We start from the raw sequence: 576,716 nt of genomic DNA, 5'->3' as shown, positions 1-576,716 counted from the left end.
CTGATCAGCTGTCACCTAGGTTTCCCTGAGTCATTCTGAATCCTGCAGAGAAAATGGGAGGGGTCCCCAAAGCCACTGCGTGTATCTTCAGACACCACTCTCACCACCTTCTTTTCATGATCTTTAGTTTTTCATTTTGTTTCGAAAGTTGTATCTGGATGTTAGCCTCTTTGCCACTACGCTTACATAGTCTTTGTTCTTGGCTCTCTCTGTGTGATTTTATCTTTGCTTTTATAGCCCATTTATTCACACATTATTAATTCATAGGTTAAGTAAAATGCACAGAAACATACTCATTTACTGGGGACTTTCTCTGTGTATTCAAAAATGCATGCCAAGTACTGTGAACCCTTATAAATATATCGAAGACTTGCTCCCTGGGATTTCCTTTTAAAACAGAGTTCATTTAATGGCACCACATATCGACACAAAGGCTTCTTCAGATCCCTCCCCTTTTTTTTCTCAAAGAGATTCTAAGAGTTCACTAGACAGAGTGGCTCAGTGCTATGTGTTTTACTCACTCTCACCCATAGCTAAGTTCATAGGAGGCACTTAGTATACAGGTCTGTGGATCTCAGCCTAGCTGAACTCTGATCACTTATGATTGTCTTCATCACGATTTTATTTCTAAATCCTTCTTAATCTTTCTTCCTTTTCATAATTACTACCCTAGGATGACATTCCCTTTTATCAACCTCCTTTTTAAAGTCTTGTATTTTACATATTAAAATTCATTTGCTTTGCCCTGATGTCCCCTTTCTTTGTGATCATCACACCCAGTGTGACCACATCACGTCCACATAATCCTGACACTTTGGCATCACCCGCGTTCTTTCTGGATGCTCAAAATCAATGACAATTGTAAATAAACTCAAAATCCAGAGGACAATGATAGTTTCAATCACATCCACAGCAACTAATAACAACCAGGAAATGAATGAATAAAGTCAAAAGGGCTTTTCTGAGTTTTCTTTTTTAATCCAGGAAAACAATTTGAACACTTCCTGAGTGTCTCTTCTTTGCCAAGCACAGTCATAGATATGTTCAGGCAAATTCTCTCTAAAGTATATGACAGACAGTCTGGTCATCTATTGCTTTAAACAAATTGTTTTGTTTGTACATGCCAATTATGGAGATGAAGGATAGATCAAAAATATTTGCCACAAGTAGAATAAAATTTGTTTCCCTTTTTGAAGGTTTCAAATAATTTGACTGATTTATAATTTAAGTACATTTTTATTTACATAAAGGTATGTACATGATGAGTGCTCAGTAACATTAATTGATGACAAAAGTGAGTTACAAAATAAATAATAAAATATTTTCTGTTTTTTGCTGTAACCAGAAGATCCGGTACTGATATAAACTATAACATGTCTCGTAATTGTTGTTAACTGGCGGGAACCAGCATATATCAGAGGTCAGAAACTCATAAGCAATGTTAAGAGCAAAGAGTTTCAGGTGACATCATGAATTCTTAGGTACATACCCACAATGCCTACCCACACCTTAGACCATATGATAACTTTTTCATGTTCGATAGGTTCTCTGGCTATAAATAATAAGGTGTAGTGGACAGAATGCTTCTCAGAGTCTGGGGACCTAGATTCTAGTATTGCCTTCTATATCATGAATGGCTTCCAAAGGGACGTATGTTAGATACTTTAAAATAGACCATTTGGGAAGGGCAAGTAAGTCAGGTCAAATAGAACTAACTTTTTGGGGCCCAGGCCTGGTTTCTAAAAATATTAGTTTCTAGTAGGATCTATATTAGTTTCCTAGAGCTGTCATAACTAATTACCACAAACTTTGTGTTGAAACAACACACATTTATTCTCTCATAGTTCTGGATGCTAAAAGTCCAAAATCAGGGGCCAGCAGGGCCATGCTCCCTCTGAAGCTCCTAGGGAAGAAACTGCCCTTGCCTCCTCCAGCTTCTGGAGGCCCCAGGTGTTCCCTGGCTTGTATGACGAGCTGCATCACTCCACTCTCTGTCTACCTCTGCCTTCACGTGACCTTTTCCTTTGTCTCTCTCTCTATCATTTTCTGTCTCTTATAAAGACATTCTCATTGGATTTCAAGCCCACCCCAATCTAGCATGATCTCATCTTAATTATCATCTTAAGTATCACTGGAAAGATTCTATTTCCAAATAAAGTCACATACTAAGTTTCCAGGTAAATGTGAATTTTGACGGACACTATTCGGACCACTATAGGATCTAAAGATACATGGTAACTATTTTGATTTAGGCTAGTTTCAAGTCATTTATTGATCCATTGATTCATTCATTCAACAAAGATTTATTGAAAGCCAGGCATATGCCAGGCACAGTGCTAGGTATAAGAACACTGTTCACAGACAGACGTGAATCAAATATTTATGGGTCTTGCAGTCTAGAAACGTCCAAAGGGGTCCATTCGGTATTCAGGTGGATGGGACCCAGCTGCATATGTTCCTAATGTGTTCCTAATCTCCAAATTTTCTTGATCATGCATTTTTTCAGCATGAACTTTTCTACTATAAATTTCTATATTTATTAATTATATGAATTGCTTTCTTAGTGCATATGTATATTATACAACACAGCTGAAAATATGAATTTACACAAAATACATATAAGAAAAACAAATGGAAGTAAAAATTCTCATATTACCTTTGGATCTCAGTTGGTGTTCATGAAAGTGACCTTGTTGTGCAAGAATGCTACCTGGGTAGTTGTTACATTCCAGTTCTTGGGAACAATGTCATAGGTCTAGATGGTTTCTGCTGTTTGGAGGAATATCCTAACCAGAACTGGGGTTCAGGGGCAAGATATAGCCCCTGGGATATTGGGTGCACAAGTGATATCCACGTGTCAACACTTCTCCTCAATCCCCAGAGGCAGACTGAGACTTAGCAAGTCTCAATCACACAGAAGGAATGGGACACAAATACATAAAGATGGATACATCCATGGGGGTGGGATAAAGGCTGAAGTTTATGGATCTGCAGGTACTTGGGGCCCACACCAGGCAACTGGTAATTGGATTCTGGACAGAGCTCCAAATACACTGCCTACCTCAGTTAGGGATTGAGCAGGATGTGGGTGAGGCGAAACCTGAGGAGTGAATTCCAATGTTTGAAACTGAGAAGACAGAGAAATGCAAAGGCTAACACTGTTTCCGCTGCTGACTAGCTTTATGACTTTATAAGAGAAATTTCATATCATAGCCATCACTTACTCCAGTAAAATGAAGGTAATGACACTTAAACTACTTGAAATCAGGGTGTGGATCAGGAAATCTTTTGACATCTCCTCCACAAATAAGAAACAGTGTTTTCCAGTCAGTTAAATGTTTGCTACGGAAGAGACTGTGGACTCTTGTAACAAAGACAGTTAAAGACCTCATACTCAAAACAGGAGGTGGAGCATTTTCAAGTAAATCTATTTATTTATGGACTCAGGAATGTTGTGGAGAACAGTAAATGGTGGTATATTTCCCTAAAGAGGTGTGGTAGATTTGTAAGTGAATATTTTTGAAAGAACTTTACAGAATAAACGGAGATATAAATGCTGCCTTTGCTGACTCTGTTGCTTGGGAGCAATGCTGGGACAGTCCAATGTATTCAGAGGGGGAGGCAGGTTTGCTGAGAAATAGAGGTAATCAATAACTGTTTATTAAAAACAGGCAGTGGGGGAATGAACACTGACTTAGTGGTTAGGAGAATTTGATTCTCGTCTATTATTATCGAGGTTACCTATTTCAATATACCTTTGTAACTATTCTGTGCTCATTTTAACTATTGTGTTAATCCTTTAGAAACTATCGATGGAAATACAATCATAATATCATACTGACATCTGTGGTGCTTGTTTTAGGTAAGTGAAATACCTAAATACTTTTTCTGAATAATTCAGCTTAATAAAAATTACATGTTGATTCATGTTGAATGAGCAATGGATTGGACATCAGGAAGTCTGGTTCTGGCCCACGCCCTGCTGTTCACTGGACTCACACCTTCTATTTTTTCAGGTAAAGGTCCTCTCTAAGTGTCTTTTCCCTTTATTTGAAAGTAAAGGGGCTGTGGTGGATCTTCTCTAAGTTTCCTAGTATAAACAGTCTATGATTCTGTGAGTTACTAGTATGCAGGGTTACACAGCATGTTTCCACCCCTCCCTCATCTGCCTGGCTCAGCAGAACAATTATCTTTCCATTAAGAGGTAACTTTCCTAACTACCAGTTACCTCTGGGGAGCCACCTACTCTCTTTTTGTGTTTCCATTCTCTATGTATTGGTACCATACCATATAGATCACCTGGGTTCAGTGTAAGATAGAAAATATTAGTGATTTCAAGCAGTGTTTAATTCAGGGAATTGGATACTCAATAGGGTAGGAGGAACAGAAGTTAGAAAGCCACTACTAGAATATTGATTTGAAGGTCACACCTCCACAGCTGCTGCTGCCACATTTTCTCCCATAGCCATAGAGCTGGTGACTAGACTCTGGAGTATGGTGTCCAATCACCACAAACACATCTGTGTGACCTTATTTGCCAGTGTTATCAGAGGCAGGAAGATGGTTGCCACCTCACATTCATTTTAAACTATCATTCAAGTGCATCTGATGAATCCAAGTGCAGACACAGACACTTAGCTATAGGCACATATGAAAAATGTAGGAATCAGCTTTCCAGTCACTTCAAATAGAGGGAGGGTGGAATGGCGATTAAGAGGGCCAACCTAAACATCTACCATTTGACATGCTGAACTCATTGATTTTTCATGTATGTTCCTATCGGTCGGTAAGCTTCTCAAGGACAGGGATTATGTCTCATTAATCTTTTTATCAATAAATTGAGAAGAAGATATAGCTTGAAAGGATTATACAGTCCATTTAGAAAATGAATCAATAATAAACAATGGGAAAGAGCTCAACACACTATATGATGAGCTGAAAAGTCTAGTTGGGAGACCAGTGAAGACAGAAGAGGTCAAAGAATCCTAAGAATTCAACACGAGTTGTGAAGAATGAAAGAATTTGGATGGACAGGATAGATGTCCCCATTAAGAGAACCCAATAGTTGACACCAAGAGTGCCTGGAGCTACTGCTTTTCAGGAAATTCCTCACATACAAAAATATTTTTTCATGTAGTCACTAATTCATTTAGCAAAAATGCTTATTAAAAACTTAAAATGTTTATTAAGTGGCTACTATATATGCCATCTATTTTTTTCAGGAGTTGGCGATATAGCAATGACCAAAAGAGAAAAAAGAAATGATTAGAGAAGTATTGAACTTTGATAGAGCAGATATTTTTAGATGTTGATATGCATTGTTTGACACTGTTTTTGTTGTTGTTTGTTTGTTTTATTTTTACATTTTGGAATAGTTTGTGTGATTGAATAATTCTCCCCTCCTTTTTTCGTTTTTTCTCTCACATGTATAGTTTAAATAATTCCTAGTATGTTTGGCAACATAGAAATTCCCATATAGGCTCTGCCAGATGACCTCAATGTCTAAATGTTTAATAGATGCATTACATTAAAATAGATGTCAACACAGTTATGAAGAGGAGGATAATAATAATGTATTAGGAACATGCACTGCAGCAGGTTATTTATTTCCCTCCCTATCCCCTACCTTTTGGAAAACACAAGTTAAACAGGACATATAGTAAGAGGAAAGGTGTTTAATTTGGGGGTGATATAAAGATTTGTTCAAAGCTAAAACAAAATTTTTCTAGAGAATACTAAATGAGTTTAGATTCATATCGATGCCCCATAAATATATATTTTGTCCAATCTGTTAATGTTTTAGTATAGGAAGATTAAAATTGTACCCCTTGAATTAATCAGGGCCCCCTGCCTTATTTTATCTGGATTGTAATCTATTCAAGGGCAGCTATCATATAAGCTCTATAAATGCTTCTTCAACTTTTCCTGATCATTCTGCAAATTATTTCCATCACCCTCCCAATTTATTTTTAATTAGCAAACTATCCAGAACTGTGTACACACTTGAAAAGTGTCTCCCTACAGAACTAACCATTTAAAACAGTGCTAAAAACAATTTGTTTCCTAGGGGAAATCCCTGGGTGAAAGACTGTTTACCCAATCATAGGAGTGACATTTATTCTAACTTTAGAAAAGGTAATCCCAGGATGATGCATGTACATATGTTTTGTATTCTGCCTTTGTTACAAAGTATTTAAAGCAAATTAATTATGACAACTGAATCAGTCCATATTTTTCGTTGTCATTTCTAATGTGTAACACACTTTTTTTAAAATAAAAATTGTTATAGCAAAATAAAGGAAAATTGAATTATCATAGTCTAAACATCAAAGATAACCATGGTTATTGTTTTAATGTATTTCTACCTAATATTCTCGTGCAGCTATGATATGAAAGCAATAAATATTTTATTTATTCTTATAGCATCTTTTTTTATTTATTTTTTGATTGGTCACAAATGGTGCTTTTCCTCCAAGAGTTTATTTTCAGACATTTTACTTTTTTATTATGGTCCCACTAAGAGCTGTTTCTGGTTTATTGTAATTTGGGTCATCTTTCTAAGCTTTGGGTTCTGGGAAGATCCATAATTCAATAGAGAACAAATTCCTGAAACTTGTGGGAAATAACTATTAATAGAAGAAAAGAATGAGGTAGGTAATCTAAACTGAAAGTTAAAATTATCTGAATTTTAACTAAAATTAAGATTACATTCAGCACATATGATTCTGATGTGTCAGGGATGTCAGGGCAGATGGACTTCGACTTCCTTTAGGATAACTTACGTTTTTGTTTTTTTTGTTTTTTCCAAATCTCAGTCTTTAAGTTTCAGGTTGTCATTTTTGGAAGCACTGTCTTCTTTTGTCTTCAAGGTACCCTTGATATTTATTTTAATCTGATTCACTGGACTACATTTAAGAGAATGTCTGTATAATGGGGGCATACAAAATACTGCTTTTTATTGATCCGATGTGTCCCTAAGTGTGGTTCTGTCAGGTTAGAATTCCACCAGTTGACACTCATCTCTCTCACAGCGCAGAACCTTCTCTAGTGATATTCACATTGAATAGAAGTGTGATCACTGGGTATCCAACAGGCCTCAGGCCCTGTGGCAATCTTCGGCAAGTTATATATTATGGTCACCATCTCTACACCTAAAGATTTTCTAAAGACCTGTGCTTTGTCTTGACCTAGTTTATTGATCAGTCTAGTATGCTTATGTACATTATCTGCTGTTAGAACTCTAATTATTAGCTTATGGGGCAGGTTGTTTGCAAAATAATCCCTCTCGTTCTTATAAGTACACCCCTTTGCAGTGTTGCTTGGCTTCTTCTCCCATGAAAATATGTTTATTTCTCTACCCTGTGAAAATGTGCTTGTCATGTGACTTGCTTGGGCCAATAGGATATCAGCTAAGTTATGCAAACAAAAGCTTGAAAAGTATTTGCACACCAGGGCTTGTCTTCTTTCCCTGTGCTGGGAAAACTGTTGCCTTGTGCTGGGAAAAATGTGAACAAGCTTGATTCGCTTCTTTGAGGAGGAAAGACAGTATGGAGAGAGGCTTAGCTGCCCACGCCAGCTCAGTCCGGGTCATCTAAGGGAGGCCATCCTAGATTCTCCAGGCCCTAGTGAGCCAATTCAGACCAGAACTGCCCAGTCAACCCACAGAATCATGGTTAAATAAATGCTTGTTTTCTTCCAGCCAGTTTCTTATGGGAGTAGTTTATTATGCAGTAAAACTAAACTGATATGAAATTGGTACCAGAAGTGACAGGCTGCTATAACAAAACTCAAAACATATAGCAGTGGTTTTGGGATTACACAGCAAATGGAGGATGAAAAAGCAATGAGGAAACTGCTGGCAAAGACTTAAAAAAGGCAAAAGAGCTGTAAGTAGAGGTTAATAAATTGGTGAGGAAGCAGTAATAGCTGGCTAAAATGATGGTGATCCTTGTTATTTAGCTGTAAAACAATTGGGAAAACTGTCACAGTATTTAAAAAAAAAATGTACCAAATAAACTTGTAGATATGCTGAACACGATTTTACGGCCAAATGGTTAAAGTGTCGATTGGCTTCTCCTAGCTGCACCTGATATGTTACTATGAGAGAAAGATGAGCTAAAGAAAGAACGATTTGGCAATAAGAATTTAAAGATGTACAGGGAAGCCAAATTCTCTGGGTTGGAAAATAAAACTGTTCTTCAGCTCCAGACTCTCCAGACAGCAAAAGATTCTCAAAATAAGAAATGCTTCTTGGTAAAGGCTAAATTGAAGGTGTGGCTATCAGATTCTTTTTAAAGTCTTCTGGAAGATTTACGGTGGTACCTAGCAGACTCTTGCAGCAAGACAAAAGGGCGTTTAGTAGTTTTAAGGGTCCTTTCCCCCATCAGTCTGGCATGCTCCCTCAACAGAGGGATGTCTATTTTCAAAGAAACTGTGCACATAGCTTTTGGGGCATGGAGTGGATGGACTTGATTCTGCTTCATGGAGGAACTCATAAAGTTTGATGAAAGCACTGCAAAATTTTGCTAAAAAGGACAGAATCAGTTCAAAACCAAAGAAGGCCTCTGAGCCTCAACATTCTATGCATAGGATTCAGGCTTCTAGGAGGCATAGCCAAAAGCAGCATAGAATAATAGACTTGGGAACCATTCCTGGGGTTTAGAATTGAGCCCCAATTAAGGAACATGCCCTGCTCCAGGAGTAGAGGTCCTTGTTAATATTTGCTTGGCAGGATTTCACAACAGCTGTGAGCCAGTGTGACTGCTCTATACTTCCCTTTTGGAGAGGGAGTCTCTATAGTTGTTACCTATCCCCTATCACTATTTATGTTGTGTTTTGTTTTGTGTGTGTGAACTAGATGGATAACTTTACTGGATAAGCCTTTGGATAAAGAGGAATCTCACCCAAGGAACTGACCTGAAAATCCTCATCTGTAACTGTACCTGTTTAGGTGAAGAGCCTATGCTTCAAGCCTGATACCATAATGAGATACGGCTCTGGGGGAAGAGAAAGAATGTATCTTTCATGTGGGAGCAAAGCTTCTTTTGTAGCCAGTGGACAAACTGTGGTGGATTATTTGTAGAGATGTCCATAATAATCCCTGCCGTCTTTATGTACACTTCTCCGTGTACTGTGACTTTGCCATTCTTCCCAACAAGAGGTGGCATTTGATTCTTGCTCCTTTGAACGTGGGCACCTGCCAAACAACTTGCTTTGAGCAATAGGACATGAGGAAATAAAACCCAAGTCCAGGTTCCTAAATACGTGCACATTAGGATTTGCTCTGTGTGGCTGCGCATGTCATCCTCAAACAAGGATGTGATAGTCCTGAACTAGCCTGCGGAGAGACCACATGAGGGAGAACCAGGGAGAAGCTGAGGATTGCCAGACTGGTGAGGGAGGCCATCTGACTGTCCACCACCAGCTGAGCCCCAAGCTCACTGCAGCCACATAAGTGAGACCCAGAGAATACCAGCATAACTGCCCATCCACTGAATCATGATCAGTTAAATAATTGTTGTTTAAACAGCTAAATTTTGGAGTGTCTTATTAGGCAGCAAAAGCTAATTGACACAGATTCTCTGTTTAAATAGAACTCTATAAAATAACTTTTTTCATTAAATATGGTGACTTTTTTTTTTTTTTTTTTTTTTTTGCTCTTGCCTTCATGTGCTTGAGTACATTCTTTTTCATCTTGACTCTGAAGTAGTTCAATAAAATACTCTACCTGTGTTCCTTTCTTTGTTTGAAGACTACAGTGTTTGATTTTGGATTCCCTTGCAAGATGCCCTGGTAATTAAGCAGTTTTGACCTATTTAATTTTGTGTAAATTTGACCGGTCACATTTATAGGATTCCCCCTCATCTTCCTGGAAAATAACTTTCCTCTCTAAAAAGATTCCTTGCTCCACTCCCTCCTTTTTTAAAAACAGCCTTCTTTCCTTTGCCATTTAGGCATTCAGTGTTTATTTTCAAATGCCTGTTCATTTTGGGCTGAGGCAAACATTTTTCCTGAGTTTCCAATAAGCTGTTCATAAACAGTCTCCAGGCTTCTTCATGGTTATTTACTTTCAAAACTATTTCTTTCAGTTCCTCCCCACCTCCCCGGGAAAAGCCCGTATTTTGTCATAATTCCCTTTTTTAAAACTGGGTAACTTTATGACGAATATTTTTGGTTTTCCTTTCTTGCCAGGATGTCGGACAGAATCACGTGGTCCTCAAACAGGCATTCCTTGAGGGACAACGTCTCCCTTTTGAACATCCCTATGGATGAAGAAAGCCACCGCTTCCCCTCTTCTGAGCTGCTTGAAAACCAAGGCTTGCCTGTCTCCTGAAAGTGTATCCTTGCGCTACTGGGAAGATTTGGAGAGAAATGAGGTAGAGCAGAGAGATGTTATTTTATTTCTTTTGACCCTTTGCTGATGAATTGGCCCTCTTCTCTGAGGACGTACCTTTATAACATTTATATTACAGTTATTTGCAGAATCATTTTGCCTTCCATACTACACTCAAGACATTTGAGAGTCGGATCTAGGTTTCAGTAATTTTTGTGTCTCTTAGAGTGAATCCAGCGCCTAGGAGGTAAATCAAAAATAACTGAATACATGAACAATGAACAAATAAATTGACGAATGAATCCAAACTATGAGTTGGGGTAAGAACTCCTTTCGTGGAAAGGAGAGAAGGTTGCACCAGATCAGTGGCCCTTCTGAATGAACTGTTTTTCTCTCTACAGTTGCTTAGTCTTCCTCTTCTACCTTAATATGCTTTCCTTAAAGAAAAGGGAAGCTCCACAGTAACAAATGGCATTCGCTTGCCCCATTCCAACCTAGATGACAGGCCGATCATGTATCACTCAAGAAGAGTTTGGAACTGCTGTACCTAGTTCTGGTGCTGATGCCCCAAAATGGAGAGATAAATCTGTAAGACAGAGGTGGTATAGTTTTTGAATCTCTCAGACTGCCCATTAAAATAAGCAAAGCAATGACTACAGCAAAACCAAAGACCCATATACAAAACTATGTGAAAAGTCATCCTCCTAAACTTCCAAACATGAGTGGTGACAAACTGCCAACAATTTACAATATGGGGTAACTGTATCTGTGGGGGAAGAAACGGAAGACAATTAGGCTTCTATTAGTTCTAAGAATGGTGAGCAATGGGCTAATCTGTAAACAATAGTTTAAAAAAATGACAGGTTTCTGTGGGATTAAATTTGAAGGTGAGTACAATGGATTATGTTGCTATAAATTCTAATAATGCTGGAGGTATCCAGGCCTATAAACTCTCAAAACTATCAAGGCAAAGCTGTCTTCTAAGACAAAACCCTGCACTAAGGAGAAAAATCAAAATTGAGTAGGATAGAATCAAAATTGAGTAGGATAGAGACAGTACGGCCAAATGACTAGACAGTCCTGAAAAACATGAAAGATGAAAAGGAAAGAGAAAGATCTCAGAATGTACTAGGTCACATTGTTATTTGGGTTTGAAAACAATACAAGAGGAAGCTTTGGAGCCATGAAACTAGAAGAGTTCTCTGAACCACACTTGTTACAGAAAAGACTTCTTTATTTAAAGGGGTTATGGTTAGGGTCTATATTATGTGATTACTAAAACAAGAGATAAAAGAAAAACATTGCTATAGAAAACGAAAGCATGCAAAAATGACATGCTCACAAAACACTGGAAAATTGTATGCTAATGGTGATATGCAGAATAACGGCCCCCTAAAGATAGCTGCTGAACTTCTAAATATGTTAGGTTGCATGGCAGAAGAGAATTCAGGTTGCAGATGGAATTAAGTTTGCTAATCAGGTACAAACTTAATAAAACAGGGAGATTAGCTTGGATTATCCAGGCGGACCCAATGTGATCATAAGCATCCTGATAAGTACAAGAGGGAATCTCAGCTCAACATATCTGGCTTTGAAGATAGATGAATGAGACTGTGTGACAAGGAAAGTGGGTAAATCTTTAGCAACAGGAAAGGCAAGGACACAGATTCTCCCCTAGAGCCTCCAGAAAAAGCACAACCTTGTTTGTACCTTACGTTGAGCCCAGTGAGACCAATTTTGGATTTCTGACTGTAACTGTAAGATAATAAATATGTGTTGTTTTGAGCCATTAAATTTGTGGTAATTTGTTACAGCATAAATAGGAAGCTAATACACGAATATTTCAAAATTACCTAAAATAAAAAAAGGAAGAATATTATAGAAGCTATCAGAGAAAAACAAAAATAAAACTTTTTAAAAATAGAAATGAAGTAATTGGAGAAAAGCAAAATTTGTAAATAAAGATGACAGATTCAGGAAAGATAAAGAATGAAAAAGTTATTTCATAAACAATGCATTCACTAGAAAAAAATACAAGAATGAATAAAAGTACTGATAATGCCTTGATAGAAATGGAAGATGGAAAGGAGGAAAATATTAAAAATAAATGAGGAAAGAGATTAAAAAGGGATTCAAAGGAAAGTGATAGAGATAGAGGTTCATAGAGACAATTCAACATATTTATTATATGCTCATAGAGAAGATTCAAACAATTTCATTATATGAAAACTAAATCAAGAGAACAGAATATATTTTAACAACTAAAATTTTTTAAAGTTCTTGAAATGAAAGATTATTTGAGACTTATTAAAATGTATACTACATACCTGGGAAACATCAGAGAAAGGCAAACGTCAAGGTATATAGTCCAGTAACAATATTAAAAAATCCCTTGGGCATTGAGGTAAAAAACAAAACCATTCATAATGAAAGAAAATCAGATTGTCACTGGAGTTTTCAACAGCAACACTTTCTTCCAGAGATCAATGGAGTAACATTTAATGTACTCAAAAGAAAGAAAATGTGAGCCACATTTCTTATATAGACAAATCAACTGTCAACACAAAGACTGAAGAGAAATAGTTATGATTGTGTAGCAATTTAGGGAATATTGTTCCCATGAGCTCTACCTGAATAATTTACTAAAGAATGAGCTTTAGCCAACCGGAAGATTGGAGAGACTTTGAAGTTAATAATGTAATGTCTATGTGTTCTGAACATGTAGATATGGAATAATGATCAAAAATGGAAAGAGTATGGGGTGTGTTTATGAAAAGAAGAATACACTTGCTGATTGCTTTAAAAGTATTGGTTGGGAGTAAAAGAATACTACTTCATACTGGATATTATGCAAAAGGGTAGGAGGTAAGGAAAGGTTATCTAACTAATTTCAATATAGCTCAAAGTAGGGAATCAATAAATATAGACAAATATTAAATTAAGGATACTATAGAAAGACATTAATATAAGTTTTTAAAAGTATTTGTATGTGTTTGCATATGTATATTATATATATATATATATATATATATATATATATATTTATTTGTATGAGACAGAAGGCAAAATATATTGACATATTGATCATGTCAATAAGTATAAATAAGTTTAACTCACCCATTGACATAAATAAATTGATTAACAAATCATAATTAAACACTATGATAAATACTAGATATTTGAGAAGGTAGAAGTTAGACCAAATGCATTAAGAGGTACAAAATGAGACTTTATACTGCCAATGGCTACAATTCACCCAATAACATGGTACCAACTTTCATAAAGCAGAAACTACACCACTAAGGGAAAACTTTAATACTCTTCTCCGAATCCAAGTCAAACCAGTGTAAAAGATATTGCTAAGCCTATAAAGAAGTACAAAATATTCAATGAAGTAGATCTTAGAGATACATATCAAAATGAACCCCAATAATAGTAGAGACACTTTCTACCAAGTGCATGAGGAACACTTATGAAAATTGACTATATATCAAGTTGGTGCAAAAGTAATAGTGGTTTTTGCAATTTTTAACCTTTTAAACTGCAATTACTTTTGCACCAACCTGATAAATGTACAGGGAAAAAAATCGATAAATTTCAAGGAATAGAAATAGTATAAATAGTTTAGACCAAAATGAAAGAAATAAAAAAATCAATTACAAAATCAAAAACAAAAATTATATTTCCATTTAGATTTTTAAAAAATTCATTAAGCAACTAATGAATCTAAAGGGAAGTAAAAATGAAATTATGAAATTTCTTTAAAATTGTAATACAAAAACATGACATATTTGAATCTGTGGTAAATTAAAAAATAAGTTTTCAGAGGAAAAAATTATTGAATGAATTATTTATCTAAATAGCAACATAAACAAATGTATTAATTCCCACCTCAAAGTCTTAGAAAAAGTAGGAAAAAACAAAACAAAATAAAAGCCCACAAACAAAAAGCAAACTAAAGTAGGAAGGAATTAATGAAGAAAAAAACAAAATTGATAACTTAACTAAAAAAATGGAATCACTGAATAAAACTAAATGCTAGCTCTTAAAAAAAACACAACTCAACAAAACAGGAAAACAACTGTGTAACTTAAGAACAAAAGAAAGAAAGCACAAACAAAATCCAAATGAGAAGGAGGAAATAGCCATAAGAGAAGAAATTTAAAACAAAACTTGAAAAAATCTGCTTTGTGTTACTTTATGGAGATGAATTTTAAAATTTTGAGCAGGGTTCTGTAAACTGTATGCTATGAGCCAAATCTGGTCAGCTGCCTCTTTTTGGAAGTAAAGTTATATTGGAACATACCCAGTTTTAAAATACATTTTATATGGCTGCTTTTGCTAACATGGCAGAGTTGAGTAGTTGTGACACAGACCCGACGGTCAGCAATACCAAAATATTTACTATCATACCCTTTACAGAAAAAGTTTGGTGATGACTCCCATTTAGAGAAATAGATTACTTTTTCAAAAAAAAAAAAAAAAAAAAAAATTAACTTCAAAATGGACTTCGTTTGAAACTGAATGTCACTGATTACCACAGGAAAAATTCAGTAAGTAATTAAAAAGTTACTACACAGAAAGTGTCATCTTTTCCTCCCCACTTGGACACCAGGAGGCCAGGAGTTGTCAACAGAGAGGTTCACAACTGCCCAGCCCCTAAAGACTTTGCCCTGTGTTTCTGAGACTCCCTTTCCCTATGGAATGACACCAGGCAACTTGTCAGCACCATAAAGCAAGTTCACAACCACAAGCCAACTGGCATATGGAGCCTCTTTGTCTCTGCGACTGAAGACTCCCTTACCTTACATAGTGGCACCAGATGACCTACAACTTGGAAGCTCCTTCTGTCTCCTCAAGCAACATTAAGACTAGCGGCAGCCTCATCACACCAAATAAACCAAGCAGATAAAAAGAGCATTGCAAAGACTCTGAAAAGTAAATTGTCATTGGCACCACAGTCTACAAAAATAGGGGAAATGCTAGTACTTAAGATAGTGGTTAGGATCAATGGCATAATAGACTTATTGAGGATCTTAGAGAATTTCGGACGCTATTCAAATGCCTGTGGTCTTTGGTTATGCTGAAAGCATGGAAGGCAGGAATGATGTATTTCTTTAACCTTGGGATTGAGCGTTTGATGGTATGGTATTTGCCTTTGTAATTCTCCACAACACATCTCCATTAGTTTCCTGAAGCTGCTGTAAAAAATTACCACCAACTTGGTGGCTTAAAGGAGAAATTTATTCTACCACAGTTCTGGAGGTCATAAGTCTGAAACAAAGGTGCACTGCAGGCTGGGCCATACTCCCTTCTGACATCTTAAGGAAGGATACTTCCTTGCCTCTTCCAGCTTCTGGAGGCCCCAGGTGTTCCCTGGCTTGTAAGATGAGCTGCATCACTCCAATCTCTGCCTACCTCTGCTTTCATATGAACTTTTCCTTTCTGCGGTATCCTCTTCTGCCTCTTATAGAGAAGTTCTCATTGGATTTATAGCTCACATTAATCCAGTATGATCTCATTTCAATTCTTGCCTTAAGTACATCTTCAAAGACCCTATTCGCAAACAAAGCCACATTCCAGGGTTCCAGGTCGATAAGAGTTTTGGGAGACACTATTCATCCACTACAGTATCTAAAGATACATAGTAAACATTTTGATTTGGCTTCCTTGGCTTGTGGTTGCATCACTCCACTCTGTCTCTATTTTCATATCACTTCCCCCTCTGTCTTTGTCTTCTCTGCGTGCTTGTCCCCTAAATTCCCGTCTTTAAAAGGATACATGTGATTGTATTTAGGGTTCACCAAAGTAATCCTGGATAAGCAACTTCTCTCAGGAATCTTAATTACATCTTTTGCCATATAAGGTAACACTCACAAATTACAGGGATGAGACCGTAGATGTGTATTTTGGGGGACCACCACTGAGCTCATTACAACATCTGAAGAAGACACTCCTGTCAGAGGTATCTAATGAGGAGCTGAGGTAAACACATGTGAAAACTCAAATTCAGAGGCATCAGCTTTGGATGCATATAAAAAGGCAGCAGAGTTTTTGAAGAAACCTCCAGGATAGTCTTTGTCACCTGACAGACTAGGCTGTGACAACTCTAGATTCAGAAAATGTTGTTATTTTAAATTTCCATCACCATGGTCAAGGTTCACCGAAAGTTACAACAAAGAACTGAATTCTAAGAACATGGCTTCATTATCTTTGTTTGGCTGCCCGACTTCAAGGTGCCTCGGCCCGTGGGACCATATTCCTGACTCATCCTGGATGCTTAGTGCTATTTAAATGAGTGGCCTTGACATATTTATTTTAGTTTACTTTAAATTACAAAGGTAACATATGCTCTTTGTTGAAACCTTAAGCAATCTGGATACATATAACTAAAAATCGAAAAATCTTCATTCCCTCTCTTCTAATTACTTTTCTTACCCCTTCATCACCATATCAATCTTCAGGGTAACCATTATTATCAATTTGGGTTTTGTCTTGCCATACCTTTTCTTGTATATTTAAATGTGTACAGTACCAAAATAGACTTCTACCGTACATATTATTATGTAACATTTTTATTCACCTTTAATTTCTTTAAACTTTATTAATAGCTTTCTATGCTTTTCCAGGAAAAAAAAATATTATTCTGAAGACTAAATTACTACTTCCAGTATCACCCATCTATTTAGGTGAGAAATGATAGTGGATGGTGTTAGCAATAGAGCTGGGAAAATTGGCCAAATAATGGAGATTCAGATGCTTACTGAGATGCGAATACCCAGTTGACAATATTCTTTGAAACACTTTTGGAAACTAGGAATTGAGTAAGTGATTCATACAGAGCTATCAGCTTTTCTGGTTTCTATTTACTACTTAGGAATCCAAGTACATTTCCTTTACTTTTGCTTTGATAGGAAGCAGTTACCTACTTTACTTCCAATTTGAAATGCTCCATTATTACTACTAAGATACATTCTAAAGTCTTTCCAATCCCATTAAGTATGTCTAGCTCTGTTATCACATGCATATTATCGGAATTTTCACCAACAGCAATTTCATTTTGCTTTTTTCTCATAAAAAGATTGTTTCCCTCTTACTATCTTTCGGTATCATCTCCACTGTCATTCTCATAGCATAACCCCTAGTAAAGTCTATAATCTCCATAGCACTGTGTGAGGAGTACAGAGAGATGTGAGAAAATACCCATTTTTGTTTTCTTAAGAAGCTGAAAGTTTGGGTAGGAAGATAGAATATATATATATATATATATATATATATATATATATATATATATATATAATGTATATATACATGTATATATGTGTATATATATACATTATATATATATATATATATATATATATATATTAGTTCAAGTATCACAAATTGGTGAATTAATTATATCATTCATCAAGTATTTTTTTGAACACTTATATGCTAAAAAATATATATATAAGGCACTGCTCTAAGCTCTAAGATAAAATATTGAATCAAAAAGATAAAAATTTCTTCCCTCATGGATTTTATATTCTAGAGGGGGAGCAAGTCAATAAACAAGAAAAAATATAAGGTGTATTAGAAGATTATCAGCATAATAGAAAAAAATAACAGAGGATAATAAGGATGTAGAGTGTGGAGGATTATGTATGTACAATTTCAATTTAGGCTGACAGGCTGGACCTTACTTGAAAGGTGATATTTGAGTAACAACGTGAAGGGAGTATGACAGCAAGCCACACCAGTATCCGGAGTAAGAATATTTCGTGCAGAAGAGACAGAGCAAAATCCCTGAGGCAGGGTCACACCAGATAATTTCAAAGAACAGCACTATGTGGTCAGTATGGCAGAGCAGAGTGAACAAGGGGGCAGGTGAAACAGATAAGAGAGGTTTGAGCGGTCCAGTACCTTTGCTTTTACTCTGTCAGAGACAGGGAAATATTGGAAGTTTCAACCAGATGAGTCATAGGCTAGGTTGAGAACAGACTCATGTGTGAGCTATGTGAAGTTGTGAGATCAGTTGGGAGACAATTGCAGTGATTCAAGAGAGAGACAGTAGTGGCTTGAACCAGGGTGGTGGCAGTAGAGATAGGAAGAAGCCATCGGAAAACTGCTATATCTTGAAGGTAGAGACAACAAAATCTTCTGATGAATTGAGGATAAAGTGTGAATTAAATTGAAGATTACTCGAAATTTTACTGGTACAGGCAACTGGAATAATGGAATTGCTACTAACTGCAATGCATCAAAGTTAGGAGTTTAGTTTGGCACATAGTAAGCTGAAGATGTTTAGTATAGGCAAGTAGAGCTGTTACATAGGCAATGTGCTAGAGAAAATGGAGTTCAGATAGGAGGATTGGCTGGAGACAGAACTCTTATAGCCTTCAGGGTGCAAATAGGTTTTCTAGCCATGACCCTGGAGAACATCAAGAAGACCTAGAACATTAAGGGAAGAGACTGAGAACTGAGTTCTGGGGCAGTCCTGTGTAAAGCAGAGAATAGCACAAACCTGTAATAGAACCAGTAATGGTCAATGAGGTAGAAGGAAAACTCGTGAAGACGTGAAAAATAAAAAATATTTCAAGAAAGAGTGATCGACTTTGTTCTATGTTTTTGATAGATCAAGAAGTATAGAAGTTCTTTATAGGAAATCAAATGGAGCAGAAGTATGGAAAGGTGGGTCAAGGACTTGCTTTCGAAGATGAGAGAATTAGCAGTATAAATGAAATGTTTTGTTTAGTCTTCAGTGTTTTAACAACCATTTAATTTGAATGTGTAGGGGAGAAAACTTTTTCCTCTATGCATCTTAGATTCATTGGCTGGGGCCCCATAAATTAGACTGACAAAAGACACACTAACAATAGAAAAACAAACAGAAGTTCATTAACAAGTGCATCACACATACACATGGGAGTACATACTCAGTGATGAGTAACTCAAAGGAGTGGTTAAAGCTTGGGTTTACAAAGCATCTTAAAGAACAGCAAATTTTTAGAGAAGTGATAGACAAAGGAAAAAGTGTTTCTAGGGTGGCAAATGGTGAGAAGGTAAATATATGAGGGAATTAATGGAAGGTAAAAGATAGTTGGTAAAGTTTTTTATGTAGATTCCTCTGGTGCTGTCTCTGGGTCCATAAGGGTCTAGAGTTATCTCTGCTGATTAACTTCTGTCCTTCCTAGTAAGAGAGGGACGATGGGACTTCTTTACAAGTTTATGGCCTGCTTTCAGGCAGATAGGGGAGGATAGAAAGCTTTCTTTGTTCCTGCTTCTTCTCAATTGCCTTCAGCTCAAAATAATTCTTATGCCAAAATGGCATATTTTGAAAGGCATATTCTGCTCCTATTCAAATGCTTTTTGAAAGGGCATGTTCTCTCTCTTCAGTTCTCCACACCTATCACTTACTATTTTTGTCTAGCCCCTACAGATATTCAAGTTTGCAACTTCTGCAGGAAACTCCATGCCACTGTGGATTTAATACATGCAGTTGTAGTTTTGTAAATAACCCTGAAAGATATGTAATCATTTGTAACTATAATAAGGCCCTTCTGTTGACTTTATTAACATAAAATAATTTTTTTTGTTCTTTGGAAAAAATATAAAGCTAACATTTATTCATGGTATACAATTTAGAAAACATATAAAAGCAGAGAAAGGTAATAAACATTAACCACAATTTACCATGAGAGATAATCCCCTGTTAACATTTGGACATATACTCCTACAGTCTCTTTTTTTTTTTCAGTGAAACTACAGTATATTTAAGAAAAATGGGGTCATACTATAAATAATGTTGCATAATTTACACTTTACATTCAACATACATAAAGTCGTTTGAAATCACTAAGGATTCTTATTATATCTTTTGTAGTGACCTACTATACCATTTTTATAAAGACATAGAATTCTATTGTATAGGTGAATCCATATTTGTTTAATAGGTCACCTGTCCAGATATTTATCTATTTACTATTGCAAATAAAATAACGTGACAATGACCATCCTTGTAGCAAATCTCTTTATGCATCTAAATCTAAAAGAGGATCATAGGAGTTGCAAGGCTGGTATAAAAAGTGAGTCACTTGGTCTGAATAAACTAGCTGACCTCCTCTTGCAAAATGTTATAAAGCTCTGTTGTCTTATTAAAGTAAATTGCCTTATTCAATCTTCACCAGAAAAGGGAGATATTATAGTTTTCATTAAAAAAATTAGGGAATTTTGGAATAATCACATGTGTACTGAAATAAAAACCTTCAGATATTGGAAAACATCAAGGATCCAGATAAAAAGTATTCTTTACATATAATCTTTCCTAACCTTCCTTTAGAATTTGTAAATAAATAAGACCATGTCTAACTGGGTCCTCCCATCCATCAAGTCTTAGTGACAATTTCAAAGTTTTCTCTAGCTGCGGAACATTTAGACTCATCCCTTTTATTATTTAGTCTATTAGCATTTGTATAGACTACTGCATATTTTGGCTTGGCTTTTTAATGCCACTTCTCACACCTGTCAGTTGTCTAATAAGGTGCGTTGATTACTTAGTCATTTACACTTTTCTCAAATTCAACCATTCTGGAGGTGCTTTCTTTAATTAAATTTTAGGCCCTTCCACACTAAACTTGATTGAATCATTGAACTTTGTAGATTCCCTATATAATTTTTATATAGTTGGTGCCCATCTTTTCTGTATAAGTTCAACCTGGGGCCCCTTGTTCAAAAGCAGAAAAGAAAGTGCCAAAAGAAAGTGCTTTTCCCTTTTTCCCAGTCTCCCTCTCAACTTGTCAAGGCATTATTTTATTTGCTATTTAATGTCATTCTACATAAAGAAAAAAATAACATTTAACATTATTAGCAGGAATATTACTGTTCATTTTTATATTGTGCAATGCCAGTTTTAAAGACAAATATAAGAACACTGAACTCATATGTAGAATCACTGAAATTGCACAATTGCTGTTTTGTGGTTTATATGTGCATATGTATTTTGTATTTGCCAGAACAATAGAAATGATGTACAAAACTAACTCAAATGACTGCTTTCTCACTTTATAATACAATCACATTCTACCAATACTTTACTTTTGGATTCCTTATGAATAAGGAAGGATTGAAAGGAAAAGAAACTATTGGTTATCTTTCCTTTTCCTGCTATGCCATCATTTTCAGACTAACTGGCTGGTTAATACAGGGAAGCAATACAAGTAAGTAAAGATATGATAAGCTTCCTAGGCTTTTCATGTTTCTTAGAATGGAACTGCCTTCTTCTGCATTTGAAGCAAATTCTGATTCCAACAGAAAGTGTAGCCTATCAGGGCTGTCAGCTTACTCAGTGGAAGACATGACCTGCTTAGCTTGTACTTGCTTTGAGGTTCACCAAACTACACATTTGTAGTCCACGAGAATTCTGTGTCCAAGAAGCATCACAAACACTCTATGTGAATGGGGCAGCAAGGAATGACAAAATATATACTGAACCTGTCTTTTATGCTCACATGTATGCTCCATTGTCCTATGAGACTTCACTTTCCAAATACAAGTTCAAAGACAAAACTACTAAGAATTTCAAGACCATGACCACAGAGCATAGAACAAAGCACGGCGCCCATCTGACGACAGGGCCCTCCTTGTGTCAGTCCCCAAGTCATATGTTCATTATGGTTCCAGCCTTCTCAAATGGCTTCTTGATCTTCATAGTGCAAAAAAATTAACTTCTTTTCTCGTGCCAGATTCTCTCCCTAGGAAACTTCGTTTCTCCTCAAAGCTACAATTACCACCTCTAATTAGCAGGCTCTGTCAGGTTAGAAAGCATGTCTGGTTCATTACTCCAGGCTTAGTTCCTAACCCAGTATCTCGCTTGTAGAAGAGACTCAATAAATATTTGTTGCATCAATGAATATTTACTTTTGTTCCAGGCATGATGCTTGCAACTTTACATGTTTTATGTCATTTAATCCTCAAACAACCGTATGAGGCAGATTCTATTATTATCTCAATTTTATGGAATCTGGGTCTTACAAAGCTTCAATTATTTTTATAATGTCATATAGATTATAAGTAGCAGAATCAGAATTCGAATGCAAGTAGTTCACTCTCTCGTCCTCTTTAAACATAGTAAACGAGACTATTTAAAGCTGGACTTTAGAGGGGGGATAAAAACAAAAAGTTGAAATCTGAACCAGCATATGGAAAGAACCCTACATGGCTTATTAAAAAAATAACTACAACTTCAAAAAATAAAGAGATAAATACATGATTCTCGTATTAACGGTCCACACTCTACCAAGATATTGTGAATCACTTAGACAGTACTGGCAAAGGAAGGGGTATCTGCTAGGCTCAAAACACACTTTTTATTTCCATGTCCTGCCATTCACTCATCCTTTTCCAAGTCTTTGATAAAGTGTGTTCCAACCAGATCTACCCTCACCCTTTCCATGTTGCCTGCCTGATAGATCCATTGCTGAGAAGTCTAAGTATCCGGCAATAACTGCTCCAGAATCAAGTTTTAAAGTACAGAGTTTTCATTACCAAAAGTCCTCCAGCTGTAGCTATTTCTACTACTGCACAAATGGTGGAACTGGAAGGGTGCAGCTTTCTTCCAGAGCCTGCCCTGCCAAATATGTCTGGCAAAGCTACCCAAGAATATCTTCTTGGTCTGCATACAGAAGTGATGGGAGTGATTTCAAATATCTTCTTAACTTTTTGCAAAAAGAATAAAACTTCTATGCGGGGGAGTGTCACCTCAACAGGGCTTCCTGCAGCCTGTAAAATATGTAAAATACCAGTATTCTTCAAGCACCTCCTAGGTTCCACTATTCAACAGCTTCTTTGTCAGCAGCAGAGCTGTTAAAACTGTCACTGGCAGTCTTATTTGGGGTTTGTGCTTTAACCATTTCATGACTTTTTTTTGGAGGGGAGGTGTGGATCTGTGAATTTAACAATTGTCTAAAAAAAATCATTTTCTTTGGCTCTTTAAGTGATTGATTATTGATACTTTCTCCCTCCCCCCAAATTTTTGATTGTCCATCTTGCCTGGTTTGCCAGTCATTTCAAAGATCTTACATCCTGGAAAGTTAATAACAAAACCTGTAATAATGTACGGAAGCTTTCCTTTGAGAATGAGGGTAGAAAAGGACAGATGGTAAATAGGGGGGTTAGAAATAAGTTAGAGAATGGGGTTGGCCACAGTAAATATATACTCATGTGTAGTCGCTCACAAAATACGGTTTTAATGTGAAAGGCACTAGAATCCTCATGAGTGGACTCGGGAGAATGTGGTGATGCAGCAGTTAAATATTGTGTTAGCAGATTGAACTGGGTGAAGAACAGAGAGCTTAGAGGGTGGAGGCCAGGGGGTCGGAAATCAGGTGGCAGGGCTAATATGAGGCAGAGATGAGGACAATATTCTTTTAAATAAAAGATATATATATATATATACAAACACACACACACACATATATATGTATATATATATATATATATATAAATTTGAGATGTGGTGAGGCACATATTGCTTTATACTTGTCTTCCACCATTGGTAATACCATTTGTAGTTTATGAAACTAATAAATGGTTTCTGATCGGTCCTTTGATTGCTGGTATTAACATATGAGGAAACAGTCAAGGCAAAACAAAAACATAAAGGAACTACTGTAAAAATACTGTGTTATTTGGATTCAATCACCACCAACCTTGCCAAATCCCTGCAGACTTCCATTGTCCTGCATAGCAAGAATAAAGGAAAATATAGGGGTAGATGCCAAATTGTTTTAAGTTGAATGTTTCCTTTTTTTATTCCATGAGATGTCAGTAGTTCTTTAAAACTCAGTTAAAGGTTTTAAAATATTTTTATTTTCCTCATATGTATTTAAGAAATATATAAATTTCTGATTCTGCCTTAGTTTTCTAGTCATCTTTCTCTAGGGCTTGATTTCATTTGTAAATATGCTAAAGCCCAATAGAATGGAAAAGAACAAATATTGGTGTGAAAACAATGCTTTCAATGCATGGGTGCCAGACAGGAAAAGCACTTAGTCTTTTCCTATATTCGATCAATCGGCTTGTCTGATCCATTTGACTGTGGAAGGCTGGTCTGACATGACTTCAGGTTAGTTTAATAGGGATTAAGGTGGCATGAAGTGCGTAAGACTATGCATTTGCAAGTACAAACAAGCTCAGAAATGCATTTGTCTTTGGGGGGAGGCTAGTTCAAACTCCAGCTATGTTTACAAACAGATTCTAGCCACAGCCAAGTAGTGTGGAGCTGAGGAAAGTAACTGTGCTTGCCTTTCCTTAAACCCACAGGGCCTTTGATTTCTGCCCAAATAAAGCAGGCCTTTGGCATTCAGCTCTTAGCTGGCAAGATCTGCATAGTGTCTGCAGAATTTAGAATGGCCAGGAGGGGCAAGTCAAAGATAGCCAAATTATGATATCACACCCATAAAACCTCATCAATGGTGACATACAGAAAACACTCAGTGAATTGCTTTCATTAATTTATCCTTATTAAGAAATTCTAAACAGTGTCTTCATTCTTTGGCAGGTTTCAGATTCTGCCCTTTCCTCTTCTTTCATTCACTGTTTTTCCTTAAAAAGAACAGGCTACCCTGGGCACTGATTGACAGTAGTTGAACAAATGTGGCTTGGGGGAGTCTATGATGCTTAGACTTCCCGGGAGGAAGGAATGTTTTATAAAATTGTTATTTGCCTTTGGAAGAGCCAAAAACTTCCCTGAATCTTCTGGTATGGGTTAGGATGACAGTTGTTCCTGCAGAGAAGTTAAAGGAAACTTTTAACTTCTATAGAGAATTATGTGCCTGTCTCTTCTCTGCGACAAGGATATGAGCTCTGACATACCACCCAAGCAGACCTTAGCTTGGCCCTGGGTTGCAGTGATCAGACTCTTTTGGAAAGAGGAAATGAGGATGGTTGTCAAATTGTCAGGCTAGGCATGAGATCAGGGAAAGGATGGGATATGCAATTGAAGGCACACCCAGCTTTTCTTTAGGTCACACATGTTTCTAAACCTGAAAATCTGGCTAGTCTATAAAAACAACATCAGGAGGAACTGAGGGAAGTGAGAAGAACTGCTGGGAAACATTTCCTGGTAACCGGCTGACCCTGTTGGAAGTTTAGAATGTCATCCATGTGGCGGTAGATATTCAGAAGACTCAGCTGCTTTCTCTGCTTGTCTGGAGTGAAGCCTGAAAATCTTGACCTGAAATTCTTACTCAGGGAGAATTTATAAGCCATTACAGTGCCATGTGGCAGAGAACTTTTGCACATAGATACGTCATGAGAAAAGGAGAGTTCAAGAAAGCAGAAACCAAGAGAGACAGAAATGAGAAAAGAAGATTTATGAGGGCACACTTAAGATTGGAAAGAGTAGAGAAAATGTTTTGAATGAGAAAGAGGGGAACAAAGATACTGCACTGCTTCATAAGCAAACTATAAAACAGCAAAGATATCATTTATGTATTACAAAGGAATCCTCGTTCTTTTGTGCTTTTTCCTTACTGTGCTACATTCCATTTCTCATATTGCACACTTTGAAAATTAAAATTCTTAAATATATTTTAATTCCTTTATTTATAATAGGAACTAACTGAAATATGAGGCATTTGTTAAAAATTTACTCTTTTAACATAACCTTGCTAGTCGCTAGCATTCTTAAGGACTTCCGTGTTGAATAAGCGAGCTAGATGGACCCCTGGCAATGACCGACATGGATATATGAGGTGGAACTCCATGCCCATAGGCCTGAGGGAATGGAAACTTCATGAAGGAAGTACCCAAGTATAGGTGGTACCCACTCAAAGGAAAGATGAGAAAACCAAAGACCCCAAAGCATGATGCATAGAAGGAAATCAGCCATGAAGATAGCAGCCCCTTCTCCCCCTCTACTGATTTGACCAAAATGTCTGGGAATGCCTGTAATGAAGAGCTAGTCATGACTCTCATCCAAATTTAATGTGAATGAACCAAACTAGAGTTATTCTCTGATTTTCTTAGGAAATCAGAGTCTGAAATGTTTTTCACATTACCATGTGAAGACCCTGGCGAGAGACCTTGACCAGGACTCAGGGGAATTGAAGTCTGGTGCAGCTATCTCTGCAGGCTCCACTGCTGACCAGCGGTAGAGGACGGGACTAGCTGCCCTCTAAGTCCTCTTTTAGATCTGCATTTTAATGATTCTGATTCATCTTCCTAAGGAATACAGTTTGAGTCTCAAGAGCACTGAACAGCAGTGAAGAGTGAGTGAGTGAGTCCAATTTTTTTTAGTGATGAAAAAGACATGAAATTCTGTCTAAATAATTATTTGGGTTTTCTTTTGTGCATACCATTTTTTATTTTATTATCTTGGAAGCTAAACTTGTTGTTTTATGATTTTTTGACAGTTCAAATGTAAAATGATTACACTGCTAAATTTTTTTTTTTTTTCAAGTATGAATGATGAATTTACTTCCTGGTGCTAGGCCATATTATTTATTCACTCTGGCCAGTTAGATCTCTTGTTGAGGTTAGTTGCAGAGATTTGATCTAATTAGGTAGTATGTTGAGTTATTCTGCTCAAGGCCTCTTCCTTAAACCGAAAAAAATGAAAACCCACACAAGTTTGTGTGAGCTAGTTTAACAATATTTTTGGTTTTAGTATTTCTATATTTCTTTCTGGTGGTAGGGAAAAATAAACTAAAGAACTCTGGGTCAAAGATCCTCATATTTTTACACAGAATAGTTTGTTCTATTCAACAGTTTAAGCATATTTAAGTAAAATAGAAGAAAAAAAAAGGAAATGAATTATGGGCTAAGAGCAAGCTCTCAGCTTTCAGGAGTCTCTGGGCTCATGATTCCAGGCAACAGTGAAACAGAAATTCTGGAAGAGATACTAAGTGTGAACCAGTACACACCATAATTCTCACCTCTCAGGAGGAATGTAAAACAGTCTTGCTTTTGTTGATGTAAATATGCATAAAACAAGAACCACAAAAACCTCACCTTTCAATACTTTGGAAAGTTTGGTATGTTGATTGAACAAAGAATTTGAAAAAAATGACACCACTATCCATAGAAAAGTATTAAAAATTAAAGTAATGTCCTTGTATATCTACGTATGTGGGGGAGGGTGTGCTTGTGTACTCCCACACATGGGGGGGAGGTAAGGATATTCAGACTCAGGTTCACTTGGTGTGAATCAGTAAATGACATTTGACCTCTCTAAATGTTATAAGGGCTGCTGTCTCCAGAAGTGTGGAAGCAATGTCAATCATTTGGCCATTTATCGTTCTACAGGGTCTGACAATTAAGTTCACGAACTCATCCTAGAAAACGTGCTACATACCTCATTGCTGAATATCACTATGTTCACCCTCAAAGTACTCCCCTTGGGAAGCTATGAACTGACACCAGTGCCTCGTTCACCCTTCAAAGCAACTCTGGAACTCTTTTTTCTGGAATGGCCATCAGAGCCGTCATCGTATTGCCCTTGATGCACTGAATGTCATCAAAATGTCTTCCTTTCAATATTTCCTTTACCTTCTGGTAAAGAAAGAAGTCCTTGGGGGCCAGATCAGGTGAGTAGGGAGGATGTCCCAATACAGTTATTTGTTTACTGGCTAAAAACTCCCTCACAGACAGTGCCATGTGAGCTGGTGCATTGTCATGATGCAAGAGCCATGAATTATTGGTGAAAAGTTCAGGTCGTCTAACTTTTTCACACAACCTTTTCAGCACTTCCAAGTAGTAAACTTGGTTCACTGTTTGTCCAGTTGGTACAAATTCATAATGAATAAATAATCCCTCTAATATCGAAAAAAGGTTAGCAACATCATTGTAACAAGTTTGTGAATGTAATTGTCAGACCTTCTTAGGTTCTCTATTCAGCGTGATCTATTGAATAAGGCTTCTCTCATCTCCAGATGAATTGTTCTCGAGGTCTTTCACTAGCCCAAAAGCTTTGTATTTACTTATTATTTAGTTAACACTCATGGGATATTGACTAGATGTGGTGTCTGATGGCACAACCTGTCATTTTGTCATTTTGTGCAGTTGGTTTTTAGATCTATGCTTTTTTCCATTTTTTAAAATTTGGAACAAGAAGATGACAGAGGGAGTTGGCTGTGCTTGTAAAGCACTGTGTCAAGTCCCAGACTCCAGAGGATATGCCAGTGCCTGCAGGAGCACTCGTTAAAGACCTGATCAAACAGGCTTCACTGACTCATAGGCTGTTATGTTGTTGCTGGGTATGGGGTTTTCCCCTCTCTCGTTCTTTTTTTATTTCGTTGGCACCTCTCGTATTGTGTTGAAGATCATATGAGACAGAGGCAGGATGATGCCTGATGTGAGGAAATTGGAACCTAATGTAGTTGCTGCACTGGCACATGTACCAGTTCTAAAGCTGACAGGCTTATCTGAATAGCCTATCTTTCTAGGTCATAGAATATCCCTGTAACCCCTGGATGTTTCCCCTCCCCTCCTCCCAAAGCAAGAATGTCAAAGGAACTTAAAGGAGTAACCTTAATAGTTGTATTCATTCTTATCAGATTAAATATCTCAATGATGGCTTTCAACATGGCTCTGCACACCAGAGGTAACACATTAAATTATTTGGAACACACAATATGCAAATGAGAGAATAAGATATTCTGGAAAAACAAAACATGTACCAAAAGTAATTCTACTTCTTGCTCTTCTATGCATATGACTTTCTTGGCTTTGGAAATGTGGATATCATCCTCATCTTTACCAGAAATATATTTAGATTTAGATGAGAATGATGTGAGGAGAGACATGTTCAGAAAAATCTGAACAGTCAACTCTGGTGGGCTGGAGAATAAATTACATGAGAGTTTCAATCACTAGTGAGTTTTGTACAAAATGGGTAATGAAAAGCTAGAATAAACTATTTATCTGCAGACAAAGTTTGGACATGTGTTCCCAGATTCATACTGCAAAAGCAAAGAGAACATTATAGCTTGCAAAAGCGCATAGCCTGGAGATCCTCTACTCTCTGACTTTAAAGAGATTTATAAGAACATTTGTTTTTAAATGAGGAAGGCAGGCTCCTCTTGTGTAAATGACATTTGAAGGGTCTGAACACCAAGGAAACTAAGAGGTGGAAGAAGGGTGGGAAGTGGTGAGTGGAAGGAGGATGTATATTAAGAAAGAAAAATCTAGATATATAAAAAATTATTCGGATCATTTCATTTGGTGCTAAATCACAGACACAAAAGGGACTGAGAGAGAAAACCAAGGTTTGCCCCTTTTCCATGGAGCAACCTCAAATTCTGTATATGCAGAGGTGGGTCGGACATAGTTATGAGCTGGCATCCTGGGAAAATTCATTACTGGATTGGCATCATGGGAATTTGCCTACTCTGTGCAAGACAATTTGTTAAATGCCATTCATGTATCCAAATGCATAATTAGGGACTTGTAGTAACCACCCATGTTCACACATCTATCATTCAGACACAAAACAAAATACAAAACACCAAGCGTCTCTAGAGTTGAGCCAGATCTTTCTTATCTTTGAACAATCAAAACTTATAAACGCCTCAGGGAATTGAAATGATTTATGAATGTTCAAAGTTGCTAAATTTTTGACAATTGTCCTTGCGAAAACAAAACTGTCTACATTATCTTGTATTACCATACAGATTTTGACCAAAAAAAGTTTCCAAAAAAAGAATAGTTTTCTTGTGTGTTTTGTTCCCTTTCTATTTAGACATCGCATTAAAAAAAGAAAAGAAAAAAATAACAAAAAAACCTCTTTGATTCTTTTCTTCTGAAAGCTGTTTTAAACTAGAGAGTCTGGAAGAAATAGAACTGTCTCAATACAGTGTAATTAAAATCTCTGTCCTGGTCTGGGCTGCAACCTGCATCCTGGCACCAGGCTGACCAAGTAGACATTCATAACCTCTGAAATACCAGGGAAAATGTAGGCTCTAAAACACACTTTTACTTTATTTTGCAGAGCAGTTTAGATTCCTTAATTTTGCCATCTCTCCTTTAAACTTTGCCCAAGACCTACCCTTCCATTAAAACCAAAGGATCTATTAATGTTTTTGTTTGTTTGTTTGTTTTTTGTTTTTTATCAAATTCAAGAGCAATCTCTTTCTAAAATTGGATTCTGTTCTCATTTCTTCCTGCAAATTCTCAAAAAAGAACCTTTTTTCTGATGTCCTGATAAACTGATAATACTAAAAGTAGTCTGAAAAAAAAATTAATGTCCACCAAAAGGAAAATGATTGAACAAATTATAGTACATCCATAGAATAAAATAATACCTTATAATTATAGATTATACTCATGAAGAAGTTTTGGTTTATATATCACTATTTTAAATTATATAAATGACATAACACTGAATAAACTATATGATTTTGGTTGTGTAAAAATATTTTAAAATAAGCAAAAGACTTTTAGTCATATATGTGGAAGAGGATAAAGAGGGTCAAATACATGGTGAAGGAAAGACATTTGACTTTGGGTGATGAACACACAATGTAATATATAGATGATGTACTATAGAATTGCACATTTGAAACATATAATTTTATTAACCAATGTCACTCCAATATATTTGATAAAAAATAAACAAAAGGCAATATACTAAAATATAAGGAACATCTAGTCTGATTTATGGGTATTTTTATTTTTTAAAACATTTTTAAATAGTCTCTAGTTAGCCTATAATAAACATATTATCTATATGATTTAAAAATAAATTTCTTTAAAATTATCAGGAATTTGGACTTTAAATTTATGCTTTTTTTTGTCCATTTTCTTGATACAATTCATTGTAAATTCACAATAGTGGTGTTGGTCTGGTCAGCATGAACCCAAATATTTAATGATTTGGGATAAATGGTGGGGCCAGTAATCAAAGTATTAAGGCTAATAGCTATGGAGTTTAATACGGGAGCAAAGGAAAAATCACGTGTTTTCTAGGGACATCCATTTTGAAAGGTCTCCAGAAAAAGTGATAGTCAATTAATTGCCAAGATAGGATCATCTATATATACTTTTCTAAATTGCTAACCTGGCCCCAAGTTAGAAACTAATTATAATAATTCCACAGTCTAGTCACGTTTTGTTCACCACAATATGATCAAACATTCAACTCTTCCCCTGCTTATTTACATATAAAGTAGGACCCCTGAACTTTCTATGATTAAGTCATCCATTGTGATTCAATTGTCCCTGACCTGACATTTTGTCTGCTATGGAACCACACACTATATGCTCTATGAGACATGGTGAAAGTCCCACTGGGATCTGAGCACAAATTTGTTGTGTCTCATGTAGCCTGTTGAGTCTTGTGAAATGCAACTGGCTCTAACTGCTCTTACAGCCCCCATTAGATGCAGCTGCAAACATTGTTCTCACGATTCAACATCTTTCTTCATAAAAATCAGGCATTACATCTGGGTGATATTCCCAAAGAGCAGAGTAATATCAAAATCAATGACACAGGCAACCCATTTATCGCACAAGGTATAAGCATGCAATGGCACATACTGGAGCACCAGAAGTCCTTACAGAGCAGACCCCCCTCACAGGCAACTATAATCTCCTTAAACTGGACTTTCTTTGTGATAGACTCCAATTGACCTATTATTGGATAATAGATATGTACAATTTCTCAAGTTATTCAAATGCCTTTAGCAATAAATAATGTAAAGCATGAGGTGCTCCCCTGCCCTGCTTTCTTTTTTCATTAAGAAAATAAGTCTTTTGGGGCTGCCGGATGGCTCAGTTGGTTAAAGTGCGAGCTCTAAACAACAGGGTTGCTGGTTTGATTCCCACATGGGCCAGTGAGCAGCGCCCTCCACAACTAGATTGAAGGACAATGACTTGGAGCTGATGCACCCTGGAGAAACACACTGTTCCGCAATATTCCCCAAGAAAATGGAAGGGAAGGGAAGGGAAGGGAAGGGAAGGGAAGGGAAGGGAAGGGAAGGGAAGGGAAGGGAAGGGAAGGGAAGGGAAGGGAAGGGAAGGGAAGGGAAGGGAAGGGAAGGGGAGGGGAGGGGAGGGGAGGGGAGGGAAGGGAAGGGAAGGGAAGGGAAGGGAAGGGAAGGGAAGGGAAGGGAAGGGAAGGGAAGGGAAGGGAAGGGAAGGGAAGGGAAGGGAAGGGAAGGGAAGGGAAGGGAAGGGAAAGGAAAGGAAAGGAAAGGAAAGGAAAGGAAAGGAAAGGAAAGGAAAGGAAAGGAAAGGAAAGGAAAGAAGTCTTCTGTGAAACTTAGGATATTTGATTTGAAATGTTTCCCTTACCCCTCTCCCTTGGATCCATAGGTCTGAGGAGTAAGACAGTAAAGCGTTTTTCTAATAAACACATATTTGAACACATATTTGATGGCTCATTCTAACCCACAGTTTGAGATAGCAAACTCCTCTCCTTCCGCACTCTGAGTTACACCTTATGTCTGACAGTCACTAAGAAAAATAGTCTTTAGTTCTGAGTAGGCCCTGATAAGACTAACTTGAAAGAAAATTTCTATCATGATGGTAGCAGGATGGTTTCAGGAAAGGAGTAAAGTTTAGAACTGAAGACAGAAAATCATGTATTACAGGATTTATTTTATAAAAAAAAAAAATCTTGTTAAATATTTTTCGATATAGAAAGTAACATAACTGAAGTGTACCTCAATAATTAAATTTAATTTTATTAAGAAGAAGAAACTGTTCCCACAGGGCCAAACATACGTAGCAAATATTTAAAATACTATGCGACCAAACTAAAATAATAACATAATGGCCCATCAGACTTAGTTTTAGTATGTGTGATTGCCAGGTAGTTACATGAGAGTGACAGGAGATCCTCTTGAAAAATGGATAAGAGCACAGACTCTGGAGTTAGATGGTCTGAGTTCAAATCCAGACTCTACCACTACCTGGTTATGTGACTGTGGGTTTATCATTTAATCTCTTTAAGCATTCATTTTCTCAGCAATAAAGGGGGACTAATGCTATTTACATCATAAGATTATTGTGAGGACTGAAGAGAAAATAATATACATAGAATACTTAGAAGAGAGATTGGTTGAAAGTAAATGTTCATTAATTGGTTGCTATTGACTACCATGACTTTCAAGGGTATGTGTGTGGGGTGGGGAGGGAGCTTAAAGCTGCATATGCTATAAAAGCTGACTCCTTGTTCACATGGCTACACGGCCGTTTTCACTTCTAAACATTAACTGTGAGCAACTTGGTCTAAATAGTCAGATGTTATCTTTATGGTTGATAAAGTAAATTATTTTCTTATTTAAAAAATATAAGAGAAATTGAATTGTGATATCCAGAATGAAATGCAGATTTGTTTTCCCAAATACCAGCTGTTGTCTGCCACAGAATATTATCCCTATATCCATGCATCTAACAAAAATTGACAAAGTATATCCTTTGCCAGGTCCTGAATATTAAAAAATAAATAATACAAGGGTCCTGCTCTCAAGGAGCTTTTCTTCTGTAGGGAAATAAAACAAATACAAATAACTTCTCTGTAAGGTAGAAACGGATTTGTCTGAAGAAGCATAGGGATAAAGTGTGTTGGGAGTTTAGAGAAAGGTATGATTCCTTCTTAAATTTGTTGATCAAAGAATAATTCATGGTGCAAGTAACATCTGAACTGGGCTTTGAGAGATAACGAGATTTTAGCGTGATGTCATAAAGACAATGCAACAGTAATGGCAATTGCATTAACTAATATGATTAGTTTTGATTTTTCTAGACCAGGATTGTGTAGCTGGTTATTTTCTGTATGTTTTTTGCCTATGAGATAAGTCAAAGTTTAAAATAATTAGATTCCTCATGTTACGCCTTGTAGAGAGACCGATGGAAGGATGACTTCCGATTGTAACTGTCTCAACCTCAAAATCAATTCAAAATGGCTTGCAGATACACATATAAAAGTTAAAACTATAAAATTTCTAGAAGAAAATGATAGAGATACTTTGAAATCTAGGGGTAGATTTATCAACATTTATAAATTATGCTTTATAAAAATTTAAAACTTTTGCTATCAAAAGACACCATTAAGAAAATCAGAATGTAAGCACAGACTGGGAGAAAGGATATCTATATGGACTATATAAAGAACTGTTACAATCTAATATAGACAACTGAATAAAATAAAGGCAAAAGGCTTCAACAGATATTTTACCAAAGAAGATATAGATGAGCATATAAAAAGAATTTCAACATCAATAGTCAGGGAAAGGAAAAATGCTGGTCAGAAAGTAAATTGTTACAACAAAGGTGGAGAGTAGCTTGCCATTATCAAGGAACATTGATAATGCTCATTCTAGATAATCCAGCAATTGTACGCCTAAAATATAAACCCTAGAGGGATTTAAGTATGGATGCTCCAAAAGACACACACAACCCATGCTTAACAATATCATTTGTAATAGTAAATAAGTGGAAGCAACTTAAGTATCTTTCAGTAGAAGAATGGATAAATATTTGTTGCATAGTCATGTAACTACACGCAGTTACATTGAATGAACTAGAGCTACATTCATCAACCTAGAGAAACACCAAAACAATGTTAATCACAATTTGTGCATTAGATCTCATCTCACCTATTCAAACACACCACTCTAAGAATTCTCTTTTTCCTGCTTAAATAAAATTTCCATTTCTACTTGATTATTGCCATGGGTTTATAACTTGCTATATCTTTTTCCATCTTCCATTCCAGCTACCATTCCATTTCCTGCTTTTTTATAGCAAGCAGAACTTTTTGAAAGGGTTGACTATACTTGATTTTTCCAATTCATTTTCCCCCATTCCCTTTCTTAATCTTTCTAAAGTCTCCTACTTATTTCAATAGTAGATGCCTCAAAGTATTATCCACAAGTTTTTTTCTCTGTTTCTTTTATCAATTTTATATTTTAAATAGACAACATAGTCATGTTTCAGAAATATTAAAAAATAAATATTTTATATATAGTGAAAACTCTTTCTTCACACGTCTTTCTTCCACCAAATTTCTTCTCCTTTCTCTCAACTACTATGTTTCTTGTGTATTATTCAGAGTATTTGTGCACACACCAGCAAATGCAAATTGATTTACACTGACTGCTGTACAATTCTTTTTCACTTGATATATCTTAGAGGCTATTTCATATCAGTACATAGCAGCTTTTCAATTATTTTTTATGTGTCTAGTATTTGCTTGAATGGAGATACCACATAATTTATTTTACACTTTCCTATAGATGAACATTTTGATTCTTTCCATACTTTTGCATTTACAAACAAAACTGTAATAAATGACCTTATGTATGTTATTTTGCATGTGTGTAAGCATTCGTGGATGAATTACTGGAAGCGGACCTCCTAGGTTAAAGCGAAAAGGCATTTAATTTGTATGGATATTACCAAATTTCTTTTCATAGGAGTTGTGCTCATTTAAACTTCTCCAAACAATGCATGGGGGTACCCACTCCCCCATAGTCTTTCTAATCAATTCTATTATCAAATTCCTCAGTCTTACAGGTAGAAAATGGTAACTAGTTTTAACTTTGTTTCTCTAATGAACCAAAGTTGAACACCATTTCACAGGTTGAAAACTTTATATATATATATATATATATATATATATATATATATATATATATAACTATATACATATATATATACACACATATATATATATATATTTGAACTACATATACATATATATATTTTTGAACTGTATATATATATATTTTTTGAACTATATATATATATATTTTGAACTGTTTTTTTATCCTTTGTTATTGTTTTCAATTGGGATATTGCTCTGATATATTTCTAGTTCTTTAAATATTGGAGCTATAAGTCATTTTTTCTGTGATATATTTTCCCTTTTTGTCATTGGCATTTAACTATGTTTATTATCTTTTCTGCCATGCAGAAGTTTCTTTTTGGTTTGTTATTTGTTGATTTTATATCTTGTTATGTCTTGGTTAGAAGAACTGGCCCCATATCAGGTTATAAAACATTTTTCCCCTAATCTTTCTTCTAATGTTTTTACTGACTTGTTATTTAAGACATTTAAATATCTGGATCCCTTGGAACTTATCCTTAGAATATGATGTAAGTATAAATCCAATTTTATTTTTTTCAGATGAATAGTAGGTTATTTCATTTATTGAATATTCTACCTTTAAATGACAACTTCGGGCTATTTCTAGATTTCTTTATTCCTATCTGTTGGTCTCTTTGTCTGCTTATGAACCAGTATCACCTTTTAATTTCAGGATTGAGGCTTTAAATGTAAGTCTTTAATATCTAATAATGTTAATCCCTCCATCATTGTTCTTTTTCAGAATTTCTTTGCTAGTCTTGTTTATTTTTTCAAATGAATGTAGCATCTGCTTTTCTGATGCTTCAAAAATCCCATTGGTATTTTTATTGGGAACTCATTACATTTATAAATTAACTTTATAAATTAACTTGCATAAAATTGACATCTTTATAACACTGAGTTTCCACCTCAGCAGCATCTATGTTACTCATTTGAACAATATTTCTTTCATATGGTTTTACATAGTTCTTCTGCCAAGTTTCTTTAATATAATCTTGCATATATCCTTTATTCCTAGGTATTTTATTTTTATGTTGCTCATGAAAAATGATTTTTTTTCATTATAGCTCCAAAATATTTATTGATAGTATATATGAAATCTGCTTTTTAAATATTAACTTTATGCTATATCACCCGGTGGAGTTGTCTTGTTTGTATCAGTTTTCCATTGCTTATCTTGATTTTACAGGTATGCAAATAGAACAGCTATAAAAAGTGATAACTGTTTTTCACAGCCCTCCCCATCTCAGTTTTATGAAAACACCCTCCTTACAGTTGTTTAGGTCCTAAACTTGGAGTCATTCTTGACTCCTTTGTTTTTCAAACTTTATATCCAGCCATCCTCCAATTTTGTCAGCTCTTCTTTAAAAATATATCCAGAATCTGACTACTTCTCATCAGCTACCAACATTTCAGCTTGAATTACTGAAATGTCCTCCTAGCTGGTCTCCCTGCTTTCCCCATTACTGTTTTGTGGTCTGTTTTCCAAATGATAGCCAATCTAATACAATTTTAATGTAAGTATTAGCACATCATTTCTCTTCAAAATTCTTGAAAGGCTGTCTTCTTCACTCAGAGTAAAAGCCGTATCCTTTTAATGGATGCAAACCCCTTCATGATGTGGCTTCCTGCTCCAAATAAAATATCTCTTTGTGGTTTTTCAACCATTCCAGGGAATTTTCCACCTCAGGTCCTTTGCCGTTGATGTACTCTCTCTGCCTGGAACTGTATAGTTGAGACCTTTAGTTTCTGGGCTCATGCTCTCAAGGCCTTCAAGTTGTGCTCCAATGTTTCCTTCTGATTAGAGTTTTTCCATTAAAAATAAAAACAACAAAGAACAAGACAAACAAATGAGAAACAGAAACTCATAGACACAGACAATAGTTTAGTGGTTGCCAGAGGGTAAGGGGGGCGGGGGGTGGGGGGTGGGAGATGAGGGTAAGGGGGATCGAATATATGGTGATGGAAGGAGAACTGACTCTGGGTGATGAACACACAATGGGATTTATAGATGATGTGATACAGAATTGTACACCTGAAATCTATGTAATTTTACTAACAATTGTCACCCCAATAAATTTAATAAAATAAAAAAATAAATAAATAAAAATAAAAACAACAACCATTGGATCACCCAACACACCAAGTACAACGTATCTCCTTTTTTGTACTTGATTTTTCTTTATAGTATCACTAGTTTAGACGTATTCAATGTTTGTATATTTACTTACTCATTTTCTGTCTAAATCATTTTGAATGTACCATGAATGCAGAAGTGTTTACTGGTGTTCACTGCTGTATCATCAGCACCTTGCTTGGCCCATAGTAGGTCAATAGATATTAGTTGAATAAATACATTAAATAAATGGGCAATAGATGTGAATTAAATAGATACATATAACATCTTATATTTTTATATGAAGATTTAAATATGCAAAAAGTAATCCATAGTGCTTATAGAGTAAAGTATATGGGAAAAGTATAAAACCATCTATAGGGAGGGAGAGGAGTCACTAGGAGAGGTACATGAAGACTCTCAATTATATATATGATGTTTACATTATTAAAAATTATGATAAATCAGTGTAACAATGCTCAGATTTGATTAACTGGGTAGTGGGTACACTGGTGTTTTACTTACTCTCTACTTTAGTTGATGCATTGAAGTATTTCATTTCATATTTTAGGAAGGGGGAAACAGACAAATCTCTTAAGAGATTATCCAGCAAATATATAGAATAAAAAAAAAAAAACACTGAATGAATACAGAGTTTATTGTGCCTTTAGGAACTGTTTGAAATGATTGGCAAGGATTGGTGAGGATTAAAATATACCTAAGTTTAAGCAACTCTGACAAAATAATTTTAGCTGGGTCCTATTTCATCAGATGCCTAGTAAGTCGAGTAATGACTAAAGATGTCTGGTCTCACCTAGAGAAAGCAGGTTAGTCTATAGTTTTAGAGAAAACTGTCCCTGACTATTTAAAAAAACGCATACACGCAATAAGTATATAACAACTTTTTTCTATGTATCAGATTTATGCTTGTTACTAGGACTACAGAGATGAATAAAATGAAAATCGGGAAAAAAAATATCTAGCTTCAAAGAGTTCATGGTCTAGTGGGGAAGATGGACAAATAAACAGTTATAAAACAATGTGCTATAATAGTGCCATAATAACGATGAGTGGGGTGCCACGGGGGCAGAGAGCTATGAGAATAAGCTTCCCATATGTCAACAGAGATCTGTGCTCACAGAGAAGCTTTACCCAGAGCCATGCTGTCAGCAACTATGTTCCAAATTCTACCATAATTATTAGTCCTTACTGCCAAATCCAAGGCCTCCCACTAGAATATATTATAGTCCAGGTTTTGTGATTTTTTTTTTTAAAGTAATAAGGCATTTGTTAAACTGAACACGTTCTTAGGAAGTTTTTCTATTCAAATTTAAGGGCCACGTGGCTAACTTAATCAGGTTTTCTCCTCTGTTTCTAAAATATTTTTATCAAACCAACAACCAGCAAGTGAACGCCTTGTTGATCAGAATGTGGGGCATTCATAAGCAAATTTATTTTCTCAATAATCTAGTGACAAGAGATACGGAGAAAAGACTCTCTCTCTCAGGAGGAATTACAAAAATTATTTTCTCAATCAAAAACCATCTTATGATGCTGAGTTTATTTATGGGTGAAAGCAAGTGCAGAAATAGCTATAATGAGGGTCAATAGGAAGGCAGAACTAAAAATATCCTTCCAAAAGTGGTAATAAACAGAAATGGTCTAAATATTAAGAGATCAATAAAAGTTTGTTTGTTTGTTTGTTTTTTCATGGACTGCTATTGACAAGTGTCATATTGCATCTGTACTGGAGTAGCTATTTTCCTCTTGGATTTATACCTGTCCTCAGGAAAGAGGCAAAATCTTCCTGGTTTAGAAGATCTATAGCTTTGGCATTGCTATTACTGCTCCAAGCCTTCAGGTCCTCTGCCATCAGGTAAACAGATTTCAAGAAGGTGAGATGGATTTTACATTGGAAACTGCAATAGAGAAATCTGAAGTGTCTCTTTTGGGGAAAAATGCTATCTGCATTTCTTGAGACAGCTTAATCAAAATGGGACATAACAAATTGCTATTTGCAAACTTGGAAACGCACAGATGAATGGCTTCTGTATTCAGAGATTTTTCCCTTAAATTAATCAATTATTTAAAATAATGGTCAGCATTTCCTTTATTTTAACCACAATGTTTATTTCCTGCAGTTAGATCCTAAAACCTTAAAGTAGAGGGAAATATTTTTTCTACAACTCATGCTTCATGTAGGCAAATTATGCTATTGTCTAAGAAAAAAGCTGACAAACTGTAATGTTTGCATTTAGAACCCAATCCTACCCATGTTATGGAGGAGGAATTTTAGTCGTTGAGTGGTGAATACCAGGGAAAATAAGGTTCTTCTAGGGAATATCCCTGGTCTCTCTGCTTCCAAGAAGTAGAAATGGTGTCATATTTCTAGTTTGGAGGGTAGAATAATTGCCTCGGGGTTTTGGATTGGATTTTAGCTAAAAGTTCTGTAGGACAATTTAGGACTTTGGCAGCTAACATATTTGAGGGAAAAAAATTACACATCATTTAATCAATTTCATCCCTTTAAAGTATATACTGTTGCTTGGACAGTCTGTTGATACAATTCACTTCATGTCTCAATCTCTGATGAAAACCATTAAATAAGACCTTTTTTATTGTACAATAATGTCAAGATTCCTAAATACAGCACAGAAAGCCATTCGTTATATGGCTCTACATTAGTTCTCCATTCGTTTCCTCTACTGTTTTAAGCATCCTATTTTCTGTCTACACTTGCCTTTTGGAATTTTCCTCAGTATTCTCTGCTTTACCCATCTGAGTGAGTCCCTTTCCCCATCTTGTCTTTCTCCTCCTCTCACACACATACTTCAAAATAAAACTTAAATCTGCCTCATGAAACCTTCTCTGATCCTTCTGTTTAAATGTTATACATCCCACTTTGAACTTCATACTTTTCTTTAGAACTTTCACATTTTAGATTCTTCTATAACTGTTAGAAAATATATTTACTGTGGTTTTTTTTTTGTTGTTGTTGTTGTTGTTGTTGTTTTAAATTTGAAAGATACTTCTTGAGTGCCTCCTATATATTAGGAACAATGCTGGTATTAGGACAGGACAGAGGACAATGTCACGTACCTTATATTTCAAAGGCAGGGAAAGAGCAAAAAATAGAAAGAGAGAGAGAGAAAGGAAGGAGTACCAGAAGAGAGAGAAGAAAAAACAAAACAAAAACAAATAAATAAATACTAATGAATAAATGATATACTGTAAGAAATGCTATTAAAAAAACAAACAAAAGGCTGATTTAAACCATGACAGAAGCCAAGGTACTTTAGATAGGGGTATATTAGCCAAAGTTCTCTAAAGAAACAGAAGGAAAAAAGAGAAGCAGAGAGACAGAGACAGATTGAGAGTTTGTATGAGGAACTGGGTCACAGTACTATGCAGGCTGAGAAGTTCCACTATCCGCTCTCTGCAAGCTGGAGACCTAGGAAAGCCAGTGGTGTATGTTAGTCTGAGTGTGTAGGCCTGAGAACCAGGGGAGCTGATGTAGTAAGTCTCAGTTAAAGGGCAGGAGAAGACCCAGGTCCCAGCTTAATCAGTTCAGTCAGTCATCTGGAAAATGGGTGAATTCTTTCTTCCTTCACCTTTTGTTCTATTCAGGCCCTCAACAGATTGGATGCTACCCACCCACATTGAGGAGGGCGATTTGTTTACTGAGTCTACCTATACAAATGCTATTGTCATCCAGAGACACTGTCACAGACACACCCAGAAATATAAATTAGTCAAATAATCTGGGCATCTTGTGATCCAGTCAACTTGATACAAAATTAACCATTATAGGTGGTCAGGGAAGGCCTTCCTGAGGTGAAATTTAAGATTAGAGGGAAGCATCAGAAGAACGCAGCTATGGAAAAAGTAGAGAAAGAACATTTCAAACAGAGGCAAAGATGTACAAAAGCCCACCCACATTAACCATTGGACCTGCAAGTGGATGCCTCCTCAGATGGCTTTAGCCTCCAGCCTGTCCCCATTGTGCGCTGTTCAAATCCCTAACCCACAGAATCTCTAGGTATTAAAAAAAAAAAAAAAAGTTTTTTTTTCCAATTACTTTCCTTTTTAGATTTTTATTAAAAGCATAGCTAACATACAACATTATATCAGTTTTAGGTGTACACCATAGTTGTTCAACATTTATATACCTAAAGAAGTGATCACCGTAAGTCCAGCAAACATGTGACACTATACCATGCTATATCACAATATTATTGACTATATTCCTTATGCTGTATGTTTCACCCCCATGACTTATTTTATACCTGGAAATTTGGACCACTGATTGCCTTTCATCTTCTCCCCCCTTTTACAATTTTTCAATTACAGTTGACATTCAATATTACTTTATATTAATTTCAGGTGTACAGCATATGGTTAGACATTTGTATAATTTAAGAAGTGATTCCCCTGACTAAACTAGTACCCACCTGGCACTACACATAGTTTTTACCATATTGACTGTATTCCCTATGCTGTACTTTACATCCTCATAACTATTTTGTAACTACCAGTTTGTACTTCTTAATCCCTTCAACTTTTTTATCCTTTCCTCTACTCTCCTCCCATCTATCACCCTGATAAATCTAGTACCCATCTGACACCATAGTTTTATTACAATATTATTAACTATAAAAACAGTTGGTTTATGCAACTGAAGTATTGGGGTAATTTGTTTTTAGCAATAGATAAGAAATGAGTGGTGGCGCAGAAGGTAATGAGATTCATAATACAAGATGTGTGCTCAAAAACTATGGTGAATGCTGCTACCCAGTGCCATCCAACAGAAAGGCGGGGATCTTCGATATGGGAAGCGGCACATCGAACCTTAGTAACAACAGTGTGTGACAAGTTTCACCTTGTTTGGTGTAGTCAGTCGGGTGTGAGATACGGTTGAGAGAAAGTGTGTTTTAAAGTGTGCTGTAAATCATCCTCCATTATGACATCACTCTGTGTCACACGTAGCTTCTAGTATGGCAATTTCTGTCAAATAAAAACATCACAGTGTGTCCTCATCCACCTTATTCACCGGATCTGGCACCGTGCGACTTCTGGCTCTTCCCCAAAGTCAAAATGACCATGAAAGGTAAACGTTTTGAATCATTCTGGACATCAAGGCAGCCACAACAGCACAACTAAAGCCACTCACAAAAGACAACTTCCAGAACTGCTTCAGAAAGTGGCAAGAATGATGCGATAAGTGTGTTCGAAGAGAAGGGGAGTATTTTGAGGAGGATTAATGGTAATGTGTCTTTTACTGTAATCATTTTCTTTTTAACTTAAACATTCACCATATGTTTGATCACACCTCATATTTTGGAAATAGAATCTATAAGATGTGATGATATGGATGTGGGGAGTGAAGAAGAGGGAAAAAATGATGACGCCTACATTTTGGGATTTAGTAACATAGCAGACAGTAGCTCCGTTTACTGAGGTCAGGAAGACAGGAGGACGCGGATGACAGATTTGGAGGGGGCTAAGCTAATCATTTCTCTTAGATTTTAAGCTCTTTGAGAGCAGAAAAGAGTTTTCCCTAATTTCTTCCATAGCACAAAGCAGTGTCTTTTGAGTAATAAGTGCAATAAATATCTCCTAAATTGAACTGTGGAGAAGCTTCTGCCCATGACGGCCCCAGTGAGATCATCCTTTCTGAAAGCATTTATCTCCAATATATAGGGATATAAATGAAATGCATTTTTAACATTTGCATAAAGAGAATTGACATATTACATCAATTAATCACATTTGGCAAGGAAAGGATACATAAATTAACTTGCTGTCTTTCAGACTGGCTGCACACAGCCAAGTGATATAGGGAACTGGAAAATGTATGGTTAATTTGGCTCATGGAGACATTCATATATTAAAATGGTCCCTATCAGTCACAAACATGAGGAATTGTTGTTCCACATTGTGTTCTGTAAACAAAACCTCCATGCTTCTTGCTTATGCTAATTCTCGCTTGTGCTTGCATGACCTTGGCCTTTTCTTTCCAATGCGGTTGCTCAGATTTGTATTAGGCCAGGCTTCCTTATGAAGTGTCTAATTGAATATATTCATTCCAGAGTTTCTGGGAACTTCCCTGAGGTAACATAACTGCAGTGACAACATAAGGGCCCCTCCGCAGGGAACTCTCCAGAGTAACAAGTAAGTGGCAACTCTAGCTTTCTGAGTCCCCTCACTTTCTGCAGCTTTCAAGAGGAAAAGCCATTCTATCTGCATTCTTGGTGTTCAACCCAGTGCTTTATGCAAACTTGCCCACTTTGTAAATACCTTCACAGGATCTGGTTTGCCTTTTCTTTCTGGTGCCTAAGTTAAAAATTTATCCCTCTTAAAATATTTGCCAATTTCATTTATATTCAAAGGGCAAATATGAACTCTGGAGACTCTGCTTTGGCCGCATTATTTGCCTCTGTGTTTCTGTGGGTGGGGGGTAAGGAATGTTGTGGGGTGCGGTGCCACAGAGCATGCCTGTGGGGAAAGGCCAAGGCCTAAAATATGGGCCTTGTCACAGGCCCAGCCCTGGATACAGAGACCCTCTATCTACACTGTGCACAACTACCCTCAGCACGTCAATGACAAAGATGCTTAATGACAAAGATGTCCCTCTTCTGATTATTTTCCTTTGGAAAGAAAGTCCATTTAATCAACTGACTTGGCTTGGCTTTTAAAAAATAATGGTCTTGTGTAAGATGTTAATGTTTATTCCTTATTAAATGCTGATTCTAATTAAACAAACTCTCCACCTCGAACAAGAAAATTGATTTTCTGTTTAAGATTTTTGTCGATAAAATCATGGTGATTGGTGAGGTTGCAGTTAGTTATTAAGTCTTAATATATAGTTGTAACTTAGAGGCCATTATTTTACAAATAATGTTCAATGACCCATCAGGTTTCTTGAGGTCTTTAGAGTTTTCACCATTTATAATCCTATATTGTGTTCAGAGGATTATGAGATACTCTAGGGAGCAGGTGCTAGTGGTCAAGCAGGTTTTCTTTCTTTCTTTTCTTTTCTTTTATTTATTTATTTTTTTCTCCCACAACGAGAGAAGTTTTCATAAAGGATTCAGTAGTTCTACACCTATTGGCCTCAGGGCATCCCATACCTAGTGAGTGTAGTAAACGCAGGTTTTTCTTTTTCTCACTTTCCTTTCCCTTGCCATTTTCCTTCTTCCACCCTCCCTTCTTTTTTCTTTTTCTTGTTTGTTTGGTTACAGCTAGAAGATGGATACAATATAAGACGGGAAAGGCTTGGTGATGCATAGAGTGGAGGAAAGGGAGCCCAGAGCAGCCACTTGAGGTAATTGGCCATCTTGGTGTTGCTCGACCCTTTTTTACTCATCAACACCACCCATCTGCATCTGCGGCACAGTAACTGGAGGCTTTATAAATTAAGGAAACTGATTTAAAAATTTTCTTTTAAGTTTACCATACCACTTTTGTTCATTGTAGACACCTAAAGCAATATCCAGGTATATAAAGTGTAGTGTCTTCATCACAATGGAACCTGTACTAGGGCTAGTCACTGTTATTGGGTTGGCATGTATCTTTCCAGTCCTTTCTTCTTTACACAAGTACATGCATGCACATGTGCACACGTACCATATAGATACATGCTTGCCTGTGATTTTCTTTTTTTTTATTTTTTGTCAAAATAGGATCATACATTACGGTGCCTCCAGCTAGCTTTTCACCCAGAAATGTATCCTGGACATATGGCATGCCATAATATTCTATATTAGACTATACCAAAAAGTGTTTAAAGTATTCGAATTCATTTTCAAAAAAATCAGCATCCAAAATTGGTATTCTCTTCAAACTTACTCCATTAGAAGTCTAGCTATATTCTTTTTACAACGCTACCATTCTTTTAAATAGTTTTTACTCTTTCTGATTACTTTCAGAGCCAGATTGTTCAATCCATCTCTTTACTTTGGGAATCTCATAGCAAATGAGGCATGGAGTTTTTGCTTTAGATTTGGGGAGCCCATTTCCGTAGGCAGAATTCTAAGATGGACCTCACGATTCCTGCCTTTGGTGTATAGGCCTCTATAATCCTCTCTCCTTGAGGTGTAGGGGCGTGTGACTATGACGGGATGGCACTCGTGGGATTAGGTTATGTTATATGGCAAAGATATAATGAAGGCCCTTAGTCAGTTGACTTTGAGTTAATCGAAAGGGATATTATCCTGGGTGAGCCTAAGCTTACTAAGCAGGCCCTTTAAATCTTAGTCTAGAAGTCCGAGCCAGACAATGGCAGACAGATTCAAAGTTGCAGCAAATGTTCTCTTGTTGGTCTTGAATGGAGACACTGCCATGTCTGTGGCAGGGACTATCAGGCCGTCTCTAGCAGCTGGGAGGGATCCCTGGCTGACAGCCAGCACACAGTGGGCCTAAGTATACACTCTCAAGCAACTGAATTCAGCCAATAACCAGTGAGCTCGGCAGAGGACCCCGAGCCTCGGCTTAGAGTGCCGCTCCAGCTGACACCTTGATTTCAGCCTGTGAGGTCTTGTGCAGAAGACTCAGTTCGCCCACGTGGGATTCCTGACCCACAGAAACTATGAGACAATCAATCTGTATTGTTTTAAGTCTCCAAGTATGGTGGGCTGAGCTGTGGCCACCAAACGATATGTCCACAGGAACCTGAGAATAAGATCTCTTTTGAAAAAAGGGTCTTTGCAGATATAATCAAGGTAAGGATCTTGGCATGACATCATCGTGGATGAGGGTGGGCAAAAAAGGTGGAGACACAGCGAGAGAGAAAGAAGGCTGGGTGAACATGGAGACAGAGATTGGAGTTGTACAGCCTGCATGTCAAGGAACACAAAAGGTCACTGGCCGTCACCTGAAGTGAGGAGGTAGTCATTCAATGGTTTCACCCCCAGAATCTAGGAAGCAAATGAACCCTGCTGACACCTTCACTCTGGACTTGGCCTCCAGAGAACTGTGCGACAATACATTTCTGTTGTTTTAAGTCTCCAAGTTTCCGGTAATTTGTAATGGCAGCCCTAGGAAACTAATATATCAAGTTTCTGGTAATTTGTTATACAGAAATAGAAAAATAATTTACAACGTTAAAATGTCAGGAGGTTTTATTTTTCTTTGCTTTTTGTTTTGTTTTGTTTTCCCTCTACATCAACAACGCATTTCACATGGCAGTAATTGTCTAGAGAGGGAGCAGCTGGAGCTTGCCCAGGTGTGAGAGAGCTAGTGGTCTCTGTGGGTCATGCCACTTCCACACCAGCATCACGCACACTCATACCTGGATTTATTCCCTAGCTGCTGGGCCCTACAGTTATTTGCTGTTTTGATCTTTGCTTCACGGTTTTACTTTTTTTTTTTTAAACCTCAAACCATATTACCTATTTATTGGCATTTTGTTGCTCCTCAAAATTGAAAACACTCCCCAGCAGCACTGAGGATATTCAGAATAAAAACCTGTAGATGAGAAAGAAAATCCTAAACTAGTTCCAAAACTCTGTTGTACCAAAGCAAACTTTTCAGAGCCAACTTAGCCAAACTGCCTCTACACTGGTGTCGAAAAGAGGTGGTCCTCTGCACTAAGACACATTTATTTTTCAGTACAAAAAGTTAACAGTTTTCTCAAATATGCTCCACTGTTTCCTGCTCTTAAACTATGACACCAGCACAGAATACATTCTAATCTTAATTTCAATGGAAACCAAACTCGTCAAAGATAAACCGACTCTTCAAAGATCCCTTTTAGATGAGCTCACTCTCAGGTTCACAGTTCATGCAGTGGAGTCTGCTGGTTCTCGTTTCTCCCTTTCATACCCAAGAGGGCAGCAAGATTTGAACTACTATCTGCTTCTGAAGAATGGGCCTTTCCTTTGTGAAAATGATTATGGCTGCACCTTACACTCAGCAACAAGACCTCCATTTTTTTTCTACCTCCTGCAGCAAACGGCAACCTAAACTTGTTACTCATTCAAATGGGCAAAAACCTATGAATGGCTTTACTAACTATTTATTTCTTTGTCTGCTAATACTGAGAATCACTTGAATTGATATTTTTAAAAGTGTCAAAAAGCAAATACTTTTTTATTTTCTACATATCCCCTAAGGGGGAACTAAATAGTATAGTGGAGAACCAACATTTTCACTGATGAGAAATTGAGCAATTTGAGAAAGCGCTGAAGAAAAATGAGGGGACCCAGAAACTATAATAGGAAATAGGGTCCTTTTTAGTTTGATGCTTAACCTGAATTAAGAATAAAACCTGAGCCACTGTCACTTAGGACATATGACAGTCAGCAAGTTCTGTTTCAGCGATGGCTGTGATTGAAATTCAATTGCAATTCAACGTTCAGGTTCACGGCTACCAGCACTATCACTATTTTATACTGATATGGCATCGGAGGGTGGGCAAACATGTGTCTGGCCAATGAGACACTGCCATTTTTCCCAAGTCCCCTAAGGTTTGTTGTAAGGAGGTTACTCTGATGATCAGCTGCACCGATCCATATTTGGTGAGCACTGACTGGGTGCCTGGAATTGTATGAAACCATTTCATTTGTAAAATTGTTTTTGACCCTTATTTTCTTATTCTTAGAGAGAAGGAATACCTGCTATTATTGTTGACAACATGCAAATAAGGATACTAAATATACAACCCCCAGTGAATCCATCCTCAATGATGTCACCTTACATTTAATCTTCTTCTCAGCTGACTGGCTTTTCTGTAAAGAGCATTGAATAAATTGCTCCGCTATGCATTTGTGTCTGTTTTCTAAACATTTCAGATCTCATCTCCACTTTGAGGTGCAGGTTCCTCAGCTGGGTGACAAGGGACAGTGCCCAAAGAAGAGGAACAAAGTGAGAACAGGAAATGACATTGGGCACAGAGCTTTAAATAGAAATGAAAGCAATACATTCGACACAATAAGCGGAGACATTCAGTCTTGCAGCTTTTCAGAACACTTGTGTATCACCTGTGGTGTGCCAGTTTGTTGACAAAAGAAACAGGAAATAAAATACCTGCAAGGTATGTTAGAAGAGTGCCTAAGGTAACTGGGTTGTTGTCTCAAGCTAACAGCAAATTAATTAACATTGTATTATGTCATGGAGAAGAGTTAGATAACATTTCCTTTCCTTTACAAACTTATTTCAAAAATTTCTTCATCCTGCTAAATCACTTGATAAAGGTAGACGTCAAATTATTCATTTTGGAAAATCGTAGGTGAACATTCTAAACTTTTCAATTAAAAATTTTACACGTTTGGTTGGGGAGTAAGGACAAGTTTAAACATTTTCTTGTTACAACCCTACTCCACTTTCATATTTTCTGCATTATCTTTTTGAATCGTATGTATTCATTATTCCAAAGGAAAACAAACTTGATGCAGTGAACAAGGAACCATTTTCTTTTGTGGGTGTTTCATTTTTGGCTTCTTACCACAGTACCAGGGCCAACACTAATTAGTTGTCATTGTTTGTTTTCGTTGTCTGCCGAAGTGGGTGGATAGAAGACCAGCTTTTATGTTTCTGTTTTTATTTATTATTTTCTTACTTTTCCTTAGGTTGAAAAACCCTGCCTCTGTTGTTTTACTCATTGTGATGAAAATGCACTTAATTAAACATAAGACTTTACAGATGCTTCGACAAATGTCTTTTAGTACAAAAGCACCTATCTGGCAGAAAGAAGGGAAGCGTTTCCTTCCAACTCTTCTTTCATTTAAAGAAAACAAAAATAATTGATGATATTGCTTCGGTCCAAATATATATGTATCAGGAGGCAAGAATGTATGCCACAACCAAAAATTAAATTATCCTACTTAGAAATCTCATGAATGCTTAAAGAAGTATTAACCCAATAGGATATTATAAGTGGTATTATTCCATTACATATGTACATAGCTATTTATAACAAGAATACTTATATTGAAGACAGTGGAGAAAAACTTTATATTCTTTTAAAAAAAAATTCTTAATATGTATAAATTTATTCTTTTTATTTTTTTTCAATTATAATTGGCATTCAATATCATTTTATATTAGTTTCAGGTATATAACATAGTGGTTAGACATTTATATAATTTAAGAAGTGATTCCCCTGATTAATCTAGTATACACTTGGTACTACATATAGTTATTACAATATTATTGTCTATATTCCCTGTGCTATACTTTACATCACCATGACTATTTTGTAACTACTACTTTGTACTTCTTAATCCCTTCACCTTCCTCACACAGCACCTCACCCTCCTCCTATGGTAACCATCAGTTTGTTCTTTGTATCTATGAGTCTGTTTCTGTTTGTTTTGTTTTGCTTATTTTGTTCTTTAGATTCTACATATGAGATCATGTGGTATTTGTCTCTCTCTGTCTGACATATTTCACTTAGCATAATACTCTCTAGATCCATCCATATATTGCATTATATTGCAAATAATAAGATTTCATTCTTTTTTATGACTAATATTCCATTTTATGTATGTATCACCTCTTCTTTATCCATTTATCTATCTATAGACACTTAGGTTGCTTCTACATTTTGCCTATTGTATGTAAATAGTGCTGCAGTAAACATAAGTGTGCATATTCTTTTCGCATTAGTGTTTTGAATTTCTTTGGATAAATACCTAGAAGTAGAATGGTTGGGTCATAAGGTAGTTCTATTTTTCAATTTTTTGAGGAACCTTCAACCTGTTTTCAATAGGGGCAGTGCTAATTTGCATACCCACCAAAGGTGCATGGGGGCTCCCTTTTCTCCACATCATTGCCAACCCTTGTTTTTTTTATTTATTAATGACGGTCATTCTGACCAGTGTGAGGTGATATCTCATTGTGGTTTTAATTTGCATTTCTCTGATAAGTGATATTGAGCATATTTTCATGTCTATTGGTCATCTCTGTGTCTGAACCGCAGCCTTCTTAACTCCACATACAAGAATAAACTTAAAACAGATTAAAGACTTAAACGTAAGATCTGAAACCATAAAACTCCTAGAACAAAACCTAGGACGTAAACTCCCAGACATTACTGTCAGCAATAGTTTTTTCTGATCTCTCTCTTCAGGCAAGGGAAACAAAAGAATAAAAAATAAACAAATGAGACTACATTAAACTAAAAAGTTTTTTCACAGCAAAGAAAAACATCAACAAAATGAAAAGACAGACTACTGAATGAGAGAGGTTGTTCAGCAAAGATACAGCGGGATAAGGGGTTAATATCCAAAATGTGTAAAGAACTCATACAACTCAACACCAATGAAACAAACCATTTAAAAATGGGCAGGGGACCCGAACATACATTACTTTTATATTCTTTAGACAATAATATATAATGGCAAGTGTTACTTGGCATTTAACATTAGTGGAAGAAAATGGTGAAAATAATTAATAGAAATATATGTTATATGTTTTCCAGTAGCATTTTCTTTCAACATTAGAATTGGTGCAGTTTGCCATCCATTATCTTCTCTCTCTCTGTCTCTCTCTGTCTCTCTCTCTCTCTCTCTCTCTCTCTCTCTCTCTCTCTCTCTCTCATTGTCTGGTTCAAATTTTTTTACTGTCACATTTTTTTTCTGGCTTCAAGACACTTCTCTTTGAATATAACCTTACAATTTTATGATTCACAAATAACTACAGATAGTTGTCTTTTTGATTCATTTATATTGCATATAAACTGCAGATGATACTGCAACTAAAACACTCGAGTTTGTGATCAGCTCATGATTGGGACACTGTTAAATTGGACTGAAAGAATAGCTGTGTGGAGAGACTGCTATCAGTGAAGTCCAGTCTGAAGTGCACAGTATTTTGCTTTTATAGGAGATTTAGCTTATGCTGGTTTATTTGCTCTAAGTAAATACCTGACAATGACAATTTCAACAGGTGATACAGATAACATGCCTCAGATGCAATGTCATCTCAAAAACAAAAAAAGAAAAACAAAGTTTTACTTTCATTGTTTACACCAATGATACTCAACAAACAAACAAACAAAAGCAGGAATTTATCTATCTGTGGGATCCCTACTTTGGCTTATGAAAGACAGGTGAAGGCCAGCACAATGGAGGCATGAGATTATCCCCTTTCTTTTACAGGATCCAATCTTTTTCCAGTCACAGGGAAATACTTGTAACATTCATAGTGCATTAGGAGGTTCCAGGCCACTCTGCCTTCAGCATACAGTCCCTTCCGCCTAAAGCGTCTTTCTTCATTGCTTCATCTCAGCAAATTTTAGTAATCTTTCAAAATATAGGTCCAGCATCATTTCCTTAAGGAAGCATTATCTGGTCCTCCCAAAATCATTGGTGTGCCCCTCAAGCTCAGGGAGCACTCTACATGAGGGTTTATCCTAGTAATCATGTGCTGCTACAATTTAATGTATAGTGTCTCCTTTAGACCACAAGCAACTCTAGGGAGAAGACCATTTACTTTTTTAAGCTTTGTGTACCTAATACTGTGCTTCTCCCAAAATAAGACTTAGCCATACAATCAGCTCTAATGCGTCTTTTGGAGCAAAAATTAATATAGGACCCTATATTATATTATATTATATTATATTATATTATATTATATTATATTATATTATACCTGGTCTTATAGTAAAATAAGACTGGGTTGTAAATTAATTTTTGCTCCAAAAGACGCATTAGAGCTCATTGTCCAGCTAGGTCTTATTTTCGGGGAAACACGGTACTTAGCAAAGCGCCTTTCACAGAGTGGGTGCTAACACTAATTTGTTGAATGAATGAACCTGGCTAATGCATTTGATTTATACCATTTCAGACACTAGTTGGCCAAAGAGGCTAATCAATATAATGAGATGGAGTTCATGGCATTTTATCTAAAAATAAGTCTGATCTCAGAGGTCCATTTAAATTACACTTTTCAGATGGAAATCATGGAATTAATTTCTCTGCTTTCCATTTACAAACTGTATATTTTATAATCATGCCAGAGAGTCCAGTTAAGGGAAACTTTAGTTCCCAGGTTTATACATTAAGAAAATTATGTTTATAATTAGTGTTAATATTTAACTCCATATTCTGGCTACCTATTTAACGCATATTTATTGATAACTCACTATTTGCAAAACCCTTCCTGTTTTAGGCACTAGAAATCAACAAAGGCCCTGCTCTCTTGGGACTTACATTCTAAAGAGTAGACCAATAATAAACCAAACAAATACTATACAAAGAGTCTCTCTCTTGAAAGAAATGCATTTCATAAATTTTAGGCTTAACTTTTAGAAACTATTTGGAAGAAGCTATCATTTAGCAGAAGCTGCTACAATTTTGAAACACCTAATTCAGACCATAGACTCCTGTTTTCTCCTCTTGGGGATGCTTAACGGCAGAATTCGGGAGAGGCATCGTGACCAGAAAGACTGAGCCTCTTTTTCTGTGAGAAAACAAACATGGATATTTTGAATTCTTTACTATTAAATAGACTGAGTGTGGTTCTGAAAATGGTTGCAAAATTGTTTGGCTCTGCAAATCCACAGCACTATAAAATTAAGCTTTCTGGTAAAAGGACTGTTTTTTTAACCTTAAAAAATTGGTGGGGGTGTTTTTCTTTTTTTCTACCATCATAGCCCTTCTTCTCCACACTCCTTTCTTTGGTGCTCTTGGCAATGAGCCCTTTTATGATACAGGTTTTCCAGCAGGTAGTATCTACTATTTTTAGCCCAGTTCATGGCTTACTTACAAACCAGTGAGTTTAAATCATATAAAATAAGAAATGACTCACATTCATTAAAGTGAATTCTGATACATTTGGCTATTTATATAAAACAGAGGTACAGAATGAGGCAGTTGGAGGACACAGAATTCATTAATCCATGAGGTGGGGGTGATGCCAAGTAGACGGGGCAGACATCCCTCTTAGGTCTCTTATGAGCAAAGTAATTTCTTTAAAAGATCTGTTGCTTGTGAACACTCACTAGCCTTGGAGGAATCCCCCTTCAGAACTTAGAAAAAAGAAAAGTGTCTAAGGGACTACTCCAGATGCGTGCATTATTATGGTTTATGGATTCTATTTTATCCCCAGTTCCTGTTAGATGTCAATTAACTCCTGTTGACTCAGCAGTTCCTTCCCTTCATTTGGATGTAGGCAGGAGAGCTGCCCTTGCATCAGGGGCAAGGGCTGAGACAGTTGGCGCTGGCTCCAGTAATGACTTAGAGATGTTTCGGGACTTGATTCTGTCCATGGATTTGAACTGTTGAATAGTCTTGCTCATTTGCTTCAAGAATGGAAACAACCACAAAGGGAAAACTCTGTCTGGCAAAAGGATGTTTGCTGTATGGTGGAGTCCTCTTAACACACTCATGTTATTACTCATCTGGTCATATTTCCAAAATACGTTCTCTGCACAATCCAATCAATCTCAAAGCAAAATATAATAAAATAAAAGTAGTCGATCAAGTCAGACTATTGGTTTAACTGAATGTTTTCAGCCTGAATGGGTTCATCTTCTAAATAAATTAATGGCCATAATAGTTGATCTGTTCACATGGATAGAGGAAATCATAGCTACGGACCCAGATGTCTTTTTTTTTCCTTAAGGACCTCTTTTTGGAAGAATATTGATTTACTCAGGTGGCTGGGACACAAAGAGGAAGGAGGATATCATTTTATTGATTTTGACAATATGGGTTACCCACTGAAGAAGTGGTGTCCTTTGCCACAAACTATACGTGGCTCCTGGTCCTGAACTTGAAGAGTTATAGAAACTTGGGCAAGAGCTAGAGGACAAACAAAATGATTGCCCATAACAACAAACAAAGTAACTGCCCACAAGCTAGATGAAATGAATGTAAGATTTTTCTAATTGATACTGACACTCCTAGGGACATGTATGAGAATGGATCCTAAGTTGTGTTAGGATAAGGATGGAAAAATATATTAGACCGGATTTTTTGGTATAAGGGTATTTAAAAGAGATTCTAGATTCAATCTGTTAGTTTGAACATCTGGGAGTAGTTCTAATAATCATCTTGTTTAGATGACTGAATTTTCTTGGTACCCTGGAGATGATGGTACCCAACCAAGGTTAGACTGCTATGGTGGACCGGCTTACCATCCACTCACTATGTCTAAGGGGCATCCTCCTCACTAAGGCTTTGCAGCATACATCTGTGAGAGAGCTGCAGGGTGGTTGTCCTGGTATATTGTCCCCAAAATACCAGTGGGACTGCTGCACTCAAACTAGACTCCCTGAATTCAACAGGGACAATAGGACACTGCAGTGGTAGGGACCAAATTTTGGCACTTCATGGCCAGAAACCAGGTGGTTTGGTCCACAAAGAGTTTTAGGTTGGCCAATAATGTGTCCCTAAAACAGAAATAGGTTGAGAGCTTTTCAAAGTATTACTTGATATGTATAAGTGGTACAGGTCTCTTCTGGTGAATAGAAGCCTGACCTTAATCATTATAAGGATCATGCCTCTCAACCACTTCTCAGCATTGAGCTGATTTATAAACCTAGAGCCTCTTGAATGAAGCAGAGGCCAGGTCATCCATGAGGAAAGATTCTGCCTCAGAGCCAAAAATTTACACTCTAAGTGTTCTTCACTAGCTTTCACCAAAAAGAATGTGTGGTCATTTCTCAAGGCGACTGTGCATTTCAGAAAGAGAAATAACCCAAACTTTTTGGGATTTTTTGGTCACTTGCTGTGAACTGACCTTAATTCTTGGAGGCACAGAATGTTGCTACAGTTCACCAGCCAGAGTAAAGGATTGTTGAAGTCAGGTGAACCGTTTTGGTCACATTCATCTCACAGTGGGCCCAGTGGGTCCCCAAACCTATGCTGGAGTTACTTTACTACTTATGAATGCACAGATGGGGTAATGCACTTAATAACAGGCAGACTCCCCATGCTAGTGCCCTAACCCATGTATCCAGAGCTGTTATAAGACAGGCCAAGTGGAAGCCACTGTAAGTGACTCTGCCTACAATGTAAAAAGAAAAAGAAACAACAACATAAAAAAAACACAATAAAGTTTCCTGAAAAGATTACAAAAATCATTGCCAGTACCAAAGGCTTGAAAGGTACAGGGATGGTGGTTCGTACCACGTCCCCCATTCAGATTGCATATTTGGCCAGTATAGAAGACAGCTATATTTTGCACTGTGCAGTGGGTACTCACAAATGCAGGTAGTGATTGCTATACTAGCTGCTATGTCAATGTGTGTGTGTGTGTGTGTGTGTGTGTGTGTGTGTGTTTCTGGACAAATTCAGCAGTAGGCGTGTAACTATTATTCTGAAAAATGCCCCCCCCCCCTTTATCCCCTCTATGCCTTTTAGCAAAGATCTCAGAAGCAGTTTGCTTTCAGTAGAATGAAGCAATCATATATCTTTATTAGCCTACCTCAAGGCTTTACTGACTCTTCCTCCCTATGTCATAACTAAGTCCAGAGGAGCATTTATGAGTCTCACCATTCCAAAGAATATCATGCTAGGCCATTGCCTTGCTGATATAATGCTGACTGAATCTGTTGAGTAGTAACAGCAGCTACCCTAGACACCTGGATGATGTAGATACCAGGCACTGGGAAATCCCACACAAATTAAGGCCTACCATCCCTAGAAATATTTTAGGAAACAGTGTCTGAAGCTTAGTGGGATGTCTCTTCCAAAGCTAAGAAAAAGTTGCTGCATCTTACATTTCCTACATGAAAAAAAAAAGACACAATGCCTGGAGGGATCTCTTTAGATTTTGGAGGCATCATATGCTTTGTATGGGTGTGCTTCATACATTCATTTATCAAATAAATTCAAAAGGATGCCAATTTTGTGTGGTTCCTAGAACAAGAGACATCTCTGCAACCGGTGCAGGCTAAGGTGCAACCTACTGTTTCACTTGGGCCATATGACCTAGCTCCTCGTATGGTGCTTGAAGTGTCTTTGGGGGATGGGATCATGTTGAGAACCATTAGCAGGCATTGATAGGTAAACGACCTTTAGCACTTTGGAATAGGTCTATGCCATACTCTGCAGATATCAATTCTCCTTTTAAGAAACAATCTCTGGTCTGCTACTGGGCCCCAGTAGAGATGGAATGTTAGACCATGGGTCATAAATTTGCTATGCCACCATACCCAGCATAAACTGGGCACTGTCTGACCACCAAAACATGAAGTTGGATATGCACAGCAGCACTCCCTCACCAAGTGGAAGTGATTTCCAACTTGGCAGGTCATAAAGGCACAGGTAGTTTACATGAAGCAAGCTGCACAGATGCTCATGGCCCATCCTCTGGATCCACGGCCTCCTCCTTCTCCACCATAGATAAGGCCTCTTATAGAGAGTTCCCTATGATCATCACTGAAAAAGAAAATCTTTGGGTCTGGCTTACCAAGGAAACTATAAATCAACAAACAAAATTTGAATTAATGAATGTGTTAATTGATGTTCCATACATACACAAACTGGTCCAAGTTCTATCTTGAGTGTGTATATGGGAAAGAGTGAAAGACAGAAAGAAAGAAAATAGTCTTTTCTCTAATAAAACATGGAAAATGGAAAAAGAACAGAAATGCTTTCCTTATAATGTTTAAAGATAGACCTTTAAGACTGTAGCTGGATCCAAATATTTATTCTTACAGTAATCTTGCTATCCTAGGCCTAACCTTCAAATCTGAAAATCATAAACAGTCCATAAATGGAATAAATATGTTTTCAAAAGAGACACACCCTAGATAAATAGGACTGCTTACCCACATCTGATTGGAAAACAAATCTGTTTTCCCCACTTATGATGATCACATACACAGTAATTGGGCCACTTTCTCAAGTCAACTTGGTATTGGAATCACAGGGAGTCAATAACTGCCACCACCCCACACCCACTCCCACCCAGTCAGGGGTGGAAACCGATTATAAAGTCAGAAAATGGAGAGTTAAAATGTTAGCTTTTTCTTTTTTTTAACTGATAAAAACAGGCTGGATAAGATGGATTTTTTCAAGTGTGGAGGAAGGTAAGTGTCAATTGAAAAAATCCATCTTATCCAAAAGAAAAAGTAGTACTTATAAAAAAGTAAGTATACTTTATAAGTAGTACCCATGTTTTGCACATAGGTGTTCAAATTAGAAAACATATATAAAATAAATGAATGAATAACTGCTAGGCTTACATTGCACATCATCTTTCCAGGGAAGTAGAGTCTAAAATAGAGATTAACGTGCAGAAAGTTGATTAGGAACTGCTTATGAGATCAACCTCTATGCCCCTCCCCACCAAGAAAAAAGTATGATGGGGTAATAGGAGAAGGTGGACTATGATACAGATTCAACGAAGTTCTCAGTTAAACCCATCGACAGCTCTAAAGCTGGAATGAACTTTCAAAGTTATTCCAACCTGGGAGAGGCAGCTGGGCTTTTACCCCAGAGTACAAACCATTTATTAGATGCAGGCTTCTCCCAGGAAAGGGTGTGACCTTTGCAGGGTACCTCTCTAGGTGAGTGCAATTCCTGCAGTAGCTGGCAGCTGGGCTTTATCATCCAGAAGCACTCCCAGAAGCATGAAGATTGTCCTTCGGTATTGAAGGGAGATCTAGGTGGTACATTAGAGCATCTCTGTGATCACCCCTTCTGATGTTCCCATCCACTACGTGTGTTTTTTTTTTTTAATTAAAGTTTATTGAGTGACAATGGTTAGTAAAATTGTATAGGTCTCAAGTGTACAATTCTGTAATACATCGTCTATATATCACATTGTGTGTTCACCACCCAGAGTCAGTTCTCCGTCCATCACCATGTTTGACCCCCTTTATCCTCTTCTACTATCCACTTCTTTATGTAAATTCTGGGAGAAGCTCCTCAAGGATTCATAGTGGGACTTGCCCTTGGGAAAATGTTCTAAAAAAGTATATGAAACAAACTACAGACTCACAACATCTTAGCTGGTGTGTTGCAGCTACAGCAGTTACTTATCAACTTCTCCGTCTACCATCCATTCTGGATTCCCTTCATCCTCAGATAGTATCTCTCTCATCCTCAGGGCTTCTGACATAGCCTCTCATGCCTTAGATACCTAAGCCCCCAATCATCATGCCTTTTTTCAGGCCATTGCATGCATTTTTTCACCAATCATAAAAATTGAGTGAGAATAAGTAGAGCTATCCAAGTGAATCACTTGGGTGTCATTCATATTCTACTTGCCCTATTGTGTAACAGGATTTCTACTTCTTCCTGATGGTCAGGCTCAATTACTCCTTCCAGTAATGATGACTCTTACTTTTGACTATGGTCTCTTGGCATTACGGGCCCTAAGTGTCTGAGCAGCTGCTATAGCTTAAAGTTCAATGGGACTTCTGCTGTGTCCCTGTTGGATGTATTCCCTTTTGGGAACCAAGACCTCTATACCCACAGCATCTAGAATTGGGGAATGGGGAGTCCACATTCCCAAAGTGGGTCACTGGGAGTGATGTTAAATGGGGTCACTCATACTTCCGCCCTGTACATCTTTTCTCACCACATTTATCTCCTATTTTATTGGATCTCCTGGGGCATTGGCCAAAGTGGATGGGCCACTTCCTACGGCTTGGACCTGCTGAAGAACCCTTTCCAACTCTGTGTTCTACTCAAAGCTGCGAGGCTTTCATTACATCAGATATATTGGTTGGGCAGTATTCCTAGATGTGGAATATGCTGCTTCTGAAACCTTAAGAGATATATCAGCTGTTTTGCTTCCTTCTCTGTGGTAAGGCATGTAAGATGCTATATTTGTCTTTTACGTTGGAAGTCATATCCTGGCATGTCTCAGATCATTGGACTTCTAAAACTTTTAGTGACATGGTGGTCCCCTTAATCGTAGTGTGTACCTCCTCTTTCTATAGTGCCTGTTTCTACTAAAGCCCCCTAACTCTTGCCAACTTCTTATATTTTCTGGTTTGAGTAGCATTAGGTCATCAATATACTGGATCAGAATGATGTTTCATAGTATGTCCAGCGCTTCTAGTTGGTATGCTCCAGATCTCCTTGGAATATAACATGACAGAAGGCATGATAGATAACAGTCTTGAGCAAGACTTGTGCTTTGACCTCTCAATAAAACCTAGGGAAATCGGTATGCTATGAAACAAGAGAAAATATGGGATAAGACCACAATTAATGTAAAAATGGAAAGGGAGGGGGGAGGATGAAATAAGAAAAGATTATAAGAACATAAATACAATGTGATCACAAAAATTAAAATCAGATTTAGAATAAGGCAGAAGTGACCCTGCAGAAAAATGAATTCATGTAGTAAAAGGCAAACTAGAAAAGCTCTCCCAAAATGCAGAGAATAACAACAAAAAGACCACTAGCAGGAAAAAAAAAAGGTAGCTATAAAGGTCACGATATTAAGAATCAACATACAGGCGACTGAACCAAAAATTTTAAATACAAGTTGAAAGGAAATTTCCTGATATAAAAGACTACACAGATAAGAATGACACAGGTTGTTCCAGAAACAATTGGTAATACTCAGTCATTAGCTAGATAGATCCTGGTGGAATTAATATATATGCATATATATATATATATATATATATATATATATATATATATATATATATATATGACATTTTAAATAAAGTAGTTTTACTAAATAATTCTAGAAGCAAGTATGAAATAAAAACTCTATGTACAGAATATTTAGGGAGTAATGATAACATTGGATATATAAAGTAATGGGACGTAGACAAGGTTGTTTAAAGAAAAAAATATGAACCTAATTCTGCTAATTGATTAAGAAGTATAAGAGTACTCTCAGGGAAAATAAATCATTTATATATTCCACCAAACAAATTTAAAGTAAACAAGAATGGAAGAGTAAAATACCAGAAAAATATCTTTATGACCTTGGAGACCCAGAAGGGTTTCCTTTGTAAGACCCAAAGTACTTGTATAGGGAACAACTGACAACTCTGAGTACAGTCATATTAAAATTTGATGTAATCACAAAGTGAAAGATAAAAAACAGGCTTAGGAAAGATTTTTTTTTTTTTTTAAATGGATATGATCAACTCAATAGAAGTTCAAGAAATACGAAAAACTTTCAAAATCAATAATAAAAGATAACCTAACAGAAAACAAGCAAAACAAGATATGAACAGGCAGTTCACGAAATTTAGAGCTGAACATACAACAAACGTGAAAGTATATAAAATCTCACTAATAATCACAGCAATGCAAATCAATATAAAAAAGATTCAAAATTACATGGACAAAAACTGAGAAGCTTGACAGCAGTAAGGTAAGGATGTGGAACAACAGGAACCCTGATTCTCTGCAGTTGGGAGAGCAAATCAGCACAAACAGCTTGGGGAAGAAGTTTGACAATTTAGTAAGATTGAAAGAACAAGTATCCTATGACCTACAAAGTTCACTCCTACATAGAGAGAGAATAAAGGTTGTGCGTGTACGTGCGCTTGCGTGCGCAGATGAGCTTGGTGGAGGATAAGACTGAGACATTTATGGTTGATTTATGGATAAATGTATAGGTAATACAATTTTTAAAAAAACAGCATGGTGATGTTAGACACCACATTCATTCAGTGGGTACCTCTGGGGAAGAAGGCAGGAAATGGAATATGAGGAGCAACACACACAAAGATTGCATTTGAATAGGTAATATATTCTTTCTTAAGTTAGGTGGGTAGATGAGTGTGTATTATTTCGTTCTCTATACTTTTTTGCCTCCCTATATGCCTTAAAAATTTATAAAAACAATGTATGCCTGAAGAATTAAGATATTGTGACAAATTAATAGGTTAGAAACAGACAATGAACAGATCAACTAATCCAAGGTCTTGGCCTTTTTGAGGATAAGTTTAAACATGAATAAAAAAGATAGAAAACACAAATATATGACAAAGAAATACCACGACAGACGGGATGTTTTAAAATCCTACAAGGAGATCATTTGATAAACTTTAATAAGTGTGAATATTTCAATGAAGCAGACAATGTTTTAGGAAAATATACCTAACTGAAATGTGTGTGAGATTTACTGGCCCACTGAGATCTATATACTCAGCTGGAACCCCTATTCCACATCCTGTGACAGCGCAAAACCTTACAAACACTGTGAACATTTCTCGATAACTCAGGTTCTCTGGTCACCTCTCTTCCTGGGTTCTCTGATGACTCTCTTCTTTACAATGTCAGACATACAATTTATATCTTCCCTCAGTTCCTGCCAAAAAATTAAAATGACTCTCTCAGGATATTTTGAAGTGTGGAAGATTTTACTAAAAATTGGATGACCGAGTTAAATATCCCCAAACAAAATAACAGGCGTAAGTGCTATTTGGCAACCATATCACTGGAGAAATTTCCTTAGCTATTTTCCTAACATAGCCCTCATTTCCCACCATCCCTCTGAATTCTTTCTCTTACCTATTATTTCTGCATGGTCTGCTTTCTTCTCTCTCTACGCTGCACAGGACAATAACAATTCCTCATTTTTTAACACTAATAATTACTTAGTTCCTGTTAACACTCATATTTTCCTGGTCTCATGTTCTACACCAATGGTTCATCAAAGTATTTTCCCAATAGAAGTATATTCCCTCTAGAAGGGACTCAAGTGACAGATGCTAACACACTCTACGTTTTACTTCCTCAATTATGATTGCCAAAATATACTCCAGAAGCTGTAAAACAGTATTTGTAGCATTATTTAATATATGAAACACACCTAACACACACATACACAGACAATAAGGCATTTACAGAGATATTAATTGACTATTAATAACTGGCAATATTCCATTTATATTGTTTAAATATTTTGTTGATTGGAAAATGATATTAAAATGAATAAAAGTATAGGCATATTATTCCTTAAAGAAAGCAAAATATCCATATTTTCTGCCATTGCAATTCCTATCACACATTAGAACAAATATTTTTAATTATCATTCTGCCTCCATGCAGGGCTTTACTGACCTAGCACCCTGGGACTTAGGCAGAGGTAGAGTCTCTAGTCATTAGGTCTATTCCCTGTCCTGTTCTTCCATAAGCCTTCAGTGAACATTGTCCTGGCTTGTGAATCCCTAGTGCTGCTCTGCTGTATTTGCTGGAATCTATACTTTTGCTGTAGTTGAATTTCTGTCCTTTGGGAAGTTTCCTTGTTTCATATTGATTCTCCAAGATGTATTGCAATTCTCCCCCTCATTCCCGAAGTCAATTGCCTACAGAAACTAGTGTACATGCAGAGATATGCATTTAATGGTAAGCAACAGTGATTCTCGACTGACATCCTGAAACTGTGGCAAGGAATAACCTCCAGGTCTCTCTCTAAGGGCTACTGATGTGCCTGTCCTTATATTAGTCTCCTTCCCTAATAATTAGTAAAAGTGGCATTTTTTCATAGACCCCTTCCTGAAACCCCAGGCTAGCACAGCATCTCTCGGGCGTATTCTTACAGCAATCTTCACGTAACCTTTTGTAAAAACTATTTCCAAATAATTTAAGCTCCAGGAGAGCAGGATGATGTTTCTCTTGTTTACTACTATATTTCTGGACTGTAAGAAGTGCTGAGTGAATAAATGAAGAGATGGATGAATGGATGGATGGCCATCACAAAGCCTTCTTAAAATTTCCTCTCTCATCTTTAAATCTATTCCCTGGTTCTTGCAGCAAAAAAATCAATTCAGCCAGTGTTCTCACCAAAATAAGCTCTATCTCTTGTGAAAAAGACCTGAAGGCAAATAAAAGTATCTCAATAAAATCAAGATGGCAATTTAAGGGGAATCCAATGTCAAGATTAAGAGAATTTCAACCAAAGACTTCTTCATTCTCTTCCATTCTGGTTTGCTTTTTTCAGGAGCCCATGTTCGAGGTAACACATGAGTCTTTTCCCTGTCATTACTCCTAATGACTTCACATCAGATTCCTCTGTCTTGTTGTGACCCTGCAAATCCCTGTCTCCTTTATATTGATGGCTGCACAGGTACATGGCTCCTTCCTGGTCCCTCTCACAATGTTGGTCCTCAGATGGACACGTCCTTGGAGTGCCCCTCTCTCAATATGCCAATGATCACATTCTCTCACCACATTTATCAGTTTTGTTCTCCATATACATGTGATCACTCAGTCCTTTGCATTCCCCAAGTGGGAAGGCTGTCCTTTCTACCATGGAATTCATGTTCTTTTGTTTGTTTGTTTGTTTGTTTTTTACGCACCCTCATTCTATTGACAACAGCTCTTAATTAGGGTTATTTCTTTAAAAAAAAAAAAGTCCACTGATTATTCTCTGTCTTCTCCATCTCCCCTGCTCTTGCTCTCCTTACATCCAGGCTTCTCCAAGGCTATGCTGTACAATATTTATGCCATGCCTAAATTACCCAACTCAACCCTTTTATGAGGACATTCTTTCTTTTAAAACCTCCAAAAGTTTCGAATTGTTTTAGAACTTATAAATGTAAAATTATCCGTAATCAGCTACGAGTTCTGTAATGGAGCTATAGTATCCATGTGCAATCTCTTTCCCTACAACCTTAATATGGACTGGACTACAATCATACTAGTGTTCCCATTTCTGCCTTCCTGGATTTCCTTCTGCTATTTCTCTTTTCAGAATGGCCCTCATTCTGCTTCCTTTTGATCCAAATCTTACTAACTTTGACCAGATCAAATTCCATATACTTCATGAAGCTTTCCTTTTTGTCCACGCCAATTTTATTTTTATGAATTTCTCTCATGTTTTGTATTTGATACCAGGTCATTAATCTAAATGCTTCGTGTGTGTTATATCTATCTCCCAAATACAACTTATATTTCCTCTTGAAAATATGTGTTTGACTATCTTTGTATTCCCTATTGTATTATACCCACACAGTGGTATAGACTTAGCAAAGTTAATAAGTTTTGTATTGACTGCAAAATAAAGATGACTTTCTTCCCCAGTTGACCTCTTGGAGGAGGATATGATAGGTAAAGAAAGGAGTTGAGTTAGGAAAATGGTAGAGAAACAGTGCAAAGTAAATGAACAAAACAGATATGAAGACTAAAGAGTTGTGAAAACTCATTTCAAGCCTGAGTCAGGTTTACCATGATCAAAATTGTCAACAACCACAAGCACACTAGCTATCCACCTGCTGCAGCAAAGAAGCATTTGGAATTCAAAGAGAATGAATAGTAGCTTCGGATAACACTTGAACACTAAAACAACTTTCTACTTGTTAATATCTTTTTGAGATCACCTAGCTGCTTTCTGGGCAAAGTCTCCTGTCAGATCTGTGGAGTAAAGTGAGGGTAGGGATTGTGAGCCCTTTGACGTAACAAGATAGACAGAGAGAGAAAGAGCTTGCCAAATCTCTAACAGTGATACCACGGAGAATAGAAACCAGGTCCCATGCCTTACCATCTGGTATTCTACCAGCTAGACCACACTGTCTGTCTAAACTACCAACCTAGATGAATCACTGTGCATGGGGCATAATTCTGGTCTTTGTCTTTCTGTGCTATTGAAGATAGTACATCTCTTTTATTGGGCATGGTGGAAATTTTTCTATATATATATATATATAATTAGTGATGCTGCATCTTTATACACAACAGCAAAGTGAAAATGTATTTGTTTATTTCAATGCTACAAGAAAATTAAGAAATTCTTGGTGTAAGATAGGGGGATATTTAATTACAAATTATTTAAAGGAATACATTTTGAAAACTGGCTAATCCATTGTATAAATTGCTACACATCTATGTCTTTCTAATAGAGTTTGAGCTACTCTGTTCCGCAAAGCAGGATTCTGTGCACACAGGACTTCTGCAGCTTCATATTTGTGTAGATTACAGAACTGAGCATGCTGGTTCTTTCCATTCATTCTTCTGGCCTGCACACATGCCTACTTGGGCAAGTGCACACTCACATACATTGTTCACCACAGTTCAGACACTCTGCAACTTTGACTCAGAGTGAGATGAGCATTTTCTATTTAATTCAAGGAAAATGAAGGTTCAGGATCAGGTAAAATATACGTGTTTAATTCCCAAGCCAGGAATCTATCTGGGGTTGTAAAAAGGAAGCAATCCTTGATACACTAATGTTTAAACCCTTACTCTTTCAAATATCTGTGTGTGCTTCAGGCCAGCTGTCCCACTAAAAACTGCCCGACAGCCACATCAGCTGTCCTTATGCAAAGCATTTTGATGGTGGCATTTGTAAGGATATCTACAGAGGTAAAGTGGAGCTGAAAACTATGCAAGCTGATAAGTGGCAGAGAGGGTGGGTTCATTCTCTAAAATCATTTTCATTAATATTATTATCTTTCCTTTATACCTTTATGTACTATCCAATCCACCATGATAAAGAGAAAAAAATGGTAGAAAACAAATTATTCACTTGACAGAAATTAAAAGTTGAAGCAGTGTGGACAACAGAAGGAATATCATAAAGCTTGGATCACTCAAGGGACATTGAAGGTCAGCAAGTGCCAGGTGGTGCTGTGCAGGGGATGAAACTCCATAGCAGAGTCTAGGGCATGTACCCCACAGCTAATCTCTAAAAGGTAACGGAGTCGCTGCCCCTCTTGTTCACTGCTGCCCTGGCTCCTAGATATTGGTCTGTCCTACTCACCAGTTCTTCTTAAAGGAAAAGGTAAGATTTTTATATTTCCTCCAATAGTGCACTTTAGCTAGACATAATACATAACACACCTAGAAGAAGCATTATTTCAGTCCCTGCATTCATTCACTGAAGTATAAAACGGGACTATTGGGCTAGCAGTGATCCAAATAGAAAAGAACTCTGAAATGGTAAGAAATATATACATATATATAAACTCAACTTAGGAATATAAAGCTATGTAAGAGAGGCTCTGGAAAGTGGGAGGGAAGAAAAAAAGGGCAAGTGTGATTGGTAAGGAAAAATAATTATAAAAACTTTAAGTCCTGGAATTTAAGATAAAGAATGACTGGGGGGAGGGTGCAAAGTATAAAGCAAATAGATGAAAAAAGGAAGGGAATGTTTACAAAATCTTAGTAAATATACTGACCAGAAGAGAAACACTGCATTTATGATAGACAATAATGGTGTTTCAGGGAATAAAGCATATTATTCAAGGGCCCTATATTTAGGCTGTTGGAAAGAGTCATTGTCCAAGATTTTAAAAATATAACAGAGACGTATCTCGGTTGGTTGTTGAAAATGCTGACAATTAAATATGAATTTTAAGTCATTTCAATATTTAATCAAAACAAGGAAGATAAAATAAAACAGTGATGGAAATTATTGGAAAGGAACTCTGAAAGAAACCCTCGCAATCCCACTTACACCCATACGGCCTGCCGGTTGTCATCTGGATAAAGGACAGAAAGCTTAAGTGGGTACTTGAGCTCCTTCCCATGTGACCTGTTCTCCCTCCCCTTCCTCATTTCTCTCTCCTGCTTCCCACGTCTCTGTTTTTCAGCCAGACTGACCTATTCTCTGCCTTCTCCTGGAGAGCTCCCCGCCACTCCCTTACCTTTTCTCAAGCCTTTCTCCTCAATGGGAATGGTCCTGCCTCTCCTTCCCTTGGTCACATGTCACAGCTTTGTGCGTTTTTCCAAATAGTCACAACAATCCAAGATGTGTTTTGTTCTTTCCGGATATCCAATAGTACATACTTTCCCTAGATTGAATTTATTCTATTTTATTCTGGTTAATCATTTTTGCATGTCACGTGTTACATTTCATAAACTAGGATTATAAGTAGTGTAAATGCAGGGTCCCTCATTGACACTATAGACTTTCCCAAGTTGACTAGATTGGTGAAAGATAGGACTGAGCGGTGAGGCCTAATAATTGTCTGTTTTTTCATTAATAATACTAGCTATCATATAGCTAACATTGAGTACTTATAATGTGCCAGGTTTGGGGCTAGATGCTTGATTTCTGTAATAATCATAATCATGAGAATCATCGTAATAATACCTTTCTTTACCTCTCCTCTCGTCTGCTCTCCTCCCTCCCTTCCTTCCTCCCTCCCTCCTCTGCTCCTGGTCTCCTTCCTGCCCTCCCTCCCTCCTTTCCCTCCCTTCCTTATTTTTCTTAGGAAAGGAGGCTTAGTAAGTACCATAGTTTAAAAACATTTTTAAAAGTTTCTCTCTGTGTTGCATTTTATAAACCAAGGTCAACTTGATGCAAATTTTAGGCTTGCATAAGGAAGGCAATATATGATATTGCCTATATTGCCTATATGATATTTTTAAAATAAAAGATATTTTATTCAAATGTTAAATATGTGTTAAACCTATAGGTTTAAACACATCAGATTAGAGACTCTAAACCTCTTTCCAGCTAAACTAAAACCTTCCAAGTCAGAGGAAAACAGAATAATTTACTAAGCTAGGTCCTGTACTCAGTTATCAATTACTTCAGAACATTATTCAGAAATGGTTGGTGAACAATTAATAAAAACAGATCCTGCCCTGCTTTTAAGCTCTGCTTACTTTCAGGTATCCACTATTAGCGCATGGCCTACAACTTACAATTTCCATGGCCCTGAGAAAAATCACAGACTGAAATATATGATTATTTGTGTTTCGAATTTGGCTAACTTTTTCTAGCACGACAGTCACAGAGCAGTCATATATACATCCTTTGAGTCAGGCAGGTGCTCAGTCTTTTCACTTCTTTGTTAGGGTTAGCTGATGGTCTTTGGCAAGCTATATACTTTCACTTGGTTATTCAAATTCTCTTGGTGATTGGCTGGTATTATTTTTATTTTTTATAACAATAAAGAACACTTATTGCTTAAATATCTAAATCCAAAAGGCCCACTCTTCAATAGCTTTTATGCATTGAATTTGTTCTCATATCGTCAGATTCTGTATTCACCAGTATTTTTTAAAATTTTTATGGATTCATTTTTAACCTTTCATATTGGTAATCCACCTCAGATTTCCTTTCCTCTCTCTCTCTCTCTCTCTCTATCATCTCCCTGATGAAAGGTAAAATAACAATTTATTTTGCTCCCAGTGGTCAATTAACCAACACCAATAGTTTGCAGTATTTTTGGCCTCCTATATTCCAGGATCTGTTTTAGGGTTATCTGTTCTGTTCCCTTGATCTGTCAGCTTATTCTCATGCCAATATCACACTGTTTTTAATTATTGGCTTTTAGAATAAGACTTCTTGTTCCAGTATTTAATTCTTCATTATTTTTGGACAGTTCCTCACTGTTTATTTTTTCCAATGTATGTCTGAATCATTTTTACAAAGTTACAAAACAAATTCCATTGGGAACTTCTTTGGGGATTTCATTTTGAACATACAAATTGACTTGGGGAGAAATGGCGTGATTACAATATTTAATCTTCTCAATAAGGTAATCTAACTTTATGTCTGTGAAATGTGAAAACTGTTTTCTTTCTATTCTCATTTTGGGGAAAATAACTGTGAACGAAATCTCAAATATCCCACTACTTATTGTCTAGTTTATGGATGAATAGGATCGTCAGTTTCTTTCATCTCACCACCTCCTTGTTCATGATGGAACTTGCTTTTGAACGCCTTCATTGAGGTGAACAGGAGTCTAAAAGTGAAGCCAGGTTACTAGTTCCTGAGACAGGCTTGGTCAAGAAAGGAGCTGACGCGCCTGGATGTGAAGAGGGTTCCTCTGTGTCTGGCCAGAGGTCTGTCTGTCTGCGAGGTCACTAATCATTCCTGGTCTTTCTTGCATAGTTTTCTGTCCTTTTGTGGCTGCTTCTTTCTCCTCCATGTCTACCACCCTGCCCAGCACATTGGCTCAATACATGTTTGGATTGAATTAGGTGCCAAAGGAAGCTTAGCTCTGGGCTTCATGGTTGGCTTTCCCACTGTCGACGGAAAGACCACACCAAAGGTAGGGAATCAAAAATAAATTTAAGTTTTGAGAGAAAGTGTATGTCTTTAATAACTCTTTTAATATTTAGAAGAGGCTTCATTGCCTCTTCATTGTCATCTCTAAGCTATCTGATTCACCTTTTTTTTTTTTTTTTTTTTGCTTACGGATTAAATTGTACTAAATAAAAATACTTCCCAGCAGCCACCATATCCCCCCTGCCGGCCCCCACAGCACAGTGAACACTTTCTCTGTTTCGATGAAATAATTGCATTTCAAGCAGACAGCTGTAAAGATACAAGCTCAACCATCCACAGATCGTAGGTGTTGTGGTTGAAGAAGCTGAGAGGTCTGTGGGTTTCATTCCTGTCTTCTCACAGTCCCATTAATTGCTGGTAATATAACGTGACGCCACACCACCCATCTCGGGTGCAGCCCATGATGGTTATAGGAAACACATAGCTTTTATAATGCCAAGTTTGGGTTTCGGAGCTCCAGCACATGCAAGAGATCCTTAAGTGGATTGCATAGTTCCCATCTGCAGTGCCTGGTTCTTGCGTTTTCTGCAATCTTCCCCTTAGGTTTGTTAACCCCAAGTTCTCCTTGAAAAATATTTAGAAATTTGATTCTAAGCAGTTTTACTAATACAAAGACTCCCCTTCCCAAGTGGTTGCATTTAAAATAACCATTTAAGCACAACCCATATGTCTATTTTAAATGTTTACAAATGTAGTATTTATAAAATTGACATTACATTTTCATACAGCTTCAAAAATTTCACATCTTCCAAAATGAAAAGCAAGTTAACAAAATTTTTCCCGTGTTAGGTTATTGTGTCAAGATAGCAAGAAAGAGAAGACACAGGGAGATGCTGAGTTGATATCCTCCTTAATTCTATCTGGTATTAGTTTCCGTAGGGTGACTCTGAAAGTTGAAAGTCAAAGTCAGGTTACCTGAGTGTCAGGTCTGCTCAGCACAGATCGATGGTGAGTGTGTGCTCTGTAAACAGGGAAAGTGCAATCCAGACGTGAGAAAATGAGGGCTGTTCAGAGCATTCTTCAATTACACGTCGGTTATTGTCTAACCAATCTGCTTACTATTCCAAAAGTGTTACCCTAGTCTCTTTAGATGTCTGATGTTCTATTGAATTTTCACAACCTTCCACAGATACTGCTTGTTTTAGATCTATTTTTCATGACAGGATGATAGCTTTTTCTCCTTGCTGTTGCTTCAGAAAACCACGGTGAAAAATGTTTCATAAGATTTTCTTTTTTCCTCTCTCTCTCTCTCTCTCTCTTTTTTTTGTTTGCCCTTTGGGTAACTCCTGTATATTCTTTTCACATGCAGCATGAGATTAGATTTTTTAGAAATTATACTGCATGTCAGTTATGTATTAGAGCAATCTGTCATCTTCACATTAGAAGCACTGGATGCTGTCTCTGGCACCTGGTTCTCTAGAACTCACATTTTGGAAAATATAGTAACGCGTGTTACGTGAATAGTGTCAGCAAGTCGTTCTTCTTAATATGAGTTTCTAAATTATAAACATTATCAGACATCCCGGTGTGGCATTTGTGACTAAAACAGGAGAACATTCACACAATTACCAGGCAGAGGCAAAGGAAAAGACTAAAAATATATTGCTTCTATTAGTTTTAAAAGCTGAGTTGGAGAGCAGCAGCAACTTGGTCTTATGTACCAATAGTTTACGACTCTATATAGTATTTTTATTTCCATTTTATAAATAAGTAAGTAAATCTATGGCATATTTATCCCCCACCTCTCTTTGCCCCTCCAGGTTGGTCAGTGTTCGACAAGGGCTAGTACCAAGATGGAGGTCTATAATTCTTTATGGACATTTGCCAGAGGTGGGAGCCCAGCAGTAGCTTTATAAAGGTATTTCTTATTAACGCACATAAATTTTACAAAAAGGAAAAATGCCAGGAAGCACTCCAAAGAACCCAGTCACATTTTATCTCAAGAAGGCTGGTATTTAGTAAAACATCAAAATGAAATAGTTCACACAATTCAAAGGAAAGCAAGAAAAGGCAAATGAAGTGGTACAAGCAGCACTTCTAGCATAGCTCACGCAGGGGTCTTAGGCACACACAGAAGCTGTATGCTTCAGGAAATGGTTCTTTCTGCAGTGAGATGGATTAAGGAATAAGTGTTTATGGAATCACGAAGACAGCAAGTTGTAAAACACAAGCCTCATCCATTCACTCATCCACATTTCTTGCAGACAGTAATTTACAGGTGCAAATAGTGAGGGTCTATCATTAACTGCAGATGCATTTATAGTCATTTCATGGCGATTTGCATCTTTCTAAGTGCAACTAGCATTTATACTATGTGAAATATACAAAACACTGAGAATGATCAAAAGTGAAGGTTATAAATTTCTCACTCACATGCCCGCTTGATTTTTTTTTTAAATGAAGGATTATTTGAAATAAGCTTATGTATTTAAAATTCTCTCAGTACATGATTGGTTGTCAGTTCACAGCCTATTACATATGAAGACTTTTTAAAATACTGTAATAATGACATATATCTATGGAAAGAGCAATATAATCCCATTGTCTTTCAAATCTTATGTTTTAAATAGTATTAGGCAAACATGAAAATGAGGTCTATCCCACAAGAGCCCAGGCAATCCAAGAAACATTCTCCTGTTCACAAAACTATATTTCACTTACTATGAATTCATAATCTTCATATATTTTCTTCTTTACATATTTGAATGTGAGTTTTCTATAGTTTGAAGTAGTCGGGCATTTCTTTCCCTCACACCACAGAGATGCAAGCATACAAATTTCTCAGCTTATAAAAAAAAAAAAAAAACAATTTGAAAAACTCCATTTTGTGCATGTCACTCATTAACACTCAGTAGTACAATAATTACGAAATTATGAATATATCTTTTATTTCTTATATGTCCGTGCCACTTTAGAAGACTATTACGATTTTCAGGAATTTTACTTTAATTGTGAAATTCTAAAATGAACTACATACCATTTGCAATCTGTAAAATATCCTGATTCTAATTTGAGATTTTGTAGGTGGACATTCACAGAACTATGCAGCTTCCCCACCAAATATTTATTTGCAGAGATTATCAATGCATTGGTTACCTCATTTTCCACATCATGGAAGCAGGCAGTCATTTCTTGATACCATCTCATCAACTTTAATTGGTATTCACTTGGTCTTACCATACTGGGTATATAGTGCTGTGCTAAGTGCATGGACTGGTTTAACTTTAAACAATTTGAGTCAATAACACACACACACACACACACACACACACACACACACACAATGGAATATGCATACAGGGTAGGCCTATTGGTCCAGCAGGCTCTTGGGGTACAGGAGCTTCCTCTGTTCATGAGTGAATATTCAGCAATGATATTTGGTGAGCACAGAAGCATTTCTACCAGCTGCACTGCACTTTGATATTTATGCCATGGCACCAGAAGGGTATAGGGATCATTCGTCCACTCTATTTATTTTCAAAGGTCATGTGTCAGTTTAATATATATATTTTGTTAAATTTTAAAATTCACTACAACCCACACCCCACTCAAACTCCAAAGGATTAAAACATTTCCTATTTTAAAGCCAAAAAATAATTTTGGTATTACTGAGATTTCCTAACTTCTATGACATTAATAACATCCATCAATCCATCACTGAAGTCTCACAGAAGGTGTGGTACTTCTACATGGAAGTTTTACTGAATATCTTTATTTACTCTTTCAGTTATTCAATCTTTTTGCCTGAAAGGCATTCCTATCAAATCAATATAATTGCTTCTAGAATTTGGGGGACAGGATATCACAACACGTAGGAGAACAACAAAGGGATTGAAAAATAATTGCTACATTAAAAAAAACAACAACAAGAACTTGTTTTCCACTGTCCCCATCCTCTTTATATACAACAAAGAATAAAATCCTGAGACGTGTTTAGGTAAGTACAGTTATTAGCTGCCTAACGGTTAAAGGGACACAATTTCTGTGCAACTTCAGTTATCAGTTGTCATTTAGTTGATAGTTTACATTCCTGATGTTGTAGCCCAGCCCAATCTCTAAATCTTTACATTTGTATTTAACTTCTTAGCTCAAGCTAAATGTAGTCATAAATGTGAAATAAGAAAAAAAAATCCCAGTGGAAAACATAGATCCTTGGTTGCATTTAGGAAAGAGAGGAATAACAGAGACATTGGCTGAGATGAGTAGATGTCAGAAAGTAAGGTATACACAGATTGCCCAACTGTAATATCAGTGGCCTATTGCTTTATTATTAATGGCCAATAGTGAGGTGTTTCAGCTTAAAATATATACATAAGACATCTCCCTGGGACCTAAGAATACTTTTTATTTACTTTGTCAAGGAGAGAATTCCACTTTTGCTAGTTTATAGGTGTGCTGCTTTTTTGTTCTCTTCAAGTAAACCAAGTACAGATAAACTAGTGTCAAAAAAAAACAAAACAAAACAAAAAACTGTCCGCCTTCTATAGACTGAAGATAGCTTTTGTACTGTAGATTTGAAACCTTATTTTATGATTCTTCCATTCAGTCAAGGCAATATAAAAATAACTACAATTAGTACATGATCTAAATAGAGTAAATTAACCTTTGCTTTAGGGTTAAAATAGTACATGAAAAAGTGTACTTGAAATAAAACACAAAACGACACATTTGGAAAATAAAGGAGAGGTTGGGAAACCTCAGGAACTGGTTCAACCTCAGCCAACAGGGTCAGCTGGTATTATACTCATCACTATGATACAATAAAAGGCATGTCTACCACCTTTAAAATACCTGGTATGCAGATAATTGTTTATCTGCACTGAATTCTTTGAAATACAAGGATACAACAGGCTTTAGGCCTTTTGTTTATTGATTTGTTTTACAATTCCTGAATTTCAGTGAAGTTACAGATTTTGAATCTATAACCCATTACAAGTCTTTCCCCCATACCAAAGATGGTAACAAAAGAGCAGTCTACAATTGGGGAGTTACCAGTGGCTTGCACAAAATCGCATCTCGTTCTGTACCTTCTGGCAAGAGCTGCAGGAACTCCCAGCAAGTCCCCACACCCCACACAACCCGACCACACCAGTTGCCCAGAGGAGCTCTGGTCTCAGGCCCTCTGGAACCCTGGACACCGTCCTTGTCATCTGATGTCATGGAGCTTTGCAAGGCCAGCTTCACATTGTTAGTAAAACATAGGGATAGTGCTTCATTCCTGTATTGTTATGAAAATGAAGTTGGCAGGGAAGAGATATGTGAAGAGCCTTTTGAATGTCAAGCTATTTCTGTCCACAGGGATGGAGGATGCTCAGAGCCAGAATAAGGAATCACAGACCAGCAGAGCTAACACCTGGGCAATAAAATGTCACTGAGGCCACGGCAACATGACTGAAAATGCTGGGAGCTGTAGCAAATTGCATTTTCCAGACTCCTCTCAGAGAGAACTGCAAGTAACTGGAAGAAATGCCATGATAAGCTGCTTGCTTACCCTTGTAGCCCAGTCAAACAGGGTGCCTGAAACAAAGTAGGTGTTAAATAATATTCCTGAAATAGTATTCATGAAGCAGAAATGCTAGGAAGCGTGACCTCCAAAGTCATGTTCAAGTGGGAAATGATGACTTTATGGTCTGTAAAATGCTTTTGAAAGGGACATCTCTCTAAAGAACATTTCTCTTACTCTAAACTGCTTTATAAAGAATGTTTGTTCCTTGAGGGGAATGTAAGCTAAATTACTTTAAACATTAGAGGAGAGGCTGATTTCTGAACCAACACTTCTCTGCTCCTGCCCCTGTCCGTGTTCAGCCTGTCTAAGATATGTTCGTTTTCAAGGAATATCAGTTTGAAAGAGTGCCAAATTATTAATTTGCCCTGTGTGCCCACATATCTTAGCTTGACCCTGAAAATGATGCTATGATTTTGGACTTCCTTGTAGTAAAATTTTCTTGGAATGCTAGCCCCAGCTCTGTTAGTACATTCATTTTGGTGTCTAGACAAGAACCACTGTTCAGACTCATAACTCAATGGCTCATTTTGTTCCAATGAAAAGCCTCTCACCCCTAACCCCATCCCTGAAAAAAAAAAATGCTTCAGAGGGGTTAGAGCTGTCTACACTGTTTCCAATGAAATAATCAATAAAAGTTGGTTATGTAAGACAGCATGGAGGAAATTTTTTCATTAAACTCATTAGGAATGAATTCAAAATTAAAAATATCTGAGACGTGATTTTTGTTTCTGAACATCAGATATTTTTAACTTCAAGAATAAAATGATTGAAAAGTGTATGCGAGTATATTTAGATAGTACACATGTTTGCACAATTTCATTTCAATGCTTTAAAACAATTGGTACTCAGTAAAACACCCAATTTATTTTAACAAATCATGAGTTACACACCGGATGTCTGAGAGATTGCTCAGAGGAAATCTATAAAACCTTGCTCCCTGCAATCTTTACTGCAAATGTCAGGCCACCAGGACATCAGGTGGGGCATACCACTACCATGTATAACAGATGATAGAAACGTTCTCTGCAATAATTAGAGGTTAGATTTCAACAACAGATGGTTAAATAAAATATAACTCCAATGCTTTAAAGAATATCGTTGTTTGGTCTGGAATGTTTCCCATGATGGGATGCTGGAATGAAGTATCTTCTATTGTATAATCAGAAACCATGATACGTGTTAAGGATGGATCAAAGACTCAAATATAGCCAAGCTATAATTCTTATAAAAACGCCCTGTTGGTGAAATTCAGCCAGCAGCGCTTCTTCCTTCATTGCCAGAATTCCTGAACATTTATGAAAGGGGATTAGCTAAATCCTTCATTGAAATGCCAGAGTGTCTGATTATCCTGACTTTTGTTTCTGGATTACTACTTTTAAAAACCTCTGATAAGTTGAAGAATGGGAAGCAAAAAGTCTATTACTAAAAGAACTAAAGTGATATAAAGATCAATTTTAAAACAACCAAAAAACAAACAAACAAACAAACAAACAAACAAAAAAACACACAAGGAAACAGAGAGAGACAATATCCCGAATATTTTAATTGCCATATACTCAAATTGGGAATATTGAGACATTTTTGTCAACTTTCAATTTTATTTTCTAGAGGATCTAAACTGCAAAGACCCAATTTTTGAAGACTGTGGACTTAAAAGATACATGATTCTGATGGTGAGTGTTTGAAAATATGCTTTTATTAATCTTGTATTAAATTAGGGAAATAAACATTTAAAAGGAATTTCCATTTGTTGTTTTGTTTCCCTTTGAGATTCAAAGGTTATTAACATTTTGGATTAAGAAACATCTCAATAAATACGATTACTGATATTCCTTCGCCATCCTCCTTTACTCCATAAACAGGATTAGTTTCAAGGAACTGGTTCTGCCAGAGAACTGTCTGATGGCAGTCTCTAAATTTGCTGCTTGACTGCTTGTAAATATCAACGGAAAATTCCCAGATGGGGTCACTATAGGCTTTTAAGAGGTGAGAGGAGCACAGGGGCAGGTAGGATGGAGGCCACAGCTCACCTATGCTGCAGGCGCTGTGTGCCTCTCTCCTGCCCGGGCCATGTCTGGGTCTGTGACCTGACCATCGCTGTTTCCCTGGCACTCAATACCCCCCTGCTCTATTCTGTCAAAGATTGAAGTTCACATAGTTGTCTGTGAGACTCTGAAAATAACATCAAAATGTCTGATTGTGGGTATTATTTATATGTGTGCACATCTACAATTTTTAATATTGAAAAACTCAGAAAATAACAAAGAATAAAAATGCCTACATCCGTCACCTACAGTAATTACTGTTAACATGTTTATGCATATATGTTTATAATGTTTCTATTCGTAGATCTAATTTGAAGGCATTCGATAGCCTGAACTTGGTAAAGTGTGTATGAATACTTTCCCATGCCATTTTTAATGTCTTCATAATATTTCATCCTACAAATGTACCATATTGCTTTAAGCAATGCATATTGTTAAACACTTAGATTGCTTTAAACTTCATGTTTAATAATTGTGCTACAGAAATTTTAGGAAATTTTTGAGTACTACACTCACAGCATTTTTCTAAGGATAAACTCTGGAAAGTAGGATTTTTTTTAAATTGACTTTGCAACACTTGATCTTGGTATCTCCATGAGGTGGGTCTGTGTTATTCAGGGTAAGCTAACTGCTACAACAAACAACTTCACATTCTCAAAGCCTAACGCAACAAAGATTTCTTTTTTCTCACACTGAGTCTCCTGAGGATGTTCTTGACCAGTGGTTCTCCTGGGTGGCTCTTCTCCAAGAAGTAAACTCAGGATCCAGGCTCATTTTACTGTAAGTTTCCATCACCCAGGGGTCACTGGAGACCATCCTATGATGCCCCAGAATGTTTTACAGACTGGATTTTTAGACAAAGGGCTCAACAATAGTTTTCTAAAATAGTTTCATACTGGAGATATTTTCAATGTTTATAAAAGTGGAATTTCTGCTCTTTGCTTTTGGAAATTACCACCAAAGAATCTAATACTGTGTTTTTTTCAGCTCAACCAATAAAAGCATGACTTTTTTTAAAAAAGGTATTCTCTTTAAGTATATCACATTCTCTACAGTTCATGTCATGTTTGCTGCTAGTGAAGGGAACTCTGTGATTAGTCACTCACATAATATAAGGGTGATTGTTAGTCCCGTTCTCTTTCCTTTTTGTATCCTCCTGCAAAACAAGGTGCTTGTTTTGCCTCTAATGCCTCATTAATTATTTTCTTTTCCCTGTAAAAAGTAAGGCAGGGAGATAGAGGGGAAGAGAGGGAGGAAGAAAGAGAGGAAGGGAAGAACGGGGTGGGGGAGAGAGATACAGGTGGGCAATGAAGATATAGAAAATAAGGCAAAGGAAGAAATAAGTAGAAAACGATCACAGGCAAAGTGATAAAATTGCTTTGCTTTCAAATTATACACTGGTAGAATTGCCTAATGATGGAAAAGGTAAAAATACAAAATAATGCCTATCATCAAGCAAACTGAAAAAGAACTGTATAATTTCAGAAAACAAAACTATCATCAGGGACACTGAGAAAGTGAATCCGGAATACAGTTAAGTTTCTGTTTCAACTTAACTCAGTATGCAGAATAGCTTAAAAAAGCATATTCATATTTACAAATTTGAAAATAGTCTGATGTATTTTAAATTGTCAACAGTCATTTTTGACTCCAGTTTCTTTCCCTTTTTTAGGCACAGAACAAATCAGGACCCCAGACTTTATCTTCCAGTTTGTTCCTGTCTAAATTATGGAGTATAAAGAATGGCTTTCTGGTTCCCATCAGCCTACTTGATCTTTTGTTTCCTCACTCCCTCACTCTTCCCTCTTTTTCAACTTCTCATAACACAGTGACAATTACAGCAAACTTGAATATTTTTCCTCGGTTGTTGCCTTGAAGAATTTACTTCTAAGTCACACCATTCACCGTTACACTGCGTGCAAAATGAATTCCAAATGATCTTAATCAAAACAGGAAATTTTACCTTTGAACAAAGTGGATTGATTTAGAAATTTCTAGAAATAATTTCAAATAAAAATTATGTTGGAGGCCTCAGTGGACCTGCTGAACATGGTATAACCTTGTAAACATGTGAAAAAGGGAGAAATAAAGGGGAAATACCTTCTTTAACGATGGCCAAACCAGCAGCGACTACCTAGTATAGTCTAAGACAACATCAGATTATTGTAATCGCTCAGTGTCTGGCAAGGATAAAACTGCACTCAAACTGATTAATTAGGAGAGAGTTTTAACAAAAAGATTACTTGAAAAGGTGAAGGCATGGTTAGAGAAACCAACAAAGAAAATCGTTGTAACACAGAGCTACTAACATGGGAAGTTATTTCCACCCAAAGACCTGAAGGGACAAAAGGTGGGCACAGGAACCAAAATTCAGGGTAATTAGGTGCTACCTGACAGCAGCCATGACCTTTAGTAAAGAAATACAGTCAACCCTCTGCAACCTTGCAGGTACAAAGCTAAGAAATTAAATATACTAACTTCACGCTCAATTTTCTGCTCTTGGCTCCCATTGAAGCCAGAGGTCAAAGGAACTTTTGGATGCAGCACAGAAAAATAAGGTTAGTGGCTCTGGCACAGGAAACAGAAGTAACTGAACAAAGCCTCCTAAATGGTCTCCTCACTCCTGTACAAGCCCTCCTGCCATCTGTTCAGAGAAGCCCACGGACCCAAGGAAAAGATAAATCCTTTTATGCCATTTTAGTGCTTAAAACAGTGAAGTGGCTTTTCCTGACATGTAGGATAAAATTTAAAATCCTTACTATGATCTAAAGTTCCTACATGATCTCATTCTTGGCTACTTTTCCAATGCAATCTCTAATTACTCTTCCCATCTCTTATTCTGCTCCAAACACAGTAACCTTCCTGCTTTTCCTCAATACTCCAAATTTCTTCTGGCTTTGCACTTGCTGGTCTCTCTAGCTGAAAGCTTTTCTCACATTCCTTCATTTTATGATCTTTAAGTTTTCTCAGATTCACTCACTGAACATAAGAGCCTTTATTATTCTTTTTCTCCTCACCCTGTTTTATTTTATATTTCCTCAGAGCAATTACTACGTATGTTTATCATCGCCCTTCCTCTATAAGAATATAAACTCAACTCAGGCAAGATATTTGGCTATGTAGTTGGCTGTTGTGTCCCTATGGCTAGCACAGAGCCTATTACATTATAAATAATAAATATAAATTGGACAAGTGAAGAAGCACAAGAGAATTCTCTTCCTCTTTTCGTAACCCAGGGAAATTTTCTCAATGTCCCTTCCAATCATTGCATCTCATTGTGCAATACTGAAGACTTCTGAACAGTTTGGGGCATGTGCCCATAGCTGCCAAAGAGTAGAGGGACAGGGAAGAGGGAAGAGGGGGTGGGAGGAGGAGTAATCCGTCAAAAGGAAGGGTTGCATTGCCCAAAATAAATTGGAAGAATCCTGAAAGAGACAGAGCACAATTTACAAGGGTTCACTGAATCCCAGTATCCTTAACCAGCCTCAACAGGGTACATGTTGGTTGTTGGAATGAGCTTTCTTAATGTTGAAGGAACTTGGAAGCTGTGTGCCGGATTGAAACATTTCTATGAACAAAATAAAGACTCAAGCAAGTATTTGTTGCTGATATTACTGATGATGGCAAGTATGAAGGTCATAGGATTATGACCCAGTCCAAAGAGTTGTTTTTATTTTACGTTTTCTGAAATGAAAAGAGGACAAAATAAAAATTCTTCCTTGAGCTTTTCAGGAAACTTCTTAAATTTATTTTTCCAGGTGGAAAATATTCACATAGTTATCAAAAAGCATTTATTAACTACCTCTGGATTTTTGTGGTGGTAACCCTTTCCCATTTCCCATAGCAATATACTCCATTTTCAGGTTCAACTCTTGATTGAATACCTATGATGTAGGAAATGCTCATGATAGATGATTTTTAATCCTCACAAAAGTTCTGCAAGTTAAGTATCATTATCCATATATTATAGATTGGTAACTGTATGTGTTAACTATTGCTGTGTAACAAATTGCCACAAAAGAGTGGCTCAAAATAACAAATATTTATCAATTCACAATCAAAACAAGACAAGAGATAATGTATCCATGGCCTGGTCTACAAGTAGAAAAGTTAAGATCTACTTGGTAGTGTTTACAGGACTTGTTGAGGGATTAGATATGGGTTAGGTAAGAAAGAAGAAGAGGTCAAATGTAACTTCTTAATTTGATTTTAACAACTAGATGCCCTTTACTGAAATGGGGAAAAGTGAGATAGAAATACGTTGGATGGGAGAGAGTGAGAGTTTTGTTTTCAATATATGAGGTTTGAAACAACCATGAGTAAACCAAGTGGAGATATCAAGGATGAACTAGGACTTAGAGCTGGGGAATTCAAAGAGCTCTAGTCTAGAGAACACCCCAGACCAAGAAATGTTTTTTTTTAATTTTTATTAGCTGAGGCTTGGGCCCTCAACCTCAAAGTAATGTGATAGTGAGATAGTCTAGATAGATACAGAAGAGTAGATGAAAGGCAAGAGAAAGAGCAGGTCAGAAAGTTTCCTCTATATTTCTAGTTCAGAGCTAGGTCAGTTTCTTGCCTTAGGTTCTTCTTCTTATTATTATTATTAATGTTTTGTGGGTGTTGGTGCAGGAGGAAAGCATCTCTCAGGTGGTGGCAAAAATCAGACTACTTCTAGGGTGCCCAATTCCAAGAGCTGTCCATGGCAGGGCTTCTTGGGAATAGGTGATTCCCAAGAAGGGACAGATCTAGGGATCTTGCCTTACATCTCATGAAGCATAGGAGAAGGAATTTAAAGAGACATAAAAGGAAAAAAAAATCACTCTTCCTCCTAGGTCCCTGCTGTCAAGCTGTGAGCTTCTTTTTCATGTAGTGAAATCTTCTACCCACTAACAGTTTCTAAAAACATATCTTTAAATACTGAACAATTCAGACGTGCATTCATCCTCCTTGGTAGTGGAGAAAATTAGGAGATGGCCTTATAATTCTGTTTCCTGCAGGCCTCCGTTGACCGTGGGCTGGGTAGGAACATCGGGTTGTCATGGTCACACAATAGCACTCTACTTTTTCTGACTTAAGGCCTTCAGAAAAGAGAGGCAAGGGCTTGTGACCCAGGTCCCCAAAAGCCATCTCCTAATCACCACCCGTGACAAAAGTAGTCACTATGTTCTATAAAATATTCAATTCTCCATCAGTGGGGTCCTGACTGCTGGGTTTCTCTCACTTACCCTCCCAGCCTGAAATTCATAGTTATGATATCTATATGCCCTTTTAAAACGACAGTAACACTTGCAGTATATTCAAATGAAGATTGTATTGGCAATGCATTTGTGGCTTGGTTGTTTTTGGATTTTAATCAAGTATAGCTGTCCTTCCTACCATGTTTCCCTGAAAATAAGTCCTAGCCAGACCATCAGCTCTAATGCGTCTTTTGGAGCAAAAATTAATGTAAGACCTGGTATTATATTACATTAATTATATTTATTATTATTTATTATATTATATTATATTATGTTATATTATATTAATTATATTATTACATTATACCCGGTCTTATAGTAAAATAAGACCGGGTCTTATATTAATGGACCGGCTAGGTCTTATTTTCAGGGAAACACAGTACTTAGTGGCTCCTGAGCTTAGATTAAAAAAAAAGAGAGAATGTGATTTTTTTTATATATTACAAAGGGATGAAATTGCGTGAAACTACAAATGTAATTTTTATATCAAGCGTATTCCCTTTGAATTGTTTAAAATGAAGGGGAGTTGTGTTAACTGAATCCTGTTGGTCTTGATTACATCATTAAATGTACTGATTTATTTTCCTCTTTAGCAAACAACAGATATGATTTTTTTTCTTTTTACTGAAATGCAGCTTAAGTTAAGCTAGTATACTGACTGTGAATTATTTTTATAAGTGTGGTCAATAGAAGTTCAGCCTGTTCATCTCACTAAGAAGCCAAGAACCAGAAATTATACAAACTTACGGGTACCCAGCAAGTATCAACAACTGCCCCCCTTATCAGTGGATAATTAATCATGCTGCTAAAGCGTCTCCAAGCTGGACCTTTTTGCCATCTTATGTTTTACTCATTCTTTTAGCCTAGTAAATGCTCTGGTTGCATCATTCCACCATCTCTTGACATTTTTCATCCTTTTCCATTCCTGGCCACACCTCTAATCAAATTAAGTCTTGAAAAGGTCCTGCTTTTGGCATAGAGCTCACCCACAAATAAGTTCCTTATTTTCTTATTAGTTTTGAAGTGACAAAAGATGTCTATGTCACTGGTAAAATTATTCAAAAACAATCGTGGTATACATTTCTCTTGCTAATCCCTTCCTCTGTTGTTTGCTGTGTGTCTTTAACTTCCCTCAGAGGCCATTTGGTTACAGCACTTTTTTTCCTAAAACAGGCAAGATTCAGGCCATCTTCGTGGTTCAGAGTTAAAAAATCTCAATCTGGTCGTGTGCTTTGATTTACTTCTTCCGTCTGGACTCACACTCTGTTCTTACCAGATACCCTGAACAGTCTTTCAAATTCATCAACAGCTTTCCCCATTGAGTGGTTCTTTAAATAGCCTTTTATGGGTTCAGAACTGTCACTGTTTCTTCTGCAATATTTGTTTTGTATTCAAAGATTACCTGTTGGATATCCTTGAAGTAGTTTGCTGGTGATGGATAATAATGGCGGCAGTTGTCCAATCCCCATGCTGTCCTCCATAATCAAAGTTGGCAGTGCAAATACGGGTTGTCTGTTTTTCCACTTGTGAGAAACCTCTTACAGACAGGCTGTAAACAGCTCGGGCGGTGTTGGCATGACACCGTCTAACTTTTCTGCCTACTCTTTTTAGATTTTCTGCTTATTACTTTGCTCACGTATACCCATGTGTCTAAATATGTTATTGAAGGTCTTGGAGACAGTTTTTATTCAAATTTTACATTGCCAATTTTTTTTTTTTCAATTCAGGTAATATTTGCATACAGAGAAATATATGCATCTTATGTTCACAGTTGAATGAACTCCAAAAAATTAAACACTCCAGTCATAATATAAAAGATTTTCATCATCCATCCAAAAAGTTTCTTCTCCTTTTTATCCAATAAATACACACACCTTATAAGCAACCATTGTTTTGATTTCTATCTCTACATTCTTGATATTTATGTAAATTTAATTGAACAATATATATATTTTTTGTGTCTGGCTTCTTTTCATTATGACAATATTGTGATTCATCAGTGTTATTGGGTATATCAGTGGTTTATTCTTTTCTTACTGTTGATAAGTGTTCCATTGTGTAAACATGCCACAATTTGTTTATCCATTCTCCTGTTGATGGATCTTTTGGGTTGTTTGCAGTTTGGGGCTATTATAAATGAAGTTGTTATAAGCATTTATGTAAAAGTATCTTCTTAGGCAGCCAGATGGCTCAGTTGGTTAGAGTGCGAGCTCTGAACAGTGGGGTTGCCAGTTCGATTCCCACATGGGCCCCTGAGCTGCGCCTACCACAACTAGATTAAAGAACAATGACTTAGAGCTGATGGGACCTAGAGAAACACACTGTTCCCCAATATTCCCCAATAAAGCTTTTTTTTTTTTTTTTTTTTTAAAGTATCTTCTGGACCTTTGTTTTAAATTCTCTTGGGTAAATACATAAGAGTTTAATTGCTGGATCATGGGGTAAGTATGTACTTAATTTCATAAGAACTGCCAAAGAGTTTTCCAAAAATCTGTACCATTTAATTTCCCTAATAGCAATGCATGGAAAGTCCAGTTTCTCTACATTCTCACTAACAATTGGTATAATATGTCTTTATTTGACCCTTTTGGAATAGGTATGCAGAATGTGATTCTAGCAGGTGTGATTTCCATTTGCATTTCCCTAATGATGCTAAGAACTTTTTTGTGTTCATTTTCCACGAATTGTGTATCTTCTTTTGCAAAGTGTCTAAGTCTTTTGCCCATTTTTTTCTATTATTTTTCTTTTCATTTTCTACTTGTAAGAATTTTTTCTATGTTGTGGATAGAACAGCTTTCTCAGCTCTATACATGTATTCCCAGTCAGTGGCTTGTCTACTTATTTTCTTCTGCTCTTCATGAGAAGAAGTTTCACATTTTAATGAAATCTATCATTTTCTTTTTAAGGCTATTGGTTTCTTCCTACTCCCTAAGAAATATCTGCCTACACTACTATTGTGAAGGTATTTGCCTATATGTTCTTTCCAACAGATGTATAGATTTAATGTTTAGATCTATAATCATTCTGGAATTAGTATTTGATTATGGTGGAAGATCTGTGTTTCATTGTTTGCCAAGTTTTATCCATTTTTTAAAGTACTATTTATTAAAAAAGGTTTTTCTATCTCTATTGGCACCTTGATAGTGAAACAATTTACTGTGTAAGTGTGGGTTTAGTTATAAACTTTCAGTCCTACTGATTTATTTGCCTACCTGTATGTCAATACCTTATTGTCTTGATTACCATAGCTTCAGATTAAGTCTTGAAATCAGACAGTATGACCCCTTCAACTTTGCTCTTCTTTTTCAAATTTGTCTTGGCTCTTCTAGCATCTTTGCATATCCGTATACATTTTAGAATTGGCTGGCCAATTTCCTTTAATTAAAATGAAAAAGTCTGCTGGGATTTTAACTGGGATTTTCTAAATAAAAATTTACTTGAATTTTGCCAAATATTTTTCTGCATCTATCTGAGATGATCATATTTTTTTCTTTCTATTTTGTAAAATGGCAGAATAGATGGTTAGTAAACTTGAAGGGAAATCAATACAAATAATCAAATTTGAAAAAATGAGAGGAAAAAGACTGAAAAAAGAGAGGGAAGAAAAAAGCGTTAGGGATCTGATGTCAACAGTCTAGTGTGCATACAATTATAGCCTCAAAGGAGAGGATAGGAAGTCTGGTGGAAAAGTTTAAAAAATAATAATAATGGCTGAAAATTTCCCAAATTTTATGGAAAACATAAATGTACAAATTCAAAAAGTTTAATGAATCCCAACCAAGAAAAACCACACATAACTATATCACAGTCCAACTCCTGAAAGCTAACAATAAAGACAAATATCTTGAAAGAAGTGTCTTAGTTTTCTATTGCTGTTTAATAAATTACCATGAACCTAGAGGCTTAAAGCAATGCTCATTTATTATTTCACAGTATTTTAGGTCAGAAATCCAGGTGGGCTCACGTGGGTTTTCTACTCAGTTGAGGGTCTCAAAACTTTGAAATCAAGGTGTTGGCTTAACGGGGCTCTTATCTGGAGGCTCTGGGGAAAAATCCACTCCAAGTTCATTGAGGTTGTTGGCAGAATCTAATTCCTTGTGGTTGTAGGTCTAGGGTCCTTGTTTCCTTTTGGGCTGTCAGCCAGAGGGAACACACTGTTCTGAAAAATCACTTGCATTTCTTTTCCATCTTCAGTGCCAGCAATGGCACATTAATTCCTTCTCACACTGAATCTGACTTCCTTTTCTACTCCCATCGGAGAAAACTCCGCTTTTAATGGGCTCACATGTTTACATTAGGCTCACCCAGTTATTTCCCCTCTGAGTGACTTAAATTCAATTGATTAGTAACCTTAATTACACCTGCAAAATTCCTATTGCTATAAAATGCAACATAAACAGGGCATTCTATCTCATCATATTCATAATCCCAAGAATTAGGATAGCGAATCTTGGAGAATAGGAGGTATTTTAGAATTCTACCTACAATGAGGAGCCAGAGAAAAGAAATGTTATATAAAGGAGAACAATTATGCCTGGTTTCTTATCAGACAATGTGTGACAGTGGACAGTGGAATGATGCTTTAAAGACTGAAAGGAGGAAGAGAAAAGAAAAATGACAATTTGTATTTCCCTATCCAGTAAGTTATCCTTTGGAAATGAGGTAAAATAGAAAACATTTTCAGATAACTAATAACAGAATTCATGAGACCTACATTATAAGAAATGTTAAAGGAAGTTACTCAGGACGAAGGGAAATTATGCCAGCTTAAATTCACATTTATAGCAAGGAAAAAAGAGCATTGAAAATGATATAAAAACCTATCTTTTTTTCTTACAGGAATCTCTTTAAAAGACAACTGAGATTTTAGAACAGAAGAAGCAGGTAAACTTCATGACCCATGGACCAAATTTAGCTCACAGCTTGTTTTTCTATGGTCTAATAGCTAAGAATTTCATTTTATTTCATTTTAAAGGATTATAAAAACAAAAACAGGTATGAACCAAATAACAAAAAAACAAAAACAAAACAAATAATATGCAGCAGAGACCACATGTGGTCCTCAAAGCCTAAAATATTTACTATTTTGTTCTTAAAGAAGTTTGCTGACCTCCATTTTTACAGAAAACTAAAAAAAGATAACATTGCATTATGGAATGTAGAACAAATGTAGTAGTTCAATATATGACAACGGTGGCTCAAATGATGGGAAAAAGTAAATGGAATTATATTTTGCGAGATTCACACATTTTAAATGAATGTTAGAATCACAATATTAACTCCAGGAAAATTGTAATAGGAATTATGTTGTGCTCTAGAGCAATCACTAAAAAATGCAACGTGGTATAGCTAGAAAGCCAAAAGAAGATTCAAATAAAATACTAAATAATTTTTAACTAACAAAAGTAAAATGCTGGGTAAGAAGAAAATAGAAGGAAAACAGACTAGAAAACTAAGTAACAAAAATATAGAAGAATTAAATTTAGCCATAACTAAGGTTTTATTAAATATAAATATGTTAAACACTCCAGTTAAAAATCAGATTGTCACACTGCATAAAAATCAACATTCAATTATATGCTATATACAAGCAACATGTTTTAAATATGGAGAAATAAATAGGTTAAAAGTAAAAGGTTAGTGCTATGGACTGAATTGTGTCCCCCCACCCTTAAATTCATATGTGGAAGCCCTTAACACCTCATATGACTGTATTAGAAAAAGTTATGTATTGAAAGAGGTGATTAAGGTTAAATGAGGTCACCTGGTCCATTATAACTGGTGTCCTTATTATAAAATGAAGGTACACCAGAGACTCTCTCTCTCTGTCATAAGAGGACACAGCAAGAAGGTGGTATTTAAAAGCCAGGAAGATAATTCTCACCAGAAACTGACATGACTGGACCTTGATCTTGGATTTCCAGCCTCCAGAACTGTGAGAAAATAAATTTCTGTTGTTTAAGCCACCCAGTCTATATATTTTGTTTTGGAAGCTTGAGCAGACTAAGAAAATTAGTAAAAGGTAAACACTGCAAACAGTAAAAATAAGAAAAATGACATGCGTAGATTAATAATAGACACAAGATAAAGAGTATTACCAGAAAGAGAGAGAGGCGTTTCAAATAATATAAAGAGTCACCTCTTCAGGAAGACATAAAGTCATAAATGTGTACCCACTAAATATCAGCTTCAAAATACACGATCAAAACACTGACAAAACTAAAGGGAGCAATAGATAAATACACAATCATTGTCAGGAATTTCAACACCCCTCTCTTAATAATTGATAGAAGAAGTAGATAAAAATCAGCAAGGCTATAGAAGATTTGAACACGATATGGACCACCTTGATCTGACATGCACAGAATACTCCACCCAACAACAAAAAGACACACATTATTTTTAAGCGTATATGAAAAATGTACCAAGATAGGCCATGTGCCGGTCCATAAAACTAGTCTCAATTAATTAAAAATATTAAAATCATAAAGAATGTTATCTGACAAGAGTAGAATTAAATTCCATATCAGTAACATTAATATTTCTAGAAAGCCCCTACTGGTTGGAAATTAATCATATGCTTCTAAATAATTTGTGATTTAAAATTAAGCATAATGAAAACTAGGAGTTTTGAGTAGAATGATAATTAGAACATAACGTATCAAAATTTGTGAGATGTAACTCAAGCAGTGCTTAAAAATACATAACTTTACATATTTACATTAGAAAAGAATGGTGTAAAATTATCTAAATTTCCAAATAAAGAAGCTAATAAAGAAAGTAAACAAGGAAATAGTAAATCTAAGAAATCAATGAATGAGAAAATCTAAAATATTAATATAATTAAGGAAATGAGAGCCTGTTACTCCTATAGGCATTATAATGTAATAAGGAAATATGGTGAACAACGTTATGCAATAAACTCTACAACTTAAATAGAAAAAAATTCCTGAAAAATACAAATTAGCTAACTTAATATGTGAAGAACAGAAATTTAAATATCTCTGTGTATACTAAAGAAACTGAAAATGCATTAAGAAGTCTCCCCCTTCTTCCCCCCCAAAATCCAGACACAAATGGTTTGATTAGCAAATTTTATCAACTCTTTAAGCAAGAAGTAATATCATTTTTGTACAAATTCTTTCAGAAAATAGGGGAACAGGGATTACTTTGCAAATAGTTTTATGAGGCCAGCATAACTGTGATGCCAAAACCTTACAAAAACATTACAGGAAAAGAAAATTACAGGTCATATCTCTTAGTGATATTGATAAATTACCAGCCATTGATTCCAGTAATATATGTAAAAGATAATACATGAAGACAAATATAAGTTAATCCCCCAAAATGCAAGGTTCATTTAACATTTGAATAAATAGCGTAATTTGCCATTTTACAAAATAGAAGGGAAAAAAATATGATTGTCTCAGATAGATGCAGAAAAATATTTGGCAAAATTCAAGTTAAATTTTTATTTAAAAAATCCCAGTTAAAATCCCAGCAGGCTTTTTCATTTTAATTAAAGGAAATCGGCCAGCCAATTCTAAAATGTATATGGATATGCAAAGATGCTAGAAGAGCCAAGACAAATTTGAAAAAGAAGAGCAAAGTTGAAGGGGTCATACTATCTGGTCATCCTTATCTGCTTCTTGCTGGGCCATTTTGTAGTTTGTTTGCATTGACTGCTTTATCTGGACTGTGTCTTATTTTTCTCTTTCAGCTATTTAGTGATTCTTCCTTTTTTAAGCTTTACTGTTAAAATGATATACAAAAAAATTACACACGTTTAATGTAAACATCTTCATGAGTTTAGATAACGTATACACCCATGATACCATCACCATAATCAAGGTACTAATATATCCATTACCTAAATTTCCTGATGTTCTTTGGTGGAGTGTGTGTGTGTGTGTGTGTGTGTGTGTGTGTGTGTGTGTGTGTTAAGAACACTTAACACGATATCCATCCTCTTAACACATTTTAAAGTGCACAGTACTGTTTTGTTAACTATTGGTACAACAGATCTTTAGAACTTACTCATCTTACATAACTGAAACTTCATACCCATTGAACAACAATTCCCATTTACCCCTTGCCCCATGCCCCAATCGAAATATTCATTGACAGATAAACAGATAAAGACAATGTGTTCTATGCATAAAATGGAATGGTATCCAGCCTTAAAAAAGAAGGAAATCCTACCATTTGTGACAAAATGGATAAACTTAGAGGACATTAATTAAAACAAGACAGTCACAGAAGAACAAATGTTGCATGATTCTACTTATATGAGGTGGCTATTAGGTTGGTGCAAAAGTAATTGTGATTTTTGCAATTTAACTTTTTAAACTACACTTACTTTTGCACCAACCTAATAAAATAGTCAAACCCACAAAAGCAGAGAATATATAGTAATGTAGTAATTTTTAAAAATTTTGTGATGAATATTATGAAAGATGCATTGTAGTTAGTCTGGATTATACTGTCTTAAAGAATGCTGTATTTTGTTCTGGCATGCATTTAAATTATTACTATATATATATATATATATATATATATATATATATATATATATATAATCAGTGTATTTAACTATATAGTAAACAATACTATATTGTATATTTGAAAGTTGCTAAGACAGTAGATCTTAAAAGTTCTCATAAAAAAAAAAATTGTAACTATATGAAGTGATGGATGTTAACTAAATTTATTGTGGTAACCATTTTGCAATACATACATATATAAAATCATTATGTTATACAACTTAAACTGATACAATGTTATATGTCAATTAAATCTCAATTAAATGGGAAAAAAGTTTTAAAAGATGACTGCTGAGTAACTTAGAGCCCTTCAGGCTTGGTTTTATTGTTTGTTTGTGTGGGATTCTTTAGGTTTTATCCTTAGTCCTAGGGCATGTCTCTTACTGAAGAGTGGTTCTTACTCTTAAGAGTAAGCTTTTCTGGTATCTAAAAAGGATTACCAAAAAGCTCACTATTGTTCCCCACTCTGGTTGGGCTTAGACACCGATGTCTCCTAGACTTGCATTACCCCTGTTACCTATTCTATCTATCGTACCTCTGCTCTCTCTGTTCGGCTCTCAGCCTCATAGGAACTACTCTACTAGGCCTCAGGTTGCCTGGACTTGTACATGAACAAGTCCCAAAGACAGAGACACAAAAAACTCCCACGTAGATTTGGGCCACACTCTCCACAGCTCCCTACATTTTAGTACCCTTTCCCACACATTTCTGGAACTTTAGTAGCTCCAAACTCTTTGACCCACCCTTAATTTCTTGTATTACCACTTCAGAAATGACCCCCCAGGCAATAAAACAAAGACAAATACGGGGCTCAACGCCCATAGTTTCCTACTCTAAAGGATTACAGTCTTGGGCTATTTATTATCCAACCACTGAAAAAGTTGCTTCATATAGTTTTTTCAAATTTTATAGTTTTTTATGATGGAAAGGCAAGTCTGGTACCAGTTATGCTAACATGGCTAGAAGTCAAAGCTGCCATACTTGATTTACTGATCTTTGAGGCCCTCTCAGTGTATTGGCATTATTTTCCTTATAAACTAGGAGTATCCAAATTGCAGGTCATGGAAGTATAAAGCTATTAAAGAAGTCTATTAATAAATATGTGAACCAAGAATTAACTAGTGACTGAATAAATACAATCTCTTACCCTGTTTATCATGTTTTTCCACAGTAAAGTTACTCTTTTCCTCTCTTTTTCATACTCTACTCTGGAAAGAAGAAGTCACTAAGCACTGCCCACACTTACGGTGGAAGTGGACTACATAAATTATTGGGCATTCTTTTGCATTGGAGATTTGTGTTTTTCCCCCTCATTTGTTGCTATATCAATCATTGATGCTGAGTCAAGGTTTGACTGTTTCTGTTTGGAAGACACATAATGCAGACAAAGGGGCATTAAGTGCACACCCATATGTTGGGTTTGAGTCCTCACTCTCCCACATGATGATTCTGTGGCTTATGCAATTTCTTTCATGCCACTGATTCTCAATTTCTTCATATGTGAACTAGGAATATTAATATTTACTTCATAGGGTATCATGAAGTGAAGGAAGAAATGGAGAAAAGACCTTTAAAAGAATCTTACGTTTGTATCTATCTGCATTTCCTCCAGGCAAAGAGTAAGTGGGATGGTTTAAAGAAATGGTATCTGAAAAGGGATAGTGATAGCTGTATACAAGAAAAGATTCAGATAAAGAATAACAGGTTAAATTACTGAGATGTATGCATGTGTGTGGGTATGTGTGGATGCGTGGGTGATGTCTGTAACAAACATTTATACTGTTAGAAAAATCCAGATCATTTATTCAATATGATATTTTACTTTCCAAATTTTTGGCACCACCCACAGTTGAAGCCAGATAGATAATTAGTCCTTTTTCTTAATTTAGTATCAACCATAAACTTGAAGACAATTACTAATCCCTTAGCCCTGTCATCTCTAAGACAGGGCAAGTACCACTTCTTTTAAACTTTCATGATATATTTTATACAGAAATTCTTAAATACATATTCCTAAAACACTCCCAAGTTTTACAAATCCCTTTAATTATTTGGAGTCTGAAATTAGCATACTTTTCTCATAGCAGTCTAATAAAAAGATGTGTTCATTGAGAAGTGTGTGTGTGTGTGTGTGTGTGTGTGTGTGTGTGTGTATTTGGGACTTAAGAAGATTGTCAGAAACTTAATTCTATTCTGAGAAGAGTTAGAGAATTATCAGCCCAACATTTTTGATCTGTTTTGATTAAAATAAAAAATGGGATGATAAATTAAGATGTTCTCAATTTTCTTTTTGATGGTCAATAAAATGTTTGGAGCAAGTATATTGCAGAGGATATTTCTGATAAAGAGAAAAAAAACATAGAACTAAGGGGTAAAAGAGATTAGTAATCACTGCCCCAATTAGCATAACCCGTTGAGACTAAATTGTGTGATTTTCCTATGGCTCATGAGAAACCTAGAGGTAGAAAGCATAGCTCCAGTGTTCCTGACCCATCATATAGCCCAGAGAACCTCACTGTCTCTCCCCTGGCCTTGTAAAACAAGAAGTAACGTATCAACCTTTACCTCAGGGGTAATTGGTGTATAATAAAGGGCAGAGCAGAATGGATGTGACTGATCAAGAGAGGCCCTTTGTGCTCTAGGACACAAATTGAGACAATTAATCTGATTTTCCTACATAACAACAAGGGTTCTACTTTGCACTCAGGGGCTTTTTATCCCACGCCCTCCAAATGCACCACTCCAAAGGAATGGCTCATAATTGTTTCCTTATTATAACTCCTGTCCAGAGCAGATTTGAGGCACGATCAAAGAGAAAACAGGTTGCTGATTAATCCATATCAACTGTCATCCAACAGATTCATGATGTAAAATATTACCTGAACTTTTCAAACAAATAAGTATAATTTCTATTTAATTGATTTTTTTACCTTGAACCATATTTTTCAACTGTAATTTTAACTTCAGTTAAACTGAGCTATCAGGTGATTATGAACCAGCAAAGAGGGCATGGGGATGGGGAGTGGGCGGGGAAGAAGGGACTCAATCTAAGCAGATTATCTTTTATCAACTTTAGCTATTACTCTAATAAGATGTTTCCTTCTAACAAATGTCTGTAATAAGTCAAATAAAAAATAAGTCTTCATAGAGTAGAACTAAAATAGACCATATAGTCACCTGATCTAAATCTTAAACCTGACAGATGAAAAGACAGACACAGAGTTTTGTGTAATGTGCTCCAAGTTATACAGCTGATAAGTGACAGAAATAGTATTGAAACTACATCAGTCACTTTCTTCTACAAATATAAAAAGTAGAATCCAAAGAGCCTAAGTCATTTGTTCAAGTGTATGCTGGTTGGTGGAAGGACAACAACTAAAGCTTGGGTCACTAAAGCTTGGAGGAGTTTTCTAACTGCAGCCACAGAAATTACAGGGACAGCCTCTGGTGAAATGTTGTCTCCACAGACATTGTGTTTTCAACTGTTGGCATCGACTGCAAATTTTCTCTATACCATTTATTTCACTTGTAAAATGAACTTTTCCTCCCACTTCACTGAAAAACTGTGATGTATAAGTATGATTAACAATGGAATGTTCCCTTAAAAATCCCTAACATAAAAATGATCAGATGAGACTTCTTGTCTCTAATGAAGAAAGAGGTAGCTCCCCTCTCCCCTTTTGGACACCCAAAAACAGATAGAAAACCGTATCACGTTCACTCAACAAAAGTAAGACTTACATTATCCATTTGATGGATAAATATGATGGTGACTTAAATGTCACAATAAAATCTGTGATTTCTGTAGAATATCTACAGTTCTGATTTAAAAGGTGGGAAAACAATCCCAGGCTATACTCTACTCAGAGACTGTCCTTAGAATATGACGTTGTCACAACTCCAGAAGCAAAGATTTTTAACTTTTATTATACTGTAGATAAACAGTCCACACATCCATATATAAAAATTAATGAGAACATTATTCACCTTATTGCTGGTGGGGCAGGGGCAGTGGTGGAGAGGAGGGGAGATGAATTCAATAGTGTTTATTTGTAAGTAAATTGAGGGATTTTTCAGCCTACTAAAGTTTAATTAAAAATAAATGTGGAAAATTGTTTTAGAAGATTGTACATAGTGATTATCTCAAATTGCCATGGGAAATACAGAAATGCCTCATTAAAAAACACATTTAGACACTTTTTATATATAACCTCCATCATTTATTCGAGCTTAGAAAAACCTCATTTCTAAAAAAAAAAATAAACTGAAATATGTCATCATCATTTTTATGTTTCTCAGAATATTATTATATGTGTTCAGACAATGTTTGGTATACACTGACATCACAAAAAATTACTTTAAAGGGCAACTGTAAAGCTTTGCAAAAATAAACCAAAACCACTGGACAATTAAAGGATTACTGAAGTATTCAACCAGTAATAAAACTGAGTCAAACCTGGGCAACCTTCAAAAATTAGGCTGGGTATGTATCATGATGCTGCTTCCCTGTGTAATTTCTTGGCATCAGGCTGAGGTTTTACCTCTTCTCAGTTCTCAGCTGTGTATGTTACTTAAACATCTTGATATTTTCAATTGAAAGATTTAGTTGATCAAAAAAGATTGATTTTACTGATGTTTTTGTCACTGAGTTGAATAGCTTGGTATTGTATATAACCATATCACAGAGCTACACAACGTCAGATTTTCCTCAAAAGCTAAAAAGAAATGCCAGTTACCTTCTGCTTTTTTTCTTTCTAATCCCAAACAGGCACAAGTATCTCAAGTGTAGTTAACTGCTTGAAGATGTGAGCAAGAGGTTATGGAGTGGATATGATGTGGAAAATAAGTTAACCAGCCCAAGTATTTCAGACTGATAGAGCAATGCTCCACACTTTAAAGAATTTAAACTTATGTTGTATGGTTTCAGGAAGAAAAATCAATATTTTTATTAATCATTAATAGCTTTAGAGCCATGCATGAATGACAGGGCAGAGAAAATATGGGCACTGTATAATTAAATTATTATTGCTCTTAGCGTATTGCTTCTTTTGTTTTTGTGATGATTACTTTTTATAAGCCAGAATATCTATGAGATTTTTTCCTTGACATTCCCCAAGTTGTCACAGTATATGATGAACATAATACACATACACATGAAATTTAGAAATATTAATTACTAAAAGAGATTTCATTCTTGGTATAACTACGCACAGACAATTTAATCACTAGCAGGGTATCTTGGGGAGTAACCTTTTCTAAGAAATTATTATTTTTTGTATCACAATCTGCTCTTTTATGCAGTAAGGGTTAATGGAACTTGAGGTCAGCAATAGAAAATTTCAGAGACCAGCATAATATATTGCTTCATTTTTCATTCTTGATAATTCTGTGGTAAGGGCTATATTTGTCCTGGGATATTGTTTGCTTGATCAACTCCGACCCCTCAGGAAAGCTGTCCACTTCGAGTGGTTTACCTGAGGCAAATCTTGCTTTCAAGTACAGATAGACGGTCCCTGACTTATGATGGTTTGACTTACGGTTTGTCAACCGTATGATGGTGTGAAAGCGACATGCACTCAGTAGAAACTGTACTTCAAGTTTTGAATTTTGGTCTTTTCCCATGCTAGTGACACATGGTAATGACACTCTCTGGTGACGCCCGACAGCGGCAGTGAGCGCAGCTCCCAGTCAGACACACGATCACAAGGACGAGCAACCAATGATCTACAGTACACTGTGTACCCAGTATTTTTTTTGTACATTGTGTTTTGTGTTTTCACGTCCCATCACGTCCACAAAGCACCTACCTGTGTCTCCAGCTTCTAGTGAGAAGAGGAGGAAGGCAATTCCTCTTGAAATGAAACTCAAGATAATTGCCCAACTGTACACCAATGCAACTGTCTGAGCACATTTAAGATATAGGGTGGGCTAAGCTAAGATGTTCAGTAGGTTAGGTGTACTAAATGCACCTGTGACTTGACATATTTTCAACTTACCGTGGGTTTATCGGGATGTAGCGCCATCATAAATTGAGGACATTTATATTTACAGACAATTAACGCTTGCCAGGCCAACAGCTTATATTGCATTAGGAACCCATATTTTCTAAAGGCGAAAGCCTAAATGGTAGAATTTGAAAATTAAGTACTTCCCTACCTTATCTATGGTGCAGGATATTTCAGCATGAATGATGCGCTGTGCTTGAGATGCTGTTTTGGGCCAATCTCACAGTGTTCCTTACTGGGTCCAGCACACCATGCTTTGGAGGCACAGCTAGAGAATGGGCATAAGAGAAGAGACAGTGAATAATCAGGACTATGATCCCCCGATCAAATATTTGGCTTTCTCCTTCAACCAATTCATCTACAAAATGTACATTCTCTAAAAGGAATATAAGACAAAGAAATTGTAAGGTACAACCCACCCAGAAACAGTGCATGACAAAAATCCCCAAGGAATACCTGAACATCAACTTCTCAGGAGGTCTCTATGAGGAGATAGTCAAACCATCAAGGCAACACAGAGACCTTTATGCGCTTCCCTGCTCTTCCTAAATCTAAATTTCAGGGACATTATGTGCCTACTTGTTTGGTAATGGTTAAAAAAAAAAGAAATCTGACGATACTAAGCACTGATGAGGATGTGGGTCAATATTTTTCTCATATACTACTGGTGGGAGTATAAACAGGTAGAACCACAATGGAAATTAGTATGGCATTATTTATTAAAGTTGAAGGTACAAGCAACCTACAGGCAAACAGTTCTACCCACAGGTAATCATCTAATAGAAATGCATACAAATATGTTAAAAATATGTGCAAGAGTATTCACAGCAACATTATTTGTACTAGCCCCAAATGGAAGACAGTCTAAATGTCCATCAGCAATAAAGGTAAGTTATATTTTAACAAGGTAGAATACTATTATATAACCATTGAAATGAAAAATAAACTTACAGTATATAAAGTAATATGGATGAATCTTAGATACATAATATTGACCGAGCATAATGAGACCCAAAATTACCTATTTACATGACTCTCTTCTTGTAAAAGTCAAAACAGAATAAATAACATTATATTCTTTAGTGATGCATAAATATATGAGAAAAAAAGAAAATGTGTATCATAAAAGTCAATGATGTGGCTATGACTAGAGGAGACAGTGCAACAGAAATTCAAAAGGTGGCTATGTACTTTTTCTGGGGTGCTGGCAATGGTCTGTTTCTTAAACTGGGTGGTAGTATCTGGGTATTCACTTTATAATTATTTAATTATATATATGTATATATATACATATATATACATATATACATATATAAATATATATACATTTATTTCTGATATGTGTACTATTTCTGATATGTCTACTAATATATTATGCATTTATTTCTGAATGTGTACTATTTTTCTCAGTTAAACAGAAAAGCATCAAGAAAGGCTCTATAGTGTGACTTAATGCTTTTTCGGGAGGCATTTTGTGTTCCCAAAATTCAAAACACAAACACAATCATACCTAAGTCAAAAACACACTGCATAGGATATTTTTTAATTAAATTTATTGGGGTGACATTGGTTAATAAAATTATATATGTTTCAAACGTACAATCCTATAATACATCATTTGTATACTGTATTGTACGTTCACACCCAAAGTCAAATCTTCCATCACCATGTATTTGACCCCCTTTACCCTTCTCTAACTACCTCCTTCCCCACTTCCTCTCTAGTAACCAATAAACTCTTGTCCGTGTCTGAGTTTTTGTTTGTTTATCTTGTTTGTTGCTTTTAGTTTTATATCCCACATATGAATGAAAGCATATGGTTCTTAACTTTTTCCATCTGATTTATTTTGCTTAGCATGATAATCTCAAGATGCATCCATGTTGGTGCAAATGGCAGTATTTCACCTTTTCTTTTGAGTAATATTCCATTGTATATATGTACCACATCTTCTTTATCTAATCATCTATCAGAGGACATGTCAGTTGTTTCCATATCTTAGCAACCATGAAAAATGCTGTAATGAACATAGGGGTACATAGATTTTTATGAATGTTTTTGAATTTGGGTGGTAGATACCCAGAAGAGTGATTACTGGGTCATATGGTAATTCTATTCTTAATTTTTTGAGAAAAGCCACTCTGTTTTCCATAGAGGCTGCATCAGTTTACATTCCCACCAGTGTATGAAGGTTCCTTTTCCCCCACAACCTCTCCAACACTTGTTATTCCTTGTCTTGCTGATGATAGACATTCTAACAGGTGTAAGGTGGTATCTCATTGTAGTTTTGACTTGCATTTCCCTAATAGCTAGTGAAGTAGAGCATCTTTTCATATATATATATATATATATATATATTGGCTGTTTGTATGCCTTCTTGGGAGAAGTATCTGTTCAGATCCTCTGCCCAATATAGCACTGGAAGTCCTAGCCAGGGCAATAAGACGAAAGAAAGAAGGGGCATCCAAATTGGGAACGAAGAAGTCAAATTGTCACTTTTTGCAGATGACATGATTCTCTATATAGACTCCACCAAAACTATTAGAAACAATAAAAACAGAAAAGTTTCAGGACATAAAGTCAATGTACAAAAATCCATTGCATCCCCTATATACTAACAATGACATTTCAGAAAAGGAAATGAAGAAACAATTCCTTTTGCAATTGCAACAAAAAGAATAAAACACCTACCATGTTTCCCCGAAAATAAGACCTAGCTGGACCATCAGCAATAATGCGTCTTTTGAAGCAAAATTAATATAAGACCCAGTCTTATAAGACTGGGTATAATATAATATAATACAGGATCTTATCTAATGTAATATAAAGACCGGGTTTATATACTATACTACAATATAATATAATGTAATATAATATAATATAATATAATATAATATAATATAATATCAGGTCTTATATTAATTTTTTCTCCAAAAGACGCATTAGAGCTGATAGCCCAGCTAGGTCTTATTTTCGGGGAAACACAGTAGGAATAAACTTAACAAAGGGTGTGAAGGAGTTATACACTGAAAACTGTAAGACATTATTAAAAGAAATTGAAGAAGACACAAAGAAATGGAAAGATATTCCATGTTCATGGATTGAAAGAATCAACGTAAAATGGCCATATTACTCAAAGCGATATATAGATTTAATGCAATCCCTATCAAAATCCCAATGGCTTTCTTTTTTTTTCCCCCCAAGAAATAGAACCAAAAATCATCAGCTTTGTATGGAACCACAAAAGACACCAAATAGCTAATGCATAGGATTTTTAACTAAATTTTTATTTTGAGATGTTTGTAGATTCATGTGCAGTTGTAAGAAATAATACAGAGAGAGCCCATGCACCTGTACTCAGTTTCTCCCAAAAGTAACATTTTGCAATATCACAACCAGGATATTAACATTGATACAGTCAAGACAAAGAACACTTCCATCGCCACAGGGATCCCTCACTTTGCTCTTTCATAGCCACACATGTCCTTCTGTCACTCCCTCCCTCAGCTTTTGGCAAACACTAATCTATTCTCCTTTACTTTTTTAAATCTACATCTTAAAGTGAGAACTTAAATAACTGATTGTACACATTTATTTTCTAATGTAATCATTTAAAGCTATAAATTTCTTTCTAGAGAATAGTCTAGCTGTGTCTCACAAATTTGGTAAGTTTCAATTTCATTATTGTTCAATTAAAAATGGTGATTTCCTTTGATATTTTTTTGACCTTTGCATTATTTAGGAGTAATTTAATTTCAAGTTGTTAGACATGTACTAGATATATTCTTGTTACAGATGTCTAGTTGTGTGGTTAGACATCATAGTATGCATGATTTTTATTCTTTGAAATTTGTTGAGATTTGGTTTTCGGCCAGCAGGTAGTCTATTCTGGTGATTATTTCATGAACATTAAAGAAGAATTATATCAACTTGTGTGATAATATTCAAATTTAAATATTTACTAATTGGTTTGTGTGTTCTATTAACCTCTCAGAGAGGGGTATTAAAGAACCAACTATGTTTGTGGATTTGTTTGTTTAGTTCTGCCAAATTTTACTTCATATGTTTTCAAATTTGGTTTTAAGTGCATATGCATTTATTGTTGTGACCTCTCTGGAAAACTGCTCTTTTATCATTATGAAATATTCTTTTTTTCTCTCTAGTTATACTGAATAAACTCTTGAAGTTTACTTTATCAGATATTAATAGATATTAATAAAAAGCCACAGCAGCTTTTTTTTGCCACCTATTTAATTTTAATTTAAAGGCAATTGATAGACTGAATATAAGCACAGGACCCAACTATTTACTTTTGATAAGAAATGAATTTTATGAAGCTGTAGATAGGTTAAAATTAAAAGAGTAGAGAAAGACTATATCATGAAAATACTAAGCCTAAGAACATTTACTATGACTTAAACAAAAGATAAACAAATTTCTCATTTAAAAGACTGAGATGATATGGTGCCTCTTTGGGAGGTTTGGGGTCAGGGAACTACTGTTTTCTCATTATAAGCTAGGTAGAACTGTTTGACTTTCATTTTTATGTTCACGTATAATTTTGATGATAATAAAAACAATCATTTTAAAAAAGGGAAGTTGTAAATTAGTGTGATTAAACCAGTGTTAGCAGAACACTGGTTCTCTAACAAACAGGATTGTGATATTTCCCAAATTTAAATTAGAAAAATTAAAGAAACACAAAAATAAATGAATAGGAAAACAAATAATGGTGTGACACTGGGAGGTCAATACAGGAAATGTTCTACAAGATGGCTGCATCATTTAGCAGTTTGTTTCAGGATTTGAGCCTGGCAAAGGGGATCAATGACCTTCTTCCCTTTGTGCAAAGGCAGAGAGAGAGAGAGAGGTTACACACTGCATGCCCTTTTTAGGAACCCAGAAGAATGAAGCAGACATTTGAGCACATTTCATAGGGAGAAATACCCTTCTTTAGAGTGTGCATGAAGCAATCAATCACAGAGAGAGATGAAACAAAAATAGCCAATATAGAGCATTTTGTTTAATAGAATAATGGTTAGTCACTTATCAGAAGTCTCTAGTGAAACCTTACTACCTATTACATTCTCTGGTCTACGAACATGAGGAAAGAAAAAAAGAAAGAATATTTTCCCCCCTCAATGGATGCTGTACATATCCAAGCCTTAATAATGCTCAGAACAATCAAAAGATCCCAAAGGAATACAAACCAGAAAGCTGGAAAACCACCAGAATCCGTGAGAAGAGGACCAAAGAGTCACAGGAGAAAAGAGAAGGCTAACAGGAGGAGAGAGCAGATGGAGAGGGAGAATGATTTAAATCTGCAACGGGTCTCTTGAGATTCTTGAGAAAGTTTTGGAAAGTATCTGAAAAGAATTTGCAGATCATCCTGGAGAATATCAGATGTTACCTGAGGGAGCCATGAGGTAGCAGAAACAGGATCTATGCAATGCTCCTTCCAGAGGTTGTTATCTTTGAAGAATTTACTAACATCCATAAATGTTTCTTTGTGGATATACATATTACCTTGAAATTTGAATTTTAGAGGAGACAACTCATTCTTCCATGAAAGTCTGGGACATTAAACATGGCAATCCTTCTTTGTTCTACAATAAGGCTCTAGTGACAGATTGGCAAAACAAACTCTGAGAATGCTTCGTTGAATGAATGACAACACTGGAGAAAGAAAAAGAATCACTTCTAACACTTCTGCTTCCTAGCAGTCCCTTATTCCTTCCATCTCCACTTTTCCTTCCAGTGTTAGAGCTGTTTCTGGAAAAGGCAAAATTGGTCCCTGCTCTAAAACCTGATGTTACAGCTAAGTCGAAATGCCTTAGTAATGTAATGCTGCTTTATTTCATCTTCCCAGCACAGTTTCTCTCCATTTCCCCCACAACTCACATTCTAGCTGCTATTATCTCACCAGCCTGGGACCAGCAGTTTCTACTGGCAATATCATTCTCCCTTCTCTTAAAAGCCAAATTCAATACTACCTCTTTTTCTGGTGATCGCCTTGACTTCCTTGGGCAGATTTCATTACTTCTGGTGCAATGCCCCTGTAGTTGGCTACAATGACATTGATTTTACAGAATTATATTGTGGTTATCTGTTTATGTATGTATTTCTCCCACAAATTTGAGCTCCTCAGAGGTAGAAACATATCCTATTTATCTTTTTCTTTGTCCTGAGTGTATGCCACAGTTCCTGTCCACAGTTTCATAAGTTTGCTGAAGTAATTAATGAATACACCTGGGACAGAGATTTTCAAGTTAAAAAAAGAGAAAGATGCTGGAGGACATTCTAACTTCTTGACTGTCAATCAGTCATTTCTGTAAAAAAAAAAAAAAAAAAAAAAAAAAAGATCTTATTCTGTTCTGCGTTCTGCTGATCTTAGTCTCGATTCATTAGAAATTTGTCTTTGTGTCTGTCCTTTTCATCCTTGTGCCTGAATGTCCTTTGTCTCTGCTACAACCATATTTTTGATGGGCAACAAGCAAACATTTCCAACTGTGCTTTTTAGAGTGGGATAAGTAAGCCCAATTCTGAAGAACCGGACAAAATAAGGGAGAGTGGGAGAAGACAGAATTAAAACCAATACAAAGAAAATTGCCATTGTGAGCATTTTATATTAACCTTTTTAAATGATGGATTATCCATTCTGAGCACAAATGTATCAATCAGGGGAAATTATAGAGGCAAGGGATATGACAGCAGCTGTGTAGTTTGCCTAATGATTCTGGACTCCCAACATTTCTCCGCTTGGTAGTACAGAAGATGAGGACCAGGAATTATGTGAGGTTGTGAGAAGAATACAAATATCTTTCATACCAACGGGGGGAAAAAGACCCTAAAGATGAAGACTTCAAAGTTGCTGGTGAAATGGCTTCTTCTAGGTTGTTGAAAGAGTTTTTCACTACGTCACTGCATTCCAGTTTAGGGACTTTATGACCCTTACTGAAAGAAACATGAAAATCACCTGTTCTTAGTTCTTAGACAAGAGAGTTGGGGGAAAAACACGCATATCTATTATACATATACAAACATTTATTGAATACACATATAAACATTTAAAGAAACATGAAATGCTGCAATGGAATATCACGGAGACCTGAGAATTATCTATTGTTAAACGCTTAGAAAATTTTCCACCTAAGATTATATGAGCTCATTTCTGTCTAGCACAGTGCTTGGTATATATCTGGATTTCAGCAAATATTAAAATTAATTTGTGGAATTTAGACAGAGAACTAAGCATGGAAAAAGGAAAAAACCTTTTTAAAGTTCAATCCATATTTGGTGCTTTTGGATCTTGAATTTTCTTTTCAACCTTTTGTTGCTTTGTTCTAATAGACTTAGAGTATGTTTAGTAAGAGAATTTAAAAAAAATAAACTGAAAAAGTCGGTAAGGTCCCAGGCTAATGATAGGAATAGGCAGAGCATGAGTTCCAGAAAGGAGCCGGAGGGCAGTCAGCAAACGAAGACACTTCCAGATCTCCTTTCTGTTACTCTTCAAGTGTCATAGCAGGAAAATTTTCAAAGAATAGAGTGATAAATAAAACAAAAGTTGTTGCCCTCCTTTAATAAACTATTAATAATTTATACACAATACATAGTTGCATTCTGATCTAAATGACTGTTTAGTCATCCATTCAATGAGCAATTTTTGAACGCCTATTATGTGCCAGGAACTCCTGCTATAGGTGCGTGAGATACATCAGCAAATAAAACAAAGATTCCTGGGCAAATCTTTGGGTTGCCCAGAAAATGAAACATGCTCTTTTTTTAAAAAAAAAATCCCATTGTAGTCTCTTCTTTTCATTTAACAATTCACCTATTTTCCTGAAGACAAGAGTTAAAAAAAATGTCAGAGGTCATGTGAACTGTAAACGTAACATGAAAGTTAAAATATTTTTAAAAATAGTAATAAATGACAGCAACCTCTTGTCTCAAAGTGTGAGGTCTTCTGCTTAACTCAAATTTCTGTCAGCTTTCAATCACTCTTTAAGGTAGGAGGATGGCTATGATTTCCATATGTGTTTGTATTGCTACAATAGCCTTCTAGGAATCATTTTCTTTAACCTTATGGGCTGTAGAACACAGGGCAATTACAAGTTTACTCCTCTTCTGGAGAGATGAAAATTCCCTGAATTATTATTTGTGCTTCGTGCTATATGAACTTGTCCAAGGACCAGAAAAATAAAAACATCATACAATAGAAAAATAGAAGGATTTTCCATTTCAATGTTGCTTCCCTGAAATATTTGGCTAGAAGACATGTGACTTATAATACAAAAGCTTGCATTCGTCAGTTAGTGACACCAGTATTAAAAACAAAAAACAAAAAACAAAAACAAAAAAAAAGATTAGGTAACTTCTTTTCTAGATACCCTTCACCAAAAACCTTTTTAAAGCCAAGAACTCCTGAAACTTTTGACGGGCCCATGTCCCATCATATTGTGTGACTGACTTTGTGCAGACAAAAGCAGTATGCATAGGTTTTAGAACAGATCATTAGAGTAAAGCTTTGAAAATATTAGCAGTAACTATGATTGATTAAGAGCCTACTAGGTACCAGTAGTGGGCTTGGAACTCTGCACCAGTTACTTGATTTAATACTCACCACAATCTTATGAGGTGAGTCTTGGTGTACACATTTTATAGATTAGGAACTCAAGATTATGTGAGAACAAGGACATGATTTGAATCTCAGTCCAACTCCAAACTTCATGCACGTTGCACAATGCCTCTTTCAGTAAGAATTTGAATGGATGGAACAATAAACAGCTTGCATTGCTTTATTGATGTATGATTTTATGAGAGCGTCTTTACTAACACATAGTGCCATATTACTAAGACCAAAAAGCTGGTTGTCAAACTAAGAGTATCTATAAATTTTAAGGGACTAGAGGCTTACTAGGTATTTTCAACATGCTTTATGGAGTATGACTTCTTTATCTTTTTTATTAAAGTTTATTGGGGTGACAATTGTTAGTAAAGTTACATAGATTTCAGGTGTACAATTCTGTAATACATTATCTATATCTCACATTGTGTGTTCACCACCCAGAGTCAGTTCTCTTTCCATCACCATATATTAGACCCCTTTATCCTCTTCAAAACCTCCCTCCCCCTTTACCTTCTGGTAACCCCTAAACTATTGTCTGTGGCAATGAATTTCTGTTTCTTCATTTGAGTAAGACTTCATTTCTTGTTAGCATAGGCGGGCAAACAGATTATTTAATATGTTCTGTTTCAAAACTATATTCTGAGTATCAAATTTGTACAAGAGTCCAAAAAATAAAAATTCATATAAATACCTAACGATGATTTTTTGTGAAATGAATACATTTCAGCTCCACAGAAAGGTAAAATACTCTAAAGTTGAGCCCATTAAAATATTATATCTATGAAACTGATATTGGCTGCCTTACAGTGTGCATAAAATCTATGAAAGGGAGAGGAGAGTTTGTCCAAAAAGTAGGTACAGGCATGTGTTTCTGGACTACGTGACTTTGTGCTTGATGGCTTAAGACTCTACTATACATTTCCTTTTTTAAAAATTGTATTTTCGAACATAAAACCTCAGCAGGCCTGCACTTGGCTAACAAGGGGAAAACTCTGCCCCCGTTTTCCATAATACATTCACAAAGGGATTTGAAGCAACCAACAGTCACTGTTGAAGGAAAATGAAACAATGTTGTTCCCTGGCATTTTTTAATCAAACACAAAAGTTCAAGCTCTATAGCTATTAAACTCTTTGGAGGCAACATAAACACTGGCTTATTTCTGACTATAATCCCTAAATCCAACGCAGCCTTCATTTTCAGTGGTAATTTTGCCTGCAGTGCCCCAAACAGCAGGAGCTCATGAGGCAGGGTCGCTATCCCTGGGTCTCAGTTGGATTTCCACAGTAGCAATACCAGGGCCAAGGCCAGCATTTTATCTCTTTTCGTTGAGAGGACTTACGTAATAAATACCATCTTTTCTCATCTGCTTAGTCTACAGAGATGCCGTTTTCTTTTGGGAAAAAGTACCATTTCTTTTCATTTTCTTTTTCTTTGGAAAAAGAAGAAATACCCAGGGAGGATGTGGTTGACATAGTTATCTTCCATGCGAGCAGAGGGAAGGGAATTCTTTTGAAGACATAGTTTGATTTATACAGATCTCCTGGGATATTATAACACATCACATGATCATTGTGCTCAAGGAAACCTCAAAGAACAAGGTTACCCTCTGCCTCTCCACAGGCTAACTACAAACCCCTGAACAACCACCACCACAACAAAATGCAAATGGAACTCCTTTTACAGTTCTGGGTATGAAGTTTCCACAACTTCTGTTGGTCCTCCACAGTCAAGATATTTGCCTGGTTATGTCTGAAATCCTTTGTGCCATCATCAAATGGCTTTTTAAAAATTCTCCTCTCAATAGAGAGAGAACAGTTGGCCACCATCACTGGAGTAGTATCCCCTGAGGTTATTTTCAAATGTGGTAACAGCACAATAGACATGATGCACTAAGAAGCCACAATTTCCTAAACGGACACGGAAGTCCCCTAAAGAGGAAGAAGCATGGGCAAACGTTACTCAACTGACCTCATTTACATAGCCAGAAGTAGGCCCACTAATTGCAGCTTAGCAGTGCAAACTCACAATAAATGTAAGGCCAGAGTCTTTTCTCCCATCTGCTGCGCTGCCCCGGTAGTCAAATGTGCACAGTAAGTGACAAATACCACCAAAGGCTTTGAACCCTGATGACACCAGGCTCATTTATAGATATAGCACTGGTAAGGTGGTTGGGGAAGAAGGCAAAATTAACCAGAAAGCTCTATAAGTAAACTTGGGGAAGCAAGGGTAATTTTTTTATGCTTTGAATTTTACTTGTGGGTGTTGAATACCTATTAAATAAGTAACGAGAATTAATACTTATCTACAGTGCAGTGATGATTTGATGATTGATGTTTGCCAGAGCTCTGTAGATGAAAGCTGCAGTACACGGTACATGCAAAATCTGTATTTTTAAAAATATAATCCTAATTAGTTAAAATTTAAGATTCACCTTCTTCTGCTAAGAATTCCTTTAGAGGAATTTTGAGCAAGGCACTTTATCTCTGGTCTGGACCTTTCCCACTTGTAATATAAAAAAGTTGAAATAGATAATTTCTAAGGTCCCTTTTAACTCTAACATTTTGGGATTCTAATCTGTACAGAGGGAGACTGAGATAATTTTGGACGTGGAGATTCTAGAGTGCATTATATAGATTCTAGAGTGCAGAATTGTTCTTCTGACAATCACTGAAGCTTAAAAAAAGATTTCATTTATTGAACGCTTATTATATGCCAGGCACTATACAACCCTAAAAATATATTTCATATTTTTATATTATTTTTTCTTTATATATTTTCTCACATGCATCTCATAAAAGTTCAATGATTTAGGCATTGCATTAATCCTCATCTAAGGAAACAAATGTGCAGGAAAATTAAATAAGTTGTTTAAGAATGCACAGACAAAATCGACTGAACACACTTCCTAGTCACCTCATGATCTTCCTGTTTTCCCTTGGCTCAGAGCCAAGGTTCTTTTCATCTCAAAGAACCTACTTTCCTATAAGTGAGAAAGGAGAGCGCTTTCTTCTGAGTACTTGTGCTCAAATAGCTGTACACACAGGATGGGACAAGAGACACACACAGGTGTAGGTCATTCTCCTTCACTACGGACTGACTAGTGAGGATCCCTTTGTCAGGCATTGTCTTTCTTCCCTCCTCCCTTTGTTCCTTTGCCCACTATGCAAGCAATTAGTGCAATCAAATCTTTAATAAGCCAGTTTAGTCCAGCCCACAGAGCTATTTTGCTCCTCTTAAATCAATTAATTCAGCTCACATTGAGGGGACTGTCATGTTTACATCAGTGTCTACATAGCTCTGTAAGAAATAAGATGGTAAGGAGTATTTTTAGAATACAAGCTCATCTTTCTCTTTGTGGAATAGGGGCTTATGGTTGTGCTGCTGTTGCTAGGAGTTCCTTGTCTTAACCCGAGGCTTGACAAAATGAGTTAGCAGTCATTTACAATATTTGTTTCATGGGCGGGGAGTGAACAGACGAAAAGTCCACAGAGTTTGGCTTATATCGGGTACAAGGGATTGAAAAAGGGTGGAGCAACCCTCTTGTGGTAATAGCTCTCAATGCTTTCCCTTCCAAAATTCTATAGGGACAGGTGGATCCCATTAAAGAGCATGCTATCTAAAGCTTATCTTCAAATGATCTCTACTTTGTAGGACCTATTGCTACCTATTCGATCTCTTTCGATTTCTTCAATCATATTTGCAAGGTAAAATTTAATTTTATTAAATTAAGACTTGAAACCTAGGTCTCAAATATTCCCAAGGCTCTACACTAGAACGGAGAAAATTTAAGAACCACACATATAAACTAGATTTCAATAATTCTCTTAATAATTAGCACTAACAGATCAATAAAATGTACTAAGATTGCTCATAAAAACCCATTGGTGAAATACCTAAAGTGAGAATCCGACACTATTGCTTTTCTCTACATTTTCCACATAATTGGGCCCAGTACTAGTAGACTTCTAATAGGTTATTATTAGACTACTATTTTAAGGAAAATAAAAAACTTTAGTATATTCTAGTAAGCGTGTCAAATGGCAAGTGGATTAGAAACCTTGCCAAATAACTAGTAGAAGGATTTTGATTTATTTGTTTAGAAAAGGGAAGACTAGTTTGGGTGGGGGGGGGGCAGGAAGTCCCTGCCTTGAGAAAGGTGAAGGCATGTTGGATAACATTAAGTATTTCAGCTCTTTTGTGTGTGAGAGGGATCAAACAATCAACGTGACTTCAGGGATAGAACTAGGGTCAATGAGTAAAACAAGGAACAGCCCGATTACAGTCAAGTGTAAGGAAATACTTTCTAATAGCTGCAGCTATGTGGAAATGGGAAACAGTCATTCTTCATCTCTACCGATGTTTGAACAGAGACCGAGTGTCTAGGTTGCAATAATACTGTAGCATTGAGTTTGAGGAAATAGGGTGAGAAATAATTCATATTTAAAGTTTCTTTCTATGAAAGACTAAAATTCTATAGTTTGTGTTCCCACTAGAAATATGATTTGTTTGATTTCCTTGAAAAACAGCATGAGCTTAATGAGAGAGAGAGAGAGAGAGAGAGAGAGAGAGAGAGGTGATGGATGGCACAGTGGCAAGCCCAGGTTTTGACTGCTGCAGTGGGAATGCATCCTCCATGCTCGCTTCTTGATCACGCCAATCTATTTCCCTCCACTCTGAGTGTCTAAAAATCAGGGCCTATACATCTTGACATTGCATAAGATATTAGACTACTATTTATTTCCCCAGAAACTGATCAACAAACTTATATCCAGGCAGCCAAATTGAATAAGGTGACAACATTGGGTAAGTTAGGGTAACTTGTCTGAAAAAATCTCCCTGTTGGAATACAGTGCATTGCTATGTTTTCATAACTTTTTCAACTAATTCAAAAATTAGTGTCAGTCTCCATTATTAGGCAGACAAAGCATATGAAATTTCTTTAAGACATAACATTTTAAGGCACAAATTTATCCTAAAAGACACACCCAAGGTTATGCATGCAGAATAACAAGAAGCTCTTTTCCTTTTGAGAATCCTCATGATTTTCCTTTGCCTTCATTCAGTTTTTAATCACTATCCTTCTTGTCTAAAAGGAAAATTAAATTGTCCCAGTGTTCAGCTCTTTGTTCATGCAAATAAATGAAATCCCTTTGTGAATTCCATTGTTAACATAAAAGCCTAATTTCTAATTCTTAATTACAGCCAGTATCTTATCACAGATAACATCACAACTATCAATTAATTATATTTCTTTAGTATTTTGGTTGAAATAAATATTTAAAAAAATTCCCATGGCCAAAAGGAAATTTTTGTAATCTTAAAAACATTAAGGAGGTTTCCCTGGAAGCTAAGTTTTGTGAAGATCTACGGCCTTTTGTGTTATAAGCAGAATAACATGATTGTAACCTAAATCATCTTTTTTTTTTCTAGATGGAGGGAATTTCACTTCCTTGAAATAATGTATATTATTTACCTTATGCCAAGTTATGCTGCAGTAATGAAAGACTGTCCAAATCATCTGTCATTTAAAACAAATGTTTTTGCTTGCTCTCATTACATATCCATTGGGGGACGGCCCATCTGAAAGACCTCTGCTCCATCTCTTATTTATTCAGTGACCCAGGTTGATTGAATAGCCCAATCTGGGATTGCTGAGCTCATGGCAGAGGGAAAAGAAAAGAAACACTGTCACTTCTGCTTACATCCCATTGGCCAAATCAAGTCACAAGAGTGATGTCAGTCAATGGGGTAGGCATGCATATGGAAAAGCTGTGTCAGCCAGGCCCTTGGCTACTGAATTAAATGCTAGAAGAATCAAAAGGATACTTATAACGAACCAAAATTGACTGTGACCAAATACGTCCTGGAAACATTTTATCTAATTTGCTTTGCTTCTTCTCAACCATTTGACTAATGAGATCAATTGAAGGATTTTTACCAAGTCGCTAGTATTTCATCATTTGTTAATGTGTCCTTAACCTTTGGTAACCTGATTATTTACCTATAAAATGACGGTTGAGTAAATTTTCATTGTGACTAACCATGGAATGTGGTACTTTATGCAAGGCTTTCCTTTTTTCCCTTAAAATAAAAGAATACAGTACTACATGAAGACTCCACATGTATTTTTCTCATTAACACTTCACAATAAATGGATATTAATTCACATTACTATAAATTACAATGGAACGTCTAAGCTGCTATGGAATTATACCTCATAGCAACATAAATACCTGGCGAATTGCTGGGAAGTAATGTGATTATCACAAGCAACACCAGGGAAATAATATAATTTGTTGCCTATTGTAAAATGCTACCCAATTTTTCTTAGAAGCTTGGCAAGTTGAAACATATTCTTTTAAAGTCAATTTATTAAATGAAAAAAAAAAAAATCCCAATAATCCCTTTCCCTTTCTCACCTAGACACCTTTTTTTGTTTGTTTGTTTTTGTTGTTTTATTTATTTATTTTTTATTAGTTTCAGGTGTGCAAAACAATGTAGTCACATGACAAAAAATGAAGCTGGACCACCTCCTTACACTATATACAAGAATAAATTCAAAATGGATTAAAGACTTAAACGTAAGATCTGAAACCATAAAACTCCTAGAAGAAAACATACGAAGAAAGTTTACACACATTACCCGGAGAAAGATTTTTACTGATATATCCCCTTGGGCAAGGAAAGTAAGAGAAAAAACAAACATGTGGGATTACATCAAACTAAAAAGCTTTTTTCACAGCAAAGGAAACCATCAATGAAACAAAAAGGGATCCTACTGAATGGGAGAAGATATTTGCCATTGATATATCCAATAAGGGGTTAATATCCAAAATTTATAAAAAACTCAACTCCAAAAAAATAAAACAACCCAATTAAAAAATGGGCAGAGGACACAAAGAGACATTTTTCTAGAGAGGACATAGAGATAGCAAACACACATATGAAAAAATGCTCAACCTCACTAATCATTAGAGAAATGCAAATAAAAACCACAATGAGATACAACATCAACCCAGTCAAAATGGCTAGAATCAATAAATCAACAAACAACAAGTGCTGGGGAGGATGTGGAGAAAAGGGAACCCTTGTGCACTGTTCCTGGGATTGCAGATTGGTGACGCCAATATGGAAAACGGTATGGAGGTATCTGAAAATGGAATCCCCTGGAGACCTTTAACAAGCCATTGTAAAAAATCAGCGGGCAACTAAGGTTACTGAAGATTTTTTTTTTTTTTAAGAGAAAGCATTAGTTAAAATAGCTATATTCTAAATAGCATTGATAAGATTACTGCCCCAATCATTTGTGGTTAGTTACCTTGAAGTAGTCTTTGAAATGTAAATTATGATTAAGTAGATACATGAGGAAGAAAGAGAAGAAAGGAGGAAATGGAGGGAGAGGAAGAAAGAGAGAGCAAGAGTAAAGGGAAGGGAGAATGAAAATGTCATCGGGAGCAACGAGATTATTTCTGTGGGATTAGATCTATCAAAGCATGGGAGCTTAATTGATGCCAGGTGCAGATAGATATAAAGCTGGTTTTTTTTTTTCTTTATCACAAAGTAACACTAGTTGATAGTAACGCTTACTTAAAAAGGTTTCCCATTATAATCCCTCAACTGGGAAGAATCTCTTCCCTCTTCATTGGCCATCCCACTAACCTGAAAACATTGCAACTGCATATAAATTGATGTGTGGGTTACCAGGGCTCTAATGCTGGTTGCTACACTGTTCTCTGGGTTCTTATTATGAGCCTGTGTGCCCAGTACAGATAGCCTGGCTCTCTTTGAGACTATGTGTCCAAATGCTTTTTGTCCCTTAGGAGCCAGAGCATTCATATATTATCTCTTTTTTCAAATTCCAAGGCACCACTGTGAATTTTCTACAACTTAGCTGTTTGCATATTATATCCACACACACACAAATGCTCTTATGAATTAAAACATAATAAAATGAAAACTAGAGAAATGGCTCAGTATGAAAAACAACAACAACAACAACAATAAGATAATACGTTCATGGGCTCACCACTGAAGTACAATTTCACAATTATAAATTTATAAATGCCACTTGTGATTTCTTTCCATATCCAATCACTAAGACACCCTCTGGGTGAAAAGAACAGGGAACAACATCTAGCACATCATCATCACTGTCTTTTAATGTCTTACCTCAGTATTCAGGTGCCTCTTTGCATGGAGCCAATGAGAGGGAAACCCCATGGAAGCAGGTAGGAGAGGCTGACAATCCCACCAGAAACCCCACAGCCAACACCCTGACTCACAACCAGGAGGAAACTCAAAACCTGGGGCTTCATCCTGAGGAGCTAAGGGTTCATACCCCACGTTGGGCAATCCAACTTTAAAGACCAGCACCTGAGAGATGAGCGCCCTAAGTATCTGGCTTTTGAAGACAAACATGGCTGTGGCCCCAGGAGACCTGGGAAGCTGTGTGGACTGAGGAGCAGCTCTTAAAGGGGCTGCACGCAGACTCACCCACCCCGGAGCCCAGACTCTATGTGAAAGAGACTCATTTTCTAATTTTAAAGTATCGGTCTGAGGGGCTGGGGCCTGCTGCAATACTCTCCAGGGTTGAAGCCTGGTGGGCACCATCTTCCTACTCTCCCACTGCCTTGCTAAAGCCAGGGTGGGGGCGGGGGACACCATCTTGTTTTTTTTGTTGTTGTTTTTTACTTTGTCCCCCACTCCTTACCTTTTTTAAGATTTCACTTCCCTTTTCCCTTTATTCTCTATTCTTTACTTTTTCTTTTTTTTTTTTTTTTTTACTGGGTGCCCTCTTTGCACTACCCCTCTAGCTCCAACCAGTGATGGGCACCTTCACACTTCCCCCTGTCACACTCCAGAGTGCCATTATTTCCCAGAGGGCAGCTTCTGCACACATCTGTGTCCCTGTTTTCACATCTTGTGACCTGGTGCTTTCAGCTGCTGCCCAAGGGAAGCGTCTTGATTAGTGGGTTCTTGAAGCCAGGTGAGTTTGTGTTCCTGGGTCCCAAAGGACTATAACAATTGAAGAAACAGTTCTTGGCAGACTCCCACCCTCAGGCCACTGCACAGACAGAAGACTGAAACATACTGTCATGCGGGGACTCAGCTTCCGCTCCCTGCACAAGAACGCATGATATGGTGAGGCCAGAAAGGAACACCAACAGAGCCATGGATGGGGGTTCATACCATTATATTCTTGCTGGCGGCTGGGTTGGAGACACAGGAAGCAGGAGCCACGCTAGCTGCAATCCGCCGTCGGCTTCTCTGCCAACCTACCAATCAACCAACCAACGTAGCTATGGCAGTTATATATGGACAATTAGCTAACTGGTTACAGCTGATGGCAAACTAGTCAAAGCTGATGGCCATCTACTACTACCCGAGCCAGCACCTTTCCACGTGAGGCCTAGAGCCTGGAAATTGCTCTCTGGGACTCTGTCCCTCCCCAGCCTCCCCCCCACCCCCAACACACACACATACACACACACACACACCTTCAGACTTTTTGAGAAAGAGGCCTATTTGCTTGTCGAAGAGTTTTGGCCTGAGGAACAGGATTCTGGCTTGGAACACTCATAGGAGCCGATGGAGGTGCTCTCAGGGAATGAAAGCTGGTGGATGCTCTCCCCTGCCTCTCTCCAGCACTCAGATATTTTCCAAGATGGAGGTTATACCCTTATCTGGTGCCCTGATTTTTGTGGCTGCTTCCAGAGGACACCTCCACATAGCTTGTCCCTGGTGACTAGCAGGCTTATATGTGTGGGTCCCACAGGACAGTAACTAACAGAGAAAGAGTCCTTAAATTGCTACCACTCCTAGGGCACAGCAAGAGGCAACAGACCCAGGAAATCAGTCTTTCTGAGAAAGAGGCTTATTAGCTTATCATCATGGCTATCGCCTGAGAAGCAAGCTTCAAATTAAAACACATCTAAGGGTTGTCTATAATCCTTTCCTAAAACATGGGAGGGCAGGCATTAGCTTCCCACTTTCCCTCTGTCTTGCTTCACAAAATTAGCATCTCTCAGAAGAGAATACTTGTGTGTCTGGTACTCCAGGTTTTACATCTGGTACCCTGGTTCTTACGGCTACTGCCCAGGGTATACTCCTTCATCTCCTGGCTTGGGTGGCCAGGGTGGCTTGTAGTCCTAAATTCTATGAGACTGTAACAATCAGAGAGATAACTCTTGGCAGGCTACCACCCTAAGGGCACTGTATAGACAACAGACTAAAACTCATCCTCAGCCTTTTAGTGAAACAGGCCTATTTGTTAGTCCTGGAGCTTCAGCCTTAGGGGCAGGCTTCAGGCTGGATACACATCTCGAGGTTACAGAGAGGCTCTCAGGAAATGTAGGTCAGGAAATGATAGCATCCCATGATGCTATCATTGTACTTTGTCTGCCTCACTACAACTCACCAGTATCTCTCATAAAGGAGCTTGAACACTTATCTGGAGCCCTGGTTTTTGCCCCGGTGACACCTTCAGATTTCCTGGCTTGGGGGCCAGTGCGTCTCATGCTTGTGGTCCCACAAGACTGTATGTATTTGCATTCTTTATGCTGCTGCCTGAGGGTCTGATTTCCAATCAGCCTGAATCTAGGTGCTGACTAAGATCTTCCCATTTGGGACACTGAGTGGTCTTGGCATACTCTCAACTACTGGGGACAACTAAAAATAAAATAGGATGCTTTGACAATCACAAAGGTTTGAGAGAGACAACAAAGAGCTAGAGCAGAGTTGAAAGATAAGCTTCATCTCCTGCACAAGGCCAAACATTAAAAACTGGAAGAGGTGGCTGTTTCATCTAATGCATAGAAACCAACACAGAGAGAAATGAAAAGATAGAGGACTATGTTCCAAACAAACAACAACAACAACAACAACAAAAAACACAAGATAAAAGCTCAGAAAAACCCTTAATGAAACAGAGATAAGTAATTTATTGATACATAGTTCAAAGTTATGGTCATAAAGACTGTATAAATACAGTTAGAACACTAACAAACAGATGAAAAATATAAGAAAGTTCCAAACAAATGTCACAAAATTGAAGTGTACAGTAACTGAACTGAAAAAAACACACCAGAGGAATTCAACAGCAGAGTAGATAAACCAGAAGACAGGATCATTGAACTCAAAGACAAAATGGAAGAATTCAGCCAAACAGAGCAGCAAAAAGAAAAAAAGAAATAAAATAAAGAATGAAAACAGTGAATGTAACTTAAGTGACTTATGGGATAACAACAAGAGGGTTAACATTCACATTATAAGAGTCCCAGAAGGAGAAGAGAGAGAAAGGGACAGAAAATGTATTTGAAGATAAAACTGCCTTAGCGTGGGGAAAGAAGCAGACATCCATATCTAGGAAGCCCACAGAGTTTCAAATAATACAAACACAAAGAGACCTACACCAAGACATATTATAATTAAAATGTCAAAAGTTAAAGACAAAGAGAGAACCTAAAAAGCAGCAAGAGAAAAACAACTTGTAGCATACAAGGAAAACCGCATATCACTATCAGCAGATTTTTTTAGCAGAAACTTTGCAGGTCAGAAGGGAGTGGCACAATATACTCAAAGTGCTGAAAGAAGAAAAATTTCTAACCCAGCAAAGTTATTCAGAATTGAAGATTAGATAAAACTTTTTCAGACAAGCAAAATTTTAAGGCGTTCATCACCACTAAACTGGACTTACAAGAAACGTTAAAGAGACTACTTTAAACTGAACAGATTTTGGATAGCTTTAACTCCTTGATAAAACCTGACCAAAATATAAGCAGTTTCATCTTTTCAACTATTTGATAGGCAATACAGGTCCCAAGGTTCAGAAAAGAAATTGGCCCCACCCAGCAAAAGAAACACTCTTCTCCTGTTAAAATCAGAAATGGCTGGGGAGTGAAACTACGACTGCTGTATAAATTCAAGTCTGGTCTATATTATAAAGGCTGAGGGAGCCTTAACTTCCCCTACTTCCCGCACACTATTCTTGACCTAAAGCCAAGGTTTTGCTATACATTTTGGAGAACAGTCCAAACTTTCTCAGCTCTCTTGTCTCTAAAAAAGAGTCTGATTTGAGTAACACGTCTGTGAGAAAGTCCACCCTCACCTACAATACAATCCAGGGAAAGCTATGTCACTGTATACATGCACTGCTCTTACCAAAACAACAAAGCCATTGTTGTATGCAACACTCTTCCACAGGACAAAAACTACTGGAAATTTCCATGTGAAAGACTTGGTCCTGCTATTGTAGAGATCGCTCAAGGGAATAGGGGCAGTACCGGAGGTGAGGATAAGAGAACATGAGAAGAGACCTCCAAAGAGAGAGGCCTGACTGGGATGTATGAAGCTTTGGCCCCATTTTATGCACAGCTGTGTTATAAATGTGATGAACTAGCATTTCTTGGATCATGTTCAGCCTGGGTCACAGGACAGCAAAGGTGGGAATAAAAACAATGTTACCTTAGGCTTGCCCTCCCCAGGATGTGTATTTTTAAGAGCTGAAAATTGCTGAGAACTGTCCTTACAGTGACAAGGGTGCAGAGTAATATGAATGATACACATTTTGTGACTCCTATTTCCCACATGCCCACAATTGAGGGGGAGGGGAATCTTTCTGCCTCCCTCTGTCTCTCTCTCTCTCAATCATCTATCAAAGGATTTATTGGAGGAGAAAGTCCTCAGATTAGCTCAATCTTCCTCCTGAGCTCAGGAGGGTGGGGTTGGGGTGGGGCGGGTACTGATGGTGCTGACTTTGACATATGCCATTCATCCATTCATTCCAACAATCATCAAATAATCTGCCTAATATCTGTGTGAATTACTAAGCAAACTATGGCCAAACAGTTGCTGGGTTAGAAGAGGGCTTATGGAGGTTCAAATTCCACTGGAAAATGATGTTTAAAATTAACAAAACATATAAGCATCTTCTAAAATGTTTGCTTGCCCTGTGTCCCCAATATTCACTATATATAATACTTTCCTTCATAGGTCATAACTCCACAGATACTATTTTATTTTTCATTCCAGGAGTCATGATTTACAGGGATGGAGACCAAATTATACGTGGAGAAACTGAGTTCTGCAGAAGAGAGGTTAACTATGAGAGCCTCACCATAACACCAGGGTGGGAGCAAAACAGAACAGTGTTTACACATCTCGCTGGGCTTCCTTTCCTCTGAGAAAAACAGCACATCCTCTATTGATTCCCATGTCTTAATGAACCAGATGTAATTATAAATGTGAGGGTGGGAAAGACATTGAGGGAAATTGCTTTTGAAAAGAAACAGACAACTACTTCTGTCAGATGAAAGTTTTCCTCAGCAGGCAGGGAGTAGCAGCTAAAGGATAATCTTCCCATGTTCCTTGCCAGCTGCACACAGGAACATTCTCTAAGTAGAATTAAGTTCAAAATTCACATCAGTTGATGTTTTTTGAGATTTAACGTTGAACCTAAGTGAAAAGACTCACTCCAGGGATTAGGTAAAAATGTTCAAGTCAAATATGAAGAACGCCCCCCTTTTTGGTGACAGATAATGAGTGAATTGGCTTAGAAATTACATTCTAGCCTGAAACCGACCCCCTTACCTAAGCCTGTGGTCCTAATGATTAAATCCATTTAAAAAACACTATTATGGATTTAAGCAGAATATATGTGATATGATAAAAAGTAAGCATACAATTCTTGACAACCTCACCTGAAGCAACAAATGTTCTAATAAGCTCCCAAATCCTTGAGATTTGACAGGGCACCAACTTAATTTAATGCATGTGCCATTCCTTTAGAGTAGGGACTCTCGAAGAGGCAGGGCAGGTTGCTGGCACAGGAAGATCCCTGGAAGGTAATGCTCTGATGAACTCAGTCTCACTCTGCTATAGAATCCCAGGATATGACACCAGGACAGCTCCTCAGTCATGCAGAGCACCACACCTAGTTGTATTTATTTTCTGAGCGAAATAGATTAAAATCCCCCCTCCAAGCTAATAAACTTTAATGTACTTAATCCATTTAACTTTCATTAGAAAATGCACAAAATGAAAACAAAACATTGTAGGAGACTGATACACTCTCAAAATAAAAGCCACTCTACAGGGCCAGAACCCAGAGGGCTCATGGTAAAGCTAGTGCAATGAAACAGAAGAGCTAAAGGAAATCGTATAAAAATGCTGTGTCATATTCTCTTTCTCTTTGGGCTTGAAAAATCCATTTGACAGATCTCTCTCTGTCTCTGTCTCTGTCTCTGTCTCTGTCTCTCTCTCTCTCTCTGTGTGTGTGTGTGTGTGTGTGTTTTGCGTTTTTTTTTTTTAATTCTAAAAATTATGGGAAGGAATAGAAGAAATTAAGGCATAGGAAAACAATAGAATGTAACTGAAATGTGGGTTGTACAAATGGAAAACATGTCACATACAAATTTTTATAGCTGATGATTTGAAACATGTAGTTTGCACTCTTTCAACCTAATAATTGAGACCCCACACAAGCAGCAAAATAATCACTTTTTTATAATGGCTCAGTATTAACTGAAACTGAGTTCATTTCAAAGCACACTGTATTTTAATAGCCTCTTCAAAATCAAGAAAATGTACCCTCCCTTTTTTTTTTTTTACAATGAAGTTGAAAGTGAACTTTATTTGGACTCTCGTCTTCGAAAACAATTCAAATTTCAAAAGCTACTGAAACATAGTTTGTTTTTCCCCTACTGCTCTCTTACCCTCCCAGTTGTCTTTTATTCTACAAGTGACTGCTAATTTTCTTTATTATGTAGTTAAAGAAATGATTTTCTCAAATTTTTTTATGTAAAAAGTGAAGTAGAAACTCATTTCTATTGAACTTGGCTCATCTTAATTTCTTCCAGTCCTGTAAGGCTTCTGTAAGTCTGTAAGAGTCAACAGACTCCTAAATTAATTTTTTTTTCAAATTTCATTATCTGTTTTACTGATTAATTCCAGGCACTTTGAAAACTCCAACTTTATACTATTTGCTTTTTTCTTTTCTTTTCTTTTTGCAGGCCTTTTCTCCCATCATTATGCTTTCTACTTATCATTTCATTTCCATCATTACACTCTCATGACCTACTCTTTTACTTCTCTCTTTCCTTGTATATCCCTATTTTTTGGTCTACATGGCTGGGATCCATTCTAAGCATTTCCCAAATCATTTTCACCCATCTTTTTTTTTTCCCCCACAGGGTGTTAGCCTGTTAGAGAGGTGACAGTAGCATTTTATGGTACAAACAAGAATTCATAAACAGTAAGGAACAGTTTGTCAGTCTTTCTTGGATGAGTGGGCTTTTTAAGCCTAAATTAAATAATGCAATTGTTAATTAACTCTCTTGATAAGAAATAACTCAAAGCAAAGCATGGCTAAATAAAGAAGCAGTTATCCATTCTTTTTTTTTTTTTTTTTAAGTTTATTGGGGTGACAATTGTTCGTAAAGTTACATAGATTTCGGATGTACAATACAGCATTCATCACAAGGATTTTGCCCTCATGGTTAAACCCCTTGTAGAACTGACTTTATTAAAATTTCAACTCTTTTTTCTTTTTGATAATTTCCTTCCTCAGAATGTGGAAGTTACTGGTGACTGAAGTGGAATAATGCTAAGGTACTAAGAAAGAACTTTTTTTTTTTTTATAACAAAGGATTTTAGTAGGCAGAATAATTTTTCTCTTAGTCTGTGACTAACACCAATTGTGTAAAAATAAGAAACATGTTTCTTAGCCTTAATTCTTTAATCTTCATTTGTAAATAAACAATGTAAAATACTAAAGGTGTCTTTAACTTGCTTTTGCAGTTCCTACCTGGTTCCAAGGGAAAGAAAGGAAATACAAGGATATAACATCTAAAGATGGAAGGAAGCTACCATAAAATAGAACAAGGCTTCTTAAAGAATATTCAATCGTTATCTCTTCCCTACACTGGAGCTTCTTGAGGGAAGGGACCAAGAGTTATCCATATTTATGTTTGGTCTATCTGGCATGATTCCTATGACGTTATAAGTGCTCAGTAAATATCTGTCCAATGAATGAAGATGACTGTAAGAACTAAACACTTTAAATGAACACAATGTTTAGATAAACTGGGAAGATATCTGTAACTTATTTAAGTTATATCCCAAAGCACCAATTAGTATTTTGTGTACTGTTGGTATTTAGGGCACAAATGATTTAAAATTAGTTGTCATAGAGTATTTACGCAACAGCGGCTTCCATCTTCCCCTGAGGTGTGTGTTGAAAGTCCTGTCCTTTGTTGTTTCCCAATGAGCGCCTAAGGAAAATTGGGTTAGTATCAGACCTCATGCATGGCATTTTATAATCATAGAAACTTAAGACTCTTGTAATTAAATGACAAGCCCTGCAGACTATCAAAGGTAAAATTAAGATAATACACAAGCCTTCTAATTCTAGAGCAGTTCTTTATAATCCAAATCAACCTTGGGTTAATGACTTAGAATCTGTTGGGTTGCTGAAGATCTCAACATAACATGTACACAGCCCTGATTCAACTTAAGCCCAAACATTTTCCCAAGGGGTTGGTCTTCATTAAAAGCAAAAACATCCTTAAAGTTCTAATATAATTTGAGTTCTAATATAATTGAAGTCATGAAGGTTAATATTTAAGAATTATAAGATCTCCAGGAAGCCTTTTGAGATGTATTTTGCCAAGAGCAAACAAATTTAAGCACACAAAGCCTCAATTTTTTTTTTTTTTTTCCATTTCAAAACTACCCAACACATGTGGGAGAAACGACTTCTAAATTTGGCAAAACTCCCCTTTTTGATACTCCAGAAGCAATTGTCAATTGCTACCTCAAACAAGCAGCACACTGCTTATCAGCAACCACATAAGTCTCATTGAAAATACTTTAAGATATCTCTTGAGTCAAGCTAGAAAAAGCTGGGGAAAACATTCCCCTTTTGATTAATCATAATAAATGAGACTTTCATTTAAAGCAAATGCTTTCTGCTAACTAATTAGGAGAATGCACAGGAGATTAAATTTTTTACTGATGATATGGGGGGAAACACGGAAAGAAACATGAATATATTTATGGATGTGGCACCCTGGGATAAGTGAATATCTATCACAGCTAAAGAAGACAGTTGATATTTACAAAAGGGAAATATATATATATATATATATATATATATATATATATATATATATATATATATATATATATATATTAATCTAAACATCAGTCCTCAAATAGGAAAAGAAAAACATAAGTGTGATATGACAGGCTCAAAAAACACCATTTTGATGCATTAAAAGCCCTTAATGAGGAGAAGCGCTAAACCACACACTCTTACATGGGGACCATGCACCCTAAAGAGATCTGTTAGAATTCAAGGGGAGTTGCAAATTTAGATATATATATATATATATATATATATATATATATATATATATATATATATAAAGTACAGTTTCAGTTTTACTAAACTAGTTCAACTCTTAGCATTTCCTTCTATTATTAATGTTGGCAACCAAATACATTATTATTAGCAATATGTATGATTTTATCCCCAGTAGAAATCACAGATATTTCCATGTCATATTTTCATGTGTTTTAAATATCTAGAAATTTTATTCTCATGACTATTTTGAAATGATGGTAGTTATTAAACCAACTGCTAGGTCTTGTTTGTTATTTAATGTTTAAATAAAGAAACATTATTTGTTACAAATATTTTCTTAATATTTTGACACTATTTCTATATAATTGATTTCCTATATAACATAATATTTTATTGATTAAAAACATTATTCCAAGCCAGTATCCTTTGACTTTACCAGTCTGCAAAGGCAAACATTTCTAAGTTAAACCAATCATTAGACTTTGGAATAGTTAATCAAGATATTTTGTACTACCTGTGGTGAACATTTACCTTGACAATGGGATACATTGGAGCATCCTCTACTATTTTTATGTAATTATATACTATCATGTGAGTTTAATGACCACACACTTATAAGTAATAATTCCTTATAAGCTAATGAACAGTAGCTAGATATATAGTTTAAGCAATACATGCACTGCACATTTAATAAAATCATTCTAAGGAATTTTTTAAAAGTATACCAACTTTGCATTAGCTATTCTTCAAACTTGAAAAAATTTTGCGTTTATTTGAGGCAATGGACCCCACTAAATCTTCAAAATATAACTTAGAGAGATGATAGTAAAGAACTTTTTCATTTTCTGAGTTAAGACCACATTGCATAGGTGTTAAGCATTGGTTTTTTACTCATCCTATGTTTGTGGATTCCATTTCTTTTCCTTTCTTTCTTTCTTTCTTTCTTTCTTTCTTTCTTTCTTTCTTTCTTTCTCTCTATTTTTTTCATTTGCTAGAATTTATTTCTATTTAAAAATGCTCAAGAAACTTTAAAAAGTCCCAAGGGCCCAATGATGTCCAGGTTTAATATAAGATCATATTGTGCTTGTGTCTGTCACTGTCATGTCTTCCATTACTAAGGCATCAGGTTGATTCTGGTGAATGAAACCCCCCAATAATTCTCCTAGTTGGGTAGTGGTGATTTCCTCTGACTCCTGGTATCTTTCATAAATGGCCATCACCTCACAAATCATGAAAAATGTAATACCAGAAATAATCACAAAACCTTAGCCGATTCTACTTGAATATCCTTCCTGCGCTATTCTTCTAAGCTAGGTCCAGTGATTATCAATTTGAATAGTGGAAACCATGTTGAGTGTCATCAGCAAAGACAGGTAGTAAATGCGGCTCTTCCAGAACAGAAATCAGCAAACACGTTCAAGATGAAACACCAATCTTGCTTCTTTTTCAACATGCAGCAAATGATTCCAGGCTTTCAACACTAGGGATTACTAAAAATATATATATATTTAAAACCATGACTTTATGGAGGCTTTAGTAATAGAACATCAAGACTTTGGGCACTTATCGTAGGGACTAATGTGAGCAGGGCTTACCTTAGGGTGTGTGTGTGTGTGTGTGTGTGTGTGTGTGTGTGTGTGTGTGTGTGTTGTGTTTACTAACATCATCCTATTTCATTTGTCCTGCACCATCTTCCATGTTGCTCCCTTCCTCACCGTCCAACACTTTTCACTGGATATTTTGAGAGATGGTGATGAGAGGGAGATGAAAAGCCAATGAGAAAAAGCAAAAAAGAGGCAAATGAGAAAAGAAATAAAATGAAATGTAGTAGTCATTTTTAAAATGCATGTATATGCTCATGAAGAGGAAAAGTGAAGAGTGCCTCCCAAAATTAATATATCATATTCCTTAGTAGGCTACATTTCAAGTATTAAAGGAAAATTTTACATTCTCTTTCCTTTTTTCTATTTATTTTTAATTTCTTCTTCTCTTTCATTTCTTTCATTATATTCCATGTACTGTTTTTGGTGCTGGGGGAGAGAGAGAGAGAAAGAGAGAGACCCTTGTTTTCATGTTGCTTATATTCTGGTGGCAAGGATAGTAGCAAATACAGTCAGTTGCTAATTATTGTGATGAGGACAGATAGACTGGGGGAAGGAGAGGGGCAGAACAAGTAGATGAATTCTTGATATCTTTTACGGTAAGCCAATGGGATTTGCTGATTATTTGATACAGGTTGTAAGGGGAAACAAAAGATGTTAAGGAGTACTATAAGGTTTGTGGCACAACAACTAGAAAAAAGAAGTTGCCATGAACTCAGATGGGAAAGCAAGTTTGGGAGTTGGTGCTTGGACATATTTGACATATTAAGTTTGAGCTGCTTCTTACACATCCAAGTGGAGATTTCCAGTAGGTGGCTGGATATATGAATTTAAATTACACGGGGGAGGGCCACAGTAGTGATATGAGTTTGAGAGTCATCAGTGTATTGATGATAGACATGTGTCTGGATGAGACTGTCTAGGGAGTAGGTGTAAATATGAAAGACCATAAAAAAGAAGATGTCCAAGGTAAGGACTTTGGGGCACTCCATCAATTACAGGTGAGAAAGATGAGGAAGAACTCACAAAGAGATGGATAAAGACCATCCAGAAAGATAGGAGAAATACCCATCAATGATTTCTCCAGGTACTTTTCTAGCCCCTCATTGGAGGCACTATAAATGTGATCCGTTATAGTTTAGCCATGGAAAATACGGTAAGACGATGTTGTTTAGTTTAAATATGTTTAAAGATGCTGAGAAGTGTACCATATGCAGTCCATTAATATTTTTTCTTTGGTTTGAATTAAGGCTTGCAGGCAGCAGAAAACTAAAAATACATCATGCTGAAAAATGGACACCAGAACACTTTGTGTGTGTGCTTTTCACAGTTTTCTGTGACATTTTAACTAAGTGTGGAGGATATTGTTTTTCCTTTCCTTACACTTGGTATGGCTAATGCTGAATGTGTGGGGATTACAATCATACCATGTGACAGATTGCAGTGTCACACATACAGGATTCTGCCTCCACTGCAGGGATGAACAGAAGGACATCATGGTTATGAGAGAGAAACTATTTATTCAGCTGTAAATAGCGTCATAAAGTGGCAGTGCAAATTAAGAATGTTACCAGGCAAAAAAGTACAGCTTCCTTCAAGTTCTTTCCTCTTCACAATGACCTCAAATTATACTTTTTCTCCCCTTTAGTTCAAGCTATATGCATGACTATTGGAACAGTCAGTTATATTTTGCAAAAATACCCTCTTTATGTTATTTTGTGTTAAAAATAGCATTCAGCAATGCTTAAATTTAGTTGGGGAAAAACTGATTTGCTTGGGAAATCAAGGATTGCTACCTATGAGTAGAAAAGAAGTATGAGGAAAAGAAATAGAAAGCAGACACTGCTCATCTAAAACTATATTTAAAATTTGGTAGCCAGATACGTTTGATTGGGAAAAAGGACCCAACATCATTGTCAAATGATAATAATCTAGGATGTGGCATTGTGTAGGGTCTGGTGTTCTTGTTCCTCTTGGGGTATTGATCTCCTTTGGCTGAGCAATAGCACCTCCCTAGAGACAGAAAAAAGAAGGTAAAGAAAGCAAACATTAAATGTCTTGTTCCTTCAAGTGGTATATATCACTAGTCCTAAGGAAAAAAGAGTTTGGGAAGAAGAGCTAAATTTTGACTAAAATGAATTACTGGATATTTGCTAACACTAATTTATTTATACTTTTTTCTGTCCCCATTCTGGAATTAGTATCTTAGAGACACAAACCAAGTCAGCAGAAAACTTCACTTAGTTGTACAGGAAAAGTGCCTCTCTCCATTGCTCTCTTTCTTTCTCTCTGTGTGTCTGTCTCTTTCTCTGTGTGTTTGTATGGCTGTTTGGGTCTGTCGTTCTCTCTCTGTTTTGTCTCTTTCTTCCACAATCTCTTCTCATGTTTCTCCTGCAGTAACATTTAACTTTAGAATTAGCTGGGTTTTTTTTTGTGGTAAGATTTTTAGGGTATAAAACAAGTTATATTTCTTGCTTCTCAGGCCAGAGAAAGGTACACTTTTCTGGCCTCATTTTATATTCAGTCAGGGGAAAAAAAATATCATCCTGACTGATTTATGTTTTGTGCAGTAATCACTTCTTCTAGGTAGTGTGTGAGGGATGACATTTAAATTCCAAGGTGTACTGATCTGCGAAGTAGAAGCCAACACCTAGGCCCACAGAACCTATATTTTCAAAATTCATTGAAATTAGTTTGTAAAGAATAACATGTCTCATTTTATTCTTAGCTATTGCTCTTGATAAATATTAAATAAAATAATAAGAATAATTGAACGTGACTCCTTACAGCTTGCTTCCTCTTAGGGAAATAATATGTCATAAAGGAAAGCCAAAATTAATTTAGCTTCATGTACACTCTTCCAAGCAACAAAAATGAATTAATAGCAATTTATAGGAATTAACAAGAACATCAGATTGACCTCTTGGAATAAATCTCTTTTAATTTATTTTATTTTACTTTTTAAGGTATCCCTTTAATGCCTTCGACTCCATGATAAAATTAGGTCAATGAAGGTGATACAGTTTAATGATGTAGTCAAAAGCACCCTAAGGAAATAAAAAGTCAACAATAATTCAACTTGTGTCCAAGATTTATGACCACCAACTTTGTGGCACTGAAGAAAATTCCATTAAGCATTTACTGCATATCTCTTTTCCTCCCTGGAGGGAAATAAAGTATTTATCTCCTTTTACCATGATTAGAGAATTGTCACCTTTAAAAAACAATGTCTTTGTCCCCAAAGCAGAAACATAACGAGAAAATCAGAAAGCATTTTCTCCTGAACTTCTTGGGAATTGCATTTGGTGATCCCACCTTTACTGAGGCATTTCCCGTAAGTACACAGAGGTGTAATTTTATTGAATGCTACTAGGTGCCAGCCACTGAACTGTGCATTTTACCCATTTTAAGCTTTTCAACAACTTCATGAGGTATGTTTTATTACCCTAATTTTCCAGATGAGAACACCAAGTTTTAGAAAATTTAAAGGACTTGTTGGATGATACAGTTTGCAATGCGAGAGCCAAGATTTGCAAAGTTGGACCCAGAGGTGGAGATCTATATGCTATGGTATATTATTTCATTTTTTAATTAATTATAAATAATGTGTGTGTGTGTGTGTGTGTGTGTGTGTGAATGTGGGCAACCTATGCAAGCAAGCCAAAAGAGCAGATGAGAGTACAGTTCTTTTGACCTAGATTCAGAAAATGATATATAAATGAATAGAGTGATGCTATGATTTGGGGCTGAAATGCTGTTGTGTAATATACTGTGCATATAAGGGCAATTTCCTAAGGATAAGAAGGAAGCAAAATGGAAGGATCTCAGGCCCTAAAGCCTTTAAGCCATCACCAGAGACCTGGACTCTGATTCAAAATATTTCTGAAAATGTACTTTTTCTCCCATTTCTCTCATTAGATTAGCCTAGAAAATACCCTAACATAAAATTAGATAGATTAAATATTAATTAACACGTTAAACATTAGTGATCTAAATTAAGATCAAGAAATTAGAAAAATAAGAGTAAAACTGAAGAAAGTGAAAAATAATAATAATAGAAAATAATTAATCTAATGGAAGACAAAAAATATGGAAGCAAACAAAAAAAATGCAGAAGAGCAATGAAATAAAAACCCAGTTTTAGAAAATATTGCTAAAGACAAAACTCTGCACAGGTTGATCAGGAAAAGAAAGAGAGAGAATAAAAGAAAGAGAGAGAGAGAGAGAGAGAGAGAGGTGGTGGATGATAGATAGATAGATAGATAGATAGATAGATAGATAGATAGATGATAGATAGATAGATATTGAGAAGAAGACCATAACTATAGAAAATATTGAGGATTTTAAAAACTTGTTAAAAGTATAAGGAGTTTTAACACAAATTTAAAGACACAAAATGTTAATCATCTAGAAATACCTGATTTAACAAAACGTACTCATTATAAAATAAATCTAAATAGACCTATATCAATTAAAGAGATATACTCATTAGAGAAAAATCTACATACAGAGAAGGCAACAGGTCCAGATGTTTTGATTGGAGTGTTTTACCAAGTTACCAAGAAATAGATAACCCTCTTGTTACAAAACTCTTCCAGAGTTTAGGAAAAGTTCCTCCACTAATTTTATGAAACTAGTATGAGTTTGCAAACAATTCTTCAAATAAATAGACCCAGAAAATTATTAGTAATTATCATTTATGAAATAGACACAAAAATACTATGTAAAATAGTAAACTGATTGCACACTCTGTGTGTGTGTGTGCACATGGGTACACAAGTAAAACAACCTTACGATTTAATATGTTTTATCCTAAGACTATATTAAGATAATTTAAATTTAGAAAATACATTAATGTAATACACCAACTTGACAAAGTAAAGAAAAAAATTTTATATCAATAAGTGCAACAGTCATTTAATAAAATTCAAAACTCACTTATGAAAGAAACAGTGAATAAAGTAGTAACAGAAGGTAAATTTTGTAATCCGATTGTTCTGATTGACGCAAAATCAAGCAAATTCAATGATGTTGCAATGTTAGAAGCATTCCCTACCTTACTTATTCTCCCACATATCTACCTCTAAGTCTACATTTAGGCTAATGAGATACGAGGGCAAGTTTCATATGGCAACTTCCAAGAGCCTCCCTTAACAGATCCCTGGCATGAGACTTTTGTCCTTTCATTTTCTACTCTTCCTCCTTCCTGTCACTGCCGATGTGGAGGCTGCTATGAATCAAAGCTATTGGAGTGGGAAACTGGAAGTTCTGAGCACCTAAGGACATGGAGCGCCATATCAGTCCCACACTAACAGCTTCCAGATTTCTTGAAATGTTAGAAAGAAACAAACTGCTATTTTGTTTAAACTGTTGTTACCGTAACTGCTTCTTAAGACTGTACTGGGAAGTACTAGCAAACATCATGGGATAACAAAAGGAAATTAGGTATAAATTATAAATAAACATACCTACATTGAAGTTTGGAGAATTATATGATTATATACAGAGAAAATCACAGAGATTTATATTGTGACATCAGTAAGCTGCAATTTCATGCCCATAAAACTGTCAGAAATGAAAAAGTCTGATAATACAAAGTATTGATAAAGACATGGAAAAATGCAAACCCTCATGCATTGCTAGTGGGAGTATAAATTTTTAAACTATCTCAGTGTGTATAGTTAGAATTCTTATGACTATGTCAGAAATCTTATTTAAAAACTGGCTTAATTAACATTACTTAACATCTACCATCACCTGACTTCATGTTTAAAAGCCCAGTTCTTTCTAGTTCTCTTTCCGCCATTTTTAATATATCAGCTTCTATCACAGACTGGCCTCTCTTTTGGTGGCAAGAACACTGCATCTCTTCCATGGCTTTCATCCAGATAGACAATATCCAGGAGAAAAAGAAGTCCCCTATATCCCTGTGACATCTTTTTAGGAGAAAACTATTTCCAGAAGTTCTGTTTCTTTGGTCAGCATTGGTAACATACCCATTCTCAAACCAATTATTGGCAAAGAGAATGAAGTAACACAATCATTGGAGCAAGATTTCTAGTAGTAAAAAGTTTGACTAAATATTCTTAGTAAGCAAATGGATAAAATTGTATATAATAGTATTACAATAGAATACTATATAATGATACTAATAGGAGTAATAGATAACATTTATTGAGATGTTACTATGTGCTAGGCATTCTTCAAAGCACTTGACCCATGTGTATTCATTTTATTCCATCACAAACTCCTATGGGGGTTGGACATTTAATTTGAGACAGGAATTTCATATAATTTCATACTCATTAACACTGGCAAAAATTAAAAGATCTGGTAATAACAAGTGTTGGTAAAGATATATATTATATGTGTATATTTACATACGTATGTACATGTACGTAAATATACATGAAACAGAAACCTCATATCCTACTTAAGTTTAATTTTTCAGATAAAAAGAAATGGACACATGAAGAAATTAAATAATTTACCCAAAGTCACAAAGCTATTAAGTGGCAGAGATAGGATCTGAATCCAGGTAGTTTTTTAAATAGCAGTTAAAATAAATAAGTTTGATCCACATGTATCAATTTGGAAAATATCAAAAGCCTAATCTTGAATAGATGGTAGCCCTTCAATGTAAAAGGAAATATAAGAATAGACCAAGTTTATTGAGGGAGAGGGAGTCTTTATCAATCCATTTGGGAGTTGGTTTTATTGAAAATAAGGAACAAGGACAATGCTCCATAGTCATATATACAACTGTCCAGGAAGCAACCAGATACAAAGATTTCAAAAAAACCTGTTTGGACCTGGAGAGCTGAGAGTTATCAGGAAGTGGAAATTGTGCATTGAAGTAGATTTAAAGAGAAAAGAGGGCAGTAGCAAGGAAAAAGTCCTGAGGTTGGGGGAAAAAGGAACCAGAAAAGGAGACAGACTATCAGAGTGGTTATAGATGAGAGCACAATGTCTCAAATATGAATAAAGGATGCAATTCAATAACATCATGACCAATAATGTTAAATGCTGCCAAGCATAGTGAAAATACTTGGTACATCATTGAAGGCCTTCGTGAAACTCACTTTAAATACTGTTATAGCTGGAAATCTGCAACCATGCTTTCAAAAGTCAAAGGAGACTAGTAGGAAGGTATGTGGAATGCAGCCCATTTTCCAGAGGAACTCCATTGGTGAAGGGAAAGTGAACACTAGAGCATTAGCCAGAGGGAATGAAGGATTTTTCAATGGAAATGACATGGTAATATTTTTAGCTTGTGCAAAAATAGGGAGAAATGTAAAATATTGGAAAGGTAGGAAAGAGTAGGATTTACTCTAGGAGCAACATCTGGAAGAAGATGGGAAGCAGTGAATCAAGAGCACAGGTGGATAATTTAGCCTTGAACGTGAGAAGTAATGAGGAAGTGAACAAGAGCTCTCCCAGATGAGGAGAGAGACAGATGGAACAAAGACAGTGGAGAAATGAGATTTATCCTGCTGTGTTTCCAATCAGCTTTTCCCAGAAGGGATACTTGGCAAGGAAAACAGGAAACAGACAGGTGGCCCATGATCTTTTGGGTAAACAACATATAGTTGCTTGATTATTCAGGTCTGAGTTCTAGGGGGAAAAAAAAAAAAAAAAAATTTATATATATATATATATATATATATATATATATATATATATATATATATATATATATGATTAAAAGCAATTACTGCAGATTTATGAATTACATCCAGTTGCCCAGACATCAGTCTCCTGACCTAAATTTCTCCCTCCCTTAGTGAGTAGAGCTGGAGTGTTGCCTATGGAAGCCATTCTGAATTTACAACAAACAACAAACTGGAATGAGAAAAGAGTAAAAGAGTTAAAGTCTCACTGGGAATCAGTGCCCGAGGCCACCACAATCATCCACATAAACCCTCTTTCATGATGAAACCTCAAAAGTATACATGATAGCCCCGAGGTCATCAAATTATTGATTGATGAAGATCCCAGGCTTCATTTGCATTGAACACATTATGTATTTTCCTTCTTTAATTCAGTTATTTGCCTTCTCCCATGGGAATGTGCTGTCCCTGAGAGCGGGAATTTTTGGCTCTTTTGTTCACTGCTATTGCCTCAACCCTCTAAATGTGCCTGGTATTTAGAAGGTACTTGATCATTATTTGTTGGGTGAGAAAATTACATCAAACCAGTGCACTTTCTACTTTCCTATTATACTTTCAAGGAGGTCACTTCAAAGTGAAATTGGTACTTCTAACAACCACCTCAATGCAAATACTTTGTTCATGAACTGTTTCTTCATTGGGTAGAGAAAGCTCCGGGGTAGAGCAGAGTTTAAATCCTAGACTACGTGGTCTCAGAGCCAAAAGTTGGATGAAGCCAGCCCACTTAGTTAGTTCTCCCTTGGGGGGGGGGGGGGGAGCAAAAATGAAGGAATTTTTGTGGCAATAGACAAACAACAACAAGAAAAATGAAAGCCAAATCAGTATCATGTGACAAACAATATAGAGTTAAACCAACAGTGAGCTTCATAGTGTATTTTTTGTACATCTACATTTATGTCTTTACCCGTACCTTTATGCCCAAGTCCACCTTTATGCCACACAACAGAAATACGGTGAAAAGGATTCACTGGGTCTGTTGCTAGGGGAGTGTTATGATAATCGTAACCTCTTATGACCCTTCTTCTGATAAAAATATTACCTTGTGTGTGTGTGTGTGTGTGTGTGTGTGTGTGTATGTGTGTGTGTGTATGAAAAAAGATGAGAAAGAAACACTGTGAAGCTGACAGCTACAAAGAGAGTTTGTAGATCCTGAGTGAATCTGAAAGAAATTTTTCCTACTCTGTCTGAAGAACAGTCCTTTTTTTTTTTCTCTTCTTTTTTTTTTTTCTCCAAGAGTCATCTCCAGGCTTGGGAAGAAGCAACACTCCAAATGAGGATGTGTCTAGTGCAGGGCAAACATTGAACCATATAAGCAGCTTATACGACAAAGCATTTGTTTGTGGAACTAGGCAAGAGAATCCAGTTTTATGGTTGTGAGAAATACAACTACGTATTTAAAGATTCACATTGCTTGAGACTTTCTAGTGTCTTTTTGTAGCCCAGGTTCCTAGTAGAAAATGTACAGATTAATAATATCAGTACATTAAATTTTATAATACATATAATAGGATGTCAAACAGGACACTCAAGTGCCAGAATTTTTGCTAAGAATTAAAGCCAAGAATAAATATATCTAATGTTCTAGATTCAGGAAGCCCACCATCTTAGAGAAAAGAAAATGTCTAGCCACCACCCTCCCCACTCTCCAGCATTGTCCCAAAGTAAGAGGCGGGTTGAGTGGGGAGAGATGCGGTAAGCCTTGTGGAGAGAGCAGAGTTCGGGTAATAAATGAAAGCACTGCTTTTCCCCTTCCAAAGCTAAATGGGAGAACTCCGAGAGGATCACATAAAGATTGACAGTGCCTGCAAGGGGACCCTGGCCACCCAAATCTCAGCAGGATATGGGCTGCAGAGGACAAACTTCCCCTTCTGTACCATCCAGTAAGGCTGAACGTAGCCAGAGAGAGTGGACTCTGGAAGAGTGTCTTGGAATCTGAAACATAGACCTTATCTTCTCTGTCCTCTTTCTCCACTGTGAAGGAGAATGAATGTGTTCCCGAAGTCTGAAAGTACACACGTACATAGGGGATACTCTCCATGGAGTTTTTCTGTAACAGAGACACCCATGACAGTAACACTTAAAAAAGGGGGTGATATAGTGTAGCTGGGAGGAAGATGGTGCTAATCCCACTCCATCCCAATTTTCTGTGCTCCTCAAATGCATGACAAGGACTCCAGTGGTTTCCATAGCTGCATAGAAAGGATCATGAAGGGAAGTGGAGGAGAGTGGGCCTTGGGCTGCTAGGTGGCTACTGGGCCAATCTCCTCAGGTTCAATTTAGAGAAGAAGGTATGGGGTCCAATCCATTCACTGTGAAAGGAAAACTGCCCTGTGGTGGGGTGAGGGTGTTCTCATCTCTTGAGTAAGGGTGATTTAATCAAGTTTCAGAAACAATGTCATGTCACTCACATTTCTGCCCAGTTAAGAGAAACATTCCTTTCCTTCTTAAGCCCTAACCAGAAAATAATCTGGTATTTTTGCATAACTTTCCATCAGTGTAGGAGAAGACTAAGACTTTCCTTATTGTATGTATAATAGACAAGAAAACATGGAACCCAGAAGCAGCTAGCCGAAGAACTCAGAATGCGTAAAGAAGGGAATGATCAAATAGAACTTTAGAGTCACCAAAAAGAAAGAAGCAATTCTAGGAGTATTAAGCAACTAATGGGAAAACCTTAGCAGTTATTTGGAGAAAACCTCCTCTGAAGCATTATTGATAAAGGCTTAGTACACAAGCAGAAGTGAAGGACTGTCTGTAATTAATAATAAGGGCTGACATACAGGTAAGGAACTACCCAGAGCCAATAGGTGTTGAAAGGAATGATGCAGCAAACCCCAACAGAGAGGAAGAGGAATTTGAAGAGGACCCAGATTGGATTCTATTTTCTGCAGATGAAGTCCACAGTAGAATCCATTCCCATGCTCTATTTACAATGGCACTGACAACCCTTCCATCACATGGGAGGATCTCTGTCTCCTCCCCTTGGCTCCAGGCTGATCTTTGGGACTGCCTTGATCAATAGAATACAACAGACGTAAGGCTACATGACTTCCAAGTCTAGGTTATAAAACTGCCCTGTTCTTCTACCTTGTCCTCTTGGGACACTTGCTCTGTAAACCCAGACAGCTTCATATGAGGAGGCCGAGAAGAAGCCTCTGAAAAGGCCCACAAGACAGGACTCATAAAAGAGGGACCGAACCTCCAGGCCCTCAGCCCTCACTGAGCTCCTGCTGACGCTGACAGCCAACATCCAATTGCCCGCCATGTGAGTGGAGAGAATCATGTTATGTCCAGTTGAGCAGATGCCACATGGAACAGAGATAAGACTTTCCCACTGAACTCTGCCCAGGTGGCAGATTCTGCGCTAAGTAAGTGGTGGTTGTTTTAAGACACTACATTTGGGGAAAGGTGGTTCTTTACACAGTAATAGATAAACAGAACAGAAGCAGAAAGGGGATTATTTAGCTAGCCAGAGCTTAGCTGAGTTCCTGCAGTTCCTTTGAGAGGAGGAATTAAAAGTTGTGTTTTTTTTAATCAATACTTCATTTTATATTTTTGTGGTTTTCTAATATTTATTACCTCTTTAATTACCTATGTGTAGAGAATTCTCCCTTGATTATATAGGTTTAGGTGTTCTCAATAATTCTCTTGCAATCCTTATTAAATTTTGAATTAAAAGGCACTTTAAATATAATTTTAGTTCACTATATGGAATGTTGAATTTTAAACAACAGTGGTTAAAAACCCATTGCCCCAAAAGGGGTACAACACATAAAACAACCTCCTTACAAAGTTCTGATGTGCCTGGGCGACTTTTCAATTAAGTGAGTAACATGCCATAGTTACTCGTATAAAGATTGGCATGTGGGAAAAAGAACACTTTCTTAACCATTTTCCCCAGAGCACAGTGGTATATTTACAAGAAGTTTAGTTCAGGGCCTTTATTTAACCATAATTAGTATAAGGATCCATTAAGTGTATGTGTGTGTAAAATATACCCAGCCCATAATTTATTCATGTAACAATATTTCAGCAATGATTTATTGTGCCAATATAGGACTAGACATAAAGCATAGAGAGGTGAACAAAGCACATTGGTCCCTCACGGGACGCTAAGGTGACAAACAAATACATGCCTCTCAGACATTGAGAATAATAGGGAAAAAAATGAAGTAGATAAGGAGATAATATGCCAAGGTGGGGTGAGGGTGGACAGTCAAGGTTGCCATTTTACATAGGATGTTCAGGAAGACCCATCTGTGCAGAGACTTTCAAGAAGTGAGAGCGAATCAGGTGGTTACCTGGGAGAAGGGCAGTTCAAGTTAGGGAAACAGCAAGTGTAAACACACTGAGATGAGAGCAATCTTAGTGTGTTTAGGGCACTCAAAGACATCATTGTGGTTGAAACAGAGCAAGCAAAATGTTGAGTGGAAGGATAGTAAGTCTTGGGAGTGGAAGGCAGATCATATAGATGCAGGATATTATAGAGACCATTGAAAAGGTTTTAGCTTTCATTGAGTGATTATAAATATACATGTATGTTACGGACTGAATGCTTGTGTGCTCCCCGAATTAATATGCTTCCATCCTAACCTCCAATGTGATAGTATTTGGAGATGGAGCCATGGGGAAGTAATTCGAGTTAGATTAGTTTATGAGGGTGGGGCTTTCAGGATGGAATTCCTGGCCTTATAAAAAGAAGAGAGAGAGATTTCCTTCTTTCTCTCTGTACTCTCACTGAGGAAAGGCCCTGTGAGGACACAGCAAGAAGGTGGCTGTCAATAATAGCACCTTCACCAAAACCTGAGCAGGCTGGTACCCTGGTCATGAACTTCTAGACTCCAAACTGGGAGAAAGGAAGTCTGTGTTGTTTAAGCCATCTAGTGTATGGTACTTTGTTATGATAGGCCGAGTCAAGATAATAGAGCTATAGCCAGAATTATGTGCAGTAACTCTAATGTTAATTAGTCTGAATTCAACATTGAAATACAATTTTCTTTCAAAATATCCTATTTCTAGTCTCCTCTGATTTCCTTATTCCACTTCTACTAGCTTTCTGGTAACACAGGTGATAAGGGCACAGTTCACTGCCTGGGTTACTTAATGGTAGATTTCAATGACAGCTTTTCCAGTTATGTTTCTAATATTCTATTTTTGTGAAATATGAACAAAAACATGAGCTTTGGGAGGTGTGTCTCTCTGCTAATTGGAATGCTTTCTGTTAAAGTCTTTTGCAAACTGCCACAAAAATGAAAATAGAAAGTCTTTTTTAATAGGCATGTTACAATTTTATGGGTAGAGATTTTAGAGATTGCCCTGGCTTTAGGAGGAAAGCAGTATTTTCTTATTGGAACAGGAGATTCTTGCCCATTAGGTAGAAACCTGGACTACAGTAATTTGTTTGTTTACTTATTATTTATCTTATTATCAGATGCTTCCCATGGATAAGACAGATGGGGCTTCTGACTGCTTTCTTTTCAGGGTTTACCTACTTATCTAATTTTATATATAAGCAACTCTAAGGCAGAGTTCAGTTTTGTCTGCCAGCTCAGGCTCCCATGAGCAGATGATTGTTTTTAGCCTCTCCTGTCTGCATTTAGTGCTCAGCTAGTTTCTCCTGAGCCCTTTAGAAGTCCCATGCTATCTTCATGAGTCCTGCTATATTCATTTTGTCTGTTTCTGCCTTTGATTTTTGCAGGAGTGCTGGGCACCACAAATGGTAGATCTTTTAAGGATACGGAGACTCCCTTCCCTTCCTGAAGCACAACGTGTTCTCATTTCCTTCATCCTTTTCCTTGTTTCTTGTGCCATGTCTTCTTCTCTTGTCATTGCTTCCTCTGCCTCCCCTCCTATCCTCTTCTAGCCCCTTCCCTCCCCTCCCTTCCCCTCACCTTCCCTTCAACTGTGTCCCTCCTCGTCCTTCTCTTTCTTCTTCTGTCATGTCCAGTATTTGTATTCAGGCTCCTTGGCTCAAGTTTTTCTAGATCTCCACAACATTTTCACCAATTTTCTGCATAATGGGAGGTGCTATTTATCATTTCTTTGTCAAGACTTGTTTTTAGGAGAGGAAATAATTGGCTTCTTGGCACTTCTCCCTAGTAAACAAACACACAGGAAGCAAGCAAACCAACAACTCCTAGCTCTGAAGGCTTCTTTCTCCCCACCTTGAAGACTCACCAAGTGGCAACAGGCCAGACGTCATGAATGTGAAGTTACGGCAGAAATGGTGCTTGGGAACTTCCTGCTTTCCAAATCTTAACTATCAGCATAGGCTCTGTAAGAAATGTTTAATGTCTTCAAACTTAAAGATAAATGAGGTTATGAGTTAGCATCTGGGCCTGCAACAGAATGCTAAGAGTGAGAAAATTTATCATTTGGGGGAAAACATGAACTCTTATAAAGAATGTGGCTCACCTTATGTGGCACCTACCACACAGAAATAATGTGATATATATGTGTTAGGGAAATCAAGGTCAAAAATAAAGTGAATTGACAGTTTCATTGAGACTTAAAAACTATATTTTTTTCCAACTTTGTTTAGATTCTCCATCTTTCACGGCAGCTTTGGTTTTTATACTTATGAGTCATAGTAAGAAAATTTAAAAACACAGCTGACAAGATTTATTGAAATTTCATTCCATTATTTTTAAAAGAAATACTTTTACTGGAGGAAGGTAGGCATTCATCTCTCTCATATGTCATTGCCTCGATTGCATTGGGCACCATAGCAAAAATGTTCATCTGGTTGTTTACAGGGAAGCAAATGATCCTGTTAAGTTTATACTAAATAATTTTAAAGAACCACATAATTCTGAACACTGAAGTCAAAGAAATCTGGTTTTAGCCCTTGTTCCCTGTGTAGCTTTGAACAACTTATGTAACCTCATTAAGCCTCAGTTTCCATTATCTGGACACACACACACACACATACACACACACACACACACACACACATCAGTGCCTACCTCTTAGGGTTCTGTACAAATTAAGTGAGGAAATTATACATAATGCATGTTTAGCAGCACACCTGGCACAGAGTGAATGCTCAGTAAATATTAGGTAATGTTATTGCTATGATCTTTGTGCATTCCCTTTTTTTGTGATTTCTGAATTGAAGTATACTGATGTATTTTCCTCCGTTACTCACTAGAAACTTCAGTCAAGTCACTTAACCTTCCATAGCCCTCATATATGCCCTTATATATAAGGTTTCCTTTACTTATAGTGGATTAATAGCCACTTAACCCTCAATGAGCTGTTTCTAGATTAGCATTTTGTTGTCCGTGATAATATTTACTAACAGAGGCTCTATAAGTTGCTAGTTTCTATGGTCAGAAGTCTGCAGAAGAGGAACTTCCGGCTGCTATGGTTCTTCGTAATTACTGTGGATGATATCGGGATCTATATTAAATTAATACATAATGACAGTCACTCATTATAATATACAACCTTTCATGATGGTCACATAGATTTGACCTTAGGAATTTCCAAATAAAAAATAACTGCCTTTCTATTCCTGTCCCTTCTTTCCAATAATTAAGACCTTCATATGTGTTAAATAATAATAGAATCCAGTTATTAATATTCTGGTTACTAGAAATTCATTACATAGGTACTGTTTTCCTTAGTCTTCAGATAATAAAACCGAGACTTAGTTTAACTGAGTTTAAAATGTCTTGACCAAAATAAAAAAGCAGCAAATAGTAAAAGGTGAGGCCAGGATTAAACTTTTGTTCTGTCAAGCACACAGGAAGTAGCCTTAATGTTCATACAGGACCATACAGCACAGGGACCACTGCTAAGGGAAGATTTTTCAGGCAGCCATCATAGGAAAAGCTGTCCTCCAAATGAACAATACTAATACCAAACTGTGGTGTATATGGTATTGCTTTCATTTTCCCATGCATAATTCAGGTGGTGGTTGACCCACAGGGGCTACACCTGTTACTCTACAGACAGGCTACAAATCTTACAGTATAAATAATAAAAGAGCTTGATGGATTCTTGTGAATTTACACACCATGCCAAGCTTCCAGTAAACTAGCTGTACCAGTTTCTGTGTTAGTTGACATAAGGTGGAATATTTACACTGCTGATTTCTAGAAGAGGTAATAAGAGCTGTGTGGCAATAAAAGGTCATTTAGTTCTCTGTTGGCTGGATCCCATACTTTAAAAAAACATGGACTAGATGCATTCTTAACAAATAATCTTTAAACTGCCCAGCTGCATTTGATAGATAGAGGAACTACAGGGTGGGGTGGTATGTTGAGTGGCTGCAGATATTTGCTAGGGTATTTTTTTGTTGTTGTTGTTGGTTTTTTCATGTGTGGGCAAAATTCCATAGCATTTGTCTTCCAAAAATGACATTTTACAGCTTTACATGAATTTGACGTGAACGAAGGCATCTTTTGTGCTACATGTTTAGTATTTAGATAAATTAATCGTGAAAGATGTAATGCAATTATTTATAAATGACTGTTTTGCTAAAATAATTTTGGATGCATATAGGAAACTGTCTTTTCTAAAATGTGTTAGGTTTTCACTGTCTTCAGATAATACTTGCAGAGAGACCATAGTTCCAATGGGTTATCTATGTGCATACACACACACACACACACACACACACACACACACACACACACACACTCTCTCTCTCTCCTTGCGGTCCATGGATAAGAAATAGAGATTAGTGACTTGGCTCTCTTATGCAGTAAAGCTTGTCTGCTGAAAACATAGGATCTTAGTCCTTAAGGTGTCTCATTCTTGGAAATCCTTCCCAGAGCAGTTCAATCTTCTTGCCTTGGTGCTACTTGTCATGGCTTCCAGGGGAATATGCCTCATTTAGCAACATGACTAAAATGAGATAGCCCAAATCTACTGTTGTCAGTTGCTGATAATACCATTAAGGCAAGTCTTTGGCTACAACCTTGAAACTTTTATTTGGTGTATCAAGACGATTTGATAGAATTGTGATACATTTTTCTCTACTAGTTCATTAAATATTCAGTGTGCTATATTCATATATTGATGATTTGTTACTAAAGTTTAAATGAATGTGTTTCTTTGCATCAGAAAAAAAAAAAAATCACATGGTCTTGCCCACTTAGATTTGCCAGTGAAAAAGCCCCCATCCCAAGTCATTCCTTTCCATTATTTTCTATCTCAGCTTCTTTTTTATTTAATTTACAGCACTCATTGATCACAATTTGTAATTACTTTGTTTTATATCAACCCCATTGGACACAACTCTTGCCTCTCTTATTCACCATGGCATCAAGCACACTGAATGGCACAGGGAAGCCCTTCAATAAATACTTGTTGAATGAATTAGTGAAGGAATAAAATAAAACACAGGAATGAATAGCTTAAGTAATCACGTCTTGAACTCTACAAATACTGTTTGAGAAGACAAAGAGGAAGCAGTCTCTAGAATATTTAAAACTATTTTTCCATCATTTCCAAACAAAGCTGAGAATGTTAGACTTTGGATGAAAACATTGGGAAAAAGAAAGCAAGGAGTTTGAATAAGTATCGAAATTATATTTGCTTCGGACTAAGTTCAATTTCCATACTGAGTTGAGGAAATAATAGTCTTAATTTTGAAAAAACAAAACAAACAAACAAACAACCAAGTTTTGTAATATTTACGTCAGACTCTAGGAAAAGTATGAGCAATAGAAAAATTCTTAATCTGGAAATTAGTCTCAAAGAAGTCTTCTGTGTGTGAGTCCCGTCTACTCATAGCAAACATTTTGAGATTTCAAGCCAGTCTCAATTGTCTATGTAAATGCTAATGTCTAGATAAAAAGAGTGCATGCTGATTGTCAACTCTATACTTTTGACTTCAGAGTCAATATTGATGGAAAACAAATGGAAGGAAAGCTACTGTGCAAAGTGAGTTACACTAATCTTCCTCAGGGCAAGTGTGAGCCTGCTCATTGGGAAGGAAAATGTTCATCTTACAAACATTTACATGAAAGGATGTTGAGTTTTTTTGTTTGTTTTTGAAAATTTTGCAAGCAAGCAAGGTAGATAGATAGAATGATATATCGATCAATCGATCGAGCGATCGATCGATAGATAAATAGATAGACAGATGATAGGAACAGGTATAAAATGCTTTAAATTTACCAATATATCATGGTATTATTTATGCTAAAAATTATACACAATCTGATTTTCTAAGAATTGGAAAATGGCTCAGTGACATATGCTATATCCTCATGATAGAATGTTACTGAAGAGGGGAGCCCCTTTCCCCCAGTCCCACTGCTCCCACTCTCACCCTTAAGACAACTCGCCATCATTCCCATCCTTTGCCTTGTGAAGAAACTCTGCCTTCCGCTCTGTGTGTTATTCCTCAAGGTTGGAGGAGTTGCTAAATTGTTGGTAAGAAGCTGGTCTTCACTAGTTTACATTTTCACTAGTGCAGAATTTCACGAGGATCAGAAGTTTTGGCCTTTATTTTATTCTCTCTCTTTCCTTTTGGATGCCTTCCTTGGGGATCCTAAAGTTAGTGGGATCCTTACCTGTCTGTGTCTTTTTACTACATGGCACTACATCTAGCTCAGCCTCCAGGGTCTGCATGTTAAAATATATGCCTTAAAATCTGGCAGGGCAAATTCCCTCCATTTATTCTTCATTTTTAAGGTTGTAGTTATTTGTGGACCTCTATTTTTCAAATAACTTTTTATTGAGTTCCTTAAATAGCTAAATAATCTTAATTGAGTTTGTATTAAATTTATAGAATATATGTAATGTTGTCATCTTTATAATATAAAGAACTTCTATCCACAATCATGGAATATCTCTCATTTGTGTTTTATTCAAGTTTCCCCCCCAAGGGAGAATGACATCAGTAGTAAACCTGGGGAGATTTGTTAGGATTCTTCATGGGGTCCCTTTGTCTTTAGAGATAAGGTTGGTCTTTTCCTCTGTGTATAATGAGGGCATCTATTGCTTGAGTGTTTTCTGACCTATTTCAGGGAGAAGGTGTGTTGGGGTGAAGGTTAGAGTGACCTTCCTGTCTCTGCTGTTTCTCAAACTCCATCAGCTTAAAATCGCCAATATGTCAAGTTGCCATTTTTTGGGTTATCGTGTCCTGAACCCCATCAGGTACAAGGGGAAATCCTTAAATATTAACTAACTATAGGTCTCAAGAATGCTTCAGGCCATTTTTGAAAGATTTCAAAAATTAAGAGAAATACAGTCATTTCGGCAAATAATTTCTATTTTCTGGTTCAGATATAATGCTTTTCGTAAAAGTGGATCTTTTACTTAGAGTTGCACTAACAGAAAATTAAGTAAAAAATGTATTGGTAATGGGCAAATAATTATTAGCATAATTATATTTATCGGAAAGTGACACTTTCTAAGGAAAACAAAGCAATCTACTTTGTACTGATCACAAGGATTAAACCCCAATAAGTTTCATGCTCAACTTTTTAGGACTTTGACTATGGAAGAATCTTATAGAAATGTTATTTGATGTGAGAGTGAGTGAGTGAGTGAGTGAGAGAGCGAGAGATTCCTATTCGCTATCTTCCTTCCTATCCACTTTCCCAAACATTACATGATAGCTGAGTCTTGCCAAAGTAATTCTACTTAATCATTTTTATGAGAATTAAGTTGCCAAACTTTTCATCAAATATCAACTAAATATGGGAAAAATACAGATTTTGTGGTCACATTTAATTCAGTGTTCTACAAAAAAATTATGTAAAGACTGCATTTGTACATGCAAAGCAAATAGAATAAATGGAGATATTTTCCTGGTAGTCTGTCCTAACTTCAAATTTAACCGTGAGATACCTGGAATGAAATATTTTATGATGGAAAGTAATTGAGAAATTAGCCCTAATTTCTCACTTCATTCAGAGTAAACAATACCTAGTTCATTTAAACTTCAAGCAAAAATATTTCTTTTGTTCTTATGCTAAAGAAAAATACTATAGAAGGAAAAGCTAAACATATTAGGAGTTGAGGAACCTATTAATTGTTATTTTGAAAAAGGGCTGTTGAAAATCAGTTACAAATTCATATTTTAATCTATGTTGAGTACATATTTCTACAGCTAGATTATTTTGCTCTGTGATTCTTATCTGGAATAACCTGGCAGTTTAACCATGGCTAAAAGATTTCTTTCATTCAATGGCATTTTGCTAACCAGCTGCCTTTTTGAGGTAGAAAGCTGAATTTGTTAATATGAACAGTCAAAACATTGTAAAAGGCCTCAATCTAATTTTTATCTTCCTGCCATTCTCAGTGGATTCTCTGAGAGACAATAATGAAGGCTGCAGAGGGAAAATTCTTACAGGATCTTTTACTCTTATAATTTACAGTAAATGTTTTCTGACAGCTAGTTTAGGGCTTTGCCACTCCTCTTCTTAGTAATCATATAAAGGATGTGTGGGCATAGGAGTCAAGGAAGTTTTTTTTTTTTTTTAACTGATAATGAACACAGAGCCAAAACTGAAACCCAAGGTCACAGAGAATGGGAAATACACCACAGGCATTTTCCTCACCTTTATGCTTTTAATGTTATCTTCATTGTCTCTTACTGGGTTTTTGTTTTGTTTTCTTTTTACAATCGCTTATGTTTCCCACTCTTTGCCATTGGCTTTCAGGCTGGCAATAGCAATTCCATAAAATATTTTAATGGCCCCCTGCAGGGCTCCTGTAGTAAAGGGTCTGCTAATGTTTCCATTATGACCCTGGTATCAGAGATATTTATATCACATTCATTGTAATTTGCATTAGACCATGGAGAACATGTCACATAGGTCAGTTTTGGGAGCAATATTTTTGGTACATCTGAAAAAAATATATAGTTTCAATTCTTCAGCAGTTGTGTAACTCTAGAACACTGAATCTAGTTACAGCAGCATTTGCTGAGGTTTTAGCTGAGTAACTGCCATAAAAGTTAATTGAAATTACCTGAATGAAGCCTCAGGTGATGCTTTGAACATAGAGACTAACCTTGTAATTGCCTTGTTCTCCTTTCACCTTCTTCTCTTGTCTTAAATAGTAATGCTGGAGCTGATTAGCTAGATTGTCACCTTATAGATGATGGTGGAATGACATAATAATTAAAAACAAATTGTACTTTAGTTTAATAAAGGATCCCAATAAAATACAAGGCAAAGCAGTTGTTTTAAAATGTCAAGGTGACCCAGGATAGTGATAATAGAAAGATGCAAATGCCCATGGCACAGGGTCCCCAGGAAGAGATACTGTCCCAGCATGGGCATCTTGGAATCAAAGAAAATTAGACACATTTGAAAAATGTTTAAGATACATTTTGTTGTTATAAAATATGATAAATATTTCAGAGTTTTTAAATTAAATCCTGAATTAGAAAATCATGAATGATTAAAAATATATAAGGGAAAGGATCCAGTAATACCCAAATATGCAGATTGTTTACAAGTTTTTAAAACTTAGCATTCAGTTATTCTTTGAACCTTTACAGCAATCTTTCAAATCATGGAAAAGATTCCCATTTTCAAAATAAGTAAATGAATGAGAGGCTGGAAGCATGAATTTTACAGACAAAATTGAATTTGAGTCCTCCCCTACCGTTATTTGGTGAGGGTTTGGGGAAGTTACTCAATTTCTTGAAGCCTCAGTTATGAACTTGCAAATGGAGAATGTAGTATTGCCTGTACAGGGTTGTGGTAGGAGGCAAATGAGGTTTACACACCACCTCACACAATCCTAGCACGAAGAAACTTAGCATGTTCTCTACCAGGTGACTTTGTGAACATGGGGACCTACTTAGTGAACATCACAGATGGTTAACCGCAAAGAAAAAATTAAATGTGAGTGTTCTGATTTTTGAACTGAATTTGTTACACTCCTTGTCTTACACCTCACAACTAAAATAATTCACAAATATTCTTACATAAATTTAATTCACTCATTTTTGAATCAAATTAGAAACGACTGTAGTTGAACAAGCATGATCTAGAACAAAGGATTTTGTGAGTAACAGCATAATATATGATCACAAGGAAGGAAACGTCTTTCCTTTCAAATGTATTTAGGAAATACAAGGAAACAATCAGAAAAATTAGTACTGTTTGCCAGAAGTCATGCAACAAGATGTGTAGAACCTACCATAAAGCCCCCATAGAAAACAAAAATCAAGAATATAAAAATTGAAGGAGATAAACTTAACCTATATAACATGTGACCTTTCATTCTTCATATCTGTGGGGGCAGAGCCCCAGAAAGTAGTTTCCCGGCTCTCGGCCTCACATAGACAGGTGCTGGCTCAGGTAGTAAATGGCCAACTGTGATTGCATGGCCATCAGCTGTAACCAGTGAGCCATTGGCCACTAATATAACTGCTGTGGCCATGCTAGAAGAGAGGAGGAGAAAGAAAGAATGGGGGCTAGCAAGAAGATGGTGGCTGGGCTGGCAAGTGTGGATGGCGGTTTGCGGACAGTGTGAATCCAGCCTCCATTGAGAGTATAGTGCCGCCAGAGAGAATATAGTGGTATGACTCCCCTACCTATGGCTCCGTGGGTGTTCCTTTTTGGCCTCACCATGTCCTGCGTTCTTGTATGGGGAGCGGGAGCAGAGACCCTGCAGGCCGCCCCGCATGACAATATCTAAATCACTTTCTAGTGAGTTAGTCATTTCACTTTATTACCCATTTTATATACAGAGCATCTCCCAGAGTGTGTTCTGAGGAAATGCTCAAACTATAGTGTAACTATATGTCTCCGTTTGCCTGAGACAGTCTCTGTTTAGGTATATTGTCCTGGCATAATTATTAATAGTTCAGTTTTCACTATCAAAAAGTGTCCCCATTCAGATGATAAATTATATGATCACAATCCCCTGTCATGAGAATATATAGGGCTCTGTGGTAATTCTTAACTCAATACCAGGCATCATAATCACTTTGACCATCTAAGTTCATTACTTCTTGTCACAATCCAACTCCCAGAGATTAGAGCTCTTTGTGAAATAGAGTGTGAAACTGAGAATGACTATCAGAGTGATACAAAAGGACAGGTGGCCTGTAGGAGCAGAAGGAGAAAAGCCACCATGGGATATATCCACTATATCAAAATTAAAGCATTGACATTTTTTTAACCGTTTCTAGTGAGGAAAGATAAATAGTAGGAAGCAGAGCATCCAGACTGAATGTCAAGGTATTAGACGTCATTGTCTAGTGTGGGGCCCAGTTATATACTCAAAGGCTTCGGTTTAGAGTGTATACGCAATTGTTAACAAAATTGTCACTATTGTTAACATCCATATCACATCATCCTGTGGGTCATTTTGAATAAGGTTCCAGGAAGGCTTCCTAGTAGCTTGTTCCTGAGAAAAGGTATCATATATTGTGCTAGTTCAATGTAATCCATTGTCTTAGCTTCTTCTTGCAGTGAATAGATTAACACCAGGACAGCGGTTGAATTATTAACTTGAACCACATGAAATAGTTGCTTTTTAACCATTTTGACTTAAAAGCAAAATTTCATTTGGTTTAACTTAATATAATCCTATTAATATAGGAAAAGGAAGCTAGGAAGCTTAGTTTAGCATGGCACATGATCCTGAAACTTGACAGAGAGAGAGACAGAGAGGAGGAAACAGGGAGAAGTCACTCACCAAATGCTTATTGAGTGCCTATTTCTCCACCCCACGAACTGTGCCAGGTGCCTCAGATTACACCGGGAATAGAAATAGACATTGTCTCTCCCCTCATGGCACAGTCTATTGGGAACATAAATTAAGAGTTCATTATCTAGATATGTGTCTTGTTTTTAAAGATAAATCCTGGATAAGCAGCTTCTCTTCCTCCTTTTGTTTTATATTTTCCTCCTTTTTTCCTTTTGAGTGTTTCAGAATATTTTTATATTAATGTGCGATCATTTTTCCTTCCTTAATCTGAAAGCCTAAACTCATATTGCTCTAATGCACATATGTCACCATGGTTTGCACTTAGTTACCTGTTTTGAGATCTGTGCGCCTTTGTCCTCAGAGCAACAAAATGTAAGACTCTTTGAGGACAGAGTATTAATCTTTTTTTTTCAGAGTATTAATCTTAATCTGTCCTGTACATTCTGTACATTATACTCCTGGCCTTCAATGTTGCTCAGTATATTATTCTCATTAAAGCAAATAATGTACAATGTACGTCGGTGATGATATTTGGGCTATGCATGAGACTCAACAAACATGATCATATTGATAATATAGATATAACCACTGCCATTCACTATTCAGAAGTTAAATGTGTCACTGGACATTATGTTTTGAGATCAATTAAAATAATTTGCTTTTCTCATATATGTGTGGCCTTAGCCCTTTTTTCTTAAATGGGACTGATGATGAGAATTATTTTTTACTGCTTAGAATGAAAGTAAAATATTTTAACAATTTGACTCTTGAGGTTTGCCATTTCTTATGCAATCATACAAGAGATATAAAATTTTATGAAATGATATTAAACCATGATAAAACTTTTTTTGTAGAATGCTACAGAAACTTTAAACTATCTATTTTCTCTTATTTCTTTTCCTGAGAGGAGACTTTGAATCTAGAACCTATGTTGGTTGTCCTAAGATGTCAGTGGAAAATGAGGACAGCCAAGCTGGAAGGTCATTGAGAGACTTATTGATGTACAATTTGTCTTACTTCCTGCATTTCACAATTTTTATAAAATTGTGTCCACTTTATAGCATAATAAGAAATCCATAGCAATTTACTCCTTAAAACAAAAGGAATCCACTATATGTATATATAGTGGGGGTTCTGCACACACACACACACACACACAGTAGACATTCCATTGCATTTAGCTTTGGATTTGAGAAAAAATATATAAGAAAATATTGCTATACTCAATTACAACTTGGCTCTATAGATATAATACATATTATATATACATATATGTTCAGCATACTTTATTCAAAAAGCTTATTAATGAAACTAATTTTACTAATAAATGATAGAGGGTGCCAAACAATGTATACACATTTTAGGAAAGGAAAAAACTGTATTAAATTCATAATACTCAATATATATGGACAACAAAAGATGAATATAAGTCACATTTGATGTCTGCATTTACAAGAGGTGCTCAAAGTGGTTACCATCAGAGTAATTTTTATACAATATTTCCTTTCTTAAAATGTGTGTACATTTTAATATACAATAGTCTATTGCCCTCCAAATATACTATTTCAGACAATGCTTTTAAGCCATGCATTAAGAAGTCATTTTTGAATAGGTTTAATATGTTTCATATAGAATTTTTCCAAAAGAATCATCCTAGTGCTGCTCTAAAACCTAGGGAAACGAGAGTCTATAGTTATCAGCTGAGGAGTGAAAGATTTTTAGCAAAGCAGGTGTTTTTTCTTAGTGGAGGACTGTTCTCTAGATGGGACTGTTCTAGAGAATGGAGGCCAGTGCATACTGTCAGGTAAGGGGTTTTTATCCCAGGGTTTTTACTCTGTTCTTTGCTGGGATTGAGTTCTTAGCTGGGCTGGTATTAAAGTGATTCACAAAGTAATCACTTTGTTGTTTAAGAATAACAAACTGAGTTCTGGTAATACATTATAATTTGGCATCTGGAGAACATATTCCAAACAGTTCGACATTTAGAGCACAGAATAGTGTGATTTTAAAGGTTCTTCTCTACTACACATGCCATGAGCTCAGAGGGGTCAGTGCTACACGTGCAGATCTTGTCCACTTTGTGTCACTTGGCACGGGGCCAGCATTTGGCCCACAGCAGGTTATCAATAATCCACTATGAGCTTAATTGTGAGCTTAATTTAACCTGATGTGGAAAACAAGTCTACCTTCATTTTCATTATCATCTTAAATTAACTTTCCATTTCCCTGAGGGAAAGAAATATATATACAGTGAAATAAGAGTAATGTGGGAGGAAATAACATAATCAGATTTACAATTATTTTAGTCTGAACTAATATTTGCTAGGTGTTTATTAATATTCCAGGCAATTTTCTAGGCTGGTAGGTATTCTTATTTATCCAATTCGACAGATGAGGAAACTGAGGCACAGAAAGGTTAAGTGATTTGCCTAACGTCACAATGCTAGTAAGTGTCAGGGTCAGGACTTGATCCAGGTAATCTAATTACAGAGCCTGCATTGCGAACTGAAGAGTCAGAATATTATGACATAAAACTAAGTCATAAGACTCACTAAGAAAAAGGAAAATGTTTTCAAAGAATATTCATAAATTTTGCAAATTGGTATAATACTGAAACAGAAAAGTAAAATCTAGGATTTGACAATAGTGATTCTGTTTTAAATACTTTCTAAGGGGTGGGGGTGGTAATCAAGTGTAACAAATTCAGCACTATAGGTAAACTATATGCTAATTAGCATTTAACATAAGTACATATTCATTCAACAAACATATATTGTATATTCATTCAAAAAACAAATATTAACCCATTACCATGCACAGGGAAATGTGCTAGTGATGTGAGCAGAATGTACGATGGTAATGAAACCACTAACAGCCCTGAGGAGCATGAGGTACATGAATAGCTACAGTGCAAAAGACCAATACAGACAGTGTGATTTGGGAGAGTTGTTCTCCCAGTGGGGAACTAGGTGTGTGAAGACTGGAGGACAGCCTGTAGCAAAAAAGAGAGGAACATCGAGGGAAACAGATGGTGGAGTGGTTCAACAGGTACATGAAAAAGATGGATTTGCAAGATACTGGTCCTGTTGGTGAAGGACTTGAATTACAGGACAATGGAAGGAAGGAGGAGGAGGAAGAGGAAGAGGAAGAGAGAGAGAGAACCTTATTGTCTATGCATTATTCTTCCATCACCCAGCCTCCTGTCAACCATCTGTTTATGGCGATGTATATGTAAATACAAATGCATCAGGTTGTGCTGAAAAGAACAAGAAATTTGGCCTGAGATGGACCTGGGCATGGATCCAGGTTCCATCTCTCTCTAGATCTGAGATCTCAGAAAAAATGATTTGATACCTCTGGTCTTCATTTTTTTATCTGTAAAATTGGGATAACACCAACTGCAGAATTATTATGAGCACTAAATAAGCTCAAACCTCAGTGCCTTAATTTATAATTATTATTCAGTATATGTTATTTATCTAAGTGTACGAATATCATCCTGTAAGCAATGCAAAACTACTCCATATTTTTAGGCAAGGGAATAGCATAATTGATGCTACACCTTCTGATTTCTGTATAGAGTGGAAGAGAGGCTTTTTTTCCCCCCTTAACTGAAGAATTCGTCAGTAGCTAGTGCTATATATTATTTAGTGCTCTATTTCTACTGCTGTTGCTCAGATTTGAGGAATAGAGGTTCAAAGCATCAAGGGTGTAGGGAGATCTGGTCTGATCTCCTCCTTGGCACAGGAATAGTCAGGGACTACTAGTCTTCTGAGAGTTTAAGTGAAGTGAGTGCTGGCTACAAAATATTATTCTGTTACTCAACTACTCTCCTCTACTTTTTTATGGTTCCTTATTAGCAAAGATGCCCACAGAAACTATGACTATCATGTGGACAAAATACTCTTTGGCTACCTTGTTAGAGCATTCTGCTGTGCTATTTGGTTAACTGTTTAATGCACACATGTACAGTCAGGATAGATGGATGCTCATTATCCATTCTAACCCTTTCCAGAATATCTAAGAAGAACAAACAAAGCAGTAGCGACAGTCTCAACATTATAAATTGATTGCCCATTAGGGATCAAAGGAGAAAAAAAATGGAGGGGTGGATGAGAAATTAGGACATGGATTTTTATGGTGGAAGTAAAATTTTCTATGACACTGATACAATTTCCATATCCTGAATGCCTACTTTTATATTTCCTCCCTATATTTTTTCTTCTAAGCAGAGCTTGAAAGATTTACATCAGTGTATTTCAAGAGTCCAATCCTCTGGAGATTTTAGAAGTATATATTCTTTTTTTATACTATGGTTTTAAGTTCCTGGAATTTTTTCCTTCAGAATAGAATTGAGTAAGCCACTTACCACTCCATGCTTTTCGCCTGTCCAAGTCAGTCTAAGCACTCTTTTGTGACTGCCTCTTCAACACCCTAACTATCCTGAAGTCAGCAGATTTTATCCTCTTAGTGCCTATGACATCTTTCAGGTCACTGATATATAAAGTGAACAAAACTCTGTCCTAATATTTATCCCCGTAGCAGTCCATTAGTTAGCCCTGACTAGTTACCATTCTCAATTACCTTCAATCTTAGTTATTCAAGCTAGTTTTTCCCCTCATTCAAATATCTCATTCCCTCACACTATAATTGCTGACCTTGTGCAATCAGTTTTTCTGTACTGTATTATATTAAGAAATGTCTTAAATTTAGAGAAAGTATATTTTCATTGCTCCTATTCCCTCCAACTAAAGACTTCATGTTCCCTGTTCAAGGAAATTTTATCACTTTCATAATACATGGCCTCCTTTAGTAAGTCAACATCATCTTTCCATTTTAATACACTAGTTTTCATATAGCCTCTTAATCTCTCCACTATCTGGTTTCCCTTTTAGAAAAAAAAACACACTGATGTGTAGATTGTATCTGATTTGTTGTACATAAGCTTTAAAATTTAAAACCTAAGCATATGTTTAAAATATTTTCAATATATATTTATTTTATATTTCCAAAAGAAAATACATTTTACATATTAATCATATTTGCCTGAGTTGAGTGACAAGCTATGGAAGTAAAACTGCTTTCTAGAATCAAAACTCATGGGCTACACGAACGCTTTTGTCAGTGAGTCATTTCTAAAGGTGAATCTATAATTTGATAACTGCACATCACTTAGTAAGTAAGAAACATTGTCTAAATTTTATTAGTGATAAGTATGAAGCATGAGCTTATTTTTAAGAGATTGCACTTTATGCTCCTAAAGGATTTACTGACCTCTTGAACATCAAAGTAACAAATCTATGTCACAGAACTTATTTTTGACCATTTTATTTACTATTAATAGAAACACTGTAAAGATTGTTCATATTATTTAAGATATTATGCAATTAGCATCACATAGAAGCCACAGGTGACTTAAATTGAATTTAATAACTCGATTCTAATTGTAAAGAAATACAACTTATAGCCATTGCTAGAAGACAATTACATCCAAATTTTAGGTCATGTACAGCGAATGTCTACAGCTGGAAACATCTAGTGATACTAAGAGAACAGAGGGTTTTTAGTTGTTTTGTTTTCAATTCTGATTGGATTTATTTTTATTTTTTAGTTTTTGTTAATGATCATAATGAGTTAACCCATTTTCAGGACAGAGTTGTCATTTTATAACTTTAGAGTTAGACCTCCAGAAAGCCTGGCACCTAGGGCTTTTGGGGACAGTGTGCTTGGGAAATGACCTTGCAGCCACTCATCTCACAGTAAATACTCAGGAACATGCCTGCATTGCTATCAGTTCCTTACATCTCATGGAAAGACAGGCCCACAGCCAGAGCCTGGCAGTGTATTAAAAAGAACAACAACAACAGCACCAGGATTCATTTTGTAGGACTTAATGGGATCTCCACCCTGATCAGGGGCTGTTATTAGCATGAAGATTTATATGCCAGGAAATCATGGACCTTGATCAGGATGCTGTTGTGTTCTCTGCATTGTAGAGCTGACTTCCATGCAGTTAAGTTTCTGTATCTTTATGGACAGCAAAGTAAATTATATTCTATTATCTATTTCTATTAGTTTCTTTCTGTTGATCACATTGCTATCCCCCTTGTGACAAACTTGCAAGCAGTTTTCTTCCTTTTAGGCAAACAAAGGCATGGATGTCTTTGGCATCCTCATGAAACCAAAGTCATCAGTGGTCACTGACGATGGTTAGCCATTCTCCCTGCCATGCCTGGGAAAATATCCTAAACTAAAGCTTCCCACGTGGTACACTTGCTCTTAAATCCTGTCCCTACTAATCCTGGAAGCAAATGCACGTACTATATGTCTAAACCTGACTCTATCTTAACTTGACAGATATAATCTCTTTCCCTTCAATGGCTGTAAAAACCTGTAACTGCTAAATAATTTATTTGCACTTGGAACCAGCCATTTTCCATCAGCCATACCTTATAATTTACCACCCAGACCCTTCCTTCTCCTGTTAGACACCATCCCTAACACAGAAACTTAAAAATATGTCAACAATTGTTGTTTAACAGAGGCTGACTCGCCTTTTGGAATAAATGTTAATCTGTTATTGTATGAATTTGTATATCTCTGATGCTAAAGAATTCAATATTTTCATGTGTCATTTTTGTCCTGAATGTAGCAGATACAAAGGTCCACATTAGAGTTCTTATAAGTTTTCCTTTTGATTTTACGTTGTACACTTGGGAATATCCATTACATCAAATTAAATATTTTTATTTTTTTTCTTAGTGTATTAAATATTATAATTTCTTCTATTACTTATTTATAATAAGAATTTAATTAGCAGAAGAAAGAATTTAACATGTTTTGCCTTACTAATAACATATTAAAATTAAAATTACCCATTTTAAAACCATCAAATTGCCAAAATTAAAAGCAAAATATTAATAGCTGGTATTGAAAAATGTGTAGTAAAAGAGATACTCTCATTTGCTAAAAGCAGTTATTTAAGTTGGTGCCAAATTTGCTGAGTAAATCCTAACAATGTTTATCAATACCCTTAAAAATGTTAATGTCATAAACTTAATCATAAATGCCCTAGGAAATTGTTTTTTAACTATGAGACAGCTATTAGATTTACATACAATTTCATTATAATGAAATTTCATATTACTTTATATACTCTGTATGAATATTGAAGAATTACCAACCTTTAGAAACAACCAAGATTTCTAAAGAATGGAGGGAGGTGAATAACTAAATTGTGATAAACCCATATGATGCAATATTATACAGATACATCATTCAGATATCTGCATAAAGCTATTGATAGAGATATGTAAGTAGAAAGTAATAGAAAGAACTATAAGACACCAAAAAATTGCCAGTGACTATTTCTAAGTAATGGGACTGTGAGTCATTCTTATTTTTTATTTCCTGCATTTTCTTTGAAACGTTTGCAATGACTATCAATTATTTTATAATTAAGGAAAATGTCATAATGATCTGGGGGAAAATGTGGAAAATTACATAAATGTGCCAATATAAAGCCAAATGTTTTCCCATTCTTTGTGACGTCAGTTCACAATGTTCTTGAGTCTTTCACTTCGCTTGCTATGACTGAAAAAATGGGGAGTTTTTCTATTTGGGTCTCTTGGTCTCACTAGTGACTCTCAGGCTTTCGTTGTTTCTACCCTCAAAGCGCTATTTGGGGAATCCCAGGAGAATTAAGAAGCCTAGCCTTTGTCATGTGCTGGCCTCACCTATTTATTGTGAAACAGGGAGGTCCCATGTCAATTATGTGTTTCCCTCATGAAACAAAGGCTGTCACCATCTTCTCTTCCTTAGGACTTCTTTCTTCCTATTTCCTGTCGTACAGAGAAAATAGCTACTCTACCTCTCTTCGGAATTCTCTTGCTTTCAAATCTTTATCCACCATCATTGTAGTACTTTCTTTGTTGTACTTTAGTCTCCTTTGTATAGATAAACTTCCATATTTCTGTGTTATGCCAATTCAAGGGGCCATTATACAAGTTTGTTTGTGATTCTGTCCTTGATAGTTTGATATTATAATAGTTCTTTCCATATGACACATAGCAATCTCTTCTCAATTTTAAAGCTCTCCAATAACTATTTTTTTCTTTTAATTTTATTCTTATTGCATAGAAACAACATATGATAATTTTTTAGCTTCCTATGATTTATCTTATTGTGTCAAATTATAAAAACTGCTTTTAATCCATAGATTTTTAAAAAAAATCTGCACTAGTTTTGGTTAGAAGTTGTTATTTTTTAAATTGTGTAAGGGGAAAGCCATGATTCCCCATGAAATTCCTCTGGGATTTGCTCTAGAACAGAGGGATGTATATTTCTGGTGCTGAGATTTCTCCTGAAATCAACTTATGCGAGGTTTTTACTGCTTGAGTCTCCACATCTGGTGCTAGAATTGTGATGGATTGGGAAAATCCTAATTGGAGACAAGATGACATGACTCAGAGAATGAAATGCTCACCTGGAAAAGATAAGATGCCCCAGATATGGCAGCTGACTGCACACTATGGAGAAAGGCAGCCTGTAAGAAGATCCACTCAATTGGTATGGCCAACAGATGCTGGAAGCTAGGATATTGTATATTCAGTTTTATTTTTAAAAAATTTTTCCATGGTATCATTTCATTATTTTATCTTCAAGCCTAAGAATTACCCAGGCAACTCCAATCTGAGGAATAAAGAAATGTCCAAGTTCATGTTTTGGAGACGATGCTAGTCAAAGAATGCTAGTCTGATAGAATATGAGAATTTGACTTCTAGAATATATATGTATATATATAAGGAAGCCCTAAAAATATGTGGAGAAGGGATTAGTTTTCCTGAAGTTAGGTAATATGGGATTCAGTTTATTCTCAAATTAAAGAGGAGGGTAATTCCAAAAGGATATGTAAAAATTGAGTATAACCCCACCTGGGTTGTATTTCTTTTTTTTTTTTTTTTCTTCTTTTTTGCCAATTACTGCACAGTTCTAGCCATACAAGTTTTTAAATAGACAACCTTTCTGCTCTATTTATATATTTTATTTTGTGTTATAGAATCCTTGTGTAGCTCAATTGACTATTTTTTTTGTTCCTGTGATCTTATTTTGTTTACATCAACATCGCATTTCTTTAAATTGTGCTTTAAAAAAATACTAAAGTATTGTATTAATTTCCTATGGCTGCTGCAACAAAGTACCACAAACTTGATGACTTGTGAGAGAAATTTATTCTCTCACATTTCTAGAGTCTGAACTCAGTGTGTCAGTAGGACCAACATGCTCTCTCTAAGGCAGCAGGGGCGACCCTTACTTCTTCCTAGCTTGTGGTGGTTGTGGGCAATTCTTGGGATTCCTTGGCTTCTGGATGCATAATTCCAATGTCTGGCTGCGTGTGTCTGTCTCTGTGTCCAAATTCCCCTCTTTTTATAGGTATATCAGTCATATTGGATTTAGGACCCATTCTAATCCAGTACGAGCTCATGTAAATTTGATTACATCTACCAAGAACTTATTTCCAAATAAGATCACCTTCACGGGTTCTGGATGTATTTAAAATTTCGGATGGCAATATCTAACCCAATGCAAGTATATTCTAATATGTCTCCTTGTAATATTGGCCTTTTGGCTATACAGACCTATGGAATTATAGAAATTATGTTATATTGCCACCACTTAACTTTTTTTTAACTCTGCTTCATTAATTAAACAAACCTGTACTACTAGATATAAACTATGCATCAGGCATTGTTTTAGAAAGAATGATGCTGCAAATGATGCACCTGACTTCATGGGGCTTATATTCTAGTGTGGGGGTGAGGGATACAGACAATGAACTAGTAAATAACTGGATATTGTCATTTCAGATAGCATAAAAAAATAAGTAGGAAGGGAGTGAGCGTCACTGGGGCAACATCACTGGAGAGGTGGTATCTGAGCAGAGACCTGAAAGATGAGAAATAGCCTGTGCATTTCCAGGCACAGACACTTGAGGACAAAGTGACAGCCAATGCAAAGACCTTAAATTATGACACATCATGGCATACTCCAGGGGTTTCAAATAGGTGAGTTTACATGAATGTAGTTAACCAAGGGAAAGGTTGGCTTTCAGGTCAGACAGAGAGATAGGCTTCAGGTTTTTGAGGGTCTTTTAGACTCTGCCAGGAATTCTGATTTTATTCTACTTATAAGAGGAAACCACTGGAGTGTTAAAAGTATGGAAAAGGTAAGATCTGAGTTACACTTTCAAAAGTAGTATTCCACAAGCAGTGTTTGCAACCATTCTCCATGACTCTTGGAGAGTTCACACTCTCTGTACATAAGTCAGGATAGTCTGGGCTATGTTGAAATAACAGATATAAACTCTGAAATTTCTGTGGTGTAATGCAATAAAGATTTATTTCTCCCTCACGCAAAGTCATATGGGTCAGCAGTCTCTCCTCCGTTCTGTAGCTGCATGATTTAGAACTTGTGCTCCCCAAGGAGGCCGAGGCAAGAAAAGAAAGAAGACTGGAGGGTCGTGTAAGATATTTTTAAGAGCAAGACTTAGACGTTGCTTATATTACATCTGTCCACATCCTGTGGAACTGCATTCAGTCATATGGTACCAAACTCCCAACAAGAGAAGCTAAGAAATTTTGTCTTCTTGAATGTCTAAGAGAAGGAAACAAGAGTTCCTGCCCAACTCCTTGAGCTAAGATAACTCTAACTTACTTCCTTTAGAAGCATAAGAAGCTGCTGACATTCTATCCTCTTCTTCAGTAGCAGTAATACAGGACCTTTAGGTCTTTTCAGGTCTTGGCATCAACTAGCAACCATGAACTTCATAAATCTGATATAGTTCCAATCTGATATAGGTCTGTGAGGGCACAGACCTCCTAATTGATCTGGGCTCTTGAAGCAGTGATGATTGTTCCCTGGTCATTCTGGATCAGATTTGGCTTACGACACCAACCTGGAGCAGCGTAGGTCAAAGACATTTCTCCGAGATCAGAACCTAGAATGATGTTCACCCCACACAACTCAGACCTGAAAAGATGAGACACTGGGCATGGGCAGAATGAACTATGAGCAGCTGAATCTTTTCCTCTATTAAGGCAGAAGATGGTAGAGTGAGTACCATGGAGGTGAGTCATCTTCCTAACTCTTCTTTGTAGTCAGCAAAATTGTACTTCTCCCCCACATTTTCTTTACATGGCTCCTTTTTCTCTGTGAGACTGAGAAACTTCGGATTTCAGGACCACAAAGGGAAAATTATAATTATGATTTACAAGACACTTTCCTCCAAGCCAGTAACAACACGAATACTGGTGGTACTGAGAGTATATTGTTAATTACTCTTTTGTTGGCCAGGGATTGTGAGAAATTCTTGATAAAATATATTTTTTTCTCTTAACCCTTACCACAAATGTATGCAGTAGGAACTACTAAAATGTTGACACTGAGGAATACAAAGGTTATGTCCTCTTTCCTGTCACACACCTAGTCAACAGTGAGTCAGGATTCAAACTCATGGCCTTCTAACTCCTAATCCCATGATTTGAATCACAAGAAAGGGATACAGCACATCCTCTGCCTGTTTTAATTCATCAAAATACAAATATTTAGGTTAAATATTTCATATCTATTAACTAATTTCCTTAATACCTAGGATGCTGGGGTCTATAGTTTGTCTTTTTATGACAAGCAAATGGAACATGTATTAACTTTGTTCACCATAGAGATATTAAACATAAATATTCTCAAAAAATGTAAGTGCTGTGGGAGCAGGAGGATGTACACTCCTTCTCTGTCAGCATCAGCTCCCCCAGATTGTCACCACCTGTATTTGCCCTTCCAGGCCACGTTTTTCCATCTTTGAATCTCATCTTCTTTTGCAAATAGTACGCTTTCAACAAATGTCTGTTAAATTAATGAATTTATATTTTTGTAAAGTACCTACATGATTGAAAATATACAGAACACTGAACATTATCTTTTGAAAGATAACATGATGTGTGCTTTTGTTTGTATTGAGAATATTTTTTGTTTTTATTTTCTTAGTACATATATAATGCATGATCATTGTAGAAAGACAGAAAATACTGATATGTTTTATATAGAATGTACATACACACACATAAAATGGGCTTATGCTAGTGCACTGATTTAAATTTTTAAATTTCTCACTTGATATTCTATCAGCTATTATTCAACTAAAACCCAACTTTCTAAACAATATCTAATATTATGAGGCTAGTCTATAAACTTTCATAGCTATTTTGCTGTAGTTTTCTGAAGATAAACACATAAAATCAGGTCTAAACTTCCCTGTGAAATAGTTTGATAGGTTTTATTAATGTGCCAATAAAATATTCTTGCCTCAAAAATCAACAAGGCAGCTTAAAAGTGAGATTCTTTTTCACATGTAATATGTACACAGTAGATTTATGCAAAAATTATATTGGTAAATAGCCAAACAAAACAAGGTCTCCTCATTACGAATGTAGGCAAAACTAAGAAAAATAATTAAACAATCATTTAAAAAGCCATAAACATAGTGCTTGCGTGCATACACACACACACACACACACACACACACAGTCTCATTAACTTCAAACCATAAGAAATTAATTACAGATTCACTGCTAATGAACATATGGGGCAAGTACTGACACTCAACTCATTTCAGTTCAGTGATCACAGAAACAAAGCAACGCTCACAGACGGATGGTGGGGGGAACGTCAGTGAGTGGGGGCCAGGAAGCAAGATTCCTTCATAACTCTGGAAAACAGTTCCAAAATATTCAGACAGAGAAAAAAGGGCTCCAAAATTCATAGCATTCTGAATATGAACAGACCTTCTCCACCACTACCACCTGCTGTCACTCCCTCTAAAAGAAGCTGAAATGTCTGAGGAGGGAAGAAGCTTGAGCACAGAGGAGAGGGGAGGCAGAGAGGCATTGGCAAAGAAATATGGCTGGAGAGCAGAGATCCCTGCTTCCTAAAGAAAATTGAAAAGAAAAAGGAAAAAAAAGAAAAGACTATTGTGTCTAAAGAGTCAGAAACCAGAATCAGATAGCTATCTGTACAAAGAGGTCGTGAATTAAGTCTAATGGTAAATTCACTGATTCCCAAGAACTTATATGTTCTTTTCCATTTAAATGTGCTGGCAACTGGAAACACCCCAGTTGAAGGTGCAGATCATGAAGACACTTGTCTTTTGATATGTTGTTATGATGTCAATCTCAAAAGAAATCACAGCAGCAGGATTAACATCACTTTATCTTCAGCCTTCTTCCCTCACTGAAAACAAGGGGCAGCTATGTTGGGCTTTACATCTATCATCAGGATATAAAAGCAAGCTCTACCAACTGGAGTTATAAAATAGTGAATTCTGCCTCCCACATTACTTTGGATGACAAATTCCTCTCCTATTTCTATCATGTCTAGAATCATCAGTTCATTATTCAGCACCTGTAATGTATGCATTACATATTCATGGTTAAATATTTATTAGTTTATATCGGTGGTTCTTCCTATTGAATCTATTCTCCTATTCTTACTCATCTTGGTTTGTATCCATTGAAAATGGCTTAATATATCTATGAGATGGGACAATCCTAAACATTTGTGCCTATATACATTACCTATCTTCCTACTTACAGAAATTATTCTCCAGATCTTTCAGCTACTTTTGAAATCAGGTCCCTTTAATATTCTTCTTAGCTCTAGAATCATTTTCTATCAGCATACCTCTAATTCTATGCTGATAAAGATTTTCAGGTTAATATGGGTATTAATAAATTCATTTAGCTTCTGGTTAAAATTTTCACTTCCTGTTTGTCAGAACTTTACCAATCTTGAAAAACAAATCAGATGCTGACTTTCAAATATAAACAAAGTTAGGCAGTAATAATAATTAGACAATCTAATTTATTATACAAATCTATCATTTTTATAATATTTTATATAAAATCATGCCTAGAAAATCTTAATTTAAATAATGTAAATGAACACTAAATAATAAAACATGACGAATTCCATGCTACCCTTTAATGGGCAGTTGAAACCTTTGTTTATTCTTCTGGCTGTAGAAAAGAAGTACAGCTCTAGTTAATGTACTTCCCAAGTAAAACTTCCATTGCACAAAACAGTACAATTATATATAGATCACTATGTACTAAATAGGTATACCTTTTACAAATTTCAATGACGAGTTCTGATTGGAGGGATATTTAACAACCTTACTGATGTTGAGAAAGTTTAGTGTGATGGTTAAGGATATGGCCTCCAAAGTTTAACTGCTTGCATTCAAATTGCAACTTCTCCACTTCTTGACTAAATACCTGTGCCTTGGTTTGCATTTAGGTGAAATGAAGAAAAACTAGTTATCTGGGGGGAAAATATTTTCAGAGCCTATAATATGACAAGCACTCAAGGAACATTGGTATCATTACTTTGATAAATTATTTTAAAGGGAAACAACTTGTTCTAGAAAAGGAAGTGTGTGTGTGTGTGTGTGTGTGTGTGTGTGTACGCACGGGCAGGGGGAATGGGCAGTTGGGTACCTAGGATGGAAAACTGAATTTCAAAGCCCCTAAGATAGGGATGCTGTTGTCTCCCTGCTATGTACAATTCATGGATTTTATCATCATGTTTTCTGTGTGCATTAGTGGGACGTGTGACTAAGGAGAACTCTTGAATTAAATGTAAGAGAACATCTAAGTTGGGTTATTTTTCCATGTGAAGCTCTGTTTAGACTGTTATCTAATCTGGGACTCTTGTAACCATCAAAGAAGGGATGGTCTCAATCATTTGATTATTTGCTTTATTCTTCTTCTTGTCTCTATAATATATTTTATAGATTTTTTTTTAACTTGTCATAGATAGTAAACATCGATTTACGCGTACGTTCTTCTTTAACTCTGGGGGCCCTACCTTTTCCTGATTCTCCTCCCACCACTCATCTCCTACATGGAGTCTTCTACTCACCTCACATTCTGTGCTCAAGACTTTTCTTTTTAAAATATTCTTTTTGAGAAATATTCACACTCTTAGCTTCATTTAACACCTAAAATCGATTCCCCAATATCACATATTGACTTAACATCCTCTGGATGTCTCACCAAGATTTCAAAATCTTTATTTTTAAAATAAAATTTTATTTTCACATCCCAAATCTGTTTATCTTCCTGAATTCCCTGAGAGATAGCCTGTCATCTATTCATTAGCCCAAGCAAGAAACCTGGTGGATATCCTGCTTTCCTATCCACCCTAACCTCAGTCATCTTATTGTCAAGCAAGTTCTAAGAGTAGTGTCTGAATTCTCTCCTAGCCTTTCAGTACTAAGTTCTCCAATTCAATTTTTCATCATTTCTTCTCCAAATCACTAACTACATTAATATGCCAATCATCTCCAGGTGTTCTTCTTTTCTGTTTTCCATTCCATAGTCTGAGAAATGAATTCCATGTTCACATCACTCCCCTGCTTAAAATCTACTTAATCATACATTCAATCAACAAGTATGTATTCAGTATCCACTATACAGTAGGCCCTCCTCTAGGTCCCAGGGCACCATGTGACCATGCCCTCTCCTTGATGCTATATATAGATAATTTTTAATATATATACATACACAACCATATGTATGTGTATATATCTGTATTTGTGCATAGATATATATCTATGTCTATGATAATATAGCTATATCTATGATATGTCTATTGATATGTATCTGTCTTATGATTAGATATATATCTACACATATATTATATTTATACATGGACAGATACAGAGGGTGCCAAAAATGTATATACATTTTAAGAAAGGAAAACTATTAAAATTGCAATACTCAGCATATACCTATAAAAAATGTATACACATGACTTATAGTATATATGTATATATATATATATAGTATATATATATATATATACTATATATATATTACATATATATACACTCTTATTTATTTTATAGCCATATAGGAGCATCAAAGCTGTCTAAGAGATCAATTTCAAGTTGGAAATGCATTAAAAGTATTCTTCTCTTGCTTGTATATATATTCATTCACTCATCCATTCAGCAACTGTTCTTTGGTGTCTCTTTAATGCCTTCATGATAGTTTAAACTCCTTAGTACTACATACAAGTGTCTTCCTGATCTTATATCTGCCTGTCTCCATAGCTGTATTTTCTGTTACTGTTCTATGTTCCAATACAAGTTTTGTGTGCACTATAATCATGTCTCCTGCCTGAATTTGGCATTTCTATCCTTTCTACTGAGAATGTCGTTCCTTGCCTGACTTGAGGAAACTGAAACTCACTTATTCAAAGTAACTTCTCTTGACCCACCACAATTTCCAGACTGTTAGAGACCCCCTCATTGTACATATATCTGTCCCACCAGCTGTTCAATTGTATGATAATTGTTAATTTGCTGACCTCTACTGTGAACTCCCTAACATATCTCCCTCATTTTCACTTTCTTACACAATGACTGGCACATGGTAACAACTCATGTCTTTTGAAGGAATAAATGGCAGAATGAATGAGTAAATTAACTATTCCACTGGGATCACATACTACAGAAATATTCAAGGCTTTGTTGAACAAAACTCTTTCTTCCTTTCTTCTAGAGAGTTCTGGAATGGTGGTCTAAAGATACTATAAAAAGTTTTCATAAATTTAGATTCAATTTAGCAGCAAAGTCAACTAAATTTCAACAAAATTACCATTTTAAAGGTATCCAAAAAATTTTTTTTAACAGCAAAGAATACCAAAAGCAGTAGGAAATAGTTAGTCAAACTTTTTTTCTTAACCCTTATGAGCATGACTTTTTGTTGTAAACAATGAAGCCCACAACTTTTGAAATCTCTTCAGTTCACTCAAAGGGCAGCGTGCCTCAAGATATTCATTCTTGAAGTCACCTTTACCTCATCTGCCTGCACCAACATGACATTCTGGGAACTGATAAAATCTCTGGAGTTCTTCATGCCTACTTTCCCTCACGCTTTTCTTAAAAATGGAAATGCAGGCATACCTCAGAGATATTGTAGGTTTGGTTCCAGACCCCCACAATAAAGTGAATATCACAGAAAGGTGAGTAGTAATCTTTTTGCTGGTGGAGGATATTGTCTTCAATTAGTAAACAATGTAAAATCTGTGAGGCACAATAAAGTGAAGCACATTCAAATGAGTTTTTCCTATGTCTTAAAAGCAACAAACATTGAAAACAGGTGTAAGGTGATATCTCACTGTGGTTTTCATTTGCATTTCTCTGGTAATTAGTGATGCTGAGCATCTTTTCATATGTCTTTGGCCATCTGTATGTAAGAAAAAATGAAATACTGCCATTTGCGACAACATGGATGGATCTTGAGATTATTATGCTAAGCAAAATAAGTTGGACAGAAAAAGTCAAGAACAATATGATTTCACTGACATGTGGGATGTAAAATTGAAAACAACAAAGGAACAAGACAAACAAATAAAGAAACAAAAACTCATAGACGCAGACAATAGGTATAGTGTTAACCAGAGGGTAGGAGGGGAGGGGGATAATAGATGAGGATAAATGGGATCAAATATATGGTGACAGAAGGAGAATTGATTCTGGGTGGTGAACACATTATGTGATATATAGTTGATGTATTACAGAACTCTACACCTGAAACCTGTGTAACTCTACTAAAATTGTCACCCCAATGAGTTTTAATTTTAAAAAAAGGAAATAGGTGTAGCTGCTGACACTAATCTCCTCTGTCCAAACAATGTGAAGACAGTGAATGGTACAATCAATGTGCAGGTGACCTAGTAATAGCCCCGACCGGTTTGTGTGTTAGAGCTTCATGTCACACCACAGCAATCTTCTGCTTCAAAACCTTCCCAGGGCTCCTTTTACAGATAAAATGCACCCAGCTTGCTTTCTTTGACCATTTCTCTAAAAAGCTGACTTAAAAAAATTAGGATTCTTCAATAAAGAGTCATTTAGTATCATCAGCTTCTAAAAGGCTGAGTCTATTGAGAATTACACATAATGCCTAGCATAGTGAGTGTGCTTGAAAAATGCTTTTTTTGTGATATGAATTCTAGATGAAAATTATTATCTCATGCAGAAAATGGAAAAATGTATATATATGCATTTATATATAATTTTATGTATATTATATATGTATCTATTTAAAGCTAGACAACAAAATAACATATAATATATGGATTAAAATTCAATTTAACTTGAAACAATTATATAACATTGAGAAATCTACTAAAGTTATAGGGAAGTTAAATTTCCATTAGTAAGGCTATTCTATAATGCTGCATTGTTCATTAATTGTTGCTTGAAGATTGAGTATGAAGTAATGGATTCTATGGCACTTACATAATATTTTATATTTGCAAAGTGCTTTGCAATTGTGTGCCAGTTAAATGTTAACTGGCCTTATATCCATAATAGATGAGAACAAGAAATTGCTATATGCAAAAGGATAGATTGTTGGACTTCTTTAAATGACACCAAAAACCTTTTCTTGAACTACATATGTCCTGCAAGTTATTGACCTGTCTACATCTCCCATTTGAAAAAGTCTTTGAAGTTAAAAGTTTAAAATACAACTAGTCATTCTTCAGTTTTCATTTGGATCTTGGAACAGAAACAACACAGATTTCAACAATCACATATTTCTATCTAATTAATATTCATCCCCAGTTGTCAATCTACCCTGTATTTTAGTGTGTGTAAGCATGAATATCTCTTTTCTTTAACTCTCTATATTGTAGAAAACCTTTGTCAGTCAGTAGAAATTTAATAATTTCTTCTGTTTTATTGATATTTATAATTTTTGTGTCAAAATTTTTCAGGTCCTTTGTTATTATTTAAATGTGTTCCTCCTTTAATAAAATTAATAGGACAAACTCTGCATGTTTCTTTCTGAATAGTTCTTTGCTATGCTTAGGTAAAAGTATATCAACTACTATATTATATAAGACTACATGCAAGTACAGAATTATTTAAAGAAATAATATCATCCAAGTACAATTAGGGCTGTTTTCATTAATCCTTAAATGTCATCACCTATTACCAATCTAACTTTAGCTTTCCACAGAAAATGCCTCAAATACAATATTTAAAAAAGGTGTATGTTATCTCTTCTCACTTCTTCGTGTCATATCATACTTATGAACATGGGTACTTTTCATAAATAATATTATTTATTCTTATTAGAGATAATGTTATAATGTGATTGAAAATCTTATATTAGAAATACAGGGTTTTCTTTTGTTTAGTTTAATTTTGTTAGAAAAAAAAAAAAATTGGGTAAACTAAAGTAGGGCATGCCAAACCTACCAAGTGGAAGAAAACTCTTTAAGAATTCACACAAATTACACCTTGAAAAATCCTAACTCAAAGTAGTTATTTGTTGAGACATAATTGAAAATAGAATTTATGCTGATATCTGCCTAAAAGGTAGTGATTATAATATGAGCATACAGTTTGATTATATAGTAATATGCTTGATTCTTTAATCAAAGAAACCAGAGTGTTTACACCTCTGACTGGAGTCAGGAAGACCGAAAAGAAGGCAGTAGAATAACTCAAGTGACATCCCACAAGATCTGGAAATAGGGTAGAGAATTTCAGATGAGAAAAGGAAGGCAAGGTTAGGGAGAGGTTGCAGTAGAATCATCACATTGAAACAGGCAGGATAGAAGTATTAGGGAGAGGGAAGAAAGCATTGCAGGAAAATCATGCAAAGATGTGAGTTTAATTTTAGTCATTTCAGAATTCAGGTAGAAATGTCTGACAGGTATATAGAAGTATACAAATGGACTCTGGGAGAGGGGAGAAGGTTTGGATGGGAGAAGTAATTGATTTACAGGTCATTGGGTCATTGGTACAGTAATTTCTGGGGGTCTATTTTAAACAGACATTTGGGTTTGCAAAGTCAAGACAAATTCTGCATATTTCTTTCTGGAGATGTCTTTGCTATGCTTAGGTAAAGATATCAACTATTGTATTATATAAGATTAGATGCAAGTTGAGAAAGATTTGAAGAAATAATATCATCCAAGTATAATTTAGGGCTGTTTTCATTAATCCTTAACTGTCATCACCTACACCTATCAAACTTTAGCTTTCCACACAAAATGCCTCCGTTTGTAGGTGGCAGAGGCCTTTCCTGTTGTGAGGGAAAATTAGGGTTGAGGTTAGCCTCAGACTCTAGAGAGTTGTGGCTCTGGAACAGTGAGTTTTTTAAGTTCTTTCTTTATTGTTAATCCCTTCCTATCAATAAGGTACTCCTAATTACCCACTATACCCACTTCAGGAAAAGCACTGTTTTGTTTTTTATTAGCATTCTCTCTGCTGTAAGAGTTTTGTCCTAGGCCCACTTCTGAAGTTAAGCTTTGTTCCTTTTTTTAGACTTGGAGAGAAGAAGAAATACAAAAACAAAACATTAAAAGTAAACACTTAATGCTACATTTTTGTGACCATGAGACCATAAAACTCTACCTAATCAGACAAAAGTCATTGTCCTTTTCTACCTCAGCTTTTTGACCTTTGTAGTTAAACCCAATTCTTTCTCATTTGCATTAGTTTGTCAGCTCTGACACATAACTAATTTCAGTTATAAAATTCTGATATAGTCATATGATATTTACCAATTTTAGCAGAGTATTTTACAATTTTAAAGTACATTTAAATGGAGCCTTAAAACAATTTAAAAATGAAAAGTTTAATGCAGGCAATAAATAGTGTATGCTTAATATATGTTTGCAGCATATTTTTCCTTTTTAATTTTTTGAAACTTTTATTTATTTTAAGTGTGTTTTTCCACTACCTGTCAGCTCCAAGTCAAGTAGTTGTCTCAATCTAATTGTGGAGGGAGCAGCTCACATTGCGTGCTCTAATATATTGAGCTAACCGGCTGCCCCAAATATATTTTTCTAAGTAAAATACTGTCAAAAGTTACAAAGTAAATAACTTGGTTCTTTTCTGTTACCAGACAAGTAAAAGATGCTCTAATTTAAGCTGTAGAGATGAACTCTACTGTGAAAAGCCAGTCTTAGTTTAAAGATCCAAAAAGTAAATAAATAAAGGTAGTTGCTGACACATTTGGGACAGCCTGACAAATAATAAATTCACCTCAAATTAAAAGATTACGTAAAATTAAGTAGAATCGTATTTGGACATTAAAAAAACTTATGGAGGATATATTCCAAGTCATAATAAATAGGCATATAAATTCATTACTGCCTATAAGGTAACTAATCTCCCTTTGAATATATTTCTAAACTTTATTGGCTGATTTATTAGCAGATTCATGGTATTTTTGTCTTTCCACTTGGAAAGCATTGCTTCCAACCTACAAAGGAATGCTTCTTATTTTCCTGGGATATGCTAAGTTTCAACAATATCTGCTTTACAGTTTGTATTCTAGCTGCATTCTGTGTTCTATATATGATCTATGGAGTAAAGATGAAAATGTGTTGTAACACTTGATGTGTTAGCAAGAAATTTTGTATATCATGCAAGTTATTTATATAATTTACTGAGACTGAACCAGATATAATACACGGCCAATTTAAATCTTTACATAAGAGAGAAAATATGTGCAATTTATAAGATAGTGCTTAGAAGCTGTTAACTTTGACACATTTCCATGACTTAAATCAATCGATTGTGGATTCTTTGCTGTAAGAGTTTTCAGTTTTACACTCTCTCAATGAGTACGCAGCAATGCATAAGGCTTAATATCATTTTTCTTCTTATAGTTTTCTCATTAAACCAGACTATGCAATGCATACATGAAAACATCCCCCCCCAGGTGAATATGTGAGAGTAGCAACATAACAATGTTTCCATTTTTATCTCAAGATTCTACTTAACATCCAAAGAATTTTTATGCAAAAAATTAGTGAGCCCAACCAAGTGGTTGAATTAACAGGGTATTTACCAAAGATTCTGCTGAAGAACAAGAAAGAAGAACAAAAACCTAAAGTCCTCGTCAGATAGTGTAGGACCCTCACCTGGGGCACTTCTCCAGTAGACAGTTTTCCCACTTTATCCAGTACTTTACTCAAGCCATTAACTTAAGGGGAAAGCAGTTAGTGCTGGAACAGGAGGCAAGTGTAGGAATGTGAGAACTGGGCAGAATGGCACACGGCAAACAACTATTTCATCAGTGACGCTGAATCTATTAATAACCAGAGGTAGAAAGGCCAACCTGCTTCATTTGGCAATGTTTTCCTTGGTCGCTATTATTATAATAATTGCAAACTTTGTCTACTGTTAAGCTCCAGTGGGATGGACTGGATGGAATATAGATTTAACAAGTCAAAATACAAGGGGCTCAGTTAAATTTGAATTTCAGATAAACTATATATATATATATATATATATATATATATATATGTATATATTTCAATGAATAAGTATTCTTTCAATAAATAAACAATTAATAAAACTATTTGTTGTGTATCCAAAATATAAACTTAACTGGGCATTCTACATTTTATCAAGGACCTTATACATGGGGAGAATACATAGAATATGAGCATGTGATAAAAAAGGGAGGAGGAGATGCATGACAGCCGAGGTCATATCACTGCTCTTACATGAACAGCCTATAATTAACCCCTATCTTCCAAGGTCTTCCCTCTTTATTTAAATGATAGGCCCACGCTGGATATGTCTCATGAATTCTCTTCCATTCTCTTAGGAATTTGGAAGCCTGTTTTGAGATGAGTCACAAATATATTTTACTACGTTTTGTTTTCCAAACTGCTTCTTTGTGAGGCCATGCCCTGTGAAAACCTCCTCCAGATGACCACACACTGTTTGAATTCTTCACTCGACATACATTTCTCTCTTGCAAGTATACAGTTTATCTCCTGGAACCTAGAAAAATTGGGACCAATGAGAAAGGAAGCCTCCCAAGTGTCTTGAGCTCAATGCTTTTACATTTGCCAAATGCTTTACTTAAAAAAAAAAAAAGTCTCAAGGGAATTAAGGGAGAACACAGTTTGACCAACACCTTAGTTTGACTTCTCATCTAAAACTTGCTTGTCACCATTACATACTAAAACCATGATTTGAACAACTCAAGGCGGATGCTATGGCAAGACTATCTACTACATTCTTAAACTCATGGAGGGCAGCCAAACTTTATAGACCTGGAGCACTTTAGCCATCATGTCTGATAAGATGACACTTGAAAATTTCAGTCCAATCAACCATCTAAATTATATTTGCACATTGTTCTCCATGCATCTGTTTTATCGGTCTATCATTACTGGGGCTGTGTGAAGAGCAGAGATCCCTCCAGGGGTATCCTAAGAGAGATCTGCAGCCATGTTGAATCCGGTTGAACTGTTGGTAGCTAGAGGGTTAAGGAGAAGCACTTCACCATTTCTTCAATGAACTCATGCTTTGGCTCTCCCCCATGCATACAGAATGCAGCTCACATAGAGAGTGAGCACACAATGTTGTGATCTCATCCTGTAGTGGGACATTACTTTGCTGGCTTCTGCACTTGAAGCAATTTGAATTTCTCAGCAGCCATACATCACCAATTTTGACAGAACTTGCAGGTCTGTTCTTAACTCTAGGCCTAATGGATGAAATAAAACTTGGTGAGCTTTCAGAGTTGGACAACCTTCAGAATGCTGAGACAGACCAAATGAAGGAAAAAAGTCCTTGTGTTCTCCAAAACTCAGCTCTCCCACTGCCTGTGGCAGTCCTGTTGTTTCAGTGAGAAGCCACTGAACTTCGTCAACCAGCAGGTAGTCTCTATGATGACAAAAGCTTCTGAGGTTCCAGAATATTTTGTTCAGCCCTCTTGTTCCTCCAGCCAAACAAGATGGCATTTAAAGTATGAACAATACTTGACCCTCACTATCTAGCAAAATGACTTGCACACACAAAGTAGATTCTTAATAAATATTGGTTCATGCTTGATTATCACCAAGAGAAAAGGCCCATTATAAAACTAGCTTAAATTGTTACAGTTTCTTGTTTAGGGTTTTCCTTTTTTGTTGTTTCATTAGATTAAAATTCACCTCGACATTCTTTGATTAAGATTAGTTTCAAGATTAATAGCCCTAAATCTATTCCTATTGTACTGTGTGCTTAGAATGATATCCAATAACCTAGTTTTCAGTGAATGAGTCTTCAGATGCATTTGTTAAATGTACCATGTTTCAAATGTATTTTTTTAAATTTGTCTGAAATACACAAATTTCTTATTAGTATATTCTATTTCTTATCAGGTCAGAAACAGCATGAAAATATCTCTAATATTTACTTTTGTTTTACACACTGTAATTTTGACGTTGCCTCTGAGAATGATTGGTATGTAAAAATAGATAAAAGCCATTGACCTAGATAAAACAATTTGTTATTTAATGATGAAAGTAGTGTTGGATTTTAGATCATATCCTGTTTTTTTGCTTCCTCAAATATAAATCAAATTGAGTAGGAAATCGAATAAATATCTGAATAGAGTGAAAGCATTGTTTCGCACAACTGAACTTTGCTTTCTTTACTTATTAGTTGAGCTCAGCAAGGATGGAGGGCAGGACTGGCATGGGATTGATGTGTCTTGATGTATTACGAAACATTACAGCTGAGCTCTACCGCCCGAGCTGAGGTCAAGTGAAGGTGGAAGAGATGACTTCATGCACACTCCTGCCAGAAGCCTGATATCCAATGTCGACTGCTGAGAACGAGCCAAGCGAATTCACTGAAATTTGGCACTGTACGACAAGTTTGGAACCTCATGTGATGGCATAATTGGTCTATACACCCCAGATTCAATGACTTATAAAAGCTGAGAAATTATCAGGATGCTACAATTTTGACTACAAAGCAAAAGAAGTGTTTAGCCGTATTCACAACCCCACTAACCTGACTCTGAGGTGTACATGTTAATACTAATGAGTATTATTGACCCCATGCACTTTAATGAGGATACGTGTTAGAGCTCAACTTCTTCCTTCAGATAAAATGATCAACGCTGCCTGCATAATTTGCTTGTTTATTTGCATTTTGCCTGTCCTTTCTCATGTTAGAATATAAGGTCTATGGGACTGGAAATGGTTGTCTGTTTTGTTCACTGCTATATACATATTCCCCAGCACACAGAAGAATCCTTGGCCCACAGGAGGCACTTAAGAAATATTTATTAAATGAATGATCAATAATGGAAACAGGAAACATTAAACTCAGGTTACCTCTAGGTAGAGAAAGGATAGCAATAAACTGTGAAGATTACACAGGGCATCACCTATGTCTGTAATATCACCTTAAGAAAATATCTGATATGAATATACCAAAATATTAATCTCTGTCACCCTTCCGCCACAGTTAAGGGGTAGGACATAATAAATAGTTTCAGCAACTATTTAGAGCACATACCATGTAATTAAAAATTATATACAGTTTTCATTCATAAAAAAGTTTAAATGTTTTATTTTTCTTGTTTTGTCTTTTAAGTTAATTCCTTTAAAGTTAATTTTTTGCTTTCTTATCAACTGTGTCTATGTATAGTGTAGTAAGAAATGGTCATGAAAGCCACTTTTTTTTTTTTGCTTAATTTATATAATATCTTTCAAACTGGAATCTATAATTGATAGTTTTAGGTTGTTCAACAGTTAGGCAAAGATTTAATACTTACCAGTGTATTTGACTAACTTAAATTATTCAAGCCTGTCACGACTTTGGACTTCAAGTTATTTCAATGAAAAGACATTATTGATTAAATTGACCAAATCATTTTAGTTCTCTATTTTGTTTAGCTTTCTTCATAGACAACATCCTTCAAAGACTATAGAAAGCTTCCTGACACATATTATGTTCCAGATCTTATTCATTTATGAAAATATAGTTTCTGTCTCTTGTACTATAAATTAAGAATTTAAAAGTTAAACAAACTTCCAGTGATTTTCTGAAAACAGAAATGGCAATGTCAAACACATGATAAGCAAACTGAAAATATCAACATGGACACATTTAGAGCTAGGTTATTTCATTGGCAACTACTGGCAGCAGGAAATATTTCTTTGCTCTTTATCCTGGCCTCTCCACGCTTCAAGTTTCAAGTAAATTCCATGGCCTCTATTGGAAGTAGTATAACAGATCTGTGAGTACTGCAAAAACATTTTTGAAGAGATTTCACAATGTAAAAATCTAGACTATGCTATAATCCATTTCTAAAAAAGCTTTCCTAAGCTTTGCCTCTAGACCAGGGGCATCCAAACTGTGGCCGCTGGGCCAACTGCAGCCCCGCAATCCATTTTTAATTGGCCCGCAGCAAATTCCAAAAATATATTTAGTTTATTTAAATAAACCAGGTGAGGCAATATGTACTTCACCTTGAGTGAGTGGCCCGGCTGTTTGTGTATTTTACCACATATGGCCCTTGGTGAAAATCATTGAAAAAAGTTTGGACAGCCCTGCTCTAGACTATAAACAGTGATCTGCTAATTTCCTCTCCATTCGCTCATTCATTCATTCATTCATCCAAAATATACTTCCTGAATGTCCCTGCCCTCAGAAAGATAGGCCTAATAATAGAATATTATGTGGCCATCATCTTCGGACTGACACATTCTCCTGTCTTTCTACATAAAGTCATGTGGAAAGTATAAACACATCCCTTTGGAGCTTTAGGGGCTTTGTTTTCCTACAGCTGGATGATAAGTGAGGGTGAAGAGGTACCCCAAAAGTCATGCAGAAAAAGAATATCAAGATTCTTAGGAGGCTGTCCAACTCAAAATGTTATTTAAAGTATCCAGGGAATTTGTGGAAGATCCTATCTAAGGCACTTCTTAAATGTTTTTGGGTAAAACTCTTCTTCCCCAAACGGGCTTGGTGTGGTTTCTTATTTTGTGCCTTTGCTCCTAATGTACCCTCTGTCTAGAGTGACTGCACTCTCTGCCAGATGGACTATAATTCCCCATATGAATGGAACCAAATCCCCTCTTCAAAGCTTTCTCTAATTCTTCTGGTAGGAGTCATGTCGCCTTCCTCTGAATTTCCTTGGCATCTTTATTTACTGATTTAATGACCTTTAGATATTTTCAACATATTTAGCAGCTGTCAATGTACTTTTAGACAAACTTTTGGAAAGCAGTGGGTATTATTTATCTTTTCACCCCCCATCTTAACCTGACAAATGTTTTACATGAAATAGGCTGTTTTACATGAATATAGTCAATATATGCATGCCGAATACTATTTAAATAGTATCTCTCTCTTTTCTCTGAAAGAAATAGCTCAAAGACTACGTATCTTTTTCCATTTCTAGCCAGTCTGTCTCCTTTAAAAAATAAAAGGCTGAAGATTCAGTCTATCTAAAACAGGAAAAAGAAAGAAAAAAAGAAAGAAAGAAGGAAGGAAGGAAGGAAGGAAGGAAGGAAGGAAGGAAGGAAGGAAGGAAAAAAGAAACAAACAAACTAATAATAGCAGTTATAAACCAGCTGTTACACCTTTTAAGCTCCAGGAATTCAGTATAATCTAATTTCCCAGGAATCTCAGAGCTGTTGAATGTCTGATTTCATATTAAATCCTGAACATCAGCATTAAAAGGCTGATTAACTAATGGATCATTCAGATTTCTACTATCCTCCATATTCTTCTTCACTCTTAGATAAAAGGTGGCAACAGAAAAGCTGACACTAAAGCTGGCCAAAGAATATATAGAAAAGGAGGTGGGGAGGGGGCGAATCGATAAAAATGAGATTTTCACTTCAAATTATTTATGTCTTTAATTATAAATGAAATCAAAATTACAAATATCCCAATGAGACCTTTCCTTTAAGTATCTGAATTTATGTATACTTTATTATTTTGTTGGTTTTCTGGTCATCCTTTTCTAAACCTGATGTAATTTAGTATAATTGATGTAATTTGTCTCTATGATATACTTCACTAGCCATTACATATTGTACTAGATAATTTTTCTCAAAAGAAAGTTCCTCCTTTCTTATGGGCTAATAGTCATGTCCAGATCACACAGTGAGTTAGAGTTCAGCTTTGGAACACAGGTTTCCTTTCCTAAGCCAGAGCTTTTATATAAGTGTTAAGATCCAGATGCCATTAAATATCAAGCTCCCTTTAAACACATAAAATAGATTCCATTAACAAATAATTCAACTCAAATGGAATTTATCCAGGAAACCTCTATTACCAAAAACAAGAGCTAAAAATAACAAGACAAAAGTAATACAATTTAAAATAAAGGTAAAGAAAACAGTCTGGCAGTTTGTCAAAAGATTAAGAATCAAGTTACCACATATGGCCCAACAATTCTACTCCTAGATATACTCCCAAGAGACACAAACACATCTCCAAAGAACATCTGTACACAAATGTTCATAGCAGCATTATTCAAAAGAGCCAAAAAGGTAGAAACAACTCCAATATTCATTAACTGATGAAAGGATAAACAAAATGTGGTATACCCACTGTAAGAAGGAATGAAGTGCCACAACAGGGTTGAATCTTGAAAATATTATCTTAAGATAGACTCCAGTCACAAAAGACCAATATTGTATGATTCCATTTTTATGAAGTGTCCAGAATAGGAAATCTATCGATTCAGAAAGCAGTTACCGCTTGCCTATGGTTGTGGGCTTGGGAAGATAGAAGTTCGGGGAATATGTGTTGTGACTGATCATAGGTATGAATTTCTTTTGGGAGTATTGAAAATGTTCCAGATTGACTGTGGTGATGGTAGCTCAACTTTGTGGATATACTAAAAGTCATTAAATTATGCACTTTAAACGGGTGAATTGTATGGTATGTGAATTATATCTTTAAAAAATTTTTACGTTTTTTAAAGGTATGCCTTTAGGGCTAAAATCCAATTTATTCATTTATTATTCATTGTTTTAGTCATTCATGTATTATTCACTTCCCCAGATTAGCTTTCTCTGACATGGCTACCTCTCGCCTCCATCTCCATCTCTAGACTGACACATTCCTCAAAGCATGCCTACAGTTTCCTTCAGAGCACATATCACATTCGTAATCACACTGCTGTCTTTATGACACAGGCATCGTAGCTGTGCTGGTCACTGATTTATCTACAGTATCTAGAGTAGTGTGCGTGGCCCATGAGCATTATTGCAACAAACAAAATATGAAACATTACATACTAAATAGGAAGAACTTAAAACATCTTAACATATCATATGAATATATATAATTGTATAAAGGTAAACATTGTAGAAATAAAAAGTAAGAAAAGACAAGATCGTCTTTCAGTTGAAATTTTAACCTCAAATCTTCAGTTTGTTTAAACCATGCTTGAAATCAAAAGAGATCATAAATGGATTTCAGGGAGACCATGATGTCCCTCATATTATGTGAAAATAAAAATTTGTGTATATGTACATTTTCTGTTTGGGAGACTCTATATAATCGTTATCACATTTTTAAGTAGTTCATTAGCCTCTGAATCGTCACTATTAGACCTTGATCAAAAAGCCCCCAAATGCTAGTGAAATTCAAAAAGGGAATTGTCCACTTGTTCACTGCCCCCATTTAATCCAATATCATTCCCTATTGATAATAACACTTAACTATTAACTGAGTGTGCCCGAATGTTTCTATTTCCATTTCTACTGCTTTTGTAATTTCCCTGCCTGGACCAATGGAATAGCAGCCAAAACTACTCTCCCCACCCCCAGCAGAGAGCAGCTTATATTCTTCCTCAGCGAATTAGTCATTCACAGATGCTATGCAAACTAAAATCCCTGTGGTGACTACAGTATGCATATCTGCAATTATTATTGTTTTACTTTCTTTCTTTTCAGTTAGTGCATATAAAAGGGACAATCAGATTCCCATGAATGAAGATCATGATTAATCATCACTATATTCATGCCTGGACTATTGTAGATGTTGAATAGTTATTTGTTTAATTGAATGAATCTGTTACTCTGAAATGCCTAATACGTCCTTTGCATATGGGAGAGGTTTGATAATGCTGAACAAATGAATAATATTTCTAGATGCTATGCATCCATATAGATGCATATTCTATGTGCTCATTATTTAGGCTTTCTTCAAAGCCCTCCTAAGGGGGAAAAGGCAACAAGTTTAAAAACAGCAGGAGTTTTCTTCTACATATGATGCTCTGAGGAACTTGTGTGTCTTAAAACCAAAGCAAATCCCATCACCAGAATAAAACCCCAATACAGATAGTGCAGAGTGGATGAAATTTACCATATTACTGGAAGTAGCTACCTTGAAATTGTCATCTTGTTCCAAGGAGATTTCAAGATTATGTTAGCATTTTATGCCAATTTATAATAACTTGAATTCTGAAAGCTGTTTTCTCAAGGATTTTTTTCCACTGTGTAGAATTTGCTCATTAGGTTTAGCCCATTTTTCACTTTCTTAAAAATGTTTAATACATTTTAATTATGACCTAATAAAGACTTTGTACAACAAAACCACGTAGCTCAAGTAGGTGCTCTATTGAGGTGCCAAAAGCAACATAAAGGGTGTATTTTGCTTTTGCTTCAGGCTTTACATTGGCTAATTACCAGGGGTATTTAGCTCTCAGATAGTTAGATTTATTGTATATCCTTTGGTAGATAATACATTTTCAACCAAGGAGGTAAATGCTTAGATTTGAAAAAGTCCAACATACCATTATAATAAAGTATGGGAATTAAAAGGCATTTAAAATCTTTAAAGAGCAAACCTGTGTTAGATTATCAGCATCTAATCACCTTGTATTACATTACACACATCAAGCAGTTGCTCAGCTTCAACTTCCTAAACCATGTTTTGCAAAGTGAATCCCCAGCAATCCATCATCCTCAGGAGCAACTTCTGTGCTCATCGTGCTTCCCAGAGGGCATGTTTCTTTCTGGTGCCCTATACTTCCTATTCACTTATTAACTACTTATTGGACTTGGGTAAATCGTTGAGGCTTAATCACATCATCTGTAAAAAGCCTAATATCTTGTATTAAATCATGGGGGCTGAAGTAGATCAAGCATTGAGGCTATTTCCAGTTCCAAGGTTAATCCAGAATTTACTCAGAATTTGCAGGCTTAGTAGGGGAAAACCAATTTTACTAAAATAAAAATAAAACGGAAAAGTCAAAGGAAGGCATCGGTGACCATCTGGAAGCACTGAACATCTAAAAACCTCTTAAAGTTCTAAAGTCTGTCCCCCTCTCTCCAATCCAACTGCCATTGCTTTAGTTATCCTACTGCTGTTGGGGGAAATAAATCACTACACTTCTGATTGATGTCCTAAAGAAAGATTAGCTATATTCCAGTTTGTCCTTGGTAAGTAAGCACTTGGATATATTTCACTCACCTGCCATTTCTTACCTTCAATACTTCCCAAGCCCTCTAAATAACTCCTGAGCTTCTCACTCTTAGCAGATAACGGTCTCTCCTAGAGGTCATCATTTAAATTAGATGACTCCTTTCCTCCAAACGTGTACCTGTTTAAGAGGGAGAATATTTAGAATAAGTTAAAAAGAAAAGGTCTTTTGTGCATTCAATACTTCAAGAAGTAACATAGCCCAATTATTTTTGAGAGAATTGGGAGAGATTAACAAATGAAAGAACTAAAAATGGCTCCTTTCAGAAATTTGTCTATACCTGACTATTAAAGCTGATATTAAGAGAAATTGTATCATTGTCCTCCAATGGAAAATTGTTTAAAACCCCTGTTTCCAGAACACTGGCTAGATGAATCTTGGGTCTGACTCAAGATTGGCTTTTCTATGTTCACAAAAATGTATAGTTGGGAGTAATAAAATCTTAACCCAGAATCCTGGGAAAGATATGAGTATCATTTGTAGGTACTAAGTATTATAACCTTGTAGCTGGGATAGGAATAAGAAGGGAGGTACTAGAAACTCTAGATCTAGTTTGAAAACTTTCTTCAAATACTATAATTATATATTACCTGTGAAAATAAATATATAGTTACTTTAAAATTTCAAATATCATTACAAAAAGACTTTGAATATTTATGTTTAACAAAAGGGGCATGAATTTCAAAGTCTTGAGAAATAACTACATTTTCTAACACATAGACGCACTTACTTTAAAAGAACCTCATTGTTTAACCAAACTGTTAAATAGACAGGGGAGTTTTGAAAATTTCTTTAACACAAATTTACACATTCAAAAAGCAAAACAGGAATAGTTTTATTCATGTAGAAAAACAGTATTAATCCCGATTGGAATCTGAGATTAGAAAGCTGTCTCATGTTGAACTAATTTTCATACTATCATTTGTTAAAACAAAATTCCCCATGTAGAGGGATAGTCACACAGTGCTTTCCAGAGACTAAATTGGCCAAAGAAAGTTTGAACCACCCCTGAACATGGACCCTGAAGAATCTGTTATAATCCCCGGCCTAGGACATTCATGGAGTTGATGTGAGATCGTTTCTTAGGAGGCTCTGAAATTATGTCTAATATATGTTTTCATACTTCTGTCCACAGGGCATAGCACTCGTTAATATTGACTACAGGATTATTGTAATTAAAGGCTTTATGCTTTTAAGCAGCTCTAATGTGACCTTAATTTGGGTAATTTTTAAAGCAATTACAACAAAAGCATTCCAACAAAATATCTTGATGAGGTAAGGGAGAAGCATAAAGTAGAGAATACAAGTAATAGGTAGAAGTAGACATATATTAAAATATTTATAATGTGTTCCTTAATTGTCTTAAAATTTATAGTGGCCAACAATGTAACTCAGACCCTGCATGTTATAATATTATCCTAAGAGGGCTCAAAGAGTACTTTATGTTTTTAAAGTCGTTAAGCTTGAATTTCCTTTTTCGGCATTGATGCCCACATTCTCAAAAGCTTCCTTAATAACAGGATTTCAGAATAGAATTAATTCTCAATTATCTGCACTAATGGAGAGAATAAGAATATAAAACAAAAAGAGTAGCAAAAGTAAGTAACTTTATATAAAAAGGAATTAATAACTCCAAATGGATCAAAATGACCCTAAATGTTAAGAGCTAAAACTATAAAATTCTCAGAAGGAAACATAGGTGTAAAATATTATTAATGATTCTGCCTTTAATAACAAAACAGGGCATGGTTCTTTTAAGTTACAAACTAAGTAAAACTAATATAATATCTTCGTGGGTACATTTGACATTATAACCTAATTATAGTTATATATTCCCCTTATGTTTGAAGTAGAATGTTTCTGGATTAATTTTGCATACCCTTTGAAAGGAAGAGTGGGTTCCAGTTTACTTAGGGCATAAATAATAGAATCAAGTAAACTTACCTGCTTTGAACTATGGATCCTTAAGTCAGCATGAGTGCTAGCTAATACTGACATTTTTGTTTTAGCCTCTTTGAAGAACTAAGATAATATTTTGGCCCTTTTCCTATGCAGTGACCTCATTATTGGCTCATAAAGTAGGTACAATAATGCTAATAATTCATGGAAGCTATTTTAATATAAATTTATTTGACTTGGAAAACATTTCAGGTAGTACATTTCTTGTGCCTAAACATGTAAGCGAAGTCTTGTGACAAAACAATATTATTAATGTATCATTTGTTTTTTATTTTATATTCTCTTGATTTCCTACCACAAAGTAAAATTTTCAAAAGCAAAAATAAAAAGGAAAGAATGATTTTTAAAAAGGTAACATGTGAGAGTTACCTCAAAATGGATCATTCATTAATTGGAACATTCCACAAATAATTATCCACCTCTAAAATAAAAGAAAAACTTAGAAAAGTCTATGTCGAATGTCAAAACATAAAGAGCTAATTATTTTATCTAACCAAACACTGTCTAATAACAGTCATTTGAGTTTTTGCAGGGCTGGGATCTTAAATGTTTTGTTCATTGTATCCCAGCACTAGGCTGGATGTTCAATAAAAAATGTTTTGAATGAATTGTAAGGTATAAGTATTGTTAATGGGTTGCACTACTAGTGAAGATATATCACTTCTAGATTAAAATGATGTTTCTTATTAAATGTAGTAAACATGTTAGTTAGCCTTTCCACCAATGATAATTTTGCCTACTTTCACTTTACAGTGAGCATAATTCTTCTTTCTAAAACATAGAATGTGTCTTACTAAATATGATAGACTATTGTCTCTTTGGATAAGATGTACTGGTTTCCGATCTGTGACATTTATACATTATTGAATATATTTCTATATGTAGTCTTAATTATTATGGAGAAACACAGGTTAATACACAAGTAAACAAACATTTAATAAGTGTGAAATAGAAGGGGAACTTCCGTATCCCCTTTCAATATGAATGAATCACTAAGACTTTTCATTAGAACTTTCCCTTCAAAGTTCTTGGTCGGTAACTTAATGACTAGTTATTTGAAGCGTGTGTGAGACTCTGCCCTGCTGGTGAGGACTCTAGTCCAGAATTCTTATGTCATGTCAACCTCTATTGTTAGAAGAGAACAGTTTTAAAATTAATAGACTATAGAATTCAATCAAACATATTCATGACAATTTTAAAAATTGTCATTAAATTTGCCTACCTAGCTAGCACACAAACAAAAATAATTTGACAGAAAGGAGTAGATAATTGAATTATTAAATACTAGCCTGTCTTTAAGAAGATGGCTTGAAGATAGTATTTTGTCAAATTGTAGAGTTAGAGGAAATAAAACTGAGATTTTCTACTTGAATTTGCCATACATGTCCCCGTATACTTTACAGTACCTTCACTAGTGTTCTTGTAAACCAGACTCAAAATTGAGAATAAACTGACCTTTTATTCAGAAATAAGTAGAGGGAAAATTAAGAAAGGCTGGGAATCTTTGAAATCAGTAAGCAGAGATTTTATTAAGGAAAAGTGAATTCAACAGTGTCAGTAGGCGCTGAGCTGCCAACTGAAGGAAGAACTGAAAAATGTCCTTATGTAGATGACCAAAGTAAAGAGTAGTTTTCAGTGTAGTCGAGGATTAATGGAAGCCAAATTACTGAATTGCTGAATTAAAGAGTAAGAGAGAGATGAGGAAGTAGAGAACGCAAGGATTAAAAACAATCTGTGAACTTTTGCCAATGAAAAGAAGTAAATTGATAGGAAAGTAATTATGGTAAGTAAAAAGTAAAAATTCCTTTGACTCTCCTCCATTGAGGGCTGTGATGTATATCCCATTCCCTGGAATTTTTCACTGTGTGAATGAATACTTGACCAACAAAATATGCTGTGCCTGTTTCCAGAACGGGGTCTTGAGAAAATGGCAGCTTCCAACTTCTTATTTCTTGGAATATGGGCACGATTCTGTGAGGGAACCAACACCATGCTGTGGAGAGGACAATATGGAAAAGAACTAACGGTCAGCACCAATTGTTTAGCCATTTGGGGATCAAACTTGGAAGTGAATTTTCCAGTTGAGCTGCCCCAGTGGATACGGCATGGGTGAGAGGTGGACTGTCCTCACTGCGCTCTGCCCTAATTGCAGGCTTGTAAACAAAATAAGTAATTGTTGTTCTTTAAGCCATTAAGTTTTGTGGTGGTTTATTAATAAAACAGTAGGTAACGGATACAGATATTGGTGCTGGAAGTGTTTGCTGCTGTAACAAAAACCTAAAAATCTGTGTTGTTGACCAGCATTAGATAGTTTTCAGAGCTGGAAGGGCATTGAGGAGTCTGTGGAAGCCTAGAAAATTCAAGCAGAGTGTTATCAAAAGCCTCAAGGGATGAGAAAATGTTGGTGGAAGTCTAATGGGCTTCAAACGTGCTGTGGTGAGGGTTTAAAATAAATATAATTGAAAGCTGGTAGAAAAGGGACTTATTATATAGAGGCAGAAATTTGTAACACTGTCACCTGCAGAAATGTGGAAATAGGAACCCACCTAATGAATTCAATTATCTAGCTAAGGGGATTATCCAGGCAGAGTGTTGAAGGTCCTTTTTGGTTCCCTCTAGCTGTTCATTATAAATTTAAAGAGGAGAAAGATGAGCTAACAAGGGACGATTGAGTATTTGAGCAAAATTTAGAGGAAATATAAGTGATTCAGGATCTGCTAGGCTCAAAAATAAAGAGTTTCTTATTCCCAGGCTCTCCAGATGACAAAATATTCTCGATTTAAAACATGGTTTCCACAAAAAGGTAAAATCTATGGTGGGCCTGAGGGATCCTTTCTTAAGATGTTATGAAGATTAAGGCACTGCCTCATAGAGCCTTTCAAACAGACAAAAGCCTTTCTAAAGATGGTAAAGGCATGCCTCACAGACCCTCTGTATTAAACAATAGGGTTTCTAAAAATAATTAAGGACATGACCCCCGTAGTAGACCTCAGTAGAACAGGGTTTCTCTCAAATAGATTTTTGGTGTAGCCTTTGTCTAGAGGAGTAAACTGAATAAGATTTATAGGAAATCTGTCAGGTTTAAAAATAATTGTTCCGGAAGAAGTCCTACCAGCTTGAACAGAGACAGTACAAAATGAAAGAGGATTTTAGACCCTCCAACCTATATGCCTTCTTATGGGCAAGAAGCAGCTGAGAGAGCAATTCAGTTGCAAATTCTGTTTTATTATGGAAAAGGAAGAACCATTCTAAAGATAGGACCCAGAGCTGGGAGGGCGGAACTAAGAGCCACAGAAATCATTTGCAGGGAGCAGGAATGGGCTCTCATCAAGAAACTGGCAACATGTACCAAGAGAATTTAAAGACTCACTATGGTCTGGCCAGTGTTACATCCATTTTTACCCTTTTGAATGAGAACAGTAGCTGTAGCTAAATAATAATAATGAGATTATTTTCCATATCGGAATAAGAGTTTCCACAATGCACATGGAAGAACAATGGGCCAATCACAACGAAGACACTTGTGAAGGGGAATAAGATGGAGGTGGGGATGAGGCACTTTCACCACTGCATGTTGGTTGTGTAGGTGGTGGGGAAAATAACCTGCCTCTTTAGTTTATATGTCTTCACTTTCAGAGGAGCTGTGACCAGGGAAACTCATTTATGCCTAAACCTGATAAGCATGACATGATCCGGAAGCTGAAGGCTGATCCTGATCTTATCATGGAATAAGACTTCTGGGAGTGGAAAGGGATTGGGAGCATACAAGTGTATTTTGCATGGGTGTAGTAGAACAAAAATTAATTTGTGACCATGGCTGGACTATGCTTAGACCTTAAGAAACTGGAAGCCTCACTTCCTGTCTCTTGGAATGCTCACTCTTGGAACCCACACCACGTTATGAGGAAGCTCAAGCAGCATGTGGAGAATTCCAAGAAGAAAAAAGAAAAAAGAGAAACAAAAACGTTAACCCCAGACCCACAAAAGCCAGAAAACCTGAAAGTCAACATACACTTCCTCTCCTTTATCATACACAACCACCCAAGGAGGGTTAATATACTGTCATAAAAATTATTGTTAATTTTATCACACACATGTGAATGTATAGAATGTACATGATAGTAACTATGTACTGACACCTCAGCTTAAGAAATAAATAGATCATCAGAAATCCAGAAGCTCTATTTGCTACCCACAATACATTCTACTTGCTCACTCCAAAGGTCAATAATATCCTGAAATTTGTATTTAAAACTATCTGCTTTTCATTAAAGTTTTACTATTCGTATATATGTGTAGATAGATATAGATATACACATAGCTACATATATACACAGATATATCTATATCTATCTCTTTATATAAATATGTATCTCCTTATATATTTATATTTCTCTGATTTTACACTTTATGTAAGTGTAATAATATATTATGAATCCTCTATAAAATGATATTTTCTTGAGATCTTTCAATGTTGCTTTGTGCAGCTGAATTTTATTTGTGTTACAATTTGTAATATAATTTTTTTTATACTCTGTTAATTTTTTTAATAGTCTTTAGTTCCTGATTTAGGTCCCCAATAGATCAGATTGGTGGTTGCCAGAGGCAACCAGATTTTGTCTAATATTTTTATTCACATTATGGCATCTTATGATGATCTAAAGTACTTGTGTTACTGTATTTAAATACAGTGTTCTTTTCCTTTATTTTTTAGTGCCTTTTGTGTCTTGTTTAAGAAATCTTGCACCACTCCAAAAATATAAAATCCCTCTCAATCTTCTTTTAAAATTTTTATAGATTAGCTTTTTATATTATGGCCTTGATTCACTTGGAATTCATTTTTATATAGTGTGATATAGAAATTCATTTTTTCCAATAGGCATAATCAATGTTCCATCATCATTTATTTAATACTTCAAACTTTCCATACGGATACTCAATCCATCCCTCATTCAAAATATTTATACAAACTTAATTACAAATTAAATTTCCACAGAAACATGAATATGCCCCTGGATTCTCTATTTGGTTCCATGTCCAGTTGACTATGCACTAATATCAACCTGTCTTAATTAATATAACTTGATATTTTATAGGGAAAGCCTCACTCCCACCTCCACCTTGTTCCCCTTCAGAAGTGTCTTGATTATTGGCCCACTGTTCTTCCATCCATATTTTGGAAAATCTTATTCAGATATATAAAATAATCTTGTTGAAATTTTTATTGAAAGTCTATGTAATATAAACAATATTATGGTAGAATTTATATATTCCTATCTATATAAATGCCATATATCTTGATTTATTTAAGTGATCTCTACTGTCTTTTAATAATGTTTTATAATACTCTCCACACAGAGTTTGCTCATCTTTTATATATTAGATTTAAAGGATTTTATGAATTCATTGATAATGTAAATGTTAACATTTTTACTGTAAAATTTCAATTTAAGAATAACATAAATACATAAAAGTTCACAATCAAAAGTGTAAAAATCAATGAATTATGACATTGGGAACATATCCATTTAACTAACATATAGAAATAGAACTGAAGACTCCTGCAGGATGCTTCTGGTCTCAATACTTCCCTTAATTAGGAATACCACTATCCTAATTCATAAAGTAGCTTATTTGTTGTTTTTGTTCATTTGTTTTTCCCAATGAAATTATATAATATGTTACTGGCTTCTTTAGCTGAACATTATATCTGTGATATCCATCAGTGTCACATTACCTTATTCATTTTAATTTCCTTGTAATAGTATATTATGCTAATGTTCCACAATTTACTTTTCTGTTCTAATGTTGATGTATAGTTTTGAGTTTTTTGATATTAGTGATATTCCTTTTTTGAATTTTTTTGTATTAGTGATAGATTTTTGTATAAATCCTGGTGCAAATGTGTTTACAGTTCTGTCTGTGAAAATTTTATTTTACGCTACTTGAAAGCTAACAAGTTAGTCTATGACTCCTTCATGGATGCTGGCAGGAGACATGAGACTCCTGGATCAGAGACAGAGAAATTTATTTCTCATGGCACAGCAAGCAGCATGAATATCAATGTGTTTATGTCAATTTCCTTCCTGCCACCATCCTAAGTTTCATGTAGATGAAGCAGAAGACCAAGATGGATGACTGTATACGTGAGTACAACGTTACATAGAACTGGTAAGAGCAAACATTTTTTTCTTCTTTTAGATCAGGCATGAAGCTTTCAAAACTGTATCCTTAAATATGTTGACTCTATGTCATTGTTGTTGTTATTATTATTAAAATATATTTTAAATAGATTATAGCACATTGATTTTAAGTGTGAAGATTGATGATTTTTGATAAATGTGTGCAGACCCCTGTAAGTCCCTGTGGTAGCCACAATTCGAAGATGGCCCCTAATTTCCCAGTCTCTAGGCTACACACTCTATATAACCCTCTCTCCCCTTGTATGTGGGTGAGACCTGTGACTATGATAGACTATCACTCCCTTGATTATTCTATGTTATATAGCAAATGAGATTTTGCAGATATAATTAATGTTCCTAATCAGTTGACTTTCATCAAAAGGGAAATTAGCCTGGGCCTAACCTAATCAGGTAGCCATAAAAAAGACAAAAAGAAGCAACAGACTTTTTTCTTCTGGTCCATAAGATAATAATCGGCATATTGTGAACTGCCTACGAAGGGGCCACATGGCTAGAACCTGAGGCTGACTTTTAGGCATTTGAATGACTTCTGGATGAAAGTCAGTAAGACACAGGAATTTGAAAGATGATTCTGGACTTCAGATGAGAGCTCAGTCCCAGCTGACATTTGGACTTCATCCTTGTATAACCCAGAACAGAGGACTCAGTTATGCGATGCCCAGACCTCTGATCTATAGAATCTATAAGGTAATACTAAACGGACGTTGTTTAAACTACTAAGTTTGTGATAAATTGTTATGTAGCAATTGAAAATTATTACATTCCCTCATGACTTTTTCCAATTAATTTCATCATTCTAGAGAGTGTTCTGATTTCAACCACCATATCTTAGTTTTGCCTTTCTTAGAATTTCACTGAAATATAACATACAAATAAATATTTTGTGTCTGATATCTTTTACTCATGTTTTGTGTGTACCAGTTATTTTTATTGCTAAATATTTTATTATAGGAATATATTGCAATTTTATTACTTGTTTACCTGGTTTTTGGACATCTCGGTTGTTCTCAGATTGGGGATATTATAAATAAAGCTGCTATTTTGAATATTCTTGCCCACAAATATTTTGTGGACATAAGTTTCATTTCTTTGAAGTATCTAGAGTAGAATTGTTGAGTCATAGGTCAGGTGGATGTATATAAGATAGTGCCAAATTGTTTTCCAAAGTATTGTATCATTTTTTACTCCCACTAACAAGGCACGATCATGCCAATTCCTCTACATTTTGCCAACACTTATTATTGCCAGTTGTTTTTTTTAATAGACTCTGTAGTAAGACTGCCAGAATTTGAATCCTGGCATTGACACTTAGTGTATGACCTTGAACAAGTTATTTTCTGTGCCTCAGTCTTATTTGCAAATTGAGAATAATATTAGTACTGATCCATAGGGCTGCTTTGATGACTAAGTGAGTTTAGGTATCTTAAAGTTCTTAGAATTGTGCTTGTATTCACCTTTTAAAGTTTTGCTGACTTCATAAATAAGTTCTAGCAGGTGTTCTTACTTTTTTTATTCTCTAGTAAATTTCATAAACTATCAGAGCTATCTAAACCTTAAATATTGGTAAAAATTACCTATAAATCTGTCTGAGACTGTTGTTTTATTTTAGGAAGATTTTAACTTCTGATTATAGTTTTTTAATTATGTAAAATTTCTACTTTTCTATATCTTCTGGTATGACTGGTAAATTATATTTTTCATAAATTTATCAATTTTATCTAATTATTCATATTTGTTGGCTAAATTTTTTAGTGATCCTTTAAGTTTTTATTACATCTCTAAGAATGAACTTAATTATTTCTTAATATTGTTTGTTTTCTGTCAGGTACCCTGACACTGTGCATATAGCCCTCTTGGGACCTAGATTTTTATAGGGGAGTTCTATTAGACTCCATATTTTTGGACTATCTGTTGTGTATCTCACATGCTATAGCCATTAAAACTAAAACTCAAGGTCTCTAGGGTTTGGCAAATATCATCAGAGTGGCTTAGGCACCGGCTTACCTCCCAGAGTTCCCACTTATATTTTATAATTTGGCCTTTGTTGATTCCCACTATTTTTTTTCGACCTCAGTTGTACACTGAAATTTGATCGTAATTTTTAAATTTATTTTGTCCAGATTATTAGTTATCTTTTTCAATAGGATTTTTGTCTTTCCTTCTTTTCCTTTTGTTTTTTCTTTTTTTCTCTTTCTTTTTTTACTTTTTTTTTTTTTTTTTTTTTTTTTTGAGTATCGAGTGTACCATACTATTAGGAATAGAAAACATTTATATTTTCTTAATATATACAGAATTTGTCCCTTTCCTCTGCCTCACCGACAGCATCTTACTTAAGTTTAGGCCCTTGTTATTTCTTACCTGAATTCTGATTTCACTTTCCTCCACACTGTGGCCATGTCAAATTCTTACAAAGTTCTTCTTAAGTTTGGCATACAGTCCACATTTCTGGGAGGAAACAGAGAAGGAATGGTCAATAATATGCGACTGAAACTGAGTAGTGTGCTATCAGGAAATAGAGCCAATTCAAGAATGGATTAACCAATAGTGTATCATGCAGGATATATGGCCAGGAAGTTATTTCATTTTACTTCTTAGTTTAAAAACATAGATTTCTATTTTATATTTGAGAAAAAGAAAAATAAATTTCCCCAGTTCATCACTTGTATTTCAAAACACATCAAATGTTTTGCTTAATCTAAAAAGATCTTTGACAGCAAGTTTCAAGTACTTAAGAATGCATAAGCTTTCTTGTCCATGAATAGAATAAACAAAGATGGATATATGCCTCATTATGGAAGTCTTCCTGAATGATAATTCTATTGCAGATGGATAATGATATGTTGCCTCTCCTTGCCATTACTGAGTATTAGTTGCTACTAACACTTTGTTTCATGTTCTATTACCTACAAAGTAGAAATAGGGAGAGAAGTATGTTCTCCTTTCCATAATGAATTTTTAAAGTTTATTTTTATCAGTGTCTAACATACTGTGGTTTTAAAAACACGTTGTCAGTTCCTCCACTCAATTAATTAACACTAATTTTGAAAGCTACAATCTTTAATAAGTAGGAGTTCTAGCAAGTAATGAATCAGATAAGTACAGTCTATTATTTTTCATTTCCCTGTACAGTATGCAAGACACACACACACACACACACACATCTTTATCAGTGGTCTAATTCAAAGAGCTCCTGGCACTTAAAGCTCTTAGGCAGAAGGAGGAATTTTTGTTGATAATGTATTAAAACATCTAATATATTGGCAAAATTTCACTTAGTAAAAATCTTTAGATAGTAAAAAGTAAATTTCATGAAGAATATTACCATGGCTATAAACAGATGAAGAAACACAGCTGTTAAAGTAACAGTGTTGATGTGGTGTTTCAGAGAAACAATATGCAGTCAATAATTCCTTGCCAAAGGCCTGAAATGGATAGCACATACATGTGTGTAAATATGTGGCACTAAACTTAGGTCAGATGAAAACTATTTTCAAAGTAAGGGGTATGCTAAGATTAGATGACGGACTTCCTAAAACCCACCTCTTTAGTTTGTTAAGTGTCTTCACACCTTTGCTTTTACTTTCCTTATAATTGACTTATGGTTAAAACTGGACCACTCTAAGTCAAAATAACAGGGTCTTGCTAATTTTGTTGTCTTCCTAATAATTGTTCTCCGTGTTACAGCCATCAAATGAAACATAAACCTTATTGTACTGTCCAATAGAAATACAAGACAAACCACAAGCACAAGCCCCATAGGTAATTTCCAATTTTTCTAGTACCACATTTTTCAAAGGGAAAATATACAGGAGAAATTAATTTTAATAATGTAGACTATTTAATCTAATATCCAATCTAATATTATCATTTAAATTATAATCAATTTTTAAATTATTAATCAGATATTTTCCATTCTTTTGTCATACTTAGTCTTCAAATCCTTCATGTATTTTAGACTTTCAGCACATTTCAATTTGGACTAGCCACATTTCAAGAACTTAATCGCCACCTGAAGCTACTGCACTATCAACGCAGTTCTAGACAAAATTTTTTTTAAAAAGCACCAAAAGCAGGCTTTATGAACTTGAGCTCAGCGATCTATGCTCCATCTCTGTGATAATGAAAGGTCAGGAATACACTTAACTTTCATTTTCAATCCTGGAAGTTGAAATAGCCATCTCTTTATTACAAATACTTATCCTTTGTTGACTGTGTGCTCGGAACTAGGGATAGTATCACAAACAGTCCCCATTCTTAGGGAGCTTACATGATCATAAGAAGAATGCACAGATAAATATGTGTTGGGTATGCATTTTGTGCTAGAAACTGTTCTAAGTGGTCTCTATATATTATCTCTGGCATGCAGTAGGTAGGTACCATTATTCTCTTCAATTTACAGATGAGACAACTATAATCAATTAGGTCCTAATGCCCTATCTCTCTAGCTCTTTCATGCCCCAAACTTAAGTTATTGACTTGAGAGTCCTAGGGCAGTCCTTTTTAACTTTGGCGGCCCACGAAAACCGCTTGGGGAGCTTCTTATACCACAGCCTGGGAACCTCCCTCAGAAATTCTGACTCAGTTGGTCTGAGTTTCTAAAATAACTACCCAGGTGGTTTTAGTATGCTGTCAGAATTGTCTTAGTAGAAATAAGGAGATTTTATCCCATGGTCAGGGGAAATGGATGGTGGCAAATGACCATTCACAGTAGTTCCTTTCTAACACTTGTTCAGCATAGATTAATTAGCTTTGCCTTTTTTCCTGACAGCAAATCTCAAGATTTTTGCCCAAGTTCCTTTTATCACCTGCTTGCATCAAAGACCACAAATCACTTAGTTCTGTCTAAACTTTGTTAATCTAGAGGTCTCTAAACTCCTACCCCAAGACGTGGTACTAAGTTTGCATTTCTCACAATATCCAGGAGTTGCTGGTCCTATCGTCCAGGGCCCACACTTTGAGAACTGCCACTCTATGGAATGCTAGACTGGATTTCTTGAATTGCCTGTAACTGCATCTGTCGCTTCCCACATACATCATGGCGCTTGCTCCACGCTAGTGAATATACCCACTTCATTCCCAGCGTCTGCCAGTCTGTGCTGTCCTACTCTACTTTGCATTTCTGTGTCCAGCTCTGTAACACCCTTGCAAATGTAACACAGGCTGAGCTGTTCATTATCTGGATCAATGATGCTATTATAGATTTCCAGCCGAACCTCACTTAATCTATGAGAACCACAGGTGAAGCACGTTCAAACAAGAACTTTTATTGCCCTAGAAACTTTGTGATGCTTTACGGAGAACTCAAGGTATGATGCTAAGAATATGTATTTAAGATAGCATGTTTGATTTTGAGAACAACAGAGGATGAACAAGCAGAATTTAGGGAGGGGAGAACATATATATAAAAAGGAAATATGAAAATAGATCTTCTTAGGTCACCTTCATGATATATTCCTGCTGATTATTAACCCATTCAAGGAACAATATGTACATGTCATGATATGTCTGCTTCAAATAAACCAAGATCATCAGATCGTCTTGGGATTCATCAGTTCCTGCTTTGTCTTACTTGGTCATCTTAGGAGTTACATAAGGTACATATGGGTGGTCCTTGATGTTCTGGATTTTATATCCTCAGTTTGGCCTCCCCCTCTTTATACTTTGTGCTAAGGTCCATTGTAACTCTCCAATCCTTCATCTTCCTCTGTGATGTATCCATATATATATCCATATATATATATGGATATATATATGGATATATTATATATATATCATATATATATATGGATATGGATATGGATATATTATATATATATATATATATATATATATATATATATATATATATATATATATAATATATATATGATAGATGTTAGCTAAATACTTCAATTGTCAGCTTCCTGTCCCAGTAGAGGTTATATAATTCTGTGACATTATCCTGATCGGGAAGATGTAACCACAAGTCCCTAAGGATGGCTTTCCTACTCCATAAAAAAGAAAAATCCACAAGAAATCTGTCACCTTTTATCATTTTCCCTTTGTCCATCTTCCTTCTCCCTAGTGCAGCACAAACATGATGTCTCATAAGTTCAAGTAGCCATCTTGCAACCAGAAAGATAAAAGGAATTTAGAAGGATCCCAGGTCTTCAATAAAATCTTGGAGCAATCAACCCAGCCTTGAAATGCCTACGACTGAACTTTTTGTTATGTGGGAGCTATAATCTCCAATTTTATTCATCCTATTGTTCATCAAGTTTTTTGTAAGAGCCAAATTAAATCCTACTTAACACATATATTGAACTCTTAAACTACCTTTCAAGCTATTAAGCAACTACTTCTTTAATCATCAGTGTATTCACAGTGACTTTGAGCTCTCAGCTGCTGATACTGTCAGCCATTTCCTGCCCCTGGGTAAGGGCCAGGCCTCCTCCCAGGCTACAGGAATATTCACATATAGGAGCTGAAGGAAATTATTGTGTCCCTACTTCTCCATAGTACCAACAATCAACATTTGTAACATGAACAAGTGGCCCTGGAAGCTCAGGACTACTGGGAGCCTATGGTTTGTTTACTCATGATGGGCTACATTCTTTTAGCCAATTTCACCTTTGCTCTCTCCTCACCTATATGCTGTCTCCATCTTTGGTGTGTGGAGTATTGCCAGCAGATAGCTAGAGGTGGGTGTTTCATCTAATCTGTCACCTGTGCACTTTGGTGGAAGCTGTTCTGTGACTTCTGTGGTGGAAAAAACATACTTCCTATTCTACCTTTAGTTCAGGAACTAATCTGGTTTAGCTCAGAGTATTGAGCTTAAGCACAGTCCAATACCCAACTGCAGTCCTTCCAGAGGACTCGGGGAAAACGTGACAGTCAATTGGAAGAGGTCACCAGAATAAAGGAAGATAACACCACTTCTTGCCCTAGAGTTCCTTGCAAGCCATTTTCTGGATATCTTTCTGAAAGGCTTCCTCCATTCACAAAGGAGCAAATATTGCCCCTGGCCACTGAATATGAAGAGATTAGATCTTTTTATTTACTTTGTTTTTATTTTTTAGTTTAGTGTAGATTAGATCTTTTTAAACATATAAGCCTAACAAAAGTAAAGGCACGCATGGAAGCACGTAAACTTGATGGTTCTCATTAACCAAGAAGGACTGAGTGTACTAAGGAAGAAAGTACTGTGTTCAACATTCTAAAACCTTGTGTATCTCTGTAGTAGTGGGCTATGGTACTTCAGTTTGAGTTAGTTTCACATAAGCTCACCAAGATAAAGAAAATTCTTTCTTACCTATGAGTGTCCTAGCTGCTTTATGGTGAGCAGTACAAGTCACAGAGGCACATCTTGCGGTCTTCTATTTGCTAAAGGTTCACTATACCAGACTTGACGTAAAATGAAAAGTGACTATTAAAGTGCATTTTAGTTCATGGTGATTGGGCTTCTTGCAGTCTCATACACTGAGAGGTTCTGAAATGTCTGATGGCTTACTCTTGTCATAATTTTGTTACTGCATTTTGGCACTCTCAGCTCAGAAAACACAGATTAATTTTAGCTTTCATATCACTCATTTCTTAACAAGCACCAAAACGTTTCTTCTAAAAAGTGTTATGAAGTTACTTAGACACAACTATATTTGCAATGGTTATCCAGGCCATATACAAAAACATTCCAATGGAAGCAAACCACTTTTGGTGGCATTCTTCACATCTTTAATTCCTTGCATTATTCCTATAACTTCAATGGTTTCATTATAAGTCAAAATTAAGGACTTGGCAGCAAAGCGCCTTGAATGATGAACAAAGCAGGTTAATTAGAAGCTTTCTAACTTTTCTTAAGTGACAAATTCTCGTGAGTATAAGTCTCATAATGCAAGAAGAAAAATGACATTGTTTTTGTACTCCCTGATGAATAACCTAGACCAAGAAAAAAATATCACTTATGGTACATCTATAACAGTAGTGAGATTTTTTTTTTAAGAAGATTGGCCCCCTGCCATTCTCGCTGAGAGTCCACTCCCTTTTGCTACCACAGCATCAGCATTTTTATGTAAAGTTCTCTTCTCCCCTCTTTTTCCTTATAGAGTGAACTCTTGTCTTCTACTCTTACTTGACCTGTGTTTGGACAGGAAGAGGATGACTTTGTGATCACAGTGATCTATAGTTGTCTTTCAATTATCATCATGGACATTTTCCACTTCCCAGATTACCTCTGGCACTTTCTGAGCCAGCTTCTCCCACTGTGCAGCATGCTCCCAGGATAAAGTCCCTGCCATCAGTTGCTGCGTGGGCAGGAAATGCAAACTAATTTTAACCTTAGCTTAACCAAAGCATCATTAGAATGTTAAAACCACAGAAAATAAAGCATACAGTATAGGTTAAAGACAAACAGGAATGATGTTTCGGGGAAGTATGGGGCTGTCTGGTGTTGGCGACTATTGTCATCTCTGATTCTCTCACTAAATTCCCATCATTGAGAACAGTGTCTATAGCTTTGCATATTTATTATTCTAAAACACTTGTCAGACAGACAATATTTATCTGGGTCAGTGAGCTCAGTTGGTGTGGAGCTAATAAGGCCAAAAGCCTTAGAAACCAGGAAAATTGACTCAGAGAGAAAAACCAACCTATTCTACATTCACAAATTGTACCGTAGAAACCAGGAAAATTTACTCAGAGAGAAACCAGGAAAATTTACTCAGAGAGAAAAACCGACCTATTCTACATTCACAAGTTGTACCCCTCAACCTGGCCAGACATCTCTCAAATGCATGCTGTGGGTATCAAGTGGGGTGGGTGAGAAGAATGTGCTAACTCAGAATAATTCCAGAACAAGTGTTCTAGAGTTGACTCAAATTGGAGGTCCTTCAGGAAACAAACGAGGATTGTGATTGATTAGTCAGGCTGTAGTTCACAGAGTAGGTAATACAGGCATATAGATGTACATCACTGTCATTTGCCACAGAAAATTGTTTGCAAGATAGTGTTACCTATGCTGATGTACACATTGTTTTAAAGACTTGATAATGGATAATGAGATTTTGATGGTGTCCACCATTTTAAGGGTTCCTCTCTCACATCGGACTCTGCCCCTGGGCCACAATGGAGGACACTGGGCAAAAATACCATCTACTTTGGTGTCAGAGACCTAAGAGCAAACCCTGCCTGCATCATTTAGTTCTTGTATGGCCTTGGACAAGGTACTTACACTCTCTAAGTTGTTTTCTCATATACAGGATAGCTGTTGGGTGGATTCAGTGAGATAAGGTATAGAAAGCTATTAACTTAGTGCCTGGGACATAGTAAACTCTCCACTAATGGTGATTTATGTTATTAGTACATCATAGAATGGCATATAAAATGGCATCATAGAAAGGCATTACATAATAGAACGGTGTCATGTCAGGTTCATAACAGGTAGTAAAGATTAATTGCCATCCTTCTTCCTTGTTGGATCAGTTTCTGTTATTTTCTGCAGGTATCTCCCTTTCTGCATTGTGTTGCATTTCTTTTATCTTTGCAGGGTACTCTCTCTCCCTTTCCAGAGCCTTCCTACTCCATGGTTTCACAGAACAGATACTTAAGAATCCCGGTGTTGATAGCTCAGGTGTGCTGTACCCTACATCACTCCATTCACACTGACTGTGTCTCAAGATCCTTTTAATTGGAGCAGCCATCTCGTTACTTAACCTTCTCTAGGGCTTGTGCATTGGAAGATTTATTTATCCATCCAAGAAAATGTGTATTAGTGGTGCTGTTTAGGAAGCCAGATGTGAGGAATGTATTTGGAAGGTATAGGCCACTTTATTTCCAGAAGGTTAAAAACTTGCCTCTCTATGTGTTCTTTTATTTGTCCAAAAGTTGGATCCAATATTGGCACCACATTTGACCTACTGGAGTTCATTGTTTCCCCCTCTATGTGAAACTGAGAGGAAGTTTAATGAAAATAAATTGGTGAGCATGGAAGAAATTTATAGTGAACCTTATGTTTAGTCTCATATGTTATGTTTCTCAAAGTTTAGTGCTTGTATAGGGACTCTGATGCTGTTTCCATATTTCAATCTCAGTCATAGAAATGACTGGACTTGATTTTTCCATGTGCATCTGGGGAAGTGCTTGGTTCACCTTCTAAGCTACAAAGGGAGAAAAATCTCATTTGCCTTTCATTGATACTATGAAATAGAGAGTGCCAGAGATCATTTCCATTTGGCCATGGGAAACAGATTCCTTTTTAATATTCAAGAAAGTGCATCTGTGGGTATAGCGAAAGGCCTTCAAAAGAAATCCTCCCAGAGCAGCCCATGATTCAAGGAACTCTACCTGGTTTCCCTTTGTTTAATTCCAACCAGCTCTGAGGCCAGAACAATCCTCACTCTTTTTTCTTTTTCTTCTTTTTTTACTATATTCCACTATCAGTTCAATTATTGATCTCAGTTTGTCCCCAACTCTGATTTTTCTATCCATTCTGGATTTTGGTGACCCACTCATATCCTTGTGGATATATATGACTTGCATTTGTATTTTGTGTTAATGTTGAAAACTACTTGTAGGAGTCACAAAGAGGCGAGATATTGGATGCAAGGATCTTTGTATGGAAGGGTCAGTCAAATGAACAAAACTTAATAAATTGCATCCTTCTGCAGTGGAAGTGAAGATTTCTCTGAACCCACTCTTGGATACATTATCCAATCTTGCTTAAAACATATTATTCCATACTCATTTAACATTGTTGCCCTCCAATAAAAGCATAACTTTCAAGGGTTTTTTCCTCAGGTATCTTTCAAAGAATTCTGAAAACTTAGCGTTAGAACATTGGGAGGAGGCTATCTTTAGTGTGGGCTGTGAGGCTGATGATGGTCGGTCTACAACTTAGCAGCCTCCAATATTTTCTCACCAATTTATGAAAAGGATGGAAATCATATGATCAAGCTTATTCATTCATTAAACTAATGCATATCCAGCACTTATAGATAATTAAAACTCAAGACACAAAGATAAAGACATTGTCTCTGCTAATCATCTAATACAGAGAGACAGACAGATACAAAAAGAGGTCATAATACAAGGGGTTAATCTACGGATAATTGGCTCATTTTTAATACTTCATTTCCTTATCGACAATATATGTACTTTTCAATACTATTACAATATAATCCTTTCGGGGTGGAGTTAGTATCATACATCTCCTATAGTCTCACCACATTCTCTATTCATATTAGTTTCTTCTACTTCCTTTCTGTTTTTAATTTCCTGTCATTCCCTTTGGCCCCAGGCCCTTAATCAATCAGTTTCATCTATTTTCCCTTTGATAAGCCACAGAGACAGAGTTATAAGTTTCAGTTTGTTTGCCAGCCCCCAGCCAGATCACTGACTAAATGTATTAAGGCCTAAAAATCATTTGGCAATGCTGTTGGTTGAATCTCCAATAAAATCATGCACTGGGATATACTTGAATTACAGGCAAACTTGGAATATTTTTTTTACTGATATATACTTTCTGACTCAAGTAGTCAGATTTTCAAACCAAATATACTTATAAGGAGAGTCATTTATAATGTATTTATTTATTAATTCAAACTGCCTTCACATTTTTTTTCAATAACTCACAGGACCCAGAATACCAAGCATATTCCTTAAAAGGGTATATTTTAACCCAATTACAAAATGGAAAGGATCTCAATTAGTCAAACTAAACTCATGAATATTCACAAAGCTTTACATATCTTTTCTCTCATAGAATATTAGGACCTGACAAGCCATTTTCTCTTCCCTTTCTTTATTCCAAATGAACCTATTAACAGTGATTACAATGATCAGAAGTGAAAGTTTCACAGAGCTGACATTTAGGTGCTCATAACTGGGTCTGAGAGTTACCATATTATTGAGATGAATAGAAGTGACTGTCATTATTCTCTTGTTCCAGTTCCATGGGCAATAGTGTATCACCAGAGGAAGGTTAAGTCCCTAAAGTTTAAAATTGGATCCAGTAGAAATCTCACAAATGGCCACCACTTTTCAAAATCATAGACTTTAAGCACTTTGTGACTTGTTTTGTCTCTGTACAAGTTGGAAATTACTCTTTGCCCCTAAACCAACTAAATGTGTTTGCGTCTCTATGTATTTTACCATTTAAGCCCTTAGTTACATCTGTCTCTATATTTGCATCTATTTTTCATTTTACCTTTAGGCTCTAGAAGAAATTGATTCTTGTTAAGGTGCTATTATGTATGAAGTGGTTATAATCTAGTGTGTTCATTCTGTGTACCAGAATCCTGAAAGCAATTTTCAGTTGCATCTCCTGGTTTAAGTTACCTATTTATGAAAATAATAGGATGAATCTTTACTAAAGCTTAAACCACAGAGAGATAGATAACTGTGGAATGAGAACTCCGTACACTTTACTTAGGTCTAAATGTAAATGTAACCTGGTTCTAATTTCAACATCCAATCCAGCCCTTCTTTAAATTGGTGACATTCTTAGGTAAATTTGGCCCCTTAAAGTTTGGATCCTCTTCTTTGATTTTTCTGGCACTGCCTTGCTCCCTCACTAATGGATAAGTTTCATAAGACAGAACTTCTGTTTTGTTTACTTCTGAATTTCCTATTCCTGGGTGGTGCTAAATCTTGTTACTATGTGAACTACTCCTCTATCTTCTATGACAGCAATAACTCAGGCTTTTCTGTGCAATTGTCACATTTTTGCTTTTATGGAGCCTACAAATGAATTTTAAACACACGTACACACACACACACACACACACACACACACACACACCTGGAATATCACCTTTTCTTTTTTTACTAACATGTCACCATCGTTTGTTCTAATTTTAAGAAGGAATTTAGTTCAGTGTAGTGAAGAAGTTTTGATCTAAAAATAATTCCTACAACTTAGCAGCTGATAGTATGGGCCAAGACAATTAATCGCTTTGAGCTTAAGTTTTCTTTCTTGTCTAACTTGTAGAATTCTAATGCCTGCCTCACAGGTTGCTCTGAAATTTAAATATCATAATCTATATGAAGTGTTTTGTACAATGCTTGGCATCTAGTATATGTCCAATAAATGCTATAGAAATGGTGGAGGCAGTCTTATTCTCCCTTTGAGACTAAGATGCATGGGACACGATAATAACAAGGTTATGAAATTGCTTGGTGGCAAACAAGCCAGAGTCACTGACTGTGAAATCTTGTATAGATAACAAGGCCTAATCAGCCATAGAATGAGTAAATTGCTTATTCTGGCTTTATTTAATAATCAGTTCTGCACAATAAGTTACTGTCAAACTATTGAAAATTTTAGACTTCCTTCTAGTAAAAGAGTAATATGCAAGCTATGTCACTATTATTTAAAATGTTATAGTGTGATTTAATGCAAGTTCTAAACCAAGATTCCTTCCCTAATACCCAGTTAAAATATTGGTTAAAAAAAAAATTGGTTGTATCCAAAGCAAGCAATATGTGTATTATGTCAATACCCTGGTTTCACTGAGTTCTAGGTCTCAAAATTATTTAAATGCCAATGACTCTGAAGTTATTTTCTCAGGGTATATGGAAAATATATGTACCCATTACATGGGTATATGGAAAATGGTAGTAGAATTATCTTTGCATATTTACTTGAAATGCCCCTACACAACTGCTTCAAAATTTTAAAAACTTGCTAGGCCTCTGAAAAGTCAATGAAAACAATGCTGGACAATCACAGCTCCTCACCTGGTGCCCTACCAAGTTGTGTCCCACAGCTTCACAAAATTCTAGGTTGCTCAGATTTGGCAAAACTGGGTCCACATCACCAGTGCTACTCAGCTGCTGGAGCTCAATCACATTCCCTTCCACACACATCCCTATTCAGCTCAACATGGTCCACCCTGGACCCACTTCCGCCATTTTGGTTATCTTCTTTGCTTCTGTGGCATTGTAGTTGGAAATTCTACTTCCAGAGAGTGGAAAAAAGTAACTCTTTGTGTAAGAGGAAGGGCAACTTTATCAAAAAGTGAGATGCAATAGAGTCAGATGTGTGGGAGAGAATGGGACATTCACCGAGGCAAGGTAGATGATATCGTAGGTGAACAACTCTAGAGAGGACAGACAATGTAGTGCAAGGAATCAAAGGCTGTGGGTGGATAAAAGAGAAGTTCCAATGCGAGCAGCAGTGACAGGTTTCAGAGATTGATCCCTAGGATATAATTTCTCAATAAATCATGTCTTGATGATTTGTTAAGGATAGAATTCATGAACTGAGAAGGACCAACAACTTATTTTCTTCTATCTATTTCTTATGTCTAGTCCATCATTATGCCTTATTGTTATCATTTACTTTTGAAATGTTGCTATTAACTTATTAGTAGTTTTACTTGGCAAATACTTATGTAACATTTATAGTATGCTGAGCACCACTCTAAGAATTTTATAAATGGTAACTCTTGTTCTCAACCAGGGGCAATCTCTGGAAATAATTGTGGTTGTCATAATTTGAGAAGGGGTGTTGCTTCATTTGGTGGTTGGAAGTCAGAGATGATACTAAACCTTCTGTAATGTATAAGACAGCCCCTCTCTCCAAACAAGGAATTATCTGGCCAACAATATCAATAGCACTGGTGTTGAAAAACCCTACCTGAATTAATTAATCTTTATAACAGCCCTATAAAATTGATACTATTATTATCTTCATTTTACAGGTAAGGAAAATGAGACACAGAGAGGTTAACTTACTAACTCAAGGCCACACAGTTTGTGGGTAGCAAGGCTGGTATTCCAGATGAAGTAGTCTATCTCTATAATCCATGCTCTACCACCACACCAGGCTACCACTTTCACATGGTTTATGTGCAAATTATTTTCACTATTTTGAAAGCTCACAAAGGCCATACCTCATCTCATCCCATTTTCTCATCTCCAGAGCTCAGAGCCCAGACAATGTTGGCTTTCCTCTCTATTGTCCATTCTTCCCATAGATGCTGTGTTATTCCACTGGAGTGGGTAGTATGTCAGACACAGCAAAGTCACTCTCCCTAAGCTGCTCTCAGCTCACAGAGCATCTTTAATCCTACTCTGGATTGTTCAATCTTGTGTTTTCCACATCAATTCTAGCCTTTTGGCTATTTTAGAGCTAATTTATGTATGTTTCAGAAGGTAAGAAATGGATAATAAAATTCAAACGAATCTATTTTGTGACAAGTTATCATCCCGGAAGAAAGTGTGAATACACGGTTTGGGAAATTATGAATAAAATTAAAATCAGCCCAACATCTGTGAATTCTTTATAATCAGACTTCTTAGGTCCTTACATTTCTTTTGTTAAGTATAAACACATCATTTGACAGTTGCAGAAAATTGATGTGAATTGCATGATAACTCTACCCTTACCTGAAAAACATAAAAGTAGAAATGGGGATTGATGTTATCTCCCTATAGTACTTACTGTGTGTGCATTCACTGGGAAAACACAGGGTTTCTAAACAATATGTGAGTTCTGTCACATAAAAGATCTGAAGGAAAAATATATCAAAGTGTATGTTTCAAAAAAGCTACTCTTAAGTTTTCAAAACACTTGGCGTCCATCAAACAATATGTGGGTGGACAGCCTTACTCTCCCTAAATCAGAAACAGGGAGTAATAATTAGGGCTTTTTGTTTGTTTGTTTTGCTTTTCTCCACAACACTGGATTGTTGGTTTTATATGTATGGTCGGAAACCATGATCATTTATCTAGAACGGTCTGTATCTTCTGATGCCATATCACAGATGGCCTCTGCCCTCCATTAGCCAGTGGGACATGCTCTCACTGAATATGATTCCCTTGTCTTTACAGATCATTACCAACCTAGGCTGTGAGCAAGGATGCTGAAGAAACTGTATATACAAGAGAACAGAAAAGAAATGAAAGGGAAGGAAACCAATGAAAGAAAAAGGGGTCAAGGCTTGAGTCCTCCAGAATTTAGAAAGAAGAAAGGAACAAGTAAAGAGGAAAAATACATTAGTAGGCTAGAAGAAAAATCAGGGCAGTATTGTCTTCCAAAGGCCAACGGAAGAAGTACGGCAGAGTTGATAAAGTAAATAACTGTGTCAAATATTATGGTAGTTGACCATTGATTTGGCAACATGGACACCACTGAATACATAGCCTAAAGATCTTTTCTGTTATGGGGGAAATATTACAAAACAAAGGAGAGACTCAGCAATCCTGGGCAGGAAGTTTGTCCTTGTTCTCTCAGACTCTTTGCCATCCTACATCTGATATCAGCCCCTGCTCCTGGTGTCAGAGGTCATGCCAGAATAGGAGGGTCACAAGACCAGGCTGAATAGGGAGAGTTGTTTACCAGAGGTGGCCAGAAGGAAAGTAATTCATGGGAAGAACAAACTCCATGATTAGGAAACCAGGCCTGAGTGTCAGTTAGACGTGCATCTATGTGTAGGTCTGTCCCCTTTAAAAGCAGTGAATTGTTTCATTCCCCTGCTCCTGTCTAAGACCACGTGCCCCAAGTTTCAGTCTATTCTAGTCTTTCTCATCTTTTCAAGGCTTCTGCTCTTTCCTGCATTTATCACCTATCTCTCAATCAACTGTTTATTCTCTCTCTCTCTCTCTCTCTCTCTCTCTCTCTCTCTCTCTCTCTCTCTCTCTCTCACACACACACACACACACACACACACACAACCACACACACTTCTCTCATCTCTCATCTCTCTCATCTCTTCCAGGCTAATTCTATCAGTGTACAAACAAGCTATATTATCTCCAATCTAAACTACAAAACAAGCAAACCTCACTTGACCCCCTGGAACCCTTTAGCTATTGCCCATTCATTTGCTCCCCTTTACAGGAAAAATCCTTCAAAGGGGTGTCTTTGGACTTACTGTCTTCTATTCTTCATCTCCCCACATTTACTTAGCCCACTCCAGAGTTTGTCCCTAAGACTCCACTGAAATAACTCTTGTTAAGTTTCAATCACCTCTGACACCAGAAACAGGAGCTGATATCAGATGTAGGATGGCAAAGAGTGAAAGAGAATAAGGAGGCCCTTTCTGCCAAAGACTGTCCACATTCTGTCCCTGAGTCTCTCTTTTGTTCTGTGATATCCTTCCCATGCATATCTATAATTAGACATAGATATGACAGAAGATGTCCCCAGGCCATGTCTTCAGTGTTTTCTTACTAGTCTAAACTGGTAACTTGGGAAAATTGATTTTATTTTTGCTTCCCTTTGAGAATTAGGATTTTAGAACCAGCCACCATTGGTCTCTGTTCACATTTTGCTGCAGAGGAAAGAACAGGAAACACTGAACGTGCTCTTTGCTCTTCAAACATTGAAACATGCTACCTACAGACCGTCATTCTCAGTGATGATGACAAATGACAGGATTACCAAGTCTTTATCAACAGTGATTCTGAGGCCAAAATTCTAATTCCTCTTTGTGCTGCATATCTTGGCTAATGGGCACACACGTGTGCAGAAGCACCATGGCCCTCCTTCATCTGACTTAAGAAGAGGCCAGAAGCCAGGACACTGGTCTACTTCTCTATTGGTTGGAGAAAATTAGTCCTATTAAAATATCACTCCAAATATAGTTATCATGTCCCTTGCATCATTCTGAATCAACGGTCTCTATGCCTTAAATAGAAGTAGCATAAAGAATTCCATTGGATAACTGAAAACATGCAGATCAGGAAAGAGCTTCTCCCCCCCTCCCCTATACCCACACTCAACCTGTCTTAGAAAATGGCCCCAGTGAGAGGGCCTAGGTGGTTGATGTTCTCATTGCTGAATTTATTTGGAAATTAAAACTTCCCTTTTGAAAGAAAAGATTAACAAACAAATTTGCTAAACAGATTTCTTAAATTTCAATTTGCTTTCAAGAAGTGATCATCATTTCTGGTCCTTAGGTAACTTAACGAATGAGTTAAGGATACAGATGGTGCCAAATAAGAGAGTCTTTGAGACCCTAGTGTTGGATCTATGCTAATGTACTTGGGAAGAATTAAGAATGCTGTTTTGCACTGAGGAGTCTGTGAGCCACTCTGATGTCTGAGGAAGTCAGCATTAGTCACATAGGATAACAATCCAGTGTATTGAGCCTGGGCCATAGTGAGCTTAATAAACTTAAAACACCAAAAGCAAAACAGAACAATGAAACAGGTGGCTTATAAATGAGCAAGGAGAGAAAGTCAGAAAAAATACAGTTGAAAGAATACTGGGTTAGAATCAAGAGACCTGGTTTAGTTGCGACTACACAGCTTCCAACTGTGTGAATGCGAAAATTGTCCTGTCTCAGCCTCAGTACCTTGATTTCCAAACCGAAGGTAATGACATTGTAGATGTTCACCCTATTCCTGAATTTCTTCACAAATTCAACAAAGGGAACTCTCCTCCTATGGTGAAACACAGTAGCTAAGAGCCAAAGCTATAGAGCTCCACAACCGCCCATTGCAGGACATCAGGCCAATTACTTAGCCCCTTTTTGCCTAACTTTCCTCATCTATAAAATGAGGAAAACAGTAGCATCTGTCTCTTTAAGTGAAATGACATGTAAGAAAGCCAGTTTACCATAGGCTAATTGATATAAACAAGAGTTAAGTTCCTAAGCATCTCAACAACGTTACAATGAAACGACCTTGGACAGAAAACGTTTTTTGAAGACTGGTGTACTTGCTTTAAAGATCAAGTGACATAATAAATGGAAAAAAGACGTGTAAGTTAAGTTCTTTACAAATACAAGGCATTATTATTATTTAAATTCATTCTCCCCTCTCCCCAGGCAGAAAAATGACTTTAATGATGTGCATGAAACTAAATAATGCAGAATTTAATTAGTTTAAACTGTGGGATTCTGTATGAAAGACTTTTTAGGTGGGTTGTAGCTTTGCTTTTAGGAAATAATGAGCCCCCTTTTAGGGTATTAAATGAGTTCCTAATCCCTTAAAGAATGAGTGTACCCCCTGAAGAGCCCTTCGTAGGAGTAGAGCTTGGCACTAAGAATAGACAGCTATTTGTCCTTCAATAAACTATCTTGGGCTATGTACAAAATAGCCCGGCATTAAGTAAACTCTTCTTATTTTTTATTAGTTTCCATTCTTTTTAAGAGGTTTAACCCTTTCAATGTTTTCTTTCTTTAAAGAGTTTGAGTGTTTTGCAGCGTATTTTTTTTTTTTATAAAGTTTAAGTTGTCTAGACTGGTATGGAAAAAAAAAAAAAAAAACTTTTTTAATGTAAATGGATTCAAACATCAGTATTAGTGTATGTCAATTATTAGCCTGACAGCTCAACTCTTGGATCTCTTGACAATTTCAACATTAATGTAGACTTCCAATAGCATCATATGAGTTATATCCAATACAACCAAAAGGGTTATAGATGCATTGCAAATGGCTGGAACTGGATAATGTGCGCTTTGTGAAATCCCCAACAGAGATGTTCCCAAAAGAAACGGACATCTGCAGTGTCTGCAGTAACATTTTGTTAGCCACGTGGCTTCTTCTCTACTCCTAGAAAAGGTGAGTCTAATTTTAGGGAGGTTCCTAGCCACTTAGCTGTTTCTAGATGTAGACAGTTTTTGGATTCATGGGTAGGGCTGGAATTAACCAGCCATTTTTCTTTGAAATGAAATCTCCAGCACTTCAAGAATGATCCACTTTTAGAAACTAATAGACTCCAAGTTTCATTCTGTTATCATAAACATAGGGAATCTTTGGAAGGGAGTTGTTAAATCAGTAGTAAACCTCTGATAGATTTCAAATGCCCAGGTAGTGTTTAAAATAAATGGTATGAGAAAAAAATACAAGCATAATCTAATTGTCGTCCATGTTTAAAATCACAAGCATTGGGTAACATTCATTAATTTTTGTATTCTACATTCTTTAATGAGAAATCAGTAGCAATAGGATAAACCCCAAGTATTTGCAAACTATTAACCTGACTAATTATAAAACAGTCATAGTTATAAATCATGAATTCAGAGCATAAGAGTCAAGTATGTTGAAGCTTATCTTTCTACAAAACGGTGGATCAAAAAAGTTTCCCAAGAGAAATTTTAAGAATAAATTTGCAATGTCACGTTTTGGAGTCAGTTGGACCTGAGATTGAATTCTGTTTCTAATACTTATTAGTGTCAATCATGGGTGTATAATTTAAACAAGTCTCTGTGTTTTCTCCGAAGCTAGTATATAATAACACCTACCTTTCAGAACTGTGAGGACTATGATAATGTAATTTATGGTAAGTACCTGGTTCATAGTAAATTCATATGGTAGATGTGTGTATTATGTGTTTGTGTGTCTGTAAGAAAAATCTTTTTCTCCTTTATATATACAGAAATTGAAATCTTGACTCTGAATTTACTGCTCTAGGAACACATAGCGCTTCAACAGCAGACTGTTAGAATCTTTTAAGTTCCTTCTAGTTAATATAATCTTCATAAATGTCAGTAAGTCAGCAGAACCCTCTAAGTCTTATTTCTGAAAACAATCAAAATGCTCTTATTATTTCTGTATCTGATTAAGTCCTATAATGAAAACAAAACAAAAGAAAAGTGTACGTTAGCATTCAAGTGAAATAAACCATAAACCGGTGTGATAGAAAACTGAAGCAGTCTTCAAGATGCTAAAACTGGAAGGAAACCAATTAACTTGGAAAGCAGGTTAAATGTAAGTATAGCAGCAACCTGCTGTGTCTTTACTTAGCACGGGTAAGTGGGAGAGAAACATCTGTGTCATTCACAATATACACCAAGCCTCGCAAAAGACATCAAAATATTAGCATATGCAAAACTTTGATTCATCACTGTAGGTTTTACTTTCCTGTCACCCATCTTTTGCTTTAGCTTCCATGTTTTGCTAGACGGTAATAGTGATAATTAATAATGCCCGTTCCTGAAATTCTTCCAAGGCTTATTTGAAACTAGCAGTCTCTGCTAAATACCAGTTCCCTTCTGTAGCAACACAAATGTGGTGCCACTAGGAACAGCGCACGCACTTTCTCTTTTAGTGCGTGTGACGGGTAGACATCATTATAAGAAGCAATTTTTGATTTCAAGATGTTTATAATATAGTTTGGGAAAATGTTATTTAGGATTAGGTTACTTTATGAGTGACAGAAGACTCAAAATATAGCAGTTAAACAAGTACATTTGTTTCCTACTAGTGCTGTAGTAAATTGTCCCAGACTTAGTGATTATAAACAACAGAAATGTGTTCTCTCACGATTCTGAAGGCCTGAAGTCCAAAATCAAGGTGCTGGCAGCGCGGTGCTCCCTCTAGAGGCTCCAACGGAGATTCCTTCCATATCTCTTCCTACTTCTGGTGGCTTCCAGCATTCCTTGTAGCTGGATCACTTCAGTCCCTGACTCTGTCTTCACATCCCCTTTGCCTCTGTCTGCCTGAGCCTTCTCTTCTTCTGTCTGGGTGTCTCTCCTGTGCATCTGCAATAAGAATATTTGTAATCGAATAGAGGGCCCACCTGGATAATTCAGGATGATCTCATCTTGAGATCGTTAACTGAATTACATTTGCAGACTCTCCAAATAAGGTTACACTCACAGGTTCCAGGGGTTAGGATATGGACATATCTTTTGGGGGGGCCATAATTCAACCCATGACAACAATATACAAGTTTATTTCTCATAAAATCTAGGCAAAGAGCCAAAGACTGATATGATTCTCCACAGTGTGTCAGCAATCAAGACTCCTACAACCTGGTTTCCTGCTAAAAGTGGCTTCCCTTCTGAAGACCACTTTATCATCCAAGATAGCTGCTCCAGCCATCACAGCTAACTTGAAGCCAGTAGAAGGAGAAATTGGTTTCATGAGAGAATTTTCCAAATGAATTGTAAAGCTGCTATCCCTGCTATCCCAAACTCCTTATTATATAACAACTATAAACTCTGTACCTTAGTACTTGATACATTAAACTCGCTTTTCTGTTATTCACAGCAAGCAGGTTCTTAAGTGAAACCAGACCATAATATACATACACATATTAAAGACATTAAGCCATGTAAAGCAGCATATCATAGGGGACTGTGACAGGGTCGAGAAGAAAGAAGGCCTCTGTAGCTTAGGTGGTCCAGAAAGAGCTGGTTCCTGATTATTAGGAGGACTGGTCAGAGTACGCAATATGGTAAAATGAGCTTCCAGATGCCTTCAAGACTGCATTGATCTTTCTTGACCGTAAAACCCAACAACTTGGGTTTTTGTAATTACTTGCCATCTGTAACCACTTGGACTGTTCAGTAGGGAAATTACCATTCTAAGAAGAATCCTGTGTTGTACTACTCAACTCGTATGTCTGTAGTGTGGATGGAGTTCAGCTAGGAAAAGAGAACCCAGAGAAACTATAATAAAGTTTACCTGAGACAGCGGAAGGTAAGAATGGTGAGAGGGTCAAAGTTTTGAGGGGGACAGAAAACAGTGCTGAGGCTACTGTGATTTAAGAGAAATGCTCTCTACCCCTGTTGTTCCCACATTTGCTGCCACTTCAATAGAATTTAGAACAAACTTACATTATTGATGGTTTTTGGAGTAGCACTATAGACAGCAACCTGAAAGCAGGGACAGAAAGGAACAGGGAACATATTTGTACCACTAAACAACAACAAACTCAACAACTCTACAGAGTACAAATCTCAATTATGATAACTCAGGATTACCTGGAAGGTAGACAAGTACTTTTACTCAAGGTAGAGATGCTTGAGAAGCTGGGCACTGAGCTAGCCACAGAAACACCGACTTCCTTAAAAATCACAGAAAATGGGTAAATGCAGAAAACACAGATATGGCTTTTGATAGTGATTGTTTGCATGTTAGTTTCAATAGCAGTCTACTTTGATTGCTTTTTAAAAATATCGTGCACCGTATGCAAATAACCATTATGAGTGTTTTGCCATAAATTGGATTTCCGTGTGCTGAAAGGAACACAGGAGATCCACTACCTGTGGCTCAGGTACTTGGTGTTTACTTGCTATACAGTGCCATCTGGTGGCAAGTACTGCAAATTTCAGGCACAGTGTCCCTGGGTTCCAAAGTGTCTTCCAGGGCCATACAGCTAGAGATGTCAACCCACTGGGGGTAAAAATACACTGTCTTTAGGAACATTTGTCAAAAATTGAAGACCAAGCTATTTGTTAGTTATTCACATGGGTGTTCTTAATATACAGCTAATATATTCCCAATAAAAATCAATGGCTTTACACAAATCAGTAACCATAAGATTGCCACGGGGATCTGAAAGACAGTTGGGGAATATAATCAACAATGTTGTAAAGATTTTGTAGGGTGACAGATGGGCACTTGTCTAACTAGGGAGACCAATTCAGGGATGGTATAGATGCCTGACCATTGTGCTGTACACCTGAGGCTGAAGCTGAATAACAATGAATGTCAACTATAATTATATATATAATTACATATATATATAGTCACAGGATGTGGGGTACAGCATAAGGAATAGAGTCTGTGGAACTGTAACAGCTATACACGATGTCAGAGGGGTAGTAGATTATGGGAGGGGGGTTATCACTCTGTGAGGGGTATAAATGTCTAACTATTACACTGTTTTGTACACCTGAAATTAATTTTAGAAAAAGAAAAGAAACTGCTTTATGAACAAATTGATTCTGATAATCATCAGTCTGTGTAACACTGGAGTTTTCAAAGTCCTATTCATATTTATTAATTTATAAAATGGGTATGGATATTATACCTTTCTCACAAATGGAAAGTGATCCTTATGTAGGTTAAAGAAATTGCTCAGGCTCCCAAATCTAAAAAAAAAAAAAAAAAAAAGTGGTGCCGCTGAAGCCCAAATAAAGACTCCCTATTTCTAATCAGTGTGTTTTCTTCACAATGACCCTATTTCTCTCTGCTTAGAATGAAATGCAGCAGTTTTAGCCAAAGCTCCTTTGAAGCTCTAGCAGGAAGTGGACTTTTGAATTAGGTGGCCCTTAATAATGAAGTAGTCCCAAGCCTCCCCCAGTGGCATTTGGAGGAAGAGTTGGCCAACCTTGATAAAAGTGGCTGTACGTTCCTACAGTGTCACATGTGATTTTTTTTCTTGTTTTCTCCCAAGACCTTGTATTTACATATATGCAACTCCATCTCCCTGTCTCTGGGTTGTGCTCTGCTGTCCTGTTTTGGGATTTACTCTCTATAACCTTCTTGTCATTACAACTGCTACCTGCTTTTCAAGGGACCTTCAGGTGGCTCCTCACTTTCTACTAGCAGATGTATTCCTTTCAGAGTTAATCAAAGGATGATATTTAAGGTGGCATCTCTTATTGGGCATCTAGATGACTTATGCCATTCATAGAGATGAGACCTTTCCAACCCTAATATCTATTCCAGTGATCTATGGAGTACAACCTTGCAATTTAATTATGGTGATGTTTCAGAGGCTGATGGACAGCTTTAAGCATCTTGCTTTTACATCATTAGACAGTCACAAGTATCAGTGATATAAATGATTGAAGACGGGTCTACTGCCTGCCTTACCTTCATTATGATCTGTAGGTATAAGCCTACATTTCTCAGACTCTGTCAGAGGTCTTTTATCTTGTGGCTTTGATATTTCACCTTCTATAAAACTATTGAAATTTAAGGCCATTTTTTAGAAAAGCCTACTTAAGCTAATGGATATTGTCTTGATGCTATCAGTATTTTAGTCATTGCTATAGAGTTGCTTTCATTCTTAGAGTTGGTCAGTGAGCCCTGAACCTATTCCAAGCGCACAACTGAGATTATTAATGTTGTATTTATCTAAAATAACCTGGGGGAAAATGGTAAATATGAATTTTATGTTTAATCTTCATTGGTTCATCAAACCCATTTAAAATACATAGCAAAATGGATCTCAAAATGCAGAACATTTTCTTTTTCACAGTCACCAGACCACTGAAAACCCCAAATTTCCTTTTTTCTTAATGCCATTTATCATGAGCAGCAATAAAGATTTTGGAATGAGAATTTAGGTAGCAATTTAGAAATGATGTATTAGCCCTCTCCAACTATGTTTGCTCTAGAGAGTTGAATAATATAAATGTCAGCTTATTTGTAAACTAGGGATATGTAACACAGAAAAGAACTGATACTGCTGTATCCAGAGCCTCGTTTCAGACCCTAAGTGACCTTTACTTGGGAAATGGCTGTGGCCGATAAGCACTAGAAGTAATACTGCTGAAAGTGACAGAAAATACAGGGCCATCAATCTCTTCTCAAGGTTAAGAAGTTGCTTATTCTGTTTCAAGAGCTCAGCCTATTAATACAGTTTGCATGGAATTTTAAACTGTTACTAAAATCTGTGTAAATTCAACTATTAAATCAAAAGGAACCCTGTGGTGTTGATCAAGCCCAATAATCACTCTTTAATATCACTGGGGAGATAGCAGCATGATGAGAAGGATAAGGAAGGTATAAATCAACTGACGAAATTCTGAGCCAAAGACCTTCATTTTTAAAAGGCAGAGATTAAAATCACCAAGCTAATAAGATCTGTTCGGGGACCTAGAAACGTCAGCCAAAAATATGGAAAATCTATCCCCCCAAGAGCAAGTTTTACTCAGGTTGATTTATAAATAATAGTTATTAGCTGAAAACAGACAATTAAGCTTGTTGGTTAGCTTAAAGGGAGTATTTAGTTAGAATTCTATATATGGGATGTCTTATTCATATATTAATGTTCATGTTTAATGGATAGGAAAAGAAAGAAACATCACAAACAGTTTCCTAGCTCTTTCCTCACATCTGACATTCCCTTCTCTGTTCCTACTGTTTTGCAAACACCTCTCCGAATCTGGGATCCTCAAAGGTCCTCTTTGTCAATGGGGTAACCCCCCCCCCCCTTACTGCTTCCACTACCTAAAATATATTTAGTATCTATTGATTTACAGTCATTCCCAATACATAGGAGGTTAAAGAACAAAATAGTGCCAGTAAGGTTTATATCTCCAGGACCTAGCACTGTTCCTGACAAACAGCAAGTGCTCAATACAAAATTGCAGACCTCTATTTAATTCTTTCTCTATGTCTCAGTATAAACATGTCTCCAACCCAGCTGATCAGCTTATTGATGCCCAGACACCGAAACTCCCCTCTGCTGTGCCTTAGCTGGTACCTTCTATCCTTCCAGGAGGTTCTGATTCTTGTTTAAATTGTAATTCTTTCCTTTTTTATAAGATACAGTCTATGAGACATCATTTCCTAGGGAACATGAACTTTTCTTTCTACAGCATTTACTATTTCTGTCAGTTCCCCTAGCTCTTTTCAGTGCATGCTATTTTGTGTCATTGCTTATCTTTTAACTCACAATCAAAATTGCTAAACAAGATTAAGTTCCTTCATGCATTAAGTTCCTATCTTGCATTTCGTCACATCGCCCTCAACTGGAGCACTGCAACAGCAGCATACTCAGGTGTTCGGTAAATTTGAGGGTAAAGAATGCTGGTTCAATGCTAATCTAATGATAAAATAGCATAATAAAAAGGAAATCCAGTGCCTGACAAGACAAATATAAACCATGAACAGTCTCTTGATAAATTGAGCGGAAGTTCAGGCTGAAAACATGTACTGCATGATTTGATGAAATTAATTTTTAAAGATAATTTGAATCATTACAGTGGAAAAAGTTTTGTAGAATATCCTAGTCATTATTCAAGATGTAGGAGAAAAACGCCACTTTCTCTAGAAAGAGTTTCTTTATCTATTCCCCTCCCTTCCCCTGCCAAACTAGAAGCAATGACTTCCTGAGATAAATACCCCAAATGCAGCATATAGTTCTCAAGTTTTGTTTTTGTTTTTTTAACCATGTTTGGGGTACTTTGGAATGTACTTAATTGAACATGTGTTTTGTCCTCTTCTAAGCCACAAGGTATTTGAGGGAAGGAGATCAAGTTTGATTTTTGAAACACTCCCAATACTTAAACTATTGCTTATCTACAGAAGGGCCTCAAGGTATGTATGCAAGCCCGTGTGAGTGAATAAGCATCTATATCATTAATATAGGGATATTCAGTTAAAATTCTGTTTCTAGAAACTAGCAACTGATTCTTCACTTTTAGAAGCACTTTTTAAAAATTTACAATGTTTCTGACATAGAGTACACTTTACATTTAATGTATACATTTAATACTGGTATTGCTGATCTTGTGTATGTGTGAGAAGCAGTCGATCAATGGCACATCTTAAGATAAATGGCATTTTTGAAATGGGGATTTCGAATACAGGTCAAAACTTCTAACTTAAGGGTCAGATATTGGGTTTACATGTGTCCACAAGAGAGAGTACTTGATTGAGAATGAGAAGAACTCTCCATCTTCCAAGATAGGTGCAGAGAGAGTTCTCTGCTCAATGCATTCTATCCTGGAAAGAAACTGGTTAAGTCTTTCCTACTACTAGGACACATACTGATCTCCACAAAACTCCAAGGAATTGTTTAAAAGAGAGCTAGCCACGTGCTCACTATTCTTACTGCATTTCTTTGTTCTCAGATGTGAATCTGTTAACCTCTCATGCCCCTATTATCACTGGGATTCATGCCATCTTTAAATATAGTTGCCGCGCTGAACAAGCCCTGCCATTCTTCTCTCTCTTCATTCATGCTTTCCCTGAACCTTCTCATTCATGATAAAGACTAGTTACTTTGGATATGTAAAATCTTGGGTCCATAGCCAAACAACAGTTGGCCAGTTTGCAAATTAAATCCTTGGTTACAAAGAGGTCCGGGAAAGAGGAGAAACACTGCATCACATAGGGCACCTGTAATTTGACTTCTAGAAACACATTTCCTGGTGCTAGATGTGCTGACAACATGATGTGATCAGAACTGTAATCACAAAGGATAGCACACTAAGTTACCCACACTGCAGGGCACGAAATGACTGAGGAATTTCTTTGATCCCCTGCCACCTACTTTGGGACATTCTGTAAGGTTTATAAAAATGAACAGGGCAAAGAAATCACACAATGCATTAATTTTTGATAATGGCCAAAACAGCTGTTTAAGATATAGATAGATAGATAAATAGATAGAGAGATATAGGTAGGTAGGTAGATAGACAGACAGACAGACAGACAGACAGACAGATAGATCAATCGATAGTAGATAGATATCTTCAGGAAGTCTCTGATAGGACAAGAACATCTTATAGTTTCTTGAAAATATATATGGAAAATGTGTTTCTTTTTTCTTTTTTCATAGCATAGCAATCTAAGTACTACGTTTTCGTATATGTTCATCTGGGTAGACATGAGTAGGCAAGTGATAAAGAACATGTATTAAATCAAATTGCTTTTTCCGATGTTTGATCATTGCTATAAGACTGTAATTGTCCTTGGAGTCCAAAGAGTTAATATTTTTCTAGCATGATTTCATTTTATATCCCAAAGAATCAGATTACTCCCAGAAAAATGCCACTTAAACAGGAAAAATAAAAGGAGGCAAGAAAGAAATCAACAAAAAACAGGCTTGAATGCGTAATGAATGCTTTGCAACTCATTGATAGACAACCCTTAAAACAAAGCATTGTTGTGTGAAATGTTCTAGAGAAAAAGAGCTCAAGAGTTTATCAAATGAGTTATTGGAAAAGAATTTTTTTTTTAATCTGCCAGAAATGTACCAGGCCATTATTGCATCTTATAAATTATTTATTATTCTTAGATATGTCATAAAGTCCAACACAAATAAAGGAAAAATGCTGACAAGACAGAAACATCATTGTGAATATAGAGATAGTTTCCTGAAGCCTTGCAGAAAAGAATCTTTGCGCCCTGCACGCCACATTTTCACCACTTACATATTTTGCTTCTTCGTATTTGAGAGTGTCAGCACTTTCCTTTCCCAACAAGACCACCCATCCCCATTTTTCTTCACGTGACTAAGCTAACAGACCACAAACCTTTCTGCTGTGTGTGCGTGAGAAAGAATTTACCATGAAAGATTAAGTAAAATATGATAGAGAAGAGAAATCCAATTTTAAAAACACCTGTTAATAGCATTGCCTAGTTTATCTGCATCACCGTAAGATTTTGCTATTGCTCACCACTACCTTAGCTATCCTGAAGTCTTACTGAATAAAACAATGAAGTCGCCCTGGTTTTTCATTCATATGAAGGAGGCTAATGAAATATCATAGAAATAGTTTCATTTTAAAACTGGGAAGACATTAAGTAACTAAATGTAAAATATTTCCCTCCTTATTCACTTTTAAGGGTCTTAGGAGAATGACTATGGTTTTAAGTAAAAGCAGAAATTTTAAAGTTGCCTAGTCACACAAAGACATACCATCTTTCCTCTCTTGCTTTATTCTTTGTCCATTACTTATTTCAGATTCTTAGTTTTGTATCTAAATAAATGCACTTTTAATATAGGTTTGTTTTTTTTTTCCCCAGAAACATTCCAATACTTTGCAAAGAATTGCTCTGGCAAAATTCACATGAGATAAATTAAACTTTATATGGTCTAATACTTAGGAGGAAGCAGAAAATTTGAGACATTGTACTAAAAACTGAGGTAGAAATCAAGATATAGTTGAGGAATGCCAAAGAAGGTTGAAGTCGCCTGTGAATGATGTGGTAAATAGAGAATTATTTCAGTTTTATACTTTTCTCCTCACCACATTCATGGTCTTAGAAAAACTAGGGTTTGGGTCATTCATTGGGCCTGAATGCCTCATAAACATATAGAAATAACATAAATATGCAGTATTAAGGCAGCAGATAGACTATTCAGCTGGTGGTGAGGAAGCCTTACTACTGATGTCAGAGACTGGATATTTCCCCCTCTCAATTGCAGCCCCTTCTGTTGTGAAGTAAGGGGATTATTTAATTATTCTACCATTTCTTGTGTTCTATAGGATTAAGCTTTGATTCTTCCTTTCTCCAGGGTCTCCATAGTCAATCACCCCTCACTCACTCCAAATAATGTCTCTCCATCTATTCTGGCCACTGTCTTGGTTCAGACCCCTTTCAATGCAAAGCTTTCCTACATGTTTTCTCTACGTTTGTCTTTAATGGCTAATTCGTCCTGTACATTTAGTCTGTCAAACCATTACATACATCGCATCACCTCCACTTCCAGCATCCTCAAAGCTGTCCCATGATTACAGAACACAGTTCACCTGCCTTAGACCACCCAGATCTCTCCCTAGCCAAAGTTGCATCTCTTTCTCATTTGTTCTTTATTGAGAAGTTAGATGTTAGCTGACTCCCTTTTCCTTCTATCCAATTTTTATATCTTGACTCCAAACATAACCCTTGTTTGTGCAACTTTAAGTCACTTCCTTTCATTGATCACGCGACTGCACAGTGAGCTCCTTCCCTCCTACATCTCTGTAGCGCTCACTTTTCCACTCATTTGTTTCTTGCTATTTATTGCCTAAGATACTGCCAGTTAGGACCTATGTGTCTTTGGGCAAATAACATAATCTCCCAAGTCTTTAATCATTCTATTGGTTAAATATGAATAACAGATGTATGTACCCACTGTGATTTTGGATTCCCCCTCCCCATAATGAATGCAGAACACTTTACAATGTGCTCAGTTCCCAATGGAGATTAATATTACTACCTAGAAAATGTGTGTATTTCCCTTTTTCTTTATAAGGAGTTCACTCTTTATTATAATAGGCACAAGACAAGAAAAAATAAAAATAAGCTAGATATCTGGGTAGACTTCTGTATATAAATATATAACTGTTCTTCAATGATTGGAAAAAACATCCAAGGGTATGTAAAAATGGGGAGTCTGAGAAACCTGTGGCAGCAAAAGACTTGGGAAAGATATCATCCTCATTATGGAATTTTCAATATTTTCCTGATGGAAATAATGGCAGTAAAACAATATTGAGAAGAAGCACTCAGAGGCATATTACAACACATTTCCCTGTGAGATGAGAGTAGCCTATGGGATCCAAGTAGGAAAGCTCAGGAACCCCATACACACCATCTATTTGGGAGAGCAAAGGTTTGGAAGTGAAGGTGAGATAAAGGGGAAAATGGGACTCTGCCAATCCAAAAGGCAATTGTAGAACATTTGAGGGAAACTAAGAGGGTATGCCCAGGGTCATGGGCATTTACAAACAGCAGGAAGATGATGGTGGGCTCTTCCTTCAAGCAGCAGGTCTGTTCTTGAAAAGGCAGTGGATGAGCAATGAGCATCATTTCCCAGACCACTCTGGTGCCATTAACCACAATGAAAAGACAGTGTTGGGACTATGCTCCCTTTCTGGAGATTTCCTATGACTTGTACAAGGAAATGTAGAAAGTAAATGGCCATTGAGCCAAGATTTAAACTCAGCTCTGTTTGGTCCAAAATAATAGATTAAAGAATAGGAAAGTCATAGCATAATTGACTGAAGGAGTGCACTGAATCCATTTTTAAAACTTTAAATAATATGCATAGGGTGCAAAAGTGACAATGTTAGTTTTGTAAAATAAGATGTGATATTGCAAAAAAATTTTAAATTAGAACTATAATATTAGATTACATGAAAATAAAAATAGTATTTGGATAAGAAAATATGGTAATGGTTTCATCTTGCATCACAGGAAGCCCCATGAAGAGCATTTTGTTATTGATAGTGATGAAACACTTGGAAATTAAGTGCTTCCTAAATAACTGTGGGTTATTAAATACATCAAAATTGAATTTATTAAATACACAGGGAATGATAACAACACTGCATATTAAAACCCATGGAACCTGGCCAAAGCTGAAATTAAAAGCAAGCTTACATTAGGGAGTACTGTGATTAAACTAAGGAAGAGTGAAGATATACAATAAAGAAAATAACAAAATAGTTAAAAAGAAAGGAGAAATAGAAGAGATTAATAAACAGATATACAGTAATGAATAAGTATAAGCAAAAATGGTAAGAATCTATAAATTAGAAATTCCTTCTATTGTATCACTGAAAACTGCCTTAAGATGTTAATATGTTTGAGATTGCCTGATTTAAAATACTGGATGTGGACATCTCAAAATTAATTTCAGAGATTCTAATTTAAAAAAAAATAGGTATTCATATTTCAATATAACTAAAACTGAGAATAAAATTTCCACCTAATCTTGAGGACATCTGAGATGGTTTGCTGTCAAATAAAGGCTATCAAGGACACATGAACTTCACTTTGGGAGCCCATGGGAGTAACTAAAAGAAAAGGTCATAATTTTACAAACAACTGGAGCTGAAGCATAATGAGTGATCCACAGACTACAAAATAGGAGACATATGCCACATGTAATAGAGAAAGAACATAATAGAGACAGAAATAAGCATTTTAATATAGGCACAAAATAAAAAATCAGCATCAAGAACTATGAAGAATGTGAGATTTCATTTATCATAATTTCAAACTAACAAGTTGGCCTACCACAATTTCATGGAAATTGGCAGAAGATACAAAACCCACGAGTCAGAGACAAAAGCCTTTATAAATATGACACTTGTATCAATCCCTCTTGTACCCCAAGTCCTAGGGTGGTAATGTGGAGTTTGCCAGGTGGATGTTATCCACACAGTACATTTGCATCACAGCTCAGGAACCCTAAGGTAGAACCCAAATCTTTTATAATGGACTGCAGGGAAATCTGCCTGACCTTTGTGCCAAAGTGAGATATTGTCTTTATTATGCTAGGCAGTGAACAGACTTGCCCTCTCCTCCAGAGAGAAACACTATCTCTATCTTCCAAGGCTGTTTGCTCTACAATAGCCTTGAAAAGATAGTCCAGGACAAAGGCTGCCTGTGCCTCTGCACACAATAGGTGCAGAAATGAGGGAGACCCATGGAGGATTATCTGAACACACACAGATACTCTAAATTGCAGATGTGGATTTATAACTGCTGTGCATCTTACCTGTGCATTTCTGTAGCAGGCTGTGGAGTAAATAGGAGCCTGGATTTATTTAACAACATGTAATGCTATTCCAAGCAAGTCAGAATAGCTCAGACAGTAATGTATAAATCCAAGGATTAACTATTTGAAATATTTTTAAGAAAAAAATAATAGCTGGACAACCTGGATTAAAAAAAAAAAAAGAAAAAACTACTGAAAATCAGAAATTAAGTAAGGTTTTTAACACAGATAAAGATGTCAACAAAAGATGATAAGAAAATACTACATTTAAATAATGATAATGTTGATACAATATTTGACTTTCTAGAAAAACAAAACTTATCTAATTTTTGGCATCTGACTCTTAAATTATTCTGAAATAAACTTTAATATGATGGAGGCATCGAGGTTTTTTTAAACATTAGTTTATCAAATATCACTGATATCTTATATCTCAAATATCATTTATTCTATAATTAATTTTTAATCTACTAATTTAAATAGAGAAAACCCTAAAATGTGAGAAAATAGCATAACATTAGAGATAGTAAAAAAATAAATGGTCAGCAGATTTGCTTTGTAATTTTATTACTGTCCATCCTGTCTGTAATAAGGGGTAGTGTAGGGAAGCATTTAAGAGTTTAGGCCCTCTCCCCTTTTATGATTTTGTTGTCACAAGTTATCCCTATTTATGCCGTGAGTTGATTTCTGAATTGCAAAAAGAATACAATAACCAGGGATAAACTTAACAAAAGATGTGAAGAACCTAAAATTATAAGACATTTTTAGAAAAAATTGAAGAAGACACAAATAAATGGAAAGACATTCAGTGTTCATGGATTGGAAGAATCAATATAATTACAATGGCCATATTACCCGAAGCAATATACAGATTTAATGCAATCCTGATCAAAATCCCAATGGCATTTTTTTAAAGAAATAGAACAAAAAGTCATCAGATTTGTATAGACTCACAAAAGACCCCGAATAGCAAAAGCAAGCCTAAGAAAGAAGAACAACTCTGGAGGTATCACACTCCCTGACTTCAACTTGTGCTACAAAGCGATAATAATTAGAACCACATGATATTGGCAGAAAAACAGACACACAAACCAATGGAATAGAATTGAAAATCCAGAAATAAACCCACATACATATGGGCAGATAATTTTTGACAAAGGAGCCAAAAACATATAATGGAGAGAAGAAAGTCTCTTCAATAAACGATGCTGGGAAAATTAGAAAGCCACCTGCAAAAGAATGAAACTAGACTGCTATCTGTCACCATGTACCAAAAGAATCCAATTTAAAAATGGGCAGAGCGGGCCAGCCTGGTAGCTCAGGCGGTTGGAGCTCCATACTCCTAACTCCGAAGGCTGCCAGTTCGATTCCCACATGGGCCAGTGGGCTCTCAACCACAGGGTTGCCAGTTCAATTCCTCGAGTCCCTCAAGGGATGGTGGGCTCCGCCCCCTGCAACTAAGATTGAACACGACACCTTGAGCTGAGCTGCCACCGAGCTCCCAGATGGCTCAGTTTGTTGGAGCACGCCCTTTCAACCACAAAGTTGCCGGTTCGACTCCTGCAAGGGATGGTGGGCTGCACCCGCTGCAACTAGCAATGGCAACTGAACCAGGAGCTGAGCTGTGCCCTCCACAACTAAGATTGAAAGGACAACAACTTGACTTGGAAAAAAGTCCTGGAAGTACACACTGTTCCCCAATAAAGTCCTGTTCCCCTTCCCCAATAAAATCTTTAAAAAAAGAAAAAAATATGGGCAGAGGACATGAACAGAAACTTCTTCCAAAAAGACATACAAATGACCAACAGATATATGAAAAAACACTGAGCTTCACTAGCTATTAGGGAAATGCAGATCAAAACCACAATGAGATACCGTCTCACACCTGTTAGAATGGCTATCATCAACAAGACAAATTATAACAAGTGTTGAAGAAGCTCTGGAGAAAAAGGAACCCTCATACACTGCTTGTGAGCATGTAAATTGGTGTAGCCACTATGAAAAACAGTATGGAGTTTCCTCAAAACATTAAGAATAGAATTACCCTATGACACAGCAATCCCTCTCCTGGGTATCTACCCCCAAAATCTGAAAACATTTATCCATAAAGATATATATACCCCTATGTTCATTGCAGCTTTATTTACAGTGGCCAAGACATGGAAACAAGCAAAGTGTCCTTCAGTAGATGAGTGGATAAAGAAGATGTGGTATATATGAGTATACACAATGGAATACTACTCTGCCATAAAAACAGATGAAATACTACCATTTGCGATGCTAAGTGAAATAAGTCAGACAGAACACGTTGAGAACTGTATGAGTTCACTCATATGTGGGATATAAAACTGAAAGCAACAAAGGAACAAGACAAAGAAACAAAAACTCATAGAAACAGACAAGAGTTTAGTGGTTACCAGAGGGTAAGGGGGTGAGGGGTGGCAGAAGAGGCTAAAGTGGGTCAAGTATATGGTGATGGAAGGAGAACTGACTCTGAGTGGTGAGCACATAATGTGATATATAGATGATGTATTACAGAATTGTACACTTGAAACCTATGTAATTTTACTAACCCTTGTCACCCCAATAAATTAAATGGAAAAAAAATGTTTAGGCCCAAGAGACAGACTTTTGCATAAGGAATCTGGTCCACTTCTAAGTAGCTGAATGATTTGGGGCATGATCTTTCTGTACCTTAGTTTCATCCATTCTAAAATGAGGATAACAATTGTACATACCTCTTATTAGGATTAAATGAATATATAGTTCCTGGGACAAAGGCAACACTTAAAAAGTGTTAACTATTACTCTTTTTTTTTTTTTTTTTTTGCTATTTTTTTAGATAGCACAGCAAAACATATAAAATAAATATAGATATCAAAAAATGTAACATCTCTGAGAGGCAAGGTGTACAGCTTCAATTTATGAGAAACTTACAAATTTTTAAGAAAAAATGAAACCCCTAATGGAAAAATTGCTAAGAGATATAAACAGGTAATACACACACACACACACACACACACACACAATTGAAAATAATGTACTAAAATATTTAATACTACTAACACTAAATAATGAAAACAGAAACAACCAGAATTTTTTTGTCTACCACAGATTTGTCTATCATACGCATATGTATGAAAACTCTCAAATACCACTTACTAAAAGGACAAGCATAGGGGCACGTCACCTTCCTACATCAATGTGGACCAAACCCTTAAACCTTTGAGAAAGAAATCCCACCACTCTACATTGATTCCAATGATAAAATAAAATGCCCATAATGTTGCATGTACATGTCCATAAATGTTATTTATAATAGAATAACATTAAAAACAACCTGCCTGTCCAAGAGTAGAGCACCAATTATGTATATTATGGTGCATCGATAGGGTACAAGGTACAGGATTGGGACTAGGGTGAGGCAAGAGGTGATTAGGGCACATGATTTAAGCAGTCACTCATTTTCACGGTTGTCTGAGGGCTGACACCACCCTTGCAGGCCCCTTAGAGTGAGCACCTCCTTAACTTTTGCTACCAAGTCACTTCTTTTGCGTCACCCAAGGCCAGATCCTAAATACGGGGGTCTTTTAAAACCATTATCTAATGATTTAAGTTCATATTTGTGGATATTTCTAATGCGAAATCCAGGCTATATCATGTTAGGATAGCCATAGTCTAACTCTTCTATTATTTGGCATTGAATTCCTTGCTATTTTTTAGTATTTTGGTTATTATTGTGCTTTTTAAAATTATTGCAAATAGTGTTATGACATATAAATAATATTATGTATATAATTATTTCTGTATATCATAAATTATTTATTTTTGTTTGTTTCTTAGAGTTGGGGTGATGGGTCCAAAAGCATGAGTATTTTTAAGACCCTTGAGAAAAGTTGACAATTGCTTTCCCAAAAGACTCTCATTTTTACACACTCGAGTGGGCAATGTAATTCTCTAAGGCCTCCAGACATGTTGAAACTCAAATGCATGATAAATTTGGATTATTTTCCCAACTCCCCAACTATAGAAACTTTCATGAAGGCAGACACCCGGTTGTATACATGTGTGCTTTCCTTTGTGTGCTTTGAACATTTCACCCAAGTTAGAAGTTCACTAGTTGATTGATAACTCCTCACATGTATTTTTCTACCCCAGGTTTATAGACTTCTTAAGCCTATGAGTTTTCTGTGCCTTTTTTTTTTTTTTTTTTAATCTTCTGGTAGCAGCGATATGAATGGAGGATGGCCAGAAGTCAAGGGAAGACAAAAGACCCAGCTGGCTTCAGCAGCTCCTGTAATTCTGTGCAAGTCACAGTGTGGAGGATGCTGAGAAATGGTGAATTAACACAAAAGGCCTTTCAGAAGCACGCCTTCCTCTGCAGACTGCTGTCCTTGGTTGCCACTGTGCTGGGATTACATACAAATTTTACTGTGCAGGTATTATTGAGCATTTACTAACTTAAGATTTGAGCAACAGAACATCAAAACCCATGTGAAGAACAGAAGAAAGTAGTCATGACTCTTGTTTCCATTGTGAAGGGGTATTAGAAAAAGAGGCAGCTCTCTGGAGCCCTTTCAGGAGAATGGCCTCAGTGTCCAAGGAGCCATGTCTGCACTCAGGCCACATCTAATAAACGGACCAAGAGATCCTCCATTAATCTTCTTATTTTCCTGCCTATATTAATGGGAATTTCCACCTAAGTGATCATATCAGTGATCCAAGAGGATCACTGTTTAGAGGAGAACACAGAATCAATAGTATCCCCACCAAGTTTTCCTTAGTAACAAGGACATGGGCTGAGAGCCCATTAAATACCTTTGGGATTCCCGTGGGTGATGACTTGACAGCAGATGGCAATGAACTCTGTGGGAATTTGCAGTGAGGAGCAAACTGATATACAAAAAACGTAGTATCATATTGTTATCTCAAATTCCTAGAAAGGAGAATTTGTTGTTAAGGCTTTGGCACTTGCTTTATTTCTCTGTTCCTTCCCCTACCTCTTTCTGTCTCACTCTCACAATTATGCATTCATGAACGATCTTTGAATTAATCCAAGGGAATTTGTGCTTTTAAAACAACAGGAGGTCACCAGTCCTGTTCCCTAATGAACACTTATTAGTAGGCATAATTGCGATGGGACTCAGGTTTTAGTCTTGGAAACAGTGAAATTTTAAAAAGAAAAAAAAAACAATGCAATGTCTGTTTTAGCAATTGACCCGAGAGTTACTTAGGCTCTTTCTATCAGTTAACACCAAGATTATATTTACAATTATCAGTTTTAAAATTTAAACTACCAGCAACCAAATAGCTCACTGTAGAATGCTCATCCCTCCTTTAACAGTTATGACATTGAAAATAATGATGATATAGACTTTAAAAATCTAAAAGCTACTTCTGATAACAGGAACAAAATGAAGGCATCTTAAGTGTTTTCTCTCTTTGGTCCCTCAACATCTAACGGGTCAGGTTTACCTGGCACCCGCTGTCCCCAGCTGTGGTGACTACAGTCTGGCTATGTGAGAAGAGACTAATCAGAATTGTGCAGTACCAGCTGTTCCATGATTCCATATCTTATCCTCAAGGTCCCAGTAGGATTCTGGTTGACCAGATTGATTGTAGTGCAAATGCTCTGAGCATAAATTATCAATGGCATGCCTTGCCCATCCATCATCTGGACTCTGCAGGCCACCTGTACTTGCCAGAAGTAGGTAGGTTGCTGCTTGTAAAAGCTTATAAGAAAAAAAAACAAAAAAACACATCCGAAAAAGTTAGCATTCTCTGCATTTATGTTTTTCAGTCCAGTTCTGGACCTTCCATTTGCCGTATCTTGTCAATACAGCTTTCCTTTCTTTCTTGCCAGTGAGGGGGTTTTGTAGTCACACATCTTCTGACAAACATAAAACGCAAGAGAAAAGATTCAGAAGAAGTCTTGAGTCTGAGTTCTACTTGAGGATGTGAGCACATTTATGCAATCTGGACCTGCATATTCATCTAATGAATGCAGTTTGGAAATTTGGCTCCTATTGCTACTTCCTAAAAGAGATGCAGTGCCAAGAGGGTAGCAGCTGACAGGGGAGGGACAGAAGGCTGGAGAGTGGGCGAGACTAATTGGTCTTGTCACATAACACAGATTAGATCATGTCTGCCTAAAACTCGAAGGGGAAGGGATATTTAATCGTTGTTTATACCAGAAAGATATAAAGATGAGCATTCTCGTAGAACCAGATGCAGAGATGGAAGCATAGCCTTCTTGACAAGAAAACAGGAAAAACTAAGTGTAAGGCAATTTAAAACAGAAAGGTCCAACATTTTGCTCTTCAACTACCTAAGAGAATTGAGAATAACAAAGTGTAATCTGATAGGAATTGGGTTAATTTCTGATAGTTTACTAAGGCCAGAACTTTACCTTAGATATGAAAAAAGAGAGCAAGGCACTGTTGGGGTTGTAGGGAGTAGTCTAACTACAAAGATGGATTGACTTTTCAAGAAATTAGAAATACATATTTTAATGGGAATTAATTAACTGTTTATGATTCTTAACTGCCAATAGAGTAAGGCATCCTAGAACCTCTAATATAAAATTACTATTATAATTCAAGTTACTGTCTCTTCTACAATGTAAAACTGTACTTTTTAAGATAATACTCTGCAAATCAAACTCCTAGAACCCAGTCTGAGCAGTCATTCATTTGGTCTTAATATTTAAGGGGATATTGCATGTTGGCTAAATGAACAAAGTTCCTAAAAGAAGAAAACCAATGTATACCTCCCCTCTCCTTTCTTAACATTTTTGTTCTCCTGCCCCATTTTGTTCCCTTAGATCTCTCTCTTTCTTCCTTTCCTGAGATACTTTGTTCCTCATTATCAAATTCCAATTATTTCAATATGAAAGCATGAAAAAGAAATAGAAAGTGTTGATTTGTGACTAAAATGTTTCTTTAGATTACTGTAGGCTATGTACCATAACATTTTCCCTAGACTCTGGAACTCAAATGAAATAGGTGTTTCCCATAAGTCATTCTTTCTGTTGCCTCTGGCCTTGGACCACAGTTAAATAAGCCTCCCTGGGTTTGTCTTACATACCACATCAGATATCGCAAACACCCCTCATTATTAAACCAAGGTGTGAGCTAACTAATGGTACCAACACAGATTTTTCTCTTTTTATTGTTGGGGAAATATACACCTGAGTCATAGTTTCCTGTAAATAGCTGAGCCTGTTCTGCCACTTTAGTAAATAATCTGTGGTTTTGTAGTATAAAATTTTCACTTAATTTGTGGACCTGCTTTGTGTTATTGCATTGTGTCAAATAACTTAAAGCTTTTTTTTTTTTTTTTAAGGAAGGTTTCTGGATGTGTACATTTTTCCAGTATTTTCTTCCTTTTTCATTGTCATTTGCAAGATATTCTTTGTGTTTGTGTGTGTGAAATTGCAATTAGTAATCTCTCTAGAAAGAATAATGTTGAGTTTTATATTGCACCTCTCACACTCAAGTTTTCTAAAGACGTTTTTAGCAAGATGAACAATAAGGTAACATAATGACTGTGAAGGTAAAATGCACCAGCTAGCGAATGTTCAGAAATGGCTCACCTATAGCTCAAACTACAACATTTGTTTCTGAAATTATATTGGCCAGGAAGCTCTAGCAAAGATTATTACATTTGCTTTTAGAAATAGAAGAGGATAACTGTAGCGTCTAAACTTACATTCACAGGATCACAGATGTTGATAAGGGAGGGGCAAGAGGCAGAGTGCAGAGAAAGGAAGGGACTCTGAAGATAATGTAGAAGAGTTATTGGGTGAATGTAAAATCCTGATGAAGTGGGACAAATATAGGAAACAGAATTTGGAAATAAAAATAAGATTTTAGCCTTCCAGTAAATTACAGGAAAATCCTGGGCATGTCACAATACAAAATATCTTTAAAAATTTTTTGTTGTTGTCGTTATAAATTATTGGAATTATTTTTTACAGACACTCGTGCCAGACACTGATTTTAATGGTATTAGAGTTTTCTCAGAGATCTGAGTTCAGAAATCAGCCGCCCCCTTCCTGTGGCCATGTTGTCCGTTAAATTCAGAGGTGGTATTTTAATCAGTTGCTCTGATTTTCTCAGATGAGTATAACATGAACAGTACTGTCAACCTGTACAGTCACTCGGTGGATAGATCTTACCTGTAGTCATCTTGTGGAATTGTTTACTTTCCCTTCCACTTTGTACCCCAAAATGACATCTTTAGATTCCACTAAAATAAACAAAAAATGGGCTATGTCTTTTGATATTTATAAACAATGATGATTGCTGCTAATAATCTTGACCACTTACAATTGTGATAGTGAGATTTATCTATCTATCATCTACCTATCACCTATCTATTTATCATATGTCTATCTTCCTATCTAGCTTCTCATCTAATTCTCATAATAATTTTACGAAGGTAGGTTATATCATCTCTATTTTACAGTAAGAAAACTTACATTTAAAGGTTGAGAAGTTTCGAGGGTCGTAAGTCAAGTAAGAGACAGAACCAAGATTTGAACCTTCATCCTTTTGACTATAAAGTCCACCCAGCTACCTTGCTATTCTGCTATTTTAATTGAGTTTGTAATAAGAAATGTTGAATTAAGTTATCCTTTGTTTTACTACCACCATTTACTTGCCATTTCTTTTCATTTCTGGTCACTTGCTGATTAATAGATTCTTTCCCAAGTAATTAAATCAGATAAGAATAGAGTCATAGGATTTTGCTTTGGTACTTTCTCTTTGTGCCAGCATTTGAGTTATTTTCAGAGAAAATTTTATAAGTGTTCTGAAATCATCCTTCATGGCTGTATTTTGTATTATCAGTTCATATTTTTATTTGTCTGAAGAGAGAACTTTAGTTCTGATAAAACTCATAAAGTGCTAGGAATATTTCTCAAAGTAACAACCTAAATGGTTATACTCAACGCCTCCAAATTACGATCTTGTGATGACACTGAATTGTATGTTTTTCAACACTGAATTTGTCTAAACCTTAATCTTTATAAAATGATTTAAAGCAACTTAGAAAGACACACTAACAAGCATAATAATAGGCTGGAAAAAGAATCAGCAAATAATATATAAGGAAAAGAGAAGAATTCAAGTAACCTAAATGGCAGGATTCACTTAATTGTACGATTGAACTCTAAATTTGCCTTTAAGCTTCCTGGACACCAGGACCAAAAGGGAGCAAGATTAATTATCTTGCTATTATCTCTGGAAAGCATACGTATTAGGTAACATAATTGAGTGCATCTTTATTATGAGCTCTTCTTTGTTTTCACATTTTTATTGTGTCCATTCCTCCATATTCATTTTTCTAATTCTTTTGGAAGGGGGTAAGAAAATTGTTAGATCTGGCTCCTACTTTTATAATCCCATATATTACAGGAATTTATCTTGACTAGAGACTAGTTATAAAATGAATATTCATTGTTAAAATAAATAAATAAATAAATTTAAAGTATAAAGCTACATATTTGTGATTAATTTTCTTGGACCATCAGTAGTAAAACCCACTACATAAATGGTTGAAAATTATGAAAAGAGACAGATGGTCACCTGTAAAATAATGTGAATGAGCTGATGAGTAAAATTTGACAAAATGAAATGTAAAAGCAATTTGCATTATTCTCGTGTCTTACAATCTGGCAATATTTAGCTCTGTCTCTGGATGTATAGGGTTCAAATAGAACAGTAATAGTGCTGAGAGTTCTTGAAGAAGTCACAGGATGAAAATATTGAAGAGACTTCATACCAATTGTTTTGTTTTCTTTATTGACCAATCTTCTGTTTCCTCTTGGAGCAACAGACCATAAAATGAAACTTTACAGTTATCAAAAAATATGCACAGTTCTAAAAAAAATATTCTACATCTAGAGCTAGATACCTCAGTTGGCCACTATAGACCACATGAAATGTATTTAGAGACAACACTTTTTAGCTGTTTTCCTAGTGTTGTTTAGTCAGAATTTTACTAGACACTGAGTTTTTTACCAATCCAGATTTTAGTTGGCATTTTTGTAACCCTTGAACCATTAAATAAATCATAGTCTCACTACATCTAGAATCCAACACTCCAACAAAATGGTTTCTAGACTTTTTTGACATATATCATTATTATTACTATTATTATTATTTTTTTTACATTTAACAATAAACAAAATCCATTACAATTTTCTACTTATATCACTTTATAACACTTCTAAAATTAAAATGTGAATTAGCTTGTGTCTGATTTGTATTATGCATATTTTCTACAGAGAAAATCCTATCATTTTGCAGTCGAGAAGAAAACAACAGGCAAGAACAGTCAATAAAAAAATCCATAAAACACCAATATTCACTAGAGTAGACAGAGTTCACAGGATTAGATAAGTCAATCAGTTGAAAGAATTTAATTCAATGATTGTGCTGCTCAACAGGTTTGATAAACTTGCCTCTTAATTTAAAAATAATTGATTTTACGGCAGCCGGATGGCTCAGTTGGTTAGAGTGCAAGCTCTGAACAGCAGGGTTGCTGGTTCAATTCACACATTGGTCAGTGAGCTGCGCCCTCCACAACTAGACTGAAGACAACAAGCTGCCACTGAGCTTACAGAGGGGCAGCCAGATGGTTCAGTTGGCTAGAGTGTAAGCTCTCAACAACAAGGTTGCAGGTTCAATTCCCACATGGGATGGTGAGCTGCTCCCCCTGCAACTGAACATTGAAAACGGCGACTGGACTTGGAGCTGAGCTGTGCCCTCCACAACTAGATTGAAGGATGACTTGGAGCTGATGGGCCCTGGAAAAACACACTGATCCCCAATATTTCCCAATAAAATTTATAAAAATAAAATAAAATAATTGATTTTAAATTTATGCAATTTTATGCAAGTGTAATATTTGTATTGGGAAACGTTCCTCAAGTTCTAAAACTACAAGAGTTTTTTTGTTTGTTTGTTTTGTTTTTTATGTATTATCAGGGGTAATGCTTTATGTCTGTTTTAGGCAAATACACCAGCAAATTCGATATACTTTTGGATAACATTTGCAGATAATGAAAAAATGATACAGCAAGCACACGTATCTGTGACTTGACTTGCATTATTAGCATCATTTCTTGATCACAAATAAAGAGGATGAATGGGAAAGAGAAGACTCTAAGAAAGTATGAAAAATGTTTTCTGGTCAGCCATGCTATCGTGCAGAAGAGATGCTAAATCTGATTGATCTATGTTGCCCGATAAAACAGACTCAGTATCAATAAGGGGCTGTAAGGGAGACCACTTTCAACTACCTATAAAAATTGCTTTATAGTTACAGCTTCATGAGGGCAGGAATGACATCTGTCTTTTTTAGCAGTATATCCCTAGGATCTAGCCAAATGCCTGAAAAATATTAGTTACCCTATCAGTAATAGTTAAATGAATGGAATTAGGATTTTAGAAGAAGGGGAGAACTTTCCATTACTCTGGAGGATTTTCTCTGCAGAACATATGCTCCCATTCAAAGATGGAAGGTCAGGCCTAACCTTCAGCAAAAAGTCACTCTGTAGAGAATCCCAAGGTGACCATAGGGATCTACACCTTGCAGTTCAGATCCTCTAGTTCAATGGCTGTCAAACATTTTCTGTAAAGGTCAGATAGTAAATATTTTAGGCATTGAAAGCCAGACAGTCTCTCTCCATGCTGCTTTTAAAGGCAGCCATAGGCAATAAGTAAATGAATCGGTATGGCTAGATTTGGCTCATGGGCAGGCCATCGTTTGCCAGCCCGTGATCTTGTTACATATTACTCTCTCCCTACTTCCCTCATCTTACCAATATTTTAAAAAGTTAAATATATATTTTTTTTAATTTTATTTTTGAATGTGGTAAAGTATACATAACAAAAAAAAACATACCTTCTTAACCATTTTTAAGTGTGCAGTTCAGTGGCATAAAGAACATTAACATTTTTGTGCAACCATCACTACTGTCCAATCTCCAAAACCTTTTTTATCATTCCATAATGAAACTCTATACCCATTAAACAATACTCCCTATTCTCTCCTCCCTCCAGTCCCCGGTAACCACTCTTTTACTTCTGGTCTTTATGAATTTGACTACTCTAGATACTTCATGTAAGTAGACTCATACAATATTTGTCATTTTGTGTCTGGCTTATTTAAATCAGCATAATGTCTTTAAATTTCATCCATGTTGTAGCATATGTTAGAATTTTATTCCTTTTTGGAAAGATTTTATTTTTTTTAGAATCTAAAAAAAAACATTGTATTTTTTTTATTCATAGCAACATTAATAGGAAGACACAGAGATTTCCCATATACTCCTGCCTCCACATGTGCACAGCCTCTGCCATTATTAACATACCCTGTCAGAGGGGTTGGTGTGTGACAATTGGTGAACCTATGTGGATACATCATAATCACCCAAAGTCCACAGTTTACATTAGAGTTCACTCTTGGTGTTACACATTCTATACATGCAACAAATGTTTGGATGATATGTATCTATCATTTTAATATCACATAGAATATATTTAACTGCCTTAAAAATCCTCTGTGCTCAGCCTATTCATCCCTCCCTCTCCCCACTCTGTCATATGAAGGTCTGACAACTAAGTTCACGAACTCATCCTAGAAAACGTGCTACATACCTCATTGCTGAATATCACTATGGTCACCTTCGAAGTACTCCCCTTGGGAAGCTATGCATCAATGCCAGCTCCTAGTCCACCCTTCAAAGCAATTTTGGAACTCTTTTTCTGGAATGACCATTAGAGCTGTAGTCATATTACACTTGATGCCCTGAATGTCATCAAAATGTCTTCCTTTCAATATTTCCTTTATCATTGGGTAAATAAAGAAGTTATTGGGGTCCAGATCAATTGAGTAGGAAGACTGTTCCAATACAATTATTTGTTTACTGGCTAAAAACTCCCTCACAGACAGTGCTGTGCGAGCTGGTGCATTGTCATGATGCAAGAGCCATGAATTGTTGGAGAAAAGTTCAGGTGGCCTAACTTTTTCACGCAGCCTTTTCAGCACTTCCAAATAGTAAACTTGGTTAACTGTCCAGTTGGTACAAATTTATAATGAATAATCCCTTTGATATTAAAAACGGTTAGCAACATCGTTGCAACAAGTTCGTGACCTTAATTGTCAGGTCTTATATACTTAGAATACAGAATGTAGCCTTTTTAGATTGGCTTCTTTATTTAGTAATATTGTATTTAAGGTTCATCCAATGCCTTTCCATGGCTGGATAACTCATTTCTTTTTAGTGCTGAATAATATTTCATTAACTGGATGTACATATTTATTCACCCACTGAAGAACATCGTGGTTACTTATCAGTTATGGCAATTATAAATAAAGCTGTTATGAACATCTGTTTGCAGGTTTTTGTGTGAATGCACCTTTTTAACATTTTTGCTGGATTAGATAGTAAGAATATGTACAGTTTTGTAAGAAATTGCCAAACTGTCTCTCAAAGTGGCTGTACCATTTTGCATTCCCACCGGCAATAAATGAGAGTTCTTCTTGCTCCACATCCTCACCAACATGTGGTGTTGTCAATGTTTTAGATTTTGGCCATTATAATAGATATGTAGTAAATATCTCATTGTTCTTTAATTTGCATATCCCTAATGACATGTGACAAGCATCCTTTCATATGCTTGTTTGCCATCTGTGTATCTTCTTTGGTGAGATATCTGTTAGGGTCTTCCTCCCCCCCTTTTTTTTCCAATCAGGTTGGTTCTTATTATTGAATTTCAAGAGTTCTTTGTATATTGTAGATAACAGTCCCTTATCAGACGTATCTTTTACAAATATTGTTTTCCCAGTCTGTGGCCTGTCTTCTCATTATTTTAACCATGTACTCTTAATACAATTTTATATCTCAGGGGAAGAATGTACATCTGTTTTAGGGCAGGACAGCTTCTGCTGAGCCAGTACAGGGATATCAGTGATAACAAATGAAAGATCACAAATGAGAATAGAAGTTTCAGGAGTAGTTTAAAGTCCATGTTTCCCTAAGATCAGCTCTGAAGATTTTCCTTGGTCATCTCAGCATTTTTATGTGATTGCAAAAAAATTTACCATGGTTCTACTATCTGGTAAGATGGAATAAGCACAATCTTCCACTGACTATAGCTATAAAACAGGGACAGAATGCATGAACAGCTATTAGAGAACTCTGAAAAGTAAATAGTAGCAGGCAAATTGGGAAACAAGATTAGAATTCCAAGTGCCACTAAACCCACCAGCAACGTTTCAATATTTTGTTTTTGATATTTTTGTCTCCAGACCTGGTCTCAGTGCAGTCACAGCCTAAAATCCAGAAATGGGCATTCTTACAGACAGAGAGAGTTCCAGGAAAAGCTCCCAAGTTTTGGCTTGCAAGATAATAAAGGGATGTTTTCATGGTAGAGAAAATTGGATAAACCAACCCCACCCCTGTGTTGTTTTCAGTTCTCCATTCTATTCTCCAGCAATCCAGTGCAATTGGTGGTAGAAACCATGATGGCGAAGGGGCACACAATGACAAATCAGAGGATATTAGGCCCCAAGAGAGTGGGGCAAGCACCTGTTGCTTTTTTTCCCTGCCTTTTCTTGCTGCATGTAGGCTTAGGGAATGATCACAATTGTAGGAAGCATGTGACAGAACTGGGAAAATAAAGCCACAGCTTTCTGGCTGAACTTGAAAGAGGAGCCTCAGGGAGCCAAAAAAGTTATAGGAAGTTCACAGAGAGGAGAGTGACCAGAAAAAGTAGTTTATAAACTTCTGGGAAGACTTCCAAGATGTACATGTATATCTTTGACATATAATGGCATACTATCTACTTGGAAAACTGAACTTCAAGATGGATCACCACCCAGAACTCAGGATGGCATTCGCATAGGACAGATCCAAATAAGATTGTAAAGGCACTGACAAAGGAAGTCACATTGCGACCACAGCTCCCATAAGGCTGGAACGTGCAACCTGAAACTGACCAGGTCAAGTGCTTGCTAAAATAAAAATATCAACATTCTCTAGAAGACTTAAGCAAAACACAGAAAATCCTAGCATGATATTGAAAATATCCAGGATACAATCCAAAATCACATGGCATATGAAAACCCAGAAAAATGTCAACTTGTGTGAAAAAGCAATAAACAGATGCCAATGCTGAGATGATACAGATATCGGGATTATCTTTAAAAGGTTTTAAAGCAACTATTACAAAAATCCTCCAAGAAATAAGGTCAAATATTATTAAAATGAATGGAAACAGATAAGCCTCACCAAAGAAATAAAAGCTATAAGTAAGAACCATAGAATTTTGGAACTGAAAAATAAGCAAAGTTTGAAACTTACTGGATGGACTCAATAGCAGAATGGAAATGAGAAAGCAAAGAGTGAATTTGAAAATAGATTAGTAAAAATTATCCCATCTGAATGCTAAAGAGGAAAAAGATTTCAAAATTAATGATCAGAGTCTCTCAGGGTCTTGTGGAACAATGACAAAATCTTTAAAATTTGTATCATTGGAGACACAAAAGGAGAGGGAAAAGAGCATTATTCTGGGAAATATTTGAAAAAATAATAGGTAAAAGTTCCCCAAAGACATACATCTATGGATTCAAGAAGTATGGCAAACCCTAAGCAGAATAAACCAAAGAAATCCATACACAGACATATCATAATTAAATTCTTCAAGAATAAAGGCAAAGGAAAAATCTTGAAAGAAACCAGGGAAAAATACTGCAATACTAATACGGTAATGATTATCTGAATAACCATATTTCTGATAAGAATAAAATGAAGGCTGGAAGGAAGTAGAACACTTTTAATATGCTGGGGGGAAAAAAACACCTGTAATTCAATATCAAGCAAAAATATCCTGTAGGAGTGAAAGTGAAACAAAGAAATGAACGGATGAAGGAAAATGAAAATAGTTAATTGCTAGCAGACCAGGACTAAAAGAGTTGCTAAAGAAAGTTCCTCAGAGAAAAGGAAATGATACCAGAGAAAAACTTGAATGGTAAAGAATAAAGGAATCACCACAGACTGCAAATAACTGAGTAAATGTAACATATCATTCTTCTCTTGAGTTCTTTAAAATATGTTTGATAGTAGAAAGCAACAATTATAACATTGTCTGATATGGTTTTCAATATATGTATATGTTTCACATAAGATCCTAAAGGGCAAGGGGGATAAAAAGGCCAGAATGGTGGTAAGTTTCTACATTCTACTTAAAGTGGTAAACTGCTGATTTTAAACTAACTGAGAAAAGTTAAGTATGTATATTATAATCTCTAGAGCAACTACTAAAATCCTGCACAAAGAAAGAGAGTGAAAACAACATTAGGCCAAGTAAAACAAAATACTAAAAATATTGGTCAAATAACCCAAAAACAGGCAGGAAAAAAGAAACAGAGGAACAAATAGGAGAGGGCACAAATATAAATTTAAAAAAATAGTAGACTCAAGTCCAAATATGTAAAGAATTACATTAAACAAAAATGGCCTAAAAAAGCTAACTGAATGACAGAGATTATTAGAATGTACTTAAAAAGAAAAGAAAAACATTATTCAACTCTATGCTACCTACCAAAACTTATTTCAAATATAATTACACAGATAAGTTACAAGTAAAAGGATAGGAAAAGACATATCATACAAATACCAATGTAAAGAAAGTTGGAATGGCACAAGGGGAGTTTTGGTGGTAACGGAACCCTTTTGTATCCTGATGGCTGTGTAGGGGAGGAAAAATATATTTTCGTCCGTCCATCTTAGGTCCTCCAGCTAGTGCCCTATGCATAACACTGGACAAAGACAGATAAACAAGCACTAAAAAAAAAAGAAGAAGTTTACTAACATGTATATAGTGCACATATATATGGGACTATCCAGTGATGAGTAACCCAAAGGGATAATTAGAATTTGGATTTATACACCAATTTAGGCTAAACAAAGAAAAAGGGATTTTGGGCTTCTCACATTGAGGTGAGGGGGAGTGAAGGGAGTAGGAGAGGGAGACATTTTACAAAGTGTATTTTCCTTTACAAGTGTAAATTTCCTTTTTAAGTATAAGTTTCTTTTATAAAGGGAAAATTTGTGTCCTGTTGTTAGAGCTTTTCCTGTATGTCTGGTTCTCAATGGTTTTTAGCTCAAAATATTGCATACGCCAAAGAGGCACATTTTGGGACGGCATATTCTGGTACCCTTCAGTAATGACGGTTATATGAATGTATACTTGTGCTAAAATTCAGAGACCCATACACTGTAGAAAGCATATGTTTAGAGCAATAGAAAATTATTACATGAAAACTCATTGAGAAAAAGAAAACTTAAAATATAAAAAGGAACCTTGAGTTGGAAGTTCTTCACTCTAGATCAACATCTAATAAATCACCTTTATCAAGTGAATTCATTTGTAATTCTTCAGTTTCCAATCTGTTAAACAGATACAATAGTACCTAATTCAACTTTCTGTACAGCAGTGATTCCTAACGTGTTTTTTGTCTTTGTTTCTATTCATGTTCTTAACAATTAAAATTGTCAAAGAATTTTTGTTTATATGGGTTATGCTTATCACTATTATCATTCAAAGCTAACACTGAGAATGAATATAAATATTTATTACCTCACTTTAATATAACAATAGCAAATCCATTATATGTTAGCAAAAAACATTTTTAATAAAAGCTATTTTCCAAATTAAAGAAAACAGTGAAAAGAGTAGAATTATTTAAAATATTTTCAAATGTCTCAATAACCAGCTTAATGGAAGACAGCTGGATTCTTATTGTTGTTGCTGGTGTCTGGGACCATTGGAATCTCAGGCCATGCTTTGAGAACTACTGCTTTATAGAACAGGAGAATAGGCAAAAGAAATATTAGATGTTAAATTGTCTCTTATCCATGAATCTTCATATACAAATCATTAATACGTTTTAAAATGGTGTGTGTTATAGATTCATAAACAGAGCTGAAAGATACTTGTTTTTATATGTATGAGAACACATGAAAATTATCTTAGCCAAAACTAGAATTTATTTATCTTGACCCCAAATCCCATATTCTTTCATTACTATGCCATGTTGCCTCCCAAATGCCTTGCTAGGGGCATTTCAAATCCTGCTTTCTCCCTCAGTCCCCTAACTATATCAGAAGGTATATTAAACACTTCTGGAATCATTACATATTGTTACAGTCTCAAATGCTATTCTGATTTAGCTTGCTTTTCCCCCCATTTTTCGTCTTTTTTTTTTTTTTTTCCTGAATTATGTCTTCCCAAATATTGTCTGAATTTTTCTGAATAACAACAGCTGTTCATTCCCAGGTTGGCTATGACCCCAAAGCAGCAATGGCACCAAGCCAATGTTCTCTCCTTGACAGCATCAAGAAAAATTAACATTTTCTGGATTCAATTCACTGCTAGCTCCTCTTTGTATTTGAACTCACAGGAAATGTTAGGAAGAGCGAAATTAAATGAAAATAGTACACCTTCTGGACTTTTTGCTTTGGCATTTTGAAGAGTGCTGGGATGTTCCAAATATCATCGATAAAGAATATATCTGGATGTTAATATATTATAAAGTTAAAGAATTTAAAATGTCCTCCAGAGATTATTTTATTCCCTATCCTATATTCAGTAACACACTGATGTAAAATTGCATCAAACTGCTACAAAGATTTCTCATAGAAGAAAAGGAAAGGAGATTCACAAAGTTCCCCAAGAGCCCATTGTAAGAGTTAGATTTTGCTACATAACAAATCACCTCAAAATGTATTTAACTTGTGATTCTGTGAGCCAGCAATTTGGGCTAAGCTCAACTGGCTGGTTCTTCTGGGCTCAGCTGGCTTTATGAATCTACAGTCAGCTGGGGTGATTTATTTCTCCAATGCAAGGTCTTATCCTCCAGCAAGCCAGCCCACACATTGGCTAGTCAGAATTCTGCAACAGAGCAGATGATCAAGACTCTCTTGAGGCCTAGACTTGGGATTTGCACACTGCCTCTTATGCCACATTCTATTGGCCAGAGCAAGTCACAAGGCCAGCCCAAACTGAAGGGGTAGGAGAGTAGATTCCATCTCTTAATGGAAAGAACTTCCAAGTAACATGGTAGGAGTATGTTTATAGAAAGGAGAATAATGTAGCCAGTTTTTCTAATAATCTACCATCCCCATTTGATGAGATCCAGAAAGCTACTCCAGGTCAATTTTCAGCACAAGGAAGAGATGATAAAGATGTGGAAGCAGAAATAAGACAATGCGTGGGGAAAATACCTAAATATACAAGGAGGGACACTTTTGTTGGTGGTGACAGAGAGATATGGAAATAGCTTAGTGTGAAGGAAAATAAAGAGTGCTTCGATCCGCATTGTTTAGTCACATAGGGTATAACTAGGGGCAATGCAGAATGAAATTGAGAAAAAGAAGACTTGGGAAGAATTCCGTGAAAGTTCTAAGAGTGAAGATTATTATTCTATAGAAGAATCTTGTAGACAAAGCAATATATTGTGCATTGCATGAGCACTTGAAGAAAGACTGTAAGAACACTTTTTAACTCCATAAGGAAGAAACTTGCTTTAGACGTTGGAAGGCTGGCTAGTTTATTTAACCTTCTTCCTTTCTATACTAATCTGATTTCAGCAGTGTTCCCCTTCCCCCTTCATTTTCACGGTCTTTGGACCAGCCCTGATTGGACTGTGCCTGGTGTGCTATAACAACATCCCCATTGGCCATTCTGTTTCTGTTATTTCTCCTTCCTACACAATATTGAGAATTGAATTTCAAAAGTATCACCTGAGAACTACACTCTCCTTAAAAATTTGGTGTTTAGACTATCATTGTCAATGGACATTTATTTGGCTCTTGGCATGTGCTAGGTGCTGGATAAAAATTAGTTTGTTACAGACAATGCCATCATTTTCCAACCGAATCGTTTCTTTTTAACCATTTCAAACAATTTTCTCATCTATTATTTCATGGAGTTTCTGTAAATTGGCTGAGCAGATGTTGTTTTCTCCCTTCTGTAAATATGGAAACTAAAGCATTGTAAAATACATGAGTGTGACTAATGTCATGGAGTCAGTTATTCAATTATCCAATTCCTTAAATTACCAACAACAACAAAATAATAAAGATAAAAATGAAGACTATAAGGCCTGAGGAAGAAATAAGCGTATCTTTCACTATGATTGCTGTTTATATACTTTTTTATGTTCTGCCACCTCCTGTTATAGGCTGAATTATTCCCCCAACCCTTCATATATCCAAGTCCCAATGCTCAGTACTTCAATATTACCCGTTTTGGAGATAAGCTCTTCAAAAAGGGGATTAAGGTAAAATGAGATGCTTAACTTGGAGCCCTAATCCAATATGACTGATGTCCTTATAAGAAGGAGGGGAGATTCCAGGGATGTGCATGCACAAAGACCATGTGGGGACACAGCAAGAAGACAGCCATCTTCAAGCCAAGGTGAGAGGCCCCAAGAGAAACCAAACCTGCCGACACCTTGATCTTAGACAGTTGGCTGCCAAAACTGTTGTTTAAGCTGCCTAGCCTATGTTATTTTGTTATAGCAGCCTGAGCAGTCTAATACCCCCCTCTTATACCTTATGCTCATACTTCTTGCTCCTTCAATATTATTATGCTACTCTTATAACAGGACTGTTCTCATTTCCTGGTAGATTTCATCTCAACATAAAATTTCACAGTTTAAGGGTTTTCCAGCATCTTCAGAAATGAGGAATAAAACATATAAGGCTTTGTCACATTATTTGTTCTTCAAGATAAACCCATCAAATGATCTCTGCACTAAAACAACTGTTACAGGTTTTCAGGTAAGGAAATGGGAAAGGAAAAAATAAAGGAAATTTGAGCAGGAGAGTGTTGCTTCATTTTCCCTCCCTGCAGCTTAAGGCTGTCGGGTCACCAAAGATGAAAATCCTAGGTGTCCTTGCAATACTGAAGGCTTATTAGGAGCTAGGAAAGTGTCAAAGAGGACTGCCTCTGCTGTGTGGCCACAAAAACAAAGTATGTTGCTAAAACAGAATGTGTTCCTTCCTCCCTATGTGTCTTTTCTCTTTCATCCTGGAAGCACACAATTTCACCAGCAGATTAGTTTCCGAAACTAAAAGCAGGCAGAACATGCTTGGCAAAACGCTAAACCATGCTTGGTAAAGTCTCTTCATTTCTCCTGTTTTCAACCAATGTCTTTATTGTTTCCTAATCATGTTTGAAGTGCAACATTGACTTATTTTTCCAGCTTTGGAAGGACTTGGTCATTCTCCGAGAAGAATGAGTTTTTGAAATACAGGGAACAGATGAGACATGGTTTAATGGGTCTTACAGTATCAGACCTCTGGCAAGGGATGATGTGGAAATAACTCAAACCAATGCCATTCACACCTGCCAGATTTTTGGTCAATTGGTGTGCCAAATATTTGACAGGATAGTGATGAATGAACAAGAATGTTTAAAAAACATTAAACATTGCTTGACTGAGATCTGCTGAGCACAAAGACAAAACATAACTCCATAGATTAGAGCCAGTTTAGAAAATAGAAAATCACGTAGCTGCTGTTGTTCAGGCAAATATCAGTCCTGCAATAGATAGAAGGATAGGTACATTCTTCTTTAGGGACCTACGAGATTCTGGGCCTGGCCTGGGCTGCACTTCTAGTCTGGCACGATACTCAATTCTAGGTCTCTGGTCAGGAGAACTGTGAGGAAACAAGAATTACTTCACGGGACTGGATCCACATGAATGCTCTTTGGAGCTAATTCCATGGGAACTGGCCAATAAACCCTGCATTCCCTTCTTGCAACAAACACATTTTTCGAGTTACACTGGAATTAAAATGCACTTCTGGACTGAATAGCGACCAGTGTCAGAGATAGTCATCTTAAGGACTTCAATTCAAATCCCAGATTTTCTCAAGTACCAAAAGAGCCTTAAGGCTGGTGGATGGAGGTGGGTAGGAGGTGAAACATACCCATCAACCTACGTCAAAGCAGGAAAACAAAAATCTTGAAACAAAAATCCTTCCTACAAATACCTATAAACTTATTTTTCTATACTCTATGGCTGTTAAGGCCCAGAATGACTGAATATTTTTCAGCTGAATTCACTTATTTTGCCTTTTGTGGTTAACATGTGAAGGTAACAGATAAGAGAGCACAGCACACCCTGCACCTGAAATCTACCGTTCTTTCTGCTCCTTGCTCCTCATCAGAATGCAGATGACCAGGGTGTCAGGGACGATGACAATCCAATGGGTAGGAAAACATGGAGCTGCCCTCTCTGACTTAAAGTTCCAAAGTACATATAAATAATTCAAAATGTAGATTATTAACTTGTTCATAAAGTTACCTTTTGCTAGAAATCCAGCATGCCAGTATAAATGAAAGAACTTTTTCTCAAAGAGAATCACAAAACATGGAAAACATAGAGTTCTATTTCCCGATTTATTTTCACCAAAGGACTTCTAGATTTTTATAGGTGATTTTTAAGTGTAAAAAGAATGCATGTTCCCTATATATAAAAATAAAATTGAGACAACACAGGAGATAGAGCACAAGATACGATACTCGCCTCTCCCTGCTCTGCTCTCTTCCTCTGAATCTAATTCTCTAGGGATAAGAACTGTTAACAATCTTATGTGTAGCTTTATGCAAATGTATCTGTGAATTTACAAGTATACATTTCACATTTAATTGAGTTACAGTAGGTGGATTCCACAATAGAGAACAACCTATTACCTTTTCATTTATCAATTTGCCATGGACCTGTTTTCAAACAGAATATGTATCTACTTCATTACTTTTAATCACTGCATAATATTCTAGTATATACATTGCAGAAAACTTATTTAACCAATCCACAGAGATGAAAATGTAGATTTTTTTCAAATTTTTACCTTTATAAGAACATCAATACATCGAAGCATGGATTATGCACTGTTTCCCTTTATAGCACTTATTCTTAAAATTGGAATTTATAGTTAAAAGGGTATTAGCCATTAAAATATTGACATATGTTGACAAATTGCTCCCAAAAATGTTCTGCCAAACTTGTTTATAATCCAAGCAGTACTATATAAGAGGGCTCAATTCCTTCACTCTCACCCGAACTGGATAGCACCAGTCATTGTGTCCTTTGCTAATGGAATAGGCAAAGAGTTACATTTCTTGGTTATTTTCATTTGTATTTGTTTAGTAAAATTGAACATATTTTATTTGGTGTTGGGTGTTTGTATCTCCTGTTCCATGAGTTATCTTTGCATAACCTTTCACCATTTAATAAACGTTTTCTTCGTCATCATATTGTAGATAAGAGCTTATTTTATTTAAAGGATATTAGCTTAGTTTATGTGCTCTATAGGCTGTGAATATATTTTGTTATTAATATTTTGGGAGTCTTTTTGTTCATGAAGAAGTTTTAAGTTGGGATGTAGTAAAAATGGGTCAGTTCCTTTTTTTATGACTTCTAGACTTTGTGTCAGGCTTGGGAAATTCTTTCCTAATCCAAGATTATCATAATATCTAGTTACATTTCGTCCCAATAATTCTATGGTTGCATTTTCGAAAAACATTTAAACCTTTAACTCATCTGGAATTCATTCCGATGTTAAAATTGAAATAGGAATCCAACTCTTTTTTTTTTTTAATGAGTATGTCCCTGTTCAAAACATCAGCGATTGAATAATCTTTGTTTCCCCAGTGATGTGCAATGCCATTTATCACACAGTGAACTCCAATAAAGGTTTTAATCTACTTATTGATTATTCTGCACCATTGGATTATTTATTCTCTTACTGGTACCACATTATTTTAATTATTGTAGCTTTATAAAAACAACTTAAAATGTGATATGAATAATTCCTCCTGATTATTCTCCCTTCCAGCATTTCCCATCCAAATCTCAGATGTTTATACTTCTGGGTATAATTTATGAAGTTTAAAAAAAGCTATGTTATGATTCACATTGGAGTTCATTTACTTTATAGATTAATTTAAGAAGAATTCATATCATTACAGTAAATCTTTCTATACAAAAATAAGGGCTGTCTTCCTTTTTAAGAGGCATTATTTCTCACTCTTGTAGTTTATCATTTTCTTAAAAGAAGTGCTATGTATTTTTTTTCTATGTGCCTAGCTATTTATTTCTTTAACTAGAATAGTTTATTCAATTATCTTTGCTAACTGCTTGTTGAGATTTGTATGGTAATTTCCCTTCCAGGCATGCAGTCATAATATAATCTGAAAATAATCTACCCCACTTGAATGTGAAATCTGAGAGCAGCAGGTCCATCTTTACAAGGAACTATAACCTAATGACCTGGCTATATAGCTGACACTTAATAGGCTCTCAGTCAATATTTGTGTTATAAATGGATAAAATCATATTTTCCCCTTTGAGCCAACATTTCACACGTTTTTATTACTATTATTAGTCTTAAACACTACCAGTAATAGCGGGCATCGCTGTTATATTTCTGACATTAATTGCAATATTTGTAGTTGGCATACATATTTTTTCATGTGAAGTAAGTTTCTATATATTTGTATGTCTCTAAGATTTTTTTTCTTCTTGAATAAGGAACGAGTACTGAAATTCTTCAAATGTTATATCAGCATAGGTTAAAGCCATCATTTGCTTTTTTCTCCTTTGACTTATTAATATGCTGAATATTATTAATGCATTTTTAAACACTGAATCAGTTGGATTTCTGGACTAAATCCCAATTGGCCATGGTGAATTATTCTTTTAATTTAACGTACTGCTGGATTCTATTTGCTAATATTTTATTTAGGAATTGCATAAATATTTCTAAGTGAGATTTAGTTTTCCTTTTTTGTACATTTTTATGTATATACATATCAGCATTAATGGGTTTCAGGAAAGTAGAAAGTTTCTTTCTTTGTGTTATAGAACATTTTAAGTAGTAACAATCATTTATGACTTGGAGTTCTCCTTCTCCCAATTCTACTAGTCTGAAGAAAAGGTGACCTCAATCTTTTTAGGGGAAATCCTCCCATTCCAATGTTTGAGCCCTTGTTCTGGTATCTGGCCTTTTCGGGTTTGGCAGGGTTTTTTTGTGTGGCTGCTGCCCGCTTGACAAGAAATCTTTTAAAATTACTATGAGTGTGTCCTAGATATACATATACTTGAGTACCTGAGAACCTTTTCCTTCTTTGTTCATAATAAATTTAAATTTCATCATGTGATTGAGGAGTATTTGTGTGTCACATGTTTATTTTTATAATTGTTGTTGGTATAAACATATGCTGCATATTATTAAAGATCTTGATTAAACACTAGGCTTTAGCTACAATTAACCATTTAAAGAGATATTTATTGTAATGATTTTGAAACACTATTGGTTATAATTTGATAGAGAGGCACAAGGTAAAACTGGAGTGGGGGTAACAAAAAGTTGCTGGTACTACCAATGCTCAAAATTCTGACATTGTAGCAATACCCAGAGACAATGTCAAATGAACCATAATGTTTAAACCTATGGTTTGGGACAAATTCTCCCCTACAGAGAGTCATAGGTGGGGTGATGCTGGCTTCTGCTATTCTGTCATTCCAGAATAGTAAGGTGTTAATACGTATCAAAATAACAGTATTTTGTTGCTATATTATTATTTGTTGCTATATATTATTATTTTAATATTTTTTAAGAATCTGAAACCTGATTACTTCTTCCTTAAAAGGTCTCCACAGAATTATATGCTACATAAAATTTTCAATTGGAACAAAAGTTAACCCCTTCAAAAACATCTTACATTGTTTAAAACACGCCCAATGTAACTTACTGTTTTTATTCCAAGTACTTGTATTATGAATGAGGTTAAACAAATTATATGTATTGCCTATTTTCAGTTTTTCATTTTTTTGTAGAGCCAGTTTTGATTTCTTCTACATTTGGAGGATCCTAAAGGGTTTTAAGGAAGATGGGAGAAGCCCATGGAAGGAGGACTAGAGTGGACAGTGTAAACAGACAATGAGAGGAGGTCCCCAGTCCCCAATTCAAGCCTTTCCCCTGTTGCTTGACGATCTTTTTCCCCCCAGCACTGAATTCCATCTGCTACTCTCAATTTTTTCCTTAGAACAAGGTCTAATTTCTAGGCCTTTACCTTGCTTTAACAATGTGTTTTAACCAGGAATTTCTTTTTAGTCATCTGAGTGAAACTCAGGCATGAAAGGCAGAAGAAATTCAGCCCTGGACTCTGAGTTTTTCCTGGGGGAATTGCTTCTGAAAACAAAATACAGAAAACTGTGGCAATGGCATCTCATTTTTGTAAGTATCAAGAGTCATACATGTTGTTCTCATATTGAAATCACTAAAGACTTTCAAGGTCAAGGTCAAATATTAAGTCTTTGAGGTTCTCTTTCTTACATTCTCCAAACAGTATGTATCAATGGATAAAATCCTACAGTAATTCCAGTGAGACTAGGAGCACTTTAGGAAGGTCTAAGGTATTGCAGACAAATCTAAACACATACAAAAAGCAAGGGCTGCAATATTAATAGTAGATACATGTATTTAATAAAAGGGACACAACTCTCCTTCAATTTTATGCATAAATGATGTGACCTAAAGGAGAGATGTAACTGTGATGTGACTTCAATAAATACTCAAACATACATAAATAAACTAAACTAGAAGAGCAGAACATTTAAGATATAAGGAAGTGTTGTGAGAACTAGGGAGCACAATAGAAAAAGAGAGAAGTGAAGGACAGATTGAAATGACTGAATGAGAGCCAGAGGGGTCAGTAAACTGGGAACTTCACAAGCTTGATGACCAGTGTTGGTGGTATGTTGAAACCTCACAGGACTCTAGCTGAATTTTATTTATTTGGAGAAGAACGCCCATGTGTGCAATGCATGAGGCTGAGTCGACCTGAGTATGAAAGATAAATGTTAGTAGAGAAAAGAGTCACATACAAAAATGTCAAGTGGAGGGTTAGCAGTTTGGAAGTGGCAAAGGGAAGCAATAAGGAATACAACCCTACCACTGGTGAACAAAGTAAATGAGAAGTAAGAGAATAAAACACTCCCACTTGAGGCACCACCCACAGAAGTCAGGTCCGTGGGGTTGAGGCAGGTTTTACTAAGGGAGAAGGAAAGGAAGTGCATGGAGAAGTGTTTGAGATGTGAAGAAAGATTGACACCCATGCAAGGATATTTCCAGAAGATACAGAAGAGGCTTTTGAGTGTTGCAGAGAACTGGAAACATGAAACACAATGCCTTACAGGGAACAGAGGATAGTAGCTAATATCATAGGTGTCAACTGACAAAAAAAAAACCACAGAAAATGTGGTCAATTTCATTTCCTTTTTGAGGAGAGTGGAAACTGCTTGATGTGCAGAGGCTTCGGCATTTAAAATAGTCAAGTGTCTGTCACATACGAAAATCAGTATTCACTGCTAGTGACTTAAAAACAGAAATCATATTGAAAGTTAAAGGTAATTTCAACTAACTCCCTTTTGCTTATGATTCATCCATTTGGTTTATAATAGGTAGTGTGGTATCATAGAAAGATATGTGGTCTTTGTCCCCAGTTCCTTTGTTTCTAGCTCCTAAAATCCTTGGAATTTCCTGAGTGATAAGGGTGCTAGAATTGTCTTATGTTCTAATGAGGTACCCTTGGAAGGCCCCAAAAGAGCTTTACAATGGGGGCCAGTTGTCAAAAAGAACAATCCTTGATTAGAATTTGGAACTAGCAGCCCCACCTCCCAACCACTGAGAATGGGGGAGGACACGCTGAAGATTGGGTTAATTGTCAATGGCCGATGATTTAATCAGTCATGCCTACGTAATGAAGCCACCATAAAACCCCCTACATGACAGGGTTCACATTTTGGCAAATTATTGAACCTGAGGAGGGGGTCATGAGAACCCCTGATTTATAGCCAGTCCGTCAGAAGCGGTCTAAGTGGTCTAAGTGGTCTAAGACTTATGAATGACATCTGAAATGGGGGCACGCTTGTGACATTGAGTGCTTATGCTGTGGTGTCTACACTGATCCCAGGTAGTTAGTGTCAGAATTGAATTAGATTGGTGGACCTCTAGTTGATGTCAGAGAATTAGAGAAGTGGCAGTGGGAAAATAACACAATATTTGGTATTACTAGGGGGAGAAAACATCTCTGAGATACTCTTTTGTTATTATTAACCTGAACAAGAGAGAATGAAGTAAAATTAAATAGAATGTGAATTATACTGAGATGAACTCTCTGATACCTCTATATTGAAATTCAGTGATAGATGCTATAATACCTGAGTCAAATAACCGTAGTTGTGAGCAGAACTGAAATCTGACTTGCTGTGTGCCACGTATTTTCTACAAAATTACCATCTTCCTACCTCTGCCTCATCCATATAGTTTCAGTCCTAGTCTCAAGATTAGAATATAATTATTGTATTTAGCTTGTAAATTTTAGGATCATTCTGAGGTCAAGCTTGTTAGGATGCTTCTACTGAAATGGATAACATTCCTAGACTTTGCTGTAATACTCCAAAATATTATGTGCGGAAAATGTTGAGGATGCATGCCAAACATACAAGCCCCACATGAAATAATTGTGTTATTGATTTTCATAGCAATTATGGTGTGAATTTCAACCAACCAACCAACAAGGATCTTGTTTGAGACCTTGAACATCTTTCCCAGATAAAATTTAAAGGAATGACTCACTCCCTGTGAGTCATAAAGTATGACAATACAGAAATTGAAGTACTTTCTCCTACAGAATTCCGCTTTTGTAGATTATACTTTAGGTTTTCACTGAAGTACTGCAGAAGTAGATAAGCATCTGATCTTTGTGCTTTCTCAATTCAAATAAATATTATGAAGCAACTATTATTCTCAAGATACATTGTAGTAAAGAGTTCCTGAAATACTCATCAGTTCCTCTAGCTCCCTTGAAAGTAAAAGCATTCAAGTTTTAGTCTACCATGTTGATTATGAAATAACATTTTCCTCAATAACTTCCCTATAGAGTAAGTTTGGAATAAAGAGGAAATTTTGAATTTGGTATCTTCCAGTTGACAATGAATTATTAAATATAACACATAAATACCAGTATGAATTTCTTATTTGTAATAGATGATTTTAGAGGACTTTTAAGAAACTAAAATTAAATCTATTCAATCAACACACTGACAAAACATTTCCATACAGCATATTAACTATATATTTGAAGATAGAAATCTTTAGCATGTATACCTTTAAATTATCAAGAATATTTCTACTACTGTCATTAGCTAACATGTACCAAACTGTCTAAGCATTGTTCCAAATTCGTAAATATCTCTTAGAAGGAAAAAAAAAAGGATGCTCATTAGCTGTAGTTTTACTTTGAAGAAAGACAGCTGAGGTGCTGACATAACTTTCATAATAAATTATAATATACCTCTCCAATCCCTCTCACTGAACCATTTCTCCCTCCCTATTCTTTACTGGATTTCAACCTGTAACATATGCACTTTAAATGGCGATGCCAGAGATGTGAGAATATGTGAAGAGGCACTGCTATTTAAATTAAAACAAGACTTTTTTTTTCTAAAGGAAGAGTTTATCATATCTCAATTCACAGTAGGATAACAATACAATAAAACTTATATTTTATTTGAGGTGGAAGGCTCATGTATAAATTTGACCTATGACTGCTCACACCTATATGAATTAGTAGAATTAAAACCTTTAATGCGTATCACTCAACATATATCAATTTCACAATAAAAAAAAGAAAAAGTACCGGTGTTTTTAAACACTATTTTTACACACTATTAAATAAAACAGAACAAAAGGATCAAAAAAGCTAACACTGCAGCACTGCTTAAAACAGTAATAATCTCTCATTAGCAATTTGTATTGAATTATACCAAGAAGTGAATTAGACTCTCTGAAGCTCTCTAAAAATATTAACATACCAAATTCAAGGTAATCCACAAACCATTGGATATATGTGCAACATATGAGCTAGTAGAACGCTGACTATAAGAAATAACATGGCAACATAAAACTCTGTAGGTTATAAGAATTTAAAATCAAATACAAATTTAAAATCAAACTAAATCTTTAAGAAAATCTTTTTAAAAAACTTTCATATAAAAGTGTCATTATCTCTACGTATCATGTATGCTACTCTAAGCAGATAAGAGGAATCTCATTTTTAAATTCCCTATGAGGACTCAGGAGAAACGCTATACTTCCATTAGTTTTCATGAAGAAAATTAATATAATTTTAATATACAAAAGGAAACTATTTCATTTTTCTTAGAGCATCTGATGCAATTGTACAAAAATATCAAGGCAATAGGAATGGTCCGAACTCAACGGAAGATGGTTGTGTTTTCTTTTAATATACAGTACTTCCATTGATACCATATCTGGCAGCTTTTCAGAAATGCATGGAAAACTCAACAAATGTGAATCAGGTTTTCATGTAGCTCTCCATCAAGCTTGGACCATCTCCAGAATTCAATTTAATGTTAATGAAAGAACTATACTGTATCTGACAGCAGACACTCTTGCTCAGTCAAGCTTGCTGAATGTTTGCCTTATTCAAAATGGCAAAAATATATCTTTCCAATATGTGCCCCCTTCATTACATGACTAGCTCAGGAGCACCGACTCCTTTCACCCGTTCCAATCACCCAATATCCAAGTCTTAGGACTTTATCAATCATGTTAAAATGTGTTTGCTCAGAACTTTTCCAAAGACTCATTTGTTTTCTTTCTTCAGGGGAGAGAAGGAGGACTGGAGTGACTACAGAATGATGAAGAATAGAAAAAAAAAAGTATTACCATATTCTTTCTTTCACCCAACTTGATGAATATCTTCATGATAAGACACTGAATAACAGATATTTTCAAAAAGTGGTATTTCCCACCAGATAACCTCAATTTAAAACAGGATATCCTGGCCTCTCAAGTGCCTGATAGGAACTTTCTTTGGATGAAATAGACCATATGTTTTCAAGGATGGAAAACAAAGGCATGAAGGATTTGGTGGGAACTTATCAAACATTCCCTACAAGGATGAAAGAAAGCAGCAAGAAGCATCTTTGAGCTGTACTCTCAGGGAGCGTATCATAACAGATTTAGGAAGTGATAATCCAAGCCACAGAGAAATATTCAGCTAGTAGAAGGGAGAATACATTTTCTAACCATGAAGCTATTTAACATTTAGTTCCGTGGAGCAAAAAGTTTATAGGGGAAATTCTTTGGCTTTCCTGCTAAGATAATTCCCTGAGGATGTCTCTTCAACTCTTATCTTAAAATACACCACTGAATCTTGGAATGGTAATGATTCTCATTGCTTTTGTGGGGATTTGTCAATTTTTTTTTTCAAGTTCGAGTATGTGAATTATTTATTCCTCCAAAATAACTCGGAAAATATTCACAGACACTATTTAATAAGTATTCCTTCCTTCTGAGTTCATTTAGAAATAATATTTGCTTGGTACCATTGCATATGTAATTAGGAAGAGGAATAACATTAATAAGCTGAAAATTTCTTATATACCCTGAGTATGAACAGGATCATACTAGTGATTCTCATTAGGTGTTTTCATCTAGCATGGGTAACGGGCAGTGTACTTGTTTTCATCGGTAATCAATATCGTCAGAGCTTTGTTTCTAAAGTTAACTAATATTTATCAAGTGCCTTCCACACACTATACTAGCCACTGAAGAAACAGAGATGATGAAGAAAAGTATCTATAAAATACAGTATGTTGTAACTACTTTTTAAAAGAGCTAACGATGATAAATAACCTTTTTATAAACAGATATTTATTAAGTACCTAATATGTTCCTGAAATTAAGGCTAGTTGCTGAAAATTTAAAAGTGAATAAGGAAGACAGGATTGCTGCCCCCTTAGATCATACAGTATACCATACAAAGCATTTAGTTAAAAATAATTGCAATAAAATATGATAAATTATTTTTAATTAAAGTTTATTGGGGTGACAATTGTTAGTAAAGTTATATATATTTCATGTGTACAATTCTGTAATACATCATCTATATGTTCCATTGTGTGTTCACCACCCAGAGTCAGTTCTCCTTCCATCACCATATATTTTATCCCCTTTACCCTCATCTACCGCCTCCTTCCCCCCTTACCCTCTGGTAACCACTAAACTATAGTCTGTGTCTATGAGTTTTTCTTCCTTCATTTGTTTGTCTTGTTCCTTTGTTGTTTTCAGTTTTATATGCCACATATCAGTGAAAGCATATGGTTGTTACCTTTTTCGTCTGACTTATTTTACTTAGCATAATAATCTCAAGATCCAACCATGTTGTTGCAAATGGCACTATTTCATCTTTTCTTATGGCAGAGTAGTATTCCATTGTGCATATATATCACAACTTCTTTATCCAATCACCTATTTAAAGGACACTTTGTTTCCATGTCTTGCCCACTGTAAATAAAGCTACAATGAACATTGGAGCACATATATCTTTACCGATGTTTTCAGATTTTTTGGGTAGATATCCTGGAGAGGGATTGCTGGGTCATAGGGTAATTCTATTCTTCAATTTTTGAGGAACCTCCACACTGCCTTCCATAGTGTCTGCACCAATCTGCATTCCCACCAACAATGGACTGGTGAAAAAATATGATAAATTCTAACAAGGAAGTAAAGATTACCAATAGGAGTACATAACTGACTAACAAAACCAATCAAGGCAGTCAAGAAATAAAGACTTCTATGAGGACATGTCTAGGTTGGGACCTAAGGCATTATTAGCAGTTAAAAGGGCCAGGCGCAGTGGGGAATGGGAAGGCAGTATTACAGACAGAGAGAACATGTGCAAATGTCCAGGAGAAGAGGAAATACCTAAAAGAAGCTTAGTATGCTGGAGTCCAGTCTTTAAAGAGAGAAGTGATAAGAATTAAGAATAGGGACAAGCAGGGGCAAGATCATAAAGGACCTTTATCACTACTCTAATGGGATTGGTCTTCATTTTAAAATCAATGAGGAATCATTTCAGTTTTAAGGTACAGGGACAATTTATCAAACTTTCCTTTGGAAATATTACAGTGGCTGAACTGTGGAGAATAGATTGAGTGGAAAGCAAGGAGATTAATTAAGCTTTTGTAACAGTAAGTCTGGTAAGAATAATGATGGTCTGCACTAGAGCAGTGTGGGTGGAGAAAAAAGATGAATTTAAAAGATATTTAAAAGACACGATGGCAGTTCTAAATGACTGGTGTGAAAAAAAGAGAGAATGAAAGAAACAAGGCTAGAGTAACCGTGTTTTTTTTGTTTGTTTTTTTGTTTTGTTTTGGGGTGTGTGTGTGTTTAGGAAACTAGTATAAAGGTGCTAATCATATATTCAGGGAAATCTAGAAGAAGGAACATTTAGAAGGTGGGGATGCTGAGCTTTGGATATGCTGAATTCAGATGTGTGTAGGCTTTCTAGTATGTAATAATATCAAACAGGTAAAAATAGTCTCAGGAGCATGAGAGACTGAATCAGAATAAAGTTGAGAGTCAGCAGCCTCTCAAACCAGCAGGGTGTGCTATCATAGAAGCCAAGAGAAAAATTACTAAAGATCTGCAACTCTCTATCTGAGAGCTTTTTTACCGCCTGGCTATGAGTGTGTAACAGGCCTAGATGCAAGGCAACTCTAAAGTGTCAAAGAGATAATGTCCACCAGGAAAAAAACATCCATTATCCAGTGATGTATAGAAAACTAGTGGTTACGCGCCCGTTTCCTTGGGCATTTTTTGTACTTGAAGGTGTGTTTTACACTGTTCCCTGGAGTCCCCAGGTAGAATTAAGGCCCAAGTGTCCATAGTGAACACAAACTTGCTAACTTGCCTTCTATTGCTTCCCTCTTGGCCTCACTTTATCACTCCTCTACTTGTGTTTCCTGAAATCACTCTGTGATGTGTTTTACACTGGCACCCAGATTTCCCCAGTGGTTTCGAAGACCAACTATTTCTCCACATCAGCAACTTGCTTAAATATGCACCTTTTATTGACTTTCTTCCCTTTCCTGCCTTATTTCTTTATTCTTCTCTCAGTGTTACTTGAAATCACGTCCAAAATAAATGACTTGCACTTCAATCCTTACCTTCAGGTTTGCTTAAATTGAGTGGTGCTTAGACTCAAGGAACTATAGCATGACTTCTTCTTGAGATACTTATTGTTTAAAGAGTTGTCCATAGGAAAACAGTATCTGAACGCTAGAAAGAGCACAGGCAGGCAGAAGTTTCACGGGCATGACTGTGAACTGTAACAGGATGAGGGGAAACCAGTGGGCCTGATCAGTGGCGTCCAGTATGATGTCATTTAAGACTAAATTGCTGGGGATTTACTAATGTGCACGATCATGCATAGAAGTAATTTTTCTAGGAAGCTCACAGCACAAGAAAACACATGTGTGGTTTATAAATTGGACATGTCCACTATCCGTCATCCAGGGAAGAAAGTAATCTTAGGTCAACAATGGAGAACTTGAAAGGAAAGCCTTACATGAGAGAGAGGGACTCTTGTTTTTGTTTTGTTTTGGTTTTCCCCTTCTCCAAGTCTTAGGGATTCTAAGACACCAAGGAATGGATGTGTCTAGAGCTTTCCTAATGACCCTTGCTACAAAAAGACTGGAAGCTGGGCCTGAGGCATTCAGGAAAGGAAATGAGAAACAATCCGGGCCTTTGGGCTCTGACCTTAATAATATCCAATAGCGACATATAAACACATTTTAAAATTATACTTACTCTCTCTACTTTAAAGCTGAGTAAAGTTTACATGTTTGATCTCATTTAATTTTACTGTGGGAATTAAGGAAAGGCCATGAACCACCCCTGCAATGGAAGGATAGAGTTGAAGTAACTGTCCATCACAGCCCAATCCATCAGGCCAGGGTGTAGGTTGAGTAAGCTATTTGAATGACCCCTGCAGAGACAGTGGTACCTGCGGGACCTGTGGTCACATTTGGGCAGCTGCCCAAGGGGTGGAGATTCATTCAGGGGCCAGAGAAGTAGAAAATGGGAGATAGTTTTCTGAGCACATGTGGGACAACACACTGAGAAATTCTGTGAGACAACTTGCAGAGGCAAAATTCTACCATAGATAAATGGAGGCTTAAATTCATCATATTTCTATTTGTAGAAATCTGCTCTATATTCACAGGCTGTTGAGGCCAGGGCCATCTGAGTTTTTAAATTCCATGAAACTGTAGGAGTTCCATCCACAAAACAAAAAGGCAGCCTATTGAATGGGAGAAGATATTTGCCGATGAGGTTAATATCCAAAACATACATACATACATACATACATACATACATACATACATACATACATACATAAATAACAACCCAATTGAAAAAATGGGCAGAGGATCTGAATAGATATTTCCTCAAAGAAAAGATACAGATACCCAACACACACGTGAAAAGATGCGCAACATCACTGATCATCAGGGAAATAAGATATCACCTCACACATACCTGAGTGGCTATTATCAAAAAGACAACAAAGAGCAAATATTAGTGAGGATGTGGAAAAAAAGGAACCTCACGCACTGTTGTTGAGATTATAAACTGGCATAGCCACGATGGAAAACAGTATGGAGCTTCCTCAAAAAAATCAGAACTACCATAGGACCCAGCAATCCCACTTTCAGTATTTATCTGAAGAAAATGAAAATACCAATTCAAAAAGATGTATGTATTCCTATGTTCATTGCAGCGTTATTTATAATAGCCAAGATATGAAAGAAATCTAGGTGTCTATGAAAAAGAATATTACTCAGCCATATAAAAGAATGAAATCTTGCCATTTGCGACAATGTGGATGGACCTAAGAGGGTCAAATACCACATAATTTCACTTATATGTGGAATCTAAAAAAAACAAAACAAAACAGAAACAGACTCATAGATATAAAGAACAAACTGATGGCTGCCAAAGGGGAATGAGATAGATAGATGGGTGAAAAAAAATGAAGGGGAATAAGAAGTACAAATTTCCAGTTATAAAATAAATAAGTCAGAGGGATAAAATGTACAGCCTAGGGAATGTAGTTAATAATATTGTAATGACTATCTATGGTAACAGATGGTTACTAGACTTTTTGTGGTGACCACCACGTAAGTTATATACATGATTAATGACTATGTTGTACACCTGAAACTAATATGATATTGCATGTCAACTATAATTTAAAAGTAAATTTTTAAAAATGTAGGAGTTATAAAGAAGAAAACAATTTTTGAAATTGCATCAGAGAAGATTAATTTTATATTATGAAGAAATTAATGACTATACTCATGATTTATCAAAGACTTAGAATATCTCTGCCTAAATATTTTTTTGGGTAATATAAGTAGGGTTTATAGTCAAGGCACTTATAGTCAAGGGGGACGGCTAGTTGGTGTTTTCAGTTGTTAGCTCAGATTTCAACACATTACTCACACATATAAATTCTGCTTATATACATGTAAAAATTTTTTAATTTGTTTCATAATAATATATAAGTATAAAAAACATTTCAGCTTCCACATTGATGAAAAGTCATATTAAAGTAAGAGGCTGTCATTGGTATAAATCACACACATTTAAAAAATTATATGGACCAGTTAAAAGATTAACTTGGTATATAGATACAAATCAGCTTTCATAGGGAGACATAAAATGACAAGAGATAGTTTTATATTTTTATATAGTGACACATATAAGAAATAAAAAAAATTACTAATAGCTAATACTGTTACTGCTAATATTGTATTTGAAAAATTGAAAGCCCTCATTGAAATAAAAAATCACTATATTACATTTTATTTATTTCATATGAAAATTTGATATACCAGAAATGTTTTCCTAAGCAATATGATATGTATCGTGATATATATATATATATATATATATATATGATTACTCAGTTTACTTAAAGTGTACTCTGTTTTTAAAATGCTTCAAATCATTGTATTTAAATTAATTACAATGACAAATCTGTAGTAATAATTTCAGATTGGTCAAAGTAGCTATGGAAATATATATACATATTTAGCATAATGTATACACACACACATATATATACACAAAAGAGTACATATACATACATTTATACATACACTCTTTAGGATAACCAATTGTTGCATGTTTTTCTTGGATAGAGAAATTCAAAACTCTTTTTGAAGTTATGCTGAGTCTCCAAGAATGTAGCTAGGATATACTCTATTAAACAACTGGTTAGACTAAACGTTTTTTCTTTAGTTTGTGCCCAGGTACAGCATCTCTAGAATTCAAGAGTCTACAAATAGTCCTTCTGCGATTCTGCCTCCATCCTCCAACACACACTCCTCTGACCTCTCTCCAGGCCTGCATGCATCCTTACTGTACCCACCTATGCTAACACGTGTCTGCCGTCAGGCCTTTGAACTACCTGTTCCCTCTACCCAGAATGCTCTCACCCAAATAGCTGCAGAAATATCTTATCTTTTTAAAATATCTCAACGTCACCTTCTAAATAAGGCCTAGCTGATCACACAAGTATGGTCCTCCCACCACAACTCACCGTATGGCTGTACTTTATGTATTAGCTTGAATACTCTAAAATTTACTTTTTTGTACATATTTTTTTTAGTTTCCTGTCTACTCTGACTGTCACATAAGCTCTGCAATAACAGGGAGCATTGTCTTTTGCTCACTTGTACATTCTAAGTGCCTTGACTGTCGATGGCACGTAGTAGATGCTAAATAAACATTTGTTAAATTGAAGTCAAGCTTTCCAATAAAAGATTACACAGTTTACTTACAGTGTACTATGCTTTTAAAATGCCTCAAATCATTGCATTTATATTAATTATTATGGCAAATCTATAGTAATAATTTCAGATTGGGCAAAGTAGCTATGGAAATATAAGAAATTGGGTAAACTATATAGATTTTATATCTTATATAATTCTGAATTTTATATTTTCAGTGTATAAGCTTTTCCTGTATATAAGTTAGTCATCTCTGAAAGCTACATTAATACTTTCAGATGATTAAGGTGCTATTTAAAACACTGAACAGAAAAATGGTAGATTACAAAATCGTCACAAAATCCTGCCTAAAGCTACCATGTTTATACCTTAAAAGTCATAGAGACATAGTTCTATTGTTTTAACAATCATTAATTCTTATTGTACCCTTACATGAAAACCTCATTCATAAGATTTAACCTCATTTTGTCACTTAAATTCAAGTAAAAATAGATCTGACCAAATACAAACAGAAACATATATATGACAATGATAAGGTCATTTCATTCTAGTTGAATTTCCCTTAATACAATCACAAACGCAATTTTTTCTTCTATGACTTCACTATGATGCCTTCTGATAATTAAGTTCTTCCCATAGGGAAAATAGCACAGTAGAAAATATTTACTGAGTAAAAAGCATCGCTTAGAGAAGTCTGCAAACAGCTTTATATTATCCCAGCAAGAGTTAATTATAAGATAAAATTTTTCAAACATTTTCCATTTTATAGAGATAAAACTTTCTAATTGAAGCAGAGACTCTGTTGAGCTTTTGTTCTCCCCAGTAGAGAAGCTGAAAAGGCACACGTTAATATACTGTGACTATGAGCTTACATACTATTAACAAGGGGGAAAAACTGAATAAGATTCTATGCCACTATCTATTTTTAGTAACTATATTTCTAGCTATTATTTTCCCTTTTGAAAAGCACATTAGGATTTGATGTGTTTGGCATGGTGTACAGAATGATAATACTTTCTAATTATAGACTTTTCTGGAAATCAGGTGGATGCTAAATTGTGTCCAATATATCTGCACCTGTAGTGTAGCATTATTAATTCAGTATTGCTGAGAAGGCAAGTGGTCAATGGAAGATATCGTTTTATATGGTGATTTTATCTTAGTTTTTGATTTCCTTTTTAATATATTCCTCTAACTTATCAACTGCTTTTCTTTCCAATTTCCTCAGATTCAAGTTTAAAGACCATTTGGAAATTTAAAGTATTAGAATCTTAGACTATCTCCATTGAGTATAAAAGTCTCAATGGATATTGGTAGTCACAAAATAGTCACGGATGTGAAATGCAATATGGGGAATATGGTCAATCATGTAAAAACTATGTAGGACGCTAGATGGGTACTGGGCTTACTGGGGGATCACTTCTTAAATTATATAAATGCCTGACCACTATATATACACACACACACACACACAAATATATAAATATATAAATATATATATATATATATATTCATGAGATAGGGAACATACTCAATGGTATTGTAATAGCTATGTACAATGTCAGAGGGGTAGGATACAATATGGGGTTATCACTTTCTGAGGGGTATAAATGTCTAACCATTATTTTGTTTTGTACACCTAAAACTAATAATGAAAAAAAAGTTTTTTTTTCAAATAATCACAAGGGAAAAAAAAGTCAATGGATATTTACAAGCAAGAGTAGGAAGTAAAACCAGATTAAATGAAGGCGTGGACAGGCAAATCATTATGGTAGGGGAGGCACTGCACACAGTGAAAAAGCAGAGACACTTTGGTACCAGTCCAACCTCAACTCAAATCCTGCCTTGGCTACTTTAAGTTAAGCTACAATTGCCTCATTTCTTGTAATCTGATAATAAAAACTGAACCCATAAGATTTTTGTGAGGAATAATGAAATATCGTAAAGCTTCCAGTACAATTTTTTTCACTTGGTAAGTTCTCAATAAATAGCAATCATATGAATTATTTCATTGAGTTTATGTTTTTATTTTAGATGACAAGATCATCCTAAAATCAATAATCCAGTAGGACAAAAACATTAATATTATACAAAATAAACTTGTTATGGTATTAATAAAGATTTTCCCGGTTAAATAAAGCAAAACTCTGAGGTTTTGTTGAAATTTTCACTAAACAAAAAATTTCAAGTGAGGTTTTTGTTGTTCTTCCTTCCTTCCTTCCTTCCTTCCTTCCTTCCTTCCTTCCTTCCTTCCTTCCTTCCTTCCTCCCTCCCTTCCTTCCTTCCTTCCTTCCTTTTTTTTTTGTGAGATTCTGCAAGTACCATATAGCTTGCAGTAGAAAAATAATTCTAAAATTTTAGCTTTAAGGCAAAGTTGGACTGGCACTGCCCAAGGACAAGGGAGGCAGATGGTCTCACAAGAGGCTTCATGAGGAGATATTTATTACCCCAATTTCTCCATGGTGCAAGGGATGGCCATCTAAATTTCATGCTCAGATATGCTTGTTATGACTCAAATGTTTGAGAGTCACAATTACCGAAATGTAATTATGGTAAGTGGTTATTTTTCTTGAAAAGTTTTGTTTACACTGTGGTAGGAGAAGCAGAAATGACTCTAATGTTATATAATTTATGCAGCTGATTTACTCTACTTCTGAAGATGTAACACAGTTCTGAAAGAACTCTGCAAAATTAGACATGTCCTCTTCCTTGCCCCATATCGCCACGTGTATGGCAGAAACATTATGTTATCCATTTCTCAAAGCAGAATTATATTAACCAGCTCATGTATAAAGTCAGAATGTCAATGTATTAATTTGTAGTGAATAATTTTTGCAATAAAAACAGAATATTCAAAATCCTTGCATGCATAGCTATAGGCAAGCCAAATATGTATTGGAAGTCTTCTTAGAAAGCAGAAGTCAGACCAGGACTAGTTAGATTAGCAGAAATAGACTCTATGAATCCAATCTTTAACAATATGCTTCCTTGACTACATATCTCCCTCTACCTATTGCCCCATGGCTCTGCTCTCTATTCCTAACAAACTCTTCAGAAGACAAAAACTGCTGGATCTCTCCCATCCTCTCCTTTCTTGAACCCACTCCAATTAGGTCTTAATGTTGCCAAACCCAATGGTGAATTCTCGGTCCACACTAACTTGATCTTTCAGCATCGTTAAACTATGTAAAACACAGTTGATGACATTCTCCTCCTTGAAATACTCCTTTGCTTGTGTTCCAGCCATAATGCTCCTGGGTACCACATTCCCTTGGTTTTCCAACACTAAGCAAGTTCTCAAAGACTTTTTAAACTTTTATTTTGAAATAATTTTATACTTACAGAAAGCTGTCGGAATAGTATATACTCTTCACCCAGATTCACCAACTGCTAATATTTTGCCACATTTTATCATTTTTTTTTCTCTCATTCATTCTTTTTTATTTTCTCCCTGAACCATTTCAGAGTAGATTAAAGCCCTCAGGCCCCTGGACTTCTGTACTTCTCTGTGTCATTCCTCAGAGCCAGGACATTATTTAACATCATTACTAATCAAAATCAAGAAATGTAGCATTGATTCAATACTATTATGTACAATATTTTACATTATTAGAATTGGTCAAATTTTACCAATTAACCCAATAAGATCCTTTATAGTAATTTTCTTTTTTTTTCTGTTCTGGGATCCAACCCCGGATCATTACTGCATTTTCCTGTTATGCAAGGTAAATATGACTCCTTTAATCTGGAACTGTTCCTCAGACTATACCTGTCTTTCATGACATTGACTTTTTTAAGAATACAGGCCAATTATTTTGTAGAATAAGTTTTCCTCATCATTAGATTTAGGTTTGCATGTTTGGAAGGAATAGCACATACAAGACACTGTGTCCTCTTCAGCGCATCTCATCAGGAGGCACACAACGTTGCCTCCTCTCATTATGGGGTCACATTACCTCTGATCCTTTGGTTAGAGTGGTGTCCTCCATATTTCTTCCTGTAAAGTTACTACTTTGCTCTTTGTTCTTTACAATTAATAAGTAAGTAATGAGGAGATTTGAGACTCTATATATGTTCTGCTTCTCGTTAACTTTCAACCTCTAGTCTTAGCATTCGTTGACGATTCTCACCTTAATCAATTATTACTATCGTAGTTGCAAAATGGTGACTTTCTAGCTTCAACTACATTTATTAGTTGGCATGCTACTTACTTTCAGGCAAAGTTTCCATTTATGCAGTGTATCATTTTTTTATATTGGTACGGAGCCATGGATTCATATTGTATTCAATAGGTTCATTCAATGAGTTCATTCAATCCATTGTTGGCATAATTTGTTTTGATGCTCGAATGGTTCCATCTTTTGAGTCACTTTTAGCTAGTTTTTTGTTTGTTTGTTTGTTTGTTTGTTTGTTTTAATTCTTGGCTTGTGAACATTAGAATAATCTAGGACTAGTCCACAGTTCTAGTTTCTTTTTTGTATACTCATTCTGAGTAATCTCATCTAGTCCAATAGTTTAACAGTCATCTTTACACTGAAGACCCTAAATTTATAACTGTCTCAACCCTTTCCTCTGAAATCTAGATTTGTATTTCCAATAGTCTACTTTACAATCTAATGTCTAATAGGCAAATCAAATTTAAACTACTCTCCAAACCTGCACATACACCTTCTTCAATATATTCTGTCTCAAGTACAATTATTTTGAACGAGTGTGTAAGCCAGAATTCTTGGAGTGCTTCTTGAGTTTTCTCTTTTCCTCATACCCCACATCTACTCTATGAGCAAGCCCTATAGCCTCCAACTTCAGAAAGCATCCAGTATCTGACTGCTTTCCATCACTTTAATTGCTACCTCACAAATCCAAGTAGTCATTATTCACCACCTGGATTATTGCAACAAGTTCCTGACTGTTCTCCACATGTCCACTTTTACCTCTTTCCACTATCAATTCTCCCTCACCACCCAGAGTGAGTCTTTAAAGCGTTCAAAGCCTTCTAAGGGATTCCTGTTCATTCAAATTAAAATCCAAAAACCTAATTATGACCCGTAATGTTTTGCATAATTTAGCTAGTGATTATAGATCTGACTTCATCTCTACCACTTTCCGCTTGAATCAATATATTTCACCTGTCTTGTCTCCTTGCTCTTTCTCTAGCCTTCCAAGCCAGCTCCTGCCTCAGGACCTTTGCATGTGCTGTGCCCTCTGTCTATATTTCTCTTCCTTCAGATATTTGCATGGTTTACTTCTTCCCATCCTTTGGATCTCAGAAGTTACCTCCTTAAACAGGCTATTTCTGATAACTCATCAAAAATAGTACTCCTTTATCTATTCCTTTACCTTGCTGGTTTTTTTGTTATTGTTGTTTTTAGTATAGCACATTTCACCACGATATATTTTTGGTGTTTGCTAATGACAAGTCTTTCCCCAGGGCAGACTTGGGTGGTGCTACCAAAATGATTCTTTTTCTTCTGTGCTTCTCGTGGCCTACAGATTCTCACCCTGCTTCTTGAACGTGTGATACATTGTTTTCTAGACCTGTCAGTATATTTAGTCAGGTTATGTTTTTGTCTTGAGAGTCTGGGAGCCATTTGGTTTATAAAATGATTTTGCCCCATTATGCCCTGATCCATTGTGATCTTACACTTTAATTCTCAAATGTCAATCTTGATGTCTGTTTCCAAGTTCTTGGTGATACCACATCATTGCTTCTCATGCTCAAAGTCACAACAGTTCCTTGTGAATTTCGCTCACTGAATCATTTGTCACCTAGAAGAACTTGGCCAATTTTTCTTGTACACAACTGCAGTTCTGGCTTGGATTTTGTTAGGTTTGTTGCTATCTGATGAGAATATCAGTCTTCATCTTTAGGGTTATGACACGCAGAAGCAGGCTTATATATCTTCTCAGTTATAAGTCAGGTTCTTTTAGCATAGATGGAACAATTGCTTATGTATTATTTTTATACACTTATGTCAATTGTTATAATTTACTATATTATATCATATGCATACATGTTCCACATAAGCCTTTAAAAACTTTGTGGAAAAGAGTAAAAATGTCCACTTTTATAATTGAAGAAATGGAAGCTGGGCAGTTGTAATTTTTCCCAATACCATTTATATAGGACTATAAATAAAAGACCTACCTATATTCAAACCCAAGTTCATCAACTTCCAAAGACTGTTCTTTTTCTACTTTATCCTATTATTTCTCCTGACATACTGCATATAGAGCCCTGACATTTTGTGACTGTGACCTATCGAACCAGCCTAGTGAATATTCTTGGTGCAAACTTGCTTTCTTGTGAGTGACTGTAGATTCTCATTAAGTATGACTGAAGCACTTTACATTCTAAGCCAAGAAAGAAGTATAATGTGTGTGTGTGTGTGTGTGTGTGTGTGTGTGCGTGCGTGCGTGCACGCACGCGCGCACCTCAAAGCTGGCCAGGCTTATTTTTCCACCTACTTCTGCTTTTTTTTTTTTTTTTTTTTTGGCAATGAACAAATACAGAGCAGTGGTTTTCTGGGCGCAGTTCAGTTCCTTTCCCAAGGGATACTTTGCAATGTCTGGAGACATTTTTGGTTGTCACAACTGTGGAAGTACTACTGGAGTCTATTAGGTAGAACACAAAGATGATACTAAACATCCTATAATGCACAGAACAACCTTCCATAACAAAGAATTATCTGGCTCCAAATGTCAATAAACTGAAGACAAGAAATCTTAATCTAGGACAACCATGAAAATGAAAAAGCCCAAGTGTAGCCTTCCTAAACATCACTTATATATCCACAAAATGAGAACAATAATATGTACCTGACAAAGAATACTGTGACATTTAAATGAGATAAAGTTTCATTAACAGCTTAGAACACTGCTTGAGATGCGGCAAACACTCCATACATATTCACTATTGCTAGGATTAGATTGTTGTGTTCTTTTTACCTTTATGCCAGAAATATGAGTCTTTCTGTTTTCCCTGGAGGGATACATCATAATAGCCTTACCTCCCCAAAAGAATTGCTTCCTCAATCTAGGGAAAAAACTGAATTTTGACAGTTAGTATGAGTGCTGCTTCTTCTTTTATACCACACCATGTCTGCTCTGAAAATTGAGCATCTGTGATCACTTTACACTTTTTCTGATCGTTTCTGTGAACTAGCAGATTGATTTTTAAGCTTATCCTGTTGACATTTTCAGTTCCTAGGAAGTAAAACATTTGTTTTGCTCTAAGCTTTGCCCCTGTGGATAACTCTACCCTGATTGCACCCATCTTTTAGGGATTTCAACAATCCCCCAAATAAACCCAAGTCCATCTGCTAAAGGACCTTAAAAGAGTCAGAAGTGTGATTGAAGGAAATTGAGCCTTTTGGTCTCCACTCCCTCTGGATTTTCTTTTTATTTGGTTTTTATAAAACTCTAAATTTGCTAAGGAACAAATACTCTTTCCCACAGGTTAATGTCTGTGTTGTCAGTAATATGAGAAATAGGGGGAAAAGGTGTTGGATAGAAAAAGTTTTGATTGGAGAATGTAGGAGGATTAGCTACAGTGAAGGAGAAAAGATATTTCAGCCCAATGGATTTTTAAAACTGTTTTCCACTATTCTGTTTTTCTCTAATTAAAATTTATTGGAATGACAATAGTTAGTAAAATTACATAGGTTTCAAGTGTACAAATCTGTAATACATCATCTATATATCACATTGTGTTTTCACCACCCAGTTCTCCTTCCATCACCATATATTTGACCCAGTTTTCCCTCAACTACCACCCCCCTCTCCCCTTACCTTCTCATAACCAGTAAGCTATTGTCTGTGTCTAGGTGTTTTTTGTTTCTTTGTTTGTCTTGTTCCTTTGTTGCTTTCAGTTTTATACCCCACATATCAGTGAAATCATATGGTTCTCGACTTTTTCTGTCTGGCTTATTTCACTGACCATAACGTCAAGCTCCATCCACATTGTCACAAATTGCACTATTTCATCTTTTCTTATGGCAGAATAGTAATCCATTGTGTATGCACCACATCTTCTTTATCCAATAATCTATCGAAGGACACTTTGATTGTTTCCATGTCTTGGCCACCGTAAATAAAGTTGCAATAAACTTTGGAGCACATATATCTTTATGGATAAGTGTTTTCAGATTTTTTGGGTAGATACCCAGGAGAGGGATTGCTGGGTCATATGGCAATTCTATTCTTAATTTTTGGAGGAACCTCCACAATGCCCTCTATAGCAGCTGCATCAATCTGCATTCCCACCAACAGTGTATGAATGTTCCTATCCCTCCACAGCCTCTTCTACACTTGTTACTATTTGTCTTGTTGATGATAGCCATTCTGACTGGGGTGAGGTGATATCTCATTGTGGTTTTTATTTGCATTTCTCTGATAATGAGTGATGTTGAGCATCTTTTTATATGTCTATTAGCCATCTGTATGTCCTCTTTGGAAAAATGTCTATTTATGTCCTCTGCCATTTTTCAATTGAATTATTTTTTTGTTGTTGAGTTGTATGAGTTCCTTATATATTTTGGATATTAGCCCCTTATCAGAGGCATTTGCAAATATCTTCTACCATTCGGTTTGTTGCCTCTTTATTTTGTCGATGGCTTCTTTTGCTGTGCAGAAGTTTTTAGTTTGATATAGTCCCATTCATTTATTTTAGCTTTCACTTCCCTTTCCTTTGGAGTCAAATTCATAAAACGCTCTTTGAACCCAAGGTCCATAAATTTAGTACCTATGTTTTCTTCTATGCAGTTTATTGTTTCAGGTCTTATGTTTAGGTCTTTGATCCATTTTGAGTTAATTTGGGTACATGGTGACAGATAGCAGTCTAGTTTCATTCTTTTGCATGTGGCTTTCCAATTCTCCCAGCACCATTTATTGAAGAGGCTTTTTTTCTCTCCATTGTATGTTTTTGGCTCCTTTGTTGAAAATCATCTGTCCACATTTACGTGGGTTTATTTTTGGGTTCTCAATTCTATTCCATTGGTCTGTGTATCTGTTTCTCTGCCAACACTATGCTGTTTTGATTATTGTAGTACAAGCTGAAGTCAGGGAGTGTGATACCTCCAGCATTATGTTTTAATGTACGGGGAATCACATGTTTCATATAGAAAGGTGACTTGGTAGAAATTTAGGCTCAGATTAGTATTAAATTTAGGCCCTCCTAAATTTCCCCACTAATTCAGCCTAGACTAAATGCACGATGTGTGTGTGTCAATCAATTTAGTGTCTTCATCTATATCATGAATATAATAACATATTCATAAAGCAATTTTGAGGATTAAGACCACATACCTACAGGGACCTGCCACATAAAGCATTCAACATTACTATTATTGACTTTCCCAATATCCCTCTGTGTTTCAGAGTCACTAAACTTTTTGGAGAGAGGAAAGCCTGGGATGATTTTATCAAAATATTTATCAAAAAATTGTCATCATCTAAATTTTGATATTACAAGCTTTTTTTTTTTTACTTGTTCATTTTTATTCTTTCTTTTCCCACAGTTCTCTGACATAGAGCTAGATAAAAGACTTCTGTTACTTTTCAAACTAACTCTTCTTATATGCAAATATTTTAAAAAGGAAATGTGCCACTTTTTTATCTACTCTAGAAACAAGTCTTAAACATGCATAAAACACATTCATTTGAAATTGGAGTCCAGATAGCATTGCCAGTTCATACTGCAAATTACCCTCTCTAGTTGAAAAACATAAAAATAATGGTGTGTGTGTGTGTGTGTGTGTGTGTAATATATATATATATATATATATATATATATATATATATATATATATATATATAAAATTAATAATACCTAGTCACTCTTAGAAAAAAATAACATCGCCATGACAGATTGAACAGAAACTCAGAAAAATCAAGGGCTAAAGCTACAAGCTTACTGGGCTCCACACAGAGGAGACTGAGAGTTGGCTCAGCAGGGCCCGGAGTAGGGCCATTAAGCCTATAATGGTAGACTGAAAAATTTCAGGAGACATCTAAGGCTGCAGGTTGTACAGAGCTGCACACTGTATCAGGGGAAGGACCACAATACAATAACTTGGACTAGAACCAAGCCTCCCTTAAGGTAAATGGCCAGATCTATGACAGTTTCAAGATCATTTATATTTTGCTAATATTATTATTCCAAATTTTACAATGGATGAAATGGAAGTCAGAATAGACAACCACAAAACCACCAAATAAGTCGGGATGATTAAAGAAAGGGGGAGAGAAAGAGAAAGGAACAATAAACAATCAGAAACCACGCCTACTAAGAAGAGTGTTTTATAACATAATACACAGGAATGAATAGAAAACTAATACTGTGGAATAATTAACAAGCTTAGTAAGCAGGAGATGAATTTACTAACAGAAATTCAAAATTCGAAAATGTGAAATGAGAAATTTTTTGAAACTAAAATAATCTAAATAATATAAATTAAAGATTAAATTAAAATGACAACATATTTACAATGAGTAACATAAAAATATTACATATTGAAAATAATAGGATGCAGGAAAAGCATTGGCTATAGAACACCACTTACGATAAAAACCCACAAGAATGTGGGCATAGAGGTAACATACATCAACATAATACTGGCTATATATGACAAATGCACAGCCACCATACTCAACAATGAAAAGCTGAAAACTTTTTTCTCTAAGATTAGGAACAAGACAAGCCCACTTTTACCACTTGTATTCAACGTTGTATTAGAAGTCCTAACCACAGCAATCATACAAGAACGACAATAAAAAGTAGCCAAACTGGAAAGGAAGAAGTAAAGTTGTCACTATTTGCAGGTGACAAAATACTATATTTAGAAAACCCTACTAACTCCACCAAAAAACTATTAGAATAAATAATTGAATTCAGTAAAGTTGTAGCATACAAAATTAATATTCAGGAAATGTTGCATTTTTATACACTAATAATGAACGGTCAGAAAGAGAAATTAAGAAAAATATCTCATTTAAAGTTGTATTAAAAATAAAATACCTAGAAATAAATTTATCCTAGGAGGTAAAACACATGTACTCTGAAAACAATATGACATTGATGAAAGAAATTGAAGAAGATACAAATAAATGAAAGGATATACCATGCTCATGGATTGGAAGATTATTAGCCTGCCTGGGCTAGGGACTTCAGTACAATGATAAGTAATGATGACTGACGAATGATACTTCAGCTTAGCAATATTCATTTTCTCTCCTTACTGCTTATCATCAATCTGATTTCAGAAATGTTTGCCTTTAAATAACTACTTTGTAAATCAACTTTTTGTGAGTCTTCTAGATTTGAGGTTAATTTCCTTTTGAATCAATATGATAGTTTTACTAAAAAATATTTAACAAACGATGCTGTCAAAAATGCTATCTTGTAAAGATTTTATTGAGTTGCAATTATTGGACACAAAACTACTATATGGGAAGACACTGACATTTATTTACATAAAACCATGAGAGAAAGTGAGTAAATTCAACAACAGTAGCTTAGATGGTATATAAGATTTAATTCTAATATTCTAGTTTCACTTTGGAATATCTTGACTAGCAGTAACACCAGGTTGGTGGAGTTCAAATATTTAACTAGGTAAGTCATGCTCTGGAATGTAATGAAATTGACAATGCCTATGATTTTGCACAATCTAATGTTGATAAAATTTAAAATATCATATTGAGAGCATATTTTATACACTTTTTACATGTAAAAATATTAAAGAATGAACCCTAACTGTAGGCTAAAAGTGAATACTTGCAAAAATATTTGGGTTGAAATATTTATACATGTGAATAGGAAAAATATTTACAATTGAGAATATTTTCCATGTAGCAGAATTTGCTCCAAGCTTACCAGATACCTTGGAACATATAAAGAGTGTTTTCTAATTTGAAAATAATATAATCTACACAGAAGATTCAATGGAATGTATCAATATAAATTTGTTAACCATGAAATGCAATTTAGGAGAATACTGAACAACTTTATGAAAAATATTGAAGAAATGAGAGCATATTTGAGAAAAATATCAATGGCATTGTATTAAAGAGCTACAGCTGAGTCATTTATAAAATTATGTGACTTAAAAATGTGAATTAATACCAAGAACAATTTGCTACTTATAGTCTATGTAATATTCAAATAATTATTAAAAAGATATTTGTGTATGTTACGTTAAGGCATGTAGATGTGTTTTATTTTTATTTTATTTTGAAAATGGTTTTCAATAGAATTATTTTACAGTTCCAACACACTAATATTAGTTTGTTAAAAAAAATAAGTAAATAATTTTAGGTTTTTTTTTGGTACCCCTTTTACTCTTATAGTTGTCTCAAATTAGATGATACCTTTTTTTCATCAGCCTTTTTGTGACCTGCTAATGTCTATATATTTTTAAGCATTTGCTGTAGAAATGCTTGAATTTCTTGGTAAAACTCTTGCTAGTCTATTCCGCTTGATTGAACATTCTGGCTTAAGATCGTCTTATTTCAATGGACATTTCTCAAAAACTGTGTTAGGTTTAGGCATGTGGCATAATCTTTGTTCCTAGGGAGTTAAAAGTTATGTATATGAAACAACTGATTGAGAACATTACAAATCAATGCAAAATAATATCATCAAGGACAAAAATAAATGTGCAAATTCACACTGGCCGAAGGGGGTAAAAAGCACAAAGGATGACTAAGTTTTCTGGGAAAGCTTTTTAAGGTAGTGCTAGGACTGAGTACCCAGGAGATCAGCTAAACTGAGCAAATAAGGAGAGAATGGGAGAAGCGCCATGAAGTAAGACAGGAAGTGGCCTTCTCTGGGGGTGGGGGGTCAGCAGATTGGGCAATATGGTGGAGGCATACTGCGAACACCATAGAATGCATGGGTAAATTTTGAACTTCAGCTGAATTAGTAAACTCTCCTACATAAAACACACAAGCTTTTTTTAAAAAATGTAATGTTTTGGTTCTTTCACTCAAAGACTTGGCATTGGCTAGCCTGACAGTCGGAGTTAGAGCAGGCCTTTCCCTACATAAAACTTGAAATAATATACCATATTGATAATAACCACCTAGTCACAAGATGTATGCTAGGAGGCTCACTTAATAAAAGTCATAACAAACAGACAAAATAAAATTTCTAGAAAGGGATGTTTTTGTGTTTCCATGATAGAAGTAGTCAGTGGTGACATCAATGTTACCAAGATGCTCCTCTATTGGTTTACACAATGTCTAAAGCTCCCAGTATTAGTCACTCACCATTGATGGACCTTGTTAAAAAAGCAAACAAGGTAACACATGAAGCCATTAGGATCCATTGATACCTTGAACCAATTTAATTGATCAAATTAGCTAACCTATTCTGAAACCTAAGGGAGAGAAAGGAGGATGCAAGCAAGGACAGCAAGGAGAGCCTTTATTAGAGAAGTCATCATATGGGGTGGGGGGGTCGTTTCTTTGTGATGTTACCTATTTGGGGCCTGCATTGTGGATCCTTCTTCTTTCTAGGTTTGTAATATCCATTCACTTTGTCTCCTGAGGTGGTAATATAGAATAAGACAAAGAAGACTGGGTTGGGGATCAGAAGATCCTATGCCAGTCCCAGTTCAGGCACTAAATTGCTGGATGACCTTACTCAACCCTTCATTTCAGCTTTTCTTTCTGTAAAATGAAGGCCTTAGGTATTATAAGTAATGCTGCCTCCAGTTATTCAATTCTGTAAAATAATTACTCACATTTTTATTTTCATAGGTTGTTTTTTTTTTTTTTTTTTGGTATTTTTCTTTTAGAATAGGGTAGTTTTACAAATAAACTCACACGTCTATCAAGAAAATCACCTATTTGAGATTCTGAAGCACAAATGATGTTTCAAAGACATATATTTTCAGACTTTTTTTACAGATTAGCCAGGTATCATAGTTTATGATGAAATCTACAGGACCTACATTTGCATAAGGCACTATCAGTTTTTCTCATATTCATATTTCACTTATTACAAAGTTCCATTATACATGTTCTATTAGTCATCTAACTATATGAGAAATTTTACTTCCAGACTAACCAATACATCGTCATTGAAACTGTACTAAATTTATAAATAGTTTAGTCTTTAATATATATGTTGTCAAAATGCAGAAAGATTAAATTGATAAATCTTTTCCTATTGCATCTTTTTCATTTTTGTGGATTATAAGCAACTGTCAAGCCTCTGGAATTTCATAAAATTATCATCCTGCTATCAAAAATAAAATTACTTTTCTGATATCCTTGGCTTTTCTTCTGTAGAGAATTACTTACAGGAATACTACTTAGGATATCAAATATACTTTCAGCTAAGATGAAGCTGCAGTGATATGCAGGGACAAAGTCGAACTGGGATTGTTTGGGACAGTGTGACATGCCAGGAGATCAAATAACTGGCATTTAAGCTGATGGAGTGCATCAAAAGTCTTCATTTTGAAAAATGCATCTTAACTTTTAAATACCTTTATATTGGTAGAGACTTTATTGACTAGCATTATTTAGCAAAGAGGGAAGAAGCGAAGGAGGTAGGAAGGGAGAGAGGAAGGGAGGAAGGAAGGAAGGGAGAGATGGAGGGAGACTATATGGGTCAGGATTCTTAATTGAAGACCACAGGGCAGCACTACCTATATTGATCAGAAAGATATTTATATAAGAGATTTAGGCAACTCAAAAATGTTGGGATTGCAGGAGAAACAGATTACAGAAGGAGTTCTATGAATCATTCCTTCTATCACCCCGGGAACTGGTTTGTTAAAATCACGAAGCTACCCCACCATCTCAGAATCACCAGTGCAGGCCCAATGCTGTGAGGTATTCCAGTAGGATAAATGTTCTGTGCCTGCCTATTATCCCTACATAACTCACTTCCAAAGCAAAATTTTGTATGGGGGAGGCTGAAAATACAGTTTTTGCTTTATTATTATTTTAGAAATGTATGTTTCACAATGTGGAAAATATGCAGAGACTGCTCAAAAAAATTGGAGAAAACACAAATAAAAGAAGTCCAATATGGAATATGCTTAATAACTCCAAAACCTGAAAGTTTGAGCATGTATCCCAGAAAGAGATAGCAGTCTTGAAGGAAGCAAACATAAGCTAGTACATTTGTTCAAAACTTTCAGCAAACCTATTTAGAATTTTGTTCTTTAAGTTTTTTCTTCCTCTTTTCCCTTAGTTGTTTAAAAATCCTTCTTAAAAATGAGAATTTTTAGTTCCTCAATATTCTTCCTACTGAAATAAAATGAAGAATTACTTCTGAGATGGTGTGCCAACCTTGTCTTAGCACCATTTTATCATACTTTCTTTTCTTGGTTATTTATATGTAGAAAAGTTTGAAGATGGTACAATTTTATGCCTTCCTCCATTGCTCTGCAAGTACTAATGCCTCATAGTATATTTCCCCAAACTGGAAATGGGTGTGTTTTTTTAATATAAAAAGAATGGTTCTTATCAACATGTTGTTGAAATTATTTACTTGACATGATTTTTACTTGAATAACAAATCCGAAACAAAAATAAAACCCAAAGTTCTTCAATTTTCAGAAAGAAAAGCATATATCTAAGAAATTTTTAAAAATGATTTCCCTTTAAATTGATGTTAAATAATTTTAGGATTCTTGATGAATTAATTGTACAAGGAAATTAACATCAAAATATTGGAGAAACTAAAAAGATGGAATTATTTGGATACTTTCATGATAAAAATTTAAACCAGAATGACGACAATCCAAGGGAGACCATCTGAAATTCTTCTTGTTCCCTAAAATAATGAGGAATGCAATTTACTCCCTATGGCAGAAAGTAGAATATTCTCTTCTTAGTAGACCCTATTTCCTAGTTTCCCTGAATTTAGATGGAACCAGGTAACAAGTTCTCTCCAATAGATTGTACAAAGAAGTGATATATTCTAAGTTCAGAACGAAAAACAGTGGGTATGCTTCTCTCCGATGTCTCCTTTTTTTTTTTTTTTTCTTTTTTTTTCTTTTTTTTTGTCTACTGCCTGGATGCGAAGTATTCAGTAGTGGCCCTAAAGAATGGCAAAGCTATTGAGATGGAAAAAGCCTGAATCTTTAAAAAATATATAATAATAATAAATGGACCAGAGTCCCTGCTGACTCACTTTGGACTGTGAAGTGAGCAAAATATAGTTATTATTTTAAGCCAATGGGATTTTTAAAGATTGTTTTTCAAAGCTGTTATCTACCCTAACTACCCTTCACTATCTACCCTAACTGATGTACTTTACCATAGCATACTAAGAGAGAAAGCAGTTAAAAATTTGATCTACCCTTTTATTTTAATTTTTCAATTACAGTTAACATTAAATATTATATTATATTCAAGTGAACAGCATAGTGGTTAGACATTTATATGATTTACAAAGTGATCCCCCCAATTAGTCTAGTACCCATCTGGTGCTATACAGTTATTACAATATTATTGACTATAGTCCCTATGCTTTACTTTATATCCCTTGGTCTACCTGTTAATGAAATAAATTTCTATGACCAAGATGGAGCGGCTCCTGCCAGAGGTGTCATGTCAACAAATCGAAACTTAGATAACTTCCGTGCCCCTATAAGTGCTGCACTGGACCAGAAACGGGTATAGTCAGCCAGTCCCCAAACACCAAGCCAACTCTGGGCTCTAAACTTTATTTTTCTGTTCCTTCTCACTCCCAACCAGATTGACTCTGTGGCCCTAGCCAATCAGATTTTTTCTAGTATTCCTCTTCCTTTATTCTTTATCCTATAAAAGTTTCCTGCCTTCCACCCCATGTTGCTGTTCTCTGAATGGAAATTGTCCATTTCATGTCCATTTCAGTGTTAAATATAAAGTTTGTGTCACCTAAATTGTCATCTTTAATCATTTTTTAACACTATTAAAGTTTCCATAATTCACATTTATACAGATTCTAAAGCATTTTGCAAATGTAATGTTATTGTTACTAATAACATTAATAAAAATATTAATAGTTGCATAGAATTAAGTTATTTCAATTGTGTTTTGGATTGGAAGTTGGGAAAAGGAATGGATACAAGGAAAAAAATCCTCTTGGATCTGAATCTTCTGAGAAGTAATCTATATTGCAGGATCATGAAAGTTTGACTCGCGATTATTCTGGTGGCTATATTTATTAAGAAAAATATAGATTTATAAAAAACCTTAAAACATAAGACACAGACCATTTCAAAGACGTAACAAACCTAAATCAAGACTTATGTTTCTGTTGTTTTATTTTGTCTTAATGCACTTTTATTTAATTTTGCTTAGCTGTTTGAAAGATTATATTACTCTAGTCAGAAGCTGTGTTTTAGAACTCAGCTGGGTCACAGGAACTTTCTCACCACTCCATTCTAATTTGCAGTTTTGCTATAATAAAAGCCCTAAATATATTGCTACTGTCTAGACGTTTTATCTGAAACAAGTGTCCTTTATAGTCTCAGAGGACTTTGCTATTTTACTTCCAGTAAATCAAAGTCTGTGAAGAGCTTCTGTTCTTATTAAGGCATACCCTTCACAGTCCAGTGATTACCAACAGCGGCAAGCCATTGACAGATCATTTACATATAAGTGATGGCTTCCATCAGGTAGTTGGCTCAGAAACACAATGGACATTTACAGCATCTCCAATATTTCTTGTTCTTTGATGAGCACCAAGTGCCAATTTTTATATAGAAACTAACTATTGAAAAGTGTAGGCCTCTGTTCCCTGACCTTACTCTGTCTTCTACAGCTCTAGAGTAACTTAATGTCACTGAACTTAATGTAGGATCACACCTCCAAAAGACATTCAGTAGCCCTACTTCAGTTTGCTAAAAATATCAAGAATAGTGGTCAAATATAGGAAGCAGGAGACAAGAACAATTAAGTTTTATTAAAAGAAAAAAAAAAAAACTTCATTGTTGTTCCCCTAATTGTCAGAATCATAAATTAATTTTTGTTTTATTTTGTAAGGTGATTTTTTTCTACTGTTTTATATTGTTTTCTCTTATAAATATGTTCGCCATCTCTTTAGGAAATCCTGTATTTCAGTTTGTAAGCACCTTTCATTATAACTCTATGCTTTTGCTCCCAATTTCTTTAAATAGTGGTGGCAGAAATTTCATCAAATTTTCATTCTAAAAATGCTATAAAAAGAAGTAGGCTGATGATCTGTTAACATGCTGTGACTCAACTCATGTGTGATTATTTTTCTTTTTCTTTTTAATTGTGCTATATAGCTTTCTTGAATATTGAAATAAACAAAAAAACTTTTCTTTTTAAAATGAAACTCTTTCAATTATCAACAGGGAGAATATGAATAATTTAATTGCTGTAAGTTAACCTCTACATTATAGCTAGTAATCACTTTTTCCCCCCTATCAAATATTTCACTGCTAACATTTTCGGTTAAGGTATCAGCATGTTTTTTAATCCAACTTGGTTCTGGTTTTGATGAGGCCCTGACTTAACATGATTCTTGTAATTGGCTTTTCTAAAGATTTCATTCTAATAACTTCCATATGCATTCTACAGTAAAGTCCGTTGTGTGAAGCAGCCTGAGAGAGATTTTTTTTAAAACCAAGGAGTAAATTACGAAAGTAATAGATCCAGGGTAAGAACTGTAAAAATGGAACACTAGTCAGGTAGTCCCTGCTGCTATTCATATCTAGTTTCTATGCTATGCTTACATTCTGTCCATTCAACCATTGCTCCTTCACTTGTTTTCCAAGCCCACTCATAGAAAGAGGCAGTGAGAAAGGGAGGGAGGGATAATGGATGGATAATGGATAGATAGATAAAATTAGAGATCCTTAAGGAACTGATGTTAGCCAAGGTGCTCCAATCCTTTCTGAACTAAGGCAGGTCATCAGTAATAATGTATATTGACTCTTGTTTTTCACCTTAAAGCAAACAATGAGAATAGGGAAAAATAATACTACGCATACACTAATAAAATCATACAGTTTAGAGCATATTTTGAGAAACCATTTCCAAAACAATTTAAGTTTTAAAAATAAGAATCTTACAGCTTCTTTATGGCATTTATTGGTAATGGAACAAAATGAATTTAAGTCCAGTGAAAGGAATGCTCACCACTATGTGGTTTCAACTTCAAAAAACAGATGTTTTTTATGAAGAATATCCAATGAATGGTTCATTCAAAGATAGTTAGAAATTACTGCCTGCCTTGCCGAAGACCTTCTTTAGATATGCAAAGATGCTTGTCTTTTTTCCTGTTGATACCGAATTAATCCATGGCCAATGTTAACTTATCTTTTTGGGTAGACAGGTTCAACTCTTAAGATAACAACATTATATTGAAAACGTTATTCTACTTCTCAAGATAAATAATGTTGTTTCATTTTCCTTTCTCTCATAGATCTGCACACTAAATTCCCAACAATCCGGATGTTAGCTCTTTTGAGTATTGGATGTCCATTCACTGCAAGATGAAATATATAATTACATTAATAAATTTTCATTTAACATGAGAGAATGTATCATGTTTTAACAATCATAGAATATTACAGGAAATCAATTATGGTTGCACTAAAACATACAAAACATTTGACTTGGGCACATCTCGTTTAGATGTACTGCGTTACATTCCATATCATGCCAAGAAGCTCAAATGGAGTTATTGTTGGACCAATGAGTTGAGAGAGGGGATGGCAGAACTTGGAGTCCACCAATATATTGTATGCTTGAAATAAATTAGATATAACACGTTTACCGGAAAAACAACAGTATTGAATTTTTTTGCATTACAATATAATCAGTTCTGATACTGATATTCAAATCAATGTAAACCACTATGTAAATAGATTGCTTGTACTTGATCCATCTTTATGTATAAAATAACTTTCCACATAAGAAATAAAAGCCAAGATTTACAGTGGCTACCATGATACATAGCACTAATTTACAGATAGGATAGTATATTTTGGGGGAGTATGTTAAATTTTGCTAGTTTACAGAAAGGGTAGTGTATTTTTGCGAGTATGTTAAATATTTTGTTATATTTAATAACAACCTATTGTTATTAAACAAAATCATAACCAACAGCCAAAAAAAAACAAACAGTTAAAATTATGAGAAGAACCATCTGCATTACTAGAAGGAAAAGAATAACTTGAATTGTAAAAAAGAAGCAGGGCATTGCTGCTATTTTGATGTTTATATTGTCATTAGACAAAGAACTAGGCTTGTAATAACAAAACTAAATTAGACTACAGAGTATTTATAAAATAATTAGTATTAGTAATTAATATTGCAAATGTGATCCTAGGAAGACAACCACCAGTTGGTGTCCTGATCTAATAGTTATACAAGATAAGCATGTTAGTTCTAAAGATGAGCTCTTGGATAAAATTATTTCCTACTGTGAATATCTTTTGGATAATGTATAATATCAACCATACATTTTTATCAGACAGAAGAAAGTTGAAATATAAGATTACTCAAAGTAGGTAAAATATAGGGAAAATCAAATACAATGGTCCAAGATCTTGTTCTTACATATTTTTGAGTGAATCCAGATTTAATATTCATAGTTTCCTTACTTTTCAAATGGGGATTATATCTATCTTGTCTAGTTGTTGAAAGGATCAAAAAAAACATATATCAAAAGATATATGTGTAAAAATAATGTATTAATATCGACTCATCAATTGTAATACATATACCACACTAATGCAAGGTGGTAATAATAGGCAGCAGGAGGAGGGGGGAGCAGGTGAAGGGGTATATGGGGACATTCTCTACTTTCTACCAATATTCCTGCAAACCTAAAACTCCTCAAACAATAGTCTATTATTTAATAAAAAAAGATATGTGTCTGACACATTATAAGTATTCAAAATATAGTTGCTATGTTATTTACATTATGTACTTACATGTAGGCTTTATAAAGAAATTTTACAAATAATTGTGTGATAATAGAAAAATATGTATTGATCTGTGTCCCCAGGTCCTGTCACAGAGCTCCTAAAACCCTTGTCATCTCCTCAGTGACAAGAGCACTAGAAGCAGCTCTTGTTCTAACATTTGGTCTTTGACCCTGTCCCTGATACAGCTCCTGAAATCTTTGCAAATCCCTAAGTGATAAGAGTCCTAGGAACATTGTTTGTTCTAAGGAGGTGACTCTGCGTGGGCTCCTGGTTATCTCCTAGATGAGGTTTATTCACCAGAAATACCAAGCCATGATTAGAAGCTTGGAAATTTCAGCCCCTACCCCCCACCTCCACTTTTCTAAAGAGGGGAGAGGGACTGGAAATGGAGTTAATAATTGATCATACCTATGGGAGGGAGCCTCCATAAAAATCTCAATAGTATGGGGCTCGGAGAACTTGCCGGTGGATGAACACATCCACACACTGGGAGGGTGATGCACTCGCAGCTCCACAGAGACAGAAACTCGGGGCCCTCCCAGATCTCACCCTATGTATTTCTTCATCTGGCTGTTCATCTGTATTCTTTATTATAGCCTTAATAAACTGGTAAATGTAAATAGGTGTTTCCCTGAGTCCTGTAAGCTGCTCTAGCAAAACAATCAAACCTGAGGAGGAGTTCATGGGAACCTCCAATTAGTAGCCAAGTTGACTAGAAGTTGTGGAAAACCTGATGACCCATCTGAAGTGGAGGGGACAGTCTCATGGGTTGAGCTCTTAACCTGTGGGATCTGACATGATCTCCAGGTAGATAGCATCAGCACTGAGTTAAATTATAGGACACTAGCTCATGTCAGAGAAGTTTCTTGGTGGTGTGGGGGGAAAAAACCCACACTTTGGAATCAGTGACCAGTATCTTAGTTAGTGATCAGAAGTGAGATTGAGAGTAGAATCCTTAATTGTATAACCTGCTATTGCATAAATATTTCAATTAATTAATGGATCATTTAGTTTTAGGAAGGATGAAAATATAAGTATACATGATATATTTTATCTTTCAAATAAATAGTCTTGACCTTCATTTTTGTCAAAAGACAGAATACAGTCAAAAACCAATTCTTTTGATTAAAACAAGTCAAATCCTGAATAAAATATTAAATGTGTTTTAACTGCATTGCTAAGCTGGCAGAAAAGGAAGAAAATGCAGAGGCCAAAACAAACTAAAAATCAGTAATCTTAGTGGATATTTGAATGCTAAAGCCAATTTTTTCTTTTTTTTTGTCTCAGGTTTTTTGCTGAGCCCTGGATATCTGAACTTCAGCCTTGTGAAGGGATTGGGGACAGAAAGTAAAACAGAGGATCCACCCAATATGGGAAGTTCAGATTGAGACACCAATGGACTACACCATCAGAGTAGGCAGGATGATGAGAGAGGGAGAGGAGACGGGAGGGAGCGAGGGAGGGAGGGAGGGAGGGAGGGAGGGTCAGGGAGAGGGAGAAGGAGGAAGACGAGGGGAGGGGAAAAGAGGGGAGGGGAGAGGAGGGGAGGGGAGGGGAGGGGAAGGAAAGAGAGGGGAAGGGAGGGGAGGGGAAACTTTTAAGGAGGAGACAGTGAGGAAACTTATTGTTGAGGCTGGGTAGATACAGCAGAGTCCTAACGCTGGTCCTTAGTTTGGGGTTAAAGTTCATGTCACCTGTGTGGTCCAAAATATCTCAAACAAATGTAGTTTGTTGGGCCCCCAAAAACAAATGAAAAGCCTCTCTAGAAGAAAGCAACTTTAACCAAGGCCTTTGAAATACGTGACAAAAACATTTTATTAAAACCCTACATGTTACAATGTGGGTTTAAATGGAAAAGTGGGTTACAAAGTGGTATCCACAATATGATCCTAGTTGTTTTTAAAGTTATATGCATAGGAAAACACATACTGTATTAAATACGAAAATATTGACAGTAGGTGGAATTATAATTTAGCTTTAGTGTTTTTATTGAAAATATCTTTTATTTTCAATAAAAGATATTATTTATGTAAAAACAACAAAGTTAGAGATTTTCAAGTTTCTACATTGAAATATTAGGTTGGTGCAAAAGTAACTGTGGTTTAAAAGGTTAAAAATAATTGCAAAAACCACAATTACTTTTGCACCAACCTAATATATGGTAGAAGGTAATTTTTAACACAGATAATGAATAAATAATCAGAAGTGAGCTATCTTGATTTACATAGTTCAGTAATTTGAAGAAATGATTTCAAATTGGGAAAATATTAAATGAAATACATAAATATGCTTAATCTGCATTTTTACAGATTGTATATTTAAAAAAGGGATATTAAAATTGTCTCAAAGTTTCAGAGTACGCCTTTGCCTTCTGTTTTCTTTTAAACCATTTCTAGATTTTCATGTACACAAGTCTATTTTATGATTTTTCATGCAATTTCCCTGACCTGCTGAAGGTTATATATTATTCTAGACGACTGGCTACTTCCTGTGAATGCTTCACGATGAATCTTTGTAGAGCAATTTGGAAAGCAAATGAACACAGACTGTTAGACTTAGAAAATAAACTCCACATTTAGGCCATTGAGTATCTGTTGAGTCCTATTAGTACATGTTCATGTTAAGCGCCATGGGGATATTTATACAAAGGGCACTAGTTGAGACCTTGGTCTCCATTTCCTAATCCAGAAACAAACCAACCAAAGCAAAAAAAAAAAAAACAACAACAAAAAAAACACTGCAATTACTATGCTATTATGCTACTCATAGAAATTTTGTTTAAAAAAATGAAAACACCTCCCTAACTCTATGGCATAGGCCTGCCCACCAGAAGATTGTCATCGTCAATACAAAGCAAAAACAGCCCCAAACGGCAAAAATTAAGGACAAAGTTCAGTAATTACATTTAATGCTCGTCTATAGTGGAACTCCAAGTTTGAACTCAAGTTTTTGCACCTTAGGATTTCAAACAGGAGTAAGTCCAGAAGACTAGTACAATAAATCCTCTAGGGACCTCTCTGCAAAAAAAAAAAAAAAAAAAAAAGACAAAGTAATCTTCTCAGGGAAAACTTCTTAAATACAAGAGTAAGCTGAGTATTTTCATCTTGGTCCAATAAGGCAGCGGCAGTTGATGGGGATGGATGATTTGATGTGCTCGGAGCTGCCTCTTGCTAAGACGGCTTTGCTTTGACTCTTCATTCCTCTCTTTCCTGCCCCACCCCAGGGAGATTCTGGCCTTTAACTCCGTTAGAGGAAGGCCCCAGTGAGAAAATGACAGAGCTAAAAAGCTGTTTACCTATACCCTCTCCTCGAGATGCTGAGAGCATGGGGTATTGGTACTCTGACATTGAGGTAAGTGGTATAAAGGCCAGGGCAGCAGTTTCTTCCCTCAGCAGGTTGGCCTAGGCCCATGAAAATGAGCATGCAGAGCCTGGACAGGGGCTGCCAGCAACAGCTTGAGCAAGACACCTTTACCAGGCTTCCTGAGCTTCAGAGTGACAGCAGCAGACAGTATGGGAAGGGGCTGGGGATAGGTGCAGCCTAGAGTCGTGTATGTATGAGCGCATGTGAGATGTCCTAGGAGAATTCCTGGAAATAACTGCAGTTATGCGGATTGGGTTCAGAGACCAGAGGCTGCATAAGAGTAGGTAGCATATTCTATGCGTGACTATTTTTATGACTATGTATGTATCTACATATACCATGTGTGTGTGTATGCAGTTGGATATTGTTTAGAAATAGAGATTTGCTTCCCACTTCTCACTGTTCCTAGCTTCTGACTGCCACTCAGGCAATACCTGTGGCTTCCTTGAGAGTGAGTGAAAATAAATCACCTAATTTCTGATAATCATCAGTTCTTAAACAAGGAAGTATTATAAATAGCTAATAAATATTCTCTTCTCGACTTTTTAAATAATCATTTCCCTCTTTTCTAATCTGTAAAAAATAGAAAACATATAGATATTTAATAAACATAACAACTTAAAATAAGGTGAATAATTTTGTGACATTCCATGCAGAAAAATCCTAGAACAAAGACAATTGTAATTCAGAAGGAGATTTTAAAACATAAAGCAAAACAATATTTTCTAAAGGAAGGTTTCTACTTGGAGGAGTATGGGTTTCCTCAGAATGTGTAGCATTTTGGAGATCCAGGAAACCAGAATCTGAAGAACTTGCACATGGAGCCAGCTGGTAAGAAAGATTATGTGATAAGAGAACCCTTTCCAACTCAGAAGGAATCAGAATTGGACTAGCGGACTGGTGGAGGAACGAAAGAGGAGATACGGGTGGGCTCATGAGAAAGAGCCAGGCACCTTTTTTCCCTGCACTTTTCCTCAGGGAAATTAAAAATGGGGATCCTTAATAATAGAAAGCACATATAGTTTGTGGAAAATTCCAAGAGTAAAGGGGTTTTGTGGAGGGGGCTGCAAACCCCTTAGAAAAAGCCATGTGGCCAATACGATGCTACAGCGATAGCTGTGGGCAGTGTCCAGGTGACAGTCCTGCAGTCTCGCAGAAAACTGCAGTCCAAGGTGTGAGGAGACCTAAGGAGATTGTGGAGCTTCCCAGGGGGCATGGGAATTCGGAGAAGACTGATTGACTAGAAGAAGCCGAAGGTCGGTATAGGGAGAGAACATAGTATATGCACTTCACTACTGGGCTGTGGCAGATGTTAAGACTGGATGCCAGGGAGTGGTGCCCAAGATTTAGGTGGCATGATTTAGACCACAGGTGGTCAGCAAGGAGAGGAGGTCACACTGAGGATGTCTCCCACAAGATAAAAGGAAATGAGAGCACAGTCTTGTTATAAATGGGTGCCTGGCACAGAGTAAGTAAAAATAAAGCACACGATTAGATGGCATATGTAAACAGTAAGAGCAGCAAGTTAGAAATATCGCCTATATGATTTTGAGACAAAAGAACTCATCATTATTATTAATAATTATTATTAATAGGAAATATATTTTTTATGTGAAGGACTTGCCTCTACATACTGTGCAACCAGGAAACACAAGTTTCATAGCAACTGATATCAACTCACTACATAAAAGGGGTGGGGGAAAAAGTAATTTTCTAAGTAATTTAGAAAAAATGGTGTTTCCCTGGGCTCTGGCAATTCTTGATCCTCATATAGATTTCAGAACATTTTATAACAACTCACTGGAAACCATTGCACTATTTATATCAGTAATTTTTAAAGGAGATCCATGTTACATTATATTGCTTGCCTTTTCATGTTTGTCCTGTAGCTTCAAAATATCAGTAATTCACTTTTTTGTCTCACTGCAATAATCTCTGGGAGAGTGTCTGTCAGATGAACAAGTATTCAATAAATAATACTGATAATGTTTTTTTTCGGTTTTACAAAATAACATCATATTATGCATACTTTGCTTTTCTCACTTGAGAAAAATTCATGGAAATCCCTCTAAACTAACTAGTATGGCTCTAATTCATTATTTTAAGTGGTACATACTATCCTGTGTATGATATGAATGAACTGTAATATTCCTCTATTGGTTAATGTTAACTTTGTTCCTCAGTTTTTCCAAATAAAAATAAGGCAAAAATAAGCATGCTTGTTTATTTAGTAATGCTTTTAATTTTAATTTGATAGACTCCTAAGATTGAATACAGAGTTGAAAGTATACACATTTCTAATTTTAATTGAGATTGCTGAGGTGCTTTCTAAAACACTGTGAAATTCATATATCTTCCAGCCATTTGTAACAGAATTTTTTGCTCATATGTCAGCCAGCAATAGCAGTTATTCTTTTATTTTGCTTTGTTTTAATTTTGGCCACCCTAAAAGCTGCTAATCCATTGAGTGTCCTCATCTACTAGTGACTTTGAGTATCTTTACATATTTTCAATAGCTGTTGGATTTTTGTTTTGTGATTGGTTTTTCTATACCCTTTGTTTATTTTGCTATTAAATCATCCCATTGTTCTCAATTTAAAATAATTCATTTATTAAGTCTCTGTCTTCTAAAATGCAATTCCACTTCAAATGCCCCATTTTTTAAAATAGATTTGTTTGTGGTATTCTTTCAGAGAAAAATTTTAAAATGTTCATAAAACCAAAGTCATTTGTTCTTCTCTTTTATATTCTTTGAGTATATTCCCTGCTCCTAGCTTGAATATGTAGTTCTCTAGATTTTTTTCAGAATTATTAACTAGTTGATTGATTGACTTATTTATTTATTTAGACTGGTTGTTTAATTTTCTCAGTTGCTTCTTGTATTATCTACTGATATTTTCAAATGATTTTTTTCTCCCTAAAATTGTTAATGTAATAACTATGAGAATAGAATTCTCAATTCATGAAAATGGTATAGCATTATTACAATGATCTACTAGGAAGTACTCACACAAGTGTTTCACTATTCATTATAGTATACATTAGGACAGCAGCACAGTGAAGATTCCAATTGCTGAATTGTTTCTGAGAAAAAACAATCACAAGAATATTAAAGTGTTCCCATATACCGTGTGTCCGTGAAAATAAGATCTAGCCAGACCATCAGCTCTAATGCGTCTTTTGGAACAAAAATTAATATATAAGACCTGGTATTATATTATACAGTGGTACCTCGGTTTTCAAACGTAATCCACGAGTTCTGAAAGGTTCGAAAACAGCCGTCACTTAGGCCTCAGGATCTTGCACTCAGCGGAAGCCGTGTGACATGTTCGACTCCTGAGTCGTGTCCGAGAACCGAAGCATTTACTTCCAGGTTTACAACATTCATAAACCAAAATGTTCGTCAATGGAGATGTTCAAAAACGGAGGTACCACTGTGTTATATTATTCCTGGTATTTCTTATCTTATCTTATCTTATGTTATCTTATCTTATCTTATAGTAAAATAAGACTGGGTCTTATGTTAATTTTTGCTCCAAAAAACGCATTAGAGCTGATGGTCCAGCTAGGTTTTATTTTCAGGGAAATACGGTATGTGCACAGTGGAAAGAAGCAAAGGTGCAAACCATTTGTGTTATAATCTATTGAGCTCTAATTGAAATTCAATTGATTTTAATAGGATTTAGATAAGGACGCTTAACGGACAAACTTTTTAAAGCACAATGGTTAGTATTTCACCAGAAAGTGATGATAATTCTTATGACATTTTTAGCTCAAAGTTAAGAACATGAACTTTGGGATCAGAGAGATCAGAATACAAATATTGATGCTTATATCTTAGCACCTTTTCTGCATCTTAGGAAAGATGAGCTTGCATTTCTTCATCTGTAAAATGAAGATAATAACAGTACCTACTTCAAATGAATAGTATAGGAATTTAATAAGAAAATAAGCACAAAACACTTCACTTAAATTTAAATACAGCATAATTTTTTTAGGATGCTATGAATAATTTCTTAATAAATTTTAGCTGTTATTATTTCACTTCTCTTTTTTGTTCTGTTCCACTGAGATGGAGATTAGTTTATTGCCATCTGCCTTATTACATATGTATTTAATTATTGGAAATACAAACACACACACACACACACACACACACTGAGCTTGCTATGTGAATGTAACTTCCAGACAAGCAAACAACCCTCTGCCAGTGTACTACCAGATAGTTTCTGCTAACCTTTCCCTTTATAAATATTATGTATCTACCACAGTTGTTCCTACATTCTGATGTAAAGACCATTGAAAAAAAGTTTTGCACTCTGATTGGTATTTAACCTACAACACTACCTTTCCTGCCAACATATGTACTTGACGTTAAATTCTGAGGAATATGAATTCTTCATTTTGTTCATTATTCTTAGATAAATCAGATAGATTAATCTATCTGGTGTATCCAAGAGCTCTACCAATACTCAGCCCAATCTTCCTGCCCTCCCTTCTTATATTAGAATGACTGTGGAAATATTCTAAGACTCAGTGTGGAGGAGCGCTTCAGATTTCCTTCTCCCAGACCTTGAAGCTGGGCAATGACCACTTTGGGGTAAGCATATTTTTTAGGGGAGTATACAATCCCTTTCCATACAGGGTCCACATCCGAGGAAAGTCTCAGAGGGATTAAGTTCATAGGGTAAATATGCTCACAGTTATACTTCACCACTAGATGTCACTCTTTGTCACATCTAAGCAAATATGGGGCCACTTTCCAAGACCAAAATGCTTGGCAGTCTAGGCAAATATGGGGCCACTTTCCAAGACCAAAATGCTTGGCAGTCTAGGCACTTATACCACACCTGAGAAACATCCAACAGTAACATTGATGTTGCCACACTGAAAGTCAATAATAAAGATTAATCTCCAATGTAAGACCAAGGCTGACTGTGAGTATCCTCTGACCAGAGGAGAAGAACCCATTTATCTCCACCAATGAGGACCTCCTGTAATAGGTACACACCTCCAAGGGGCTGAGGCACACCTGCAGTGAGTGCTGCTGTCACCAAGAGCATTCAGCTTTCCAAGTCCCATCATGTCAGAGGCTGATGGAGTCCCTTCTTTTACCCGCTCAGATTGTGTTAGTATCACTAGCAAGAACTCAGATAGGTCTCTGATTTTGTGAGGAAAACCAAGGTTAGTCAATATATCTTTACTATATAAAGCTCCTATGCAAGCAAGCATGATCCAATTGTTCTTGATTCTTCAAGATTCATTCCACTACTGCTGACAGATAGATTATGGAAGTTAATTTCCAGGCTGACAACCCATCATTTTTCTCTTTCTCAAAGATGCACAGGAACTGAACAGGTAAATTACAGCTATTTCTTAGTTAGTCTACCCCAGAAATATTTTTGTGGAGCTGAATTCATGCAAAAACCCCAGTTCTAAGTCTTTTAGATTCATACTTAGCATTTTCTGCTTCCAAGGATGGCTATCTGTAGAGATTTAGGGACATGTTCCAGAAACGACCAACTTCTTTTTCTCCATTTGATACTTCGCATGAATTTCTCAAGTTTAAAATATATACATATATATATATATATATATATATATATATATATATATCGTAATTAGTCCTAACCAGTGATTCAAAACAACAACAACAACAAAATTTGATTAATTGGAAATCCCAGGGAAGTAGACACATTCTCATATTCTCAGGGGTACAAGTTTATCTGACACGAACATTCTCTGAACAGAAATTTAAATGATTCAGAAATTAATTCTCCATTGAGACTTGGTTAAAATTCATCTCCAGTTGGAAATTTGATGAAGTACTTCTTTAGACTTCATCAATTAAATAAATGTATATGGTGCTGGATAGGTTTGCTTCTCTTTCTGGTATATGTTTCTTTCCAGCAGTGCATTCTAAACACATTCATAATTAGCACAAATTCAGTTTTGTTGATGTCCCTCCACTTTACAGTGTCTTTGACCACAAAAAAACAAAAGATGAAATGTACTCTTGGCTCACATACAGAGTAATTTTGATGCTGAGTACAGCAAGTTGGATTTCAAGTTCTGGGTTATAGATCTCACCAAGTAACCCAAATATATATCAGGGATCCATTCACCTCATGTCTGTCATAATCTAAGGTACTGATAAAGAAGTCTAATTTTTACTCAGTCCCATAAAAAAATACCCAAAATATAGCATCTTAAAAATTATTTTAAATTAATCTTTTGACATCTTTTTCACAGTCAATATTTTTATCCACCTATCTAAGTTCCCTTCAAAAATATTCTCTTTGTGTTTCTCGACTCATCAATGCTCCCCAGCATCAATCCTCTGAATCATTTTGATTACAACTGTCAAAATTTAACCCCTCGTGGTAGCTGCAGAAAAAAAAAAAAATCTATCTTTTCTCTCTTTCATCTAAACATCAAGTAGTTTCCCTACGGTCATGATCCTTCCTCACTTTCACCTTCTATTCCCGTGAAGCTAATATGCGTAGGCTCCTGAAAGGCTGCCCTCACCCTACATCTCTGCCTCCTTCGTGCATCCCTCTGGAAAGACATTTTTCTGTAATTAGGATTGATTTTTAGGTGAGAACCAGTCTATTCTCACCCCCTTGAATTCTGCAGAATAAAATTATCTAACATTCTATTCATGTAATGGTTTATAGATGAAAAACAAACAAAACACAAAACCGCAGGCCTGGAGGGGTTAAGTAACTTGTCCGATTAAGGGGTGGGAGGACTGGAAACCAAGTTAGTTTTACCCTGGAGTTAGAGTCAGACCACTGGTGGTTATGGAGCTAGCTCTGGGCCATGCCGCCTAGGTCTGAGTCATCACTCTGCTGCTTGCCATCTGTGGGACCCTGAAACAATCTCTCTAAGCTTCAGTTTTCACATTTGTAAAATGAGGGTAACGACCATATTGCTGTCTAGAGTTGTCGTGATTATTAAATGAGTAATACATCAGCAAAACACACACAGTCAATACTATTTAAATATTTATCATTCACCACTACATTGTCTTCAAATTCAAAAAAATGTTTTTAAATAAATGTAAATTTATTAGTCAAAATAATATAGATAACTAGTCTCCAACTCAAGTTATAAATATGAAAATAGCATGGCTTATTTAACAAAGGAATAATTCACTGACCTGACTATCTATGTCAGATACTTTATTGTCAAACCCTCTAACAGAGTTTAAAATATGTAGAGGTGTTTAATGATGATGATGATGATGATAATAATAATAATAATTGCTTACATTTATTGAGACTTACTGTACATTAGGTGCTTGTTTGATGCGGTGATACACAAAAGAGGAAACTAAAGCTAACAGGTGTAAATAACTTGCTCAAGATCAAGACGGTACTAAACACCAAAGCTTGGGTTTCAACCACCGAGGTGCTTACACAGCCTTCAGAGCCTAAAGCTGACAATTAAAACTGATTGAATATTACCTAAATTTTCAGATAAATATGTTTCCATTATTTGTAAGTCTAGTGTACTTCTTCAGTGTATCTTTAGATTGCATTTACCATCTTAATGCAATTTTGATTTTATAATCTTAAGTTGTAATACTGGTCATAGACTCATAGAATCTGTTATTGATAATAAGTTTTTGGTACAAAAAATAATTGTTTAATGTAAAATGTTTCCTGAATCTTAGAATAAAAATAAATCTAGAAGATATGCCTGCTAAACCTATGGACATGCATGTATTTATATTTAAACATAATTTGTCCAGGAACCCAGTAAGGTAGTCCCCATATTAGGATGAAGAAAGCTACAGCCCAGAAAGGTTAATATGTAAGTCTAAAGTCAGAGAGACAGTAAGTGGCAGAATGGGGTGTTGAATGCAGGTTGGTTTTTCTGATCACAAAGTAATTTCCACTAAACTGAGCACTCTTCCAAAGTGGGGATTGTTTCCTAAATTCGCCCGTTATGACTAAATTTTTTTCTTATAAACAATCCCAACTTTAATAAAATCAATCTGTAATCAGACTTTCACACGCATCATTTTTTTCTTTGATTTATTCTATTATCATAGTCCCCTGGTTTTGAGAGACAAAATTAGTGGTGTTCCATCTTAGAATTTTTATCATTTGGCATCTACTGGACTGGCAGTGAAGATTTTACATATTCTATCCATCATATCATATCTGGATAGTACATGAATATTGTGTACCAGTCTAGACAGTTTCATGCCTGAGACAATTTGTAATGCAATCTCTGTCTATAAGACATAATAAACAGGCTAGGTTTATTCTGTTTCTTCTCAGAAGGACTGCAAAAACAAAGACCTTGCATTAAATCTTCAAAACGAAAATGTTGACTGGACGGATATTGCTAAAGTAAATTCAATTACTAAATGTAAGATGCGTTTAAAAATACCCTGGATCTTATTTTGTGTCAGACACTGTTTTAAGCACTTTACATGTATTATTTCTTTTATTTATCACAACCCTATGTGACAAGCACCATTAACATCTCACTTTTATACATGAGGAAACTGAGGCACAGAACTTTTAAGTCCATTTCCCACAGTCACAAGATGGTAAACGCCATAAGTGGACTTCAAACCCCAGCAGTGTAGCAGAGGTACCAAACTCCAATATACAATAGCAGCAGCGGCAACAAAAACAGCAGTGAATCAGACCCTATATAAGCACTACACAGGTATTGTTTCATGCATTATTGACACCAACCCCAGGAGATGTGACTTTTCTAGATGAGAAAATCATGGCTCACAGAAGTTAATAACTTGTGGAAGATCACATAATTAATGAATGGCAAGCTCAGGATCTGAATCGAGGTAGCCAACAGACTTCATACTTCAGCCTTTTGACTGAATGTTAATTACCTGCATATATATGTAATTGAGCTATAGCTATTCATACAAATATTTACCTGTACAGTATGTTCTAAGTTCAAGGAATTTAAACATGAAACAGTTATGCAAGAATTCATAAACATGTTCTAGTCTTGGATATTGACTCTACAAGGAATATTGCGAATAAATTCCTCCCTTCAACCTTTCTTCTAGATCTAGAGCCACTGGAAATAAACTGTATTTCTGAGATGCCCCTGAAATGAGGACTCTGGATGTTAATTCCCTTCTAACAATTAGCTACACTTTCCTAGGATTTGGGAGGCAAAGGGGGTGTAGAGATCTTTTTTCTTTCCCTCATGTTCTTTTTTCTTTTCTTTTCTTTTTTCTTTTCTTTCTTTTCTTTTCTCTTTTCTCTTCTCTTTTCTTTTCTTTTCTTTTATTTTTTCTTATCTTTCTGCTAGCAGATAAGGTCAAGGAAAAGGTGACTTTATTCTGTTGCTGTTCAAAGATTATTATCTACATTCCTGGGTGACTAGAAGTATCTGCAGCAGCAGCGACAACGTCTTTCTCATTTCACATTTTGATTTCTGGATCAGCTATTGAAGTGTGTTCATGAAGTCACAGCTCCGATGGCAGCCACCCAGGTGGTAGGTTCCCAGCTGGGACAGGTCTTCACTGCTCTGAGAGCCATTCTGGAAGCCCACACTACAAACTACCCCTTCACCCTCCAACAGTTTTTTTCCTTAAGTACTTAATTGTATTAAATCCATTTCTTCTTAACACTCCTAGCGTGATTTTCATTTCCTGCATTGAGCCTTGACTGATAAAGCATCCATTGTTTGAACTGTATCCCTGCAATCTGGTGGAAGTTCTTGGAGCCCATGCCTTTTAGAGACTGTGGTAGTGCTTTATCTTACAGTTTTGTCTCTTCATGCATTCCCATCCATCTTCCTCACCTCATTCTTCTTTCCTTAGTAATATTGTCTGTTCACTACTTCCAATCATTTACGAAAACCATTTTGATAGCCAAGAATAATATATATATATATAATAACTGATAGATATATATTATATATATAATATATATAATAACTGATTCTAATTTAGGCATGTTAATATCGTTTTGAAAGAAAAAATTTAGGAAATAGAATGATTCGATTTTGATTTGTTTTAAGGCATTTAAAACAACGATGTTCTGAATGAAAGAAAGTTTCATTTATTTATTTTTCTCTTCTCTGGCGTATTTAAACTGGGAAGTATGTACTGATACATAGTTTCCTGATACATAATTCCCAACTTGTGCTATTTCGTACAACTAGTACTACACCTTAGTTGCTGCTAATGTTACTGCTTCACCCTTGCCCTGAAAATTTTGTTTCAAAATAAAGCTGTAGGTACTGTACTTGAACTTGCAACTTGCTACAAAATATAAATATCTTCAAGACATCTATATAGTGTATACAAACTAGAGGTCATGATCATGCCAATTCCCTTGCCTCTGCCACAATTTTGCACAAAATCTTTTGTGCAAAAATCTAAATTTTAAGAATCCCATCTTTTCTTTTTGTTTTCTTTTGGATAGTCTTTATTAGCAAAGTTTGGCCTAGGAATAGCCATTAAGGAATTCCCAAATCTATTCAGTTAAAAAGCTCAATAACTTCATATCAAAGAATAAAAAGTGGTACCAGAGCACCTTGCTGAAACTGTACTCACATGCACTAAAATAAATATCATACATATTTATATGTGATGGCTGTTGGGAAGACTATCAGAAGGGTAAACAACATTTGGGAGAACCAACAGCCATTTGTTTCTTTGTACCTGACCAAAAATATGTTCAGCTGGTATTTGTGCTACTACATAGATGGACGCCTACAACCCATCTGATGTTTCTCTCCTCCTCTTTCCCTATGAAAGAGAGGGAGGAGACAAAGAGATCAAAACTGTGCCTAAGTCCCAAAATGCCACGGCCAAATAAGAGAACTATCCGAACAAAGGCAAAAGTCATGTCACCAGGAGTTGAGTTAGCGCCTACCTTTTGGTTTCTGGATGGCAATTGGGGAGGGTTTTATAGAAAAACAAATATTAAGTAAGATACAATTTCCATTCTCAAATAGTTTTAATTTTAGTTGAAAATTAATCAGGTTAACGCACTTCTGCAGAAAGAAGAACTGGGAGTTTTTACACTCTGGTCTCTTTCCTGATCTTTTATAAAAATATAAATAAAATCCCCATTGTTATTTTTTCTGCTGTTCCATTGTGTTTCTCCTACATATCATACGTAATTCATTCATTCTCCTTCCTAATTAATGTTTCTTTAAGTTCAATTGGAAGTATGGGATTTCCTTAGCAAATAGTGTTTGACGCTTCATGATTATTTTAATTTAAATTTATTATAATCATTTGATGAAACAAACAAATGTCTATTCCATTTTCACTAATGGGGCCAGTAGGGGAATATTTCAGTATTTTGTTTTCAATGATTTATTATGAACATTTCCCACCATACTAAAAATATGGGGGAAAATTAGACAATGAAAACCACTTAGATTCTACAATGAGTATTTTACTGTATTTCCTTTATTATGTATCTTTCCCTCTATGTGTCCTAGGCGGGGATTTTATAACAAGATAGTAAGAGGAATCAGCTGAAAAAGAAAATAAAAACATTAAAAAGGGAACGACTGAATAGAAATCTCCCCATCCTTAATAATGTTTTCAACATTTTGACTTTACTTTTTCCTATCTAAAAATTACTATAAAAATTTGGAGAATGTTTGAAATGAACACTGGGATTCTGACTTATATCTCAATGTGCCTGTAGTTTTCCCACTGCAGAAATGTTTTTTAAATAAACTCGGTATTATTGAGCAGTAGAGGAGAAAGGGTTGTCATCGAGTATCAGACTAATATATAAAGCTTCTTACATGCCATCACTCTGCCCTCGATTTTTAAATAATGGGACTTTATAAAAAAAAAAAAAAAAGAAGACTGAATAAAGGACTCAAAAGCGATAAACTACAGAGAGATACAAGATGCTATTGCCAAAAACAGATAGCACTCAATTAGTTTTTTTAAAGGCATTCTTATCACATCTCCTCCTAATATTAGCTTTCTCAGTAAACAATAGGCTGCTGCAGTATTGCCAGGGTTGCCCAGCTGAGATGACAATGTGCAGTGACAGATGATCGAAATTGTTGATGTTATTCACAAATGGCACTCACTGGCCCTTTGGTTTTTAAGATTATTCTATGACTCTAACATGAAACCAGATTAATATTTATGTAGCAAAAGAGATAAGAAATGTACTTTTTGCAATAAAAAAGGAACTAAAAATATTTTGTGGGTCCATTTTCAGCTCCTAACTTTTATCTAACTGAGTCTCATGTGTACATAAAAAGTAACAAACACAAATCTTTCTGCTTTTAAAAAAAGGCTTTAAATCTTTCTATTCAAGACCTTAGTTAAGGTTTTCAGATTGTGGTTGCTAAAAATGAAGAAAAAATAGGTAGAAAAAAAAAATCTCTACCATTTAATGTTGTAATGCCACCCTTCACACTACGATATATCAGTCTTTGTTTTTTAAACACATGAATTAGTGTATTGAACTACTGGGTCAAATTAAAGTTTGGAATAATATTTTATAATTTGTTCTCTTTTTCCAGAAATTAGAAAATTTCTAGTTTTAACACCACTTTTCCCAAATCATTATTTGCAGTAAACTAAAAAGTGCATTTTCAAGATATTTTGGCATATTGGCCACTTTGATAAGATTGAATTATTTGACCTATTGAAAGAAAATTAAATTTTATTTAGATGCTAGAACTAAAGACATAGCAAAATCTTTGTAACATAATATTTCCAATTCAAGACATAAAGCAAGTGCTACGTCACGAAAAACAAACAAACAAACAAAATTAGCATTATCTGTGAGGCCCTGAAAAGTCTGGTCCCTTCCTATTTTTCCAGTCTCTTCTGGAATGGTGTTCCAGGTGAGTTAATTCTAGTTTTCTCCTGTCCTAATGAGTTCCTGCTTCTTAGTCTTTTAAGGATTCTTCCTCCTTCTCACTGACGTGGTATCCTATTCTGTGCCTTCAACACTCCTCTATCTTCACCTCCTTGCTGCCCTTATCCAATTCCATGTCTTAAATATCATAAATGTATTAATGGCATCAAATTTATATCTCCAGCTTCAATAGCTCCCTGAGCTCCAGATTTGTTGTGAAAAGGAACCCTAAGATCCACGGCACATTGGGAGGAAAAAAATGAACATTTTCAGTAATGCGCTAAACTGTCAAGAGCAGATAGCACACTCTCTTCCTAATTCTGCATTCAGTGACATCACATTGGTAGGTTGAAATTAGCCATATTGAGAATCGTTAGCCCGTGAAAATCAGCAAATGCTATCAGTTCTTGCCCCCCTACAAAGGTAGCTGCCTATAGTGCACATCTGTCCATAACATCCCCAGGAAACCGGGGCCAAGGGGATCCTCAATAAATAACATGCTCTTTCTGTTTGTGGAACAAATATTATTGTTTCAGTTATTCCTTGAAGATCATTTTCAAAGTCTGTTGCTTCCGTATATTTAAAGCATCTATACGTACTAAGTTCCAAGTCCTGATAATCAGCTAGACTTGGTGGCTCTGGGAAATTTAATGTATTCATTCAGATGGAATGACCAGGTTGGGGCAATAGATGAAGTCGGAGGAGACCAATTTAATTACTTTAAGGAAAAATTTGCTAATAATTATTATTTAGATTAGGACCCTGTGATACTAAAATCACTAATGTGTTACTTCCCAATCTAGATATAGATCTGGGAGGAGATACTTACCCCATTTCTCCTCCTGGAATTTGTAGGTCAGTTAGCTCTTGATAGCCAAGATGGAAAGTCATATTTAATATATTTTGTCTGACACTGCTGCTATAAAGAACAGTGAGTTATAGAGCAGAAGAAATCAGAAACAATAAGAGAATAAAGCAAGTATGCAGAGACACAGTGGTAAGAGATTTTGCAGTTCAGGAAAGTGGGAGAGAGGGTGAGTTGACATTCCATAACACACAATCCCAGGGTTGTACTGCCTGCAGTTGGTTTCACGTGTTCCCACTGTGTTCTTTAAACAAACACTCTTCTTGCTTAAAAGTTCTTATTAAAAAATCACCACTTAAAATGTAGTTGAGAAAAAAAAATATTTCATTAACATTCAGATTGACCTCTGGTATCAAATGGTATCAAATTGACCTCTTGCACCACTTAAATGAGTAATATTCATCTCAAAATTTGCATGTCTAAAACTAAACTGGATTTCACCCAAAGCTGCTTCATTCACATTTCACCTTCTTCTTCAGTAAAGGTCTCCATCTTTTTTTAGGTATTCAGGCTAAAACCATTAGACTTTGACTCCTTTTCTCTCTTGTAACTACATTCAACCCCATAGTGTGTCCTTTTGGCTGTATCTTCCGGATATATTCAGAATCTCAACACTTTTCATCATCTCTATTGTCACCAACCTCTTCCAAGTCATTCTCTCCCACCTGGATTATTGCAATAGCTCTCAACAGTCCCTGCTTCTACCTCTCTCCATGTTCCCCCACCCCCACTCTCCCCCAAATCTATTTTCTATGCAGCAGTCAGAGTAAAACATGTCACTCTCCCGATCAACACTCCATTAAGCTTCTCATTTCCTTCAGGCGAAAAGCCAAAACCCTTATAATGACCCCTTTTCTTTAGCTGGGTAACCTCACCTCCAATTATTCACCTGCTCATTTATTTCCTTCCAACTACGTGGGTTCCCCTGCTACCCTGAAACTCTCAACTAACTTGCTTCTCAGACTCTCTGCCTTTGTAGTAACCTTTACTTAAAATTTCTCCTCAGTTACCCAATTGGCTCAATTCCTCACCACCTTCCGAGGTTTGTTCAAATGTTTCCTTCTGAATGCAGATTTCCCTGGCTGTTCAACTTAAAGCACCACTATCCCCAGTACATCATATCGCTTTCCTAGCCCCTTTCTGCCATATAGTTCCATGCACATAACGTGGTATGTATTTTATGTATGTATGTATGTACATATGTATGTATGTATATATGTATTTATTTATCTTCTCTCCACTAGAATATAAACTCTTTGCTGGCAGAAATTTTTGACTATTTAGATCTCAACTGCATCTTTATTTGCGTAGAATGGTGCCTAGATATAGCAGACACTCAATAAGCCCTCGAATAAATGAATGAATCAATTTTTATTTATTCGATAATAAATAAAAATACTTGTGGGGTGAAGCTGGGGAAATGGCTGAATTGCACACACTATTTGCCTCCACTGCCCTAATTCAGTGGAATATTGTCAACTCTTTGTTTTATTCTATTTAGATTCTGCATCTGTGTAGATTTTGTTTCCAAAATTTGGGGATGTATAGTAATTTAGTCAGGGAAAAAGTTGTTTTCCTGGATGCCTGGTAAACTGATTACAATGAAATTGGCACTGAGTCTTAGTTTTAATATGACACCAGGCCATATTATCATTCTAATTTCCACTATAAAGTTTTTCTGGTAGTAGAATGGGTACTTTCCCAGGTCTTTTTTTTTTTTTTTTAAACAGAACTTGGATAAAAAGCTCATGTTGCATTTGGCATCTGATCACTCATAGCAATCTTCTCAGATAAAAACACAATGTCAGTGAAAAGAAAGGAAAAAAAAATCTATAGAATAGAAGGGAATAATCCCTTACAAAACTGTCTCAGGATGCTAATGAACTAACAATAAGAATAAAGGCCCTATTATGGGATTGTTTGAGTGATATTGTTCACATTAAGTTTCAGTGATGCCAAAGGCAGAATCACCCTGAGGCTTGGATACATCAGATAGGACAACAATACATAAATTTAAGCCCATCGATCTTAATAATAGTTAGTGCAGCTACCGGTAGTTTAGATCAGAATGTAAAAATTGAAACTTGAGTTTTATTTTTAATCTTATTTTGACATTATTGATCATGCTCTTGAACAGTAAATAAAAAAAAAAAAAAAACAGGAACGTTATATTGAGGCACCAGTACCTGAAATACATACGAACATATATCCTAATCAGACACTAACAGCATTAAAAGTATGTGGAGTTCCACTGCTCCACCCAGGCTCCATCAGTAACACTAATTGTGTTCATCTTGAATTTCTTGTATCCTGGTAGTCTAAGATTCTGAAATCTGGTTAGATTGGTAATTACTTCCACTGCCGTATGTAGACACTTTAAATAATGATGCATGGGGTATGAACTGGAGACGAAATGCGTGGTCACTATATTTTGATGTGTTCACAAATCTAGGAAAATTATATAATCTCTAGTTATTAAGTAATGTTTGAAATCACATGTGGGTAATGAATACCTCCATGGCCCTCCAAAAAATAATACAGATTCCAAATTAGACACTAGAATTCTTTACTACATGAATGTGATACTGAGATCAGCTAGTCAGCATTTTGGCATATCCAATAAACCACATTTGACATAATTCTGTTTTTTTCAGTATATAATTAAAGTCATATCACAAACTGAGTAGACGATTTCAGAAACTTTTAAATCTTTAGCTATAAAATTAAGTATTAAAGTTGAACAAGGGGATTTTTCTGGCCAACTATCTGCTGAAAGGATGGCCGACTCGCCTCCATGATTAATCCTCACATTCTCTATAGAACATTCTGGAGTATCTCCTACATTAAATACTCTTACGAAGCTACAGTTTCTATGAATGTGAAGATCATGCAGGACACATGATGAAAAGCATGTCCTCTAATGAAATTTGATATCTGAGAAGAACACTAAAGATCACCTTAGTTCAATTTTTTTTTCATTGTATAGACAAGAAGCTGAGATCCAGTAAAGCAGAGCAATATGGATCCATATAAATTTATATGACTGAAGGGGATCCAAATATGCTATCCCAAAATACGTCACTTTGGAAAAGGATTATTTTGAGTTGAAGGCAATTGAGAAGCAGCAGATGCAGGAAGAACTCTCTACTCTCCCACTTTCTGCCTGAAAGCAGTGTATAAATTTCCCTTTGTGAAGGGAAATCTTATCTCCTCCCCGCCCCTGTAACAGGAAAAAAGGACTTTTCATCTCACTGAAAACTGAAGACAGCACTGACTTGAGTCTGTATAACAAACCTTAGTAAACACCCCCTTATAGTCCAATAGTGTCCCCATATATTTGCATTCCCACAATTTACTCCCTTTAGAAGTCCAAACTCCTTTACCTTTGTCTAATCATTTCTCCACAGTCTATTGGTTAAAATGGTATATAAGCCCCTGGGTTTAGCTGCCTCTTTGGGGTTTTCACTTCTTTTCTGTGAACCCCTCTCACACCACACGCTGCACATAAATAAAGTCAATAAATTATGTATGCCTTTTCTCCCGGTAGTCTGTCTTTTGTTAATTCAATTTGCAGGCCTCGGTCATAACCTAAGAGGGTAGAGGAAAAAATTTTTCCTCCCCCGCATAAAATATTTGATTATTTGCCACTTGGTTAAATAGCTAGCATTAAGAATTTGCTGAGAAACAGCTATTTTCATAGTGTGTTTACAATCCAGATGCTGGTGATTCAGCTTCACTAATTTAGAGACAAAAAAAAAGTGTATATATATATGTATGTATATATACATATATATACACATATATATACACATATGTAAATAAATAAATAAATCGGGGAGTCCCAAAAAATATATGCACATGACTTGTATTCATCTTTTGTTATTGGTATATATTATTACAATTTTAATACAGTTTTTTCCTTTCTTAAAATGTATATACATTTTTTGGCCATATATATATACATATATATATATATATATATGTATATATATATATATATATGTATATATATGTAGATAGATAGATAGATAGATAGATAGATAGATAGATATAGATAAATCCTTAAAATTTCCCATACTACCCACTTCAGAACCCCATTTCTTCACTATGTGTGTTGGGGAGGGAGAGACATTAGGTATGGGGCTGCTATTGACATTCATCCTAAAAGACTGTTTTAGAAAGATATGAGAGGGAGAAGGAGCCTACTGTTTTAACGTTAGGGCTATATTATTAAATGGTCTTAATCTGCCTCCTTCTTAATTCCTTTAACACAATTAGATGCCCACCAAGTGACAGACACTTGCTAACAAAGGGTGAGTCATGACGCCTATCCTTAAAGTCTTACAATCAAGTATAAAGAGACAGCTGAAAAACAAGTGAGTATAATGAAGAGACTATATACACCATGATAGCAGCCTGTGCCAGAGTAACAGGAGGACAAAAGCAGGAGTAGACAATTGTAACACAGCATGGGTTGACAAAAATTAATAGACAATGGTCCTTGAGCTCATGAAAAATTGCTTGTTAAGAGGAAGGTTTAAAAAAAGATAAAAAGGAAGGAGATAAGTAAAATATTCCACTTTTATATTGATGGATCAATTACAAATGTATATCCAAGACAAAGCTTTTCGCCCAAGAACAGACCCAAATATCTAACTTGACTCCTTTCATCACCCAAACCACTGTTGAGTCCTTTCCTGGGCTCCCCGAATATCTTTGAAATGAGCCCAAATCTTTAAGTTTTCTCCATGACTACTGTAATTCAATTTATGATCAACCATGTCTACTACTGCATTATTTGAGCACTTAGCATGCCTGGTACATACTAAATGCCCAACAAATGTATTTGAATGAATAAGTGATTGACTGAACTAGATTTCTTGTACCCCCACTACTTACCCTCTCATTCATTTTTGAAGGGGCAGAGTAATCTTTTCAGATCTCTAATATTATCATGTCATACTCTGATTTAAAACCCACATTGGCTTTCCATCACTTTTAAAGAAAAAAACATTAATAAGCCCTAAAAGGCCCTGCATGAATGGATTGGTTAATGCTCTATCTTGTACAAAACAAGATGAGAAATGTAAGTCCATGCCCCTGTAATTTATTACCACTGTGTAGGATTCGCACTGTGATGTCAACCTCCACAGTGAATAATTAGGAACTCTAAGTGTGCCATACTTCAGTAGACACAAGGTGAGAGAGAAGATTGGGGGAAAGGTGGTGATCCCAGATGGCACACAATTTTTAAAGTAAATAGCTTTTCATTATAAATATTTTCAAAGACAAAGTAGAGAGAATGTATAACAAATTCCATATACTCATCACGTAGATTTCACAACTATCAATATATTTTGCATTCTATTTTCTTTCTTTGTAGCTGAAGTATTTTAAGGGAAATCCTAAACCCGATGTCACTTCACTTCAGCGTGTTTCCATGGGCATCTTTAACAAGATGCTCACTTTCATGCAAACAGCAATGTGATTATCAGACGTAATAGAAACAGTAAGAATCCCTCGGTATCATCTGATTCAAAAGCCATATTCAAAAATTTTCAACTTCCTAAAAAAATGTCTCTTTCACATATGAATTATTAGAATCAGGATCCAAACAAGCTCCAAACATTGTGTTTAGTTATAGCTCCTAAATCTCTTAATCTAAAGCAGTCCTCTCTTCACCATCTTTTAAAAATCTCTTCCCATTGACTTGAAGAAACTGGGTTAGTTGTCCTATAGAATGTCCTATATTCTAAATGTTTCAGTTTGATTCCTTATGGTCTCGTTTAATTTTAATTATTTTTGTTTCTTTTTGCCCCAGTCCTAGGGGATTATGGCCAATGGTTATGACCTCATTTAGCCTTAATTAATACTAAAAATCTTATCTCCAGGTATAGTCACATTGGGAGTTAGGGCTTCAAAATATAAATTTGGGAGGAACACAAATCAATCCATAGCAATCACACTGTCTTGATTACTGTTGGTTTGTAATTAAGTTTTGAAATTAATCTTCCAACTCGTGAGTTCTACATTGTTTTTTTTACTCTTTATTTCATCATTTCCTCTCTAATTTTATTTATTTATTTATTTATTTATTTATTTATTTATTTATTTATTTATTTAATTTAGTTCCCTTCTATTTCTATATTCTTAGGGTAGAAAGTTAGGTTGTTGTTTTGAGATCTTTATTTATTTTTTTTTTAATATAGGCATTCACAGCTATAAATTTCCCTCTAAATACATTTTAGTTGCATCCCATACATTTTAGTGTGTTGTATTTTCATTATTATTCATTTCAAAGTATTCTCTAAATTTCACTTGTGGTTTCTTCTTCCATCCATTGGTTATTCAGGAGGGTGTTATTTACTTTTGACATATTGTGAGTTTCCTAAATTTTCTTGATGTTGATTTCTAATGTAGTTACCTTGTGGTCAAAGAACATACTTTGTATGATATTAATATTTGTAAATTTATTAAGTCTTGTGTTTTATGGTATAGCATAATCTCTGTCCTGGAGAAGGTTCTAAATGCTCTTGAGAAAAATGTATATTCTGCTGCTCTTCAGTTGTGTGTTCTACAGATGTCCACAGAGTCTAGTTGGTTTTAAGTCTTGTTTAAGTTTTCCATGTCTTTGTAGATCTTCTGCCTAAGTGTTCTATCTATTTTTGAAAGTGGGGAATTGACGGCTCCAACTATTATTGTTGAATTGTTTATTTCCCCCTTCAATTCTGTCAGTTTTTGCTTCGTGTAGTTCGGGACTTTATTAGTAGGTGAATATGTCTTGTAAATGTTTGGCAGGTATTCTTGGCAATATCTTATTAGCAATTAGCTTGTTTTACTACATTAAAAGCAGTGACTCTGAAATTCTTATGAGATTCTATTAATATTTCTGTTGGCCTGGATCACTTTCTGCCCCATTAATAAAAATTAGTGAGGTTTTATTATACGTGTAAAATTTCTATACGCCATGAAATAGTTTCCATTAAGCACTTTGTGAAATAAGCTAATTCCATACAAATGTGATACTATAGTTCAATTCGACTTTTCTCTTTCAAAATAGATTCTTTAAAATAATCAAATTGACTTGTAAATATAAAACATCATTACAATATAATTTTTTTTTTAAGGATGAGGTGGTAGAATGGTTAAAGCTTATCAAAAGTAAACATTAATCTGGAAAATATTATGCAAAAATGAAATGTAGTCAAGGAGTGATCACAAAACAAGAGATGGATCACTTTTAAAAGACGTACATACCTGATAACTGATGCAAACATAGCCTCTGAGAATACAAGTATGTTATTGTGATGGATACATTGATGAATTATTTAATTTGCTCTTAAGTGTTTGGACATTTTTCTTCCATTAATTTCTTTGATCATATTCATCTTTTTCTAGTTTTACTTTTTGAAATTTTGATATTTCAGAGTTGTACCTTATGGATTAATCCAGTAATTTTCTTATGTTTTGTTCCCATTTTTCATTTGTTTTGTATTTGTTGTGTGTTTTATCCTTTTCTTTTAATAGATTTATTTTTCAAAGTTTCTTCTTTAAAAGACATATTATTATATTATTGGTATCTAAGCCATGTTTTGATGCCCTGTGTGGTTCTGGGCTTAATTTATGTGTACCTCCTTAAGTATGCTCAGTCACTTCTCCCTCTGGGGCCTTGACTAGTTACTTTATGGAAAGCCCTGGTGGGTCCTCTCACTTCCTTTCCTAACACAGCCAGACGTCTTGGCCTCCCTTGGAATGAGGTCGGTTTCCATGCCTCCAGAGTGCCTGCCAAGATGGGAGCCACTGCAGGTTGGATGCCTAGGTCCTGCTTAACTAAATCCAATATTTCTATTTGCAAAATAACCAGACTTGCATAAGATCTGGCTTCCACAGTAGCAATTACATTACATACTCTGAAGAGCTAATCTAAAAGATCTATTCTGAATAGTTTTGTATATCTAATCTCTACATCGTGAAAAAAAGACCCATTTGAATATTTTACATAGTTATTCATTAACTTATGTCAGAAAAAGGGACTTAAATGAAATGTTTCTAGAGAATTTGTTTGATTAAGCAATTGTACTACCTTGAGATCCACATCACTGCCTCCAGGCAAGCTTATGTTGTTTTTTATTGGTCTATAATTTAACCGACAGAGAAAACATCTTAGAAACCCCACCAAATAAAACCTAGCTAAGGGAATAGGAAGGGTACTTTTAGCTAAAACTGCTCCGGTGAAATCTAAGAATTTAAAAGAGGCCAATTCAAATGGGAAAGATGTCACAAAGGAAAACATATAAACATATCTATAGCTAACATTTGTTTTGATCACACGTTCCTCTAGGAAACACATGGCAACTAGGAAGAAAATCCTATTTTCATTGCCAGCAGTTAAAGGGCTAACCTGCCTTGGAATTCAAACTTATTAGGGGTGTTGCATGTGTTTTAAAACTAGGCAAGTGCCATTTTACATGAATGGTAGAGATTCACTTTTGCAATAATGATAACTGTTTCTATTATATAAATATTATTTGCTGAATATAGCTTTCAGGAAAAAAAAAAAAAAACCCAGTATGTGAATCAATAGACTTCAGGTCTAATTAAGTGTTGCTCTTTGGAGAATGGTTTACATGTGGGTACCTTGGAATTAATATTTTATTTAAGCATAGTTTGTTTTGTATATGCTTAAATAAAAGGATGGGAAATATGTATAAAAGGATAAACTGAAAAGGATCCCAGGGGGTTATATATTGCTTCTCTTTAACCACTGGAGAATTGTACAACCCACCTGTCATGGGGTTTTCTGTTGTTTGCCAAACAATGAGGATAAATCTTAAATTATTCTAAGTAGCTCACTTCAATTTCCTAAAACATTTCTATCAGGAGACAGAAAAGTATTTTGGGAGCAATACAGTGCTATGCAAATTGCAAGTTTTCATAATTAGTATTAAGAACTGTTCTCTATTCCCAGAAGGGAAAAATCACTAGACATTTTGCATCTTATAAAAATCCTTGTAACCCTGAAAACGTTAATTTTGTTATTCTTCAGCTTTCTCTATACAAATAAAACTCACACTTTACTAATTAGCCTTACCTCTCAGTCTGATTTCACTCTCCCTGTAGGACAATTGCCAAACTTACCATGCCATGACTTAAAACAACTAGTAAATTAGCAAAATTGGGGCAACTGCTGTTTAATTTTTGATATTTTTGAACAGATAAGGATCAACTTCTAATTCAAATCAATCATCTCTAATATTTAAATATTATTGTTTTTACAACTTTTAGTTATGAATATATTAAAGTGTGAAAATTGAAAAAAATACTACAAGGAATACCTTCATCCAATTGATCAATTTGATTCTAACTTTTTCTCACAGTTGACTATCACACACTCTGATACACACATTGACAAAATTATTTGAAAGTTGCAGATGCTACATAATATCATTGACTCACAAAAAAATAACAATGTTCTAGTCTCAAGTAATGTCCAGTCCATAATGAAATTGCCATAGTTGTCCCCCAAATGTCTTACCTACAATTTATAGGTAATTATTTTAATCCACTTCTTGTTTAGCTCGCCAAAATTTAATTGAAAGATAACAACTGTGTATATGTGTGCGTACATGTGTGTATATTCTTCTGTAAAAGGAAGCATGCTGTATGCACTTCTACACCTCGTTTTGTTCACTTAAAATTGTATCCTAGTGATCTCTGCATGTCAGTATATACTGGTCATCTTCATTTCTCTTACCTCATGTGGTCACTACGAGTATGGGTTAATATATACATAGAGTTAGCACAATGCATATAAAATACCAAGTTCTCCATAAACGCTAATTGTCCTTTTAGAGAGAATATATAAGAAGCCTGGTATTGATGGAGAAAAATACCCTGTTGTTCCAAGGGAAAGGCATATATAAATACACACGTATGTAAATTTACTTTAAGTATTCATTAATTTAGTTATATGATTGCAGACTCTGGATTAGCCCTTCAAAAGTAGCAGCAATACCTCTGTTGCTTATAGTCTTTAACTTTAGAGTCTGAAAACCCCTACTTCTCAACAATGTTCTAAAATGCAGGCATCAAATACGATATTTCAATGGTTAGATAAGCATTAATTGCAAAACAGGTTAATAGACTATGATAATTTCAATGGTGAAACTATTTCTAAATGATTTCTTGCACTGCCAGGGAAAATGATTTTTCTAATGATTACATCATAAAAACTTAGCATGATTTAAAGGTTACTTTTACAAGGGTCGATAGCTTCCAGGATATCAAGAGCATTTGGTTCATGTGATTTTGATTGAACATTAATTATATTTTAATGCAAAACTATAAATGTTCAATTGGATCATGTGGAAATGGAGTTAACAAAACACCTCTGTGGAAGGGAGAGGTTGATGCATTGATATAATTTGTGACTTTTAATAATGAGTATACAGTTTGGGTTGAATGATAATCTGTTTTTGTTATCATTGTTGACAGTAATACATCCAGGTGCACAAAGAACTGAAAGATGTCTTTGAAATTTAGGAATCACCCGGTGAATGTCATTAAGGCATAAACCAATATTCAGGTCCTTGGGTTTTTCTTCTCCCAATAGCTTTCATTTTTCTATACTCCCTAGCAAAAAAACACTAGTTCCTATTATGGGGTTCTAGGTAATGTTATTCCTCATGATCTTTTATCCATATATTGGTAGACGTTCAAAGCAGGAGAAGCAGAGAAGGAGGCCTAAGGGTACAAAATACATGATGAGAGCATTTATGCTCAAGTGTGTTCAACTGAAGTAAGTGTATCTGAGAAATTAGCATTTTCAGGTTTATAAATCATTTTGGTGGGTATCTATTGGTTCAGAAAAATTTTTTTACATATATATCCAATATTAAACCCTAGATCATCATTGATTTCTCTGTCTATGAAGGAGAAGTGAGGAGGGACTTGGCTTACAGAGGACGGAAGCAGAGTGAGAGAGAAGCATGGACTCAACAGCATTCAATAAGCAATGGTTCCTTTTCCATGAAATAACAGTGTGTGGATCAATGTACCATAAACTAAAATTAGAAACTGTCTAACAATGCTTAAATCCACATATAGAACTATGTGGTTATAATATATTCCTTATATACTTTATATACTTATTTGAACCTTTCTCTAGTTGGTGTGTCCCATGTCATACAATTCTTTTAAATAATCATGCCTTGATTTATGTGGTGCTTCACATTTTACAAAGCATTTTCACAAACATGGTTTTATTTAAACCTCTGAACTTCTGAGTAGTTTACTCCATTTTACAAATGAGGAAACCTAGGTTTTTCAATGGCATATGCCTAGTAAATGGCCAAGCCAAGACATGAATCAAGGTCTTTCTACTCTGTCTCATGTTATTTCCATTTCAACACGCTTACTTGTATTTCATGATACATAAAATGTATTGGTTTTTACATTTTTCATTATGATATAATTTATCATAATCCTCAAATGCCACTCTTATTTGAAAATTCATGAAATAATATATCCAGTGTAAGCATTTTTAAGTGAATGGAATATTTTGATTATCTTAAGCATTTGATTTCTTGAGACTGAATTTAGTTGGTGTTCAATTCTCCTTAAGAGAGATATTTATAGATTAAAACTACCTTTCCAGACTGCTGGTTTCTTTCCAAACAAAATTTCTTTTTCCTTTTTTTTTTTTCTCCCCCCTGGCACAAGTTTCTGCATGTAACAGCAGGAATACAAATTATGTCCAAAGCACTTACGTAGTTGGCAGAAGTATTTTCTCTTCTGCTATAAATTTATCAAACGTTTTTCAAAACAGTAAATCCCTGAAAATAAGGGCTGAATTCCAAATAGGATCATCATAGTTATGCCATTTACAATGTTTTAGTTAAGAGAATCTTCAATTATCTATTGTAAAGATCCTAAGTTTGAGAGCAATAACAATTTGCTGTGGGTCTGAACTGGCAGACTAATTTTCAGCTTCAGCAACTCTATTTTTTTTTCTCGATACTTTAGGCCAATTTTTCACTATGGGAAATGCATTGCTAATTAGTGATCAGTTCCTGCACAGGTCTTTTCACTCAGCCGGCGAATATGCAGACAGTAGCTACTGCAGACAGTAGCATCATCATCAAATCCGGAGAATAATGGCACAGATAGAGGAGAAAGAAAGAGCTTTCGGGAGTGAGAAGACGAAATTGAGTGCATACGGCATCATTTATAATGTCTGTATGTGTGCAAATTCAATTAGAGGTAAAATATTGATTAGGTAGTTGATGTCACAGATAATACATTGTGGAAAAGTAATTAAACATTTTCAATTTTTCATTTTTTAAATATTCACAACATTACAGCAGAATTAAAGATGAGTTAGTTAGGAAGCAAATGGTGCTGATGAAGGAGAGAAATGAGCTGAGTATGGACAAACAGCCAAATGAGTAAATTGCAATCATCAAGTGTTCAGCAAACATTTATTAAATGCCTAAGGCACTCTGACAAGCAAAATAGATACAAAGATGGACACAGAGAGTAAGATATATAGTTCCTTTCCTCAAAGAGCTCTCATCTTTTGAGAACAGTGAACAGACACTCGTCCTTTGAAACACCTTGCACCATTGCCCAAATTCACTCAGGTTTTTATCTGGAATCATGGGGACATAACTGAGTATGTTGAAGAAACTCCAATTGCCACATCCCTAATTGACCAATCAACATAAAAGAAAATTATCAGGATAGTGCTACAAATGGCTACCATCAAAAGATGGGTTTATTAAGACCTTTCCAGACTCTGAATATTTGATCTTTGTCTTGTATTTCTAAACTGTGCTTGAAAACATTAACCAGATGGAACCTCAGAGATGAGTTCTGGGCTCTTGATTGTTTATCAAATGAAAAGATACTCTGAAAGCTGAACAAGTTTGAAAAATCATGACTTAAGACACTGAAATACACAGGAGGCAGACATGTTATAAAAAGTTCCAATTTAGGAATCTAGAGGTAGACGAGAATATAAGAAAGGCATAGGGAAGGTGGTGTTTATTTTTGGGGTACAGAATGAAGTTTAGCAGCCGATGAGAGCTCAAGGGAAAAAAATTAAATCAGATACTTTACAAAAATCTGTATAGTTAGCAACCATAGATAGGAAAAAGTTTGTAGTACATATATAAAAGAGATAAAATAATACAGTCTCCGAGGGTAAGGGGAAAGAACAGTATAGAAAATATGTACCCAAATATAGGGCTTTCATAGATTTTTATGGAAAAAGATGAATTAACCAGTTAGCAACATTTCCTTCTGTAGAGAAAGCAGAGAAATATATCTAACAAAGAGAGACACACATCAATCTATATTTTATATAGAAAAATAATTTGAATAGTCTAACAAATTAAAATTATTTGCTAAAGTTTCCCATTATGAAGAAGCAATAATTCAGGAAACATATACATAAAATCCACCTTGAGATATAAAATTATGTTTTGGAATAAAATAGCACGTCATTTATTTAAGGAGTCTCTGTCTGGCAAGTCAGCATGCTCATAAGAGAAGGAACATTAGGCCATAAAAGAAATGGAGGAAGGGGACAGGGGAGAAGGCAGCTTCTAAGCAACCAAAAGAGATTGACGGATTGCATAAAGTCATCACCTACTCAACAAACAGTTCCTACTACAGTGCTGAGACATTTGTTGATCAGTGAATTAGTCAACAAGAAACTTCCTGGGCTCTCAGCCTGCAGCCACTTCACCTATATTTTGAACACTTTTCTAGCTTTGCCATCTGTGTTCTTAGAGATTAGAGATGGAGATAAGTAACCTGATAAGAGTAAGTAATAGCTGACCTTCAGACACTGAAGGAGGGGATAGAAAGTAAAATTTGAAAAAGTCTCAAGAAAACTCAAAAGCAGTCACTTAATTTTGGGATGTAACCTTGAAACAACTCTGGAGAAAATGGTGTGCAGGACAGACGTTCTTACTGAACAATTGTGAATTTTAGTTATGCATTCTTTCAATAAATATTTATTGATCACCTACCTTCAGTGTTTCTCAACATTTTTTTTCACCTCTTAAGGAGACGTTTTAGATGTTTATTTTTTCTGCCTCCTCCCCTATGAAATGGAACACCACAGATATATTATTTACCTTTTTATGTACTGTGGCCTGAGATTGTTTTTCACCAAGCTTTATCTCCTTGAAGGCAATATTACTCCCACTAAAAATGCATGCTCTACCTTGAGCCACTGTACAGGTCACTGACATATTAATACTGAGCAGAACAGACAAAGTCTCTGCTGCTGTTCAGAGGGAGAGATAATTAAATATAGGCTCTGTATAGTGACAAATGCTAGGGTCGAGTTCTGAGGCCATGTTACTGGTCAAGGAGGGAAGAAAAGGCTTCTTTAAGAAAGTGACACTTGAATTGAGATCTGAAAGGTAGGTAATATTACCTACTAAAGAACTTAAGAAAAAGCATTCAAGGTAGCGAAAGCAGCATGTAGAAAGATCCTGTGGCAGGAGAGAGTAGTGTGGTAACAGCAAGAGACTTAAATCCAATATGGATAGAGCAATGAAAACATTAGTGAACACAATCTATAACGGCTGGAGAAGGAGGCAAGGAGATTAGTCCATTTTAAGGATTTTAGTCTCTATTCTAAGAGCCTGTTGAAAAAAAATGAATGACCTTAAACAAAAAAAAAAATCTGTGTCATGATCAGATTCATGACAATCGCACACACAAAAACTAAATTATGCCCAAAGTATTCTGTTTATGAGTGCTTGAAATTATGTAAATTGTAAAAATTTTTAATGTTTTCCACTAAAACGACAATGTTTTAAGAATCGAGACTTCTGTGGTAGATTTCAGTTATCTAGAAAATTAGGTTGCATGAAACAGTTAATTCTCAACAGTGTCTGGCAAAACTATTTTTCTATTTAAAATTGGATCCACTCATTGTGACATATGGAGTAATAAAGAAAATGAATAATGAATGTACGCAACAGATGATTATTATGTTTAAAGTATGACAAGTAGACTGGTTACAAAATAATTGATGAAGAATAAATGCAGATAAGAAATATAAGATACGCCATCCTAAAAGCTCTAAGAGCTTCTCCTAAACAAATATACTAAGTCATCCATACTTAAATAAAAAACAGAAATGCTTCCTATACCTTTGAATGCATTTGTTTCCTATCATAGATGAAATTCCCATTAGAAACCAGGAAATTTTAAGAAATTATTTTAGTAATCACTCAATTCTTATTTTTTGGTACTTCAACAACAGGACATGAGTCTTAAAGAACTCAGAAATGTGTTTAAGTTTAAGGACCCATTAAGTTCCAAATACATCTTTGATTATTATCCTCAGTATGTTTATGTGTGTGCAATTTTGTAACATTGACAATTAGGTTACAAAATTTTTGAAATCCTCTGAGGATCTTCTATATTTTGGTTTATTTTTTTTTTTTTTTTTCAGATAATACCGTTATAGAGAAACACAACTGTTGTTCTTAAGGAGCAGACTTTACTCCCATTTGATGTGGTCAGGCTCACCAGGAAGAACATAATACGAAAGAAAGGCAAGGAGTTCTAGAAGTTTGTTTTCATGCCATTCAAGAAAATCCTTATCTTGTTCCAACCTCCCTATTTAACACTTTTGTCAGATATGCGCACACAACAAAAGCTTTCACAAAATTACTTCCTGCAGTTACTTTTATTTTCTAAATGAGGTAAAGTTATATAAAACAATCAACAACTTTCCACAACCCTCCTGAAGATGGCAGAAATACTACTTTATGCCATTCAGAATATAAGGATGGCTCCCGTACCAACCAACAGAGGCCCTGAGACAATTCCAGGGCCCTTGGAAACTACCCAGTTTCCAAGGGTGAGAAGCCAGAACAGAAAATATTTACCAAGAGAAGCACAAAAAGGTTAGTCAAGACAGGGCCAGTGGGGACATTACAAATGATTGTAGGATGGGTTCAAGGAGGTGTGTATGGATTGAAGTATGAAGTATCGAAAATCCTGGCAAGGGTCAAACTGTCATCCATGCCAGTCATCCCAAAGCCCAGAAATTGATGGCCCACACCAGAATGGTCTCCTCTCAGAGTCACAGTGTGCAAATAGTCCAGCAGTGATCATTCTGGCATTTCACAAAGTAAAAATCATGGGGTTGCTTTTGTTGTATTTTGTGAGGGCCAGTAACAAACAGCAGAACAAAAGATGGCAGGGCACATTTTTAGTTTCTTTACCAAATCCCTTTATGAAGTCAATTAGAAATTTGCGTGGTGGCACAGTGCAACTGATTTTTATTGAGAAGGAGAAGGAGGAGGTGGAGGCGGAGGAGGAGGAGGGGGAGGAGGAGAATGAGGAGAGAGAGAGAGAGAGAGAGAGAGAGAGAGAGAGAGAGAGAGAGAGAGAGAGAGAGAGCGCAAAGGAGGAATGGAGGAAGGAAGAAAGGAAGGAAGGAAGGAGGGAAGGAAGGAAGGAAGGAAAAGAGTAGTGTGTTAAAGGGCTGGTGAACTGCTCTGAATGTTGCTTATTGAGCTGGCATCCTGAGAATGATCCTGTTCTTCCCTGAGGAGTTTCCTCCCTGTTTATAAAGACCGTCCACCCTTTTCCTAAAAGAAGTACCACACCTCTGCAGTGGAAGCAACACATAAAGGGTAAGGAGGCAGTGCAATAGCCTTTCATTGGGCTGTACCTCCTTTGCTGGCTGGTTCTACTCACACTGCATCTTGCAAACCATGGAACTCCAAACTGACCAGTTCTGCAGAGCTAAGAGGCATCAAAATGCTCACACACGCACCCTCACACTCCTTGAAATCAGTGTTAATTATGATATAGTGCTATATTTATATAGCACATTTATATACCATAAATTATTAAAATAAACGTTCCCTCTTATAAGGAAGTTGTTCTACAAATACGTAATAGATAGACAGATAGATAGATAAATATTTTCAGATAAAATACTTCCATATTATATTTAATAGCATATGATATATACCATGATATATAAAAATAAAATATGTATATATTTTTTTCATTTTGTAATTTATGAACTGGTTGGTCCCAGAAAATTTACATTTTTATATACCTGAAATTCAAGACAAAGATATTAACAATAGCATTCACATTGTCACACTTTTTTTTAAGCAAATTGATCCTATAGTTTTGCTTTAAAAGAGCTATTTTCAGTGACAATTAGGCTAAAATTAGCAAAAGTTAAAATTCTGCCTTGATCTACTGAAATATTCTGAAGAGGAAATTTTCTGGCTTTAATTGACTATCTGAAGGAAGCTATCTTACTGCTGGACAATAATTCCTATAGACTGAGGACCTATTCCCAACTCCTCCACAGAGTGGACTTCATTGATTTAGTCACTAGATTTTCATTTGCATATTGGAACTGTGTATATAATCCTTCTGAGCAAGTGAGCAAAACTCTCTTTTATTGTTGTTTTCAATTATGGGAAGAGAATAAAGAAAACAATTAATTATCTTAGTATGTTTTGAAAAGGTGTCCTCTCTGTTGCCATGGATATGGGTGTCCTATTTATAATAATATTCTCTTCAAAGAAATTGAAGCTCATTCAAATCACCGATTACAAACTAGCACTTCTATTGGAATTGCCAATTAAATTTATAAAATTTATGTATCCTCAATATTTCACTTTCAAATCTTTAATAGCAGTTTTTTTTTCCACAATATGTTTTCTTTTTTAAATGATTAATATTTTCTTGTATTTTTAAACAAAATACAGATTCTGTTCATGACAGTTCTGTTGGAGAAAACATAATTGTTTAGCAGTTCAAAATATGTTTGTATTTTTACACATATTGTGGTCATGGAAAATATGTTTAAAATCTGTCAGTAAAAAAGTCAATTATAGTTAACATTTTTTGAGTGCTCACTATGTGTCAAGCCTTCTTTTGGGTGATTTGTAATTATTTACTCACTGGTGTTTTGGGATGGAAATTTATTTGGCAGCTTCAGAGGCTGAAATAAGTAAATCATGCTTTGATTATACAGAAAAATAAAATTTATTGATTAAATATTCCTCCCAGAGAGAACAAAAAGCATTGGGAAGGAATTCCTGAGATGATTTTCACTATGTTAGTATGTTTCTAGTTCACCTTAGAATCCGTTTTATTATGTTAAAAACGTTAGTTATGCTTACTAGTTACTAGAAATTATTCTAACATATACTAGAATAGCTAACAATTAGTATTTCTTATCAGGCTGTATGCTATATTACTTGAATATATGATATTATTCAATCCACACAATACCTTTTGAAAATTATTATTATAGAGATAAGAAAACTGGTGCTATGGAAAGTAAATAAATTGTCCCAAGACACACTCCACTAGTAGCGATATATAGCTTGAGACTGAGCCCAGATTGTTCTACTGTTCTACTCCAGAAACCAAGATCTCAACTAACTAAATCATATTTATTATTTTTATATATAATTAAACTATACAGTCTTCTTTTATGGATAACTTTATACATATTTTATATCTTCATATTTTACTACACATAAAATTTAGCATATATACTATGTTTCCCCCAAAATAAGACCTAGCCAGACAATCAAGTCTAATGCGTCTTTTGGAGCAAAAATTAATATAAGTCCCGGTCTTATTTTACTATAATATAAGAGCAGGTCTAATATAATATAATACCGAGTCTTATATGTATATATATATGTATATACATATGTACACACATATACAGCTAACATTTATATATATATATGTGTATATATGTATATATGTGTGTGTGTATATATATGTATACACATATATATGTATAAAGAGAGAGAGAGATAAATTCTTCAGCCCCTCGCTCTGCAACTAGTCTTGGGGAATAGAATAGAAACAATGGAGGTGGCCACAGTAGATATGATAGTCTAAAAGTTATGTCTTTGACTTTTATGGCAAAAAATGAAATGCAAGCCAAGGTCACCCTAGGCCTAAGAAATTCCTCAAGACTTAAAAATAACAAGGCTAGTGAGGTTTTCTCCTCTAAAGTATGTAAATTATAGTGTTTGTTTTTTGACCATTGAAAATCCAACTGGATAACTAGTGCCCTCCCAAATGGTACCTACCTCTTACATTTGCTTTCTAGCATCATCTTTGAGTCAATGTATGCTGACTAAATTTAAAGCCATATATTGATTTTCCTCAGTGTTGGTTGCAAGCAGTAATAGTATCTCTGTAATCCAGGCCCATGTTTCTATGCACTTATTCAAAGTCTATGAGAACTGACTCTGGGTTGGTGAAAACACAATACAATATATAGATGATGTATTATAGAACTGTACATTTGAAACCTATATAATTTCACTAGCCAATGTCATCCCAATAAATTTAATAAAAAATTTTTTTAAAGTTACTATATGGGAAAAAGGAAAAAAAAAAAAAAAAAAAGAACACTTGTGATGGACCAGTCAATATACAACTTACTGTGGATGTAAATGTTAATAAGAAATGCCTGCCACATGATGTAGCTCAAAGTGGAATCTGGTGGACAGATAAAGGTAGATCTAAATTACAATGTATTATGCCAGGTGTTTTCAAAATGTCCTAAGAAAGGGCTATGGGAAAGAACTCAGGGGTGAAGTGATTGCAGAGATCTTAATGTTTCATTACCATGTGTCACTGGATTTAGTTAATGTATGTGAAGGGGGTTCTCAATCAAGAAAGCCAGGCTTTTCTGTAAGAGGAAGCCTGTGCTGAGCCAGGTCCAGGAAAAGTTAAAAAGTTCAGAGTGCCAAGAAGTTAGGAAAACAGCAGCTGATGAGGTACAGAGAAAAGTATTGGGGCCAGAGTATGAAGGAACTCGACGTTTATTCTCGAATCCAGCGCTCTCTATGATCTTTCATTGTGCATCTCTATAAGCATGAATCCCCCAGTATAGACATATTTATCTATGTATAGAGGAATGTAAATGCATGTTTTAAACACACATTAAAAGTACTAATTTTAAAAGTACAATACGAAAAATAAAATCAAATAGACGTCCTGAAATTTCTTCTCCCTGCCCAAAGGATCATTCTTTGGTTACGCACCTGACATTAGAAACTACTCCTTTAGGCAATGAAAACTCTAAAGAGACTTGAAAATAAGGGTATGAGGTGATCAGCTTTACTGTTTTATTTTCTTTTTAATTTGAAAGATATTATTGATTTTATTTGATGATTCATGAATCTGGCAGCATTCAATCTACCAGATTGAACGTAGATCCAAGGAACTATACAAATGAAAGACTTTTTTTTTTTAATTAAAGTTTATTGGGGGAAAAATTGTTAGTGAAGTTACGTAGATTTCAGGTGTACAAAACATTTATCCATAAAGATATAAGTGCTCTAATGTTCATTGCAGCTTTATTTACAGTGGACAAGACATGGAAACAACCAAAGTGTCCTTCAGTAGATGACTGGATAAAGAAGTTGTGGTATATATACACAATGGAATACTACTCTGCCATAAGAAAAGATGAAACACCGCAATTTGTGACAACATGGATGGATCTCGAGAGATGATTATGCTAAGCGAAATAAGTCAGACAGAAAACGTTGAGAACCATATGATTTCACCGACATTTGGGATATAAAACTGAAAACAACAAAGGAACCAGACAAACAAATGAAGAAGCTTTGCTTTTTTAAGAGATTAACTCAGGGAGAAGTGAGGAGAGCAAGTTGAAAGAGGAGAACTGGTTGGCGGGCAGCTCAGGTGGAGCCTAGAGCAGTAGTGCAGGAGTGCTGGAGGGAACCTGGGCTAAACCTGCAGCAAAGAGGGAAGGCCTGCCTGACGACCCCCTCCCCACCATTACCCCCTGTCCTCCTCCCCCATTAACCCTCCGCTTCACCCCTTTGGGAAGTTGGAAGTGCCAGAACCACACTGAGGTTCTACCTATCCATCTGCCAGGACTACTCATTTTCTTCTAACACGCTTTATATCAAGACTTTGTTAAGGAAAGGTAAAGAAATAGAAATAAAAAATAAAGAGAAGTATGTATGCAAAATGTTAATGAATAAGTGCATGGCTCCTTATGTTAGTCTGTATTTTTCTACGTTTTTGAAATATTTTAAAATAAAAATACCGATTATTAACATGCTTACATTTTGAACTCAACTTCATTAACAGAGAATTTTGATACCTATGATTAGTAAACATTAAATTCTCCTTACAGAAGCTAAGAAGTTTTGTTAAATTCAGTGAAATGTTGACATGTGAGAATTTCATACCTTAAAATGACTAAACATTTCATACATCTGCAGATAGGTGCAAAATTGCTATCAACTCCCATCTTCTGTTACAAAATTAATGAATTTTCAGTGAAGCCATAACAAAGAATTTTCCTCTAGGCATGTTATAAAAACATTTGTAGATCTAGTATGAATGCAAAGTCTTGTCTGAGGTCCAATGATTTAAAATGTGCACGTTTTTGAAGATGATAAATGCCACACGAAGCAATTCTTTTGATTTCTCTCATATTTAAAACCCCTGTCTTACCTTATCAAGTCCTATCTTATAATGAATGTTTTCCTAAGGGAGGATTGAGGAGCAATTAATGATTAAATTTAGAGCATTTTCATTTCATTTGACTACTTAAGGATATGGGGCTCCAATAAATTCTGAATATCACTAAAGTACTCAACTGATACTATTCTATCTTCTTCAGAAAAGACAGTTTTGTCCAAAACTGATACCTCAAATTATCTCAGGAATAAGGGATTTGCTTTCACTGTAATCATTTTTCTGTGTTACATAATAATGCTGGGGTCTAAATTTCAGTCTCTGATTCATGGTACATTGATTTTTGTCTCAATGTAAGGGAAACGTAGTGTTGGCAAGGTAAGATACAAGCCTGAGAAAGTGCATAGAGTCATAGATTCATGAAATAATCATTAATGCACTTGAAGTTTGTCCATTATGCTCCTTATGATACACATTTAATACTTTCATTTTATCTTCTCCCACTGCCCTTTTAAGAGACTCCATTAGAAATTTTTATTATATTAATATTTGCCATTAATCTTTATAAGTGAAAAAAATAACAATCCAAATGTATTAGCCAACTCTGGACTTACTCTAACATCAATAGTGCCATTTAAGAATTTTATTCTCTATTTATAGAACAACAATCAGAGGTTTCAGATGTAAAATTTAATAAAATAGAAAAAAAATGTTAATGACCTCTTATAGGACAATAAGTTACATAGGGAAAAAAACTATAAATGTCAGAATTATTGAAGCAAGCAAAAACCATGTGTTTTATAGATTCTGTAGAAAATGATTTGCATCAAATCTAATCCAATTATATTTTATAATATAAACTTCATATGTCTGCTTTCCTTTATAATTCTTATTTTTTCACTTATATTTTATGGTATTTGTATCTAGTTAGAAATAAATTCATTTTACATGACTTCTAAAAAAGTGTCAATTATATTTGAAAAAGAAATGGATACTTTGATTAAAATGTCATCATGCTACATTTTCATCACATTTAAAAACGCATGCAGAGAAGGACAGCCTTGAACACTTGAAGTTTTGAGGTTATCTAGAAAAATTATACTGCAGTCATTGGATTGTGAAGAAAGCTCAGTCACCATTTCTTGCTCATCATTCTTTGTAATTGATGACACCACTATATGAAAGGGAGTCTACCATAAACTGGAATCTTGAGCAAGACATAATTTCCTTAACCCTCGGTTTTCTGCACTGCAAAATGAAAAGTCTATCTGTAGTTGTCTGTCTGTCTCTTACTTGCCCCAGTATTACTGAAACGATCACAGTGTTCAGCATGTTTTATATTGCTTTGTATGAATCACATAAGAAATGCTAACATTACAAGAAGACAGCAGGAGCGGGAGGGCTGTCCTTGCTAGAACACCGAATTCTTAGTACTCAGCTTTGTGACTTATGACTTTTTAGAACAGTCAAAGGGCTTTTCTACATCTCCCAGCATAACAGCAATGTTTATCCTACATCTATTTATATATTGCAACCAAGCCAGGAAAAAGAAAATGTTCAGGAAAGAGATTAATGTTAGCATCCTCCATTCTGAGATGTATAAGAACATCGGTAAAACCGTAAATTATGCAAGGACAGCTTTTCATAAACTCATCTCTTCCATTAGAGAGTTGGGCAGCAAGATTACTGGACCTGGTAAAAGCCTGCAAGCAAATTTAGTTTAGAAGCCTCCTATCCAATGGTTGAATGGGTATGACCCACAAACAAGTGGTTAACATTAATACCAGATTTTTCTTGATTCAGGCATAAAAAAAAGAAGGAACACAATCTCTCTTGCAGTCTAGTCTCTCTGTTTCTATCTCTCTTCCTCTTTCTGTCACTATGGACTTAAAAATAAATACTGCAGAACCAAAGTGATCCTGACGATTCAGAGGAATCACGTATTCCTGACAAATTATCTATCGCTGTATTCAAAATAAAATTTTTAGAAATTTTGGCACAGGGTATCTATAAAAAAGGAGCCAAGTCCTCATTCATTTGCTTAAGTGAAAAGTTACTGGGCACCTTATATGTGCCAAGCATTTTTATATAAGGCAGTGTTTCTCCATCCCCGGTATGTGTGAGAATCTCCTGGGAGGCCCGAAAGAAAATGAATGATGCTGAGGCCCCACCACAGACTGTACTCAGTGCCTGTCCAGGTGATTCTAATGTGCAGCCAGGGCTGAGAACCACTCAGCTGGAGGTGAAGGATACAGCTGTGAACATATGGACACGATTCAGCTGTCACGGAGCCATAGTTCTTGAAGAGGCGGGTCATAAACAGCAATAATTTTAGAGAGTGATAAGAGCCATGCTGAAAGCAAAACCACTTTCACTAGAGAGGGACTGGAGGGGATGGGGCAGGACATTTTTGATGGGTGGTTAGGAAGACTATCTTAAAAGGGTGACCTTGGAACTGAAGCCTAAATATCAAGAAATCTAGGCTTGCAAATACCCGGGAGCAGAGCTTCACAGGAGGAGGAAACAGGTAGGGTAAAGACTTATGGTGGTATCATCTTGATGGAGCTCAATGAAACAAAGGAGGCCAGGGAGCATGGGGTGGATGATGTAAGATGAGACAGGCAGATCAGCAACAGATCAGAAAGGCCTCTGAGACCACGATAAATATCCTGGATTTTTAAATTTAATGAGAAGGCATAGGAGATTTTAGTAGAGGAATGGCATGATGTGATTTACATAGTTACAAGCCATTTTGACTTTGTGGAAAATAGATTGTTAGGCAAGCAAGATAACATTATTAAGAGACTTTAAGTGGTCCAGACTAGAAATAATGTAACTTGAACAAATGAAGTGGAGAGAGAACAAGGCATGTTCCGAACACTGAAAAACTGCTGATAACTGTGAAGCTGGGTAGCGAGGTTCACTGGGCTATTCTATTTTGGTGTATGTTGAAAGTTTCTCGAATAAAAAGTTATCTAAATATATAAGATAACTTAGGAACTGCTATAGGTTTTTGAGGGAAAATGTATTGACCCAAGAATCGCATATGCTCTCTAGTTTTATGAAGGGAACAGAAAGACTTTCACAGGTATGTGAGAACTTAAATCATTTTCAAATTATTTTAGACAGACTTTAGCAGATGGAAAGAGTAATCAAAACTCAAGAATGGACAAGCTGTGTTTAATGGGCTTCTCCTTGTTCACTTTGAAGCCCAAACTCAAGGGTCCTGTTGGATTACATATTGTCCAAACTTTTGTGCTACTTGATCTGACTGTGTCCTTAACTTTTGTTGCTTTCCTTGTCTCAGGAAATGTGTTTCTTATGCCACGTCTTTTAACCCATAATTTAGATAGAGTTTCTTGGCACACTGGTGACTGTTCAGATCTTTTAGGACTATCCCTAAAACCTGGAGGATAGATTCCCCGAAAATCCATGTTTCTCAGTGTTCCTCTCCATGCTCAGGGGTTTATGTCTGCTCATGTCGGATCAGACTGTGGTGCTGCTTCCATTTCAAGGGACTGGACACTGTAGCCTAATTGTTCTGGGGCTCTTTGGTTCCACTGGAACTGGTCCTACTGGAAGATATTTCTGGGAGTTGCTTCATTCCGTTAGCTTACGTCCACCGAAATTTAAATTGGCAACCTTTGAATGTAACTAAACTAAAAGAAGCAGAATGCATTATACATCATAGGGGACACTTTTGGCGGCTGTGTCACAGATTGGTCACATACAACCTGTTAGGTTCAAAGGCCCCAATCTAATACTTGAAGCTGCTCAAGTGAGTCATCATCTCCAAACCATTCTACATATTAGAGATTCGCTTCACTGTCTCCTCTCTGGCAATTTGCCCTTTAGGCTAGACTATTGCAAGCTACTGGGTATATGTTCAGATGCCAAATGCCAAGAAAACAGTGCCTACTTCCTTTTTCTTTTTTTTTCTTTTCTTTTTTTTTTTTTTTAATTGAAGGCACTTTGAAGGTTGCAGGAATCGAAACTTGACAATTGTGGAAATACATCAATAATAATTTGGGTTTGTGGGATGAGTGAGGGAGATTAGCTATGTACCCTCGAACCTACCAAAAGCAATGATAGGTTCTGTTATCTTCCAGAACTTCTTTAAATGGCTAAACTATCTATAGAGTTGGATACTTTGCTGGGAGTTTTACTATATTTTTTCTTTGATCATAAGCAGAAGAGCACAGAGAAACAAATTGGTTATTTTCTTTATAGAGAATTGTGATTGTTTGATACTCTTCTGCATGTTAGATTCATGCTGAATGACCCAAATCACAATTATTTAATCAAGAAAGATTACTAAACTGTCCCCTAGCTAATAGTATCTTTCCATCATTTTTTTCATCCTCCTCCTCCATTCAGACATGTAAGTATTCCTAGGTTAACTCTGATAAATATTGATATGTACAGATGTGTTTAGATTTGTTAACATATACAGTTAGTAAAATGTCTTATAATTCATTATGCAATTAATAAAATAGACATAAAATTTAACAGAAATTATTTCTGGGAGGTGAATATCTCAAGTGTTTTTAAATTTATTTATTTGCATTTTCCCAATTTTTCATAATGAGCATGCATTACTTTTATAATCAGAAAGGCTGATTTTAAAATCATATGTGTATGTATAATTTCTATATACTCTATCATTAAAATTATGTTCAAAAGGCAAAACATAATACAGCAACAGTTAATGGTAGTTATGTCTTGGTGCCATATTTATAGGTAATCTTAAGGACTTAATATTTGTCGAGTAAATTAAAATTTTTTCCTCTTTATCTTTTCTAATTTTAAATAGTTTTTGGTAATGAGTAATTGTTGCATTCTTCTTAGAAAAAAATCATTATAGTTTAACACTGATGTTGGCCCATCAGAACTAATATTGCCCCCTCCCCAAAAGTATATTTTACTGATTACCACAACCTAAAGTTGCCAATACAAATATCATTTCTATTTATAATACAAGGATTACTATCCAAATAATTGTGGATAAGTGTTGGCCTTGCTTTTAAACTATTACTTACATCTTTTATTCTGCTCTACCTCTCTTACAGTTTATGTGTTTAATCTTACACTACTTTAAATATTTTGAAACCATGGAATGAAAAGTCAGAATGTTCTGGTTTCATGTTACAACTTTCTAGCTATGTGTCTTTGAGTATATTAGCTATCTATGATTCAGTGTTATGGTAAGTGGCCCATTGGGTTTCTATGAGAATTAAATAAGGTTGCTTAAATAAATTCCGCTCAGCTTTTTGCTTATAGGAAGTATTCAATACATGTGATGTGCAATTATTTTTTTACCTTTGTTTCCTATTAATATAGTATCTGGAGCACAGTTCTAGTTCTCTAAACAGATGATTTGCTTTGACTTTAAAGAATTCTGAACCTCAAACTTAAAGCCAGAAATTGAAATAACAAGTATAAGGAAATTCTTAAACAGTTAGTATATATTAAAGAGCTCTCTTGGGTGTATTGTAGAGTGCAAAAGAACTGTTTTACTAACATACATAGGTTGTATACTATAAAAGCAATTTTTTAAAGATAAAAATAGTTCTCTTGACTTCTGCCTATACCTATTACAATGTATAGTGATGTTTTTGCAATTAGGCATCAGCAACTATTATAAAATTCCTCTCCCATCCATCTATTCCATATTTTTCCCTCTTCTGCCTTTAAATTTTACTCTTAAAATCTCTAATAGGTGCCCAGTAGACAGACTGTCAGATGCAGTTTAATATGCATAATCATAAAAAGTACAAGTGTTTGATAGTGTCAAAACATTATGTGCTTTGCATATTTTTAGTTCACCTGCATATTGGCTGGAAAGAAATCTACTCAATATTCTGCCTGCTCTATGATTCTTTTACGTCTCTACATGACTACAGGTTTCTGGTCCATAGTACCATAATATGCACAGAATATTCATTGAGTGAATGAATATATATATATATATATATATATATATATATATATATATATATACATATACACATATATAATATACATATATATAATATACATGCATATATTATATATATATGAATTTTGAACCTTTCCTTTAAATAAGGTGAGGTAGAATAATTCATTTTTTACACAGACATCTGTCAAGCTTACTCTGAAAAAAGAAAGCAAGTCATACCACCCCAAAATGGACAGCATATCATTGTAATATGAATGTTTGAAAACATATGTCTGGTAATCATGATCCTTCCCATGCATGAACTAAGGAAGGACAGTTAAAAATGTCAGAGGACCTCTATTATTTGCAACATGCCACAAAGATCATTTTTTAATAAAATTATAATGGTTTTATACAAGCAGCTGTCAATGTATTTATTAAATAACTCCAGTATCCAGATGTTTGCATACTAATTGAAGCCCAACATCTTCTACATATTGTTTAATTAATCAGTCACTGTCCATTTGTTGATTTTAAGCCTAAAATATCTATATTGATTTGGAATTACTACATTCCAAATTTTAAAGGATTTAAGGAAGAAAGACAACTGTAGCTTTAGTAGTACCTGATTTACATACTTGTGTAAACGAATGTTAACTTTAAAGGCATTTAAAATGTCCTCTCCCCTCCAGGGTAAGCTTATTTAATAGGTTAATTTATTCTAATATTATATAATCAAAACAGGATTCGGGCAAACTATATTTGAACCGAGATTAACATAATGACATACCTTTAATAGAAAGTCTTATCAGCTCCCTACAATTATTAAATGTTCTAATTTAACTGACAGTCAAACAATACAAAGGGCAATTATAAAAATTCCAAAGTTTTGTGAAAACATTATACTGCAGTCTTGAGGGGAAAGTCATCATTCACGCCTAGGGATATTAAGTGATTTTCAGCTAAAACAAAACATATATCTCATAAGGCTCCGTTTTTGTTTTATGGGAGGTTTCATGATGAAGTACAATTAGCTACTATTTAATACGTGAAGTTGGAAAAGGAAAGGAGTTGAACTTAAAATAGTCATGCAAAGCAAGATTTGAGGGGCGAAAAATGTGTGGTCAGAGCTTTCCAAAGAGGTTGGAACCCACTGTGTCCACAGGCCGTGAGAGCTTTCCCAGGACCAGGCTGGCCCAGCCCCAGGCCTTTGCCTCACCTCCACTCCCAGGACAGAAGCAAAGGGGGAGGAAGTAGTATTTCTTTCAGATTTTGCTTCAGAAAATATTCGAAGGACAAAACTAGAAGGCAATTTTAAAGCTTGAGGAAAACAAAAAGAAAAAGACTAATACAAAGACATATGTAATAGTGCTTACTTTGTCCAAAAAAAATTACTTTTCATAAAAGCCAGGATGGTTTGGGGAGCATGTGTGTAGGGGGAGGGGGTAGCAGAGGGGGATGGTAATGAGCCTGATGAGACTCTAAACTTGAATCATCACCATAGTTATAATTAAGGCCATGGCCAAAGCAGGCTTTGTGTAGCCTCTGTGCCCTCAGGTCTTCATTTCAAATGATCAGTTTCTAATACCTCTAACTGGCTCCCTGTAAAAATAAAAAGAAGACTGAGAAAAATTACATCTAATGTTGCTTCCAGGCCTTAAATATTCTTGTCACAAGTAGTTTTACAAAATGCTAGAAGAAAATGTGCCAAAATAATGAAAGTGATTAAAGAAAGTAAATTCTCAGTAATATTTTCCTTTTTTAGTTTGCAATTGTACCAATTTTCTATAATCCTTTTATATCAAGTTCATACATAAAATATCAATGAAAAGGACCTGATAGTTGAATAATAATAAAGCTGTGTTTACTCCTTGGTAAACAAGTGCACTATTTCTAATCAGTATTATAGAAGAGGTAGTTACACATACTGTGAATGCTTTATTTGACAGGACTCTTCGTGTGAGGATGAAATAATCCAGAGGCATCCTCATAGATCTACAAAGCCATCTGGGTTCATTCTCCTCTCTCTTGCAAACCTCTTTCTATGCCCTCTTTCTCAATATGGTTCAGCAGAGCAACCACGAACTCAGAATGCACTGGTTTTACATCACTCATCACTTTGTCTTCTATTATAGTTAATTATGTACCATATCTTCTTTATCCAATCATCTATTGATGGGCAGGTGGGTTGCTTCCACATCTTGGCTATTGTAAATAATGCTGCAGTGAACATAGGAGTGTATATATCTTTTTAAATTAGTGTTTTGGATTTCCTAAGATAAATACCCAGAAGTGGAATTGCTGGGTCCTAAGGTAGTTCTATTGTTAATTTTTTGGAGGAAACTCCAAACCATTTTCCATAGTGGCTGCACCAATTGCAATAACAGCAACAACATAAAAGGGTTCCCCTAACTCCACATCCTCACCAACACTTATTTGTTGATTTATTGATGATGGCCATCATTATAGGTATGAGGTGATATCTCATTGCAGATTTAATTTGCATGTCTCTGATGATTAGTGATGTTGAGCATCTTTTCATTTGTCTGACCATCTGTATGTCCTCCCTGGAGAAATGTCCATTCAGGTCCTCTGCCCAGTTTTTAACTGGATTGTTTGTTTTTTTGCTGTTGAGTTGTATGAGTTCTTTATAAGTTTTGGGTATTAACCGTTTATCAGATGTATCATTGGCAAATATTTCATCCTATTCTGTAGGCTGCATTTTCAGCAAAACCATTTTTAGACAGTATAAAAAAATAAAATTATAAAATAGCTTCATTCATTTCTCCTTTTTTTGAAAAGCTGTATTTTGATATGACAATATTCTTTTCACTATTATTTATCACAACAAAATCAAAATAAATAATATAAAGGTAAGTTTATATGAAGAACAATGTAAAACTAGATAAAACTTTAGGATTTTTAAATTAAAGAACACAGCATACACATGGAAGTTCAAAATGATAATTATCAAGTCCCTAATCTTTTTGTTATTATTAAACAAAAAAATGTATAGTAAAATGTGTGGAATGTGTGGACAAATTATAAAAATCAGCCACACTAACTTAATTAAATTCCACTGAATTCACACAATGTAGATATTAAAATCTGTATATTCCTATACTCATTTTGTGCAACTCTGTGCATATAGTATACCCATCATTGTATTTTGTAACCTTTTTTTTTCATTAAAAATATATTCCCATATTTCCCAATAAGTAAATACTCAAGAACATAATTTTAATGGTCATACAGAATTCCCTATTATTCGTGAATCACAGTTAATTAACCATTCCCCGAATACTGGGAATTTACATTGTTTAAACAATTGTAGTAATTACAATGCTGTAATTACTATCATACACAAATCTATAACTATTATTTCTTTAAGGTAAATGATTACACACACTTCACTGCATTCTGAAAGAATTAACTTCTCATAATTTAATATTTTCTTGATGATTCAAAATAAATCATCATATTTATTGCAATATAGAATAAGATGGCAATTGTTCTCAGTTCAGAATATCTGAGCTGAATTCCTGGTAGTACCAACCAATAGCTGGATGGAAAGTTATTTATCCTTTCTTGGACATAATAATTCCTCTGTATAATGAGTTCAATAATTGCCTCTTTCATATAGATTATGAGGATGAAATGAGAAAATCACATCAAATGTATAGTCCCTAGTCTTATAAGAGTACAAATGGATAAATACTAACTTTACATTAACTATGACATTTTACCATCATACAATCATAGTAGACACCAAGACCTGCTATGTAATGTGAAAACTATTAAAAATTTCATAAAATTATAGATTTTATATACCTATATGAGAGATTAAAGTAACTCATGCTAAAAATTATTTTATGTAATAAATGCACATTATATACATAATATATATTTAAGTTTATACATTTTATATATAAGGGTATGTATGTATGTTGTCATAAATTATATGAACAAAATCTGATGAGTGAGATATAAGGGCATATATTTTGTTATTATTGCTGTCATATACTATGTCACCAATTTATCATACTTTAAAAAACAATTGTCTTAAAAAGATTCCCACCAACAACCCAAGTAACCAAAGCAATATTGAGAAAAAATAACACCGCTGGAAGCATCATATCTTCTGATTTCAAATTATATTAGGAAACTATATTAATTAAAACAGTAAGATATTTGCATGAAAACAGACATATGAGTATCATTCATCTTTATCTTTCTATCGAATGAGTCCTGTGAGAATACTGAATGTTGAAAATTGCAACCAATTGAACCATCCAAAAATAAAATGGCATTTTTCCATCACAAGTTACCCTTATCATGAAAACACATTCACATAATTAGCCCTTAACAAAAAAATCAAAGGGACATTAAAAAACACGAAAGTGGATACTACTGTCAATTTATAGTTGGTATTAGGTTGGTGCAAAAATAACTGCAATTTTTGCAATTATTTTTAACCTTTTAAACTACAATTACTTTTGCATCAACCTAATAAAAAGGGGAAAACAAGAGGTATATAGCTAAACTACTTTTCAAGTCTAATTGAATTTAAAATATAGCTTTCAGTGACTACATTATTCTCCTCAAGCAAGCAGGTACTCCAGAGGCAAAGCAAGGCATTGGACTAGCCATAGCACATTTCAACTTATCTAAATTATAATAGACCATAAATAAATATAAAATAAAATACGTGGAGCTCCTTTCAAATCAGGATAATCCTCAAAGAATGGGTTCAAAACAACTCAGTTTTGACAAGAGTAATAAATGTCTATATTCTAAGGAAAATTAGGAGAACTCAGTATAGAAAATTTAAGAAGGCAAAATAAATTACACACATATGAAATAGTTACAAGAAAATATGGCAAAAGCAGGGAAAAATGATGAACAGAAATCTAAGTAAATGCTGAGATGTGTATTTAAAGTTTCTAAAAGTGCAAAGATATAATCAGAACATATAGCAGATTATATCCACAATAAATCAGACATATTTGATTAGCATATCTTATTTTGAGTTGCAGCACTTAAAAGAAATGAGAAAATTTGGAACATATTTAGAAATTCCAAAAGACATCAAGGATTAGAAATAGGGCTTCTGAGGAATATTTTAAATGGCCTATTTTAAAGAAAAGAGAGTTCTTATTAATCTATGCATAGCCTTTATTTTGTGGATAGTGAAAAAATTACAACAGCAATGAAAGGTATATAAGAAAAGAAAGTCTTATGTTGCAAAGTAGAAAATTTTAAGACAGAAGATCATCAAAAATCAGACTTTCCTGTCAAGGACGATTGGGTAATTGCCAGTCTTTAAAGATGGGATTCTCATTTGGCTAATGTACATCAGGTCTTGCCTGAAGGCAGTGGAATAAAGTGAATGGCATAAAAAGACACCTTGTACTTTTATAATGGGTAACAAAACAGTGATTAGGCCAGGAAATCAGGTTCCAGTATTAATTGTATAAGTTAAATAACCATATGTTATAAAGGTAAGTAAAATTAACTATGTGAAAGGCTGGAAATGATATATGAAAAAGAAGTGCTAGAAAATTAGAGGTCTATGCTCATTACTCGGGATCTGAACAAAATAGAAACCTTACCTTAATACAATAATATGATTTCAGTTAAGAATGGACCATTGATCTGAGAATGTAATTTAATCATTCATTTGTATTCCCTAAATGATTTCATTGAAAGATAATGGATGACCTACCCCTTTCAAGGTATTCCCATGAGAATTCCAATTGTTCCTTAATATAATCTACAGCTTCCAGCTTGAAAATCCACCAAAGTCACAAAAACTTAATGAAGGAGAGAATCAAGTTCAGCATATTTGTGACAAGGCAGAAGGCCAGGGGAGCTCAAGGAAAGACAACTCTTCTGGAAAGAGAACCAAAGACATGTGACAACACTAGCCTTCCTAAATAGCCTTTCCCAAAATAAGTTTGACAAGACATATGTTCCTGGGGGAAAAATTTTTTTTATATTGTTGGTGTTCAAGATTATAAAATTATGACTCAGAAGAAAAACTCTGTGTAAAGTAAGCAATTTGAAATTAGGCAGCATTCCAGTTACATACAAGCCACTGCCCTAGGAATTATGGAATATAAAAGTATGGATACACTGAATATTTTAAGTATGTATGGTCTTTAAAGTACATAATTTATTAGCAACCTATACCATCTATGGAACGTTCAGTAACTCTATGAACTACTTTTCAGTTCTTGCTGATGATATATCTCTAAATCTACAGAGTGAAATCAATAAACAGGAGTGCCTACGCTGTAGAGAATAATGTTGGACACATAATAAATTCCCAGAGCTATCTTCCCTAAAGTGTTTATAGTCAAGGAGTTACCAAGTTTCAGAAAGCACTTCTATAATAGACTAATCTTTTCCAAGGCAAATGCTGCAATCTCTCTTGTCAATCAATTTAATAATAACTGTAATTCAAAAAGATACAAGGCCTTGGTCACTTACTAACAAAGGAAAAGATAAGCCTGAAACCTCAAAAGATGGAGTCCTCAACTTACAATCTAATGCCACTCGCATATATCCTTTCTAGTTGTTTTATTTGAATCAAATGTTCATAAATGGGCTCTGAACAGTGAAGATACATTTTTAAGGGTGATATGCTTCACATTCTGGTAATTTTCAGGTAGAAAATTGCAAAGAGAAAATAAATTGCAACCAGAGTCTTCATTTAGCTTACAGAACCGAAAGACATCAACATTTCTCTTTCATAATTTTCTTTCTTTCTTCTTTCTTTCCCTCCTCTTCTACCTCTGGGCTATCAGAACTGAGCACTTCAATGTATTTTATATTTACCAGTCCAAAGAAGATGTACAAACGACAAATGTATGAAAAGATGCTTAATATCAACTAGAGAAATGCAAATAAAACTGCAATGGAACACCAATATGTACCTATTAGAACGCCCACAATTAGAAAGACTGATTACACCAAGTATTGACAGAGCTGTGGAGCAAATACAACTCATATTTCTGCTGATGAGGAATATGAAATGGTATAGCCAGTCAAGAGAAAAACAAACGTATTTCTATACACAGTCCTATGCGTGAATGTTCCCAGCAGCTTCCCTTGTAGTATTACTGTTGTTGTTTTTTTAAAGCAACCCAAATGTCCATCATCAGGTGAATAAATAAACACAATGTGGTTCCACTATCTAGTGGAAGTACCAAAGTATAAAATAGTCACTTTTTAAATTGCAGGCATGATCCTTAAAAACTAAAGAAAATATTCTAAAGGGCCTATGTATCACCCACATTATCTAAGTGACACGGAGGAGTTATAGAAAGCAAAGGATCATTCTTACCGATATATTTGTATCCTTCTTCCCCATTTACTATGGGTCTCAGCCAAGTTGACCTAAGTTGCTTATTCTGCACATGGGCACCTTGAGGAGGATAGAGTGTAAATAACATTTCAATTGCATTAGACTTCTTGATGAGGCCAGAATATTTTTCACGGTCTTCTGTAAGAAAAAAAGGAACATTAAATTTTTTCAAAAATTTTAGTTATTTTTATAAATGAACATGCTTCTTTTAAGGCATGAAAATTAAAACTATTTAATAATTTGAGGGCTAATGATTATGTTGACAACATGGGTTTTTTTTTAGCCAAAGACACTGCACCAAAACTCTTACTCTTCAGGTAGTTCCTAGCAAATATTAAGAGGTAAGGGCTTTCCTAACAGCATCTTTAAACACTATAATTTAAAGCAGTGTTGTTAATAGCTATAGACAAAAAGTAAGATAACTAGTGAACAGCATTCATATTCTACATACTATATAACATAACCATATATTATTTTAATTTCCAGTAAACAATGAAATCCGATTAACCAGGCAAAAATGTTGTTAATGTAGAATTCCAGAAACTGAAATTACTGAAAGAATTAATATTCCTAGGCTATGGTCTTTAAGAAAATATAATAATGCTATACAAATATTTATACAGCACTTAGTATATGCAAGGAATTTTTCCATGTGCTTTAAAACATTGACACATTTAATTTTTCAAAGCACATCTATAAGATAGATCCTATTATTTCCATTTCACATGAAGAATTTGAGTCCCAGAGAAATTAAATAACTTGCCTAAGTCTTATAGTCTGTCAATGATGCAATTTGGATTAGGATTGTATAAGGAAGCTCTTATCTGCAAACAAAAGCTTGTCAACCAAACATGATCTGCATTAACAAGTAGATGAGAAAACTGGAATTAAAAAATAATTTGAACTGTACAGTGAAAAATCTTTGGTTGTGGCTCTTGGGCCTTCAGTTTGTAATTTCAGTTTTTAGGTGATAAACCAGTGTCCTAAAATTCAATAAGGCAGTCTCCTGAACAGATCATTCAAAGTCATTATACCTAGAAACATTTCAAAGAAGAGATAGTAATGTGACGCTCCATTTATAACTCTGTTACATTGTCTTTCCTTCCTTTCCCGTCCCTCCCTTCCTCCCTTCCTTTTTTATTTTCCTTTATTTTGTTATATATCATATTTTACAGTACATAAGTATAAGGCAGTATGACAAAATTATTGAATGAGAAAGTAGATTTGTTGTTGGAGAGGGTTCGGGTTTTAAGCTATTGCCTCACTCCAAATCCACCCTTCATTGTCCTGCTTGGGAGATTAGAGAAGTTCTCCCTTGCCATGTGGCACAATTTTAAGCTTCTTCCATAAAGGGTCACACACGGAAGTAAAGGATGAAGGAGCTCTTTCTGGTTCTAGGTGATTCTCCAGGCCAGTTCCTACAGTGCATAGTGGCCAATAGTGCAGGGCACCTTTTGGCCAGTTCACCTGGCACCCTATAGGGCTACACACACACACACACTGAGAGCTTCCTAGTGAGTTCTGTGGTGCAACACTTTCCCGTGAAAGGGTTCCACACGGTGACACCTTCCTATGGACAGTTTCCCCAGAACCCCAGATAAAGTCTTCCCTGAGAGTTCTATTAGGATGCTCTATCAGTGAACTTCTCTGCCGTTCACTGGGTAACAGCTATGACCTCTCCAAAAGGAATATGGATCCCAGGGGGAGGGGGGGAGGAAGGGGACCCTCTTTTAAATTTGTTCCTTCCTGAGGTGCTCTGCCTCAGACCTAGGGGTAGCAGCCGCTTCCTATGTCTGCTCTTCTCATTTCTTTAGGGTTCTTTTTTCCCTCAGCAGCCAATCAGAGTTACTCCAACTCCCATCATAGTTAATAATTCTTTATATTAAAGTTTACCTGCTCACATCATTGTATAGTTTCTATTTCCTAATTTGACCCTGACTAATACAGACAGATCTGGGCTCTAAATCTTGAAACACCATTAACAGGCTGTGAAATATCAGACAAATCAATTTATGTCCAGGTGATACTATTTACTACATTGGATTAGTAATAGGATTAATTGATATACGATATATAAAACATTTATAACACCATATCTTTAAGTACTATATGAGTGTGTTATTAGTTTTTATCCAGCATTATTTCAATAATAATAAAAAGTGAGAGTCAGAAAATAATAATATGGTGTTGCATCTTTTGATTATAAACATCTTAGGGAGTTTTCTGCCTCCTTTTAAAAGGGCAAGTTTAAAACTATTCCCTCCTAAAAAGGGAATACTTCGCATATGCTCTGATATTATATATATGTGTGTATATATATATATATATATATATATATATATATATATATATACACACACATACATACATATATGTGTGTATACACACACACAGGGTGTCAAAAATGTATACATATTTTAAGAAATAAAACTGTATTAAAATTGTAATACTCAATATATACCAATAACAAAAGATGAATACAAATCACATTTGACTTCTGCAGTTACAAGAGGTGCTCAAAGTGGTTACCATCAGCGTCCAGACACTTCTGATTAAGGCGAACCACTGCTTGAGCAACGTCGACCAAAGTGTCAGCTTGTATACATTTTTTGGCACCCCCAGTATATAATACATATTATATATATATATATATATATATGTATTATATATAATGCATATTATATATATGTGTGTGTGTATATATATATATATATATATATATATATATATATATATCATATGTAATTCTAAATCTCACTTTCTCATCTGTCAACAGAAGAAAGAAAGCTAGAACTATTATAAAACAATGTAGAAGAATAAATCCTGCTTCAGTTTTTGCCCCAAGTCATACTTCTTGAAGAAATGGAATAGGGGAGATTCTCAGACAATAGAGGTCTTTTCAAGTTGTAAAGGAAGTTAAGGATGGAGAATTGTGTCAGAAGAAATTATATAGCTAAATTAAATATAATCCTGAGGTTTTCCATGACACACAAAATAAAGAAACAACATAGATCAGAACTTCTCTTTGAAACCATAAAGAAAAAAAGAAACAAATAATGAAGTAGTGAAAACTAGGAATAATAGCAGTTATTTAGTGTGTAAGGACCAAATTGCACTTAAGGTTTTTTTCCTCCCCAACATTTATATGTTTCTAATTCCTTTATCTTTAAAATAAGGATGTTTAGTAACATTATTTTATAAGATTGCATTCATTAGTTTTAATAAAGCACTTTATTTTTCATAAAGGCAAATATTTCCATTTCGGGCAAACTGAAATGCCTACACTGAAATATAAGTAGTGGATGTGGAACTGCCACTCTTGCTTCCTGGCTTACTCTGTTTGAAGACTAAGTAGAAAACATGAAGTTGGTGGGTATTGAACATAGATAACATGATATAGTGATAGCACTAGTAAGAGACATATGCTGAAGGTTTCTAGGTCAGAGTTTTGCTAATGCCACCGCTTGCCATCAGGTACACAAAAGGAACCTTGGAACTTATATAAACAAGGCATTATGATTTTTGAATGATTGTAGCTTCCTTCATCAGGTCAGAGTTGATTACAAATAAGCATCTTTCATTTTAGAAAACATATAGCTGATAAAACATGTTCTCTTCTTTTTATTTTATTACATATATCATCCCAAGATAAAAAACAAGAATTGAATTTCTGTTGCTGATATTGATCATTTTTGTTATTTATGGAGCTCCTTCCTCTCAATACACTGCTAAGTCTATATTGCCACATTGGATTTAGACGTAATGATTCTGTTCCCAGAACTCAAGAGATTTAGAGCTGTTCCTTACACTCTTCTTATATGTAGTTAAAATCTGAAGAGCTTAGATATATGTATCTAGGTCTGGTTCTGTGGCAAAGCACACACAAAATTTCCATAATGTTCTATCACTCCCTAGTCACCAAGTGGTTATCTTCATTAAGAGGTGGCCGCAGTGGTTGAGAGCAGAGGCTCTGGAACTTCACCACTTGTGTGTGAGTCTGGCACTGACCTGAAGCAAGTTGGCTCACACTATAGTGTTGTCATGAGGACGCAATGAGTTAATACCTAGTCTATGGTCATCATTACTTATGTGTTAGTTATTGCTATTATTACCGTGTTTCCATGAAAATAAGACCTAGCCAGACAATCAGCTTTAATTAGTCTTTTGGAGCAAAAATTCATATTAGATCTGGTCTTATTTTACTATAATATAAGACTGGGTATAGTATAGTATAGTATAGTATAGTATAGTATAGTATAGTATAGTATAGTATAGTATAGTATAATACCAGGTATAGTATAATATAATACTGGGTCTTATATTAATTTTTGCTCCAAAACACATTAGAACTGATGGTCCAGCTAGGTCTTATTTTGGAGGAAACATGACATGATGGCCTCCATTTAATAGATGCTGGTACAGCCCCTATCCTATTTAGATAATAATAGCAGCTTCCTGTTTTCTGCCCCATCTTGTTTGTGCCCTGGGCTTGTGGATGGAAAAGTGGGCAGTCCTCCTGAAGTCATCACTCTGTCTGGCCACTCCTACACTATTTTGGATACTCTGAAGGTCAGTGGTTTCTCTTGGATACTGAGCAGCATTCAGGAGGTTTCTGCCACTTGCGGAAGCTGTTTAATTTACCAGTCACTCATGCACTACTAATTGGTAAAATGGTGGTCTTCCTTGTTCTTAGTAGTAGCAATAAAAATAAGGAAGTTATTTTGTTTAACCTAAGACATGACAGATGTTGAGGGCCCTATCAGTTTACAGACCATTAAAAAATATAAAGAACATGCAATTTAACTGGAATGCCATTAATAATACGATGTAACTCAATTTCAGAGGCATTAAAACATGAAAATATACATCTGAGAGTTAACAAAATATGACAAAATCAAGATATTCAATTGCTGAATGGACAACTCCTCTTGGCTAACAAATGGGCATCTCAAAATCTACACAACAAAACCTGTCCTGGGCCGGGTTTCCCTGTCTCAGTAAACAGCACGCATCTAATGGTACAACCTAGAAAACTAGGAGACCTCCTGGGTACTTGTCTCACTTCCCACTGCCACCATCCTCGAAAAACTATCATTTTTTATACAAATATTTTAGCCTCCCAAATAGTCCACTTGGCCCTTTCAATCTTGCCTCTAAACAGCAGCCAAAATAATATTTTTTAAATGTAAATCCAATCATACATTTTTCCAAACCAATGGTTTCCTGATGCTCTTAAAATAATGTTGAGCTCTTTACTATGTTTTAAAAGTTCTGAACATTCTGGTGCCTGCCTCCTCCTCCATCTCTGCTCTAGCAACCCTGGCTTTCTTTTAGTTTCACAAATAAACATTGCTTCCTCATATTTCAGAAACTTTGCATAAGATATTTTGTCTACCTGGAATATTCTCCTTCCAAACATTTCCCTCCATGGCTTCTTTAATCACTTTTACAGTTCTCCTTAAAGTCTCATCTGATTCTCACCAAACTAGATCAAGCCTCCACATTATATGATCTGAGTTATTGCCCTCTTCATTTGCTCTCCATTACACTTATTGAAGTTTGTAATTGTTACTTATATTTTTATTTGGTTAAGCTCTGTCTCCCTCACAAAACTATTAGTTCCAGGCAGGCAAGGTCCATGACTGTTTGCCAATCGTTGTATCCTCTAGCACCTAGCCCTGTTCCTGGTATTTAGAAAGGGTCAATAAAAGGCTTTTTAATTAACACATAAATATAACAATAATTGATAGTATTTATTGGGATCTTAGCCTATGGCAGGCAGTGTACTAAGCAGGTTATATGCATTAGCTAAATTAATCCTAAAATCACATGTGTTTAACTTGCTGACAAATCCTATGAGTTCAGTATTATCATATTCATATCATAGCTCAAGACACTGAGGCATAGAGAGGTTAGAGAGCACTTTCAGCTGGTAATGGTGAAGCCAGGACCAAATCTCAATTTTAACTTCAAAGCCGGCTCTTTTAACCAGATGTCACATTGCTTTAACAAAAGGTCCCTGGCATTACGGGACTGTTAGCAGTTTCATGGGTATGCTAGTCAGCTAGCATGCTCTCCCTTTGAAGTCTTCTGCCAGTCTTTCTAAATCCTTCAGCTGTCCCTGTATAGTCTGCTGGTCAGTATTACTGTTTCTCGCACAAAAGAAGCAACGCATACCTCTGTGCAGGTAATTTTCTGATGTTTGTCTTCTCCACAAGAACTTATGTAGAGGCTATTGAGCCATCCAGGTCAAAACCATAGTCACCAACTAATTATAAACTCTTAGTTTGCTAAGAATGTAAGCTAGTATAAATCCCACAATGTATCTTCCTTAGCCATCTCTACTATTCCCCAGCCTCTCAAATAAATGTGAATCATTATGCTTTATACTCAGAGTAGGTAGTGAGTTTTCAGAGAACCTGAAGCTGTCCTTCCCTTCCACTCCCAAACAGGGAGCAGTTCTAGTGTGAGCTCATTTCTTCCCTTCTGCACAGCCTAAGTCTGAATATTTAAGGCAGAGGTCCCAGACTTGTACTTCAAAAATCATAGTGATTATATATATGGAGTTTTCACAATTAAGTTTGTTTGGTTGTGGCAAATATTCTGGTTCCATGATTATTTTAACAGTATTTCATGGTTTTAAAACAACTGAGTTTATAATAGGAAATTTTAGAAATACAAAAAAAAAAAAAAAAAATGTAAGGAGTCGTTATTACTCTTAATGTTTGTCAACTTTAATCCCATATGTGTGGTTTTTATTCTTTCACATTCTCCAAGAAACCACAACAGAGCATAAGTAGTTAATAAGACACTTGGTAGGAAATCATACTCAGATCAAATAAATATGTAAAATATTTGCTATTAAAAATAATAGACTGAGTACCTACTTTTAAAAAATAAAAATATTAAAAATTAGGAAATAAAGTTCCCAGCTTCACATTCTGAGTAAAGATAATGAAAAGAAAGATCATCTATTATCACAATCATTTCTTTCTGTAATTATTTTTAAAGGATATTTTAACATTAAAAATGCATGAGCAACACAATCTCAGATGAAAGAGCGGTACTTTACATTGAATAATGAGAACCTTGAGCTTCTAGGATTTGTTAAAGTGTCAATTTCTTCCTAATAAGCCTTTCCTCAATACAAATTCCAGCATAAACAAAATACTTCTGAAGGGCATGTGTATAAATTAAGTTCAGCAACTGTCCTGAGTGTATCAGGGAGAGTTAGGTGGCTAACAAAGCTTTACTAGTGACCCTGGGTTACTAAACTAGACGTGCAAACTTTGTTATTGAAGTCAATTATTAACGAGTATTTATAAGTATGGGTAGATATACCCTAATACTTTACCTTATCCCAGTAACTGAACTATTAAGTAACTAAATTTACCACCAAGGTAAAAATATATTTTATAGTCTTCATACAAACACAAAATCCACAAGCTAAAAACCATGGTGACAGATAATGGAGGTTTTCTTCTATTGTGAATATTATGTATTCATTAATGTGTTAATTTATCTTTCATGGGCCACTGACCAGTCACATGACTTTTGCAGTATGGGGTTATCAAATGTGAATTTCAACTGGTAGTCAAATAATCAATAGCATACTGTAAATAACCAATTTCTAAAGGTTATACTTTTGATATCTCGTCACTGCTCAGTTATAGAGCACTTTAGGCAGCATTCATTTTCTTTGATTTGAAGTGAATGCCATATTTGTTTTGTCATACCATTTTTATCTAAGATTTTTCTATTTATTAGTAAATGTAAAAGAAGGATACCAATTGATCAGTATGAAAAATTATATACGTCTTAAACAAAGGAAAGTAAATCAAGAGCACCCCCATTCCTATTAATGAAATTTTCTTTTTTAAAGATCTTTAAAGGAGGGAAATACTGATATTCAAACCAAAGGGCAAAATTATTTAAGAGGCAGTTAAACAATATGCCACAGGGTGACATAACCAGTAAACACAAATGCAAGGACCACTGATCTCTTCTATTACAATTAAACACCAACATTACTTAATTTAAATAAGAGCAAAAATGCTTATTAACACTTGACTGAGAGAAAAAATATAAAATAAGGAAATAAATTGAAAATGTGTTCAAGTATAGCAAATATTCCTACTTTTAAATCACTTCAGTTCATGAAAACTGGAACATATTGTGAATTTTGCCAGACTGTTCTTCACTCTATAATTCAAAGGTGAAGGGTGAAAATTGTGTCTTTCAGCCATACTCATAAATCCAATCAAAATTCTAATATAAAATAGAAATTTAGGGGATTGTAGCCATTTGATTGTTCAATAATTAAAGTACAGTTATTTCAAAATGTTCACTTCCTCAGTGGAATAGAGTTCATAAAAAATATGCTAATATTTTAATTTTATTTCCATGTTTTTTTATTTGTTTTGTTTTATAGATTTACAAAGGCAAATAAATACATTTTCAGGTGCTTGACAATAAAAGCTAAAAGACTTTTCCCTTTTCTGTCTTCACAAAATTTACAAAAAAAGCACAGATCATATTATTATTATTACACATAAGTAAATCATATAGCTACATAAAACACTAAAAAATTTTGGTTAATAATTCCAATAGAATTAAAAGACTTCTTATGGGGGACATTTCCCATCTTCTAAAATCTATGTGTGATTGTTTGCGTGTAAGTATGTCTGTTTACTGAAAGTAATGCAAACATTTTCTCATAAATTATTGTAGTATTATGATTAATATTAAGTAGTCCATTTTAAAAATATGCCCTTCATTTTTCTCTGAATGTCTGAGTCTCAGGATGGCTAGATTAAATCCATTAACATGGTTTTACTCTGACAGACTAAAGACAAATGCTCCTCTCACCTTAGTTTAAATGCTCTCACTTTGAGAGAAATACAGTATCACAAAAAATCATAAAACTTAAGAGCAGAGTGTCAGTTTTTATTGGGCTCACCATACGTAATTCACAAGATATTTCTTTCACTTTGTTTGAAAGCGTATTTTAATTAAAAAAATTTACCACCTAGATTGGATTATTAAATTTTAATTACACAATCTTCCTGTTTTTCTTGCTACAGATTGCCATTCTTTAGGTCATTTTTCTTTATTTTTACATATCCTTAAGGGCCAGGGGAAATGAAACAAATCTTTAGGCTATTCATTAGTAATATCAGTTTTTAAAAGTATATTGTGGAGAAAGTTGGAATTATGTAGTTCAGAATTTTAAGTACTATTGTCTCATGCTATCTCAATCCCACAGCAAAAAAAAAAAAAAAAAATTTTCAATTATTGGCAGTTGACTATAGCAGGTTTAGCTCTACAGCTTTATTCAACAATTATGTCAGCCTTCCATGCAAAAAAGATTTTTAAAAAAATTCACCTTCCCTTTCATGTGCTTAGTACTCTCTTTAGATTCAGGAGACAAAAATAATACCATGCTATTGCATACAGTAAAACAATGAACTCCAATAAGTGACATCTTGCCTAATGTATTTTCCAAGTGAATTCTAAAAAAAAACAAAAACGGTTTCTTAAAAATTATTTTATGCATTCATTTTTAAACAATAAATGATGTCTTTTAGAACTGAACCATTCTCTAGCTTTTTGGAGTTTATTTGCCAGCCTAATTTAGATTTCTCAATACCAGTAAAGAGGTCTATAATTTGAGGCATATAGATTCATTATAGAACAGTTAAGATTAATCTAAATTCCTTCTGAAAAAAGATTGGGTACAGGCTAATTAGTGGGTGGGAGAATATACTTATTACAAATGATGAATTTCTTTTCTTTCTTTCTTTCTTTCTTTCTTTCTTTCTTTCTTTCTTTCTTTCTTTCTTTCTTTCTTAACTAAAGCTTATTGGGGTAACAATGGTTTATTTATAGATATCAATAGGCAATATCTCTGGCTAAAGATGGTAAAGTAAAAGCAAATTTTTTCTCTCCTCTTCTCCCACAATACTCCCCCCCAAAACATTTTTTAATCTATGAAACACACACACACACACAACCACACAAACACACAGACGTTAGTGAAACATGAAAATTCCTACAACCTCCAATGAACTTGAAGACTATTTGACAGAAATGATAAAATTCAGACCCAAATGAGAAAGAATGCCTAGAGCTGACAAAAATTTTCCTAGCTCTCAGACAAGATATAGATATGTTTAAAAGGAAGAATCAGAGTTCTAAAGAACCTCTCCATGGAGGTTTTTGGGGAGTAGCAAGACCTATGCGTGTGGATGGAGCATAGGAGAAGCAGAGAATGTCACTGAGGAACCCAGTCCACACCACATCTCAGAAGGACAGTTAAGGTGGAGCTAAAGGAAGAAAGATTCGTGTCTGTCCCATGTGAAAAGTACATTCACCTCCATCCCAATGTCCCTTCTAAAATCTCTATCATTTACAGTGTCAAGTCAAAATCCAAAAATCTCATCAGCTCGGAAGTCTCAAATTTCATCATCTAAAATCAAAATCTGTTATGAGTGAAGCTCTGGGTATAATCCATTTTGGGGTACAATTCCTCTACAGACCACTGAAATTTAGGAACCAGTTGTCTGCTCCCCAAATACAATGATAGAACAAACATAAGATAAAAGTTAAGACATTCCCATTCAAAAAAGAAGAAAAGATAAAGAAAAAAAAAAAGAAGTGTATTTGAAATCCAGATGGATAAATTCCATTAGATTTCAAGGGTAGAAATCTTCTGTGGTTTTCAACTCTGCCCTTGAAATAATCTTTTTCTTTTCTTTTTTTTTCTGTTTTCAAGAAGGGTAGCATGAATTTGTAGCGGATGAGTTTTGTCAGTCTGTTTCCTGCTTATACACTTTTGTCCAGTAGCCTTCTCTCATTTCATACTGTTTCTGCCCTTTTTGGTCCAAGCTGGAAGTGTTATGTTGGTATAAACTTCTCAAGAATCTTGTGGTCCTCTCATGTATGTTATGGAGATTCACTCCGTTAGACAAAAGGCTTCTTCATACATCTCTCATGGAAAATTTCATTCCCATTCTTGACTTCTGCTTAGATGACTGGGAGGGTCTAGAAATCACACTGTTTTTTGGTGTGTTTTTTTAATTTTTGTCCATAAAAATTCCAAAAAAAAAATCTTTGTGTAACTGACTTCTCTTTTTCATCTGTCTGAGGTATTGGCAAAATGTTGTCCAGCCACACCCTCGTTTTTTCTCTATAGCATGTTTTCCTGAGAGTGGACATCTTAATTTTAATATCCTTCACAAACTGAATGAATTGAGAATTTCCCAAATTATCTAGTTCTGGTTTGTCTGGGGTTTTTTTGTTTGTTTGTTTAGCAGTTCTCTCAATTTATCTTCCTGCATTTTACTTTAGGCAGTAAAAGTAACTAGGATGCACGTTTGCTTGGAAATTTCCTCAGCTAAATGTTCAAGATCGTAACTTACAAATTCGACTTCCTACATAACTATAGGACACAAGTCTGCTGAACTTTCTGCCCTAATCATAAGGGTCTCCTTTCCCCTAGTTTCATAATAATATCTTCTTCATTCCCCTCTTCGTCCTCAATAACAGTACCTTTAACTTCCATGTTTCTATTAACAGTCTCTTTGTAATTTAGTTTTTCTCTACCACACTTCATCCTTCCTTCTGAGACTTCGTTAGCAAAATTGTTAACTCCATAACTCCACTAACAGTCTGTCTAAGGCAATGCAGGTTTTTTTCCATCAGGTCCTCAATACTCTTCTGGCCTTCACCTACTGCCTAATTCCACATTTTTAGATAAGCTTTATAAGTCAGTGTTCAACTAGAAAGACAGACTCAGTAGGAGATATACATTAAGAGATCTATTGTCAGGAATTGGCTTATACAATTGGGGGGACAGCTTAGGTGTCCTAAATCCACAGAGCTGGCCATCAGGAAAGGCAGGCTGGAATTTGGAGGCCCAGAGTGAAGTTACTATCCACAGGAAGAATTTCTTCTTTTTCAGGGAGGCCTCAGCTCTGTATTAAAGGCCTGTCAACTGACTGTATCAGGCCTGTCCAGATTATCTAGCTTAATCTCCTTTATTTAAATCAACTGGTTATGCAGTTTGGTCACATATACAAAATACCTTTATAGCAACATGTAGATTAGTGTTTGAATATCTGGGAATGATAGCCAAGTCAGTCCACACATCAAAAAGATCAGGACAAGTTTACTAACTTTAAGGATATAGAATGTGTTTTTTGGGGAATGCAAATCACTTCCAACATATGGCAATAGTTGAATTTAGTTTTTTCCAAAACAACATTCAACAAAATAAGAAAAATGCTTATAAAATTCTGACAAAAGGTGTAACCTGAGAGATTTAAAAGAAGTCAAGTATAAAGATACCAAAGAAAAATTCTCAGGAAACAAACCACCTATAATCTCTTCCTGACATACAACAAAACACAGCAATAAAATATTATATTTTATTAAGATAAAACCAAATCAAACAATAAAAATAAAGAGCTAAAGAATGGAAAAGCCATGGTAAAACATGAAGGGAGGGAGGGAGGGAGGAAGGATTGAACTCATTTAAACATATAAAACTACAAGGCCAAACAACTGTAGTAGGACTTACAGAAAAAAGTACATCTATCAGAAATCTTGAAAATATATATTTTTAAGTCATAAAATAGTTTAAATTGGGAGATATTTGGGAGTAGAAGTAAAAGAAAATTTAAATGTGATGATTTTCTCATTTTATTAGAATGTCAGTAGAGGGTTTGATAAATTAGGAAGTGCTTTAAGTATTTAAATTTCTTCAAGTATTCCTTTAAAAACCAAAAACAATGCAGAATAATCCCTGAAAAAGTTAAACTCTCAGTGACTAACATACACAGTTTTTTAGCCAGACATATTCCTGCCTCTGACAATTTAGAAACTTGCTTACCAATGAAAAGAGGAAAGATCAAACATTGTTTTCTCCCTTTCTCCACATGAATTAAAGTCATTTGGAAAGAAAATCTCATGGGATACTTTTTCTATAAATATATAAATAGCATACTTTTTCTATAACATACAAATATATCATTTTATGCGGTTTCCTAGAGCTAAGTAAAACATTTATCAATCAGTTTATCAAACAATTGTATTTAGGAGAAAAGTGACGTTTAGATGATATATTTCTGACTTTTGAGATAGGGCAAGCAGCAAAATTCCAGTCTTTTGTGCATGTTGTTTCTTGAAGTATACGACAACTTGGATTATTTCCCCTTGGGTTTTTTTCCAAAAGAGCAAGATTAATTGCTTGAATAAAGATAGGCTTACATAATTTATGAATGTGTATGTGGTCCACTGTGCTGTATTTAATTTCTTTCATAGGATAATAAGCTTAAAGGATAAAGTAAATTAGAGACCTCCTATCTCTCTGTTTTAATTGGGCTTTATATAAGATTTTGTATAAAAAAAAGAAAGAAATTATATGGAAACTGAAGAAGAGATTAGCAAGCACTAAGATCAAATGGATTGGCAGAAATAATAAACAGATTGTTTTTAGTGGTCCACGGCAAATTGACAGAAGATATTAAATTGATAACAAACATGAGCCTAACATATTGTATTGTCTTGAGGAAAAAATTAATATAATTTAGTTCAGAAAATGTGTGGAGATAATCTTCAGGAAGAGTACAAAGTAAAGAAAAGATAGATGAATTTAACTACTGTCCACTAAGAATTATCAAAAAAACACATTTCCCCTTAATTTCCCCTCCCTTTTGGGTTGGAAATAACCCTTTACAAGTACTACATGCTAACGTGATGTATGATACACTGTGATTTTTTGTGCCCTCACAATTTTCATTGTTTACCTTCAACCGGGAAGCAGCAAGAGACATTTGTTGACAACCGATGCTCTTCGTGAACAATGTAACCTATAGACAAGCCTGGGGGAGCTTTGCTTTTCTGCACCTCAATGCAGTCTTCAAAAATGAGCATTAATTCACTATAAGTGGATGAGAGAATGGTGGCTAACTGGTCAACATGACTGTCAAGGGAGGGCAAATCTGTACTCCTGCAAAAGCTCATGTGTCCTTTTTTTGATATCTGTATCTATAAAAATGTCTGAGTTTCAGACTATTTAACAGAAGACATAAAATATGTATATAGTTATTTCTAATATACATTATCAAGCTTTTTAGTTTGTGCACATTCGATACTCCAGGTATTTCATTTCAAGGTTAGAATTGAAATAAATATATTAAACTAGTCACCTAGTGGTTACAAATGTGATCCTAATAAAAGAAAATGATAAATTATGAGCTTGACTTTTGGGTCAAAATGATAACTCACAGGGACCTAATTTAATCATTTTACTAACTGTGTCCTGTGCTTAGGGTAATTGTTATCATCACTGGGCAGTAACAAAAAAAGTTTTGTGAATTCAGCATTTTTATCTGCGTTGTTACTCTCTGCATCTGTTTCTTAACAAGCTAACAGCTGTTTCTCTGAAGATTTTATCCTCAAAATCTCAGATCTTGATTCAAATTTTTAAAGGAAGGTTTATGTTTCAAACAACAACAACATGTTTTACTTGGAATACAGTTGGGAATAGAAAAGGATTTTTTTTTTTTTCCTAGAAATACAGCTGCCTATTCATTTATGTTGTCATATGATCTGCTACTGATCTGGGTAAGAAAATGTTTTCCCCATACTCCCATAAGATTCAAATTCTTGTTGCAAACTACATAATATTTTCTATTTTTTCCTCAATAATGTTGGCATGTAAACATAAGACAAAAATCCTTTTCACATTTTTTATCTTTCAGAGAAATCACCGACTTTAAAAATGTGAGAATTATTACATTTTTACATGTAATACTTTCAAGAAAATTACCATGTTGCTGACTTAAAATGCTAAAAATATAGTTTAAAGTGTTTTTTTATTAGTTGTCATGAGAAATTTGAAATGAGCCACTCATGCTCTCTTATTTGATGACTCTTGTGATCCCTCAGATGTATTTCAAGAAAGCTCTCTTTAAAAAGATTTGATGCTTGTGCAGTGAAGCAGAATGGATTCTTTGTGTCAAGCTAACTGTCCCATGAAATAACTGAATCCATGATGGTAGGTCTTTCTAATACGTTCCATTCAAAAGAGTTAGCTGGTTCAAATATGAATAATATTTAAATTTTTGAATAATAATAGAAATCTGTGTCAATGATACATGTATTTAAAAAAAATGAAGACACAAAGTGTCATTTTACTGGACAGTGAATTGCAGGGGCAAGGGGAAAGCTTGAGTAATTGTTAAAGCAAACTAAAACATAAGAGTTTTTTACATGGCACCAAGACCTAAATTTTAATCATCTCTGGAAGTGGCTAAAGGAAATAATAGATCTTACATTTATTTATTCACTTATCATCAGCCTAGATTAGAAAATGTCAAAGAAAGGAAACATGAATAAAATACATCACTTTGGATTTTGTTTTCAATTTTGAAATTGGAGAGAAAAAAGGAAGGATTCTAGTGTGACATGTTTCTTTTCAATGGCAACACGAAACCAATAAAACTGAAGAAATAACTTAATTGAATCCATCCTGAGGCTATATCTGGCATGGAGGATCACTTTTAAGAGAAGACATTTCCATTAGAAAAGAATGAATTGTATCAAAACTTGGATTAATCCCAGTAGAAAAATCTTGTCTTGTATCATCCTATGAGGTTGCTTATTACACAGTCAAAGAAAAGAAGTGATGAATGACTCAAGATTGAAAAGAGATTTTGGATAAACCATATGCCCAGAATATAAATGATCGAAATGGCTATGGCTTGCATAGAAGATTAATATGAATTCCTTTAGAACAACTTGAAGAAACCCAAATCTAAGTGAAGGGGAAGGTATAGGAGCCTGAGAGCTATTAAGAAGCAAACTTCTATTTCTCGAGAGCCCTCTTTTTAAATAAAGTATCGGACAATGAGAAAGTAAAGATCCTACAATATATATAAAAAAACAGTTGCTTTCACAGACTTTATCTCTTACACATAAATTATGCAACTCTCTAGAGAAATTGTATCTAACAAGGCATATATGTAATAGCTATTGAGTCATTATGAAATCTCTGGATCTCTTGTTAACATTATTGTCTCTATCTGTGCTGCCCCTTCCACATCATGATTTGGTGGTTCTTGGGTGGAGCTTGAGATTCTGCTTTTGTAACATAAGCTAAGTGACATCCATGTTTCTGGTATCAATGGACATTGAGTGGACATGTTCTCACAGGATGACTAGCTGATGCAGAGAAATGGTCATTTTCAGGGATTGAGCAAAATCAAAATGACACCTGTTCATACAGAAAATGACTCAGTCAGAATAACGACAAATAACAATACAGAATCGCAGGAAAACCCCCTTATCTCATGTGTTTCCTTGACTATTCTAAAGATAGGGGAGGAAGAAGAAGCTGAGTTAGAGAAACAGATGCAAATGAAAAACTACTCATCTTGTCTCCACAACAGCACCTACCACCTACATACAGTACAGTGAATTTTCAATAAAGCAACAGAACTGTTTCCTACTGTTTGAATTTCTGTCTTTTCTTTTTATCTTAATTGTGCTTTTTTCTCCATATTCTACTCGGAGCCCATTAGTTATCATGGAAACATTGACGGGTGTGCATGAGGAATAAACGTAAGTATTTTCAATGGAGGTGAAGTGCCGCAAGTTACATTCAGTTCTCAAAGCTGGGTTTATACCACAGTTGGACAGCCACAAAATTAAGTCAGAAATTAGACTGCTGAATTATTCTGGATTCAACTCTAGAAAGCAGGCTGCTAGTCTCCACAGGAGAACATATGAATCTGAGCTGCAGAGAATGATTAGGCAATGAACACCACACAGGGAGAAAATGGATTTGTAGGAGGAAGGGATAAATAAAATTTCTCTGCCTCTTTTCTACACATTTCAAAATGTCCTTTTGGCGTGAGGTGTTGGAATTATTGCATTTAAATAGCTGTTAGTAAGAACTTAGGAAAATAGCATGATTTCCATCATTTAGGGAAGAGCCTCTGGTTAGGGGAAAAAAATATTCACATTATGTAAGATTTCCATTTACATATATGCAGGCAAGGTGAAGACTTACTGGAGGTGTCCAACGAAAATCTGAACCTGATTCGTTAAGGCATGAAGACAAATGATGATGAAACAGAGCACTTTAAAATGAGCTGCCAGAAACAACAGGAGTACAGCTTACCACTGCTATTAGCCATAATTGGGTTTTGGAAGGAAACGGAAGCCGGATGCAATATAGGTAATTAAAGAACAAGCTTTTGTTAACACTGGAAATCAAGGGATTGTGATTTTACAGACCTAGAACCTATTATGGTGCCCTGAAAATAGTCTATTTTTAAACAGGTAGTGTATTTCTCTTTCTTACAACATTAAATTATAAGCACGGCTAACAAACAAGTCTTTTTCTATTCAAACTACTTACTATGCATTTATGGTGAAGATGAGCTTTTTCAGAATCCAGAATTACCACGGAAACCATATTCTTAATCCCTGAGGACTGAGGAACAATTGGTTATGAAATCATGACGGCTAAATTACCAATACTAACTAGCGCATTTTTGTAACTACTATCTCAGTACTAAGCATATGGGTTTTTATTTTGTTTCCCTTTAAAATGAACTCATTGTTTTCTTTATAAGATGCCTATAACATTTTGATTAGGCAACTTAAGCAAATATGGTATTTCAAAATATGATGGCTGAGAATCAAAATTAAAGTCATAATGAATATAAACAATGATTACCATTGACATACCAGATGTTCAGCATTTCTAGAGAAATAACATAGACTTAACATTTTAAAAAGTTCAAAAGTAAAACATGAAAATAACACCAGTAGACCTGAAAAGTAGGAAACTTTTTAGAAGTTCCTAATCATGATACTTGAAAAGAAAACTTGAAGTAGCTCTTCAGATAAGAAAAGTAAACTGCATATTTCTGTCTGGGTACAAAGGTAGAATTATAAAGCTTTGTGGTGTTTATCTTTTTCCTTTTTTATTGTATATGTAATATTGTTACTCAGCTAATTAAAGGAACTTGATCTCAGACTATCCACACCTCTATTTCCACGGTAAGGACACTTAATCCTACCTGAGGGTTCTGCTCTACATCACATTCTTCATCCATGAGAGTTAATTACTCTTACATCAGTGTTATTCTGACAGTATAATCTAGTCTACTAATTGATTTCTAGAATAAGTTATCATAAATAAACTTCAATCTTCACCTCCAAATCACTCCAAGTCTAGCAACTACATCTTCTCTGTCCCCCAAACTCAATTTTTGACATAGTATTTTATATATGCCTAGTCCCATCTAGGATTAGAACCTATCCAGCTTTGACCTTGCTAGAAATCTCTGGAAAAGGGACACAGCTCTTAACACATCTCTTTTGCCAGATTTGTCGGATTTCCCTGTCTGGATACCTAACTATTACCTACTATTATACCCTCAGATGAAATACCTTGCTTTCCTATGGCAAACCACTGAGACTATCTCACACAGACTTGTCTAATTGTACCTTCAACTACTGTTTTTGACAGGACCTTTAGAGATTGTCCTACCCAATCTAGGGGATCTGTGTCATCTCTAGGTTCTACCTTGTTTCCCTGAAAATAATACCTAGCCGGACAATCAGCTCTGATGCATCTTTTTGGAGCAAAAATTAAATACAAGAGCCGGTATTACATTACATTACATTGTATTATATAAGACCGAGTTTTATATTAATTTTTGCTCCAAAAGACATATTAGAGCTGATTGTCCAGCTCTGTATTATTTTCAGGGAAACACAGTAGTTCTACAAGATCAGTGCTATTTAATATAACTTCCTGGAATTTAATATAACTTCCTGGAAGGATGGAAATGTTCTGCATCTGGGTTGCCCAATATGGCAACTATTTGAAATGTGGTTAGTGTGTTTAACGAATTGAATTTTTAATTTTTAGAATTTTAATTAATTGGATATTATATTGGATAGCTCAGGACCAAGTCCTCCCCTAACTTTTTAGTAGTTTACAAATAAAAAATCGTAATATAAAGTAGAAATAGTTGTGTAGTCTAGATGTAGAGTGTACATAGAGATACAGATAGAAGGAAACCATTATGTTATTTTGTTTTTGTCCTTCCCATGTTTTCATTATATCTATGATACTAACCAGCCTGTGCAAGTATCTAAACCATTAATATAAGAACTGATAACATATTCAAGATGATATGCAAAGAAAAAGGAGAAAGGATATTTAAATGCTAACCTTTGCACACCTTTTCATATGCTATTGGATATAAGAAAAAAATTCAATGAAGAGAAAGATAGTTTACATTTTGATTTTTTTAATCAATTAAATGTGTGGCCTGACAAGCACAGTTTTATATAAATAATACACAAACTTTTAATTGGTCCTCAAGCTCCATATAAAACCTTGTGACATAGTCATTGAAGATATAGTGTTTCCCTATATGATGGGATAATATTAGGAGCCAACAGACAAAACTGGTACTTAAGACTCCCAGATGCCTACAAATAAGCCAATTCATGACATTTTAAGTCCACAGAGCTCCATGCTGTTGAGATTATCTCTCCACAGGTCTTACTGAGGAAACAGGTTCCCCTCAATGCTCATCTCACTACACAACCGCCACCAGCATTGGGAAAAATCAAAGTGCCTTTGAGGGAAGGCCACGGTAGGAAAGTTTTCCTTCACTTCATCTCCTTGTAGGAACCTCCCTGAAGTCAAATGAGAAATAAAGAAAGATTGTGAAGAATAGGTGGCAAATAACGGGTATCTCTTCAAAAAAGGTGAAATTGGCTTTTTTGCTTCCTAGTTGGCCATCTATTAGGTACTGTGTTTATAAACCTGCCTCTGTGATACTGGAATAGGGAAAGAGAATGATGGGGAAAAATGAAAAACTACATGATAGACAACTGCCAGGTGGCAAAGGAAAGGTTGCTCTTTTATGTTCCCATTTTTCATGAGATAAAAGAGGCTAGATTAATTCAGAGGTGGGATGGGAACACATGGCCAAGTTTTGCCCCAGATCTTAAAAGAATAATGTGAGCATTACAAACAGATTTGAGCATTACAGGAATATATCAAGATACCAGTAACTGGGAGATATCCAGGAAACATAGTCCAGCCTAGCAAAGGACCATCAACATCTATGGAGCCTTCTTGGACGTGAGCCCTTCTCCAGTGAGTTTTTTTCAAATTGCTCACTATAGACACTGAGGCTATATATAGTAAGTTAGAACAGCAGATACCACTAACCTTAACACAGGAAGCGAAATAGAATATCACTAACTTTCCTAGCCCTACTCCTGTCCAAAACTGGGACAGTAATTGTCCAGGAGAAGGAATCGGAGAGTGAAAGAAAAAAACATGCCTTTTCACCAATTTTCATTCCAAGCCACTGGAGCCATAGTCAAGACTGTGCAAGAAAAGAGAAGAGCTTAGTTTCTGAGATTGAAAATACAAAATTAGTTGGGCAGCATCTTTCAAAACCAAAATGAGGGTGGTTTAATAACTGGTGGTGACAGAAAAGTTATTTAATTATACTGAGAAACCATTAATATAAATGGATTCCCATGACAGAATGGGTGGTGGTGGTTGATACAAAACAGCTGGAGGTTTTCATTAAAATTAAATTATTTCATTTTACTCCCAAACAAGATAGCACTCTTATATAAATCACCAGAGCTGAATCAGAAACACATAAATAGGTATAGAGGTGTGTGTGTGTGTGTGTGTGTGTGTGTGTGTGTGTGTGTGTGTGGTAGAAAATACATACCCAAATAGCATGAGCAAAATACATAAATAAATAAATACAATTCATAGAAAAGAATATAAAGATATCTGGAAAAAACGTAAAGATCTAACACATATGTATGAAATCTCAGAAGAAAAGACAGAATGAGATGAAACTCAAAAATTTTCCAAATGTGATGGAAAAAAAAAATCAAACCAGAAATTCAGGAATCACCAGGAAACCCAAGTAGTATAAATACAAAGAAAAATTATAGATAAGCATAGATACTTAATTTTCTAAAAACCAAGAAAAAAGCATGCTAAAAGAACAGAAAAAAAGCACATTTCCTTAAAGAGAGAAAAAATAAGACTGACCTGATTTTCTAACAAGCATAAAGCTAGTGGAATTAAATCATCAAAATACTGAAAACAAATAAATATCAATGTAGAATTTTATACCCAGATAAAATTAACTTCAAGAAGAAAAAAATCTATTCAAACAAGCAAAAAAATGAGAAAATTCTTCACAAGCTGACCCACAATAAAAGGAGTTCTTCAGGCAAAAATGTACATGCCATTATCATTGTTACATATTATCTTCATTTTTACTTGATCACGTACCAGAGACAAGAAATTCAGGGGGAAATAAGCAGCAATAGACCATACACCTTTCAAGAGACATTATTTTTGTAAAATATGGCTGTGTTCATAGAGTTAAAACTAAGGGTCTGTTTGCCCTTCTTGCCATCTTTGATAAATCAATTGGTGATGTTCGTTCAGGGCTTGTTTTAGATTACTTTATATTAAAGTTAGTTTTTTTCATCTCTCAGCTAAGCCAGAACTGACCTTTACTCATTTTCTGATGAACTGGCAGGCTGTGTTACTCATTTTCTGATGAACTGGCAGTTCTGATGAACTCCCAGGGGTCTGTTAATAAGAGCTGATACGTACAGGGTAAGGGAGCCTGTAAAGAAGTAACTATGCTGTGCTGAGAACGGGAAGAAATGTGGATAACCAAGAGGTGGATATTTACTATTTACTTTGTACCATACACTGTGGTACAGGAAGTTGGGCTATAGAAGGAAGCAAAAAATAGGCATGGCCCTTGCCATCAAAGAGCTTACTGTCCATTGGGGGCTAGGAGGAGACAAACATTAAAATACAAACAGAAATGGAGCAGCTATAACAGAAGACAGCAGTTGTGATTTTTGAACGGGTGGCTAAGATGGAGTGAAGTATAAATTATTGTCCATGACAAAGTCAAAGAATGTCATGACCATATGGATGTTAAAATTGCCCAGGAAGGAATGCTGGATGTCAAAGACCACAGACTCTAAGGAGGTGTATTGGCAAAAGAAATAAAAAAAAAAAAGTTTTGTGTGTTGGGGGATGGGAGAGAGCTGGGCAGTGTGAGTGGTGGTGAAGTGGCACAGATCTCCTAAAGCAATATCTTTTACAAGAAGGATTCATGGTCTGCAAGCAAAAGTGAGATGTCGGAAACCTCCCAAGCCCATATTCTGCCGAGGCTTGTGGAATTTAAGAAAACAAAGAGCCAATATTTGAAAGGGCTACAAGCAAACTGGCATCTTCAAGAGAGAATCACATTTCTATGAAGGCCAGGAGCTGAGGACACCACATACAAGAATGAGGACATTGCAGAGCTGGATGGCTGGAAATCAGCAGTTCCAAGGGGGCAGTGGAATAATTTAGGCGTTCAGAAAGTGAGAGGAGATGGATCAGGGAAAGGGATGTGAAATATTACTGGGATGAGATCTTATACTTGGATGTTGAGTGACAGAAAGATGGATTAATTCATTTACTAAACAGTTGAACAAATATTAAGCATCCACAGGTTTCAGGGCTGAGGATCCAGGTGAAATATTAAAGTGAATCCCTCCCCTCACTGAGAGGCAGTAGCAGCTGAGTGGTACTTAGTAAAACTGACTCTGAGACCAGGCTGAACGGGTTTAAGTTCTGGCTACAATAGTTATTAGCTGTGTGACCTTGGGTGAGTTACTTGACATTTCTAAGCTTTTTTTGATCTCATCTACAAAATACAATGTACTTCCTAATAACCTTAAGGATTGCATTAATTAGTCCATGTAAAGCATTTAGAACATTCTCTGGAACACAGTAAGCACTTACTAACTAACACGTTAGTTATTAGATTTTACAGTCTTAAAGAAACAAACAAAAACAGTGAACAATGTAATTCTAGATAGCAGGGAGGATGTGATGAGATTAGAGAGATGCAGAGTTAGCCATACAGAAAGCCATGGGCAACTTTGTGAGGGATTGAAGAGCAGAGGGTTCTGGCCTCTCACTGCCTGGGTTCAAATTCTGACTCTGCACTTTCAAATATACTTGTATGACCCTGGGCAAATCTCCCGAGTTATGTATCTCTGTTTATTAATCTCTAAATGAGAAAAATGATAATACTTATCTCATGGAGTTGTTTTGGAAAATTAGATTAGTTAGCACCTATAAGTTACTTAGAATCATGCCAAGAACAGAGTTAGTGTACAATAAGTATTTGCTATTATTGTTTTAGATAGAGGGAGAAGCATGTGAAAAGGCCCCTGAGGCATGCTCAGAGAACAGAAAGAAGACTAGTTAGTGACTGGTAGTTAGTGAGCAAGAATTTCAACAGTCTTTGAGAAGAGATGAACAGAAGGTCCAGTGGCCATAGGACTTGTCTTTCTGGTCTATAAGAGTCTGTCTAGGGTCTCCTAGGAAACTGCTAGGTGAGATTTCCTGATAGGTATGGAACTTCTTGCAAGCAATTCAGGTTATAATTAGGGGGAATTCAAATATTAATATTAATGTGATTTCTTGTGTATCTATAGGGTAATGATTACTGGGGATTCTGGGATGATGTCAATTAGTTCGTGAATTTTCTACCATGTAAGCGTATGGTGGAAAGTTCGCAAACTTAATTGTCGGTCAATATGTGTGCGTGTGCATGTGCGTGTGTGTGTGTGTGTGTGTGTGTGTAATTTATTATTTTTCCAAATAAAATGTAACCTCCCAGAGTATGAGGAATGTGTCCCCTAAGCTCCTAATAAAATAGCCATTTAATAAATATTACTTGATGATAAAGGTGGGCCTTAGTTTCAATAAAATCAAATGAAGAAAACATTCCAGGACTTAGAAGTGAAGCATCATTCAATTTCACTCTGTCTCAGTATATGGACAAGTGTTGCCTGAGAGAAAATATGCCAGCAGGAACAGCACCCTTTACAGTATAACAGGAGTAATTCATATTTGAAACGCTTAATGCCACACTGACCCTAGTATGAACTTAAGTGTGAGACACAACTGCAACACGATGAACTCGGTATTTTTCGAAGGTGTTCATCCCAAATAGTATAATGTAAACAGGGAAAAACACTGCTCTAGGGGTAGATGTCATAGCTCCTAATTCTGCCTTGTGGCCTAAGTTAAATTTTAAAATAATGATGATCATAACCATAATTCTTGGTAATTTGGGGGTGTTTATTATATGTCAGTCACCGTTCTAAGGGCTTGACATCTATCAACTCATTTGATCTTCCTAGCAGCTCTAAAATAGGCACTGTTTGTTTCCATTCAAGGAAGAGGACCCTGGCAAACAGGTGAAGTAACATTCACAAGTCACGCCAATTTTAACTGGGAGAGTCAAGTTAAGAATTCAGCAGTCCCCCTTCTTTTTCTTCCTTTCGTTCCCTGAGCAAGCAGTCCTGAAGTCATTAGATGAGGCTGAGTGTACTAGGGATCCACCGCAGGAGGGGCTGCTGCAGTGCCCTGGCCTGGCACAAGGTGATGGAGGGAAGAGTCTGGATGGAACAAGGTGTCCCCGCATCGAATCCTAAATGCAACAGGGAAGACAGCCATGCACAGATTGGACCCCAGAACTTACCCTAAAACTTGATACCAAATAGTGTGGCACATGCCTAGACCTTTAGGAGAAACAACTGCCACAGACAGAACAAGATGAAACCCAGAAAAAATAAAGTATGCAGAAACCTTAGATAATGTATAAAGTACAAATAGCAACAGATCTGCAATGAAAGGCCACTCTCAGATAGTAAAGGATGGTCTTTATATGTCTACCAACATGTAATGTCTTCTGTTCAAACATAAGCATTGTTAAGATACCATCAGTAGATTCACCTTTAATCACTGTAGTTTTTAAAACAGTGTTTTTAAAAGATAGTTACATAGATAGATATAAAGGTATTTGTAATTTTTTTTCTTGATACTTGATTCTTTTAACATATAAAACTCTTTGTAAGAGTTTATAGATATTGTTATGCTGTTCGGTGTTTCAGTGCCTGCAATGGCATGTGAAAAATATTTATCTACTACAAAGAAAGGCATTCAGAAATGAACATGTTAATCTGCCTTACAAATATTTATCAATAATCCCGTACCATAAGGAATATCTTGCTTGTAAAACAGGCATTAAAAAAAAACAGGTATGCTAAAATGAGCAAACTAATTTCAAGATGATAAAAACGCGCTCTGTGAAAACACTGTTCACTTTTCAAAAAAATATATTTGACATAGACTAGGAACTGGAAACAAACAAATTTTGAAACTTCTAAATTCATTTCATATAAATTTTCTTTCTAGTCAAAATAAGTACATTATAAAAAGTTGTTAATAGAATCTTTCCAGAGTTATCATTGCAAACCTCATATTGCTGTTTCTGAGACTGTCCCTAATGCATAGACTACAGACTGCATTAAAAAGTGTAAAGAGAAAAGTAACAACTTTCTCCGTAGATACTGAAAAGAGGCAGATATGACCCCAAAGAACTCATTTCTGTGCTTTAATTTGCAGTGATTTACGAACTAAGTAAATTCCAGAAGAAAACTGGAGGCAGAGTAGACAGACTAAGACAATTCCCAAGAAATAAAATGGTAATACGCTTTTTTCAAAAGGTAACATCAGCTGCTAATGAATGTGGCAACTTGAAAATGTGAGTGGTCTTTTTCTACATGACAGTGAGAAGGTGGAGCTGCTGATGACATGAATGGCACTGTAAACACAGAACATTAATCAAAAATGTTTTTACTAAAACTATACATCAAACAAATTCTAGTGATTTATAACGAATGGCTCAAGATCGCATCCAGCTAAAAGACTTCGATGATCTAGCCCTCTCCAAATACATTTGGAATGGAAATCTAATTTAATGTTCTATTTAGAGGCTGTGCTATTCAAATAGGCTTTTATTAAGATCCTATTTGGGCATAGCAACGTAATTCAACAAGCAAGCAAGTATTGGAATGGAATTAAACAAAGGAAAACATACACTCACAAAGGTGAACTTAGTATTGGAGGGCTTCAACTGCATTTTTTAAAAATTCTGAATTAAACACAAAATGTCCAGCAGTCTTCCCATCAAGTACATTACTTGTTGGAAGTCAGAATGTGCTTCAGTGCATTCTGATTCCTTATTTTGTTACATAATAATATGCTTAAAAAGCAACACATTGTGAGCTTGGGAGCTGTTAGGCATTTATTTACCATGGTGGGTTAATCTCATTCAGTGAGGTATAGAAACTCAATAATGAGTGCTACAGTATATAAGCTAATTGCTAGGATAAAACCAAATGAATAATTACTTAACTCCAGAATGAGGCCTGCGGGGATTTTTCTTTAATAAAGGTTTAATTCACCAGTGATAATGAATGCAATCTCACATACTACTGAATAACACCATTAGCATAATGGCTGTGATACAAAAACTATAATTAGAACTAAACAGAAACGTTAATTACAACCACCAAGGTACTGAATGAAATACTGTTGTTTAAGAAATTGACCTGTTTTGCTGTCATGCTTTATGAGCTCAAAGATATTTCTATAATTAAGTATATATGCATATAAATACATAGATATAGAAAAGGGAATCCTCTACAGTGTAACAAACATATTAATGAGAAATTATCCAGAATTTAAAATACAGGCTAAACATAAAAATGATTGAAACTTATGTTTTTTTATCTTGGTTAAATGCAAGCATCAAATTTGCATTTTAAAAAATTCAATATTAGGGAGAGTAGGTATCTCCAATTTTGTATTTTACTGGTGTTACCTCTATGAACAGTAGAGAAGCAATGACTAAAAATGAACAACTTAATAAAGTATGAAATCTTACTACAATAAGTTGGAAAAATAAGTTACATAATCAGTGAAAAAAGTCAAAGTACTAAATGTTGCTTCTAAAAGACAGCTGTGATTCCTAAATTCTTTGAATTTCAATTACCAGATAAATATGTATATAATATTTAACTGCACATATAATAGAAGATTTATGTATCTAGATAGATGTATGTTGATCAGCATTTTGAAACCAAGTGTCACTCTATTATGCATCAAAAACAAAAATAAAAATAACAATCCTCTACTATCATACAGACTCTTTCTATGGTGAGATATGATTGGAAATATTATCAGAAAGATAAAGCCTTTTCTTAAAATATGTTTTATTGCCAACTCTAATGATATTGAGCTTTTTAATACAGGAATCTTTACTTTTAATATAGAACGTCAATAGAAAATAAAAACTCCCTATGAGCCAAATCAGTAAGTCTGGAAAAAAATAACCCTGGCTACTCATTATCCTTTACTCCATTATTCAGTTTTAATGGAATACACGTATTTGCCACTACTTTTCTATCAATCCTTTCCCTCCATTACAAGGCATTTTCCAATAGTCCAATACAATTTTTGAGGTCTCATATCTGTGGCATCTCCAGTAATGCACCTGAAAAGTGCCTCTCTTCCAACTACCTGCCATCCCATGAAAATTCCATTCTTTAATGGAATATTACCTGGTAATAATGCATATGACCGATGTATTTATCCTTCATAGTACTTATTCAATTTTCTGTGACCTGGATGATTGCTCGTCACAAGTGGATTGCTAACCATAGCATCCACCCTGAAAATAGCCCTGAGGGAACAGCAGGGAAGAAGCATTATTCATTAGCTTAGATGTATCCTTTCTGCTGCTCTCATATCCTTTTATGCTAATACATTATATGAGCAGAACTGATCGTTATGTGCAAGTTTCTCTTTTGCTATTTACCATCCTGTGGACTGTGCCTAAAACAATTAGACCTAAGTGGCCAGCTTTGATTTTTGAACTCCAGACTCATGTTGGAGGTTCTAATAGGTGCCTATAAATTCCTAACGATAGCTTTTCTTATATCAGGAACTGTCATCCTTTTCCACAGTGTTGGATGGTTATAGAACGTACAGTGGAAAAGGAGGAAGAGCCTATGATCTAGCAAATTAGATGTGTCAAATCAATTCTTGCACCAAAGGGATGAGCCATCACCCTCATTACTTAGACACTTATTTAATCGCCTGGTAGGCATCTTTAACCCAATGTTCTACAAACTAACCCATTCGGTAGCGATCTTCACAAGTTTTCTTCCTTTTATATTTCCTAGCTCAGTTAATCTAGAGCTCAACCGCCCAAGCAGGAAATCTAGAAATTTTTTCTCTACATCCTTATCTGTAAGTGGATAACAAATTTAAATACTTTTAACGTTTTTATTTTTCTTGTCATCCCGAATAATTCTTTCTTTTTCTCATTGAGAAGATATAAAAGAGAAAATAATTTTCCTAAAACAAAAACTTGAATGAGCTTCAGCTTATCTTGAATTTTAAAAAGAACTATTTTTACAGTCTCATGATAAGCTAACACTGAGACTTTAAAATAATACTTTAATTTGGACAGTGTAATGTTAAGCATTTTTGGAAAATGTGTCACCAACTGACAATCATCAATGTGGATTAAATACTGTTAGTCCACCCAAGCATATATAGAAATGTCTGTTGTAATGTATTAACTCCCCAAAATATATATGATAAAATTACTCCTAACCATATGGTTAGAGAGAGATCTTATGTTTGTCCAGTTAAATGACCCTATGATTCGCCTGTCTTTGAAAGGAGAAGCGGGAGGGGGTTTCTAATGGCTCCCAGCAATCACTACTACTTTTAGCCTTGGGTATTCTCTGCAGTTAAATAAAGAATGCATACACAGTCTGAGAAAGATTCATCTTGCTATTGACCTTGAACCATTCTGCAAACACATGGAAAAATAAATTAAGTTAATTCAAGTTGCAGTTGCTGCTGCTAACACTGTCCTTCACTGAGGAGAAAAAAAATAGGTGGGTTCGGATGGTGGGGAGAACTATAGAGAAGGAAATTTGGAAGTATCACAAAAATCTACCTTCTGCCTAAAGCTTACTGGCATATAAATATCTGTAAAGGAGAATCATGATCAAACACAAACCATCTATTTTATTGTATAAAAATTAGCAACCATGGTTAAAGCATGTGGCTCTATCCAGATAAAACGCTTTTCTTCTCCTCTTTTATTTTTTGCATTTTCCACTTCAGAATACATAAAAACTCCTGTCCAAACAGAGCCTGATACTACACCCACAGTGAAATTCAGCCTCCTTTGTATTTTTAATTAACTCAGGCCCAGCAGTCGTTTTTAACAGCCCACATTTTGTGTGAGTTATAGTATGCACATTGCTGAGACATAAATGCAAAGTAATCACCCTAATAAGTAGATATAAACATTTACAACAATTGCAACAAGACTTTATAACAAATAAGGGGCTATAAAGAAAAATAACCAGCAGCAAGGCAGGAAATAAGTCTCAATACAACTGCATGAGTATGAATGTCATTCAAAGCTCTGATTTTGTTGCCTTTAGTAATTTCAATACCCAAAGTCACTAATGAGCTTATATTTTCAATGCCAAAAAAATGAGAACCTTGATTAAAAAAACAAAAAACAAAAGCCAAGACTTCACTTTTCATGTTTGTGCCAAAGACACCAGCAGAGAACTCTAGGCACTTGGGTAACTGCATCATTTCCATAACAGAAAGAAATTATAATACCTCAGCCCAGAACCAAACAGGGCAAGCCTTCTCTCTTCCTGAGAACAACAGGCTCTCAGGTGGGTAGAGGCTGGATGGATAGATGTGAAGAGCAGAGCTAAAGCTGAGGGACGCAGGCCAGAGTGGAACAAGATAAGAGAGAAGCCAGCAGCGATCAGGGTGTGAAAAGCTTGGTAGGTCAAGATAAGGGGAACAGATGTTATTCTAAGCATAATAATGACCTGAGAGAGTTTTAAGCAAGGGGATAGTATCATGATCTTACTTCTGTGTCTTAAAGTTTACCTTGGCTGCTGGTTAGAGAATGGATTGTATGGGGCAAGAGTGAAACCAAGAAAACCACCTGTGGGCTATTGTAGGTGGTTTGCTGTTCAAGCATGTGACTATAGATAGAGGCAAAAAACATAGACAGATCCAGGATAGGTATTAAAGGAGAGAGTAAGGAAAAGCAAAAGATAAAGAATGAGTCCCAGGTTGAGATGGGCCTGTGGGAGAATAACGATCCCATTCAGAGGCAGAAGATACGGAGAAAAGAGAAAGAATGAAAGCTTATACAGAATTTAAGTCAACAATGTTCAGGTTTCTGAGCTATACCAAACACTCTCGTCCATATACCATGAGGAGTGTGTCTGCCTTTAACAACTTATTATCTGCTGTGACACACAGAGGCAAATAGAAGAGTAATGATTGGAAAAGAAGAGCTAACATATAAAATGTATTGGCATGAGCTAAGCATTCGTCCAAGAGCTTCACTCACTTAAATCTCACATGAACTCATGTTACAGGTGAGGAAATTCGGGTCCAGAAAAATGACAAGACCCAACATGATCCAGTTGATAAATACTAGAGCCAAGATTAAAAACTAAGGCAGTGTGCTTCCAAGTCTATGCCCTTAACCTTTCATATGATACAACTTTCAAAACATGCACATGTGCACGGGTGAACATGAAACAGGGTCCAGTGAGGACCCCCAAAAAAGAGGCCTTGCTATGTCCCAGCCTCACCTCTCCCTGCCCTAGAGCTTTACAATTGAAAACCCTTCTCCTTGCAGTTTGAGCTTGAAATGTCCCCTGTCCATTACCTTGTTTTAGATAATTACCCTGAGACTTGTGCTTATGGTCACGATACCCCTTGCTTACTGATCACAATCCTGTGGCCTAGCATTCTTTCCAGGTTACTGTCATCACTGCTGCTGGGTTAATGACCACATTGGAGAGACATATCACCTGAGGGAAGACTCCATGCAGACCCCTGGGATCATCATGTAGCCTCTGGAGGAACGCCCAGATTTTCCCTTAAATATCCCAGGCTGGTCTGAGAATGTGAAGGTAGTTTTTGAAGGTGTTAACCTGCTGCCTTCTCAGACCACCTGTTTCTGATAACGCTTATTCTATGGCCCAACTCCTGTGTTGGTCTGCTGGCTGAGCAGCGCAGGCAGCACGAGCCCCAGACTCATTGGCCTCCACTTTCAGAGAGAGAGACAGACAGAGAGACAGAGAGACAGAGAGACATTCTATGGTGAAGATAAAATAGAATAAATATTGATGCCACTCTGGGCGTCTGGGAATGTGGTATAACCACTCTGAGGAGGGCAGTGTAGAACACACCTTGATGGCTAGGTAAGTTATTTTACAGAAAGGGAGAACAGGGTGGCTAGCTAGGCAAAGTGACTTGTATAAGTATAAAATAGGTAGGATAAAGGCATGTTAGTTAGAGAATCCAAGGAGAGCTTGAGAAACTACTTTTGCTTAGATATAATTTTGTCTTAGTCATAATTTTTCAAAAACAACTGACACTGAAAACAAATTGTCTATTCTAAGTTGGTACAGTAGTTTATCTAATTCACTTCAGTAATGGTGAGAATCTGATAACTCATTACTTATATGATTCCTGAGTCCTAAGTGTTCCACCATCTCAGAGAAGGAGATATTAAGCTGAGAAAGATTAAGTAAATAAAACAGGTTTCTGATACCCTGCCACCCGGCTGTTTCCAGCTACAGGCTTTTCTACACGAAAGTGGAAACATCTTTGAGGAATGAGCAGCAAAATCTTTTCTAAAGGGAAAGTCAGATGGGGAGGTTGGAGGAATAGGAGAGTAAGCAGGATAGAGAGGGGACTACTGGCAAATTCTAGCCCCAGGAATAACAATATCTAGACCAATCCAAAATGGTTCTCATTTATCCTTAACAAGGTCAGTCAGATGAGATCTAAGAATCTTGCAAGAGTCCATGGGAGGCAGAATAATGGTCCCTCAAAGATGTCCACATCTTAATCTCTGAACCCTTAAATATGCTACCTTACCTGGCAAAAAGAAACTTTGTCAATGTGATTAAGGATTTTGGGATGGAAAATTATCCTGGATTATGTGGGTGGGCCCAATGTAATCACAGGGTCTTTATAAGAGGTAAGAAAGGGTGAAAGGCAGAGAAGAAGTAAAGATGAAAGCCAAGCTCAGAGGGAAAGATTTGAAGCTGCTCTGAAGGAGGAAGAAGAGGTCACCAATGGAGGAATGCAGGCCGCCTCAGGAAGCTAGAGATGGATTTTATCCTAGGGGATCCAGAAGGAATGCAGCCCCACTAACATCTTAATTTTAGGACATCTGGACTCCAGAACTACAAGAAAATAAATCTATGTCATTTAAACCACTAAGTTTGTAGTAATTTCTTATAGCAGCAATAAATAATTAATAGTCTTTAATTTTGGTAACCTGCTCACTGTACTATTTTTATTGCTCTTCTTGATCAATATTCATTCATTTTTTAGTCTAAATTTATTGAGGAATAAACAAATATAATTGTATATATTTAAAGTGTACAATATGATGATTTGATATATATATATTAATTGTGAAATGATTATCAAGATCAAGATAATTAACACATCCATCACCTCACATAGCGTGGTGAGAACACTTAAGATCTACTCTCAGCAACTTTCAAATATACAATTCCATGTTAACTATAGTCACAAGTCTGTACATTAGATCCTCAGAACTCAGAACTTATTCTTCTTATAACTGAAAGTTTGTACCCTTCAACCTATATCTCCCCAGTTATGTTCCCCCCTAACTCCTGGCAACTACCATTTTAGACTGTTTCTATGAAATTGTGTTTTTTGTTTTGTTTTGTTTTTAAGATTCCACATGTGATACCACATAGTATTTGTCTTTCGCTGTCTGGCTTATTTCACTTAACATAATGGCCTCTAGGTTCACCTATGTGGTCACGTATAGCAGATTTACTTCTTTTTATGGATAAACAATATTTCATTGTATGTACAAGTATATCACATTTCCTTTCTCCATCCATCGAAGGTCATTTAGATTGTTTTCATGTCTTGACTATTGTGAATAATGCTATAGTGAACATAGGTGGGTGCAAATACTCATTTAATTCCCTTCAGATATATACCCAGGTGTAAAATTGCTGGATTATACGGTAGATTTATTTTTAATTTTTTGAGGAAACTCCATACTGTTTTCCATAATGGCTGTGCCAATTTACATTCCCACCAAAAGTGGATAAGGGTTCCCTTTTTTCCATCCTCTCCAACATTTGGAATCTCTTGTCTTTTTCGTATTAGCCATTCAACATGTGTAAGGTGATAGCTCACTGTGGTTTTGATTTGCATTTCCATGGTGATTAATGATATTGAACATGTTTTCATGTATCTGTTGTCCATCTCTATGTCTTCTTGAGAAAAATGTCAATCCAGGTCGTTTCTTTATTTTTAAATCAGGTTATTTGTTCTCTTGCTATTGGGTTGAGTTCCTTATTAACAAAGTGCTTCTTAAATGTATAAATTGCAAATATTTTCTCCCATTCTGTAGGTTGTCTCTTCACTTTGTTGATTATTTCCTTTGCTGTGTAAAAGCTTTTTGGTTTGATGCAATCCCTTTGTTTATTTTTGCTTTTGTTGTCTGTGCTTCCGGAGTCATATCCAAAAAAAAAAAAAAAAATCATTGCCTAGAACAATGTCAAAAAATGTTTTCCCTGTTTTCTTCCAGTAGTTTTGCAGTCTTCAGGTCTTACATTTAAGTCTTTAATCCATTTTGAGTCAATTTGTGTATATGGTGTGAAATAAGAGTTCAGTTTCATTCTTTGACATGTGGATATCCAGTTTCCCAACATCACTTATTGAAGAGACTATTCTTACTGCATTGTGTGTTCTTGGCATTTTTTGTCAAAGATCAACTGAATAAATGCATGGATTTATTTCTGGGTTCTCTATGCTGTTCCACTGATATATGTGTCTGTTTGTATATCAATAGTATAATTTTCTGATTACTGTAACTTTGTAATATACTTGAAATCAGGACATGTGATGCCTTCAGCTTTGTTCTTTCTCAAGATTGCTTTGTCTATTTGGGATCTTTCGTGGTTTCATGTTAATTTTAGGATTATTTTTCTATTTCTGTAAAAAATGCCATTGAAATTTTGATAAGGATTGCATTGAACCTGTAGATATCTTTGGGTAATATGAACATTTTTAACAATAATAATTCTTCCAATCTATAAGCACAGAATATCTTCCCATTTATTTGTGTCTTTAATTCCTTTCATCAATGTCTTACACTTTTCAGTGTACAGACCTTTAACCACTTGGTTAATTAGTTTCTAAGTATTATTATGCTACTGTAATTGGGATTGTTTTCTTAACTTGTTTTTTGGATACATCATTGTTAGTGTATAAAAATGCAACTAATTTTTGTGTATTGATTTTGGATTTTACACTTTAATGAATTCATTCATTAGGATTAACAGTATTTTAGTGGAATCTTTAGGGGCTTTTATGTATAACCATGTCATCTGCAGAGATAATTTGACTTTTTTCCTGATTTGGATGTGTTTTATTTATTCTTTATCTTGCCTAATTGCTACGGCTAGAACTTCCAATACCATGCTAAATAGTAATAGAAGTATCAAGAGTGGATTTCCTTGTCTTATTCCTGATCTTGGAAGAAAGAGTTTTATTTTTTCACCATGGAGTACAATATTAGCTGTGGATTTGTCATAGATGATCTTTAGTATGTTGAGGTATATTCCTTCTATAACTAATCTGTGGAGAATTTATAGCATTAAAGGATGCGGAACTTTGTCACATGCTTTCTCTGCATCTATTGACATGATTATATAATTCTTATCCTTCATTCTGTTAATATGGTGTATGATATTTATTTATTTATTTGCATATGTTGAACCATCATTGCATAGCATATGATCTTATCAATGTGCTCTTGAATTTGGTGTGCTAGTATTTTGTTGAGAATTTTTGCATCTAAGTTTAGAAGAAATGGATAAATTAATAGAGACACATTACACACCAAGAATCATCAAGTAATATAATATCTAAACAGGACAATAACAAAGAAGGTAATTGAAACAGTAATCAAAAATTTCTCAACAAATAAAACCCAGGACTAGAGGGTTTTATGTGTATAAAGGAGAATAAGTACCAAAATCTTCAGAAAAATTTAAAAGGAAGGAACACTCCAAGTTCATTTTACAAAGCCAGGATTACCCTCATACCAAAGCCAGACAAGGACACTTCTAACTTTGTAATAAAATAAAAAAATTATAGCCAATATCCCTGATGCTCATTCATTCCTTTATTCATCAAATGTTCATCACACCTCAAGACTTGCCAAGGCATCCTTTGGTGTCTAAAATGTATTTTACAAGGCATTTATTCCCAAAATGTGCACTGTCTAGTGGAAGAGATAGAAACAAATAAGGGCAGTAAAATATTTTAAGAGATGGAGTGAGGCAACATTGGGAAGACACAGAAGTTCTGCTAGCTGTTTGTGGGGGAAAGGGTGGGAAGTGTTCAGAGAAGCTTCATGAAATCTTTCTTCTCTGTCTCTCTCTTTTCTTTTTTGTAAGAATAACTAAAAATTGTGAGTTGGAAAGAACTATAATAATATCTAAGGGAGTTGTATAAGTAGAGGGTCAGTAAAGTGTATCCCATTCTCTAGCCAGTCTTTCAGAGAATGGAATGATAAAAGATAAAATTGAGTGATGGCAGCTACTACGTTCTTGGCTGGGTCCTGAGCTTCCTGGCAGGATGTGGTGAGACCTCAGAGAAGGTTTGGTCCTGAGAAGGCCTCTGGGGATAAACAACAGAAAAGCCACAGGGCTTTTTATGCTCAGGTATATTTAGCAAAAGTAATCCTTCAATTCCTCCCTCAAAGGCCAGATTAATTAGGGGGGAAATGTCACATTTTACTGAAAGTTTATAAAAGAATAAGAAAATGTTGAAATTTTACTTCACTTTTAAAACGAAAAAAGAAAAGAAAAAAAAAAGAAAACTCCCCCCCCAAAATTCTCTATATTACTATCCATTGCAAGTTTGTTTGTATACCAATTTGTAATTTTTCTCCTAATTTTTTTCTTTTTGCTTCACAAGTGTACTTGTTATTCCCACATGATATTGAATGGTTTTTGTTGTACTCTCACCGAATTGTGATTAATGACCTAAAGTTGAATTCCATAGGTCCAATAAAACACCACATTCTAAAGACAATCCCAGACAAATCCTTGAGAGACTTCCTAAGAGAAGTTAGAATAGCCATTGTTCGATGCACCCTCCAGGTCCACCCTGTTAAACAGAACACTATTTAAATAGAACACTAAGAATGTAAAGTAGAATATCTAGACAGTGAGTCAATGGTATTAGGTAATTTGTTTTTCCTCTCTTCACTCCACAAGGGAAGGATGCATGGGGGAGGCATGCTTCTCCCACCCAAAGCCAAATGATCACCCACAAATATTGGGGGAGGTTGCAAGAAAGAGAGACCAACATTATACTTCTGCTTATACAACAAACATGCTCTCTGACTACTGGACCAAAGGAAAAGGAACTGGAGAAAAAGCAGAAGAGGCAAGAGTCAATGACAGGAGCTACCACCGCTTCCATTATTTGGTGTGGCAAGGATTTCACGTTTATGGTAGATCACATTTACCATGGAATAGAGCCAGGCTTGGGCTGCCTTATAGGTATTTCAACCTAGAAGACCTCTTGGGCAAGAGAATCCCAGCACCTGGCTCTGAGCAGTATCACAGAGCAGGGCAGAAACTAAGAGGAGGCCATGCTGCAACCACCTGCCCTACCAGGAATCTACAAGAGGGTGACCTCACAGCGTGCTATGAAGGACACACATAGCTCATGAGAGAGCAAGTGATTGGAAGACAGCTAAGTAAAAATGTCTTTAGGCCTTTTCTTTAGCCCTCCCACACATTCTCCCTGTCCCACACTCCATGCTCCAATTCTGGTGGAGTTAGAAGGAAACAAGAAGAGGATACAGTTGGGGGGGATGAAAGAAGATGCAGGCCATACTCATTTTCCACCCATGCTTCCAGCCAATGCCTGCCTGGCTGGGTTGAAAAAGGGTGGTGTACATGGAAGAAACAAAACTGAAATTTTGCACTGGAATAAACAGCACTTTTTTTTTTTTTTTTTTTTTTTAATATATGAGAAGACAAGGAAGCTATTGATCTGTTGAGAAAATGTTAAAAGACAGAAAGGCAGCATATTTTAAGGTGGTGCATGAAGAAATAAACAAAAAATAGATGTTCCCAACAAAGTTCAAACTGCTCAATAACCGATGTTTACCAGCATAGTTGGGTATTTAGAGAACAGCTTTTACAAGTGATATCTGGCTAGAAACAAAATTTGAGACATGATTTCTCCCCTTCAAATGAGCAAAGAAAAACATATTAAATTCTCCCAGAGTCTCAAAACACAAACACAATGTCTGGCTTCTGGGAAGCAGAATGAGAAGGAGGAGGATGTTATGCAAAGGATATGAAATGTTATGTGCAAATGATTATCTGATTATCATATATCACTCTATAAGTTAAAAATACATACATATGTTCATATACCTGCTAGTTTTTCTAGAAACAAAATAGCACAATCATCACAATTGTATTTAGCTCCTTTAATTTTTTCAAGAAAATATTTTTTATCAAAATATTAGAAAACAATCATAATTTGCCTCAGTAAAGGAGAATGCAAACATAGTAACTCTAATTTAGAAAGACACTGAACCTATATTTGTTGGTTAATTAAATGTATTGTAAACCAGAAAGACAACAATATTTAAAACCTAGCTGATTACCCTTTGGAGGTAGATGTCTAACAGTTTACCTCAGCAAAGCAAAAATTGCTACCGGATGTTTGTTTTTTGTTTTGTTTTTAATAGAAATTGTCCTTATTTATTATTTCATAGGCAAGAAATGAACGCTCTTAAAAGCATGATTTTTAAAACTCCACATTTTATGTTACAGTAATATGATGCTAGTTAGTAGTGGCTTGGAAGTAAATTCAAGATGTCTACTCCACAATCCACAGTAATGAAGAAAGGAAATGTAGATTGACCAAAGCGGTGGACAGTGAGTCATTTGTATTTACTTTGGGGTGTAATTTTTATTCCAATATTTGAGCCAGAGGAATTCTTTTTAAAGCCTCCGAAATTGCCTTCAGACTATGGAAGTTCTTCTATCAGGCCCTTCCTTCCTGCTCATCAACTTCCTGTAACTCATTCCATTATGAGAACAGACTGTTCTCTTTCCCGGCTGACCTTTGGAAATAGCCAAAGCTTAACACACCTTTCAAAGACTTTTTGGGGAAAAATAGTGTAAATGAACCACTTAATAAGCTCCTGTTTGTCCAAATACAATTTGGTTAACAAATTTTGTTTCAATGACTGCTCTTTCAGTATTTCACAGGTAAACAATCCGAGATAAAAATAAAGAATGGTTAGATGAGAAAGGTCTCAACCATCAATAAAGGAAGATAACACTGCAGAGTGAACACTTCACGTTGTGCCCTTGTAGCAAGCAGTCTGCGTGATTATTTATGACTTAAGCCAGCAAAGTGCCAAATGACTTATAGGGTAAAGTTAGTGTCTTTTAGATAATATAAACTGTCTCTCTGTATCCATCTAGGAAGGAGTGAAAACAATCTTCTGTTACATGTAGTGATCTGAAACTTCAGATAACTGAGAAGCAATTGAAAGTACATATGAAGAGTTCAAGTATTCAGACCCAGATGACTGAATCAGAGATGGCTGAAAGCATATTCAGATATGAATACACACTACCTTGAATTAACTTTTAAAAGCCACAGAAACTTGAAAAGGTACCGGTCATGTAGGGACTCTAGTCCTGCTCCTCACACAAGAACACAGGATATGGTGAGGCCAAAAAGGAACACCAGCGGAGCCATAGATAGGGGAGTCATACCACTATATTCTCGCTGGCAGCTGGGTTGGAAACTCAGGAAGCAGGAGCCACACGATCCACAATCCGCCATGTGCTTCTCTGCCAACCAATCAAGCAACAGCCTTGCCAGCGTAACCACAGCATTTATATTAGTGGCTAATGGCTAACTGGTTACAGCTGATGGCCAACTAGTCACAGCTGATGGCCATCTACTACCCGAGCCAGCAACTTTTCCACGTGAGGCCAAGAGCCTGGAAACTGCTCCCTGGGACTCTGTCCCCACAGTACCAAAAGACTGAGATAGGCAAAAGGTGTTCTGTCCCTTTTATTTTAAGGGTGGGTTCCAGAAACCATAAAAATGTTGACATCAATCTCAGGAAATTATGGAACAGGCTTTTAGGCAGATGGTTTGTGTATATTTCGGAGGAAAGAGGTTGAAATCAAAGTAGTCCAACTAGGGTCAGTGAGAAAATTCAAATCAATATTAGGTTTTGGGGGGGGGGGGGGTTTGACACTTTTCTCTATTAGAAGAGTATTAGAATACCCTGTAAATATATGACGTTGATTTTATTAAAATATTCAAGAAAATCACAGGATATTATGGAAAATAATGGAGAAAGATGCAGAACAATGAAATGATATCAACCCAAAGTGCTATGCTGTTCTATGCCACTAGCTTCTTTCCTTTGGCAATACTGTTTCTCAAGGACTTCAAAGAAAACATGGAAGTCATGAGTATCCACTTTCAGAAGACAAAAATCTACTTAGATTCATTTAGCATGAAATACTTAAAATCTTTTCACTTTCATACTTAGGGCTTCTACACATGCTGTTACTTCTGTCTGCAATGACTTCTCCCTGCCCTCCTTGGTTTGTCCAAGAGAAAAACTCCTACCTTTCTATCAGATCTCAGCTTGATTTACAATTATATCCTCTAGAAAGCTGCCAAAAGATTTTACCCATCCCTGAGCGTTTGAGCTAATCATATTGCATTGTAAACTAGTTGTTTACTTGCTGGCCAGCCATCTAGACTATGACTATGTTGAAGAAAGGATATTTTCTTTAAATGCATCTTGGTACTCTGAGTGTCTGAAACAACGGGTAGTGTTTGATAAATAAAACTAACTTGAATGACTCCAGAAGAAGATAATCAGGATATTGAGAAACACCTATCAGAAATTGCAGAAGAAACTGGAGCTATCCAGATGATAGAAACTTCCTGGTAACATGAAAGACATTTACTTGTTCATTGATCCAGATACCTACCGAAATGCCCCAGAGAATGTAAAAACATAAAATAAAAATAGAGGGAATTTTGATCAACAGTGAAAGGGATCATCCACCAATGTGGCAACATTGTTTAGTAAATTATACAACAACAACAAAATAGTACAGATAGGATCATATTGGAGACAGGAAATGAGATGATTCCCAAATTCTCCTGCTGAGAAAGCTCAGAATCAGCAGGAAGAAAGAAAATCCATACAGAAACCCACTAACACCACTTAACTTTGAAGAGTAAATACCGGATTCCTGCACAGCTCATGGCCACCATGAAGCATCCACTTAGACTCCTGTCTGCCACTAGGAAATCTGTGGCCCTGGGAGGCTGCACTTGAGCTGCGGTCATCAGCAGATGAGTGACAACAGCAGTACCAGGAAGGCTGAGCCGGGTGTAAGGCTGAGAGCCAAAAGAAGACAGAGCATCCAGAAGCCAGTTCCCAACACAGAAGTTTCATTAATAAAGAAGAAATGTCGCTATAAGGAAATGCCCTCATTAGTTATAGGGTAAATTCCTTATAATAAAGTTATAGGAACTCCTATATCTTTACTCCCCCCCAGTTCACCTTAGGCTGCTAGATCACTGGTTATGTAAACTTAGTCCACCACTCAAAAATCTCAAGATATCATAAAGGATTTTAACGGCATCGGTTAGACAATGAGCACTCATCAAAATACTTATGGGCAATTCCTAGCCCTGAATAGACATCACCTGTTCAAGGAATATTTTTTTTTAAGTATATAAATATATATACTTTCCCCCCAAAAAAACTTACTATTGAAAACAAAAGTAAAATTTGTAAACATAACAACTTTGTGCTCACAATAAATTTTAAGAAAAACAATGTACTCTGAAACTTGAGGTGAAAAATAAGATGGTATAACAACAGGCTGAGAAGTAGAATTCAAAACAGCACATGAGGTCCAGGAAATTGAAGAAATGCAATTCCGGAATTGACATATGCCTCCAGACCAATGAATAGTAAAAATTAGCAGGATGGAAAATTTGAATTCATTATGTAGGGGACAAAAGGGAGAAAATTTTCAAGTAAGCAGAAAGGCAAGAAAATTGGCATCCGATGGACATCTATGTGTTGTGCCTAAAGAAGATACCAGAAAAAGAAAAAAAAATGAAGAAAAAAAAGTACCAGAAAATTTTCAATAAAAATAATTAAATTAAATATAACGCTCCTGATCTATAGAAATGTCTGAGTCTGTGTATCTAACAGGCTTACTAAAAACCAAAAAAATTAATGCCGAAAAAAACTAACTCTATGGCAATGGAATTTTTAAATTTCAACGACAAATACTTTCCTAACCATTCAGGGTGAAGCAGTTTAAGTGAGGAAAGAGGGGAATCAAGGTGGCTTCAGAATTTTTCCACCAAATATTAAAGGTTAAAATGAAATGGAATGACATCTAGATTTTTTTAGAGAAAATAACTATAACCCAAGATTTTGATGGGCAGCCAAGTCACAGATTATGTGTAAATGCAAAAGAAAGATTCTCTAAAGGCTGGAGTTCAGAATCTAGAATATTATCTTTTTTTTATTTTTTATTTTTTGATAAATATTATTTGAAGGTGTATGCCAGCCAACCAAGAGGTGAACCACAGGAAAACATAAATAAAAAAAACTGAAATGATGAACAAAATACCAAAGTATAAAAAGAATCTGTATCAGGGCAGAAACACTGAGGAACTGCAAACTATCACATTGGCTGCAGGGAACCAAGGGATATGCTCATTTGAAACCCCCTACAGTTTTAAAAATTAAACATCTAAATTAAAAGATAAAAATTAAATTGGGAAGAAAATGCATCTGAAATTTTGACAGAAAAAGAGCTATTATTCTTAGCATATAAAGAACCTTTTCAAATAATTAAGAAAAAGACAACCATACCAATTAACAAATGACCTACATGGACAATTAACAAAAGAAAAATTTCAAGTGGTGTGAAAGCTTATGAGAAAAGATTCACTCTTACTAGCAATCAAATAAGACAATTTAAAACAAGACTGTGAAATCATTTTTCATCTATCAGATTAGAATTAAAACAACATGATACTACTCCAAGTTGGCCAGGGTATGAAGAAATGGATATTCTCATACATAACGGTTGATAATATATGAATTGTCAGACTCTTTCTGGAGAGACATTTGACAACATGAATGATAAGCCTATCAATGATTTACTCTGTGACTCAACAATTCCACATTAAAATTATTGAACAAAATGTATGCACCACAGGAAGAATGATAAAAGAAAATCGCTCATTAATTGATTCAACGAACATTTATTGGTTACCTGTTATGTACCAGGTATTACTCTAATGAGGACCTATACTAATAAGCATGACAGCCCAGCACCCTAATCTTCTGGAGTTTACAGTGTAATGGGGGTAAAGGGTACAACAAACACATCATTGCGATTTCTGAGTGTATTACCTTAAAGGTACATAGGAAAGAAAGCAGAAATCCCTGAAGTCGTAGAACACCAATGACTTGGATATAATTTTAAAATAATCTTTCTTTAACATATCTATTGAGGAAGCATTTCTGAAAGATGTGCCATAATAAACAGGGAGAATTCTATAGTCACATTACTTCAGCAAATACTTTTGAAGATTCTCAAAACATATTACCAAACTGAAGACTCTGAAAAGTTATGAAAGTAAGATAGTGTTTCATTTTCTTTAGGTTTGCCAAAACTTGTAGTTTTTGAAATGTAGCGCTACAGTTTTTACCAGACCATATAAAAATGCATTTGACATACTATCAGAAAGAACAGTATAAAGAAACAACTATAAATCACCTGAAAACACACCATCCTGATATAACCACCATAAACATTTTGCTGCTGCTCTTCCTCTTTCATCTCTCCATGTCTATATAAAACATACAGTCAAAATGTGTATTTAGAGATTGTTCTAAAATACTGTCACTATTGTAGATGTATTTGTTTTCTCCTTTCCCTTTCTGTCACCTCTCCATCTTCTACTCTGAAAATCAAGATTAAGGATCTAGTTGCTACTTTTTTGTAAATTCATATAATCACTTACAATTTTTTTATGTAAACGATGTTAAATGGGATTGCTATGTCCTTGGAATCCTCACCAGATATTACTACTCTTTTTAATTTTTAACAACCTAATAGGTAAAAAGACATATCTTGTTGTTATTTTAATTTTCAATTCTCTGACTACCAGTGAGGTGGAGCATGTTTTTGGTCATGTGAATTTGCTCTTCTAAGGAGTTTCTTATAATGTCATTTGCCTATTTTTCTACTCAGTTCTTTGTCTTTTTCTTATCAATTTAAAGGACTCTTTGTATGGTATAGAATTTAAATATTTATGCCCCAAATATTATATTATAAGTATTATTTGCAAATCAATTATATCTTAGCTCTATTTTTATTCTTTTAAAATAAACCTTTTTTATTTTGGAATAATTTTAGATTTACAGAAAAGTTACAAAGAAAGTACAGAATATCCCTCACCTAGTTTCAGTTTCATCTGATATTATAATTTTCCATCACCATAGTACATTTGTTAAATCTCAGAAACCAATATTGGTATATTACCAATAACTTATTTTAGACTTTATTCTAATTTCACCAATTTTCTCATTAATGCCCTCTTTCTGTTTCAGGATCCAATCCAAGATACGAGTACATTGCATTGATTTATTATGTTTCTTTTCATATCCTCTGGTTTGTGATAGTTTATTATTTTCTTGTTTTTCATGACTGTGAGAGTTTTGAGGACTACTGGTCAAGTAGTTAATAGGATGTCCCTCAATTTGGAAATGTTTTTCTCATGATTCGACTGGGTGATGATTTTTTTAAAATAGTACTATGGATGTGCTCTTCTCGTCACACAGCATCAGGCAGTACCTGGTACCAAGTAGCATCACTGGTGATGGTAACCTTCATCATGTGGGTACCACAGTGTTTGCCAGGTTTCCTCACTGTAAAGTTACCATTTTTCCCTTTCCATGTTCCATTCTTTGCAAGCAAGTCCTTAGAGCCATGTATTTTTATAAGCAAATAGATCATTTCATTTCAACTTCTGGTTTCCTACTTAGAACATTTCCTCATAGCGAATGGAATCAAGCCCAGCCTCCTCAGCATGACCTCCAAATCCATGGAAAATGTGACACTCCCTACCTACCTCAGCCTCATTCAGATATGCCTATTCTATTCTTCCTTTCTTTCCTCCGGTTTCACAGTTAAATCCCATTCTTTTTATCAACTTACATATCACTTTTTTCAAAAGTGTATTTCATAAGCTCTCCAGCTTGGGTCTGGTGACATATCTCTGTGCTCCCATGGCACAATGTCCTCCCCTGTCACAGGCCTTAATGAGTGCGCTACGTTCTCTGTATCCTGCACTGGATTGTATATCACATTAGAACGGTGACAGTGTCTTTCCTCTTTCTACTGTATCTCCAGGGGCTAGTATAGTGCCTGATCCATAAAGTGCACTCAGTAAATAGTTGATGAAGAAATAAACGCTGTTTCAGAATACCATGGTCTTTACTGTAGTAGCCCTCAAAGATATTTGTGTATTGCTCTTAATTTTCATTCTTTCATTCCTCCATGCATTCATTCATTCAACCAATATTTATTACACACCTTTGTGCCGGATATATGCTAGGGGCTAGATACCTCGTAAGACAGACATAGCCTCTGCTCTTATGACTTTGTAAACCTGTACTGTATAAAATCATAAAACTTTTGTAAAAGTTAAGGCCATTCCCAAATGCCACTCATTCACATTGTGGTTGTCAACACTGACTGATCGGTCCCTTAATTTCCAAGGAACATGAGCTCTACTTAACAAAAAATGTGAAACAAGCCAAGCTTTCTTATTCCAATTGATCAACTTCCCTTAGAAAGCACAAGTAAGTAGTTTATAGGTGTTGGGAGAGTGGGTAGAATTGGAAATAGAAACGTGGATGGGAGGAGAAAAAAATGGTTTAGAAATGGAAGAGTTCCACAGTGTTTTGCAGCAATACCATGCAAAACCTAGATGTGCAATTTTTATTTCAAATGCCAAGCAATGTGTCAATGGAAATAGCGATGGCTTTCTTAAACCCTTTATTACAGACATTTATTTAACTTGAGAAAATTTACAAATATAAATTTTAATGGAGAGCTTTTGATCTTTCCTATTAGGTTTAAGTTATTTCTCCTTTAAATTGTTTTAATATTTTTATTTGATTCTGTGTTGTCAGTTGAATTATTCTACTAAGTCAGAGGTAAAGCTTACAATTATGAAATCCAAGCATACTTGTGACTTATGACCCAACCAACTTACATTATTGCTGACTGGATGAACTCAGGCCTCCTAAAATATTAATTGCGTAATTTCCGCTGAGGCCCTTGCTCTTTCTCATAAATATGTGTTTCAAAAAAAATGAAATCACTACAGTCATCCAGTATTCTGAATAACTTTTATCTCATAAAACTGAACTGAAGTGTTTTTAATAAAGATAGCCTGAGATTCCTATAGTATGATTGCTTGGATTGCTATGTGCATATAACCAACAGGGATTTACTCTAAGTTTAAAATATCTCATTTAGATTTTTATTTCCTAGACAATAAAATACCTCCAGTTTTTCTGTTATATAAATAATCCAGCCACATCCTGGATGCCACATTCAACTAAGAGCTAATGCAGACTGTGAATTACCTGCATTCCGAAACCACTCTCACTAACCAATGCACCATAAGTCTCAAGTTAGTAGAGAAAGTATATCTAGTTTCCCTATTCCAAAAAGAATCTTTGAAAGATTTACAATTTCCCGTATTACATTTTGCTTCTAAAGGGTATAGAATAATTTAAAACTTGGACAACATATTCAGTGAAGAGAGGGAGTTCCATATTTCTTAGTATAATGAGCCAATTCCTGAAGGTGAGTAAGACTTCCGCAGTTACTGCACTCATCTTATTTATAATGCCCAAGTCATCCTTATGTTCTTGTCAACACAGCTTTGCAGAGCTATTATTCACTCCTTTAAAATGTAAATATACAAAACAAATACTCTCCCCTAAAGAGTAAGTGTGAAATAAAAAGAAGGAAAAGAGGGGCTCCCATTTATCCATTTATTTGTAACAAATAATGCAAGCTTTCCAAATGGAAGTACTAGAATAATTAAACTAATTTTCCAAAATTATTCTAGTGTATTCAATTATGGATTTTAATTATTTTAGAGAAGCAACTCACAGTGTTAATGAAAGAGACAGTAGTAAAAATCATGGTGGAGTTAGGTTTCATGTTTCTGCATTCTATAAGCTCTATTAGCCAATGTTAATCAAATGTTTGATGAATACTAAGAGCCTTTTGGGATAGTAAAATGAATATTACCATCATGACTCTGAGAACTAGGTTGAAGTATAATCACAGTCAGTTAAGGTAAATGGATTTCACTGCCAAAGGGAACATTGAATGTTGAAGAGAGGCCTCTGGAGAACTCTTGGGTATTAAATAGAAATAATACTAAAATAAAAATTAAAGCATACTGAATTTACGATGTAAACTACAGGAAACCAAAAATAAGAGGATAATGTTCTTCAGTCTTCAACTCATGATGAATAAAAACATTCAGTAGAGTATAAGAGAATAGAGTAGAATAGATCCCTTATCATTTCATTTTCCACATTATATTTGTTTTATGTGTCATCCAGATACATCTTATATTTTTCTCTCTGTGGTATCTTAGAAAAGAAAAAGTGAAGGAGAAAAAAAAAGCATGAAAGAAAACAAAATAAATGAAATCAATGTTTCTTGGACTACCTGCATTCTAACCTCCTAGAAGTGATAGTTTAAAATACAGATTCCTAGGAGTTACCCTAATTAGAGCCAGGGATTTGTTTTTTAAATAATCTACCCAGTGATTCTTTATCACAGTAAGATTTAAGATCCACTGAATTAGATTGTTGAGGGAAAGGAAAGGCTGAGTATCTAATAGGATTCTTCTTTTTCCACCAGCATTATTATGACAATATTTATAAAGTATATGAATTTATTTTACTTCTCTTAATGAGTATCACATACTGAAATACTTTACTTATTTGAAGTTTAAAAAAATATCCTGGAAACTCTATCAGGGAACTAACTATTGCTATGAAACAAACAGCATAGAATATTTGGGGCATGTGAGGATAAGCATTTATTTAGCTCGTATGTCTTCATCATTATCAATGACAAACATTTAGCTAGCTCATGTGAGTCAACTGGGAGTCAGATGAACTAGGCTAGGCTTATATAGGCAGCTATAAGCTGCAGGTTGTTTTTCAGTTCGCTCCACATCTGTTATCCTCCTTGGACCAGAGGGCTAGTTGGAGTATGTTATTCCCATAGAAATGACACAGACATAAAGACTAGCCCATCCACAAAAGCACATGTCAAGTCTGTGCTGGTGTCACATCAACTAAAGTAAGTCGTAAGTGTGGGGACAGAGCCAGGAGTGCAGTTTCCAGGCTCTCGGCCTCACATGGAAAGGTGCTGGCTCAGGTAGTAAATGGCCATCAACTGTGATTGGATGGCCATCAGCTGTGGCTAGTTGGCTGTCAGCTGTAACCAGTGAGACATTGGTCACTAATATAACTGCTGTGGCTACGCTACCAGCAAAATGGAGGCTAGCAAGAAGATGGTGGCTGAGCTAGCAAGCGCGGATTGCAGTTAGCAAGTGAGGTTGGTTGGCAGAGACAAGTGGACAGCAGGTTGTGGATCATGTGGCTCCTGCTTCCTGTGCCTCCAACCCAGCCGCCAGCGAGAATATAGTGGTATGACTCCCCTATCTATGGCTCCGTGGGTGTTCCTTTTAGGCCTCACCATATCCTGCGTTCCTATGTGGGGAGCGGGACCAGAGACCCCACATGACACCCTGCATGATATAAGGCCAAGCCCAAATCCAAAGGGCAAGGAAGCATATTCCACCCACAATGCAGCTAAAGCTAGTTACATGGTGTCATGCTGGGCGTCATGCGGGGTCTCAGCTCCCGCTCCCCACATAAGAATGCAGGACATGGTGAGGCCAAAAAGGAACACCCACAGAGCCACAGATAAGGGAGGCATCCACCTTTCTGCAATCCGCGCTTGCCAGCCACCATCTTCTTGCTAGCCCCCATTTTCTTGCTAGCGTAGCCATGGCAGTTATATTAGTGGCCAATATCTCACTGGTTACAGCTGATGGCCAACTAGCCACAGCTGATGGCCATGCAATCACAGTTGATGGCCATTTACTACCTGAGCCAGCACCTTTCCATGTGACAGCGAGAGCCTGGAAACTGCACTCCTGGCTCTGTCCCCACACATGGTCAAGTCCAATACCAAGAGTGTAGACAAATATACTCCTACAGTGGAAGTAGTAGGGAGAAAATGATTATTTAACAAGCCTAAAAGTCATAATTTACTTTAAGGAAATTAGAGTAGGTCTCTGCTAACCTTGTGCTAACTGAATAGATGAGGGAGACATGGAAGTCGTCTTCCCCTACACGCCATCACCTGCCTCAAATGTTACTGTTAAGTCTCTGTGCTATGTAGGAATCTTCTGGTATAACTCAAGCTTCCCCAAAAAGGAGGCAATAAGTTTTTAACAAAGCAATGAATTTTTATGTCTTTTTTTTTTTTTTCAAATAACAGAACATTTAGGGGACTGTCTCAGTAGCATATTCATAAGTTATATGGATCAGGTATAAAGTAGCAGCCAAGAAAAGAAAGGAAGGAAAGGAAGTCACAGATATTATGGGGGAAAAAAGAATTAAGAGAACTTGACAGCTGATTGAATGGTGTGAAACAAGTGGAAAGAATTTTAGGTTCCAGTGGATATTGAAATAGAAATGACCCTCAGAATATTGGAAATGTGAGAAAAGAGCACAGCCAAGAAGACAGATGAGGGAGAGAGGGAGGGAGGGAGGGAGGGAGGGAGGGAGGGAGGGAGGGAGGGAGAGAGAGAGAGAGAGAGAGAGAGAGAGAGAGAGAGAGGTAGAAGGAAGTCTTGGACATAGAAATGACAATGAAGGTTGAGAAAGGTGATGAGGTCAGCTAAGGAAAGCACTGAGGAAAAGTATAAAAAGCAATTACAGAAAGCCTCTTGGGGAGTTTCTGCCTTTAGGGAAGAGTTAGGAAAGGAAACAAAGAGAAAGAACACCTGAATTCAGCTTCCTTTTCCAGGGCAATTTAACCATACAATAAATAATATATAACAGATCCCACCATTTGATCTGAAAAAGATAGCAGAAAGATGACACTAAATCCATATGTTGTGATTTCTTGTCAAACAGTGCAAGAGACCATTTACCAGCCATTAGTGCTCTTTTCCTACATAGAAATCACCTTCCTGAATCCAGTAAAAATAAACAGGAGCAAATTGATGCTATCTAAACATAAAGTTTTATGCAAACTTTTGATTGGCACTAGTTAATGTCAATTTGACTCTATCATTGTGGAAAATTAGAAAATACATTCTAATTATTTTGCACATAAAGAGAGTGTCATTTGATTTTCTTTGAATCAGACCATACCCTTGACTGTGCCTTTTTAAAACGGTGCATTTTATATATATGCGTCATGTTTTTAAACCACTGTCATGTTTGATCCCTATTGGGCAATATGCAGTAGACTTGGTTAAGACCTTCCCACCAGATGGCAACAGTATGGTAATAATGGTTAACATTTTTAAAACATTTATCTTTATGTCAGGCACTGCTCAAAGTTCTGTCTGTATATTAACTCATTTAATTCACACAACAAGTTAATGAGGTGGGTATCATTTTTACCTTCTTTTGCACATGGAAAAACAGAGCAAAGGTTGTTGAGTAACATACCGACTTTTCATTAATGGCAGATGCAGGACTGAGCCCCACAAAATCTGGCTCCTGAGTTCCCTGACAATATACCTCTTTACACAGGAGATTCATGGTTTTGCCTGTTGTCCCAAAGTAAATTTTGATGGCATGTCCTTTAATTCTCATAGTGTCCCATTTGGGATAATATATTGTATGGTTAGCCTACCCAGAGCCCAAACCCTTAACAACTTACACAAAGATACCACTCTGGCAAAAAGCTAGCAGTGTTAAGGAAGAATAAAGGAAAAATGAATAAAGTATTGCTAAAAGCGGTAGGCAGATTAATAGTGTACCATCTCAAGGGGCTAGAGAACATAGCAGATTTTTTTTTTCCTTATGTATAGAAATGTAATTTGAATGCTCCAGGTGTCACCAACCTGTCAGCATAAATAAAGTTTCATTAGCTTTAATGCACAAATTCTAATTGCTCTTAACCCCATCTGAATGATTCTAAGACGTCACACTTTTCTTGAAGTCTTCCCCAGTTATAGTCGAGTCTCCACAAAATACATCACACATGTGTAGACACAACCCATTCATGCTCTCCCACCTTGCTTCTCGTTAGAAATCTGACACCCATCAGCTACTTAGCGGGGAAACCTCTCCTATCCCATATGCTCCATAAAGACACCAATCTCTCAAATGCCCCAACCTCTCATTGTCCTACTGTGCACAGGAGCTCTCTGCTGCCAGCTACTGTAGGGCTGCAGAGGACCAAGCTGCCCTGAACTCTGTGAAGAAGCAGGGCTAACGGCAGAATGGCTCATTAACCCACTCTGCTATGTGATTTTTTCTTACCTGGGCTCCTAAGAGTCAGCTTTGATCCAAAGTCTCACCACGTTATTCATGAACAGTTCTGTCTGTTCACGGGCATAACCCCTCTTTACACAGGGCCTCAAATCTATTAGTTAGAAAACAAGAGGTGAGCGGGAAGAATCTGTCACTTCAATTTTCCTATTTGCCATTTTTCAGCACCTATGCATTCAAAAGAAGAGGAGAAGGAGGACAAAAATAGGAACAGAGAGAGGGAGGGAAAAAAAACACTTTTCCCTTCATTTTTCTACCATGAAAATAATTACTTCACAATGTTCAAAATTTACATAAAAAATGACTCAGTTTCTGTCTAAGAGACAGAAAGAAAAATGATCCTACTTTTTGTAATTGTGTAATTCTGTTTAAATGTACGAGTATTTCAAGGTTCTTCAAAGACAGTCAGAAGTTTCAGGTCAAAATGCATTCATATGCCATTCAGTTGCAGAGTTGACCCTTTACACAGTGATTGGCCTAAGGTTTTTCCAATGGTAGCTATTACTTAAATGTCTCTAATAACAACATGGAAGACTTCACTGATAACTGGGTGTTGCTCAGACAAACACTAAATTTGTCCAACTTGGGAGATAAGGATAACGGTTCCTGAATAAATCAATAAGATTAAATTGGCCCTTTGGACTCATACCTGCCACCTCCTCTGCCCCTCTAGGCCAACTGATTGGAGCATTTGTTTTGTTCTTCAGACTAGATGGTCATGGATGGTCTGAGTGATGATGGGAGCGGTTGCCAGGGGTCAGCAGACCTAAGTTCCTCTGGGCTGCAAAAAGATTGGGGGCTGAGGTGGAGAGGCCTGTGGCAAGGATCAGAACACCACCTCTTATTCTGAGACAGCTTGGACCAGGAGTGATAAGACCCTTGGAAACAAAGTGCTGCCTATTCCAGAGAGTATTTGCTCCCTTTTCACTGAAGGGAGGAAATGGGTGAGCCCAGAGCTTCTGACACTAGAAGCTGAGAGAGTCTCTACTGTTGGGATCACCAGGGAGCACACAGGGTTCTCCCAGTTCTTTCCCATGCCTTGACAGCTATTGCCAACTTATACAGTGATTGCCAACTTATCAGCCAGCCCTGATAAACCATAGGGCTGCTCCCCTAAACGCTATCCATACTGTCAAAATTTTAGGTAATGACCAGCTGGCCCTGGCCTCCAAGATATAAAGAACCATATATATGCCAAGGAAAATAACTCTACACTCCAGGAACCCAAGAGCCATGCAGAAGAAGAAATTTAACACCCAGAATCAATGACTACTCATAATAGAATAGAATTGCTGATGAAAACAGAAAACCATTTGAAGAAAATAAGGTAAGACAATGTAAGTAAAATTAAAAACAAACAAAAAACTATTTATATAACAGCAAAAATATGATTCTCTACTTTAATAATTCAATAGGTGAGTTGAAAAAGAAGATAGTAACTATTGAAGCCTGATTTAGTAGCCTGGAAGATGGTAGATGAAATTAATTCAAGAAATAAAAAGGAGGGGGAAAAAAGAGCTCAATATCTCTAGGGAAAAGATAAGCAACATGCCAATAGTTCCAAGAAGTATAACATGCAAATAGAGATTTTATAAGAAGAAAGTAATTGGGGGTTGGAGGAGAGGAAGGGTAATCAATCAAGTGATAGAAAATAATTTTACTTGAATTAAACCATATTTGACTCTACAAATTGAAAGGGCTTACCAAGTTCTAAAGTTCCAATCAGGGTTGTAAGAAAAGAAACAAAAATAGCTATCTCCTGGTCAAATTCTTGAACTCCAAAGATAAAGTAATAAAAACATGTTGCATAATTCCAGAGTGAATAGTGCAATTAGTTACAAGGGAAAAAGAATCAAGAAGGCATTGCATTTCTCAAAACGTAGGAAGTTAAAAGACAGTAGCATAAAATCCTCAAAATGCCAAAAGAAAGAAATGTTATCTAATACAATTTATATGCAAAGGATGGTTCACATGTAAGAAAACAGTATATATATATATATATATATATATATATATATATATATATATATATATGCAAGAATTTTGAAACCACATTACCCATGTATTCCATCTGAAGATAATGACCAATAAAAAACAAACCAGAAGAAAATCCACATGGTAGAGGAAGATAAAGAGAGAGTGGTGAGCAATAATCCTGAAATATCTACATCAATATTGCTACAGTGATGGATAGATAGATAGGTTTGTATGTGGAATCTAAAGAACAGAATAAACAAACAAAACAGAAATAGACTCATAGATACAGAGAATAAACTGATGGTTGCTAGATGGGACAAGTGTTGGGTGGATGGGTGAGAAAGGTAAAGGGATTATGAAGTACAAATCAGTAGTCAGAAAATAGTCACAGGGATGTGAAATACAGTATGGAGAATACAGTCAATAATGAAAAAACTACGTAAGGTGTCAGATGGGTACTAGACTTATCAGGGGAATCACTTCACGAATTATATAAATGCCTAAACACTGTGCTGTATACTTGAAACTAATATAAAATAATATTGAATGTCAACTATGATTAATAGGTAGGTAGGTAGGTAGGTAGGTAGGTAGGTAGATAGATAGATAGATAGGTAGATAGGTAGGTAGGTAGGTAGATAGATAGATAGATAGATAGATAGATAGATAGATAGATAGATAGGTAGGTAGATAGATAGATAGATAGATAGATAGATAGATGATAGAGATATTCATGAGATGTAAAGTACAACATAGGAAATATAGTCAATGGTATTATAATAGCTATGTAAGATGCCAAAAGGGTAGTAGACTTGTTGGGGTTATCACTTTGTGAGGGGTATAAATGTCTAATAATAATTATGTTGTTTTGTACACCTGAAACAACAAAAAAAAAGATGCTTCAAAGAGGTACCTAAACCAAATATCCCATACCTGTTTTACTTAACCTTTAAAGAACAAATAGTTTTAATATTTTAATTATTGTACTTTCCTAAACCATACAACATGACAGAAAATCTTTATTTTATAAAACCAATAAGATCTAAACTGCAAAATTTGATAAAGTGATTCCTAAATATCTACAAACTAGTCTTATGAAAATAGCTGAAATATTCTAAATAAAATACTACCAAATAGAACCAACATGATTCCCACTTTTAGAAAACTATGGTTATTCTAAGAAGTCACAATGCTAGAAAATCTATCAGTCAGTATGTACTGAATCAAAATATTAAAATAGGAAAAAAATGTGATTAACAGATGTTGAACGGGCAATAAATTTAATCAAGTAGGCATTCCTAACAAAAACTTCAATACAACAGACACATAAATCAGTCCAATAGAATAAAAGACCTTTAATGAGCTCTAGATAGTTGAAAATTTAATATACAGAAAAAATTTTCATTTAGTGGCCAAAATTCATAATTAACTGAGTAAATGGAGTTGGTATAAGTGGATATTAGTATGGAAGAAAGTTGGACCCCTCCTCACATCATATCCAGATGTAAGTTACAGGTTATTAAAGGTATGTAAAATATAATAATAATTTTAGAAGAAAAATTTAGTAGGCTCTGTGTATAACTTAGAGTTTGAAAAATCTTTTCAACCACGTTTAATCCAAATTTAATTCATAAATAATTAAAGAATACTATAAGGATAAAATAGTCTAAGTAAACCTTTAACAATTTATATTGTTTTTGATGATTACACACATTTGTAATCACTGGACCTAGGAAATTCTATGAAAAAAAAAATATTCTTATGGTAATATGTTAAATACATACCCTGTGAAGGATTGATATCCAGACCAAATGACAGTCATTCTGACATTGTTTTTATTTCATTAACTTTTGTTATGTCCTCTACATTTTGCTTATTGCTGAAGGTTATATTCCATCAAAGGAAATTATTTATAAAAATTTGCAAGTAATCAATTCTATTATTTATTTTTATAACCCTCAGAAAAAAATAATTACGCATAAGTTAGTTTGTAGGATATTTACAAGTCAGCATAGCAAGGAGAATTCTAGTTGCATGCCAAAAAGTATTTTCCTATCTGACTCCTGGAATTAGGGTCTCAGCGAGAACTAAATTATAATAGTGGTACCAAACTGAGAAAGGAATCACCAGAACAACTTACTATAAAAAGATTATGATTACCACTCCCCTCAAATAGGAAACACTAAACTAAGAATGATTTGGCCATGCCAACCAAAGCAGGTTTAATAGTTCAATCCTTTCCCCACAATAGGAAGAAAAAAGATGTAAAATAACTAACACTTATGAACCTATAGATGTGTTGCTTTATATATAATATGCATTTTCTTATCGTTATGGACTGAACATTTGTGTGAGACCAAAATTCGTATGTTGCAGCTCTAACCCCCAATGTTATAGCATTAGGAAGTGCAAATTTGAGGAGCTAACTAGGTTTAGATGAGGTCATGAGGGTGGATCCCCTATGATAAAATTAGCGCCCTTAACAGAAGAGAAAGAGATACCAGAGCTTCCTCTCAGGGCCATACAGTGAGAAGGTGAATTTTCTTCAAGCCAGAAAAAGGCTTGAGCTTCCCAGCCTCTAAACTGCGAGAAATAAATGTCTGTTGTTTAAGCCATGCAGTCTATGGTAATTTGTTATGGAAGCCTGAGCTGACTAAAATGCTACATATATTTGTAAAATAAGGCTGTATTTTTAATTTCAATGTGTTTCTTTTCAGAAACTGTTCCAAATAATTATTTCTTGGATGTAACTGGCAGCTACCAGTTTTTAAAATGCATTATATGCAGCACCGGCAGAGATAAGCCCTACAAAGGATACTGCACACTAGTTATCATTCTGTTTTATTTTTATTTTAACAATAAGAATAATGCCCATTTTTAACATTTAAACATTTGCTATGATTAAATAGTTCATTTCTGCTGACTCATAACAGACACTGGTCTGATACTGTTTATTAACTTTCCTATGAACATATTGTTTATAGCAGGTGTCTGATTATCATAACTGGTCACTGAAGGTCCATTGTTGGCCACATAAGAGCATAACTGCCTGGCAGAAGTGCCAGCTCCTTTATAACCTCATGTATTTGAATCCTAATCAGGTTTAATCCCTTTCCCTTTTGTTGGGTGACTCATACTTGGTTGGCTTTGCAAGTGTGTCCTAAGTTCACCAGATCATTGCAGAAAACTATTTAAATATGCCTGAATAGATATGGCTTCAGGCCACCTTGGAGCTCTTTTCACCTTACAAACCTTAAAAGCAACATACCAACTAAACAAATACAAGAGCAACAAGATGCCCCATTGGGAGCTTGGTAAACAAAAGCGATGCTGGTATGAAACCTCGATATGCACAAAGTGACACATTTGCAATAGATCCACAAGAGATGCCCCGTGCTTGAAATCATATCCCCCAACCAAACCAAGCAGAATACTCATGAATAAGAAATTATTACCTGGGCAATACTATAGGATTTCCACAGGCTTTCTTGGAGATGAGTTTTGGAAAGTTCTGAGAACAGACTTTATCTGAAGGGTCACTTTCCTTCTTGGCCCCAGACAAAAGATAAGGCAACTGAATAATCTACTTTTTATCATGTCTGAGTATATGGGCATGTGCTACCTTTGTCATGTTTTCCTACTCCACTAACTTTAGAGGAAAGTAGGGAAGATCTTCCTTTTATGTCTCTTCCCTTAATATTGGCATGTGTCCTTCATTCTGCTGTGTCTGGTGATGTCATCTCTCCCCTCCTTTCTGTACAAAAGATTCTATTCTATGAACTGTCATAGCAGTGAAGAAAGGTAAGATCTCTGCCATATTGGAAATCAACAGGTAAATAGAGGCGATAGACAACAAACAAACAAATATATGTAATATATATGTAATAGAAAGTCAGATAAAGATATGTAGAATGAAGGAAATAAATATTAAATGGAGGATGGAGAATGATAGAGGGCAGAGGAGAGTGGGATATTTCTGAGAGGAAAGTCAGGAAAGGTCTTTCTAAGCAAATGATATCTGAGCAGAGGTGTGAGTCAAACTGTTGCAAAGTGATCCATGAGGAAAGAAAATTCTAAATAAAACAGCAAGTTCGAAGAATTTGTTGTATTTAAAGACGTAAAGTCACCAGCCTGACTGAAATAGAGTAAGCAAGAGGGAGAGAGGTAGGAATTGAGGTCAGACAGGTAGAAATGTTATCATTTGTTAGATGTTTAAAGTTTATTCTATATGTGACAGGAAGAAACCAGAGAATTTTTAAATTTTCATTTTTAAGTACTTCAGGTATATAAAAAAAAAGAAACAAAGGAAAAATGAGCATCTGTGTACATAACACCCAACTTAAGAAACATTGTAAGAGAATTAAATATCCTTCAGACCCCAATAGCAACAAAAGAAATAAGGCCCTTAGAAATAAGTCTATTAAGCAAAATGAGTAAGTTATAGAGATCTGCTATACAACATTGTACCTATAGTAAATACACTGTATTGTGCACTTAAAAATTTCTTAGAAAGGTAGATTTCATGTTCAGTGTTCTAATTACAATACCATAAAATAAAACAAAAAAAAAAAGAAGTCTAACAAATGTTATATGATTTTTAGGGTGAAAAAATAAGAAAACTATTGAAAAATATAAAAGATGTAAATATAAAATTATGGTATGAAAGTATAAAATATAAAAACTTAACCTAATATGTAAAAATATTTAATAGCTGAAAGATATCAATTCTCTACAAATGATTTCAATATTAGTTGCATTTTAAATAGAACTGGAAAGACTAATTCTCATATTTATATAGAAGTAAGAAGGTCCAAGGGAAAAAAAGTGTTAAAACTTGCCCTGCCAGGTCTAACGATTCACTGTAAAGCGATACAAATTGGGGTACTGGCACAGGGATATATTAAGAAATAAAAGAAATAGAACTGAAAATCTAGAAAGAGACCCAGAGTTAGATGGAAATTTGATATATCGTAAAAGCAGCATTGCAAATAATGCAACTACCATATATCATCCCTTTACCTTTTCTCTACTTCTTCCACCTCAGATCCATGACTTTATATGGAGCTCCGATTCAGCTGTACTGGAGAGCTCTTCCTTTATGCAAAAATCACATTATTTCACCAGGAGCTTCCAGAAGTTTCACCTGGGCTAAACTCAGCAGCATTTCTGACAGAATATTAAGATGGAGGTTTCAGTTTTGCACTTAGTTTTTGGTAATGCTGGATTCTTGCCCTGTACCAATCTTAGCTTCTCTTCTCTGAAACTAACTTGAGTTCTCTTGACATGCATAGACTCCTAAAGAGGTATTTCTTCTTTGTTGGTGGTGGGGGTGGGCCGGGGGGTGGGGGGGATAGGGGAGGTGGTAATCACTATTCTGAATTTGCAGTTCTCCTTCATTACTCATGCCATTATGCTTTCACTGCATATATATGTACTCTTAAATAATATAAAATATCATGTTGAATACCTAATTCTTTTTACATAAATTATGTGTCTTTTTGAAACTTTTTCTTTAACTCATTCTTTTTTAAAAAACATATTTATCTATGTTGATACATGTAACATCAACTCACAACCTGAATAATATTTATTATGTAATTCATTGATTCTTTTTATAGGTCTGAAGTACTTCATAATACGTCTTTAAAAGGGAAAAAAGAATGGGAGGTAAGGAAGTAGATATGGCAAATAGACTCAACATTTTTGAGGAGTTGTTTATAAAGGATAGCAAGGAATTGAAATGGTAACTGAAGAAGGAAGAACCAAAAGATTATGTAGCGTGTAGGGAGGGTGACCGTAAGACGGGAAATAGTCCAGGTGGGAAGAAATAAGTAATAAAGAAGAGACAGGAAATAATCAACAGTAAATAAAAAGACAGGATTGAAATTCTTGAGTAGCCCAGGCAGAATGGGATACTGTGGTCAAAAAGGGTAACAGGGAAAGTTCATTCATTGCAAGAGGAAAAAAAGCAAGTTCTGAGGGTGTAGATGCTGGGAGCTTGATAGATTGAGAGGCAAGAAGGTAGTATTTTCTAATTGTGCCTATGATATCTATCTCATTAGTGATAAGGTCTTCAGCAGAGGGGAGAAAGATGGAGGTGTTTAAAGTTTGAGGAGGGCCAAGATCATGTGGAATATTACTCCGAGCAAAGAGGAGATTGAACTAATTTGGAAAATGGAATAAAATTGTCTGGTAGTTCTGAGGGTCTACTTGATATTTATGATCAGAAATTGAACGTTAAATAAATCAGCATGGTGAGTTTGTCTCCAGCCATGCCATGTTCATTTGCTTGAACTAGGCAGAAAGTTGGTTCTATCAGATTCAGCATCTTGGAAAATAAGTTTGAGTGTAAGAAGTTAAAAATGTATACAGAGGTCCCATGGAATGAATCCAAGCTCCATAAGATGAAAAGTTAAAAACCTGAGGGGTTATGACTACTATAAATATGGTAAAATTAATGGATTAAACGTCCCATGTGGTTACAGATTTATTGAAGAGAACTAGAAAAAAAATGAGCCAGAAAGATGTGAGGAGGTAAAGTAAAAGGCTTAACAGAAAGATGTTAGAAGCTTACAGTTACTGGTAATGACAAAATCTCCTTATAACCAAGGAGTAAGTAGTTATAAGAATATGGTCTTTAGAAATGAGGACTCAAAAAAAGAAGAGCCCCGATTGCACTGGAAACTATCTGCAAGCACCTCTAGAAGACTGAAAGAACCGAAGACAACTGGAAGTAAACAGCATAAAACATCCTCACAGAACTATAAATGCTACAGTCCTGCAAATGTTACCGGTAGGGAGCTAGTTATCATCGGTAGACTCACCAGTTTAGAATACGGTAGTTGATAGTAGAGCTATTCATCTTTCACTGCAACCAAAAACATCATGCAGGGCATGGGCTTAGGAGTGTTTCTAACTGTGATTGGTTTTAGGTATCGACAGGAAACACAAAAGCATGGCATAAGCAAGAGGTATGCAGTAGTCATATTAATAATCCTCTCATCCGTGAAAAGAACTACTCTTTAGTCTGTAGAATAATCAAAATTTTTTTTCCAAGGGAAGGTTAAGCAGACTAAGATTTACCTGCTACAAATTAGCTGATATGGGGCATTAATACATGACGGGAGATCTCATTCTGTTTCTAGCTACAACCATCAAGGGTGAAGTTCACCTGCGTGGCACAGGTACAAGGCTGGCGTTGGGTGGAGTTCCCAGCACTCTAGTGACAGTTCCATCCTCTTTCCCTCAATAGCCTTTAGAATTCCAGCATGTGAAAGTGATGTTTTAGGTATTATCTTTTAATCCATTCAAATGTATTGCTTACTTTAAAAGTCTGGGTACATTACCTTTCTTAGAATCAAAATAATTTGGAACGCAGTTTACAACTCACTTAAATACATGAATATGTTATGAGACCTCAGTTAAAAGCCATTCTTTAAGTGATTGTTTAATATTAAATGTAAATCTCAATGCTAGAAATTATGCACAATAAATTACAAGTGTGCATTAAATTTTCCATTGTCTCTGATTAGTACTATGAATTAAACTCCACGAGAAAAGAAGGGGAGGTTCTGTTATCTGCCTTTATTGTAGGCAGTTATTAGTGCTGATAGGAGTTACTACTAACTATAATACATATGCTATGCAAATGTGCTTACAGGTTTTTACCCCAAAAGATATCTATACAACATCAGCTGAAAACATGTTTGGTTCTTCATCATACTAAAAAATATAAGCATTGGTAGATAATGAATGATTGGCAGGAATACTTCTAAAGAATAGAAACCCAACACCGTTATAGTAGGAATATGAGATATTTATATTAAAAATGTCTGAAAAACTATGCCCTAAAAGCAACTTACTCTATAAATATCTCTACATAACAGGCCAACGTGACTCTGATATAAAAACACATTTACACAATAGTATTACCATGTTGATTTCAATGTGGAAACAGTCAGAGAATGCTAAATTTGGGAAATTGAAAGACCAAAATGAAACTCTAATGGGCTTCTAGCTCTAGTGGTAAACTTTAAAGAAACAAGCGTTTAGCATTAACAATTGGCTTCAATGCTGCCAAACTAGCAGCATCCCGCAAGAGGCTTGGTTTTACCAATCTGAGTCATAAGCTTTCATTTCAATACCACTTACAATTTGTACAGAGTCTGATACACTTCACAGTATGGGATAATCATGGTGCTTTACTGACCAGAGCATAATTTTTCAAAAAGCTTGATTCAGAAATGCTGGAAAACGTTCATTCCTAAAAATGACTTAAGAAGTGGCTTAAGAACTGCAAAACTTACTTTACTGTAAAGGGCGGAAAACAACTTTAAGTCCTTTGGAAGTTTTAACTTCACTGTGGTAATTAACAAAACTCTGGATCCAGTGAAATGCCGGAGAAAAACAAAGCTCTTTAATGCTATGTTTGTAAGGTTAGAATAAATATGCTATATCATAAAATTTTGCATTTTGTAAAAATTTCTGATGAAATATTTTATATTAATGTTTATCTCATTTATCAGAGACTTGCATAGCAAAGTTGTTCTCACCAGGGTGTTTATATTCTGATATTACAGTAATTTAATCATATGAAACAAAGACTTGCTAGTGGGTCTCTGCATGTTAGGAGTACTGGGTGTGTAATCTTAATAAACTGTGATCTAACAAAAGGAACCTAAAGCCTTGTTTCTAACAGACTTATGAAAGTAATTATACCTTTATTGAAGTTGCACCATTCTCAAACTCCCGCTGTTCCTGCTGTTTCGTAAAGACGGTTATTTTCTACTTAAAGAAAATGGACAGGCTTTAGAAGAATAGCTGGTGTTAAGTTATATTACAAAATTTAATCAGATTCTCTGTGCAGCTTATACAACAATGGTACAAATATTTCAACCCAAACATGAAAGACTCAAAGATTCAAAACCAAAAAAACAAAACAAAACAAAAAAACCAGAATGGCTAATTAGAGTAATTCACTAATTGGAGTAACAACTTACATGACTGTAAGAGGAGAGGATGGAGAGGAAAGGGGAAAATCTTTCACTGGCCAAGGTCATTCCCAGAGTACATTATTAGCATAGGCTTTCACAGGCTTTACACAGCCATGGCTAGGGTGAAAGAAGGCTTTAACAGAGCTAAATAATGTAAGATGAGACCAAATGTCAACAACCATCTTTTAAAAAGTGTTAGGGGAGAAAGCAGGCAGAATTACAGGAGCAGCTGCTTGGATTAGGTAGCTGAAGCAAGGTGATGATAGGCAGCTTTCGGGGTTGCTCTTTGCCCCAAGGGTTTGATCTCTAGTTTATTCAGGGGTATTTAAGCTCTAGGGAAACGTGTTTAAATAGCTCCTACTGACACAAAACTGATTTCTATCCAAAATCTAATTTGCATTGTGCATTGGGAAACATCAATTTTCAATAGGCAGATGACAGGTGAATAAGGGACTCACAAGAAGAAGAATACGATAGGGAAAAGCCAGCACAGATCTTAATGAATGATCTGGCATCTTTTAGTCAGCAGTTTTAGTAACATCTTGCCCTTTCCAGTTAGCCACCAGCAGACACAGATTTTCCACTGTTCAGTATTACCAGCGGTCCTGAAAATTCTAATTCGCCTTGCCCACAATCTCTTATGTATTAAACCCCTGACTTTCTTTAATTATCTAGTTACCCAATCCTACAATGATTGCTTCAAGTCTTAAACATTCCCTGCAATCTTTTCTGATTTTCAAATGTAAGACATAATACCTGTGTCATCTTAGCACTTGATACACATATGGATGTATAAGCATTTACAACACTGTACTTTCTAGTTATATATGTGCATGTCCCTTCAGTTATTATGAGGACTCTGAGACCTTTGAACCATGATATATATCACAGCACATATTAATTGATCCAGAGATGTGTGTTAAATATATTTGCAACAACAACTTTATCCAAAAGAGTCTGGATTGCCACAACAAAGGAGGGCATCCATTTAATATGTCTAATTAATTTCCTTTAACTTTATGATCTATTCTTGAAATTATCAATCAGAGAAGAGTAAGTACTTTTTACCTCTCACATGGCTGAAAGCATCAGAGAATATCTATTAAAATATTTGGAGGAAAAGAGTGGCATCCTGCTACGCAAGGGCTATAGACACCACTGACAAAGTCTTTATATTTTTGTAATATATAGAGTCTGTAGATTCACGGGAATTTAGCAGTAGACCCATCAGAGGAAGTGGGAAAACATCAAGAACTTCTAAAATGATCTAGTGTTATATGAGACAAATACCTTAATTTGTACTAAAGAACTTGATGGCAGTATAGCTCAGGGACTCTTTTTACTAGTGAGGTGGAGGTGATAGCAGAAGGACTAGCTAATCATTATTTAATCATTAGGACAAGTGCTAGGCTTTCCTAACTCTGACCACATCTTAAATCCTCTTTATCGCTTCATTACTGATAACCTGATTTTGTACTAAGAATCCTACTCATTTACTTGCCTTTATACTTCTTTAGCATTTGGACCCTCTCTAGTGAACAAATGTAGACCACTAGGTCATAGGCTCTACTCAACTGGATCATGACAAGAGTATGAAGACCTGAACCAATATCAATATGCCTAAAATAAGGATTATTACTTTCTCCCCATAACCAGCCATCATAGGAAGTTAAATTGATTTGAAGAGGTGGGGAAAAATCCACACCATTGGCACTGACAACTGACATAACACACCTGATAAGAAATAAATGGAGAGAAGCTGCAGCTCTCTTAGCCTGAGGTTCAGTTTAATTGGGGCAACACAGACCAGCCTGAAATTTAATAGGTAGATTCTGGAAATAAGAAGGCCATAGAAGAGTTTGATAACCCCTGCACACATCTCAAGTAACTGGGCAACGATGGGAATAAACAGGAATAAACAAGAACACCAGTGGAAAGTAAAATATGAGGCAGACACAAAGTTGAACATTGAATGTGCTCCCCAAACCACATAAAGATACATAGGCAGAGGGATCCAGATGTTTGAGTAAATACTCTGTCTAATCATAGGCTGACAACTAAGTTATACAGATCAGAGATGACATTTTGAGGAGTTACTCTAAAAAAAAATTTAATAATTAAAATAATAACTGAGCAGAGAAATGAATAGCCAAACACCATGAGGGAGACAGATCAGATTCCACATATTAAGTGCAGGTAGGTTACTAAACTATTAAATAAATACACCCTTGGAGTAGGGGAGGTCAGAATCCCTAGTTACAACAACATGTTAGCTAAAATGTCCAGTATTCAACAATAAAAACAACAACAACAAAAATAAACCCTTCAAATAAATAGGGAAGTGTGAACCATACTCAGGAGAAAAAAAAAGCAGTCAATAAAAACTGACTCTGAATGGACTCAGATGTTAGATTTAGCAGACAAAAACCTCAAAGATGCTATTATGAATATGCTCGAATAATTGAAATAAATTGTATTTTAAAATTAAAGAAAAATATGAAAATTACTCAAAATGGGGATTATCAAGAGAAATGGAATCTATAAAAAGTTAACTAAATGGATTCTAGAGTACAAAAATATAACAAAAAAATGAAAAAAATTACAAAATGGGCTCAGCAACAGATTTGAGAAGGCAGAAGGGAGAAATTGAAACTTGAAGACAGATCAATAGATATCCACTTTTAAGAACAGATGGAAAAAATAAACAATCACAGTCTCTCAGACAGCTCTAGGATAATCTTACGTGTACTAATATAAGTTTAACAGGGGTCCTAGAAGGCAAGAAAAGAGAGAAAAATGTGAAAAAAGCAAACAAAAACAAGGCGGAAAAATTGCCAAATTTGATTAATCTACAGATCCAAAACATTTAATGAATCTGAAGTATGATAAACCCAAAGTGATCCATGATCCACACCCATTTCTGTTGTTTAAGCCACTCGGTGTGTGGTATTTATGGCAGCCCTAACAAACTAACATACCAGGAGATGCCTCTGTTGACAGATGATATTGCAGATCCAGTGGACACTCCACATGTCACTACATAAATGCCCTCCATCTGTATTTAGCCACAACCACAGAAAAAGAGAATGAAAAGCCAAATGGACTTAAATTTTGGTGGTTGGAGGCCAGAAATAAAAATTAACTCCTTATAGAAAAACAGTGAGTTCATGGACTGAGAGTTGTACCAGCAATGTAAATATACACTGGAATCACATTTTTAGTATATAAAAATGGTAGCCAGATTGCCAGACACTTTCCCCAAATGTTCGTGATGGCACTAAGACCTCTTTATAACAGCTGGGTACCTAGTCTAGTTGACCTCTAGTCAGTAGCCACATATAGTCCTGGAACATAAAATTGCCAGTATTTTTCATTTCTTCTTCTGTTTTTAGTGTGTATTTTCAAAATTTTTACAATAAAAATGTGTTAAATTTCTTTTTTATAAGTTATTTAAAATGAGGCTTTAATAACATTCTACCTCTAATACATCTGCATTCTTTACCATCAGTATTTGCCAGTACCTCATATTTCTTATATCCTAGAATTCTGTATCTTTTTCTAATCCTCTTTAATCCCTTTTCTACATAATTAAAATTTTATTGTTAGAGTACCTGGTCATATGAAAAGCATTTAAGGAAAATCATTATATGCTTCCTATTCAATAACATAAAGCCATATCTTGAGAACATAGCAGCAAACGCAGTGCTGTCTATTTGTGGTAAAAAAAGCTACTGTGTTTCCCTGAAAATAAAACCTATCTGGACAATCAGCTCTAATGTGTCTTTTGGAGCAAAAATTAATATAAGACCTGGTATTATATTATATTATACTATATTATGTTATATTATATTACATTACATTATATAAAACCCGGTCATATATTATAGTAAAATAAGGCCGGGTCTTATATTAATTTTTGCTCCAAAAGACACACTAGAGCTGATTGTCTGGCTAGGTCTTATTTTCGGGGAAACGCAGTATGTTCCAAGGAGCAGGAGACCCAGCATATAGTTATAATTTGCCACTAGCTAGTCAGGGAAACCGAAATAATTCACATTCTATCCCAGGCCATAGTTTCTTCAGATGCACAGTACATGTTAGGTTAAATAACATCCAAGCACCTTCTATGTTTTTTATTTTAAGATTTTTGTCTAAGACTCCACAATGAAAATGAATTTGTCTTCATTGTTGTTTTTAGTTCAATTTCAGAAAGTAAACTAAAAGTTCTATTTAGATGTTGGGAAAATATTGGACAACTTTTAAAGTGTAAGTTTCTAAAAATTAGGCAGATGTGAGAATTGATAATATCTACTATTTTCCTTGCTTTCACATATGCTATTCTATTGTTATTAGTTTCATTCATTGAGATTTAAATGAATCTCAAGTAAAGGTTCTCATGATTGCATAGCCTTCACCTTTTAATATGAGCCTATACATGCAGCCTAAAGTTGCTTCACTATTCCAAAAGAAGACTTTCAGATGAAAATCATGTCCTCAGTCACAAATTTTTTTGTTGTTACCATAGTGATAAGAATAAAATTTTTTTTAAAAAGCTAAAAATACCTGACCACATAGTTTTAGGAATTTGACCTACTTGGTGTCATACACTGAAGAAGTTAATCAACTGAATTAACTGCATATGCGTTAGGTGAAATATTCTACTGGATGAAAAAATGTGTAGGTTGCACATCTGGAGCTATTATCCACAATCAAAGAAGTCAGTATGAATGAAGATGACTGACAATGTAAAATGCATAAAATCAGATTCTCTTAAAAAGGGACTATACTCCAGAAGCAAGTAGAAGACCATTAATCTAGCTCCATTTCCCCCAAATTTTACTTTCTTTCCATTGCTTAGAACATTCCATTTTAGATGAAAGCTTCTCATGCACAGAAAGAATTTTTCTAATTGGATGGAACAACATAATTGGACATACACTTAAAATTATGTTAGAGTGGCTCCTTTCTATAAAGGAAAGCTTCCCAATTTTAGGCATTATAACAAAACGATATGGTTTTAAATTAAGTTTTCTTTTGAAAATTCTAGTTTTCATAAGAAATTTAATAGACCCATTCATTTACTATATTGCAAGGCATTGAACTAGTCTATGAAAGATCAATAAAAGGCAGTACTAGCCGTCAAAAATGTTGCAATCATCCATCTAATTATGTTTTCATGATATTGACTTTTAAAATGTCTCTCATAGTAAAATGGAAAGAGCATTAAACTCTTAAAGAGACCAGGGATAAAGTTCCAGCTCTATTAATGAACTTAGAAAAGTCTCTTTCTAAGTCTCAGTTCTTTCATCTGTAAAAGAAGCATAAAGAGCATATCACTTCCTCTAGAACACAGATCATTATGATAATCAAGAGAGATGATGTGGGTGGAAACCAATGGATGACATTCAATAAATAATCTCTATAAAAAATAAGACATTATACAATTAGGTTCAACATTTAAACATTTCAAAATAAAAAATAATTATGAAAATTTATTTTCATAATTATTTAAGTATACTTAAGAATTTCTTAAGAATAACAATAGCAAACATTTATTGAGCACTTATAACACATATTTTACATGAATTATTTCATTTAAACCTCACACCAGTCCAGTTATTTAGATAGTATCTTCCTTTTATAGTTGAGAAAATGAGTCATGTCAGAGATACATTATCCAACGACATACAAATAGTAAATGGTAGAGCCAGGAATTAAACCAGGAAAGCTAATTCCAGAGCTATGCTCTAAATCTAAGGCTTTATGATATACTCCAAAATAATCAGAAGAGAAATATATCTTTCTGAAACTGTTAATTTGAAAAGAACTTATATTTTAAATTACTAACAAAAATCAGTATAAGTTTCTGAAGTGCCTAATTGATTCTATTTTGCTGCATTTATTTTTTTTCATATTATTATTATGCTTTATAAAGTGGAAACAATTCAATGGACAACATAAACATATTATAGATCATGAATATGACAGATTATTCCTCAATTATAAATAATGTTGTAAAAGTATTTATGACTTGGAAACTTATGAGTATGGTTAAGCCAAAAAAAAAAAAAGCATATTTTCAAACATGTAGAAAATAATCTCAATTTTCATAAAAATGTTACATGCACAGAAAAAAACTGGAGAGACATCACGTGTTCATCATTGCTATTTCTTAACAATTTTACATATTTCTATATTCCCAAATTTTCTATAATAAATATTCAACGTTTTTGTCATGAGGAAAAATGTTACTTAAACATTCAACCTAGCTATGATGACTGAAGATAAAATGATATGGATGCTTCTGCCAGTCTGTGAACAATATTTAGAAACATATTTAGAAATAGTCTAGAAAAGTGTTCTAGAACCAGGGATACAGCAGTGGTAAAGCGAAGCCCGTAGATAAGGAATTAGGTAAATTTACACTAAGAACTAATGAAGGAAGAGAACTTCAAACCTATAATGGATCTTTAACTTTGTCCCTCTGACTTTAATCACACCTTCTTACAGGCCTGTGAGCCCTACTCCTCTATTTAAAAAGGTCCTGCTATGTTTTGTTTTGTTTGTTTACCTTTTCTTCTCAATTAAACTGTGGCTACATCCATCCATCATCTCTAAACATGGAAGCAAGCCATAATAGTACTATCGACATAGAAACATTGAGAATAATCTCAAGGAGCTAAGGAAAATTCATTGAGATTTCCCACATCATGGTGACAAATTCCACTTCTATACTAGTGTTTAGAGGAAAGAGGAATGTCACTCCATTCAAATTATTAAATATTCTTATAAAATACTATCTTTTCATGTACTTACTGTTCAAAAAAGAAATGATTTTCTGACTGTAAAATTCTATGTATTGAAATAGTTTACAATGTTTACACATTTAAACTTGGCTATATTATTTAGTACCAAGTTTACAATCCAGGAGAAAGCTTTTTAGCATCGGTATTTAAAATACGGTGGTTTAAAATATACTCAGTTCGATATAACTTATATCAAACAATATATTAAAAGCATAAAAATTTAAAATCACCTCCTCCATCCACGTAAAAAAAAACACTTTATTGTATGAACCTCTTTTAACTTTTTACATCTTTCTTCTTATATATTAAAATCAGATTTTAAAAAAATTGAGGAAAACAACTTATAAAACCAGTTTAATAAAAGTTAGAGAAGGAAGGAAGGAAAGCACAAGAAATAGACAGGAAGGAACAAAGAGAAAGGAAAAGCAGGAGGAAAGGAAAAAAAATGACAAACTACTCACCCCAATGGATCAGGTCGCAAACGTGATCAATTTGCTGCTGGGTTGGGTAATGACCACAGTCGTTGAAAAACTTAAGGAGATCACTTCTTTGCAATCCTTGCCAATCTTCTCTCTTGGCAAACATTGTTTCATAGACTAAAAGGGGCGGCGGGGAAAGATGAAAGAAAGTATTTTCTTTGTAAATAATATATCAAGTACAAATCACCTAAAAGTTTCATCTGGATTTGAAGAAACTTTAAGCGCAGTTTTAATTTTGTGTCTAGTGATAAGCCTCCATGCTTGGAGGAGCACTATGCCCACCTCCTAGGGAAGATTAGGAGGAAACGGGCAGGCTTCTCCCTGTCACATTCTGCAGGAGTAAAACTGGGACTTGCTTCCCCAAGGAGAACATCAGCATCCTGCGGCCTGGTTTACATGACAGTTCTCCATAGACACTACATACGTGAACGCTCACTGCATCAGTGCCAGGATTCCTGATGGTTAATCAGTATTTACAGGATGACAGGGCTTGCCTCAGTATAGGTTTAGCTCTGAAATAGGGGCTGATCAGTGACAAAGGGGACTGGAGTGGTTTCTCGCAAAAGTTAATGTATATCCTGGCATTCAGCCATATGCATCTCAGCTTTCTATTCATTCATTCATTCATTCATTCATTCATCCATTCGTTCAGCTGAGGTGGGCAGTCATGAGACAGCGACAAAGTCAAGAAGTGTTTAGTGATTGCCTAAATATGAGTAGCTATTCCAGATCCTGAAACACAGTAGTAAAATAAACATACATTCATGTTTAGTATATCTATGTCTTTGTCTCTCTTTTCAAATAAGCAGACTAGAGCAGTTGCTGTAAGTGTCCCCATCCATATTGCCTTATCCGTTACATTTCTGTGCATTCTGATCTGACTTATCTGCATTTCTTTGCCTTCCCTCTGGCTGTGGGACTTCACTCTGCCCACCTGTGCAGCAAGCGAGACATGCCAGGGAGTTAAGGCTCCCCCTGGACTGGCCCCCAACCAGTGGACTTGGTGGATAAGGACCCAGCATTTGTGGCGAGTTGCCTACACTGTTCCAAAGAGGAACTAAGTTCCAGGTGCACACATGGTAATCTGTTTGATAATACACTCTTTTTTTTTATTATTTGATCACTTCCCTGTCTCTCTTCTCCATTCTAACAGTAGTTCCCAGGATCAACTCACAAATAAGTTAGTTGTACATGAATTCTTGTCTTAGGGTCTGATTCTGAAGAAATGAAAACTAACGCACAAAGAACATCACCTTTTACTTTAACATTAAATATATGTATCCTTGAAAACCTATATACACCTTTATGAGTTTTTCTTTGAATCAGTCAGGTTTGGATGTTTCTCACTAGATCAGACTGATGCACATATTAACATTATGGCTTTGTAACTACATTGATAGCTAACAATGTCCTTAACCTGTATATTATGCCCTAAAAGCAAACACTCAGCAACATACTAGCAGAATTAATATTATAGGGAGGTGTAATTAGGGTCGATATAAAACTTAAATTGTGAAAATTAAAATAAAAATTTCTGGTCATTGAAAGATGCATTAAAAAGGTGCATAGATATCTGTCAGATAACAAATCCCCCAATTAGCAATCAAAATATGGAAAGGATGGAGAATTGTCTAAGGAACATGAAGACAAATAACAATTTGCAAATTCTATGGACTCTAGAGTTACTTCAGACCTCACGGAAATGGATGTCTTGGCTGGTAATTCTTTAAATCGTTCATTTAGCTAATTCTCTTGTACTGTTCAGATCCTATGCTGGACAGAGCACCATTTGTCCTAACTGGACTCCTCTATGTCCTCGTCTCATGTCAGCCTATTCTCAAAAAAACTGCCAGAATGATGTGTTCAAATATGAAACCCATCATGGCCCTTGGTTCACAGCCCTCCACAGCTCTAGCAAGGTAAAATCCAAAGGCCTTTTATAAAGCCTGATACAACCTTGCTCCCACTCGTGTATCATTTTGCTCTGCTCTAGCTCACAAATTCCATTCCAGGGATATTCTCCTGGCTCTGGGTTTTGGTCTTTGTGCTTGCTGCTCCCTTCGAGTAGAACATTCTTCCTCCACATACCCACCTGACCCACCCCTCATTTTCTTTAAGGTGTTTACTCAAAGTACACCTCAGCTAGAAACCACCAGAGTCAAGGCTGGAAAATATAGCAACATAGGATTTTTCCCCAAAAAACTGAGAAATTATTTTTACATGAAAAAATAGTGAAATCTGTAGCTACAAATCAAGAAGAAGTCATGTAATGGAAGTAAAACTAAGATAAATAAGCAAGATTGTATAAGGTAAAAAAATTAATTTAGTGACAGAGTTTTAGGGATGAAGAATAACTAGTAAAACTAGCAGGAGCATTTTGAAAAGGATGTGTGATTTGGAAGTTGGTAGCTAAAAATAAAGTGAGTAGAAAAGGTCATCAGTATAATAACTATTTCCTATTACATATTTTGATACATATTAATATATCTCTACATTCATACTATGGAATATAAAATTACTATGCACAAAAGAGTATTAAGAATACCTTTCGATTATTAACTAGAGATAATAATACTGTATTCGTATTTGAAATTTGCTAAGAGAGTAGATCTTAAAAGTTCTCATATAAGACAAAATATTTTCTAATGATGTATGGTAACGGATGTCAACTAGACTTACTATAGTGATCATTTCACAATATATACAAATATCAAATCATGATGTTTTATACCTGAAACCAATATAATATAATGTTATATGTCAATTATACCTCAATTCCAAAAGGACTGCAAAAAATAAAAGAATATCTTTCTGAATTTTGTATTAGTGGGTGGAGAGTTTATGTACAAAAGTCTTAAAATCTGAGTACATACAGGCATTATCTCTCCTTCTCTCTCACTTTTTTAAAGGTTATTTAAGTAGAAGGGGTGCCAGGAGCTTCCTAATGAGAGAAGGGTTTTCTGTTTCTCTGCCTCGCTCTCTCACTTGCTTTCCCTTCCTCCCTTCTTGTTCCTATCTTCTCATCTCTCCAACACTTTGCTCATATATAATCATACATAAGCTATATACATAACTGTGGATAACTGAGTATATTGTCAGTATTATTTTGAACACATTGTTTCAAAATAGTTCATTTTCTCTGACATTTACTGTGGATCCGGTCAAGCTTCAGAGGTAAATATCACAATATGGTGGTGCCCCACACCCCCTTCGCTGGGTCCCCATGGAATTTTTAACTCTACGAGTTGTCCACACTGAGCCTCTGGTCATTCATCAATTACTGTCCATTTTCCTCCCCTGGCCCTGGCTGCCACATCAGTTTGTGCTTGTGAGTCTCTGCTCTGAGAAGCTGTGACTTCTGATAGTCATATGTCTATCTCTTCAATCTTGGGGGCAGCAGCTTGCCCCGTGTCCTCCCTTATTTTACAGATCCAAGATGAGTTGTTGATATTTTAGTCTGTTCAGCTATTTCACTTGTTGTTAAACATGGAGTGATTTCCAAGCTCCTTACATGCAGAACAAGAAACCAGAAGTCCTCATTTATTACTTTTTAAATCAAGAAACTCACTTCAGATTGAAAGACACACACAGACTGAAAGTAAATGAATGGGAAGTTATTTGATGAAAATGGAAATAACAAAAAAAGCTGGGGTAGCACTACTTAAACCAGACAAAATAGACTTTAAAACAAAGGCTATAACAAGAGACAAAGGAAGACCCAGTAATTCCACTTCCTGGTATTTAACCCAAACTGCTACTTCAAGGCAAAGTATGTATCCATATGTTCAGTGCAACATTGTTTACAATGGCCAATAAAAGAATGGGTAAAGAGGTGGTACATATATACAATGGATTATTGCTCAGCCATGGAAGGGAATGGGTTCTTGCCATCTGTGATGGCATGAACGGACCTGGAAGGTATTGTCCTGAGTGGACTATGTCAGTGAAAGAGAGATGCAATGTGGTTTCACTTATATGTGGAATCTAAAGAACAAAATACAGTGGTACTCCGGTTTTTTAACATGATCCATTCGAGTTCTGAAACGTTCAAAAACCAAGGCTTGGTTTCCCCATAGAAAGTTATGCAAAATGGATTAATCCATTCCAGACCTTTAAAATCAACCCCTAAAACTGCAAATTTAGCATGAATTTCACTATCTAGTGATGCCATAGATCCATAAAATTTACAGCGTTTGTAGACCAAAGTGTTCGTCAATGGAGACGCTTGACAACTAAGGTACCACTGTACACAAACAAAACAGAAACAGACTCATAGATACAGAGAACATTTTGATGATTGCCAGGTGGGAGAGGAGTTGAGCAGGTGGGTGAAAAGGGGGAAGGGATTAAAAAGTACAAATTGGTTGTTACAAAGTAGTCATAGGGAAGTAGGGTATAGCATAAGGAATACAGTCAATAATATTGTAATAACTATGTATGGTGTCAGATGGGTACTAGATTTATCGAGGTAATAGATGGGAGAGGGGCTTAGAGGCAGAGTGAAAAAGGTGAAGTGATTAATAAGTACAAATTGGTAGTTAGAAAATAATCATGAGGATGTAAAGTATAGGGAATATATTCAATAGTAACATAGGTAATAACTATGTATAATTACATAGGTAATAACTATGTATAATGACAGGTGTGCACTAGACTAGTTGGGAGATCACTTCTTATATAAATGTCTATCCATATGCTGTGCACTTGAAATTAATATAAAATAATATTAAATATCAATTGTAACTGAAAAATTAAAATGGGGGAAAGGTGAAGGGCAGTAAGTGGTCCAAATTCCCCCATATAAAACAATTAAGTCATGGGGATGTAATGTACAGCATGGGGAAAATAGTCAATAATGTTGTGATAGCGTGGTACAGTGTCAGATGGTTGCTAGACTTATGGTGATCACTTGCTGAGGTATATAAATGTTGAATAACTATTGTGTACACCTGAAATTGATATAATATTGCATGCTAACTATACTTTAATAAAAAATATTTTTTTAAATGAATAAAAATAAAATGAGCATGAAAAAAAAAAAGGCTTAAAGTGATAGCAGTTTACCTAGCTCCCTGAGGCAGAGATTATCCCTTATTTTTTGCTCCCTAGAGCTCTAGTAGAGCTGTGTTTCATGTTCTGAAATTTGATTCTTGAGCTATCTTTCCTATATATTTGCTTTAAATATTCTTTTGCCTCTGGTTAGCCAGAATGAGTTTTCTATTGTTTACAAACACAAGCTCCTAATAAATTAATCCAAATGTATGAGTATAATACGTCACCTTAAAATGCAGTAGCTTACAGCAATATGGTTTAACTTTGTTGTCTACAGGCAATTATATATAAATTATATGTAAAATTTCAATGGTTAAATTAATTCCAAACCTAAAATCGGATCAGAAACAAATAGACCCCTTACATTTTTTTCTGTCCATCCATTCCTCTAGTTCTGTAAAGTTTATAATTTGTCTTGTCCTCCAAAGACCAAGTCGACATTTAACACGTTGGATTAGTCCATGATATATGTTTATAACTGCTTTCAAATTTGGTCCATGACACAAAGCCTATAAAATATAAACATAGACAGTAAATCTCCTTATATATTTCTGCTATTTATATGTAATCTGATTTTGCCCCTTTCATTTCATCTGTTTTACCCAGTTTCTTAGATTATGGATGTGTTTATTCATGTTTCTTCCCTAGGTTGGTTAAATACATGCAATGTCTCACTGTAGTGAGATAATCTCCCTGACCTTCAAAGAATTTCATTATGAGTTACTTTATCATCCGATACTCAGACTTTCCATAGAATAGCGGTTTCAATGATGGATATTTTCATAGGGCCTTCCTAGGTTGGTGCCCAGATTTCTATAATATGTAGCCCAGTCAGCCCGAGGAAAAAAAAAGAACGTTTTATTATTCTGTAATGGATGAATCTTGCCTAAGCTATCCACTCTGGATCCTCAAATCTTTGTATTTTCTTCCTTTTGAAAACTGTATATTCATGTCTTTTACCAGTGTTTCACTGGACTTCTTCAGGTTTTTCTTGTTGATTTCTAAAATCTCTGAATGTTAAAAAAAATTAACTTTTTAACACATGTTCAAATCTTGTTTTATCAACTAATCTTTTATATTTGACTATATCTTTCTGGATATGAATTTTCTACATTCTAATACACTTTAAAAAATTTTTTAGTATTCATCTATTTCAGGATTTTTTTCATTTCTAAGTAGCCAGTTCCATTTCATTTACCAATTCAATTATATTTACATTTTCTAGCTCATTAGTTTCCTACTTATCCTTATTAATTCTTTTTAATGTTTTTATTCCCTTGCTATTGACTTTTTTAATTAAAGAGTTAATTCATCTATTTTCATTCATTTTTAAGAACGTATTTAACGTTGATGAATTTTCCTGAGTCAGCTTTCTTTTGATGTGCTTTGTATACCATGTTACAAATGAAAAAACTGAAGCATAAAATCTCTCAGTAACTTTCCAAAGGTCCCATAGCTAGTAGGTTGCAGAACTGGTTTTGAAACCATAACAAGAGCACTCCAGAGCCTACACTTTTAATTATTTACTCTATTCCTCTTAACTTACTTGAATTTAGTATTTTAAACCTATTCTGTGAAGTTTGTTTTTGTTTCTTTAATAGTATATTTCTTTTTATAACACTTATGATTGTCGTTGCTTTTGTCATTTGTTTTCCCTTTTCTGTGATTCTTTAAAGGTTATTTCTAACATTTTGTTTTGCCCTTCACTTAATTTTGTGATTCTTCTGATTTTTTTAAATACTATGCTTAATCCTATATTGCTTACTTAACATTATCAATGAAATATTTTTCTTAATTTTGCCTGAACGAAAAAAATTAATTAGCATAATGTCACTACTTTCCTTTTCTCCTCCTTCCATCTGAATTCCATCAGAATTCAGGCAGATTCTGAATATTTGCTAATTTCTTTCACATTTAATATTCTCCAGTGCATGTTTTCAGTCTGCTTTTTGTTCAATAGGCTGTTTTTTTTTTTTTTTTGGGGGGGGGGGGTTAATAATGAATTGGTCACACTTCTGGAGCATTCCCCACCATATGAATCTTAGTGGGAGGCAGAACTTACCTCCTACAATTTGCAACTACAAATCAGATGCTCATGACCCAAGCCTCCTCTGTTGCTAGGATGCAGACACATGACAAAGCTTCACCCATTATCTATACCAGCCCCAGGTTTTGAATCAAAACTTATAATGCTTTTCAAAGCAAAATAGTGGGAAATCTGTGTGGAGAGTAACCATGGCAGCAATATCCATTATTGAAGGGCAGCATTCATGGAGGCAAGAATACCGAGGATTCAGTATCTACATTAGACTCTTTCTGTGTGGGATTTGGTTGGAATCCTGGTAGCTACGTGTGTTCATCATCCCTTCTTATTACTGAGCTTAGTTCTCAGATCTCTGCCCAATATTCTACTCAACACCTTTCTTTTTAAATCTGTCAGTAGGTTTCTTTTGCTTATAATTAAGAATCAAGCAATGTTTTAGTTGTATCTTTAAAACGTGACCCAAAAGGTCCCTGCTTGGTATGATGACATTTGCTAAGAGAGCAGGAGCTTTGGGCAGCCACCAAAGCCAAACGGAGGGTGTTTCCCTTTGAATATAATAAACACTCTTTTGAGACACAATTTGTCTTATGAGGCAACCCTTCTCACATCTGAGGCATTTGGAAGTTTACCTAGGAGGTTTTCATGGTTAAGAAGTGTGGTGCTTCTTACAGCATGCGCTTCTTGGGCACGGAGGTACGCCTCAGCTACCATGCTATGTATACCTCAGTATGTAAATCTTCACCCCATTTCTAAACATTTCTCAAGATAGAATTTATCAGAAAAAAATGTACAGATGGATATTTACAACAGCAGTATTAAAATATAAAAGACGTTGCAAATTACGAATTATAATTTTCCAATCCATGTTGACTTAAACGGTGAAGTTATCATACTTGTCACACATCAATATTTTTTGTTAAAGTTTTTTTAGTCTGCCTTTTATGGTCACGTCTTTGACATGGTCATATCTTTTTAAAAGATTTTGGGGAATGACGTGCTTGTTTGGAGAATTCCACTACCACATGATACTCAATGGGATTTAATTTCTTAGATTACTAGCAAGAGTAGCCCTTTTCATGTTTCCTAGTCATTTATGTTCTTCCTACTATAAAGTACAAGTTTATGTCACCTATTTTTTCTATTATTACTATTATTATGTTTCTTATCAGTTTCTGAGATAGATGTTTGCATGTTGACATTTTTTAACCCTTGTGCAATACTTCAGCAACTGTTTCCCATAGTTCAAATGTTGAAAAATGATGGTATAAACCTATAAGCAGATATCCTGACATTTATCGATTGAAATCTAAACTTGTCTAAACACTTACATAGGACAATATCCAAAAGTGTCTTTATTCAAAACCCTTATAAAAACAAAAAGGAAAAATGTTTTTAAATGACTAAACCTATATACAATGAAATAAAAAAATGACTATTCTGAATCGTTATCTTACATGCACACACACACAAACACACACTTACAAATACATAAGCCACAAATAATATTCAGTGTGATTTCAGTATTCACTTCCCCACGCACTACAGAATTAGTGAAGCTCTTAGCCACACACATATAGCTAAAGGATGTGTTTCTCTCTCCTGGGTTTTGTTCTTTTCTTTTTCAGTCCTCTTTTCTGTGTTCCCTGCTTTTTATTACTACCTGAAGCACATGCTCAATTATTCTATATCTAATTGCTTAGCATCAAGACTAAGTACACATTCTTGACCAACTGTATCACTGAATCTTGTTTTCTTCTAACTCACTCTGCAAATCCCCCGTAGCCATTCCTGATCACCACAGACTTGGTGTCTCGCTGTAGGAACGCACCTGTGACTCTCGATTCGGCTCCCTGCGGGAAGTACACCCTGACTGGCTCTACAGTATCGAAAGGGAGTTCTGTCTAGCCTCTGCTTTTGGCAGGACACTCCAATATCCATATTGAGCCTGAATTGAGAAAGCACTCCAGCATTTTGCAAAGAGTGTTGGATCCTATTGTTACCAGAATGGCCTAATGTTTTAAAGTTTCTGGAGCCAGACAGACTTAGGTTTGATTCTCAAAATTTGAGTACGCCACTGGCTTGATGTATAACTTAAGACAGGTTACCTCTCTTTGCCTTAGTTTTCCTAACTGTTAAAGATAATTATATAACCAGGAGGAATGTTATCACTCCAATTCTTGGTCACCGACCTCACCGGGATTCTTCAAGTGGCCTGGAAGCCACTTGTAAAGTTTTCCTAGTCATCCCTTTCTGCTATTTTCTGTAGAAATTCAATCTCCTCAAACAATCAAACTCACCATCTAAATGCTCACTCTAAGAAAATGACTTTTCTTTCTTAGGTCATTTGCTTTAAACAGAGAATAAACAGATAGCAAAGGAGAAACAAAAATAGTGCAGACGTAGGGTCCTAGCCTTAGAGTAAAAGTGGTCCCAGAACTGTTTGGAGTCCAGGATAAACCAGGCCTTTTGTTCGGAGACTCTTGCTTGACATAATCAGCAAAGCAGATTACTCATAACATTTTTTTAGTCCAAAGAAGGTAGAACTTTATTTAGAAAAACTATAGATTTATTGACCAGATGACTATTGAAAATTCTACTAAATTGAATCCACATTCAAAATTGGAAACATGTTACAATATGTAACATATGCTTTACCTTGACCCGTATTCTTTGGAATCTTTTGCGTTCAAGCCACCCTCTGATAAGCGCCTGTGTGACGGTGACCATTTTAACTGTGTTTTTGGTAATCGATTTATTCCTTTTCCGGAACACTTGGAAGATTTCAATGTGTGGTCCAATTCTTTTAACTTTACTGTCATGTTTATCACCTTTACTTAGAATAGGTTTCAGCCTAAAAATAAAATGTAAAACTTGTTTTATGATAGTTAATAAGAAAAACAACATTTTTGAAAAGTCTTAAATTCATTTCAGTGGTGAATATATTGAAATAGATAATATATTGTAATTTGTACACAAACTTCATAGACGTCACCTGAACATATCAAGAGGGTTCTCCAAAGAAGATTGAACATGCCAGAATCAGTATAACATGTATAAAATTAACCTTCTGAAGAAAAGAAAACCCACAAGAAAGTGAACTTGTCAAAGCTCATCCACAAACTATTCCTAAGATACAGTATCGAAGGAACAGTAGTTTCATATGACAGGGGAAGTGAGTCAAAATAAATTTTCTGTCCCAGAAGCTTTTAAACTAAAGACTCCTTCAACATTATTTGGGACTGATACTCTGCTTACCAAACATCTGAAAATTAATTTTATTTTCCAAATGCTCTCAAACGTGAGGCCCACTGGTGTATTGGTAAGGGCAAGGACTAAGGATCGCAGACGTGAGGGAATCATACTGGAAACCAGGACAAGTCCTGCAGTACTGATATGGATGGTCCTTGAAGTGATGATAGACATACGAGAAAATGGCAGACTTTCTACCAGGAACATTGGTAATCTTGCATCTGCTTTTCTCCTTCGTATATATATGTTGTATTTTTTATGTGATAGTATTTTCAAAGTTTTCCAAAGCCTAGTTTCCTTGTCATGTTTAACATACAAAAATCCTTTTATTACTCTTTATTGTGTTTGTCTCTGCATCTTTCACAGCTGAAATGCTAATGAGATATCCAGGTCAATTCACACACCAAGGCTGAGTCTTGCCCTAAAAGTGCACTGTATAGAGACCACTGAATCCCAGGCCCAATTGTCTTGATTCCCTGAGTGAATACCACTGACTCTGTTCTTGCTTTTTTTTTTTCTGAGTTTGTTTTGATGTCTGCAGTAAGCTGGGTTTTGATAAGTCTTGTTCTGTTTTATATACAACGATTATTTTCCTTCCCTTGATGACTAAATTGTTGGGAGTCTGATTTTGATTATTTGACCCAGCCATCTAGTCTCTGTTGGATAGACAATAGTTGGTAGATGACAGGGAATCTGAAATTAGTCTTTTTCGTTTGTCTTTTCTGTTAGTTTTGAAGCTTCTTATATCTTCTGAAACCCCTGTATTATATGTTGTTTCAATACCAGTATAGCTAAAATCATTCGAGAGATAATTGTGTGCCCACTAGAATGGAAATCAGCTCCAAAGCAAAAGACTTTCATACCAAGTTTTCCTCAGAGATCCTTTTTGACACCTTGACCTTCGTACTTCCAAGTAGCCACAACTGACCAGTGAGATTCTCAGGCATAGAAAATTGTACTCCATATTTACTTTTGACTTATAGCTAAAGATATAGGATTAAGGCTGTTAGTTCTCCCTGTGCTTGTGTGTATAAAGGACAAAATGTCCTTTCTCTCCTTGCAAAAGAAGTTAGCCTTGTACAATTTCTTGTAACTAGCTCTCTTGTATCTGTGGCTGCTTCTTTTTCTCATTCCCTCTCTTGAGAAAACTTTTGTAGATTAATGAGTCAAAAATATAACATTTTGACCTCTGGATAAATATCTTATTTAAATAGACAAAGCTACCAGAAAAGGCAAAAAAATGAAGCAATGTTTGCTGTTTGTTTGTTTAAATTAAGACTGATTTGGAATAGCTTAGAGAAGGATTTTTGCTTGGTTAATATAACCTTTTTTAAGAATGAGTCTCAATGTATGAGGTAAATGGAATGGAGATAAAATGGTAATGATTATTTCAGGCTTTTCGCGAGTTTCAAGACCTACTACCTGTGAAATTTAAAGGATTCTGAGCTCATGACTTTTTCTCTCTCAGAAAAAAAAAAGAGAATTACAGAAATACCCAAATGAGCCAAGTTTATACCCAAAGTTCCATGTTCTAGCAACAAGATATGAGGAAATTTTAAATTGACATGTGCAATTGATTCAAGGTGTGATGTGTATTGTTGAAGCACCAGAAGCAGTCACAAAAGTCCCGCTGGTCCCCTAAGTTGCCTTGAATGTTTGAATGGCACTGTGTGTGTGTGTGTGTGTGTGTGTGTGTGTGTGTGTGTGTGTGTGTCTGAGAGAGAGAGAGAGAGAGAGAGAGAGAGAGAGAGAGAGAATGAATTATGAATTGCCATTAGTTATTTGGGTTAAAAGCTATAGTTAATATGAATGACTGGAATTATATTAAGTAAAATAATTATGAAGAAATGCAAACATGTTTACAAAATAATGTGTGTTTTTTTAATCAACTGTGAAAGAAAAGAATTTGGTCTTAAGCCTTAGATACGAATTTTGATCGAAGAAAGTGAACGCTAGATAATTGGAAAGTTAAAAACAAAAGGAGAAATTTGAGGTTGAAGAATAATTTATAGAAGGCTTGATAGAAAGTAAACTGTATTTACACATATGGGTTTGAAAAGAAACTATAAAATATACCAAATTTTGACAGGGTTGGGTCAATTTTGATGAGCTTAGTCATAAAATATGGAAGTGTTTGTGAATCCTTGATTATACAATGTTACATATGTGGTATACAAAAAGTGTAGAATTAGAATTTGATTTACTTTCTGTTACATTGACAAAGTGATTTTTGAATCCACAGTCTGCTCTTGACAGTAAAAAACAGTACCTTCAATATAGTTTACCTAGAATATAAAAGTTCCTTATATCACAAAATATCCCTTTTATCATTCTTATAAATCACTGTTTTCTTCTTTGTGATCTAGTTCTTGTGAAAGCTAGAATTCCTAATATTTAGTTGCATATATACATATATATATATATATATATATATTCACAAGCAAATATATATATATATATATGTGTGTGTGTGTGTATATATATATATGTATGTATGTATGTATGTATGTGTATATATATATATATATATACTTTTTTGTTTGTTTTGGGTTTTTTTTACTGTAAAGGCTCCACTGACTTTTGCTCATACGTTGTCTCCTCTGACAATTCTTCCAATATTGTTTTCCTCAGATTCAAGCCCTAAATTTAAAAACAAACTGTTATAGTACTTTTCTACCTATCTTTTGGATGTGTCACATGGCTGCAGGACTATACCAATGATTTCCTTCTTCACTATATAAACGGAGGGATGCTAGAAAAGGCAAGGTGTATTTAGCATAGCTGTTGTAAAAATGAACCAAAGATGGCCCTTGTATATTAGCCCCTATGTTGTTTACTGATTACATCAGGCTAGAACCATTAGCCCATTAGCCTAAAGCCTGCTGGCTCCACACTCAACATTCTTAGATATCCGATTACTTTAAACATGGCCCAAGTAAACATTTAGAGTCTGCCTGCCTTGCATATCCCACAAAACTACAACGAACATCTGTTGCCATAGATAGACAAACCCTGGGGCTAAAAAGACTCCACACCATGGTTATTGAAACTCTGTTAATTAAAGACTCCCCATCTTGCTGCTGAGTGACACCTAGATATGTAAGCCCTCTCTGACTTCCCTCTCCCATGGGAGTTCCCTTACCCTCTTCTCCTTCTGGGTGGTGGCTCTATGTCATTGTCCTTGAAACATCTTCTTCTGTAAGGGACGTCCCTTTCATGCAAAGCTGTCCACGTGATGCCCAAATAAAGCTTGTTATGCGCCAGTGCTACCTCCCAGCTATGTCATGCCCTTGATTACCCCAAGATCCTTGAACTCATTACAATGGTCCATAATTTTATTTAACTCGGCACAATACTGAGAGCTGTTAGTTATCACAGTCAAAAATATGGAAAGAAGTGAATGATCAAAGAAGACTTCTGTCCCTTAAGATAAATATGTTAACAGCTAAAACATTATTAATATAAAGGTATTAGAAGCATTCTGCAGCATATTGATTGTACTGATGGCCAATTAATGCCTCCTTATATCCCTATCTTTGCAATGTGATTTTATAGCTCCACCCATCAAGAGGTGGAGCCTATTTATCCACCTATGAATCTGGGCTGGCCTTGTGAATTGCTTTGACCAAACAAATCCAATGGAGGTGATGCTCTGACAGTTTTTAGCATGTGCCCCAAGAGGCCTTACACAGTTCCATTCTCTTGGAACCTTATATCTACATGAGAACAAGCCAGCAACCCTCTAAAGGATGAGAGACTACATGGAGAAAAGACAAGTTGTATGCAACTCAAGTGAGTTGTACCTACTGAGTGATATCAGCTGAGTTTGGAACAGATCATCAAAATTGCTTCATGAGAAATAATAGGTATTGTTTTGACATTAAATTTTGTGATATTATTGCAGCAATAGACAGCGTATACACATACTTACGTTTATACCTAAAGGCTAAAAAAAAGTCATATTGATTTTTTTAAAGACTTTTATTCCAGAGGTAAATTATCTCTGTCCGGTAATGACAATCATGGCACACACTTTATGGGATAAACTTTTTAAAAACTTGAGGTTTGTGAATGTAGTCACTGTGAGTATTATGTGCTTATTTCAAGGTGATCAATGACTAAATTCTTGTGGGATGAGTATACATGTCCTCTATAGAGGACTCCATCCTCTCCATTCTGATATTGTTGGTTATTATACCAATAGTAAATATAATAATAAACATATACATACTAAATATATATTATGCCATCCAGTCATGTGTTCAACAGGGGGCTTCTGCCTTTCTCACACTTGCCCAAAGTGCCTGATACAAGTTACTTCTGAAATAAACGTAAAAAGAATGATAGCCTTATAAAGAAAGCATTTTCTTAACAATTGATAAGTAGAAGGAAAAGACTTATGACTACAGGTTTCTCAAATTAAACTGGTATCATAACCATGAACCTCCTGCAATTCCTTTTGTCCAGGAACACACAACTTCATGTCTGCTTAACGCAAGATCCAAGCAGAACAAGAATTTCTCTAGGATTGAATAAACAGAGCAAATCATGATTGATATTAATTTTTAATTAAAAATATGACAAAACTCCTTTCTATGTGAGGAACTACATACAAATTTATTTGACTTTACTTGTACAAACTAGAATGAAACTTCCCTTCAATGGTATGGAAATGGTTTCAACTAATCCCTCAGAACTCTAGGGAAAAAATCCTAATGAAAATTTTAATATAGATTATAAGTTAATAAATCATCAAAAGTACGAATTCTATAGCAATTAAGAGCACATATCAATTTATTTTATCTATAAAACAATGTCGCAGAATAGTTAAATATATAAAAATGGCTCTATTGAATTCATAAGTATTTATTTATGAAGTTTTATTAAAATCAATACATTTTTTTAACCAAGGTATAACTGAAAAATCTAGTTTGTATCCATTTTCTATACTAAAGAGATTGCATCTAAAGGCAGGTCATTTAATTAGATGTGGTGGCTCCTATTAAGGAACATAGACTCACTTATAATGTAAAATGATTGCTACTAAGTCCTAGATAACCAGCCTGGTTTCTCCTCTGTTGCTTAAGGAATTCCCATCTGATAGAATGTCACTTACTGACAAACAAGGAATATTGGAAAAATTGAGGGTATTTAAAAAAGAGAAAATAGATGCTTATGCCAGTGTACATAATGTAAGTAAAACCTGGAAGAGGAAAATAGAATGATTCCTAACTCCTAAGCTCAATAGAACTGACAAGGGCAATAAAAATATTTCTGCCACATAAAATTATTTTAAAAGAGTAGGGAATTTATCAACCTTCTAGAACTCATCAATCTTCTTGTCAATCAGAGAGAAGTTACTGATGCCTTCATATCTTATGATTCTAACTTTGCTACCCATACAGCAAAGACATCTTTATGTTTTGATCAACATCTCTTACGCCATTTATGTTAATGAAACTGACCCAATAAAATACCAAGTTAATGACATAGAATCAAAAGTTGCTGAACCAACTTGTTTAGTCAAAACTGTGCCTTACGAGTGCAATTTAACCACAAGGTAGGGCTGAGAAAGCAAACTGACAACTTTTCTTCCCTCCCTCATAAGTAAGTATATACATAATATCTCGCAGTCAGGGGAAGAAAGACTTCTTTTATCGTGTGGTAAATAAACACAGGTAATCCTGTCTAGCACTAAGCTCCAAAATAATTAAAATCTCCAAAAAAAGCTACATGTGTAAAAATATTCTTTATAGTTTCATTTACAATGGGAAAAATCAGAGATAAATATCTAAGCAAATAGTGTTATATCCAATGAATAAATTATTATAAGGTCATAAAAGTAATACTTATGAGAAAATGCTTATGATTTTGAAAGTGATATTGAGAATGAAGATATTAAATTATATGCATTATATGATTGCAACAGTTTTTAATGATGTATATAAATAAGGCCAGGAAGAAACATGCCAAATATTATTTGTGCCTATCTAAATGCAGTGCTTCTGAATCAAAGGGGGTATCAGAATCAGCTGAGAAGTATTTCCAAGGAAATCTTGCTCAGATCTGCCCTCATAAGATTCTGACTCATTAAATCCTCCAATAAAATAGATGATTAACACACTAGGTTGATTAAACACTAGATTGTAAAGAAGACGTTAGGTGAAAAGGAAAAGAAAAAGATTCTTTGTTTCTTGTTTTCTATTTTGTTCATATTTTCTGAAACAGGCCAATATACCTTGTATAATATAAAAGAAAAATATAATAAGTAAATCCATTAGTAGCAGTAGTAGCAGTCTTTTATTAAGCATTTTTACTTCTGACACACTTTCTCCTTTAACCCTCCAAATAATTTTATTGAATGTTAACTATTCTAATTTTATAAAGTGATGCTGAGATAAATTACGTGACTTCCCAAGATCATGAAGATATAATTAGCACAGTAAGAATTCAAAACCCGTCTTGTTTTGTGTGTGATAGACTCAAAAGGAAACATGACTTCAGACAGTTTGCATTGGTAGTCCCTAGTCCTCAATGGATGGCGTGATTTGGGGGACCAGTTTTAGGTTTTCATTTTTTTTTTGGTTTCAGTAGTACTGAAAAGATACAGTCATACCATATATCCTGACTCCATTATATAAGTATTCAACTTCATGCACAGTAAAAGAATGATATTCAAGCAGATAAGATTTGGGGAAAATAGTGTGATTGTCAAATATGTGGAGGCCAAGTAACCTTCTCTGATTTAGAGAATGAGCAGAAACTATCCTTTGTTTACCCTTTCAAATGTAACTGTAAAATGTATCCTCCTTCACAACGTCTTATCACAATTCTGATGTGTAGAGAATTATCATTTTACAGATTCTTAGCCAATATAAAATTCGTTTAGAAAATATTTATGAAGATCAAAATGTGAGTCATTAGACGCTAGAAACCAGTTTTCACCATAAAAGAGATCACCCCCTTGTCCCCAAGCCACCTCCTACAAAAGCTACTCTAAGAAAGATTGAGAGAAAAACCAGGGCTGAATAGCTGAATTTGACTTTATCACTTGAAGTTTGACAAATCTATGATCAAGGTATCACATTAAACAGTTTTCAGTAAGAAAAGAAATCATTAAGCAAGATTATATGTGAGAAAAGATGCAATAAGTTAATTAGTAAGTTAATCATGTCTGAACATTAGACACTGAGCTTGGCAAACACTTGAACAGGGAATTTCCTTTCCACTGCTAATGCTTATACGATAATATATATTAAACACTAAATCAGTTTTAGAGTTTGGTTCAGCTATTGCTACTAATTAGTTTTGGCTGATACTGAAGTATTTTGTATGCTCCATTTATAAAAGCACTGTTTGCCCATCTGTTCATAGGTTGAAAGTGATTAAAGGATACTTATTTTGGCTGTTGTAAAAGCCAAATACTTTTTAAACTGCAAATATGTGACAAAGCCAGTTCAGGTTGCCAAGTTCAGAAATGTATTAAAAGAGATTTGTGATGCTGTCTTCCCCCAATTCCTCTTCCAACCTGCATTATCGAAAAGTAAATATCACTGCTTTCCTGATTAGACTAGCATGCCTGCTTTGTCCAAATGCTTTGCAATTTGGTTATAATTTACACAATTTACTCTGATTTGGATCCTCTGCTACCAAGCTGTGTCAAGAGCTTTCGTTTCCTGTATGTGCAACCTTCAAGTAGAAACATGTGATGCCCTCGTGCTTTGAATGTAGGATTTGAAAGCAACTTAGGTAAGGCGTGAACCATGTTTGTGGCCTACTTCGATCCCCTCTATGAGGCCTTTCAGTTTAAAAACAATGCATTAAATTCAGCACAGGTGATATAGATTTTGAAGAACGGGGATGTAAATATATTTCCATGGATAACATTGTCTCAAGATGATTTAGTACTCCATTTCCAAATCATCCCAAGGTTTTAGTACTTCCTGATAGCAAAAATTGTTCACTTTAAAACTCAGAGTGGGGAATCCTCCTGAAGTGGAAGATAACACCACATTAATGCAAGAAATTTTTTAAAAAATAGTTTAAATATCTCAGTGAGCTGTGTTCTCTTCTGTGCTTTCTACAACCCTTTTGTATCCTGATCATGCCTCACAATGTAGGCTGTTGCAACCCCCCACACACACACAAGAAAATAACAAAACAAACAAACAAACAAAAAAAGAACAAGAGCTTTCCTATTTTTGGCTGCTCCCAGTTTCAGTAATTAGATCATATTAAAGAGTGGAGGTTGATATCCTATTTAAAGCCCCTAAGAGTATGTGCTTTAAACTGCTTACTACCTGAAATGCTCTTACTGGTACCTATCCAGAAATGTAAATGATATAAGGGACTGGGAGGATTTCCTCTCCCTACCCCACACCTGATTTTCTTCTGAAGAAATTCTCCCAGACTGGTCTGTCATATCTACAAAAATATGGGTTTTTTATTGCTGCTGTTACTTGGTTTCAATTCCCACAGCTCTTCCTCAAAACAACATAGAGATTTTTAAATTCCTAATTCAGTTCAAAAAACACAATTATGCTTTCCCTCACATATAAACATTTGGGAGGAGGCTTATTTACTATAAATTAAACCGAAATTATCGTTTCATGCAATAGAAAAGCCAAAGGAGAAAGGAAATACTGTTTTTGGTCAAATTTAATTGATTCTGACTTTATGGTAATCTGTGATGAACTTTCAGGGAATTCTCTTTAATTCAAATATTTAAAACTCCTTTTTATGGTACCTACACGCTCTGTCTGCAGGACACTGAAAAGCATTACCTTTGAAGACACCTGAAATGACTAGGATATTTATGCCAAAGGTGTAATGGAGCTGATTTTTCTATGGCACAGTGACCAGACTTGTCAATTTTTCATGAGCATATATATGTGTGTGTGTATATATATATATATATATATATATATATATATATATATATATATGTATATGTGTATATATATATGTATATGTGTATATATATATATATATGTATATGTATATGTGTGTATATATATATATATATATATATATATATATGTATGTATATGTATGAAATAGGGAATATGATGAGTTGTCTACTCTTTTTCCCAAAACACTAATTTATTCCTTTTGGGGTAACCCTCTGGTCCCAACCCAAATTTTAGTCAGGTATGGAGGAGAGTGTGCTCTACTCAGTGCTAAAATGGGGAGACAATGAAGCTCGGTGCTTGTTCATAAATTCCTTATCCCTAGAATAGGGCTTTCGATAATGACATAAATTCCTACAACAATTCAGGTGATTCTAAAAACAATTTCCGTTATTTACTCAGCATTTCATTCCCCAGCACATACTCGTATATGGTTCAGGGAACACCATTTCCAGGAATCTGGGAGACCATCAAGCATCACTCATGGAGCAATGTCAGTGACAGGTCAGAGTCTATTAGAAAAGCAGGAGACGTGGGCAGTCAGAGCAGCCTGCAGTCCAAAGAGATGGGACTCTGTGACCCTTTCTCTCTACGTTTCTGCCTCTCATACTCTCCCTCTTTACAAGTTACCCCATGAAAAAGTAATTGAAAATCTGATTTTCCCTGCTTGAGATGATCACGCCTCCTTATTTTCCTTGTGGGCAGGATTACTGTGATTTACCTCCCGTTCTTCTGTTTGCTGCCCCTCAGACATTTTCCTTCTGACCCTACAGAGGGTCAGAAGGACCTTCCCCTAGAACCAGCCCCAGGGCCTCTTTTCCCACCTACTGATTTCATGTGTTCAGACTTTTCCTTACTTTCCGCTAATCCTTCAACAGACACTGGTGGGATCATGTCCATCCTATGCACATGAAGGAAGAAGTAGATTCAAGACGTCGCTAGGGTCACGGTTATCTTGGTTCCAGAAAAGAAAGCAGAAGTCCCCAATTCAGCCTGTGGCCTAAGGCAATATGCTCTGACTCAGTTTTATCAGACAGCCCAGCAACCAGTATCTGGTTGCTTGGTGTCCTCTTTAGTCCGTCAACCAGTGTTTTTTTCCATCCAAACAAGCAAGACTGGAAAACAGATAGTGCTGACATGCTTCTGATCTTTGGTGATTCTCACCAATGTTGAACTCTGCACATGTTCAGAGCTCTACGCTACAATGGTCAACTGCTCAACCCTGCTCCTCCTTGGATGCACAACTCTCCTGAGCAGAACCCTGGCATGAGAAGACAAGTAGTAGATGGAAGATACCCAAACTCCATAATTAACAGCCAAGAGGAAGTTCAAAATTCTTGACAATAGTCCTAAACAAGGAGCCAATAGTTCCTGAAGATACAGAGGTAAGTAGACATTCTAACGGCAAGGGAAGTCGTCATAAGCCAGGAAAGCTAGGGGAAATGGAGGATGAGCACACAGGACACACAAAAAACCATAAAATGATATCAGGGAAAAGATATCGATGATGTATTCTCCTCTTCTACCAGTGAGAAACAATCCTGAAGAAGGTGGGCATGGGAGAGTAAAGGTGCAGCTAAATAATAATATTTGACTTGCAGGTAAATCTGTGGGTTTAGACATGGTAGCATTTCCCAGGAAAATGAAGTTCTCTAGTAGATATTTTCAAAGATTTCTTCCTATCCCAAGATTATGGCCCCAGGAGTACCATCAAGTTACCATATTAACCACAAAACCCTACCAGAAAGCAACTAAGTCATTCTAGGAATTGACAGAGCTGGGGGTGCGGGAGGATGCTGAACACAGTCAAACATACCCTCTAGCTTGCTATCAGAGTGTGGTCTGAGGACCAGCAGAATCACTATCACCTGTAGTTTACTGGAAATGCAATATCCTAGCCTGCATTGAGTCCACTTTCCTCAAGAGGAATGGTCATCAACTAAACAGGATAGGACAAATACGAACAGGAGAGCGCTGAAGCTCACACCAAGGAAAGATCTAATAAACAAAGTTAAAGCTGTTCTTCATTAAATTTTCTAGGCTCAGACAAATAATTTTCCAGATTCTTCTGTTGATCGGCTGTCTTTGAGAAACTGAAGAATGAATGTGATGTGAGAATTCTGGACGTTGGCAAATGCCTTTATTTTAATAAAAAAAAAAAAAAAAAGTATAAAACTTGCAAAGTATGGGTCAGTAGGTTTAATATCAGATTCTATCAGTTATCACTTGGGTGGTGGTAGGGGTATCAAGATCCAGAATGTATACAAAAAGAATGTCATACCATCCTGAACTAATTTCCTTCATTTAATTCATTTTATTATTATTGTTTTCTCTTACTAGGTTGCTATACTAGAAAATTATGTATGATAGTTCTGAATTTCAGGAAGGCAATTTTCAAGGTTCTCATAAAATCTTTGTAAACAGAGTAGAGAAATATAGGCTGATAGGGTGGTCTTGGGTGATTGGGTGGATAGTATCATTACTAGCTAAAAAAGGGAATATCAAAGAGAAGACTTGCAGAGGCGGAATACATAACTATTTCAACTGAGAAGTGGTTGTGGGATAGTCCAGTGAAGATACCCAGGAAGCAGTAGAAAGTTTGAGATAGGAGCTATTAATGGCTGGAAAAGGAATAAAATTCATTAGAAGGCAGAAAAAGCATCCAAAAATTTAATTCATGCATTGAACAAATATTTAGTCATTCATTCACTCATTCATTCATTCATTCATTCAGTGTAAAATGATCTTCTAGCATCAAGGACACATTGGTAAACAACAACAACAAAAATTCTCTGTCCTCCTAGAGCTTATATTCTAGTAGGAGAGACAATAATCACTGTAAACAAGTTAATCATAGACTATGTTAGAAGGCAATGAGTGCTATGGTAAATTAATTACTTAATTAATTAATAACGCAGGGTAAGGTGGTTGGGGAATGCTAGCAGGGGTGGAAGATGCAATTTTAAAGTGTGTCATGGCAGCCGTGGAATTATTGAAAAGGTAACATGTGAGCTAATTATCTGAGGTAAATGTCACAAGGCGCTAAATCCAGTGTTGAAATGTGATTGCTTTACTTGTAAAGCTCTGCAGTTGGTTAATAAATATGATTGTACAAATAATTTCTTAGACCCATGAGGATGATTAGGTACCTTTCCTCCATTGTTGTAGTTACCACATTACTTTATAACTATCTCTAGTTGTATCTCCCCTCTACACTCTAAATGCCCTGAGGGCAACAATTTTTCTTTGTATGCTTGGCAATATACAACAGATGAAGGGAATAAAGAAAGGGAAAAGAAGATAAAGGAGGGGTGAAAGGAGAACATAGGAGGACACATTAGAATATGTGAGAAAGTAGCCTCAGGGTTTGCTTGTTTTGGGTTTTATTTGTTTGCACTCCAATCATGTGACTTCTCCAGGATTTGCCTAGCCTGGTCATGTCATCCATGGAAGGTCAGCCACAATACTTCTCCAGGTGTGTGTGTGTGTTTGTGTGTTTGTGTGTGTGTGTGTGTGTGTGTGTGTGTGTAATAAGATACCTTTCCTTGTAAGAGCAGGAAGTCAATTACAAATAGATAGAAGCCACATGGAGAAAAAGTCTGTAGTAAGAGGTATTAGAGCCAAGCAGGGGCGAGCAGAGATTAAAAATGAATGAAATAAAAGTAAAACTTGACAACATTATTTTAGCCTGTTGAATTAGTTGCAGTGAGATGTTAAACAGACAAAGCACAGATGTCCACCATACTCTTCACCGTTGGAATCTCCACTAATGTGAGCAAACAGGTTTAAGTACCATGTTGCTTAAGCTAATTTGAATTGCCACTCTAAGGAAAATATAAATATATACATATATAGCTAAATATATATAATATATATATTATATATTATATATGTATTTTATATACATTATATTATATATTATATATTATATGCATAATATATATAATACATGTATATTGTTTATATATGTATATATTATATATTATATATATTATATATGTATTTTATATACATTATATTATATATTATACATTATATGTATAATATATAATACATATTGTTTATATGTACTATATATTATATATTTTATATATATGTGTATATATATACACACATATACATATACATATATATATATATATATATATATATATATATATATATAGTCACCTGAAATAAATTGAAGGGCTTAATCTAAAATGGGAAAACATGGTAGCTAGGGTGGCTTCAGGAAGACAAAATCAGAACTAATGGGCACCCACTCAAGGGAGATAAGTGTTGAGCTTCACACAGAGAAGTGTCAGAAAATCAGAGCAGTCCCTAGAATTAAATGGGATGCCACTTGAAGGGATGCACTATGAGTCCCTAGAATTTTCAAGGAGGGCTTATGTGGGCACCGTGTTATAGAGATTCACACTTCGGACAGAGGGTTTCAATAAAAAATCTCTAAGTTTCCTAAAACTCTGAGAATCTATAATTCTCCCAAGACAGTAAATTGATCATAAATGTGCTGGATTTGAGCATTCTAGCTCTTTATTTAATAATGCTGCTAATGAAAAGTCTTACGCACATCTGTTCATATATTTGTACAGACAAATGTACCTACACTCTACTATACTACCTTTTCTTCTCCTTAAAATTCTGAGATCTTCGCAGTTCAAAAAACAGGAAGATGAACCAAAAAAACAGAAACGTGAAAACTAGCCTTTTAGGCTTATGATCATTAAAGACTAGGACAGAAATAATCGTGAATGCCTTATCTACCACTATTTATCCATATAAGGCAACAGATTCCATTCTCTACCAAGAACAGGAGTGGGTGCTCAAATTTGAAGTAATTCCAAATCAAGTTCAGCAGCAACAGTTTTTAGTTGGCTTAACTTCCCATCCCCACCTTTTAACAGCCAAGTGACTGCCTCCTTAAAAACTACTGCTGAGTGGGTGCAGACACCAGGCCTATTTGCCAACTGTAGAGGGTTCCCGCAAAGCTCATGGGTATGTGTAAATGAATTCTATCATCTTTTTTTCTATAACTAAGCACGGAAAGGAAAGGGGGAAAAAAAAAACCTCTCTTTTATTTACTGTAGTCTGGCAATGGCAATCTATCTGTGATATATTTTTATCTTTGAAATGCAAAAGTACTTTAGAAATTGGCCAGTACCTTATGGAAGCTGACTGATGACTGATGGAAGGTTATAATATACTCTGCCTGATGCAAACTCTAAAGAAACCTCTAGCTGAAAATATATGGGAAATTCATCTCTAACAAGAAAAATCCTTTAGGCCAAGCTTTAAAGAGTCCCAATGTTTGGATTCTAAAGTTATCATGAAATCTCTATGATAGAAATGGTGCAGGATTTCAAATAAACAAGAAAATTTTAATACTGTTTCATTTAAATATTTTAAATGAAATGTATCTGTATGTAGTGCCTATAGAGTTTTACATTGTTCACTATTTTCACATTGTTCTCCTTTCTTTTAAATCTTCCTCTCTCTTTCTCCAGGATTCTATTCTAGAAACACTTTTTAATCACTAGAGCCACTCTTAGATTGGCTAATTCATTCAGTAAAGTTTCAGTCTACTTGTCTTAAGTAATCATCAGAAAGGCTGTTAAAATTTAACATACAAACAGTATAAAAGCAGCATGACTGAGTAATAATAGTGTGAACTGGGGGTTGGATTCTAGTAAAGTTCTGGGTTTTTTACTTTTGTGATTTTGAAGAAGTCACTTAATCTTTTTGAATCTCTGTTTTCTCAAGTGGAATTTAAAAGGATTGAATCAAGTGATCTCTAAACTTCCCTTTAGTTATCATTCTCTAAAATATTTAAGATCTCCCTACAAATATTAGCTAGATATCCCAGCAAAACTTTACCACAGGTCTTTATGCCTGCAACAGATGGTAAACTGTACAGGAAAATGTTTAGCATTCAGACTAGATGACTGGCTCCAGGAGAATATCTATAATAAACACTCATCTTTCAGACTCTACAATTTTTAATCATTGAAAGAGCTGCATTAAATTTTAATTTAGTAACACCTATGATGAAAAACTACTTCCCACTCAAACTAACCAGGTAAATAATATTTATAGAAAAAGACTTACACAAGAAAAGAAGCTGCTTTTAACACAATCAAATACTCTGGAAAATAATTTATATGTGACAGTTTTGTTTTACTTAAAGCAGTCTTTCTGTGGAAATGTTTTTGATATCAAATTCAATTTCTTTAATAGACATGGGTTATTCATATTTTCTATTTATTCCTGCATTAGTTTCGGTATGTTGTCTTTTCACAAAGAATTTGCCCATTTCATTTTAATTGTTGAATGTAGTTGGCTTAAAGTTATTTATGTATTATCTTATCCTTTTAATGTATAAAGGATATATAGTGATGCTACCTCTTTCACTTTCAATATTGGTAATTTGTGTTTTATCTCCTCTTTTTCATATTTAGCTTTGTTAGGAGTGTATAAATTTCATTAATCTTTTCAAAGAACCAACTTTTGGCTTCGTTAATTTGTTTTATTGCTTATCCATTTGTGTTTCATTGTTTTCTGTTCTTATCTTTATAATGAATATTACAGGTCCCTTAAATAAAACATATTCTACTGCTGTTGGATAGTCTTCTATAAATGTCATTTAGGTCAAATTAATTAAAGGCTTGTTCAAGTCTGTTATATCATTATTTATTCTTTTTATTAACTGTCCTATCAATTTCTAAAGGAAGCATATAAAAAAAAATTCCAGCAATAATCATGCAGTTGTCCATTTTATTCTTCAATCCTGTCAAATTTTGCTTTATTTAGAAGCTCTATGACGGAGGTATATACATTTAGGATTATCATCTAATTCTAATTGACCCTTTTTCAATTATGAAATACCCTCTTTATCTCTGAAAATAGTTCTTGAAGTCTACTTTGATGCTAATCTAGCCACTCTAGCACTCTTCTGCTATCTTTTTAAAATAATTTATCTTTTTCTATCTTTGTACTTCCAATTAATGTCTTTTTATATGTGTATATAGGTGTATAGACATCATAGAGTTGATTCTTGCTTTTTTTTTTAATCCAGCCTTACTTTTGGATAGAGCTCTTACTTTGAATTGTAATGGTTATTCTGTACATTTAATATAAATGTTGGTACAGTTGAATTTGTCTACCATTTTCCCATATTATTTTTTATTCACTCCATATGATCCCCTTTTTCTGCCTTCTTTTGTGTTAACTATGTAGTTTTAGTATTACATTTTAGTTTTTCTATTATTTTTCAGGTTTACTTTTTGTATTAGTGGTTACTCTGGGAATTACAATATGCATTTTAAATTATTGCATATTGCTTAGAATTAATACCACTACATATAAAAGAAACTTTTAAGAGTATAACTCCATTTCATTTGCTATTATTGTCATATATATTTGCATATCCCTAACTTTTAAGTATCATAATAATGTTATAATTCTGTCTTAAATGGTCAATTTAAAAAAAACTTAGATGATAGATAGATATTCTTTATATTAATCAACATATATATTTTTTCAATGTTATTTTTTCTGTAGACTCAAAATTCCATCAGGTGTCACTTCCTTTCAGCATATAGAACTTCATTTAACATTTGTGAAGTAAAGATCATCAGGCAATAAATTATTATTTCTTTAATTCAGCTGAAATTGTCCTTTTTTATCCTCAGCATTGTGGGATAGTTTCACTACATAGAGAATTTTCGGTTGATTTTTTTTCTTTCAGCTCTTTAAATGTATAATTTTGTTGCCTTCTGGTTTCCATCATTTCTGATGGGAAGACATCCAGCATTCTTAGAAATGTAACCCTCTGTATAATGTATATTTTTTCCTCCTCTGATTATTTCCAAGGTTATTTCTTTGCCTTAGTTCTCAACCCTTTAACTATGATGTGCCTACATGTGGGGTGTGTGTCTGTATCTTGCTTAGAATGTGATGATCTTGGATATGTAAAGATGTTTTTCAGTATATTTGGGGAAAATCCGGCCATTATTTCTTCAACTACTTTTGCTGCCTCATTCTATTAGGTTGGTGCAAAAGTAGTTGTGGTTTAAAAGGTTAAAAATATAAGTGAGATCACATGGTATATATCTTTCTCTGACTTATTTCTAGGTCCATCCATATCATTGCAAATGGTAAGATTTCATACACCTGAAGCTGAATAATAATGAATGTCAACTATAGTTATATATATGGATATATATATGGATATATACATATATATATATATATATATATATATATATATATATATATATATATATATATATTCACAAGAAGTGGAGTACAGCATAAGGAATAGAGACAGTGGAAATGTAATGGCTGTATGTGATGTCAGAGGGGTAGTAGATTGGGGGAGGGGGTTATCACTTTGTGAGGGGTATAAATGATAAAGGTCTAACTATTACAGTGTTTTGTATACATGAAACCAAAAAAAGTTTTTTAAATAAATAAAGATTGGAGGTAAAAAGGTTAAAAATAATTGTAAAAACCTCAATTACTTTTGCACCAAACTGTTATTTGTCTACTTCTGAGACTTCAATTCACATGTGCTGGGCCACTTCATATTAACTTACAGGTCACTCAGGCTCTGTACATTTTTTTTTCTCAATTATTGTTTTCTTCAGATTAGTCTCTATTGACCTGTAAGTGTAACCAAGTCTTTCACTGCTTTCTCCAGTATGTTTTTCAACTTAACCAATGAAATTTTCATGTCAAATAATATATTCCTCAATTCTAGAATTTTCATTTGATATTCTTGAATAGTTTCTATTTCTACACTGGGATCCTCTGTTATTATGAACTTTTTTTTTTTTTAAGTACTTGAACATTTCTACTAGCTGCTTTAAAGCGTTTGTCTGCTAACTCCAACATCTGGGATATCTCTTTCTTTGCCATAAGTCAAATTTTCCTGTTTCTTAAGATGTCCAGCCTTTTATTTAGTGTATACTAAATACTGTACATTATAGAGACTCTGGATTCTGTGATTGTCATTGAAGAAAATTTGATAATTTTATTCTAGGTGGTGGTGACCAAATTACTAATTTATCATCTTGAAGTTGCCATAGCTTGGTTTTATGCTTTTGTTAGGGTAAATCTGTTTGTTTTGCCCTCAGTATTATGGTGAATCCCTATAATCCTGGGATATAGTCTCCACTCCTTAGGTGTTGGCCTTCTAAAATTTCCATGGAAAGACTGACATGTTTACTAAGTCCCTGTCACATGGCAGGACATAAACAATTTTTATCTCCCTCAATGGTGAATAGCAACTAAAAACTCTGCCTAGGCTTTATGTTCCATAAATATAAGGATACTATCTTGTTCACTCTGTCCTTAGCTTCCATAATAGGAGGAGATTAATGTTTGTTGTTAAATGAATACACTATGAAAGACTGAAAGAAAATTTTCCCAACAAGACAAAACACAAATCTGTTTTACCTTTTTCCTCTGGAAATTGTTCATTTATCCAATTATATTTCTGAGTATCTACAACATTCGAGGGATTTACTAGGAACTGTATAGGAGTGTAAACAGAATCAACAATCTCTGCCCTCACAGAGCTTGAAATTTTAGTCATGGGTTTTTCTGGAACAATTTTTTCTTAGAGTCTACAGCAATGATGCTGTAATTAAAGAATCTAAGTTTGAAGCCAGATCCATCACCAAATAGCTGGAGGCCCTAAGTGAAATATTCAACCTCAGTTTTCTCATCAGTAATATGGTAATAATAAAAATACTTATGTTATTGTGTTGTTATTGGAGTTAAATGAAAGCACCTGGTATAAAATAAAGTATATAATAAGCACAGAATGAGTGTTACTAAATTTATTCTGAGACTAACTCTCAGATAATATCCAGTCTTAAATTAGATATCTATTTACTGGATATTTAAATAATTACATGGCATTGTTTCATAGTCATGGTTGGCCTAGATTCACCATACAATGCAGTTCCACAGTACTTGAACTTTAGAGTTGAATGGATTTGGAATTCAATCTTTTTTTTTAATTTTAGGAAATTAATATAGCATCTATACCATATATTATGTAACACTCAAGCAGGGTCTAGGGCAATGTTCTGCAATCAAACACATTAATTTTAATTCACTATCATAATTAATGTTAATATGTATGTAAAACATGAATATTCACTTAAAGTGGGAAAATTAAAAATATGAATAATTATAATCTCTTGTCATTTCAGGTCAGATTTTCACACTAAGAGTTTTAGCACCACCATAGGTGACAACAACTTTCAGCTTCTGGAGCTTTCTGGAACTTGGAATTGTGGATGAGGGATTATGAACCTTGTACAGCTACACATTCTGAATAATTTAGAGAAGGATGTCAGGTAAGAAAAGGTAGACTGAATGATATATTTGAATAAACCTGTATTTACTGGAGAGTTAAATTTCCAAACTGTTTTCTTTTGACAAACTTCAGTCTACAAGGTTTATGCTTTTGCTACTTGCATCTGTCTGGCCTGCCACAGTGCTTTGCACTTAGTGCTAAAATAATATTTGATGAATTAATAAATGAATATATTACCAGTGAGTAACAAAACACAAGTGTGAAACCTGTCCTTTTCAGAAACTTCACGGTTAAATTTGCACAATCCCTTCTTTCCATCTCACTCTCCAATCTATCTCACAAAGTCAGCAATATTTCACAGAAGTTTGTGGACAAATTTGCTATACGTATACAAGATAGCAAAGCAATTCTAAGAATCCCTCATAGAGACATTGAAAAGCACTTACCATAGTGAATTGTAGTATATAGTTTCTTTTCAACAAAATATTATACAGTATTGTTTACACTGCTTTTCCTAGTTACTACATAGTAAACTTCAGCCTGGTCTATTTGAATGATCACTAATATATTCAAAAAAATTAGACTTTTTTCCTCCTTGCCTTAGATAAATGAAATGGAAACACTGAAAAAGATACGTTGAAAACCTATTATTTCCTTAAACCTAGAGACTTAAGTTAGGATAAAACCAAAAACAAGCAAATTAAATTAAACTTTTCTGTTATTATGTAAAAGACATACCTTGGTTGTGGCTCTGGTTCTGGCTTGAAAGATATTTTTTTCTAGAATAAGAGAAAGAAGAGTAGACATAAGAAGGAAAACAACTTCATAGTCTATAAATTTTAATTTTATTTGATGTTCTATTTATCAGAGGGAGAAGTCACCATTCCATTATAATATATATTATAAGCCTAAACAATGATATAAATTTATAAGTATACTCAGAGGAGTATGATGGCTGAACTGCCTCCAGCATCTTATGACATCCAGGAATGTAATTCCTACTGATCATTTCAATGAGCAAATATCCATACAAATCGATTACAAGTGAGATTTATTTACTTACTTACTTATCTGTCCTGTCTTATAAAAAAAGATTTAAGGTAGCTTACAAAATATACAGCACATATGAAAAAGGAAAACAAGAAAATCAGGTTAAAGGGAAAATATGTATAGAACAATAATGTCAAATATTTTCTGATATTTCTTGATGTGTCACACCGATTTGGCTCTCAAATTCCTAGCTATCAAAGTGTTATTGAATGAACTGTGTTCCTTCAAAATTCATATATTGAAGCTCTAATCGCTAATATGACAATATTTGGAGATAAAACCTTTCAGGAGGCAGTCAAACGAGGTCATAAGGTTGAGGCCATAATCCAATAGTACTGGTGAATTTATAAGAAGAGGAAGAGATGCCAACGTCACATGTGCACAGAGAGAAGTCCATGTGAGGACAAAGCAAGGAGAAGCCATCTCTAAGCCAATGAGCGAGAGGCCTCAGGAGAAACCAACTTTGCTGGCATCTTGATTTTGGACTTAGCCTCCAGTACTGTGAGAAAATTAATTTCTATTGTATATGCCACATAGTTATGTGGAATTTTGTAATGGCAGGCCTGGAAAACTAATATACAAAGTAATGAAGAAAACACAGTAGTTCTAACATGTATAATGTTTATAGCAGAAGCAAACTAACTTTCTATGAAAAATTTCCTCCAGGAGCCCTTCAAAAGAAGCCTGGTATAATGTAATGATCAGCTTGAAGAGCGTCTCTTCAACAATCACACCAGATTGTTTAATGTGGATGTTCTTATATAATCTTTCAATATCAGTCAACATTGGAAAGAACAACTCAGGAAGATAATTCTCCAAGACCTGAGAATACCTGGACCATTGCATCTCTGGTCATTTGGTGTGATCTAAAGGTAAAACTGATACCTACAGGCATTGATGGATTGCATATTCACTTTGCAATCTGTCATGACGATTAATTTGCACAAACAACTTTAGGAAAAATGGTCTCAGAAAAGAGGAATCTGAGGTAATATTGATAAATCAGTAAAAGGTTAATGGATTTGGGATTGTTGGTGCCTTCTTCTCCTTCAGAATCTATAAGAAGTCTGTAACAGAAAGTGTCTTGGCTACTGATATATGGTGTGCTCATGCTACCACAAGAAAATGCTTGGTTTTGCTTTTTAAGTTTCATATATGCTTTTCACCACTATTTGACAACTGAAGCCAAAGAAGTCTCCTATATAAAATCACAGGATATATAAAGGATTAATGTGAAGATGAAATGTGGAAGAAAGTTATGTTTGTATTGCAAATATACTCAGTATATTCAGACACAGTGATTTTTTGCATATTTTAAACAAATCAAAATCTCTTCATTCTGTCTTATACTGCTCTCTCAATCTAACTTGTATAACTTGTATTTCATTTATTTTTAAGATCAAAGATTAACTTTTCTTCTGTAGTTATGTTAAAATGCAACGGTAACCTTGAGAATTAGTTTGCATCATTTTTCAAGTATGTGTTACTTTTACAATTCCTTGATCATGTGTTTTTCAAAGTAAGCAATCATCTTCAAGAATAATACTATACTTTTGAAATTTTACATGAAACATGTAGGTGATGATAAAACATGAAGCAGGACCTATATTTTAAATATTGCTGTCAAGATGCTCCATGACACAGATTCAGGGTTACAATAATACTAATGGCTACAAAAACTGTATTTTTAACCTATATATTCTGTACTTTTTCACAAAACAATGTGCTTGACTTGGAACATACTGTCTTTATGTGATATTGCTATTTACACTTGCCAAATTAACATTTTTTAGATGTTTCCTTCTTGACCAGACTAACTGAATTAGTATGTGTTCCATGATGAAGAGTGTCAAATGCCAGGGCTGCTAAGTAAAACAGTCTCAGACAAACATGCTTGAGGATATTCCTTCCTGATATGTTCTCTGATTTTTTCCAGTTACTTTCTTGCAACTTCATTGCTTTTACAACCTCCATTCTGTCTCTTTCTTCTTAACAAAATTAGAAACTTTGGGGGGGGGGGCGGGCAGGGGTCTCCTTTTTCAAAGTCAGTAGCAGTCCTTTTTAAGGATTCCTGAGTTTCTTTCTAATTCCTACCTTTCTACATACTTATTTATTCAAAGCTCAAGTCCATTCTGCCTTGATGCCTCAACTTCACTCTCTCTACAAAAACTTTCCTCTCAGCTGCTACCTGCTTCTTAAACTTCAAGATCCTAGTCTCTCCATGACAATGCACTTGAAATGACACATTCTAAATACTTGGCTGAAGATATAAGTCATTTATTAAACCCTTGTGTCAAAATTTTCGAATTTTTTAACAACTTGCGCAGATTTACTCCAAACCACTTTTCAGACTCCTTTCCCCCACTTATTTTATCAAATTCCACAATTTAACTGTAAAGTAAGTTTTACCAAGCTTACTTCTGATCATTTACACAATTTTATTACATCTCAAGTTTCTTTTTAGAAGCAGCTGTCTAAGCCATCAAATCCCCCTCTTCTTTCCAAACCTCACCTAGAATTTTTTTTCCTTTTGATAATGCTGCTAATTTCTTTCATAGTCTAATGATTAAATTCTTGCATTGATTAACCATAGATGAATGATGCAAGAAAGCCTTTCATTTTCATCGTAATGCTTGATATATTTCTATGTTACTACTATTAGTGTGAAATTCTTGAATATGTTTGCTACAAAAAGGGAATCTATAATTGGCATATTACACCCCCAATACTCACTAAGAAATTTAGTTAAAGGGTATTTTCTAAGTAGCAAGGAATTTTCATAGCTTAAAACAGCTTTGTGACCCAACCAGCAGCATATATAAACATACCATTAAAGGTAAAATGAAAGGTTTCCTTAAAAATAGACAACTGCGAAGAGAAAACCAGTAATAGCATATACATATAAAACTATAAATTACACATTAAAACATGTGAAATAAACTGAAATGCTTTTCTGCCAGGCTTGAATATTAACACTTGTGTTTCCCCAGCAGAAGTCAGTCATGTCACCAGCACCTTCTGTGAAATATCAGTGAGCTGCATTCCTTACCCTGCTACTGCGTCTTGTCTAAGAAATGGTTTCAACAGAAAATTGTCAATACCGTGCATACACACATGCAGATCCAGAAGGCATCCGACACACCATTCTGGGATTTTTCACAAGTCAATATCTTTGCATTATTGAATTTTAGAGCTTCCAGGAGCATACACAAACCACAGCAGGGTTTTGAAGCCATAGAACCACCCCCTGGGAGTTGTGATAGACCCAGGAAAACCACAGTTTCCCCACATCTTCTCACGGTGCTAGAGAAGCCTTTATTTTGGAAGGCATGTTTCTCTAGTGTGGTATTTCCTAAGAGAAGTGAAGGAATCCCAAAGGTAATGTTGGTCATCTGTAATCACTGTGGCTTCTAAAAGCCATTCAAGTTTCAGATGAGGGGAGACTGAAGAAGGTGACCCAACAAAACATAGCTTGTTCATAGCTTGTTCAGTCACTAGACAAATTTTCTTTAACCTCCAAGTGAAATCAAAACTATAGGACTTTACTCTTTTATATGTAGGAATTTAAGCACAACATAGGAAATAATACAACAGATGGGAAGGAGGGAGCTGGATAGAGAAGTTTACATCCCAATACGAGTTCCTCTGAGTATTGAAACCTATTTGTAAAAGATATAATAAGGCTGTTGGTTCCAGGAATATGTTCATAATAGCAAATTACAGCATAATACTAAATTCTAAAAACAAAAAAAATGAAAGATATTTAAATGTGTGGCTAAATTGATGGGAAAGTGATAGAATTCCTTTCAGGTCAAAAACAACAAGCAATGTTAAATTTACTACTGCATCAGTTCTGGAGACTGTCTGTGTTGTGTGATGGTATGGCAATTCCTGGCAACTTAGAATCTGGGTTTTAGCGAACTCCCTGCCATGCAGTTGAGAGACAAAAACTGGAACCCAGAGCATAAAGGAATGTCAGAGGTAAGGTCACTCCTCGTAATACCTCGGTACTAGAAGTATAATATCTTCAGAGTACAAACCAGGATTTTAAATTTTCCATGGAGAGAAAAAGAAATGAGTAGAAAAAGAGACACTATGAAACCACCTCTGTGGAAAGGAAAAACAACCCTCCTCTCCCCCTCCCAGCCCCCCGCAGTAATTTTTGATGACAGGACCTCATCAGGACCTCATTCACATGGTTTTGGGACCTCAATTCATACCACCTGCAATGTTCCACAACCTCGTCCCCCAAAGAAAGGCAAAAACATTAGACTAAACTGGTCACAAGTTAGTAGTGCTCTAGAGCATCTGGGAAAAGCAATTATCAATCACCTTTCTAAGACTGAATTTTAGTATATGTGCTGCCAAAGGGAGCACTAAAACTGCATTTTAAACCCGAAGAATTCTCACAATAAAATGCCAAAAAAATAAAACGAGCTCACAATCAGAAAAGTCATTAAACAAGAAAACAATCAGTCCCGGAGTCAAAAGATAATAACAAACAACTACATATTCAGAACCTCAAAAATGAGAATACTATAATTAAGTTATACAGAATGTAAAATAAGAATGAGCTTTCATTTCTACATGTTTAGAAAAATATATTAAAGGACCGAAAATCATCAAAATTGTCTAAGCTGATATGGAAAATAACAAAGAGATAACAAATGTGAAAAAGAGAAAAAGAGACAAACAATGACACTTGAATGGAAGACTCAAATACATCTAAGTAGAGTTTTATAACAAGTTTTAATTAGAGTTTATAAACAAAGAATGGAAGAGATGCAGCATTTGCAAACATTTTTTTTTTTTTTCAGAATGCTAAAAGACACTGATTTTCATATTTAGGGAGACCAAGGAAAACCAAGCAGAATACATAAAAACAAAAACCTTACTCATATATCTCATAAAACGGCAGAATAACAATAAAAGAAATCAATTCGAAGTAGACAGAGAACAGACAAATTACTTAGAAAGGAAAGACAAGTGGACAAGCATCCAAGCATATTTTCCAATAGTAACAGTACCCAGGCCCTGCCCACCTGCTTCCAGGGCTGAAGAAAAGAGGGGAATGATAAATTCAAAATGCTGAGAATATATGGTTAAAAAGGAGGAAAACAATACACTATAAGTTGAAGTATTCTGCCAACTGACCCTTACTACAGGTACTTCTAAAGGATATATATATATATATATATATATATATATATATATATATATATATATATAGAGAGAGAGAGAGAGAGAGAGAGAGAGAGAGAGAGAGAAAGAGAGAGAGAGAGAGAGAGAGAGAGAGAGAGAGAGAGAGAGCTCAAAAAGGAAAATCATCCTATAGTCTTTGATGTGAGACACACCGGCAGGTTAAAAATAAATGGCAAGCATGTAGGTACACCTACGTGAACAGTGAAGTATAAAAAAATACTGCAGTATCTAATTTGTAAGGTTAACAAAAATAAGATAGAACTAAACTCTAGTAGTTAAGGCAATCTAAGACTTCTGTATGAGGAATGAAGAGGGTAAAAATAATTTAAGTTAAATATATGGATTAAAATCTAAAGGTTAACCACTTATAAAAAAGTAAAATCAAGAATATAAATGCTAAACTAGTACAAAGAAAAGTAATACAGTGCCGAACTAGTACTAGGAAAAATGGAACAAGAGGGGAAAATATGTTAATCATTTTCCCAAAAAGACAACAAAAGAGCCAAAAAAAAAAAAGAGGGGGGGACAAAATGGAAAAAACAAATACACAAAATAAAAGGAGCAGAAATGCATCCAAATACATTTTTTAAAATACAACTCTATGATGGTCACAAAAAAGAAATAATGGTGGCCTAGAAATACGTAAAAAAAAATTCTCAGCCTTATTTGTCATTAGGAAAATGCAAATTAAAAGCACAAAGAAATATTTCATACACGCCAAGTTGGCAAAGGTTACAATTTTGACATGTTAAGTGGTGCCAAGTATATGAAGCAAGGGACTGTCATAACTGCTGCTGGGAGTAGAAAACTGTTTGCTGTTGCCTGGTAAAACTGAACATATGCCCACTGGCCAGCACATCCATTCTACTCCAGGTTGCTTGTGGCTAGAAGCAATCCATTATTCATTCAGGTAGCCAATAATTGGTTATTGAGCTCCCATAGCCCAGGCCCTGCCCACCTGCTTCCAGAGCTGAAGGAATCAATATTCTAGCATCTATAGGTATAACCCATTCTTGCTGCAACAGGATGCACGTTCCTATTGATGCTAGAAATGCTTGCCCTAGGGAAACTTTTGTACCTATACCTCAGGAGACATGCAGGAGAATTGTTCATAATAGGACATAACTTTTAAAAAAGCCAAATATATCTCGGCAAATAGATAATTAAATTGTACTGTAATCATTCGATGGGATGTTGTGCATTGATGGAAATGAATGAGCCACAGGGGCCCACATAGACATTTATGAAGATTGATGGATCTTGAAAATCCATTGTGGAGCAAAGAGAGAGAGAGAGAGTAGACATTATGATTCTATATACATGAAGTTAAAACAAAAGTGAAAAACTACTAATTAGGAATATGCGTATATGTTCTAAAATTATAAAGAAAACAAGGAAATCAAATTAGGAATATTGGTTTCCTCAGGATATGAAGGGAAGGAAAAGATACAGCAGAGTTCTTCTATTCCTTAAGCTTTGTAAGTATTTGTTTTAGTGTTATTCTTTATGATACGGCTATGTAGATAGCCATATGTGAAATATACTGGTTTGTATAATGGCTACATAAAAAACAGAAATTTTAAAAATAATATGGTAGAAAAATTCCTTGAGCTTAAGATGAGTGCCTCTCCCTTCCACAAAGAGAAGAATGAAAACATTTGGGGAACCTATGGGTTTCCCAGATATATCACAACTTCCTAGGAGGTTACATGGCTCCAAATCTCTCCTGTGGTCTGTGTGTGTTCTTGGAAACTCTGAAATTCCAGAATGCCATGGAATGGAACAGCTGTGGCTGGTATGAGTTGTTCTAGTCTGAAGTTTTAAAGTATATGAATCTGTAAATACATGTGCTGATTTCTTTTTAATCAGCTAGCATTAAAAGTTCACATTGAGGAAATGAGTTTCTGTTTTACAATTTGGGGGAATTTTAATATACTAGTATTCATATTGATGTTAACATTCATGCTTAAATATACATAAGGTGCTTATTTCATTTTGAATATATTTTTCCATTTGGATTTAAGGTAACCTCCCAAGTAGTTAATTTATTGCTAAACAATTCAGGTATAAACTCAGCAGTGTTTTTAAATTTTGAATTCAATCCTTTTCATTTGTGTATTAGTTTTGGATTTATTTGGATGTAAAACGATTGTGAATGGTGTTTGTTTATCATCATGAGGTTTATACACTATGTGTTAGATCGGGGAAATGCATCACAGAGCTAATAAATTGTTATTAACTAATAATGAGAAACTAGGATGTGCTTGATGGACATTTTCTCCTATCTTTACCAAAACTCTGCAAAAGAGATATTTTAATTCCCACTTTTCTTAAAGAAGCTGAGAAGTTTAATATCTTTACCTTGATTATACAAGTAGGAGGCAGCTGGGATTCAGACTCAACATACTATTTTATTCAGAATGAGAAATTGGTGATGCAGGCAGAAGATTTTTAAGCTATGAAAATAGAATACAGTGAACAAGACAGTATTGGAGTATACATTAGATATTTAATTGATTGGCACTCAGCAATATTGTTTGCCACTTCTTTTTCTTTAGAAAAAATCCAGTGATTTTGTAGCAAGTCAGTAGAACTTAATGATAATGGAATTTAGAACTACCTATCAAATGCATGGGGGTCAAAGGGTACCCCAGCCCCTAACTATAATACAATTTGACTATCACTCTTGGTTTGGATGACTTTTATAATATCAGCTTATTGAAATTGTCCAGATCAATCCATTTGAGTGGAAGCTTTATTATTAAAATATCTGGCATATTTTCCCAGCCCAATTTTGACATTCACTGTAGTTCTATTTCATTATTTGAGAATGTGTTTCTGATATTTTTGATTGGTTACAGTCTCACTCCTCAACTTTCACAAGAAAATGTATTCTTATCTCACCACATGACGCTAAATTTAACATAAAATATCTGTACTTCAGGTATCTGTCAGAAAAAAGAATTACCTTGTATACATTGTCACTATTTATTAAAAGTTCACGTAAAAGGTAAAATATTATGGGGAATTATCTAAAACAGTGTTCCTCAAACTTTAATATGCTTATAAATCACTCCTGATCTTGTTGGCATACAGATTCTGATTCAATAGATTTGTGGTGGGTTCTGAGATTTTACATTTGTAACAAGTTTCTAATAACAATGCTCTTGACCCATAGAGTGGGAAGGGCCTAAAGGATATTCCCCCACTCTTCAAGGTATCCTAGAACTTATCTCTGATTTGAACTCAACCTGCAGAGAACTGAACACTGGGACTATATTGTTCCCACATCACCCTCACACAACAACCCACATCCCCCAAGTCCTCCAACCCCTGTAAAAGTGCTTTCACTAAATTTTGTTTTGGACTTATGATTAAAATGAGGGCCAGTATGTACAACTGACCCCTGAACAACACAGGTTTTAAGTGCATTGGTCGACTTGTACACAAATTTGTTTCAATAAATGTTAATCTATTTCCTCTTTCTTATGACTTTCTTAATAGCATTTTTCTCTACTTTAATTTTGTAAAAATACAATATATAATACATATGAAATACAAAATATGTGTTAATCTACTGTTTATGCTATCGGCAAAGCTTCTGGTCAACAGTAGGGTATTAGTAGTTAATATTTTGGGGAGTCAAAAGTTACATTTGGAGATTTTACTGCTCGGGGGTTGGAATCTCTAACCCCCATGCCGTTCAAGGGTCAACTGAAGTACATGACTACGTTTTTTGAAAGTATATTCTTAGTACATTATATACTACATTTATTTTACAGTACCCTCTCTATAATCATCTGCTTGGTATATTTTTCTGGTTTGCTTTTGTTTTATGGTAATACTCTGAATCATGTGACTAACCATTATATCTGTTTTTATTAGCTGCTAAAACATCCACAGCTAAATTTGTGGCTTACTTAGTACTAACACATAATATACCAAATTATGTATTTTGTACACCTACCTAAATCTTAACTTTATCTTTTCTATTCTCTTTTCCATAAACCCTAATGTCTTAAGATATATTTTATGTTGTATATATAGTTTATAAGCTATTATAAATTCTTCATGAAAAGGTTTTAATGAATTCTTTAACAATTTAATAGAGGCATTAATTACTGCTATAATTAGTTATATGTATATAATTACTATGAATTATTATAATTAGCTTTTACTATAATCCAGTCCTATTATGCTAAGCCCTTCCTATATATGACTATCTAATTTTAGTTGGTTATCAGTTTGTTTTTTCTTTGCATACTTTTGTTCTGAGGTCAAAGAAGCAGTAAATCCCTATGTAAAATCCTTGTGCTCACTTCAGCAGCACATATACTAAAAACCTATGTAAAATCCAAAACCAACAGTTCTTTGGAGGACAATTTAACAATATATAATAAAAGGCAAAGCAAAAAAGGGGTGGCATACCAACAATTCCACTGCAACGAATTTGTCCTAAGAAAATTAAGAATATGCACAAACGTTTCACTACAAATCTAGTACACTATGTTGCATTCAAGCTTCGTTCAATGGCCAAAATAACCAAAAACGTGTTATATCCATAAATGAAACTGATTTGTTGGTAAAGAAAATATGTGAATCAATAAGAAAAGATGTTCAAATGTATTTTGGAAAGAAAAAATAAGGTTATAAAGCAGAGGTGTCCAAACTGCGGGTCGCGATTCATTTTTATTGGTCCGCAGCAAATTCCAAAAATATAGTTTACTTAAATAAACCAGGTGAGGCAATACGTACTTCACCTCGAGTGAGTGGCCGGGCTGTTTGTGTATTTTACCGAATATGGCCCTTGGTGAAAAACGTTGAAAAAAGTTTGGACACCCCTGCTATAAAGCATCCATTGTTATAATAAGTATGGTTGATTTTTTCCTTATTTTTTGGCTCATCCAAGTTTTTATTAAATATATGTATTGCAAGCATAATTTATAAAAATGATTTTAACACATGGCAAAAGGCAAATGTTATAAGACTTTATGAGATGGTATAAATACGTGGTAACACGTATAGGAAAAATAGAGTAAAAAGAATACAAAGACCTAAAATAATCAGATTAAAAGTTGTCCTATGTATTTGGTTCAATGATAACACTGGAATCAGATTAAGAAGTGGTTACTGACGACAGCATCCTGAAACAGGTTTTGTCAGTGGTAGGATCTCCATCGCCTGATAACTTCCCAACGCAATAACTGAATGAGAGAGAATGTATGCAGCCTCCTGATTACCACCAACCAGGTTTCACCAACTGTGACCTAGTCAACAATACCAGGATTTCCTAGGACTCGAAGTTTTGGGTTTGTGCTCCTGGGGCAGAGTTGGTCCTTTCCAGCTAGCTGATGAAAGTTGTCTTGCCAGCAGTCTCAAAGGGGTCTTCTTTTACTTTTTTTTTTTAAATTAAAGTTTATGGGGTGACAATGGTTAGTAAAGTTAGATAGGTTTCAGGTGTACAATTCTATAGTACATCATCTATATATCACATTGTTTCTTCACCACCCAGAGTCAGTTTTCCTTCCGTTGTCATATATTTGATCCCGCTTACCCTCATCTACCAAGCCCCTCCCCCCTTACCCTCCTGTAACCACAAGTCAGACAGAAAAAGTCAAGACCACATGGTTTCACTGACATGTGGTATATAAAACTCAAAGAGGTCTTCTAATGAGAGTGTTGGAAGAGATTAGCAAAAAGAGAAACCAACAAGAGAACTGGCAGACAAAATGAGAGTGGTCATAGACTCCAGAGAAGAGGAAAGGGTGAAAGTCCGTTTCAGAACAAATAATTAAGGATGGTACAATTCTTTGTGATCAATACAGAAAAAAATTAATTACAGCAATATTTATGCAGCATCCTTATCTTTTTTTTTTTCCTTTTTCTTCTTCCTATTAACATCATGGCTGTGTTTTTCACTGCTTTGGGAACCTGAGTCTGTTTTGTATTCCTTTTACAGGAAATGTCAGCCTATTATTCACTTATTTGGCAAATATTTTCTGAACCTCTGCTTTATGACAAACTATTCTAGGCACCATGGCTGCACAAGTGATCTAAAATACCCTCAGCCTTGTGCAGCCAACATTTAACTGAGGAAGGCCAAGAAGAAACCAATAATGAGGTAAATAATGTACTGTCAGGTTGGACTACATTGAAAAATAAAGTCAGTGATGCTCTTTCAGGTGGGGTTCAGGGAAGACCTCTCACAGGAGGTAGCATCTGTCAGAGATGTATTATCACATCTGCCTGCTTCTGCCACTGGGAATCAAATAAACACAGACTTTTCACAATTAATTTTAGGGTATCCTGCCCAAAAATTAAGAGCAATGAATATACGATGATATTTCCCCAAGCAACTAACTATTTGTGTGTGTATGTCCTTGTCTCCTTATCTTCCCCATCTATCTTTATCTACTACTACTACCACCATTATTTCTAGTACTAGTACTATTACTACTACTGGTCTACGATTCCTTACTTGAGACTCAGAAAAACCAAAAACCTTTGAAAATTAAGACATTTTTCATAACACATATGGAGGTAAAATTTAACTCACCTGACCTTTGGTGGCAAACCTGAGTTGAACCAACCGACAAAAGGCCTACATACTGACTTCTATCTCCCACTTAATGAGAATAGTCCTATGCTTTATTGTACAACATCAACATGTTTTGATTACAAATTTGATTGCAGATCCACTTGTCTTGTTACGTTTCTAAAACTTGAAATTTTCTGAATTCCAAAATACATCTGGCCATAGGAGTTTCGAGTAAAGGATCACAAGCCTGTACAACTGCTACAAGCTACAACTATCACTACTGTTGGTGCTGCTACTACAAAACAGTGCCTTTGAGTAGCTCTCTATTTGTTATTCCAAATCATTCTAACATTCCATTGGCCTGAAAGTGTATAACTAAAGAGAAAACTTTGCATCACATCCATTTATTGTGTAATGAACACACGTGACCTTTTAAACATTATTTTCTGATCATTTAAAAAATCAAATTACAGGAAATCTAAGTCAACACAATGTTAACATACACAGCCATATCCAGAGCCTCTGATCATAACCTTGGATACCAGCACTCTCTATGCCCACTGGCAGTTTCTACGTCTACTTATTATTACTACTAACATTTTTATTCATAGTCAACATCCATGTGTGGTGCATTTTGTTTGATGAAAACAAGCTAATTAGTGCTGAACCTTCCCCTAGTTCATAAATTTATTCCTAAGAACATTGAAAGGAAGTGAAGTGAGACATGTTCAGTAACAGATGTTTGCCTTTTTTGGCTGCCTTTTGACAGTTTGTTCTCTTTCATTACTTTTCAAGAAATTTAGTTAATGTTCCCTTTTCTAGAGACCAAGTGGCCATAGTTTCCCAGGAGGTTGGGGGAGGGGGCACTCCCCAGGGCAGGTACAGCCTGTTCACTCCCTTAACCTAGTATCTGTTCAAATGCTCTCTACGTTCAACTTTTCATTCTTTCATCCAGGTTTTGACAACAATCACACTCCATCTTATCTAAAAAAAAGCAACAAAAAAAAAAATAAAACACACACACACACACACACTCACACACGTTGACTGGCAGCTGTAGGACTAGAACTATAGTGGGCATTATCACTAGTGCCCCTCAAATAGCTCTCCCAAATGAGATCATCTCAAAATAAAGGGTCAATATGATTGAATGAATTTGGTTGAATCTCTTGGCTTCCACAATAAAGAAAGATGGTGAAGTAGCTTCCAAAAGTAAAAATCCAATGGTCTTTAATAATAAAAGAAATGAAAAGTGTGTAGATTAAGATTTTTCTGTGTAAAATCAAAATAAATTGATCCAAAAATACAAATTAAAAATTATCCCATTTCTTTACCTAAGCCTCCATTTTTAAATATGATTTAGTATAGGTGGGATAGCCATACAGTTAAGTGACGGTACATTGGTAAATCTAAGTAACATTACATATAAATCTTGCATTCGTCAAGCTTTTTTTTAAAACTTCATGAGAATGTTACATATAAATCTTGACCAATTTACTGTGACTATACATCTTAACCTACTTTTGCTAAAATATTCATGGCATGCCTCCTCAATTTTTCCCAGTAAGTATCTTAGCTAGAACAACAGTAAGAATTTTTACCTAGAAGTCAAAATTTAATAACATAAGATAAATTATGACTATAAAAATACACTTCAGGCCCAGGTAATATTGCTGCAAGACAACATAACTATTGAGATGTGGGCTTTTAATTGCAATTATGTATATTTTATATACATAATTTTATATTGGAGTGGGGAAGGAAAAGAGCAGAGAGAAGAAATTGTGATGTGGGAGAAAGAAATGAACAAAGATTTTTTATAGTTAAACATTAATTTACTATTTTTATTTTGTAATAAAATCTTTCAAGAGATGCCCAAAGTATTCTGACTGTATAATTTAGTAAAGAATTACAAAAAGATATCTAAATTTCCAAGTTAAAAGAACAATATTTCCTTAGATTCTTACAATTTTCTTTTACTAAAATGTTTCAAGAAAATTCTCCAGAGAAAAGTGATAAATTTCATGTTAAAAATCTAGCCAAACCCATTCTATGGTCAAAATTAGGCTTATGTAAAGAATAATGTTATATTTGAAAATTTTCATTTCTTAAAAATATTTCTACAAAACGAATGGATTTTTTTTTTGTTTATTTTTTGTTTATGAGATGAAGCTGTAAGTACGTTAAAAAAGTACGACCAGTGACTTGTTTTCCCCTCTCTTATATAGGATTTGTTTGTTCCTCGTGGGGGAAGGAGGAAGAAGCCAAATACACAGGGGCACATACCTAAAGCACCATCTATTATGTCCAAGCCATGGTTAGTAGCCCTTTGTGCTACTAATTTCCCACTCAGCAATGAATAAAGACCCCCAGCTTGCATTCAGAGCTCTCCAGAATTAAGTCTACTCTTGCCAGATGTATCCCCAAAAGAAAGATGTTTAACTGTCCTTTTTCACACAGCTAGAAGCAGTCTCTAAATTGTCAGCCTAAAACAGGGTAGAACTGGGAGGCTTAGAAGCAGCAGTTCATTCTTTTACCTTTACTTGAAGATAATGAAAAAACAGCCTTCTATGGGTATTACTTTTATTAAGGACATGTATGCATTAGAAATATATATCCTGTTAGCTGGAGGTAACTGTCTCTACTATTATTAATTAACATATTCTGAAAGTAGTAAATTACAAAAGCTATCAGAATTTCAGAAACATAATATTCATATAGTTTCCTTATCAAAAATTTATATAATTTTTTCTTAATAATATTCACATAATGTCCTTATCTATAACAGGGTTGCAATGGTTCAGTTTTAGTAAATTTATTTACAAAGAATTTAGCAACATAAGTTTAAATATGATGCAATTCAGAAGGCTAAGTTTATGGGAAAAATATAAAACTCAACATTTGTTTTTTGTTTTTTTTTAAACAGTAAAGAATTATTCAAATGATAGGAAAAATAATTTTTCCATATATGTCTGTCGTCTAATGGTGTTATGTACTGAATTGTGTCTCCCCAAAATTCATATGTTGAAGCACTAACCTGCAGTGTGACTATGTTTGGAGTTGAGGGCATTAAAGAGGTAATTCAAGTAATGGAAGTCATAGGGTAGGGCCTAGTATGATGAGTATCCTTATAAGAAGATGGCGTGACACCAGAGACACACACAGGAAAGACCACATGAGGACACAGTAAGAAGGCAGTTGTGTGCAAGCCAAGGAGAAAGAGGCCCCTAGAGAAACCAGCCCTGCTGGCATCTCGATCTTGGACTTCCAGCCTTCAAGACTTGGAGAAACACATTTCTATTGTGTAAGCCACCCGGTCTGTGGCATTTTCTTACAGCAGCCCAAAAACACTAATATGAAGGACAAGAAGAAAAATAATGTGGTGATGTGAAAAGACAAAAAGGCAGAAAGGATGAGACAGACATATTCACACCCAGAACAGAACACATAGGAGACGTAAGAAACCCACACACATATACAGACACTGTAAGACACAATGTTGTAAAATAGCGTTTTGCAGTCTTTTAAGAAATTGTTGCAAAAGACATCAGAATCACATGAGTTTATCCTACTATTTACATGGAGAGATGTTAGGACTTGCCCTGTTAAAAAGATAAACTTAAAGTCTTTTTTCCCATTTTCAAGCCCCAGATCCCCATGTCCCTATTTAGAGAGCCTTCATTCATAAAACCATCACTGTGTGTTCATAAAATTTCCCTTGGAATTTTTAGTCTTCTAATTGTGACACTCCTAATACCATGTTTCCCTGAAAATAAGACCTAATCGGAAAATAAGCCCTAGCGTGGTTTTTCAGGATGACATCCCCTGAACATAAGCCCTAATGTGTCTTTCAGAGTAAAAATTAATATAAGACCCCGTCTTATTTTCAGGGAAACATTGTAGATGTCTTCATTCTCCACTGGCCTCCATTCTATTTTCTTAGGTAAAGTACCATTATAAAAATAGTGGCTCTCACGTTTAGGGAAAACCATTGTGATGGTCACTTTGGCTATTAGTGCTCTTCAAATAAAAATTAATACACATATTTAGGAGTAAAAATGATCAGCAAAATTTACATAAGATATGATAACGGAACTAAAGCACTGCTTCGGGGGAAAAAAAGATGCATTTCAATAAAGAATCATTTTAAGAATGAAACAGGTCCATAGTAAAATCTCACATGTTATATCAAAATTAACCCAACAATTTCCCAGAAAAATAGTAATTCAACTCTGTGTCCAGTTTTACAAATACTTACGGTACAATATTCCCGAAATGATGATCCAGAGAAACTAGGAAAACTGGAGCCTCGTGTGGAACGGGAAGTCCTTAATGACATAATTCCTCTCCAATCGTTAAATGCTTTGGCTGTTAGAAATATCAGTGCAGGTTAAAACAATATTTATCCAGAAAAACAGTAATCATACTGCTTAATGTTGCAAAGAGCAAAGTAAATCATCTTTATGGCCCAATTATCATATATTAAAATTGCATCTTGTCATATAATCAGAGAGACGTAAAGATGTGATAGCATCCAAAGACAGAGGCCTCAATTAATTGGCTCCCTCATAATATAAAGCTCTGGTGTTTTTAATGGAGATAGTGTGCCCATCAGAAAAATAATAGGCTCCTTCTTTTGACTCCCTTCTCTTCAAGAACATTGACTACTTTTTTAAAATGAGACTTAAAGCAAAATCATATTTGTGAATAGCATTTACAAAAATAAAAGAACCATTCTTCTCTCTGCTACGTAAATACTATAAAAGAAAATTCAGAATTATTATGAAGGCACAAGCTATGGAACTGCAAAGCACTTAAGGCAAATAGGTTGAAAGAGCAAAAGGTTAGCTAGCATATACCCACATATTTCTTCTGTCTAATGGCAGTTATTACATGGAATTTCTGCAGAAAACTTACTTCTTTAATGACAAGGAGAAAATTTAAGATTTGTTTATTTCTCAGAAATATAAATCATTTCAAAAAGTTAAAAACTCAGTTTAATCCTGCCATCCAAATGAATCGAACTATTGTCACATTTCCGTTTTTCTTTCTAACATTTATATACATATATATTCTTTCCTGAAAATTTCAATTTAATAGTCATCTATGGACTGGTAAATTTCAAGCAAATTTAGAGAAAACTCAAAAGTAATAAATGCTTTTATTTTATTGCTTCCATTTATTTACAGGATCATAAGTTAAGTGACCCATAGGGAGGCAGTGGTAACAAAATATTTAGAAACGTGATGCTATCTCAGACACATCCTAATCAAATCACGTACACAACCTATCCCATATTAATTGTATATGTATTTCTTTCATTTCAGTCAAAAAGAATCTCTGCCCTCTATCTAAAAGGCAACATCTCTAGAAGAGAAAACATGATAAAGTGCATACTTTAATCACAAATCAATATAAACAAATGAAATCCTTTAATGCAAGCAAATGTCAATAACGGGGAGATAACAGAGAACCTGAAAATATTAGAACCTGGGAAGAGGATAGCAAAAGAAAAGCCATATGTGTTACACTCTAATTGAGGACTTTTATAAACTTGGGGAGATACAGGATAGCATAAGAGTTCTCAGAGACATGTAAGCCCTCACAGCTTTTTTGATTAATTTGAAGCACTCCTTGACTCACTAGCACTACCCCTGGAGGCTTCTCTTTCCAAACTCCCTTTTAAATGTATGAACTCTTCCAGGACAAGGACAGTATCCTACTTGGAATTGCTCTGTCCTTCCGGTTCATTAGCAATGAGATAAAGGTAGCTATGCAAACACTGGTGAACAAGACTTAGCCTTATGATGTTAAATCCTGCATGCAAAAGGGAAACTTCCTGATCACTGAAGAGCCCAACCCAAAATGAAACTAAATGCCACACAACTTATTTTACCAAGAGAGCCCAGAGCATTTCAAATATTTCACCTTGTTTATCCACAAAACAAGACTCATGTAGTTGAGAAGGCCATTCATTATTTTCTCCAGTATATACGCATCAGACTAGAAAATATAGCTATAACTTTTCTACTTCAGGAAGCAGTAAAGCCTCCACTAAAATCCTCAAGGTAATCATTCACACACTGATGTTATGCTAATGACTCCTCCTCAGAAGCCAGGCACAGAAGGTGACATGCCACAAATTCTGGTTTATTTCTCAAAGTCAGTCGAAAGTTATAAAGTGATAGTTTTGAAGACCAAAGTCCTACATCAAACTAAATCTTTACAAACCGTTCATGGAGCCAACAATCTTCACAGATAATGCCACAAAGAAATGAAGATTCTGAATTCTAGGGGTGCGTGGGTGAGGCAGGGAGGGGGAGGGGGAGAGGGAGAGGAAGAGAAAGAGGGAGAGGGAGAAGGAGAGACAGAGACAGAGACAGAGACAGAGACAGAGACAGAGACAGAGACAGATTGGGGGCAAGCATAGGCTGTATATTGATAAATGAAAAAAATAAGAAATCTTATCAATAATCCCAGTTTATCAGCCAGCAATATAGAATAAAATACTCTGAGATTAAACAAATCTGGGGAAAATACATTATCAAAATTTAGAAAGAAGCAAAATGGTTTCATCAGGTTAACAAAGAATTATTAGCTATAAAGCAGCTAACTCCGAAAGTAAAAAAAAAAAAAAAAATCATTAAATAACTACCCATACTGAGTCTTCCTGCTTTTAATTTCCTTGATACTTAGACTCTTTCTGAAAAGTATTACTATACCGCTAGTTCATGTTACGTTGTTGTCTTCTGTATATCTTACTTCCCTATCTAGACTTAACTGTCTTTCACTTGTTTTGTATTCCCCCCAAAACTATATACAATGCTGTGCCCCAACCATATGTACTATGCATGCTCCTAGACTGACTTGGCATTGATTGAAAGGCCCAGCAGCAAAACTGTTAAGAGTGAAAAGCCCCATACAATGCAACTGACATAAATATCGGAAGGAATGGAAAAGCCTCAAAAATAGATTTTTTTTTTTAAAGTTCTACTTTTATTTAGGACCAAATATTTTTTACCAGACCATCTCCCCTCGCTTTCTAGCATCATCTTAATGTTTATAAATAGGTAATAGATTTTTAAATACATTTCAGTTGGGCATGGCTTTTTATTTTATTTCCCATTCTGTGTAATTAACAATGAGCCAATTATTTACACAGGTGAGAGATTTCTAAAATCTAATAAGCATAGTTATTTTAGAAATTTGAATTACTCAGATGGCTCACAGAAAACTGATAAGATTGTATACTACACTGATATTGCCAAGAGAATAAGGGAAAAAAAAGAAGGGGAAGAGGAAGGAAAGACAAATTCCTAGCTAGTTAAAATAGTCACCCTTCTGTAATCGTTGTAGTGACAAACATTTACTACATATCTCAAATAGATGACTTTGTCCAAGTCACCTGAACATCAGCAGAAGACCCAAAGATAATAGAAATTCAAACTTGTCAAATACACTGTTTCAGAAACCAAATGTTCATAAGAAATAGTCGATGCAATGCCTCCAACAGAGCTGAAGAAGTCCAAATGAAGGCATGAAGTATCTTTATGAGGACATGATAGAGCCCAAGACACCACTGGGTTCAGTGGTTCTCTGTCCTTACAGCTTCTTTTATGCCAAGCTTGTTCTGTTTCCCTTTTATCAATTCCCTTGTAACAATTAATTCTTTGAGTTAATTGCACATGCAGTTTTAATCTGTAGGTAATTACAAACAATTAATAGTTAGGAGACAGAATTAGCAGTTCTTGGTTTGATTATCTATATAATTAAAAGGGGTGGTAAACTAGAGTTGACAAATAGCATCTTAATCACTTGAATAATCAAACCCCAGAAGCTTGCGTGGCAGCTGAATTCCATCTGTTATATTAGTTCAAATTTTAGAATCAATGACTGACATGCCTATTTAAATCAACTTACATTGTTAATTTATAGTCAAAAATGAACAATATGTATTCAAAGATTACTTAAACTATTTACCTTCCTTCATTTGTTTATAATGAACTGTTTCCAAAAGGATTCAATAAAAATAAAGATTCAACAGACTAACTATATATATATCCACTGAATGCCAGTTAATATTCATGGCTCCCAAATATTGTGATATAAAACATCTATGAAATATTGATAACTTTTTTTGGATATAGGGATAACTATATCTATACCTACATATATATTATAGATATAATATATAGTATACATATACTATGCACATATATTATATCTATAATGTATGTGTATATATTATAGATATAATATACAAATCTACAATATAACATATATTATATATAACATATATCTATAATATATAGATATAGATATAGATGGGTAGATACGAACTTCATTTTTATTAAGATATAATACAGAACAGTGGCATCACTGTTGCATAATATATTTCTGAATTGTCAAGTGTTTGAACAATTTGGGCAGATACTTATAAGCTAATAGTGGGGAAAAAAATTTTTAAATCATGATTTCTGATTTAATATGGTTTGTTACATTCAGCTGTAAGGCAGCTCCCTTGACAACATCACTAAATATTGTAACTATAAAGGAAAAGATGAAAATCTCAAGGAGACCCAAGATGGCAGAGTAAATAAACAATGTGTCTGCTTCCTTCCATGAACACATTAAAATTGTTACTAAATTATAGAACAATCAACCTGGAGAATCATCTGAAGTCCAGCTAAACAGAAATTTTATAACTAACGATATGAAGAAGCCACACTGAAACTGGTAAGAGGGGAAGAGACGCAAAACAGGCTTGTCCAAAATCTCTGTGTGGCAGATGATAACTGAGAGGGATACCTCGGCTGCAGAGATTCCTTCTGGAGGAGTGAAGGAGCCCAGCCCCACACCAGGCTCCCCAGCCTGGAGTACTGGTGCTGGGAATGGGAGGCCCCACAACATCTGGCTGTGAAAAACAGTGGGGATTCCAACCATCTGGGTGAGACAGAAGGCTGTAAGAAACCCAAATATCCTCTCAAAGAGCCCATGCAGAGACTCATTCACTTGCAGAAACTCACCTTGGGCTCCAGCAGAGGGAGAGTGACTCGGAAGGCATAGGAGGCATACAGGAAGCAGACTGAGATGTGTGGCTTCAAGGCCAGGGCTAAAGGGCAATCCCTTTTTCTCAATAAGGAGTCCTATTCCCATGCAGCTGTAATTTTTAATGTGCTGAGCCCTGCCCTTATGCTTATGGCGAAATTTGAATCTGACTGGTGTGGTGGTTCCACTCTGCTGACTCACTGGGACCCCATCCCACCCAAAATCCCCAAATTCCTGGAGGTACTTTCTACAGGAGCAGCCAGCCCTGTGTGAATTGCAGTCTTTCTTGAAAAACTGTCAGAGTCCACAGGTTCCGGGGGGCACATCTGGTCTCAGTGTACTCTAGGACTTTTGCTGAGTATCTCCAAGGTGCAGCACTGGCACCAAACCAGACTCTACATTAGCCTATTGACCACAATGCTTCCCACTGTAGTGACTCCTTGAGATCCTGCCTTATCCAACTTGCATGATGCTTTACCAGTGGTTGAATTTTAAAGGAACCAGCAGCTGGCAGCTGGAGTCAGGTTGTCCTGGCTTTTTGGAGAGCTACCCCAGGCCTGGTACTGGTGGCAGCAGTTCTTGATTCACAACACGGCCTCTACTATGTGCCTCCAAGTTTAGCACAGGCAGCAAAAAGCCACAGATTATATTGTAGCTCCTACCAGGTAGTCCCTAGCTGGTGACCGGCAGTGGGTGACCTGGGCCTGCACCAGAGCTCCTCCCAAGAGGCTCCAGAACCAACATACCTAGAGGTTAGCTTCAGACCACAGCAGAGCATCGCCCAATTAGCCCCAAAATCAGCACACACAAAGGGCAGTCTCAACAGGCATCAGAGCCTGCTGGGGTAAATCTCATTCAGTAGGGTAAGCCTACCACACAGAAGCCCATAGCTGTAGATGTGGCCAAACCACACAACCAGTCAGCCTGAGGGTCAATCCCACCCATTGACATGCCAATATCACTCAAGGCTCAACTGTAACAGGAGAGTACACAACACTGACACAAGAGACACTCCAGGAGAACCTGGAGCAAGTGACTAGGGAGATTATGCCAGGGCCCCACAGGGCACGTACTACATAAGCCCACCTGGTCAAGACTGGGAGAATAGCAGCCCTACCTAATACATAGAAACAAACACAGAGGAAGCCAAAATGAAGAAACAAAGAAATATGTCCCAAATGAAAGGACAGGAGAAAACTCCAGAAAAACAACTAACTGAAATGGAGGCAAGCAACCTACCAGAGACAATGTTCAAAACAATGGTTACGAGGATGCTCAAGGGACTTAGTGAGAATTTCAAAACAAAGAGATAGCAAGCTTAAGAAAGGACATAGAAACCATAAAAACAACCAGTCAGACATGAAGAATACAATAAGAATGAAATGAAGAATGCACTAGAAGGAATCACCAGCAGACTAGATGAAGCAGAGGATCAAATTAGCGATTTGAAAGACAAGGTAGCAGAAAACACCCAATTGGAACAGCAAAAAAAAAAAAAAAAGAATTTAAAAAAATGAGGTTAGTTTAAGTTGACCACTGGGACAACATCAAGCATAACAACATTCACATCATAGGGGTACCAGAAGGAGAAGAGAGTAAGCAAGGAATTGAGAATGTTTTTGACAAAATAATGAATGAAAATATTCCTAACCTTGCGAAAGAAATAGATAGACAAGCCCAGGAAGCACAGAAAGTCCCAAACAAGGTGAATCCTAATAGGCCCACATCAAGACACATTATCATTAAAATGGCAAAGGTTAAAGAAAAAGAGAATCTTAAAAGTAGAAAGAGAAAGGCAACCAGTAACTTATAAGGAGCTCCCATAAGATTGTCAACTGATTTCTCAACAGAAACTGTGCAGGACAGAAGAGATTGGCACAAAATATTCAATGTGGTGAAAAGCAAGGACCTACAACCAAGACTACTCTACCCAGGAAAGTTATCATTTAAAATCAAAGAACATATAAAGAGCTCCCCAGACAAGAAAAAACTAAAGGAGTGCATCAAACCTGTACTACAAGGAATGTTAGAGGGACATCTTTAAAACAGCGGTTAAAAAAAAAACACCAAAATTATGATTCATAAAATGGCAATAGCTACATATCTCTCAACAATTACTTTCAAGTAAATGAATTAGATGCTCCAGTCAAGAAAAAGCAGGGCTGAATGGATATGAAAATAAAACCCTTACATATGCTGCATAGACGAGACTCACTTCAGATTGAAAGGCACACACAGACTGAAAATAAAGGGATGGAAAAACATATTTCATGAAAATGGAAACAAACAAATAAAAAAAGCAAAATAGACTTTAAAACAAAGGCTGAAACAATAGACAAAGAAAGACCCAGTAATCCCACTTCTGGGTATTTATCTAAAGAAATCCAAAACACTAATTCGAAAAGACACATGCATCCATATGTTTATAGCAGCATTATCTACAATAGCCAAGATATGGATGCAACTGAAGTGTCCATCAATGGATGAATGGATAAAGAAGAAGTGGTACATATATACAGTGGAATCGTACTCACTCATAGAAGAAAATGAAACCTTACCCTTTGTGACAACATGGATGGACATTGAGGGTATTAATGCTAAGCAAAATAAGTCAAAGAAAGACAAATACCATATGATTTCACTCATATGTGAAATCTAAAAATCAAAATGAAATGAACAAACTAAAAAGAAACAAACTCATAGATACAGAGAACATTTTGATGGTTTCCAGATGGCATGGGTGTTAGGGGGCTGGGTGAAAAAGGGGAAGAGATTAAGAAGTACAAATTGCTAGTTACAAAATAGTCATGGTGAGGTAAAGTATAGCCAATAATATTGTAATAACAATGTATGTTGTCAAATAGGTACTAGATTTGTCAGGATGATAACTTCGTAAGTGGTGCACTGAATGAACAATGGCCCTAAAGATACTCATGTCCTAATCCCTGGGACTTTTAAATGTTAGCTCCTATGGCAAGAGGAACTATGCAGATGTGATTAAGAATCCTGAGAGGGGAAGACTATCCTGGATTATCCTGATGGGCCTTACATCTACTCACAAGTGTCCTTACAAAAGAGAGACGGAGAGAGGAGAAGAAAATGTGATAACAGAAGCAAGAGATTGGAGTGATTTGAGGAAAATGTCCTGAGCCAAGGAATGCAAGCAGCCTTCGGAAGCTGAAAAGGCAAGAAAACAGACTCTTCCCTAGAGTGCAAAGAAGGAATCAGTCCTGTGGACACCTTGACTTAGTCCAGTGAAATTGATTTTGGATTTCTAGCCTCTACAACTCTAAGAGAATAAATCTATGTTGTTTTAAGCTACCAGGTTTGTGGTAATTGGTAGAGCCACCATGGGAAATTAATATAGTCTTCAATTCTGAAAATCTACTAAAAGACTTTAACTTTTAAGATATTCTACTAGACCCACAAAAAATAAAAATAAAAATTTAGAAACGTGTTGGCTCACTCACCTTATTATAACAAGCCAATTCTTTAAAGTAGAGGCCAAAAACAATAAGTAGAAAATAAACTAAGACTTTAAAAATATATATTTGTAAAGTAAATAAAAATTGAAATGAGAGTTTTTAAAGAGCCAAGAAATACAAGGAAACCAAAAACATAATGACAGAATTACAATGTCCTTCAGAATTAGTAGAGATATTAGAGACAGTGCAGAATATCAAATGACTGGATTTGGCAAGCACTCTTAGAATGCAGAATAAAGTGCCCAAAGATTAAAATGACAAGAGAGAGTACAGATTAAAGAAAAGAAAAAGTAAATATCCATCAAAAGAATCATACACATTGTTGAAGATGTAACCAGAAATCTTAATGAAGAAAACATACAATATTGAATAATTTCCTGAATTAAAAAAAGATGAGTCTTCTCAGTATTGCGGCTCATTGCATTTTAGGTAATATTAATTGAAAGAGGTTTGTATGACAGTACATTCTGCAAAATTACAGAAATAAGAATATTTAAATGATAAGAATACAGAATATTTCATACATGCTTAGAAAGGGAAAAAAAAAATCTCAAAAGTGTAAAACTCAGTTTGTTCTCAAATGTCTTCTAAGAAAGAGCAAAATAATCAATACTAGAACGCCACCAACAGAATTTCCAGGAAAAAGAAAAGTTGTGAAATGAAATTTTGTAACCAAATTGACTTCAATGCATAAAAGACAAAAAAAAAAAAAAAAAAAAAAAAAATCATTCCAAACACACCAATGCCCTGAAAATTTCAGAGAAACCATGAGTTTTGGTTAAACAAACAAATACTTATCTAAAGACAAAGACATGAATCAAAATTAAGGACAAAAGAAGTTAGAAATCATGGTATAGGAGTACTAGCCATTCCTCCATTAACCAGTGTATTCATTTCTAGTAGGAGCACCTGCAGTCACGTGAATTCTGTAGCTAGGACTTAAAGCTTGGTCCTGCCTGGCTTTATGTCATAGTTTCTTTTCTGCTTATTCTACTTTCCCAGGAACCAAACAAGTTGTTTCCTAGGGTATAAACGAACTCACAGTTGAAATGAAAAGGTCTTGCAAATGGAATCTTGTCCTATGATTACCAAAAACAATAACAACTAATCAATACTGTTCTCTCATACATTTACAATGGCTAAATGTCTGGAACATGTACCCAGAGACCCAGGAAACAAGACAAGAATAACAAAGAACACTATAACTGCTATTTTATTTTCACAGAACCTAAATAACTTTTCTCCTTTTAAAATTCAAATTCAATCACCTGAATCATAACTTGGTCCCTCACAAAGTTCCTCTTTATGTCATAAGAACAACCTCTGAGTGTTTCTATGGCACGCTGTTGTTCAACGAAGGAAAAATGATACCTGGAAAATAAATTGTAGGAAATACACCAGCGTTTTAACGGTGAGTATCTCTGCGTGGTGCAATAGTAAAGGACTGTCACGCGTGCGCGCGTGTGTGTGTGGTAGTATTCTGTATTTTCCAAATTTTCTGCATTTAATTATAACTAATTGCAATTTTAGAGAAAACTCATTCCAAACAAGACTATATAATTTTAGGTAAAAAGAATAAAAACTATGAATAAAAGCAAACTCTGGAGAAAGCACCATAGAATTCTCAGGACACTCACTTTCTAGGGAGGCATGAGAGTAAGATTAAATTTTACTCCTTTTTCTAAACAGGAAATTTTCTATTTATAAGGAGAAAACACAATTTGTTAAAAACTTCTTTTACCAAACATACATACAAAAATAAATGTTTCCTTTAAATTTGTCCTCAATGAACACAACATTTTAGGGGACGGGTAGGTTGGGGAACCACAAAATCTGTAAAGAGTCAAAACTTATATTCCCTTCTCAGGAAATAAGAGAGACAGTCTGCTGTGTCATAGCAGCTTTGGAAAACATTGGCCTCAGGCTTAGAAAGTAAAGACCCTTGATTAACTAACGCAGGAGCCCAGGTACCAGGGCTGTCAGAGATTTACTTCTACAATGCAGGGGCAGCTATCTGAAGACGTGACCTGAAAATGCCTCTTGATGGCAGCTCACCTGCCATCTTTGCCAAGAAGCACTCTGACAAATACAGCTCATGCTGGCAGCAAAGTGCAGAATCCAGGAGGGCAGGCTCCGTGGCCAGGACACTGTTTTATCCTATGCCTGGTACAGAATTGTGCTAATAGCTTTGAATGAATGGATGTTCAAATGAATAGGATGATGTGTTTTACAGATGACAATGATGTCATAGGCTTACAGGTGAGAGAGAGCGAGAAAGATAGATAGATGATAGATAGATAGATAGATAGATAGATAGATAGATAGATAGATAGATAGATAGATAGATAGATAGACAGACAGACAGACAGACAGACAGACAGACAGACAGCCATCCAGGAGAAAAGTAGATATTGAGTGATAATTCATTGGGAATGTTTTCAGTGTGCTCCCACCACAAAAGGAAGCAATGATCAACTAGTCTTTTGTTTGTCTCGTGTAATTCTAATTTCTTTAAAGCAATTCTTCCAGTTTTATTATGTGTTGATGTTTGGACCATATGGATCTTACCTATTTCAGTCAAGGTTTTGGTGCCCACGCTCATACATACTTGGTGAAAATGAAAAAGATTTCTGGGAATGCAATTTGTCAGTAAGAGAAGTCTTTTAAATATTTATATTTTTATGCAATATCAATTTCTAGGAACCTTTCATGAGGAAATAATCTGAAATATGCCAAAATATTTTTTAACAAAGATGCTTATTAAGGCATTATTTATATTAATTGTGCACAAGAGTTAACACAACAAACTTGAGACTACTATTCTTAGAAAGACAGTCTTACAAAGTTGACCACTGGCTGGCATCTGGGAACTTGGCAGGTAATTAGCTCCCTACAATGAAGTGAAACTTTCTCTAAAAGATAAGGGGATCTCACTATGCCTAGACTATGCAAACAATATGGTTTATGCAGAATACCTACTTTCCTGCTGGAAATCTGGACTATTGCTACATGCTAAGCAGAGGATGCGATGTGACCATACCCCAATCAAAGCCATGGGCGCTGAGTCTCTAATGAGTTTCCGCAGTATACAGTACTTCACACGTTATGACTCATTACTGGAGGAATTCAGTGCATGCGTGTGACTCCACTGGAACAGGACTCTTGGAAGCTTGCTCCTGGTTTGCTCTAGACTTCACTCCATATGCCTGGTCCCTTTGCTGATTTTGCTTTGTATCCTTTCACTATTATAAACCTCAGCTGTGAATATGACTATCTACTGAATCCCATGAGTACTTTTAGCACACTACTGAATCTGGGTGTGATCTAGGGGACCCATACACAATAACATCAGAAATAACATAAATGTCCAGTAATGGGAAATCGGTACATATAAGCATTGGATTATTTTATAACAAGAAAAATTTTGCTTGTGAAATTATTTACATTAAAACTATGATACAGAAAATTGAAAATATTACATACCTTATGCTTTTAATTATGAACCAAAAAAATCCATAAACAAAAGGACTAAACAAAAATATGCCAAAATGCTGAAAGTGACAGCTTCTGGTTTCATCAAATTTCTGTCTGTATTATAGTCTTTTCTTTTGTTCTGAATGTGGGGTTCATGAATCCTACAGTAAGTACCAGACTCACATATGGCCACCTTTTAAAGCTACCCTAATTGTTTTTTGTTTTTGTTTTTTTTCCTTATACCAGTTGCTATAGGACCTAACCCATGGTTTATTTCTGAATAAGCTTTAGAGGAATGAATTAGGAAGCACTCCATGAACCCTAGACAAACACATTTGAGTTAGACATAAAGGATAAGCATGCTGAACATGTTTAGCTCAAACTCTGCCCAGTTTGGTCTCCACATCACATGGAAATAATCTGACACAATCATACCTTATATTTGAACAGTTTAAATGCTAAGTGAATGAACAGAAGCAGGTTGTTAGCTGAGAGGTTCAGCTTACAGGTTCATCCCAGTGTTGGGAAATCTGGATCCTAGAATGACTATGGGGCAGAAGGGATGACGTTCCATGATGCCTTCACATATATGTTCCATCATTAAAGGAAATACACACATGCCACTCCTTCTCAACTATAAGGAAACAGACATGAACATTTGGCTTTCCAGAAGTTCTACAACAAAAATATATTTGTTTTGTAATATAAAAGGATGATTAAGCTTTAGAAAACAAAACCTATCTTCAAAATGTTTCATCACAAATCTTTGGGATTTTATTTATTCACAGGTTATGCATGAGTTAGAATTATTGTGCAAATTCTGGAATCAGCTGGCCTTTTTAGAAAACAAAAAGAAGAATCTCATTCCCTCGGAAAGATTGTTAATTTTTAGTTATTTCCATCAGTCTTTGATGATTGGCTTGTCAGAAGATTGAAGTTCATTAATGTATCATTATCTTTAGTAAAAGCTCATTAAAGCAATACATTCAAGAGAGGAAATAAGCGTCTAGCGAAAAAAACAAAAGGATAATTACAGAACAGCATTTTAGCCCTGCTTGTGTCTGTGTATTTATTCCAAACATTTCATTCCACTCTTTTCTACATCCCTAGTCATAGCTAAGAGAAAGTTAAGGTATAGACTATATATGATTGGTAGAAACTTAACAAAATTATAGGCAGAGTACTACAGAGAAATTAAAATTTCATGTAAGTACAAAGAGATTCACTAAGACCAAGTCTATAAAGCTCCAGCAAATATCACACATAAATATAACAAATAAGATTAGTAAAATAAGCTAACAAACAAAAACTTTCCATTATTATGATCGACAGTTAATTATTGGATTTAAAGTTTAGCCAATTTCGACCTGTTCTTTTCAATCCTTTCAATCATCATCAGAAAGAAAGCAGAGATAAAACGTAAATCAATGTTTTTACTTATGAAAAATATAAGTGAAAGTAAGTTCTGAGTGAATAATGAAAATTCTGAATATTAATGTGTTAAACGTTATCTACGAAGTAGCCATGTGGGCCCTGTTTCCATTATTACTGATCATGAAAATTGATTGTACTAATAAAATATTTCACAGATGCTCTGTCTTCTTACTCCTACACATCAACAGATCAAATTCAACAAAACTTGGTTCTTTTCAGAAACATAATACGTATTATTTTAGCAGCAACTTTAAGAATAATTGAGGACAACATTAAGTTCATTTCTTAATTTATCTTACTGGTTTTACTAACTACTATGTCCTTATATGAGTCTCCTCTAGTTAAAGTGCTCTACTTGCCTTAACCTAAACAAATACTGAAGTCCATCTCCACTCATTTGCCTCTGCTGTTCTCACTACCCATGGTAGTTCATTTTATGTGTCAAGTTGTCTAGGGCACAGTGCCCAGATATTTGATCAAACATAGCTGGACGTTGCTGTGAAGGTATCTTTAGATGAGATTAAATTTAAATCTGCTTTGATTAAAGCAGATCGCCTTCCATAATATGGTGGGCCTCATCCGATCAGTTGAAGGCCTTAAAAAATGAAAAAAGACTGACGTTTCTCGAAGAAGAGAGAATTCTGCCAGCAGACCCTTCACACAGAAGCTTTGTTGGAAATATTGTAAAATTCTAGGTCAGAATCTTCCTCTGTTAGAGCAGAACATCAGAAACGCATTTTATTTTTGATCTTCTACACTAGAACATAAGGACTACAAGGTGAACAACTTTTGTTATGTTTACCAGTGTCTCTCCAGGAACAGAGGTCACATAGTAAGTGCTCAATAAATATTTGTCAATTATCCCTGTATATCAAAAATGCTGTCACCAGCACAAGACCATAAACTATCAATTATCAATATTAAATTATTAGGATGGAAATTCATTTCAAAGATTCGAGTTCAACTATGTATGCTCCTTTCTGAAAATTATTTATCAGTAACTTACATCTATTTAGCATGTTAAAAATAGCTTCTACGCAACACCATCTCATTTGAGCCTCATCTCTAATGAGAAACAGATAAAACAAGAATTACCTCTCCTATTTTAGAAAAGAAAAAATGGAAGCTCAGAATATTTTGGTCGGCTGAGATTTCAACCCTGGTTTTTTTGTTTGTTTGTGTGTTTGATTGTTTGTTTGTTTTACTCATGATCCTTCATTCTATCAATTGTAGAAATGCCTTTGTTTTTTTCAGCTTAGCATACTGCTAATTAATCAATCATTTTCATTCAGTATTATTAATTCTAGTAAGAGAGAAAACAGATCCTGAGAAGTTGAGCTCAGAGCCAAAGAATGAGAAAGAGAAAATCAAACTCATTTTATGGGCTTTTTGGTGCAATATTAAGGAATACAATTTCAAAATCTTAAAAAATATGTAGAGTTCACTTTTCACTTTAAATATAAAAAGTCACAAAACAAAATCTTTCCCACTCTAACAAGCCAGATAGTCTATAAAACAATTTTTTAAGCCCATCAGAGAGCTGAGGTCACAAGGCAACCTGATGAACTGTGATACAAGGTCGACAAGGTCTTCCAACGAGAGAGAAAATACAAATAACTTTGGGCAGAGCATCAGAAGAAGAGATGACCACCACAGAAGCGGGCAAGGAGAAAACAGCTGAAATTTTAATAAATCTTTAAAGGTCAAATGTGGACTCACTTGAAGCAAAGAGTCCTTGGGATCTAAGACACTGGGGCATCTGCACCCACTCTCCTACTCTCTTCTAAAGGCTTCCATGAGTACAGATGAGAAAGAGTGGGGTAGGGCAGGAGGTCTGAGAGAGACCGCCTGTGATGCAGGTGTGTGCGTCTAGCCTTGGTTTGGAGGTGGAACAGAAGGACCTAGAGAAGGCTGCCTCCACACCAGACACTGCATGTGTACAAGCTGGTGACTGGGGCAGGCAGAAAACTCAGCTCAGTTTATGAAGCAATTATGACCCTGATAGCAAAACCAGACAAGGGTATTACAAGAAGGAAAATTACAGGTCAATGTCCTTGATGAATATATATGCAAAAATCCTTAACAAAATATTAGCAAATCAAATACATCAATATATGAAAAGCATAATATGATTGAGTGTAGCCCAAGAATATACAGTTGGCTTTACACAGAAAAATTAATCAGTGTAATTCTCTATAGCAATGTACATTGAAAGAAAAATCAAATAAGAAAAGAAAAATCATTTAAGTACATGCATTAAAAAAATTTACAAAATTCAACATACTTGATTTTAAAATATATATATATTTTACTACAATCTAGGAAAAAATAAAAACTCCCCAATACTTACAAAAGGCTATACCTACAAAAAACTATAGCTAATATCATATACGATGATGAGATATTGAATGCCTTCTGTCTAAGATTTGAAACAGGTAGGATGTCTATAATCAGCATTGTGCTAGAGTTCCTAACCAGTGCAATAAAACAAGACAAAGATACAAAAGAAGGCATACAATTTGGAAAGAAAAAAAGAAAAGCTACCTTTATTTAGAATAACATGATGTGTATGTAGAAAATTCTAATGAATCAGAAAGAAAACTAGTAGAACTAGTAAGTAAATTTAGCAATGTTGCAGTGTACAATTCAATGAAAAAAATAATTGTATTCTATAGCATACCATGAATAATTAGTAAAAGGGATTAAAAATCAGTATTATTTGCAACAGCGTGAAAAACTCAAACTATTAAAGATTAATTTCACAAATAGTATAAAAAGTTTACATAAATATAAAATATTTAATTTATAAAATGTAAAATATTGCTGCAAGATTAAGGATAATTTAAATAAGTGGAGACATACTATGTTCATAGATTGAAGACTTAGTATTAAGATTGTTCTGTATCTCTCAATTAATATACAGATTCAAAGCAATGTCACTTATAATCACAACTATAAAGAATCTCATCTAAATCTCATATTTACCATGAGAAATAGATCAATGAAGGATTTTCTCCCCCCATTATAAATAAGACAAAACTATGGTTTTTCCCTTCTTTCACTGTTCTTTCTTATCTTCCTTGAAATTACTGTTTATTAACTATTTTCCTCTTTGATTCCTTAAATTCTAACTATATTTTTCACCTCTATATCATCTCAGTTTGGGGTTTTTGCCTTAGTTAAGGTCCTCACCTTTCCTAAATAAATCATTCCTTTTCTCCAAGTTATTATTTTTTTATTTTGAAGCCAATCTTGTGATAAAAGGCAATTTTAATGAAGCCAAGAATACATTAAAAGTTTTTTAACAACCAGACAGCATCCTTGATGTATCCTTCAGAAAAAATTTGTTCTTATTTTCACGATGCTTAAAAACCTAAATCTGACAAAACAAACCAATAGCAAAATAGAAAGGAATTATAACTGAAAAGAATAAAACTACTGTAACTATATTTACACATTTTACTTATTTTCTTCTACATCAATTTATTAATTGTAATGTAAATTGGTTTTGAAAACTTGTGGTATTGGGATCACAAACAAAATCCCAGCTATTTTTAATTATGTTCTATTTCAGAAACACTGAAAATTGATTTAAAAATTACAAATACCATTTTAAAAATTCGTGTTCTACAGATTAATTGTGAAGAAACACTTTCATTCACACACTTTCAAAGACATCATTCACAATTAGATGAAAATGATTGAGGGCAATTAAGATCATGAAAAACATAAGAATTCTTCTAAAAGTCTTTGTGTTTTCTTTTTTATAAGTGGAAAATAAATGGTCTCATTTTTTTTTAACACAAGAAGAGAAAATGCATCAGTCATTTAAATATTTCTCCAACACATTTCCAAACCAAATTTTGCCCCACAGAGTAATTTAAACCAAAAATCAGAAACCCAGAAAAAGAAAACTTTTTAATATTCAGTTATCTTTATTTATATAGTTTAGCCTTCTATTCCTTAAGTCAGATATACTTACAAAATATTCTATGACATACGTGTAATTTACTATGGTCATGAATTATTAATTTCAAATTTCAAAACTTATGCCATAGAAACTGCCTTAGTTGTAAAAAAGGGATAGCAAATCTGGTTGGAAAACTACCTTTAAAAATGGCAAAATTTAAGAATAAGCTCTCGCTTTGTGTGTCTAAAAATTAGTTCAAAAGTCAGTAAATTAACCCATATTAAAATTTAGCTTTCTATGGACAAAGATGAAATCTCAGTGTATATTGGACTATTTCGAGAAGAAATACTCCAAATAGAGAGTAGAGAGGGGAAAAAATCACCCTCATAAAATGCTCTTGCAGTGATTTGTTTTATAGGACTGATGGTACAAGTAATTAGTATGACATTTAATAAATGGCACTTTGAAGAACTGCTTAAGCCCCAGTGAGTCTTCAAGTCAAACTACCTCAACTTTTATTTGTTTTTAAGCAATAGAATTACAGAATATTTTGCCAGCATAGTTTCACTACCTCATGTTTAAAAGATTCATATGTGTGAAATGCTTGAAAGAAAACATCCCTTATATACACTGTATTTCCCAGCGGACATAGCTTAGCACAAACTGATAAAAATGAAGGGCCATAAAAAATAAGAAATCCATTTTCATACCCATTTGTGTGTAATTGAATAGATTCTTTGAATAGTTGCTAAAAACTAATTCCAACTTAAAAGCAATAAAATATTTTACCTTTCGCAAAGCAGTCAGGAATGACAAAAGTATTCTTTTCCCCCTTTAGCAAAGAAAGGAAATTCTGTGATTTCAACAGTTATTGCCTTCATCCATCTAAACTATAAACCCATCTTATGCACTGCACATGAAAATTTGGACCTCCTTCAGAGCTCAATCATCCAAAACCATCAGAGATTCTCATTGGTTTTAAGTATGTTTTAGAACACTAGAATATTGTTCCAGGATATTGAACTTGAAGAATGACTGACTTTGTTTCCCTGTGAGTTAGGACACAGTAATGAATAGTTCTCCTTGATTTAGGATAGATTCAATATGTATTCAGGGCACACAAACATGTCTACTGGTCCGTAAAATTTGTATCTCACTTTACCATGTTTTAAAGCAAGAAAAAAAGTTTGGTTTTTTTTGTTAATTAGGAATAATTAATTTAGTGGTTACCTAGCAGAATTCACATACAATGCAGTACTTACCCTTGAGGGGTTTATGTTCTAAGATATTTATATTCAATAAGAGCAATCTACAGGTCTGGGCTTACTTTTTTCTTTCCTGTTTTTAAATATTTTTTTTTTTTTTTTTTTTTTTTATCAAAAGTGTTATTTACCACAGCTATATTCAATCAAGCAAGCAATGCTTACTAAAGCATAGGATTGATAACATAGCATAGTTTTCTTCAGGGCCAAAGGAATTATTATACCTAGTGTTTCAGTTCCATACATGGTTTTGGTTTTATTACCTACAAGACCAGCAGGTATTTATTTCATATTTACTAGGTACAGCTAAACACTGAATGCTTAAAAACAAAACAAAACAAAACAAAAAAAAAAAACACTGAATGCTTACTGTGTGCCAGGCACGTGCTTAGTGTTGAGAACACAAGGCGAACAAGACACAGTCCCAGGCTATGAGAAAGGTACAAGTATTCCTAAAATGGTATACTGTATAGCAGTGGAAATGAACAGGCTAAAGCAGTATGTAGCAGCATGAACAAATATTACAGGCAATGTTGAGCAAAACAGGTAAGGCACAAAAATATGCAGTACGATTTAATTTATATAAATTTTAAGAATAGGTACAATAGGTACCATCGCTCTGGGTGGTAAAACTAGAGAGAAAAGCACAGAAATTGTTAACACGGAACTAAAGCTAATGGATAACTCTTAGGGGTGATTAAGAGTGTCCTAATTGGAAAGAGTCAAGGAGGGGGATGAAGAGGCGTACTGCATGCTCAGAATATTCTATTTAATGATCTATGTAGTGCTTACACAACAATGACTTTATAACTATTCATCACATCATACCAGGTTTTCATTTATTCAGTGGTCTCTCTCTCTGGTGTTTTTTAATTTGCAATTTAATGTTGAGCTCCCGTAAGCACGGAGACACGGGCTGGATGAGTGCAGACCCTCATAGGGTTGCAGGCCACATGCACCCAACTAACGTTCCTTGCTCCTCCATTCAGGCCCATTACCTGGGGCAGAGGGTGGCTGCAGTCACTGGGCTGGAACTTGGGACTGGGTAGTCCCTCCAGGGTGGGGAGGGGACAAGAGGTGACACCAATTACGAACCAAGGCTCCAAGGTTACATGTGTTTCCATTGTCCTATCAAACTAACAAATCACAAATATAAAGGAACCATTATTAAGAATTTCCAGATGGCAACCACAGAGCATTAAAAAGCCAGTACTGATCCCTTTCTGAGGGCGAAGTTTGGTGTGACTGTAGGTTCCCAGGCCCATGAAGCCAGCCCTGCACCACAGATAAATGTTTTCTGCACATTTTTGCATGTATATTATATTGTGTAGGTGTATATGTGAGTGTAGAAAAGAACAGATCATATTTCTATTTCCTCTGCAAATCCCTAAGCCATGGTTCAAGTCTGAGCAGACAGGAAATTCGAAGATCTGAAGTGATTGTGCTGTTACGTTTAAATTGGCTATTGGACTGAAACTTATTTACCAAAATGTTCATCTATCTGAATGTAGACCTGGGTGTTTAAAGGCAGTTTTATAAATTATTTATAATTTAAGATCACAGGCATGCTATGCAATCTGACATAATTGTCCTTGGCTCTAATCTTGACACCAAGAACCTCTTACTCTCTGATAACAATTCTTTCCTTTCCAGTCACTTGTAACTGAAAAAACTGTACTAGGTTTGGTATATTTTTTTTTTCAGATCTAATAAAAATAGATACAAACAGATTAAGGAATCTAACATATGACCTCATTCAGATTTCAGAAAGGAAATGCGATGGAAAGAAACCAAGTAGGCGCTATGTTGCCTTCATTTAGTTCTTTCACAGTGATTATGGAAGGCAAATACAAATATCACATTCCTACCAAAGAACACAGAGGTGAGGAAGGATAAATATCCCCGCCGGGGTCATCCTGCTAATAAGTAGATATGCAGTTCTAACTACAAATTTCTTCTATGACCTTTCTTTGCTACCGTTTTTTTCTTCTTTCTTTAAACACTGACTGCCTATTTACTATGTGCCAAGCGTTATCACAGAAATGAGTGGCCAAGGATGTCCAGCAGAGCCCAACATCCAAAGCTGTGCTGCCATTATGGTAACATGTGGCTAGGAGCATTTGAAATGTGGCTAGTATGAATTGAGATGTGTTGGAAGTTATATTGTACACCAGATTTCAAAGATTTAATAAAAACATGTTATTAAATACTAATGATTTTTCATATTAATTACATATTGCAATGATAAATAGTGTATATATTAGGTTAAATAAAATGTATTTTTAAAATTGGCTTCATCTGTTTTTCTTTACCTATTTAATGTGGCTATTAGAAAATTTTAAATCACAATTGTGTCACATTTTACTTCTATTGTATATCAATGGTGTCGTCTTAATCTTGCTTCAGGATATATAAATGAATTACCTACCTATAAATTTAAAACATTATATTTCATGGTTATTTGGGATAAGAAATATCTGTAATCCACTGTGGAAGGTATCTTCCTGCCACCATCAATATTTATTGACTACATATTCAATCTCTCTTGAAATTTCAGAAATTAGCTTAACTAAAATTAGCTAAACCATGTTGGTTTTCCTTTTCCGGATAGAGTGCACAATGAACAGAGAAATGCCTGGATTCAAAACACAGGTATTCTTGTAATGAATTGAAAACAGCTTTTTTTTACATCTTACAGGAATCTCCTAGAGATTTGCTGAACACTTTTAATATAGCATGCTTTTTTCTCAGCATAAAAAGTTTTTATTGTTTAGAATTTGGTACATTAAATATATTTTTCACATTTTCCTAAAGAAGATGAGGCAGGATGTATTTTCAGACAATAAAACACTTGTGTTTTTATGAAATGTCTATTAATGTGAGCAATGGGGAATTATACATGAAAGCTATCTTTCCTATCACATTGTTAAATACTGAAAGAGCAATACAAGCTAATTTATAATTCAGCATAAAGGCTAACACTAAAATTGTACAGGATGTAATAACATTATTGATAAACTTGTAAGAATGATTGAAAATGTAATTCGAAAAAAAAAGTACAGTAGTAACAACAAATTTAGACTGTATGGAATCAGACAGACCAAAACTCTCAAAAAATCATACAAATTTACACTACTCTTTAGTTCATAATATTGTATGTACCAGAAAACATTCATTTTATAAGACCATCCTATATTGCATCACTCTGTTTTACCTTGAAATATGACCTTAAAATATCCCACGTGTGTACTTAAGGAGCAAAATATTTACAGATACATACAAGACAATAGGGACATATATAAAGCAACACAATAAAATGGAACCAAAACCAAGAATCAGAGCTCCATACTTGTGAGACTTGAGCTAGTTGCCAACTGTTAGATACTTAGTTTCCTCATCTGAAAGGTGGAAAAAGTTAGACTGACCATGCCTGAAAATCCCATGAGCATCAAGGAGACAACATACAAAAGGACACTATTACCAGTAAAGTATGTTAAAAATTATGCTATTATATTAAAAGCAAATTTATTCCATTATTTTTATTATAAATATTGGCCCTTCAATTAATGTTTTGAGTAGTCATTGTGGCAAAAAAGTGATAAAAAAAAATATGAAATATCTTAAATTTCAGCTTCAAATTACTTTTGGAAACACCATGGTATAAAATAATAATTGAAATATAATCAGTAAATGGAAATATTTACGAGGAGGCACTTGACTACAGTAGATTTGGAGAGATAGATGACCATAAAATTAAAAGGACAAAGAGCGACAGTCTAAATGTACACAAGGGAAGTGTCATCTACCTTCCACTCCAGCTGTTGTGACATAGTCGATTCCTGCATAAAACTCTATTTAGAATGTTCAGACTTTATTATTTTGAAAAGCCTGTTTTGACAATGGTTTGGTGGTTGCCAGAGGGTAAGGGGGATGGGGGGGTGGGGGGTGGGAGATGAGGGTAAGGGGGATCAAATATATGGTGATGGAAGGAGAACTGACTCTGGGTGATGAACACACAATGGGATTTATAGATGATGTAATACAGAATTGTACACCTGAAATCTATGTAATTTTACTAACAATTGTCACCCCAATAAATTTAATAAAGAAAAAGAAAAGAAAAGCCTGTTTTCCTCTTTCAAAATGAGTTGAGAGTCCATCCTTTCCTCCCTTCCTTCAGCTGCCTTCACACAGCATCAGAAGTCAGGAACAAACAATATGGCTTTTTCTCCCCTGATACTGAGTGTTATAGACTGAATTGTGCCCCCCAGCATTCATAGGTTGAAGCCCTATCCCCAATGTGATAGTATTAGGAGATGGAGCTTTGGGGTGATAATTAGGTTTGGATGAGGTCAGGAGGGAGAGACTCTCATGATGGGAATAGTGCTCTTCTAAGAAAAGACCAGATCTCTCTCTCTCTCTCTCTCTCTCTCTCTCTCTCTCTCTCTCTCTCTCTCTCTCTCTCTCTCTCTCTCTCTCATCAGAACTCGACCATTGCTGGCAACCTGATCTCAGACTTCCAGCCTCCGGAATTGTGAGAAAACACTTCTGTTGTTTAAGCCTGTGGTATGTTTTCATGGCAGCCCTACCTGACTAATTCACTGAGTAACCCCTGTTGGGACAGGCAGATGAAGAAGTTGGAGAGTTTGCTGCACTGAAACATGGGGGAGAATTCTCTTATAATCATTGGGATAAAATGAAATGGACGTTTATGTCCAATTAATGAAATGAAACTATTATATACAACTTAAATAGAAAAAAGTTAAAATTTGTATAGCCACTAGGTTTTAAAAATATGGAAAGGGAACAAAATTGAAAGACAATAGACCAAGTTGTTAATCACGGCTGTGAGAGGATGGTAGCATTAAAAGTCAAGTTTTTTTCTTTTCTCAAATATTCTTTAATGTGGTCATATGTATTTTTATAGTAGGAAAAAAAACACTAAAAATTGGGTATTGATCTTAATACAATATGAGTCTAATGGCAAGAGTTTTGTTTATTTTAAGCTATCTTCACATGGAAACAAAAGCTATTTATAAAGTATTTTTTGAGATCCCATATGTCTACCACTCTACTGGGGACTGCTTTCCTCAAAAAACTCATCCAGTTTATTGAGAGAAGATTGCATCGCACTAATTAGATGATAATAATAACATATAAAACAGTATTTAGAAAATCTTTAACGGTGTGAGTAAATGCTGAAGTAAAATCAAATAACAAATATTAGAGTGTCAAAGAAATTGCTCAGTCAGAGCAGGAAAATATAACGATTCATAGAAATTTATGAAATAGAAATCAATGCACTATAGAGATCATCAGTAAAGGTAAACATTATTTTGTTTTTTTAATTAAAAAAGCAATCAAGTTGACAGACCTTTAGCAAAACTGACCAAAGAAAAAGAGGGGAGGACAGAGGGAGGAAGAGAAAGCCTAAATAATTAATAGTGAAAATTAAAACAGAAACACCAGTACAAATGTTATGGACAACTTTATGATGATGTTTTTGACAACTTAGACATATCCCTATAAACATAACTTACTAAAACCGATAGAAGATAAAAAGAGTTTCATCAGTCCTTTATTAAAGACATTTAACATGTGATTTCAAAATTCAATATAAAGAGATCTCCAGGCCACTAGTGACTAAAAAAATAAAATAAAATAACACACTCTTATACAAATTATTCCAGACAACAGAAAAACAAGAAACTATTTGTGTTTATTATAAAATTAAATAATACAAAAATAAATAAAAGAGGGCAACTTATGGACAAGTAATGATTATGCATCATGAAACAAAGGTTTCTATTAATCTAATTCTGGATACCTGAGGCCTGATAAAAATTATATGCATACACATATAGATGATGATAGATAGATAGATAGATAGATAGATAGATAGATAGATAGATAGATGATAGAAAAATAGATGAAGGAAGGAAAGGAAAGGAAGGGTGGAAGGAGGGAAGGAGGGAGAAAGGAAATAAAAGATAAGTGATGCCAAATTTTTGCTGTTATTTTTTTTTTAAGTAGGAAAGTTCTAGGCCACCAGAAATAGATATGAGCTCCAAAACAAACTACTCTAAAGAACATTAAGCCCCTATATAATAAGGCTTTCTTATATTTTCTGGTTTTATTATTTTTATGCTTTCTTGACAGTTCAGCCAGTTTTTTAAAGTTATCTTTTAATATTTAACTAGCTTTTTTAGGTGTTCTGTACCCAAAGTCTTTCTTTGCATACCTGTTCACCATATTTTCAGAAACACATGCGGGGGGGCGGGGGGGGGGAGAGAGAGAGAGAGTTTTTTTCAGCTGTAGTTTGTATTCAAAATGAAAACAGTGTATTTGAGCTCCCTAGGCGAAAACATTTATTCCAATGACTTAGATAGCTTTCCTATTGAATAGAAAAATAAATATGAAAATTGGTATACCACCCTTTTAGAAAATAAAATATCAGTATGTTCATTCATCCAACAAAATATAGTGATCACTTTCTATGGACCAGGAATGAGTCTAGTTCCAAGGGATCCGGTAATGGAAAAAAAATCAGTCACAACTATCTGCCTTCATGGAGATTACATTCTAGCAGGAGGAGGCAGACAAAACCAGGTAAGTAAAATAGACAATATGTCCTGAGGCCTTACCTGTTACAGATTCAAATCAAGCAGGAGAGGTAAATGGGGCTGGGAGGTATGACTGCTGCTATGATAGACTGGTCAGGGATAGCCTCACTAATAAGGGGCATTTGAGCAGAGCCCAGAAGTGTTGAAGTGACACCTGTAACATCTAAGGGAAAGAGCTTTCCAGGCAAAAAGAACATGTAAAAAGTTCCTGAGTTGTGGTTATTAGATTTGAAGTGCCTATGAAAAAATTCAGGCAGAAATGCTGATTAAGCAATTGGAAGTGAGATACAGTTCAGGAGAATAACCAAGCGGGAGATATAAGTTTGGAGTCATCAGCATATGAATGGTACTTAAATCCATAGATTGGATAAAATTACTAAGGGAATGATTATAGCTAGAGAAGAAATCCAAAAATTGGTCACCAGGCCTCCTATGAACATTGGGGGATCCAAGACTCCCAATGGGAGTTAGAAAAAACATATTGTTGGAGTTTAGAAGGTGATCTAGTTGAATGGTGGTGCTACTCAAAGTCAGATTTTAGAAAGATTTCAAACATTTCTAAGCCATAACTGTCAAAGAGTATATGTAATATGTTGGTAAGCAAAATCATTAGGAAAAAAATAGCTCAAGGAATTGGGAAGCCAGTGAATTAGAGAGCTTATTTGTTTGGATACAAAAATCACAATGTTTTTATAAGACTAGTGGCACAGAAAGTTGCTAGGATCTGGGGGCGAAATTCTTTAGGCTATTACAGAATAGATACAAATCAATAAATTATGAGAATTGTAAGAAGGAGAGGCAATGGAGGATATTTGATGACATAAGATTCAAAATTGGGAGTTTTAGAGAAAAAGAAGTGAGAATGGTCTGGAAACATCATGAGGAATAAGGAGGTCACCCCCGCCCCATCTCCAGTCCCAGAGATGTGAGGCATGAGAGAGAAGACCACCACCACTTGAGAGAGCACAGAGGAAGAAATGTCCTCAGAGTTGGGGACAGAGCACAGATTTCAATTAGACCAAGAAGGTGAAGGGAACACTTTGAAGAGGTTAAGGATTTTTTATTGGCTTTGAGTTCAGTAAATGGGATTTAGGAGTGGGAAGGGTGAGGGACGAAGTCAGACAAAAAGACATACAGAATTATATAGAGTGGAGTTTCGGTGATAAAAGGTGACCTTGAAATCCTATGTGTCTTGTGGAGATTGATGTATGACAGAGTTAAAGGACATACTTAATGAGATTTGTCCTGTGGGTCTCAAGGCTGTGAACTTGGAAAGGGAGATAAAATAAAATCTTGCCAAGAGCAGAGTCTGGGGGCTGGTTCTCTTTCCTCCTGACAATGCTTCTGTACAGAGGTTTTAATATCTAAGAAGAAGCCCTACGGAAAAAGAAAATTTTCTAACCTTTCCTCCCTTTCATTGAGGGTAGTTTCATTCTTTCCTTGAGGATCACAGATGATGAAACCAAAGCCCAGAAAATTGAAGGGCTCTGCACCAGGCTCTACAGAGAGTTAGTTGGTTCTTATGTAGAGCAATGGGGGCTGCTTTGGCACATCTCCCTTCATCCCAGAACTTTCTTTGCACAATGTCTGTTAAAGGGTTTCTACCATGGGCCTATTCCCTTAGAATCATAAAGATGGGGAGAAAGCTTTGAAATTACTGGTGAAAGGAGTGCTTGGGGAATATAAGTTTAAGAGTGGCCTACCAAATTTATTGAAGTAGGAGGGCAATAGGCACATTCAAGGTCTAGAACAGAATGCTAACAATGACAAATGGCAAAAACAGCTGAATTCAGGAAAGGCAACAGTGATTGTCTTTACACAATCAATAACAACAAGCCACCCTTCCTGATGCTGTGATAGGGTAAGTCACCATTTTCTTTCAGTGTTGTACTAAGATGTGCCTTGTGCTTCTGCAGTATATGCTTTAGGATAGGGTCAAAGCTAGAGCTCCAACACCGTATGTTCAAATCTATGTATGCTTTGCTATTTATAGCTAGGGAATGGTAACTAATAACCATAGCTCAGTTTTACCAAGCACCAGGATGTATGTTATATATTTTACAACATTGAGGTTGGTATTGTTATTATTCCCTATTTAACGAATGAGTCACAGAGTGATTAAGTAATGAGGATGAGGTTTCTCAGCTAGAAACTGGCAGAGCCAAAATTCTAACCTTATTAGAGTATAAAATAACTCCAGTGCCTTCACCCTTAATCACTGAGCTATACTGTTCTAAAAGACAAGGCTTAAAGCAGTATAAGATATATATAAGTATATATAAATAAATACGTGTATTTATATATATATGTATATATATAATTTATTACATATAATTCAAATGAATAGAAATCATGACTTTGTCTTAATTCCTATGTTCTAATTGCCTTTCCTTTTTTCTTTAATAAGAATAATTTATTTATTCTAAAAATGAATTGGGCAATTTTAATGTAAAAGCCCAGTAAATTACCATACACCCCAGAGAAAACCACAAGATCTCCATTCTCTCACAATTTCAGCTACATTCTGTTATTAAACAGGCCTCAGTGACTGTTGCAGATATTCAGTGAAGCTGTAACTTACTAAACAGAGTTACAATAATGATGTGGAAAAAAAGCTTCGTTGTGCAAATTTTTAGACTATCATCTTAAAATGAACTAAAAAATTAAGCCTATAAAATGCATGCATGATTTTTTACCCAAGACACAAAGCCAGGACCACACCTAGGTTATTCAAAAAGAAAAACCAATATTTTTTAGATTTTACTAATAGCTGATATAAAATAAGTTGCTGGCCACAAGCCTTCAGATATTTCAGCCCACACACACAAAAATGTTCCAATTTTTAAAGAAGTGGTTTGGCTGAAAACGAAACAAAATAAAACAAAGCATCATATACAACAAAGCAGTGATGAAATTACCACTCTTTCTTGATTAAAAATACATTTCATTTTAAGGAGAAAAAGAATAGCTACCCTATAGCATTTGGAAATAATGATTTTTATTGCAATTTTTTACACTTTCAGCATGTTCAACCTTCCAACTCCCCATGACGTTATATGCGCATTGAGAGACTTATATCATAAAACTAATAATCTGCCCAGTGATTTGGTTTTAAAGCATATAAACTAAACTGCATAACGTTTTCCTTCTTTTTATGGTATCTTTGCAGTCTACATATAATCAGTAATCAAGAACTAAAAAATGATGTCTGGGGCTATTCTTTCGCGTGTTTACATTCATTGCTGTTATTATTTTATTTTAGTTCCCCAATTTTTTTTTCTTTTAGCAGTAATCATGTTCTAGCCTACTATGCAGAAATAGACACACAAACACATATAAAAGTATATTCCATTTAGGTGGCTTCTCTTTTTATCTTCATTCATTCATTCAACAAATGTTAATCCCTAATATGTGCCAGTCACTAGTTCTGAAGTTCAAGAACATGAATAATGACAGTCTCTTAATGACAGTCTGAAGGTCAAGAACATAAAAGAATATGGAGTCTTTAGTTTCAATGAAGTTATGGTTCTATTAGTAAATATTTCAGATATCTTAGCAGAAGATTTTTGTACTGACAGAAATTTCAGCAAATTTCAAAACATATCACATAGGTGACTGCCCATTCTGCCAGCCTTCTACTCACAATTTCACAATAATCTGTAGCTATGATAGTAACTGGGGTTCTTTCAACAAATATTTTAGAAAGGTCTTCTACCTTCTCTTTAGCACAAAACAAACAGTGGTCAAGCCTTTTTATAATAAGCTCTGCGTATATGTAAAAAAGAAGGCTTAAACAAATGCCTACATTTAGACTAAAGCCCTGAGAATTCTTGCTAAGAAGCTCGTGGCAAGGGAAAGACACATGTGACTTATGTGAGGTGGACAGTATTTGAAAATAGAGTCTTCCACAGCTCTTAGGATAATCCTGAATAAACTCTAAATGGCACAGAATTAGTACAACTTTTACTTATGAGGTAGTTAAGGGCTGTAAAGCTCAGCTTTCAGAGTGATCATATTTCAAGTTTATTACCTATCAAACTATTATATCCATTAGACCTATGCCTTATGAGGAATTTTTCACAGCCTTTACTTCTTCACATATATATTCAATTTTAAACTCAACTGAGACCTACACATTATTCTACTACCCTTGGGCCTCAAATTATCTGATCAAGCCTGAAAAGAATTTAAACTATGGATTGATACAACAATCAAAATTTTTAAACAGACCTATTGGATGTGTTTAAGATTCTGACATTATGTTCACAAATATTAATAGTTTTGATGAATATTGGTTAGATGAATGAAAATGTGTTCATGAGCCTCCATTTGATGCTTGAATTCCTTCTATAATAATCCAAACAAATAAAAGGTGGTAAAATTTGAGTTGGGTGAAGGAAATTTTATGCAAGAGTATCTTGAGAACCCGAGGAGGAGTTTATTCACCAAATTTTCAAATATTTCCTCCAAAAATAATCAAAGTCCCACTCTGTAAGATGAGTTTTCTCTTAATGACAGTCTGAAGTTCAAGAACATGAATAACAAGTTTAAAAGGAGGAATCAATTTTTTGAATCAATAGCCCCCTAGGTCTTCAAGTAGCTCACCAAGTTCTAGAGAGTTTCTCAATCACACTTAAGGGACTTTAAAGAATTGTCTGTATTTTCTTTTGAAGAATATGTATTTCTAAAAACATAATAACTCAATTATTGAGAAACTTTTTAAATTATAAGAACTTATCCTTAAAATCACCTAATACCTTCAACACTCACACACATCAAAAAAATCCAATCTCGCAAGTTCAAATAAAGAAGTTAAACATTAATTATTAGTTGTTTCTGAAATCTCTTTATCTTTTGACACAGTATTTGCAATAAAACATAAAGGAAGTGACTGTTCAGTAATAGCTATTTCGCGTTGTATATTAAATGAATGCAAATAATAATAAATAAATAAAAATCACTGTGTTGCTATAGCAACAAGGCTCACCATTTTCTTTCGGAAGCCCGGTGGCAGGGGTTGTGGGTGGTATGGTCAAACCAAGGTTGGTGAAGGGGAAGACATATGAGTCCAACGTTCTGTTTTGAAAACATAAAGTTAGCGCTTTGAGTGATTTAACAGTTCTATTTTAAAATACAAACTTTCGAGACTAATATTGAAGAGAAAGCTACTTGTCTCCTGTCAACAGAGACAACACCTGTTGTACAGCATCCTGCAGCATCAAAGGCACATCGTAGGCCCTCTGTAAACATTTATTATTGAATAAATACAAAATAATACCAAATTTTGGTGGCCCTGAGCATGGATAACAAATAGGGACAGTCGCTTTCTGAATGAAAAAAAATCTAACAAAAATCAGAGTAATGAACATGCGTCATACCTATTTCTTATCTGTTTTGCAAAAGATTTTAAAGTAACATGTGTTCTTATCTTGACTTGGAGAGCTTCAACCATGTTACCTGTATCAAATACCAGATATCATGCAGAAACCTTAGAAAATGTAAATAAGCAAAAGGAAAAACTAATTGCTCCTAAGTCACTACCCTAATATTTTAGTAATCATTGCAAACCCTTAAATGCTTCCTATCACCCAGGGCGATTCTAAACCTTTTCTGTGTCTTGTCACATTTAATCATCACAACAAGCCTCTGAGTGTTTACTATCATTATACCTATTTTATAAATGAAGAAATTAAGACATTTAGGGGTTAAGTTGTACGCAGTTTATATTATGCCCTCTACAAATGAGCAGAACCAAAATTTGAATCCAGGAGTGATTGAGACGTCAGTAACTAAGCTCCTTGATACTACTTTATATTGACACCATCTATCTTGATTAACACGTGCAATATTGTCCATCCTTTTACTATGCTTATGTGTACATAAATGTACATACATTTTTAGCTTATCGCTGCACTTTATAGTGTGAATATCTTTCTTTGTAAATGTACAAAGATGTACATTGCTATTTTGGCCCATTACATAGCATTCCATTGTATGGATTTAACATGCTGGTGATTTACCAGTCAATCTTCTTTTGCTGAATATTTGAGTGGCTACCATTTTCTTGTTATTTATAAACATTGATAAAAATATACCTGTCCAATTATTTTTTTCTTATTATAAATGTCTAGAAATGAAATTGCTAACTCAAATGTAATATAAGTGTTAGAGAAATTTTTAGGATTTTAAAACATTTTGCCCATTGAAAAGTAGGGTCTCTGAGGGAAGAGAGTGTGACTAGCCTGTTCAGGGTTTTACAACAGGTGCATAGTAGTCACTCAATAAATAGTAAATCAATGATGGAATATAAGGTCCATTAGTCTAGCTGTCATTCATGTGCTCATCACATGTGGGTAGCCAAAGAACTGAGGTATACCTAACATGATCAAGTCATATTGCCAGAGGAAAATATGAGAGGCAGTTCTGCACCAAGATTTGGGCCAAGATATACTGATCAGTCATAGTTTGCTTTGCTTTCTTCTATTTGATCTATGGTTAAATATCATGTAAATCTCCAAATTAGAACTATTAATTCAATTTTTAAATGATTCCCCCTTAATAAACGTATACCCCAATTCATTCACTTAAGTAAAATAGTTTAAAAACATTAAGGTGAAATGGCAGAATCATTTCAACACAAATGTGTAATGTCACGAAGGATTTTATCATTATTTTGTAATATATTCATTGTTATTAAATTGATCAGAATAACCTAAACACAAATTCTCATGTAATACACAGGAAACTCCCATGGATCACAAAACAAGGGGAAGAAGGTCAGGCTCACTTGCCTGAAGTACAGAATGCATTTATAGAAATGCAGTCGTCATACCTTCAAATGCACCGAATATTAAACTAAAAAAACTCCACTCTAATAAAGAGTGAATAATAATGAATTTCCTTGATGGAAAATTAACATTTAGAATGCACTCATATTTATCATTATTGTCATAAAAAGAGTACGCTAATGTATGATAATTAGTCTTTGAAGTTAAAAGTAAAAGGTACATTGAAGAATTTCACTTCCTTAAACTTAAATTTGAAAACGTAGAAGTAGTCAATTTTGTTTTCCTTCTGCACGTCAAACATAGGGAAATTTGGGGAAATAAAGAAATCATACATTTATAAGAGTCTATAATATTTCTTCATATGCTGTCCAAGGAAATTTCTTGTGTTGGGCCAATATTTTTATGGCCTAAAAATATTGTGCCATGTTAAAAATTAGTATTTTCCAAGGCAAGTTCAGGGGAATTATAAGTAATTTTATACGACTTCTGTCACAGGGGTCTATTTGTCTTGAACGGAAACCCTTTGAGAGACTCGCAAAGGGTTGGTCAATTGTGCTAATTAGTGCTAGAGCCTGTCACTGCATTGTTAAGAGTCCCATCTGATTTCCTGATTTATTCTATTTTCCTTTCTGTTGCTTACATCCTTATTCTTAAGTTTCCTTATCTTAATCAGGTGGTGAACTCGATTTCAATAAAAATTTCAGTCTAATGACATTTATTTGTTAAGACAAGCACAGGTTTTCTAAAACCCTGAGTCACCATGTCCCAAAACACTTATTTGTCTTACCTTCTGCATCCCCATCACACTTCTAATATTAATGAAATGAAGAGAACTGCTAAGGTAGAAAACACGTCAGCTAGCTAGCTATAAAAACAAAGCAGCCCAGGTGGATTAAAGTTCAGGTTTTACGTGTCCCCAGCTGTCATTGGAAGTACATGTACTTGCTCTTAATTGCAAAGGATGTGGATCTTCCTCATAAAGCAAGACATGTTTTCATAAAAAAGAAGGGACTTTATGGTGTAGAGAGAGAACTTTATCTTCTACCAGTTGTAGAAGAAATAATTACTTGGTAAATATTTAACTCTCTTGAGAAAGACATACTGAAAGATATTAAACCTGATTAGATTTATTATTAATAAGTGTTCACTTGTCCCTAAATCATTATTCTTCTTCCTTGGATTACCAGCCCCATCTAAATATACTGAAAATAGGTTTTCAAATTAGTTTATGTTTCTAGCTATTAAAAGCTTACTTGAAATTCTAAACTATTTTGGTTAAATTGCTATATTAATCACTTTTTTAACAGCTACCACTCTGCTAAACCAGCCGGGGTCTTGGGTTAAATTAAGTAAGGCAGAAAGGAATTTTTTATAAACCAGTAAATTCCCAATACAATCATTTTTTTTCCCTTAGCAATTAATACCTTCCTTTATCATGGATAAAACCACACCCTCATATTAAAGCGCTCTCTCTCTTTCTCTCTCTCTCTCTCTCTCTCTCTCTCTCTCTCTCTCTATATATATATATATATATATATATATATATATACACACACACACACACACACACACACACACACACACACATCCTACTCTTGCAAAATTGAGTATCATATTACACTTAAGGCAAGAAAGTGGTTACTTCTGAGCATCAATCTTCTAGTGTTAAGCACAGTTTGCAGCATAAATGCCGGAAGATCAGTGAACTTCTGTACAGACAGAGCAACATTTTCTCAAATTTATTTCATTTTTAATTGTGCAATTACCCCAAATTTCTGACCATGTTATAATAATGAATTAATGTAAAACAAAGCACTGAAAAATGCATTTTAATGAGCAATATTTACATTCTACAAGTATAAATGTTCCTATAAAATGTGCTGAAGGGCCTTTAGAGGGTCCACCTGTACCTTTAGGGCCAACAATTATGTACACAATTGTAAAATTATCTTAAAGATGATGCTAGTTTTTTGGAATACTTTAGCATATTAACTGACCCATCACCCCACACCTTTGGAAAGCAGAAACACTGCTCAAAATTCCTGCCTTCTAACTATGCTCTGTAGGATCAGCCTCACCTTCTGTTAGAAAAAAGATTAACTTTAAATTATTAAGTTAAAAAAAAAAGTATAACTTAGCTTTGCTCCATAATTGCTGCAGATGAGTGATTAAAATCCCAAACTTATGTAATATTATCATAAAATATGGCATTTTTCTCAAGAAAGCCATAAATTGGATTTGAGCTTATGCACTGTAAAACCCAGATGGTTTGCTTAACTACTCAGACATCCTTCAGTTCAAAAGTTAATTGAACTAAAAACTAAAATTTTGATAATTGATATGCTTTAAGGGACTCAAACAGAAGGATAAATTAGCCTTATGCATGGGGTGTTAATAGACATGAGAAATGACAACAATCGGTCAGGAAATATTGGCATAGAAGAAAAGTATATATTTTCTATAGTTTAGCTATTATACTTTACCTGGACTTCCCATACTGTTGCTTTTCTTTCTCCATTCTTTTACTCACTGATTCAATATTAGTCACTATTTTACCCAGTTTAACTTGTTCTGGAATTTAAAAAAAAGAAAAAAACTCTAATTGTATACTATTAGTTTTTAAGTTATAAGTGTGTTTTTCAAATTAAATTGCAAATCACAGATTTTTTAATAACAAGTAGTACAATATTTTTCAAAAAAATTACTAACACAAAGGTACTCTAAAAACACATTTTAGTGTTTTTTTTCACCCCATGCTTCTCAGATGTTTTGTAATTACTAAAATTTAGGACTGAAAGTATAGAGTAAATGAACTGCATATATCAGGAAGGAGATAACTCCCAGTGAAATGTCTGCACGGCAAAGCACATACCAATGAGTATAAACAGCCTTTTTTATACATATCAGCATTATTATCACTATCATCATAAAGCTTAGTTTTTATAGGAGAACTTGCTATTTTAAAATAATTTAACAATCATTAGTTAATGTAAATAGGAACATTGAATGCTCCAAAAATCTCATCCATTTAATAGAAAATGTGAAGTCCAAAAAAGGCCAAGTTTCTGCTTAAAAAAAAAAAAGAAAGTAGTTCTTAGAGCCTAAAGGCAAATTTACATAAATATTTTAAAAATACTTATCACTTTATATTTTGTACAGTTAATGTAACAGTTTGAAAAATTACAACAAAATATTGTCATACATCAAGCACCTTACAGCTACTAGCCATGTATATTAAAAATATATTAAAGATACAGAGAATATATGAGATGAAAGCTTCTGTTTTAGAATTAGTAACAAACTGATGGTGTCTCAATGCTAACAAATAGAAAAGCACAGTTGACTGCATTATATAATTTAGATTTAAAACATATAACGTAGGATATCAAATTTTGGAGAGATGGAAAACAGAACATTAATATTTGTTGACCATAATATACCAGTGGTGTTAGTTAGCATTCCCTATGTGTCGTCATCTTACATGTAAGCCTCATAACTGGTTTTTTCTGTTGGCTTGTTTGTTTGTTTTGGTAAAGAACTGTGATTATTCCCTTTTATATATGAGGACAGCAGACTACCCAACAAGATCCTGTAAGTTTAAAGATACGGAGCCAGGGCACCAACCTGTATCCTTCTGACTGTAGGTTCACCCTTCAACCATCTGCTCTATTGCCCCCCAGAAGTCAGGGGACCTCAGGTACCTAATCAGGGAAAGAGGGTAATTTCTGTCTTGTTTGCTTTGGAGGATATCTACAGAGCGCAAAGGACACACTTTATGTAAAGATACATGGCAAGTAGAGAAATATCATATTAAGGTGAAGTAGAGAAAGAATTTATAGAGTCCTGAAAAAAGGTTAGAGTCCTAAAAATAGAAGCATTTGAAAATACTTGCCATACACGAAGGGTACTAATTGCTGTATATGGGTTACCATATTTTATTCTCTCAACCACCCCACAAATTAGGTACTATTTTTTCCTCCAATTTACTGATGAGGACACTGAAGCAGAAAAATAGAGGTTAACTTTCCCAAGGTTACAGAGCTAGCAGCAGGTAGAGTAAATATTCAAACCCAAGCAGCCTATCCATGGAGTCTGCATTCTTAATCATGATGATAAATACTCAATAAGCATATTTGTTTGTTTATTTAAGTAATATCTACCTGGTGAAAATAGCTATGCTAACTTCTAGCGAAGGGAGATGTAGAGTATAACTAATTAATTCCTTTTTTACTCAATGTGTTATAATCCACTTCCATTATTATTCTTCCGTCATTATGCCAAAATTGGCCAGTCAGCTCTTGTACTATTTTGACAGATCTTCACCATTTTTGAACACTCCTTCCTGCCTGCCACAATACGAGTTCCAGGCTCCTTCTCTCCTGCAAAATAAGAGCTCTAGGCTCCCTGTCCTTTCCATGTCCCAGACCTACAACCAGGTCTCCAAGAAGCAGTGGCCATTATCTCTTCTAAATTTACCTTTCTCCCCATTCTCTAGTGATTCCTAATCAGAAAATTCTAGTTCGATTTATGTTAAAAGTTCTCAATATTCTATCCCGAGCCCTGAAGCTTTCATATTTTCCATCTTTTTTTGCTTCATTTTACAAATTTCTTCAGATACTCTTTCTAGCTTACTAATTCTCTCTTCAGCTCTATTAAACCTATATTTAAAATGTATCAAATTTTTTATTTAAATTATTATTTATTTCCAGAAGTCCCTTTGGTTCTTTATAAAACTTCCTGAACATTTAATGGTGTCTAGTTTATTCATATCTTTTACACTTTTACTTTTTAAACATATTAAGCATATTTATTTTCTCTTCTGTATCAGGAAATTCTAATGTCTATGGACTTTGTAAATCTAATTTCATTTTGGGGGAGTTGAAGGGCTCAGTCTCTCACTCACAGTAGCTAATTTCTTTTTTATGTATGTTTGTTTTTTTAATTGTAAACTCATATTTCATACAAATGGGAATTATTTGCAAATTGGGATTAAGATCTATTCCTCAAGAAATAATTTGTTTGCCATCCAGGCATTTGAGAAAACTTTCAACTTATAATAACATTTAACTAATTTTTCACTTAGGGATTTATGAGATACTGGTAATATGGATTCTGATTCAATCCCAGATGAGCTTGTTTGTAGTTATGAATTATAAAAGGAAACTTTTTTTCTTCTCTCAGATCCAAGGCTGAGACACTCACATTTCTTTGCTATTTCCTTCTTACAAAGCAAGGCTTTTTATTTTCTTGGTTTAATCTTTCCCAGACAGCATCACCTTTTGGGGGAACTCAAATTTGGGGAGTCTCTGACCTGACTTCCTATCTTGAATGTGTCATGAATGTTTTCCCTGTGCTTTCCTCATAAAAGGTTCAATGAAAATGAAAGCTCAAGGCTACCAGAAATACACAAAAACTGCCAGGAACAGAAGCTGGTCTCTGCTCTAAGTCTTTATATTTATTATTCTGGGTTTTTTGTTTTTGTTTTTGTTTTTCCATTTTCAGTACTCTATAAAAATATATTGAATTAAGGAATACCTGAAATACTTTTCCCCCATTTTGCTAATCATTCACATTTCAAAACTCAACTCAGGGAATATTATTTGGTCTAAACATTGAAACAATTTGTACCATTCATTATAATACCTAACACATTCAACAAACATTTGTTACACGAATCAATAGAGAGAATATTTAACACCTCTTATTTAATTACGTAAAATTTTTAATGTCAGTACTGTATGTGCCAGTGACATGGATTACTTTCTTTCAGTTTTTTTTCTCAGCTACAATAGATATATATTCCTCCTTCAACTAACCCCATTTCTCCCCCAACCTTCGAAAAGAATTTTTATTTCTCCCCTTTCCAAAAAACAAACAAACACAAGAGCTCTAATTCAGGTGGCTAAAAGCAGCCAATCTTAAAAACAATAGAGTTAAACTGGACCAATGTAAGTTACTAGGAACTAGTATTCTAAAATTTAGAGGGTTTTTAAAAATATAGTTGGCATATATTATATTAGTTTCAGATGCACGGTATAGTGATTCAACATTTACATACCTTACAATATAATTGCCACACTAAGTCTAGTAGTCATGTTACCATGCAAACTTATCACAATATTATTGACTATATTCTTCACCTTTTTCACCCATCCCCATACCCCTCATCGCTCTGATCTTCATTTCCGTGAGTGTATTTTTGTTGTGTTTTGTTTGTTCATTTGTTTTGATCTTGTTGTTGTTTTTAGATTCCACATATAAGTGAAACCGTGTGGTATTTTTCTTTCTCTGTCTAACTTATTCCACTTATGACCTGGAGGGTATTATGCTAAGTAGAATTTAGACTTTTAATAATTAAGAAATCGGATACCATGAAAGCGAGTGTGTTCCCTATCACAGGTGTCACCCGGTAGAGATTGGATAGAAACTTTCTGGAGAATATTATAGACAGAATTTTACATCAAGAAAATAGTTGGGCTAGAAGAGGTTTAAGGTCTCTTCTACACAGAGACAATGATGCTATAAAAGTGCTTTACACGGGTTAAATCCAGATCCTTTACAATCAAAAAATGAGACTGTAAAATTTGTATATTGAGTAACTATAAAATACTTTAGGCACCTTTGTCTCTTTTTAAGACTCATTATCTAAATTACATTCAATTTCATATGAAATAATTATAACAAAATTTAAAACTTAATGTTTCAAATTTATAGACAGATTCATCAGTCAAGAATGACAGATTGCAATTTACTGACATTTCACATTCTAGTGTGTGGGCTGGGTGGATGTCATATGATTTTCTACTGTTGGAATTTCCAGCACATGTGTGTTATATAGAATGCCAATTCCTCACTAGATTGTGAACTCTTTCATGGTCTCTTGAGGACAAGAGTTGTGTGTTTATCCATCATCCACTTATTCAATTATTCATTCAACAAATATTTACCAAATGCCTATAATGTAACAGGCAGTCTGCTAGGAACTAGGGATATAAGAAATAACCTGGGGATTATGAAGGTTATAGTCTGAGAAATCAAATTAACCAAATGAAATAATTACACAAATAATTGAGTAATTCCAATTGCAGTGCTATGAAAATTTAATTTCATTATTTCATAAATTTTAAACAAGGAATGAAAGGTATACTTTAGCTGTTGTAAGTGGAAGGTGTGGCTGAACAATTTAATGGAAAGATGGAAGTGGAAGCAAGATTTCACTGGTTTGAAGGAACAAAGTCTTGGGAGATAATAAATGTAGACTCTGGTAAGATGTGATTTGAAGGGAAGAAGAGAGATGAAATGATCACCACAGGTACATAAATTTGAGGGGAAAAAATGCTTTAGTGTCAAAATATTTTCAGATGGGAGAACCTTTAGAATTATTATATATTATAGGAAAGGAGAAGCTGAAAACAGAAAAAAAGCAAATACCACATAATAAATGAGATAGGTTCCTGGCAGAGAAGGGAAGGATGGAATAGAATTTAGCTATGATTGAGAGAAAAGAGGAATTATCTTCTAAAAGAAAAAAGTAGATAAAGTTTCAGGTGGCTATTGATAAGTTTCCGGTGAGTTCACGATGAACATCTTTATTTTTTCCATGACGTAGTTGGTGAGGTCATTTACTGAGAGAAGGGGAGAGAAGTTTGATAAGGGTCTCCAGGAGAGTGGCAAAGAATTGAAATAAATAGTAAGTAAAAGAATTGACCAAGGTCAAATAAAAGGTTTTACTTTTGATCACCTCTTAATGCAGTCATCATCATAGCTACCACTTAATACCAAAGCAAAACAAAAACTTCTCTTGCTCCTGTTCAATTTCTCTTCGCTTTGTAGCAAAATGTTGAAACTGGTTGTTTACACATACTGTTTGTATTTCCTCACCCCATTTACTCTTCAGTCCATTCCCAATCCAGCTTGCACAGTCACCACTCTTACCAAGGACACAGTGACCCTCATGGCATCACGCGCACTGGGAAAACCTCTGTCATCTTATTGGACTTTCAGCAATGCTCAATGACAATGGTGACTCTGTTGTAAAGGGATTATGTGACAATACTTTCTCCTGGTTTTTCTCCCATGAAAATCAAGCTGCTCATTTTCAATCTCCTTCGCTGACTCTTCTTCTATCAGACTTCTAAAGAATGGCTGCGTTGGGCCTCGATCATAAGCCCTTTTGTTTATGTTAACTTCACTTGATCTTTAGGATATTTCATCCAGTTTCTTGGATAAATTACATCCCTACACCAATGATTCAAATTTTATTCTCCAGCCTACACCTGTCCTCAAAATTTTAGACTCGAGTATATAAGTGTCTTACATGTGAACTTGAATGTTAATGGGTATCTCATATATAATACACTTAATAGAATTGATTTTCTCTTTCAAAAACTGTTCTTTCCTGTCTTTCCCATGTCAGTAAATGATAGCATCATACAGCCACCCATTTAAACCAGAAACTCATGACCTATCACTAAAATGTATCTCAAATTTATCCATTTTCACTAGTACCACAATTGGCACAATAATGCTATATAACAAACCAAACAAAAACACAAAAAATGTGGCTATATTTCAAAGTCTCTCACAAATCTGAACCTTTGCTCGGATTTACTGGGTCCTAGTTCACCTGATGAAAAAATACTGGTGTGTATCCCCAGTCAGCCAATCTTAATCTTCCCCTAAACAACATTAAAACAGGTGTCAGGAGATAATTCTCCATGAATATTTTCACCTTTCTGAAACATCAGGGCTTTCTAAGCAAGGAATTCTATCACAGGGGTTAAAGATACTTGAATGGTAAACAAGCTATGGAGATTAAAGACAGAGTTCTCAGCAAAGATTTAGAGGCACCTTCCCTGGAGCCATTTATTTACATTCCAAAGAGTAATAGACATAGGGACTTTCATTTCAGTCTCTTCCCAGAATGCATTTGCTTACCTTTATAAAGCACTTGTTTGCCCTCCCCCTCATCCTCTTCTTCCCCATCTCTTCATCTCCTCCCTCTCTCTTATCCCCATCAACCATCCCCTTCCTCTCTCGCTCATGTGCGCGCTCTCTCTCTCTCTCTCTCTCTCTCTCTCTCTCTCTCTCTCTCTCTCTCTCTCTCTCTCCCCCACCCCCACCCCCCCAGAAAAGAGAGGAAAATATGTTAAAAGTTCTAAACAAACTTCAAGAGCCATAATTTCAGAGTTCCTTTTCTGTTGTACTAACTTCACTGTACATGTGGGCAACATCTGCCCTCATTGCGTTGCCCCAAGGGGAATTGAATCATAGGGAAAACTGAGGTAAGATGCTCTCTGTGTAGTTAAAAGTCTGTCTCTGGTCCAGAGACCTCATGTTTCTTGTCAGAATAGATACATGTGGGTGGATGGATAAATACATACATACATACATAGATTCATAAATATATAAAAGTTAACGTAAGCAGGGCTGACACACTCCTTTTCCTTCACAGATGATCCATGTGGAGGTGAGTAAAGCACTGACTTCCAGATGTCTGAGTCTTGTTTAGAGCAGCAGTTAATCTGGCCACTCATAGGTGTTTTCCAATTTCTCACTCTCTTCTCTGGGCATCTTCTGATGCCTTGAATTGACTGCTTTTGTCACAGCTCCTTAAGTCTAACTGTCCAGTCACCACCTTCCCATGCCTGTTTCCCATGATCCCTCGTCACTGTAGAAGGAAGACTGTCTTCTGGTTATAATTTCAGTTAACACCTCAGCCCTATTCTCCTTTAGCTCACAGCTGGGTACCTATTAAACCCTCTAGTTCTAACCAGTCTGTTGCAATCTCTCTTGGGACAAGGGTTTTCAAAAACAACTTGCTCAAGATTCTTACTCCTTCTGGAGACGCACCATACCAGAGAGTATGACTTACTTAAGGGGAGCAGCAGGGCATTTGGGTCAACAGACTGAGTTTGCTGCTCTACTTCTAGCATTGGGAAAATGGCTTAGGCTTTCAGAGCTTTAGTTTCCTCACTGTTAAAATTGGGGAATGATACTCTGAGCCTTACAACTTAGATAGTAATGTGCTAAATTAGTTATAAACTAACCACATAAAGCACTGAGTTTATAAGCACTCAGGAAATAGGGAACTGTTGCTGTTGTCATTAACATTTTTTTTGTTGTTTCTTTTGCTTTTCATTGAGACAAAACATAAATTCATCAGCACTCCCTAACCTAGCAGGACTCTTGTACCCACTAAGGACATTACCAGCGAGACCCTAGAGGAACTCATCTTTCTTACCCATTGTGTCTTTTCTAGGAAATTGAGGATATTTGGTGATAACCCCAAATCCCTCTGAACACGCTTCCTAAAAGTGAGATGTATAAAAATCCAAACTGAGTCTCAGAAGCAAATAAATACAGAAGGATACTCTAACATCGGACTTGAATCAGATTTTGAGAATGCAAAGACCTAATGTGATTCTAGTTGAAATACCATTTGAAGAAACCTAGGAACAGAACAATTATCAGGTGCATGACGGGTGTAAATGCAAACCAATGTAAAACTAAATATATTCACCTATTGAGGGGAGGAGGATACAAGTATTCATGCAGAAGCCTAAATTATCACAGTCCTTTTTCATAACCATTTAGTAACCTCAATATATCAAGGAGAATATTCATTTATAATTTCATTTCTCACCGCAGGTATTCATGGGGTGAGAAGGGTGCAATTGCAAGGGTAACGCTACTAAACAGAGAAGGTGGTAACTTTAAGGCATTAAGGAGTGTCTGCAACTGAAGACTTTTTATTTATTAATTTTTTGTAGCATTAATCACGTTACAGCTTGCAATGGTGTTGTCATTCCTCTTGCATGTACAGACTGAATTACTGAGCAGTGCTATGCAATATGTCTCACACACTCTGGCACTTCCATTTCATACTTCACAGTTTTAGTGTCACTTTGAGGTTTGAAATGTTTCACAGTTATTTTTTATATGTGGGTGCCAAAAAAAAAAAAGTCAGTCTATATCACTGAAAACGATACTGCAAGAATAGAAAATGGGTAGAATCAAATGGGAATTGTTGTCCATTAACATTCAGAACTTTATCAAGAATCAATCTACTTTTTATCAAAATCTAATTTATGTGTTACAGATGCATGGGTGCATACTCTTATTTTGCTCACCACATACAGTTCTTATAAAGTTAAATATACACTTTTATTGATGTAGATAAGAATCTATAATTAAAATGAAATTGGAAACACCATACATCTTTTCTAGCCTACAACTTGCCCATATGCTCTAACATAACAAACCCAAAAGCCTCAATACAGTCACCTGATCTAATCCAGTATAAATATTGAGTGAATTTCTATGCCTATATCTTGACATGTTTCTGCTTAATGTGTTAAAGTCAATCTATCTAAACAAAGATGGAATGACTTATATCTGCTACAAATATAAATGCATGAAGACTTATCATACATTGAACCATATATTGATCAGTATTTACATACAAATAATGACAAGCATTTCACCATCATTTTTGTAAAGCACTAAGACAAAGTGATTTTCTATTTCTGACTATAATCTTACTGATGATTCCCTTAATTGTACACACCCACAGCACTTTGGCATTCAACCACCAAAATACTAAATATATTTTTGGATTAATGTAACCTCTCCAGTACTCAACCAAAAAAAATTTTAAAAAAAACAAAACAAATAATGATAAACATGTGATAAACAAATAATGATAAAAATTAAAAAAAAATAATAATGATAATGATAAACATGTGAAATAATAATAAAAATGTGATAAACATGTGAAACAAAAAAAAAAAGAAAGAAAGCTTTTCACATAAGAGAAGTGTCTAGAATAAGCACTTAGCACAAATTAAGCATTAAGTAAAGATTTATCCTACTCCTCTCTTTCTTTCCAAGGGCACAAGATGCCTCCTCAAGTTTAAATGTTTGGTTTGTTTCAGAGTCATTAGTAAGCATGAAAAGAAAGCAAAAAGAAAAATAAGCAAATACAGATGGAAATTCAAGTAGTGACATGTTTAGGCATGCTCTGAATAACTTTTTAATATCTGAAATTATTTTCCACTGACACTTTAAAAGAATTTCTCCCTGGTAGGAAGAGATAATTTATGTTTACAATGTGGCTATGGAAGATTAGAATTAACTGCTAGAAAGTAAAAGAGTAACTTTTCCACCTAGCACTTAACAGAGAAACAAATACCGATTAATAATGCAGACATGTTGCCAACACTACTAATAGTTCAAAGGGCCTTTTCTAACTTTAAATATGCCAATAGGCCTCCAGGGTAATCCTGAAAGTGGGTGTGCAGAGACAGGGTGACCTCCACACAGTGGACAACAGGCACCAGCAAAGCTGCTGAGGACAGAGGCCATCCTGGTCTGCTGGGTTCCTAACGTACAAACTCAAGCTTGACAAGGCCCCATGAAAAATGAAAAACTGTCTCTATTATATTTTAAATTTGCTACTTTCTCTCAAACACCCAATTACATGCTTATCACAAATAAAATAAAAGTAAAAAAACCTTAAAACACACCATTTCTTTATTGTAAAAATGAAAGTAGGCTACTCGAAAGCAATAATGGGACACTATTAAAAAGGTTTTATTAAAGACACCACCTCAAAACAAAACAAAAAAAAGGCAGGAATCTCTGACCCAGAAGGGAAATGTGTGGTTTTCTCGCAGGATTTAAGATGCAATATAGTATGGTAGGATTATCACAGGCCCAGTCTTTTCCTTCCTAGCCAAGATTAGAGCTACTCGTTTTTGTTATAATTACCTGTTTCCTATTACCCCTATTTCTCCTCAAAATGTATGCTCTTTTTCTAACTCATCTTTCTGTTATTCGATTAGCACTTTGCACAGCGTCTTTCTGATACACACGTATGAGAACACACACATCCATGTATGCACATAACATGACTGGGTTTGTTTCTGACAATGTTTACCTTGAAATTTTCAACGAATATTGTTACTATGTCATGTCATTAAACAGTTTTAGAAAACAGAAAAAAATCAAAATAAAAAGGTTTTGACTTAATTTGGTTACCTATATTAGCTACCTGTATGAGACATTCTGACCCTGGATTTGTCATAGCCCCGAAGTACTGAAATTGTTTCAAACAGCCTCATGAAATTAACAAACAGATCTCAAAAGAAATTAATTGTAATTCATGTTAAAGTTAAGAGTAACACTTCCCAGTGGCATGTTTATAAGTATATAGGGGAAGGAGGCAGAAGAAATGGATCACAAAATACATGCAAAACTTCATAACTTCCAAAACAAAGGAAGCAAGCATTGGTTTAGACAGAATGCCAAGGCCTGGAACTGTGGTCTCTAAGGAGAGCACAAGGCCTTCAGTCAATTGTGTTTTGTTTATATTTTATTTACTTATGACCATGTTGTTCTTTGTGTGTCCTTTCTGTCGAATACTGTGGGATTAGCAAAAGCTATAAAAATATATGCTCTGAGCCATCAATAGAATTAGAGGATTCTTTATCCAGCATAAGAAGTTATTTTAATAATATTTAGAAAGGAATCATTCAGAATATTATTGTGAATGGCAAAAGGAAAATAAGTGTCAAAGGGAAAAATTGGACTAATGGTCAACTGTTGAGTAGCTGAGACAGTTCCAATTAAAATGGTAGAATATGAGAGAATTCCTAAGATCTTAACATTCTCTAGAACCCTTTCCCTATTTCACAATTCCACACACTATTCCCTACAATAAGAATGCCTTTCTTATGTGCAAGCACAAGAGAAGTATATTTTTAAATGCATGATCTTTGTGAAAAATGTGAAAAGCTAGAGTAGGAGTCTCCCATTTTCCAATATCTGTTGCACATTGCTATCAATACAAAAATTGGGGTGTGGGGGGGCAGGTGTTTCAATATATGTATAGTTGTTTATCTATCAATTATATTTATGTTCCACTTTATTAATATGTTATGTATACTACTTTATAAAATAAATATAGACATACAATTAGAATATATAGAAAAATGTGAACAGAAGCTTCTTCCTATACAATCAGATATCACCTTGCTCAACCCTTGGAATAAGCACTGCCTACCATGATACTAACAGATTAAAGCGCTGTTGGCAAACAACCATGGCCACGGCCAAAAAGTCTGTCCATCTGGCACCTGTTCCTGTAAATAAAGTTTTATTGGAACACAGCCACGCCCACATGTTTACTTATTGCCTCCAGGCTGCTCTCCCACTACAAAAGCAGAGATGGGAGAGACACCATGTGGCACACAAAGCTTATCTCACACTTTACAGAAAGTTTACCATACATCAGATTAGGATTAATTTCAAAGAACCTCAGAAGGGAGAATTCTGCAGACAGATCACTAAGACTGAGCAGCTGTGATGAAGAGAAAGGAAAAGGCAGAAGTGACAAATCCACCAGGGATGCCACCCAAGTTGCAAAACAGGCCCAGGACAGGAGTTTCCTAGCAGGATAAAACTATTAGAATAAAGGCTGACTAGTACTGTATCATGGAGCATGAGAATAGAACTCAAATACTGGTGAACGCGAAACAAAAATCAAAAGGTGTAGAGGACCCGAGTTTGTCTTTTTTAACTGATAACACCTCAATCAGAGGATAGATATCTCCATCTCAGCACATTTTAGTTAGTATACCTTTTATATTTCAGCACTCTCCATAAAATCAAAATAGAGGCCATTGACATATTTAAGATATCAATGGGCAACAATTATTTTTTAACATGAAGAATAGCACAGATTCCATCTCAATCTCTCTCTCTCTCTCTCTCACACACACACATTCATGCACAATTCTAGTGTGGCATCCTCCAGCAAATATAACAACATTCTTTTGGCTATGACAGAGGGTTCACTTAAATATGCTGCTAAAGATAATTGTTGGAATATGAAGAGTTGAGGCTTTTAAGTCCCCAATAATCTTTTTCTTTTTTTTATTACCCTTAAAATCAATATCAAAGATTCTGACATTTAGTTATTCTCCAGTATTAGTTTTCACTTTCTCAGCTAGAGAGGACAGAAATGAACAAAGATGTCTGATATATTTTTATATGCCTCATGTCAATTAGCATGAGTATGTGGTAATATACTCAATAAATAATTATCGATTGATGCCTGAGAGGTTCTCTGCAAAATGTATTATTGCATGTCAAATCTGACTTTCCCATTGCTTTTTATTACAAAATTGCATATTCTTTAAAACAAAGTTTCAAGATGAAGTAGAAAGAAAATAGAACTGGGAGTTTGTAAATTTGGTTCTAGTCACGGCAGGTGTGACAAACTAGCTTTATTGACTTGAGCAAGTCACTTAATCTCTTTTGTTTCTTTTTCAGCACAATGATGGGTTAAAGCAGCTGACAACTAATATCCTATTTAGCTCTAAAAACCTATGTGACAAAATCACATTGAAGGATATATAGCAAATCTTTAAACCCTGTCGTACAAGTCAGAGATTGCAAACTGGCAGCTAAAGGGCCAAATCTAGAGACAGACATAGATTTGGGGGGAAACACAATGTTCAAGAAATGCTGAATCAGAGTGTGTCTGTATGGGTGTGCTTTCTCTAGTTTTACATAGACTCTGTCTTTTCATTGATCACACTAGCTATTTCACTGTTACCTGCTGATCTTAGAAATGTCAGTTAAATTTGTAACCCATGATTTAAAAGAATTATAATTCTGTTGTCATTTCAATACCTAGATTATCCTGTATGTGAAAAAAGAAGTACTATTATTATTAAACCGACTTGTAGAACACGTAATGAGAAAGTACTAAGCTTCTACCAATATCCTTGAATTATTTTTTCTTTCAATATGCAATGTAGTGCAATGACAAAAATCACTGAATTTTAGACACACAAAAAAAATGGGGTCTGGTCTTCTCTTTAGCACTAATAAGACTTTGGACCTTGGGTGCCAATTTACTGAGGCTCTCTAGGACCTCTGCTTTCTTATTCGTAAAATGGAGCTAGTGTGGTTAGACTAAATTGTGACTGACGTATATTTTATCTCTAGAACTCTGCAATTCTGTGATAACAGGCAATTTCATTGTTTTGACCCTATTTCCTAGAACTCTGTGAAAGCTACAGGCCTTTAGAAATAAACAGATTTATCTGAGCTAAGGGGGGAAAGGATGTAGCAACAAACGAGAGCGATAGAATCAAAATGCAACAACAGATGAGCAAAAGGGGTGCTCATTTCCTGAAATGTACAAAGCCCTAACTAAAATAATGGAAAGGCCCTCACTGAAACCCAGAGCCAACATGGCCTGAAAATTCTTTAGCAGTGATGCAGAAAACTGGCTAATGGTAGTAATACTGGACGATGAATTAAAAACATCCTGCGGTAGTGCCTGCTGAGCCACCTATGTATGATTTTAGTTCCTTATTTACACACATTGAGCCTCAAATTCTTCATTTGCTTAAAAGGGAATAATGGTGCTTTGAAACTACAAATATATGTGCATAGAGTTTATGCATTAATACTTATTATTTATGCATAGACACTTATGGTTTGTAAGATAATTGTCACGAGTTCCTTAATGTTGGAAGAGTCAATCCACCATGGGTCCTGAGCACCCCTGACAATTGTATTGGGTGTCAAGAATGCCAGGCTCTAGTGCTCTTGACTCTTTACCCAGTCTGTTTCTCAGGGTTGCATTTGCCAGCAAGCAACCTTAAGGAGTGAGGCGATGGTCCCCACCCCAGGACAAAAAACACGCTTACCTTAAAAGCAACAGATTTCCCAAGCTCGCATCTCTCAGCAGTAACACAAACCCAATACAAAAACAGCATCATCCACCTGAATCTCTCCACATGGCCCCCATGGGACTTGGGGACAATGGGGACTGACGGGGACATAAAGTTCAACCTGCGTGCTATGCCATATAAGTAAGGAAGTCTTTGTCTCTAATGGATTCTGATTCCGTATCTTCTGCCTGAATCCATGAAACCTGCAGGCTAGCCTCTTACCTTACAAATAGGGGGAAATCCCAGACCCTTCACAGACCCAGTGAAGAAGTTTAGTAAATGTATGATTATTGCATGAATGCCAATTAGTGTATCTCATATGTATTGCATGACCTTTTCTTAATAGAAATCTAAGGTAAGTTCATTACATATTCTTAGTAGAATAAGGGGCCTATGTTTTAATCTAGAACCAGAGAGAATCTGTGGAGTGTTTGTGATCCTCCTGGTTCTCACAAATTGTCACGTTAGGCAATTCACTGTCCAACATCCCGTCTTGTCAACTACTCAACAGATGGCAAATGCTAGCACCTTACCACCTTTCTTCTTTCCTCACACAGTCTGAATTTCTCCCACTAGAGATCAAAGCTAAGATCTTAGAGCCTCACTACGAAGGTTCTGATCCTGAGCTAATCCTAGATTTGCTGCATTAATAATTGTAAAATGAGTCACTATAATGTTACCTAGCACCAAAACCCCAAATATGTTTTTTGTGGAAACTTTACAAATGCCACTTCTGTGCCTGAACTGCATCCAAAATTGTTTCAGAAAACAGGTAGGGATGAAAAGAACGTAAAATTGCGTAGGATCATAGCCAGAAACTTAGGAGATTTAAGAGCCACCTCCTCTATATTTTGTCAGAATGTAAATATAATTGCAGGTGCTTAGAAAAAAGATAAGTATACCAATAAAAGTCGTACATGCTGAATGCCAGGAAAGCAATAACACTTCTATTATAAGTCATTTTACATGATAATTGCCTTTTGAGAAATAGGGATAGGGACATTATCACTAACAGAAAGGCTTTAAAGAAATGCAAATTCCTGATTAGGATCGTTTGCAAGTGAAGGAAACAGCTATTTGTAAATGATGATTTCCTTCTTTGTTTTCTCACCAGCTCTTAGCTTTCCTCCATATTTCGTACCATTATTTGTCTCAGGTAAAATATCTCAAACACCTTGACATGTTTTCTCACCTTACATTAGAAGTCAGTTTTTTCCCAAGTCTCAAATGAAGTCTACATGAAAGGACAAAGGATATTTGCCAAACTGTGGTATGTTGTTTGTCCTCAAATGGATTTGGCACTCATTTTGTTGTTGATCTACATAGACATGCCAACAGTATTAACCACCAGACAGAACAGGAATCTGACTCCTTTGCAGCCAATCACAAAGTTCTCGTCTACAAAGCTGACCAGTAATGTGACTCGTTGCTGAAGCAGAAACCAAGGTGAAATAGAGGGTGGAAACTGGCCCCACTTCTAATTAAGACACTTCTGCTGAAAACCCTATTTCTCAGCATACTTGATGCCAACAATGTTTGTCATAGTTGTTCCCTAGCAGTTTATTAAGTAGTTAAGATTTCATTAACTCTTTAAAACCATATGATACACAAAACTCTAAGATCATATGATACACTTGGGTACCAACATACCTTGAATACATTTACATAAAACTAGAATATTAGCTATCAGATACCATCAGGTAAGTGTATCATACTAAGTTTTAGATTCCCTACCAAGTGCAAAATTTAAATATGATTTGTTGACTGAAGGGGAGTCAAGAATGAGAAGGAGCACAGTCAACCAACTCATATTTCCAAGAAAATGTTCTTATTGCAAAGAAACTTTGTAACTTGTTTACAATGATAGACAGCCGTCAGCTTTTCTATATTAGCATATATGTTCTCATGAGTCTTCCAATGAGTCATTAATAATGTGCCTAGTACTTTATAGTTGACATTATGTTTTCACACATAAATCTCATTTGGTCCTCCAGCAACATAGTCAGCAGGTATTTTTATCATCTACCTTTAACAAAATAGGAAACCAAGCATCCAATATGTTAAATAATTTGGCCAGGATCATGTAGCAAGGGAACCAGACCTTGATTCTTTATTTTAATTTCTAAATCTCAGATTCTTTCTCAAGCAGATGCAGAGGGTTTATTAAGTGTGATAAATTTATTAGACTCCCATGATCGTTCATGTACAGACCATCACTCTGGACTACATTAGCAGTATGGATTCACAAATGAGAAATCTTCTTGTTACCCACCCTCTCCAGCCACAGAAGCTGCTCCTTTAAGCAGTGCAAATATTTCTTCATGGACAAGACGAAGGGCTACAAACAAGGGAACATACCTAGGAAGCTGTAAAATTCACTCCAGTTTCCAGAAAAAAATAAAACTAGGAGGCCAACCACAAAAGGAGTACAACCTCTAGTCACAGTGAAAATCAACATTTGAAAAACATTCCTTTTTCAAGGGAAAGAATGTCCCAAATCTGTAGATCTAGATGACTAAAATTGGTGTACAAAATAAATGATTAGAAAAGTCATACATACACTCATTTGATTTTACTGCTAATGACATAAAACTTTTTCTAAATGTAATTATGCCTATAAATAAATAAAATCAGCTGCAAGAGTCAGATTTGAGCAAATTGGGGTTCGAGCTATTGTGATTTTTTTTTTTCTTTCAACAAGGCAAAAGAGCGTGTATAAATTAAAACCAAGCTTCATTTAAAAGCCAGGCAAAGAAATATCTTGGTCCGTATGAACCGATGGCCTGGTAATGCTAGCATTGGATTCTAAAATTGTAAACACATTGCTAAGATTTACTCACATAACGGTTTTATCTAAGAAACTGTCCAGGAACACTAAGAACACCTTAATGGCCATTTGGGGCAATTCACTATTGTTGGTCCAACAAAGTAATCATTCCCTCACCTCTTTTACAGAAACAGTCCATCCTTCCCCATAACCTTGCTGCTCCTCCCATCCAAGGAAACCATTGTGCCCATAATGAATGTGGTATTATTTGAAAGGATTCTCTGGGTAGATGTAGGAACAGTCATCCTTTTCACAATAAAAAGAAAAATAAATAAAACAGCAACTGTGAAAGCTCATCCCGAATTCTAACCTGTCTTTTCATTTTACCAGCAAAAAATATATTCATTTTCTGGGATTTCTTGAGCTCTCCTCAGATGTCATTTCTTTTCTGCTGAAATTTCTAAAATGGATCAGGTCTTGGTGGCTTTGGTCAGACAGGAACATGAAGCAATAGCAATAGTCAAATATTTCACTACTGATCTATATCAGCAATCAGTGCAGACTTATCTAGCTGTCACCACTCCCTGGCATTCTCTGTGTTCATCCACAGGACGCGACTGTGAGGACCTACTGAGAATGACACTGCCACTTGGGAACACCTTTGGAAGAACCAGAAAAGCATTCATTTGCCACGGGACATAAGTGACAATGGCATCGTTTTCATTATTATCTCAGAATGAGATGGGGCACTTTAAATGACACCTTTTTTCCTGACAGATCATAGTTCTTCATGAAAATTGAATAGCCTTCCAAAGCAGCAAGAGATTAGATCAAGTTTTATGAAGCAAACTGAGATACAGAGGAGAAAAGTCCATTAATTTAGGAAAAGATTTACTAAGTACTTCCAGAGCACTTAGAAGACCCTTATTCCTCCAAGCACCCTGATTTGGGAAGACTGCAAACTTTAGAATCAGTGAGATCTCAAATCCTGGTCTGTGACAGCAGCTTGGGCATGTCTCTCTCTGAGCCTAGTTTTCTTACCCATAGAACACAACTAATAATATGCCTATCTTGCAAGATTTTGGATAAAGCATGGCTTAACATAGTGACTAGTAAGTAGTAGATGCTCAAAATATGCTTTTTTTTTCTCCTCTGTTCTACTCTCCACTAAGTGACCTCCAAGAGAAGAAAGTTAAGAAGCATTTTTCAGTTTCTTAAAACCAAAAATCAGCTTGTAGAGATATATAGAGATTTCCAAATTTTCACTGAGAAATAAAAAAGCAAAGGTCATTTATTTACAGAGCTACAACCACACATCCCAGTCTATTTTTAAATTCTACTTAAAGGCCACGGTTAGTGGCTTAGTATAGCTGGAAACCAAGGACTTAAGTAGAAAGTACTATCAATTCAATCGCATGGAAAGTACTTATGAGTACCTGTTAAACATGGGATGATCACCCATTGTCATGTCTTCACGAATGTCTCTACAGTGACTACATGAAGTGGTTTTTTTAATTCATCCTAAGTATAGTCAGAATACTCACTGAACTTCTGGAATAGTTAAAAAAATAAAATGTCTCTAAAATAATGTTTTGATTCATTAAGTGCACTGGGATCAAAACCAGATGGATTTGGCAGCGGGCTTGTTCCCCTGGTTCTCAGGCTGCTTCAGAGCAGTGCCAGCTCCGAGAGGGAATGATCAATGTCACACATTCCACACTTCAGGCACTAATAGATCCTTGGCTCCAGGTTTCCCAATGTTCGGAGAGAATGCCAGAACACACATGCTGTGACAGAATCATTTTGGAGGCATCCATGCAGGCCAGAGAAATGAATAACTGCCTTGGGCACTGAATAGCTTAAGTAACAGCTGTTTTCCACCGGACAGTAATTACAATTGATCTCTTTATTCTGTACAGTAACTGGCACACTTCACAAACACACACACACGAGTTCTTTTTAAAGTGTAACACAGGGGTCAGCACCTTATAACAGAAGTATCCCCTCAACAGTACACGGAATACTTTGAAACATCACCAGGCTTGCTTCAACCTGATTAGTAACTTACACACACACACTCACACGCACACCTTTTCACTCCATTATTCAACAAACATTTATAGAATATCGTTCAGGTCCAAAATGAGCCCATCATTCATCTGTTTAGGCACATACGAATGAGAACAAGTTAAGACCCCTGCCCTCTACAGGTTGACTTTCTAGTAGTGAATACAGATCAATACATAGGCAAACCAATCTGATGGGAGATGTTCTTGGAGCTACAAATAGTAGGAATACCAAATGTCCCTCTAAAATGATAATAAGAACACTGTCCCCTCATCTTGGAAGACTGTTGATGTCACGTGAAGCTACTGCCCAATCTATTCTTACGGTGCTGGCTTAATCAGTACCTCCCTAGTATAGAGTTGTGAAGAGGAGCATTTTAATTTTTTAAATATTTGGCCCAAAGAAGAACTTACCCTGGTATGTTCTGATAAAAATTAACTGACTAGGTCAAGGTACAAATAAGTGCCCTCATCAAAGAAAATAAAACGAAGTTTATGAAGACACTGATCAGCCAAGTCTTGCTAATAATAACGGTAACTAGCAAAAGAACCAATATTAACTAGATGATAATAGGATTATCTTTTACTGAACTTCTACTAAAACAGAAGATAAAATTATACAAGCTAAAATATATATTGTTCTTATACATGCAAAAATATTTTTGCTTAAGACAACGGGTCCTGCTGTTTTCTACCTGACCCTCTCCCTCACTAAAAGATGACTTGTTTGGGGTTGCCTGTCCCATGTGGTCCCCTTCTCCCAAACCACTCTTATTGATAGACTCTACTGAGAGGCTGGGCCTAAAGGACCGTAGTGGTACCTTATCACTATCACTCCTGGCCTGACTGTGGCTTTGGGATCACCTAACTCAACTTAGGCCCGTCATATCCCTCTCCCAGAAATATGAACACTGAGAATATGAGCTAGATGTGTGAAGTCAAAAGTTCATGTCAACTTAGAACTTGAGGTGATTATGTTGGCCTGTGTATAAGATGAGGAGAGGCGACCTATCTGGGAGGAAAAGCAGAGGAAAACTGTGCCATTGAGAGAAGCAGGATGGGAGACCAAGCGGTCCTTGAAAAACAGAGAGGGCAACCGCAACTGAGTTCCTAGTGGATGTTCAGTTCTTATGAGACTCAGCTGTATTTTATGTTCCCATTCTTTGCGTTTAGTGAGGTCTGAAACTTAAAATAAGTCCCCTTTACTTGAGCTAGCCTGAGTAGGTCTTTGTCCTGTGCACCCCACAAATGTAGAAGGACAAATGCAGTTGGTCATTTGAAAATTGACTCAGAGGGACCTACTTTCATCATCTCCTTCCATTCCAACAGTCAACTTCTTCTCTAAATTAATTCAGAAACGTTTATGGACTATCTGCCAGGCTGAAGTACAGCTTATAAAAAGCTGAAAGAAATTATTGTCTCCCCTCAAGGAGCCACATGTGGTCATGTCCATGTCCTGCTCCTCTTTACCACCAATCACCGCTACTTGAGCTCAATTTGAAGCATTTTACTCTCTAATCACCACCTTCTACTTTTTGAGGTAATTTGCCATCACCAACAATTTTTGACCCCTACCAGGATCTGTAATTCATTGATACTATTACCTTTTCACTTAAATTTTAACCAGCTTAAATTCCAAAGTCAATCCTTACGATCACTCTCTCAGACTATCAACTCCTTTACTCTTCCCTTATTTTGACATCTTCAGTTGAGAAAACACAAAACCCCAGTAGAATCTTAGCCTCCACCTGTTCTGTGGTATGTGCACCCTGCATGATTGATGTGATGGGAGAAAACAAAAACATGACGGGTCTCATTTCACACTCATTAACATGAACCCAAGTGGACCTTAATGTAATCTAGTAATCATAGTACAACTCCTTAGTCTTTCCACTCTCCCCTCTCTTCCATTATGTATTTTCCACTCTGTCCTCAAAACTCCAACTCCTCCCCCAATGTTACTTTCATCTGATATCCTTGCTTTCAATTTCTCTGAGAAAACAAAAGCAATCAAGAGAGACCACCAAGGTTACTCTACTGACAGCATCAGTATCCATATCCTCTGTGTACCCTCTCATTATTTCAGGTGAAAATAATCCACATTCCAATCAAAAGCCAAACCCTGTATTTGTACAACAGTTATCACCCATTCCCACCTTAAGGACATTACTCCCCTCTCCTTCCTTTATTAGTGATTTTCCCCTATCCTCTTGATTGTTCTAATCAGGTATGTTGTAATTTCTCCCACCTTAAAACAAACAAAAGAAAACTACTCTCTCTGATCGCACCTCCTTCAAGAGTCACCCAACTTCTGTGTTCTCCTATGTAACACCTTGAAATAGTTCTTATACTTGATGTCTAATTTCTCTCTGCCCATTCTCTTTTGAGTTGACCACTACCAACACAGCAGTCGTTGAGTTCATCACTGGCCTTCACATTGCTAAGTTCAATGTCAATTTTCAGTCTTTACCTTATTTGATCTATAAACAGAATTTAACTCAGAGCACTCTCTCATCCTTGAAATACCCTCTTCACTCAGTTTCCAGCACACTTCAGTCTCTTGTTCTGGGTATGGTTTTGTTTTTCCTTCCTCACTTCCTGTGCCTTTCTCAATTATCTTGGCTAGTTTCTCTTCATTTCCCTGACCTCTAAATACTTCATGGCTTAGTTCTTTGACTTTTCTAACTCCGATGGCTATATCATATAGCCTCAGGGCATTAAATACGTCTATAAACTGAGGTATCCCAAAGTGTTATCTGAGCCTAGATCTCTGCCGTGAATTCCAAACCCAGATTCCAACTTTCTATTCAATATCTCCACCTAAATGTCTAATAGACATCTCAGACTTTATATGACTATTTCTGAACTCTTGGTATTAAGAACCAAATCTGTTCCTCCCACAGATGTCCCCACCTTGGTAAATGGCAACTCCATCCCAGTAACTTGGGGCAAAGGCATTTAGGTTTTAAATTTGTTTTGAAGGCATAACCTTCAAAAGGATTAGCTGCTGAATTCATCATCTTTGACTCTTTTCTTTCTCTCCAATAACATCCAATAACCAATTCATTAACAAATCCTGTTGAATGTTCTACCTTCAAAACAAACCCCAAACCTAAATACTTGCCATCACCCAAATCTACTATGTCTACTTTATAACAGACACCGCTGATTTCCCTGCTTCTCATTTTGCCTTCCATCAGTAGTGAATCCAGATATTCTGGGGACAAAAACTTGTGGGGCCATTCTAAAGAAGTATCTATAAAAACATACATATAAAATATGTATGAATGTGAATATTGAGAATTAGAGGTTAACACCACAAATAAAAAATTCTAAAGAACTGACAAATAATAACATTACAAAACCCAGAAAAGTAATGTTTTTGTTAACTACCAGACACACCTTTATAATACTTTTTCCTACTTATTTGGCTATATACTCTTTGGTTACCTCTTCATGCAACAAAAATTTCATATTTCCCATAAAAAGAATAGAAAGCTAATTCAATCTTTTATAATGGTTAATCAATTTTTTTTTAATATTCATAGTTGAGATGCATAAAGCATGTAACTTCACCTCATCCTGTAAGCCCTTGGGAAACATTGAAGAATTTTAGAAAAAAGAGAGTGTAGGATCCACATTTTACAAAAATCACTCTGGCATAACTTTATGTAAAGACTGAGTCAGCTTGAGACCAGAGGCAGGAGAAGTTAGGGCAGCATATTAACAATGTAGTCTCAAAATGACAAAAGACTTTCTCTTACTGGAAACGGGGTTAATGTCTTAACAACATTCTTTAGTTTACGTGGAAATCAATGAAAAACCTCCATTTCAAAAAGAGTCAAAAATCAATTAAGTTAGCCTCTGCTTGTTTCTTTTATATAACCATGTCAATCTCAGAAATGTATTATCTCCAAAAGACAACTAAGATCTTAATAAGTTCAGCCTCAAATGTTTAAAGTGAATGTTACTTGATTTATTAATTAGCCTGTGATGATCCTATTTGTACCTGCAAAAGATTAAATTAACACAAATGTTAGTGGTCAGGGTTAACCAACTGTCACACAGTAGGGCAGAAATAATTATGGGTCCCTTGGCTGCATATAAATCACTGAGAGGAAGGAAGTGTTTTATGGCTTATACTTTTTTTAATGTCCCAAAGTGCCTAGCATTGCTCAAAGGAAATTTCATGCCACTCAGTAAAAGATTTAATTACCTTAATGCCCAGTTTATGGTGGTTCCTTTCCAAACCCTTCAAAAAGTATGTAAACGTCAGACTATAGGCAAATCCTGCAAGCAGTTTGCAACATCTACTCTGAGTGGCCTCTGATAGGAATTTATATCATTGGGGTGTTCAGAGACTCAAGAAACACGAGGGTATGGCTGGACAGAAAGATCCATGGCTTTGGTTCGTGAGTAAAGGCCTGCTTTACCCCACCCCCTTCCTCACTCGATTAGAAGAGTCAGGCTGGTTTTAGTTCCTCTGGAGTTTCCAAGCTGCCAGCATGGAAGAAGCCGTATACTCTGTTCTGAACTACATGATTTAGTTAGAGGGCACGCGCCGCATTGTTCAGAGGGCAGGACTGTTGATGGCTGCTGCTGGCAAGTTCTGCCTATGACTGGGAGAATGAGTTTAATACTGGAAGAGAATTCATGAGCCACAAGGCTACTTTTCCAGAACAGTATTCTCTCCTCGGATGTCTCTATAACAAAATGAACACTTTAATCCCATTTGCCCAATTCCTGTGTCTTATTTCCCAATTCAATTGGTTCCAAACTCAGAAGGGAAAAGGCAGTGTTACTTATAACCCCGGTTCCCACCACCACCATCAAAACAATAACAACAAAACCAAAGAACCGACAGGAGCTATATTTTTAAGGGGGTGGGGAGATAATTTCTACTAAACTGAAAGTTCCATGAGGGCAGAGACCAGGGTACCCAGTATCTGTGGTTCAAGCATGAGCTTAATATAGCTGCTAAATTAATATTTGATTGAAGAAGGAAAAATTGAATCAATTAGTCTATTGATCACATTTTTGCACTCACTCACTAAAACAAGGAAAAAATATTTTTTAAACGGTGTCCACAATTGCAACTTACTCGGAAGTACACTGTATTAGTTTTCTGTGCCCATCATAACAAATTACCCAAAACTTAGGGACTTAAAATCACAAAATCTGTATTTCAGTTTTGGAAGCCAGAAGCTCAAAATCAAGGTGTCAGCAGGACACCGTAAGTAAAACTTTTTTTTCTACAATGCCTGGGTAAGGAATGTTTCCATCAGACTATCAATGAAAACCAACAGAAAACCAAATTAGTGTCAAGAAATAGAAGAAATTAATCAGTGAGGAAGCTGGTATTTGACTCTAGGGAATTGAACTCCTATGTTTCAAGCTGCTGAGCCATACTGCCTTCCCAGAGTAGATAGCTCACAAATTCACATAAACTGGAAAGTCCAGGTAAAGTTTGTGTTCAGCAAAGCTTGGGTGAGAGGCTTAAATATGCCCTCACGATTTGACTTCTCTGCATCATTCAGCTCACTCTCCAGCTCAGTGTTGACTTTATTCTAGAATTCCATGTGTTCTCTGGTACCTCCCAACTCACACCTTCCTTGCCAGTTTAAGCCCATTCACTCCACCTATCACTGTGGCCCAGAGGATAAGCTCTTCACATGGGCTATACCTGAATCGCATGCCAACCCTGGAGCTAGGGAGCAAGACGACAGCCCTCCCCAAACTGCACAGACTCAAAGTGGGAGAACTTTTTCTCCAAGGTCAAATCAGAGTGTTGTTACCACAGGTAAGGTTAAAGGATGCTGAGAAACCAAAAACAACAAATGTCCACTGAAGAAGGTTTTCACTAAAAACAGGAAACCATTTCTAAGAAGCAACTGCTTTTATTTTCCTTCTTTGGAGAAGTTGGTATGATTTGCTCATACATAAAGCTTACGTACAAATGACCTAGAAAGGACCCTAGCCCACTGTGAAGTATTTCACTAACTTCTTAAATCTTTTCTGCCCGTATTCCTTGTCAAATGCATAACATGGAACAAACGTACTTTAAAAAACCTCTGCAAGTCACTACTCTAATCCTAAAATATGTTATTCCCTAAATTTTCCTCAGGCTAGTAACAGACCTAACAGAAGGCAGATGGTAAAAACTATGCCTTTCAATAGTCTCTAAATCCTTCATAATATTTTAATAATTTTCTTATTTAAGATATTATCAATTTATTAAAAGTTAATGAATTTGGTGGCTGCCTCAATGTAGTAAACCATGTTACTACAAAAACAATGAGTCTCCTGTCTTACTTTGAGTTTCCTCCATCCTGCATCTTTCTATTGCAGAGCTTACCAGGTCAGTACAAAAAGAGAAAATGCATAAAGAAATGATTGTGTTGAAGACATGTTTCATTCATATATACAACTCTATTCATTTGCTAATTTTAAAAATTATGTTTAGGTTCGTGAAGAGCATAGGCAAGCAAAAGAAAATTCGTGACAAGAAATAGGAAGAAACAAACCAGGAAGAAAACTAAGAGAAGCAGTTGCAAAATTCTGCGTGTGATGCTCTCTAAAGACATTATCCCAAATTTATTCCCTCAATTAGAAATGTCTCAATTAGAGTCTGTTTTTATACATGAAGGGAAATGAGAATGTTTCAAGTTCCAAAGCTTCAAAAATCAAATCATTTTGTAATACCAAATTCAATATAATTTTCCATTTCATTAAAAAAAAACTAGTTTCCACTTCTTATAAGTTGTTATGAAATCTGGTCTTAAATTCTTAAAAATAATTTTGTCAGAATGAGTAAAAAACAGTTTTAATATGTTTATTTATATTATACGTACACTTAAAATCATTAAAATACAAAATAGAAGATTTTATAAACATTGTTGCTCAAAAAGCTAGTAAATTGTCATCACTATGAGCCAAAAAATAAACTTAATACAAAGTCACTTTTCCTGATAGGTTTCTCCAGTGCTTTCTAAACATGTAATTATTTGCAAGCATTATTAAAATTCATTATGCATTCATTTATATTTAAAGGAAAAGATTTGTGTTTTGGAAACCAATGAATACACATACACACACACACACACACACACACACAACTACTCCTTTCCAAACTAGTTAAGGAACAATCCAATACCAACTCTAAATGTATTTGCTTGACCTGAATACCATGAAATCTCATTGAGTTTAATTAAAATCTATTTTCCAATTGAAATAAATTGAAATGGGACCAAACATTTTTCATTCCAAAGGGAATCATAAGTAGATGAATACTACATATTATACGGTAACTATAAACTAATATTTAATATACATTATAAAAACGGATTTTTATATGTGATTTCCAGTCATCAGTTTTCATAAATTATTGGCAGCATGACAATGGAGGCTAGTTAAGCAGTACTATAGAATATCCGTATATTTGTATACACAAAGAGGAAATCATGTCATATTTTTCTGATTTTGCTTTATTAAGAAAAACATGGGTGTGTATTATATGCAAGCACAAAAAACATATTTACTAAAGATATTTGATATTATAATTGTTACAGTGTATTTTTAAAGTTGATATGCTTGGATCACATTCAAAGAATGTTTGGCCTCTTCTCACATAAAATGTTCAGCTTATGGAAGATAATACAACTGAATTTGTCAATGTAGCACGAGCCAAAGCTACATATACCACACACCCAAGACTCACTTTCTTTCTAATCTCACAATCTTTAATCAATTTCTGGAATTAATGCCACTGATATCTTAGATCATGCTTCCATTCATACTGAAGTGAATATTGGCAATATGTTTTAAAAATTGATCGAAGTTACAGACCTAATATACGTTCTCTGAGATAAGAACTTTGAGAAACAAATTACAATTTTAATACAAATATAAACTCTAAAAATCGACACTTCATAGCTGTGTTGTGGGACACACACAAAGGCTCCTAGTAAAACATCTCTCACTTCAACAGAGCCCATAGTAGGATTTTCAGGAGAACCACTATCCTCGCGGTCTAGATAAAACCTTCGCTCCTTTCTTACAATTCCCACCAACGACATCCTTGGCCTTGCGATTACAAACTGCTGAAGAGAACAATCCCGCCAAAAGACTACTATTAGAATGAATTACCCACCTTCTCTAAGAGACCCTCAAAATTAGTTTTCTCACTCTCTGCCGTTTACCTTAATCTCCATAGACCTTCAATCTTTCATAGTTTCTTGAATCACCTCTCCAAACTTTTCATTGCACCCAAAGAAACCCCAGATCTTTCATCAGCTAAATTGATATTCTAGGTTCTCTATATGTTCCCCCTACCTTCTTTGTTCTAACAATGCTTCTTTTCCTAAGGTCATAGCTTCTTCAGTAGCTCTCTCAAGGGGTAACTTTTCTTCCACCCCTCCGATACTCTAGGGCTAAAGATAAAGTCAATTTCTTCTTTTGAAATTTCTTCTTTTGATGCTTATTGACACTTCACAACAATTTATCTTTTCTCTTAAAAAAGGTGGGGTGGGGGGAGAAGAGGGAATTTTATTTTTCACCACAAACTTTCCATTCATAGTCCATGTGCTTTCACACTTTCCTAGATGATGATTATTTTACCCTCAAAACTCTAATACTTCCCGCCCCATCCTTAAGTAAAGACCTCACTTCTAATTTCACTGAAAAAGTAGAAGCAGTGACACCACCTAATCTACCAAGTGGCCTGTGTCTGTGCCCATGACCTTGCCTTCTTCCTGGGACAATGGGTGAGCTTCCCCTGCTCCTGTGTAAGGTGTTTTTCCTCCTTAACTGAAGTATGAGTAATAAATTTCACACTCTCTTGGTTTCCCTCCTGACTGTTCATTTTGCCACCTCCTTTGCTGGGTACACCTCTTCTTGTCCTCTAAATATCGGTAACCCCCAGGACCTAGTCTTGGATTTTTTTCCTCCACCTAAGCTAACTACTTAGATGATCTTATCTAAGTCTATGATTCTAAATGAAATCTCTACCTGGGCTGTACAGAGTGGCTGTATAATAGGTACTCACGAACTGTAGCTATTGAGCACATGAAATGCGGCTAGATCAATTTCTAAAATATACAGTGAATTTTGGAGACTTTGAGAAAAAAATGTAAACTATCTCATTAATTTCGATATTGATGAAATGACAATATTTTGGATTTATTAGGTTAAATATATCTATTGTTAAAATTAATTTTACCTGTTTCTTTTTCCTTTTTCATGTGGCCCTTAGACAGTTTTCAGTGACCACGTCGGTGGCTCATATTGTATTGCTATTGGATTTATTACTCTGTACACTGATGACTGCAACCTTTCCTCTGAGCTCCCACGTATATAACAGACTAGCTATTGGACATTTTTTATTTCTATGTATAATAGGCACCTCACGCATATTATGCCCAACTCTCAAGCCTGGGCTTCTGCCCATTCAAAACTGTATCTCCCTCTCTTCCCATCTCCAAGAGTGACAATTTTTATCTACCAGTTCATCAGGTCTAAAGCCTAAGAATCACCTTTGCCATTTCCTTTCCCTCACACTCCACACCCAATCTTTCAGCAAGTACTGACAACTGGCCATCAAAATATTTTGAAGGGATTATTGTAAGGAAGTGAGCACAGGGAAGAGGAATGAATGATGGAGAAATAACAAAAGAAAAAGGGACAGTTAATGTAAGAATCCTTTGGGTGTTGATCATCTTAACTGTTTGAGACCTTCTGAGAAGCTTTATCCACTATAACTGAGACCCTTCTGCCGAGGTAAAGAAAGGAAGAAATATTTATCCATCGGCTCTCATCCTCCCTTCCTGGTGGCTCACGTGTCAAGCTCATTCCTGTGGGCGTCCCAAACCAGGAAGGAGATGGGGAAGCCTAGAGCAAGAACTAGTCACCACAGCAGTAGCTGAAGTAAAAAGTGAGGCTGAGAAGATTTCTAGTGGTGCATGAAAGGTGTTTGCCACAATGCTCAGGAAAGCCGATTGTGTGTCTTTCTTCCCAACTTCCATAATCAGTAATGTCATGTTGGTAGCTTGAAATTGGCTACATCAGGATAATTACATGGAAATTTGCAGAAGCTATAAATAAGGCTTCTTCCTACCACCCACCATAGGTAGTTGTTAAACATTGGTAGTAGCACACCACTGACTATAAGGTTCTGTATTTCACACAGCCACAGCTCAACCCTCTCCCGCTCCTTCTCAGAACTGCAGCCACAGAAGTTCTTTTTGCACTTCTTTGAAAGCACTTCTGTGCTTACCTCACTTAGGCCATTGAAAATGGTTTCCCCCTGGCCTAGAACTCCTATAATTCCTAGCAGAAATTACCCCTAGTCTGTTTGTCTGAGTGATTTTTCCTCATTTGTTATATGTTATGTCAAATGTCATATCCTCTAGGAAGTCTTTCCTGAATCCTAGTCCAGGTCCAATTCATTTGTCATATAGCTCAATCAGTATATAAGTGATTACTTAATGGGTATCCGTTTCTCCAGCTAGACTACAAGTTCCATGAGGGAGCAAGTCATGGACGTGTTTTCTTACTCTTGTATTCCTCATACCAAGTTTTATATATTTACTGAAAAGTCTGAACAAAAGTTTTTGAATCAACAGACACTGAAAACATTTTTACCACTCTCCCATGGGTGAAACTGAAATTGTTTTAAGAGTATTGAAAGAGTCCTCATAGTTGAAAATGTGGAAAGCTACGCTGGGAGGAAAAAACAAGACATTTTTATGGATGTGTATCACTACCAACTATAATCCATTGAGCCAAATCTCAGTCACACAGTCCCACCTAATGACAAGGTGACATGAGAAATGTATTTTAGCCAAGTACCCAGGAAGAAAAATATATAATATGTTTGATGAGCATCTAGATAGTCTAAGCCACAGTCTCCCCTTTCTGGACACCATATCCTTTCATTCTTATTCCCTGACAGAACGTTCTTCCTCTCCCCAAAAAAAGAAAACCCAAAGTTTCACCAAAGCATCCAGCTCAGAGTCCAGATTCTCTGTCTGTAATCACCTCCCTCAGGTTCAGATGTGGCTCCTTCTGGTCCAGCAATAACATGTACCAAATAAAAAAGAAATTTTCTCAACCTTTCCCTCAGATGTGGCTCCTTCTGGTCCAGCAATAACATGTACCAAAAAAATTTTTTTTTAATTATCTCAACCTTTCCCTCAAAGCACACAACATCCAGTAGTGGAGAAGGTATAGGGTAACCTCGTTGTAAACTCCATCAGTAAAAAGGGAAAAGAGAAGACACAGAGCAATCACTAGACCAAAGAAGCTACTGAATCCTGCTGGAGTCACTGAGAAGCACCCTAATCTGGAGGTGAAGTTGTTTGAGTAGATAAAGATTCTTTTCCGAGAGAAATTCTATTTTACTTTTAATTTTTTAGTGGCTTATGGACCCATTCTCTGGGAAGTATTTTCTTGCTCCTTGGCTGTGTCTTGCTATTATCCTCCTGGGGACTGAATAGCTTTTCTGGTCCACTTCCTGATCAAGCCAGGTTATTTTACATGCAATTAAATCAAGGTCCTTGATTACTTTGGCAATGGAACTCTCTAAAATACTATTTGGTAGATTTTAAAATCTATTTTCTTCCAATTAATTCAACATGCCAATATAGTTCACGCCAAAGTTCTTTTTACACATAATTTTTAAGTCTCCTTTGCATCTTTACTTCTTTACCCCTTGCTTTAGTCTCTCAATGGTAATTGCTCTGAGGTTATCTAAGATAATGGGCTGGGTTGAGAAAGACATATCCTTAACTTGGATTTTGTTACAATGTTAAGTCCTAGTAGACATTTATTCAAAACCAAGGACCAAATACCTGGTATCTTTCTATGCTCTTTCATTTCTGCTTTAAAGCGGCCAATACTTTCCTTAGTTCATCCTTTCATATAATAATTTCCCAAGGGCAGACAAAAACCACCAACGTATTTTAATAATGCTGTTTCAGAACTTCTTCACCCAGAGCTACAAAGCTCAGTAGGCACATGCTCTGGATTCCAACTTATTGCTGGTGGCAGTTTTACCATTACATAAGATGAATCTCTCCAACCCTTTTATTTCCTATGTTTCCATGCTGTCACTTAGTACAAATTACTAAGCCGGGGAATCCCACAGCTCTTCCCTATGACTTATGCACCATCTTCTTGTTGACCAAATGAAGATAACTTCTCAAATAACTCTAAAATCTCTCCTTTCAACACTATCGCCAGTGCCTCTACCTTAATTCACGTCATCCTTTCTCATGTGAATTACTGTCTCCTCATTGGTCTCTGTGTCTCCAAAATTCATCACATCTCGTCTCTGCTGCTAGTAAATGTTCTACAATGCAAATGAGATCATGCCAACATTTTTTTTAAAACATCTAGCTGTTTCCCATTACTTTTAGGTTAAAATTCAATGTTCTTCAGTATCAAGTTATCTCTAATTATTTTCTAATTCACATATTTCAGTTATGTAAAATAATTTTAGTTCCTTCAAGTATACCACAATCACTTTCCCAGATATCCAAAATCATGAAGATGCGAGGCTGTCTACTTCTCTATCTTGGGTTAACCCTTATTCATCCTTTGAAATTTACCAAAGACTAAATCTCCTGAGAAACCATTCCTAAATCTGAATTAGGTGGTCTTCCTGTTGATTTCAAAGCAGTAGTTTATTTTTGTTAGAGTGTTATCACACTCTATTGTAATTGTCTATCCTCTTCCTCCAACCACACACAAATTACATGTACAATTTGGACTTTTTGAGGACAAGTAACATATATTCTGTCTCTACATATCTCACATAATAAATAAGTGCTGACTGAACGAATTCATGAACCCCACAATTTCAGAATGGCAATGACCCCCAACATCAATCTTCAAAATTCACCTACCTCTCTTTTAAGGGCCAGATCTCCATTTCCAACCTCCTAACAGCTATCTCCATATACATGTCTACTTAACAGTTCTGAAACTAAATTCATTATTTTCCCCATCCATTTCTCTACCTGCCCAAAATTTGCTTCTCCCTCTGCATTCCTATCTCAACTTAATGATATCTGTTCAGTTTTCCAATCTAGAAAGCTTAATATCATTCTTTAGGAATTCTGTGATCTGATGAATTGGGGATAGCCAGGTTCAAAACAGTAGACAGATTTCTTTTCTGCAGTATTTCTCAAACCTTTCAATATACTAGTGCTCAATATGAATCTCCAAGAAGTGAATGCGTTTTCTTCAAACTTATCTAACCAGAGAAGCCTTTTGTCAAGGTAAATCACTCAGGACTAGTGTTCTGAAGACTACTACACTTTGAGAAATGCCACTGTAACATCCCTCCTCCACACCTTAGGCTTTACAGTGGCCTTAATTTAGGCCCCTGCCATCTCTTACATGGACCATCTCCTTCCTGGAAAGTCTCCTACTTATCTCTCTGCTACCATTCTCTCCACAGCCTCTGCTGCCAGTTTTATTTCTCTAGCAGAAAGATATGGTCATACCTCACCCTTTCCCCACCCCCCCGATTCAAAATCACCATAGGCTTTCTATTACATGTAAATTCAAACCCTAGGCCTCATGTTATATTCACTTCAAAATCTAGCTGTACCCATCTTCCCAACTTCATTTCTTACCACAGCTCTCCCTCCAAAATATATCATGTTCTTTCATCCTTCAGGGCTTCAATACTTTGCTACCACTGCTCAAAATGGCCACTCCTGTTCCCACCCACCTCTAACAAACTTCTTGTTAAAGCTGATTTCTAATAAGATTTCTTCTGAGAAATTTTTGTTCCATTATTTGGTTGGTTACTTCTCGGTGCTTCCATAATGCTTTGCACTCACCTCTATTACAGCCATCGTGACATTGTATAAGAAACTATCCAGGTATCTATCCCCACCATTGCTCTCTGAGTCTTTTAAGCTTTGTTTCTCCAACTCCTAACTTTGTGCCTGGCACAGAGAAGTCATTGAATGAAAACAATTCAAATGAGTGAACAACATAATAAGCAGTAACAAAAAAGGATACATGTAGATGAAGTTATGAAAGCTATTAGAAGAAATGTGTTCTAAGAGGTCATTTATTTCAGCCATTAGTCTCAGGAAAACAATATCACTTTGCTTAAATAGACCTCCAGTTTCCACCTCACCAAATTCCTGATAGAGAATAAACCTTTACTGCAGTTTGTCTTAAAGGAAAACTCTATAGCTCCCCAAAATCCTTTTAGGGTTTTGGGGGAACACTCACAAATAGCTTGGCTACCTTACCTACCCTACTCAACAGTGGAACCCAGAGCAGTAAGCCTCTGATTGCTCTAGTAACGATGAACTAAACCATCTCTGAGGACTTGTACCAGGAGGGATATCACTCTGTTGGAAGGCGTGGCTAACCGGTTTTGTTCCTTTAAATTCCTCTTTCCCATTAGCTTGCTCTATTCTCAATTTCCAGTGGCCCCCAGAGGTCAGCAGTTCTTTTAATTATGACTCCCTACCTTTCATTGCTAAAATTTTAAATTTGAGGTTTTTGTCTGAACAAACAAGTTCCATTACAGGCACACCAGAAGCAAACAGTTTTTCCTATTGCTTTGCTGAACTCCTTTGCTCCACTAAAAACTTACCTTTTGCAATTAGATCTATAGTTCCCTTGAATTTTTCTTTTACATTAAAAATGTGTGGCTCCTTGAAAGCAGTTCGTTGTGGGGGGTCCTCAGAATGTGCTCTTTTGGAAACATCTTTGGGAAAACAAATACTTTTGTGTGCTGTATGAAATTCTTGGATCCCATCAAGTGTTTCCTTTTGTTCAATCTCCAGAGATATAAATTTGCCAGATTTCGGTTTTTGGTGTTTATTTCTAAAAACATTTATAGAAGTACCTTGAACTTTGTTCTACGAATAAAACAAAATTAAATTTAATTAAATTTAATTGTCACATTAACTGTATAATTAAATTATATAGAAAATTTCATTAATGAGTTAATAAAATTATATCCAATAAATACATTTTACAAAGTACCTTACTATATAAGACATTTATATAAAGCACATGACAGTACTCAAATAAAGCAGATGTTATCTATATAATTCTCAAAAAGCCCTTTAAAACCATTACGATTATATTCCGTTTCAGAAAAAAATGTAAATTTTAAAATTTAAAGTGTAATTTTCTCCTCAAATGTGATATTCCCAGATACAGCTTTAAAGTCTATTACAAAATAGAAATTTCCAAATAAACATATAAGAATTTAATTAATTTCCACTACCTTTTAAGAATTTTCAAATGTCCATAACATGCTAACGCTCCCAAAACTCTTTTTCTGTTGAACCATAAACAACTGCTTATACATGGAGGTAGGGTCTCAAGAAAAAGATACTGATGATCAGATATGTATTTTAGATCATTTCAATCACTTAATTCCTTCTTAATTTTGATTACCTTGAGCAATAGAAAAATAATATAGTCCCAGGTCTCTGACAGGTAGTTATCCAAACAATTATGCTTGTTTTAGTCTAGTCATTCTCCAGTCCATAGACAGAACTATTACTTCCTTCCCTCTCCCCACCAAAAAAAAATTAGACAAATTCAAATTGCTGCCAACTCAAGATAGCAATAAGGAGGTTTTAGCATGCTAGCATTAGGTTTTTCCAAGCAATCTAAGACAGATTATGTTGTTATTATTAGATTAAATTTTAAACATAGGTCAAGATTCTAAGCCACATCTGTCTCACTCTAAAGACTGTGAGGTTCACATCCCATGTGTCTACCATGTTTCCCTGAAAATAAGACCGAGCCAGACAATCAGCTCTAATGCATCTTTTGGAGCAAAAATTAATATAAAACCTGGTCTTATTTTACTATAAGACTCGGTATAATATAATATAATATAATATAATATAATATAATATAATATAATATAATATAATATAATATAATATAATATAATATAATATAATATAATACTGGGTCTTATATTAATTTTTGCTCCAAAAGACGCATTAGGACTGATTGTCTGGCTAAATCTTATTTTCGGGGAAACAGGGTACTAGTGAAATCAATATAATTTAAAAGTATTTTTTGGTTAGAGGAAAAAATTAATTAAGCAATGCTAACAGTGTTGATTATAAAAATAAAACCACCTATGGCCAGTCTCAGCAGAGAGGACCATTCAAAAGAAACATTTACAGGGGGGCCAGTTAGCTCAGTTGGTTAGAGCGTGGCACTAATAACACCAAGTTTGCTGGTTCAATCCCCACATGGGCCACTGTGAGCTGCGCCCTCCTTAAAAAATAAATAAATAAATAAAAAGCACATAAATCATAATCCCTCTTACCCCCATAGTAAGTATTGAAAAATATTTCAAATCTTTATTTAAAAAAAATTTTTTTAAGTATCCAAAGGAAATAGGATAGTGTGGCACAGAGTAAACCATCCTAAGATCCCCTTCCCTTACCTGTCTTCCCCAAGTCCCATTTGTTATAACTGCTGCCCCCCCAAATTTCCCATCACCTCTGTAGATGCTTTCCTCCAAATTTTCACCCTGTGCCGACACACCTGTCTCTTTGCTGTCCTTTCCCTTTTACTCCTTCTCTCACCTTCCAAATCTGTGCCATTCAGCAAATATTTATTGGGCCAGGCACAGTGCTTGTTGCTGAAGATACAACATTCAGAAAATACAGTTTCTGCCCCCAAGGAGCTACCAGACTGGTAAGCAGTTCTAATACCAAGTGGTGTGGGAAAAGATACTGGTAAGCATGTGTCATGCTGGAGACATAGAGGAGACATCTCACAGCAGATTTTCTAGTTTAGCTTGGCCTAACGGTCTTTAAAAAGAGAATTGATTTAAGATACTTAATCCAAATATTTCTGTTATAATTAATTAAAAGAAAACATTAAAAATTGGATCAAACTTGCAAATTAAACATATATGCATAATTAAATAATCTGTATAGCCGAAAAATCTTATTTTTAAACGCAATCTGAAATCAGTTCTTATAGCTAGTAAGGATTTTATTTTCTCTCTATTCTATTCAAAATCTATTAGGGTTCATGCAATCATTTGGAACAATCATTGTAGTATACATAAATAGTTATTAGTTTCCTGAAAAATATCATGTTAAATGCAAAGCATTAACCTCATTTATTTTCTTATAATGTTGGGCAATGAGAGTTTCTGCTTCTTGAAAAAAATCTTGCTTTGTGTTCTCTAATATAGGACCTAAAATAGAAACAGAGAAACATTTTTTAAACGTAGTTAATGTACTTTCTTAATCAAAAATATTAAAACTATGAAATTAAAATTTGAGGGCAGTTATGAACCTTTTAAGACATTATAAAAAGTGAATTTTATATGTGAATGGTTATAAGTAGCTACAAAATAATTTAATGTAATGCTCCTTTGATGTGATATTTTGCTTTAAAAATAATTGGCTTACAATGGGCAGATTGATATAGATTATCCTAAATTATTAAAGTCAAGGGAAACAAAAGAAAACACACATAATTGAAATCTTAGTTCTGAAAATGCTTTAAATGCCACTGTATAGAAGACACAACATGATTTGGGCACCAAAATTATTAACAAGTCTATCTGTGTTTTCTATACTTGATGACTAATTCATATAGCTGCACATTTCTTCAGGAATTTTTTATCTGACAACATGTTTATAAAATTACAACTGCAAAATGAAACTCAATAGGCTTATTAAATAGGAACAACATTGAAATAAAAAATATACACACCTACAAATGGGTAATATAATCGGGATAACTCATCTCACTTATATTTTACTAAGATTTTTAACTTATTCTTTTAATCCAAAGTTGTGTTTAGAATTCTACAGCACATACATAAAATACATCATTCTCATTTAGTCTTGCCTATGATTTCCTCCTAATGTATTTCCTTTGTTATTAGCTGATTCTGACATTAATATGTGTTTCTTGGCTTCCTCCTCTTAACCTGGACTCTGTAAAATTAAAATATATTACCTATTCAAATTAGCTTTTCAGTCTGGCCAGTGCGCTCCCCATTTCTATAACTCTACCTCCTTTAGTACTCTTAGGATCAAGATTTTCTCTCTTTTTTTCACCTACTGAAATTTTAAGCAATTAAAAACTCCATCTTTATGCAAATCGAAACCATAATAAGTACTGTCTTAGTCCATGTGGGCTGCTATAACAAAATACCACAGACTGGGTAGCTTCTAAACAACAGAAGTGTATTTCTCACAGCTCAGGGTGCTGGAAGTCTGAGATCAGGGTGCCAGCATGGTCAGGTGAGGACCCTCTTCTGGGTTGCAGACTTTAGTTGTACCTCCACGTAGTGGAAGGAACTAGGGAGGTTTGCAGAGCCTTTTTTATAAGAGCGCTAATCTCATCATGAGGGCCCCACCCTCATGACGACCCAAAGGCCCTTGTCTCCTAATGTCATTACCTTTGGGGGTTAGAATTTCAACATACAACTTTGGGGGAACACAAACATTCAGACAATAGCAGATCCAACCACAGACCCACCAGAATAGTCAAAACTAAAGAACCTAATAGTAGACAATGTTGATGAGGCTGTGGAGCTACTACCGGAACTCTCATGTATCATCGGTGGAAATGTGAAATAGGATAATCAGTTTGTAAAAGAGAGGACAATTTCTTATAAAAGCCATAAGATGTACTGTCCTCACATGGAAGAGACAGGAATTCAGGAATTAAGATTGTTTCATCAAGTTTCAACTGAAATCTAAATCAACTTTGAGGGAGTTTCTAATCTGACCACTAACATCCTGGAGAAAAGGTAGTGAGCTATTCCAAGGGGTGACTCCACAACTCATCCTACTTTTCCTCCTTTCTTTTGACTAATAAAACATACCTTATAATTACAATATTGCTGTGTATCAGACACATGACAATTAATATAATTTATTAATATAGGAAGTAATTATCACTAGTTTTTGGTAAAAATGCAGCCTTATAAAAATCATCCCACATCATTCCAGATAAGACGTTAGAGATGATCTAGCCTTCATTTACAGCAAAGCTCTGAGTTCAAGGGCCCAAGGGCCTTCTAAAGTCACACAGCCATGCTGGGAGTCCACCGAGATGCTGGTCTCCTAAATTACTTACTGCTTTTTTCTACACATCTGCTTCTTTTCCTGATGCCATGCACTCCCTATGAGTGCTGGAAATTACTGTGATGTCTGGTTGCTTACCCTAGTAAAATATTTGCATTTCACCAACACTTTCTATAAATATATATGTCCCCCTAAAATTCATATGTTGAAACCTAATGCCCAAAGTGATAACATTGGGAAGTAGGACTTTTTGGGAGGTGATTAAGTCATGAAGGTAGAGCCCCCCCTGATTGGGATTAGTGCCCTTATAAAGTAGACCCCAGAGACCTAGGTAGTCTCTTCCACTGATGTGAGCCAACAGTGAGAAGACATTCATCAATGAGGAAGCAGGTCCTCACCAGACACAGAATCACTGGCACCACGATCTTTGACTTCCAAGTCTCCAGAATTGTGAGAAATAAATTTCTGGTCTTTATAAGGCATCAGATTATATTTTGTTACAGCCACCTGAACGGACTAAGACACTTTCATTTTAAACCAGCAATCCTGCACCCTTGTTGTAATCCAACATGCTGATTGAGCTGTTCTCATTTTCCCCTTCATAACTGAAAATTCGCTTTTGACAGAGGAGTTCAATTCCCAAGGTAGCATTTTCTTCCTTGCTAGGCTCTTGCTGACCAGTGTGTCTGATTTTCTCCATTCCCAACAGCCACTTGCCAGCTGTGAACTGCGGAGGAGCTGGTGTACACTCTGGCAACACTAATGGTCTTGGAGCTGGCAAGTCCATTCCAATTCATCTACAAGATACATGCTGCCGCAGGAGACCCATACAGTCAGGTCATAAGGTTCTTGAACAAAACAAAGCCTGGAATTGTATTAAAGGGGCAAAGAAAGGCAGACACCACTAGAAGAGAGGAATTCCACATAGCCCTGAAATGGCTCCACTGAAGGCATGTTGACACATGGACTCCAGGTCAGCTGTCCTGAGCCTTCACTGGCATTTAAGGTGCTGAGGCACCATTCTGATTTTCTCCCATAACTAAAAATTCATCTTTGGAAAAAATAGTTAAATTCTCAAGGTAGCACAAAATAATTCATATCTCAATGCCTTAGAAAAGGCAAAGCTAGAGTCTGTTCTTAATTTTTATAATTTCCAAGGATATGTATTATTCACAAGTGAGCATATAGAATGACTTCTAAGAGCTCTCATTCCTGCGTCACACTATTTTTATCTTGAGTTCCAATTTGCTCATAATCCTTATTTTATTATTGTAAACCTTCATTTTCTCAATTGTAAAATGAGGATAATAATGATAATATATCTCACACACAGGTGTGGTGAGGATGAAATTGGACTTGGTTACAAAGCACTTAGCACAGCACCTACCATATACGTAACAAGCTTTCAATAAATGTGAGCAATTATTAATACTGTAGTTATTGTTATATTACTATCATTGGGCTAACAGTGTTTGTGTAATTAATTTTATTACTCAAACCTCATTTCTTTAATAGTGTAAATAAACATGTCAACTGTCTAAATTAGTTTGAATGAATCTGGTTTTATTATAGTTCTTCTTAACCAAAACTAATCAATTAATATGTTTGCAAATAATAAAATCTCTTCATACTTTGGATTTGTTCAAATTACTAAACCCTAAAAAAGGCAATAAAAAGTCATTATAAGCAATAGCAAATATTTTATGATAAAGTTCATGAACAGGTTGAAATAGTCATATTAAACTTATCTAACACATTTGTGCAAACATTAGCATATCCTTGGGAAAAGAAAATGCATCTCGATTGACGTCATCAAAATAGCGGCATGAGGTGAGCCTCTGTAAATCTCCCGTGGAATTTACAACTAATCGAACAACAATAACTCCACAAAGGACTCCCTGCACAGCAGACAGGCAAAACGAAGAGGCCCACTACTGAATTCACCTAAAGGTGGGTGAATCGCACAAGCCGGGGAGGAGGGAAGGGAGAAGTGCGGAGACAGACCTGCAGGCACAGAATGCAGATCTCGCTCAGTGCTCCGAGCTTGCTGCATTCCGGAACTACCGCAGCTGTGGGAGACGAAAGAACTCGGACTGCTAGGGCTCTGCTTATGGCCCACAGGGCTGAGGGGGCAGCTTATAACATGGCTGAACCCAACACTCACAGCAGAGACCTCGGAGAAAAGACTGAGGCAAGAAGGCTGAAAACGGTGGTTTAAGCCCTCACTGCCAAGCAGAGAACGGAAGCCTTAGGCACTGAGACTAGCCGCCAGCTCCCTACCCTCCCAGAGTATGCCCCGCCCCCACCTGCCCAGTGCTAGAAATGGAGAAAATAAAACATTCTACCAACAAGTACTGGAAAACAAAAGAAAGACCTCTTCTTATCAACCTGTTTCAGAAGCCACTCCTGTAGATGTCTAGGAAGATAAATAATAAATCAGTAATTACCATGAATCACCAAGGCAACAAGACAGCTCAGAAAGAAAGTGAAAAGTCTCCAGAAAAGGAAATTAACAATATGGAAATATGTGACTTAAATGACAGAGAATTCAAGATTGCAGTTCTGAAAAACTCAATGAGATGCAAGAAAACACAGAAAGGCAGTTTAATGAACTCAGAAACACAATCAAGGAACAACATGAGCATTTTACGAAAGAGATTGAAATTTTAAAAAAGAACCAAATAGAATATCTGGAGATTAAGAACTCAATAGAAGAAATCAAGAATGAAATAACCAGCTTAGGTAGTAGAGTTTACCAGGTGGAGGAAAGAATCAGTGACATCAAAGATAGAAACCTGGAAATGACACAGATGGAAGAAGAAAGAGACTTGAGACTTCAAAGAAATGAAAGAACTCTACAAGAACTTTCTGACTCCATCAGAAAGAGCAATATAAGAATAATGGGCATACCAGAAGGAGAAGAAAGAGAGAAGGGAACAGAGAATATATTCAAACAAATTGTTGATGAGAACTTCCCAAACTTGTGGACAGAAATGGATCCTCGAATCCAAGAAGCAAATAGAACACCTAATTACCTCAATCCCAACAGGCCTTCTCCAAGGCACATTGTATTGAAGCTGTCTAAAATCAACGGCAAAGAAAGAATCCTCAAGGCAGCCAGGGAAAAGAAGACGGTAACTTATTAAGGAAAGCCCATTAGATTATCATCAGATTTTTCAGTAGAAACTCTACAAGCCAGGAGGGAGTGGAAACAAATATTCAAACTATTGAAAGAGAGAAATTATGAGCCAAGAATAATATATCCAGCAAAGATATCCTTTAGATATGAAGGAGGAATAAAGACCTTTCCAGACATACAAAGCTGAAGGAATTTTCTAATACACGACCTGCACTACAAGAAATACTAAAGGAGGCTATTCGGCCACCATCAACAGGGACAATTTGTGGCAACCACAACTCAAAAAGGGGGAGAGTAAAGGCCTGAACCGGAATATGGGAATGGAGAAAGTAAGCGTGCTGAAGAAAATGGAATACTCTAAATATCAAACTTTCTTTTACATAAACTTAAGGGTAACCACGCAAAAAAAATCCAGAACTGAAATATATACTGTAATAAAACAAGAAACAGAGGGAAACATCATAGAATACCACCACACAGAAATAATAGACAACAACAAAAAGGCAAAGAAACAATGGAGACACAGCCTTACCAGAAAACTAAAGATAGAATGACAGGAAATCCTCACATATCAATAATCACCCTAAATGTAAATGGACTGAACTCACCAATGAAAAGTCACAGAGTAGCAGATTGGATCAAAAAACTATACCCAACCATATGCTGTCTCCAAGAGACACATCTCAGCTACAAGGACAAGCATAGACTCAAAGTGAAAGGGTGGAAATTGACACTCCAAGCAAATGGTAACCAGAGAAAATCAGGTGTAGCCATAATGACATCAGATGAAACAGACTTCAGGGTGAAAAAGATAACAAGAGACAAAGATGGACATTTCATAATGGTAAAGGGAACTATACAACAAGAAGACATAACAGTCATCAACATTTATGGCCCCAATCAGGGAGCACCGAAATATACCAAGCAACTACTAACAGAACTAAAGGGAGAAATTGACCAAAACACAATTATACTAGGGGACTTAAATACATCGTTGACAGCTATGGATAGATCATCCAAACAGAAAACAAATAACGAAATAGCAGCCCTAAATGACACATTAGATGAAATGGACATAAGTGACATATATAGAGCACTTCATCCTAAAACATCAGACTATACATTCTTTTCTAGTGTACATGGAACATTCTCAAGGATAGACCATATATTGGGACATAAAATCAGCCTCAGCAAATTTAAGAAGAATTGAAATCATACCAAGCATATTCTCTGATCACAAGGCTTTGAAATTGGATATTAACTGCAAAAAGAAAGCATGAAAACACACAAATACATGGAGATTAAACAACATACTTTTAAAGAACAACTGGGTCAAAGAAGAAATTAGAGGAGAGATCAAAAGATACGTAGAAACAAATGACAATGAAAACACATCCTACCAAAATTTTTGGGATGCAGCGAAAGCAGTTTTAAGAGGGAAATTTATATCATTACAGGCCTATCTCAAGAAACAAGAAAATCCCAAATAAATAACCTCATATTACACCTTAAAGAACTAGAAAAAGAAGAACAAGTGAAACCCAAGGTCAGCAGAAGAAAGGAAATAACAAAAACTAGAGCAGAACTAAATGAAATAGAGAACAAGAAGACAATAGAGAAAATTAATGTGACAAAGAGCTGGTTCTTTGAAAAGATTAACAAAATTGACAAACCCCTGGTGAGACTCACTAAGATAAAAAGAGAGAAGACACTAATTAACAAAATCAGAAATGAAAAAGGGGAAGTTATCACGGACACCACAGAAATACAAAGGATCATCCAAGAATACTATGAAGGACTATATGCCACCAAATTCAATAACCTAGAAGAAATGGACAAGTTCTTAGAAACATAGCCTTCCAAGGCTGAACCATGAAGAACTGGAAAATATAAACAGACCGATCACCAGTAACTAAATTGAATCAGTCATCTAAAGCCTTCCCAAAAGCAAAAGTCCGGGACCAGATGGCTTCACTAGTGAATTCTACCAAACCTTCAAAGAGGATCTAATACCAATCCTGCTCAAACTCTTCCAAAAAATTGAAGAAGAGACAATACTCCCTAACTCATTTTATGAGGCCAACATTACCCTGATACCAAAACCTGGTAAGGACAACACAAAAATGGAAACTACAGACCAATATCTCTGATGAATACAGATGCAAAAATCCTAAACAAAATTCTAGCAAATCGAATACAACAATGCATTAAAAAGATTATTCATCATGACCAAGTGAGGTTCATCCCCAGGGCACAAGGATGGTTCAACATCCGCAAATCCATCAATGTGATACATCACATAAACAAAATAAAGGACAAAAATCATATGATTATATCAATTGATGCCGAAAAAGCATTTGACAAGATACAACATCCATTTATGATTAAAACACTTAATAAAATAGGTATAGAAGGAAAATACCTTAACATAATAAAGGCCATATATGACAAGCCCTCAGCTAATCTCATAATTAATGGTGAAAACCTGAAGCTCTTTGCTCTCGTTCAGGAACACGACAGTGCTGTCCCCTATCACCTCTGCTTTTCACATTAGTGTTGGAAATCCTTGCCAGAGCATTCAGGCAAGAGAAAGAAATAAAAGGCATCCAAATTGGGAATGAAGAAGTTAAATTATCACTCTTTGCAGATGACATGATGCTATATATAGAAAACCCTAAAGAAGGAGAACTGACTCTGGGTGGTGAACACACAATGGGATTTATAGATGATGTAATACAGAATTGTACACCTGAAATCTATGTAATTTTACTAACAATTGTCATCCCAATAAAAATTTTTTTTAAAATGAGCAAGAAAAAAAAAGAAAATGCATCTCTAATGCCAAATGATTTCACTAGCCTAAAATATTTTCTTACATTTATTTTACATATTTTTCAAAAACTCACTCTTCATATCTCATCAATTTAATGCTATTATGATTCATAGTTCATAAAACCTCATATTTCTCTTAATGTGTTAGAGGTTTTGTATAATTGCTATAGTAAACCTCTGAACTGAAGACACCAGAAGATCTAATTATGGAAACTATGACAGGGAATGAGCCATTGGCCATAGCTTGACTGTAATCACTGAGAAAGTCTTTTCTGCATCCAAAAGGACCTAGGGACTGAGAAACATGTGTTTTTTATAATCATAACAAAAATAACTGGCCTTCCTCAGAGGGTTTCCATACTTCCTACAAACAGGCTGCATTCTTCAGAGGCTTCACAAAAATATACTAAGAATATATTCTGAACAAAGATGTATGGCCACATGACTAAGGCCATCCTTGTCTCTATAAATCAGAGTAAGTACCTGACTGACTACCTATTTCATTTCATAGAAAGCCCTATCTCAGGTTCAATGACACTCAGTTCAGCAAATGTTCACTAAGCACCTGTTAAGTCCCAGATTCTATTTGGTGCTAAAAGTGTGCTGAAACAAATAAGACATTCAGTATCCTTGTCTTCCAGGTACTTAAAGACTAGTGATGGGGAAAAAAAGAAAAAAAAACTGTAAACAAATGCCATTACATTAAATAAGATCCATGCTGTGCCAGAGGCCACACCCTCTACTGTCAGACCACTAATGTATGAATTTCCCTTTAAAGATGTAAGGCTTTATACTGTATTATTAAAGATAAGATTTGAAACAGAAATATCCCCAGAGAAATAACATAGTGAATTGAATCCAGACTAAGGCAGTGGTTTTAAAATTGTGCTTCATCAATTTCCCATGCCTTAGGGTCTCCCTTCTTTCAATCAGAGCAACTCAAACCTCATCTGCTGTACATATTTGAGCTCTTCCTAAGTGTTATTTTGTAGAAAAAAGTCCTTAGTTAAAAACAACAAACACATACCAAACAAGTGAAAAACAAATAAGCAAAGATTTGAGTATTAGTGCATGTGCAGGAAAATCTTCTACAAGCAAGTTTAGATGGAGGGTAAGGTTGGGAGAGGGGAGACAGAGAGGAGAAGCAGGAGAGGGGAGCTGGAATTAAATCATTTAATCAGTTCTAGGTCAAGTTGTTGTGGAAGCTGAAATGGGAATAGAAGCTCTTTGAATAGAAACCTCAAATAAAATAGTTTATGCTCAATTCCATTACACATAAGTGAAGAAAACATAATTTATTTTTAATCTATTTTCAAAAAGAAAGAACCATATGAAACCCATATGTCTATTACCTCCTAAAACCTATATTCGAGATTTTTACCCACAACATTCTGCATCAAGACCCAACTCTTTGGTTCCAACTTACAGGCATTCCTTTGAGTTATCTCTTATAGACATTTTTTCTCACTTCCCCCCTTGGTCTTCTTTAGCAAAGAGTTTTATCCTCTTTGAAACAATAAATGATTAATAGGTTTCCTACATACCTCAGGGAGATTTTATAGTGTACTCCAAAAATTTCTCTATGTTAATATTTCTCAGACTGGAGCTAAGGAGAAGTAGGATATTCCAAGCTCATAGTATCAAGACTTCAGATATAATTTAAGTAATTACAGGCATGACTCAAAGGCAAAATGAAAGCTAGAGAACATTCCTTCTCCATTTCCTGGATCTTCCTCCCTTTCTGCCCTCTTCATTTTGAAAAGTGTGCTGTATTATCCAAATAGAAAGAGAGGTAAAGGGATCCACACAGTGCTGTATTGGTAGCCCTGGAGAGAAGCCAGCTAGCCTGTATCATGTATGTTCTGGAGTCACAAGAGCCAAGGAGAGGTAGCAGAACATGAAATCTTAATAATCCCAGCTCTACATGTGGCACCATATGTTTCTAAGTCTAAATTTAAGATGACTTGTACTGTTGCCAAGTCTGGATCAGCTCTAAAAGAAAGATGATGTGAGCTGCACATATAATTTAAAATTTTCTAATAGTCACATTTGAAAAGTGACAAGAGGTGAAATTAATTTTAATAACATATAATAATTGATAGTCATGGAATGTTTTATTTAAATAAAATATATGCAAATATTATCATGTCAACATTAATCAATATTAAAAATTCATGAGATATTTTACATGTTTTTGTTGTCTTCAAATCCTGTATGTATTTTCTATTCGTATGCATTTCAATTTAGATGCTAAATTCTTATCAGAAATACTTGATCTGTACTTAGATTTTATGAAATGTGCACTTGAAAAAGTAGATTCACATACCCAAGTTTCTCCAAACATGCTTAAAAGTCTTCCAATAACTAAGTTATTGGTTTGATATTGGAAGTTAAATGAATTAGAATTAAATATTCTGTTCCTTAGTTTCATCAGCCACATTAAAGGCACTGAATGGCCATATGTGGCTAGTGGATATCATTCCAGACAGCACACTAAGTTAAAAGTTGCTACATCTCTCTCAAAAGTTGAGTGTATTTATAAATAAAGGGAATGAGATGAATTCTGACAATTTAGTATCCTGAGGGTTAATAATTAATACCGTGTTTCCCTGAAAGTAAGACCTAACTGGAAATTAAGCCCTAATGCATCTTTTGGAGCAAAAATTAATATATGACCCGGTCTTATTTTCAGGGAAATACGGTAGCTTGGCCCTCCCAGAGGTACTGTAATCCCCGAAAATAAGCCCAGGTCTTATATTAATTTTTTGCTCCAAAATATGTATTAGGGCTTATTTTCCAGTTAGGTCTTATTTTCAGAGGAACACGGTTAGAAAGTTAAAGTTGTTGGAGTGTCATGCACTGTGCATTGAAGAGCTAGATAAGAAGAGATACTCACATTTTGCTTTATCAGACACAGCCTTAGCAGCAGCCATGATGGAGAGTGAGGCTGACTTCTTTTTTGAAGGCTGGGCTCCAGGTTTCTAAACACAATTATAGTAATTCAGTTATTACTTATTTTTAGCTATTTCTTTTACTCACTCATGAAGAAATAGGATGAATGATTAATACTTTCTATACATCACTCCTCCACTCTAAAACCTTCAATGCCTCCTGCCGCAAAAGTCAATACTAATAATGTTAGTGACTGGGCAGGCTAGCAAGTGTTTGTATACATATTACCTTACTGGCTCCACACAACCTGAGACCAACTATTGCCCCACTTTTGTGGGACAGATGTGGAAACTGGAGCTCAGAGATGTGAAATAACTTGATAATGTAAACAGTTATTTAGTGGCATATACAGAACTCAAATCCAGATCTTTGAGCCCAAGTCCTGACACAGGCCCATCTGATTGTTTTCCAACTAATATCCAATTAATAGCTGGAACATACCTTACACACTGCGGTCTTGTGCTTAACACTTGAGCTTCGATTTATGCTAGTCATCTACTCAGAGTGCTCTAGTCTCACACATATGTTTATTTATATCCCACTCATCCTTAAAGCATAGGTTCAAATCCTATCTCCTTAATTTTTTGCCGAGTAATCTCTTCCTCCCTTAAACAGTGTAGTTACGTTGTCCATGACTCTCACTTGAAACTTATCATATGCTTCTGTATAAGTAGCTAAGAAGATAGAGTGATACATAAGTAGAAGGCCTGCATTCTCAATTAGACTCGAAGTGCCTTGAAAACCAAATTATACTTTATACTTTATAGGGTTCAGTGGTCCTGAATCCTAGACGACTATTAGAATTGCCAGTGAGGATTGGAGTGATGGTGTTAAAAATATGTCAAAGTCTAGAGTGGGGTCTAGGCATCTGCATTTCTTAGAGTTTCCTAAAGATTTAAATGTTGCAATGGAGGAGTGAACCCCTGCCTCATGCCTTGAAATTCACGATTCCCAGCTCAGTGCTTCCCATTCTGGTGGTGTGCGATAAAGCATTGATAAATGAGTCAATTAAGTTGAGCCCTTCCTCCCCATTGGAAGTTATCATTGCATACAAAGTATTACCCAAAATTCATCAAATGTTGCCCCTACAGCCAGGGAGTCAGTTACACTAATGCATACAACTGTGTGTTCACACGGCTTTACAATTGGAAATGGAATATTAAACGTTCTATGAAGACCCATGGAGTCTCTTGTTCTAAAACTCTAAGTGTAACTGCTCAGTTAGCTGACTAGACCATGACATTTGGCGAAGTATTCATGACCTGTTAAAAAAAAGCAGGGGGGGGTGTTATTTAAGCAAATTCGTAAGCCAGCTTTGCCCTATGAAAGTCATGACTCTATAGTCACATGATCTCAGATAAAAGGCTGTAACACTTTTCCTCAGCTTTTACCCAGAGGCAGAAAAAAAAATTACTGCAGTTACAGCTCTAAAATAACAAATCTGGAACATCCAAAAATGATTAATTCTCAAATTGTCAGCATTACACCATGGGCAAGAGCGCAGGACATGTACCTCATCTGCCTATTTCTACAAATGACCGAGGATAAATTAAAATACTGCACTTCCCTTAGCAATTAACAATCAGAACTCATCTTCTGCTCTGGCTTCATTACTGTCTTCTTTCCATTTAAATATAAGAAAAAAATAAAGGTGTTTTGTGCTCCATCATTTTCTTATTTTAATCTCCACAGAAATGGTCTCTTCTCTGAGGCAGTTGGCTCCTCCACCTTAATTCAGTGTGCCAGAAGTGTCAGCCTGCATTAAATTGGCTGGCAAACAAGGCATCCCACTGTCCTTATAATGCAGAAAACTAGCCAAGCCTCCTAAGGGGTGCTGGCATGGTAAGGCCTCCGCCAACCTGAGGTGGTGGGAACTCTGAGAAAGGAGCTGGGGGAGGAAGAAGGCCCTGAAGGACAGAATAGCTTAGAGATGAGCACTCTGACACAGAATACCAGCAGATAGGGTCCCTCTGCACGTTAAGTCCTTGGCCGACAATGATGGGATGCTGAGTCCCTCCTGGGGCATCCATCAATTAATAAGTGCATATCCGGTGTCTGAGCTGTGCAAGGGGCATATCATCTATTTTGGGGGGAAAAGGCAAAAGCATGTCAATTTTTTAAATAAAATGCAAACAACTGTATGCCAGATGTCATAAGAAAGTCTGTGAGCTTCGTGAAATAAGTGGTATAAACCCATGAGTGCCATGTGTTGATATAAAGATGAGATCAGCAAGGGCTGAGAAAGTAACCTAGAAAAGGTTCAAGAGAGACTAAGCGACACCTGGAACGGTGGGTGGGTGCAGGGGTAACACTGAAATTCCCCATAACTGGTTCAGCACAGGCATCAACCAGTTGGAAGTGGATGCTGACCAGCACATCCCTATGGTTCTGAATATCAGTCCTGAGTGGGTCAGACTGGCTGATTTAAGAGGAACAGAAAAGCAGGCAAGGGAGAGAAATAGCTCACGCATTCGCGTGCGATCTGTGAGACAGCAAGTTGTGGCTCTGATTTAAGGAGCACGTTGGATTTTACGCTGCTGAAAGGGGCAACAAACAGCACCGGCATAACCAGTATTCTGGAATGTAACTTCCATAAAGGCAAGGCCTTTGTTTTCTTCCCTGCCTTAAACAGGGCCTGGCATGTAAAACGATCTCAAAAACCATGCGTGGAATGAACAATTATGGCAACAGCATGCTGGCCAGGGATGCCCTACCTTCCCATATCTCCAGGGCACATTTGTGAAAAAGTTTTTTCACCCTGTCTCCTTCAATAGATGCAACGCAAGGCTCTTTTAAATCAGGTTACAGAAATGCTAAGGATTTCTAATTTCATTTCTAGATGGTTACAAGGCAAACAGAAGTGACAACAGTATTCCCTTACCTTATCTCCTTAGCGTGTCCTTCCTAAAGCAGATGGCTGATAAGAATTTATCACGGTATCCCGGGTAACCAAGTATCCTGGTAGGAAAGAACTGTTCTATGGTGTTGAGCCGGACAGGGGGAAACACGTCATGGTTCAGGGACCTAGACAAAGAGTTTCAGCAGTTTATATAAGGGTGAGTGACGGCAAATCTTCATTTTCTACCCCAAAGTTTCTCCCCTCTGTCCCTTTGCCCAAATCCTCCTAACCTTCAGTCACACATTCACCCGTTCCCCACATCTCCACATTAAACATTATATCTATATTCACCAAGTTGCTCAAGCCATACATTTGTGATTCCGCCTGTATTTTTTACCTACCACATCCAATCCAACAAGTCTTTTATATTTTAATTTCAAAATACATCCGCTTCTTTTCATCTCCCCTCTCCCAGCCACAATCATTTCATTCCTGGAATGCTGAAATAGCCTGCTAATTGTTCTCTTGATTTCCACTCTTACCCTATTCCAATTTATTCTTCACACAGCAGAAGGAGTCAACTATGCATTAGATCGTACCATTTCCCTTCCATGACTTCTGACTGTGTTCAGAATCAAACCTAGTCTCCTGTCCTGGGCTTTCTTCTCCCTCATGCAACTGAGTAAATATGGATGAAAAGTATGGAACTGACATCCCACAGCTCCACCAAGAACTGAAGTGCTTGCTTTGACTTCTCTCTTCATCTTAGTTTTCTTATTTGCAAAATAATTGTTGTTGAGCAAAAAAGACCTGAAGACCCCATCAGTTCCCAAAACTCTGTTATTCCATTGCTTTTCGATGAGATGCTACCTGGCCCTGAGTCTCAAAAATCAGCTGCATGGTTAATAATCCTTACCCTCCTCCTGTCCCTCTCCACTCTCCTCTGTTCTCTGGAACTCAGGAGCAGAATATCCCAGGCCTAGCCTCTTCCAGTCGTGTCCCTAGTTGCAACCCTCTCCTCATACGCCTCTCAACACTTGGCCACTGGGGCCTCCCTCTCAGCTTGTCACTGTTTCCTTTCTCTGATAAGTGTAAGCTCTCCCTCACTTTTTCTCTTCCAAGTCAACAAAGACCTTCAGGTCATTTTCCAGATTTGCTTCCTGACTGACTTCTCTCTGCCAAGTCTCCTTGTCCCTCTAACCAGATCAGATATGCGAGTACCAAACCATAGAAAAGAGGAAAGAGAAGGGAGAGCAGGTAAAGGAAACAAAACAGAAAAGTCCTAACTAGGTCTAATATAACAAGGCCAAGATTAGGCATCTAATAATGGGTAAAAGGGGTATGCCAGGGGATAGAAGAAACTATAATTGTACATAATTATGAATCAAATTAGAGGGCCAACAAATGAGTTGGAAAGAAGACACTCTGTGACTTCATGACCATTAATATCAGGTAAGCTGGGATCCTGTGGGCCATGTGCAACAGTGGCAAGTACATGGAGTAAGACTCCTTTCCTGACCCAGGGACCTCCGTCTGTTTCTCTATATAACTCAGGTTAATGTATTTTTCAGAGCAGGGCAGTGAGAAGGAAAGAACATAATTGAATCATTACGATATTCCTACAGCTGATACAAACATCAGAGTCTCAGAGCACCATGGAGAGAGCTAACTTGGATTTCAGTACTGATACGGCCATTGGCAAAGTGTGTGATCTGGGCCAAACCACTTAACCTCACTGGATCCTACCTCCTCGTCTATGAGAAAAGAATTTAAAATAGACAAAGCATTGGAAAAAGAACACCTTCAATCTATGTTTAAAGGAAGTCTTTCTCAGAAGTCAATGAGGACAACAGATGAAAGTCTGGCTGCTCCCCACCCACCCCGATCTCAACACTCCAGGCTCAGAGAAGCCCAGCTGGATGTAAGACTTGACTATTTACTATAATAAATGCTATATTCTATTTCCTTGTGGGCTTTCATGGACACTGATACTAATTAAGAGATCCCAAAATTCCTGGTCTAACAAAATATTTAAATGTTTAAATCACAAACAAAAGCTGTTCATTTCATTTCAGTTCTCAGGCCATTAAAAAGGAGATGCTAAACTATGAAGATTCCACATTATACTTTACAATTCTTTCAAATACGTTTTAGCTAACATCTACTGACTTTATTTTTCACCTTTGCCTCAATGCATAAAAGAACAGATCCTCTGAGACTACTCAATAAGCTACGGGATTCTTTCTGTGATCTTATCTTAAGGTTTTGATATAGAGGTGTATAAAGTAGTACGTGGCAATACACGAACGTGTCCATTGAAGGCCACTGAGAATCAAAGATTACCAACAAGAGATGATAGGCTGAAGTTGGTGAAATAAGACGATCATTCCATAGTGGTTAAATGGAGTAACTTATGGGGGAAAGAGAAGCAATCAATGTCAGATGGAGCCAAACCTCAGCAAAGATACCAACAACTAAAGGGAAATGAAATATTGATTTTAGTCTCTGTATCTTCCAAAATTAAAAGCACAAACATAACAGATACACTATAAATAACTTTTACAAATCAATAAAAAAGACGACATAATATAAAAGTAGACAAACAATTGCAATAGACATTTTGCATAGTAGATTCTCAAATGGGAAAACTACATGTAAAAGAACACTCAAATCTCATTGGTCATCAAGGAAACAAAACTACAACCACCAAATACCCAAATAGCTTTAACAAAATACTGATGAGAACATAGAGCTCCTGAAATATTCACACACTACCTGTCAGAATGCACACTGGTAATCTTTGGAAATCTATTTGGCAGGATCTTCAAAAACTAAATCTATACCTAACTATGGTCCAGCCCTCCTACTGCCAACAGTTACGTTATAATATGTATTGAAAGACACATAGAAGAATGATCATAGCAACACCATTTTGTAACAGTTAAAAACCAATACATATTGACAGTAAAACAGATCAATTTATTCATACAATAGAATGTTTCACAGCAGTGAGCATGAACTGTTATAAAAAAACCATAAATGATTCTCGCACACATAATCTTGAGAGAAAGAAGTCAGCATAGATACTGTATGTTTTTGTTAATATAAAGTTCAAAAACAGGCAAAATTTACTAATGGCAATAGAAAACTGGGTAATGGTGACCTTTGGGGAAAGGGTATAGTGTCTGAGAGCGGCACAAGGAAAGACTCTTAGGATTCTGGTAACGTTCTATTTCTTTATCGGATGATGGTTATGCAGGCATGTTCACTTTGTGAATATTCAGAGAGCTATACACTTAGGACTTGTGCAATTTTCTGATTCGATGTTACACATTTATTTATATTTAACAATAAATTTTAATTTTTAATCATTAGTTTTTCAAAGTAACATATTAAAACTCTAAATACACTACCTTCATTATTACTAACAGTTTCATTTCTGCTCTTCTCATTCTTCCTCAAAGAAATATGAAGCATAGAGTTTTGCTAAATCTAACAATATCTGTGCTAGATTGCAAGCCCCACTAGGGAAGGAACTAGGTTTTTTTTATTTATTTTATGTCATCCATAAGGCTGAGCACATGGCTAACCAAGCAATTAATGCCCCATAAAAAGCAGCTGATTTGAATTCCTATAATACAAAGAAGTCCCAAATTATTACAATCTGCTTAGTTTTCACAGAGTTCTTAATACTTAGAATTCTCACTACCACTAATTTTTCTATGTAACTTGTCATGATTTTTGCAGTGTGGTTAATGAACTTTACTTGTTTAATTTTATGCACCTAGTTATCTTGATAGGAAGATCATAATTATCCAAATGAGAAAAGGAGCTAATTACTTTGGCCCAAAATGAGTAGTAATCTCTCTCTCTCTCTCTCTCTCTCTCTCTCTCTCTCTCTCACACACACACACACACACACACACACACACACACTGGTTTCAGAAAAGTCACATTTTTCTATTCTATTTCTATTTTTATTCCACATTTTTCTAACCTCAAATTCCCCTTCACTCTTTGAATTCAACCTTAAGATGCGGACAGAAAGGGGTAGCAGTGGAGGTAACAGTGAGAGTGAAGCTTTTCTTGAATAAAATGTTAAAAATATTAAAATATCATAAATTTGGCTAGAAACATATCAGTAAGAACACATGTGTCCAGGAACAAAAAAAGGCAATAGTGCTTTATTTCTTAAGCACTTGGATAAATCAGAAATGCTTTCAAAATATCTTATGAAGATTTCCATACCAATACACGCATTGTATCTTCAATGATAAATGTGGCATATTGTGACTCTGTTTTTCTTGTGATTTTCACAGATTAAAACAGTGCTGTTATAAAAGTACATTTTCTCAACTATTAATCACACATGCCTTAAACAGAAGCCACTAACATTTTATAAATAACAGTAAAGAGTGAAAACTTGATTTATAAAGCAGTTCCTGTTTGGGACATTATATAAACAGTTAAACACAACAATGCAAATACCATAAAGCTAATTACCACAAATTTAATGAAATAAATAAAAGGCTCACACTGTTAAACTGTTGCAATGGAATTGTTGCTCTGCTCAGAATACTAATTGATTTTAAAGAGCTAGATCTAGAAATTTGAGCAAAATCATAAAATATTGTATATCCTGGCATCTATTTTAAGATTTCTTGTTTCTCAATGGCCTTGTAAAAACTAGCTAATATTTATGGGCTATGAAATGGTTTTGGAAAGTTTCTATTTAAGGGAAAGTTTCAAGTAACACAAATTTTTTAATTAAAATTGGAAACAATCACAGGAGTTGTCTTCTTGTTAACCTCAATTTACAGATGAGGAAACAGCAGCAAGGGGATGTAAGTGATGTGTTCAACTCAATACTGGGTTTACGAATGAACTGGAACCAGATTCAGGTCTCCTGATTCCTGATAAAGAACAATTTCCCCTGACAAAATGTCTCCCAGAAACAGTATTTCCCCTCCAAGGATTCTTTCATGCCTTTACCTTCAACCTCCTCTCTGAATCAGTTGCCTTTTTTTCCCCCAATTTGTTCTAACAGAGACAAATTAAAATCATGGTGAAGAGCAAAGACCCTAGTCTCAGATGGGCTTGGGTTCCACCCCAAGTTTTTCCACTTCCTAGTCACTGATCTTAGGCTTCAGGGGACCAATTTGTCCCGGTTTCCCTGGTTTTAAAGCTGACAATCTTGAGTCCCTGCAGCTACCTCAGTCCCAGACCAATTAGAACAGCTTAAGCTTGAGTTCTTTTATCTGTAAGATATGGAAAATAATCAGTTTTACACCTCAGAGTGCTGCTCCAAGACCAAAGGAATGAATGTATTAAAACACTTAGCATAGTGACTAAGCTTCACCCACAGTAAGCACTCATTTCCATAGCCCTCACTTCTTCTTGGGTCTCTTCCTATGTTGGAGATTTGAAAGTCCTTTAAAACAGAGGTGCTATGAAAAGCTGAGAGGGAATGAGTTTTCTTAGAAACAGGACAAGCAGCAGATTTGAAGAGGTTGTGAACAGCAAAGAAAGAAAGAGAACATTGAGAAGTAAGGAGATTATATTCAATAATGTAGTAAAGATTATGTAGGGTGTCAGAGGGGTACTGGACTTACTGGGGGATAACGTCCCGATTGCGTAGATGCCTGACCACCTGAAGCTGATGTAGAATAATACTGAATGCCAACTACAATTAAATATGCATATAGTCATGGGATATAAAGTACAGCATAGAGAATATAGCCAATGGTATTGTAATAGCTATGTACAATGTCAGAGGGGTAGTAGACGTGGCGGGTTATCAATTTGTGAGGTGTATAAATGTCTAATCATTATGTTGTTTTGCACATGTGAAACTAATAAAAATAATAATATTAAATTTAGAAAAAGAAGTTAGGAGATTGCCTCATGGTCATATCAGTGACCATAAATAAGAAATAAGGGAATTCCAGGGTCATGGCCTACATGGAAGAGGTCAGTAATAAACTTTACTTTTGAGTCTATAAATATATGTGGATTCTATAAAGGATTTTTTTATAAAGTAAGAAAGAGGACTCAAGGGTAAGAAATTACATCTATAATATTTTGTCTACTACATGGGATAACTTTAGAAACGTGAAGAATTCCCGAAAGAGCTACAAGTGTCCAGTTACCACATATGGTACCTACAGTACTGTATCTAGCTTTCATATCATTTCGAGAAAAAAATGTCTGAGAGGAATAACACATTGAACAACAAATATCAAAGCAATTGTCTTTTTCTCACCAATATCTGGTTGAAAACTTTTCCCTAAGGAATGAGACAGGGCTAAATAAGGGAGTGATATACTTTCAATCATGATCAAGAATCAGAAATAGAAGCTAAATGCCGAGTGGTGATGGGAATGAAGCTCTGTGTGCTGTCCCAGCTCCCAGACACAGACAGCGGCACCTGGAGTTCAGCTCTAGGGGGATACCCAGAACTCAGCACAACTCCCTGTGAGGTGGCGGATCAGGGCCAGGCCCTGCTGAAAACCACTAAATGAGAGAAGAGAAAAATACAACTTCCAACTGTGGCCTGCGACAAGGGCTTAGCATAAGCTCCATACTCTGGGAGGCAGAAGATATAGACATGTCTCATCACCAGAACCTAGCTGCACCAGCCACTGGTTCAGAGACAGGATTTGAAATATCATCAATATCATAGAGGCAGGAGCCACAAGGAACCAATATAAAATCTGGTTCTGGAATGGTAAACCCAGGGGCAACTACAATATTATGAATCAGAAACCAACACTGTCTGACAACTATTTGCAAAGATAAAAGGAAAGCAGACATCCTGAACGCAAGGACTGATGATTATGGCAGATAAAAGAATCAGTAACCAATCATATATAGCTATAGAGTAACTCAGCTTAACACTGATAGAAATTACTTTCTTCTATTTATGTAATCATTTCCCTTCCTGTTCTCATAAAAACCCTTTGCCTTCACCTTGTAATATGGACACTATTTGGGTTTCTGCCTGAATCTGTGCTCCACAAATTGCAGTTCTTTTTTTATCCCAAATAAATACTGTTGCTCGTGTTTTGGCATTTTCTTTTTAGGTAACAAAATCAACAATAGAAGTAATTTTGTAAAAGTGTACTCCTGAATAAATCATTGATTAATGAGATCAAAATGGAAATTATGAAATATTTACAATAGGGAGTAAATGAAAACACAAGAAATTAAACCTGTGGAATGCAGGCAAAAAAGTAGTGAGAAGTAAACTTAAATGTATTTATTGCCTTAAATGTATTTATTGAAACAAAATTATTAGTATTTTAAATGAAAATTCAACTTTAACAAATATAAAGAAAAAAACATTAAATTCAAAGAAGGTAGAAGAAACTAACAGAAATAAGAGAAAAAAAATGAATGGAATAGAAAACAACTGCAAAAAAATGAAACAGTAGAGATTGTCCATAAAATCGAAAGTAAATATTTTGTAAATATTGACAAAATGTATAAGCCGCTAGGTACCCAAAGAAAGAGAAGACAGGAAGAAAGAAGAAAAAAAAGAAAGAAAGGAGGGAGGGAGGGAAGAGAAAAAGAAGGGAGGGAAGAGAGAAAGAAAGAAAAATATTATGAACAAAAAGAAAAGCTGAAGAGAAAGGGGAGTGAAGTCTAGATTTGTGAGGGTGCTGCATGGACTAAACAGGCCCAGGTAAGGAAGACAACGAGGAAGTCTAGAAGATCCGAAAGCAGCATGAAGGTACTGAGTCCTACATGGAAGAAGAAATAACAGAGAATAAGAAAAAAAGGCCACAGAGGAGAGCATAAAATGCACTAAAGTGAGAGGCAAGTGAAGAGCAACATAAGGTAACCATATGCCAGCTCTTCAAGTACTTTCCTTTCTAAATAAAAAGGTAGCACTACATAAAATAAAATCAATTTGGAATGAAATGACTTTATTAAGAGCTATTATACAAGATTAAAATAATGTCGCAGAAGGCTGAAAGTGAACTTAATTGTTCTTTTATACATCTGAACAGCTCATTAACAAAAATCACGGCATTCATTAAGAAAGCACAGCTGATCTTCCTCCTGAGAACCCCTAATCTAACCACCTACCGAAGGTCTGGTTTGTGATTTCATGTGCTAAGAAACACCTTTTAGGGATAAAACACTGATTATTTTGTTTCATTTTTATTTCAAAAAAATTATTAAATAACAATTATATAAAAATTGTCAATGAACTCAGTGTGCTGTTTTTGTATATTTTATTTACATGTATATCTGCATTTATTTATATTTGACATATATCTGAGATATATCAAAACAGGGGTAGATAAAATTGTGAAGCCAGTCAAAAATATGAAAATCAGTGCATGCCTAGGTATCCTTCCAGAAATGTTCTTCCTCTTAGAGCTAGCCTTTCCCTGCACAGGGTTCTCAGACTATGCCCAAAGGCCTTTGTATTTTAACAGGGGAAAATACATCACGGTATTATTGATCACTTTGCCTGTAAGGAATAATATGCCTTTAAGGATATTAGCAGATAGAGAATTTTGTTAAGTCTTTGTCAAACAAATTTTCCTAATTTCCCTAAAATCACAAAATATAAAACCACTACTATTCTGTCAATTGCTTGGGCCAACCATGCCTATATATATATGGGCCAGTATGTAAAAATGAATAAGTGTTTGGAGCCAAACAAATAATACATAATTCAAGCAAATATATGATGATGGAAGGAGAACTGACTCTGGGTGGTGAACATACAATGTGATACATAGATGATGTATTACAGAATTGTACACCTGAAACCTGTGTAACTTTAGTAATGGTTGTCACCCCCAATAAACTTTAATTAAAATAATAGTACAAAATTCACTTCTTCCTTCACATATGACTTTAATACTCAACATAAAAAAAAAATCATAACAATCTTTCTTAATCATGGATCTCTTCATGTTCTTCGTTTATTAATAATTAAAGTGTCAGTGTTCTAAAATAATATAATAAATAGCCCAAAGCCACAAGTCCAACTCTAAGTCCCAATTCTCTCATTTATGCATAGTAACCAAGCTTCCTATTTCCTATTCCCAACAACAGCAACCTGTGCTCTCCTCCTTCCTCAGTTTTATTTATGCTTATATTGAACGTAAAACAAAAACAAATTCTAGATACAGACTGGTGGTTGCCAGAGGTGAGGGTGGGGTGTGGGCCAAATGGATGAAGGTGGTCAAAAGGTACAAAATTCTAGTTATAAAATAAATAAGTCATGGGAATGTAATGAATAGCATGGTGACTATAGTAAATAATATTGTACTATATATTCAGAAGTTGCTAAGAGAATAGATCTTAAAAGTTCACACCAAATAAAATTGTAACTATGTATAGTGATGGATGCTAACTAGATTCATTGTGATCATTTCACAATATATACAAATATTGAATCATTAAGTTGTACACATGAAACTAATTTAATGTTATATGTCAATTATATCTCAATTTTTTAAAAAGCAGTAATGAAGTTAAGATACACTAAGACAATTTTAAGTAAAATATCAAGAACTGGGTGGTGATTTTTTTTTAAATTGTTTCTAGTAGCTTAAACAACATGACAAGACACATTTTTCATTGACGGAGGAATTTAAGAATATGTGAGTTGCAAAGTAATGAACAGAACAAGATCATATCTGGAGAATGATCCTTCTATGTCAGCCTCACAAGCTTCTCTTCAATGACAAAGGAAATGGAGGAAGGTGGCTTAAAATTTAACACCAGGATCCATCAGGGGGGAAAAAGTCATCTTCCAGGCTTCATATTCAAATCACCTCATAAGTAAGTACAGCATTGTACTTCACAACAAATGTTATGCAATACTTGATCAAAAGAGTTATCAAGCATTTTATTTCATCTTCTGTGAGGTACCACTACAGAGTTAATGGAAAAGAACATTCACATGTGCACAGTCCCTTCTGAGACAAGAACACTGAAGACAAAGATTACAGTAGTATGTCTGTGTTATAAAGGCATCTTGATCTCGTAGGCTCTGCTCATCTGGCCCTCTCTATTAGGCAAGCAATGCAGTAGGACAGTTACATTTAATTGCTTTGTTATATACTACATTTTAGGTACAGTTTCACATGAGGGATTTGAAAAAATAATTTCTAGTTGAGACTAATTTATAAAGTCTATTCAGTTGTAATTCAGGGATACGGCTCTCCACAGATCGATATAACCTCAAATAGACAAATCCCAAAATAATTTTTTTTTAATTTCAATCACCTTTCCTAATTAGTCTTATTAGGGATTCCCAGAGACGTTAATCCCTTTGCCACACAGCAATTTTCAGTAGCAGCTTTGGTAAAAATGTTACATTTAAATACATATATAAATGGAGTGTACACACACACACACACACACACACACACACACACACAGAGAGCCAGGTCCATTCTCTGGTAACACCATCTAAAGATGAATAACAAAGACTATTGAGTATATTCAGTGAGTGAGACTTAAATATAATAACATCTAACCTAATATCGGCCTCTATCCTAAAAATATGGTGGCTTCCTGTTTATGCAGAGTCCATCATTACCATTCTCATGCTAAATCCTTAAATTATGATTTTACTGAAGATCCACAACAGTGCTCCGCAACTTTTTTTTTTTTTTTTTTAGTTTCAGGTGTACAAAACAATGTAATAGTTAGACATTAGCACCCCTTACAAAATAACCCATTCCCCCAATCTACTACCCTTCTGATATCGTAAACCGCTGTTACAATTCCATTGACTCTATTCCTTATGCTGTACTCCACATCCTGTGACTATACATATATATATACATATATATGCATATATATATATTAAATTATAGTTGACATTCATTATTATTCAGCTTCAGGTGTACCCCGCAGTGGTCAGACACCTACACCATCCATGAAGAGGTCTCCCTAATAAGACAAGTGTCCATCTGACACCCTACAAAATCTTGACAACATTATTGATTATATTCCCCAAACTATTCTTGATAATCTGCTTAGATTAGGACATGGGGTCCCGTGACTTAACTTGTTCAAGGACAAAGAGCTGCAGGTGGCAGAGCCAGGATTCAAGCCAGGATCCTCTAATTGGAGGACACAAGCTCCTACCCTTTGGGCACGCTGCCTCTCACTATGAAAGGGACGCGCACAAGCGCCCACAGGACGAGGCAAGGCCTCAAGAACCAGGAACTGATTTTTTAACCTGGAAAAATCTGTGCAGTGAGGAAAAGGAGTTTAGAGCAGAAACTACCTGGTGCTGTTGGTTGTAGCTGAGGGACATGCCCTATTTGCCAGGGAGAGAATGCATTTTCCTCAAAAAAGCAAATAAACAAAGATCCAAATAGACCTGGTGACCCAAGTGCCTGATTCCAGCACTTTGGGGATTTTTAATGAGCATGTGGCTCTGTCCCCTAGTGCAGAAAGAGGCACCACAGATGTCCAAGCTAGATAAAACCAGTGCATCCTACAAGTCATTTCTTAACAGAATTTAACAAGTCCCAAGCCACGTATCTCTCTGGTCAGCTATGGTTTGAATTTAACTAAAATTTTATTCTAAAGGTTTTACAACTGTAACCTTAGCTCAAACTCAATAGAAGCATTGTTTAACATTTGTTTCAAACTGAGTGTTACAGAAATCAGGAAAGAACCCAGAAAGAGGGCCACAGAGACCTATTTGGGTCTGCCACCAAGTAGAGAATATAAAATGGAGTGCAGTTGACAGCTGCTAAACATAGGGAAAAAACAATGTTTTCCTCTACCTAACCACTTCAAAACCACTTAAGAATATTAAAAGTTCAAAAAAATGCATTTCTCCATGAAATAGCCTTATGAAATTTAGATTATGACTAAATACTTATGTATCTTATGTGCTGGAAAGTGCTGGGATCAAGGAAATAAAGAATAAAGATGGCATTGTTTAGAATTAGGAACAGCAGATACTGATCAAAACAAGACAGTGTAAGAATTACACTACAGAAATCAAAGATGAAGTAATTTTGAAGATGAGAAGAAAAAAGGTAACGAGCTCTGTGTTAATCACTATTTTTATATTCCTATGATTTGCCTGAATATCAGAGCATTTACTAGTTTACAACAACTACCCCATAACTGCAGAATTATTATAAAGGAATCTTAGCTTAACAAAGATGTTTAATGGAAATAGGAAATTCAATGGGTCCCCATAGGTACAGTATTTGGTTCTCAGCTTTGCAAGTCAAGAAACTCACTACATATACCTTTTTGATTTTTACACTTAGTATCACTGCTGTTACTCTTTCCCCATTAACAGAAAAATTCTAGTAACTAAAGAGATTAATGTTGACCCTAATAATAGTAATCATAATTTTCTTTACTTTAACTAGGGCTAATTGAAATAGTTTTACATAATGATATCATTAACCAAACCAAATACTAGGTTTCAAAACAATATGTAAGGAATGATCATATTTTGTAAAAACTACAAATAAATTTGCAAAGCAATTTCATGACTTTTTTCTCTTTTTCTTCTTAAATTTTCTTTTTAAAAAATGGTCTTTATCCAGTCATCTATCAAAGGACACTTTGATTGTTTCCATGTCTTGCCCACCGTAAATAACGCTGCAATGAACATCAGAGCACATATATCTTTACAGATAAATGTTTTCATATTTTTTTGGGTAGATACCCAGGAGAGAGATTTCTGGGTCATACTGTAATTCTTAATTTTTTGAGGAACCTCCACACTGCCTTCCATAGCAGCTGCACCAATCTGTATTCCCACCAACAATGTATGACGGTTCCTTTCCCTCCACAGCCTCTCCAACACTTGTGATTATTTGCCTTATTGATGATGGCCATTCTAACTGGTGTGAGGTAGTATCTCATTGTGTTTTTTATTTGCATTTCACTAATGACTAGTGCTGTTGGTTGGATAAAGAAGATATAGTATATATACATAATGGAATACAATTCTGCCATAAGATGAAATTGTGCCATTTCTTCAACATAGATGGATCTTGAGATTATTATGCTAAGAGAAATAAATCAGACAGAAGAAGTTGAGAACCATATGTTTTTACTGATATGTGGTATATAAAGCTGAAAACAATAAAGGAACAAGACAAACAAATGAAGAAACAAAAACTCATAGACAGAGACACAGTTTAGTGGTTACCAGAGGGTAAGGGGAAAAGGGGGTGGGAGATGAGGGTGAAAGGGATCAAATATATGGTGATGGAAGGAGAACTGACTCTGGGTGATGAACACACAATGTGATATATAGATGATGTATTACAGAATTGTACACCTGACACCTATGTAACTTTACTAACAATTGTCACCCCAATAAACTTTAATTTTTAAAAAATGCACTTACTGATATAAGTTTTAAAAGAGGAAATAGGAAGAAGTAAAATCTAATGAAATGGTTTTCATTAACCAAAATCATCTATCACCAAAATGGCAATTTATCAATTTCTTATAGTAAGCATCAAAAAGATCTTCATGGGGCTGAGTGTTCTTCAGACACTACAGTAAGAGTATTAAACTGGATGTCATCCTGCCTGAGAAACCCTGGTGTACACAGAATTTTGTGGTTTTGTCGAAATTCTTATTCTGTATCTAATTTTTCAAAGATCATTGAATTATCATTACCTTCATTCACTTCAAAATATCTCCATATTATATTTTTCTTTCTTGTATTTAATTATATTTTAGGTATGGTTTGTTCCTGGTGTCATATTTAGCTCCTGTGATTTCAAACCTTATACTAGATGAGTCACTTCTAAAAGACAAGGCTATAAATAGAAAATTCCATCCATGCATGGTGCTAACATCAATCTTAGAGGGTTAGTATTTCCTGAACTTCACCTTACTCTCAACAGTGCCTCTTGCTTGAGGTCCTGTGGTCTTCTCCCCACTGCTTATGTGGGTTAGAGCGAAAATATCAGTATTGCTACTGTGTGTTTTTAGCTTGGACTATTAAATGATCTGTTTAACTGTGTTATCATCATTACTGATCATTAAATGTCTTTGTCATTAAGATGCCAAGTTAAACTGGTTTTTGAAGAATTACAATCTTTATGTGTAAATATTCTTTCGAAAAACAAAAAGAGAATCAGTGGGAGTATAAGAGGGACTACAGATGCATTTTAAAAAAAAACCAGACTACGTAAAATGGCCTTTTAGAAATGTATAGATACTAAAGAGATCTGTTTTAGAGGTTAGGGTATTTACTATTTTTACCTTACATATGTGGCCTAATTTTAGTTTTATGGGCCTCAAAAAATCTATATAAAATGAGTGTAACTACTAGTCCCATATCTCAAGGAAATTTACAGCCCTGATGTAGGCAATTTTATCACCTCTCTAAATTCCTAGAAAGATAATTCAACAGGAGATGAGGTTCTTTTCACACGTCTTGCATTTTGCTTCAAATTAAACTGTTATTTCACACACACACAAATGTGAAGTGGTGGGTAGATTAAACTGTTAGTAATCATGCTTTCAGCAGCAACATAATTCCACAATCACTGTGAGGTCTTCTACAATGTGGAAGCTGGATTAACTGCAACACCAGGAGGCAGTCACCCTGCCCACTTTACAATCTCTGATAACAAAACCCGGGTTAGAAATTGAAAAATTCACTGACTAGATAAATTATTTATAACGAATCATCTGATTTTCTAGTCTGTCTTTGGATTGTAAGGAGCATAATAATTTACACCAATAACAACCAAAAGTCAACACGAAAAAAATTTTAAGTAGCGATATTATGGTAATATCATTCCATCTCTTTAAAAATAATTCTGGACAAGTGTGCTTGAAAGTTAAAATAAAATGCTATTTAAGATCAGTTTTCTGAATAGCCCACACATCCTTTGGGAGCTTGAATATCTGCTGCCAAGAGTTTCAACATGTAGATTCCAGCCTATGGCATCTGGGTCTATAATGGGATTATCCCAATATTGTCCCCACCCCTAATCAGGGTAAGGTTACTAGACAACAGGAGCACTTAAACAGAAACCAAGGATCATTAAGGAAAACATTCATGAGATTTGGCATTTGAATCACATATTTACTGAAGGCTTAAGATACGTGAATCCTCTGCTGCATTACTTGGCACAAAGAGTTAGGAACAAAACAGCTGGCAAATTTGAGCCTTTGGGCACTTTATGTAATGTATTCACCAGGACAATTGAATTATTTGTAACATCTGAGACTAAATTTAGAAAAATATTTATGGATAATTTCAACTATTTAGGGTATTACATTTAGATCAGGCCCTTTAGAAGGGATCAATTCATCAAGAGGACATAACAATACTGAAGTTTTATGCAACCAATGACAGAACTTCAAACTATAAAGCAAAATACTGATAGAAGTGCAGAGATACATAGACAAATCTACTATTATACTTGGAGACTTCAATATCCGTCTCTCAATAACCAATAGACAAAATAGACAAAATCAGTAAGGATACAGGAGACTTAAATAACACTATCAAGCAACTGATCTAATTAACATTTATAGAATAAAAAGAATAGCAAATTAAACCTAAAGTAAGGAAAATAAAAGAGCAGAATTGAAATCAGCAGAAAACAAAAGCAATAGAAAAAATTTAACTCAAAAGATAGTTTTTGGAGAAAACTCAATAAAAGTGATAAACTTCTAGCCAGACAGATGAGAAAAGAGTGAAAACACAAATTACAAACATCAGTAATGAAAGAAGTCATCAATATAGACTCTACAGGAAGTAAAATAATAAGGGTATATCATCAGCAATTATATGCCCATAAATTCAACAACTTAGATAAAATGATATCCTTGAAAGACACAAACTACCAAAGCTCACTGAAGAAGTAAATAACATGAATAGTTTTATATCTATGTTTAAATTTCAATGTAGTTAAAACTTTTTCACAAAGAATACTCCAGGCCTAGATGGCTTCACTGCTGAACTCTACCAAATTTTTAAGAAAGACATATCAGTTCTACACCAACTTTTTGAGCAAATTGGAAATGGCAAAAATACTCCCTTACTCCTATGAGGCAAAAATTAAGTCAAAATCAGACAGATACATCACAAGAAAAACAAAATAAAACCCACAAACAATATCACTCACAAACATAGATGTAAAAATCCTGCACAAAACTTTAGTAAGTTACATTCAATAATATATAAAAAGGATAATACATCATGGCAAAGTGAGGTTTATCCTAGTAATGCAAGATAAATTTAACAATCAAATATCAATAAATGTAATTCACCACATTAACAAATTAAAAGAAGAAAACGATATGTGCATTAGGATCATTTCAATAGATTCATTAAAAATTTTTTGACAAAATCCAACATCCATTCTTAATAATAATAATAATAATAATAATAACAAATACTCCCAGCAGCCTATGAATAGAAGGGTATTTCTTTGACTTGATACAGAGCTTCTATGAAAAATCTACAGTTAACACCTGAACAATTTTCCCCCAAGATCAGGAAAACGGCAAGGATGCCTGCTCTCACCACTTCTCCTTAAGCATTGCACTGAATGTTCTAGTTAATGCAATAAGGCATATAAAATGAAAGTCATCCCAATTGGAAATGGAAAAAAAAATTGCCGTTACTTGTCCATTTCTCTTTCTACCATACCTCTAACTTTTTAATTTATATTTTCCTCTTTATATATTTTATTTTTTTATCAGTCTCATGTTGATTTTATTTTATTTTTAACTAAAGTTTATTGGGGTGACAATTGTTAATAAAGTTACACAGGTTTCAGGTGTACAATTCTGTAATACATCATCTAAGCATCACATTGTGTGTTCACCACCAATTCAGTTCTCCTTCCATCACCATATATTTGATCCCTTTTACCCTAATTTACCACGCCCCTCCCTTATGCTCCGGTAACCACTAAACTATTGTCTGTGTCTACAAGTTTTTGTTTCTTCATTTGTTTGTCTTGTTTCTTTGTTGTTTTCAGTTTATATACCATATATTTCGCTTAGCATAATAGTCTCAAGATCCATCCATGTTGTCACAAATGGCATTATTTCATCTTTTCTTACGGCAGAATATCTAGTATCCCATTGTGTATATATACCACATCTTCTTTATCCAATTATCTATAAAAGGACACTTTGGTTGTTTCCATGTCTTAGCCACCATAAATAAAGCTGCAATGAACATTGGAGCATATATATATATATATATATATATATATATATATATATATATATATACACACACACACACACACACACACACATATATGTATGATCCATATATACATATATATATGTATATACATATATATATAAACAAGTCTACAATTAAATTAAAACTAGAACAAGAACATTCATCGTTAATTATATATTTCCTATGAAGAACACTTTTTTTGTTCTTTTGGTGAGACAACCCAAGGGAACTTTTGTTAAACACATTGAATATCACTGTGTGCTGAGAGCCCTCATGGCAACCACTTTGAAATCTGCTGGTTTTAAAACGTCCCACTTGACTTTTGTTTTAGAATTATTTAAATATCTTCCCCTGTCAAACACAATGCCTTATCACAGGATGCAAATAAAATAAAGGCAAAGAATAAATAAAGGCTAAACACAAAGACTGTCTTAAAATAATTATGTCATACATAAATGTCATACTGTCTCTTAAAATTTCCTCTTATTACAAACTAATTAATTTATTCACTTTCATTGTGAATGTTATCTCTTCAAAATACTCCACTGTAGAGAGGAATTCGTGTCTCATTTTATTTGGGAGACAAGACTTATAGACTAATAAAATCCTTTCATCCTTCTCAATTTATTTACTGGATGGTTGGTTACTTGGTTCAGAATCCCTCTTTATATTAATGCTCTGAAATGTATTCTATTCAGATCTATTTATAATTTTATACTGGAGTTATCCAGTCGGCCTAAACTGTGTGTATGTGTGATTTCAGTGTACCTTCACATTCTCTCATAAACAGACCTTTGATGAACAAGAAGGCATAAATTCTTGTGCTTGATAATAAATTGTTATGATAATATATTAATACTTTTATTGCCTTTATCAAAAGTCATTCATGCTGAGCGATTGTTTTTTATAATTTTAGTAGAGGAGGAATCTTAATTTAAAAGGGAAATAATCATATTTTCATTTAGTAGGCTGATCCCATATCCCATTTCAATCAATTCAGTCTTTGTTTGTATCTATGATTCTAATTCTGTCCAGTTTAGTATTTGTTGTGGTAAAAGTATTTCGGTTTGGATGATCAACTACATAGTCAACCTATCTTTTAGAGAGATTACTCTGAAATTGAGGAAATGTTCATATTTTTTTATCTAATAATCCTTCAAGAAATCTACTCAAAGGATGCAGAGATGCACATTTATATATAAATATGCCCATTATGGGATTATTCATAGTCACAAAAATGTAAACAACTTAAAGGCCAACAATAAAATAATTGTTAAATAAGTAATGAATGGTTCACAAATAAATGGAATATTGTGCAGCACGTAAACATTACATTTCTAAAAATAGTTTAGAAATGCTCAAAATATAGTTTTGACAGAAAATAAAGTACAAAATATATGTATAGTGTAACCTCTACTCTATTATACATACTATATTTCATACATATTCACACACCATTCAGAAAAATAGAAACATACAAAATGGTGAATGGTTTTTTCTGGATAATGATTACGAATAATATTTTTCTTCATATTTTGCTGTACTTTTTTGTCTTTTCTTTCATAGTATGTCACTTTTAGAATCAGAAAAAAGATAAACATTACTACAAGGGCATAAAAGAGAGATAATCAGAATAATAAAAGATTCACCACTTTACAGTTTGGGCTGTAGAGAGAACAGTTTGAGTAAGTAAATGAAGTATAAAGAAAGGGGCACTTTTTAAAGTCATATGGTAACCTTGGTTAGTAACATAGGTTATTTTCTTTGCAGTCACTCTTTTCAGGCATTACAAATTCAAACAGTAATTCCAATAGAAACTGTCTAAAACTGAGGTAGTATATTATCTTTCTTAAACTTACAACAACCTTATGTCACCTTGAGTATTATACTGTGGGCACTTTAAAAAGAAATATTTTTAAATGGAATGTATTCAAAAAATAGCAACTAAGATAAAAAAATAAATTTTAATGTTATATGAACAACACTTAACGACATTAGGAGTGCTTATCCTAGAGAAGTGAGGATTTTGCATCTTCTGGTAAAGATAATAGCTGATGGTCAGAGCTAACTAAGGAAGAAATGGGATCTCTCATCAGACAGTGAGTTCCCCCTTCCTAACAACATAGAAATTGCTATCCACTAAATACGTGGAACATCACTGTGCAAACGAACCCACATGACAACCACTTTGGAATCTGTTGTTCATAAAGATACCTTTAATCCTAGAGAGAGATGCTAGGGTAATTAGACTACCTGTTCTCTCATGAACCTTCCCAATTTGGAGCGATGTGTGAATATTCCTGAGATTTGATCCAGTCGCTCACATTTAGTTTTACACAAACTGTAAGATAAAGCTGATGTTCCATCATTTCACAGTCAGTTAGTAATTATTCGCAGCCACTTTACCGTTCATTACCACTCCCACTAGAGGTGGAGAGGGCAGAGTTCATTCAAATGAATTGACTCTTGTGCATATTAAACGTTAAAATGGAAGACTTCATGTAAGAGTCTAATACCACAGGCCAAAGTGGTAAACCGGTATTACGAGTGTGCTCCCTTAACCACTTTATCCCTGTTATCTATTTCCATTTACATTAGGTGTTTTCTGTTGGTTAACTAAACATTATAATTAGGAATTTATAATTATCATATCAGTTTCCCTGAAACACCAAATCTCTAACAATAATAACATGATAATGCTCGGCACATCTAGCCTGAGTTCTAATGTTATCACAATGGAATATACATTTTACAAATGATTGGTCCTTATTCTGCTCTACCATGACTTCCAAGACAAATGTCATTCACTGTAAGAGAACGAACCATAACTGTATCTAGGTTCATTTTTGTATATTTCCAGTGAAGTCCCTCAACCAGAAAGTGTGTTTACAGAAAACAGAATTCAATGACTAGGTAAGAATTTGCATTTTTTTGTTATAATTATTGTGGTAAAACACACATAAAATATACCATCTCAACCATTTTTAAGTATGCATTTCAGTAGTGTTAAGTATATTCACATTATTGTGAAACAGATCTTCAGAACTTTTTCATGTCCAAGAGCTAAAAGTCTCTGCCCATTAAATAACTATTTCCCCTTTTCGCTCCCTCTGTCCCTGATAACCACCATTCTACTTTGTTTTTAAGAATTTTCTTTTTGTACATATTTTTCCCCAATTTTCTTTTATTTCTAATATATTTGAGGAAACAGGGAGAAAATGAAGACTAATATTTCAGCTCACATCTGTTTTTTAAAACATCATAGTCATTATTCAAATAATAGGTTTCTCTGAATGCTATAGTATATATTATTTTCATGCTACTGCAACTATAAAAGCAATTTGAACAGTAATGGGCATTTTTTTCTTATCATACCTAGAAAATGATTGTTAGAAAAAATATCTAAGAGGCATTTAAGAAGTTTTTTCCCCTTAGGTTTGTTCAAATATAGCAAGAGTGTAATTAGCTGGACAAGCTGCCTAACTGTAATATATGTCACCTCCTCAAGTTACAAAACTGCAGCAGTGACAAGCTTTGCAGTAAAATAAAAATCTCTGCTTCCTTAAAAAAAATTACATTCAGAAAGATGAAGTAAAAGATGTCAAATTTTCTTTTCCCCAGGAGGAAAGTATATATAAGAGAGAGGTTAATTTTTTTTTTAATTTAGCAAGTTAAGATGCTGAAATAATGAGACATGCATTTTTCTCACCACCAAGTAATCACTTCCACATTATTGGATCGCTTCATAGGTTTGACTGCTTCACTGGCACTTAATGATCCTGGATATAAGCCAAAATATTTCTTAGGTTCTTTCTGCTAAAAAAAGAAAAATCCAGAAGTCACTTTGATAGTCACTTTAAATCATTCTTCTGTTTTTGTGAACATTTAATAAATTATTCTACCCCTAAATTCACGGTTTCTAAGAGATAGACCTCTTGATGTTACCCATGTTTTTGAAATGGTTAAATGCAAAATGTTCTCTGAAATAAGTATCTGATTGAATATTGCTTCTCCAAAAACAAATGCCTCAAGATATGACCCAGAATACATATTTCTCAGACCAAGTAAAGAAGTAATGCCTAAAGTTTTTAAGATCTACAGAGCAGAAGCTAGTAATTACGCAGCAAGCCATACATTATAACAGCAGAATCTTAAATCTGCCAATAAAAAGGTAACAAAAAAAGGGATCCCCCAGAATTACTAAAAGTGATAAATCTGCGATAAAACCATCATCTCTTCATTTCTGATCTCATAGTATTCTTTTCAGGAGTTCTGTTTGTCAGCAGGGTCGCAGACTTACTACGTGTTTTACAGGACTTTTAACCAAATTAATGATTCGAAGTGCATTATTTTCTAATTCATTGCAGATACATCTCTTAAATAATACTTTGCACAATTTGAAAAAGTATTATATTATATAACTGCAAGTTCCTCCCTCTTAACCTATTCTAAGTTCTGATATCAGCCATGATAATGATGTTGATCACAAAACAGTATCTATCATAGGTTTAAATATCTATTAAATATATATATATATTCATTAATTCAAAGTTTAAGAGCACCCTAAAAGTAGAAGGCTAGATGGTGCGGGTGACACCAAGATGAATAACTATCCTTGCCCTCAATCAGTTTTTCATCTACCCAGATTGACAAGTATAAAAAAGTAACTATGTTTTGAGTGACAAATCTATTACTCAAACTAGGTCACTTTGAGAGAGAGAGGTACTCGTAAAAATTAAGCCAGAATAACAAACATAAAAAAGTCTATTCCAGGAAAACTGGACACAGTCACCCTAACTGTGGTACACAATGTTTTGAAGATTTATTGTTTTTCAAAAATGTTATTTTCCTTTTTTTCCTGAAAACAAAACTATGACACTAGAAAACACAACACTATCCCCATTTTTAGATGGGTAAATCAGGGCTCAGAGAAACTAAACGATTTACCTAAGGTCACATAGGTCACAAAGGATGGATTCAAGGTGAGCTATGGTTTTCTCATTTCAGATCTAATGTCTTTCCATTATAACACATTGCTTTACCAATAACTGTAACCACTAGATACATAGCTAAATTCCATAATTATAATTTGGGGGAAGAATGGTTCTTCTGATTGTAATACCCACAAAGAGATTCAGGGAGAAAACATTGATCATTTTGACAGTATTATCGTTACAAGGTAAAATTTGTATTGACAAATGAGGGGAATTTAATAAAATAAAACTATATGACAAACTATATGACAAAAACTATATGACATACAAAAATAAAAACTGAAAAAATTTCAAGTAAAATCAGAATGTAAAGAGGAACATCTTTATCACTATTATTCAAAATTGTCTTAAGTTGTAATGAATAAATACTGGACAAGAAAAGATAAAATTGACCCCTTTCACTAATAAGACTGTATATTAATAGTTGTAATGACTAGAATTTTTTTTTTAAAAAAATTGGTACAATGGCTAGATTCAAGGTAAATATTTTAAAACTCAGTAATATTTCTGTCGCCCAGCAATAAGCTCCCTTTCCTATCAGCCCCAGGCTCCTCCAGACCACTTCTCATTCTGTATTGATTTCTCCCTAGTTAGGTGAGATTTTTACAACATTGAACAGAACACCTAACACCCCAGTCTGAAGTATCTGGTTTGGATGGTTTCTCCAAATTCCAGAGCTGTCATCAGAACAATAATTTATCTTTCTATCTATGACAAGTAAAACTTAGTAAAACCTTTTCTTTCAGGAAAGGAGGCTGCCTCTAAGACAAAATTCTACCCTGACTCTTAGAGCTACTGCCAGCAAATGCCTGGACATTTTAAAATTGCAAATTTCTGTTCCTAGTTTTCAAGAATGTATAACTGATACCCAATATCAAATCATTCACGGCAGATAAGGAAAAAATGCTCATCATAAAAAGACATGTATGTGGGGATTTGGGGGAAATTTTCCAGTTCAATGTTAGCTTCTTAACACTCTGATACAACTTGTTGTATATACCTCTCTTTCTGCCTTTACAATCACTGTATTTCTAAAAATAGAGCAGTCTCTACAAAACTCAAAAACCAGTTGATTTATCAATGAGATTTACATAACATCCTCTTAAAGAATGCTGGTAACATTACAAGAATTTTCATTGTATTGCTGTGTTGATATTTATTCCCTGAGACGTTTTATCTTTTGTTTTGCATCGGTACAGGTATATGGGACTTTCCTTTGGGGCCTGATGAAGTGAGCAGCCACGTCAAGAAGCCCACACGGCACAGAACTGCCTCTAGTTGCTGCATGTGGCTATCTTCAGCCGACAGTCAGCAAAAAGTTGTACCCCTCAGTTACACAACTAACTGCAAGGAAATGGGTTCTGCTAACAACCTGAACGAGCTTGGAAGTGGCACGCCTCCATGAAGAATGCAGCCTGGCCAATACAGTGAATAAAGCCTTATGAGACTTCGAAGCACAAAACACATGCAAGCCAAGCCCAGAATGATGGCCCACAGACACGGTGAGATAATAAATGTGTGTGTGCTTTAAGCCACTTAATTTGTGGTAATTTATTATACAGCAATAGGAAATTAATATACGTACCTTCCAATGGCTTTCTGTGTTAGAGTCAAATCCCAAATCATTTCCACACTTTGGCCCCTTGTTCCCTCCTCTAACCTCATCTTCTTCCAGGTTCATACACTGCATACTTTGCTTTAGCTACACTGGCCTCTTTACTTGTCAAACAGGACAAACGTGCCACTGCCTCAGGGCCTTCAAACATTCTGCCTGGAAGGCTGTTCCCAGATATCTGCTTAGCTCACAGCTCACCTTCTTCAGGTACCTATTTAAAGATTACTTTGTTGGAGACACATTGCCTAAAGAAACAAAAAAATAGAAATTCCTATACCCCATCCAACATGGATTGTTAACATCTGACTGCTTTATTTGCTCTCAGCACTCATATATCACCACCTGATAAGTATTTATTCACTTAGAGGCTTATTGTATTTCTCCCTGTACTAGAATATAAAGTCCAAGCAGGCAAACACTTTATTTTGTTAACTATTGTTAACTTATATACTATGTGGAATACTTGTTGAATGAATAAATGGATAGATAACGCTGATGAATTAATTAATCAAAGTGAATACACTAAGAACTTGGAGAAATGAGAGAAAAGTTAAGATCCGAAAAGTAAATAAAATGATTTAATGTGGAGATAAATATTATTTAACAAATGGAAAAGAAAAAGCATTCAGAGCTATAATAAATGATAATTTCCCAATTCCTCATGATCCACGTGGAAAAAATAATATAATAATTTTTCTGATCATGGAATTAACTGACATCATACTTTTTCACAGCAACTGCCAGAGACAATGGAGCAATGACTATTCTAAGGAAAAGAGTTCAACTTTTCCTATGAGATTCAGGCAACTAACTTTATTTAGCACACAAAATCATAAGAAATACAATTTGTTTAATAGGTTTCATGAAAATTAAAGCCCTGCCAATTAAGAAATGGATAAATAAAGGACTCAGAAATGGAAAGCAACAATGAATATGTATCGGTGGACATTGAATAATTTTAAATAAACCTCTGTAAACAACTAAAGTAATTTGTTAGAAAATATAATTTGAAAGTTTTAAATTTTGACAAAGAAAAACAATACCAGAGCCAAAAGATTTGTGGAGAGGTGGGTAGAAGAAGTAAAATAGTAATTATTTACTTATAATTCACATCAGGGAGAAAATCTATATCTCAAAAATTGAAACATGAAATTTTTTTAGTATATGTCCTGATGAAGCAAGCACATGAAATTTTTTTAAATGACCCAAACAACTTAGTTTATCCTTCATACTAATTTTCTAACCTTAGATATTTTAGGGTTTTTTTTAAACAAATGTTTTTTCTACAGATTGCCAGAAAATACATATTTATGCTTTGGGGCCACATACAATCTCTGTAGTATTTGTACTTCCTTGTGTCTTTCCCAAATCTTTAAAAACATAAAAACCCTCAAGCTGTACAAAAACAGGTTCCCGGCTGAATTAGCCTGTTTGCTGTATAGTTTATTGACTGTTGGCTTACAGTGATGTAACACTGAGCTGAAATTCTGTTCGCTTTCATTCTAGAAGCTTTTGATTCTGTTAAATTTAAGTTAAAGTAATTTCAAAATTATATGATAATGTGTAGAACTTCCTTATTTGGCCAAGATGTACCCAACAGATATAATTCACAGTGCTTGATATCCAAACAACAATTATCAAGCATGCAAAGAACCAGACCATAATGACCAAAAAAAAAAACACAAAAATAAAGTTGAATCAAAACAAACCCAGAAGCTACACAAATGATAAAATTTGTAGACAGGTACATTCAAATAGCTATTATGCCTGTATTCCATATATTCAAATAGCTAGAGGAAAGATTGATGTTAAGCAAAATCCTGGAAGATATTTAAAAGACTCAAGTGTAACTTCTAGAAATGAAAACTACAATGTCTCATATACAAAAATATACTACATGGGATCAACAGAGATAATTAACATTGCAAGAGAAAAATTTGTAAAATTGAAAACCTATTAACAGAAATTATCCAAAATAAAAACAAAAAAAGAAAAAAGACTGGAAAAAATAAAGTACCACTGAGTTGTGGGAATACTTAAAGTGGTCCTACAATTTATTGATATTCTGTTAATCATCTGTTTAATTGAATCCTTGCAAGAGAGGAGAGGGGACAGAAAAATATTTTAAGATATAATAGCCAAAAATTTTTCAAATTTGATGAAAACTATATAACCACAGATCCAAGTCATTCGATAAATCCCAAGCAAGCGCGCGCGCACACACACACACACACACACACACACACACACATAATCAACTGTAACAAACTGTTTAAAACCAGTGACGAAAAGACAGTCTTAAAAGCAGCCAAGGAAAAAAGACCCATTGCATACAGAGAAACAAAGCCAAAAGGTAGTGGAACCACATTTTTAAAGTATTGAAAGAAAAGAACTGTCAACCTAGAATTCTAAACCCAGGGAAACCATCTTTGAAAAGCAAAGGTATCTGCCTATTAAAATGGCTAAAATCCAGAACACTGAGAATATCAAATGCTAACCAGGACATGGAGCAACAGAAACTCTCATACATTTCTGGTGAGAATGCAAAATTGTACAGCCACTTTGGAAGACAATTTGGCAGTTTCTTACAAAACTAAACATACTCTTACCATACGATCCAGTAACCATGCTCCTTGGTATTTACCCAAAGGAGTTCAAAACTTATGTCCATACAAAAATCTGCACAAGAATGTTTATAGGAGCTTTACTCATAATTGCCAAAACTTGGAAGCAATCAAGACATCCTTCAGTAGATGAATGGCTAAATAAAGCATGTTACCTCTAGCCAATGGATTATTACTCAGTGCTTAAAATAAAAAAGAACTATCAACCCATGAGAAGACATGGAAAAACCTTAAATGCATATTACTACTGTATGATTCCAACTACATGACATTCTGAATAAGGCAAAACAGTGGAGACAATAAAAACGGTCAATGGTTACAGGGAACATAGGGGGGTAGGCGGGAGGAGATGAACAGGCAAAGCACAGAGCATATTTTTAAGGCTGTGAAAATACTCTGTGTATGATATCATAATGTTACTATGTATCATTATTCATTTTTCCAAAACCACAGAATGTACACCAAGAGTGAATCCTAAGGTAAACTATGGACTTTAGGTGATTATGATGTGTCAATGTAGGCTTATCCTTGGTTTAAAAAATAAAATAAAAGTACCATTCTGGCCAGTGATGTTGAAAATAAATGGCTATGCATGTGTGTAAACAGAAGGTATATGGGAAATCTGTCCCTTCCTCTCAATTTTATTCTAAAGCTAAAACAACTCAAAAAAAAAAAAAGCCTTAAGAAAAAAACAGCATTATTTACTAATGCACAATAACCACATGAAAAGATGTTCAATATCAGTAGTCATTAAGGAAATGCAAATCAAAATCATAAGAGATGTAAATATATGGTGATGGAAGGAGAACTGACTCTGGGTGGTGAGCACACAATGTGATAGAATTGTACACTTGAAACCTATGTTAGTTTACTAACCACTGTCACCCCAATAAATTTAATTAAGAAAACATAAGAGATGACACTTCACACCTACTAGCATGGCTATAATCAAAAGGACAAACAATAACAAGTGTTGGCAAGGGTGTGGAGAAATAGGAACCCTCATACACTGCTTGTAGGAAGGTAAAATGCTGTAACTGCTTTAAAAAGTCATTTACCACGTTCTCAAAATGTTCAACATACAATAACCATATGACCCAGCAATTCAGCTCCTACGTATCTACCCAGGAGAAATGAAAACATGTTCACACAAAGATTTATGCACGAATGTTCATGGCAGTATTATTCACAATAGCCAAAATGTGGAAACAACCCAAACGTTCATCAACTGATGAAGGGATAAACAAAACATGCTTGTACCCACACAATAGAATTCTATTTGGTGATAAAAAAGGAACAAAGTGTCAGTACTTGACACATGGAAGTATGTCAAAAAACATTATGCTTAGTGAAAGAAACCAGACACAAATGAACACATATCATATGATTCCAGCTATGTGGAATGCTCAGGAAAAGCAAATCTATAGTGACAGAAAGTGGATTTAGTGATTACATATGGCTGGAGGCACTGCAAATGAGCATGAGGTTACTTTTTGGGGTGATGGAAATGTTCTAAAATTAGATTGTGGGAATGACTGCACAACTCTGTAAATATACTAAAAGTCATTAAATTGTGTACTTCAAATGAATTGATTTTATAGTATCTTAATTGAACCTTACTAAAGCTGTTTAAAAATACAAAAGTGAAATAAATACTTTTTCAGACATATAAACACAGAAAGAATTTATCACCAGCAAACCTGCACTGTCATAAATGTTAAAGCCTTCAGGCAGATTGAAAACAAATGTGGATTCAAATGCAAGAGTGAAGAGCGTAGAAAATGGTAACTATATGAGTAAATATAAAAGACATTTTAATCATTACTTACATCTCTTTAAAAGATAATTGCTTAAAGCAAAAGTAATAATATATGTGACATATAAAATATGCTGTAGGAGTAACTTTATGACAATAGCACAAAGGCCAGGAGAAAAGAAACGGAAGCAAACTTAAAAGTTACCTATAATATTCATGAAGCAATATAATGTCTTTTAAAGGTACAGTGTGTTAAGTTAAAGGAGTAGACTCTAAACTTAGAGCAATCACTAGAATAACATAACAAAGAGTTATAGCTCATAAACCAATAAAGGAGGCAAAATGAAATAAAAACTCAAAATTAATCTAAAACACAGTGGAAACAAAGAAAACAATATATGGAAAAGATAAAAAACAAATAGCATAATGGTAACATTAAACCCAAACATATCAATAATATTAACCATAAATGGTATCAATACTCCCAATATAAAGGCAGAGACTGTGTTATTGGGTAAAAAGTAGAAAATTACTATGCTGCCTACAAGAAACCCATTTAAAATATAAAGACAAATAGATTAAAAGAAAAAGAATGGAAAAGATATACCATGCTAACACTAATCAAAATAATGCTGAAATAGTTATGTTAACATTAGACAAAGTAGATTTTATAGCAAAGAATATTACCAGAGATAAACAGAGTCATTTCATAATGATAAAGAAGCCAATTTACCAAGAGGACAAATCAATCTTTAACAGTTATGTACCTAATAACAGAGCTTCAAAATACATTAAGTAAGAATCGATAAAACCAGAAGAAATCAATAAAATCAAAGTTATAGTCAGAGATTTCAACACACATCTTAGTAATAATAGAATACTTAAAATGGCAGAAAATCATTAAGGATATAGAACACTTGAACAATACTATCAGCCAACTTAATCTAGTTGACATTTACATAATGTTTCAGCTGAATACACATTTTATTCAAGAGCACTCAGAACAATTATTGAGGTAGACCACATTTGGAGGAACAAAACAATTCTCAATAGATTTAAAAGAGTACAAATCACATAAAGTATGTTCTCTGGCAATAATAGCACTAAATTATAAAGAAATAACAGAAGCATAGACAGCAATAACAGAAATAATAGAAAACCCTCCAAATATTTGGAAACTAAATAACACTCTTCTAAATAACTCAAGGGTAAAAAAAGAAATCAAAAGAGAAATTAGAAAACATTCAGAACTGAATAACGATGACAGTGCAACATACTAAAATTTGTAAGATTCAGTCAAAGTAGCACCTACAGAAATATATGTAGCACTAGATGTCTATATATTAGGTGAAAGAAAAATTCTCAAAACAATGGCTTCAGGTTCCACCTTAAAAAAACAAAACAAAACAAAAAAGTAACCTAGAAAAACAAGATGAATTAAAGCCGTGCTAAGCAAGAACAACTAACAATAAACATCTAAGTAAAAATCAGTGATAATAGAAAACTGAAAAAGAGAAAAAAAAACAAAAAACAGAAAAATCAATGAAATCCAAAGCTGGTTCTTTGAGAAGATCAATAAAAGTGTTAAACTTCTAGCCAGACTGATGAGCAAAACAAAGAGATAAGACACTATTTACTGATATCAGGATTGAGGGAGGTGACATCACTAAGGTTTCTACAGAAATTAAAAAAAAATAAAAAATAAGACAATATTATCAAAAACTTTATGCCAATTAATTAAGCAATTTGGATGAAATGGACAAATTCCTTAAAAGACACAAACTATCAAAATTCACTCAAGAAAAAAAAGTGTTAACGCAATAACAAAGAAATATATTAAAGTCAAATTTGTAGTTAAAAAATTTCCCAAAAAGAAAACTCCTGGTTCAGGTGGTGGGGAGGAAGGTCTGCCTATCACAAATGGTATATGGTGTGATTCTATTTTAATAAAATTATTACTATCTGAATATCGGTCACTCATTTGATCTGGCCTATCCATCCATCTATAATGTAAAGAATGATCATTTAATAATGGAGGCTATTTTTGAGTGAGGATTTGAGGCAGTTTTCAGTTTTCTTCTTTGTAACTTTATGTGGAATGGTTATTATCATTTTTATAAAACATTCTGTTAGAATAATAAAACCATTATTTTAGAAAATAATATAGGTTGAAGACTCAAGTTAGCATAATGTCATGAAGGTCAATGAACAAGAGTATTTCAAGAAGGAATATGTGATCAACAGTGATAAATTCAGTAGACAGTTCTACAAGAAAGAGAGCTGAGAAAAGCCCAGTTAATTTAGTAAATGGGAGATCAGTACAGCTTTTACGAAGTGGAGGAGAAGCTAGATTACAGGGTGTTGAAGCCGTGAGTGAGTGGTGAGGCGGTGGAGAAAATGGCTTAAGCCATTTAGTTGAGAAATTAGGATCTGAAAGGATGGTATATTCTCCAGTGTAGCTGTGGAGAATTTGGCAAATTGTTACAAATTTACTCTTAAACAAAAAATTAACTGGAACACCTGAGGGAAGCCAGCTTATCAATTCATGTAATTATTAGAAAAATATCAATGGAAAGAATACCAGGCCAACATCCACAAAAGGAGAGAATGCGTTTTTGTCTTTATGAGATAGAAGACAATTCTAGCTCAGAAAGAGCAAGTGATATTACATTTGTCCTGAAAAAGAGTGAAGTACTTTTTTCCCTATAAAATAAAGTTGCTAAAAAGGACACAAAAAGAGACATCTTTAAAGCAGTTAATTAAAGGTAGAGAATAATGTGATCAAATTAGCCTTACTGCATCAAGACTGTATATTTACGAGTGCTTTGAATACATTAGTCAAATAACTTAAGTTTGTATTCCAAAAACTGCATATAGAATTTCAAATTGTTCTTTAAATATGTGTGTAGATGCAATGGAAATTACATCCCCCATAACATCCTTAAGGATTATTTTCCTCTGACTTCATTTTTTAAACAAGGAAATCAGTAAGCTGAATTCAATAAGTATAAAAAATTCTCAGGTGTATCATATTAAAATTCATATCCTATAGACATTTTTAAGATAACTTTTAAATTGCCAAGTAATATTTAGATTCCTTTAAAAAATAACTCCTGAATGACTAGTAAATTTTTATTATTTATCAATGAAAATACCCACTGTCATATTATCATTTATCTGTTTGAATAAATCAGAATTTCCCAACTGCATTTTTCCCTAAGGAAACTTTTCAATGTAAGCATACCTTGGAGCTGAATTGAAAAGAGGCAAATGATTCCAATGGTTTTTGCCTACTAAATTTTTCTGCTGGAAACTGAATGAAGAGAGCCAAATAAATCCTGTGAGTCTTCTCTTCATGCTCCAAATTGTTCACTCACAAAACTTCCATTTGATCCCTAGGCTCTTAGCCCCAACTTGGCATGTGTTCTCAGCATATTTAGCTGGGTTCATGCTCTTAGTATACCTAGTTTTAAAATACAGAGGTGACTCATTGTGTCAGAATCTATAGTCCTGTACTAAAGAGAAGGGTGCAGTGATCAGCATTTTAGTCAGTGTGCCATGATATATAACTTTCTGGTAATTGATACATCTCAGACAATTATCTGCTCAAATTTATCAGTCACATGACACTGAAAAAGGCAAGAATTTGCTCAAGAGATAAACATCTTAATTACATATGAAAGTTGGGAGAACGTCTTTTTTTTTTTACTAAAAAGCAAAAAGTGCTACTGTAAAAAAGAGCCATTGATTAAAACAAATACCTCATCAAAGCAACAGGTCCTTCGTACGAATTATTCCTATATCGCTATATTACCTTAGACTAATCATCCTAACAGAGTATCATTTTAATCATTCAGAAAATATATAATTTGGCATTTGATGAAATTTAATTTGTATTTCATCTTCTATCACTGTTTAATATTCTAGTATTAGTAATTTTGTATTGCCTGCCTTCCATAAACAAAGAAAATTAGATCTCTTTCTCAAGCAACTTTCAGAAAGTAAAGCAAAACTTTAGTTCAATAGTGCATACAGGCTCATGCATTAAAAAGTCTGAAGTGAAACATTTCAGGTATGGCTGGATCTAGGGGCTTGAAAATTTCATCAGGACTCATTGTCTCTCTTTCCGTCTCTCAGCCTTTATCTATGTTGTCTCTATCCCCTGCAAGACCTCCAATGAAAACAAAAAATGGCTTCCAATAATTCTAGGTTTACATTGTCAGAGTTCCATATACTCTGACTGCCTTAATTTTAGCAAAGGTCCATGGATAAATTATCATTGGCTCTAAAGGCCTTTACTTGGGCCATAAGTCCAGCCCTTGAACAAATCACAATGTTCTCTTTGGTCAGAAATGGGTTATACCCTGCCCTGGAGATGTACCCAAGCCACATATACTGAAAAATATATGATGTGTAGTTCTTTAAGGAGCATCAGAAAAATCTTACTAAAAGATGACACAAAGAATATTTGGTACCAGAAACTTGGATTTTCACTCTCTAAGGCTAATAGACACATCAGAGCAAACTGTGGCCTCTACAGAAGCACTGTGATACTAATATCTTTTGACTACAAGCTGTCTGGAATTAATGTGTTAGAATACCCATCAGAGACTATTGTGTTCCTCTCTGGTAAAACCTGACAGAATAAAGAAACCAGGTTCCTTACCGAAACCTTCTGTGTTAAACATTATGAACTTGAAGGATGTGAAAACAAAAAAAAAGAGAAAAACTTGTTCACATTTACCTATTTGCTACACCAGCCCAATGAGTGGACCTTACCTCAGATATAAAATTATCTAATACAAGCAAAAAGTAACACAAAACAAAACTAAATTATAACTCTTGTTGATTCAACCAGAAAATCAATTCAGGGAAGAGGTCTACTATGATGATTCACTCCTTTACCTTCTTATTCTTGAATCTGAGACCTCTTAACCCCCCAAGTACAAGTTCAGTCCTGCACCAAGATTTCAAATCCTGAAGAATTTAAGGCCCCAGATCTGCAAGTCTGTATTGATTCAGTCTGGCTGTTGGTCCCTTATACTGGAGCCAACTTTGTTCCCTGAGGCTAATCCTGGATTCTTGTTGCATTCTTCAAAATAACAACCTAACTTGTATTCTAGTTCCAAGACTTCCTTGCTCCTGAGTTTCTTTTGTCCATATGGCACCAACCCTGAGTCACCTCTCTTTCAGTCATTCATTCTTTTAATACACTTTCATTGAACACCTGCTAGTTTCTACATATTGTGCTCGGTGCCATGGATACAGACATCATCAATGTCCTCATGGTGCAACTATTGCCTGTTCCCAGACTCCTCTGAGCCTATGCTTTCCCCACTCACTGGGGCAGGGTGTGTTTGGGGGGAGGGGGTAGGAGTGGGCTGTACCTCCTGACATCCATCCTCTAAATGCCTGCCTTCACAAGTGGCCTAGAGAGCATCAATAACAACCATGTCCGCTCTCTACATGCCGTAATAGAATTTGTCTAGAAATTAATAAACAGTTGTGTTCATGCATGCTTTCATGCATTAGCACCCAGGGCAAAACTGAAAACAAAAATTAGCTCTTATTCTAAGGTGTGCCATGGCATGATGCCAGAGGAGCGATGACTTCCTCATAGTGCCTTTGTTTCTGATGTTTTTGATGTTCACGTATCTCCCTCTGGTAATTTTCCTCTCCCTTCAAACTTCTAGACCTGGACTGTACCCTTACCATCAAGGATGCCTTTTGAGTACTCAGATTATAGTCCTCACTGGCCTGTTCAGTTCTGTCACTAAGAAGTGAAACTGTGCTCTTCACCAGTAGGGAATTCGAGATGTCAGAAAAATGAAATCTATCTCTTGTCCATCATATTGGGTGAGAATAAACTAAGTACACTGAATTGATACAGAATATCAAACTACAGCTTATGATGATGCCTGACATACAGTACTTTACAGATCTAGAAAGCACATTCACACATATTATCTCAGCTGGAAATCTCAGAGACCCTCATTAACATGCTAGCAAGTCGCAAGCAAAGGGGAAACAGAAACCCAACTAGGGGTTCTTTCCAAGCATATTCAACAAAAGTTGATAATGGCAACGTTTACCATATATTTGGAGGTTACCAAGAGCTTAATTGCATGATAGTCTCATAAATGCTCAGCCCTATTAATTACAAATCTAATTATGCCACTGTTCTTGGTATGCAGAGAAAAACACTTTAGGAAAGGCCAGCTTTATGTTGCACTTCTCCCGAGACTCCCAAAACTATATCCCCTCTTCTTCATGTCTACTGTTCTTTCCTACATTTTCATCTCTAAAAGCATCATGCTTTCTCCTTCCACAGGGTCTTTCTACTTGCTCTTCCTCTGGAATGTTCCTCCATCATGGCTCAGTAGTTAATTCCCACTCTACCTATCCATCTCAGCTCAAGCTTCTTCAGTTAACGTTACTAGTGCCCACAGAGCTGTGTTCTCCTCCTTCAGAGCATTTATCACAGTTGTAGCTGTTCTTTCAATATTACTATATTATTTGAAAACCATCAATGTTCTCCAGTGAGACTGTAACTTATCAAGAGGATGAACTGTGTTTATTTTTATGCATCACTCAATGTACATACTACTTACATAAAATATCTATCTCCCAGGAATCCACTGCCTTTTCAGGGGGTAGGCATATGTTAGTTAGTAATGACAAAGTCTTTGGAGTCAGAAAGACCTCGCTTCAAATCCTGTCTTCACTACCCTGTATAACTTTGAGCTGGTTACCTAATTTCTTAAACCTTAGTTTCTTCATTTTTACAGTAGGAATAATAATAACCTAACTACAGATTGTAGAGACTAAAAAAAACACACGGTAGACAAACATACAAACACATTTCCTTCTCAAGGCCCACCACCATTCAATATACAATTTGTATTTGGAAGGAAGGAGAATGATGTTTTCAATTTCATTAAAGAGTCCAGTCAATAAAATCATTTAAGTATAACCTCTACAATAAATCAGTTACCATAAAAGGATAAACTCAAATAAAATGTGTTCTCTGATGCTAGAAACCCTGAAGTGTTAGTAGAATGAATAACTCACATGATATAACTTGTGGGGCAGCAATTAGACAATGATAATCTGATCCCTAAATTAAAGGTCCAATTAAAGATTAAGTGGAAGGGTCCTTGCATAATTAAGGATGAAATTCTCCCTGGAACATAGGCAGAAATCACAATATAATATCAAAAATGACAGTGAAATAGCACATCTCAGTAACTATAAATTCTGCTCTGAGATAACCCAGGAATCAGGCCATATGCTAAGGAAAAACATACATTCGTGCACACCCACTTCCTTCTCGTATCAATTAAATAGCCACCAACTGTAGCTCTTACACATTTGTGTTAATAAAGTCGGATGACTTGAGGTAAGTCACTCACTCGTCCAATTTTAATGATCCTTATCTTTTAAATTTATCATCTCAATATTAACATCAACACAAATATTATGAATTTATGCCCAATATTCCCTTAGATGTTAACATCATTGACTTCATTTAGGAAAGAGCAGTGGTTATTTTAGATAATCAAACCCTAAGTAATTACAAAGGAAAGCAATATAAAGTTCAAATAATATCATTCAGGCACCAAAAATTCCAGTAAAAGGATTAGTAATGAATTTATGCTTCATATTTCTCTTCATATGAATAGTTTTGTAGGTAACACTATTGACTACATCTTATTACTGTCTTTTGTTGTTTCGCTCCATCTGTCTTTCATGGACTCTAATTATCCCCTTTTTTACCTAGTAAAAATTTTACTGTGTGTTCTACAGTCATGCTTTTGAATGCCTGCGAATTCTATAAGGTTCACTGCACATCAGAAACATAACCATACTTCATGTGGTGTCCTTATTTTACACCATGGGGATGTTTAGATGAAGAGCCTATAATAGAATAAGAAGCAAAACTCCAGAATCCCATTAGATCACTCGGAAACTGTCATTGCTGCAAACAGTACATATTTAAGTTATCACACTGGAATCCTAACTCTTAAACTCAACACAGAGATTAAATATCGGTAGAAAAATAAATATGGGTTGAGAACTAAAGTTGTTTTCCCTTCCACAACATGAAGAGAGTGTGTATATACTGCCATCAAGAACAGGCTAACCAGAGATTAAACTGATGCAAACAGGATGCCAAGTAAAACTCAGCTATCCGCCAAAGATTTTCCCCAAGAGGTGAATAACATTTTCCATAAGTCTATGGAAACTGCAGAATTGGTTTGGTAATGAAATACTCTTAGCAACTTTTTAATGTACGATTTAACATTTCTGTTCTCTACTGAATAGTAGAGGTTGTATTAATTACAACAGAGGGAAGTCCATATTTACTATTCAATTAAAAGATTAACAGAATTTTTATTCACTTGAGAAAATTTTACCATATGTAATACTGAAAATACGCATTTTTAAACCTTGGATAGTGTAAGACTGTTTATGCAATTACAGTGTAATTCCACAAGATTAAAATCAAACATAAAATTTTTAGGCAGGAGCATTTTGTATTATGTGATGCTAATTGCAGAGTATTATAATTAAAAATGCCATCCTGTAATTTTCATAAAGCTATATGTTTGGGTCAGTTCATCACTCGGAGGTTAGATAGCCATGGGAAGGAAGTGGATTTTTAAAAATTATTTTCTGATCAATTGTTCCCAAAATGCATCATAGGTGATTTTCAAGCAATAGAAAAATGTAACATATCAGTCATCTCTACTTTTGCCTTTGACCCCTATCGTCAGTTACTCTCTTTTATTATTATTGGTACTCAATGTATTTATAAACAGAAGTCATATCTGGCTGCTGTGCCTACTGTTTTTATTTTACTGGATCATTTCCAGAGATTAGAAAACAAACAATAAAATCCAACTATGAAAAATTCAAGCGATGCTGCAAAATTAGAGTATGTCAGGCCGTAATGCAACTGACGGGTCTCTGCAGTGTCCTGGAGAACAGGGGCTCAGAAGTGGTGAACCCTGGTGTAAAAACAGATTCTGCACCGGGCCCCATGCATTGCAGCGCTGGAGCAATGCTCGCATGTGGGAGACTATTCTGAACAGGTACATACGCTGCCTGTACATTTGAATGGGCATTTGTGACTTTGGAAAATTAAATTTCACATTCATTATTTGTGAGGTCAGCACAAATCCCTTGATGAAATTGCAGCCTAATTAAGAAGTGTTAAGAGAGGTTTGCATCTTCTTTCTAATTCACATAAACACTTCCCTGGTATAAAAAGCAGCCACCAGGTATAAAAAGCTGGCATAAAAAGAAACTGGTATAAAAAGCTACCTTCTGACTGAGAAAAATTAATGAATACACAGCATTTGTACCCAAGATCACCTAGAGAAACTCAATTTTTTTTATTTTTTTTTTTCAGTTTCAAGTTCTATGTGTTCGGAATCAGAGCTACCTTGAAGTTTCTTCCATGCCCCAAAGAAGTAGGAAGCAGAAAACAAGATACTTTCCTTTTTCACTCTTTATTGTTAGGCACCTATTTCCCCACCATCTGTCAGTTCCTTTGCTTTACTCCTCCTAGTGCCTCTTTCCTCTAATTTCACCAGCTTCTAACTCACTCCTTCGATCCTTTCCTGCTTCATAACCATAAAAATCAGGCAAAACTCAAGACTGTTTTAAGTAAAATTCATTTAAAGAATGTATTGTTTTAAATATAGATGTTATGAGCTGGTTTTGAGTTTTTCTACTTTTGCAGAACATGAATTCACTGCAACAAAACTTTCACCTGATCTGTTATAATACTTTTAAGATCTAGTCATTCAACAAGTATTTACTGGGTCTGTCCCATTCGGTCCATGGTAGAATCTACAAGGGATAAAGAGGGAGGGAAAAAACTTGTAATCTACTGGAACCTGCCTTCAATGTCCCTACATTCTTTAAAAACCAAAAAAGGCAAAAGCCTAAACATTTAAATAACAAGGTAACATTCATAATGCAAGGTAGTGCTGAGGCTGGATAGCAGCCTGAGCAAAATTACCTTTTCTCCCCCTCAAATCACACTGAAATGAATCTTAAAATGTAGAAAAGGGAATATAATACCAACAAGTGAATGAGGTAGGAAAGCAGAGTTTAGTGGATCTAGAGAAGACACCACAAAGATGGGATTGTGATGACTGATAATACGTGAAGACAACGCCTGGGACTGCAAATGAGGGTTGCACAAAAAGTGGTTCTGTTTTGCCCAAGGAAGAACCCAGAAAAAGTTCGCACACAAGCCAGAGGTGTGGAAGGCAAGAATAGATTTTAGAGCAGTTTTGAGGGTATCTAAAAAAAGGACTGAGTACTGAACAGCTGTGTAAATCCCCCTTTCAAACAATTAGCAGAAATAGTATATGACACAGCCCATCTCTATAGAATTTAAATGATTATTTTCTTGGAAGGGCTCTACTCCCAAGGAAAACACCAGACTATCTAATATATAGTGAACGTCTTAAATTCAAGCCTATCTACCAGTCAAAATGTCTACTCAAGTACACATGTAGTTTATACTCAACTCTCACTCAGGGAAAATAGAAGTATAACATACATTGGCACAGGAAAACGATACCAGTGAGTTACAATAATCAAACTTCCCCATTAATAAGTAAAAATGAATAATAATGTATTACCGGATATTTGAGCAAAATCAACAGCACAAGACAAAGTCTAAGGAATTTTGCACCCATATAATAAAAACAGGCTTCTGTGGGGGGTGGAGGGGCGGGGGAGAAAAACGAAGTAGAGAACAAAATTTTAAGGAAGATTAAAAGTATAATTACGAAAATTAAAATTCAGTGAAAGAGCTATAAGATAAAACCAAGAAAATCATGGAGTAAAAAAAGATAATTAAAAAGTTAAGATAGATATAGATAAATGGATATGTAGATATTTCAGCCTTTATTGTTCTTTAGTAAACAATGCACAGGATATAAATTATTTACACTACAAAACCTGCAAAGAGATAAGCAATTCATAATCAAAATAATATATATTCAGCAGAAGCAAGATATAATGGTTGAAAAGATGAAGTATTCAGGGGATAACTGGAAACTCTATAAAACAACTAAAGCGAAATTCTAAAACTGAAAAAAAAACAGTTTCTGAAATTTAAAAATTCTTTGGATAGACTTAACCTCGGATTGCACACTGCAGAAGGAAAGAGTACTGAACCTGAAGAGAGGCCAGAGATAAAGTGTAAACCAGGCATAATAAAGAAGAGAGGATAACATTAGAATTGATTTTGAATGTCACCTTTTACTCTCAAAACTATCTGGATATGGATTTGATGATAAATCTTACGGTCACCCTCGCTATTACATATGAAGCTGTAGCTTCTGAATCTCCAGATTTGATTTTGCCAAACCTGTATGAATGAGGTCATTTATTTCCTCATAGATAGTATATCTGTGATTGAGATAAAAACTTAAAAGTGGTAGGGTGGCATCTGGACTCTAGAATAATTGTCAGTTACCCACTGGTGTGATTAAGCAAGAATACAAATTGCTTCCTTTTCTACTCACATATGCTATTCTATAAGAACGAGCCTAACAATTCCTAAAACAGATTATATTTCAGAGGCTTTACAATCTAGACAAACTTAAAAAAAAGAAAAAGAAAAGAAACACCTGCTTAAGCTAAAATATTTTTTGAAGCCTACCTAGGACACAATTACATTGCATTATCCCTGCCATGTAGCAAAACACAAAGAAAAAAACACATCTCTAAAAGAAATATTTCTTTCAATCAACAGAGCTACAGAATTGGTTTACTTATTACGAGATCTCCTTTTTGCTTTTGACAATAATTAGTCTCACCACCCTGATTATTTATTCCTTGAAGTTTAAAATAAAAATAGTTTAATTAAATTGCTTCCCTCTAGTTAATGGAAGTTTGATGAATAATGGTTAATTGAATAAAACATGTGGTTAATTGTTTAAGTATTAAACAACTGTTGAAGGAATAAAATGAATTGCACTATAGTATGTTTTATGGCATCATCCTAATACAGCTTGTCTGATCTTAAGGGTCTATATTCTCTTTCCCAAAATATTAAGACATGTATTACACAAAAACATAACACCAATTCCAAGCAAAAATACAAAATCCTTTCTCCATAATACACTCAACATAACTACTCAATAATGTTACAATGTTTCAAAGTTGAAAGTTTGTGTTTGCCGTTTTCCACTTGTCTTTCTTCACTTCTTTCCTAGCACCTATGTCTCTTCCTCCTAATTCGAGGTATCCAGTGCCCTCAGGCTGCCCTTTGGATGTCAGAAGGGAACCCACTTTAGTGCCCTCTGCTCAGGCTTGCCTTACTCTGAGGAATCCCCAGGGACGGTACTTTCCTTGTCTCGCTTCCTGACTCCCATTAAAACTTCTATTAACTAGAGGAAAGCAATTTAATTAAATTAAGCCACACTGGATTGTGAATGATTGATTAATAGACTACTTAAACCTCCCTGGAATATTTCTATTTTAAAAGAGGACACTATAATCTAAGGGGATCTGTAATAGGCAGAACTGGAAATAGTTCAAAAAAGGAGGAAGAGATATATAGGCTTCTTTCGGGAAGATATGTTTTGATAGAAGGGCCTTCTGAGGCTCCCTTAAATTATCCCTGTTGGTGGCCCCCTACTCGACCTCAGATCCTCACTAGAATAAAACGCTGGTTGAAATGCACTTTTCCAGTTTTAGCAGTGAACAGCAAAGCACTCTCAAAGGAAGGCATTTGACTTTGAAACAGACTTCAGAAGCTGAAGTGGTTTATTACTCCTCTGGGTGAACTGAGAAATACAAATGCTCCTTTTTACTTGGAGTCAGATTCCCAAGAGCCGTTCTTAAACACCAAATATCAACATGACAAAGGTTAAGTCCTTTGTCATTTGACAATAACTTCACAGATACCTTTTTTAAAATAAATTACATGTTTTTTAACTTTTAATTGGAGGATGGGAATGAGCACCAAAAATATATGATATGAAACCCATATTGTAAAGATGCAAATGAGAATATAATGGCAGAGTAGCCACTACAAACTTCACAGTAAAATTCAGCTTCTCATCTCATCTATCCTACCTTCTAGATCATCTACCAACACACACACATACACACACACACACACACACACACACACACACACCTCAAGTGATAGTAAAACCTCCTATGCCTCAAATATTATTTTCAGAGTGTCCTCTTAAAATGTAGCTACACATCATCTAACCATTTTGGAATAACATCAATAATTAAAATGCTGACATAGCTTTGTTGTTGATAAGATAGGTTAGAAGTAATTACAACTCCCTTTTCACTTTATCTGACAGTGTTGGTTTTCTTCTCTTTTCCTGCTTTATTCCAGGCATAAAATGCACAGAGAAGGACTGTTTACTCTGTGCCTCTAGCTTGATTAATGTAAATTGAAGCTGCTCTGGCTAATTATAAATTTTGCCCTCCCCTATAACAAGATAACAATGCAGGCTTCTCTGGTCATGATAAAGGCCTCTAGCATTTAACTTTGTTGTAATAGTTGTAAAAATCAGCAGCTTGACTCTGGTTATGAGTCAACAGCATTAATATTTCAGAGTTCTGAGCATCTTGCTGGAGAAATCTTAGGCAATACTTAGCCCTTGGTAAACTTTTTCATTGCATTAAAATATTATACTTTGTCTTAATTTTCAAAATTCAAATGGGTGGCTGGATAGAAAACTACCACACAAGAAAGACATAGTTGCAATATACATACCACAAACAACACATGTTTTATATATATATATATATATATATATATATATATATATATATATATATGTGTGTGTGTGTGTGTGTGTCATATATATATATGTTTTCCTTTCAGCTCAAAAAATAAATCTCTTTTCACAGCTATGGAAACTTTCTATACCAGACCCTGGTGCACCGTTAATTTAAGATCTGTCTTCTGAAAGTTTCCCATTCAGACATATATATTCCCACGCAAAGGTACTTTTGAATAGGATATTCCAGGACAAGATAGCATATTGAACAAATGCATATAATTTGTCCTTTTTTAAAAGACTTGAACCTACGAGAATAGAAAGAACAGGAGACAATGGCAACTGAATTTGGGAAGGTGGAAAGCAGGTGCGCAAGCAGTAATTGAGTTACCCAAGAAAGCTCCATCTAACGTTGGCAGTAGGAAAAGCCAAGAACTAACACAACAGATTCCCCAGAATGCTCAGCAATCAGTAGCACCAGTTTTTCTAGAATTGGAAACAAAAGGGTGAGAACCTGAAATAAGGAGGACTGGATCAAAGCTATTTGAGAATTGGTTAGATACCTACATGTCTTCCCGTACTCCACTTTGGTGAGTGCTATCCCTCACCCCTGTCCCCTTCCACCTCCACCATTCCCACTGAAGTCTGGAAAGGGTAAAACAGAAGTCTTTGAACTGAGGGGTATCCCAAGCAACTAAGGACATGGGAAACCTACTGAAAACAAGGGGATGAAGCAATTGTGTATATAGGATACTGAGTATTGAGCCATCCTCCTTCCCCCCCACACAGCCTCTTTCCTAGTGCCAGAAGACTGGCAGCTACAGCTTTTCCCTCTGGAAAGGAGATTAGAATACATTTAGGGAATTCGAATCAACCCAATTAATGGCCCACCCGGGACTCCCACAGTAAAGCTCAAATTTGACTTTGTTAAAATATTCATAGCTTCCAACCAGCTTTTTAGTCCCCTACTTTTAGGGAAGACAGGCCAAAACAATTTATTTAGTAAGCAACTTGGAAAACACAGAGATTATCAGGATGGTTACAACTTTTTTTAAAAATAAGAGCAATAAACCAAGATATCTATGATACAAAAGATCAATATGCCACAAATAAAGAACATTCAAAAAACAACCAAGTAAATAATTTTTAGAAACTAAAAAGCATGATACAAGAAATTTAAAAATCAATGTAAACATAGGAAGATAAAATTACAGAAATCTCCCAGAAAGTAGATCAAAAGGACAGATTTAAAATTAAAACGGGGGGGGGGCCATGGGGTTGGGGGAGAGGAAAGATACAAGAGGCATGAGACCAGTCTAAGAGGTTCAACAACTGGAAAGCAGGATTTCCAAGAAAACAGGGAGAGAAAATCATCAGTAAAGTAATTTAAGAATATTTGTTCATCTCTCCAACCAGACCAATTGAAGTTTGAGAAATAACTGAGCTGGGTGCCCTTTGGTGCAGTTTTTCCTTGTGTTTTAATTTTAAGTAGAAAACACATCTATAACACCAATCTCTAAGCCAAATAGAGGATTTTCTTTTCTTTTTTTTTTTTTAATTATATTACTAGAATCTTGCCTGAATCATCTTTACACTGAGCTGAAGCAAACTTATCCATCTCTCAATAAAAAATACAGTTAAAGAACCCTTTCATTGGTTATTCCTTAATAATGTTCTCCTCTCCTTAGAAAAACAAAGAAACCCGCAGGTGTCAAAATTATTATTCCAGAGTCTTTAGCACAGATTGCCTCTTGGATTTCTTACAACCTGACAAAGTACAAAATCTGCTCTGACCCATTTAGAACCCCAAAGCTTCATTATAGACCTCCCAAGAATTGGAAATCTGCAATTCATTAGGAACATGCTGGGATCCACAGGCTTCATGAAAGAGTTGCCTCAATGGTAGGAGGCAGCTGAAAAGAACTTTCTGAATTCAGATTTACATTTCTAAAAATAAACAGGAGGCTCTTTTGATTAGCTCAAGATTCAGAAAACCAAACAAAGCCTAGGTCCTAGGTTCTTCAATACTCATCAGAAGAAAACTTTTTGCACATTACCCCCAAATTTCTCAAATACTGAGAATTGTTTTAAAAATGACAAGACATTCCAAGAGGAAACAGTGAAGTGCAAATTTCCATCAGACACTGATCAAGCAATTTCACTCCAAAATGATAATTTGTTATTTCCATAATAGAAGTCATGTTGGAAACCTGTAACTTCCTCCCCATGAAAACATGTAATTAACTATTCTATACTGGAAACAGCTCTACAAAATGATGATCTCTTATCACCAGAATTGTATTCACAACCTGTTCTGAAAAAATAACCCAGTTTTTATCAAGCTAATTATCTTAATTATGTCTAAAGGGTAATTACTCAAGATGGACAAAGTGATGTTTTTACACTTAATCACTCCAAAAGAATAGACTGGTAGTATTTTTTAGTATATTTTCAGAACTCCATGACAGCTTTTTTTCATCACAAATCACAAATATCAATGAGGTTATTGATAAATACAGAATGGTTATTCTAATGATCACTATTCACTTCTAGTCCAACTCACTTTGGAATAGGTAAGAATCATTTCCCTGAATAAGTTCTTTCACATATCTCTTGAGTCTATCATTAGCAGTTGACCCAATGGACAGAGACCACCAATAGTAAAAAACACATAATGCTCATACATATCCTATATATTATCACTTGGAATCTGAATCCTATTAGCACAGTTAAAACCCAGGATTTTTCTCATGCCTCATTTAGTATTACATGTATCTTTCAATAAATTAAATGTGTCTGTGTCCAGGTACACTCTAAAAATCCGTATCTAAATATGATTTAGTGATGCAGTTAATTTTTAAAAGAAAGCAACAAAAACAATAGAGTGCCATACTCTTTGAAAGTAGCATGATTTCATTTTTTTTTTTTTTTTTGTAATAAGGTTCTCAAAGAAGCATTGATCTCTGTTGACAATAGTATTAACAGGACATATATACATTTTGGGGGGAAAATTCTTCAACTTTTAAGTACAAATTTTTGAGTAGCCCAAATAAACCAACTCACAAAGCTACATGGGAATATAGTTTATAATTGAGGATGCATGGGGATACAATGCTACTTAAAATCAGACATTGGCCAGGGGACCTTGTTTTTTATGCACAACGTGGTATATTCATAACCTCCATCTTAAAAATTTTCCTTCTGAGGCCATTTGCTTTTCTTTGTATAAGGCAGAGAATTCTAAGAGCTAACTGAAAACATTCTCATGTCGTATAAAACAGAAAACATTGTTAACTATATATCTCAATATCTCTAAGCAAAAAACTCTATAAATATAATTTTGTCAAATCCTAAGAAAATTTATTTCTTTGGACAAATTCCATGAGGAAAAAAGATGTGCTTTGCAGAATAACTTTAAAGCTTCAAAAAAATGAATCGATACTATTTAAATACGTATCGTATTGCCTTTGCTCCAAGAAACAAAAGTTATAATGATATCAGTTGCTTAATAATGCCTAGTCCCAGACACTTCCGTTATTCTTTCTTATCTTCAATTCTCTAACTTGACATTGTTTTAAATTTTTTACATCAATTCCAAGTAAGTAATGAATAACAAAGTTTTCTAGATCCTGTCAACCCTGTGATTATTTCTTCTCACATACGATTGTCTTCCTTAGATACCAAAAGAATTCTAGAATCAGAATATTTCCTTGTGATGTACTAGATGATAACTGGCTGTTATTATCGTACTGCTTACATTAAGGTGCGATTTTCTATTCCGGACAAGAGTACAGGCAAAGCTCTTTGGTGAAAAACACCAAATCTGACCACAGAAGATATAAAAGGCCTCTCAGAAATAACTTTACTTTTAACATGCAAAATTTAAAAGAATCAATAAAAGTTGAC

At 35.4% G+C, this 576,716-nt stretch overlaps 1 protein-coding gene across 1 annotated transcript; it reads right to left on the bottom strand.

Moving 5' to 3' along the window:
• Positions 1-277,541: 277,541 nt before the first annotated feature.
• Positions 277,542-519,871, bottom strand: IQCM (IQ motif containing M). Its single transcript, XM_088792677.1, has 13 exons — positions 519,637-519,871; positions 517,153-517,235; positions 514,641-514,908; positions 480,920-481,007; positions 476,636-476,724; positions 446,671-446,780; positions 439,368-439,385; positions 430,361-430,401; positions 409,793-409,988; positions 405,458-405,602; positions 400,024-400,158; positions 330,932-331,090; positions 277,542-277,645 (listed from the first exon to the last, which is right to left on the bottom strand). Exons 1-13 carry the CDS (start codon positions 519,869-519,871, stop codon positions 277,542-277,544), a joined length of 1,671 nt encoding a protein of 556 aa, XP_088648803.1.
• Positions 519,872-576,716: the final 56,845 nt, after the last annotated feature.

The sequence above is a fragment of the Rhinolophus sinicus genome, chromosome 15 (assembly GCF_057876585.1).
Source record: "Rhinolophus sinicus isolate RSI-liver-muscle chromosome 15, RSI-T2T, whole genome shotgun sequence".
Taxonomy (NCBI): Eukaryota; Metazoa; Chordata; class Mammalia; order Chiroptera; family Rhinolophidae; genus Rhinolophus; species Rhinolophus sinicus.
The sequence above is the reverse complement of the archived record's forward strand: the minus strand, read 5'-3'. Positions and strand labels throughout refer to the sequence as shown.

Excerpts from the sequence above, each read along its gene's own strand:
- IQCM (XM_088792677.1), bottom strand. The coding sequence starts at position 519,871 with ATGGACTTGCCAGCTCCAAGACCATTAGTGTTGCCAGAGTGTACACCA. Across the intron at positions 405,603-409,792 it reads TCCAAAGAATACGGGTCAAG|GCTTTGTGTCATGGACCAAA; the intron begins GTAAAGCATATG and ends TATATTTTATAG. Across the intron at positions 400,159-405,457 it reads ATGGATGGACAGAAAAAAAT|TCTATGAAACAATGTTTGCC; the intron begins GTAAGGGGTCTA and ends CGCCCCTTTTAG.